General features: G+C 35.3%; 18 protein-coding genes and 1 long non-coding RNA gene across 37 annotated transcripts; 10 read left to right on the top strand and 9 right to left on the bottom strand.

Annotated features, from left to right (window-relative positions):
* Positions 1–41,397: 41,397 nt before the first annotated feature.
* tfap2c (transcription factor AP-2 gamma (activating enhancer binding protein 2 gamma)) lies at positions 41,398–55,505 on the bottom strand. 5 transcript variants are annotated; one of them, XM_067373812.1, is made up of 7 exons: positions 55,476–55,505; positions 50,768–51,223; positions 50,627–50,678; positions 47,134–47,356; positions 44,622–44,740; positions 42,835–42,976; positions 41,398–42,663 (listed from the first exon to the last, which is right to left on the bottom strand). In XM_067373812.1, exons 1-7 carry the CDS (start codon positions 55,503–55,505, stop codon positions 42,369–42,371), a joined length of 1,317 nt encoding a protein of 438 aa, XP_067229913.1. In that variant the 3' UTR covers positions 41,398–42,368. The 5 variants fall into 5 exon arrangements, with proteins under 5 accessions (XP_067229913.1, XP_067229910.1, XP_067229912.1 ...); XM_067373809.1 differs by lacking the exon at positions 55,476–55,505 and adding an exon at positions 52,556–52,625 and having other exon boundaries at positions 50,768–51,226; XM_067373811.1 differs by lacking the exon at positions 55,476–55,505 and adding an exon at positions 52,556–52,625 and having other exon boundaries at positions 47,134–47,350; positions 50,768–51,226.
* Positions 55,506–56,449: 944 nt separating this feature from the next.
* On the bottom strand, positions 56,450–92,326 carry rtf2 (replication termination factor 2). The gene is made up of 9 exons (XM_067372908.1): positions 92,157–92,326; positions 91,037–91,131; positions 88,720–88,813; positions 86,824–86,963; positions 86,117–86,195; positions 66,105–66,218; positions 65,828–65,879; positions 58,647–58,721; positions 56,450–57,084 (listed from the first exon to the last, which is right to left on the bottom strand). The coding sequence occupies exons 1-9, from the start codon at positions 92,223–92,225 to the stop codon at positions 56,885–56,887; spliced, it is 918 nt and encodes a 305-aa protein (XP_067229009.1). The 5' UTR covers positions 92,226–92,326; the 3' UTR covers positions 56,450–56,884.
* gcnt7 (glucosaminyl (N-acetyl) transferase family member 7) lies at positions 65,431–84,777 on the top strand. 5 transcript variants are annotated; one of them, XM_067372904.1, is made up of 5 exons: positions 65,431–65,665; positions 69,796–69,921; positions 75,358–76,344; positions 76,784–76,879; positions 78,519–84,777. In XM_067372904.1, the coding sequence occupies exons 3-5, from the start codon at positions 75,393–75,395 to the stop codon at positions 78,764–78,766; spliced, it is 1,296 nt and encodes a 431-aa protein (XP_067229005.1). In that variant the 5' UTR covers positions 65,431–65,665; positions 69,796–69,921; positions 75,358–75,392; the 3' UTR covers positions 78,767–84,777. The 5 variants fall into 5 exon arrangements, with proteins under 5 accessions (XP_067229005.1, XP_067229007.1, XP_067229006.1 ...); XM_067372905.1 differs by lacking the exon at positions 65,431–65,665 and adding an exon at positions 69,524–69,591; XM_067372906.1 differs by lacking the exon at positions 69,796–69,921.
* A 48,713-nt stretch (positions 92,327–141,039) lies between the features above and the next one.
* Positions 141,040–184,444, top strand: eya2 (EYA transcriptional coactivator and phosphatase 2). 2 transcript variants are annotated; one of them, XM_067373147.1, is made up of 16 exons: positions 141,040–141,286; positions 159,619–159,672; positions 159,782–159,822; positions 161,377–161,501; positions 161,589–161,705; positions 165,248–165,324; positions 166,978–167,170; positions 168,396–168,535; positions 169,094–169,177; positions 171,958–172,047; positions 176,209–176,267; positions 177,775–177,935; positions 179,587–179,701; positions 181,225–181,346; positions 181,430–181,530; positions 183,396–184,444. In XM_067373147.1, the coding sequence occupies exons 4-16, from the start codon at positions 161,399–161,401 to the stop codon at positions 183,474–183,476; spliced, it is 1,443 nt and encodes a 480-aa protein (XP_067229248.1). In that variant the 5' UTR covers positions 141,040–141,286; positions 159,619–159,672; positions 159,782–159,822; positions 161,377–161,398; the 3' UTR covers positions 183,477–184,444. The 2 variants fall into 2 exon arrangements, with proteins under 2 accessions (XP_067229248.1, XP_067229250.1); XM_067373149.1 differs by having other exon boundaries at positions 166,978–167,158; positions 183,396–184,442.
* A 20,470-nt stretch (positions 184,445–204,914) lies between these two features.
* On the top strand, positions 204,915–213,812 carry cyp24a1 (cytochrome P450, family 24, subfamily A, polypeptide 1). The gene is made up of 12 exons (XM_067374185.1): positions 204,915–205,379; positions 205,915–206,105; positions 206,185–206,278; positions 206,363–206,456; positions 206,547–206,638; positions 206,769–206,880; positions 209,198–209,343; positions 209,619–209,785; positions 211,162–211,240; positions 212,524–212,721; positions 212,835–212,946; positions 213,057–213,812. Exons 1-11 carry the CDS (start codon positions 205,140–205,142, stop codon positions 212,943–212,945), a joined length of 1,524 nt encoding a protein of 507 aa, XP_067230286.1. The 5' UTR covers positions 204,915–205,139; the 3' UTR covers position 212,946; positions 213,057–213,812.
* Positions 213,813–216,903: 3,091 nt separating this feature from the next.
* LOC137011176 (uncharacterized) lies at positions 216,904–224,520 on the top strand. 5 transcript variants are annotated; one of them, XR_010893446.1, is made up of 8 exons: positions 216,904–217,027; positions 217,406–217,478; positions 217,613–217,764; positions 222,868–222,921; positions 223,012–223,362; positions 223,460–223,538; positions 223,749–223,801; positions 223,929–224,519. It is a non-coding gene; the product is annotated as an uncharacterized lncRNA (long non-coding RNA). The 5 variants fall into 5 exon arrangements; XR_010893445.1 differs by having other exon boundaries at positions 222,868–223,176; positions 223,305–223,362; XR_010893448.1 differs by having other exon boundaries at positions 223,305–223,362; positions 223,929–224,518.
* Positions 224,521–229,984: 5,464 nt separating this feature from the next.
* nat8l2 (N-acetyltransferase 8-like 2) lies at positions 229,985–233,884 on the bottom strand. The gene is made up of 2 exons (XM_067374355.1): positions 233,612–233,884; positions 229,985–230,811 (listed from the first exon to the last, which is right to left on the bottom strand). Coding segments are annotated over exons 1-2 (687 nt in total). The 5' UTR covers positions 233,613–233,884; the 3' UTR covers positions 229,985–230,125.
* A 2,102-nt stretch (positions 233,885–235,986) lies between these two features.
* Positions 235,987–410,212, top strand: slc12a5a (solute carrier family 12 member 5a). The gene is made up of 29 exons (XM_067372640.1): positions 235,987–236,107; positions 281,299–281,310; positions 284,363–284,385; positions 295,917–295,923; positions 354,542–354,636; positions 356,127–356,258; positions 374,174–374,320; positions 382,919–382,973; positions 383,419–383,549; positions 388,788–389,035; positions 391,301–391,512; positions 392,982–393,149; positions 394,052–394,150; positions 394,483–394,540; positions 394,886–395,060; positions 395,165–395,283; positions 397,651–397,749; positions 397,836–397,955; positions 398,348–398,452; positions 400,115–400,283; positions 400,386–400,581; positions 403,507–403,676; positions 403,791–403,922; positions 405,439–405,546; positions 405,797–405,922; positions 406,969–407,186; positions 407,271–407,285; positions 407,382–407,515; positions 410,121–410,212. Exons 1-29 carry the CDS (start codon positions 235,987–235,989, stop codon positions 410,210–410,212), a joined length of 3,486 nt encoding a protein of 1,161 aa, XP_067228741.1.
* A 10,575-nt stretch (positions 410,213–420,787) lies between these two features.
* Positions 420,788–432,377, bottom strand: ncoa5 (nuclear receptor coactivator 5). Of its 3 annotated transcripts, XM_067373570.1 has the most exons (11): positions 432,222–432,377; positions 428,397–428,657; positions 428,072–428,179; positions 427,255–427,312; positions 425,928–426,140; positions 425,724–425,836; positions 423,955–424,084; positions 423,671–423,870; positions 423,230–423,434; positions 422,807–422,892; positions 420,788–421,656 (listed from the first exon to the last, which is right to left on the bottom strand). In XM_067373570.1, the coding sequence occupies exons 2-11, from the start codon at positions 428,557–428,559 to the stop codon at positions 421,061–421,063; spliced, it is 1,872 nt and encodes a 623-aa protein (XP_067229671.1). In that variant the 5' UTR covers positions 428,560–428,657; positions 432,222–432,377; the 3' UTR covers positions 420,788–421,060. The 3 variants fall into 3 exon arrangements, with proteins under 3 accessions (XP_067229671.1, XP_067229672.1, XP_067229674.1); XM_067373571.1 differs by lacking the exon at positions 428,397–428,657 and having other exon boundaries at positions 432,222–432,376; XM_067373573.1 differs by lacking the exons at positions 428,072–428,179; positions 428,397–428,657 and having other exon boundaries at positions 432,222–432,367.
* A 399-nt stretch (positions 432,378–432,776) lies between these two features.
* On the top strand, positions 432,777–438,957 carry ctsa (cathepsin A). Its single transcript, XM_067373843.1, has 15 exons — positions 432,777–432,887; positions 433,131–433,291; positions 433,407–433,518; positions 433,637–433,687; positions 434,079–434,165; positions 435,098–435,253; positions 435,342–435,433; positions 435,654–435,738; positions 435,836–435,918; positions 436,006–436,084; positions 436,852–437,000; positions 437,095–437,170; positions 437,251–437,340; positions 437,893–437,994; positions 438,290–438,957. The coding sequence occupies exons 1-15, from the start codon at positions 432,885–432,887 to the stop codon at positions 438,371–438,373; spliced, it is 1,410 nt and encodes a 469-aa protein (XP_067229944.1). The 5' UTR covers positions 432,777–432,884; the 3' UTR covers positions 438,374–438,957.
* pltp (phospholipid transfer protein) lies at positions 438,818–455,391 on the bottom strand. 3 transcript variants are annotated; one of them, XM_067373840.1, is made up of 16 exons: positions 455,249–455,391; positions 448,889–449,012; positions 448,699–448,798; positions 446,999–447,124; positions 445,422–445,577; positions 445,216–445,279; positions 445,021–445,084; positions 444,854–444,945; positions 443,226–443,402; positions 443,089–443,148; positions 442,834–442,998; positions 442,682–442,749; positions 442,557–442,599; positions 442,401–442,464; positions 440,843–440,919; positions 438,818–440,139 (listed from the first exon to the last, which is right to left on the bottom strand). In XM_067373840.1, the coding sequence occupies exons 2-16, from the start codon at positions 448,995–448,997 to the stop codon at positions 440,044–440,046; spliced, it is 1,461 nt and encodes a 486-aa protein (XP_067229941.1). In that variant the 5' UTR covers positions 448,998–449,012; positions 455,249–455,391; the 3' UTR covers positions 438,818–440,043. The 3 variants fall into 3 exon arrangements, with proteins under 3 accessions (XP_067229941.1, XP_067229942.1, XP_067229943.1); XM_067373841.1 differs by lacking the exon at positions 455,249–455,391 and adding an exon at positions 455,092–455,194; XM_067373842.1 differs by lacking the exon at positions 455,249–455,391 and adding an exon at positions 450,296–450,425.
* A 1,563-nt stretch (positions 455,392–456,954) lies between these two features.
* pcif1 (phosphorylated CTD interacting factor 1) lies at positions 456,955–474,567 on the top strand. Of its 2 annotated transcripts, XM_067374209.1 has the most exons (17): positions 456,955–457,750; positions 460,756–460,898; positions 460,976–461,100; positions 462,338–462,475; positions 462,606–462,745; positions 463,798–463,952; positions 464,834–464,981; positions 465,088–465,171; positions 465,248–465,347; positions 465,438–465,600; positions 467,682–467,857; positions 467,958–468,044; positions 468,132–468,316; positions 468,939–469,032; positions 469,108–469,283; positions 471,526–471,819; positions 472,505–474,564. In XM_067374209.1, exons 2-16 carry the CDS (start codon positions 460,775–460,777, stop codon positions 471,791–471,793), a joined length of 2,163 nt encoding a protein of 720 aa, XP_067230310.1. In that variant the 5' UTR covers positions 456,955–457,750; positions 460,756–460,774; the 3' UTR covers positions 471,794–471,819; positions 472,505–474,564. The 2 variants fall into 2 exon arrangements, with proteins under 2 accessions (XP_067230310.1, XP_067230309.1); XM_067374208.1 differs by having other exon boundaries at positions 471,526–474,567.
* A 2,337-nt stretch (positions 474,568–476,904) lies between these two features.
* Positions 476,905–484,686, top strand: LOC137011024 (deoxynucleotidyltransferase terminal-interacting protein 1). The gene is made up of 13 exons (XM_067373580.1): positions 476,905–477,296; positions 479,880–479,950; positions 480,088–480,184; positions 480,276–480,374; positions 480,467–480,532; positions 480,696–480,752; positions 482,153–482,214; positions 482,305–482,350; positions 482,427–482,485; positions 483,410–483,470; positions 483,553–483,624; positions 483,706–483,761; positions 483,838–484,686. The coding sequence occupies exons 1-13, from the start codon at positions 477,222–477,224 to the stop codon at positions 483,953–483,955; spliced, it is 939 nt and encodes a 312-aa protein (XP_067229681.1). The 5' UTR covers positions 476,905–477,221; the 3' UTR covers positions 483,956–484,686.
* A 2,655-nt stretch (positions 484,687–487,341) lies between these two features.
* ube2c (ubiquitin-conjugating enzyme E2C) lies at positions 487,342–493,047 on the top strand. Its single transcript, XM_067373702.1, has 7 exons — positions 487,342–487,421; positions 487,937–488,047; positions 491,263–491,290; positions 491,959–492,045; positions 492,156–492,360; positions 492,688–492,747; positions 492,851–493,047. Exons 2-7 carry the CDS (start codon positions 487,947–487,949, stop codon positions 492,886–492,888), a joined length of 519 nt encoding a protein of 172 aa, XP_067229803.1. The 5' UTR covers positions 487,342–487,421; positions 487,937–487,946; the 3' UTR covers positions 492,889–493,047.
* A 688-nt stretch (positions 493,048–493,735) lies between these two features.
* On the bottom strand, positions 493,736–494,615 carry zgc:109913 (regulator of G-protein signaling 9-binding protein). Its single transcript, XM_067372670.1, has 2 exons — positions 494,414–494,615; positions 493,736–494,247 (listed from the first exon to the last, which is right to left on the bottom strand). Exons 1-2 carry the CDS (start codon positions 494,613–494,615, stop codon positions 493,736–493,738), a joined length of 714 nt encoding a protein of 237 aa, XP_067228771.1.
* Positions 494,616–497,208: 2,593 nt separating this feature from the next.
* LOC137011614 (E3 ubiquitin-protein ligase RNF182) lies at positions 497,209–498,081 on the bottom strand. Its single transcript, XM_067374614.1, has one exon. The coding sequence runs from the start codon at positions 497,950–497,952 to the stop codon at positions 497,209–497,211; it is 744 nt and encodes a 247-aa protein (XP_067230715.1). The 5' UTR covers positions 497,953–498,081.
* A 10,607-nt stretch (positions 498,082–508,688) lies between these two features.
* LOC137011264 (nuclear factor of activated T-cells, cytoplasmic 2) lies at positions 508,689–522,888 on the top strand. Its single transcript, XM_067373982.1, has 10 exons — positions 508,689–508,970; positions 509,506–510,382; positions 511,864–512,032; positions 512,680–512,882; positions 513,660–513,832; positions 514,268–514,408; positions 516,507–516,562; positions 517,376–517,508; positions 517,593–518,147; positions 522,407–522,888. Exons 1-10 carry the CDS (start codon positions 508,868–508,870, stop codon positions 522,472–522,474), a joined length of 2,478 nt encoding a protein of 825 aa, XP_067230083.1. The 5' UTR covers positions 508,689–508,867; the 3' UTR covers positions 522,475–522,888.
* Positions 522,889–523,233: 345 nt separating this feature from the next.
* Positions 523,234–526,165, bottom strand: manbal (mannosidase beta like). Its single transcript, XM_067374363.1, has 3 exons — positions 526,054–526,165; positions 525,740–525,893; positions 523,234–523,683 (listed from the first exon to the last, which is right to left on the bottom strand). The coding sequence occupies exons 2-3, from the start codon at positions 525,887–525,889 to the stop codon at positions 523,570–523,572; spliced, it is 264 nt and encodes an 87-aa protein (XP_067230464.1). The 5' UTR covers positions 525,890–525,893; positions 526,054–526,165; the 3' UTR covers positions 523,234–523,569.
* Positions 526,166–532,739: 6,574 nt separating this feature from the next.
* LOC137011132 (synaptotagmin-2) lies at positions 532,740–551,623 on the bottom strand. The gene is made up of 9 exons (XM_067373764.1): positions 551,534–551,623; positions 545,429–545,669; positions 543,818–543,978; positions 539,742–539,873; positions 536,009–536,176; positions 534,379–534,546; positions 534,137–534,254; positions 533,916–534,049; positions 532,740–533,009 (listed from the first exon to the last, which is right to left on the bottom strand). Exons 2-9 carry the CDS (start codon positions 545,640–545,642, stop codon positions 532,794–532,796), a joined length of 1,311 nt encoding a protein of 436 aa, XP_067229865.1. The 5' UTR covers positions 545,643–545,669; positions 551,534–551,623; the 3' UTR covers positions 532,740–532,793.
* Between the last annotated feature and the right edge of the window lie 25,093 nt (positions 551,624–576,716).

Genomic DNA, 576,716 nt, shown 5'->3' with positions numbered 1-576,716 from the left:
CTTTATATATCACAATTCTGACTTTATATCTCACAATTCTGACTTTATATCTCACAATTCTGACTTTATATCTCACAATTCTGACTTTATTTCTCACAATTCTGACTTTATATCTCACAATTCTGACTTTATAACTCACAATTCTGACTTTATATATCACAATTCTGACTATATAACTCACAATTCTAACTTTATAACTCACAATTCTGACTTTATAACTCACAATTCTGACTTTATATCTCACGATTCTGACTTTATGACTCACGATTCTGACTACATCTCACAATTCTGACTTTATAACTCACAATTCTGACTTTATATATCAAAATTCTGACTATATAACTCACAATTCTGACTTTATAACTCACAATTCTGACTTTATAACTCACAATTCTGACTTTATATCTCACAATTCTGACTTTATAACTCACAATTCTGACTTTATATCTCACAATTCTGACTTTATATCTCACAATTCTGACTTTATAACTCACAATTCTGACTTTATAACTCACAATTCTGACTTTATAACTCACAATTCTGACTTTATAACTCACGATTCTGACTTTATAACTCACGATTCTGACTTTATATATCACAATTCTGACTTTATAACTCACAATTCTGACTTTATTTCTCACAATTCTGACTTTATATATCACAATTCTGACTTTATATCTCACAATTCTGACTTTATAACTCACGATTCTGACTTTATATCTCACAATTCTGACTTTATATCTCACGATTCTGACTTTATATCTCACAATTCTGACTTTATATCTCACAATTCTGACTTTATATCTCACAATTCTGACTTTATATCTCACAATTCTGACTTTATATCTTCGCAATTCTGACTATATAACTCGCAATTCTGACTTTATAACTCACAATTCTGACTTTATAACTCACAATTCTGACTTTATTTCTCACAATTCTGACTTTATATCTCACAATACTGACTTTATAACTCACGATTCTGACTTTATAACTCACGATTCTGACTTTATAACTCACGATTCTGACTTTATAACTCACGATTCTGACTTTATATCTCACAATTCTGACTTTATATATCACAATTCTGACTTTATATCTCACGATTCTGACTTTATATCTCACAATTCTGACTTTATATATCACAATTCTGACTTTATATCTCACGATTCTGACTTTATATCTCACAATTCTGACTTTATATCTCACAATTCTGACTTTATTTCTCACAATTCTGACTTTATATCTCACAATTCTGACTTTATAACTCACAATTCTGACTTTATATATCACAATTCTGACTATATAACTCACAATTCTAACTTTATAACTCACAATTCTGACTTTATAACTCACAATTCTGACTTTATATCTCACGATTCTGACTTTATGACTCACGATTCTGACTACATCTCACAATTCTGACTTTATAACTCACAATTCTGACTTTATATATCAAAATTCTGACTATATAACTCACAATTCTGACTTTATAACTCACAATTCTGACTTTATAACTCACAATTCTGACTTTATATCTCACAATTCTGACTTTATAACTCACAATTCTGACTTTATAACTCACGATTCTGACTTTATATCTCACAATTCTGACTTTATAACTCACAATTCTGACTTTATATCTCACAATTCTGACTTTATATCTCACAATTCTGACTTTATAACTCACAATTCTGACTTTATAACTCACAATTCTGACTTTATAACTCACAATTCTGACTTTATAACTCACAATTCTGACTTTATAACTCACAATTCTGACTTTATAACTCACAATTCTGACTTTATTTCTCACAATTCTGACTTTATATCTCACAATTCTGACTTTATAACTCACGATTCTGACTTTATAACTCACGATTCTGACTTTATAACTCACGATTCTGACTTTATATATCACAATTCTGACTTTATAACTCACAATTCTGACTTTATATCTCACAATTCTGACTTTATATATCACAATTCTGACTTTATATCTCACAATTCTGACTTTATAACTCACGATTCTGACTTTATATCTCACAATTCTGACTTTATATCTCACGATTCTGACTTTATATCTCACAATTCTGACTTTATATCTCACAATTCTGACTTTATATCTCACAATTCTGACTTTATATCTCACAATTCTGACTTTATATCTTCGCAATTCTGACTATATAACTCGCAATTCTGACTTTATAACTCACAATTCTGACTTTATAACTCACAATTCTGACTTTATTTCTCACAATTCTGACTTTATATCTCACAATACTGACTTTATAACTCACGATTCTGACTTTATAACTCACGATTCTGACTTTATAACTCACGATTCTGACTTTATAACTCACGATTCTGACTTTATAACTCACGATTCTGACTTTATATATCACAATTCTGACTTTATAACTCACAATTCTGACTTTATTTCTCACAATTCTGACTTTATATCTCACAATTCTGACTTTATATCTCACAATTCTGACTTTATATCTCGCAATTCTGACTTTATAACTCACGATTCTGACTTTATATCTCACAATTCTGACTTTATATCTCACAATTCTGACTTTATATCTTCGCAATTCTGACTTTATAACTCGCAATTCTGACTTTATAACTCGCAATTCTGACTTTATATCTCACAATTCTGACTTTATAACTCACAATTCTGACTTTATATCTCACAATTCTGACTTTATAACTCACAATTCTGACTTTATAACTCACAATTCTGACTTTATTTCTCACAATTCTGACTTTATATCTCACAATTCTGACTTTATATCTCACAATTCTGACTTTATAACTCACGATTCTGACTTTATATCTCACAATTCTGACTTTATATCTCACAATTCTGACTTTATATCTCACAATTCTGACTTCATATCTCGCAATTCTGACTTTATAACTCACGATTCTGACTTTATATCTCACAATTCTGACTTTATATCTTCGCAATTCTGACTTTATACCTCGCAATTCTGACTTTATAACTCACAATTCTGACTTTATGACTCACGATTCTGACTTTATAACTCACAATTCTGACTTTATATCTCACGATTCTGACTTTATATCTCACGATTCTGACTTTATATCTCACAATTCTGACTTTATATCTCACAATTCTGACTTTATATCTCACAATTCTGACTTTATATCTCACAATTCTGACTTTATAACTCACAATTCTGACTTTATAACTCACAATTCTGACTTTATATCTCACAATTCTGACTTTATAACTCACAATTCTGACTTTATATCTCACAATTCTGACTTTATAACTCACAATTCTGACTTTATATCTCACAATTCTGATTTTATTTCTCACAATTCTGACTTTATTTCTCACAATTCTGACTTTATAACTCACGATTCTGACTTTATATGTCACGATTCTGACTTTATATCTCACAATTCTGACTTTATATCTCACAATTCTGACTTTATAACTCACAATTCTGACTTTATATCTCACAATTCTGACTTTATATCTCACAATTCTGACTTTATAACTCACAATTCTGACTTTATATCTCACAATTCTGACTTTATATCTCACAATTCTGACTTTATAACTCACAATTCTGACTTTATAACTCACAATTCTGACTTTATAACTCACAATTCTGACTTTATATCTCACAATTCTGACTTTATAACTCACAATTCTGACTTTATATCTCACAATTCTGACTTTATAACTCACAATTCTGACTTTATATCTCACAATTCTGATTTTATTTCTCACAATTCTGACTTTATTTCTCACAATTCTGACTTTATAACTCACGATTCTGACTTTATATGTCACGATTCTGACTTTATATCTCACAATTCTGACTTTATATCTCACAATTCTGACTTTATGTCTCACAATTCTGACTTTATATCTCACAATTCTGACTTTATAACTCACAATTCTGACTTTATAACTCACAATTCTGACTTTATAACTCACAATTCTGACTTTATAACTCACAATTCTGACTTTATATCTCACAATTCTGACTTTATAACTCACAATTCTGACTTTATATCTCACAATTCTGACTACATAACTCACAATTCTGACTTTATATCTCACAATTCTGACTTTATAACTCACAATTCTGACTTTATATCTCACAATTCTGACTTTATAACTCACGATTCTGACTTTATAACTCACGATTCTGACTTTATAACTCACGATTCTGACTTTATAACTCACAATTCTGACTTTATATCTCACAATTCTGACTTTATAACTCACAATTCTGACTTTATTTCTCACAATTCTGACTTTATATCTCACAATTCTGACTTTATAACTCACAATTCTGACTTTATATCTTCGCAATTCTGACTATATAACTCGCAATTCTGACTTTATAACTCACAATTCTGACTTTATATCTCACAATTCTGACTTTATATCTCACAATTCTGACTACATAACTCACAATTCTGACTTTATATCTCACAATTCTGACTTTATATCTCACAATTCTGACTTTATATCTCATAATTCTGACTTTATATCTCACAATTCTGACTTTATAACTCACGATTCTGACTTTATATTCCACAATTCTGACTTTATAACACTCAATTCTGACTTTATATCTCGCAATTCTGACTTTATATCTCACAATTCTGACTTATAACTCACAATTCTGACTTTATAACTCGCAATTCTGACTTTATATCTTGCAATTCTGACTTTATAACTCACAATTCTGACTTTATATCTCACAATTCTGACTTTATAACTCACAATTCTGACTTTATAACTCACAATTCTGACTTTCTGACTTTATAACTCGCAATTCTGACTTTATAACTCGCAATTCTGACTTTATAACTCGCAATTCTGACTTTATATCTCACAATTCTGACTTTATATCTCACAATTCTGACTTTATATCTCACAACTCTGACTTTATATCACGCAATTCTGACTTTATAACTCGCAATTTATATCTCGCAATTCTGACTTTATAACTCGCAATTCTGACTTTATATCTCACAATTCTGACTTTATATCTCACAATTCTGACTTTATATCACGCAATTCTGACTTTATAACTCGCAATTCTGACTTTATAACTCACAATTCTGACTTTATAACTCACAATTCTGACTTTATAACTCACAATTCTGACTTTATATCTAGCAATTCTGAGTTTATAACTCGCAATTCTGACTTTATATCTCAAAATTCTGACTTTAGAGCAATTCTGACTTTATAACTCGCAATTCTGACTTTATATCTCACAATTCTGACTTTATATCTAGCAATTCTGACTTTATATCTCACAATTCTGACTATATAACTCACAATTCTGACTTTATATCTCAAAATTCTGACTTTAGAGCAATTCTGACTTTATAACTCGCAATTCTGACTTTATATCTCACAATTCTGACTTTATATCTAGCAATTCTGACTTTATATCTCACAATTCTGACTATATAACTCGCAATTCTGACTTTATATCTCAAAATTCTGACTTTAGAACAATTCTGACTTTATAACTCGCAATTCTGACTTTATAACTCACAATTCTGACTTTATCACGGAATTCTGACTTTTTAACTCGCAATTTTGACTTTATATGACGCAATTAACTTTATAACTCACAGTTGTGAGAAGAAAAGTTGCAATTACCTTTTTTATTTATTTATTTAGTGGCGGAAACAAGCTTCCATACAACCCAATCAATGGGTTTGTCCATATTTAACCCAATTTGTTGTTTTTGTTTTTTAACCCAGCATTTTTTAGAGTACAGTACGGAACTGGGAAGTATTTGATTTCAGACGCAGTGTCAATTTTCCATCATCCTAGCAACACTAAAAACCACTTAGAGCACCTCAGTAACCATAACTTTGCACTTCGGTTGCTTCATTTGCACTGCAAACCATAAGAGAAGCGCTTCCCGACACCTCACTTTTGCACATACATGTACACCCAAAATTCTCACACCTGCCTCGAACACTCCTTCCCATCACGGGATGCTATTATCTGGCGGTCCTGTCAACGCAAACCCACACCTTCCCCAAACACACACCCGACCCCCCTTCTCTGCAACATGCCGTCCTTTGATGAGGAAAAAACTGGCAGTAAATTCCAGTTCTTTCTGCGAGCTCCTTCTGCGATTAGCGAGGTTAACAAGCTTCCCTGGCTTAAGCTAATGAGAAGCGTCTATACGCAGGGGTCACCACGGGGCCCCCGTGACTAAGAGCCAAGCCTCCCCTTTCTTGGCTCCTCAGTTTCTCCTCCTTTATTTGTCCTTTCTCTCCGCAGCAGCGGCTCTCTCTCCGTCCTGCTGGGGACAGATGGGGGTTCTCATTAAGACAGGATGTACCAATGTGCTGTAAACTACTTTTTCCCCCTTTTTTCTTTTACTCCCTTTTGCTTTCTCTCTCTCGCTCTCTGAGAATCTTTGGTCTGGTGGAGATCAGTTGCAGATGTAGAGGGACTGAAAGCAGACACACTGTCGGCCATCACAGAAGGAGTCTCGCGGATCACCGCAGAGGGGAACAAACATCTAAATTTACACAGGGCTGTGTGCCACAGGACAGTTCTTCTTATCAAGAACCATTTTGGGCTATATATGGTTTTTGAGTTGGCTATATGGTTCCCTGGAGATGGTGTTTTAAAGAACTGGGGTGGTATTACAGAAACATCCCAACTCAGAATCGTATCAATTTAGTAACCATGGAGACTTCGGTTAAGTTCTGATTTAGAACACTGAACTTCCGAGATCTTGGCTTAAGATTTAAAGGAACAGCTCACCTAAAAATGAAAATTTTAAAATATACCTACAGTAAAATATATAATTCTAAAACGAAACTCACCTAAAATATAAATTGCATATATGACTTTCTTTCTTACACAGAACAAAAAAGAAGATATTCTGGACACTTTTTTTTTTTTTTTTTTTTAATACAATGAACATCAGTGGGGTCCAAAACTATCCCTTTAAAATTGGATATTTCTTACTACCACCCTTGCAAAAAAATAATATTTTTGGTTCAGATTGGAACCTTTATTTTTGGTAAACTGAAGAGAATCGAGCCGTATCTGTGACCAGAATATCATCCATTTACATGCAAGTACACAAAACTCTGCAGTATATCACCTGTCAATCAGCACCACAGTGACTCCACACAGGAGCACAAACTTCCTCTTACTGAGCACAAACATGCCTCAACTTGCATCTGTGTGCATGTGTCAAACATTTACATGTAAGAAATGATAACATGTTCCATGTTGAGCAACAGGAAAATACCCAGAACAATGCAATCTGCTGACTTTAGCATCTGAATGCCAAATTATCACAACTTAAAATTGGTTGTGCATCTCTACCTGTTTGAACCTGTGCATATGCGTGCTTAAAATAAAACAAAAAACAGCATGCTTTTTAATTACTACATAATTTTTCTACTTACAGTTACTAAAATCATCAAAACACGGCATTCACGACCCATTTAACTCCCTTAATCTATTGTATCCCTGAATGAAACAAGATATTCAACAAAGACGTTTAGTTTTATGTACCTGGATCCTTTAAAGTGGACATTGCAACCATAATAGAACTTTGTAATTGGGAGCAAGCCACTGCAAATGCAAGAGAGATTTCGGATAGTCATTTGATATGTTTTGATATTTGTAATAACTTGCAATACTAAATTGTGCACAAGATCAGGAATGTTAATTTACTACACACGTGACCTTTCCAACGTGATTATGTAATGCGTGGTGCATCGCAGAGCAGTGCAAGATGAGCATTTGTGGTTAAAAAGTATAATTTTTACATTTAAATAGCTGATAATTTCACTAGATAAGACCCTTATTCCTCGTCTCGGAGCCCTTTGAAGCTGCACTGAAACTGACATTTGGACCTTCAACCCGTTGAACCCCAGTGAAGTCCACTATATGGAGAAAAATCCTAGAATGTTTTCCTTAAAAACCTTAATTTCTTTTCAACTGAAGAAAGAAAGACATAAACATCTTGGATGACATGAAGGTGAGTAAATTATCAGAAATTTGAATTCTGAAGTGAACTAATCCTTTATGTAAAGACTGACTTTAAATGAGAGACACCATGGAATAAAGATCAAATAAATGGTGAAAAAAGTGCACTAAAATATATGCATTTTCATTGAATGTAAATATGAAATTTAGCCTAAAGTATTGATGTTAAACAATAGGTTAATGTCAATATTATTTATCATACATATATGTATACATATCATTCACACAGTGGTGTATGTGAGGTCATGCAGCTGAAGTGGGGTTACATGCATGCATGTGTGTATCCCTCTCTACTCACATTAAACTCACGAGCTGTCGCTGAAGGCAGGACGTCTAACACGATGGAGGACAATGCAAAGAGAATAATCAGGACAGGGCGTAATGATAATTCAATTAAAAGGTCCCCCTCCCCACAGGAACTTGAGAAAGCTTCTGTTTAGATCTAATTGAGTGCACCTCCTACGGCAGGAGGCGTGGCTAAAGTCCTGAGGGAGGCTCATTTAATTCACTAATTAATCTCCACAAGACTCATCTGCATGGCTTAAGGGGAGACAGAACGATGGATAGACAGAGAGACAATAAAAATTAGTCTTCTGTTTCACTGGATGCTTTTGACCTTCCCTGATCTTACATTAAGGCACTGTTTCAAAACCTAGTGAGCGGCCTACCTAGACAGCACCATAAGTTCAAGGGTTAGTTCACCCAAAAATGAACATTCTGTCATTAATTACTCACCCTCATGTCGTTCCAAACTTTCGTTCATCCTCGGAACAAAAATAAAGATCTTTTTGATGAAATCTGAGAGATTTCTGTCCCTCCATAGACAGCTACATAACTACTGTAGCACTGTGACACTCAAAAAGTTCATAAAGAGCTTGTAAAACTAATCCATATGAATTGATTTGGTCCAAATTTTTGAAGAGACTTGATCGCTTTATATGATGAACAGACTGAATTAATCTTAAATTTAGGCCTCATAAACACTAATGTCAAGATCAACTTATATCTTGTGTCAACCCAAAACAGGGAATTTACCTCATTTAATGCTTAAAATACCAACAGATGTCCCATTTAATGTGCGCAGACTGTAATTTAGCCATCAAATGTTTTCAGTTAAATACTAAAAAGACGAGATTTATTTAACATCTGTAGTGGTGTAGGCTGTATGCCGTATGGCATGTGTAAGTAGCTTTTGACGTGATCGACTCAGGTTAAAAAAAACTCGCTCTTCTCCCTTTTCCTATCACAAATCAGATCGGAAAGGCATTTATATCTAATAAAAATAAGAAAATATTTGAAAAGTTGGAATAAAGTGCCTAACAAGTGTTTATAATAAAGTATTTAATAGGTTGGCAATAGATTTGCTCCTCTCTGATTGGTTGCTGCCAATACGTTGCCTTAATTAGTTGCCCTGTGTCTCACCAGGTTGTCTGTTGACGGCAACATTGCTCAAAAAGTTGCCCCGTGTATCATCACCTTAACCGTATAATGGATCCGTGCAGCTCTTAAAGTGACAGCAGCCTAATATTCCTGCCGCAGTCACTATAATAACATGAATCAAACAAAGATGGAAATCTTAAAACACTGTTAATTACAATCATATCTTTGTTCAGTTGTGTTTATTTATGCGATTGCTAATCTGTTTATTTGTTTTTTTTTTAATTACTGAGTGTTTTTGCTATGGTATTATTGTCTGTGTTCTTTAGCCTGTTGATTTTGTTCATGGTATTCAGCTACAATGAAATGTTTTGCAGCAAGACTGAGAATAAATGTGAATGACATCTGTTTTTTTTTTTTTTGTTTTTTTTTTTTACCTTATTATAATCAAAATTAGGACTCAGTAAGCAGAATCAGAATCGGAATCATTAAAATTCAAACAATACCCAACCCTAGAACTACTACTGTATATACAGGCTCATAATTAATATGAATTATGCATAACATATAATTAATTCTAAAGATCATGGAAACCCACTAGTCGACTCAAATCAAATCCTTCAGAAGGATTAATTAATTATTTGGAAGAGTAATCTGAAGTGAAAAGCATGATAACTCCATAATAATGACTGAAGCTTTTGAGGTTTTTGCAAGGTTAGTAATGACTCACGTGTTACTACATCATTCTAAAGGAATTACTGATTATTTCTAACAATATTTTAAAGTGAAAATCATGGTAACCCACTAGTAGTGACTCAAGTATTACCAAACCCTATTACCAAATACTAATTATTTGGGACAAAGTTCTAAAGTGAAACGCATGATAACTCCCTCGTAATGACTGAAGCCAGCGCAAGCATTTGAGGTTTTTGGATAGTAATTTCTTCTGACGGATTTGGTAACACTTTAGTCATTAATAGTGGGTTACCATGATCTTATAAAAGCATGCACTAGTTTTTGGAACAGATTGTTCTGATTTGGTGGGCTGACCTGTTTTAACTCTTATTGGCGATTAAATAAGCGATTTGTGACATCCACACTACTCTGGTGGTAAAGTTCTTCATCATGTTAGTGTAACCAGCCTGTCTTACTCCATTACACTTTAATAGAAATGGTGTTTTATGGTGTGCAGTGACTGCTCTGTGCACTCGATAAGTCGTGTGTGTGTACGCTCGTGTGTGTGTTTTTCAGGGTTACACTGAGCTCTGGGGAAGGACAGCAGTGTGTGTGACAATGTGACGCTCACTGGAAGAGACAGCGATGTAATTTGCCCTTCCAACACCACAGGCTCTTGCATAATATGCCCCCCTTCCACTTGCGGAGCATAAAAGGGCTTGTATGCGCATTACAAACGGCACAAAAGAAACATTCTGTTCTGGCAATCAATTAAAGTGAAAATGCACCATAAAAGCACTTTAAATACATATACCATACTGTATAGTTCCAGTTTAGAATTGCATGAGAAAGAGTTTGTTATAAATTATTGGTCTGTGCACATCAATATTTTTAAAATTCATGTGCCCCTGTGATGTTTAATCTAAATAACTTCTCTGATGACGAGGGCGGGGCAACCTGTCACTCACATGAGATCCACCAATAGCAAGCCCTGCCCCGTTTCACTCAGATTTATGTCACAATATAGAGAAGAAAAGACTAACTCAACTTCCATTTCATGTCAACTTTAAGCCTGCACATTAAGTGTCCCTAATTTCAATATTACTATAAAAAACACAACATAATCATAATGTAAATATAAGTTATTGCACTTGCTGTATCTGTAACAGCAATGCATGTGTGCTACTTGTGTTATTTAACACCCAGCTTGTGATTCTGAGCAAGCAGTGAGACTCTATTTATGTCTATGAGATTCAGTTATATGACATTTCCTTCTGTTACAAAACTGAATCGGGGCGTTGTTATGGCATGCACTACAAAAACTGTCCCCGCGCTACAGATGAGAACAATTATAAGAAACAAACTGTGATCAATTGGCTTGGTTTGCTTCCTTGAAATGCAACCCATGCTCTGTGCCGCAAAAGATGCATATGTTTATGATATTATGAGAAAGTGAAAATGTTAAAACTGGTTACAGCACTGAGTAAAGAAACCGACACAGACTTGTTGCAATAAATCCTGAAAAAAAAAAAAAAATGGCCTGCTTACTCATATTGGTGTGTGTGTGTGTGTGTGTGTGTCTGTTAATTTCTTCCATTCAGTCACTTTACCTCCAGTGAAACTCTGCATGTTTAAACACGTCTTTCTCAAACTCTCTAACATTAGCATTGTTTCCAAATGACTTGTGAGTCAGTATAGCAGAGAGGTTATGACTAGATTTTTATATTCTCCTATGAAAACTGATTAACATTTGCCTGTGCAAAAAATCCTGCCTGTGCTGTGAGTGGTTGTCAGGGAGTTGCCATGCAGTTGATGAAATGATCACAAGAAATTATATTCATACAAATACGAGAACCATAAATTACAGCATTATTGAAAGAACTAAGAATTATTTTAAAGGGGTGGTTGATTATGATTTCACTTTTTTAACTTTAGTTAGTGTGTAATGTTGCTGTTTAATCATAAACAACATCTGCAAAGTTACGACGCTCAAAGTTCAATGCAAAGAGAGATATTTACTTTTACAGAAATTGCTTTTTAAGGACTACAACAAACGGCTGGTAGGGACTACAACAAGCTTCCTCCCAGGTTGGTGACATCACAAACCCCAAAATTTACGTAAACCCCGCCCCCGAGAACACACAACAAAGGGGGCGGAGCCATGTTGGGCTGCTTTAGAGAAGAGGAAGAGTTGTTGTAGTCGAGTGTTGTTGTCATGCCGTCATTTTACGCCGGACTGCTTCACAAACGAGTCAATTCAACACAAAAGATGAACATGACGGCACATGCTAGTGGATGAGTTGAATCAACTTCACAGCAACTACATCAATTTATTCACTAACCATTCAGAAACGTCCAGTTTCATTCTAAAAGTTGTAACTTCTTCCTGAGTCTCTCCATCAGCGTCGACTCCGCTTTGAACAATGTAAGGCTGAACACCAACACTGACAATCCTCATTTTGGCTGCGTGAGATTCTCCAGCTTTGTTGTTGTTGAGCTGTTAAAGCTCCGCCCTCTTCTGGAAAGGGGGCGGGAGCAGCAGCTCATTTGCATTTAAAGGGACACACACAAAAAACGTGTGTTTTCGCTCACACCCGAATAGGGGCAAATTTGACAAGCTATAATAAATGATCTGTGGGGGATTTTGAGCTGAAACTTCACACACACATTCTGGAGTCACCAAAAACTTATATTACATAAAAGGGGCATTATAGGTCCCCTTTAAGAACTCAATACTGTGAAACAATTACAATAAGAACTGACTCTAATTGCTCGATTTAACACACACACACACACACACTTAGATGTCTAAATGGGGGCATATTATATAGAAAACATTTTGCAATTTAAAAAAAAAAAAACAATTATATATATTTTATTATATATATATATATATATATATATATTTTATATATATATATATATATATTTTATATATATATATATATATATATATATATATATATATATATATATATATATATATATATATATATATATATACGTAAATAAATAAATAATTAAATAAATACTAAAATGAAGTAGAAAATTAATATTAATTTTAATAGAAATTAAAAACTGCTAAAAATAACTGCATATTAAAATTACCAAAACGTAAACTAAAATTAAAATAAACTGAAAATATACAATTAAAAGCTAATTTAAAATCTTAATAAATACCATAATAGTACATAAATATCAAAATATTATGATAGCCTTTTTAATGTAATTTTTTTTAGTATTTTATTAACACATACTGTACAAAATATTTTTTAACTACTATTAAATTGTTTTATAAATATTTATTGCCATTTTTTCAGCCATCCTGCTCTCTATATGTTCGAACCCATATCATCTGATGACAAGCGTACAAAATAAGCACAATATCACAAAACATGATTATCCAGATCTTCTGAGCTGATCTCATTGGGTTTAATACGAATGCATTGTGTCATTTTATCAGTGTAAGGAACAGCTGCACCTCAGGGCTTGTGCCTTCAGACATCCATACCGCTGCATGGAGAATAAATACAAGCTCCTCTATGTCACATTTTATTATGTTAATCTTAATAATGAGAATCTTGTGCTGCGATATATATGTATGTCCACACGTATGACTGTGTGTAAGCCCGTACAGTGAGCGAGAGCTACAAGATGTGACCGTTTCCTTCTGCGTTTGTGTGTATCAGCCTTGAGAAGCATGCATAGTGTCAGATGAGATCTTAAAAGACTGCAGTGTTCTTCAGATAAGACCTGCAGGTTGCTTTCTCCACCTCCAGAAGCCTCCAACACTCCTTGCTGCCGCCCTCGGGCTCCCATGATGCCAATCATCACTCGCGCCTGAACGCCTGCCCTCCGGACAATCGCCCCCAACGCCAACACTGCTGTCCGCATCTATCTTCCTCTCTTCCTCTTGCCCTCTTGGATTGGTCAACATCTACAGACGTTTGCCATGGGCGTCACTTTGTTTTAAAAAATGGTGGTGAGAGAACGGACCCTTTTCATCCTTGTCATCAACATTATAAAGTTTTTTATTTATTTTTTATTTTTTAAACACTATATTTATTACCTTGGCATTAAATTTCAGACAACTATTTAATGCAGCTGTATAAGTTTTTGCCATCTTTTTCTCTTCTGACTAACAATAAACATCCCAATATTTATTTCCTCTTTTGTAAAGTCATAGAAATGCTATTGTGGATTTTTTTTCTTTAGCTATTAGAGCAAGTGGGAATGCAAATGTTTTTTTTTTTTTAGTTTCCACACTGCAAAAAAAGAATTGTTGGTTTAATTTAAAAATGTAAGTTACCTGGTTGCCTTTTGAGATTTTGAGTTCATTAAAATTACAAATTTGAGTTAATACAATGAAGGCGATTGGTTTAATCAACAAAAACTCAAAATATTATGTTATCTGAACCACATTAATTATCTAAGTTGATTTGACAAAAAAAAAAAATGTTGTGATAACAAATCATGAAAAAAATAAAAAAATAAATAAAGTGCATTGACTACTATAAGTTTACCCAAATAATAAGATGACTTCCACTTCTGAGAACCCCAGAAATGTAATTGGACCCATAGGGTGTAATATGGTAATATGCCACATATTGTAATTATTATAATGTGTATTTTCAATAGTTGTAACTTCCCTATGCTAATAGACTGCAGAAAAATCATATTCTTAATTAATATCTGTCTTATCTGGTAAAAACATCTGAACATGATTAAAATAAGATATTTTGAATAAATACATTTGGAGTCAGTAAGTGACCAAAAAAATGTAGGTTTATTATTATTGTTTTGCTTCACTGGAATGGAATTACACTTGGTGACTTTTGTTGCATTAGCTTTGTGAACACAAACACACACACACACACACACACACACACACACAGACACACAATATCATGGACATGATTTGGATATGTTAAAGGCCTTCACTCAATTTTAATCTGAAATATTGCATTTATTGAAAAATAATGTAACATTTTTTAATATTAATTTTAATGGGAAAAAAATAGTATCATAAAATCCCCTCAAAATTATTAAACAAAAATATATTACAGTGATTTTCCTTGGGGAAAAAAAGGTTACAAAAGTGAATCAAAGTTGATCAAAAGTGAAAGTAAAGATTTTATCATTTTATAAATAAAATATAACATTTATATTATTTATATTAAATATTAAATGTAATATGTATATTAAATGTAGTAAAATGTTACAAAAAATGTTTTATAAATAATGTTGCAAAATATTTCAAATAAAATCTCTTCTTTTGATCTTTCTATTCATCAAAGCATCCTGAAAAACAAGTATCAGTTTCCACAAAAAATAACAACTGTTTTCAACATTGATAATGTTTCTTGAGCAGAAAATCATCATACTGTATTAGAATGATTTCTGAAGGATCATGTGACACTGAAGAGTGGAGTAATGATGCTGAAAATTCAGCTTTGATCACAGGAATAAATTACACTTTAAAATATATTCAAGCAGAAAATGCATTTTTGATCAAATAAATGCAGTCTCTGTGAGCACAAAAAAAAAATAAAATCTTACCCTAAACCTTTGAACGGCAGTGCAAGTGAATTTTGTCTTTTTAACTTGTTTATGCTTGACACAAAAAATATGCCAATGCCACAAAACAAAACACTAGTGTTTTTGGTGACATAAAGTGGTGTGGACAAAATCATCCATGGCAGAAAGTGGTGAAGACACACTCCCACTGTACATGACGTCTTTGCCATTTACCCATCACTGTACTCTCTCTCTCTCTCTCTGTGTCCATCTCCTTTCTGCTCTTCGTCCCCCCAGATTTTCTGAGAAAATAGCTGAGGGCCAGATGAAGGCTTTGGCTGCCTCTCTGCGTTACCAGCTAAGACAAATATTTCCCAGGATGAGTCCCGTTGCCCGCAGGATGTTTACATGCGGCTCCCCTCCCACCCTTGGCCTTGCTTTGCCTCTTTCATCCACTTCCTTTGCTTCAGCCCCCCAGACACACACGCAGATACACAGACGTACACAAAGAGTGTATATCGGGGAGATCACCTTCACACGCTTTTGGTTCAACTGCCTCTGACCTCCTCGTCTTGCCCCAGATTTGTGTGACCTCTCCCTGTAGGCCAAGTACACACAACAGGCTCAGCCTGGTCTAGCCCAGCATAACATGTAAAAATCTTTGAGAAGCGCTTTCATGCCAAACCAAGAAGAAAAGACAAACACAATGATACTGTAGACTGGGGAATGTCTAAAATAAACAGCAAACTGAAATGAAAGTAAAAGTGGTGATTCGACTGATGGATAGTCGGTAAATTGAAATCACTTGGGTTTATTAAAAGTTGCAAGTGTTTAATCATTTAGATCAACATCTGTGATAAAATGCATCATCTGGAAAGCATTTTTTTAGGATTTTTTTTGTGTACAAACATTGTAAAAATAGCTAAATAGCTGGATGTTTCTCAAATGGGGAAAAAAACTCCACATAAAACACTCTTTACACAACGTAACTGTACTTTATTTAATTTGATGCATTCTGTGGCGGAAATGGCCATTTTTCATAGATTAATGCCACAGCTAGAATTTAATGCATCATAAATCCACACAACACTATTTTTACACTTAAATAGCATAATTTAACAAATTACAGCTTGACTGGTAATGATGCACAATAACAATATTCTGTTCACCAGTGATATTTACTTTCTGGAAACTTTCTGTTTGTCTTTTGTTTTCACTGATCACATGTCTCATATTTCATCTCGAGCTCTTCACTGACGTCTTCTTGGTAAACAAGTATACTTACATAAAAAAATATTACTTGGGGCAAAATTGCTGATTGTGGAGACAGTGACACCATAACTGAGGGACAGCTGGAATTTGTATAAAAAATTATAGAAATCATTAGTTTTACACAATAAAATATTTAAGTAGTTTATGGATATTTTACTCATATTTAGATTAATAATTATAATTATATATATATTTAAGTTATTTATTTAAATAAATGAATATATGTGTGTGTGTGTGTGTGTGTGTGTGTGTGTGTGTGTGTGTGTGTGTGTGTGTGTGTGTGTGTGTGTGTGTGTGTGTGTGTGTGTGTGTGTGTGTGTGTGTGTGTGTGTGTGTGTGTGTGTATATATACACACACACACACACACATATATTCATTTATTTAAATAAATAACTTAAATAATAAAATATTTTTTAATGGTGGATTTATGGTTTTTAATATTGAAAGTCTGGATCTGGGACAAGATTACAACAATAATTCCCAAACATAAAATATATTTGTCCCACACTTTCAATCTTAAAATCCATTAATCCACCATAAAAATGATTTTATTATTTAAATAATTTATTTAAATGAATATAGATTGATAGCTATTTAACTAATAATATATACTTAAATTATTTATTTAAAGGAATATATATATATTCCTTTAAATAAATAATTTAAGTAATTTTTATGGTGGATTTACAGATTTTAAGATTGAAAGTGTGGGACAAATATATTTTATGTTTGGGAATTATTGTTTTAATTTTGTCCCAGATCCACACTTTCAATCGCAAGAAGTATATTCTTTGAATACAAAGTATTATATAAATCAATAATAATTAATATTTTTTTATGGTAAATCCACCATAAAAATATGAATTATTAATTTATATTATTTTTTGTATTATTAATTATCTAAATAAGACTGAAACATCATAAACTATTTTAATATTTTGTGTAAAATGTATGATTGTATAAGACAAAAAGTTATGTGTCCTTCGCAGAGCAAAAAGTTGAAATAATAAAATTCAACCTCTGAAATATAAAAGTATATACAACCAAAAACACAGAGATGTGAAATGTTGTGAATACAGCGGCAGAATATGGTTCTAATGTCAAGGATGCTTGATAAGAGCCCCAAAAATGACGTTGTCCGGATGAAACAGCTCACATATGTTTCATCATTCTGGATTAAATCATTAATCTTGTCTTGACCTAATAGTCTTTTTACCTCTAGATAATTTTCGTCTTTACACTCATACAAGTCTTTATCTGAAATTATTTGTTGCATGTAATCTTGACAGAAGGCTAACATTGATAGGTCAATGAGTGCACTTGGGTTTATGAAGTGAGCCTTTACTTGCTAACTAACCATAAATAAATACAACAGACCATGACGGGAGAAGAAAAAGAGAAAGAAAGTATAAGGGGGGGAAACGTAGAAGAGGCATTTTTCATTCCAGTGTGTTTGTATAATCTTCAGCATGTCCTTGATTAACATCTCACCTAATGCCTCTTATTTTGGAAACAGCCGGAAACATTTGTATTCTCTCATTCTGTAAATCCTTTCAGTTGATTAAGTGGAATTAAGGGCTTTGCTTCTCTCATGCTGCCTGTAAAGGGTTAAACTTCTCGCCTTTTTACATGTTCTGTGCGAAATCAGCAAAACGTGTCACAGCTTGACACGTTTAGACTGGAACTCTCTCACGGGCGGCATACTTCTGCTGCTACACAAGACACCGAGTGGCTTTAAATACTAAACATGTGAGAACTACATTTTTACACATTCTGATGAAAACGTGTGCCCATGCAAAACTTACCAACACAATATACTAGGGTGTTGTGTGGTTTCAAGGTGGTGCAATGTGGTTAGCACCTGTTTTATCATCCACGTGGCAAAAATCTTCTTAGAAAACAACAAACAAGCCGAGAGATTTAGGATAATTAAGTTGTCCAGCCTTTGGAGAACACTTATGATGGCTTAAAGTGCTTTTTTCGAATATTACATTTTATAAAGTGCATAATATAGCTGTTTTTGAATGTAAAATGTCTGCAAAGATCAAAGTGCACAACAAATGAAGTTACTGTCTCCTAAAAGAAAGAATTGATTCTGAACCGCCTGAAACCAGTCGTCAGCAATTCCAGTCTCACTTCCTGCTACATACCTACATAACAATGTGACAAATTTGCATAATGCCAGTCTATGGTCTTCATTGGCTGCCCACAAACATTGTCAAATTTGCCCCGCCTCAAACACTGCAGTTGTAGCTGAGACTGGAAGAGTTTGGTTTGTGTCGTTCATGTCGAAAAGACGCTGTTTTCTGTGCTGCGAATCCACTTTGGATGCAGGATGCGCTGGAATTGATATGGTAAAACCGACCAGCGTTACTGTTCATATCACTGTGTATCGAGGAAGAGAAATTCAGATATGGTAATGGGTGTTTAGTTTCCGACACACTCTGTAAGCGGTCGACCAATCACGACAGACTGGGCCGTCAGACCAATCAGAGCAGAGAAGGCTTGTGGAAAGGAGGGGTTTAGAGAGACTGAATATTCAAACGAACCGTTTTCAGACTCTCTGAGAAAGTAGGTGATGTGCAATGGATATATTAATATATTATATGAAAATTTAAGTGTTTTCCCTATATCTCCATTTAATAATGTCCAGTACTGGAAAACACTGAATAAACAACTTCAAGTAATAGCGGGACATTGTCTCTGCATCTGTTCACTGGAAATCATAAATAACAATCTGTCTTTCCTCAGTGTTTGTCACCGCCACCCAGAAATGTGATTTCCCAATAGCTGATCTGCTCCTTAAGCTGAAACATCTGCCAAAAACCAGCACACCTTGTTCTTCTGTTTGCTTCCCAGCCCATGGTGCCTCTGAATGAGTGACTCACTGCATTTGATTTTTTTTCTCACACCCAAGACAATGAGAAACCATCACAACATGAAAGGAGTCGAGCTCTAATTTATCCGTGATAAAGAGAAAACACACACACACACATACCTGAGAAAGATGCATTGGGAGGGACTCCACTTCTCCAAACCGGATTTTCAGGTCTTTTTTGCCTCTCTTCACCGCAGTAGCTGTTATATTCATAGTAACTGTCTTGGAGATCAACTTTAGTCCGAGCTGCTGCTGTGACAGTGACACACAAAAGGAGAGGATGATTGGTCTGACATCTGATTGCTCAATGAGGAGAATGGATAATGTTTTCAACACGTTTGTTTTGAAGGATGCAACGTTAAAGAGATAACTCTCTCAAAAATGACAGATCTGTCATCATTTAGGCCTACCCACCCTTGTGTCGTTTCAGACCCATATGACTTTTTTTCTGTGAAGCATGAAAGATGAAAGTAGAATGTCTAAAATTATGTTTTTCATTCAACAAAAGCGGAATTTGGTTTATAAGCTGGTTGTTCTTTCTTAGCTCGGGAGACTTAATTATGGAGCTTTCTATATATGTTTCATTTACCTCGTATTTTAATAGGCTAGATGAGTCTGTTGTCATTCAGTCAGAATTGTTGTCATTCAAGACCAGTTCCAGAGCTTGACTAAATGTAAAAATAAGCAGCAACCTTTTAAAAGAGTGACAAGAGTTGGAAAACTTTGTTCTTAAGCGCTTTAGTCAGATAATCCGCGTGTTTCCTGAAAGCAGAAACTGCACAATGCGATTCGTCAAGTTCGATTCGCGATCAAACGACTCCTGTGAACGAGTCAGTCAAAAAGATCAGCGGCTGACAGCTGGTCAATCGTTCAGGGCTGCATTTCTCAAAAACATCTTCAAAATAAGTATTCCAAATCGTTATTAAAAATAAATAAATAAAAAATGGCATAGTTTATATCTGACTCTTTCGGGTTATGTTTCATTCTGAACGAACCAGGAACCACTACTTAAAGGTACATAAAATACTTTAACAGTATTTAAAGACAAATGAAACATACTCAAAAAAAAAAAAAATAAATAAATAAAAACATTCAGATATTACACAAAAATATTTTGGTCATTGTTTAGCAGGTTAAATGTATATGATCGATCTATCTATCTATCTATCTATCTATCTATCTATCTATCTATCTATCTATCTATCTATCTATCTATCTATCTATCTATCTATCTATCTATCTATCTATCAGTCTGTCTGTCTGACATCAAATGGGAAGTAAATGACTTCAGATTACTTCAGATGGCCTATGTATGTATATAGAATTTCTGAATAATTCTATAACTTTTCAACTAAAATTTGGCCCTGATAGAGTAATAATGTGGATAGCAGCTCATATCATTTGAATTTGGAAGAATTTGATGAAAAATGTTTGCGTTCACACTCAGGGATGGGCAGTATTTATGATACATGTATTTCAAATACAAAATATTATTTTGTAAATTGTATTTGATAGGGTTGATGAAAATGGCTTTGTATTTTGTATCAAAATACTTCAGTGTTTTGTATTTTTGTATTTTTTAAATACTGTAAAATACTTTGTAAAAAGTCTACATGATGACATCATCAAATTGCAGCCTCTGATTGGTGCCTACTCAGTAGTTTGCCCAGACTTTTTGAGTTCAGCACAGAAAATTGATCCATATGGAAGAAGGTGGTCAAGAAACGTATAGGCTGTCAGCTTTCCATCAATTTTTAGCATGTTAAGTTTTGGTGTTCAGGCTAGGCTAAATAGTTTACCAATTTAAATAATGTTCTTGAAAACTATTATACCGAGCAGCAGCCCCCTATATTTATGATTACCAATCAAATGATTAATTAGTTAGAAACTAGTTGCCATGAATGCAGGCACCATCAGTTGTCTTCTTATGAATGACTGCTGATGCAAAGTAGACCCTTCCTTACCAAACACCAAGTAACTAAATTAGGATACACTTATTAGTCATTCGCAAACATTAAACAGTTGGTTACTTTAAAACTAACCTTCATCTGGCAGATCACAGAGATATGTGAATATTTGATCTGTTAAAGCCACAATATGTAAATTTTTGCCGCTACAGGTTGCTCATTCAAACAAAGGCGTAGCTTGATGACATCTTCATTTTGTGGAATTAATGGGATGTGTTGTCTTCATGTCTACAGCCGGTGGAAAAGAATTGGGACAGGACTCAGGCAGAAATCATGTTCCTGGATGAGAGTATTAATGTTACTGTAGTATGAAGCAGAGCAGCGGAACTTTTATTATGCCACAGTCGCTGCTTCCGCTTCTTTCGGTCATTTGTATTTCGGGTAAAGCAGCGCTGTTTTTCATGTTAGACATATTTGTGTGTTTAAAGTTGTAATGGTGCTATTCTGTGTGTTCTCTCGGTGGCTACTATGATACATTTAATGCACGCTGCAGTAAACTAGATCGATATTAGTCATGGTAAATCATGGTTGCTGTAAATCAAGAAAACAATAAGATTTACTGTGTTGAGCTATATAACAATGATGAGTTTTCTGTCGATGAATGTATCCAAACAGTTGCTCATCTGTCTAATAAAACACATAATATACTAAGGCGTCTTTGATGTTATATGACGGAAATCGAGGGTCATTGAGAGGTGACGCACGGACACGGCCCGTTTCCTGGTTAAAACTGCTTATTCCTCTGGAATTAAACATTTTTGGAAACATTTGGAATAATGTCAGTACACAAGTCAACAAAATATATAACATTGTTCTAGTGGTTTTTGAATATTTTAATCCCAAATTCCTTCATATTGTGCCTTTAACTGGTTGCATATGTCAGATTTATTGCATGACTCAGGCAGAGAAAAGCTGGTGCTATCAAACATTGTTTACTTAATCAACTGAGTCAGTGTAATGCTGAAGGGATAGATCACATAAGCCAATTGATGGAAGGTTCCTGAAGAAATTTCAAGCTCCCTTGTAAAAGTATTTTTTTTGTATTTTTAAAAAACAAAAATACAGTAGTTTCTGTGCCAGTTAATTTTCCTGTAGCTTTGTTTGGCTCAACTTCTAGTTTCAACAGGAAATGCATTACACCTTCGTATGCATCTCCAGTTATCACCTGCTGCTGAGACAATCAAATGGAGTTTTTGCAAAATGATCTGGAACAGTGTGCCACCTTCTGAAATGGGACTAGATCATTTTCCAAAAACTCCATTTGATTGTCTCAGCAGCAGGTGATAACTGGAGATGCATACGAAGGTGTAATGCATTTCCTGTTGAAACTAGCTGTTGAGCCAAACAAAGCTACAGGAAAATTAACTGGCACAGAAAACATGTCCTCCACCCTCTGGAAACATGGGACTACATACAACACTACAGTTATACAAATACAAATAAATCACAATTCAGTATCACCATTTTCATCATTATTTCATCTTTATTCTGAAAAGCTGTGCCGTCATTTTGCAATGGTTGAACACTTGCGCAAAATGCCGTGTTGTGTTGCCTCGGCCAATCAGAGTGGCGTTTACTGGTTGGGTTATGATGATGTGCTGCCTCGACCAATCAGAGTGATGTTGACTGGTTTTTGTCTCTTTGGTTGAAATCCAAAGTTGTCCTCACCTGTCCTTTAGCTGCTGTTGGTTCTTTTTAAATTAGAAATAAGGAGGATAGGCCAAATATATGCTACCATGAAATTATTTTCTGAACTATAATTTCCCACAAATTGCATTTCCAATAAATAAATAGATACATGCAAAATAAATAGATACATGCAAAAATACATGTATGCATAAAGAAATAACTTGATTAGGCTACTTTAAATAAACCAGTTAAAGAAAAACAGGAAAATGTAACATGGCCTGAATAAATAAATAGGCATTCACATAATAAATCATGTTTGTTTATAAATAATCTGTATGTGAAGAGTTCAGAGTGCCATCTGAAATTCTTCTAGAATGATCAGTTTTATAAAGCCTGTATAGTTAAGTTCTTTCACTTAAATGACAATTAATAGGTAATTTGCATTGCCATTTAAGTGAAATTATTGAACTTAATTATACAAGCTTGATAAAAATGATCATTCTAGAAGAAAATTTCAGATGGCACTTAGAGGCTTTTGCATCTGAACTCTTCATGTATTAATCACGTTGATCGGCCCTATAAAACAAATATTACATATTAATCATGTAAACTTCCTGCACCTGTTATAGACGTCCAAATGACGTCCAAAAAATTACCCAGTTCAAAGGTCAAATGATGAACATGAAGATGACGTCCAAGTTGGGTCATGGTTGGACGTCCAAACAGTGGACCTAGTTTGGACATTGAATAGATGTTCAGAAATGGTCATGGACCAACAGACCTAATATAGACATGATCTGCACGTCTATCCGATGACCAATATTTAGTGGGTGTTCACACTGAGATTTCAGAATTTGATTCCAGACTTTGATATCTTGTCAAAACTGAGAACAGTTTGAGACATGCTGCTGAACATTTCAAACATAGCATTTTTTTTTCTTTTTTTTTTCTTGGTTTACATTATCTTCACCATCTGCTCATCTCTTTCTCACTCATGGATCTGTATCTGTTTTTCTTCTCTTTTCTCCCCCATGTGTTTTTGTTGCTGTCAGGTAGAGCCGTGTCTATCTCCAGAAGTGTTTGTGTCAGCAGAGATGATGTGCAGCAGTCACGCTTGTTTAGTCGTGTGAAGTGGAGACTGGACAGGTGCATGCTGGTCGATGCACAAACCTGCACCCATGTGCCAGTCCACTCTGTTAGAAAGTTGCTCTATTTCTCTTTCTCTGCTTCCATGTGCATTCCAGCATATTTTATAAGGAGTTACATTTCAAAACATTTTGGTGTGAGAGAATGTCAATCAACCACAAATACTGGCTTGCCCGATGTTTAGTCTATTCACTCACTAATGTTTTGGTTTTAAAGGAATAGTTCACTAAAAGAAATGAAAATGCTTTCATGATTTACTTTCCCTCATGTTTTCTTTTTATGTGGATTAAAAGGAGAAATTCTGAATAATGTTCACACTGCTCTTTTCTATACAATGAAAGTCATTTAATTCAATTCAATTCAATTCAACTCACCTGGTTTAATGTCAGCGATGCCAAGTTAGTTCACAAGCATGTTTATAGAAAATAGCAGTTTGTAAATTCTTCACAATATCTTACTTAATATCTATTTTTATTTAAGAATATGATATATATATATATATATATATATGTTTGAATATTATGATGATAATGATTATTATTATTTTGCTTTATAGAAAATAGCAGTTTGGAGATTCTTCAAACATCTTTTGTGCTTTATGTAACAAAAGAAGTCATATGGGTTTGGAAAGACATGAGAGCAAGAAACTGATCACAGAATCATATTGGGTGAAGTAAGTATTCCTTTAAAAATAAAACAACAGTATCACGAACTGTGTGTATGGATTATCATTCTGATAAAGGATTTGCTCTTTCCCTTCATTCTCATTGTTATTTAAAGACGGGAACCATCTGACAAGGTGGCATGGACACATTTCAACAGCATGCAGCTCTATCTGCCAGAAATCTTTACCCTGGAATGTGGCTCGATAAAACATCAACCAGCACCTAAACAAAAGACAAACAAAGCCCAAGTAAATAGAGCAGATGTATGTTATAGTTCACCTCAAGCAAACACATTTATGGGCATCATAGTGAATTCATGTTCAGTCTATTTCAAGGTTATTTTCCACTGTCTATAAATATACTTTGCATTTACTTGTTTTATGTATGGACAGTGTGGGTTGAAAAAAATATCCGATTTGGTCGAGCCTTGGTACTCCACAAGATTGGCACTGTCTATCTTCACTATGATTGACCTATGGGGGTTGTTTAGTATGTAATTAAGTTCAATGTAAACTACATGACATTTTGGAAAATCAACTGATTCTAGAGTACACGGGGCAGTGGTGATTCTGAAACCTCACAACAATTCACCCAAAAATAGAATTCTGTCATTTAATAATTTGTTTGTCAACTAACTCAGAGTATTAGTTGAGTATTCTGCATGTCAACTAACTCTCAAAGTATTAGCTGAGTATGCTGCATGTCAACTAACTCTTGCTAGAGTATTTGAGTATTCTGCATGTCAAGTAACTCTCATTATAGTATTAGTTGACTGTTCTGCATGTTAACTAACTCTCATTAGAGTATTAGTTGAGTATTCTGCATGTCAACTAAATCTCAAAGTATTAGTTGAGTATACTGCATGTCAAGTAACTGTCATTAGAGTATTAGTTGAGTATTCTGCATATCAACTAACTCTCATTAGAGTATTAATTGAGTATTCTGCATGTCAACTAACTATCCGAGTATTCGTTGAGTATTCTGCTTGTCAACTTACTCTCATTAGAGTATTCGTTGAGTATTCTAGTTGAGTATTCTGCACATCAACTAACTCTCATTAGAGTATTAGTTAAGTATTCAGCATTCAACTAACTCTCAGTGTATTAGTTAAGTATTCAGCATGTCAACTAACTATCCGAGTATTCGTTGAGTATTCTGCTTGTCAACTTACTCTCATTAGAGTATTAGTTGAGTATTCTGCACATCAACTAACTCTCATTAGAGTATTAGTTAAGTATTCAGCATTCAACTAACTCTCAGTGTATTAGTTAAGTATTCAGCATGTCAACTAACTCTCAGTGTATTAGTTAAGTATTCTGCTTGTCAACTAACTCTCAGTGTATTAGTTAAGTATTCAGCATGTCAGCATACTCTCATTAGTGTATTAGTTAAGTATTCAGCATGTCAACTAACTCTCAGTGTATTAGTTAAGTATTCTGCATGTCAACTAACTCTCAGTGTATTAGTTAAGTATTCAGCATGTCAGCATACTCTCATTAGTGTATTAGTTAAGTATTCAGCATGTCAACTAACTCTCAGTGTATTAGTTAAGTATTCTGCATGTCAACTAACTCTCAGTGTATTAGTTAAGTATTCAGCATGTCAGCATACTCTCATTAGTGTATTAGTTAAGTATTCAGCATGTCAACTAACTCTCAGTGTATTAGTTAAGTATTCTGCATGTCAACTAACTCTCAGTGTATTAGTTAAGTATTCAGCATGTCAACTAACTCTCAGTGTATTAGTTAAGTATTCAGCATGTCAACTAACTATCCGAGTATTCGTTGAGTATTCAGCATGTCAACTAACTCTCAGTGTATTAGTTAAGTATTCAGCATGTCAACTAACTATCCGAGTATTCGTTGAGTATTCAGCATGTCAACTAACTCTCAGTGTATTAGTTAAGTATTCAGCATGTCAACTAACTCTCAGTGTATTAGTTAAGTATTCTGCATGTCAACTAACTCTCAGTGTATTAGTTAAGTATTCAGCATGTCAACTAACTCTCAGTGTATTAGTTAAGTATTCAGCATGTCAACTAACTCTCAGTGTATTAGTTAAGTATTCTGCATGTCAACTAACTCTCAGTGTATTAGTTAAGTATTCAGCATGTCAACTAACTCTCAGTGTATTAGTTAAGTATTCAGCATGTCAACTAACTCTCAGTGTATTAGTTAAGTATTCAGCATGTCAACTAACTCTCAGTGTATTAGTTAAGTATTCTGCATGTCAACTAACTCTCAGTGTATTAGTTAAGTATTCTGCATGTCAACTAACTCTCAGTGTATTAGTTAAGTATTCTGCATGTCAACTAACTCTCAGTGTATTAGTTAAGTATTCAGCATGTCAACTAACTCTCAGTGTATTAGTTAAGTATTCTGCATGTCAACTAACTCTCAGTGTATTAGTTAAGTATTCTGCATGTCAACTAACTCTCAGTGTATTAGTTAAGTATTCAGCATGTCAACTAACTCTCAGTGTATTAGTTAAGTATTCTGCATGTCAACTAACTCTCAGTGTATTAGTTAAGTATTCAGCATGTCAACTAACTCTCAGTGTATTAGTTAAGTATTCAGCATGTCAACTAACTCTCAGTGTATTAGTTAAGTATTCAGCATGTCAACTAACTCTCAGTGTATTAGTTAAGTATTCAGCATGTCAACTAACTCTCAGTGTATTAGTTAAGTATTCAGCATGTCAACTAACTCTCAGTGTATTAGTTAAGTATTCAGCATGTCAACTAACTCTCAGTGTATTAGTTAAGTATTCAGCATGTCAACTAACTCTCAGTGTATTAGTTAAGTATTCAGCATGTCAACTAACTCTCAGTGTATTAGTTAAGTATTCAGCATGTCAACTAACTCTCAGTGTATTAGTTAAGTATTCAGCATGTCAACTAACTCTCAGTGTATTAGTTAAGTATTCAGCATGTCAACTAACTCTCAGTGTATTAGTTAAGTATTCAGCATGTCAACTAACTCTCAGTGTATTAGTTAAGTATTCAGCATGTCAACTAACTCTCAGTGTATTAGTTAAGTATTCAGCATGTCAACTAACTCTCAGTGTATTAGTTAAGTATTCAGCATGTCAACTAACTCTCAGTGTATTAGTTAAGTATTCAGCATGTCAACTAACTCTCAGTGTATTAGTTAAGTATTCTGCATGTCAACTAACTCTCAGTGTATTAGTTAAGTATTCTGCATGTCAACTAACTCTCAGTGTATTAGTTAAGTATTCTGCATGTCAACTAACTCTCAGTGTATTAGTTAAGTATTCTGCATGTCAACTAACTCTCAGTGTATTAGTTAAGTATTCAGCATGTCAACTAACTCTCAGTGTATTAGTTAAGTATTCTGCATGTCAACTAACTCTCAGTGTATTAGTTAAGTATTCAGCATGTCAGCATACTCTCATTAGTGTATTAGTTAAGTATTCAGCATGTCAACTAATTCTCAGTGTATTAGTTGAGTATTCTGCATGTCAAATAACTAATTACTAATACTCTACTAATACTCTGATGAGAGTTAGTTGACATGTTGGTGTAATGTTACTTATAGTCAGAATGTCTAAAGTGGACCATCGAAATAAGGTGTTACCAACATTCCATTTTCCATTGTGATGCAATTGATGACAGAATTTTCATTTTTGTGTGAATTATTCCATGCTGTAAGTTCTGTGATTGGTTTCGATTTGAATCTTTTTTCTTTCTCTGTTTTTTTTTTTTTTTTCCCCTTCTGATACTACAGATCCAGTTATCCTCCCTCTTTCCATCCAGATTTGCGCTAAAAACAAGCCCGGACAGCTAACACACCCCCCAGATAAACACATACAGGAAATGAGTGTGGTTGAGCCATGATTCACCCTAGACTGGAAACACTTAATGTCTGTAAGATTCATTCCAGGTTTTAGACAAAGTGTGGCATGTTTACTGCACCAGATGACATTTTTTAGTGGTTATTTGTTGTTTTTGTTTATTGTGAGAGCTTGAAGGAAAGCGCCCTACTTTTAAGTCACTGCTAATTTTGGTATTCACATGAGTGCATTTAAACTGTGCGGTTCTCTGAGGAAACTTCAACGGTTCCCATTAGAAAGTGGAGAAATGAATGGATTTTCTTGATGTTCTGCAATGACATGAATGAATGAGAATTATTATGGGAAAACTGGAGAAATTTTGAATTAAGCTCATAATCACAAACTTATTATCTCAACTGTGTATTCTATTCAATACTAAATGGAGACTTCCAAATGTCTCCAGTTTTAGGTTTCTTTTTCTTCACAAAAAGGAATAAAATGCACGTCTTCTCTAGAGTTTGAGGAAAGTTTGCAATACTTTCTCAAACTCAACCATTTCTTTTCTTTCAAAGATATATATATATTTTATTTTTTTATTTTTTTTTTATTTATTTTTTTTTTCTAAAATTGATCTTTATCTCAAAAAACAAACAAAAAAATATACATTTTGTATTTTAGGAGAACCTTCTTGTTAAATTTATCTTTTAAAAAAAGAAGAGTGTTGTGAGATACAAGAAAGAGAAACCATTAAAGCAATAAACTTTCATTTGGAAACTGGAAACTTATCAATGAACCTGTATTTGTGTTGACGTCATACTGTAAGCAGATCCTAGCATGCACATGCTAATTTGAGTCTATTTTGCTTTATATCACTGTCTTTTTTCACCTAACTAGTTCCAAATTTGTATGTTATCAGTATGAAGGCGGAAGGCCTCGAGACCTTTTTTTAGCCATGTAAGACAGCTGGTTGGAGATGGCAGAACGAATAATGAGTTTTACCTTTCGGTGAACCATAAAGACTGGTCTACGCCTTTAGGCGCTGTGCCTCTCTCTCTTTGTCTTTCTTAATCTCTCTCTTTCTCTTTCTCAAAGTTTCCAAAACAACCTTCCACATGCTGCTTACCGCGGGATCTGGTTCCTTGTACCTGGCTTAGTGAGTTAGTCCAATAATCTCCAGGTCAACTTGACACACATCTGGATTTTCAACTTTTTCAAGAAAGCTGAATGTCTCGAAATCATTAAGATTTTTTTTTAATGTGTTTTAAAAAAGAACAAGGCTGCATGTATTTGATCAAAATGCAGTTAAATCAGTAATATTGTGAATAATTATTAGAGTTAAAAATAACTGTTTTGTATCTGAATATAAGTGTAATTTATTAAACTTATATTCAGCTATTTTAAATTGAATAATATTTCACTATTTTTGCTGTTTTTAATCAAATAAATGAAGCCTTGGTGAGCAGAAGAGACTTCTTTCAGAAACATTGAACAAATCTTAATTATTCCAAACGTTTGACTGCCAGTGTACCTGCTCATCATCTGACACTTAAAACAAGCTCTTTTTTAGTGTTTATACATACATCTGAAAATTCTAGATACAACTATCTAGTCCATCACTGACCATGTGATGAATATTGCACACAAAACTGGAAAAGATTTCCTCAACCAAGTAAATTTAATCTGCTTGTTTTTATGCGCCTTCAAAATGCATAGCACACAAACCTATTTGCTGTATGGAATTAAAAATAAGTATATTCCTCTCCTTCCACCATCTTAAATGAACATTTTCAATGAGATCGTAGCAACGCATTTCTCTGAAAACAAAAGTGCAATGCAATTGGCTATTAGAAGACAGCAAGATGTTGATGCCAACATATTGGAAGATCCCTCATGTCGGGTGTGTGCCAATAATGCTGAACAATCAGATGATGAGGTTTTGGAGCAGAGCTATTTTGAACGTTATGGATAATGAAACGCTAGTGGACAATACTGTCATATGGAAGTTCCCATATTCAAAGGAGATATTTGGCTTTCTTCTGTAAAGATTATACCTTGCAAACGGCCATGTAAAACGATGACATCTGCAAAAAAGTTTGGCTGATAATCTTCAAAGTCTAAATAAAAGCCAAACTTTGCAGATGTCATCGTTTTACATGACCGTTTGACAGGTATAATCTTCACAGAAGAAAGCCAAATATCTTCTTTGAATATGGGAACAGTTCCATGTGAGAGTATCATTCATTAGTGTTTCATTATTCATAACGTTCAAAATGAAGACACTGTTAGTAGTTGCGCTTGCACATCTGTTGCTATCACTGTAAATAAACCGCAGTGTGTTTGTCCAGCACAACCAACCCAATTACACCCGTGTCTTGACTGGGAGCTTTGCCATGTATTGACTGACAAGACGAAAAAGCTCTGGTGAAATTCATCCTGGCAAAATTGAGCTAGACACACATGAAGACACGTATACAGTCATAGATTTCTCAATATAAGATATCTAATCATTTAAGTTTTATCAGTTTGATTTTAACTTCTGCCATGGGATCCTTTTAGAAAGTGTGCAATCAAAATGGCCTAACTTCTCAATCATTTAATAATTCCTCTTCTACAATCTCAATAACATCGATTGATACTTGAAATGAGTCTGAGCTATGGAAGAGCAACCTGAATAATAAAATCTGAATCTGAATCATGAATAAATGGCACAAAGACTCAGATTAGACGGTATGTTCATACAGTGATCTCACCATCTAACACACAACGATGTGCAACCTTGATTGTTGATTCTGTAAAATAATGTTGATAGTGGTGCAATTATGGTCTTTAACAACCTGTTTGGTTTAGTACATTTTCCTTGAAGCCTCTTCATACTCATGTGGAAAATGAAATTGGCTTTAGAGATCTAAAGATAGTGAGAGGCATCATGTTACCTGAGACATGATGGGTCAAAATCAAAATGGAGAAATGTTTCATCCCATGCTGGGATGAGAAGGGTGTGTATGGGAGGGTTTGGGTGGGTCTGGACGGCCTATTTAAAGCTTGATTCCCCACACAGGAAGACAAAACTATAGGTTGGAGGGAGTCTTAAAGGATTAGTTCACTTCAGAATTGAAATTTCTTGATAATTTACTCACTCCCATGACATTCAAGATGTTTATGTCTTTCTTTCTTCAGTCGAAAAGAAATGAAGGTTTTTGAGGAAAACAAAATGAGATGGGGGTTTTCACCCTACGTCCCGCGTGACAACATGATTACGTAATGCGTAGCACATCACAGAGCAGTGCAAGATGAGCATTTGTGGTTAAAAAGAATATTTTTTTTTTTTAGTAAATGGCCATTGGTTTCTCTAGATAAGACTCTTATTCCTCGTCTGGGATCATGTAGAGCTCTTTGAAGCTGCACTGAAACTGACATTTGGACCTTCAACCCGTTGAACCCCAGTGAAGTCCACTATATGGAGAAAAATCCTGGAATGTTTTCCTCAAAAACCTTCATTTCTTTTTGACTGAAGAAAGAAAGACATGAACATCTTGAAAGACATAGGGGTGAGTAAATTATCAGGAAATTTGAATTCTAAAGTGAACTAATCCTTTAAGACATACAGATAATAAACAGTTGTAAATGTAAATATCAGTTATGGAACGTTTTAACAGCGTTAACAAACGACATTGCAGTAACAAATATGATTTGATTACAATGTGAAACCAAATCAACAGTTGGAGTCACTTTCATGAAGAGTATTAAGAGTCTGAGAAGTGCAAAATAATAATAATAATAATAATAAAGTTCATGAATATTGATTAAAATAAAACATTGCACAAAAAATGTAATTCAGTTATGACATTCATACAGTTGTTCTTACTGATTTGCTGGAAGGCATATGCTTGTAAACGGGTACTAACTATAGCCCTGTTTTGACAGAATCATTTGTCTAACTCTACTACGTGATTCAGAAGACAAATTAGGTTGTGAAAGGCTCTCCAGATTCTTAAAGGGTTAGTTCATTCAAAGATTTCATGCCGTTCCGAAGGTATATGACTTTCTTTCTTCAGAACACAAACTGAAATTTTTAGGCAAATAATCCTTCTCTGTGAATCAATATGAGGTGAGTGAATGGGTGTTGCTCGGTTGACGCTTGAAAAACCACACACAGTGTGACGGAAATCCATACGACCACACTGGATGGATCAATGAAGCCAAACATTTTGGGGTGAACTATCCCTTTAAAGTACAAACTACTTCAAAAAGCTTAATAATAATAATAATAATAATAATAATAAAAATCAAAATACCATTCAAAAGTTTTTTTGTTTTTTTTTGTCTTCGAAGGCTCCATTTATTTGATCAAATAATTCTGTGAAATACTGCAATTTTAAATAACTGTTTTCTATGTCAATATATAGTCAAATGTAATTTATTCCTGTGATCAAAGCTGAATTTTCAGCATCATTTCAGTGTCACATGATCCTTCAGAAATCATTCTAATATGCTGATTTGAAACATTTCTGATTATTATCAATGTTAGAAAAATTTGTGCTGCTTCACATGTATGTATAGTTATGTCTTTACTGTCACTTTTGACCACTTTAATGTGTCCTGGCTAAATAAAAAGTCATACTGACCAAACCTTTGCACAGTAGTGTAAATAGTTGAACTCATCTGGATCATTATTCATGATTGACACTTACATTTTACAAGTGGGAGTCAAAGTGATGCAGCATCAATGACAGGTGGTTTACTAACAGTCGTTCACATGGCGCTGTAAGCATCCCGGCTTAAAGAAGCGTCCCTGGACCATGAGAATCAACCATATGGTGCATATGAACATGCAGGATTAACATCAACAGCCCAATCAATATAGAGCTGATCTGGCAACCGTTCAATGGACAAAACATAGAAAATACATCCAAAGATTTGTAGTGGACATAAACATTGTTGTATACAATCATTTGAACAGACTTATTGTACATGTGCCCTTACGGCCTTGTTTTTTATGCATCGAATTCCTTACAACAAGACAGACTTGGACTTTTTTTTTTTTTGTAGAAAAGAACAAACAAAGTAGTCTTACAAAACAGAGAGCCATTGCATCTGATAATGGCTTCAATGTTGGACAGGGAATTCAGCCAGGTTGTTTTGATTAGCTCTGTTTAGTGCATTATAGGAGAATAAACAGGACTAGCTGTGTATCGTTAGGCGGGACAGATGCTTTTAATTAAGCTGGATATGTCTTGTGAGCCGTGGAGTAATTTCTTGCGCAGGAAAGTAGGTAATGGCTGTTTCTGAGAAAGCAAGAACCATCTTGACGTTTTGGACCGTTCCCGCAGAAAGACGGACATCTGTCGTCTGCCGTGGAGGGGTGAGGAGGCCGCGGCTTCGTTAGTGATAGCGCAGGCTAATTGGTGGTACGTGTTGTGAGCGAGGGAGGGGGTGTTTGGGTGGCTGACACTAGAGATGCAGGCAGACCATCACATTCCCACAGAATGAGTCCAAGAACGGATGAAAAGTCCATGATAGTGTTCCCAAACCATCCTACCCTACACTGTTCTGGGTCATTTTCAGGAAACAGTGCTATTGTGTAATAATTAACATGTATAAAATTACTTTAAAATATAATAATAGTAATATATATATATATATATATATATATATATATATATATATATATATATATATATATATATATATATATATATATATATATATATATATATATATATATATATATATATATATATATATATATATATATATATATATATATATATATATATATATATATTAGTAATTACAATCATTTAAAAATTAAAATAATTATTTGGAATATCAGCCAATTTATAGGTCCACATTGGAATTAAAATAAATAAATAATATATTTTTAATATAATAATATACATGCATTTTCTGAGAACATTCCATGTGATATCATTGTTTGCTTTCTGATTAAAAACAGGAAACAAGGATAAAATAATTCAATTACAGAAAATTTTATTTAAAAAAATTATATATATATATATATATATATATATATATATATATATATATATATATATATATATATATATATATATATATATATATGTAAAAAATATTATATATTTTTATTATTAATAAAATGTCAAATTATTAATTTAATAAATTACTTTAAATATTTAATGTATTTATTTTCTCAAAACATTTTCTGTTATAAAAAAAAAAAAAGACACTTAACGAGTGACACTACCAGAAAGAATTTACTCAGTGATCTGTTCATATTAAAACTATACAAATTCCTAAATTATTGTGACAAAGTTGAAATAACGAAACACTTCAGGGTTCAGTGATTTTTTTTATTTTTTATTTTTTTATAAAAAATTTCGGAAGTACCAAGCAAGTGTTTACAAAGCAAATCTGCAAAGACTAAGTCAAACGACCTTTACAAAAAAAGGTAAAACAACACCATTTGTGGCTCTACCGCGGTACTTCCACTTACGTCACGCATGACCTTTCCAACATGATTACATAATGCGTGGCTCATCACAGAGCAGTGCTAGATGAGCATTTGTGGTTTAAAAGGATATATAGTAGTCAACATTTGAAGTGGATCAAAACCTTTCATCAAAGTAACACCTTCTTAGAACAACTTAGTTATTTGGATAACTTTGATGAAGTTTTTTGATCCACTTCAAATGTTGACTACTGTACATTTTTATTTATTTATTTATTTATTTAAGAACATGGCCATTGGTTTCTCTAGATAAGACTCTTATTCCTCGTCTGGGATCATGTAGAGCTCTTTGAAGCTGCACTGAAACTGACATTTGGACCTTCAACCCGTTGAACCCCAGTGAAGTCCACTATATGGAGAAAAATCCTGGAATGTTTTCCTCAAAAACCTTCATTTCTTTTCAACTGAAGAAAGAAAGACATAAACATCTTGGATGACATGGGGGTGAGTAAATTATCAGGAAATTTCAATTCTGAAGTGAACTAATCCTTTAATAAGCGACACTACCAGAAAGAATTTACTTACTTGTCTATTCATATTAAAACTATACAAATCCCTCAATTATTGTGATGAAGTTGAAATAATGTAATGCTTCAGGGTTCGGCCAAGAGTTATTCATACTTTGCAAGGTTGTACTTAGTTCCCATTAGTCTTCCAATGGTCCCCAAACAGAAAGTCCCGTCCAAACACAAATGCAAAAGTTAAAAAAAAATAATAATCTGGTGCAAACGGGACTGTTCCTTGAGAATGAGCCCCCGCCAAGTGCCTGTATTTCCTCTCTGGAAGCTTCTGCTCCACCCCAAACATACAGGAAGAATTCCTCGTCGTCTGTAATTTAAATTTTTTTCCAGCATTTTCTGCAGGAATTCTTTGTTGTTCCTGCCCCCCGTTAAACGCACACACATCCCTTCCTCCGCCAACTTTAATATTCCCATTATTTGGCTTCCTCATATCAACTCTTCCATCTGTACGACTACATCCAAAGTCTGACATAACATTCGGAACACTATATTATCCTTAAACATCTTTCTGAATGAGTGAGCAAAGACATCCAGGCCCTGGAGTTCACAAACACCATTTAAAGCGTCTTAAAGAGCAGTTACAGTCTCTATTTCCATCAGTGTCACTGCTAATGACTCCTAACACAAATCAGACTGTTACAAATACACAGGTTCCTATAGTGGTTTCATCTAGAAAAGATTCTCTGATTCCAGAAAAAAAAGCATGACAGCAAACAGCAGTGCAAATACAATGCTATGAGTCAGCAATGGGAATTTATTTAAGCACAGACAACAAATTTAGCATTTGCAAGTCAACGTTTATGTGCTTGAGATGTCGTCTGAGAATAGATTTGTGCATATACTGTAAAAAGCTCTGCAGCTGGACCAGCCATCCGGAAGCGTAGCATTTTCCGCTATTGCCTTTGACCCGCGTTAGCTCATCCAATCAAGGGTTGCGATAAATCTAGATATGGCCCTACACAAATAAGCTTTGCACATCTTAATAAGGATATGTGCATATATTAACAGTAATTTATGCAAAACCAGAACACAAGAGATGGCTTTAATGTTAGCTTAGCATAGCAACACAGCTTCTGAGAAGGGCCTTATGCCTGTGGCTATTTTGACTAATTAAATTTCATGCATATGTGCGGTTTTATTCAGGTATCGGTTTTATAATTAAATGTAAATTATGATGAAACAAAGATTAAAGGGATAGTTCACCCAAAAATGACAATTCTGTCACCATTTACTCTCAATTACTTTCTTCTGCTGAACACATTTTGAAGAACCAAAAAGTTGACAGTATTATACTATGGAAGTCAATGGGGATTGTCAACTGTTTGGTTACCCATATTCTTCAAAATATCTTCTTGTGTGTTCAGCAGAAGAAGGAAACTCATACTTGAGGATGAGTAAATGATGACAATTTTCAATTTTTGAGAGAAATATTCCTTTAAGAGACATATTTATCAGCTAAATCTAGTCGAGAGTAAGGACTGATTTAAATGCTTGAATGTTTATTTAAATTTAATATGAAAACAAAAGCCTAAATTCCTATATAAATTATATTTTGAAGAACATTTCAACTTTTTGCCCATGCACTAAAAGTCAAAACAACACTGGACCCCATGGACTTTCATTGTATGGGGAAAAAAATAATATATTGCGTTCCACAGAGGACAAAAATGCATACCAGTTTGAAAAGACATGAGGGAGAATAAACAATGTGTTCATTTTTGGGTTAGTGATTGAAACAAACACCCAACCTCAAAAAATAAACAGAATATTAGGGACTTTTGAATTGGCCCAGCAAACAATGACCTTTTGAGCTCACAGATTTTAGCAACACCCTAGAATCGCTCTGAAACCCTTAGCAACTGCATAGCAACACCCTGGCAACCACCCACAAATTTGTAGCATTGTCCGGCGAATTTTTGTAAAGGCCTGGTTTCACAGACAGGATTAGACCTTAGATCAATTAGGACATTTAAGTAGCTTTTACAAAGACTTTATATATAGAAAGACGGTGCACTCTTATTGTTTTGAATGGGAGAAAGTGCAATGCGCTATATGGTGGAATAAGTCCCTTCTTCTAAATAAGAGCCAATCACCAATTGGTAAAATCATTGTGTCACTGCAGCTGCTGTTAGAAGCTCCGGTTCCTATAGAAACATATCTATCCATCTTAAATATTATTCAAAAATAAAATGAGTGTGTCCCAAATTGTAGTATGTTGAAATGAGTTTTCCAAAAATACCCGGATGGTCTACTTTTTCCCATTAGAATCCGAAGTACACACTCTTAATGGCTAAGATTGCCCACAACCCATTGCGCTCTGGACGAGGATTTGATTAGAACTACACACACAAATAAAAAGTGTTAAAAAACTACAAACATGATAGATGTGTGAGACCTACGGTTAAGGAGAGTGGTTAAGATAAAGGGGTTTGAGTGATTAATAATCAGTATCTCACCTGACGAAAAAATGTTTATCCACATTATATTTCATCTACAACTTTTATAACGATGCGTTTAGTCATTAACTTTTAAATGCATCATTATGCAAAGATGAGGAGAGTTTTCCATATGACTGGCAGATCAACGTGCGACTGCATTTCTCTCAGAAACGGATAGGAAAATAATTTTAATTGAATGTGGAGGATTTTAACTGTGACAAGATGATTGACAGGGTAGTTTAAACAGTTACAGGTTGCACTTAACTAAGCGACATTCGTTAAAGATGCAACACTCTTAGCCCAGATTTTATATTAACTTAAAAATATAAATACAATATACTTAAAATATTTAAGTTTGGTTGCTTTACTTATAAAATATGAGTATATTCTACTAATTTGTGGGTGTATTTGAATGTGTTAATAAATGTAAGTTAAATGCACTTAAATTATGAAGTTTTTCTCCTGGCCACGCCTCCTACACACTGGTTTGTGGCAGGTAATGACGCCATTTTGTCCTGGTGTGTGTGAATTCAAGAAGCTGTTGATGAGCAGTTGGAACATTTGTTTTTGCTGTTCTACAGACATTTTTTCCAAACATTTATCTTTTTATACTGTAATTTTTCACCAAATGAGAAACTCTCAATTTTTAAGTTACCATCATTGAGATCAGGGTTTGTTTTAGTTGAGCTCTTGACCCTTGACTTTTTAATATAAAATTTTGTTTGGGCAGTTTTAACTGAATTAAAACTAACCAGACAAGCGAAGTTATAAGATGATCAGGTGGTGTTGATTATGTTTTCACAATCATTATTTGATCTGAATCACTGAACTCATTTAGAGCTCAATCTCTGATAAGCAACATATTCTGATAAACAGTTCAACTCTGAACATTAGAAAACAAGCTACTAAAAAGTCACAGAAAAACAGCAAAACTTAAATAGTGAGAATAAAGAAAATTACTAAAACAATTCAGCTCATAATTTATTCATGCAGCAATGCATGATGGGAGGCATGGATGCATTTTGATTGGTGGCAAGTTAACTTGCTTAGTACATTGAACTTAAATATAATATGTATAATAACTACAAAGTAATTAATATTACAAAACATTTTAAGTTAAATGAACTCAAAATTTTTAAGTAATGTTAACTTAATAATTTAAGGCAACGAGTTACCTCAGTTTTTTTAAGTAGATTCTACTTATCCGGGTTTACAGTGAATTAAGATGAAGTAGTATGTCCCAAAGCATGCATACTCTTCTGCAACACACTCAAAAGTATGTACTTTTTCTTCATAAAACAGTACGTACTTTTAGGGCATAGTATAGGCGAATTTGGACGCAGCAAAAGAGACATGCACTTGTGACTGCGCATGCATATGAGCTTGATCCAGCCTGAAAAATGCAGTTTTTTGTCATGATATGAGCATTTAGAAACAAAATTTATGAGACGGTTGTTGTCAGATTTCTTTGGTGATTTCAAATATGAAATTTAATCGAAAGCTTGGCACTTACATGCCTGAGAGGTGTTTCAAAGATGAGTGAAATGACTTGTCTTAAAGGGTCTTTGGCTTTAATAAACATTACTGATGTGCATCTTGAGAGAAAACGATTGTCCTGGCATATTTTAAGATATGCAAGTTGCTTTCAGTTAAAACAGTTCAAACGTTCTAGACTTAAACCTTGTCTGTGAAACAGGGGGATCATGTAAGGTCTGAGTCTTTTTTTCAAGTCATGTTTGTCTCCATTTGTTTTTAATTATATCAGTTGCCATTTTCAGAGTTGGGTTGCAGCCAATTTAAACAAGCACGATGTATCCCCAGGATGTAGCTTCTTAGAGATGCAGTTATGTCGCAAACTTTTTTTCGTAAACTTCCGTGTACACTTATCATCACGGGACCGTTCGAAGTCAGTGTTGATGTGGGTGTGTGTCTGTATGTATCCGCGTTTCACACCGATCAACACCTTTCAGGAGGAAGTTCTGCCACAGACACCTAGTCGACCATCAAAGCAAGTCCATCCAAAGTTGGTGTGTCTCAACTTACAGCCTTGTGCAGGAAAAGAATCCGAGTAAGTACAGGCGGTTACAGTCAACTGTTGGTACGAAGCAAAGCCACACATCTGGTCCGACAGGTTCTGAGGGAGAAGCTCACACTTGCTCTACTGTCAGTTCAGTTGCATGAGTCAGTCACTCAACGGAGACAAACACGCACACTTGCTCACACACACCTGCGATTACGCTGCATGCAAAAAAATGGACTTGGAAGCTTTTGCTGTGAGAATGAGTTAAGATAGGGGATGCTTTTGATAAGGAGATGAGATAGTTGCTTCGCCATATCAGCCAATCTGAATCTAAACAAAGTGAGATACACATGCTATCTTTGCAAACAAAAGGCTAAAGATGTGAATAAATTGTTGATTGATTTTGCAACCGACCACATGGTGCATTAATAATAAAGTAGTGGGTCAGTATTCACCCGTGGCTTTGTTTATCTCTTCTCAACAGTCCCAACGCTTCATTTGAAATCGCATTGAGAGTTTCACAGCTGAGGATTTAAATATGAAAAGAGCACTGCGGAAACTTTACACACATTACTGTTGTCCTGTCACGCCAATTTGCGAGATAAGCATGGTTATGAAAAGAGGGGAACTGTCTGTTTTGAGCAAATAGTGATCCAGGTAAGACAGGTGCTTCAAATAGCCTGAACGTCCAGTCATTCGGTTGACCTGATATTTGATGTAATGACGACCACTACTGATTCTGTGAGCATTGCTGACATTTATTTTAAAAAGGAATCTTTATACACATGAATTGTCTATGTTCAGCACGCCTCACTGGAAGGGCACACGCGTGTAGTGAAGTGTACAACTCATTCGACGTCATTAATGGGGAGTCTTGGTCAACGCAATTCAAGAGTGTTGAGTTTTTATTCCTACAGCTTTAAACCAATATTACACATATCTATAAAGAATATCGATCCCAGAGCCTAACAACTATATGATAAAAAAAAAAACCCATTATAAAAGCTTAACACATCTTTTTAAAAAGTGGAACCAAACACCATAATTGTACCAATATTTACAAATCCCATTAAATTACAACATAAATTAGAAAATATTTACATTTGGGGAAAGACAAATGGAACATTTAACTTCTAGTCTGACGTAAAGGCATCAAAAAGATGAACAATAAGGATGTCAGCTCATACAAAACTGAACATGCACACACACACACACACACACACCCAACCGTATGATATTTGATCATTTTAACTTAATCAAAACTCCAACAAGGGCTTTTTAATTGTTCTCGGTAGTTCAAAAGGTGGAAATTTAAGCCAAATACGTCTCAAACGTTTCTCGTGTGATAATTAAAAATATATAGGGTTGTTTATGTATATCCATGCACACAAAACAGTCACTCATGCCAACAACACTCCCACAAACAGAAGAACAATAACACTGCGTCCAATGAAGTCAAGCATAGAACAAGTTATAATGTCTCAAAACATAATCACATCATTGGTAAGTCCATAAGGAGGTCAGCACCAAGGAGGAGGACACAGAGAAGCAAAACTTCCTCCTCCCAGATTGGTAGCGAAAGAAAACATTGTTAAAATCCACATTAACTCTTGAAATGGTGTCTTTGGGAAACTCAACAACTTCCTCTTTGCAGTTCCCCTCTGAGAGACAACTTCCTGATGACCGCCTGAATCGTGGGGATCGGCCAAACACAGCTAAGCGTTGAAATGTGTTTGTGTCTTTGTAGAGGAGAAAGTGCTGGAAGACTTGGACCAAGAGGGCTTAAGCTTAACCTTGATGTCGAAAAACGGAAACAGAATCGACAACTACACAGACAACGATGAGTCAGATCTGGTAAAAATGTGATTCCGCTACAAAAAAAATGGGTTATTGCGTTCAAACGGTCCAATCCAGATCAACCGCAACTCAACAAGTCTCACTTTCTGTGCTTGTCCATCTTGTCTACTTTGTTGTTTCCGTCGGAAGAGGCCTGCGAGGAGTCTCCGGTCGAACTCATGTACATTTTGTCCACCTGTTTGAGCGCCTCGTTGAGGTAGTTTTGCAGCGAGGTCATGGCCGCACAGATGGCCGGAGAGCCGAAGCCATGGGTGATGAGGCTGAAGTGAGTCAGGCAGCTTTGAATCCCTGGCTCGAGAATGGGAGCTGGCCTAGAGTTTCCCAGAGGAGATCGGTCCTGAGTCAGCAAGTCGGTGAACTCCTTACAGATTTGCCTGAAAGATTAGGTGACCAGTTAAAGTATTAAACAATAAGGCAGACTCGATGAAGGCACTCGATTAGGCGGAGCTCATCCTTAATGGCTCCATCAAAATGGGCTTGGCCACCCTAATCTTAATGCTTCAAGAGTTGGGATTTATGGGAGGAACAAACGGATGGTTACTCACTTGGCTGCCAAGAGCATGGTTTTGCGAGAGTTGACCTCATTGCGTTCCACGTGCGGTCGGCCAAGGTATTCGGCGATGGCCTTCGCAGGAAACTCTGTCTCACAGACATACCCAAAATCTCTCGCCAGGTGAACGGCCTCGCCTGCAGACAGGATCAGATGAGAATCAGGTGACTCAAGTAGCGTGCAACTGAACCACAAAGATGACTCACAGTCAGATCCATCGGCTTGGATCTGACTCAAAATGGCATCACAGAAAGAATCGTTTGCTCTCTAAGCTATTCAGATGAATAGACTCTCTCTTGTGGATAGCGGTGGTCACACTGTATGTCTTTAATGAGCCTTTGTTGCTGAAGGCGTCTAATGGTCCCCTAGACCCAACAGGCTCTTATTGATAGACTAGCACATTATTCACAGTCGTCGTCTTTAAGGTCAGTCTCTCCTCTTGGCTAGCGAACATGTGATAACAAGCCCTAATTCAGCTTTGAAGGTCTGTAAATAACTACGCCTTCTAGTCATGTTCCTGCTTCAGACCCATGCTCCCATTAGTGGTGAGAATGGTGACATTAAAAGAGTATTCTGCATGGCTCCTGGTGCTAGTTAACTCGTGATCTTTGCGCTAATGTCTCCGTGACTCAACGGTTAGCTATACTCATGCAAAAGGTAAAAATGGAGATGAAATGTCAAGAAATTACAGATCGCTTACATGCACACTTGAGACTACGCTGCCAATACATGAGTACTACTAGCATGTATTACCGTTGCGTGTGATCGTGAGGTCTTCTGGCTTTGTTTTGAATTATTACTAGCTCGTTCGCACTTTAGATTAGGGTGCAGTTCTCACTATTAACTAACTATTAACTATGACTTTTGCCTCAATAAACTCCCAATTACTGTTTATTAATAGTTAGTAACATTGTTAAGTTTAGGATTATTGGGTGTAGAATATGGTCATGCAGAATAAGGCATTAATATGTGCTTTATATGTACTAATAAACAGCCATTATCCTAGTAATATGCATGCTAGTAAGCAACTTAGATAGAACTGGACCCTAAACTAAAGTGTTACCATTAGCTCTATGGAAGTTTCAATGGAATTATGAATTGGTAACAGGTTAGCTACAATTAAACTTCAAGACATCAATTCAGAGCATTTCTACAATGTAAAAAGCGCTATAAAAATAAAGGTAACTTGACTTGAGTTAGCGTGTTGTTGTGGGCCATTTTAAACGGATTTATTGAAACTTGAGTCAGAAATACACTACACAACTTTTAACAGATTTTCAAACATCATACATTTGCCAACATTGTAAATGGTTACAGGGAACAACTGGGCATCATACACTAAATGACTGATGATCACCAGACTTTCACGTTGTACCGAACACAATAAACTCACTCAGAAATATGAGCCTTGTTTCTAGGAGACGCGTGACAAATGAAAACAATGTGTGTTCTAAAATCGGTTCAAAATATCAAAAATCCTCCGACTAGATTGAATCAAAGTCTGAAGCTAATATATCATAGTCTGCGCTCTTTATACACTTCATGATTTGCTGTGAAATCTGTCAATTTGAACTGCCCAAAATCTGGCTCTGACTTTTCGGACTCCTCCAGACTTCAAGCCTTTAACATTCACTTTTCCATTAGAACTTCATGGCATCCTCCAAAGATTTGTTTAAACTGAAATATGCTCATGTTCTTAGCATTCGTGCCAAAACTCGGCCACGTGGCTGGTTTTACAGTAACAGTAGAGGAAAACTGACTGACATACAGTCAGGTGCTTACCTTCCACCAGGGCGGTTAATAAGGTGACGTTAGCAGCCTTTCTGCGACCCGCTGGCAAGTTCAGCCCAATTTTATCCAGTTTCTCCCTCAGGGATCGGCCGCCGTTCTTTGACTTTGCCCTTTGTAATAAAATTAAGAAAAATTAGCACATTGAAATTTGTGAATTTCATTAGTGACCTTTTGCTAATCCTGCCAATCCTACACTATAAAAATGCTGGGTTAAAAACAACAAACCCAGAGACTGGGTCATTTTAACCCAGTGGTTGGGTTAAATCTTGGGTAGTTTTATTTAACTCAACTTGTGTTTAAAAATTACTATATGGCTGGCCTAAAATTAACCCAAAATAGGTTGAAAATTAAAAATCAGACACATAATTACTAGATTGTAGATGTATTATTTATCAATAAACAATAATACATGCTTATTTATTAATAAGCATTTAATAAATGTTAATTGTTTAATTATTATTTATTAAACTTATTAATAAATGTTAATTTCCAATATACTTTGGGTTCATTTTAAGCAAACAATACAGTAATTTTTAAACAATAGTTGAGTTAAATAAAACTACCAGCAAGGCAAAATGCTGGGTTAAAACAACCCAATCGCTGGGTTTGTCCATTTCCAAACCAACTTGGGTTGTTTTTAACCCAGCATTTTTAGAGTGCATGTTAAAAACTATCATATTATCAGACAAGCTTTTGTACATGTTTGCTAAGAAACCCAAATGATTTCATTATTATTATTATTGGTATATTATCGCTGAGCTCTTTATTATACACTGCCCGACCAAAAAAAAATTCCAACCTCTTGATGGAAATAACATCACAATATTTATTTCCATCAAGACGTGCATCAGTTTTTGGAATGCAAAAGGTGAGCACTCTGAAAAGTCTATTCCAGCACATCCCAAAGACTTTCAATGAATTTAAGGTCTGAACTATATACTGTAAACCACATTATTGCAACTCTATAGGATCTTAATATATAACATGAATTCCTGTAAATCAGCTCTGCAATTTTGAAAAGCGCTATATAATTAAATTTGACTTGACTTGATAAGCACAGCATTTTTTCACTTTTCCAAATATGCAAGCATTTAGCAATTTCCAGTTTTATTTTAACGACATGTTCTGTAAAGCATGTCTGTGCGAGCAGCGCACTAACCAAGAGGGCAGGACTTAGCGAAAGCTCCATTATTGCAGGTGAAACAGATGGATTTTATTTGTTTTGTTTGTGTTATACAACTAAGAGGCCAATATGGAAAGAGGGTTTTGGACACAGATTCACAGGAATAAACAGGCTCATGAAATAAAATGATGTCACAGCTCAAGTGTTTAAAATGCAGTGCAACAAAAACACATACAAGCGCAGACAAAAAAACCCTCTCGCCGTGTTTCGGCCTCTGTGATATGCATGACTAGAGCTGTGGCCTGGCATCACCCGTCACTTGTGGGGTAAAGGATTGTTAGCAGGAGGCATGAGTAAGTGCCCCCTTTTTCCGTCCGACACCTCCCCCTCCTAACGCTTGTGCTATATGACCTACTTAACGGATATCAGTGTGTTTGCGTCAGACACATGGGAACAGAAAAATATTCCCAGGAATAAAGACGCAATGATATTTGGTTGTGTCTGTTCAGCAGCATCTCATCGATACGCAACGGTACCAAACATGAACCTGCATAGCTGGATAAACATACTCACCTAATCTAACTTTTTTTTCACTATGATTGCCAAATGCACATGGGGGAATCTCATTAAAAAGGTCACATTTCTCCCCAAAATCAAAAAACAAACATAAGAAATTACATTTTGCAGACAGAAAATGAAATCAAGACAATTTTCATGACAAGCATATTTGTTGCAGGTAACACTTTAGTATGAAGAACAATTCTCACTTTTAACTAGTTGCTTATTAGCTTACATATTGGCTGTTTATTAGTACTTCTAAAGCACATATTAATGCCTTATTCTGCATGATCATATTCTATGTCCCTAAATCCCACCCAGTACCTAAACAACTACCTTACTAACTATTAATAAGCAGTAAATTAAGAGTTTATTGGGGCAAAAGTTGTAGTTAATAATGAATATTTGTTCAAGTGTTACCTTGTTGTTTGTAACAATTTTTTTTTTTTAATTCTTATTAGATTCTTTTTACTTTAGTCATTTTTCACTGAATTACAGTAAAACGTTTTATTGAAATCAGCAGAGATGAAAAGTACATCTAATACTACCATGGTTATGGTTTTATTTCACATCGTCATCATTATTTTGCATTATGTTGATGAAAATTGGTGGTGAAAATGTATGCAATATATTTTATAATGTACTTCATTTGCATTTGATTTTTGGCTGAAATATGACCTGGACAAGTTCTTGACGGGTTTCATAAGATTCACCCACCAACCTTTTTTTTATTTGCTCCAGTCTTACAGAAGAATATATAAATAGTATTTATATAGTCATACCAACTCATTTTCAAATATGAACGTATATGAATGTGCTCACCTGCGTAATACCCCTCCGAGCAGGGATGCGTTTAGACACTCCGGTGGGGACAAGCGTCTCTGAACTTCAGCCACAGTTACTTTGTACTTGGAAGTGGAGCTGAGAAGAGAGAGACGACCAGGTACTGAGCAGAAGACCTCGGTGGGATTCGACACCATTCCCAGCAGGGGCTCCTTCTGAAAGGGAATTCCAAACGCATTTCCCTTTGGCAGGGACACTGGACCTGGAGAAGAGAAACGTATCGGTGCGGTCAACCAAACAGCTTCAGAAAGGCATAAACAGGAGCTGATTAGGTTATATGGTAAAAGTTTCTGTGTTTAACACTTTGAAATAAGGTCATATTAGTTATTGCTGGCTAACAATGTGCAATACATTTGTTCCAGTATTTGTTATTGTTAGATAATTAAAATACAACTGTTCAATGTTAGTTCATGTTAGCTCAGGTTCATTCATAACAATAACAATAAGAAGAAGAAGTTGTTTTTCACTGTCAGTTCAATGTAGTTAACTAATGTTAACATATAAAAGTGTTTCCAAAATACATAAAAAAAAACATACTATAAAATAATTGTGGATAACAGGCCAGTTTATTTGATCCTGGGAAAATGTAGTTAAATATCTGATTTTGACTGCAGACTGATCACCGTTTTTTTCATATTTTACAAAGAACTACTTGGATAAAACACAAGGTTTAGCTTCACCAGCATTAAGATATTTGATCTGTAATTAGAGTTTCTTTAGAGTGAGAAAAAGAACAAATATTATCTATGTATGTATTTGCTTATGATGTGACAAAGTTTGCTATGAACCAGAACATGAGTCACCCATGCTATAATCAGGCCGACTAAAATATTGACATAGACATTAATTCAGGAAGGCACTCTGGTGACTCGAAAGAAAATCTAAATTACTGACTGACTAAAATGCACTGCAGAATCTGTCAATCAGCTCCTGGCCTCAACACACAGCAGACGCTGCAAACCAACACACCTAATTATACTGCAAGAAATGGTCATGAAACCAGCCAACAATCTCAAAAATACAGCATTTTGGCTGAGGATCAATTCTGCATTCAACTGATCTTGCGATTGTGATCTATATGATGGGTGTTTTAACATTCTTCTCATTTTTTTTTTTCTATTTGACAGCTTTGCAGGAATCTCAAAAGTAAGAGCAGCAAAACTTCACATGCTTTAGGAATTAATCAGGGTTTTTCCAATTGATAGGTTGCAAGATATATGCTTATTATAAAATTCAACTAACTATACGATCTTGCATAGATATCGTAGCAAAATAAATAACTTTTAAAAGGAAGGATGGCAAAGGTCACAGGTCCGATTAAACTCTATGGTATTGTGATGCACATGCATTTGGAGAAGCTAGTCAAATTAGATGGACAACCTCAAAAGCCATGAACAAACTAGAAGACATGTTACTAAACAAACAGTGTACTCTGTTGCAAATGTAGGCATTTTTGTTTTATTAAATTTTAGAGCTAAACTGGGAAGTGACATCCTGAAGGGACGCAAACCATTCATCTCAGCAACTAGTGATACCGCAAAACAAACAGACGTTCAAAACTGTTTTTCAGTTTCGCTTATTTAAGAAGATTTCATGTCACAGCATATGACTGAACAAAATACCCATGCATGTTTAAAAGCAGCCACACCCCAACTACAGTTGATTCTTGTCTTGTCTGTGTGTGTGTATGTGTGTGTGTGTGTGTGTGTGTGTGTGTGTGTGTGTGTGTGTGTGTGTGTGTGTGTGTGTGTGTGTGTGTGTGTGTGTGTGTGTGTGTGTGTGTGTGTGTGTGTGTGTGTATTTGTGTGTGTAGTGGAGCAGAATTGCGTTCTGACAGTGTTCAGTGCTGTTTCAAAAGACTAAAAAGCAGGCCTAGGCCTCCTCTCTCTGAGCAAACACACCATTTTAAGGATTGCCCAACATCTACAACTTTGGCTAGTCTGCCATTTTGAGAGGAATCCTTTCTTTGGCTTTCCATTCATGCTGAACGAGTGGCAGAATGCCCCACGGATCAATGCCAGATTAGTTAAATGGAACAAATGACCAAAAGGATTAGTGATAAATGTATGAACCAGTACCACCTCGACTACACCTACACCGACACCTGGAGTCTGACTTTGTTTTACGTCACCATGACTAGCAAAGGTGCCACATTTGAAAAAGTGATCTGAATAATAAGTGGCTTTAATGCAAATTCAAAATGACTCTGCTTGAAAGAATCAAGATAGTTTTGGAAGACAATCTTATTGTATTCAAATCATATTTCACAAAATTATAGAGGGTTTTTGACATTTAAAAATAATTTTAGAAAGACCTGCAGTGTCAAACGAAAACTTCATATAATCTTTTTTTTTTTTTAACACTTTAGTTTAGGGTCCAATTCGCACTATTAACTAGTTGCTTATTAGCATGCATATTACTAGAATATTGCCTGTTTATGAATACTTATAAAGGCATATTAATGCCTCATTCATGATCATATTCTACACCCTTTATTCCTAAACTTAACACTATCGTACTAACTATTAATAAGCAGTAATTAGGAGTTTATTGAGGCAAAAGTTGTAGTTAGGGATAATTGGGCCCTAATCTAAAGTGTGGCATATTAGGCATTTTCTAATGCAAATTCTTTACAATTATTATGTACGCAGCTTTAATGAGCTCATATTTATTTATTTTTTTAACTTTCATTTATCACACCACAGGAATATTTAATGCTTAAGGTGATTAAAAAGATTGTGCACTTTCCCTTACACAATCATATCAATTTGAACCTAAAATCTACAACTATATACTCTAAAAAATGCTGGGTTAAAAACAACCCAAGTTGGGTTGAAAATGGACAAACCCAGCGATTGGGGTTGTTTTAACCCAGCCGTTGGGTTAAATGTTTGCTCAACGTGCTGGGTAGTTTTATTTAACTCAACTATTGTTTAAAAATGACTGTATGTCAACCCAAAATAGGTTGGAAATTAAAAATCAGACACATAATCACTAGAGGAAACAATAATAATCAAAAGGTGAACATTTATTAATACACTCTAAAAAATGCTGGGTTGTTTCCACCCAAGTTTGGGTCAAAAATGGACAAACCCAACCATTGAGTTAAATTTTTAAATGCATTTTTTAACCCAACGGTTGGGTTTGTCCATATTTGACCCAAAATTGGGTTGAAACAACCCAGCATTTTTTAGAGTGTAAGCAATTTAATAAATGTTTATTGTTTAATTATTATTCATTAAACATTTCATGTTAATTTCCAACATACTTTAGGATACAATACAGTAATTATTAAACAATAGTTGAGTTAAATAAAACTACCCGGCAGATTGGACAAACATTTAACCCAACCACTGGATTAAAATAACCCATTTGCTGGGTTTGTCCATTTTCAACCTATCTCTGGTTGTTTTTAACCCAGCATTTTTTAGAGTGTATCAGTTCATGTTTGAAAAATAAAAATGCAACCAACCTTTTTTGATGACTGTATGATCAGGAATTACACTACTGTGATCACCTTCATGCTGCAAGACATGACCAGGAAATGCATCACTGTCTATCTCTTAATCCCAAATAAACAAGTATTAAATAAACATTTATCACATTAACTCACCTGAACGTCATCCAATCCGTGGCCTATATCGTGCAATCCGATGTTATCACCCATGGAATCAATTCCATGGATGTGCGGAGGCAGCAGATCCGGTCTCCTGAAGCCATCCCGGCGCATCCCGGACGAGCCCCCTTCGAGGCCCAGGATGGGGCTGCCGAGTCCGACGCGGCCGTGGGTCCCAAGGGCCTCTTGACCTTGCCGTCCAGGCCATGACTGTTGCTGATTAGAGGCTGCAGTTTGGTGTATCGAGTTGATATTAAAGGGGTCGCCCAGGTGAGAGTACGGGTCGCTGGATTGGCCGTACGGCAGAGGCTGGTAAGGGGGAGGGAAGTACGGGGGTTGGAAGTCCGAGCTGGCTGTGTGCGAGAGGGACGGTGGCGGGCTGTAGAGGTGCTGGCTCACCGCTGGAATGTGAGGTAACCGGGAGTTCCCATTGCTGCTAACATCATGTCTTTCCTGCTAAAATAGAGAGTGCGCCACATTAAAACAAGCCCAAATACAGCATTTTAATTTGCGTCTAACACTAATGCATGAATATATTTGGAGAAAAGCAATGCTTAGAGTACTTCACAAGGAAAGCCATTAATATCTAAGGCAGTAAAAAAATAAAAACGTATTTTTTAAGTCTAAATAGAAAAAAAAAAAAATGCTTTATTTGGTTTTCTTGAACTTTATTATCATGCATGCTTAAAGATTTCCATGCAAATTTAATGTTCTTTATTTATGTCTCATTCAAAGTTATATGTAACCTCAGAATAAATGTTTTCTTGAAACATTTAAAACGTGCACCTTTTAAAATGTAATTTTGTTCATTTAGCCCAATGCATTCATCATTTTTGACTCGATCCAATTTAGATGTTATCAAATGCAACATTTACGCGGGTTACCTAAGCAAACATGTTTACAGTGTCATTTGTTCTTTCTAATTCATATGAATTAAACATCAACAGACATGCTCCTCTTTTGAAACTCTCGAGTGCTTTCATGCCTCCTATTGTCTGGCAAAGTTGCTTGGATAGTTACTGTCACCAGAGACACATGAATGACAATGAGCGACGGGCCATTTCTAGACAGCTTAATGGAGACCACATGAATTACACTTGAGTGTTTTCACTCATATTCACATCGAAAAGCGATATTCGAAAACAAGCATGCGCGCGCTAGTGGAGAGTAAACAATTCACTTTTTATTCGGAATCACATTATAAAGATTCAGTCTAATTTGAATGAAAGTGCACGTGAAACGATTGCATGCGTTTCGAATTAAATTGCATTAACACATGTATTATTGTTGTTGTCATTGCTATTATTTTTTAGGCCTAAAGCCTTATTGTATTATTATTATTAGCTATAATTATTATTTGCCTAACTTGCAAAAATAAATATTATTATTACAATGCATTTATAATTTACTAAATTAACATATTCAGTCAAATATTAAATGAACGCATTGTATATCTGCGCGAGGTCAGATTTAAAATATATTTTTGTTTGTAAAAAAGCATTAAAAAAAAACAACAACAACAAAAAAAAAAACAATACTGTAGCTTATGTTTTCTTTACCACAAGAATGCAACTTGCATAACTAACCGGCCATTACCAGTGTATCTAGTTAACTTTCCACCAGAACTTAATTTGCATGTTATTTGAAAACGTAAAAAAAAAAAAAAAAAAAAAAAAAAAAAATGGCGAATATGCATATTTTTAAATTATAAACAGACAATAAAATTCTCCAATAAAAGCTGCCCTGCACTCGAAAAGCGCGCTTCGGTTCGCTTTTTCCTCTTACCTCGCAGTCATCTTCATACTTCACGTTATCTGCTAATTTCCACAACATTTTGTCTTGGTGAATCTCAGATGTGTGGAGATGTGGAGATGATCGCTTGTAGTCTAGAATATAATCCAGAGAGTCCGGCGCGCGCTGCGCAGAAGTGAAGCATCAACTCAGAGTTGAAGGAGGAGGATGAATGAAGAGAAACTCATGCAGCTCGAGACAAACACTAATTGTGCGCAACGAATTCGAGGGTTCCGGTCCAAACAGACACGTTGAGCAGAAGCACTCGACTCCCTCTGACGGACAGAGGGCTCAGTCTCGACTCACTCACTCTCTTTGGACTCGCACTACTATATTTGGAGGAGCCAGAAGTGGGCGGTGACCTACTGTACTGGCGACGTCAGAGCGAAAACCCTGCTGCTGATTGGTCACTGTCAGAACGACGGACCAATGGCAGAACTGTCCGTCTGTGCAGAGGGCAAATTTATCCTGGTAGAAAAGTTGCGATGTTTTGCTGTTCAACTAAAACAAAGTCTACAAACAAAGCATGTTAAATTACGCACAAATTATAATTATTATTATTGAAATTAAATGCTATTTAGCCCATTATAATAATTACACTACCATTAATAATATAATATAATATAATATAATATAATATAATATAATATAATATAATATAATATAATATAATATAATATAATATAATATAATATAGGTCTATTATACTACATTATATTATATTATAAATATGATAGATAGATTAGATAGATAGATAGATAGATAGATAGATAGATAGATAGATAGATAGATAGATAGATAGATAGATAGATAGATAGATAGATAGATAGATAGATAGATAGATAGATAGATAGAGAGATAGATAGAGATAGATATATAGATAGATATATAGATAGATAGATAGATAGATAGATAGATAGATAGATAGATAGATAGATAGATAGATAGATAGATAGACGCATGCTATTTATAGTTCTGATGTCAATAAATAAAAATTCGGACAAAATAAATAAATGTAATTTTTCCCACTCAGTTTGTACAGATTATTTACTTATACAAATGAATGCATTAAATTAGATAATATTGAATTATATTGCATTAAATTATATATATATATATTATATATATATATATATATATATATATATATATATATATATATATATATATATATATATATATATATATATATATATATATATATATATATATATATATATAAAGGTTAATTAGATGTAATTGTGGGTCAGAGCGCCTGTGGCTGTTTTTCGTCATCAGCTCGCGCTGGACTGTGAGAAATGAAGCGCGCGCGCGTTTGATCCCTGCTTCTGCTGCAGCGCGTGAGCGTCTGTAATCTCAATGATGTTACTGTCAGACACTTTCTCACATCGCAAGCTACTGTAACCCCCGAGGGAGAAACATCTACTTATTACCCGGAGAAATCGCAAGTAAAACTTCCACTCAAACCAATAATAAGATGCAGGAATGCCAAATGTCAAACGAAAATCATTATTTTTACAGAGGCCTGAGAGTCAAGAGTGAGACTGGAGTGTTCAATTCTACATTTATGCCGCTGGTGCAGAACGGAATCACTGCGAATCATTTCATAATTGACTGAGAAATCATCAGTATGACATAATAATTGTAAGTAGGCCCAAGTTATATTTCAGCTCAAAACTCATCCTCTGAAAAAAAAAAGTGAACGAAATTAACATATAAGCGTAGAGTAAAAAATTAACATTTTACAGTCTCAAAAATTATATATATAAAAAATCGTTATAATTGAACGAATTAATTGGTCTAGTTACAAAAATAATAATAATACAAAATTTTGCACTTTTGAAATGAACTGATCACACAGGCCCACGCGCTGCATGGAGCAATGACTATACAAAGCGCTATTAAATACAATAAAAAAATAAATATAATATACGTAATCATTTGTTTATTAACACATATAGTGCTAATATATAAAATAATCAGGAAACCCGGGATGGCTGTTACACTTTAACCTCTGTAGCGCGATGTTTCTCTCACACTTATACAATTATCTGCTCCTAACATATAATCTTGAATATTAATTATTCCATTAAATTTAATTCACAATGATTTCATACAACCCCTTATTAACCTCAAACGCATTTCATTTTAAGCGTTTTAATTTAGAAAAACATCCAGGAAATCTTATTTTTACATAACACTTAGACTAATATTTAAAAATGTGTTTGCGTGCATGACAATGAAACAAGACACAAAAACACTGCAATCATCCTCGTCTGCTCAGACATGATATTTCTGGCCTTTTAAAATAATTTAGATGAAAGTTGAGCAGATATTATGAAATTAAAAAAGTTTGTTTTTTGTTATTTAACATTCGTTAACATGATCACAAATCAAATTATAACCAATGAGTAAAATCAATCTCTAGTATTTAATTAGTAAATCCTTCATTTTCACAGACATTCACACAGCAGCTCGTTTCTAATTGGTTAAACTGTTGGGTGTTTAATTACTGTAAATTATGATAAAAGTGCATGTGTTTTTTCTTCATCTCTGGATAAAGGAGTGCGCAACGAAATGATAAAATCCAATAAGAATGATAAATGTTTAGATAATTAGACAGATGCAGGTATTAACTAGTTCACACCCGACGATAAAAGCTTATGCAATTTTGCTATCATTATTATTATTAGTAGTAGTAGTAGTAGTGTGAATAGCCTAATAATAGTTGTTAATATCTTTAGGCTATACGTTCTGCAAACGCAAGCAGAAGGTTCTGGCACCATTTATTATACACACAAATAAACAAAAAGAATAAAACAAATGCAAAATCTGTCGATTATTTAAAACGGCCCATATTTTCTCTCCTTGCATAAACAAACTATAACAATAAAGAATTGAATTGAAAGCTTACCCGCCAGTCCAGCCTCTCCAGCAGCGACATCTGCTTTACTAGCCGTTCAGCCCCGCTGTGAAGCAGCGAATGTTCACATCACGCGCCGTTCAGTACACCTGGATGCGCAGGGCAGGCAGAGCGCATGCGCGGACGCCTGGAACACCTGAACTGGGCCGCAGCATTCCAAACGATGAGGATGATTAGTCATCACACAGTAATTAAAAAAAATGAGGACAAGACCATTAAAAGAATTCTCACACAAGGTTTTAAGGGAAAGATTGTACTAATTAAGATATTTTAGAGCCAATTATAACTATTATAAGACTTTCCCATTCAAATCCGTGACTTTATGACTTTTATTTGAAGTTAAATTTCGAAATTACCTTTGTTTTCTATGACGGTGGAACCTTCATTATATTATAGGTGGGATTTAATTAGGCCTGCAAGACTTTATTTAAATAAACTTTAAAAAAAAAAAAAAAAAAAAAAAAGAAAGAAAGAAAAGGAAATATATAAATAAGCTTACAGCTTCCTTAAACATGTTCCACAAATTGCACGAGTAATACAGGACATTTTTTTAAGCCCGACAGACATTCCAAGAATGTATTTCTCAAGCTTTCTCACGCACATTGGTGTAACACACACACACACTGATGCTGCACTCACGTGCTCTCGGAATTATCATAAATACGAGTTTCCAAGGTAAAAATTGAACATGAACGCCCTCCTGTTTTGAAATTTGAATGTGATGAGCTCGTAATCACGACTTCAGAAGTGGGAATTACCAAATTTCCGATAGCACGTGAAGGCAGCAGTCTGGGTTTTATTTATGCACCTGTCAGAGGGACATAAACGATGTCATTATGGGAACAACTGATCTAACACGGATTCACTGGGGGAACGCGCTTTCCGTAGTCATCTACTGCCATCTTGTGGTCAAAAGCAGAATTTTAGTGCAATCGCTAAAGAACACAAAGAAATAGTGCTCGAGTTTTCCCCAGATTGGACCTTTATTGTATCCACAAATAACGCATCTTTAAAAGTACAATGCATAACTACTGTAGCTAGAGGGTTATTTCAGTAACACTCAATGCTTCAGGAACACATTCATGATCCTGAGGATGGAAAACATACAGAGACATCTGCCTATAAACTTGTTTTACTGCAATACAGTTACTGAAAGGTTTAAAACAAGATGTTGCTGCAAAGCACAATCTGCTCAAATAATGATAATGGCAAAGACATTTAACACTGGGTATACTAAATGAAAACTTAAGCATGCAACAAAATTAAGATGATAGAATAAAAAAATGCAATGTTACTGATGGTGAAAAAGAAATAGATTAAAACAATGCATCAATCCACCAGCTAGTATGGTGTCAACTGTCGCCTGACCACTAGAGAGCGAGCTTCACTAGGAAGAACACTCAAAAGTGGTAAGGTGTGTGTGTGACCCAGTTGGAGATCTGGTCTTTGGTGCGTTTGGCAGAGCTGTGGGAGGTGAAGAGCGACTTGTAGGTCTCAGATTTATCCTTCATTTCCTGGATTGATCTTTTGCTGCCAGCGACGGGACCCACGGGAGCCTTTACCGTCTTCACACTCTCTCCGGATGTGGATGGTCCCGGAGCTGAGAGGGAACAAACATCCATTAAGCATTCAGGATGTGATGTTACATGCAAACCGCTAATGTGGCGATTACCACTGACTCTCATAAATAATTCTGCATGGCTGATCTCTCTTTATATGTTTTTATGACGACATAAAACACAAAGTCTGACAAAAGTGCCAATGTACAATCTTTTGTATGTTCTCTAAACCTACTGTACATATATACAGGCTGCATAATATAACAATAATATAACAATATAACAAATTTTTTTTTTTTAAGGACAAGACAATATAGAAGCCTGACTTGTCCCTAGATGACATCACCACTTAATTTGCATAGTGGGGGTAAATTCATTTGCTAGTAAATATGCCTTGTGGCTTGCACAGATTCACATGAGTACACCAGTTTGAGGAAAAGATGGCATGTAAGATGTTTTGTCTGGTTATTGATTATATTTTTCATGCAGATATTAGCATTAAGGGTCATAGAGGACCTATACTTTCATATTAATGTATATAATACACCAAATGTGTACTTAAATAGATGCATATCAAGGTAACCTGTCAAAATAAAAGTTTGGTTTAGCTTAAAGAAATTATGATAGAAATATATGTTGTACAGTAGAATTTAGCTATTTAATAATAATACTAACACTAATAATAATAATAAATTATTTTTAAGGAATAATCACAATTTTTCTTCTATGTTTTAATTTTAGCAGTAAAGCTCTGTTGTGCAGCACTTTGTTTGACAAAAAAAAGTTTGTTTAGTGTCATATGATTAAAAGATACATTTAAGTAATGTTTTATGCCTTTGTTTGATTGCCAGTAAAATTTAAATACACAACATAGAATTTCAAAATGTTGTTGTTTATATGAATTCAATTAATTATATATGCTTTTTGATTATTAAAATTTAATTAAACCATTAAAATCCACAAAACTTAAAACAGAAAGCACAAAATTTGGTAGAAATAAAACAGATTTTGAGAAAAATCGGGCCCTAAAAAATGTAACATTTGTTAAACTTTTAATAAATTGTTGTTAAATTGTATATTTCATGATTTCAAATAACTAGACATGCTTTTTTAATTTTGAATTAAATTTAATCATTAAAATGAAGTCCAAAAATATTAAAACGTGGGGAAAAAACTAAGGAATTTTGGAAAAAATAAAATGGATTTCAAAGGGCCCTAAGTAATTTACCATTACAGGAATAAATTACATTTTACAATATATTAATAGAAAACTGTAAAAAAAAAAAAAAAAAAATCACAATATTATTAATTCAAAATACTATGTGAATCAGTATGCAATGACAAAAGTTTCACATGACCTGACTATGTTGTGTAATGAATGTAGCTGCAAAATATTTCTATGAAATTTAAATTGCAACATATTTCCATGAGGAGTTTGCTTCCTCCGAAACGATGATGAAATATACCACATCATGTGTTCTGCCCCTGAGAAACCAACACTTACATAATTGTGCTTTCTAAACCATTTACATATGGTTCAATTTAAAATGCAAATCTCGCCACAGCCACATCTTGTCGACAGTAGCCTAGCATGCTGGGGTACCTGATTCACTGCTGCCTTCTCCATTCAGTGATGTAGATTTAGTCTCTGAGATGTTTTTGGGTAAATCACAGCTTTCTGCCAATATAAGAAAAAAAAGAAAAAAAAAAAAAAAAAAACTTTTTACAATTTTTCAAAATCATTCAAGTATGAACTTTTAGTTTTGCTTCAGTATGAACCAGGCTACAGTCATGTTTACATGTGAAATTAGCTCATGGATAATCAATCACATGTTTACTTTACTTTAACCTGATTCATACTGAAGCAAAACTAAAAGGGTGGATAGAATAAAATTCAGTTAATATTTGACATTTTCCTGCATTGATAACTCCTGTCAGTTTAACCTTTATTCAAGTCTCACATACTTGCTAATACATGTTATGGGTTGTTTGCACAAATGTAAATTATTTTCTGTGGAAATCAACAGCATGTCACAGATGTATTAAAGGATTACTCCACTTTTAAACTTTTGCTGATAATTTACTCACCCCTATGTCATCCAAGATGTCCATGTCTTTCTTCAGTCGAGGTTTTTGATGTAAACATACTAGGATTTTTCTCCATATCATTCATTTCAATGGGCACCAAACCGTTGAAGGTCCAAATGGCAGCTTCAGTGCAGCTTCAAAGGGCTTTAAACGACACCAGACGATGAATAAGGGTCTTATCTAGGGAAACGATTGGTCATTTAAAAAAAAATAAATAAAAAAAGTTTAAGCTTTATAAGGACAAATGCTGGCCTTGCGCTTTTCTCCGATGCGCGTTCGTGACGTCACGTAATACGCAATTACGTTGAAAAGGTCACGGTTGACGTAGGCGGAAGTATCGAGTCAGTGTTTACATTACAAATGTGCGGAAGGAGGATCATATTCATATTCAAATGTCTTTATGTCAGTTTATTGTTTAACCCTTTGAGCGGTACGTTCCCACATATGGGATGTTTATTTCTGTGCCCCTGGGCGTACGGTTCCACATATGGGATTTAGAATGTTCAGCGACGTCACATAGCTAACTGCTAGATTCAAACTGCTTTCGCGCTCTAGCTGCGAGACGGACGCACGCTCTCTTGTCATCACAGCTATTCAGTGTGTTCAGCCACATAATTTTCTTTTAAGATTTCATACATTTATTTATTAACACACTGATGTCAGACGTCAGTGGAATCATCAATAAACAGTGAATTCAAATATAATTTGCCGACATTTATTCATATCAGACACACATAATGGGTCTAAGTAACTATAAAGTTTACTCTATTATTCTTCCAGTTCACCAGCCACTTACTTCCATATTTTTCAGGAGAAACTGATATATTCACCTGCTGTAAATCAGACTGACAGAACTCTGTGAACTGCAGTGCAAACTAAGATGGCGGCGCCCATCTCGCATTATAGATCAAGATAAAGATCATTTATAAAAGTTTTTAAAAAACAAAACACACTCACTCACACATATTTGAGAATCGGAATATCATATAGTTGAAGACATGTAAGCAAGTTTGCGAATATTTTAAATAAAAAAGGAAAAACAAAATAATAGTGATCCATCTCTCATACAGTGTTATTGTGGCTACGTTCAGCGCTCGTGACACACACGCGTCGCCATGGAAACAATAAGGGCAAACGTTCGATAAAAAAAAAAAAAAACCTCTCTTTCTCTGGCGGTCAGTTAGAAAGGTGTGCGCATCCTGGGTGTTTTAAAAATAGAAAGCCTAAAAGAAAATTTTTGTCAGGACAGAAATTTGTGACTTTTCAGAGATTTCCTGAGCTAATGAAACTGTGGTTGCTACGCCTACGTCAACCGTGACCTTTTCAACGTAATTGCGTATTACGTGACGTCACGAACGCGCATCGGAGAAAAGAGCAAAGCCAGCATTTGTGCTTATAAAACTTTTAAAAAAAATAACCGATCGTTTCGCTAGATAAGACCCTTATTCATTGTCTGGTGTCGTTTAAAGCCCTTTGAAGCTGCACTGAAGCTGCCATTTGGACCTTCAACCGTTTGGTGCCCATTGAAATGAATGATATGAAGAAAAATCCTAGAATGTTTACATCAAAAACCTTAATTTCTTTTTGACTGAAGAAAGAAAGACATGGACATCTTGGATGACATGGGGGTGAGTAAATTATCAGCAAAGGTTTATTTAAAAGTGAGCTAATCCTTTAAAGGTGCCCTTGAATGAAAAACTGAATTTATCTTGGCATAGTCAAATAACAAGAGTTCAGTACATGGAAATGACATACAGTGAGTCTCAAACACCATTGTTTCCTCCTTCTTATATAAATCTCATTTGTTTAAAAGAGTTACGTAACAGTCGGGATCATTAATATGTATGACCCCAATATTTGCATATGCCAGCCCATGTTCAAGGCATTACACAAGGGCAGCCAGTATTAACGTCTGGATCTGTGCACAGCTGAATCATCAGACTAGGTAAGCAAGCAAGAACAATAGTGAAAAATGGAAGATATCATGATATTTTTAGTGATATTTGTAAATTCTTTCTAAATGTTTCGTTAGCATGTTACTAATGTACTGTTAAATGTGGTTAAAGTTACCATCGTTTCTTACTGTATTCACGGAGACAAGAGAGCCGTCTTTATTTTCATTATTAAACACTTGCATTCTGTATAATTCATAAACACAACTTCATTCTTTATAAATCTCTCCAACAGTGTAGCATTAGCCGTTAGCCACGGAGCACAGCCTCAAACTCATTCAGAATCAAATGTAAACAATATAACAGTATGCAATACTCACATAATCCGACGCATGCATGACGAACACTTTGTAAAGATCCACTTGAGGGTTATATTAGCTGTGTAAACTTGTTTATGCACTGTTCAAGGCAAGCACGAGCTCCGTGGGCGTGGAGCACAAGATTTAAAGGGCCAGTAGCCCTGAATCGGCTCATTTATAATGATGCCCCAAAATAGGCAGTTAAAAAAATGAATTTAAAAAAATATATGGGGTATTTTGAGCTGAAACTTCACAGACACATTCAGGGAACACCTTAGACTTATATTACATCGTTTTAAAAAAGGTTCTAGGGCACCTTTAAAATCCCTTCTTCGAAATTCAGTATGACTAACACAAAAGCAGAATTTCATCATAAGCATAATTTCATCCAGTTAGGCATTTGTGAAGTAGTTATCTTGAGTTTTAACTTGCTGAGTTAAAGTCTAACTTTCTTAAATATAACAGGGATGGATTTGTTTTAAAATCAATGTGAAAACACTCATCTGGTCATAAGCGTCTACTGTGTCACACACTACCATTCAAATGTTTGGGGTCAGTAAGATTTTTCAAAGTCTCTTCTGCTCACAACAAAGGCTGCATTTCTGTAATGTTTACTATTTGATTATATATAGTAAAATGTGATTTATTCCTGTGATCAAAGCTGAATTTTCAGCATCATTACTCCAGTCTTTAGTGTCCCATGATCTAATATGATGATTTGCTGCATTTCTGATTATCAATATTGAAATAAAATTTGAAATAAAAATCTTTTGTAACATTATAAAATGTCAGTATCACTTTTGATCATTTTAATGCATTCTTTTTGAATGTATATTATATATATATATATATATATATATATAAATAAATAAATATAAAAAATATTACTTTCAAAAGAAGGGGAAAACAAAAAAACTGAACTACTGACCACAAACAGAACAGTATAATGTATGTGTTAACAAGAAACTAGCGCAGTGTTAATTTTGTAAGCAAATTTCGATGCCATTTAGTTTGTCATATTTCTGAATTGTTTTAGTTTTAGATATCATAACTAAATCTACAGTATAGTAGACTAAAATCGAATGGGTTTAGTTAAATTGTAATGCATTAAAATTTCCAAACCCATTACATATACTCTTGGAGAAAACATCTATTAATCTGTTAATGTGAGTATTAAAGTCTGAACATGCAATACAGGCAAAACCACGTCTCCTAAAGAAGAATATGGCCTTCTTTTCAATTAATGATATATGCATTCTTTATAACAACTTGCATACATAATTCATTTATTCAAGCAAACATACTGATTCGTATAAATTAAATATAATTAATCCTTATTAAAGCTATTAAAGAGCAGTGAACGCTTTTCTCTTTGTCTTTTGTTGTTTGATTATGATGTTTTATCATTCTGGGTACACACCACAAGATAATCGGGCTGATTTGAGGCTGATTTCTCCCTTTCTGACAATCCTAGGTAATGTCCCGATTATCCTGATGGTTCAACAGATTATCTTATCAGAATTTCCTGTGGTGTGAGGTGTGTTAATACTGACTGAATCTGCTCGGAAGAACATCAGAGGCGCCCCGATCGTTGAACATGTTAAATATTTACGATCAGAAATCCTTTACACTTTACAACTTGGGCTGAAATGATTAATTGACATTATCAGCAATGTCGACAATAAAAAAAAAAAAAAAAAAAATTAACAACAAATATTTTTCTAGTCAAATTCATATGGCATATTTTTAGAGCCTGCAATAAGACAGTTTGACCAGTGGGGCACTGTAGTGCAACTGTAATGTAATAATCGATCTAAAATACAGATTAATCTGTGAAATAATAATAGATTATTCGAAAACGGTAATTAAAAAATACAAACAGTTTTCATGCAATGAATTTGTGCCTTGAATTCATTCAGTCGTGTTTGATAATCACTAAACGTTTGCCATGAAATCATTCTGCTTGTATGATTAATTTTATATTTCAGAAAACAGAATAGGAGAAATAGTCTGGAAACACAAATATTTTTCCATACTCTTGTTTCCTTTTTTCCATACTTGTACAGACCTGGAAAATTTTAAAATCAAATTCCATGCTTTTCCAAACTGCGTAGGAGCCCTGCCTCCCTAACACTTTTGTCTCGTCTTTATTCATTGACGAAAATGTCAATAGATTTTCGTCATAGTTTTTGTCATTTTATTTAGCTATTGTCTCGTTTTCGTCTGTAAAAAAAAAAAATGTACACTGCACTAGTGTGATAGAATTTCTTACTAAGCTTGTCTGAGTTACTTTCAATCTTTCTTTCACTACAGCTGTCTTGATGATATAATGCCGGTAAAGCCGGTAAACCCAGTACAACTTCCACACAATATGCACAAGAGTTTATTTAGAGATAAATCCACCCACTGGAATCATGTCTGTAATGCATGACTAAACATTCTTAGTTTAGACAACAAAACTGAGACTTTAGGCAGAACTAAAGTGGATTTTGTACACTGCGTTCCAAATTATTATGCAAGAGACAAATCAGTAAGATTTCTGTACAATAAACATTCAGATTTTAGTTTTTTCTAAGAAAATGTTTGTTTGTTTATTTATCCATGTCTTTTTAGATAACTGGTATCAATCTCAGGCAAAATAATTTGCCAGATCTATGGAAACCCTACTTAGAGGTTGTTCCACATTATTAAGCAAGTCACAGTTCTCATGAAATATGGGGAGGAAGAAAGATCTTTCTGAAGATGAAAAGCATATAATGGTGCGATGTTGTGCAAAAGGCATGAAAACAACTAATATTGTGTGAAACTGAATGGAGATTATTATGAAGATTTGTGAGTGATTTAGAGCACAGCAGAACTCGGTCAGATAAAGGCTTATTAATAAAAGTTCCAGTCAAAAAAAATTAATTGTATTAAAAGGGCAGCTATAAAAAAGCCAGTGTTGAGCAGCAAACAGTTATTTGATGCTTTTGGTGTCTCTGGAGTCTCAAGAAGCTCTCCATGCTGGCTGGCAGTTGTGCGTAAAGATGCATTTCAGCCACTCCAAACCAAAGCTCACAAAGAGAAACATTTACAGTGGGTGTAGAAATACATGAAGACTCATTTTTAAATAGTTTTATTCACTGACTAATGCCGTACTACAATGGATGGTCTAAATCGATGGATTTCTGGATGGTTGGTGAATGGCCACCATGTTTCAACAAGACTGCGACGTTAGCAAGGAGCTGGCAGGTGATGATTTGGGCTGGAATACTGGGAAGTGAGATGGAGGGTATTTAAATGACTTTTGCAAGATATGTGGAGTTCATAACTGGCCATTTTCAGCTATGGTATAAAAAGGAGGATAGTGCATTGTACAAAAAACACCACAGCAATAAAACTGTTTGAAAATGTATTTCTACACCCACTGTAAATGTTTCTCTTTGTTAGGTTTGGTTAGTGGTGTCTAAAATGCATCTTTACACACAACTGCCAGCCTGCATGGAGAGGTTCTCAAGACTCCAGAGACACCAAAAGCTTCAAATACCTGTTTGCTGCTCAACACTGGCTTTTTATAGCTGCCCTTTTAATACAAATTTTTTTTTTTTTTGATATGAACTTTCATTAATAAGACTTCATCTGACCAAGTTCTGCTGTGCTCTAAATCGCTCACAAATCTTATGATAATTTGATAATCTCCATTCAGTTTCACACAATATTAGTTGTTTTCATGCCTTTTGCACAACATCGCACCATTTCATGCTTTTCATTTTCAGAAAGATCTTTCTTCCTCCTCATATTGCATGAGAACTGTGACTTGCTTAATAATGTGGAACAACCTCTAAGTAGGGTTTCCATAGATCTGGCAAATTATTTTGCCTGAGATTGATACCAGTTATCTAAAAAGACATGGATAAATAAACAAACAAACAAACATTTTCTTAGAAAAACTAAAATCTGAATGTTTATTGTACTGAAATCTTACTGATATGTCAATTGCTTAATAATTTGGAATGCAATGTATATTGTGCTCAAAGTCTTCTTAAAGCCAAATGATAAGTTTTGTGTGAGGAACAGATCGTTATCCACTGAAAATTCATGTATGTGTTAAAATATGTTTTTTTTTAAAATTGCATTGCTCAATATATTACATCACAGACAATTTGCAGAATTGAATCTTACAATTCACATGACTTGCATATGATGTTGAAAAGAACAAAAGAGGTTTGATCTCTCTGGTGGAACACTGATGATTTTCAATGAACTGAACAATGAAATTAATACGGGCATGGAATGAGAAACGGGTGAGTAAATGATACCAAATTTTCATTTCTGAGTGAACTATTGCTTTAATTCAAGTAAGGATGAATGATGTCACTGATGCACTGATTTGAACAAGAAATTCTGATCAGAAAGTCAGAACTTTAATGCGATTTATAATGCAAACCGTATATATGTTACTGTACCTGCTGAATCCTGTGTCTTGGAAACTTTAGTATCTTTGCTCTTCTTTGATTTCTGCAAATAAAAGAATAGTTCATAACACAAAAGCTATTAAAGACGATGATATAAAAGAAGTGAATATTCATGCTCATTCAGTCTGTGCAGTGTTTTCGTTTCCTCTTCTATCACTGAATTAGATAACGGATATGGATTTGATTTAATGGCGGTTTTTAATTGCATCTCCCATCAAACACATCCCAAAAACCCCTGTAATTCTACACCAGCAAGGCATCAGTTTACTTTTGCAGCTTTAGCCTTTGATCGGCGCTCCTCCATGGCCTTCTGTAGCTTCTCCACTTCTTCTTTTGTCCCATTCAGCACCACAAGGTCGTCTTCTTGGAAAGGATCTCCACACTATAAAAAGCAACATGAAAAATTAAATTACTGTTAAATGACACAAATTAAAAAAAATAAAAATAATAATAAATAAAATGGCATGATTAACTAGCTGAATTAGAGAACACAGTGTTGTCGGATTGAAACTGATTATAAAGTGCTTGCATTTAAAGGTTTGACTTGTAATTAGCAAACTGGAATAGGAATATTGTACAAATCCTGACATAACTGTTGACTTTTGATGAGTGAGCAATCTTTACCACTGGGCTCAAACTTTGCTGCATGAGACTAAATGAGGCGCATGATTCATTCAAAACTACAACATTTAAATATATTCATGACAATCTCTTGGAAAGAAGACAAATCGATGGCTTTAAAAGGGCTTTGCACTGCATTTGAAATCAGTAGAAATTATAGAGCGATCGAACTTGGCTTAAGATCTAAGCAATAGATAATACAGCTTTACAGGAAGGAGATTTAATCTATAGCGGTATTTTCACCCCTAGTTCGTTTGATCCCTCAAAACACTCTCAAATTGGTTCAGCATGCATATGTGCACAAACCAAATGATCTCAGATCCTCCTAAAAGGACCCAAAAGCAGGTCCGTTTGTGGTTCGATTTCTTCGTGGTATGTGAAAGCATCGAGGTCCCAGTCTGCTTTGCATTTCGTTTCGACAAGTGTTCCTGTAAGATTGCCATACCCAAACACAGAAAGCCGGGGTCTGAGTTCTTATGAAGTTGTGGTGTGAACAAGAAGAGGAACCAAAATAAGAACTTCTCTTTTGAGACCATTAAGTTGTGAACAAAGACAAATCGCATGCAATATATCGCCTAGCCCTACTCAGACTTAATTATTTTCCACACTATTAAAGTCATTAAAATATTATATAACAGAAGTATAGGAATTATGAAGTCACCAAAATGTAATAATAAAAAAAAAAAATTGCTTTATAAATAATAAATACAAATACAAATAATAAATCACAAATAGGGTTAGGTATCATTTGAATTTTAACAATTTCGATTACGATTCTGCTTATCGATTACTAATTTCGATTCCAATAATGTTTAAAAAAAAAAAAAACATTGCAAAACATTTCATTGTAGCTGAATACCATGAACAAAAATCAACAGGCTAAAGAACACGTACACAATTAACTTTTGCTTATGGTTTTAAAATACCATAGCAAAAACAACTACCCTAACTTAAAGCATTATTAAAGACAAGTAAACACTTAGTAATCAAAAAAGAACAAATAAACAAATTAGCAATTGCACAAACACAACTAAACAAAGATACGATTGAAATAAACGTTTTACAATTTTCAGGTATTCAGGTACAGAAACTAATCACATGTAAAAGAACACTGCAAAATAATGTAAATAAAATATACATTACAAATAAAGTTACAAAAATTAGTAAGTGAAGAACAGCAAATGAATTTTCTCTTTGCCTTTTGTTGTTTGATTAACGTTTTTGTAAAGACGGCAGCAGGAATATTAGGCTGCTGTCACTTTAAAGGTTTAGTTCACCCAAAAATGAAAATTCTGTCATTAATTACTCACCCTCATGTCATTCCACACCCATGAGACATTTTTGATGAAATCCGAGAGGTATCTGACTCATCCATAGACAGCAATTTAACCACCACTTTCAAGGTCCAGAATAGTAGTAAATAGGGTTGGGTATTGACACAATTTTCATGATTTGATTCGATTACTATTCACATGCTTTTGATTCGATTTCGATTATTTTGGATGTAATATTTCAGTTACAGTACATGGCAAAATTTCTAGAGGAAACAAAATCTCTCAACTAATGCCATAAACTACACATGAGAGTCAGCTGGTACTACTATAATAATATTGAAGGTTAAATTAACTTATTTATATACAAACACTTAAATTACACTCAATTATGTTTTTATTATAAATAAAGTTTAGAATTACATAATCATATTTCTACTCCAATTCGGGGGGTTTTTTTTGTTTTTTTTTTAAATATATATTTAAATTGTGTCTGTCATAACTCATTCATGCAAACATGCATTAAATATTGAAGAACATTAAAAATTATAATGAATATGTAACGGTGCATATCTAGATTTATCAGAATGTTGCTTTCTAGAGTTCACTTTTCTAGCTGACTAATGAGTTTATGGTCACTGAATATGTTTTTCTGAGGTAAATGTGACATTGTTTACAAGCTGTTTTACTTACGTCTTTCCGAGGTTGAAACACTGAGCGATTACACGAGACATGATACAGATTTTGGTAAAATGTACTGTATCTTTATGTTTTTATGTTAATGTTTGTTTATTTTGCGCTGTGACTGGTATTAAAGCGGAGGAGAGGATGATCACATGCTTCTCTTTAACTGAGGCGCTAAAGTGATCTGTCACGCCACATTAAACAGCGCCAAAACGGTATTTATTTTTTGAATCTCATAATAAGATGGATGTCATTTGAAATCTGAGACTTTGCTTTATATCAAAAGTAACAAAGCACAAAGATTACTGTGATTTATTGGATGGAAGGCGCTATATATTCTGCTCATTCATCAACTGAAAACAGACTAGACTAATCATTTCTTGGGATTTAAGAATCGATATCGTTTTGTAAAAATGAGAATGGATTAAAATCGTAAAATCGATATTTTTTACCCAGCCCTAGTAGAGAAGAAATTGTTGAATAAAGTTTTTTTATTTTGTTTTTGCGCTCAAAAAGTATTCTTGTCTCTTCATAACACTGAGGTTGAACCACTGTAGTCATGTCGACTGTTTTAACAATGTCTTTAATACCTTTCTGGACGTTGAATGACGCTATTGGATTTCATCAAAAATATCTTAATTTGTGTTCGGAAGATGAAAGATCTTACAGGTTTGGAACGACATGAGGGTGACAGAAATTTCATTTTTGGGTGAACTAACCCTTTAAAGTCATATTAAAATGCACACATAGGAATGGATAAGAGGAATCAAAATTTTCATTTTATAATAAGTATCTGATTTTGACCTTAAAGGGATAGTTCACCCAAAAATGAAAATCCTATCATCATTTACTCACCCTCCAAGTTGCTTTGTTATGCTGAACACAAAGGAAGATATTTTGGATAAAGTTTGTAACCAAGACGCTTTGGGGCACCATTGATTTCCATAGTAGGGAAAAAAAAAAATACTATGGAAGTCAATGGTGCCCCAGAACTGTTCAGTTTCCCACATTCTTCAAAATATCTTCCTTTGTGTTCAACAAAACAAAGAAATTTAGACTGGTTTGGAACAACCTGAGGATGAGTAAAAGATAACAGAATTTTTCATCAAGTATGCGATACCAGAATTGGAATTGATTTTCGCAAAACGGGTCAAAAAGCAAGAACGTCGTACAAAGCAGGTATAACAGCTTTGCCAGAAAAACAGAAAAAATTCTGCACTGATGACAAAGTAACTGAAAGCCAAACAGACACACACAATCATGAACCCATAAAAGGCATTCAGCAGCAGCTATTGTCTTGCACACAAAAGCACTAATCTCTCTCGCTGATCAGCAAACACAGGCCATCAGCCCTTGGTCTCACAACGGGTCATATCTTTTCAGACTCTCTGTGCTCAGGTGGGAAAAAACAAGGAGGAAATGCATCTGGAATCATATTTATCTGGAAACGAGGTGCCTGACAAAGAGAACGGGAGGTGGAGAGAGCAAACAGAGATGAAAAGCATGAAGGTAAAAATGGAGAGAGAGAAAAACCTGCAACACATCTACTAAACAAATGATACTTAATAATCTGGGTGATGCTTTAAAAACAAATGGTGTGAGTTTCATGTTGAATTTTTTTCCAGTTTTGACAGTGTGACAGTCCTTGTTCACATTCAAAATGCAAATGATCAAAGAATTTTTGATGGAATTTTCATTTAATGCAAGATTACAGCAACTATCCTTTAAGAATCGAACCAATTAGCATCTAATTCCCCAAAGCCATTCACTAAACAAGGGGAGCCTGAAACCATATAAAGTTGTATGGGGATAAACCAGTTCTGCTCAACACAACAGCTTACACAACTGGTTAGACACAGATAATATCATGCTTCATGAAAATAATTCTTCTGAGACAAGAGAGTGTTAAAGAGCAAAAGAGGTGCAAGAGGTTACTGCTTGAGCTTGACCAACCATTTTTCACCTCCTTACGCTCCTCCTCCCCTCTCACGGGGAGAGTTACCGAGCAGCCAAAGCTCATAGTCGCGGGAGGACAGCGACGACATCATTAGAGCAACAACAACGACTCACACCCAAAGCCGTTTCCTCTCGCAGAAAGGCAGATGCACTGACAGTAAGTGCTCGGTGGTAGATTTCTAGTCACGGCGGGCACGTTAGATTGAGGTCATGTGGAAGTCAGCGTCTCTGAGTGAATTTGTGAATGTTTAATCCCATTTCCCATTTCCAGGAGTGGATACGGCTTGAGCTAAAAAGGTAGGGTCAGTTTGAGTCATGGATTTATTGAGCTGTCTAAATACACTTGATGTTTATGTTTCAGAAAACCAAAACATTAGCCTGTAAAGAGATTCCGTTTTTCTTGTAACTACTGAAAAAAAATTCTAATATAACAAACTCTAAAATCAGGCATTTCATTTGATATATAAAAATGCATTTAAAGGCTGGTTATAAAGTATTAGTAAAACAACAAAACAAAAACCTGTTGAAACATAATGTCTTCCCATCAGCACGTGGTTTCAGCATGACATTAACTATACAAATCTGCTTTTCTTTGATGTACATTTACCTTTGTAATCTTAGCAGGTGCTTTACAAATCTGTTTGCGATCTAACAAATACTCAGATAGTTCGAAAACTGCATTAATCATGTTTCAATACAAAGCACTGAGAATGCATTACCAATAAAAGCTTACATCTAGCACAGCACAGGTGTTTTTCTATTCAAAGTGCCTGACACATTCATACAGCACTACTTTAAGTACGTCTCGCTGTAGATTAGGTATGAGTTTAAAATTCAAGTTCATGTTCCATTTAAACACTGCCTTAATTAATCATTCCGGGATAATAAAATGGCTTACTTATGACACGATGAACATATGCTTTATAAGTTTCAATTTACTGCGCAACAACTACAGAAAAAAAATCCAAATTAATTAATCAGTTCATCCGTGCAAATGTGTGTTTCAAAAAACAAGCAAGCATCAACATAGCAATCTATGCTGAAATATTAAGAAGATAAATTTAGAGGACTTTGATTTGAAAAGATGTTGGCAAACATTAGCCGAAACCACAGCATCCTGCCTGTAATACTGATCTACTTGATGATTTGAAACACAGCAAGCCTTAATATGCATAGCACAAATTGTGTGCAGAATAATTAGTTAATCATTCAATAATAAAATGTATTGATAAAATAGTTTTAAATGATTTAAGTACTATCAAAAAGGTTCATTGCTTCATCCCCCATCCCTTCAACCCTCATCTTTGATTTGTTATTTTTGTTTGTCATAAAACACCCTAACTAAATTTTGCTGGGACACACTGTACATGATCGGTCAAAAAAAAAATCATCATATTAGAATGATTTCTGAAGGATCATGTGACACTGAAGACTGGAGTAATGATACTGAAAATTCAGCTTTGATCACAGGAATAAATTATATTTATTTCCAAACAGAAAACTGTTCTTTTAAATTATAATATTTCACATATATTACTGTTTTATTGTATTTTTTTTTAATCAAATAACTGCAGCTATGGTGAGCAAAAATTAATTATTCCACACTTTTGACCTGCATAGTGTACATACTACATCAATAGTGAAACTCAGTCACACCTTCTAAAGAAATGTTATATTAGTAAACAATACTATATATATCTAATAAGATACATATATTAGTATGCACATAATGGTAAAATTTGAAGCTGTATAAATCAAATATAATGCATTTTGAATGAACAACGTAATAATGAATTAACAAATATGTATATATACACACACACACACACACACACACACACACACACACACACACCCGTCGCACGGGTATATTTGTAGCAATAGCCAACAATACGTTGTATGGGCCAAATTTTTCTTTTATGCCAAAAATCATTAGGACATTAAGTAAAGATCATGTTCCATGAAGACATTTTGTAATTTTCCTACCGTAATTATATCAAAAATGTTTTTTTGAGTGGATATGCATTGCTAAGGACTTTGGACAATTTTAAAAAGGTGATTTTCTTAATATTTAGATTTTTTTGCACCCTCAGATTCCAGATTTTCAAATAGTTGCATCTCGGGCAAATATTGTCCTATCCTAACAAACTATATGTTACAACCGGCTCTTAATTGTAACATTAACAAGAAGCAACACGGACGGGCAAGTAGAGAAAAGGAATAATTTATTTAACAAAATAAACACTTAACAAAAATATTCAAACAATCAGTAGTCAGTATATGAACGTCAGTTGTGAAGAGTGCATGGAACACTATACATCAATGGAAAGTTTATTTATTCAGCTTTCAGGTGAGTATTAGATGAATTATTAAATCTTAAATCTTATTGTTGAACCTTTTTAAAAGACTCACCAGCGAACAACTGTGTGGTTCTTGAGGTAGAAAAACATACAGTTTCGCTGTTAGTAGAGACACTGCTGCCGTGAGAAATGCACAGACTCAAGTAGGCTAATTCACATATGCTTATTCTCATTCAACTGTGTTAATAACTGTATTAGTCTGCTATAAAATGCCTCAAGATTCCGTTACAAGTTCTGAAATGACGTTTTGGAATTAGCAACGGAAATACAACATCTGAACGCTATCTTGAGGTGGTAACCGTAGTAAGCAGAATAAATCACTCCGGACCATTGAATTATTAGAAATGACCCCCTTGGGGGTGCATTATTTTCTGATAATTCAATGACCCGATGTCAATTATTCCTTACTTAACACTTTTTGTAAAGTGCTACTGTTAATGTAAAACCTATTGTTTAAAACCATTTTTTGCAATCCTCTAGTCTAGATGGCTTTAATGTACAATCGATTTTGATAGCCATATCTTAAACTTCTAAACACTACTACACGATGCTGATAGAACGGTGTGTGCTTTTCATTCTTTAAAAGGTGTCAATGGACCACATCAGCATGCTATATAAGCCCCTGCGGGTTCATTAAACAACTTACACTGCCAAGATAAAACTGATATCCACAGCTCCTTTGTGTCCAGCAACTGGGACCTTTACCAGACCTCATGGTGAACACAGCTCTCTGGGGTGCTATTAAAAGGAACCAGAGGGCTGTTGCACTTAGAAAAGAGTGACACAAGAGAGTTATATCCTGGGAGAGAAGACGTTTGTCCTCTTACTGAAATATGAAGGCAAACGTTGTCACTGTCATAGGCAATGATAGGGGATTACATCACTATGCGTCACTATGAGAAATAAAAACACTCCTGAGTAATGGAGACACCCTGTTCAAAAATATTGCAGATGTTTATCCATGTACTTAATGATATGAATGATATGATTATTTAATGATCAGTAGAGATAGGGGAGAGAAAACATTCATCTACTCTAAAGCTGCTGGAGTGTTTAATGTTGATTACACATTAGTGTCGTCAAAAATATTAATATTTCGATATGTATCGATACTGAAATATCTTGAAAGGTTCCAATACATATCTTCTGCATTATCGATACACCGATACCAGCTGCGCATTCTTGCTCTCTTCTCTTCGACACACCCGCCTCCTCACTTACTCATCTCATTTGCTCCGGTTGAACAGTGCTTGTATTGCACATCATTTTAGTCATTCACACAGGTTTCTCACACACACACACCAAAAGTGCGTGCACCACCGATCTATATAAGTGGTGCTCTCATAAAGCCGCCTCTGAAAAAGCTTGCGAGTACCAAAATTGACTTCTTTTTCATGGCTTACTGTGCTTAAATGGTCAAATACATATAAATTATGTCAAAACGCCTGTCTTGGCAAGTATTTAGGTGAACACAGTCAGTTTTGGAACTATTAACAACTTAAATAGTATTAAATGTTGTGTAACAGTATATTGGATGTGTGCATCAGCTCTTAAAGTGACAGCGGCCTAATAAACCTGCTGCTGTCTGTCATGTTAGGCAAAGTACAAAAGATGAAGATAAAATCACTCGCTGCTCTTGAATAACTTTTGTAACTTTAATTGTAAGCATTAATCTGTATTTAATTTTTACTATGAAAAATCTCCAGTGTCATTTTACATTTGATTACTTTCATTTTTGTGAATACTACTGTTAGACCCACTTGAAAAACTTAAATACAATAGAATAAAGAAACAATTGAAGTAACAAATGAAATATTGAAAATGGTATTGAATATCTGTATTTTTCAAGGTATCGCATCGAAGTTGAAAATTCCAGTATTGTGACAAAATTATTAAACATTGTCCACCTTTATGTCATTGTTTGAAGGCTGAATTAGACAATTTTATGTTTATTTGCTTTTTTTTTTTTTTTTTTTTTTAGAAATGACTTAAATAACAAAACAAAAGTGGTAACACTAAAATCGTATATATGTAACATTAAGGCAATAACTAAGGCAATAACAATACTTTTACAGTCTTTAATAATAATAATGTAAGTTGCATATATTAGCAAGCACATAATGGTAACATTTGAAGCTGTATAAATGAAAGAAATATAATGCATTTTGAATGAACGTAATAATGAATTAACAAATTAACATTAACAAATAATAAAAAATATATATATATATATATATATATATATATATATATATATATATATACTACTGTTTAAAAGTTTGGGGTCAGAATCATTTATTTTCTTTTTCAAGGAAATTAATGCTTTTATTCAGCAATGATGCATTAAATAGATCAAAAGTGACAGTTTAGACATTTACATTGCTACAAAATTTTAAATTCTTTTTCAAATAAACGCTGTTCTTTTGAAATTTCAATACATCAAAGAATCCTAAAAAAATATATATATATGTTTCTTGAGGATCTTGTGCCTGAAGACTGGAGTAATGATGCTGAAAATTTCAGCTTTGCATCACAGGAATAAATTACATTATAAAAAAGAAATGGAAAATACAAAAGAGATGTTTTAAATTGTAAATATTTCACAATATGCTCTTCTGTTCTGTTTCAGGAAGTCTATAGCTGCTTTTCAGATGTTGGACTATTATGGTCCAGCTTGAGAACACCAAGTGCAGTTTTCTCTTCTGCCTTGGAATCTGTATCCTAATATGTTCTGCCATCTACCTGAAAGCCAAAATATCCAATGCACCTCTTCCTACGACTGACCTGAGCAGCCAATCCCCACTAGCCTCCAAGACCTGTGACATTCTTCCACCTGCGACTCCCGGGTTTAAATGGCAGCGAAAAGACTGTAAGAAAATCAGCTATGTGCCTAAACCGGACACAAACTGCACTCTTTTGCAGTCAGAGCTGCATTTCATTATGGTGCCGCTGAGCAAAGAAGAGGAAGACTTTCCTTTGGCTTTCATCATCACCATTCACAAAGAGCTGGAAACGTTTGTGCGGCTACTGAGAGCCATCTACGCACCGCAGAACGTCTACTGCATTCACATCGATGATAAAGCGCCGGAAGAATACAAGACGAGCGTCCGAAACCTATCTGCGTGCTTCTCGAACGTCTTCCTGGCGTCCGTCAACGAAAAGGTGACCTACGCTGGCTTTTCCCGTCTGCAAGCTGACATCAACTGCATGAAAGATCTGGTGAAGTCTCCCATAAAATGGAAAAGAGTTATAAATTTGTGCGGCCAGGACTTCCCCATCCAGAGCAACCTGGAGTTAGTCCGGTACATGCAAGAATCCAAATGGAAAGACAGGAACATGACGCCGGGAATCAAGCAGCCACCCACTATGAAGCACAGGACAGAGTTACAGTATGAGGAGGTAAAGGGCACCCATGTGGCACCAAAAGGCAAAGGTCAAAAGAAGGGACCGCCTCCACACAGTCTGACAATTTACTTTGGGACTGCTTATTACTCTTTGACGAGACCGTTTGTGGAGTTTGTCCTCAAGGACCCGGTGGCCAAAGACTTGCTGGAGTGGTCCAGAGACACCTTCAGCCCAGATGAGCATTACTGGGTGACGCTGAATCACATAAAGGGTAAGCCAAAATGCAAAAATCAAGTCAAGTCAATTGTTTCAAAGCAGCTTCACAGTAATAAACAATCAGTGATGCAAAGTTCATCAAATATGAGACAAATTCAGCTCTAAAAAGACAATAGTGTTCAGCTCAAGCAGTTCAGTGTTGATTCAATTCAGTTCAATAACAGTGTCAATGCTGTAAAATTCATCGGTTACAAATCTAATTTAACTCAGCCATAAAGTAGCTCTACAGAAGAACACAGTGTCATTATGCAGCTCAATTTATTTCAAATGTTGTTCTTGTGTGAAGTCAATAATCGAAAGCATGAGTGGTTTTTAAAAGTGCTGTGTTAGCTGCAGTGAGTGACTTCAGATCAAGCAAGATATGAGATGTAATACAGATAACTTGGAAGCATATAATACGCAAGTCATAAAACACTATTTCTGTGTTTATTCAGAAGCACCTGGCAGCTATGTAGACGGTGAATGGGAAGGTAACATCCGTGCAATCAAATGGAGGGACCAAGAAGGAACAGCACACCAGGGCTGTAAAGGTAGAGACCGGCTAAAGCAAACACTTCTTGATTAAAATGGTGCATTTAATTCTAGGGGTTGGTATCTTTAGGCACCTCAAGATCTAATCCGATTCTAAAATGGTTTTTGATCTAATTAGGGGCCATGCACCAAAGGTGCATAGGCATCTATTGTAATCGTTGATGTTCCTATTCTTCTTCTTCTTCTTCTGCTCTGGGAGTTTATGGCAGCCCATGGAAACGCTTGTGGGAAAGTTATGAAATTTGGCACAAAGATAGAGGACAGTCTGAAGATTCACCATAGCAAATTTTGAGTCTCTAACTCAATCCCTTTAGCGCCACCAACTGTCCAAATTTTCACTCACATTTATGCTAATAACTTTTGAACTGTAAGGGCTAAAAACAATGTTTTTCTTAATTCTCTTCAATTTTTCCTCTGATTCATTGGCTCAAAATGATTCGATTGCACTCTATTATTTTAGGTCATGCTTTTTAAGAAAATTGAACCACATCAAAGATGACCATGCCAACAAGGAGTTATGGAATTCAAGACGATTAGTCAAATCGTTCTTGAATAAAATGCAAACAAATTTTACGTAGCATTTGCAAAAATAGATGTATGGCTATATCTCCGCAAAACTTCATTGTATTCAGACTAAACTTGGTATGTCATCACAAGCATGACCTGAGGCTACATGCTGCGTTTCGGCACAGCACCACCTGCTCGGAGATACAACATTTTTTTGTTTTTGCTTATAAACTCTAAAAAGTTTGCTCCACAATCATAAAATTTGTCTCATTAGATTTTTCCAATTTCGGCCATTTTGAATTTTGTAACAAAATGCTGTATTTTATGAATGCATTAGTGCATCGTTATGAAACTCAGGGTTTCATAACAAGACGCTACAACAAGATGGCCTGAAGGAGTCTGAGAAGTTTCGGACCAGTGCCACCTAGTGGTGAAAAAATGATTTACATACTTTTAACTTTGGATGTGGTTGATTTATTTTCATGGGAGTCATCTGCTTAGATTCCTGAATCCTAGATAGACACATACCAATTTTGCCATATTTGGCCAGACCGTGCTGCTCTCAAGAGAATTCAGCGTTGAATGCTTGCCACTAGATCTCACATTGATGTTATTAATACTGCATTGAATTCAGATGCTTTCTCACTGGATCTCCCAGAGCTGTGTAGTAACACAGATCGTCCTTCGAGTACAACTGTTCTGAAACGGTTGTGTTTCACTTTGGTTTCATTGTCTTTTGAGGTTTCTCATATGCGACTTAAACGGCAGCTCTTATCAGTTCACAGTATCACAAGTGCAAACTCTGACAAAGTTTAGATGCACCAGCAGGAAAAAAGGTTGTAAAATGCAACCATTTGGTCATAGTCTGGAGCCCTCTATATATATATTCATTTTGCATCATAAAAGCAGTTGGTGATGCAGGTGCATTTAACCACTTAAACGGAGGTTATACAGGTGATGCATCAGAGAATCCATTTTTTCTCCCACACCTTTTTATTTCAAACTGAGCCAATCGAGTCCTTTGCGCAGCCAACATAACATTACAACTTCTCAACAACAGGCTGTAAACTCATGATGTAGACATAGGGCTCTTGTATGGATTTAAAAAAAAAACACTGTCTGTTTCTACAGGACAATACATCAGAGATATCTGCGTTTTTGGGATTGGTGACTTACCATGGATTATCGAAAAAGAGAGTATGTTTGCTAATAAATTTGAGACCGCAAGCTTCCCGGAAGCCCTGGATTGTCTGGAACTGTGGCACAGACATAAAGTTCTCCAGCACGCTACAGTTCCCATTCAGCCATCATGGCGTCTCACCACAGAGGTGGAAGTCATCAATAGCACTCTCATTTTACCAGAAGGGGACTGTGTCTGACCAAGCATCACAGAAATGACAGAAAAGTCACACAGAAAGAGGCTTGTTTACAGGCTTGCCAACTTCTGCATGCTCACAGCCTTGTATAATTCAAAAAATGGCAAACATCCCCTTGATGTCAAAGTACCATCTGGGTACATGGTATGAATGAAGGAAAAATTAACAAACATTTTCTGCTTTACAGTGTAAATGTGTCACGACAATATTCATGTCATATGGCAGTGCAGCTCATGATGTTTAAATGTTGTAAACATGTAAACACTCATTGTTATGTGAGTGTTGAGTACTGTAACTGGTGTATTGTTAGTAATAGTAATAGTTCTATTTATTTTTATTTATTAACTGCTATATAATGCACTGTTTCTCAAATGGATAAACTGTAGCTGAATTAAAGGCATAAAATTCCTTGGACAAATCCAGGACACAAGTACTGCTATACAATCTGTTACAAGAAAAAATGTAACCTCATTATTTGTTTGGATTTAAAGAAAATGTCGTTTTAAATGTATTATATAAGGTAAAATTGAAATATTTAATATGCATATATATTAGGGCTGTTAAGCGATTCAAATTTTTAATCTAATTAATTACATGATGTGCCGAATAATTAATCGAATTAATCGCAAATTAATCACACATTAAATTTGGCTGAGAAATTACCCGTAAAAAGGTTATTTGAAGTCATAATTTTATAAAGTATCAAATTAACATTACAAAAAATAAATTCAGAAAGAAAAGTTTTATTTGATTCAACATAGAATTTATTACACAAACTTTTGGACCATTAGGTTGAGTAACTGATGACTTGAAATGAATTTTCATTTTTTTGGATGAATTTTATCTTTATTAATATGGAAAATGATATTGTTTTTAAACAAAATTACAAGAAACTAAATCTGCCAGTAGGTGGCGTTAAACATCTAACTCATTTGATTCGTTCAAACAGCTGATTCATCTTGTGTTTTTTTTTTTGTGTTTGTTTTTTTTTTGTTTTTGTTTTTATATGAGAGCTCAAAATTATATGTTCTTATTTTTATAATGTGATATAAACAGTGATCAACCAAAAATTTTGGAAATATTGTGATTTTATTTTTCACTTACATAGCCTATCCTTACAAGTTCAAACATCATTATGGCATGTCATTGTAATACTTGTATAATGTAAGCCTCATATTTTCAATATGGACATTTTCATGCATGAACACCTGCTCTAAAGAAGTAAATACGATGAAATTGTGATGTCAACAGTTTCACATATTTGCAGTACTGTCAACTGTATTCATCTGATGAAACCCCAGCTGTATACTTCAAGCACTTTCATTTGCACTGTAGTCTTAATAAATGTGTCTTAGTAACTTGGGACAGAAAATTCAGAAAAGTTTCTGTTACAACATGGAGCCAACATGAGTTACTTAAACTAGGTGATGCTGACAGAGGAACACATTTCAGCCATTTACATCTACAACACAACCACACTGTCAACCACTACATCTCACTATAGAGGTGGAAGCAATGTTTCCTCTATTTTTTTTTTTCTTGCAGAGCAAAACTTTTCTCTACTCAGCAGACATTTTGGCCCCCTGAGCAAAAACACTCTTTATACCAGGTCTCATCATGCACTTGTAACTCTTAACTTTAAAGTGCCATTTCTATTTTATTTTACCTTTGATCTAACTTCTTGATATATTAAATCTTATTTTTGAAAACAAGCAGTTCAGTCAGTAAATTAAGCACACAAATTAGTTACTTGAGTTTTTGTTCAGTGCTGTGTTAACTATACCAGTCTTTACCAAGAAATTATATTAAAAATTATTTAAAAATCTCCCGCAGAACAGTTCAGTTCATGAACTCATAATAGGTTTTGGACACCCACAATGTGTTTTTGTATAGTCAATTATTAGCAACAGGCAACATTAAACTATCAAAATTAAATGTTTGTTTATTGCTTATGAATTTCCTAGATTTTCAATATCAGGGGTTTTTAAACTTTTTTAATGGCAAGGAGCCATAAACCATCCCCTGTGAGATCAATTCTTTATTAGGCTTACAATATAATAGACTATAGCTAATTTTGCTTCAAATTGTTTTAATATATTATTATAATATGAAAACTAACTGAAGCATTATGCGATATGTGAATATGTGAACTCTTTTATAGTTAACATCCCTGAACCCCCCGCCCCCATCCCCGCCAACACACACACACGTTTGTTTTTGTGAAATGTGGGGACATTCCATAGGCGTAATGGTTTTTATACTGTACAAACCGCATTTTCTATCCCCCTACACTACCCCTACCCCTAAACCTAACCATCACAGGAAACTGTGCATACTTTTACTTTCTCACAAAAACTCATCCTGTATGATTTATAAGCCTTTTGAAAAGTGGGGACATGGGTAATGTCCTCATAAATCACCCTCTCCTCTTCATACCCATGTCATTATACACATTCGTGTCCTGATATTTCACAAACACACACACACACGCACGCACGCACGCACGCACGCACGCACGCACGCACGCACGCACGCACGCACGCACGCACGCACGCACACACACACACACACTGAGGTAGTTTGAGTTTTACTTTAGTAAAAGTTACAGAGCAAGCTTGTGACAATTTAAAACTTCAATAATGCAAACAATTAATAAGTTTACAAAAAATTAAACAAAAGAGGCAGGATGGAAAAATTAATTTACCATGTTTCACAGATGAATTATGGCAACTTATGAAAAAACGGGATGCAGCATTAAAAAGAGCTATAAAAACAAAATTAACTAAAGACCATCTCATATATAAAAGCTTAAGAAATAAAGCTATATCACAGATAAGAAAGGCTAAGGCAAATTATTTTTTAGACCACATTCGACAAGCATACGGGAATACTCAAAAGTTGTGGAAAACAACTGATAAATTAGTGGGTAAAGATCAATATCAAAATGAAAAGATAGAGTTGGCAATAAATGGAGAAATCCTAAAGGACAAAGTAGATGTAGCAAATAGTTTTAACTGTTATTTTATTGACTCATGTTTAGAACTGCAACAAAAATTTAATGTCAATGATATTCCAGAAAACTTGGCCAATAATCAACAAAGTCTTAAATTTGACTGCATTAATGAACGGAAAGTACATCAAATCATCTCCTCTCGGTCTAATTGAAAGGCAAAGGATAACTGGGGACTTAGTCTTTTTAAAACAGCATAAGGACTGCCTCACGTACCCAATTACCTGCATTATTAATCAATCTTTTTTGGATAGTGTGTTTGTATGACACGGTCATATATACCCATGGGAGAAATGTGACTGAAGTGGCTGATAAGCTCTCATTAGCACTTGATAAAATTGCTCAATGGCTACAAAACTCATGCCTCACACTAAATACTAAAAAAACAGTGACAATGAATTTCAGTAAGAAACAAATTTGTGGCCCTCAACTTAGTATATCAGGGCAAACTATTAATAATGTCAAGGAAGTCAAGTATTTGGGAATGTATTTAGACTCAACCTTGACCTTCAACAAACATGTTAAACATCTAAGCAAAGTTTTAAAATTTAGAATAAAGTTTTTAAATCGCCTTAATATGGACCAACCCAGTGATTGGGTTGTTTTGACCCAGCAATGGGTTAAATGTTTGCCCAATGTGCTGGGTAGTTTTATTTAATTAAACTATTGATCTTAAAAAAAAAAAAGTATATTGTTCGCTTAAAATGAACATTTATTAATATGTTTAATAAATTAACATTAATAAGTTCATCTTTTGATTATTATCGTTGCCGCTAGTAATTATGCGTCTGATTTTTAATTTCAAACCTATTTTGAGTTATTTTATTATTTTCTGTCAATTATAGTTCTTAGAAAGAAAATCAGAATCTGTAAAAATCAGTATCTGCAGGACACACTAACAAACAAACAAACAAACAAAAAAGAAAATTGCAATCGGTGCATCTCTAATTGCAATGTCAGTTTCTTCCAACCCGATCTCATGGCAATTCATACATATTTTAAGAGGTGGCTAATTTGTACAAATTCGTACAACTTCACTCTTTTTTTGCTAAATCGTATGTATTTTACGAGTTGCCAAGTTCGTATGAATTCATACGATAACCCCGCCCCTAAACCTAAGGTTTAGACAAATCATATGAACTCGTGCAGCCCTAATGCATGCTATTATTTAAAATCATCTTACTGGCTTCTAGTCTAAGAAATACTACAAAAAAATCCTGAAGCCTTCAATCTGTTCAGCTTCCCCACAGAATGAAAAATGTCTATTCAAAAGCTAGGCATGTGTAACACAATACATAACCACAGGTTATGATTAACAGCACCAAGAATAGTTAAAAATTTGCTTGGAAATGGATAACCATCAGGGGTTTATATTGTTTATTCAAATGTTGCTGAATGTTTGTCCAAGCACAGCACGCCATTCTCCAGTCTGCCAGCTTGGAGAAGAGATGGACTTCAGGATGCAGTTTCCCTATTTCCGCCTTAATGCTTGGATTAATTGAGATAAATGGCATAAAGAAACGTCAGCTAGCTGAGCCTGAAACCAATTAGACCGAGGCAGGGGACTGTGAGGTTAATGATTCACTACTGAGAGCGAAAGACAAGTTGCACTCATTAGCCACGGTCTAACTCCATCCAATCCTAACTGAAAACAAACATACACACAATAGAAAGTACGAGATGAGTGACAAATCACCTGCACACAGAAGCACATAACCAGAGCTGCTGAGTGCTTAACTACAGAGTTTATCTTCACCCATTATGAGAAGCCATTATGCATGTCCACAGCTGCCACTGATAAAATGGATATGCACTATAATAATGAGTGAATGAAGGTGTGGCACAATAATAAAACTATTATAAACTATAAAATTATAAAACACACTTATGTGATAAAGCACTAGAGGGCATGCTATTATGTAAATACAGTAATAGTCCCTATTTGAGGCAAATCATTCCCACACTGTTAAAAATAAATGTAATTTTAGAGGTAATGGTCTGTATTTTCCTGTTTTGTCATTATACATTGAAATGCCTGCTGCTTTACAGATATTTGCTGTCATTTAAAATTTCCACTATTAAATTTACATGAAATCACTTGTATTTTGGTATTACATCAAATTTTATGTATTTTTTACAGAATAATGTGTAATTTTACATAAAATGTTGATTAATATTTTACAGATTTTTTTTTTTTTCCCTCTAAAAATTGGAAAAAAGGAAACAAATGCATAACTACAGAAAAATGCAGTCTTGTGTTGTTCTTACCATTTAAGATAATGTGTTGGTTAAAGTGATGTTAAATAATGGTATTTGTACATACACTGTAAAAAAAAATAAAATAGTGATTTTAAAGGTAAAAGACTAAAAATGCTATGGTAAAAAACTTAATTTCTTAACAGAAAGTTTCCGTATAATGGTGAATGACTAATAGATTACATTTAATTTAATTTTACAGTAATATACTGTTAAATTTACAGTTTTTGATAGTGAAAAAGAACATCATTGTATAATTTACAGTGAAAAAATATAAATTGACATTCCCAGAATTCCCTGCGTGATACTTCACATTTAATGTATTTTCGTTATTATTATTATTTTTTTCCTTACTTTTTTCTAATCAGTTATGTACATTATGGTTTTATGTTATGTGTATTGTTAAATGAATGTTTATTGCATTTTTTAATGTCGTGTTTTACCATGATGGTGTTTAGTGTTTGTGTGAATGATACTGTGCACCTTCTATATATTAGCATTGTCCTTCTCAGCTTGTGGAAAAGCTGTTTGTGAAGAGCTTTGATTCATCATGTGACTCATCACCATTTGTTATTGGTGGTTGTCAGTGTATTACAAAGGTACAAAACAGATATACTTCATTAGGTTGGTAAATTAACATTATATCAGTTATATGAAATATGTTTTTTACTGTAAATGAGTTAAATCTGTAAAACCTAAAATGTTGCTACTGTATTTTTACGGTAAATTTCTAGCAACCACAGCTACCTTTTTTTTGTGTGTGTGTGAATGTTTTTTTCCCCCTGACAGTACCAGAACAGTACCGTCCCTGCTACCAGAAAAGTACGTTTTTTTTTTGTTTTTGTTTTTTTTTTTTTTACAGTGCTGGCAGAAATACAAAAATCGCTTTGTTTGTAAATGAAATGTTCCATTTACATACATTTTAAATTAGAAAAATTAAGTTTAAATCATGCAATTTAAAAAAAAAATATATATATATATGGATGGCAAGTCATTTCAGATCTATTGTAAAACCATTAGCTGTGACATTTGATCGACATTTAACAAAAATTAGGCACAACTTCCATGAAGTAAATGAATTATATAAGGCTTATGCCACTGGTCATTTATCATCTAAGGCTGTGTTTACACTGGCACAAAAAATCTGATTTTTCACTCACATCTGACACAGATCAGAATGTGTGCCACACGTGTAAACACAAAAATGAGATCTGATTTTTCCTCATCCTTTCTGAGCGCCTTCCAAATGTGGTTTTAAATCAGATATCCAACATCTGGACATCTGACCTACGTCTGACCTAAGTCTAAACATCCCCTTGAAATTCCAAGCCATCACAAAGTAACAAGTTTGCCCACAAAAATAGCTTTTTAATGTCGTATTATGAAGCAGACATGCCTGTGTGTGCTTGTGCTAAAACGCACAGCTTTTTTATTGAGGTGAAAACTATAGTACGTACTATAGTACTAAGTAAGCTGCACAAACACACACACAGAGAAACATTCAGGAGCATAGAAACTGGTTTTCAACCTCTGCCCCGTGAATTTTATAAATAAAACAGCTTCGCTACTGAAAGCTACATTATATTTCTAAGCAATGAGGTGATAACTTTGTAATTAAACTCCCAATTTGCTGCCAACTGAGTTATATAAATAATTCTGGTAACACTTTAGTTTAACTTTAGTTTTAGATACAATTCCCACAATTAACTAGTTGCTTATTAGCATGCATATACTAGGATATTGGCTGTTTATTAGTACTTATAAAGCACATATTAATGCCTTATTCTGCAAGACCATATTCCGCATCCCTTAATCCAACCCAATACCTAAACTTAACAACTACCTTACTAACTATTAATAAACAATAATTATGAGTTTATTGAGGCACAAACCGTCATAGTTAATAGTTAGTAAATAGTGAGAACTGGACCCTAAACTAAAGTGTGACCAAGATCAGATCAATGCATTAAGCCGTGCAGTGCAATAGCATTTCTAATAAGATGCCTACACTAAGACAAAAGAAAGAAATGAGAGTGACAACAGACAACAAAAGATTTAAGAAAACGTCATAATTTCTTTTCACCCACCTTGTGGCAAATCTCGGTCTTGACTTCTTTGAGAGCTCGCTCCGAGAAAACACACCCACAGGTCTGCAAGTAGAAAAACCTCAAAGAAAGACAAAAAGACACCACAATTCAATTCTCATGAAAACAGGAAAACATCAAGAGCAGGTTTGATTTGAGAGTTAAGGAAAAATTAACATGTTTTCCACTTGGTATATAGCTGCTTCAAACTGTAAAGGCGCATCTATAGGGTTTTTCTTAATCACATTTTAAAAGGAAAATCACACTTTTAAATTTTTCAGGTGGGAAAATATCAACCCAAGTGATCTTTTTTTTTTTTTAAGAAACAGCACAATTGGTGTGGGAAGTATGAACCAAATCTTCTACCATATCACAGTAACAGTATAAATCACATTAGTTATTTTAGAAATCTAGAAACAGGGCTGTCATGATACCAATATTTCAGTAGTCAATACCAATACCATGAGATTTTAACATTAGTTAATGCATTAGCTAACATGATCTCACAACGAGAAATCTATATTTTTTTTAAAGCATTTATTATTCTTATACTTACATAAACATACAACTTTTGATTTTAATACAGATACCTAATGCATTAACTAATATTAAACAATTTAACGTATTGTAAATGTGTCAGACTGCAATGATTGAGTTGTGTTGTGGTTGAAGTCAAAAACAGCGAACGAGTTCAACGGATGTGGCCTTACTTGTGTTTTCCATTCATTTCAAGTCCCACCACAGGACAGATGAACATGGCACAGTGCATGTCTTCATAACGGTCCCCTTTAATGTTCCGCCTCTCGCCTTCCCACGCAGGGTTGTCAGTGAGATTCAGCTCCTTCACGTCCTGTGAAACACACCAGGGTTTTTATAGTTAAACTAAAACCATAAATAATTGGTTTACTTGAAATAAAATAAACATTAAATGAAATAAATTATCAAAATATGCAGTAATGTACTGTGAAATAACATGAATATGAAAGTTTGTTAATATTAACAAAGGTTAATAAATGCTGTAAAAAAATATATATAGCTCTTTGTTAGGTCATGTTAGTCAATGCATTAACTAATGTTATAAAATGAGACCTTAACGTAAAGTGGTTCCATAAAAACTAATTAAAGGATTAGTTCACTTTCAAATGAAAATTAGCCCAAGCTTTACTCACACTCAAGCCATCCTAGGTGTTTATGACTTTCTTCTTTCTGATGAACACAATCGGAGATATATTAATAAATATCCTGTCGCATCCAAGCTTTATAATGGCAGTGAGCATTACCAACGAGTATGAGCTGAAGAAAGTGCTTCCATCCACATCCATCTATCATAAACATGTACTCCACATGGCTCCATGAGGTTAATAAAGGTCTTCTGAAGTGTAGCGATGCGTTTGTGTAAAAAAAATCCATATTTAACAAGTTATGAAGTAAAATATCTAGCTTCCACCAGACCGCCTTCCATACTGAAAAACTGAACTGGCGTTGCATCAGTTAAGCATTTTCTGCAAGTTGAATAGTGAAGGTGTAGGATGTAGTGTAAGTTTGAACTGCGAAAGTTTTACACAGGTGGAAGGTAGATATTTTACTTCATAACTTGTTAAATATTTGTTTTTGTTTTTTACACAAACACAGCGCTTCGCTTCAGAAGGCCTTTATTAACCCCCGGAGCCATGTGGAGTATTTTGCTGCGTCCCAATTCACATATTATCCGTCCTAAATAGCATTCAAAAAAAGAATTAGTATGTCCCAAATTGTAGTATGTTGAAATGAGTATTCCAAAGATACCCGGATAGTCTACTTTTGTGCAGATCCGTGCACACTTCTAGCGGCTAATATTGGCCATAACACATTGCGCTGTGGATGAGGATTCGATTAGAACTACAAATACAAATAAAGAGTGTTAAAAAACTACAAACATGATGGATGTGCGAGACCAAAAGTTGAGCAGAGCGGTTAAGATAAAGATTAATAATCAATATAACCTGACGAAAAGATATTTATTAAATGTTGTCCACATTATATTTCATCTGCAACAGCATTGTGAACTTTTATAACGATGCGTTTGGTCATTAACTTTTAAATGCATCATTATGCAAAGATGAGGAGAGTTATTGCATGAAAGATCCGACTGGCAGATAAACAAAGCTTGCATACTCCTCAGCTACACACTCAAAAGTATGTACTTTTTCTTTACAAAAACAGTACACACTTTTAGGATGTAGTATAAGTAGGTGAATTGGGACGCAGCACACGTTTATGATGGATGGATGTGGATGGAAGCACTTTCTTCAGTTCAAACTCGTTGGTCTGGCTCACTGCCATTATAAAGCTTGGATGCGTCAGGATATTTATTAATATATCTCCAACTGTGTTCATCAGAAAGAAGAAAGTCATATACACCTTGGATGGCTTGAGGGTGAGTTAAGCTTGGGCTAATTTTCATGAAAGTGAAAGTGAACTTCTTGAAAGTGAACTAATCCTTTAATCTCAATGTTACTATAATAACACTGAAACACACACACACAGTTGACGGATCATGCAGAGGCGTAACGAATGAGGAAAAGCTTATTTAGACAGTAGTGTATCATCTGTCAGCGTGTACTGACCTTGATGCCACGTATGTGCACCACAACCTCAGTGTTCGGCCTCTCCGCTGATTTATCCAGCAAGTACTCAATGATAGCATCTTTATTATACAGCCTGTTGGAAGACAAATGATTTTACTTAAAAATGTATCATTGCTTGACTGTGTATTAAAGGGGACCTATAATGCCCCATTCACAAGATGTAATATAAGTCACTGGTGTCTCCAGGAAGTAGTTAAAACTTTTAGAATGAAACTGGACGTTTCTGAATGGTTAGTGGATAAATTTATGTAGTTGCTGTAGAGTTGATTCAACGCATCAACTAGCATGTGCCGTCATGTTCATCTTTTGTGTTGAATTGACCCTCGTTTGTGAAACAGTCCGAAGTAAAATGACGGCATGACATCAACACTTCCTCTTCTCTAAAGCAGCCCAACATGGCCTCACCCCCTTTGTTGCGTGATCATAATCAACCACCCTTTAAACAGTATAGTAATAATGTTTTGGCAGGAATATTATGTTTGCATACTAAATAATGAAGAACATTATTTTTATAACAAATATAACAAACAGTAGTTTCCATCATTTTGCACTGATTTAAGGGTCATAAATGAAATTCTGCAGAACGGATTTAAAGGTGCCCTAGAATCAAAAATGTTATTTATCTTGGCATAGTCAAATAACAAGAGTTCAGTACATGGAAAAGACATACATTGAGTTTCAAACCCCATTGTTTCCTCCTTCTTATATAAATCTCATTTGTTTAAAGGACCTCCGAAGAACAGGCGAATCTCAACATAACACCGACTCTTAAGTAACAGTCGGGATCATTAATATGTACACCCCCAATATTTGCATATGCCAGCCCATGTTCAAGGCATTAGACAAGGAAAGGCAGTATTAACGTCTGGATCTGTGCACAGACTAGGTAAGCCAGCAAGAACAACAGCGAAAAATGACAGATGGAGCAATAATAACTGACATGATTCATGATATCATGATATTTTTAGTGATATTTGTAAATTGTCTTTCTAAATGTTTCGTTAGCATGTTGCTAATTTACTGTTAAATGTGGTTAAAGTTACCATCGTTTATTACTGTATTCACGGAGACAAGAGCCGTCGCTATTTTCATTATTAAACACTTGCAGTCTGTATAATTCATAAACAACTTCATTCTTTATAAATTTCTCCAACAGTGTAGCATTAGCCGTTAGCCACAGAGCATAGCCTCAAACTCATTCAGAATCAAACGTAAACATCAAAATAAATACTTTACACACATAATTCGAAGCATGCATACAGCATGCATGACGAACATCTTGTAAAGATCCATTTGAGGGTTATATTAGCTGTGTGAACTTTGTAAATACACTGTAATATAGTCGAGAGCTCGTGTGGCAGGGAGCAGGCGAATTAAAGGGGCGGCGCTGCCAAAATCAGTGCATAGTTAATGATGCCCCAAAATATTATCAGTATTTTGAGCTGAAACTTCACAGACACATTCAGGAGACACCTTAGACTTATATTACATCTTGTGAAAAAGCATTCTTGGGCACCTTTAAATATGGTAAAATATGCCAACCAGATCTGAGAGATCTGCATGTTTATTGGTCGCTAAAAGATGCTTAGTCAAAAAAAATTCAAATTCTATTGAAAACTGCAGAGCTTTTTCGCAAGGATCCATCCACCTGTGGTTACTCAGATCTTATTTCAGATACCACATTTAAACAATGGTTGGTCTTCATGCAAGAATTATGGTAAATCTTTATAACAGAGGTTATGTAAGGTGGAATGTCATTAGCGGTCAAAATAAATCCCAACAAGGTAATCATGACACGAAGCAGAGGGTTTTATTTTGTGGTAATGCTCATCTAATGACTATTCTGTTGTGCACTAATCCTACTTATTACTTGTACATATGAACATTCAACTGGCACAGTATATTTTTAAGAGGATTAGAACAACAACTGCTTCACCTGGCAGTATTTAAACAAATAGTTCACCCAAAAATGAAAATTATCCCATGATTTACTCACCCTGAAGCCATCCTAGGTGTATATGACTATCTTCTTTCAGCCAAACTCAATCTGAGTTATATTAAAGAAATATTCTGGCTCTCCCAAGCTTTATAATTGTAATCCAAACAGCTCCTGTGGGTTCATAAAGGCCTTCTGCATTTTTGTAAGAAAAATATCCATATTTATACCTTTATCGAAGAAATTCTTATACATCTAGGATGGCTTGAGGGTGAGTAAATTATGGGATGATTTTCATTTAAACTAACTAACCATTTAAGCACAAGAAAAGTAAATCATGAACATAAATAAATAACGTACCTGCCCAGCTCACAGGCGACTATGGGCCGCTTCAGCTTCTCCTGACTCAATGCACAGTATTTCCATTTGGCAGCGAGTTCTGCATTTTTATCAACCTGTAAAACAAGTTATCATTTATTAGCAATAATACTACTAGACGTCTGATTTATGAGGACCCTAAATAAAAATACACTAATATTAATGGCACTCACAAAAAAGCCTTAATACATATTCTCTAAATTAATGTTGTAAAGTTTGTGAGTTAAAAAAAACAAATCATGTTTACTGTATTCAGTTCCAAATGGTATATATATTTACATAATACGATAATACTTTAGAAAAAGGTTTCATTTGTTAACATTAGTTAACAGTTAATAATAATTAATTACACAGCATTTATTAATTTTATTTAATCTCAACAAGTACTAATACATTTTAAGATCAAGTTGTACTTGTTAACATTAATTAATGCACTGAAAACGAACATGAATGTTTATATTAAATAACATTAACAAAGGTAAATAAATACTGTAAAAATATACTGCTCATTTTTAGTTCATGTTGGTAAACTAATGTTAACAAATGAGACATTGTAAAGTGTTACAGATAATATTATACTTTAATGTTAAAATATTTAACATTAAATACTCAAATATTTTATTTGTATGAATCTATCTGTGTAAACTGTTACATTTATTTGTGAACCACGTAAGTTAGTATTTATTTGTCTAATCAGTATCTGTATCTTTGAAAGTTTTATTAACGCAAATAAAGAACATTACATTATTTTATTATTAGTATTATTTATGGCGGTACCGTTTCGTTACCATACTCATAACTCAAACGCAATTTATACAATGTATTTAAACGGTACTGTAAGAAATGCCATGGTACTGTGTTAATACTATGGTACTTTGAAATATGTCATGGTACTGACATTAATGTACCATATCAACATCACTTATAAAAACAGTACTATGGTTGTACCATGATGTTTTCAAAGTACTATAGTATGTATGCATATATGTATAAAGAAATTATAAATGTTTAAATACAGTTCACGAGCTATAGTCGTGCTACAAAGCTACATGCTAATTTCATGAGGTAAACAATCGAGCGTTTAAAGCGAGTTATTTTTTACCTTTTCAACCTTTTTCGGTCCTTTAACTAGTTCATGTCTTTTAGGAATAGTTCCGCCGTCGCATCCCATGTTGGAAATAAGATTTAAACAGTTTTATTGAGAGAGTTATATGACTGAAGCTAAAGGGGCAAAACTGTAAACAGCCGAAGAGCTTCAGTGAAGAGCGTCAGCTGTGACTTTTCGTGTGTTTTTAAGATAGCGCCGCTTAGAGGGCGCCTTGAAAATTGCACTTCAGTTACGTGTTGATATAAACACAAACCACGTGATGGCGCTCGATGCTGAGTTTTAACAACAAATCGCATGGCGAGGAAGGAAATGACGTTGAGTTCACAAACTTAAATTAACTATTTCGGATTGAAATATATTCATTGCTTTTTATATGCAACTGATAATGGCATACAAAAATAAAATAGCTTAGGTTTCTTTATCCTTCCTTGTGAAATGGTATAAAACAAAGAGTTACATTCTTGAGGTAAAGTATAGGCCTAATAATTTAAGTAATATAGTTCTTGCTCCAGTTCTTCATTCTGCACAAAACACTACTAAAACTGCTAAAGTTCTGCCTGGCTACTATGGTTATTTGGAATGAAATACTGTAGCATAGTTTTTATGGTTATTTTTGGTACAGTCAGTGATGTTACCATTGTATTTTGATAGTATAGGCCTGAAATTCATGCACTATGGTATTTACAACAAAAAAGTAGCATCATATTGTATTTTGTTCTCTGTACCATGGCTATACCTTGTTCTATGTGTTCTATGCTAAAATGACTATAGAGTTTATAGTATTTCCATAACATCACTGTACTGCCACAGTACCTTTTGTAAGGGAAAGGTGTTATAACAAGCTTGCAAAGTGTGTTTAAAGGATTAGTTCACTTTCAAATTAAAATTTCCTGATAATTTACTCACCCCCATGTCATCCAAGCTGTTCATGTATTTCTTTCTTCGGTCGAAAAGAAATTAAGGTTTTTGATGAAAACATTCCAGGATTTTTCTCCATATAGTGGACTTCAATGGCCTCTAAATGGTTGAAGGTCAAAATTACAGTTTCAGTGCAGCTTCAAAGAGCTCTACACAATCCCAGACGAGAAATAATGGTCTTATCTAGAGAAACCATCACTAATTTTCTAAAAAAATGTATACATTTTAACCATAAATGCTCATCTTGAACTAGCTCTCTTCTTCTTCTCTATTAGAATTCCGGCAGTGTAGACACTGCTAAGTGTATTACTGCCCTCCACAGGTCAAAGTTTGAACTAAATTGTCATATACAATATGCTAGTGCAAGTATATAACAATTAGTTCAAACTTTGACCTGTGGAGGGCAGTAATACACTTAGCAGTGTCTAAACTGCTGGAATTCTAATAGAGAAGAGGAAAAGAGCTAGTTCAAGATGAGCATTTATGGTTAAAACGTATAATTTTAATTATTTTTTTAGAAAATGAGCAATGGTTTCTCTAGATAAGACCATTATTTCTCGTCTGGGATCATGTAGAGCTCTTTGAAGCTGCACTGAAACTGTAATTTTCACCTTCAACCGTTTGGAGGCGACTGAAGTCCACCATATGAAGAAAAGTCCTAGAATGTTTTCATCAAAAACCTTAATTTCTTTTCGACTGAAGAAAGAAAGACATGAACATTTTGGATGACATGGGGGTGAGTAAATTATCAGGAAATTTTCATTTGAAAGTAAACTAATCCTTTAAAGCATGCTAAGTCACCCTATTTCTGGCCCTTTAGCTAACTGATGTCTTTTAGGAATTCTTGACCGACTCTTAATCTGAGGTCACACGAGCGTACGACCATGTTGCAGTTGGATATACAGCATTTTCATGGCAATTCTGACGGTGTGTGGACAATGAATATGAATCGAAATGGTCAGTGACAGGCCACTTAGTCTAATTGTGTAGATGAGAGCTGAAAGTTGTCTTAGGAGAGGAGGTGAGTGCTAATAAAGTCTATTTCCTGTGCCTTCAGGAACGACTGATTGGTTTAACATTGACGTGCACATCAGAGTGACCATTAGTTTGTGCAGCGGTATGTAAAGTACGACTGTGGCTATATAATTTATTACAATGCATGGTGTTAAACCATGAATATGGTTAAGTTGGTGTTAATGCCAATGTGTGCTTATATTATGTGATGTAATAATAATGAATATGAGAATATTCATGGGTAAATATTTCATTTTGGTTGACATTATCAAATAAAGCCCATATAGGCCTAGTTCATCTCCATTATCTATTTGCTCTACCAGTAATTCAGAAATTACGTTATGTGTCTTATTAGATTATGTATGCCTCTCTCATGGCTAAATGTTTTGCAATATTGATTTTCATTAGATCAAGGAGTGCTCTAATCTGTTAGTACACTCTTTCAAATACTTTAAAGTGTCTTTCAACACAGTGGTGCGGATCCATATGCGTTTTCTTGCGCTCTCAAGCTGTAATAAACAAATTCACTCCCTTAGACTCACGTCTGAGCGCGTACTCTTAGAAGTACAGCCATTTATCTGAATTTAATTGCCACTACATTTACCTTTCAAATTGAGTTTAGTTCGAAGTCAACATCAAAACTGACCTCATGCTCTTTCTTATGCATGTTCCTGGTTTTATTGTGCACATTATTCCAAAGGCATTCCAAAACAACAACAACAAACAAAAAATGTATTCAGCAAGGATGCATTAAAAAGTGACAGACATTTAATGTCACACAATATTTCTATTTCAAATGAATGCTGTTCTTTTGAACTTTCTATTCATCAAAGTTGCTTTCAACATTGATAATAATCATAAATGTTTCTTGAGCAGCAAATCAGCATATTAGAATGATTTCTGAAGGATCATGTGACACTGAAGACTGGAGTAATGATGCTGAAAATGCAGCTTTGATCACAGAAATAAATTACATTTTAAAAGATATTCACATAGAGAACAGCTACTTTAGATTGCAATAATATTTAACAATTTTACTCTTTTTACTGTATTTTTTATCAAATAAATGCAGCTGTGGTGAACATAAGAGATTTGTTTTTAGACAAATGTGTCATGAGACTGATCACTCTGCAGAAATGTACAGTTCTTTAGTAGCTTTTAAAAAATGGTCTGTGGTGAAACATCTAATCTTACATTTAAAGTCATTTATGTGCATTATATGTGTATAAAATCAAAGTTCAGGTCTACTTTTGAATTGTTGTCAATAGAGTAAGCTCAGTGTGCACAATGTTAATTCACCAGATAAAATTAAGTTTAGACTACTTAGCTTCTGTAAAAAAAGGTGCACTTGCATTATTATGAATGGGAAAAATTTTATAATATTGTCTTTGAACTTCCATTTTGCCTTTCAAGGGACCTTGCACTGCATCCGATAGGGATGCTTTGCATTCCCAAAGTGTCCCTATCAGATGCAGTGTCTCGTTCCCTTTCTCAGGGAACTATGGTTACATATGTAACCTGAGACGATTTCTATGGCATCGCTGTCTACGAATATTTAGCTGGTGGATTTAATTAGTTAATGAAAATTACTTATTTTGAGTATTGTAATGTTCAAAGCAAATGTCAAAATAGATGTCAGTAGACCGGGAAGATTTTAAAATGAGCAGTTCATTCATAAATATGTAAGATTGCTGTGGAAATACAAATAGGAAGACAAAAGACAACGAGCGCAGCAATGAAAAGGGCCGTAGCTACATAAGGTCTATAGAAACAGTAAGATGTGTGCTTGATCCAGCCTGAAAAATGCTGTTTAGAGTGTTTAGAAACAAAATTTATGAGACAGTTGTTGTTGGATTTCATTGGTGATTTCAAATATGAAATTGAATCGAAAGCTTTGAGTACAGCTTTGGAGAATTTGATGTTTCCCCATTTAAACAGACAGGAGCTGCACTTGCATGGCCGAGAGGCATTTCAAAGATGGCCGCCGAGTGAAATGACTTGTCGTAAAAGGACTTTGTTACTGTCTCATTGAATATCCTGTTTAACATATGTCAAATTATGGAAGTAAAACAGAATTGTGTTTTATATTTATTTTAAAAAGCTGCATCAAAACCTCACGCGAACTCACGTCAAGTAAAACGTGTTTCAAGAGAATCTACACACCCCATTCGTGCGATTGAGACGGTTAGCTTAACCCAAGGTGTAATCAGGTTGAACGGCCGCATGGAGATGAAGCGTGTTTAATTGAACACATCAGGGTTCACAGAGCAGTGAATCAAATGCATTTAGCATGTCTAACTGGCCAGGCATCAGGGTGTTTGTACTGGCTGCGTCCCATCACAACTTGATGAGTCTTCTGCTACTTCAAGCAGGCCAAATTGTGAAACCCAGAGGAATGTTGATTTTTTTTTTTTTTTTTTCATGCTTAAGCAGGAAGCGTACATACCGAAGAAATCTTGGCCGGCAGATACGGTATAGACATCATGCAGTGCATTCGGGGTTAAAATAATAAGCCTCATAGTGCGTTCAGGGAGGGGAAAGCGTATCTTGATTAGGTTTCAAGAGGTAGTCCATCAAAATATCGAGGCCATGTGCATTTCACAGCAGACACTTTGAAAACTAGAGGCTTTCTGCGCCTTATTTCCTCTGAATGCACCTGGATAAGGAAAGTACAGAGCCAATTTGTCAGTTATTATGGCAAATAATTGTGGATTTTTAAAGAGGTCATTAAATAACAGTCACTATAATTTGCTGCAGAAAGCGCTCATTACTACAGGGCTGATACAGACTTCATTTCCTATGAATCACTTATAATTATTATGAGTGGTTTTTGCTAATGTTTATGATTTAAAAATGGACAAACCCCCACAGACTTCCATTAAATACCAGATTATCACGGACATTCTTCACTTTGGCCAGTAAGCAACCAAAAGCACATATAGCAACACACTAAAAACACTGGATTAATTGCAAGAAAAGAGCAGATTAAAGCAAGACAATACAGGTGAATAGGGGAAGTATTTTAACTAGTGTATATATATATATATATATATATATATATATATATATATATATATATATATATATATATATATATATATATATATATATATATATATATGTGTGTGTGTGAAAGGATAGGTAATTCCACTCCATGCTGGTGGAACAATCTTCCTGCCTTCATCTAGAATGCAGAATCCCTGGCAATACTCAAAAGACAGATGAAAAATCTCTTTCGTGAGCACTTAACCTTATCTTAAAAAAAAAAAAAAAATCCTATCGTTTCATTACCTATCCTTTCATTTCCTTTAATCCCTCTCTGTTGTAGCTTATGATACTCTGAGCAATGTCTGAAACTTGTATTGTGAGCACTTCTTGTGTTTATTTGCCTCTTCATGATGACTCGCTTGTTGTATTCCTCATTTGTAAGTCGCTTTGGATAAAAGCAACTTCCAAAAGAATAAATGTAAATGTACATTTCTAAAGTACCTTGATGATTAGGCAAGTGACATAGGACTGCGCATAACTTTCCAGTTTCCAATGGGTTTCATCCTCCACATATAAGCTTAATAAAGCCTGAACCTCATCGTCAGTCCATCTGTCGTATTTTTTAAACCCCATTGTTGATTCGAATAGCAAACAACTCTTATTGCACACAAAGCAACAGACTTTTAAAAATGGTGGTTCAAATAAAATGTTGCATGGAGTCAACCAATCAAAATCCAACCAATCAGCATGTTCAGCGCCCAAACCCCAAAACGTTCTACCTCGTGAGCAGGGACTTTCTGAGGGGGAAATTTTTACCCCGAACTTCATTTAGACCCTGGTTTCTGTGGTTGAATCACACTGAGTACCACCCCAAAGTGCCTAATTCCTGCAGAAAGTTCCTGCGGTGGAAACGTGGCTAATGGTGCACATTTTTCAAAGTTTTCAAGGTTTGGGGAAAAAAAATTATAAAACATGTTGTTCATCACTCCACCTTCATTTTTCTTCTTCTGCCACTCCTGAGTTATGCTGAAAACTCACTTCTGCAAAGTTAGGAAATACAACCTGTGACAAATCCCTATTTTCTAAGTCAAAATGTCCACCATCTCAATTAGATTGAATGCTTTTAGGGTTGCCAGGTCTGTGCAACAAAAGTAGTCCAATGGCCAGTCAAAAGTAGCCCAAAAATAGCCCAATGCGATTTTCTCTATTGGGCAGCCAAATTCCCCACTGAATTTGTACGTCTGGGGGGTGTTTTAGGGGTGTTGGAGCATCGAAATTGTGCGTACAGGGGTGGTAATCAACCAACAGAAAAAAAAAAATTACCCACAGCAACAACCTTGGCAAAAATGCATCATTTGACCATACGCTTGGTCTTGGTGCATTGTGGGTAACGTAGTCCAGTCGTTGAAATTTTCCAGATTGTTTATATCTCCAAAACGGGATCGCCCACCACAGAGTATTCCAACAAATTTTATACCCATATGGATGATGCACGCTCAAACCAATTTTCCCTCATCAGGACAAAGTCGTAATTTGTCTGTCTTCACAAAAGTTTGTTTCCACTGCAGTGGAATATCCGTAATTGGATAATAAAGAACGCCTGAAGCCTAAAATATAGAGGGAAACCCATACGTCTGAAAGTGCATGGGTGTGCAACCCCCAACTCCTCACCGGCTGCTCAGGCCTTTTCCACTCTAGTTAGGCTGATGGGAGAGGAGAGGGTTTCTGACAGCTCTTTGGCCGGGCAGAGGTTACCCACCGGGCCGGGGACATACCTGTGGCTGTGGCGAGTGTGTGTGTGCGTGTGTTTGTGAGCTTGGCAGACATGCGCAGAGCCACTGCCGTGTGGAAACCCGTGCCAGACCTCCTCTCCGCGCACCCCAATAATAACAGCACTCCCTGTCTGAGCCACATGCTTCTGCATATCAATGAGCTGCAGTACTTTGCTTTTCCACATTCAGCACTCAGACTGAGAGGGAAACTCTTGATATTGGGAATCTGTATGTGTGTGTTTGCCAAATAGATGAACATGGATGCCATTTTACTCTAATCGTTGGGGAAAATGCTTGTCTGAGAATTTCCATGTGGTTTATGTGTGCACAACTTTGCTGTGTTTATTATGGTGTGTTGAACAAATGAAACCACCGTTCTGTTTCAAAACATAGTACGCTGTCCTAATAGGTGCTCAAATACACATTCACATGTTCATCTGAGCTAGTTTTTAATTGTTAGTTTGCTTGCACGTCTGTCCAACCATTGTTTTTGGCCACTGCGCCACATCTTGTGCCATGAGCTGCAAAAAAAATGCATTTTCTTAGTGTTTTTGTAGGGAGCCCCTAAAGGGGCATGGTGACTGAAAAAATGTGAGATGGGGAAAAAAATATATCTCTGTGCTTTTGCGTTCATTTGCAAAAGTCTTGTGTACCCCCAAGAAATTTTGCATTTGCTCACAAAAGTTGCACAAATTTTTTTTTAAATAATGCAAAAGCATTGACATATAATTTTTCCTCCCATCTCATATTTTTTTCCTTCACCATGTCCCTTTAGGGGTTCTGTATGTTTTAATAAAAATAAGACAGATGCAAAAGCAAAATGACAATAAATTAAATCTAATTTTCAGAGAAATTAAACTAAATGTAGTGAACTGTATGCCAAAATTTAAATGAAAGTTTATATACTGATTAATAAACTTGAAAATAATTAAAAATAATACTGGTTAATATTTTGTTTTATAATTTATGTCTTTATTTATGTTCATATACTCATAAAATATTGATTTTTTGTCTTTATTTTCATGAATGAATTAATTTATTGTTAGTTTTATTTGTTTATTTTAAAGTCCTCATCTTTGATCACTAAAATGAATATTTAAACATTTTTTCCTGCGAAAAAAAATGCCTTCAAGTCTTAAAATAACTTGAATGTAACTTTACACCCTTGCTTCATTTAGTATACATGGATCTACGAATATGCTAATTAGCCCCGCCTCCACTCACTCGCACCAGCTTAGGGATCCACTCGGTCAACTTACTGAGGTAAACGCTGCACAATGGTATCGCTCTTTAAAACGTCGGACTCATAACGGTAATTAATATGATTAGTCTTTTGCTTGACTACATTGTCAAACAGCTAATAATGTGTTACTAATGTTACACAAACCATGTTATCGTTCGCAAGTCAGACAGCTGCCTTCTAACAATCAGTATCCTTAAAAATGCTTTGAAACAAGGCATATTCATCATAACATTGTAATACACACCCACTATATTGCTTAATCTACCCGATTTTTCATATCAACAGAAAAATATACCGGGATAACCTTCCCTTGAGACTCTCCTGCTTCAGAACAGTTATAGTTAATGATATGCTAAAGCCCCGCCCACAAGTTGACATGATTGGTTACAAGGTAGTTTTTGATGTCAGAAATGCCGGCGATTTCAAACTGCGTCTTTAAATCACTGCCGTTTTAAAGAGCAAATACTCTGCGATGGTGTTGACTTCTGAATTTGCATATGGTTTGTCTTAAAGCATATTAAAAACACCACATATAAACAACATTAAAAACTTGATTCCACCACAGACAAAGCCCTATTTTTTTGTTTTGTTTTTGGCCAAAATTTAAGGCAGATGTACAGATGTTTCTGCATTAAGAGCATGATGTCTAGGTAGTAGGTAGTAGAGTCTCAGGGTTTCTTCAATATTCATAATGTTTGCAGCAATCTTTCTGCCTTTCTTTCCATGTGTTTCTCATAACACTGAGCGTCTAGTCTTGCAGAAATGTGTCGGTGTGTTCCTCTCAGGACCGGCTCTGTCTTTACAGCACAGACTAATCAGCTGTAAATTTTTCTTTTAAAAGGAGAAGGAGACAAGGAGTTAAACCACCAATGGCTGTTACACAACAACTCTCTCAAAGGAGAGGAGAGGAACAGGAAGGAGGGGCCAGAGAGAAAGAGAAGACAAGTAAAGAGCTCTAGGGTTTGACAAATGATCTAATAAAGGGGCAGGAGGATTATGGGCCAGGCGCCCACTGGGAAGAGGAAGTGTACGGGTAAATATTTTTAAAGGCTGTCAATAAATTTGCAGAATTGAGAGTAGCTCGCATGAGGAAGATCATCAGTAGCAGGCGGTCTGGAGCTGAGAGAGAAAGAGACAGAAGTACCATGACATGATGCTTATACTGTCAACATCCTTTTATAAAATGCTTAATGAATTTTTTGAGGAAATACAAAATTAGTCTTGCACTTTCTGTTCAATCCCACTATGCTATGACACTTTTTCTGTACAAAAATACTGGTAACTCTTTGCATTTCTAAAACATTTATTAATCTTTCTTATTGTTAATTTTAATATTTTCTAATACATTATTAAAATCAAGAGTTGCATTTGTTAACATAAGTAATGCACTGTGAACTAACATGAACAATCAATGAACAACTGTATTTTTATTAACTAACTCATGGTTAGTTCATGTTATTTAATACATTAACTAATATTTAACTCACGAACCTTACTGTAAAGTGTTACCAAAATAATGATTTAAGCATATTTCAGTTTCAAAAAATAAAATAAAATAAAGTTTTAGACATTTGGGGAAAATTTGGTGTGTGTATATATATATATATATATATATATATATATATATATATATATATATATATAATTTTAGTTTGATATTTAGCTGATAAAATTATATTTAACCCTCCTTGTGAAAATTACGGAAGAGACAATGACTCAAACTATTCTCAGATTTGCCAAGATATTAAAGTCTGCAATCAAAAGTCTGAGATCTAAATTTATGAACAGATTTCTCATCAAATTCTTCTAAGACTAAATGATCCGAGCTGCTCTCCACATTCATTTCGTTGCTCTATACTCTTACTATGACTTATTTGTATCAATTTTTATTTCTCCAAATAAATTTTATGACTTTTGTATTATAACTTTTGAGACAAAGTTGAATTAAGCCATCAAAGTAATTCCGTCTTTTCAGTACAGCCAAGGTGGACAACACTTCATATTCTCTGGACAGAACAAGCCACATTTTACTGCTCCGCTCAGCTTTTTCATATTTCTTCAGCAGGCTTCCCCTCCTCCGCTTTCAGTTTTTTTCGTTCTCAAGAGCTCGGGCCTTTGAGCCTATAAATGTCACGTCCTCTCACTTTCCCACACCATTCATCTTGGCTGGTTAGTCATCAGTCTTTTAAAGCTGATTTAAGCTGTTCACCTGCGCTGGCCAGGGGGCTGTTGTTTCCCGAGATGAGTGAGAGCTTGATGAGGCGAGGAGGGATCGCTCGGGGTCAGATCTGTGCACACTCGCCCCGTGGAGCGCTTGAGAAGAGGAGATAAGGAGAACTGATGGAGACGGGATGAAGGAGCTTTCATGGTGTCAGAGCAGCTGTCTGCGACATACAGATAAACCAAGCAGACAAGAAAACTATTTTTAAGAGTGAATTAAGTTTTTTTTTTTTTTTTAAATACAAATATTTATTTATTTATTTATTTACGGTTGCCTTGTTACACAGGAACAGCATCAAATTCAAACTAATGAGGTTTAGAAAGAAAATAAACATATTGCACTGGGTGTTAACTCTGACACATTTCAACAGAAAAATGGGGGGAAAAAATGGACGGCAGCAAATTCAATTTCAGGACCTCCCAGGATTCACTCTTAAACAACAAAATATTACCTATTAAAATTAATTCATCACAGAAAGCCAGCCTAAAGTATGGCATTACAATAAAATGAAACAAAATCAAATCGAATAAACTAATGAGGTTTAGAATAAAAGTAAACATATTACTGCATCGGGTGTTAACCCAGACATATTTCATAATAATAATAAAATGGCAGAAAATTCAATTTGAGGACCTCCCTGAATACACTTGTGAAAAAAAATAAATAAAAAATCGCTAATAAAGTCAGCACAAAATAAATAAAATTAAATTAAATAAAGCCAGCCTAAAATAAAATAAAATCAGCCTAAAATAAAATAAAATAAAATCGGCCTAAAATAAAATAAAATACAATAAAATAAAATCAGCCTAAAATAAAAAAAAAAAATATATATATATATATATATATATATATATATATATATATATATATATATATATATATATATATATATATATATAAAATCAGCCTAAAATTAAATAAAAAAATAATAATCTGCCTAAAATTAAATTAAAATAAAATTTAATTAAAATAATCCCAATGACTGTTGGGTTGTCAGAAATTGATATAAATTGTCTGCTGTTACTAAAGGCTTAACAGCGGTTAGTCCTGCCAGTCAAGCAGTCCAACATACTGAGATATTTCAGAACTTTAATGGTCTGTATGTGTGAAGTGATCTGCAAATCATGAACGTCATGCTAGCACACACCTCATTATTTACTCTCTCTCTTTCTCTCTCACACACACACACACCATGCAGAGCTCTGAAGATCTTACGTTTCCATGTCTGACACTCTTCCTCAGTGAAGTACGAAGAAAAATATCACACTTTATTGAGTCAATATGTGCTGCACAATTAATCCAATAATCACAATGATCACAACTGCCATGATTAAAAACTGTGAGAGTGTTGAGTACAGCATTGCACTGGGATCTAGTGTTGTTGTTGTTGTTGTTGTTTGCAGCGATGGAGCATCATAACAATCACAGACAGGTCTGTTGCACACTAGCCAATAGTCATAATGAGTGAGATCCACACATGCAAATTTGAACTTTAAAAATAATAGACAATGGCATTTTTTGTCCTAATGGTGCAGGATGATCTTAAGGTCTGAGCACAGTGTGAAACTGATGCTGCAGAAGCCGTCCGTGATGAAGCGCATGACCTGAAGCTCCACAGATGAGCTGAACTCGAGCAGAAGATCCTCTGGCAGACTGTGAGATGATGAAGGGGAATTAATCTGAGATCCCGTCCTCCCCGTGTGCTAAAAAGCCTTTAGAGGCGTCTGCATCTTCAGTCGCTCACCTCTCCAGCTGGATCTTCCCTGGAGCTCCTCATTCATCAGCCAAACCTGCAAGAAGCCAAGATTTTTTTTTCCCCATAGTGTTTTTTACAATATCTAGTACTGTTTCCTTGCTGGTTTGGTTGTTATCCACCTGCACTAGTCAAACATTAAACTTTATTGCGCTTCAGACATGAATGATGCCTCATTAAATCGAGTCACGTTTATCAGTGCTTTATGCAATACAGATTGCTTCAAATGTTCTTTTTAAGGATGTTTTTAAAAGTTTTAAACATTAAGGGAACATTCCATTTGATCATTTTGCAAACATTATGGGAATGTTACTTTTGAATGTTCTCTGAACGTTCTGAATATGTTAGACAATCCAAAACATTATCAAAGACCAGATAACTTTAAAGGAACATTCTATTAATGTAGTTTTTATAACTTTGAGAGTACGTACCTTTGCCAGAATGTTCAAAGTTTCTGAGAAGACACCCTGTTAGCTGGGTTAATGTTGTAAATTTCATCAATTATAAAATAAATTCAATTTCTATTTTTATTAAGTTCAAATTTTGTTCTCATCCAATACACCCTAAAAAATGCTGGGTTAAAAACAACCCAAGTTGGGTTGAAAATGGACAAACCCAGCGATTGGGTTGTTTTAACCCAGCAGTTGGGTTAAATGTTTGCCCAACCTGCTGGGTAGTTTTATTTAACTCAACTATTGTTTAAAAATTACAGTATTGCTGACTTAAAATGAACCTAAAATATCTTGAAAATTAACATTTATTAATACGTTTAATGAATGAACATTTTAATTTCATTTTAAATTCATTTTAAGTCAGCCATGTAGTCATTTTCAAACAATAGTTGGGATAAATAAAACTACCCAATCGCTGGGTTTGTCCATTTTCAACCCAACTTGGGTTGTTTTTAACCCAGCATTTTTGGTGTCAGTGCAGTTAAATTGATACTAGATATTAATAGTCTTTTAAACAATTAATTATAAGTTGGACATGGTGGATAAAACATGGGAGAAAAATATCCCCAATAATTGAACAGTTCTTAAAAGAGACTCTTTTTTTCTTAGTATGAAGAACATTTTAACAATCTTAAGAGCCTTTTTCCACCCTTTGTGCAATAGAAAGGCTCCACAGATCTTAAAGGTTCTTCATGGAAACAATAAAGAACCTTATTTTAGACATTGAAGGAAGTACCTGAACACATGGAGCTGAAGACCTTAGCATCGTATTGTCAATTTCTGCATGGGCAAACACTCTTCAGAAAATGTACAAATCTACAGTAGTTCTTCATGTTCTTTGCCTCTTCCTCTCGTCCTCTCCGCCAGCACACATTCTCCGTTTACTCGAACACACAGTAACCACAAACTACAGCCAAACACAAGAAACACACAGCAAGCAAACACGTTACTGCAGCGAGCGAGCGCACAGCGCAGCACAGCCCGACACCTCACTAAATCAAACATCTGTCTTTACCAATTACCCTCAACTCTCTCCGTGTGCCCCGATGGAGGGACGCCAACATATGGGGTTTCATACCCACCATCACGTCTACACTCTCCAGAAGATGTCATGGTGGAACAATGAAGAGGTTTGCGGAGTTAGACAGCGTGCAAAATTATTATTTTGAAAGGTTTGATGGCCTTCATTTCGGTGAGTGTATTTGCCATCCGTCTCTCTCTCCAAACAGGCTTTGCAGTTCATTTGCTTTGGCAGTCGTCTCAGGTTTGTGGTTTATATTCAGGCTCTCGGGGCATCGCGGCTGTGCCATGCTTTCAGAGCGCCGTGATGTCAGAAACAGGAAAGCTTCTGAGAGGAAGATGCAGCTTGTAGCGAGTTCAAAATCTGTATCTAATCAAGTTGCAAACTCGCTAAATTTTGTGCAAAAGCATGCATTTTATTCACTAAAGACAAACTAAACAAAATGCATTTTGGGATGGTATAGCACTGCACTGTGAGTATTTATGTCTTCATATTAGGGATGCACGATATATAGGCCACGATATCGGTATCGGCCGATATATGTTCATTTTTAATGTTATCATTATCGGTCCGATAAGAAAATTTGGCCAATATATTAAAGCCGATAAATAATGGATTATATATTTTTATTATTAAATAATAGATGCACACTCTTCGTTGGTTTTGAATTGCTTGAAATATGATTGAAATCACTTCAAAAAGGAAAATATAGTTAAGTGCAACGTGCAGCGCAAATCATATAGGCTGAATAAAATTATAATGATATAATATAACATCATTATAGTTGTGTGCTTGGGACATGGCTTTTAATGGTGAGACTTTTGTTTTTGTAATCAGGCTCTTAAAATTATTATTATTTTTTTTTAAATGGATTTAAATTTATCTGCAAATATATCGGTTATCGGTATCGTCCAAAATTTTCATATCGGTGCTACTTTATATCCTCAATGACAATAAATTACGATTCTTTACATTTATATTTATTCGTGAGGCAGATGCTTTTATCCAATGCTACTTGAAAATGAGGAGTACAACATACAAAAACTCTTTTCTATGTAAATGAGAGCACAAAAGCTTTGAAGTTTTCTACTTCTACTGATCTTTTCGGCTACTGCGTCACAAAAAAATTGTCTTGTTTTTCTGAAAAATAAGACAAATGCAAAAGCAAAATGAATCTAATTTTTTAGAAAAAAGTTTGTTTGCGGGGCAATAAAATTATACCAAACAAGGACAAACAAGTTCGCGAAGCTTCTGAGATGAAGATGCAACTAAAAGTGAGTTCAAAATATGAACTTAAACAAATTCACTGAAAACTTAACAGCATATACAAAAAAAAAAAGCATGCATTTTATTCACTAATCACCCACAGACTAAACTAAAGAAAGTAATATCTGTGCTAGTATAGATCAAATAATGGAGAACAGCATCACACCAAGTAGTCAAGCGCATTTTCAGCATTTCAGACCATTCAGGTGTCCAGATCTCGACATCCTCCTCTCCAAACCAGCCTGTGAGATGAGGAACTGTGTTATGTTAATTGCATTCAGCACTAATTTTGTGGTTGTATTTGCACTGTTACCTGATTTGCATAATTCCTTTAGTCAATCGGGTGCTAAAACAACATACACAGCATGTGCAAACAAACAACACTATTCGTTTATTTCCCTCCAGAACCCATGAATCTTAACAAAGGAGAATTTCTATCAAATGATTCTTTAAATATTCCACAGAATTAACATAAAGTAGCATTCACAACTCAATTAAATGTTTCTGTAATACTATATCGATTTTCTTTGATATAATAATATATTTTATATTTATTAAGTGATTAAAAGATTCAGAATAAATGAAATATTTCAGTTGAAATGATTATTTATTACTTAAATGTTTCACAAAACACAATTAAATGTTTCTAGAATATGATACATTTCCAATTGTAACAATATTAAGCAAAGAGATTGAATTTATCCATCAGGATCACAAACTATGATATTATTTCTGCCTTATTATAGTAAACAATTTAAGAAGATTAAAACAATTTAATCTTCATTTGAAAGATTACGACTTCTTTTATTCTTTACAATGTGCGTTTTATAGAAAGTGAATGATTTTGCTTTCACATTCCCTTTAAATGTCCATGAGCTTCATCATGGCAGTGAGCCTGTTCTCAGTGTTGCATGAAGAGCATTTGCCAGCAGACCATCATCCTCGTGGTGATGTGCGTTCACTAGCCGAGCTCCAGGGGTTTTATTTTTCATCTGAAGGGGGGGATAAGGGTACCCCGCTGTTTGCACTCCACCCTCCGCTTGTTTCAAGCCAAGTTTGAGCTGCTACGTTCTGTCAGTTGGCACCGAGGCTCCTTCCCTCACATCCATCGATTAATGACCTCACTTATTCAAAAACAAACAACGGCAACTTCTCCCTGGTATTCCAGTCAAAACACGCCAGGCTGGCCGTGTCCGCAGCACCCCGGCCAAATCAGCACCAGATGTCCCTAAACTGTTTTTTTCTCTTCCACCATCCCTCTTTCCTGTCTGGAATTCCACATTCCGAGAGGACGGGAATCTGACGGGATCGAGAATTAGATCAGATCTTTAAAACGTGTTACATAGTAAGAGTGTGAAACGAGACTTGCATTTCAGACGTGCGTTGCTTTATTTACACATGCATGCATGCACAAACATTTAAGCATGCAATTACATATGCATGTATATACAAACATGTAAGCATGCAATTACACATGCATGCGTATACAAAGTTGCTCAAACTGATGCATTTCAAATATACCATCCGATACAGTGCATACAAACGCATACTAGCACCCGGAGGAGGACACATTAAACATTTAGTGCCTCCATGCATCAGTGCCATGCAGCTCTTTGAAGCTGAGCATGTCTCAATAAGGGCTGACAGTATGCATCAGCTCCTGCCAAAGAGACAGCAAATCGCCCATTAGCCCACCCAAAGCCGTCCAACACCCTGCCTGTCGACACACACCATTCACACCGCTCCTTCAGCCAGGAGGGAAGACTAATTTACTTTTCCACTTCACTGCAATAGGAAAACAACAGCCCTGCAGTGCCTAAACAAAAGAGCCACTTGAGAGGTGATAGCAGCACCTCTGGAAGCTTCCCCGCTCTCAGATAAAGCCTATTTAGGAAGAGAGTAAACACACAAGCGCACTGTCTCTCTCTCTCTCTCTCTCTCTCTGTATGATGGAGTGTAAATAGCTCCCAGTGTTGTTTTTAGGGCTCTGCACTGGACCCGCTTAGAGAGTGAATCAGAGCATTTGAAGTCTGAGACGGGTTGATGGGGCTCGATTTATGGCTGTCTCCATCTCTCCTTACCCCTTTCACTGACATATAAAGAGGCCGGGGATGTCTTTGAGGAGGTGCGGATAGGTTCTGATGTTTTGTTGGGTTAATAAAGCTGCCTGTAATATACACTTTCAGGACCTTTTAACACTTAAACACTTTTGCTTACTGTTTGCTTATACGTACGTGATTTTTTAGCACGGTTTATCTTTGTCAGAGAATCATTTGTTTGCTGTTTATGCTGTTCATTTAAACCGGCATGTATCCTATATCTCAAACCCAGCAATTGGGTTGTTTTGACCCAGCGGTTGGGTTAAATGTTTACCTAACCTGCTGGATAGTTTTATTTAACTCAACTGTTGTTTAAAAATTACTGTATTGCTTTCTTAAAATAAACACAAAGTATGTTGAAAATTAACATGTATTAACATAATAAATGAACATTTATAGTTTAATGAATAATAATTAAATTAAACAATAAACATTTATTCAATTGCTTATTAATAAATGTTCACCTTTTGATTATTATTGTTGCCTTCAGTAATTATGTGTCTGATTTTTAATTTCCAACCTACTGTAAGTTCATTTTAAGCCAGCCATAAAGTCATTAAACAATAGGTGGGTTAAATAAAACTACCCAGCAGGTTGGGCAAACATTTAACCAACTCAACTTGGGTTGTTTTAACTGAGCATTTTTTTTTCTTCTTTTTTTTTTCATATTGAATTAATCTGCATTCACTGAGAATAATCTGTTAGCATAAACAAAATTAAAATCTAAATAATAAAAATACCATGATATTACCATAAATTCTGAAATACCTTGGTTTTGGACACTACAAAGATGCCAACATATGGTACTCTTTGAGTTACCTTGTAAATACCTATAAATAAATAAATAAATAAATATATAAATAAATAAATAAATAAATAAACATTATTATTATTATTATATCATTGTATATTAATATGGTGAGTTCAGGTAAATGGGGCAAATTTTTGGCTTTCATCTCAAAAGTCTATACATTCATGTGAATGTTACATTTATGATGCTAAACTAGACAACATTATGAAAGTGTCATGATATTAGTCATAAATCTTAGTTATAAATAATTTTTAAGTATAATTTTTAAGCTAACATTTTGTGACTGTTGTGAAAAAAAAGTATCCCAACAGTTGAATTCACACTTTATTCAAACTATAGCATATACAGTATCACATTGACATGAAATTTAATGAATAAATAATATTGCTTTGCTCCCTATTTTAAATACTCATCCAGACCACAGTGCACGGGACCACAGATGAGTCCCGGACGGCCACAATGGCAGGGGTTTGAGGGGGAATCTTGTGGGAAGGAAAAGCTCTCATTGCTTGGGATCTGCTTGTGTAAACAATCAGGTTAATGAAGCTCACCGCTCCTAATCCCACCTCCCCCTCCTTGACCCGCCCACCCCTGGCTCGGCTTAATCCCACCACACAACCCCAACCTGTCAATCACACAGCCCCGGGGCAGGGGCCGCGCAAGAGAGTGTGTTTGTGTGTGTGTGTGTGTGTGTGTGTGTGGATCAAGGTGAATTTCAGAGCCTGCATCATACTCAAGCCCAGTTGAGGGCAAAGAGGAGCACAAGTTTAATCAACTCCACATGAATGTGTTTCCAGCCGAGTGAGGCACTTCAGCAGCATTAGAAACACTTACATCATGACCCACTGCTCTGGGTTTTAAAATCAAGGCATTTATGGGCCTTATTATGGGCACATATGGCACATGCCACCCGTGTTGGGGTAACGCATTACAAGTAACACAAGTTACATAATCAGATTACTTTTTCAAGTAACTAGTAAAGTAATGCATTGCTTTTAAATTTACAACAAAATATCTGAGTTACTTTTTTAAATAAGTAATGCAAGTTACTTTGTTTTCCCATGTATTGACTGACAGCTCTCCTGTTGCCATGTTGAGAGAAATCGAGAGTGAGTGCAGAGACGGTTATTGTAGTTCTAGACTAAATGTAAGCATTTAGCACAAAAACAGAGTCAGTATATTCTAAAATGAATAAAAACAGTTGCAGAAAATCTGCAATAATGAAATATGTTAAATTAAAAATATATACTTTATGTATTTAATCTCACTTTATTAACCAATGTCTTTGCTGCTGACCTTCGATGATCCAGTTCAACCATACTAATAAGCAAAAATGACTTTAGATAACATCTCATTTGTAATCAGCCTGAGGCTTATTCATTTCACTTTTGGTGTGAAAAGGCCTTTACATTTGCGAAAAATAGAACTTTTTTGTTGCTATTAAAAAAAAAAAAAAGCAAGCCCAGCCCAGGTGAGAAAAATTAACACAAATATGTAACATGTTACTTTCCATAAAAATTAACTAAGTAACACAATTAGTTACTTTTTAGGGAGTAATACAATATTGTAATGCATTACATTCCATAAAGAGTAACTAAGTAACACAATTTGTTACTTTTTAGGGAGTAACGCAATACTGTAATGCATTACTTTCTATAAAAATTAACTGAGTAACACAATTAGTTACTTTTTAGGGAGTAACACAATATTGTAACGCATTACTTTCCATAAAGAGTAACTAAGTAACACAATGTGTTACTTTTTAGGGAGTAACGCAATACTGTAATGCATTACTTTCTATAAAAAGTAACTGAGTAACACAATTAGTTACTTTTTAGGGAGTAACACAATATTGTAACGCATTACTTTCCATAAAGAGTAACTAAGTAACACAATTTTCACTTTTTAGGGAGCCACTCAATATTCTAATGCAATATTGTAATACATAACTTTCCATAAAAAGTAACTAAGTGACAAAATTTGTTACTTTTTAGGGAGTAACACAATATTGTAATGCATTACTTTCCATAAAAAGTAACTAAGTGACAAAATTTGTTACTTTTTAGGGAGTAACACAATATTGTAATGCATTACTTTCCATAAAAATTAACTAAGTAATACAATTAGGTACTTTTTATGGAGTAACACAATACTGTAACACATTACTTTCTATAATCCTTTCAAGCCCAGCCCAGGAGAGAAAATTTAACACAAATATGTAACGCATTACTTTCCATAAAAATTAACTAAGTAACACAATTAGTTACTTTTTAGGGAGTAACACAATATTGTAATGCATTACATTCCATAAAAAGTAACTAAGTAACACAATTTGTTACTTTTTAGGGAGTAACACAATATTGTAGCGCAATATTGTAACGCATTACTTTTCATAAAAATTAACTAAGTAACACAATTAGGTACTTTTTATGGAGTAACACAATACTGTAATGCATTACTTTCTATAAAGAGTAACTAAGTAACACAATTAGTTACTTTTTAGGGAGTAACACAATATTGTAATGCATTACATTCCATAAAAAGTAACTAAGTAACACAATTTGTTACTTTTTAGGGAGTAACACAATATTGTAATGCATTACTTTCCATAAAAATTAACTAAGTAACACAATTAGTTACTTTTTAGGGAGTAACACAATATTGTAACGCATTACTTTTCATAAAAATTAACTAAGTAACACAATTAGGTACTTTTTATGGAGTAACACAATACTGTAATGCATTACTTTCTATAAAGAAATAACTGAGTAACACAATTAGGTAATTTTTAGGGAGTAACACAATATTGTAACGCATTACTTTCCATAAAAATTAACTAAGTAACACAATTAGTTACTTTTTAGGGAGTAACACAATATTGTAATGCATTACATTCCATAAAAAGTAACTAAGTAACACAATTTGTTACTTTTTAGGGAGTAACACAATATTGTAATGCATTACTTTCCATAAAAATTAACTAAGTAACACAATTAGGTACTTTTTATGGAGTAACACAATACTGTAACACATTACTTTCTATAATCCTTTCAAGCCCAGCCCAGGAGAGAAAAATTAACACAAATATGTAATGCATTACTTTCCATAAAAATTAACTAAGTAACACAATTAGTTACTTTTTAGGGAGTAACACAATATTGTAATGCATTACATTCCATAAAAAGTAACTAAGTAACACAATTTGTTACTTTTTAGGGAGTAACACAATATTGTAGCGCAATATTGTAACGCATTACTTTTCATAAAAAATAACTGAGTAACACAATTAGGTAATTTTTAGGGAGTAACACAATATTGTAATGCATTACTTTCCATAAAGAGTAACTAAGTAACACAATTTTCACTTTTTAGGGAGCATCTCAATATTGTAACGCAATATTGTAATGCATAACTTTCCATAAAAAATAACTGACAAAATGTGTTACTTTTTATGGAGTAACGCAATATTGTAATGCTCTACTTTCCATAAAAATTAACTAACACAATTAGTTACTTAGTAACGCGATATTGTAACGCATTACTTTATATAAAAAGTAACTAAGTAGCACAATTAGTTACTTTTTATGGAGTAACGCAATATTCTAACACAATACTTTTAAAAGTAACTTTCCCCTACACTGCATGCCACACATGATGATGTGTACTGAGAGAGATTTATCACAATATGTGTTAATGGACAGTATATGACTTGTTTTGGGTATTACGTTTCCCATCACAAGGTAATATAGTTCTTTTCTTTCTGGTTTTAATTTTTCAAGACTTATACAATCATATATATTTAGTTAGATTCATCCTAAAGGTGTTTGCACTATTTGGAAAGAGGTGCAGGAATTCTGTTGCTGTAACCTCAGTGCTGTAACCTCAAGCAAACCTGTTGTTATATAAATATACATTATGTACCCTGTGCCTCTAGTTACCTCGGGGCTGTAAAATGGGTGTTAACCATCAACACCATCTCTTCCTAAGGAAGTGTTTACAAATCTGTTCCCTACTTAAAACTTTAAAACAATCCTTGAGAGCAAACAGAGCTTTGGGAACGAACACAAATCTGGAGTGTCTGAGGACATTATTTCCATCCCCAGAGAAACATTTATTATAAGCAGAGCAGAACGAGGCGGATTCATTACACCATCATCATTTTAACCTGAAGGCTGGTTGCCCACTGCCTTCATTATACACCAAATTATATATGACCTGAGTAAATGTGATGTTTGAAAAAAAAATTATCTTGCTCTTAAAAATTAAAGTTCTTCAATGATTCTTACAAGCAAAGCAAAGAAACAAAGAACTCTCTTCTTATCCATAAATGTAGCCTATATAACTTCTATAATGATTGAAAATTCAATCTGCTTACACTTAAAAAAATCAGATGACCTCAGAAGACTTGGAATATAATGCACGAGATATATAGACTATACTTATATGGTGTTGTTTTGTTCTCAGTATGAACTGTAATTGAATAGAAATAGCTGCAAAAATGATTATTATTGCAATGGAAAATCATTTAATAAAACTTGTTTCTCTGATCAGCATCATGATTATCAGGTGTTTCTTTAAAGCACATGTCTGTCTTCTTTCCATGTTCTCACACTTCTCTCTTATCTTGTAGTCGTCGTGTTGTCTTCCTTTCTCTTTTCCTGTCGAGATCATTTATTGGGAGGAGGGTGCAGGCACTTTATCATAGCCAGATTATTGTGATGACACTGATTTATGAGTTTGATGTCTCTCCTTCTGTTTTGACTCTGTTCTGTCCATCCTTATTCGTCAGATGAGCGTGAAGCCTCTGGCGTTCGGCACATCATGGCAGACAGACACCTTGAAGGATTGAGAAGAGTTGAAACACAGCAGCTCCTTCTGAAACACTCGACTTTATCTCTAAATCACTAATGTGTTACTCATTCACCATTAGCAATGTTCACCAACATCGACATGTTTTTCTTGTCTCCTCCCCTCTAGAGTGTCAATATATGAAGAAAGTGTCAATTAACCTCCCTCCCGTGTCTTGGATGAAGTGATTTGGCTTCATATGAGTCAATTGACAAATGAACTGCACCGTAAGATCTATTTATATCCATGTTAGTGTAATGCATTACTACGTAATTAATTGCTGTAATTTAATTATTTATCCTTTGAAAAAATAAGTAGGGGATTACTCTCAATTTTTCTGAAATTTAATTACAGTTACTTCTGATGTAATTGCATTAATTAGAACAAAATAAAACAATAGTGAATTTAACAATTAATATTTAACATTTAATGTTAAAATGCATGTGTAACACCACGCCAGCAGAGGGAGCCCTCGCCCGAATACTGACTGTGTGCCGCTCCCTCTGCTTCACCTGTCACTTCCTGTTTGTTGGACATTTAAGCATGGCATCCACCATTGTTACCTCGCGAAGTATTGCCAGCCTGTCTGCCTTACCGAGCGTTATTCCCATTGCCATTGTCTGCCTTCTTGTGTATGATCATTGCCTGTTCTTCCCGTTCTCTGTCTTTTGGATTGCCCTCTGTTCTGTTGCCTGGATTGGACTGCCTACCTGTGTATGTACCCCTGCCTGTTTAACGTTTCTGATTTACTGCTTGCTGTTCTGGATTTGTTTGCTGTGGATTTTATTAAAACACTGCACATGGATTCTAACGCCGCCTCAGCGTCCTTACATAATACTTCGCCTCCGAAGAATCCAGCAGATGTTATGAATCTACAGGCCGCGTTTGCTTATCAAAGCGACGTTCTCAAGGAGTTCCGTGATCAACTGGCTAAAGCACAAGCAGCTAATGACTACCTCACTCAGTATCTACGATCGTTACCACCACCTACGGCCACGAAGGTAAACTTTGCACTTCCAGATAAATTCAACGGTTCTGCTGAGCAATGTAAGGGTTTCATTTGCCAAGTTGAGATATATTTCATGAATCAAGGGAGCTGCTTTGACTCTGATGAGAAAAGGTGCGCTTTCCTCATGTCATTGTTAACGGGCAAAGCGATCGAGTGGGCCGCAGCTGTTTGGGAAACTGACCGTTTGTTCCAAACATCCTATCCTTATTTCGTAAAACAACTCAGAGATGTGTTTGAATACCCAGCAGGGGGTAAGGATGTTTCCACTCGTTTGATGCAACTGACTCAAGGCCGCAAATCTGCCGCTGAACACGCTATTGAGTTTAGAACGATTGCTGCTCAGAGTGGTTGGAACGACGTGTCACTCAAGGCCATGTTTCGTCGCAGTTTGAATATGGAGTTACAGGCAGAGCTTGCTTGTAAGGGTGAGGATCATTCCTTTTCTGATTATGTCACATTAGCCATCAAGATCGATAATCTCATGCGTACTCATCGCCCCCGAAACAAGTCAACTGGAGCCATGTATGACCCTCAAGTTACCAATATCTCAGAATCAAGCCACGCCAATGATCATACTGGTTCTGAGCCCATGCAGCTAGGAGTTACAAATCTGTCATCTGAAGAAAGGTCGAGAAGATTCCTTCAGAATTTGTGTTTTTACTGTGGTGAAGCAGGCCACCGCAATGCAGGTTGTCCACTCAAGGCCCGGAGAGACTTCAATGACAACAGCCGGGTGAGTGTTGATCACATTCCTGTTACCAATGCTAAGAACCTCACTACCATTGTCAAGATAACTACTGAAAATGACTCATTTGAATTCACAGCGCTGATTGACTCTGGCTCAGCACTGAACATCATTCATCAAGACCTCATTACAACATTCAACATTCCTGTACAACAATGTGATCCTCCTATCAAGGTGAACGCTGTAAATAACAAACCCATTGGAAGCGGCATCACTCAACTAACTCAGCCCATGAAGATGCAAGTAGGTCTATTTCACCAAGAAACCATTACCTTCTATGTCATTGACTCCCCATGCCATGAAATCATCCTCGGATACCCCTGGCTAGCTACTCACGACCCAGTCATCTCTTGGCAGATTGGTGAGATCATACAGTGGTCACAATTCTGTTTTTCCAAGTGTCTTGATAATGTCATCTCCAAGCCTTGTCTTACCACCAGCATTGAAAGTCCAGAGAGTGAGCCTGTAACAATACCATCCTGTTATCAAGACCTTCAAGAAGTGTTCAGTAAAACCAAAGCCACACAACTGCCACCACATCGTCCTTGGGATTGCGCCATTGATCTCCTACCGAACGCCATGCCACCCAAAAGTAAAGTCTATCCACTGTCACGTCCAGAGAGTCAAGCTATGGAGGCTTACGTCGAGGAAGCTCTCAGCTCTGGTTTCATCCGTCCGTCCACTTCCCCAGCCGCGGCAGGATTCTTCTTCGTGGAAAAGAAGGATGGAGGACTACGCCCATGCATCGATTATCGAGGTTTGAACAATGTCACAGTCAAGTTTCGTTATCCATTACCACTAGTCCCTGCAGCACTTGAACAACTCAAAGAAGCGAGAATTTACGTTACGTTATTTAAGTTAGATTTGAGAAGTGCATATAACCTCATTAGAATCAAGGAAGGTGATGAATGGAAGACTGCATTCCTGACCACTAGGGGGCACTATGAGTACCAGGTTATGCCGTATGGCCTGGCCAATGCACCTGCTGTATTTCAGTCTTTCATTAACGAAATTTTCAGAGATGTCTTGAACAAATATGTAGTGGCCTACATCGACGATATCTTGATCTATTCCAAGTCTGAAGAGGAACACAAGGGTCATGTCCGAACTGTACTTACCAGGCTATTAGAGAACCAACTGTATGTCAAGGCAGAAAAATGTGAATTCCATGTCCAACGAACATCTTTCCTAGGCTACAACGTCAGCCATCAAGGGGTGGAAATGGATAAATCTAAGATCACGGCAGTCACCGAATGGCCCCAACCTACTTCGGTCAAGGAGCTTCAGCGATTCCTAGGATTTGCAAATTTCTACCGACGTTTCATACGTAACTACAGCATTAAAGCAGCACCTCTGACTTCCCTACTAAAAGGTAAACCGTCAAAGTTGAAATGGACTGATCATGCTACACAGGCATTCTCTAACCTCAAGAACAGCTTTACCACTGCACCAATCCTGAAACACCCAGATCCCAACTTACCATTCATAGTGGAAGTAGATGCCTCTGACTGCGGAATAGGTGCAGTGCTCTCACAACGCCACGGGCAACCAGGCAAGCTTTTTCCCTGTGCTTACTTTTCTAGAAAACTCACGGACGCTGAGCGTAACTACGATGTTGGAAACAAGGAGCTACTGGCTATGAAGGCAGCCATTGAAGAATGGAGACACTGGTTGGAGGGCTCCACTCACCCCTTCCAGGTAATCACTGATCACAAAAACCTTGAGTACATCAAGAGTGCTAAAAGATTAAATCCTCGCCAGGCTCGCTGGTCCTTGTTTTTTACCAGATTTCAATTCACCGTAACCTACCGTCCTGGTAGTAAAAATAGCAAGGCAGATGCTCTTTCCAGGAGACATGACCATCCACTGGCGGACCATCAACCTAAATCCATCCTACCACCGTCTATCATCATAGCACCAGTCACATGGGACTTGATGGAGGAAATTCAAAGGGAACAACGCAACGAACCCGCACCCCAGGGCTGTCCAGCTAACAAGCAATATGTTCCTTCCAGGCTACGACTACGAGTCATGCAGTGGGTCCATACGTCACTCTGTTCTGGGCATCCAGGTATCTCACGCACACTACATCTCACACAAAATTCATTCTGGTGGCCGTCTATGATTAAAGATGTAGCAACCTATGTCAAGTCATGTTCTGTATGTGCACAGTCAAAAACCCCAAAAGAACTACCATCTGGCTTACTACAACCCTTACCCATACCTCAGAGACCTTGGTCACACCTATCAGTAGACTTTGTTACCGACCTACCCCCGTCTGATGGATTTACCACAATCCTAGTAATCATTGACCGTTTCTCTAAGGCTTGTAGACTCATTCCTCTAAAAGGTCTCCCCACAGCTATGGACACTGCTCAAGCGATGTTTCACCACGTCTTCAGGATTTACGGTATCCCTGAAGACATTGTTACAGACCGAGGAACCCAGTTCACCTCCCAGGTATGGAAAGCATTCTGTAAGCAATAGGACATTAATGTCAGTTTGACTTCAGGTTACCATCCGGAATCGAACGGGCAAGTGGAGAGGCTGAATCAGGAGATTGGCAGATACCTCAGGACATACTGTGGACGTGAGCAGCATCGGTGGTCAGAATTTCTACCCTGGGCAGAGTATGCGCAAAACTCATTGAGGCACTCATCCACTGGTCTTACACCGTTCCAATGCGTGCTAGGATACCAACCCCCCATGTTCCCGTGGTCTGGAGAACCGTCACTTGTACCTGCAGTCGATGACTGGATTCGCCGTAGTGAGAGAGTGTGGGACAGCGCTCATGTACGTCTGCAAAGAGCTGTCAGGAATCAGGAGATTCAAGCTAATCGACGACACCCACACCCTCCCTACCAACCTGGACAAAGGGTCTGGCTCTCCACACGGGACCTCAAGTTACGGCTGCCCAGCAAGAAGCTCAGTCCACGGTACGTAGGCCCATTTAAAATCTTAAGACAGATTAATGCGGTCACTTATGAACTCGAGCTTCCTGTTAATTATCGCATCTCTCCCTCCTTCCATGCTTCTCTTCTGAAACCGTTCCACCCGGATGCTGACCCCAATGTCGAAAACCGGGAGCCACCTCCACCGCTGGACATTGATGGAACCCCGGCATATGCGGTAAGGGAGTTGTTGGACTCCAGACGGAGACGGGGTCAGCTCCAATACTTGGTGGACTGGGAGGGATACGGACCAGAGGAGAGATCATGGGTAACGGCCCACGACATCCTGGATCCTTCATTAATTGAGGAATTTCATCGAGCCAGACCCGATCGTCCAGCACCACGACCACGGGGACGTCCTCGCAGAGCGCCAGGAGTCGCTCGTAGGGGGGGGGATTCTGTAACACCACGCCAGCAGAGGGAGCCCTCGCCCGAATACTGACTGTGTGCCGCTCCCTCTGCTTCACCGGTCACTTCCTGTTTGTTGGACATTTAAGCATGGCATCCACCATTGTTACCTCGCGAAGTATTGCCAGCCTGTCTGCCTTACCGAGCGTTATTCCCATTGCCATTGTCTGCCTTCTTGTGTATGATCATTGCCTGTTCTTCCCGTTCTCTGTCTTTTGGATTGCCCTCTGTTCTGTTGCCTGGATTGGACTGCCTACCTGTGTGTGTACCCCTGCCTGTTTAACGTTTCTGATTTACTGCTTGCTGTTCTGGATTTGTTTGCTGTGGATTTTATTAAAACACTGCACATGGATTCTAACGCCGCCTCAGCGTCCTTACAGCATGTTTATAATGTAACCTTCTGCCTTTAAATACTTTTGTCAGTTTAAGAATAATTTATGCAATTTTATATTTATTTGAAAGAATTAAAAGAGCATTTCTGTGTCTGTCCTTGTATTGTTCAACTGTTTGAGGTTGATATGGGATTTAGAAACTAATAAGTAATGCAATACTTTTGATAGTAATCTAATTAGACCATTGAAGATGTAATTAGTAGAAATGAATTACTAATTACTATTTTAACTTACCCAACACTTACTATAACAAAAAGTACAATGCTATTACCACAATCATGGACCATCATAATACCATGGTATTTTGATGGTATCAGATGATAACACTATGGTACTTTAAATTCCCTGTTTTCATATTTATAATTCCAGGAATACCATGGTAGTACCATGGTACTTTTTGGTGCTTTGTTGTTACAAAAAAAAAGCATTGTGGTGGCAGAATGGTATCAGAAATCAGACATGGTCATACCATGGTACTTTGCCATAGTATTAAAATGCATACATCGTAGTACTCCAAGATACTGCCGAAAATCCATAGTACATGTCCTAAATAAGTGTCTTTTACAATTCAAAGTTGAGGAACATATGTCTTTGCAATAAGGTTCCGTTTGTTAACATTAAATGGATAGTTCACCCAAAAATGAAAATTATCCCATAATTTACTCCCCCTCAAGCCATAAGGTGCATATGACTTTCTTCTTTCAGCCAAACGCAATCAGAGGTATATTGATTTAATGATCAATGGATGCACTTTTTGGGGCTTCAAAATCTCAGCCTCCAATCACTCCTATTATAAAGATTGGAAATATCATATTATATTTTTAATATAACTCTGATTGTGTTTGGCTGAAAGAAGAAAGTCATATACACCTAGGATCGCTTGAGGGTGAGTAAATCATGGATAATTTTAATTTTGGGGTGAACTAACTCTTTAAGTGCAATAGTGAACATGAACTAACCATGAAAAATAGACTTTATTCAGAGCAGGATCATTACAGGTCTGAAAGCAGGCAGTTTTTTCAATGGCATCCGCACTGAAAAGCTGTATAAAGCTTCTAGATCCGTTATAATATTCCACAGCTCATGGTGTCATGGATTACCATGATATGAGACTCAACTGCAGTGCATTTTTACCTGCGTGTTCGTACTTATGAGAGCGAGAATAGATAGAGGTGAGTAGTGACGGAGGAGAGTCTTCGAGGATAAACGAGAAAATCTCAGCCCTGAAGCAAGAGCCAGAAAGCGGCCGTGGTCTGGCGCTCACCGCGATGGAGCTTTTCCGTGTCATGCGGGAATCCAGTGCCCAGATTGTGGAGGGTCGAGCCGCTGACTTCAGTGGGCACTGCGCCAAAAACAACATTGCAACTTCACCCCGAGCCGTGCTTTTGGCAGAACCGGGATACCTTCATCCCATCAACCCCCGTGTCAGGGTGGTGACATGGGCCGTCTGGCAGACTCTCACAAGGCCGGAGGACTTTATGGAAGACCCTGCCGGTTATTATTTCTATTAGCAGCGTTGTGTTCTCCTCCCAGATGCCAGCGCTCGCTCTCCACAGATGGTTCTGCTCAGACGGACCGTGTTTGCTTTACTTAAGAGCTTCTTTGCCAAATAGCGTTCTGATATTTTTCTTCACCGTCCCCTCTGGACTCTTCCTCATCCCGTCAGTCTTCGTTTTTGTGTTGGTGGAAGTGATGCCTTTTAGCACGCTTGTGTTTGACTTTTCTGTTCATTAGTTTTTCTTTTTTTTCAGCAGGAAGTAAAGTGGGATCATTAGAACCACAATTACAGCTGGATCTTTGGTGTGACAGGTGGTCTTTCCTGTAATAATCAATCAATATCCTTAAAACAAGATCAGTTTGAATGAAGTTTTTGAAATAAGCACTTATTTTCAGGTAAATTTACAAAATAGGATTAGGTTCATGGTACCACACATGATAATACTTTGATATAAATCATGGTATTGATTACCAATTTTAATTACATTTTTTTTATTGACATTATTGTGGTTACATACAGTTCTGCATTATATACAAAACAAGAAATGAAAAGAAAAAAGACATATTAATACAATAAGCCTACTACAATAACAATAAAATAGCATTAAAATAAGTTATAGGTATAAAAATAGGATTAATATATATATATATATATATATATATATATATATATATATATATATATATATATATATATATATATATATATATATATATTTGTATTAATATGTATTTTTTCTTTTCATTTCTTGTTTTGTATATAATGCAGAACTGTATGTAAACACAATAATGTCAATAAAAAAAAAAAAATTGGTAATCAATATCATGATTTATATCAAAGTATTATCATGTGTGGTACCATGAACCTAATCCTATTTTGTAAATTTACCTGAAAATAAGTGCTTATATCAAAAACAGTTTTGCTCTTCATTCAAACTGATCTTGTTTTAAGGATATTGATTGATTATTACAGGAAAGACCACCTATTGTGTCTTGTAAATGTATATTATACTTAGAAACTTATTTTAATTCTTTTTTACTACTATAATACTACTTGTTATACTAATTGTACTTATACTGTGTACTTATACTTTGTTTGTGTATATATATATATATATATATATATATATATATATATATATATATATATATATATATATATATATATATACCATATTCATATATCACATGACACTCAAATGTACTTCAAAAAATATATGGTATTACCATGTCTAAAAAATTATTTGGAATTACCATGGTACCTCCAAAAACCATAGTATCACTGTGGTATTTTTTGTTAGTGAGGCACAAACTTACACCTAAATTACATAAATATCCACCAGCGGGATAAAAAAAAAAAAAAAAAAAAAAAATGAATGTGAAGGGATAGATAAAAATAAAACTGTTTCCCTCTTTTGAGTTTTTCAAGTGTTTTTGCCTATACACTAAAACATCAATGAAGCTCACTGATTTTCCACAGAAGAAAGAAAGTCATACAGGTTTAGAACAATGAGGGTGAATAAATGATGCCAGAAATGTTATTTTTGAGTGAACTGGCCCTTTAAATTTTATTCTCAGTGAACAGTCTCTGAATGTTCTATTCATGCGGTTTTACATCTGAAGTAAACTGATCTTGTTTTAAGGATGTTTAAATATCGTTACTGAAAAACAAGACAGATAAGAATTCTGATTTTGCTGTTGGTCTTGTTTGACAATAAGTAGTTTTGACAGTAACATGTAGAAATGAACGTTTCGGGTGACTTACAAGTGCTGTGATTGACAAGAACACTGTAACAGAATATAACAAACCTGATTCATACTGAGCTCGTCACGAAACTGCAAGCTCTGATATTTCTCATGACAAATTATTCAGGATGAAAAGCGAGATATGATTATGATATCTCTCCTGTTTCTCAGATGACATAAGAGGAGATCTGGAGGAGAAAAGGCACTTAATGCTTTTTCAATTATGTTTCATTTAAATATTAACATTGTCTCAGGTGTTTCTTCTAAACATGACAGACCCAAATGAATCAATAGTTGACATACAGTAAGATTAAATAAATGTGGAGAGCTGCCTAGATCATATTGAGATATCCATCTTTGATTGTAAATATTGCCAATCTGAGCACAGTTTGAGATCTCTTGTGAAACTCTGAAAAGACACGCGTGAGATTACTGATGTAACATCTGAAAAGCAAGTCTCCATTTGTTCTCCATTTAATCTTATTGCTATAGATGAGACAGCTGCCATATTAAAGATCTCATTCGATCCAGATTTAAAAATCCTATTCGTGATTGTTCTTTCCTGTGGGTATTTTCCCAGTCACTCGTGTCGTAAAACATCTTTTGTGTGTTTGGATACAGCTTGTATTCTGTGTATGACAGCACAACAATGGGGAAATTCCCTCAAGTTTTCTTCTGGACATAATAATAGTCACCCGAGAACAAGAATAGCAGAACTAGTTAACATCAGCCACAACCAAAAAAAGATGCGTTTTGAGGGCAAATAGACGTGAAATGTGAAGAGTGAAATGATGAAGTACTCCATAAAAAGCCCAGCTAACAAAATAGGTTCTAAGAAAGCCTTGGTAACATCCCTTTAAGTTATAAAAAACATACTTTCTGAATGTTTAGTTTTTTTAAAGAGGTCATGAACTTGTTTTATTGTTTTATAATGTTTCCTGGGGTGCATTTATAATGTTAGTATGCTTTTTACATCAAAAATGGTCATAATTTAGAAATAAAAGGCATTTTTCCTACCCTGATTTTCACCTCTGATTTGAACGCTCTGTTTTAAAGGGCGTGTGATTGGCTAACATCTTTCCATTTGAAATAATTAAGTAATATTTATCGAAAATCTTTAGCATATTTTTACTATAACAGCTCTCAAGGTTAACTAATCGTGTAAAGTGTTGATTACATTTAGATCTATGACATTATATTTAGATTGTGGCATGAAAGGTTGCAGTGATGAACATTGAAGCCGATCACAGACATGTTGTTGAGATCATGAAAGCAGGGATCTCGTCATTGCAACTCAATTTCTGCACATTAACGAATGCTTTCATCGTAACTAACAGTTCAAACACATTGCAACTAAGAGATTCATTGAATAAAACGTGAGTTTTGGCTCGAATCAAGAACTCAGTCACTGATAAACTTGCGCTGTTTGATTGACAGCTCCAGCGATTGCAAAGGGAGTGTTCTTTGATCGCTTTCTATATATAATTTAATCACCGTTTAAATAACATACTATTTTTCATCCTACTAAGAGAAACAACATGAAGTTGAGCGTTTAGTCACTGGTTTGGTTTACTGACACATAAACAAAGAATATGTGACTGTACATGAATCATTAATATCAGATCAGGCATTAGAATGAACACAGTTACTGACATGAGGTTGCTGTCCTGTCCTTCTGCGGAGGCAGCGTTTCACCTATAGGCACATTGCAGGACATCTCATTCACCGGGCCTGGTTTCAATAAAAGCTTTTATTGGACTATCAAGGAAGTTTTTAGTCCTGAAATTTATCAAAAGCTCAAGGAAAAGTTGATTTCTCAATTCATGACCCCTTTAAATGTTTCAAAAACGTGTCGGGTGCATATATAAAGGCAACATTCCATTTTATGGCAATGTTACTTTTGAATGTTCTCTGAACATTCTGAAACAATTGTAACATTTAAAAATGCTACATGAGCGTCCAACTAAAATGTGTCAGATAAAAATGTTCCATGAATGATGTATAAATAATGTTTTTGTACTGACATTTTGAGAACATTGTACACTACAGACCATGATAACTCTGAACGAACATACTATTAACATGGAAAAACGTTTCTAAGAACGTTCCCTGTTAGCCGAGAGAGCTGTTAAATTATATATGCATGAGTCCAAAAGAACGTAAACAACAAGAAGAAAGTCAAAAACCAGTGTTTTGTTCAATAACCACCCAGAATTCAGGTCTTTCTCCATCTCTGCACAGGGGTTGTAGGTGAATAAACATCTCCACTGAGATCATAACACTCCACCCTTAAACCTTCTGTTTTTCTGTCTTTCATTCTCCCTTTAAATCCACATCATCACTGCACTGTCTGACGTTTTTGCTTGCTGCTCTATGTTCATTTTGGAGGAGGAAAAAAAAACACTGCTTGCTTTCTTTGCCGAGTCCATCAAACCCTACAAACACTCTGGAAAACCAAGCAAATCTCTTTTAGCTTTAATAACTGTGAGTTGCGGTCGAGAGGTCGTTCAGACTGCGTCCACCAGCCGCTTCGTCTGGCAAACAATTAAAAGTTGTTTTGATGGTTTGGACTTGATTGAACTCATACAGTAACGACTTATTGTTATGTCTGGAGCAAAATATGAAAATACAGTGCCTTTATTGAGGAAATTAAATTCACGGTGTCATGTGCAGCCAGAAGGGAAGGACACTCCCTTTGTGAGCTCATCAAAATGAAAACGCACTGATAGTCCAGCGTCTGCTGTGGTAACGTCAGTCAGACGTGAGAGACAACGAGACAACTTAATCAGTATTTTTGTCTTGTTTTCCAGCACAAACATCCCTGAAACAAGATATGTTTACTTGAAAAGCAAAACTGAAATATAACAAGACTGATTCTAGTGATCCTAAGTATGCAACTCATCAATGTGGACAACTTGGTAGTCATGTGACATCTACTGTACATGTGTGTGGATCATGTGACTTATTTGCCAGCGTTACTTCCTGTGTTTTTACAACTGAAGATGGTGACTTGTTGCCTCACTGCCCTGCCAGGCAATGACTTGTAAGGCAGCGTTTGTGCATGAAGGCACCTCTCTGAACTGATTTCGGACAGACTTCTGAGGCAGCGTAACAGTTGAATGATCTACCGCAAAATAGCACAAGCTTTGGTGTGAACTAAACAAATATTTAATTACTACAGTAGTAATGACATCAAAAGTGGAAAATGTTGCTTAAAAACATAAATTTACACACAAACTGACCAGCAAACTCAACAGAATGGACACACAGGATTGTGGGATATCAAAGGAAGAGTACATCTATGCTGCCTTCAGAAATCGATCAGATGAAGGTATCTCAGGAAACAGGAAGTGAAGCTAACATTGGATTTGGATTGCCTTCCTACCCTGAAATGTGTCCATTTTCCAGTTTTCGGATGCAGGCGGTGTTTGGATGAACACCCAAAACGACTTGTTTCTTTTTGTGTATATTCTAAAAAATTATCTGTTGACTCAACAAAAAAAAAAAAAAAAGTTAATGCAACAGTTTATGATAACTTTGAGTGAATTTATGCTCTACCAACAAGCTACATTAAGTTAGAGGAACTGAGTTGACTCCTCAAAAAAATTAAGTTGCTCCAACTACTAGAGTTGTAGCTCTGGAACCAATTAGGTTAATCTTGTCTATTTCAGTTCAAATCAACAGCTATCATAGCACATGCTAACACAACTTATGTATATTTAATGAACAAGTAAGATATTATTTGTCACTGATATTAGCGCAGACATTGCTTAGAATCAATGTAGTGTTTACCTTCATGTTTCTACTCTTCAACACCAACTTCAACAATAAAGAAACTCTTCTAAATGTCAAACATAAGTCTTTTCTTTCACTAAAAAACACATAGAATACTTAATTTCAACATTTATTCTCCTTATCTAGTCTGAAAACTGGAAAATGGACACATTTCATTACGTTACTACAACTTAATTAAAAAAAATAATAAAAATAGGCCAGTTAATGCAGAAGTTTGAGTTTAAATTACAAACAATATTTATGTAATGATCAACATTATTATGTCAACAGAACTCAACAAAATAATTTTTGCAACTTAAAAGGTTTAATTAAAACAATCAAAATAGAATTTTTAACTTGCAACCATGCATTTATTTAAGTTGTGGTAACAGGTCCCGTGAATTACTTTTTTTAAAATTAGTAATTTTTAAATAAAGAGTTTGTTTGTATATGCAACTCTTAATTTATTCCAGTAGATGCTAAATAAACATTACAACACATAGCAGTGTTGTTATTGTCAACTAAAACGATTACAAATAATTTCTGTTAATTGAAATAAAGCTGTAATATATATATATATATATATATATATATATATATATATATATAAAATCAAATAGGTAATGTAACAAAAATATGCATTGTGCCTTTGTGTGAGGCAGCTCGTAGGTTTTGGAACAGGTCTAATGTTGTCCATACTAGTACATATGTCAGAACTGTGGGTCAGCTGGGGTGAAAGGCCATGCAGAGGTCATTTGCTTAAAGCATTAATAATGATCTCAAAAGCAGGTTGGAGGGAGGCCGGGGAGTAAGTTCATTTCTGACAGCGTCTTATAAAGAAGCGCGCCTCAGGTGGTTTTGGCGCGAGCGTGAAAGAAACTGAAGGAAGGGAGGAAAGACAGAGACCTTAGACTATTTTTGTTCTCACACACAAGGGAGGGCAGGGCAGGTGAGCGGGGGTGTTCGGCGCTTCTCAACGCCCCGGGTGACGAGAGAATACGAAGGTGTGAGAAAAAAAACATTCTGTGCATTTCCTCTCCTGTTCGCCAACTGGCTCTAGGGTGAAGATTTCCAAAACTCTGTCTCTCTCTCCGGCCTTCCCTTGTCACTCAAACCTATGTGAAAACTCCGCCCACCGAGGCTCATCAATGCCTCAACACCATGAGAACCTGCATCAGGTACTTTCTTTCTCATCACTTTCACCTGCCGTCTGGATGATAAATACTTCTGTCTGCATTTAGACCACATTCATTCAAATTCACATTCATTTCCTCCACAAAGAACTGATATTTAGCAATAAAATATGTTTTAAGCCAGACCGTGATGATATTTACAAGTCAGTGTATTTCAGCTTAAATACTTGAAAACTGTTTAATCACCAACTTCAGAATAGAAGTTGTCTTAAAAAGAAACTCCCATGAAGCATTGCACATGACATAATTGAGTCTCTCACTCTCAAACTACTATATTTATAATGTTTTGAAATAAACCTTAATGTTCTTATATTTTTACAGCACTTTTGAAAACAACACATTGTGAACATTTAAAATGCGTGATGTGAAGAATTATTGTATGCATGTCTTTTTTCATATATTCCTTGATTCAAATTAAAGTTGTCTGGTTTTGCAAATTCAGCTGGTTGGTTTGGTTCAAAGCTTAAAACTTTTTATTGCAGAATTATTTGTAAGTCCTCTGGACAAAATAAATGGGGAAATGCTTCCGGAAGCAATGCTGATGAAAAGTGAGTGGTCAGATTGCAACACTATATTGTAACATGCATAAACATATATGGCAAATGCAACTATTGTGTAAAACAATTGAAATATGTACATAATGTACAGTCAGACATTCATTATCACAAATAAACCCATGTAGTTTCTGACCTCCATGTTCAAACAGTGTTTGTTCTTTGAGCTTTAACAGGGCATGTGTCTCCAGTGGAGCTGCGGTCACGCTGTGTGAGTTTATGTGCTGTGTGTGAGTGTGTGTGTGTGTGTGTGTGTGAGGGGAAGATCCTGGAACGCCTGTCAAACCACATGTAATTAGAACAAGACTGCCATGACCAACAAGACTCCAACGCAATTTATGATTTCTTTAAAGTCAACTTATCTTATTTTAAGATTTGTCCTTTGTTCTTTGGTTCACCGCAGGTTTCATAAATGCCATCAAGACTCATGCAGTGGAAGGTTTCATCTAAGAGCAGCCAAACATCTCATTTTCATCTACAAAGAAAGGGGGTAATGTTAACATTCATAGCCAGACTTAAACATTTCACATTTTCTCACCATAGCTCAACTGGTAGAGCACAATATTAGCAACATGGGTTCAATTCTCCACAAACACACATGGCTGCTCCAAAAGTATACACTTTTGAGTTTCTACCAAATTATATTTATTTTATATATAAGAGCTTTGGAGACAGATGCATTAATATGGCACAGCTATTGATATTGAAAACAAAAGATTCTTTCCCTCTTTTAAGATTTGATATTTGATTATTGAAGGATTAAGTGGTTGTTAACAAATGGGAGTCCAGGTTTACATCCGTTTACATCCACCAGATGGGTAATGTATTATTAATAATTCCTCAAAGCTGATAGGAATCCAATAACATATCAATAATTCATGCCACTCTGATCAGGATAAGTTAATTACAGGACTAGTTAAAAGGTTTTAAGTGTCCAGGTCTTTCTATTAGTGCAGTCAGGTTATTGATACGCCATAAGGACGGTGTGCCAGAGATCACGTTTGTCATTTTGGTATTGATGGAGGCTGAAAGGATTTTGACATCTGAGTGAAAAATTTGTCCACACTGAAACTCAGTTTGAGTCCAAAGTTCGTTCTCCACCATTTCTTTTATTCAGCTGGGATAGTGTTTCTTTACCTTTTCAAGTCTCTCCACTGAAAGGCTTCCTAATGCGCATTACAACTGATCCATTCAGTTTGTATGAAAGAATAAAGAGATCTCTTTAGATATCTCAACTCAGTTTCAGGAAGAATTGTCTATGATGTCTCAATTTGTGCTCAGATTTTCCAAGATACTCCGAAATCAAAAGTCAGAGATTAGACTCAATTGTGTCTATTATTGATTCTTTCATGAGTTTTATTAGAAATATTTCAGAGCTGATCATCAAAAATCAAACTGATGAACTAAGAACTCAAATTAAATCTTCTTGAGATATAAGATCAACCTCTGAGTATATATTTTTCCATCGTAATTTGGCTAGTGTTACATTATATGATCACGCTCTTATTCATGCAAATGCTTTTAAACCATTCAAGTGCCACAAGTAAAATTCACAGTGTGGAAGGCCAAAAGGTTCAAAAACACATTCATTTTAACGTGTTGTTAAAATGTTAAAATTCACGTTTTTGAAAATTTTGGCTCGTGCGCACAGAAAGACACGCGCCAGTTCTGTTTTGTGCTTAAACAAACAATAATGCACAGAATTATGCCGAAATGTCCGTTTTGTTGAATATCCTCAAGAGAGCAGTCTGAAATGAGTTAAATAACATCTTAAATGAACTTAAAGGGTTGTACGATAATGAGATGCGCATCATGATAAGCTGCGGCAGCTCTTAAAGTGACAGCAGCCTAATAATAGAGTATATATATATATATATTATATATATACAGCTATGGAAAAAATTAAGAGACCACTTCAAGTTCAGAAATCAATGTTAAGTGGTCTCTTAATTTTTTCCATAGCTATATATATATATATATATATATATATATATATATATATATATATATATATATATATATTTATTTTTTTTTTTTTTATTTTTTTTTTTTTTTAATCTGTTTCATAGAGACATCAGTACCAGATACTGGCCTTCATTCATAAAAAGATGGCATTAAACAAATATTTAATTACAAACATTAATTTTATAGAGTAACTGTGAAATTATTACAATATAAAATTATTAAAAACTCTTATAAAATAAAACTTTATAAAATAAATATATTAAAATGGAATAAATGTAAAAAATAAATAAATAAATAAATAAATAAATAAATGTGATCAAAATGATCAACACACCCACTTAATCATTTATTATAACATTTATCCAATATTAAAATGAAGTAGCATTACATGTTTCCTGCTTATTCCTATTTTTTGATGTATTGTATAACAGAATTCCAGCGAACGGATTGTGAGCTCTTAAATCAAGGTTTACCCACAAGTTTCAGTTGCAGGCCTGCGCTGCTGTTGGGAAGGCAACTGTTGTTTGGCAGCTCTTAAACAGAGACGTGCTAATGCCATGCAGGACCTGCTGTATTGTTTGGTTAACAATGCTTCAGTGCCTGTGGCCATGCGAAACGCCATCTTTCTCAGAGCCCCTCCTACCTACACCCAGCTTACAGAGGGCACAAACAAACAGAAACACAAAGCTATTGAGAACAGCCTCTATTAATTTCCTAACAGTCGCCTATGCCTGAGGGGAGGATACAGATACATAGACGCGCACACACACACACACACACACACACACAAACGCACGAGAACAAGTAAAATACCATCACTGAGCTTATACACCTATGTTGTTCGGTTTCCCCAACTGACACAAATATGTTCTCAGAACATTTTGCTAACATTCCCAAAAAGTTTCATTCTGAATGTTCTCTGAACATCAATGGAACGAATGTTAAGGGAACATTCCATTTTATCATTTTGCAAACATTATGGGAACGTTACTTTTGAATGTTCTCTGAACATTCTGAAACAAGCAGTGACATTTAAAAAAAAACTTTAGATGAACATTCAACTAAAATATTTCAGAAATAAAACATTCCATTTTTTGTTCCTTCGTTTTCATGCTAACATTTTGAGAATAAAGACCAGATAATTTTGAACAAATGTTCTATTAACAGAAATGGAAAAATGTTTGTTCATAGATTTTGAATGTTCTCTGAACATAAACATTAACTTTTTGAAGTAAACAAGTTCATAACTTGTTGCCAATGTTCTAAGAATGTTCCCTGTCAGTTGAGTCTGTGTTCTTCATGGGACTCAAAAGGAGAAGTTATACAAAAGCACTTCATGATACATTGACATATTGGTGAGATTTTTGAGTGAACTATACCTAAAACAAACAAAACGTGTTTTAAAGGTTTAAAATAGGTTTAAAAGTGTTTTAAACCTATTATGCCCCTTTTCACAAGATGTGTCTGTGAAGTTTCAGCTCAAAATCCCCCACAGATTATTTATTATAGCTTGCCAAATTTGCCCCTATTTGGGTTTGAGAAAAACACGCTGTTTTTGTGTGTGTCCCTTTAAATGCAAATGAGCTGCTGCTCCCGCCCCCTTTCCAGAAGAGGGCGGAGCTTTAACAGCTCAACAACAACAAAGCTGGAGAATCTCACACAGCCAAAATGAGGATTGTCAACGGTGTTCAGCCTTACATTGTTCAAACCGGAGTCGACACTGATGGAGAGACTCAGGAAGAAGTTACAACTTTTAGAATGAAACTGGACGTTTCTGAATGGTTAGTGGATAAATTGATGTAGTTGCTGTGGAGTTGATTCAACTCATCCACTAGCATGGGTCGTCATGTTCATCTTTTGTGTTGAATTGATCCTCGTTTGTGAAGCAGTCCGGCGTAAAATGACGACGTGTCAACAACACTCTACTACAACAACTCTTCCTCTTCTCTAAAGCAGCCCGACATGGCCCCGCCCCCTTTGTTGAGTGTTCTCGGGGGCGGGGTTTATGTAAATTTTGTGGTTTGTGATGTCACTAACCAAGGAGGAAGCTTGTTGTAGTCCATACCAGCTGTTTGTTGTAGTCCTTAAAAAGCGATTTCTGTAAAAGAAAATATCTCTCTTTGCATTGAACTTTGAGTGTCGTAACTTTGCAGATGTTGTTTATGATCAAACAGCAACATTACACACTAACTAAAGTTAAAAAAGTTAAATCATAGTCATCCACCCCTTTAAAATATAATGGGCTTAAGAAATGTATTTTTCTCAGAAATCTGAGTGAAAGGTGTGTACAAATCTTTGTTCTGGTATGTAGGCTTAAAAACAAATGATAACATGTTTCCAAGTATGTTCTGTCAAATGCACTGATTCAAGAGTGCCTTGCAGGAAGCTATTTGATACAAACACAGCGCTATTATCCCATGAACTCGTATTCAGTCTTGTCTTGTCGACTGATGTGAAAATGCCATTCTGGAATCAGTGTAACATCACAAAAACAAGGACACCCACAGCAGATATTGAATAGACACTAATGACGCAGACAAGAAGAACTGATGAAAATTAAAACCTTAATCAGAGTCAGAAATCATTCTTTACTTTTGTTGTGCGTCACAATTCATATTCATTGGCATTTTGGGCACGGTCGGCTTTACATTGCCAAAATATTAGTTACATTGCAAATATTTTTCAGAAATTTTAAATCAAAACTTATAAAGGTATGCAACTGTCACTATTTCTTTTTCCATTTTTAATAATCTTTTAATGTAATCACTCTCAGTAGTTTGTTTGATAATAGCATGCACAATCATATAGTTTTAGAAAGAGTATACCTTAATCACATGGACATGACTACTTTCTAGAAATATGTTGTGTTAGCTATCTATTTATGAACATATTTGACCAATTCAATCATTTGTTCTGTTATTTCAATCTGAAGATATTTCAAAGAATTGATATTCTGAACTGAGATTTTCATGGTTTTCTTGGCGATAGCATTTGATTGGCACCTGTTCTGGCCTGTTGAAACTAACAGCCCCCAGATGATTTATAATAAACCCAGGCCACGAGCAGTCTGAACGCTTTACGACAGATCAGGACTGTGTGAAAGTGCGAGTGTGTGTCTTTCACAGCGCGTCTCGTCTCTTTTCCCCAGCCCAGCCCCAGAGGTGAGACAGATACATTCACACATTTCATTTTGTGGTTCCCACGGCAGTCAAAAATGCACCTGACCCCGAGGCTCATGTACTGGGGGATTTTTTTTTTTTATATCCTGCTCTTAAAAGAGCAGCCATGACTAATGCATGTTTTACTGTCTCCATTATGCTGCTGGATATTATGAAGTTTCATGCAACGTGACTGGATGTGTGTGTGGATTAGGCAAAACACATCCTCTGTCATGTTTATCTATGTCTGATATCGATGTACGTCTATGAATGTATGTGTTTTAAAGAGGTCCTTGATTATGATTTCACTTTAGTTAGTTTTTTAATTACGACGCTCAAAGTTAAATGCAAAGGGAGATATTTTCTTTTACAGAAATTGCTTTTCTGTATTACAACAAGCTTCTTCCTGGGTTGGTGACATGACAAACCCTAAAATTTACATAAACCCCGCCTCCATCAATATCCGACTCCGGTTTGAACAATGTAAGGCTGAACACCGTTACTGACAATCCGCATTTTGGCTGCATGAGATTCTCCAGCTTTGTTGTTGTTGAGCTGTTAAAGCTCCGCCCTCTTCTGGAAAGGAGGCGGGAACAGCAACTCATTTGCATTTAAAGGGACACACACTAATCAGCATTCATAAACTGTCTAAATATGTTCGCCATGTTCCATTTCTGCATTTAAAAACAGAGTGTAAACTATATATAATCACATCTCAGTAAGATGTCAACATTTGAACAGATTTAAAGTTTTTTTTTTTTTTAACATTTGTATCATTAGATATTTGAGTAAGTTTAAACTCAATACTTACGTTTAAAAATGTAATTTGGCAATTTCTCTCAAAAATCCTGTAGCCATCAGCCCTCAGTGAATTCTGGGGTAGGCAAGGCCATGAAGGATCAATCTGTTATCCTTCATTACATGGGAAACGAAGGACATATTTGGAGGCCACATATTTTTCAAGCTTCTTCAGAGAATCAGCAGTGAAGACCCAAATTGCATGTTAGAATGTTATAGCAAGATGTTTAGGAAGCGAAAACCATTCATAAACTAATCAATGCTAACCGCATTAAACATTCATGCACTTTGTACAGTCACAGAAACTCGCACGCTGTGATTTTATTTAGCATGCATTTGAAGGAAATAGTAAAAATGGTCAAACATGGTTTGTTAATATTATATGCAAATAAGAACATTAATTCAGAGTTTAGAAATAGACAAATCCTGACCTGCAGACAAATCAAAAGTCAAGAAGCTGTGAAAAAAAAGGAGAAAACCTTAGTGTGTAGACATGGCAGTGGATCTGACTGCATTGGTGGTGATTTTAAGGAGTTTTGTTGTGCCGGTATGGCCCGTCGGGTCAGCGGGGTCTCCAGAGAGATCGCTTCTATCTGAACTTTATCGGCTGAAACATCTGTTGTAATTTCTGTCAAATGAAACTTTTATTACCTGATCATTAAAGTCCTGGCGATGGAAAAAACAGATGTCCGCGGTGTTCTTACGACCGCTGTTTTTTATGGTGTTGGTGAAAATTGAACCAAAGGGAGGCCTCCCCCCCACCTCCATTATAAAATTAAGGGGGAAATGATTTCCACATTCCACGGACAAGAGGGGCACTAGTGGGGCGCGCTGAGAGAGGAGCAACCTGTGTGTGAGGGGTTAGAGGACTAACACACACTGCACTAACTACTCACAGAACCACCACAGACAAACAGAGAGAGTTTATTAGTTCAGAAGAATGGCCTGCTGTGAATGGCTCTACTGTGTTTATTAGTGCCGCACTGAGACTCAAGTGCATTAAAGGTAGGGTAGGTGATTTTCAGAGAGGCTAGTTTGGAAAGCATTTGATCCCACTCTCCCTTCAGAGCGCTCTCCAAAGTCACTCCTACTCCAAAACACATGAACGCGCAAAGCCAGAGCAGAGTCTGCAAAGTGTCTCTATCCTTATGAAAAAGAAGTATAATTCAAGTTCATTTTATTAAGCATACTTAAGTCATGTTCAAGTACATTTTTAAGTATATTTTATCAGTATACTTGCTTTGCTCTATTTTTATGTGCACTAATTTTGTACTTAAAGGGTTAGTTCACCCAAAAATGAAAATTATGTCATTAATGACTCACCCTCATGTCGTTCCAAACCTTTAAGATCTCCGTTCATCTTCAGAACACAGTTTAAGATATTTTAGATTCAGTCCGAGAGCTTTCTGTCCCTTCATTGAAAATGTGTGTACGGTATACTGTCCATGTCCAGAAAGGTAATAAAAACATCATCAAAGTAGTCCATGAGACATCAGTGGGTCAGTTAGAGTTTGTTGAAGCATCAAAAATACATTTTGGTCCAAAAAGTAAGAAAAACTACGACATTATTCAGCATTGTCTTCTGTTCCGGAATCCTTTCCATTGAATTGATTCCACTGAATTGATTCCATTGAATTGATTCCATTGAATTGATTCCACTGAATCCTTTCATCTGTCGGCGTTGGTAATGCACTTTTACATCGCCGTGGTTGTTTTTGGTGATTAGGACATCTGCGACATTTTGAAGCATCAAAAATACATTTTGGTAAATCCGTGTTCACGACTCTGCTTCTTCTTCTTCTTCTTCTTTCCTGTTTTACGGTGGTTGGCATCCAGCTTATTGGTGCATTACCGCCCCCTTGATGTTGCTGATGTAAGACGCTGCTGACGTGTTATCCGGTGCGCCTGAGCTTCATTTACAGTCTGAGGGAGACGCACGCTGTATTCAAGCTATTCTACATTGTTTGTATTGTGGTATTGCTATATTTTTTAAAATGGTGTGTAAGTGTGCATGTCGCTGATGTCCTAATCACCAAAAACAACCACGCGGACGTAAAAGTGCATTACCAACGCCGCCAGATGAAAGAATTCAATGGAATCAATTCAATGGAAAGGATTCTGGAACAGAAGACAATGCTGAATAATGTCGTAGTTTTTCTTACTTTTTGGACCAAAATGTATTTTTGATGCTTCAACAAACTCTAACTAACCCTCTGATGTCACATGGACTACTTTGATGATGTTTTTATTACCTTTCTGGACATGGACAGTATACCGTACATACATTTTCAATGGAGGGACAAAAAAGCTCTCGGACTAAATCTAAAATATCTTAAACTGTGTTCTGAAGATGACATAATTTTCATTTTTGGGTGAACTAACCCTTTAACATACAAAAAATTCTTCTTTAGTACTTCTTAAGATTATCTTAAGAACATCTAAGTGTACTCAAATGTGCTATTTTGAGACACCATGAAATATGAACTAAAATGTGCTTTTAATATACTATCTGTATTTAAAAAATGTATTTAGATAATACTATAGTACATTTGAACCCATAGTGTACTACAAGTGGTAACTAAATATATTTTTTAAATATAGAGATAGTATATTAAAAGCACATTTTAGTTCATATTTCATGGTTTTTTAAAATAGCACTGATAGAAACGCAAAAATCGTAGCATGATCAGCTCTGGGTAGAAGATCACAGGATGCCATCTTGTAATTACAGTTACAACGTGGCGTGAACACAGCGTAAGCTTGTTGTTTTTGGTTCAGGAGGAACTGTAAAAAGCCGATGTTCATTTGAGGCGCTTCGTAGGTGCTGTCGGTCTACAATTCTGCATCGCCTCATGAAACACACTGATAACGTGATGATGGACAGAGGTATGAACATTTTTTGGTCCTGAGACTTCACACAGAATATATATATATATTTTTTTTTATTTATTTTTTTTTTTAATGCTAATGTAAGAGTGTTTTCTTTCTTCTCCTGCGTCCTATTCTTCTTTAATCCTGAATGGCAGCTCAGCTGAAAGATTTGTTTGAGCTGCGCCCTCTACTGTACAGGTGTGAATTTGCATTTCCCTCAGCCTGAGGCTTATTCATTTCACTTTTGGTGAGAAAGGCCCTTTACATTTGCCAAAATTAGAACTTTTGTTATGAAAAAACACAAGTAAGCCAAGCCCAGATGAGGAAAAAGTAACTCAAAAGTAATGTAACACATTAGTTTCCATAAAATGCAATTACAGGGAGTAACACAATATTGTAACACATACAATTTTCCCCAACACTGGCTATCAGGATGTGAAGAGTTTCAACCAGTATAACAAAAAAAGTGTTTATGAAGAACATTGCCTACCCTACCTTTAAAGGAGTTGTTCTTTATAAGATTTACTTCAATCCTGTGAAAAAGAGGTGAAAACAGTCACAGATTAGTAAAGTAACAGCGCACATCTCGTCAACAAAACACATGATTTGAGGAATCACTCATGTCTGGAGCACAAACAGAACATCACAAACACTGAAGATTACTAGGGATGCACTGATATGAAAATTTTGGCTGATACAGAAAACCGATAACTATTCATATCTGAAAGCCGATAACCGATATATTGGCTGATAATCAAATCAAAAATTTTTATATCATTTTTGAGAGCCTGATTATACAAACAAAAGTCTTAGCATTAAAAGCCACATCCCAAGAATACAATTGTAATGTCCTCATTATAATTTTATATATTTGCGCTGCACGTTGCACTTAACTGTATTTTACTTTTTTGAAGTGATTTCAATCACATTTCAAGCAATTCAAAACCATCATTGTGAACAGTGCACATCTGAAGTGTCTCAGCTTAAGGAAATAATCCATTATTTATCGGCTTTAACATATCGGTCAAATTTTCTTATTGGGCTGATAACGATAACATTAAAAATGAACATCAGCTGATACCGATATGGCGGCCGATATATCGTGCATCCCTAAAGTTTACTACTCAGCCTTCAAGATTTCATCAGAGTATGCACAATAATAAATGTGATGCTCAGCTTTTAACCAAAATATATTCACCACTGCTTCGAGGTTTTAATATTAGTGTTGGCATCAGCTGAATGCAGACTTAAATAGAAACGAACTTCATCTCTTATGGGGAATATTTACATGATGTTTTGGAAATGGGTTCTAGTTCTTTGCTCATGAGGGATGGCAGGCAGAAGTGAACTGGTGAATTGGGAGGAAACTCTCCCAGATCTCTTGCTGTTCGCAGCGTGTTTGACCGGCTCAACAAAACGCCAAGAGAGAAATAAAGATAAAGACAATGGCTGCTTTTATTTTCTCCTTTAGCCGCACATTCCACAGAAAGCACAGAGATCGGCCACCCTCATCGCAAAAATGAATCACGGGCAGACAAATTTGTGTCTGGGTTGCCTTACTTAACTGCAGTCATAGGTAAGGTTACCGGATTTTTTCCTCATCCTCGCTCTTGCTCGCCTTTATTCAGACTCTTTCTACCTTTCTGTCTTGGCAGCCAGACTGTTGCCATCTCTGGAAATAAATCAGATCCACTAGCATATCACACACACACACACACACATCTGAATCACTTCTTATTGTAACCAGATGATGGTCACTGTTGTAATGTTTCTTTTAACATTAATAGTGTGAACTTGATTTGACCCGCAGATATAGGGTGTTGCTACAGAGACTTCCACAACAATGTGATATTTAAAGGTGATTTCTGTCTTTGATTACATTACACCAGGGCTAGTTGTCATGCATTTTGTGCCAGTTTATTTTTGAAACTCAGCACAAACCTTAAAGTCTTAACTGCAAAAAGCTATATTATAAAAATATGAATTACAATCTAGTTGAACTCAACGTATAAAGCTAGATGCCTAATTAGATGTTTGATTCAAGGTCTCTGTGGTTGCTGACCAATGTGAGAACTAGCCCCAGTCCTCCATTTTGTGTTTTGGGATAATTTATATATGACACACAACAAAACAGCTTTAAAGCATTTTCAGAATCAGTGTTTGAGACGCTCACACACACATCTCTCATCAGATTATTTACAAGCCTTGTAAACTTGTTCAAACTCACTTCACAAATCTGGTATGTAGTGGAAAATTATACAATCAAAAAGAAAAGAAAAAAAAAAGGAAATGCCATTAACATAACTTGTACAACCTGTCTTGAATATTTAGTTCGTTCCCATAATGTTTATCTAACTGAACCAAAGTACACAAGATCAACTTTCTTAAAGAGACAGGACATCTATATCCTAAATAGTCTATATAATTGTGCTTACACTTAATTTTGTGACAATATAAATCAATTTTTTATTGCATACTTAAGATATATTTACATTTAAGTACATACTTATGAACACTTGAGTATGAAATTATTTCAAGAAACAGCACTTCCCCTCCAATGCAAATCAAAATATAATGTAAATGTAAACTGTCATATACCTGGGGACATTTACATTGACAACAATATGATTTATCCTTCTCTTTTAACTGCTGTTGAATTGAAGCAACCCATAGGGAAACTCGCTTTACTGCTCACTGTGAAAGGGAACTCAACAAAAGAGGAACAGAAATCAGCATGTTTATCCAGTTATTTTTATTATTTCAGAATCATGCATTGTATTTGACTCCAGGTTATGTTTTTAACATCACTAATTTGTGCAAATACACATTTGCTGAAATGAACACTGCCATCATAATGAAGGACAAAATGATCAATTTTTAAATGTGATCATCTGCAACTTTCTTTGAAACATGAATAAATGTCTCTCCTTCACAAACATACATTTGTTTTCCTATCATGGGCATTGACTTCTATTGGTTTTATACAGAGCTAATGATATTTTCCGTTCCCTACATTTTAACACAACCTTAAGTCGTTATTTAAGCGTGTTAATTAAGCTGTTTACCTTCTGGGGACCATTGGATGTAGATTCTGATTCACTTTTTGTAGTTTTAAACACATTTAAAAAAAAATAAATAAATAAATATGGTTGAATTATAAAACATTAGAGAGTGATTCAAAATGTTATTTGATGTCTGTTTTCCACGTTTCACTATATTTGTGACTCAAGGTACATACAAAAAAAAAAAAAAAAAAAATAGCGCGCACACACACACACACACACACACACACACACACACACACAGAGCAGGATGGTCTCATTGTGGTGGAGCTACACGCGCGTGTTGAGGATATAAGCAGGAGGAGGAGGAACTTCAGGTCGCTCATTTATTGAACGTTTCTTCACATAAGTGCGCACTCGAGTGCGCCACACACGCAGGGAGCGAGACACACACTGCAGAACTCTCGAACACACTGCGATCTTCACCGCGCGCGCAGCCGGATCATTAAACATTTAAAATTCGAATGTAACAGCGGCGGCGGGATGCGACATTCTATCCGTCTGTCGGCGCTTTGATAAACACACGTCACGCAGGATGGAGAGGGAACTTTGCTGAACTTACAGCTGATTTTTCTTTTGCTTTGCTTCAGATATGGTGAGTGCATAATTTATTCACTGATATTGTGTTTTTGTATTTCTGACGACAACAAACTGCATATATTTCCTGTCTGTTAAATAGCCGACATACTATCGGTGATCAGAAAATCTCGTGTTAAAAACGTAAAAGCAGAATCGCACGAGGACGCGTCTGTTAACTTAATATAAATATCCAGATATCTGATCATACTCGAATTAAAAAAAAAAAAAAAACCTTACAGTCTTAGGTCTAAGGAGAACATTTTGTGCTTTAAAAGAAACATTGATCTTAAGAACTATAATGAAACATTACAAACTTATTTAAAACCATAGAGCAACTTAGGATACCAATAAACATGTTTTTTAAAAGAGTGCAGACAAAATAAAACAGGCCTAGATTTAGTGTGTTGTATGCAGTGCATTTTCAAACAAAAACCTCAATTTGTCATTTTTATTCATACTTTATGTTTTCACACACAGAATTAAAATGTTTAGATAATGCTTGTTAGCACATTGACAGTGTCCCACACACTTAAAAATCAAGACAAGGCTCTTAAATGGTCATTAGGTTCAGATTTTTTTTTTTTTTTTTTTTTGAAAACATCTAAACACAGAAGAATAATCTCAATTTGACATTCATATTTTACAAACAGAACACTTTATACAAACATTTAAAAATTACTATAATTTGAAAACAATTAAAGATTAGTTTTCTAAGTAGTAGTGAAGGCATTAGTGCTTCAGATTGGTTATATTTTTAATTTGTATCATTAAGGAGCACCTCTGTTTTTATAGTGAGACACAAAAGAATAACAGTGGATAACAAAAACACTGTTAAAAAATTACATCCCTATGAAGCAGACGTAAAATAGTCATCTGAGGCCTTTCCCCCCCATCAAAAACTGATTTATACCTGCTACTATGGCAAAATATAAGTGTGCAATGAATGTTGTTCATATTTTTGCTTATATCTTGGGAAGCTAAACATGATTTTAACAAAAGCTGTGAAATTTTGCTTCAGTTACTACCTGCCATTTATAACGCAGTACTGAAAAGGCCCTCTCTATTACTAAAGACCAAAGAAACTTAATTTAGTGCTTTTCACAACCCTTTTCTTAATAGTATAGAAAGTTCTTGAACAAAATACTTTGCTTTTTCATATCTAAACATTCTTCATTTAATTTTTCCACATCTGTACAATCACTCTTAGTAGTCTTAGTTTGTGCATACTTGTCTATTCATGCGAGCAGCGTTTGGCTGTTTGAAATTAAACAATGCCTGATGTCACATCAAGCTAGATGATTACTCTGAAATCGCTGAGGTGATGTTTAAAGTCGGGAAGTTAATAAGGTAATTTTAGGGTTCCTTGCTAAAGAGAAGCTTTCATCATCCTCAAGAAGCTGTTGCACAATTCCAAATTATTATCCATCCAGGTCCACAGCGCCAAAGTTAAAGCGATCCTGGATCGGACTCTGAGATCCAAAACCAGTTTCATTTGTTGCAGATGTAATACTGATCCTAAACTTTGGATTGTACCACCATCGTGACTTTGCAAAACCTCAAACAAGTCCAAGAAATATTGACTCATGCATGGCAACTCAGTCATATTACAACGATAAACTGAATATTATTTCTCATTATATAACATACTGTGCGCACAGGCATGCAATGTAACTATTTTTGTCTTTGGTAACTTCACATATTGTGAATATGATGAACGTTCACCATCTCACACTGCTGTTTCTCAGACATCGAAACTAAAAGAACAAAATGGCACTGCATTATTAAATTACTCACATTAAATTTGGATAAATTTGGTTCTGTTCACACTTGATTCTTCTTTAAAAGATCCAAATTCAAACCTTTCAGTGAAAATGAACCCCTTTTCATCGAGTCAGTATCACAATGTGGATTTGGAGTACATGCAGTGGAAGATATGAAGCAAGCAGCACATGCAGATATTATTATTAATTAAAACAAATTAAAATGATCACAGATTGTTTGAAATCAGACACAAAGGCACCCATTCTTTTTTCCACGCCAATGTTGTTGGAAAAGACACGCAACAAAGGTCATGTGCAGTGGGGCAAGTTTTTGTTTTCAGTGTATAATACCATCAGGTCTCATTTTGAGCTCATTCTTCCTCTCTTCCCGTCATGGTTCTGATTACTAACTCTAATAAATTGTGAATAAGCTGTACAATTCCTGGTCAAAAGCGAGGCCCGAGTTCCCCATCCTGAGCACCCCCTCCTAAGAAAACACAAATTAATTCCTAAAGTCCTCTGTAGCCAGAGGTTTCTGGAATGATAAATATTTTCATAGGAAGCACGGCTCTTCCTGAGTTTATCGGCGCTCGTTTCATTACGGGCCGGCTGGCGTTAACCCCTCGGTTTTAGGGTGAGGCTGGAGGCCTTGAACTTTGCTTCTGCTTTGAATTGTCAACCGATCCTTTGCTTCCAGATGGAAGATAACCTCGCTCGTAATGAGCAAAATATTTAGCTAGCGCCCACAGAGGTGTTCCCAAAGTCTCGTGAGTCTTGCGCAACTGAATGTGATCGGTAGAGTTGTCACAGTATGCCACATCATCAGACAGTCGCGACTGCGGCTCTTGATTCAGGCTGGAGGAATTTTTCACTGCTAAGGATAAAGGGATGAAGAGCAAGAACTATAATGCAAATATAGCAATGGATTAAACAGACATGACTTTTAATTGTACAGTAATTCACTCACCCCCATGTCATCCAAGATCTTTATGTCTTTCTTTCTTTCTTCAGTCAAAAGAAAGGGAAAACATTCCAGGATTTTTCTCCATATAGTGGACTTCACTGGGGTTCAACGGGTTGAAGGTCCAAATGTCAGTTTCAGTGCAGCTTCAAAGAGCTCTACATGATCCCAGACGAGGAATAAGAGTCTTATCTAGAGAAACCATCAGTCATTTTCTAAGAAAAATAAAAATGTATATATTTTTAACCACAAATGCTCGTCTTGCACTACTCTGCGATTACGTAATCATGTTGGAAAGGTCATGCGTGATGTAGGTGGAAGTCCCGCGGTAGGGCGAAAAACTCCTCCAACTTCAAAATCGGCCAACATCGTTGTTTTACCTTTTTTTTGTAAAGGCCGTTTGACTTAGTCTTTGCATGTTCACTTTGTAAACACTGGATCGGTAGTTCCACCTACATCACGTGTAACCTTTCCAACATGATTACGTAATGCGTGGCACATCACAGAGCAATGCAAGATGAGGATTTGTGGTTAAAAAGTATATGATTTTATTATTTTTTTTTAGAAAATGACTGATCATTTCTCTAGATAAGACTCTTATTCCTCGTCTGGGATCATGTAGAGCTCTTTGAAGCTGCACTGAAACTGACATTTGGACCCATTGAACCCCAGTGAAGTCCACTATATGGAGAAAAATCCTGGAATGTTTTCCTCAAAAACCTTCATTTCTTTTCAACTGAAGAAAGAAAGACAGAAACATCTTGGATGACATGGAGGTGAGTGTATTATCAGGAAATTCACTACTATTGTTGCTTATACTCTAGTCAAGCGTATACAAGATGGCTTTAGCACGGTCAGAGGCCCAACGACAGTGAGCTGAACTTCACATAAACCCTTGCTTTGATCAGACGACGCTGAAGCACTAACCGTCTTTGATTACAACCAAAACTAAGAAGCTGTTGTGTTCAAATGTCGAGTGTTTGAGTGATTTGTGTTACTCCTGAAGGTTTAATCACTGATTGCTCATCATTTTGGCTTCCGGCACTGTACAGAACATCATTTACACAACGATGGAGAACCAGGAAATGTCAGAGAATTGTGATTGGAAAAAAAATTACAGATTCATTTGAATGTTTGGAAATCTCTCTGTGAACTCTATGAATTATTATGATTTGTTTTTAATATGTTGCCTAGTAATAATGAACAACAAGTCAAAAGGTGCAGGACTTTTTTGCACTTTCTGAACTAAATGTGAGCAGCCTGTGCAAAACCCACTGTCATGATGCTAGGGTGTTGCTATGGAGTTGCTATGGTGGTTGCTAGGTGGTCGCTTACTGCTCCAAGTGAAAATTCTCTGATAATCTGGTCTGTACACATGATTTGGGTCCATTCTTCAATGAGGGATTTTTCTATATCATTTAGTTTATTTATATAATTAACCAAAATTATAAGCAATGGAGACAGAGATGCTTGATTTAATAAATGACAAAATATTGTGTGCATGGAGAGATTTTCTATGTTAATGTGAGAAGGAAGCAACACTAGTTTGCAGTTCCCTTTCAATCTGACACACAAACTCAATCCAAACCCCTCCTTTTCCCTATAGTCTCATTCTTTCACCAAACAGCAGCTGGTTCTTCAGCTATTGCCAACCTTTAGTCCTTATCTTATATCTTAGAGACAGACAGACACACACACACACACACACACACACACACACTTGCAGGCAGACAAGAGCGTCATATGTATCTCTATCATTCAGTCATAAAGCAAAGTGCTGTGTGTGTGTATGTGTGAAAAAGAAACTAAATATTTTTCAAAAATAAATAAATAATATTATATTTAACTTAAGTGCAAACTGAAAGCAATGTTTTTGGATACTTAAATGCATGCTATTTTAATTAAATAAAAATGCATTACAGTTTAAATTTCTATTAAATTAACTATTAGTTGAAATTAAGAATGCTTTTTTGACCCACTTCGTGTGTGTGTGTGTGTGTGTGTGTGTGTGTGTGTGTGTGTGTGTGTGTGTGTGTGTGTGTGTGTGTGTGTGTGTGTGTGATCCAGCTGCTGTGATCCAGTGAATTAAATACTTTACATATGAAAGGTTTATCATTTTGAACTTGATGGATGCAAACCAAAAAATATCATTATTCATTCAACAAATGAAGGCTGATATGAAAATAACATCATTACAGTGCCGACCGCTTGATGGAAGAACTTGGACGTTTCACACCACACAAATACTGTTATACCTTTCAGCCCCAATATAAATAATGCTTATATTGGAATTTTTTTACGACACTAATTGCGTTAACAGCTCAAGCAGCTGACAGTCTAGAACAACAAAACTCAACACCACAGTCTCACCAGTGAGTAACACCACATCAATCAACATATGAATGATTTAGAGATTTTCTCTCTCATAATCAATTTCCAACAGTGGCGACTGAAAACTTGGACCGTATACAATCTAAACAAATTAGGTCTCCTGAATAAGCTGAAACGTTCCTCCTCTCTGCATGTCGGGCGCGTTTACACTTGCTAACCGGCCTCGGGGCAAATAAGCAGGAAATTTTTCAACACGTTTCTTTGATGAAGTCATATATCATTCACCGAGTGTCCACAACAATGTAAGCTGTGGATGTTAGCATTTGCAGCTTACCGTGTCTCAAGGTTAAAAGTTCAAGACTACTAACTGAATAAACTACTTAGTCTTCCTGGGTTGCGCATACATTATGCAGATGGTGCCAGGCTGTTTTGCAAGTCATGAGAGTGCTCAGGTTTTTAAATCCAAGTCAAACAAGAAGCAAACTCGGTTTCAAAGTAATATTCTTGGATAAATACAACTTAAGCTGCATTGAATAGCATATACTAGGTTTAGTGATTTGAACAAAGCCCTAAACCAAAGTATAACATTTTGTCATAACTCATCCTGTAGCTTACATTATACATACTAGAGGTGTGTTGGTACTTTTCTAAGCATTCAAGCTGATGATTGGATGATAACACTTGCCTCTGAAAATCAGAGATTTGGGTTAGTAAACACCCACCAAATATATATATATATATATATATATATATATATATATATATATATATATATATATATATATATATATATATATATATATATATATATATATATATATATATGTGTGTGTGTGTATAATATATGGGTCAATGACATGACGGGTCATTTTTTTTGTCCAAAGGCCTTAATAATAATAAAAAACAAAAATATGACATCTAAAGTATAAAAAGTAGTACGACTAGATCTCTTTTATTGAATCCAAAAGGATTTAATTATATTTTCCTACATATAAAGGTATTTTAAAGATTTTGAAGTGTCAAAAGGTCATTCGGTTTATCCGTCCAAAGGCCAATGCAGCCACTTCATTTGTGATTAAAATATCTTAAAATGCAATAAATGTATATATTTTTTTATTCAGGCATGATTTTATAACATCATATATCAACATAGTGCAAAATGGTATTAAATTTATGTGTAGAAGTCATTGCTTTATGAGAATGTCCAGAAAAAATTATTTTATTGACGTCATTCCGAGTAAACAATATAAAAACAAATATAAAGGGACCATTCTGGATCACATCATGCTGTCAATATCATGTGACAGGATGTGACATCATTCAGACACCTGAAAATGACCACATGGTCATGAAGCAAAGTAACTAACTCTCTTTTAACCATTTTAAAAATTAATGTTTTTGTATTTTGAAATATTACATTACATTTTCTGTAATCTGAAATATATAATTTCTATTGAAAACTTACATGTCATGTATTTAAATATATTTGTATGATGATGAATGACAATTTAGTACATTTAAAATGTATCAACTTTAAATGTTATTAACTGTAAACACTAAGGTTAAAGTTATAATCAAGTACTTTACATGTGCTTTACTATGTCAATTACTTAATTAAATGCATGACAAAAGATTATTAAAATATGATTTAAAACTTTAATGACATGATTACAAAGTGTACTCTTTTATTTTTTTATTAATATTACCTGCAAGTAGTTTTCTTCAAAAGTGTATACTTTTAACTTTTGAAGTGCACATTCAATACAATGAAGCATACTACTTTTTCACAAGTGTAGTCGGTGAAATGTTATCCCAGAATATTTGCAGTGTTCTTTCGTTGTGCATGTGATTTGCATGTACTGAAAACACGCAGCCGTTTTAATGCAGTCTGAGCCTCCACACTACAACCGGCCAGATGTGTTACCTGGGAACAGAATGCCGTCTGACCGGGTCCCTCGTAAGACGGATTCTGGGAGGTCCACCAGCTGTCCCCATCCATGACCCACGTCTCGGGGCAGCGCTCCAGGGGTGAAGGGTCCAGCAGACCTGGAGGGTGGTGGCAGTAGAGATGGGGGGGATGGGTAGGATGAGAAATTGCGAACCGATGGGGCGAATGTCTGAACGAAGGGGGTCGATTACACATAAGTTGGGGGTTTTTGGGTGGGAGAGGTGATCCTTCCATACAAGCTGGCATGAAAGGTGGCTTTCTCCTCTTGGAGGCTGTCATGTGGAAAGCAGAGCCCACCGTGGCAGGCGGTTAGTGTTACACACAAACATGGTGGCCAGGAACATGCGGCCGAGCTCGGGCTGGGCTTTTTAATAACAGAAGCCAATAAATTAAAAGTCTATCTGCAGGATGGGAAACTGATAGCTTGGTGTTACTCAGAGAGAAGGCCTAATCCATTTTACACTTTTCTTTGTGGTATTTTCTGGACAACAAGCATTGGCATGTTTCTGTCTGAAAAGCAAAGAGGAAAAGAATAAAGTGATTTAGAAATGATTCAGTTTGAATACAGAATTGTACAACAGTTTATATTAAGCAATGGTAAAAATCTGTAAATATGGATTTTCCACACTGTATTTTGTGTGTGCTGATCTATTTTACACTTTTCTTTGCTGTATTTTCTGGACAACAAGTATTGTCATGAATGAGGAACTTGGAAAGTATGCAAAAAAAAATAAAACTTTTCCCACTCAACAAGGAAAAAATGTTTTTGAACAACGAATGAAATGTTTTGCAAATGTTTCAGTTTGAACATAGAGTGATGGTTAGATATTGCTATACAGTGGTAGATATATTTATGAGTAAACCAAGGGGGAAAAAAATGCTTTATAATATTAGTTTGACTGTTTTTGGAGTCACATTCTGTGTTACGTAACGTGAAGCTGTTTTTGCACTGATGTCAGCCTTCATTTGTTTTGAATAATCTTATCTTTTGGTTTGCATCCATCAAATTCCAAATAAAAAAAGTAAATAATCAAAGTGCCTTTCATTTATAAAGTTTTTAATACACTAGATTTTCCAAAAATAGGGGCTTATCACATTATTATGTAACACATTTTTAATTCCTAGCAAAAATAACTATATCGTGATTCATTATCATGAATTTGGCGACTCACCTCTATATCGCACATTACATCATTGTGCGTATGTCTTCATTGTGTCCGTGCAATACTTATCAGGGTTCCCATGCTCTGCTGCTCTCCAGCATTGATGAAATCCCTGGACAGTGATGTAAGTGCCGCCACATCTCAAGAGACCATTACTAGGCTGTTATATCCCCCCCATCGCTCCATTAGCGAGCTAAAGAGCAGACGCGTGTGGCCAGCCGGCTTTATTTACGAGAGTCTGAGTTCAAAGGCTGCAGACAGGCTTGAGCCCCAAAGGCAAGTGGCCGTAGACGGGCTGTTCAGTTTGTGTGTGCGTTTCAGATGAAAAACACCAGTTAGAGCATCAATTGAAATACTCCCAAAATGTGCACTGCAAGAGCCCTCGGGTTCAACACAATACAGTGCGAGGAAGTTAGAGTTAGTTTGATGTTTAGATAAGATTATTTACCTAATGTCAAATGCATCATTGAACTATAACAAAGTCTCAACGACCAGTACTTCTTCTAGAGTATTCGCTGCCAATTTCAGTTCAGCATCACAAGGATGTGCAAAAACACAAGAGTTCAATAGTTGCTGATGAATGTAAGATATTGGTCTGTTTCCACTGCATTTACAGCACTTTGTGTTATCAAGGCATTTATCAGCAACTGTTGAGCTCAGACACTGAGATTAAAACTTTTTGATCTGTGAAATATTCCCAAGGAAACTCTTTGCCACTCAGCAGAAAAGTATGGAAGCTTGTGTTCGCCATGAAATAAAAAATTAAATTGGTAATTGCAACTTTTTTTCTCGTAATTGTTTACACATCTCGCAATTCTGACTTTTTTTTTCTCAGAATTGCATGACAAAGTCAGAATTACAAGTTATAAAGTCAGAATTTTCGTGAAATAAAGTCAGAATTGCGAGTTATAAAGTCAGAATTGTGAGTCATAAAGTCAGAATTGCGAGTTATAAAGTCAGAATTGCGCGTTATAAAGTCAGAATTGCGTGATATAAAGTCAGAATTGTGAGATATAAAGTCAGAATTGTGAGATATAAAGTCAGAATTGTGAGGTATAAAGTCAGAATTGCGAGTTATAGTCAGAATTGCGAGTTATAAAGTCAGAATTGCGAGTTATAAAGTCAGAATTGCGAGTTATAGTCAGAATTGCGAGTTATAAAGTCAGAATTGCGAGTTATAAAGTCAGAATTGCGAGTTATAAAGTCAGAATTGCGAGTTATAGTCAGAATTGCGAGTTATAAAGTCAGAATTGCGAGTTATAAAGTCAGAATTGCGAGTTATAAAGTCAGAATTGCGAGTTATAAAGTCAGAATTGCGAGTTATAGTCAGAATTGCGAGTTATAAAGTCAGAATTGCGAGTTATAAAGTCAGAATTGCGAGTTATAAAGTCAGAATTGCGAGTTATAGTCAGAATTGCGAGTTATAAAGTCAGAATTGCGAGATATAAAGTCAGAATTGCGAGTTATAAAGTCAGAATTGCGAGTTATAAAGTCAGAATTGCGAGTTATAAAGTCAGAATTGTGAGTTATAAAGTCAGAATTGCGAGTTATAAAGTCAGAATTGCGAGTTATAAAGTCAGAATTGCGAGTTATAAAGTCAGAATTGCGAGTTATAAAGTCAGAATTGCGAGATATAAAGTCAGAATTGTGAGATATAAAGTCAGAATTGCGAGTTATAAAGTCAGAATTGCGTGATATAAAGTCAGAATTGTGAGTTATAAAGTCAGAATTGTGAGTTATAAAGTCAGAATTGTGAGTTATAAAATCAGAATTGTGAGTTATAGTCAGAATTGCGAGTTATAAAGTCAGAATTGCGAGTTATAAAGTCAGAATTGCGTGATATAAAGTCAGAATTGCGTGATATAAAGTTAGAATTGCGTGATATAAAGTCAGAATTGTGAGATATAAAGTCAGAATTGTGAGATATAAAGTCAGAATTGTGAGTTATAAAGTCAGAATTGTGAGATATAAAGTCAGAATTGTGAGATATAAAGTCAGAATTGTGAGATATAAAGTCAGAATTGTGAGTTATAAAGTCAGAATTGTGAGTTATAAAGTCAGAATTGTGAGATATAAAGTCAGAATTGTGAGTTATAAAGTCAGAATTGCGTGATATAAAGTCAGAATTGTGAGATATAAAGTCAGAATTGTGAGATATAAAGTCAGAATTGTGAGTTAGTCAGAATTGTGAGTTAGTCAGAATTGTGAGTTATAAAGTCAGAATTGTGAGATATAAAGTCAGAATTGTGAGTTATAGTCAGAATTGCGAGTTATAAAGTCAGAATTGTGAGATATAAAGTCAGAATTGTGAGATATAAAGTCAGAATTGTGAGTTAGTCAGAATTGTGAGTTAGTCAGAATTGTGAGTTATAAAGTCAGAATTGTGAGTTATAAAATCAGAATTGTGAGTTAGTCAGAATTGTGAGTTATAAAGTCAGAATTGTGAGATATAAAGTCAGAATTGTGAGATATAAAGTCAGAATTGTGAGTTATAAAGTCAGAATTGTGAGATATAAAGTCAGAATTGTGAGTTATAAAGTCAGAATTGTGAGATATAAAGTCAGAATTGTGAGATATAAAGTCAGAATTGTGAGAAATAAAGTCAGAATTGTGAGATATAAAGTCAGAATTGTGAGATATAAAGTCAGAATTGTGAGATATAAAGTCAGAATTGTGAGATATAAAGTCAGAATTGTGAGATATAAAGTCAGAATTGTGAGATATAAAGTCAGAATTGTGAGATATAAAGTCAGAATTGCGAGATATAAAGTCAGAATTGTGAGATATAAAGTCAGAATTGTGAGATATAAAGTCAGAATTGCGAGATATAAAGTCAGAATTGTGAGATATAAAGTCAGAATTGTGAGATATAAAGTCAGAATTGTGAGATATAAAGTCAGAATTGTGAGTTATAAAGTCAGAATTGTGAGATATAAAGTCAGAATTGTGAGTTATAAAGTCAGAATTGTGAGATATAAAGTCAGAATTGTGAGTTATAAAGTCAGAATTGTGAGTTATAGTCAGAATTGCGAGTTATAAAGTCAGAATTGTGAGTTATAGTCAGAATTGCGAGTTATAAAGTCAGAATTGTGAGATATAAAGTCAGAATTGCGAGTTATAAAGTCAGAATTGTGAGTTATAAAGTCAGAATTGTGAGTTATAAAGTCAGAATTGTGTGATATAAAGTCAGAATTGTGAGTTATAGTCAGAATTGCGAGTTATAAAGTCAGAATTGTGAGATATAAAGTCAGAATTGCGAGATAAAGTCAGAATTGCGAGTTATAAAGTCAGAATTGTGTGATTAAAAACTTGCAATTTCAAGAAAAAAAGTCATCTTCATCGTAAACTGGGACACAAGAAAGAATGGCAAAAATGACAGATTACTTAAATCTTTCAACAAAAAAAATGTGGAAGATTGTCTTAAATGAAATGGCTTGCTGTTCAATGAAACATTGAAACTAAACAATGAACCCTTTTCATACAGTATACTGTGATGGCGTGTTTCCACAGTTCATGACATTGTAAATCTAACTAAAAATAGTTTCCATTATCATTTAATGTACATTTATATAAGGACAATTCCTGCAAAGCATACTGTATATGTAGAGCATCTGCTGCTCAGTACTGCAGTAATGTTATTCTGTACTGTCCCTGTTAAATAAACAATAAAATAATATTACATTACAGACAACTAACGTCGCTGTTTGGGTGTTTCTAATACAAGGCCTAAGGACGTGATTTACTATCTTTTTCTCTTTTGTAAAGTCAGAATCACTATCATGGTTTTTTTTTTCTTTTGCTATTGGAGCAAATGGGAATGAAAAAATAATATATGTTGTAGTTTCCAGTCAGCACTATAGAAGTTTACCCAACTATGACGGCTTCTGAGAACCCTATAAAGGTGAAATGGGTCCATAGTCAACCAGTTCTCATTTTTGTAGCTTGAATACCTGCCCCATTGATTCCTCAGAGAAACTCCCGTGTGAGTTTAGAGGAAATTAAAGGGCAGATGGCTGCTCGCGGTCTGTCTGGAGTCACGGTGGAAATACGAGGGCTGCAGAAGTGCTGCATTGTTGTAGCGAGGTCACAGTGTCTCGCGGTTTCCCTTCAGGCGGTGCAGCGGTCACCCGCGTCCGGCGTACAACGCCATATGGGATATAGCCCTCAGCTAGCGGCCAGAGAGCAGTTTGGTGGCTTTGATTGAATGGTTTAGATGACTGTTCAGGTTGGAGAGCTCGCTATAGATCAGACAGCCATATGGCAAAGCTACGGCTCATGATTTGTTTCAAAGACAGCCAACCTGCTCTCTTAACCCGGTCATAATGCTCCTGTCAGGACATGCAGGATATAGAGCAACAGTCGGGTTCTGGAAGGAAAAACTCAATTCTTTTTCTCAACAGCGAAATTGATTTTAACCTTTAAAGACAGATCTACTGTCTAGTTCTGTCATGAAACTCTGGCTCAGGCTGAAGGGTCCTTAATGTTAGCTGATGATATTTACAGCATTATCTACTTGGCACAAGCTGATTGGTTCGTGTCGCATCTGCAACCAATGAGATTGCTGCTCAACATTTAAATGGCTGGTTATCATTCACTATTGCAGTTTGCAGCGTGCTTTTAGAGTCTAAAACCTAAAATCTTTCACAGCTCCACCTGTATAGATCTGCTATGGGTAATTGATATATGCCATTTGTGCAGCAGCAGTATGTCTTAGATACTCACAGCAGCGTATCAGCGTATGTATTGCAGTAGCAAGTTCCTATAACCCATGATTCAGCAGAGAAATCTCCAACAATCAGAGAATCGTGGAGAATTTGAGTTAATATAATGAAGGTGATTGGTTTAATCAACAGAAACTCAAAATATTATGTTATCTGAACCACATTAACTATTTAAGTTGATTTGACAAAAGAAGAATGTTGTGATAAATCATGAAAATATTTTTTACAATAGTGTTGTTTTTTGAGACGCAAAGCTATTTAGCATTATGTTGACACCAGTATTATTTTAGTATTATTTGTATTCTATTATAGTATTTATTAATATTTTGAATTGCTTTTATTTTTATATTTTCAGTATAAGTTTTAGTAATTGTTATGTGCTTTTGGTATTCTTAGTAGTTTTTTTTTTTTTAATATATTTATCTTTATTTTTATTTCATTCTTACTTTTTCATTTTATTGCTTTAACTTAAAGTTATTTTATTAAATTTGCCAAGGCAACATTTCTCATTTTCATTTAAGCTTCTTCTAAAAGTTATTAGAATAATAATATTTATTTTTCAATCTTTATTACAATGTTAATCTTTCTCTCTCTCTCTCTATTATATATATATATATATATAATATCTCCTTTATTTATATGTGCATATATATATATATGCATGGGATGTAGGGATGTATATATGCATATATTCATGGGATTGTAGTTCTTTCCCTTATTAAAGTTGTTAAGGACTTACAGAGTCTTGTACCTTTTGTCTTTTTGTATAAATTTCAAATACTTTTCTGTGTTTCACTTGTTTGGCTTGGTTTATGACTTATAACTCTTTCACAAAGACTTGGGAAAAATACTTCCGGAACCAAGGCCGCTGAAAAAGTTGAGTGCTTCATCTTGTGTTCGTCAACTGGTTTAGTGCTGGGTAAACTGGTTTACCACGTTCATGCTGGGTAAAAAGAGATATACATGTGACAGCGCATGGTGATGTATGATGTAAGGCGTTGTGTGGAATACGATAGCCGTGAAAGACGCCAACGCTAGCAGAACAGCGGCGAGGCCAGGTGAAGCGCTGTGGACCGGCCGTGCCCCGTCCGGGGTTTGTTTTAGCTCAGCTTACCACTGTGAAAGGGGGTAGAGCGTTCTTTCCCATGCCCTCTCACTCCGGGACAAGCTCATACCAGGAAACACACTGCGCATCACAGGAACTCTGGGAGGAAGTCAGGATTCCACTGGGCGGCCCGTGTCAGCCGTCTCTCTCTCTAGCCACGTTTGTTTTCTTGGGAAACATTTTGTTAGGAGTGGTGCGTCAGCAGGTGTGATAAAACCATCAGTGTGAATCGCTGCATCTCTGACCTCCACAACAGCTCTTTCTGTTTTCTGAAAACAAGCAGAAATGTGTGAGAGCGTGTTTATATCAAATTAAAGGGATCTCAAAGGCTGCTCTCAGAAAGAGAAATCATCTACTTACCCTCATGTTGTTGTTGGAAAATCATGTTTTTCGTGAGACACAAAATGAGTTATTTACCATAATATGTGCACTATTTTAGTGTTTATATACTATTATAATATTTAGTAGTATTTTGAATTATCTTTTATTTTTAAATTTTCAGTTTTCAAGTCTTTTTTTTTATGATATATATATATATATATATATATATAATATATATGATATATATATATATATATATATATATATAATATATATATATATATATATATATATGAGATGCACCGATACTAAATTTCTCCACCGATACAGATAGCCGATTATTCAGAGTGATATCTGATGATACCGATAGTTTAGGGGTTCTGCCTTTTATACCCTCTTTTAAATTTTATATAATTAATTAATCTATCATTATATAATTAATCGTTATATTTTTAATTATTAAATTAATTAAAAACTTTATTCTCTCCATTTCATCATCTTGTTTCAGAGTAACTGGTATCAGTTATAAACAAATTAATATTAAACCACATTAACTAAATTCTGAAGATTTAATTAATATTTCTTAACTTTCTGAATGTTATTCATTCATATAATTACTATTAATATTGAACATCAAACTGGTTTCTTAGCATTTTCTTTACACAAAGTACAAATTCAGTGCATTTTCCTGCCCTCTTTTGATTGACAGGATATATCGGCCCTGACTATCAGCTGTTTTATACCGATTATTGGCCGATATATCAGTGCATCTCAAATATATATATTTCAATTAAATATATTGTAGTAAAAAAAAATGTAAAAAAAAAAATCTCAAAAGCTGTCAATATGACTTGTGCACTATTTTCCAAGTACGATCAGCTCTCAAATCTTGTTCATGCTTCCATACAATCACTATATATGTCAGAACCTAGAAGTTTGCAAACAGTGAAATCGTATCTAAACATATAAAATAAAAACAGAAAACCATTGGTATAAAATGGTCAATGCCCTGCTAATAGCTTTAAAAATATTAAACATACATTTTTTAAAATTTTTATTGTCTTCCAGGCCGATTCAATAGTGGTCTTAGACTTTATACTGTTGGTGGAAACAGTTTGGTTTACGCTTATTGCTTAATATTTGAACATTTTGCATTAAACAGGTTGATTAAAAGCTTTCTCATTAGCAAGATTGGCTCATTAGCAACCATTATAAAACATTCAAATATCATTACATGATCATTCATGCCATCCATTTCTTTGGAAAAAGTTTCATTTTTAACACATCAAGTGATGGAATTATTGCAGCTTAGCAGTCACATGATATGTTTTCTTCAATCTTAAATACGGCGTACAGTAGTGTCGCAACTGTTTACTGAGAAAACAGAGTGAGCTAGAGACATTGTCTTTGTTTGTTTTAAACATTTTCTGGGTGCCGCCCCAACCGCAGCCGCCAAAACACCGCTCACCTCGCTGCTGTCTGAACTGTCAGATTAATTAAAAAAAGATCAGACATGTCGCGATCTGTGATGTAAATCACACATGTACATGCCCACTCTTGCGCGACTGTATGAAGCTCTCGGTTTAGGTCTTATTTCACCTTTTTGCTCCCCTTCCTTTCCATCTTTGCTCCTGACAGCATCTGCTCACATCAGCGGCCGGCAGATGGAGGAGCCCTGAGGGAGAAGTTTAGAGGAAGACGACATCTTTGTGCTTCTATTTTGTCAGAAGCAACCTTACGGCAAGCGCGTGTCTTAGACTAAGATGTGGACCGGGTCTTGATGTCATGACACATTCATTCTGATACCGCAGTATTTTTCTCAAACATTAAGCAAATAAGTTCTAAATAGCAGCAAGAGAACAAATACAGACTTTACTCAAATACAAGCACGGTTTTCTGTCTTGACACGTTTCCAATGGGAAGTTGCAGTCGTATCACAATCAAAAGTCAAAGATCTCAATGCAAATTCAAACAATCCTCATCAAGTATTATAGCTCTGTCTGTTTGTGTCTGAGATAAAGACTACACTAAACTAAACTGAGCTGAATAATGACACTATTGTCTTCTGTAGATCTGCTTATAGGTAAACTCTTTTCATAATTGATGAAGTTATTGAACTGAACTGAATTGAGCTGAATAATTGCACTACACTCTAAAAAATGCTGGGTTAAAAACAAGTTGGGTTGAAAATGGACAAACCAGGCAGTTGGGTTAAACATTTGCCCCAGCCTGCTGGGTAGTGTTATTTAATCCATTTATTTATTTATTTTAATTACTGTATTGTTGCTTAAAATTAACCCAAAAATGTTGGAAATGAACAATTATTAATGAATGTTACACTCTAAAAAATGCTGGGTTTAAAACAATCCAAGTTGGGTTGAAAATGGACAAACCCAGCAATTGGGTTGTTTTAACCCAGCGGTTGGGTTAAATGTTTGCCCAGCCTGCTGGGTAGTTTTATTTAAACCAACTATTGTTTAAAAATTGCTCTATGGCTAGCTTAAAATGAACCCAAAATAGTTGGGAAATTAAAAATCAGATGCAATTAGAGACAACAATAATAGACAAAAGGTGAATGTTTATTAATAAGCTTTAATATTTTATTATTATAAATTTAATAGTTTAATAGTTTATTAATATAAAATCATTAATAAGCAATTTAATAAATGTTTATTGTTTAATAAATATTCATTGAACATTAATAAATGTTCATTTCCAACATACTTTGGGTTAATTTTAATTAAGCAATACAGTAATTATTAAACAATAGTTGAGTTAAATAAAACTACCCAGCATGTTAGGCAAACATTTAACCCAACCGCTGGGTTAAAACAACCCAATTGCTGGGTTAAAACAACCCAATTGCTGGGTTTATCCATTTTCAACCCAACTTGGGTTGTTTTTAACCCAGCATTTTTTAGTGTATAAACACCCTAGTAAAAAAGAAATTTATTTAAAATACATTTATTTCATACTTTGTTCAAATATATTAACATATTTACTGACATGTCGCTTGAGACATACGGATATAAAAATTATAATTAAACTTTATTTGAAGTACTACTTGTGTGCACATTTCTTAATATTAATCCTAAAATGTGTTTTAATGTCAATATTGATAAGGATTGTATGATCTCTGTATAATATCAGTCTTTAAATGTAATATATTTAAAGTATACTTGCAATAGTTCCACTTTAGCACCATCAAATATACTTCAGTATATCTTTAGTTGAACCTCAGCAATTAAAGTGCATTAAGCACAAAATTAGTTGTTCCAATTTAGCAGACTTTAAGTATACCAGGTTAATATACCAATTGCCGGGTAGTAGTATACTTAGCATGAAATAAATGCATTTCAAATACATTTCAGTATATTTATTTTTCACCAGGGAAGCGCTGTATAATTATAAATATTTATAAAGGTGACTTGAGTTGGCACAGTTGAAACTTAAATGAACCTCTGAGCAATAAAATTCCTCTGGGTTAGCAAAAAAAAAAAGGTCAACAAACAAAGTTATTGGTGGTGTTTCACCCGTATCTTCTCTCATTTGTATTCATGCAAACTACCCACATGCGTTTACCGCACCTTGACACCACCAGCTCAGAACAGGGACAGTTGCATTTCTTACATTTCAGGTGCAAGAACAACCACCGCTTTCCCCCCGTCCTGAACTGCTGCCTGTGGTTTACTATGCCAAATTATGCCAGGTTCAAAAAGCAGGTTAGGCATTGTTCTGTTCCAGGAACACAGTCCTACCGAGCCGGTTTAAACAAACAAGCGTTTCACTGTTGTCTGTATCACACAATTCTAATTATGTGTGTTTTTGGAAACCGCAGGTGCCTCGTCATTGAGAAATACTGTCCGTTCACCTTTTTTTCCCCCGTGTAAGGCACGATTAGACATGAATTGCGCTTTGTGCGTTTTTATGTTCTGGGTACTTCTTCGTATTTTACTTTCGAGATGCGTGCTGTTGGACCGAAGCCCGGTGTGCTTTTTAGGTCACGTATTCCTAACAAACAGGTCTGTCATTTTTCAGGAGAGCTGACAGCTGAACGTGTGCAGGCGGAAGTACAACGACAGACACACACAGGTCTGGATGAACTTCACGCTTTACAGTTTGGATTTAATGAACTTCCTCTAGTGCGTTCATGCTGACTCAGATATAAAATGTTTAATATGTTTCTTTCGTTCACATGCAGGAGCCACTCGACCTTCACATCGGGCAACAATTTCAGGCCATGTGAGTGATATGACATACAGTTTTACCCACTGCTGTTCGAATAAAGACACTGGGCTTCACTTATACACTGCAAAAATGATCTTTTCAATCAGTATTCTTGTTTTATCCAATAAAAAAGTCAACATCATCCTCAAGATGCATTTACTTTAGAAGCAAAACTGCATAAAATAACAGTTTTAAACTTGTCTAAGCCCATTCTGTACGAATTCATTGCAAAACATTCACTTCAAGGCGACAAATGATATATAGTTTTACTGTTGATATGTGGAGAATTTTGTTAGTGAATTTTAATTGATCAAATGTAGACGGACGTACATAAAAACCTCGTCTTAAACAGTACAATTAGAGATTGTGGGGAATTTAAAGATTTCCAGTTCCACAATAAGGGAAAAATACCTGAGTTTGAGACTGATTCGTTTGTTCAATTCATTAAAAAGAACCAGTGCATAAGAGTCATTCGTTCCTGCATTGGATTCACTTAATGATTTGGATTCCTTAATGATTCAATTAACGATTCTTTTAACACTTTTGAGTCATGAGGCCAATTCATATGTCCGATTCATTAAAAAATAATTCAATTCTCTTGAATTGGATTCCACTTAATGATTCAGATTCTTTAACGATTGCATTAATGATTTGTTTAGTACTTTTGAAGAATTCATAGAAAACTTTTGAGACGGATTTGAACAGACAGCACAACCAGCATAGTTTGATTCATGAACAAATGACTCTCATGAAGTGGTTCTTTTTGATTAATTTATCATGAATCATCCTCAAATCAGCTCATATGATTCATCTGTGTGCATAAGAGTCATGTTTTCACAGATTTGATTCCATTAATGATTCTTTTAGTACTTTTTTAAGAATTGATAACTAATGAGTTTGAGACCAGTTCATACATCTGATTCATTAAAAATAACCTGCTCTTACAAGTCAATTCTCTTGAATTGGATTCCACTTAATAATTCAGATTCTTTTATGATTTCATTAATGATTTGTTTAATACTTTTGAAGAATTAATAAAATTTAGACAGATTTCTACAGACAGCACAACCGGTATAGTCTGATTCATAAACAAATGACTCTCATGAAGCAGTTCTTTTTGATGAATTGATCATGAATCAGCCTCAAATCAGCTCATATGATTCATTTAGAGAGTCATGTGTTCACAGATTCCATTCCATTAATGATTCCGATTCCTTAACATTTACATAAACAATTATTTTCTTTTGGTAAATTTAGTAATAGACTTTGAGACAGGGTTATTATAGTAAACTAAAACCATAAAAAATAAATGTTTACTAAAAAATTAAAATATTACCATATAGTTTTTTAATTAAAAAAACTTATATTACTTCAATTTTGATGTACTAAAGCTAGAATAAAAATTATTAAAAACTATAATAATAACATTTGCAAAACCACACAACAAAATGACTAAAACTTTAATAATAATAGTGTCTCAATGATACTAAAATAACGTTACAATAGAAAGATGTTGTCTGTTTATTGTAAAGATTGGGTTTCTCTAACTACAGCTCTTTGTTTTCACAGACCAGCTGTCCTCAGAACAGTCATGGCTGCTTACGGACAGACGCAGTACAGCCCGGCGTTACAGCCGACAGGCCCTTACACACCGTACACACATCACACACAGGGCTACAGCATGACGTCCTACAGTGAGTGCTCCCTTCACAAGCACCCTAAATAGTGCACATGACAGCTGATTTGACTGCTGAGCGTATCTCTTTCTCTCACCTGATCAGATATTAAAACAGAAGAGGGTTTGAGTCATTCTCCAGGTCAGAGCAGTCTGCTGGGATACACGTCGAACTTCGGCGGGACGCCACCCGGTCAGGCACTGTACAGCTACCCCACACACGGTCAGTGTCACAGCCACATCTTATCTATATGGTATTTTAGAACTTGGATTGGTTTTTATTATCTAGTTTTTGAATGATTTTTCCAAAAATGTGTACACTACAGTTCACAATTTTGGGGTTGGTAAGATTTTTTTTAATGTCTTTGAAATAAGACTCACCAAGGCTGCATTTATTTGATCAAAAATACAGTAAAAATACTGTAATATTTTTACAATTTAAATTAACTAATTTCTATTTGAATATATAGTAAAATGTAATTTATTTCTGTGATCAAAGCTGAATTTTCAGCATCATTACTCCAGTCTTCAGTGTCACATGATCCTTCAGAAATCATTCTAATATGATGATTTGATGCTCAAGAAACATTTTTGATTTTTATCAATGATGAAAACAGTCACATTTTATGTGGAAACTGTGATAGATTACTAAACAACATTTATTTGAAATAGACAACTTTATAAATTTATAATAAATTTAAATTATAAATGTATTTAGTGTCACTTTTGATCAATTTAAAAGTATTAAATTCATTAAAAAATACATAAAATAATAATCCTGACCTCAAACTTTTGAACCATAGTGTATGTCATTAGATTTAAGAAATAATTAACAGACAGCTTGTCATTATCACAGAAAATAACCCAGACATGGAGATCAGGACTATTACAGATGAAAAAAAATTGAGACTAACTAGCACAGAAATTGCTCACCGAACAACTGATTTTACAGTTTAGCATCATTTTACAAACATGATTGACAGAATATCCCAAAAGTCACTTAATAAATATTATTAACTAGAATATTATAATATGTTTTGCTAATATCGCCTATAGCTGTAAACAAATACACATGTTTTTGGACATCTTTGTTTGGTGGATAATTAGAAATCCCCACAAACACACACACAGATTTTTCAGGTGCCGTCTACAGTCGATCTCACAAACACACACACACACACACACACCTGTTCCCCATTATCCGCGGTCTGGGGTCTGGCGTCAGGCGTCTCTCTGGTTCTCTCAGGAGGTCAGAACCTTTCTCCGCTCCCCTCCACAACACGCTGGCCATTGGAGGAGCGTGTTTGCGTGGGAGTGAGTGTCAGACGGGATCTGAGCGTCGGATCGCAGTCAGTCACCCCTCTTCTGCCCGCAGTCCTGATTTTACCAACGCAGTGTGAAATTGACCGTTCTCGGTCAAGGTCAAAGGTGAAGTGGCACTAGGCACGTTTTCAGGTTTAAAGGAATAGAATCGTTGACGTGTCATCATCATTTACTGCCCCGCATGTTGCTCCAAAATGGCATGACGTTTTTTCTTCTTTGGAACACAAAAGGAAATGCTTTGAAATTGGAGGTGTTGTTTTTTTTTTTGTTTTTTTTTTTTTTCATGCCGTGAAAGCATATAGTGGCTGCAGGCTGTCAACAAACCAAAAGGACAAAAGAGCAACATAAATGTAGTATATAAAGTTGGGTAACACTTTATTTTAATGGTCCAATTTAGACATTCTACTGACTGTAAGTAACTTTGCAACTACATGTCAACTTATTCTACCAACCCAAACCCTAACCTAACAGTCTGCTAATACTCTGAGAGAATGTCTGAAGTGGACTGTCGAAAAAAGTGTAACCAAAAGTTTTCTAAAACCATATAACAGCTTTGTGTGAGGCAGGGTTATCAACTATTAAAATAAATTTTTGTTAATTGAGATAAAGCTGAAATAAAATACCAAAATTAGATAAAAAAAACAACAATTAGAAATGTTGCCTTTGCAACTAATTGAAATAAGTTTAAGTTGAAGCACTAAAATTACTAACCAGAGGGGGGAAAAATACAAAAAAAAAAATGGAACTAAAACTGAAATAATAAATTAAACCTAATTAGTAATATTTATTTAAAAAAAATAGCTAAATAAAAAAACTAAATTCGTCATAAAAATGACAAATGCACATAACAAATTGACTAAAAATTAAACTAAAAATTTAATTAAATATAAAAAATTGACAAAGGCCAATTCAAAATATGAATAAAAACTATGATAGTATATAAATAATACTACAATAGCTGAATTAAAATCATAAATCACTAAAAAGTCTCTAAAAATATATTTTATTTGTGTACGTATAAATATAAATTTATTGAGTATAAATCATATTCGTTTGGAACGGCATGAAGTTGAGTAAATGAATACAGAATTTTCACTACTAGCATTCAAAGGTTTGGGATAAAAAGATTTTCTTTAAAGAAACTGATATTTTATTCAGCAAGGGCACATTAAATTGATCAAAAATGACATTTATAGTGTTAAAAAAATATGTATATTTCAAATAAATAGCATTAATCAAGCCCTCTATTCATCAAAGAATTCCGAAAGAAGAAAAAAAAAACAATTTACATCAAAAATATTAAGCAGCACAATTATTTTCAACGTTGATAATAATCGGAAATGTTTCTTGAGCAGCAAATCATCATATTAGAATGATTTCTGAAGGATCATGTGACACTGAAGACTGGAGTAACAATGCTGAAAATTCAGCTTTGATCACAGGAATAAATTACATTTTACTATATATTCAAATAGAAAACAGCTGATTTAAATTACAATAATATTTCACAATTTTTACTGTATTTTTTATCACATAAATACAGCCTTGGTGAGAATAAGAGACTTAAAAAACATGAACAAATCTCACTGATCCCAAACTTTTGTAAAGTAGTGTGTGTTTGTAAACTATTCCACAGACATTGAGACACACAAAGTCATAATGCACAATGACATCTACTTCCTGTCTGTCTAATTAGCATAATCAATGAGTTATTAATGCTCTAGCAGATAATATAATCTATTATGCATTATAGTGATTTACTGTAATTCATAAGCACCCCGAGACATCATTTACTGTAAAATTGTCCGCTCGTGAAATGGATGGATTTCTAATGGGTCTGGGAAAACGCGGTTACTACGTCTCGCGCTACATCTCGCCGGTCTCGTTTGATTTATAGGCGAATTCCAACAGGAGACCTGCTGTAGCATGAAATAAATAACCCTTCTCCGGGTGCCAAAGGTCCTCGCGTTTCACCGCTGTGGAGAAAATCAGAAACACGGCCGCGGCCTTCGCCCACTTCTCCCTCCTCCTTTGAAGACTTTTCGTTCGCTTCCTTCGAGATTTCGTGCTGTTTTGACAGAGTCATTTATCTAGGGCAGGTTTCAGAAAGAGACCGAGCGGGGAAATGAAGGGAAAGAGACAGACTAAAGGGAACTAGACGGGTCTGGAGAAAGACAAGTCCGATAGCGGATTTACTCTCGGCTCCACGCTGCCCTTTCTCACCTGAACTGTTTTCGTAGCCATAAATCAAGCAAACTTTCTCTGAGCGCTTTAAACGTGTCTATATTTCACCAGCCGTCCACAAGCCGTTCCTCGGCCGCTGCCTGTCGTGTTTCCTGCGCCGTGTTTGTGTTGGACCACAATCTCTGGAGTGTCAGGGCCAGTCTTTACCACAGTCAGCTCGAAGTACGCTCTTAAACTAGCTTTGTGCTTCTTTTCCAGGCGGCAGCATTTCTTCTGGAATTTTCCAGGGTGCAAACAGCATCACAGGCTCAACGCCATTCAGTCCTACACAGCAGGTGGGTCAAATTAGGAAAAATGCATCACGCAGCACCTTCGCTACAACCGCCCTTGAGACTAGACGACCTGGATGGATATAGTGTGTACCCTTCGCCAAAAATGACATGGCTACAGTATATCAGAATTACAAAAGTACATTATAGTTTCATTGAAGCCATGACTACAAAAAAAAGGGTGTTTTTGTCTTGTTTTCCAGTAAAAACATCTAAATATTCTTAATTCAGTAAACATTTACTTGAGAAGCAAAGTGACTAAAAGGATTAGTTCACTTCATAATTAATATTTCCTGATAATTCACTCACCCCCATGTCAATCAAGATGTTTATGTCTTTCTTTCTTCAGTCGAAAAGAAATGAAGGTTTTTGAGGAAAACATTCCAGGATTTTTCTCCATATAGTGGACTTCACTGGGGTTCAATGGGTCCAAATGTCAGTTTCAGTGCAGCTTCAAAGAGCTCTACATGATCCCAGACGAGGAACAAGAGTCTGATCTAGAGAAATGATCAGTCATTTTCTAAAAAAAAAATAAAATTGTATCCTTTTTAACCACAAATGCTCATCTTGCACTGCTCTGTGATGTGCCACGCATTACGTAATCATGTTGGAAAGGTTACACGTGATGTAAGCGGAGGTACCGATCCAGTGTTTACAAAGCAAACGTGCAAAGACTAAGTCAGACGGAATTTAAAAAAAAAATAAAAATAAAACTATGATGTCACATGACCTTTCCAACGTGATTACGTAATGCATCGCAGAGCAGTGCAAGATGAGCATTTGTGGTTAAAAAGTATATCATTTTTTTTTTTTTTTTTAGAAAATGAGCGATTGTTTCTCTAGACTCTTATTCCTCGTCTGGGATCATGTAGAGCTCTTTGAAGCTGCACTGAAACTGACATTTGGACCCATTGAACCCCAGTGAAGTCCACTATATTGAGAAAAATCCTGGAATGTTTTCTTCAAAAACCATAATGAAGAAAGAAAGACATCTTGGATGACATGGAGGTGAGTAAATTATCAGGAAATTGGAATTCTGAAGTGAAATAATCCTTTAAGATGTCTTGTTTTAAGCAAAAACCTCTTAATTTTGATAAGAAAACAAGAATAAAATACCTGCCAATCGGCTCAAAAAATAATCTTGTTTCTCCTTTGAATTAAGTTAATTCTTCTTAACCCATTTGCAGATTTTTCTTGTTTACTCACTTAATTTTGATCTTTTTGTTTGTTAGTTTTTTGCTTCTCAAGTCAATGTATCTTGATTTTAAAAAAAAATTGAAAACATTTTACAATAAGGTTCTATTTGTCAACATTAGTTAACATGAACTAACAATGAAAAAAAATATTTTAACATTAGTTAATATTAATTAATAAACATCAGCTATCATGAACTAAGAAGAGTTGTATTTTTATTAACTAACATTTACAAAGATTAATAAATACTGTATCAAATGTATTGCTCATTGTTAGTTAATGCATTATCTAACATTAACTAATGGGACAGTTTTACCAAAATGTAGCGATGGTATATGAATTTGGTAATCAGACAACCATCAGTGAACGAACAATAGGGTTTAGATGGTCCAGTAATGGACTTAAATTAAGAAAATGAGAAATAAAATGTTGTTGATTATTCTTTCATGTCATTGTGTCCATCAGGATTTCTCAACATATTCTAGCTACAGCCAAAGTCAATATTCGCCATACTACAACACGCACTACAACAGCCCGTACATCACCACCAGCAATATCACACCCTCCGCCATCACCACGGCGATACCCTATCAGCACACAGATCATCCTGCAGTATCGACCAATCACAGCCCAGAATCCCACACAGGTGAGCTCTATGGTGAGAAATTAACATACTATAGTATATATAGGGGATACTTATGAAAGAACACTTTAGTTTAGGGTCCAATTCTCACTATTTACTATGATTTTTGCCTCAATACTGCTTAATAAGGTTAGAAGGTAGTTGTTAAGTTTAGAAGTGATGTAGAATATGGTCATGCAGAATAAGGCATTAAAATGTGCTTTATAAGTATTAATAAACAGAAATATATTCTAGTAATATGCATGCTGATAAATAAGAATATACACTCTAAAAAATGCTGGGTTAAAAACAACCCAAGTTGGGTTGAAAATGGACAAACCCAGCGATTGGGTTGTTTTAACCCAGCAGTTGGGTTAAATGTTTGCCCAACCCGCTGGGTAGTTTTGCTTAACTCAACTATTGTTTAAAATTTACAGTATTGCTTACTTAAAATGAACCCAAAATATCTTGAAAATTAACATTTATTAATATGTTTAATAAATGAACATTTTAATTTCATTTTAGATTCATTTTAAGTCAGCCATATAGTTTTCAAACAATAGTTGGGTTAAATAAAACTACCCAGCACGTTGGGCAAACATTTAACCCAACTGCTGGGTTAAAACATCCCAATCGCTGTGTTTGTCCATTTTCAACCCAACTTGGGTTGTTTTAACCCAGCATTTTTAGAGTGTATAGAATAAAGGTCAATATATAGGGGAATACTTCTTAAAATACTACTTCTTAAAAAAGTTTCATGAAATATATTTTACTGCCAACTTGTAAAAACTGTTAAAACTTTAAAAAAAATTCAAGTTGCTATAATATCCAGATTTTTGACTATTATGTCTCCTTATACATGTAATAATGTGAGTATAAAGCAAAGCTTAATAAATATGGAATACTAATGAAAATACTATTAAAAATACTTGTATGATATATATATATATATATATATTAAAAATAGTGCTGACTTAAAAAAAAAAAGTTGCTTTAATATCTGAATGTTTGAGTATGTTTCTCTCTATGTATGTCATTTGAATATAAAGCAAAATATTTTTCAATATGTTAAATACATACTACAAAATATGCTGTATTATTTGTAAAAGTTTGTGATTGACATTATTATGTGTGATGTATTTCAGTATTTCATACAGTAGTGCTAACTGAAAACTTTAAAGACTATTTGCTTTGGTATTCAGATATTTTGGATGCAAGTCTCTGTGTATATGATATGTCATCACATGTGTGTGTCCAACAGCAGAGTACCACGCTCCCACGAGTCCTCCAACTCCAGGAAAGGAGCAGGAAGGCGCTCCGGCGAGACGCAGCTCGGATGGGAAGCTGAGAGGCAGGAAGCGGGCCAATGACCCCGTACCCCCTCTGGACTCTGACATTGAGGTACAGATGCTGGCGATCACGGTGTCCCTTTCACAACGTCTTTCATTAACATTCCTGTGCTGCACACCGCAGGGATAACTTTCACATCCAACTGTCGAGTTTTGCAATGAGGTCTCGCAACAACCTAATTCAAAACTCAGAGGAATAGAAAATGAATTTAAAGGCATAGTTCACCTAAAATAAATGTTTTATCATCATTTTTATGCATTCGAAACCTGTGACCTGTATGATCATTCTGTTAAAAAATACATAATCATACGTGCTTTGACAACAGCAGACTGAAATACTTTACAAAAAGCTCTGTTGCAATATTTTGTATATTAAAATATCAATATAAGTATTTGATTATGAGACCAGAGAAGCAGTAGTTTGATATGAGATATAGAGCGTTTGCCTGTCCGCCCTTCAGCTGTGAGATGTGGCTGAACTGACTACAATTATCAGCATATTTTTAACATAAACACTACTTTGAGATATTATGCAGTGTTTTGGAGTAAATACTTTTCTTGACTAGTAAGCAGATTATATTTGTGCTCGTGTGTGTGTGTTTGTGTACAGAGAGTGTTTATTTGGGACCTGGATGAGACCATCATCATTTTCCACTCACTCCTCACGGGGACATTTTCCACACGCTTCGGCAAGGTACAAACCAGTTCCTCCACTTCACTTTACACTGCTTTAGTTTTGCTTTTGAAGACAATACTGTGTTTTTAAGAGATTTTTTTCATTTTTATTATTATTTTGTATTTGTATCTTTTAAAGTGGCAAGTTTGATATGATATATACAGCTATATATACAGTCAAACCAAAATTATTCATTTTTATATATTTTTTAAATATATATATATAAAATATATTTACTAGAGGGTGCAGGACACTATCATTCATTTCTGTAAGTGAGGATAGCAAAATAAAGTAAACTGTGACATATTATACCCAAAAATTGGGCATGACCATGTTTTGCTTAAGTGTTATCTCATTCTGACATAATTAAGATTATTTTTTCTGACACAGTTTAACTCTGAGATCTTGTCATATTTTATTACCATTTTTTTAAACTATAGTGAATAAACTGTATTAATGAATGAAATGTTCAGTGTCTGAATAAATTTTGGTTTGACTATAAAGAATCCTGAAAAACTATTACTGTTTCCACAAAAATATTTAAAAACTGTTTTTTTTAAATGTAATAATATTACAAAATATTACATGTAAAATAAATGCAATCTTTATATATAAAGAGATTGCATTTATTTGACAAAAATACTGTTAATATATATATAATATAATATATATATATTAGTTACAATTTAAAATAACTGTTTTCAAATAATTTTGTGGAATCCATAATAAATTTTTTCAGTATTTTTTGATGAGTAAAAAGTTCAAAAGAACTGCAATTATGTATTTGATGTATTTTTCCCAGTGAATAAATCTGGTTCCACAGCTGTTTTAGAGTAATGTCGCCAGCAGAAAGTAAATGCGGACGAATGAAATGAACAGTGAAAGATATAATGAAGCCCCTCCTTCAGCTCCAGTCAAGCGGGCTTGTTATTTGGCCGCTCTGATTTGATTGACGCCACATGAACTTCTACGCAATCTCCAGGCAGCTGATGAGGAAACAATGGTCATGTTTCTTTTTCTTGGCCTGCAATCTATTTTGAATTCCCACGATCCCTTGCGGATTTGACGTGACACATTAGAGACTCTGAGAAAGGCCGTCTCGAGCGCGAAGCTCTTTGGACTTTCTTTTTGAGGACTGCAGAAATGTTGCCGTGACTAATGTGTCTAATTTCAGATCCAGGAAAAAGACTCCAAAATAGCTTTTTACTCCGGCAGGAATCCACTGGAGATAGAAAATCAAAGAAAACATCCATATTAAACTGCAATTGGGCTGGAGTTAAATAGGAACAAGTTTGATGTGTGTCATGACAAAGCTGCTTACGCTCAGACAAAGAGCCGCGATTGCGTTGGCTCAGATTTCACATCTTTAAGTAACAGGATATTTAACACGCTTTTTTTATATGTACTTCATGTCAAAGCCTTAAGCCCATCACTGTAAACAGCCTGTTTGAGCTGTGATTGGCCCACAGCAAGACTCGACCTACTCCATACAAAACCACTCTAAGTGTTGAAAGACGCCTGGTTTCTAAAGTGTGTTTTTTAAAGCTGAGGTGAACGTCAGAGGATATTGGAGTCTCTTTACCATTCCACATGTCATTTATCCTTGATCAGTACCTACACACATAACAAAGCTATGTTTTTCCAAATGATCCCAACCATTTATGGCCATAATAATAATACATTAAAAAAATTATAGATGGATATATATGAAGTTATTATATAACTTATTTAATATTTTATATATATATATATATATATATATATATATATATATATATACACATATATATATATATATATATATATATATATATATATACACATATGTAAAAAACTTATGTTAGATGCAATTAATCACAGTTAATCGATTTGACTGCACTAATAAATAAATAATATAGTATATATAATTAATTATTATTTATATATTATATTTATATATTGATTGATAAATATATGAAATATAAAATGAATGAAATATGCATATATATAAATAATAATAATATACTCTATGCATATTATATATAAATTATATGTATGCATAGAGTATAGGTATTGGTCAATAAAAAAAATAAATGGATGAATCAAATATTTACAATATTACACATATATTATATTATATCTTTTATATTTTTTACATTGTTTTGATGGTACATTTACACATGAATTTGCCTCTGAAGATTTTCTTTTTAAAAAATTGATTTCTTTCAACCATGCTAATTTCAGTTTCTTCAGTCCGTCCTAAAATCCACTCTAAAATGTTCATTTGTAAATTCTAAAGTGGTATTTTCTATTATTCTATTATTATCTATTATTCTGCGTTTGACTGCCACCTGTAATAAAGTCGTCCATTCATGGCGGTAGATTATGGGTTATTATCTTAATTAAAGCAGGACAAACTCAAAGCTCCTCTGGCTATAGCATTCGCTAACAATGATTAGGTGTAGATGAAGAGACGTTCTGCAGTTAATCTGACACTAACCTCTGGCTGACACCTGAATCGTGATCACCTGCCAAATGTAGGCGTTAAGCGGACTGTTAGCTAGTGCGCACAATGACTTAGCTTATGTTAGCATGTGGCTTCAGCTACAGAATGAAGAGAGGGCAAGAGAGAAAGAGTTTGACATGCTTCTGATTAAAACCACAATGATTGCGCTGAGTGATCAGCATTCTTGTCAGACAAAAACCTGTTGTACCGCACGCTCCCACTCAGAGTGAGATTATACAATCATTACCTGTCACTCCTGCACAAAGTTCAGGTGTGAAAACTAATTTGACGTGCTCTTTATGTTTTGATCCAGGACTCTGGCAAGGCTGTTTCTCTGGGCTTGTGGATGGAGGAGATGATCTTCAACTTGGCTGACTCACGTCTGTTTTTCAATGACCTGGAGGTGAGCAAAACGTCAGAACCAACAACAAAATCACTTGCGATATTTAATGCCATTGTGTTGCAAAAATGATGTCACTTATAAAATACAGGTAAATTATTTTGTCATGTAAGTAGAAAGAGAGCACAGTGTGGTATTAGAGATGAAACTAGCAGAAATGTTCACAATCAGTTCATTAAAAAATGAATGGCAGCAGAACGCTGTGATTGACCAATCAGAATCAAGTATTCCAGAGAGCCATGTGATTTTGTTGGTCAGAATCTGCACCTGTGAGAGAAGTAAGAGCTGTCAATCACACAGCTTTACATATTCCCCACCCCCCATGACTTCATTTAAGTATTTTTGCTAATTAGATAATGCTTTCAGCTGCCAATGAGACAGCAGTAATCTCTGCTGATTTGTACATTATAACTATTTTACCATAGTTATGTTTTTACCATATTTTTTTGTGTGGTGACACATTCTTTGAATATTCCTTACAACAGACAAAAATATGAGGAACATCTTTTTTTGACAGCTGCAAAAAACACTCTATTTGCCTCAAATATATATATTATATATATATATATATATATATATATATATATATATATATATATATATATATATATATATATATATATATATATATATATATATATATATATATATATATATATATATATATATATATATATATATATATATATATATATATATATATATATATATATATATATATATATATATATATATATATATATATATATAGATCTATATATATATATAGATCTATATATAGATCTATATATATATATATAGATACATATTATATATATATATATATATATATATATATACATATATATATATAAATATATATATAAATATATATATATATATATATATATATATATATATATATATATATATACACATTGAAATCTTAAAAATACAAATGTCACTGTCATTTTGATCAATGCATATTTGCTGAATAAAAGTAATAATTTGCTAGTATTTACAATGCAAAATACAGATTCATGGGTGGTCATAAATATTTACGATTGGTAAACTTTCAAAACAAACAAGAAAAGTGAATTTAGGACATGAGAGTGTTTGTTCAGTATATGCAGAGTCAGTGTGTGAAAGGACCTCGGTTTGCCCTCTGCATGAAGAAAGAAAGGATTAGATGCTTTAAAAGCTTTCGAGGAGGTGGTGCAAAAAAATGACAACATTTGAGTGCTTAATTAGTGGTGTGTGGCTGCCACTGAAAAGAAGATTTGTCCCGGGAAGGAACAACAGCCCAGGGGCGGAGGGCACAGGTTTTAATGACAGCCCCTTCCCTCTTGTTCTGTTTTCCCTGTAATTGCCCTCAAATAGTCCAAGGCATCATTCAGCATTCAAACACTGCTCCAGTTCAATCGATCTGTCAGATGGGGAACAGAAAGCTGCCGCGGGCAAAATAACTGCACAAGGTCAACAGCTTAGAAATACAGGTGTGATTGATGGCCTAATGTGGTCATTTAATGCTTTAATTAATCAGAAAAAATCAAGAAAAATCTAATTAATGTCTGGTAGAGAAGATATCTGGGTAGCAGAATAATTCAATGGTGAAAAGCAAAAATTGGGATGGATGATTAATATCAGAGATATGTGGTTGGAAAACAAATTTCATGCATAAAAGAACATTGAAGAAGGAATCTATGGAGCCCCGCACATGACATTTAGGGGAAAAGAGTAGGCTAAATCGTGAGCATGATTTAGTAATTCGTTCCCTCAATTTATAAATCATGCGTATGATTTATGAATCGTGTGCACAATTTAGCAAATCGAGGGAATGAAATAGTAAATCACGCGCGCGATTTAGTGAATCCAGGGAACAAAATAGTAAATTGTGCGCGTGATTTAGCGAATTGAGTGAACAAAATAGTAAATCAAGTGCACAATTTAGCAAATTGAGAGAACAAAATAGTAAATTGTGCGTGCGATCTATTGAATCCAGGGAATGAATCAGTAAATTGTGCGCACAATTTAGCAAATCGAAGGAACAAAATAGTAAATCAAGTGCACAATTTAGCAAATCAAGGAAATGGAATAGTAAATTATGTGCACGATTTAGCAGATTGATGGAACAAAATAGTAAATCGTGAGCACAATTGAGCAAATCAAGGCAATTAAATAGTAAATCGTGAGCACAATTTAGCAAATCGATGGAACAAAATAGTAAATCGTGAGCACAATTGAGCAAATCAAGGCAATTAAATAGTAAATCGTGAGCACAATTTAGCAAATCGATGGAACAAAATAGTAAATCGTGAGCACAATTGAGCAAATCAAGGCAATTAAATAGTAAATCGTGCGCACAATTTAGCAAATCGTAGGGACAAAATAGTAAATCGTGAGCACAATTTAGCAAATCAAGGCAATTAAATAGTAAATCGTGCGCACAATTTAGCAAATCAAGGCAATTAAATAGTAAATCGTGAGCACAATTTAGCAAATCAAGGCAATTAAATAGTAAATCGTGAGCACAATTTAGCAAATCGTAGGGACAAAATAGTAAATCTTGAGCACAATTTAGCAAATCAAGGCAATTAAATAGTAAATCGTGAGCACAATTTAGCAAATCGTAGGGACAAAATAGTAAATCTTGAGCACAATTTAGCAAATCAAGGCAATTAAATAGTAAATCGTGAGCACAATTTAGCAAATCGTAGGGACAAAATAGTAAATCTTGAGCACAATTTAGCAAATCAAGGCAATTAAATAGTAAATCGTGAGCACAATTTAGCAAATCGTAGGGACAAAATAGTAAATCGTGAGCACAATTTAGCAAATCAAGGCAATTAAATAGTAAATCGTGCGCACAATTTAGCAAATCGTAGGGACAAAATAGTAAATCTTGAGCACAATTTAGCAAATCAAGGCAATTAAATAGTAAATCGTGCGCACAATTTAGCAAATCGTAGGGACAAAATAGTAAATCGTGAGCACAATTTAGCAAATCAAGGCAATTAAATAGTAAATCGTGCGCACAATTTAGCAAATCAAGGCAATTAAATAGTAAATCGTGAGCACAATTTAGCAAATCAAGGCAATTAAATAGTAAATCGTGAGCACAATTTAGCAAATCAAGGCAATTAAATAATAAATCGTGTGCACAGTTTAGCAAATCGAGGGAACAAAATAGTAAATCTTGAGCACAATTTAGCAAATCAAGGCAATTAAATAGTAAATCGTGCGCACAATTTAGCAAATCAAGGCAATTAAATAGTAAATCGTGAGCACAATTTAGCAAATCAAGGCAATTAAATAGTAAATCGTGAGCACAATTTAGCAAATCAAGGCAATTAAATAATAAATCGTGTGCACAGTTTAGCAAATCGAAGGAACAAAATAGTAAATCATGCACACAATTTAGCAGATTGATGGAACAAAATAGTAAATTGTGCACGTGATTTAGCGAATCCAGGGAACGAATTAGTGAATCGTGCGCACGATATACTTTTTTTCTTGCATGTCATGTGTGTGGCTCTGTAGGAATCCATCCTAATACTTGAAAAAAAATCTAGTTATAATTACAATAATTTAAGAACAATAGAATTCAGTGGGAGGTCGCCACCATGATATAAAACATGACATGTTGAGGCATATCAGTGAAAAAATGAAAAACGATAGGAGAGCATGGATGTCTTTTGTCAGTGCTAAAGGCTGAGTAATTGTTTTGCGTTGATTAGCGTAATTCAGTTTGTAAGACTACGCGATTCCAAATCTTTATTCAATTTACACGTGTTATGCGCCGCTAAAACAACAAGAAGAGCACACTAGATAATTATCTCAAGTACAGAGCAGATGTTCAGCTTATACATCAACCATTGTAATTAGTGTATACTGGCAGTCGTACGCACAAACTCAGCCAAGACAAAAGCTAATTAACGCACGATATCTGGTTTAGATGGCGAGGTTCTGTCTGCCATCTTTCTGATATTTTACCCTCCAGTGTTAAAGGCGCCTGAACGTCTTGGGTCGTGGTGGCCCGTTCCTTCTTTTTTAATACTTCACTCTCACTCTCATCGTCATTCCCTGAGGCTCGGCGGCGGGTGAACCTGTCTATACACAGTACATCACTTCGCTCGGCTGTAACGTATCCACCTCATGCATATCTGCTTTCCTTTCATTTCCCAGGAATGTGACCAAGTTCACATCGATGATGTGGCCTCGGATGACAATGGGCAGGACTTGAGGTAGCGTATGATTTTCCTTCATCTAGCCAAGTGAGCAACAATATGAGCATTTCTAATAAAATCCATATTATGTGCCATAAAGGGATCCTTTTCTTCACATAATGGCATGCTACTGACATGTTGAGTATTAAAGGTTGTTGCTTCCAGACTCTTTATGATGGACATTTATCACACATTTAACAGCATATCCACAGAATTATTAAAGGAACGGTCTTCTTGAAAATCAAATTTCTGTTCTGAATTGACTAACCCTCTAATTTCAAACACAAATTTCCATTAAAAAACACAAAATGAGACCGTTTATTATAGCTTGTGACTTCATCTGTCAAACTCCAAACTATTTTATTGATTGATTGCTATGAACTGATGCTATATGAATATTTAAAAAATAAATAAATTAAAAAAAAAAAAAATATATATATATATATATATATATATATATATATATATATATATATATATATATATATATATATATATATATATATATATATAATGATTTTTTTTTTAAAAAGCTCCAAAAGTACAAAACAGTACAATAAAAACAGTCTATATGATTTAGTAAATGTTTTACTTATTTTAAAGTGTTGTTGATTTTTACTGAAAATATATTTTTTATTTATTAATTTATTTTTCTTACTATAAACTGATGCTATATGAAAAAGCAGAAGAAATATTAAAAGCTCCAAAAGTACAAAAATACTCAAAGTACCATAAAAACATTGAGTATTTTTGTACTTTGAGCTTTTAATATTTCTTCTGCTTTTTCATATAGCATCAGTTTATATTAAGTAAATAAATTAATAAATAAAAAATATATTTTCAGTAAAAATCAACAACACTTTAAAATAAGTAAAACATTTACTAAATCATATAGACTGTTTTTATGGTACTTTTAGTAAATATCTTTTACTTTTAGTTTATTTTAAAATTATTTCAATTAACTGATTTTTTTTATTGATTAATGAATTAATGCATTAATTAATTTACTATGAACTGATGCTATATGAAAAAGCAGAAGGAATATTTTTTCTCAAAGTACAAAAACACAAAAAAGTACAATAAAAGCAGTCTATAATTTAGTAAATATGTAAAATCTTTTTATTTATTATTATTTGTACTGACAATATCTTATTTGAATTTACTTTTTTACCCCCAATTTATTTATTTACTATGAACTGATGCTATATAAAAAAGCAGCATATTAAAATAATATTTCATTCATTTCTTTTTGTGAAATGACATGGTGAATAAATAATGACAGAATTCTCATTTTAAGGTGAACTATTCCCTTTACATACTGTAATGGTACGCTGACATACTGGTTATAAAACATTATAGTTTCTTATCTCAGTTTCGAGACAGACCCTCGCTCTGGTTCCAGACATTTTACGACGGATATTAATCACCCTTTTAGGAGCACGTTAGTAGAAATAATAATGTAGTTGAGTGTTTGGTGGGTGTAGAGCGGATCTAAAGCTGACCGTATGTGTGTCTGTACTTGCAGCACGTATAACTTTGGCACAGATGGCTTCCAGACCCCAGCAGGTGGAGGCACGCTCTGCTTGGGCTCAGGTGTTCACGGCGGGGTCGACTGGATGAGGAAACTTGCCTTCCGCTACCGGCGAGTGAAAGAGATCTACAACACCTACAAGAACAATGTAGGAGGTGAGAACAGAACACTGCAGCATTCAACACACCTGCTCTCACTGCTGTGACTACAAGCGTAATTAGGGCCTGAAATGACTATTATAAAACGGACAGTTCCTCTTCTGAAATCTGATTGGTTGAAGCACATTGGAAGCCGTTGTAAAATAGCTGAAGTTGTACACACACCTGTAACCGCACGTCAGCTGACGAGTATATTAATGCATCAACTGCAAACATTGTACAGTTAGGCTAAATAACTGTTACTAGGTAGAAAATTATGATCAAAATAATAATAAAAGTAGTAATAATTATTAATTTTATTATTGTTTGTTATTGTTTTATTTATTATTCATTATAATTACTATACTATTGCAATAATTCTTGCAGCAAGTAATATAGTTCATTAGCCTTTTATTGATAATGACAGCACTTTAAATATTAATATTAAAATATTCATTATTTATATATATATTATATATATTATATATATATATATATATATATATATTATATATAATATATATATATATATAATATATATATATATATATATATATATATATATTATATATAATATATATATATATATATATATATATATATAAGGGCTGTCAAACGATTAAAATACATACAAAATTACATACATACAAAATAAAAGTTTGAGTTTGCCTAATATATGTGTGAGTACTGTGTGTAATTATTATGTATATATAAATACAAACACATTCATGTATATATTTGAGAAATATTTACAAGTATTATGTATTTATTTATATTTTTATATAATTTATATTATATATAAATAAAAATATTTTGTTCATAAATAAGATATTTCTCTTAAATATATACATTAATTTGTTTGTATTTATATATACATAATAATTACACACAGTACTCACACATATATTAGGCAAATTCAAACTTTTATTTTGTATGCGATTAATCGCGATTAATCGTTTGACAGCCCTAATATATATATAGAGATAGATAGATAGATAGATAGATAGATAGATAGATAGATAGATAGATAGATAGATAGATAGATAGATAGATAGATAGATAGATAGATAGATAGATAGATAGATAGATAGATAGATAGATAGATAGATAGATAGATAGATAGATAGATAGATAGATAGATAGATATTTTTATTGATAATAAGAACACTTTAAATATTAATATTGAAATATTCATTATCTAAATATATTTATTTTATATATAGATGTTTCAGGCCTTTTTGATCTAGTGAGATTTTAAAAATAAATACATACAACTAAAAACATTCAAAATGAGTGAAAGTTGCAATTTGGTTTATCATTAAGGTAAAAAAAAAAAAAAATGTATTATGGATTTTCAGTTCCTTGAAATGAAGGCGTGGTAAACAGTTTCCAATGCACTTTTAATGTGACTTTTATATAACAAAAATTAAAATTATTGAAATGTCTTTTTCTCATTTCAATAACAAATCAATCAATCAATCACAGAACGCAAGTGTCCATAGTTTTAGAAACGCCCAATGATTTATTGTACATTGGTGTCTTATCATATTGCTGTTGTTGTTTTATAAAAGCACAGTTACTCAAGGCTGTGCTTTACGCTGATTTTACAATTTGTGACAAACAAATTGGTCTTGTAAAAAATTGTGCAAATTGGTTTTGTAAATGGTAGGATTGTTGGGCAGTCCGAAGCGGGAAGAGTGGCTTCAGCTGAGGCGGGAAATGGAGGTTTTGACGGATCTGTGGCTGACACAGGCACTGAAGGCCCTCGCTCTCATCAACTCCAGGTGAGGAGCTTTAATACATATAAAACAATTCAGGACTTTGATGAAGGAATAATCTGAGTTAAATAAGGATGTGTGTGCGCCGTAGAGTTTAAGAGCAGGAACTAATTTCCACAGCATGCCACATACTGAATCTGGAATATTCTTTTAACAATAGACTTATTTTACAGCAAGTTACAGCAGTTTTGTGTCACTCAAACATAACAGGCTTGGCAGGCGTAACACCTTGTCAGCATGAAAGATTGATGACACCAACAGATGATGATTAATAATAGCACTTGATATGCCAAGATATTTCGTTCTCAAAAGTGAGGTTTAGCAGAATGTCTGACTACCCGATGGCCAGCGTGAACAGCGCTCAGGACAGTAGATTGTACTTCATAATTATAAGTATAATTGATATCACTTACCCGATCGGGCATCATCACAAATGTTCATCATTTGCACGTGTTTTTAAGCCTGGTACAATTTAAATATTCAAGTGCAAGAAGACGTTCCAGTTTCATTCTAAAAGTTGTAACTTCTTCCTGAGTCTCTGCAATGTAAGGCTGAACACCAACACTGACAATCCTCATTTTGGCTGCGTAAGATTCTCCAGCTTTGTTGTTGTTGAGCTGTTAAAGCTCCGCCCTCTTCTGGAAAGTGGGCAGCTCATTTGCATTTAAAGGGACACACACAGAAAGCGTGTTTTTACTCGCACCCAAATAGGGGCAAATTTGTCAAGCTATAATAAATGATCTGTGGGAGATTTTGAGCTGAAACTTCACAGACACATTCTGGAGACACTAGAGACTTATATTACATCTTGTGAAACGGGCATTAGGTACCCTTTAAGTAAATGTAAACATTTGAAAAATAAAACGCACATGTAACAGTATATTGGATCCATGCTTTCGCTCTTAAAGTGACAGCAGCCTAATATTCCTGCTGCTGCCTGTTTTTAATTTTAAACAAAAGACTGAACAAATCAATCACTTTTTGTTACTTTAATAAGGATTCATTTATACAGTGAAGACTATGCAGTGTTATTTTACATCTGATTATTCAATTTCTATACCTGAAAACTATTGTTAGACCAACCTATAAAACATAAAAAGCACTGTTTCTTGCTCGTAATTTGGTTATTTGTTCTTATTTTATTACTGACAGTTTACTCGTCTTTAACAATATTTAAAATTCACACAAGTTAGGCTAGTAGTTTTTGGGGTCATAACCTTACAATGTAGTGGCCAGAACCTGTCAAGCTCCAAAAAGAGCCAAAAATCATCATAAAAGTAGTCCATATGACTAGTGCACTATATTTCAAGTCTTCTGAAGTCCTACAATAGCTTTGTGTAAGGAACAGAACCAAATTCAAGCCTTTATTCACTAAAAATCAAAGCTCTAAATTTGTATATTTTACAGATCCTATTTGCAAAAATTCCAATGCAGAATTCCAGACCAGTTTTTGTTTTATTTGTGGCTGCACTATTCCTTTAAGAATCATTTTTACAAATGAGATAACTTACATACGTTTTTTTTCACAGACCAAACTGTGTGAACGTGATGGTCACCACCACGCAGCTGATTCCAGCTCTCTCCAAAGTGCTTCTCTACGGTCTTGGAGGAGCGTTCCCCATCGAGAACATCTACAGCGCCACCAAAACAGGTTCACTGCCTCATCAAGTGCTGCATTTCACACAGTTTCCCTGATCTAGAAACAGAAGTTTTAACGTTGTGTATGTGTTACAGGTAAAGAAAGCTGCTTTGAGCGCGTGACTCAGAGGTTCGGCCGGCGAGCTGTGTATGTGGTCGTAGGGGACGGTGTCGAGGAGGAGACGGTCGCCAAAAAGGTATGCAGGAATGACTCCAAAACACATGCTGAATGATTAATCATGCATTATGGTATTTTTAGTGTAATTATGTGTGATGGCACCTATTGTATCCATTGCCGTTCTTATTCCTCTTCTTCTTCCGCTCTGGGAGTCTATGGCAGCCCATAGAACCGCTTGCAGGAAAGTTATGAAATTTGGCACACTGATAGAAAACAGTCCCAACATCAACTATAGCAAACTTGGTGTCTCTAGATCAAACTCTCTAGCGCCAACACTTGTCCAAATTTTCACTCATGTTTACGCTAATAACTTTTGAACCATAAGGGTTAGAAACAAACTTCTTGTTTCTTCTGATACCTTAGCTCAATATGATTTGATTGCACCCTACATGTAATTTTTATTGACATTTATTATGAAAATTGAAAAAAAAAACTACTTTTTCGCACTCCTCCTAGACAGTTGCTCCAATTTCATGAAAATCATATCAGATCATCTTCATTGTATGCTGGCAAACGAGTTATTAAAAGCATTTTGATAACCCCAACCATTCTCGAATAACATGCAAATTTGAAGAGCATGCCAAATTGGACACAAGGCTGTATCTCCGCAATGCTTTAGCATATTCTGACCAAACTTGGTACATGTCAACACAAGCATCACCTGAGGCTACATGCTGTGTTTTGGCACAGCACCACCTACTGGTTCAAAAATATAAGCAATTTTTGCTTATAACTTACGAACGATTTAGCCAAATCTTGTTAGATTCAGGGCAGCATGACGAGTTGAATGATATCCAATTTTATCATTTTGGGTGTTGGCCATTTTTCATTTTGTAGCAAAATGTTGCATTTTTTTTAATACATTTGCGTATCATTACAAAACTCTGTATTAATCATTAGCACAATGCCCTGAAGGAGTCTGAGAAGTTGAGACAGTGCCACCTAGTGGTGAAAGTGGTTGACTTATTTTCATGGGAGTCTCCTTACATTCCTAAATCCTTGCCGAGTCCAGTGATACCTAACATGATTCGCCTTATAGTTTGCACAACATTGTGATTTAGCTTTAAAACAACGTTCGTGAATATCTTCCTACCACCATAGGTAATTTGGAAAATTAGGTTGTAACTAAACATTACAGCCCAAATGCCAAAATTTGCAAGAAAATGCAAAGTTGTGCAAACTCATACAAATACATGTCTATAACGTGTCTTTTTGCTGTGAAATCTTTACTGATTTTTATAAAGTAAATGTAAGAATAACTTGTATATTAGTAATATTTCAAGACTAACACTTACTGGACAGAAGCAACTGAGGTTTACTTGATTATCATACATCATTTTTTTTAGAAAAATCAAATGTGTCAAATATGACCATCAGGCTTTTGAGGAAGGTTTATTTGTTCATCTCTCAATCGTCATTGTATTGCATTGCATTATATGTTTAGAAACTACAGAGCTTTGATCATAAAACTAAAGCATTTAAATATCATCTTACTAAGTCATTATTTCCGGATATAGAGTGATGGCTGACTTTTTATATGTAAGTAACTGTTATAAAGATCTCATTGATTTACATCTCAAGCATCAGAATTTCTTACATTTTGGTTATATAAATATTAGTATCTGCACCAAATTGCATATTTGTGTTCAGTTTGGGCCTCCTCGAGTTTGAGCTCCAAATCCTTACTATATTAGACTATATGAGTCATAAAAGCCTGATGTATCAAATATGACACTCAACAAAAACACATGCTTTTTAGATTTTTTTTTTCTCCTCCAAAAGGTCAATAAACTTGAATTTTAGAAAATTAGATATTTCATATGTCACGCTTTACAAGTTGGTATTGTATAAATTGTATCTTGGTTACTTTCTCGTGTCCTGCAGAAGAACATGCCGTTCTGGAGAGTGACGTGCCGGGCGGATCTGGAGGCGTTGAGTCATGCACTTGAGCTGGATTACCTCTAGAGGGCAGCATCTGCTCGTCAGCGCTCCAGCCCGTCTGTCTCCCGCTGCGCCTCAGACGTGTGCGGTCGACAGGAATCACATGACCGAGCCAAGAACTGCAGGACCAATCAGCAGGGAGCAGCAATCTTACTGGAAATGTTTGCTTCAAATCAATCCAAGAAAAACACTTTTGTCTCTTTCTTGCTCTCCACCTGAGAGGCTCATTCACTTTCCTTTTCTTCACAACAGCACTGCACTGAAAACCAAGACCCAGCAAAGATTTATTTTAAAACATCTGTGTTTGGAATCACATATTATCATATTACTCAAACCAGTTCTGCAGTACTGTATATACACCCGGATGACACTGCATCTGCTCAAATGTGTAGTATACGACAGAGAACATTGATTTGATTGAATATTGCGATAATATAAATATATATAAAAAAAAATGAATCCTTAAATAAATGTTAACTACATTAAAATGAATTAAGATACATGCTATTGTACTAAAACTGCAGAAAAACTAACCCCTTACTTTTTATACGAGTACAAAGTACTGGAAATCCACCTGTTTGAATTGAAACCCCTAAAGCGATTTAAAAGTGAACTATGAAATTAGCGAAAATATTATAGCACATTATAATGCTACTGTTTACTAAAAGAAATCACATTATTAACTTATGAATTTCAGTGTCCTGTGAGTTTCTAACTTCTTTTCTTCCCGCACTAGAAACTGTCTCTGGAGCATCATGCGGTTTGTTACTGGATGTATATTTGTTTAATGTTTCTTGTACTTTGCTGACGTTTGATATATTACTGTATGTGTCGCGCTGACCCTGTGATCCTCTGACCTGCATGTGCTCTTCACACAACCTGTTCTGTTCGCTATGATTTGTATATAAGGTTTTATTGTTGATTATTTCTGGGCTTATTATAATAGAATAAAGATAAATTAATTCATTCTCAAGGCTCCTTCTTAAAACTGCATTTGGCTTGTGTGGAAAATTGTTACTTCAGAGATCTAGATACTGTACACACACACACACACACACACTAAAGTTTGGGGTCGGTGAGATTTTTTTATGTTTTTGAAAGAAGTCTCTTTTGTTCATCAAGGCTGCATTTATTTTATTGCATTTCCAAAATACAACAAAAACAGTAATATTGTGAAATATTATTACAATTTAAAATAACCGTTTTCTATGTGAATAGATTTTAACATATAATTTATTCCTGTGATCAAAGCTGAATTTTCAGCATCATTACTCCAGTCTTCAGTGTCACATGATCCTTCAGAAATCATTCTAATATGATGATCTGCTGCTCAAGAAACACTTATTACTATCATCAATGTTGAAAACAGTTGTGTACAAATTTTTTCAGAATTCTTTGATTAATCAAAAGTTCTAAACAGCATTTATCTGAAATAGAAAGCTTTTGTAACATTATAAATGTCTTGTCTTGCTGAATAAAAGTATTAATTTCTTTCCAAAAAATAAATAAATCTTACTGACCCCAAACTTTTGAACGCTATTGTGTAATGTTTAAAAAAGCTTTCCATTTCAGATAAATGCTCTTCTTTTGAACTTTCTATTCATCAAACAAGCCTGAAAAAATTGTCTACAGTTGTTTTCGAGTTTATTGAAATAAAAAAATTGAGTTACAATGATAGAGATTGATTTAACAAATAGAAACTCAAAATATTATGTTATCTGAACCACATTAATTATCTAAGTTGATTTGACCTTTTTTAGAAGCATTTTTTTTTTTATGTAAAATTTGTCTCTATACTATTTTGAGGATCAGACCTGCTTAATTGGATCATAATTAATTGCATAATACACCTGTATTATCGGTCGATGTCAAATACACTCACTGCACAGGAGTTGCAATCAACTGCTACAATACAAGCTTTGCTGCCATCTGCTGGAACCTAACCTCAATTACACCAACTGACCTTGAATAACACATTTATCTAGTTTATTTGTACAAGAACTTTTTTTAATGGCCCTTGACAGCACTTTACCAACAGTCTGCACATGTTGTTGTCATCGCAACTTTGCACCTTGAGTCCGTGCCACATTACAACGCATAAAGAGACAAACCACTAAATACAATCTGCCCTAGATCAGAGTGGTTGTGTATTCAACACTTATTTGATCAGGTTCTGTTGACCGATCATACCTAATGCTCGTAAAGGAATGCTTGGATGAGTTACTCCAGAGCTCAGCGGCCGTTTGATGAGTGCCTACAACCCAGCTGTGCCCTTGAGTGAGTTTGATCTGAAGGCAAATGTCAATGACTCGCCTCACAAGTTTGTTTTTCAGATGAAGGTGTAGCGGAGAGGTTATCCTGTTCTAGCCCGTCACCGGGGTCATCCTATTATGATTCAACCCCATCATTTGCAGTGTAATATCTGGTTTGTGAAACATCTCGCTCTATAGAATAGAAACCGCATAGAACATACCTGAAAGTCAAAACAAAAACATCTGAAGACGAGGAGCTTTGAGGAAAGAGAGACTTCTGCCTTTTCTCAATCAGTGCTGTAAAGACATGGCAACATTTAACATCATTTCATTGGTTTTTTCTTTCAATGTTCATTTTGTTTGCTTGTTTATTTGTTTTGGCATCGCTGTCATTATAATAAACAAATGTGAACATAACCGGGTTCAGATCATGAACTTCATAGACCACTGTTAGATCAATCTGGCAATGATTTTAAAGCACTTACACGTGTTTGCTAAAATCAATATTAACTTTGAACATTTGATTATTTACATTTGTAAAGGTTTCTCCACCTTTTTAAAACAACAAAGATTAATCCTTTTTTGTTTTCTTATAAAATTGCCTGAAAAGCGTTGAGAATATTTGGATAAGGACTTTAATACATAATTTAAATGGTTGTATAGTATTTTGAAATTTAATAATACATATATGCTTTTAAATTCAATTGTAATATAAATGATAATTATATTAAAAATAATTATATTATAAATTAAAAATATACATGAAATTGAATATAAATATATTAAATATATGAATAGCAATGCCAAACAAATTATTATTATTATTATTATAAAAATAATATTGAATCATTTTCAAATTGATTGTATGATATAAAATATATAATAAACAATTGTTGATATTAATATTTAAAAATAATGATAAAACAAATTATAGTTATTATACTACAAATAATTATAGAATAAAATAAAATGATTATTTAAAAATATAATTTTTTAGCAATTTATAATTACAACAAATATAAAAAACTTAAAAAATATATCATTTAAATTGTATGCAATTGTAAAAATAAATAAATAAATACATTTTAGTAAACTTTTAGAATGAGTTACTAAATCGTGTATTATCTAAATTATTATTTTTAACAGCCAAATTGCCTAATTGAATATAAATATATTAAATATATAAATAATAATAATAATAATAAATAGATAATTATTTAATAATAATAATTATAATAAAAAATAACATAGAATACTTAAATAGATTATATAAAAAATAAAATTATTGTTGATATTAAAAAGAAAATATAAAGCAAATTATAGTTATTATAGTACAAATAATTATAGAATAATTTTAAAGCATATAATAAATATAAAAACTGTAATAAAATAATATAATTTAAAAAGAATTGTATGCAATTGTAAATATAAATATATAAATAAAAAGTAAACTTTTCGAATGAGTTAATAAAACATTATCTAAACTAATATTCTCTCTTTTTTTAAAATGCATTTATCAATGAGCCTGAACGTCCTTAAAGAATTTAAAGCGTTTCAACCACACACCGACTTTAACCTGTTTATTTGTCCAAATGTCCACTAATAATGGGGGGACAATTTTGCCATGAACCACATCATGCAACGATCAAAAAAGCAGGTGCTCGCACAAGTCACACACACTCCACCCGCAGCTGTTGACTCTTGAGTTATTTGTCATCCAGCATTCAGCATAACAAGTTTATAGCTACAAAGTCTACTATGTTCCAGAGTCCGTCCTGAAAGAGACCTTGAGGGGTTAAACCTGCGAGGGACCGTGACCTTGAGCAGCCGCTGATTACGCGACCACACGCCATCAACATGTAACAGCAACGAGTTCACTCACTCTCTAGTGCCCTTGATGCACTCGCTGGACAGGAGACTGACATGTACCGTGATACAGCACTTATCATCTGACACACGCACATTCATTTCAGGCTCTTTTGGGGATGTAATAACCCAGTGAGAATGACTATAACTCCACGCTGTACAGATTACTGCTGGACTTTTCAATTCTCACCTAAACTTGGATGCCCTCACAAAGCTTGTGTCAAAATTTGCCTTTTCATTCAAATTACTGCAATGCACGAAAGATGCTGATTTAAATGATAAAGTATTTATAGACTACGGTTGTATTTGCTATTCGAATCATTGATGCAAAAATGGGAATTATGAAAAAAAATACTAAATTGTTATGAAATCAGTTGCTAAAATTAGAGATGCACTGATGTATCGGCTAATAATCGGTATCGGCTGATAGCCGATATTATGAAAATTTGCTTTTATCGGCCGATACGATTATTGGCCGATTTATCGATGCATCTCTAATTTTAGCAACTGATTTCATAACAGTTTGGTATTTTTTTTTTTTTATAATTCCCATTTTTGCATTGATGATTACATTTTGATCAACATTTTGATAGTCAGGGCCGATATATCCTGTCAATCAAGAGAGGGCAGGAAAATGCGCAGCATTTTCTTTACACAAAGCCCAAATGCAAAGAACTCAGTTTGATATTAGTAGGTATTATATGAATTAATAACATTCAGAAAGTTAAGAAATGTTTATTTAATCTTCAGAATTTAGTTAATGTGTGTTAATATTAATTTGAGTGATATGTTTGTTTACATCTGATAGCAGTTACTCTGAAACAAGATGATGAAAAAGTTATTTGCATTTCTTTCAAAATATAATAATTAAACATATAAATTATTAATTATAATGAAATTATCGTTTATTTAAAAGAAGGTATAAGAGGCAGAATCCCCAAACTATCAGTATCGTTATCGATATGGGCAGATATCACTGAATAATCTCAGAGATTTAGTACCAGTGCATCTCTAGCTAAAATATATCTTATATTAATTTTTGTATATGTGCATCATTGTTAATTAAAATAAATTAATAAATAATATTGTCATAATGACAGAATGCAATACTTTTCTTTATGCAATAAATATTTCCTATCATGTAAAAAAAAAAAAAAAAAGATTTCCATAATTTTCCTTCTATTGTTTTTGTGAGATTGTTTCATTATTGGCCAGGTGAACTAGGGAACAGAGATGTGTGAGATGCTGGCAGAGGTCACACGGTGCACATTCCCGGCCAATGGTGATTCGCTGTGGGGTTGTAGTTGCTGGAGTTCACAGAACACAGGTACTCGCCTGAACCCGAATGCTGGCATTCATCCAGGAGAACGCCAGCGCTGACCACTAACCTCCCAACACACACACACACAACAGTAAACACACTCACACATCTGCTGCTGAAACACACTGAGAGCTACAGCTTGTACTCAGTCAGTTAAAAGTGCAATAGGACATTTTCAGAGAGGCTAGCAATAGCAAGCTAGCTTCCAAATCATAACATCCCACCTGTCATTGCCAGAGTCTTGCTGCAGCCTGTGGTGGACATCTATCACGGCCCACATCCAAGTGTGATGTCAGAAGCCAGGCCCATGTGGGAATCACGCTTATCCTCATTAACTTTGAACATTGAGAAGACTTAAAGGGTTAGTTCACCCAAAAATGAAATTTCTGTCATTAATTACTCACCCTCATGTCGTCCCAAACCCGTAAGACCTTCATTTGTCTTCGGAACACAAATTAAAATATTTTAGATGAAATCCGAGGGTATCTCATTCTCATCCACACATAGGCAGCAACGACACTACACCTTTTGAGGTCCAGAAAGGTATTAAAGACATCGTTAAAAATGTCGACGTGACTGCAGTTATTCAACCTTAATGTTATGAAGCGACGAGAATACTTTTTGTGTGCAAAAACAAAACAAATATAATGATTTTATTCAACAAATTCATACTGCTATGCTATTTTCATTGCAGAGCTTTAGTGTTTATGTCTGAACGCGGGCTCACGAATGTGCCGTGGCGCTCACATGACCAGAGCTGACAGACAAATTTGTTGAATAAAGTCTTTATTTTTGTTTTAGCACGCAAAATGTATTCTCGCTTCATAACATTAAGGTTTAACCACTGCAGTCACGTCAGTGGTTTTAACAATGTGCAATGCCGTTGCTGCCTATACTCTGATTTCATCAAAAATATCTTAATTTGTGTTCCGAAGATGAACAAAGGTCTTAAGGGTAGGTAGGTTTAGGGATCAGTGTTTGGTGTAGGCAATATACTACCCCTTTAACCCTCACATCCAATTCTTTATAATTTGCTTATTATATTTGTCTTTTCTATAAAACACCTAAAACCTACCTGAAACACTCAAAACCTATCATTATGCTTAAAAACCCTTTCAATCGGAAACCTACAGACAACAAATAGGGGTTTCCACAGCCAAAAGGGGATAGGGAGTCAGTCACCATACAGTTTATAGGCCTATCCATCATGTCACGGGATAAAATGAACGACTCGGATCGGGAGGTGAGGTAAACTAACAGACTGCTAAGCTGAACTGACAGACCCAGCAAAGCAATGAATTAATTGTTTCCGTTTCTCATTATTTGGCCTTGAGTTGCAGTTTTTTTTTTTGTCTTGTTCTAAATGTGACGGCAAAGCATCACAAGAGACAGCATTAAACTACCTCACGTCTCAAAGCAAATAACATTACGATAACAATGAACGTAAACAATTTGGAAAGGTTTTACCTGACTGCTGCAGATTAATTTCGGTGTTGATACTGTACATGGAAACGCATCATTCCGAGTCTGAGAACTGCAGCAATTAACATTTTGTCAGAACCACTAGTAAATTACACATTATTTTGTTTTGTTGTCTGTTCAGAATCACGGGAGAATCGTGATCCCCGTTTAAAAACAAAAATTGTGATTCTCAGTTTATCCAGAATAGTGCAGCTCTAATCACTAGTTTGGAAAATGTACATGAACATGTTGGACAAAATACACACTGAAATACTTAAGGTTAGGGCTTGATGATAAACCCTAACCATAAGTATCTGCCTTAACAAGATACAATTATAAGCCATTCTGTTGCATGCTGGGAATTGTTAACAACTTTATGCAAAGCAGCTGTCCCACAAGAGTCACAAACAGGATTGTGTTGATTTTTCAGATTACGGTGCAGAACAGAGCATGTTGTACGAGAACTCATTGAAATAAGTCAAAGGGCGATCATAACAAGGTGCCCCTGGCAGCACTAAAATATATCTGTTGTTTGACTGAAGCACAGAAACAGTCCCCGGGCTACAGTTTCCCCATCGTCTTTTATCAAGCGGAAGAATTTGTGGTTGCACAACATGCTCGTAAATTTAGTGTTACACTCAAGGAACTCAAGGAAGCTGACGTCATTTGAGAAAACACAGCGGTGGGCAAAACAACCATCTCTAGAAAACAGGCTCGGGCAGGTCATTGAGAGCGCTCGGATATTGTACTGCTGCAATGAATGAAACAGAGATGAAATCTGGATAGTTTCCACCAGAGGCTGAATGCAGGGAAAATGTGGTCGGGTGTTTGTAACTTCCCTCTTGCGCTCAAAGAACAAGCATTACAACATTTGTCCCAAGAGTCAATGTGCCAAAGCCATTCGGGTCTGGCGTGGTTTGAGGGAGCGGTCAATGCTTTTAAACTTGACCATGATGAGGAGAGGCCAAAGCCAAACAACGTGCCTATAAAATACGTCAAGCATCTGGAAGTCAAAAGAAGGACAAATTATTATAGTAGTAGTGGAATATTGTTTTGCAATGTTCCCAAGTATGATCCAAGAATTTATCAGTGCATCATGACCACCACTTATACTTAAGTGTAGGATTGGTTCTAGACTTGGGCTTATTTGACTTTGACCAGTAAACAATTACATAACAATGCCCTAGCAATCACCAGTACATACAGAAACAAAGAAAACAAATTAGCAAGAAACTAAAAAACACCCAGAACACTATAGCAACCGCCCAGTCAAGTCAAGTCAAGTCACCTTTATTTATATAACGCTTTTTACAATGTAGCTTTACATTGCCCAGTACACTCTGCACAGCAACAAAATGAAATTATACAACTGTATAGCAATGCGCTAAAAACTACTCAACAGATCATTATAAGTGCACATCAGTGCAATAAATGCAATTTGACACACCCCGCCAACCACTAGTAACCAGCCAGCTCTAGTAACCCTAACCAAGTAAATTCCATGCCAATGCAATACAAAACAGCCAGAACACATTCACAATTGCATAGCAATGAACTAAAAATCATTCAGTGCACCCTAGCAACTGTATACCACATAGCAACACCCTAGCAACCACCTATCAAAGCTCTAGTAACCCTAACCAAGTAAATTCCATGCCAATGCAATATAAAACAGCCTGAACACATTCGCAATTGCATAGCAATGAACTAAAAACCAATCAGTGCACCCTAGCAACTGTATACCACATAGCAACACCCTAGCAACCACCTATCAACGCTCTAGTAATCGTAAAGAAGTAAATTCCATGCCAATGCAATATAAAACAGCCTGAACACATTCGCAATTGCATAGCAATGAACTAAAAACCATTCAGCACACCCTACAAAATATATACCACATAGCAACGCCCTAGCAACCACCTATCAAACCTCTAGTAACCCTAACCAAGTAAATTCCATGCCAATGCAATACAAAACAGCCAGAACACATTCACAATTGCATAGCAATGAACTAAAAATCATTCAGTGCACCCTAGCAACTGTATACCACATAGCAACACCCTAGCAACCACGTATCAAAGCTTTAGTAACCCTAACCAAGTAAATTCCATGCCAATGCAATACAAAACAGCCAGAACACATTCACAAGCGCATAGCAATGAACTAAAAACCAATCAGTGCACCCTAGCAACTGTATACCACATAGCAACACCCTAGCAACCACCTATCAAAGCTCTAGTAATCGTAAAGAAGTAAATTCCATGCCAATGCAATATAAAACAGTCTGAACACATTCGCAATTGCATAGCAATGAACTAAAAACCAATCAGTGCACCCAAGCAACTGTATACCACATAGCAACATCCTAGCAACCACCTATCAACGCTCTAGTAATCGTAAAGAAGTAAATTCCATGCCAATGCAATATAAAACAGCCTGAACACATTCGCAATTGCATAGCAATGAACTAAAAAACATTCAGCACACTCTACAAAATATATACCACATAGCAACGCCCTAGCAACCAGCTATCAAACCTCTAGTAACCCTAACCAAGTAAATTCCATGTCAATGCAACACAAAACAGCCAGAACATATTCATAATTCCATAGCAATCAACTAAAAACCATTCAGCACACCCTAGCAACTGTCTACCCCATTGAAACACCCTAGCAACCACTTATCAAACCAGCAACCAACAGAACACTATGAAATACACTAAAAACTATTTAGAACACCATAGCAACTGCAAAGCAATACCATTTATTGGTTGCCAGAACCAATAAATCATTAGACCATTACCTCAGTAAGAACATGATGTGTCCAATTTGTATCCAATCATATTATTCAGAGCTTTAATGTGTCACAATGTATCAACACCTTTTCTAAACAGCTGTCTGGTTTATGCATAGGTGTTCACGATATATTTTAGAAAATCATGTATAGAAAAGACCTAAGTGGGAGCTGAGTGATTTGAATCAACCAGTTGTTAAATACTGGCTAAACACCAAGAAATATTAAGCAATCACTGTGAAGGACTGTCAGCTGTTGCGGTGGTTGGTCACTTATACAACCCCCATCATAACAACAAGCAGTGATAAGCTCATAATAACACTGAGTCACTTTTGAGCGCCATTGGAAATGGAGCTGGAGTTCTTCCTAAAGATTTGGAAGACTTTATCCTTTTAAAATATCTCAATACAACCATTTCAGTCAAATAAACCTTTAACTCGTAGGGGGGAAAAATTAACCCATAGCAAAAGTTTAAAAGTAGCCCAATTCTGTGAGAAAACCACAGACTTGGTAACCCCGGCACAATGCCAAATAGCCCTTTTGGGGGTGCTAAATGGGTCAAGTAACACTGTCAACACCTATCAGTTGTAATGTAGGTAAACAGCCATTCATCTTTGTTTATTTTTACTTCTATTTTCTGTCTAGATAGAAATAGATTGACTTGAGCCAGTAAATAACCACCAAAATACCCTAGCAACTAGAAAAAAGTGTTGAGGATATTACAAGTTACCTAAAATTTAAAGTAGTTCAATCACAATCGAGTTACCCTATGGATGGATGGATGAATGGATGGATGGATGGATGGATGAATGGATGGATGGATGGATGGATGGATGGATGGATGGATGGATGGATGGATGGATGGATGGATGGATGGATGGATGGATGGATGGATGGATGGATGGATGGATGGATGGATGGATGGATGGATGGATGGATGGATGGATGGATGGATGGATGGATGGAAATTGAAATTTTATGAAGCCACAAAACTCATTAAAACATCACGAATTTCATTGGGGATGAATCATTTTTAAAGGGATGGTCTAGTCATCATGGCAGTGGTAATTGCAGCCAGATTTATAGGAATGTTTTTAACCTTGTGTAAAACAACCTCAAGATTCCAGTCTGAAAGTTTTTCCGCTCAACATGTGGAGGTATTTATTTGTTCCATTTGATTTGCTACCACTAATTTTGTATATGATCCACATAATTCCTTTAGTGAAGTGCTAAAACAACAGACATCATGTGCAAATGGCAGAAAATCTCTGTGGAAGACAAAACTAACAGCTGGAAAAGAAGGTGCACTCAAGATATTTACAATTAATTTCAGTTCAAACTGATCAGTTAGTGACCGCTTCAGTTCTCAGGTGGATTGATGTGTGTAGGGTAATGTGCAGGCTGACATTTTCTGTGCTCCTGTTTGCTTACTCATAACATGATAAGATAAGGCTAGCTGGATTTCTGCTCGTTTCCGAAAGGCTCTGCACCCTAGATAGGGGTTTATGCGCCCTGTGGGACACAGTATCTAAGGTCAAGAGCTTCAGCAAATTTACCCGCGGCTTTAAGTAGCTTGGTCGGGGTCATGGAGGACGAGGGGTTTCATCACCTAAGAGTCAGGCAGTTTACTGGCTCTTTGCATCCACTTAGTATTATGAGTGAGCATTGACTATCTGGGCTTTGTTCAGACTGGCAGCAGAAATATAACTTAAATCCTTTTAGTTGAACTTCCGTTTTGCGGCAGCTCTGTATATTTCTATGGCATCACTGTCAAAGAGTAATTAGCTGGTGAAGTGGATTTACTTATTGTAGAGTTTATGAAAGTGATCATGAGCACTGTAATGTTTAAAAGCGGATGTCATAACAAATGTCTGTAGACCGGGAAGATTTTAAAACGAGCGGCTCATTCGTAATTGCGTAAGATCTTACCTTCATGCTGTGGAAATACTAAATGGAAGACAGAACACAAGTGCTAAAAAGGGGCAGGGCTACAATTTTAACACGATCCGATATATGATCACTAAAGTGTTTTCTTAACTTTAAAGATGCAAAGCTTCACATCAGCCCAGTATCATCAGCCTCTTGAGACATCAGCACTAATAAAAGGACAATGAGTAAATTAATGACAAGAAAAGAGTAGTAGGTGTTGTTACTTGAACTTTACTGTGAAAAAACCCCCTTAAAACTCCAAAATGATTACATATATTGAACTTTATTTATTTTATATAATAAGGCAACTTAATTTAGGGTTGACCAAATAACTGTAGCATTTTCTATATTTTTTTCCTGTTAAAATTACTAACCTTCTTCAGTAAAGAATATAATCATCCCCAAACCCTTTTTCCTTCAATTATGTATTCGGGTCAATGACAGGACGGGTAATTTTTTTTTTTTTTTTTTTTTTGTCCAAAGGCCTTAATAATAAAAATATATGACATCCAATGTATGTAAGGTAGTACAACTTGATCTTTTATTGAATCCAAAAGGATTTAAATATATTTTGCTACATATAAAGGTATTTTAAAGATGTTAAAGTGCCAAAATCATTCGGTTTAACCGTGCAAATGCCAATTCAGCCATTTTATTTGTGATTAAAATATCTTAAAATGTAATAAATGTATATATTTTTTTTTATTCTGGCATGATTTTATAACATCATATATCAACATAATGCAAAATGGTATTAAAATTATGTGTAGAAGTCGTTGCTTTGTTATAAGAAAGAATGTCCAGAAAAAATGTTGATTGTTGATTTAACGATCTGAAATTATCGAGTATGTCCCTCACTTTACAAAAACACATCCATTAAGTGCACGCATGCAATACGTGACGTAGTCTAGTAGATTATTCTAGTGCGCGTGCATATTTAGAGTGCACGATTTCACTGCGTGATTTAGTCTACTAAAATGCCTTTAGAATGCCCCAGTATGTCTTTTATATTAATATCATTTAATAAAGATAACTAATATTACACAGCACTGTTTTTTCTCCAAATATCAGCAATTACAAACGTGATATTGATTTTATACAGAGTTTAATGAACAAGAACTAATATTAAGTGACTTACATTTTAGACACCAAATCGCCTCTATTTCACCTACGAAAATAGTTCCAAACAAAGTCCACAGAATTGTTCTGCGTCTCTGAGCAACACTTCATGAATGAATCAGCCGTTTGAATGAATCGGTTGGATCTCAATGACTCGCTCATTAGCAGGGACTTGCTGCCACCTACTGGCGGGTTTAATTTCAGGTTTAAAGTGTCTTTTCATTTTTAAAATAATTTCAAATAACAGTATTTAATGTTTTATATTTAATATTTCAAAACATTATTTATGCATCTGTAACTTCTCTTGACTGATCAGATACAGATGCACTATAGTTATATTATAGTCTTGACTGGCTATAATATAAAAGTATAGTATTGTATAATATAGTATAGTATAATAGTATAGTATACTATAGTTTTATATATCTATAGTTATATAGTTATAGATATTTCCTGAAAATCTCCTGTTTAAACCTACATGACAAACTATGTTTGTTCTGTTGTATTCATTTGTGCTAGAACTCATAATTTGATTATTTATTACTATTTTATTACTTGCTGTTTATTTGTCTAACAATATTTAAAATTTAAGTGAGTTAATCTAGCTTTTGGTGTCATAACCTTATTTATTAATGTATCAAAAACAACAAAAACAATAACTAGGCTTATTTTATAGGCCCATTTTCTTTTCTGTTACTTTATTAATTTTTTGTTGTGGGGCAAGTGAAAATTTTGGCGGGGCAGGTAAAAATTCGAAGAAGAAAAAACACAATCTCATTGATAACACTTAATAAAATGTCGAAATTAATTATATCTCCATTATATTTTTTGACACATTTTTAAAAACCTTATTCGTTAATGACCTATTCGCAATAGAAGATACATTTTTTGGAAGCACTTCTCCAGCAGAAATGTTGAATTTATATAATCATAAGGACATTTAAAGAGGACATATATATATTAAAAAAATTATGGGAAAGGGTCAAAAGTAAATCATCTCATGACAGTTTGCTTATGACATCACATTCTTTTACATCAGAAGGTATGAGAAATGCAGTCTTTGTCACTTTTTTGGGTGATCTGTTCTAACCTATTTACAGTATAATCAACTAGTTTTCATTTGTAAATGTACTACATATTATAAGAAAGAAAAAATCAGATATTGAGAACCCTTTAATACCTCAAGTGTTTCTCCTAGAAAGCAATGAGTTTCCATGGAGAGCAAATAGACTTTGGACTAAGTATCTAAGTCACTTCTTAGAGGTTTCTTCTGAGAAAATAACCCCAGCGATCTCACATGTGTCTCTTTCAGAGTTTCAAATCTCAAACTTTTGTCTGAGATCTCAAGATGAATTCTTCCTCAATAATCTGAGCTGCATTATATTCATTATAGAGCTCTATACTCATATGACAACTATTGATTCATTTTCTCTGAGGAATACTCAAATATAGTGTCACGTTCCTCTGGGATGTGAGGCTCTTATTCATGTTGTCGTCTCTCGACTCATCCATCTGAAAGCAGGAACATTCCAGTGGAAGTATGCTTTGTACATGCGGCCACAGGATGAGCGCAAAAATGTTAATAATCTCTCTCTCTCTGCTGGCATGTGGAGACATACGTTTATGCAAATAAGAGGAGCTGATTTGGGGAAACAGCTATTGATTGCACCCGTTGATCTATCGGCTCATTTTTAACCCTTTCTTCTCAAGGCTGTGCAAAAGTAGAGCACCAGCAAGGACTGGGTCTGAGTGGATAATGGATTTTCAGTGTGGACTTTGTGACAATCTCTTACAATCAGAGTTTTATGAAGGCAAAACCCTAAGAGTCAAACTAAGTGATAGATATCACCATACTTACCATATCACCATACTTTTCCCAGTTGAGTTCTCTCAGTACATAAGACAATTGTTTAAATATGCGAGTGATTCATTATATACTTAAATATGCAGTAATTTGCCTAAATGTTAGATAAAAACATTGGATTTAATTTTGTTGACATATTAGAGATACAATTTTTACCCAGGGGATTTGATCACTACATAAATAAATAAAAAAATACTGTCAACAGCCTGAAAAAAATATCATTTCAACTTATAAATGTTATATACAGTAATTGAGGTAAATGATGAGCAAATCCCTCTGTACAAACCTTAGAATATAAATAGGAATGAAAGAGGAAATGTCTGACTCAAAAAATTCATTTTGAGAAAATTGCCTTTATAGATATGTATTGTAACTGAAATCTACACAAATAGATAATGTGTACTAAAATAAACACTTGAATGTGTACGTTAACAAAGGCTGGGTTGAAAATGACCCAGCGATTGGGTTAAATGTTTGCCCAACCAGGGTAGTTTTATTTCACTCAACTATCGTTTAAAAATTACTGCTATTATTGCTTGATTAAAATGAACCCAAAATATGTTGGAAATTAACATGTATTAATATTTTTAATAAATGAATATTTATTAAGTTTAATGAATAATAATTAAACAATAAACATTTATTAAATTGCTTATTAATACATGTTCACCTTTTGATTATTATTGTTGCCTCTAGTAATTATATGTCTGATTTTTAATTTCCAGCCTATTTTGAGTTCATTTTAAGTCAGCCATATAGTCATTTTTTAAACAAAAGTTGAGTTAAATAAATCTGACCAGCACGTTGGACAAACATTTAACCCAACTGCTGGGTTTCTCCATTTTCAACCCAACATTTTTTAGGGTGTATGTAAGCAAAATAGCCCAAAATGTAAAAACTGACAAGTGTCTGAAAATAATCTGGATCAAACACTTTATATATAGAAAGATGGTGCATTCGTATTATTATGAATGGAAGGAAGTGCACTGCGCAATACGGCAGAATAAGTCACGCTTTCTAAATAAGAGCCAATTGTTAAAGTCATCACCTCACTGCAGCTGCCGTTAGATGTATGCTTCCTATAGAGATGCACGCTTAGGACTGCGCATGCAGATTAACTTGATCCAGCCTGAAAAATGCTGTTTTTTGCCATGAGTCAAGCATTTAGAAACAAAATCTGTTGTCGGATTTCATTGGTGATTTCAAATATGAAATTTAATCGCAAGCATTGAGAACAGCTTTGGAGAATTTGATGTTTCCCCATTCAAAGAGACAGGAGCTGCACTTGCATGCCGAGAAGCGTTTCAAAGATGGCCGTCGAGTGAAATGACACAACTTTACATTCGACATCAGTTGGCGACTCTGAGCACACACACACAAAATTCTTTACTCAACAAAATCATAAAAGTCCCCCAGATCACACACTTAAATGTATTAGCAACTGCACCGACCTAACAATATTGCCCAATATATGCCGAAAGTGTCTAAACTAGTTTCATGCTCTCTCTATTTCCCCAAACAAGTAGAGTTTGACTGGATTGCATCTGACGTCAACAACAAAAGATATAGAAGCTGTCTATCTTATCTATGCTTAGTTGCACTTTATTATTTACAGTTCACATAGTTTTTCCCACTACTTTACAAGACCACTGCACAAACACCCCAATTCATAAAAACATTATGATAATTGTGCATTGCAATGATGATGGCCCTAAATCATACTGTAAAGTCTCTTTTGAAATGTGGCTGCTGAATGTAGGGAAGCCCTTAACCCGTTCCCAGCCCGCAGAGTTGTTTATGCAAGAAAAACCTCAGAGAGGGTCAGTGAGTTCACAGAGGTATCTGTGCTGTTCTCAAATGTCATCTATAAATCACTGTCTAAGTGGCGTAAATGCACTGTAAATTGACAGCAAAAATGGTGAAATTGGACCAGATTAGTTACTCAGGTATGAATGACGCCAGCAGGGACAATTTTACTCTCATTCACACACGTAGCTCTTTCAACACCTTGATGGCGAGGAATGCACGGCCTAATTCTGTAAAGGGCAGCGAAGGTCATCAACCGGCACAAGAAACAGATGTGGCTTAGAAATCTGGTGTGAGAATTTGTGAACTTATTCCAGAAGCACAGTAATGTTTTAAGATCCTCTTTGTGGCAGTTAACAAATCATTTGATGGGGATAATCATCTAAAGCCCTTTATTCATAGAGGTTTGAGTGATTGCATCATTTCATACAAGTCATTTTGCTCATTTGAGAGGAGATTGATAATACAGTTCAATAGCCAAACTCTTTGAACATGTCCACATATGCCATCTTAGCATTATAATGTTTATCTAATTCAGAATATAATCAGTCAAAGATAAATGAGTTTTTTCTTTCTTTGTCAAGATGCAAAGTGTTTATGTGCAGGCTTTTCACTGAACTCAATGACCCCTATCAGTCGGGGTCGTGCAAGCTTGAGTCATCAGTTTTGGTTCATTTCATGTGTTTTCTGCCTGTCTTGTGTGTGAGGGGTCAACGGGTTTATGGGACACACATTAGGTTCAAAGAATATGTTTTAAACAGGTCACATGTCATAATTTCATCTTAATTAGTGGTGTTTGTTAGGTTTTAAACTTTAGAGCATAACTCATTCTTTACCATTTGTGCTAAGTGTACTAAAAAATAATTCAAGCAAACAGATGAAAAACAAATCCCTGATTTACACTAAAAACAACCCATAATACCTTCACATCATGACAGTGAGTTTTGCATGGTCAAACACCATGCTTTTATGGATATGCATGTGCAGATTTATCTTGTTTTCCCATTTCTTTTGATCTCCTCTTTCTGAAGAACATCAAAACAGTGTTGAGCAATAAAAAATCTAAAATCCAAAGTATGAAAGAGCTTAACCAAAATTTACCAAAGAAAGAGTCTTATATAAACCACTGTTTCACAGCCTAGTTCTGCCAAATAACCAAACACAAGTTGGGGTTTTAAATCCTTGCATGGCTGTGGTTCTTTCAATAGCTTGTTTTTGCCAAAAAACGAAACGACCACCCATGTGCTCTGGAATAACCTGAGAACCGGGTCATGTTGCATTCATTTAGTCAATTTAGTCTATTAAAGTTAACAAGAGGTAAAGTTTCATTGTGTATATTACTTAACAAAACATGTTATTGCTGATGTGTTTTAAGGTTTTCAAAAACAACTGAACCAATCATCCGCAATAAACTCTGACTAGCTTCACTGTTTATGGTCCAAACATCTCATCCGTTATCCAACAAATTCAGAAGTAATTCACATGTGTAAAAGTGCTTTCGAGTTACTTCTGTTATGCAGTACATTTAAAAAACAAATGATACTTCAGCTGATTCTCTCAAACAGGATGGAATGAGTGGCACAGATCATCACAGAAATCATTAAATCCACCGCTAATACTCACTATAGTGTGTGCTGCTGATTTCCCTCCAAAATGATGTCACTTCCTGGCGGATGATGTCATCATGGAACTAGCTTTGTTATTTAAAGGGGTTTTATAAAATGACAAGTGAAATTGGGGACAGTAAAAAAAAAAAAAAAAAAAAAAATATGAAATGATAATCTATTGAAACTCTATTCCCATGAAAACATGATTTGTTTGGAACATTTCAATTTGAGAAGGAATATATGTAATATATATATATACACTACCGTTCAAAAGTTTGGGGTCTGTAAGATTTTTTTATGTTTTAAAAGACGTATCTTCTGCTCACAAAGCCTGCATTCATTTGATTAAAAATACAAACAAAAACAGTAATATTGTGAAATATTATTCCAATTTAAATCAGCTGTTTTCTATGTGAATATACAGTAAAGTGTAATTTATTCCTGTGAACAAAGCTGAATTTTCAGCATCATTACTGCAGTCTTCAGTGTCACATGATCCTTCAGAAATCATTCTAATATGCTGCTCAAGAAACATTTATGATTATTATCAATGTTGAAAACAGTTATTTGCATTTTTATTTCATGATGCTATGATGAATAGAAAGTTCAAAAGAACAGCATTTGTCTGAAATCTAAATCTTTTGTTTGAACAGTATGTGCGATGGTGCCTTAGAACATTTCGACGTGGAATTTCATTGATGACATCTCACATTTAATCATCGTTGAGCATTCGTGCGTTTTGCATTGAGACATGGTTTTAAAGTAGAGCTATATCAGGATAGTTGATAAATAACATGGATGTATGTCCATGAACATCACGATTTTAGATTAACAAGTCGCATTATGTGTATGAGAGGAAATGCATATTCATATAAATTACAAGTATTCAATGAATGAAGAATTATAGAATAATAAAACATAAGAATTATAGCATTTTAACCATTATTAGAACAAATATAGCACGTTTTATGCAACTGTAGAGATAAATAACCATAAATATTGAAAAAAGTCTAAAAAAAATCACTAATTTAAAAAGTTTGTTTATAGCGTAGGCCTATATGTAAATTAAAAGAGCACACAAACTGAAATAAAATCAAGCAATTATATCATTAATGCCATATTATTTTTTATTTTATCCTATACTTTAATAAACTGATAAGTTACCTTTAAAATAAAATAAAAGTTTTTTAAATGTCAAAAAATAAAATCAATTTAAAGTCAATTTAAAATCATTCAAATAAATAAGGACATAAATGAAAAGGGGGAAAAGCGGGAAAAAGGGGCAAGTGTAAGGATTTGAGCGAGTTTGACAAGGACCAAATTGTGATAGCTAGACGACCGGATCAGAGCATCTCCAAAACTGAAGAAGGTGGCCTGGTCTGATGAATGTTTTCTTTTACATCTCGTGGATGGCCGGGTGCGTGTGCGTTGCTTACCCGAGGAACACATGGCACCAGGATGCACTATGGGAAGAAAGCAAGCTGGCGGAGGCAGTGTGATGGTGGGAAACCTTGTGTTCTGCCATTCATGTGGATGTTACTTTGACACGTACCACCTACCTAAGCATTGTTTCAGACCATGTACACCCTTTCATGGAAATGATATTCCCTGATGGTGATGGCCTCTTTCAGCAGGATAATGCTCCTGACACAAAGCAAAAATGGTTCAGGAATAGTTTGAGGAGCACAACAACGAGTTTGAGGTGTTGACTTGGCCTCCAAATTCCCCAGATCTTAATCCAATCGAGCATCTGTGGGATGTGCTGAACAAACAAGTCCGATCCATGGAGGCTCCACCTTGCAATTTACAGGACTTAAAGGATCTGCTGCTAACATCTTGGTGTCAGATACCACAGCACACCTTCAGGAGTCTAGAGGAGTCAATGCCTTGACGCAAAAGGGAGACCAACACAATATTAGGAAGGTGGTCATAATGTTATGCCTGATCAGTGTAATATATATATATATATATCAGCCCACATTAGGCCATTTTGAGATCATTAGCCAATAAACATGGTCGCTTTGCTCAAAGCACTTCCAAACACAATCCCGATGAATCTGTTCCCTGTGTGTTTTGTGGACTCGATCTTGTTAAATGTTACGGCAGCACAGCAAGCTCTGCAGAGGGTTCAAGGTTATTTAAACAAGATCTATGTGTGCTATGAGTCAACATGTTTACTGTACCGCATATCTGTACTTTTGTAAAACTATACTAAACTATCATGAGCGTGGGATTACCAGAGAGGCTTGAGTTCAGATGTAAGATGATGTTTTTGCATCATGTACACTGGGTACTGGGCAACACGCTTCTCTCGGCTAATTTTATACTCAAACCTCATGCTCTCGGGTCATACGATACACACATTAACAACATGGCTCGGCTGCACGACCCTTACAGAAATCTACAATGCTAAACAAACTTTGTAGCCAAATACGCTCGTTAAAGTGCAGTTTACATGCAATTTCAGCTGTGTCCTGTGGTGGAAGATGCTATAATTCACTTTTTTATCTGTCTATAATTATTATGCATGCCGTCTTCATGACAATATATTCATTGAATACTTAATATTTGTGCTTTATATGGATATGCACTTCCTCTACTACTTTTCAATGTAAAAGTTCATGGACATATCTGTTATTATGCATTATACAACAATTATTTTATTTTCATTTATGTCCTTATTTATCTGAATGATTTTAAATTGACTTATTTATTCCCTTTTATTTTATTGCATTACTTTTTGACACTTTTATTTTATTTTAAAGGTAACTTATCTGTTTATTAAAGTATATGATAAAATAATATGGCATTAATGATATAATTGCTTGATTTTATTTCAGTTTGTGTGCTCTTTTAATTTAGATATAGGCCTACGCTATAAATAAACTTTTTAAATTAGTGATTTTTTTTTTTTTTACTTTTTTCAATATTTATGGTTATTTAGATCACTTTAAATCTCTACAGTTGCATAAAACGTGCTATATTTGTTCTAATAATGGTTAAAATGCTATAATTCTTATGTTTTATTATTCTATAATTCTTCGTGACATCACATTCATTGAATACTTGTAATTTATATGAATATGCATTTCCTCTCATACACATAATGCGACTTGTTAATCTAAAATCGTGATGTTCATGGACACACATCCATGTTATTTATCAACTATCCTGATATAGCTCTACTTTAAAACCATGTCTCAATGCAAAACGCACGAATGCTCAACGATGATTACATGTGAGATGTCATCAATGAAATTCCACGTCGAAATGTTCTAAGGCACCATCGCACATACTGTTCAAACAACGCGATCGCCTTTGGCCACGAGCGCGCGCACAGGAGCTACTGAATAAATATTTGCGCAAAGTGGCGTCGCGTGGTCTCAGTGTTGACTCAGAGAGAGGAGTTAAGGGCAGCTCAAAGCGAACCGCCTCACCTCCGTTATGTTTATTTATTAAGCGCGTTTGAGGGCACTTCCTCGGTCTATGAGGGGTCATGCACTCACCAACGTAGATCCATAAATGAATGGTGGGCTCGACTTCCACACATGATTCCTGATTGGTCGCCGCGTCCGACCGAGATAAACACAGCCGCGAGTATATATATAGTGGCATTTAAGAGAAACTCCACTGACACTTTTACGCACGCTGTTTTACGCACGCGTCAAGATGAGAGCGCATATCCAAAAAGGTCCTCAGATTCTGGAGATGCTGAAGAAGAAGTCCGTGGGGATTCAGCACTGCAAGCCCACATCCTCCGTGTGCGTTCTGGACTCGAAGGATGCTGCCGGGAGCGCGCCCTGCGCGCACAGTCTCGACTCCATTCCTGGACCAACCAACTGGCCGCTGTTCGGCAGCCTCATCGAGCTGCTTCGGAAAGGAGGCTTAAAAAGACAACACGAGGCGCTGGTATGAACCTCTTTATAAATGTGCATTATAAAATTATTATTTTATTTTCATTTAAGTACTTATTTATTTTAATGATTTTAAATGAAATTTTTAAATTTCATATTTATTTATTTTTTTATTATTTTTAGTCAAATTGAAAAAAAAATATATTTTTATATATCTGTTTATGCCTATTTAAAGTAATTTGAATCAAAACGTTTATGAAATGACTATAAAAAGCTTTTACTTTAATAATAACAATAATAATAATAATTTTTTTTATTTAAATAAGATTTTATATAAATTTGTGTGGGCGTTTCATTTATATTTTTCTTATTTATATATACACTATAAATTAACTTTAACTTAATTCATATTTTTGTGACGTTATTTATGCTTATTCAGAGCAATTTGAATCTCTACATCTGCATATAAAATGTGCTACAGTATATAAATAAACCTGTCCAAAGTATATATATATATATAGTCATGTGTACCTGTACATTTCCTCTGTTTTAAGTTTCTCTTCTCTGTTCTTTTATCTTTTTAACCTCAGATCGATTACCATAAGAAGTTTGGGAAGATCTTCCGGATGAAGCTGGGCTCTTTTGAGTCGGTTCACATTGGTTCTCCATGTTTACTGGAGGCTCTTTACAGGAAAGAGGGCAACTATCCTCAGAGACTGGAGATCAAACCATGGAAAGCCTACAGAGACATGCGGGACGAGGCTTACGGGCTGCTCATACTGTAAATATTCTGCTTCCGTTACAAGATTTTATTGGTTATTCCATGACATTTCTGGTATTTTAAACTCATGCATTTGCAGGGAGGGGAAGGACTGGCAGCGGGTGCGCAGCGCTTTCCAGCAGAAACTCATGAAACCAACCGAAGTCATGAAACTGGACGGAAAAATCAATGAAGTGAGTTCTGCTTCATAAACATCAGTTCACGTACTGTATCATTCATGAAACACAGGAGTGACTGCTTGTTGTCTTTATGGAAAGGTTTCAGCTGATTTGATAAAGAGGATTGGAAGAGCCCATGTCAATGGGAAGATCAATGATTTGTATTTTGAACTGAACAAGTGGTCCTTTGAAAGTGAGTCTTCATGCAACACTTGCCACAAATAGCATTCTGCATTTCTTTGATGAAATGCATTTAATGTTTCTTCCTCTTTTGTTCTTATAGCCATTTGCTATGTGCTTTATGACAAACGTTTTGGGCTCTTGCAAGACCGTGTCAGCGAGGAGGCCATGGATTTCATCACCGCGATCAAAACGGTAAATTGACCATCTCTTTGACCCAGTGAGGGTCTATGATAAACCTTTATCTACTTCTCCTTAGCTGCATTTGAGGCATTAGAAATGCAAAGATGCAGTTGAAAAACAGATGGTGTTTTCTCACTTTCAGATGATGAGCACCTTTGGAACAATGATGGTGACGCCCGTGGAGCTTCACAGGAACCTGAATACGAAGACATGGAAAGACCACACAGCGGCTTGGGACCGTATTTTTAGCACAGGTACTAAAGAATTCCTTTATCAGATGACGTGTGACCCATAAAGGTGTTCAAAACACATTTCCAGTCAGGTGATGACACATGAACTTACGGCTTTCTGCCTCGACCCTCCAAAGCAGATCCGTGCACACAGCAGGAGAGAGAGAGAGAGAGAGAGAGAGTAAACTCCGGTAGTAAACGCGGTGACCTAAGTGCAAGAGAATCCAGCCAAATATTTGTACTAGCAGCAGGGAGGGAGAGGCGGGTAGGAATGTTGACGCGAGGCTGAATTACTCACAGTTTGTTGTGCTGCTGTTGCTCCATTAGCGGACGCTCGCTGACAGACACCTGCCACACATTAAAAAACATTTCGTCTTTCCTGCGGAAAACAACAGCAGCGCATGCTGGACTCAAGTAGGGTTGTCCCTTTGTTGTGACAAAAATGCTAATATCATACCAGTTTAAATGAACAATTAGTTATTTAAATCTAAGTGTACATACATATTCCTCTGAATATTGCATATAAAACAAATATATAAAAATAAAAATAAACTGAAATAAAATGATTATTATGAATGCAAAGTTAAATAAATAAAAAAAAATCACTATGATGATTCAAAGTGCTTTGCATAGACAAATAAAGAAAAACAAAACTTAACAAGTTTAAATCACTGTTGTAAGTTAATTCAAAGTTCATTTAAAATGGACTAATATGAATATATAGAGAATATATAGAAGAAATAATAAAAAAATACATATTATAAAAAAAATTGCATTTCTACAAAAGATTTACATTTCAAACTGCTGTTTTCAACATTCATAATAAAATGAATACTGTAAAAAAATTATATGATCAGTAAGTCATGGCAACTTTTGTTTTGACATTACTTTAACTTATCAAATTTATTTATTTATTTTTGCACAGTTTAAAGGTGCCCTAGAACTTTTTTTTTTTAAAGATGTAATATAAGTCTAAGGTGTCTCCTGAATGTGTCTGTGAAGTTTCAGCTCAAAATACCCCATAGATTTTTTTTAATTAATTTTTTTAACTGCCTATTTTGGGGCATAATTAGAAATGAGCCGATACGGGGTGTGTGGCCCTTTAAATCTCGTGCTCCACGCCCCAAGAGCTCGCGCTTGCCTAAGACAACATAAAAAAAAGTTCAAACAGCTAATATAACCCTCAAAATGGATCTTTACAAAGTGTTCGTCATGCAGCATGTCTAATCGCGTAAGTACAATGTTTATTTTGATGTTTACATTTGATTCTGAATGAGTTTGATAGTGCTCTGTGGCTAAAGCTAACATTACACACTGTTGGAGAGATTTATAAAGAAAGAAGTTTTGTTTATGTATTATACAGACTGCAAGTGTTTAATAATGAAAATAGCGACAGCTCTTGTCTCTGTGAATACAGTAAGAAATGATGGTAACTTTAACCACATTTAACAGTACATTAGCAACATGCTAACGAAACATTTAGAAAGACAATTTACAAATATCACTAAAAAAAATCATGTCAGTTATTATCGCTCCATCTGCCATTTTTCGCTATTGTTCTTGCTTGCTTACCTAGTCTGATGATTCAGCTGTGCACAGATCCAGACGTTAATACTGGCTGCCCTTGTGTAATGCCTTGAACATGAGCTGGCATATGCAAATATTGGGGGCGTACATATTAATGATCCCGACTGTTACGTAACAGTCGGTGTTATGTTGAGATTCACCTGTTCTTCGGAGGTCTTTTAAACAAATGAGATTTATATAAGAAGGAGGAAACAATGGAGTTTGACACTCACTGTATGTCATTTCCATGAACTGAACTCTTGATATTCAACTATGCCAAGATAAACTCAATTTTTGAATCTAGGGCACCTTTAATATAATTTAAGTTGAAATGAGCCAATTTGAAAAATATAAGGCAGCAACTGAACTTTTTAAGTTGAAATAGGTGGAATTTTTTTTTTTTTTTTTTGACAGTGAAATGTTTCTTAAACAGCAAATCAGCATATTAGAATGATTTCTGAAGGATCATGTGACATTGAAGAAAATTCAGCTTTGATCACATGAATAAATTGCATTTTAGAATATATTCAAGTTCTTTAATAATATTTTACATTATTTCTATTTTACTGTTTTTTCTATCACATAAATGCAGCTTTAGAGAACATAACTTTCAACATCATTAAATAAAATCATGCATTTACTGTAAATATTATTGAGCAAATAGCATGTTTTATTCACTTATTTTCAAAAATACCATTTTTGAATGCACACACTTTTATAAAAATGTTTAATCAGAAATATCATGAATTAATCAAGCAATCTATCATCTTCACAGCTAAACTTTACATTGACAAGAATCTGAAGAGGCACTCAAATGGCAAAGCGGATGACTTCCTCTGCGACATCTACCACCAGAGCCACCTCACCAAGAAGGAGCTGTACGCCGCCACAACAGAACTTCAGGTCGGAGGAGTGGAGACGGTACGCTTTCATAACACAGACGCACTTTCACAATCCCAGACAAACAAACTTGTTTTTCAGCAAGCTTGTTTTCGAGTCACACGCGAGTGAATTACAAAAACATTTGATTTAACTCGTCTTTGTTCTGCTCTTATCCAGGCTTAGTCCACTCAAGCACATAAGTCAGAAGAATGAGGCAAGACGGGCGTAGCGCTCCGTTAATTGTTCCGCTAGAGGAACATTGTACAGTGTGGCCCTGATTGACCAAGCAAATCCTTCTTGTTTTCCTCTTGCAGACTGCTAATAGCATGTTGTGGGTTATTTTCAACCTCTCCCGTAACCCCTGCGCCCAAGGAAAACTTCTGAAGGAGATCCAAAACGTGGTGCCTGCTGGGCAAACGCCTACTGCCGAGCACATCAAGAACATGCCCTACCTCAAAGCCTGCCTGAAGGAGTCCATGAGGTGAGCATGCCAACCCAAATAGGTTCCAAAGGTTTGCCATAGATGAACTGCTTTTGGTTCCCCAAGAGCCAAACTTTTCCACTATAAAGAACCATTTGTGGAATGGAAAGGTTCCATGGGTGTTAAAGGTTCTTGATGTAACCATCAATGCCAGTAAAGAACCTTTATTTTTAAGAGTGTGGAATCTTTCCATTGCACAAAACATTTTGGAAAATTCTTTGGAAAACCCAGAATGGTTCTTACACCCTTAAAAATTCTGGTTCTTTATTGCCATCATCCATCAAGAACCTTTAACATCCATGGATCCTTCCTATTCCACAGAATGTTCATTATAGTGGAAAAGGGGTCTGTAGATTATTGAATTGTTCTTCACTCTAAGAAAAAATGATTCTTTTAAGAACTGCTCACTGAAAAGTTCTTTAGGGAACCCAACATTGTTCTAACGCTGTTAAAAATAAAGGTTCCTTATTGGCATTGATGGTTCCATGAGGAACCTTTAACATCCATGGAACCTTTCCATTAAACAAAAGGTTTTTATACTGGATAAAAGGTTCTTTAGATTTTGGTTCGTTTAAGTACTGTTCACTGAAAGGTTCTTTGAGGAACCCAAAATGGTGAATCTTGTTGAATCTTTCCATTGCTCAAAAAGTTCTTTAGATTATTAAAAGGTTCTTCAAACTAAGACAAAATGCTTCATTTAAGAACTGTTTACTGAAAAGTTCTTTGGGGAACCCAAATATTTCTTACACCTTTAAAAATAAAGGTTCTTTAATGGCATTGTAAAGAACCTTCAACATTCATGGAATCCTTCCATTGCACAAAATGTTCTTTAGATTATTAAAACGTTCTTTACACTAAAAATTATTCTTTTAAGAACGGTTTACTTAAAAAGGTTCTTTGAGGAACCAAATATAGTTCTTCTATGGCATCACTGTAAAAACCCCCTTTATTTTATCCCAGCACTCTTCTGAAAAATTTGTAGTATCAGCTGTAAGAGGTTCACATGAGGTGATGCATGATCATTTCTAACAGACTGGCAGATTAGGCTGGTCATTACCAGATCCAGTCAGGTGACATAATAGTCCCGACTGGAATCCGAAAGCACATGGAAGTCATGTTTATGCCCTCACACTTTCATGTTCCAGGCTTCAGTCATGCGTTACAGGAAGACATGTCTTCATACATTAAAGAAGGATAATGCTGAAGCATGTGCCGAGAATGTTGATGGTGTATTTGTGGGATTATCTAGCCTTGACCTGCATTAGCGACATAACGTGCCTCATACCTTTCAGCTTACACGCTCACACATACAAAAAATGGAAATTCTCTGTAATTCTCAACAGTAAGAAGTTCATTGTTGTTTTTTATTTCTACAGAGTTTCACCATCTGTGCCGTTCACCAGCCGTACCTTAGACAAGGACACCGTGCTGGGTGAATATACTCTGCCTAAAGGAGTGAGTATTTCATTATTAGCAGACCTGCTCACTACTGCACCTATATGAACTCTGATCCAAAACCTAGTGAGCGGTCTTGATGTCTACCGTCTAACTCGAAGGCAGCTACCTTCTAAAACAGCATCTTAACAGAAATAAGAGTTCATAAGCGGCTGGTTTGGAAAGCTCTACATAAGCAGCAAAAAATGCTCCTCTTATGAAGCACAAGAGAATTGACACACAATTGATCGCAATAGAGTTTGATGTTAACATCTTATATGTAGTTCACTGACAAGCCACGCAATATCAAGGAACCGGCTTTACTGACAAAATGCGCATGACAATCGCATGCCTTATATCGCCCAGCCCTAGTATATACAGCTATGGAAAAAATAAATTTTTTCCATAGCTGTATATGGGTAATTGCGTAAAACAATGCATTCTGGGTAATATTTGTTGTTTAATGACAAATAAAATGACCCAGAATGCATTGTTTTTACATGATATTACTGTTTCAATGGAAAACAGTATTTTACCACTCTAAAAAAATAGCTGTAAAAACAAAACAAATTTACACAGTAAAATAGGATTTTCCATCAAAACAGTAATATACCGTTAAAACAATGAGTTCTTTTGGTATGAGTTGCTTTCAATGACAAATAATATTACCCAGGATGCATTGTAATATACAGAATGTATTGTAATATACAGAAGTAATATACTGTAAAAACAATGCATTCTAGGTAATTTTTGTTATTTTCGAGAAAGTAGCCTGTAGGTTACTATCTCAAAACAACAAATAAAATTACCCAGAATGCATTGTTTCTATGGAAAACTGTATTTTACAGTGCAAATCTGTTTCATTTTCTATAGCTATTTTTCGAGAAAAAGGCTACTTCATTGAAAATGACAAATAATATTACCCAGAATGCATTGTTATATACAGAATGTATTGTAATATACAGAAGTAATATACCTTAAAAATGCATTCTGGGTAATATTTGTCATTTAACGACAAATATAATTACCCAGAATGCATTGTTTTTACGGTCTATTACTGTTTCAATGGAAAACTGTATTTTACTGTTTAAATTTGTTTATTTTTTTACAGCTATTTTTTTATAGTGTAGATTTTGCTGTAACTTGTTTGTGTCCCATTCATTACTTTATCATATAATCTATGTTAAATGTGAAGTTTTATAGACATTTTATGCATTGCACATGATTGAATTCATATTTAGCAGTTCTTGAGATGAAATTTTGGTGCGTTATATTTATTTAACCCTATTTCTTTATGTTCTCAGACCATCCTGATGATCAACAGTCAGGCTATCGGTTCAAACGAGGAGTATTTTGACAACGGGAAGCAGTTCAGACCAGAACGCTGGCTTCAAGATAAAAGCTCCATCAACCCTTTCGCCCATGTGCCCTTTGGGATAGGAAAGAGGATGTGCATCGGCCGACGTCTCGCTGAGTTACAGATCCAACTGAGTCTTTGTTGGGTAAGTTTCCAATGTAGCTATGCATTAAACGATTACCAGTACTTCTAGTAGGTCTTGTATATTAATGTATTATCTTCACCTAGTCCAAATGTTTCATATGCTCTTCATCACAGATACTACGTGACTATGAGATTGTGGCCACAGACTATGAGCCGGTGGAAGCGCTGCATTCAGGAACTCTGGTTCCCAGTCGAGAGCTTCCAGTGGCGTTTATCCCCCGATGAGGTACGGAAATGACAAACATTTCATTCATGACCACAAAGATATTAGCAGAGGTTTGAAGAATGGAGAGGATCTTCTCTTGTATTTTAAAACCTGTTTTTTTGTCTTTGCAGATGCCATGTACCACTACTAACCTGAATGGATGACTCCATAACAATGGATCAGACATATGACGAGACCTTTATATCGCTGCTAACCTATACAGAATGTATCAGTCTCACACTTCAAAAATACCTCAAACTATTAGTATACATACAGTATAAATATGATTATTCTATTTATTTACTTTATGCAAATTAAATATTTAAGGTTTTCTCATAATTGCTGCTACCTACTATATAACTACAGTAAATATATTTTACTAAAATGTTAAAATTATTATGTAGAGATGGTAAATTTTCTATGCAATATTGTTTTGTACTGAAATCATTCCATGTACAGTATTATGTAAAATTCTTTTTTTTTAAATGCTGTGTAGAAATGTACATATATGTCATATAAAACATAAATGTAACATTCTATTTATATACTCAATAATATATATTTATGTTTAATGTATGTCTGCATGAGTGGTGAGAAAACAATGTGACTGTTGAAAAGCAAATCAAGACAATCTAGAAATTCACTGGATATTGTTCACCACAAACCACTTTTGTTCGTAATAAAAAGTGCAGATGTCATGCTGTGGTCTGAAATAAACTGAATTCATCATGTGTGCCACATTAAAAATACTTTGCACTCACTTACAGAAAAGTACCACGGTATTACTAAACTGTAAAAAAAGAACGGTTGGTTTACTGAGTTCATTGACATGACTCTAAAAATTTGAGTTAATACAACAAAGGTGATTGGCTTAATCAACAGAAACTCAAAATATGATGTTATCTGAAACACATTAATTATCTAAGTTGCTTTGACAAAATAAAAAATTTTATGATAAATCATGAAAATAATTTTTTACAGTGTATGTTTTTCTGGATGTGCACTGTGTACTTTGAAGCACCCTGAATACCATCTGAATATAATAATCATTCCATACCATGGTGTACCATGGATTTAATATTTGATACCATCACTGATCAGATCTATATAAAAAAGCTTTTATATCAGGCCAATATATCAGGACTATAATAATTATTTCTCTGCAAAAGTAGAGGCTGAAGTTGATTAAATAAAGGGGGAAATATATTCATTTTAAATGAGTAATATACAATGTAAAATTATCACCCAGCTCTCTATATTAATTTGGATATGTACACCGCACACATATACAGTACACCCATGTAAAGCAATATATACTATATGGCAAATCTCAACTGCGTGATTGTTTGTATCATCACAAAATGAAAAAAAAAAGGGTTTAATATTGTTGCTGGGGCAGTACCCTTAAAAGGACCCCTGCTGGGTAGTTTTATTTAAACCAACTATAATTTAAAAGTTGCTATATGGCTAGCTTAAAATGAACCCTAAATAGTTGGGAAATTAAAAACCAGATGCAATTAGAGACAACAATAATAGACAAAAGGTGAATGTTTATTAATAAGCTTTAATATTTTATTAATATAAATGTAATGGTTTAATAGTTTATTAATATAAATGTATTGATAAGCAATTTAATAAACGTTTATTGTTTAATAATTATTCATTGAACATTAATAAATGTTCATTTCCAACATACTTTTTGTTCATTTTAATTAAGCAATACAGTAATTATTAAACAATAGTTGAGTTAAATAAAACTATCCAGCAGGTCGGGCAAACATTTAACCCAACCACTGGGTTAAAACAACCCAATCGCTGGGTTTATCCATTTTCAACCTAACTTGGGTTGTTTTTAACCCAGCATTTTTTAGAGTGCATATTTTATATTATATTATATTATATTATATTATATATATATATATATATATATATATATATATATATATATATATATATATATATATATATATATATATATATATTATAATATCTCAGTATCTTCATGCCTTATAGTTGCATTTTTCAGACTGAAGCTGGGTGATAATATAGTTCACATGCACACAGAAAAGAAAGGGTTTAAAATTGTACCTTTAGGGGTATAGCTTGTCACTGAGGCAGTTCCCTTAAAAGGACATTTTTGTACTTTTTTTTAATCCAGAAAGGTATATATTAGTACCTTAGAGCGGTGTTTCCCAAACCTGTTCCTTTTTCCAATTTCCTATTCTGAACCATACACTCTTAGAAGAGGTCGAACCTTTGGAGTTCAATAAAGAACTTTACAGTGCAAATATGAACTTCTAACTATCAAAAAGGTTCAAAGTTGAACTTACAGGTAAACTGGTTATTTGGAAGTTCTTTTTAGAACCTTTGTTGTGGTAACAGGGTTCATATTAGAACCTGTGTGTAGTTAAGGTTCGTTTATGAACCTTTTCTAATATGATTGGAGTGTACAGTCGATACAGTGTTTCATCTGTACCCCGGACCTCCCCGCACATTTCTATAAATTGCATCATAACATTGAAAGACACCATGTTTTTTGTCCATTTTTAAAGCATAAACTAAGAAGACCAAGAATAAAAATTCAGTTTTACATTCATAAATGGACAAGAAGCTGTTCAATGTTAAATGGAGAGGTGACGTGAAATTCTTAGCCCTAAAAATAGACTGTGTTCAATATCTTCCGCTTAGACAACCGTATAAATATTCCCCAATTGAAAAGGACACTATGCAGTTTTAGAGCAAAAATCATGAGTAAAGTGTGATGCACAGGCAATTTATTTTATGTTTCATCTCTCCTTCTGTTCCAACTTTATCTACTTTGTTATTAGCTCATGTTTTAGAAAACATTTCATAATTGTATTGTGTAAGGTTTCATCAGGAAGATTATTTTTTTCTTTATTTAGTTTATTATTATCATCATTACTACTACTACTACTACTACTATTGCTTTTACTACAGCTGTTGTTAATCATTTATGTGCTGAGATTGCTTGTGCCTAAATGTTTTTACAAAATAAGAATACTGACAAATAACTAGCAATTCAAAAGTACATTATTTTCACTCAAAGTAAACGAGATTATTAATATTGTTTCGTTTTTAAGCATGAATAAGCAAATCCTTGAAAATGCTTTAAATGTTTTCTGTATCTGGGCTTTGGTACGCAAAGCAATGCACTGAATCAGTGTTGCCAGATTGGAAATGTCCAATTATCGTACCAGAAGCTCAAAATTATCGTATTTGGAAGAAAATTATCGTACACGACTTTTTTGTATAGGTAAATGAACTAAATTAATAACTAATTATTTTTACAACAGAAAGAATCAATACTGAACTAACTTAAGCTGGACAATCACACTATTTTTGCTGCTGTACAGCCAAAATTATGTTCTCTCTATCTCTGTAAAGCTATACTTTGACACAATCTGCATTGTAAAAAGAGCTGTATAAATAAAGGTGACATGAGAGTCAAATGTACATAATACAGCTATTTATCTATAGACCAACAACTTTTTGACATGAACTGTAAATTACCACAATACATAAATAATTATTAGGCGTGCCTTAGTGGGAAACAACTGACCTAAGCGCCGCTGCAGAAACGTTAACTTGGCCTGCGTCTCAATGTGCATACTATCCATCCTAAATAGTATATAGCATTTTCAATACTATTTCGGGCGGATAGGGTGGACAGTATGCACATTGAGATGCAGGGCTGAGCTCGTGAGAGAGATTCATTCTCCACAATGATTGGCCGAGAACACGTAACAAGAGATGAGATGGAAGACGTGCCTAACAAAGTTCAAGTTAGGATCCACACAGCTAGATCAATGAGCCGATTATAACGACCATCATTTTAAGTGTCACAAAATACTGAAATTATCGTACATTATGGGATTTTTTCATTATTGATCGTACATCGTACAGAGGTCAAAATTATCGTACAAATACGATAATTATCGTACGTCTGGCAACACTGCACTGAATCTCCACAAGTCTCTCTCGCGCAATGATGTCAGTGGTCACGTGGAAAAAACCGTTACAAATTTTGAAGCGGCAGCAGCGGGACCGAGTGGGACTGAGCGGAACGACACAAAAATCTGAGGTAAGACAACATAACGTCTCAAATAAACTATTAACTTTTTGAAAAGCTATGAAACACCTATTTAATGTCATAATAACTTTAAGGTGTGTGATAATGAATAAATGACGACGGGCCTAAGCAGACACGTCGTGTTAATGCGGCCACAATATTGTCAATTTAACGGCCTGGAGAAATAATTCCGGGTGTACCACTTACTACACCTTTTCCACATGTACTATTTCAAGATATTTTGCCGTTTTTTATCCTTACTGTGTGTGCGCGTGTGTTTGCGCACACACACAGAGAGAGAGAGAGAATTTAGTAAAAAATGAAAAGTTTATTTTTATTCATATTTTATAACGCATTGTTTTCTAAATTGCAATATTTCTCTGCATATAGAGGCAAGAATGAGCTCAGAGCTGATTCACTGGAAAATCCATGTGGCTGACTGGTTGATGGCAACAGTTTCCAGGTGATCATCCCTACATTTCAAGGTTTATCTCACAAAAATGCACACTCTGTTTAACTTCCCTATTGCAGCAAAACAGACATTTTCACAGTTAAGCAGATATGACATTCTACTATTGAATCCTGTTGTTTTAACAGACAATGGAATTGATGCAGACACTTGAATGAACCTAACTGAAAACTATGATACCTAAAATATTCCCTAAATTGAAGGATCAAGTTAAATTCATAAGATTAGAAGAAAACCTAAAGACTGAGATGCCTACCAAGACCACAAACACCATTCATGTGTAAGTTTATTACATCTACTCTTAAAGTTTTAAAAAAGTATGTGGACACCTCTATTAATTATTATTAACATTTTTTAATTACTTAATAGGTTGTACTGAAGAATTCAGTGACTAGCATTTTCTCACATGTATGTATTTAGTTGACACTGTTATCCAAAACAACTTACATTGCTTTAAACTTATATTGCATTCCCGTTTTGGAATGGGATGCCCATCAACTTGTATAGGTGTGATGGTTAGGTTTCCACATACTTTTAGCTAAACTATATTGCTATCATTACAAATTACTGAGCTGTTAGTAGTACCATTATAACATGCACCTCTCTGCAGTTTTTTGTTTCTGTAGGACTTGATTTGGTATTTCACATGGATCAATCTCAACACAACGTATTGCTCAAACAGGGTGACCAGAAATTTATCAGCTACCCCACTAGCAATACAAAAAAACTTAAGGAGAGTGGAGATTTTTTTCTTTATAAAATTTATTTATTTAATTTTTTTTTTATCACAAAGCAAATGGAGTTAAAAAATAATCTGTTTGATCAGATGTGCACATATATATGTTAATTCCCACAGTGAAGTACAGGTAAGTGCATAATTTTAAAGAAAGATGGAGGAGTAAAATTGCCTCTCTTTAATTTCAGGTAAAGCAAGCAAACAATACAACAAGGTTAGTTTAGCCCTGGTTACCAAAAACCAGTCTTAAGTGACAAGACTGGAAGAGTGTATTTAAGAACGTGTCAAAGAGCCCTGCATTATAACATAGCCCAGCCTTTTATAGTATTTTAAATAATATTATTTTTAAAGGAGTCATGGTGTCACGGACAGAAGGAGACAACGTAATACAGTTCACAAAGGTTTATTATTGCAGGTGGCAGAGATGGGGAGAATAAACAGGTTAGTAGATTGAATGATGACAGGTTGAATGAAATCAGCTGGATGATAACAGTCTCTTTGTATTTGTAGATGATGGTGAGCGGATTGGTCTGGACTGAAGACAAAGGATGATGAAGGTGAGGGATCTCAATTATGAGACGAACAGGTAAGGAACCAGGTAAGTGACACATGGCATGAGATGCTTAAAAACTAATTCAAGAAAGATCACATTTGGCTGGTATTGAAAGACTAAATTAAATTCGTAGCAGGTTTAGCAAAGTAAGGAAATGGGTTATTTTACCAAGGGTCCAAGGACTTGTGACACTAAAAATATGGCAAGTATTGTAGATGTAAGTATGCCAAATGAAATAACACCTTTTCACTTACATAGCTAATATATATAAACTGAAGGGCTCTTTGACATGTTCTTACATACACTCTTCCAGTCTTGTCTCTTAAGAACTGTGCCCGGTTGCATAAAGCACCTTAAAGGGTTAGTTCATTTATTACTGACCCTCATGCCGTTCTACACCTGTAACACCTTCATTAATCTTCGAAATGCAAATTAAGATATTTTAGTTGAAATCCGATGGCTTCATAGCCAGCAATGACATTTCCTCTCTCAAGATCCATTAATGTACTAAAAACACATTTAAATCAGTTCATGTGAGTACAGTGGTTCAATATTAATATTATAAAGTGACGAGAATATTTTTGGTGTGCCAAAAAAAACTAAATAACAACTTATTTAGTGATGGCCAAATTCAAAACACTGCTGCAGGAAGCTGGTGTAGTATTTTTGGCACAGAAATACAGTACTCCGTCATTCGTCCAACTCGTGTTTTGAAACTTTGGCCATGTTTAGCATGAGAATCCAACCCTTTAACAGTGTAAATAAGTCAGAATATAGCATTATACCCCCCTTTAACACTAGAAGTCCCAGAGAGCAGCCATTTGGCTTTTCTACCTATAAAACCCGCAGGACAGCCGATGGGCTGGAAGTCTTTAGGCTAATATCCTTAATCAGCTGTGAACAGTTGCTTTTGTTATGTAAACAATGTGGGGCCATGCTGAGCCACTTCAAGGAAACTTGTGTTTCACTTTGCCATCTTAGGGAGAAATCAACACACATGTTTTTTTTTCCTTTGTTGCTGAGATCTATTGATAAAAATAGTACAAAATAAAATAAAGAAACCAACCATTTGTACACATATTTACAAATAATATTAAAAAGTGAGTGAGTACATTCCAGCAATCACTCACAATCCTGGCACTGCCTGGCAATATATTATAAATACATTTTGTATATATTCATTATATATTAATCTTATATTTGAAATACATCATAAGTCCATTTTTAAAAGTGTTTGAAAGATGGGTTCAAGTGTACTACAAGTGGTAACTAAATACATTTTTCTATACAGAGATAGTATGTTAAAGCACATTTTAGTTCAAATTCATGGTGCCTCAAAATAGCACAGTTGAGTACACTTAGATGTTCTTAAGATTATCTTAAGAAGTACTAAAGAAGAGCTTTTAGTATATTAAGTACAAAATAAGTGCACGGAAATAGAGCACTGGACATTATGGAAGTGTATAAGTGTACTAAAATAAAGTGTATTTTTTTCACCTGGGTAGACACTCCAACACTTTCCGTTTGCATTAAGATTATTTTTATTACCACACTGGCAGATATTGATAATTTTACTTAAGTAAAATGCACTTAATTTAGATCCCCCCAGGAAACAAGACTAAATATCATATATAATTTTCTCATATAGAAAATCCATCTTGATTTAAGATTTTTTTTTTTATTTACTTGAAATAGGATAAAAAAAAACTTAGTATGAAAAGCATTTTTGCAGTATGAATGAGTGAGTTAACTTTTTAAACATCACTTCATTTCAGGGTTAACATAGTCAGAGTTTTCACTTAACCTCCTTTCTGAAACCGGCCCATGGTCAATCAAGTTCTCTGCTTTTAGCAGCCCTCCCTCCCCCACACATACAAACAAGCCACCAGCAACCATTCACACACACACCCCCAACCCCCTGCAGAGTGCTCAGGTAATGACCATATTTACATATGAATTGATGCTAATGATAGCCAAAAGACTAGCCAGTTAGCATCCACTTGGCTAAAGGAGGGTTACAAATCTCTGGGACTTCTAGTGTTAAGCTTCAGAGCGTTATGAATCAGCGTGTCGAATCATGATTCGGATTGCGCGTCAAACCACCAAACTGCTGAAATCATGTGACTTTGGCGCTCCGAACTGCTGATTCGACACACTCATCATCACTATTTAAGTCCTTATTTTGTTTTTCTGGCACACCAAAAATATTCTCGTGGCTTTATAATATTAATATTGAACCACTGTACTCACATGAACTGATTTAAATATGTTTTTAGTACATTAATGGATCTTGAGAGAGGAAGTGTCATTGCTGGCTATGCAGGCCTCACTGAGCCATCGGATTTCAACAAAATATCTTAAATTAGTCCACTTTCAAATAAAATTTTCCTGATAATTTACTCACCCCCATGTCATCCAAGATGTTCATGTCTTTCTTTCAGTCGAAAAGAAATTAAGGTTTTTGATGAAAACATTCCAGGATTTTCTCCTTATAGTGGACTTAGGTGGACCCCAAACGGTTGTGGGTCAAAATTAATTAGTTTCAGTGCAGCTTCAAAGAGCTTTAAATGATACCAGATGAGGAATAAGGGTCTTATCTAGCAAAAAGATTGGTCATTTTCTAAAAAAAATCAAATGTATATGCTTTTTTATAAACAAATGATCTCCTTCAAGTGGTTCCGGCAAAACCGCACTTCCGTATTCTTCAAAAAGCTTATGCTGTATGTCCTACGCCTTCCCTATTCTACTTACGGAAAAAACGGAACTGGTGCTGCATTCGTTCCATAAGTTGAATAGGGAAGGCGAAGGACGTATAGGGTATGCTGTTTGAAGAATACGGAAGTGGCAGAACCACTTGAAGGAGATCATTTGTTTATATAAAAGCATATACATTTTAAAACAAATTAGAAAATGACCGATCGTTTCGCTAGATAAGACCCTTATTCCTCATCTGGTATCATTTAAAGCTTCTTTGAAGCTGCACTGAAACTGTAATTTTGACCTTCAACCATTTGGGGTCCAGTGAAGTCCACTATAAGGAGAATAATCCTGGAATGTTTTCATCAAAAACCTTCATGTCTTTTCAACTGAAGAAAGAAATACATGAACATCTTGGATGACATGGAGAGAGTAAATTATCAGAAAATTTAAATGGAAAGTGAACTAATACTGTAAGGTGTGATTTCTCCTTAACTAAGGGAATGACTTAAGGGTGTTGTATAATACCTGTTTTCTTAGGTAAAAGAAACCGTTAAGTGTTTCACGACAGCAATCAGGTTTTGCCATTATAAAATTCTGCTGTTGCCATGGACACGTTATTTGTTAATACTAAAATTGGGATTTCTGCCGTCATTCACTCACACTCATGTCATTGCAAACCCATAAGACATTCATTCATCTTTGGATAACAAATAAAGATATTTTTAATATTCTCTCATCATTTATGTCCATTCATTGAAAGACTGAATAAGGCTGTTTTGGAAGCTTGAATGTGCGCGCAAACACAAGAACCAATGAGATTTGTTCTTGCACGTGATGCACACATTTCCGCATCCGTTGACCATAAGAGATATAAATACGTATGTAATTCCATCAATGTTTATGTGAATAAACACCTAAATTACAATTTGTTCATCATATAAAGCAGTCGATCGTGTCTTGTTAGAATACTTGGATTGAACCTGCTCACTCCTTGTAACACTTGGGGAAAAAGGTGAAGTTTTCCAAACCTTATGTTATACTTAGGGAAATGACAGTTAAGGGGCTTTATGCAACACATCGTTTTTAAAAGGATTACTTAAGGGATATTCTTAGGGTTTATGATGTTTCGCCTAAAGAAACCCTTAAGTAACACTTAAGGGTGTTGCAGAAAATAACCGTTAAGTTTAAAGGGAAACATAAGGGCGATCTTATGGGAAAATTACACTTAAGGTGCTTTATGCAACCGGGCACTGGTATTTTGTAACAATGGCTGAGCACACCTTGTTGAATTGTTCGCTTGTTGGAGACCTGGAAATATAGAGAACTGTTTTTACTCTCCACCATTCTCTAAAATTACACACTTGCTTAATAATATATTTCTTTTGTTTTTTTAGATGGACAATCTGTCTGACCAAGATGTGTATCAAAAGAGGTCAAGGGCAGTTGGGGTAAGTGTCCCAGACAGAATCAACTTAAGTTTTTTAAGAATAGCAGACATATTTTTGTGGGTAGATTTATTCAGGAGAAGATGATTACAGCATTGGGATCCACTTGGATAAAATGAAAACCAAATGCTTGGAGATCACCAAATCCTTTTAGAGGACTAAATGACACGGACAAAGAGTGAGAGGACAGACTATATGAAACATCACTCCACAAAGGAAATATTATCATTATATCCAGCCCTTAATGTCCCCTCAGTTGTGAGTAAAATTGTGTTTCAAATTGTGACTTAAAAGCAAATAATAATGGAAATTATGTATCATTTAATACGTTTATATTGAATACATACATGTTATACTGAATATAACATTATTCTCTTCTTGTTTAGGAACCACGTACACCCAACCCTGTGCTGTATATACTGTAAATGGTGCCTTGTGTAACAGGTATACAAAGTATACTAGTAAATATTGTTATAATTCACACAAAATTGTTCATATACGTTTTATGATACCTGATCTAAAGGTGCGCTTCTCCTTTAAGTGATGCGAGGTCACAGTATGACCTAATTTCCTGTCCTGTCTCCTCCTCTTCCCTTTTGAAATGTGATTCGATGGAAGAGGTAGGTTTCTTTTGTCATCCTGTTAATTTTATTTAATCCTAATGTTAATTATATCTTTTATATCTTTATTTCAACCCAATATGTATATGTAAAGTACTGTTTTATCTATCATTGGGATTATTTTTGATATTTTACATTCTTTGAGATATATTTCTGTCTTTATGTGAGACCAGCACATGGTAATGGAGGCGCACCATATTTGTTTTATAGAGTGTTATAAGGGCCACTCGATCTGAGGCTGCTTATTTGTCTCTGTTAAACAGGTATGTTTTCTATATTATTTTCCTTATGTTCATGTTTTCTTCCGCCCTTTTGAAATGTGATTCGATGGAAGAGAGTGTTATAAGGGCCACTCAGTCTGAGGCTGCTTATTTTTCTCTTTTTACTCAGTAAAAAGATCCAGTGAATCGACTGCTTGCTGTCCCGTGTCTGTTTCTGCATCCACACAACGTAACAACGCAGACCAAGTTTTAATACCCGGTGTCGCTGGCCGCACATCACGCTGGGCATAAGCGAGCCGCACGGGTTACACTTGGATGCAGTCTGTTTTAGAAATAATGATGCAAGGGGAGAAGGTCTGTGAAGTAGACGATATGACCAGGTCATATGACCATGTTATTCTAATGACAATGTACTTCATCTTCAACCTTGAATATGCTTCAAAGCCGAGAAACACTCTAACATTATTTGAAAAATAAAAATGTCCTGTTTAATGTCCTGTTTAAACATTATCTTAAAAATTATATATAAATGAAAAATTTAATAATATAAAAATGATAGATATTCAGCTACATTCTGTTAAAAGTTGATGGAAATGTATAGATTAATGAATGAATTAATTTATTTATTTGATTGTTTATTTATTTATTTATTTGAATTATAAAAAACAATATTCCTTTTTTCTCTGTCCATTGGTGCCTGTGCTCACATTTTATATTTATGTATTAAACATTTTATAGACAATCATTGTGTTCTGTATTCAGTGTTTTGAAATGGGATTAAGATATAGTTATACAAGTTATATATAAGACATATAGTTAATGTATAATTTATATTATATTTTAATTATTATTAATATATGTTATTGCTATCTAAAAGGAAAAGGTTCAAAATGGAACCTTAATGGGGCTTTAATGCACCTTTAAGTGAAGGTTCCAATTAGAACCTTTTTAAAAAGGTTCAAAAATGAACCTTTAAGGTTCCCCCACAGTTGCAATCGCCAGGAACCTCAAAAGGTTCATTTTTGAACCTTTTCTTCTTAGAGTGTATATTTCTGGTCTTGGAGTTTCTACTAACGAACTGATGAGTTGAATCAGGTGTGTTTGATTAGGAAGATTTGGAAAATGTATACTGTTAGTGTGCCTCCAGGAACAGGATTGGGAAACACTGCCTTAGAGAACAAATACGTACCTTAAGGTACTCCAGTATGAAGTATCGTCCTGTTCTCAGGGGGCTTAAGAGGTGGATGGGTCATATTTGTTCTCTAAGGTACTAATATGTGCCTTTTTGGAGTCAAAATGTATAACATTATATATATAATAGGTATATTATATATATCTATATATATATATATATATATATATATAGGTATCTATCTGTGGGTGTGTGTGTGTGTGGGTGGGTGTGTGTGTGTGTGATTTTGTTTATATTACATTGTGGGGACCAAATGTCCCCATGATGTAATATAAACCTGAGTTCACCTACATCGTGGGGACCAGCCAGCGGTCCCCACAATGTAAATGGGTTTATAAATCATATAGAATGAGTTTTTGTGAAAAAGTAAAAGTTTGCACAGTTTCCTGTGAGGGTTAGGTTTAGGGGTAGGGGCAGGGTAGGGGGATAGAATGTACAGTTTGTTCAGTGTAAAATGCATTGAAGTCTATGGAAAGTCCCCACAATTCACAAAAACAAACATGTGTGTGTGTGTGTGTGTGTGTGTGTGTGTATGTGTGTGTGTGACAATTGTATATTTTTCTTTAATATATTTATTTCCTGATGTCAAGCATTCTTAAAATATAATAAGATAAAATATAAACAAAATAAATTATACAATATAAAATAAAAATTCTATTAATAGAATTAGTAATATTAAAAATATATTATTATTATTATTATTACTATTATTGTTGTTTTTCCCTTAAGTATTTTTTATTATTTATTTATTTTCCCCCCTGCTGGCCGTACTCCAGTATGAAGTATCGACCTGTTCTCAGGGGGCTTATGGGGTGGATGGGGGTGTTTGGGTTAATTGGCCACTCTGAGCCTGTCAGCTGACACTGGACTGACACAGATTCAACAATGTCATCATGTTCTGGTATTTCACAAGCTATGAACCTGATGTTTTGACAGAAAGGCACACAAAAACACTGCCAAGTGATATAACAGCAGCTACTGTAACTTTAACCCCAGTTTCTCAACGTCCCTTTGCTTTGGCCTGATGCCAGTGTCGTTCACCTCGTGTTGTGTGGGCTCAGAGCAAAAACAAACTCACTACGCCAATAAAGCAATGCAATAGAGCTAAATATCTGATTGCCACCCATGTCGATAGGCACTCAAGTCGAGCAGTGAATAAATCATCCAAAATGAATGTTTTTATCTTTATTCTTGCTTTACTGCAATTGTAATGGAATGGCGTTCCTGTAATTAAATTGTCATGCTCTTGTTTTATTAGTTTTCCTGAATTATGGCATGTGTTTATCTTATAGTAGAGCTGATGTAAGACTTGATTACTTCCTCAAAGCCAAACTAGAACAACAAGCTCAACATCGGGACTATTAAGATCCTGAAATTAGCATCAAGACTCCATAATCTCACATGAAGTGACATTGATTTATCAAACTATGAACAAAAAGAGAATAAAAACAATTCTAACATTTCTCACAGTGCAAACTAAATTACTAATGGGGACATTCACCTGCTGGAAGCCCTTTATCCCGAGTTAAGAAACTGGCAACAGTCCATACAGAACTAAAGGTTTCTACAGAAAGAAGACATTCTGTGAGGTTGTTCACTTATATTACAAAGACATACAAAATGACAACAAATACGTAACTGGTAAAAAAAACAACAAATGAATCTAAGATTTAATTTAACAGGGATGCAAAAATACATAAAATTAATCAAAAGTGACAGTAAAGACATTTATAATGTTACAAAAGATTATGCTGAAAAAATTTATCACAGTTTCCCAAAAAATATGAAGCAGCACAACTGTTTTCAACGTTGATAATCATAAATGTTTCTTGAGCAGCAGATCAGCATATTAGAATGATTTCTGAAGGATCATGTGACACTGAAGACTGAAGTAATGATACTTTGATAACAGGAATAATTTACATTTTACAACATATTCAAAAAGGAATCAGTTATATTAAAGGCACAATATGTAATTTTCACCACTAGAGGTCGCTTGTTTAAAACAGAAGCGTAGCTTGATGACGGGATGAATAAGTTTGGAATCATGGGAGTTGTCATCTTTACCCCCAGAAATCATGTTCATGTATGAGCTAATGTATTAAAGTTTTTATTAACGTTACTGTGGTATGAAGCATTGCCGAGATCCGCGGGAGTCCAGCAGAGCTTTTATTATGCTAAAATCGGTAGCTTTCACTCTTTTCGTTGTATTATATGTGGGGTAACGCAACATTGTTTTACATGGTTAAAACAATCATACTAAATACATTTGAGTGTGTTGAAAGTCAAGTTATAACATTACTCTGTGCATTTGCTCGAAATTGCTTGAAATGACATGCAATTAATTTAAAAACACATATAGTGTATGATGGAAAAAGCTCTCTCTGATTATGCTATTTTAGCCACTTCATAAAATAGTGTTGTCTCTGAGGCATGGTAAAAATATGGTACTCGCAGTAAATCAAGAAAAGAAGTGATTCAAGCAATAAGATTAACAGTGTTGAGCTATATAACAAAGATTTGTTTTCTGTTAATAAAAGTATCCAAACAGTTGCTCACCTGTCTAATAAAACATAATCTATAAAAGCGTCTTTCCATGTGTGTGATTCCATGGTTTCTACTGGAAATCGAGGGTAATGCAGATATGGTGTCATTCACAGGAGACAAAATGACACACTCCGTGTCCTGGTTAAAACTGCTGATTTATCTGGGTTTAAAATTGTTGGAATTATTTGGGATAATGTAAGTGCACAAGTCTACAATATTGTTCTTGTGGTTTTTTGGTATCTACAAAATCTTACATATTGTGCCTTTAAATTGTAATAACGTCACAATTTCATGTTTTTTTCTTTATTTATGATCAAATAAATGCAGCCTTGGTGAGAAGAAGAGACTTATTATACTCATAATAATATGACTCATAAATGGAACATAAATGTTTACACACAGATGGACTGAATGAAATTGGTTTAACCTGTAGAAACCCTACACACAAACCAACCTATATCCATGATTTATATCTATGTATTATCAGCTTTCTCCTTATCATTCACTCTGCTTTACTGTAAGTCGAAGATTTTGTAATCTTTAAAAGGTCATTCACTTACTCCAAGGTATGTGAAGTATAATCTCTCTATGACTCAGCAATTACCACATCTAGCAGGAGGACAATTCAAAACTATTGTATATTTCCTGTTATATTTTCCGTTACTTCCTGATAGATTTTCTAAACCATAATCACTGTGAGATTGTAAAAAAATGAAAGTTACTGTGTTTTTTCTTTTCTTTTTTTCTGATGCAACATGGTCTGGACACCATTGTGGGAATAAGACAAAATACCTATAATATCTGAGGAACAAAATATTAAAGAGTAAAAAGAAATTTGCTTATATTGTATTCAAAACGGAGAGCTGTAATATATTTCACAAAATGACAAGTAAAAGCATTACATATCTGCCAACTTTCACAAGTACCAAATGATCTTGCATGCAGTTTGGTTAGAAAATATCTATCTGATCCACCTGAGGACTTTTATCCAATAGAGCAAGTATGAATTGGTATAGAGGTTGATGCCTCCCTCTAGTGTCTGTTTAGAAGTAGTACAGCAGTAGAGTTTTTTTTTTTTTATCACTTTAAGTGTTTATTGTAGCATTACTTTTGCTAAATCACACTTTACCTTAATTGTTAATCACTCTATAAATCATTTAAAGAAAAAACAACAAGTCAAGTTCAGAATAAGCTCCATAAAGTTTTCATAAATGCATTCTTACCTGGATATTTCAAATCATGGCCGGTGATTTTTGAGGGAGGCATTGAAGATATACAGCTACGGCCGGACGTGACGCAAAATCTCGCCATAAAATAACAATAAATTAAAGGGGACCTATAATGCCCATTTTACATGATGTAATATAAGTCTCTGGTGTCTCCAGAACGTGTCTGTGAAGTTTCAGCTCAAAATACCCCACAGATCATTTATTATAGCTTGACAAATTTGCCCCTATTTGGGTGTGAGCAAAAACACACAGTTCAACAACAACAACGCTGGAGAATCTCACACAGCCAAAATGAGGATTGTCAGTGTTGGTGTTCAGCCTTACATTGTTCAAACCGGAGTCGACACTGATGGAGAGACTCAGGAAGAAGTTACAACTTTTAGACGTTTCTGAATGGTTAGTGGATAAATTGATGTAGTTGCTGTGGAGTTGATTCAACTCATCCACTAGCATGTGCCGTCATGTTCATCTTTTGTGTTGAATTGACCCTCGTTTGTGAAGCAGTCCGGCGTAAAATGACGGCATGACAACAACACTCTACTACAACAACTCTTCCTCTTTATGTAAATTTTAGGGTTTGTGATGTCACTAACCTGGGAAGAAGCTCGTTGTAGTCCTTAAAAAAAAAAGATTTCTTTAAAAGAAAATATCTCTCTTTGCATTGAACTTTGAGCGTCGTAACTTTGCAGATGTTGTTTATGATCAAACAGCAACATTACACACTAACTAAAGTTAAAAAAGTCAAATCATAATCAACCACCCATTTAAATTTGCTACTTATCAGATTGTTTTATTAACATTTACACCCAAACCCTAAACCTGCCCATACAATAATGCAAACACAGTAATTAATTGTTGTTCAGCGTGACAAAAATGACGCAGTGAAATTGATGTGCACATGCCCATAGCTGTATCTCTTCTAGCCCCAACCACATTGGCGTTTCAGTATAATTTTACAATGGATAACTTTATTTGTATGTCCATTTATTTCCAATGTACATCACATGTATGTCTGGACAGGATGTATACGTCGATGATGTATTTTTGGTGTCAATTCAATCTATGTAAGCAGAACCAATCAGCTTCACTCTAAACAGGCTCCATCTGGGCTGTGTAATGAAATTTACACGTGTAATGCACAGAAATAACTTAAATTACTAAAAATGCACAGATAGGTATTGCAAGCAAGAAATAAATAAGCAATCAAATTCAAAAGTGAAAAATCTTTAATCATATTTTAATTACATATGTGTGGTATAAAACAGGGCTATAGAACTTGTGCAAAAAGTGCAATATAACTAAGCAGCTATGATTATTAAAGACATACATCAAAACTTAAAACATACATAAATCAAAACTACAAAAGTAATTTTCAGCCTTTAGATGAAAAGTTCATGATCAGATGTTCTTCTCCATGGTCAGAATTGTGGCTCTAGTCATCCAGACTATCCACTGCAGGTTCTCAGAGCGCGTATGAACCAGGATGAGTTTAAAGCCCAGCTTAACGTACAGCGCCACGGCTGCTTTCTGTGTAGAAGAGGTCGAAAGTTCAATCTTTGAGAAGCCTCGTTCCCTACAGAAGTCTTCGGCAGTGTTAGCCAACTGTTTACCGAGACCAGCACGGCGACAGGAGGACGAAACAATCATTCGGTAAACCTCGCCATACTTTTTCCCATCGCTTCCCGGGTCATTTTTACCTTCCACAGCCACCATACCCAAAATCTGAGGCCGGCCGTTCATCTCAGCTTCGGCAACCCAGAAGCAGTTGTCTGGATTACTGAGGTAGTAACCCGGAATATCTTGCATATCCGTGTTCAGTCTCGCCCGGACGTAGCCGGCATAGAACTCATGGCAGCAGAAGTACACGAGGCCTATCCAGGCACCTCCAGACATCAGGGCCAGAACCACGGACTGTCCACCCATCACATAAGCGCCGATGTAAAAGAACAGGCTAACAGTGATGTGCAGAGGTCGGGTCATGGCATACATGAATGCAGGATTGATGTGCTCCTCTATTCCTTCTCGGAAAACTCTTTCGACAGCCTCCCGGTCAGAGGGCTGATACCGCCGGATCACAATGTGCACTTGTAGGGCAATTCAAATAGAAATGGAAAGGAAGAAGTAGATATCATTAAAATACAGAAAATGCATTGTAATTGGCTGAAATGTATGTATTTGATATATAAAAAAAGCAAAAAGAATACAAAATGTTAAATATATTATATATAATATCAAAACACATACATTTATAAAAAATACATATACAAAATAAAAAATAGCCTACTATGCTATAGGCTACTATACTATTATATATATTTACTGTATAAGACAGTGACAAAAATGACAAACGTTCTTTTTAATCAGTTAAGGGTATATTTACATTCAAAAGTTTTTCCTTTGCTTTTTTTGCGTACAGACCACAACATTGTCAAAACGATCTCAGTTCACACGGATCCGTGAAAACAACTAAAAACGCTGTATTCTGCTGCCAGGCCAATAGATGGCGATGTCACTTTGTAAAGAAACATTACGCGCGCTTGAAATCATTATTTTCACGAATTTCTTATTTTTGTTGTTTACATAGAGATGATAATGGTATCATTTTCAAAAACTTGCACATTCACATAAACGCCAGCAAACCCGATTTCCGCCAAAACCCCATTGTTGTGTAAATGAAAGGCCAAAACAGAGAAAAAAAACAGAGAAAAAAAACCACACAAACTGAACATGACGATAATCCATACAATCCCAGTTGATAAATCAGGGTCCGTTTACACGACATCATTTTCAAATAAATAGAAAAACCTTTTATGCATTTTGGCCATTCATTTACATGACAACAGAATTTTGGGGGCCTGAAAACGCAAACTTCTGAAAACAATACCATGTAAAGTACAATAACGCAAATCTGTGAAAACGGTGACTTCATGCGCAAGCGTATTACGTGTTCAGTCTATAGGAATTGTCTGTACAAGAAAAACACAAAGGAAAAACTTGTTTGTGTATTTAGTACATAATTATCATGTAAAAGCACCCTCAATGACTTCTGAAGCAGGAGACAATTACGTGTGACACGTGTAAGAAAAATGCTAATAAATTAAAAAAAATGTTAAAACTCTAATCCATTGCTTCTGGCCAACTGTCATCCGCAGGTTCATGAGTTCAAGCTTGACATAAATGCCAGCAATCGTGTTGCGTGGTTTTTGAAGCATCAACACTAGAGGTCCAGTACATTTGCATTATATGGATTAGTAGAGATGGATTATTTTTCTAAAAATCATTCATCTGAAGAAATAAAGTCATATACCTTCAGGACAGCATGAAGGTGAATGCAGAGAATAGAATTTTAATTTTAAGTTGGAATATCCCCGTAATAGGGAGCCCCACACATGATCATGCAAGAAAAAATATTCAGTTGTGCGCACGACTTACTAATTCGTTCCCTCGATTTACTAAAACATTCCCTCAATTTAGGGAACGAATCAGTAAGTCGTGCACACGATTTAGTAAATTGAGGGAAGGAATTAGTAAGTCGTGCACACGATTTAGTAAATTGAGGGAACGAATTAGTAAGTCATGCATACGATTTAGTAAGTCGTGTGCATGATTAAGTAAATTGAGGGAACGAATTAGTAAATCGTGCGCATGTTTTATTGAATCGAAGGAACGAATTAGTAAGTCGTGCGCAAGATTTAGTAAATCGAGGGAACGAATTAATAAGTTGTGCGCACGATTTAGTAAATTGAAGGAACAAATTAGCAGGTCGTGCGCATGTTTTTTTAAATCGAGGGAACAAATTAGTAAGTCATGCATACGATTTAGTAAGTCGTGTGCACGATTTAGTAAATTGAGGGAACGAATTAGTAAATCGTGCGCATGTTTTATTAAATCGAGGGAACAAATTAGTAAGTCTTGCTTACGATTTAGTAAGTCGTGCGCACGATTCAGTAAATTGAGGAAACGAATTAGCAGGTCGTGCGCAAGATTTAGTAAATTGAGGGAACAAATTAGTAAATCTTGCGATTTAGCCTTCTATTTTTTTTCCTGCATGTCATGTCTGGGGCTCCGTACTTTATTTATAAAGTTTTACACAAAAATATTTAACCACCGAACTACCAAATAAAAATCACGCAGCCCAGAGCTCTTGGGCTTCCGTCCACTCAAATCATGATTCACACGGGAACTTGAGCAACACCATATAAGGACAAAAATGCGGAGAGAAACTACCTCATTGGTTACCGTGTGTAATGATGATTGCGTGCGTCCCGGTAGGCTATCGTGATTCGCAAACAGGCTTGCGTTTCTCACAGTATTCTTAATATGTAATATAACACAATTCGAAACGACAACTTATGTTTTTTTGGTTACCTTGAATCTTTACAGATATACATGGATTAAGGTAGATTTAAAATAATTATTTGACCTTAAAATAATGTGATTAATTCAAAGGACGTTTGAAATAAATAAAAATTATACACACATACACACACACACAAATAAATGGATATTACATGCATATTCCCACTAGAGCAGCGAATAACATTCAGGTGAGTAAATGACATCAGAATTTTCACTTTTTGGTAACACTACAACCATAAATGTTCATAATAGTGCAGCAGTGTTGACAACTGCTTTCAATTGAAAGTAGCAAAAACGGGTAGCTAAATGTCACTAGATGACATCATAATGGTTCATCATAATCATTCATTGATCTGTATAAATATGAATATAGATCAGAGGGGGAAATAAGAATCTAGATAAGGTTTGTCCAAGAAGTTGCTAGATTTGTCCCTAAACTTTTTTTTAAAAGTCACTAACTGTTGACAAAATCCCTAAATTGTCAGAGCAAGACTGCACGGATACACAGAACTGTTCGCTACTTACTGTTTAATTTGGTTATCCTGTTATTTCCAGTCAGTCGTCGGTTCCTGTCTGACAGAACACTGTCGATCACAAGATACGGGTGTCAAACACGTTATCAGTGGTTTTATCAGTTCAAAGTCTGCACGTGTTCAGTATCAGATATTTTCGGTTTAGATCGGACATTACTACTTTCATTTGGAGTTTATAGTTTTATGAACATACATAGAAATGGCATGAACATATATAAAGATGTGTATAAATATGTGTGCAGAAATTCCATTCTTCTCTCATCTGTTTTTCTGAGTAGGGTCAGTCGCGCTGGTCTGCCGTTATCGCCCTCTAGTGTTACTGACCCGTTCTGCTGAATTATGATAATAATAATAATTTTGATAGCCTCTTTTTTCCCTTAATTGTTTTAATATGTTAATGTGATCCAATGAAAACTCAATGGGCAGAAACTGAGGCATTAATCTTCTTTGGTGTCATAAAGCACAGAGATGTGAATGATATCCATTCAGTTTGACCTCAGCAAAACCACACTGCAGAAATGCAATATATTTTCAATTTAGTGTCTCAGTAGAAATTAACTGATAAATATAAATATTGAACTTAGGTTTCTTGGTTCTGAGTAGAGCAGAGTAAAAAATGTAAAAAAAATAAAAAAAATAAAAAAATAAGATTAAACTAAATAAATTTGATTAATTCAAATAAGTAAATAAAATAATTTAAATAAATAATAAATTAATGCATTTGATTAAAATAAATGTATTAAAATAAAACATAGAATTAAATAATAAAATAAATATTTGATAAAACTAAATACATAAATAGAATTTGATTTAAATAAATAATAATGCATACATTTATTAAAATTAATTAAATAAAATTATTTAAATAAAATAAATATTTGACAAAACTAAATACTTGATTTAAATAAACTTGATTTAAAGAAATAAGAATAAGAAAATTAAATAAATGATTAACTTAAATTGATTAAGGTAAATTAAATTTGCACTAAATTATTAAATAATAGGTTAAGTTTAATATGGAGGGCGAAACAATAAATAAATGTAGACATAGCCTATAAATAAATATGGAAATAAATAAAAGTGGAAATAAATAAATGCATAAATAAATAAACAAAAAAAAATAAATGTGGAAAAATGCAATTATACATAAATAAGGAAAGAAATAAAAATAAATACTCATTTATTTTTTAATTTTTCACATTTCCTTGTATATTTTAGGCCTATTTATTTATGCATCTTTTAATTTTTATTTCTTCATATATTTATTTATGTATTTATTTATTGTTTTGCAGGTTTGGCCCTCCATAAGTTAAAGGGTTAGTTCACCCAAAAATTAAAATTCTGTCATTAATTACCCTCATGTCGTTCCACACCCGTAAGACCTTCATTAATCTTCGAAACACAAATTAAGATATTTTTGTTGAAATCCGATGGCTCAGTGAGGCCTGCATAGGGAGCAATGACATTTCCTCTCTCAAGATCCATTAATGTACTAAAAACATATTTAAATCAGTTCATGTGAGTACAGTGGTTCAATATTAATATTATAAAGTGACGAGAATATTTTTGGTGCGCCAAAAAAACAAAATAATTTCAACAAAAATATCTTAACTTGTGTTCCGAAGATGAATGAAGGTCTTACGGGTGTGGAACGGCATGAGGGTGAGTAATTAATGACAAAATTTTCATTTTTGGGTGAACTAACCCTTTAATAGGCTACATTTGTTTAAAGTAATTAGATAAAATAAATAAATGAAAACATCTAATGTACATCTAACAGTTAAGTGAATAGGAAAAATACATGATGTAGCTTAATATAATAGAAACTGAATATTTTACACATTTGTAATATTGTAGGCCTATTAATTGGGTCTATATACATAAATATAGTTGGCTGCCTAAACATTTAGGATGGGGGTCCATGCATTTAAAAGATTGAAAACCCCTGGTTTATATCTATGCTTGTTAGTGTAGATGTCTAGTTTTACTGATAAATTCAGCGCATATTGTGTAGCTTCACACTGTTCGATCATTCAATGGCTTGATCAATGTTTCTGATTGATAATTGGTCGCGGGTTTTAGGACCCGGATGCTCGGTTAGTCCAGACACCGGTTGATGACCCGCTCGCGACTCACTCATTCAGTGTCTTTTATCAAAGAACAATAAAACGCACGCCTCAACCGGAACGTTACACACGTTTATGCTCTTGCGTTAACATCAGTCCGACTCCTCACACTACCGGGCTGATCACCGCGGACCGGCGCACATCTGCATCACCGGCGAATTCCTCCAGCGGGAGCCGGTGAAGAGAGCGAAGCCGCCTTTATTCATTCCCCGTCAGTCCGCTTCAGGCCACCGGCGACAGCATGAGCCAGAGGTTCACGGTGACTGCCGGTGACATCCAGGGGGAAGTGAACCAGCTGTTCGAGGGCGACGAGGCGACACCGAGCGCGTCCGACGCCGCGGCTGCTGAAGGCTCCGGGAGAGGTGAGAGAGGTTTATGACGTTCTGACACCTGTGAAGGATAAACTCAGCCAACAGCTGGAAATATGAGAGGCTGGGAAATTAATATTCAACACAGCACCCTCAGCCATCACATGAGACTGTGACTATTTGATGCACGATCTTCAATACAGTACAGATTATATTGATATATATATATATATATATATATATATATATATATATATATATATATATATATATATATTTTTTTTTTTTTTTTTTTTTTTAAATATTAAGAACAATCCATATAAATTTATCAGATTTTACATCAGACATTTTTTATATCTGTAATCCAGTGGTTTGGTATGGCATTAAATGCACTAAATATTTTAGTTTTAATTGTCAACATCATACTTAATACTTTATAATGTCCAGTGCATGCTAATATATATCAAAGACAACATTTATTAATATTATTTTATATCACAATTAATGTGTTGTTTCATATAGGCCTATAGGTTACAATATATAATTATAATATTTCATATAGAATTATAGAATATCTATCATAGGTACAATAACATGATCTCTTGGACACACACACTGTATATATATATATATATATATATATATATATATATATATATATATATATACTGTATATATATATATACTGATATATATATATATATATATATATATATATATATATATATATATATATATACTGTATATATATATATATATATATATATATATATATATATTTATATATATATATATATATATATATATATATACTGTGTGTATATATATATATATATATATATATATATATATACTGTATGTATATATATATATATATATATATATATATATATATATAGTACGCATTATATTCATAATATTATATTAATAAGTATCAGATTTAACATCAAATTTAAAAAAATACTGAACCTTGCAAATCATTTTGTTCATATATAGCATACTTTTTTTTAGTTTCCAATGCATATCTATATAGTTCATAGACTATATTGATTTATATATTAAATAAATTATGTATTTCATGTGATAATTTGGGTTATATTTCATATACAGGCTATATTGATTTAATTGCATTTCATAAGGACTAAGATATCCATATGCCATTATATTGTAGCAGTTCTTCAGGATATATGGCATTAAATGCATTGGGTGTTATTTGTCTACAGCAGACAAGTGTACATTTTCCTTCCCTAAGCTCAAAATGACGTATATTGAGTTCATAATCTGTGTAAATGTTGAGATTTGACCCCTCAGGAAAGAGAATCTGCTCGTTTTCACATCTCTTCATCAGCCAAATCTGACTTGAGTGTAACAGAGAGGGCATTTTTGTGTAATGCTCCTAGTGATAAAAGATGCAGTATGACGATGCATGTAGATGCTTTCACAGCACTTCAGAAGCTTGTTGAAATGGTTACCCTGTCTTGCCATGTCCGTTAGCCTTAAGTGGGCACGGTTGTCTTCACATAATGGTACTTCTGACAGTCTATTATACTTGATGAAGCCTTTGAATATTTAATGAGGCGAAATGTGTTTTAGGCACACAGGAGGTCTATTAAATACAAGTCAGGCGGTATTATTCATTAGCCTTTGACGAGTTTTGCTTCTTGTTTTTTTCACTGAGGTTGTGCTATAGTTCTGCTAAATATAAAGCAATTTTCTAATTGAATGGACTTTCTCTCAGGGGCTTGAGAAATGCAACAAAGCAGTCTGGCTTTAATATTACATATTAAGTAAATTGTCTATGTAGTATATATGCACACTGAAAGTGAAAACTCAGTGCAATGCAACAGAACATAGATTTCACTGTGGATGGGAATTTTTAATGTGACATGACAGAAATAGAAAGTGACCCACTAAATATTAGGTGTGCTAGAAGGACTAGTGTTGGTGTTTCTTGCCAAAGATTGCTTGCTAAATAAGGGTTATAATGCACTATTTTTTTAAAAAAAACTCCTTTGGAGCTGTATGAAGTGCCATAATTTGAATAAACTCCAAATGTTCAGTGAAGTTTTGTTATGAATGCCTGTCTTCTTGTCCCACATTTCTCTGAATTGTAGCACGATGGGAAGCTCTGCTTTAAAAACCTAGTGAGCTGCCTATCTAGACAACATTTGAAGGAGACCTATTATGCCCCTTTCATAAGATGTAATATAAGTCTCTGGTGTCTCCAGAATGTGTCTGTGAAGTTTCAGCTCAAAATCCCCCACAGATCATTTATTATAGCTTGTCAAATTTACCTCTATTTGGGTGTGAGCAAAAACACGCCGTTTTTGTGTGTGTCCCTTTAAATGCAAATTAGCTGCCTGCTTTCTAGAAGAGGGCGGAGCTTTAACAGCTCAACAACAACAAAGCTGGAGAATCTCACACAGCCAAAATGAGGATTGTAAGTGTTGGTGTTCAGCTTTACATTGTTCAAACCGGAGTCGACTCTGATGGAGAGACTCAGGAAGATGTTTCTGAATGGTTGGTGGATAAATTGATGTAGTTGCTGTGGAGTTGATTCAACTCATCCACTAGCATGTGCCGTCATGTTCATCTTTTGTGTTGAATTGACTCTCGTTTGTGAAGCAGTCCGGCGTAAAATGACGGCATGACAACAACACTCGACTACAACAACTCTTCATCTTCTCTAAAGCAGTCCAACATGGCCCCGCCCCCTTTGTTGTATGTTCCCTGGGGTGGGGTTTATGTCAATTTTAAGGTTTGTGATGTCACCAACCTGGGAAGAAGCTTGTTGTAGTCCATACCAGCCATAAACAGTGGATTCTGTAAAAGAAAATATATCTCTTTACATTGAACTTTGAGTGTCGTAACTTTGCAGATGTTGTTTATGATCAAACAGCAACATTACACACTAACTAAAGTTAAAAAACTGAAATCTTAATCAACCACCCCTTTAAGGTATCACAAGTAGAGGTAAGAATCTTTAGGCACGTCACATTCAGATTCTGGGAATCACGTTCCAATTCTAAAATGATCTACGGCTTATTGCAGTGCATTGTGGGATTGAAAGAGTGCACTCAATAATGTCCACTATAGTTTCGGACACCACTACAAATGTCTGTCCCCTCAAATAGTGCCCTATTTAAGGGTATAGGGCGATTTCAGATAGAGCCTACTTTTTTTCTATTATTAATACATTTACAGACTTTGAATATCTGATTCATTGGTGCATATTTATTAAGTACTTTTTAAAACAATTGCAAATTAATAATAAAACAATTCTAAGTAGGGATGCACAATATATATTGGCCACCATATCGGATATATGTTCATTTTTAATGTTATCATCATCGTCCTGATAAGAAAATTTTACCGATAATTATATTAAAGCCGATAAATAATGGATTATTTCCTTAAGCTGAGTCACGTCAGATGAGTACTGTCATCCATTATGGATTTGATTTGCTTGAAATATGATTGAAATCACTTCAAAAAGGAAAATACAGTTAAGTGCAACATGTGCAGCACAAATCTGTCATATAGCCTTCATAAAACATTATAATTGTGTGCTTAGGACACGGTTTTTAATAGTGAGACTTTTGTTTTTGTAATCAGGCTCTCAAAAATTATATAAAAATTTAGATTTAGATTTATCGGCCAATATATCGGTTATCGGATATCAAATATAAAGAATTATCGATTATCGGACAAAATTTTCATATTGGTTCATCCCTAATTGTAAGTTAAGAATTACTATAACTAAACATAGCCCTTGATGCAGAGGCCATTCCAAAAGATATTTATTTAATAATGTAATGAGTTGCAGTAAAACGCTGTTCATGTAGAATGTTTAGTCACTTATGAGGAACAGTCTAGTTAGGATGCTCCCTTGGAAGGTGCACTATAAAGCTTGAGACATCTCTTCTGATGACTTCACTGCATGTGTGGAATCCATTTATTGAAGTCGCAACAGTGTCCAAAGAGGTGTATGTCCATCATCTTTGGGGTTTCCATCCATAGAAATGGAGATGCGCACCTGTAGTCGCCTAGATACGTTACATCCTTGGAGCTCTTGTCTCCGGTTCAAGTCGCCACAACGTTTCCATGACAACTGCAGCCTCTTTGTGCGGTGATTGGTGTGCGTGAAGTGAGAGCTGAACGTGAGGGTTTGAAATAATAATAGTAAAATGACAATGACTGCTCACATGCACGCACTGTCAAATTATGGTATAATGCTGCTCTGTTACAGTACCTCCTGTGGCCCTAAATGAAGCATGAATTGGGTGAAACACAAAGGCAATGGTCATTTTCCCACTCTGAGCTTGTTTTTTAAGAATGCATGGGTGTATATGTGTGAAAGTGTCTGTATGCGTGCATAAACAAGAAAAAAGCAAAGATTTCTGTAGCCCTTAACATGGATGTTTGGTGAGAAAGCCCTTTACAAGAATGAAGCATCACTGGTATTTTATCGCTGATGTTGTTTTTATCGATCTGAGGAGACAGTAAGATGCCACCCAGGCAGAGGTTCGCCTGACCTTGAAGGTCTCCAGACTGTCTGTAAGATCTAGCCCGACTCTGACCGCTGTATGAAGCTAATAGGGCGATTAAGATGTCCTGGATTTCATGTTTAAATTATTAAATATCTGATTCAATGTGACCTTCTCTCGTAGTAGATTCTTTTTAGTGGTAGGCCAGCCAATATGTCAAGAATCTTTGCAGTTACCATGGAATAGTTCAAACAAGAACAAAAGTAAACCGTAGTAACAATATTTTCATATTTTCTGAGGTTAGTGGAGATGTTTGTGGTGCAGAAGTCACTGGCGCAATCCTAGTTTTTTTTTTTTTTTACTCCAATCTGTTCATTGAAAATGTAGGAGCTAAAGAGCTCTTTTGCAGCGTGTTGCTTTTTCGACTCTCTGATTGGTGTAATTTTCTGTGCAGCATGAGATTTTCACCAGGAATCCCACTGTTGAACATGATTATTTTTAAAAAATAAGTTGAAATAATGTGGACTGATGGCTTCAACAGAAGCAAATACCATCAATCCACAACCTCGTAGCTCACAGTAGGTCTATCTTATATTTTTTAAGGTTAATAAGTTATTGTCTGAAATCTGTTTCCTAATGGAGAAAATGATGGAGTTTTTACTTACGGAACCCGACTGTTGCACTTTATTCTTAATAGAACTCAAATCATTTTAACTGCCAGTGTAAGTTCTTTTAGAATAATACATTCAATGACATAGAATGGAAAGAAATAATTCTGGACTTTTCATCATTTTTTTCTGCCCAACAAAGCCAATGAAGTATATTTTAAAATTTTTCACAATTTTTACGCATAAACTTGCAAAGTTTAATAACAGTATTTCACCCAGCTGCTCCTTTTGTCATCATTTTGAAGAAACAATTATCCACTTATTTTGGAATTGTTTATTAGAATTATAGTTGAATAATTATAGTGTTTTGGATTGACATTTCTAATTTTGTGGGGTTTTTTTTTCTGACTTCTGCATCAGCCAAAAGTTTGCATTTGTGACTGTTTGAAAATAGACCCATTTCATATTAGATTTATGGTCCCAGTATATATTAGGTGTCCTTTACTCTTATTTACTTAGATTTAAATTAATAGTTTGATATTATAGTTATAATAGCTATTAGTTTAATAGTTAATAGATATTATAATAGTTTGCATTTATTGTGTATATGCATGTTTTTACATTTTACTTATATTTTAAGAATAACCTGCATGTAATTACATTTATAATTACACTGTTGACCCATCCCTTACACATTAACTCACCCTTAAGCCTACACATACCACCAAACCTGTCTCTAACCTTACCCGTATCCCACCTCAATATCAGTAAATGTGTTTTGCACATTTTTGTAAGTACATTACGGCCACCTAACATAAAGTGGGACCAAATATATAAATATTTTATAATACAATATTTTACATTCATAAATGTACACCTTCAAAGAAAATACATTCTTCTTTCTGTCATAGATATGAACTTAAAGGGCTTTAATTCATGCTTTGCAATGCAGAAATCTTTTTATATAAGGCAATTAGCAGATTATTGCAAAAGTGAAAGCACTTCAAAAAATGAAAAATTTAATGTTGTTTGTTTACTGTATAGCAAATGTACTGAACTTAATACTAAATATATATTTTACAAAACAAATTGTGACTCTAAAATTGCCATATATGCCTAACCAAGTTGTGTTCCAAATTTGAAGTTATCAAAAATTGGATGATGATTTTTGAGTGCTTAAGCTTTAAAATGACACTAATTTATGATGATTACAAAAAATATTTAAGGGGGGAAAAGGCAATAAAATAAGCACGCCAAGTATCTGACATTTAACGGTCAAAGAACTCTAACAATTCAATTGATTGTTAGACTCTTCTTTGGTGTAATACTTATAAGATGACATGCTTTTGTTTATTTCTGCATTTTCATGATGTGTAACCCTTAGAATATTAAGGGGTTTTTTGTCTTTGTGGTTGTAAATGCTAAAAAAGGACTGTAGGTTTGGTTGTTTTGAGTGGTGTTTTGTGTGGTTACTAAGGTGCATGATGCTAGATTGTTCTTGATGGTTGACAGAATGTTGTTTTTGGGTTGTTTTTTCGTTCACCAGGTGAAAATTGTAAGTCTGGGCACTTAGTAAATAAACAGCACACTCTCCTTAACAGGACACATGATGTAAAGAATCATTAATGACTGTTGCTGCTGCACAAATGTGTGGATTAGTTCTATGACTAATTACACTTACAAGCAGCCAGGAATAGATTGCAAAGTGCCAAATACAGTATTTCATCATGCAATTCTTGCTATATTTGGCATAGTCTACACACCAGACAGAACTAGCGGCATAAGCCGCTTTTTAACCATATCAATAATAACTCAGTACATATTACACTGGTGCACAATAGCTGTGTCATCCATCGCAGACGTGTAGCGTGGGAGTTTTGGCTGCTCCGCAGTGAGCGTCTGCTGGAAGCCCACCACGATGGACAAATTCGTCTCCATTTAGTGATGGTTTGCACAAAGACAAAGAGTGCTCAGTCATCAAGAACAGCCCACGCACAGCGTTTGAAAAGTTGTTTGGGAAAGTGTGTCACTTTGTACCATGCCGGCTTATGTTTCTTTCATAGTTTTGGCAAAAGTAAAGGAGGACTTTGTATCTTGTGCATGGGAACCAAAGCTCTGGCAATGCAACTCTTGTTTTTGTGCACTAAAAATGCACGAAAACAACACGTCGTTACCATATCCACACATAGTATTACTACGCACAGTAAATATTCCCATCCGTAAACAGTTAAATTAATAGTTTTCGAAGATCCATCCTGCAGATTTTATCTGCGCAATGACAATAACGATATTTTTGCTGTATTTTGTCCAATTTCCAGATCAAGCTGGTTCTCATTTTCCATGTTATAACACAATATCATCATAACATATCCTCCAGTAAATGCAGCCAGAGCAGCTTCTATTGTTTTAGCTGATGTTGTGTTTGTCTCCATTGTTGTCATTGGCCGCTCAGCCTGGTTTAATTTGCATAATGCTTCCGAGTCAATTGCTGTCCAAATACGGTGGAGGCCATTAGCCTATTGGGATATGTAGATTGTTTAGCTCTCAATGAGGCATCCGTCCTTTCTTCATAATGGCACGTCGTCGGTCTGTTTGTTTCCATTCAGTCTGTCGCTGGCGAGACAGACGTGGAACCGCTCTCGCTATTTTAGCATAATGGTGGTCTGGTGGCGCAGGTTTTTCGTGTGTATTAGTCTATTGTTTGTCTGTCTGTGTAAACAGTCAGTCTCGCGGTCCCACCAGTCGCCGTCAGGTAATAACGTGTTGATCACGAGCTCAGTGGCTCTGTGGGATTTACAGAAGGTCAGGATACACTTGATGTGGAATGTCAATCCTCTATCCCTCTCTTCTTCTGTTTGTAAAGGCCCAATTTCTCTCTGTTAATGCTTTAAGTTGTTCAATATGAAGTGAAAACAGTCCTAATGAGCCTAAATGAAACTGATATACCTTTATATGTATTACTACTATATGAATGTATATTTATGATATATTTATTGCCTGTTTGTGTGTGTGTATAAACATTTTCTCTTCCCATAAATCAAATATTATTTGCTCCTCAATCACATCGTAACCTCATAATATCTTGCTTTATATAATTATTTTTGATTAGATTTTTTATTTTTTTTTGACTGCAGTCATTTTTGTTTTAGCCTTCAAGTCATCAAATAATAACTGAATTACCCTTTTCCTGAAATGAATTGGTTTGGATCTCCCGTATGCAGAGACGCACAGACAGGGGTTTGCGTCTGCACATGAACACTAAACGTCCGGTAGTTATTAATATTGCTGTCAGATCACTCATCTGTGCTGTAATGTTATTAAAGGAGTGCATTTCTTCACATTGATTTTAATCTCATCTAGTCTTCTTGAGATAAATGTTGCTTATCAACATCTCGACAGGCCTTTGTTCATAGATATCAGTGTTGACTGAATTATATCCCTCATACACAATATCTGTTCAAGGATAAATAAACCTGTAGTGCAATTTAAAAAGATGCAATTACATTAATGCACCACTAGATTGCACACCAGTTATAAAGATAATACATTTTTTCTTATGTCTGCCTGATACTTCACAGTGTCCTGTGTGTTTATTAATGATTTTTGGGTTAAAAATGTTATATAAAACCCCTTGTGCTGTGGAGAGGTTTATGATTCTCAATCATTTTCATTTCAAGAAAAATGAGACTGAAGCTGTCAAAATACTGTTTCAGTACCTGTATTGAAAAAAACACACAAAAACAAATAAATAATATTTTGCATAAATAAAATGAAGGCATTTTTTTGCATTCTGAAATTAATGCATTTTAGCTCACAAATGCTCATTATCATAATGCAAAAAATTTAATTATCATTATTTGAATGTAAAAAAAATAGATTTACATATTTATGTATTTATTTAAATTGTAAAGTATTTGTGCATCATGGCAGTATTTTAATTTTAAAAATTAAAATTAGCATTTTTGTACATTTGTAAAACTGGTAGAATCACATTGAGAATAATGGGAATTACTATTTATTATTTTATGATTTTTGGGGGACAAATTCTTTATGCATTCAATTTGTGTGTGTGTGTGTATTATATAATATAAATAATAAAAATAAAAATGGATATTAATATAATATAATATAATATAATATAATATAATATAATATAATATAATATAATATAATATAATATAATATAATATAATATAATATAATATAATATAATATAATATAATATAATATAATATAATATAATATATAGTACTGTGCAAAAGGCCACCACCAGCTTTGCTGTTTTAGCAATGTTTTAATGACCGTTCATATTTATTTTTCAGTCTCTTTATTATGATACAAACAAAAAATACAGAAAATATGTACACAAAATGAAAAAAAAAAAAAGAAAAAGAAAAAAATGAACAAAATTGCCACATCTCCTGGACTTCCATTTTCTCAAAGAACAAACTCTGAGAAACTTTTCATCAGATTTTGAAAGTTTTCTCTGCCTTTTTTCTGTTTTTTTTTATACTGCATACAAATTTACGGTATTTTCTGGTTATATTCTAATAAAGAGACTGGGAAATAATTATATATGGTTATTATGTCATTGCTAAAACAACATCTAATGGTGGTCTAAGAATGGTAAAACCTAATCTGGACACGTATTTGCAAGATGAACCCCATCTGGTTGTAGTGTGTAATATACGTCTTGCAAATTTGGACGCAGCACCTCTAGTCTTACTCCAGTATTCTTATACTCAGATGTGCTCATCTTCATCAGTGTAATGTGTGAGAACTGTAGAGGGCAGCTGTGTTCTACAGGACCTGCATGTGGAGGATGATCCAGACTCTATAGCTTGAGTATCAGGGGTAGAAGCAGACATGTGGTGGGGGTCGTAGCTGTGTAGATAGTGCCAGCGTCATCATGCAAAACCTTCATAGGCTTGTTATGTAACTCAGTGTCTACACAAAGAAAGGATAAGCAGAAATAACCGTTTGAATCTCAAGGAAAGGGGGAGAGGATTCACAGCTCTGCTACATCAAAGAGAAGACACGCTGTAATGATGTTCTGATTTAGGTCCTTAGGTCTTATTGTATTGTTGCTCGGTCCAAATGGCACCAGCAATGATTCTTGCACTGATCTTGCAGTCTTGAGGCATTTCTGCAGCCTCCCTGCAGATACAATGACGTGTGGTTTGAATTATTGATCTCACTGGCACTAAATATTAACCCAGATTTAATCATAATAACTTACTTATGGCGACTGCAATATTTTGTTCTCAGTTATATTGGTTTAAATGAGAGAAATGTGCAATCACAATCACTCTAAATGGATCTTTTTCGCTAATAATTGCGTATTTATATTATGCACGTAGCCTCACTCTTATGTTGATCTGGATTGTCTTAAATGATGGAGTGTGAGCCTGCGGTTAGTAATTAATATAATACATGCCCAAATCATCTCCATATAAAGGTTTTCCACACAATTCCTCCTACAGCCATTTGTCACGAGCATGAGCAGGAAGATCTTCCTCCATTGTGGCTGATTCGGTTTGAAATGCGTTTAAGCATGCATGATAATTGCAAATCATCACACCGATATGCACAAATATATCATAATGATTGCTTTGAAAGCCGGATATTGGAAATTAATTTGATAATTAACATTACGACAGTTACAAGGAGGCGTGTTTTTAGTATTTGTTCTAGTGGATGTTACCCTCTGTGGTGATCTGGATTTTCTGGTGCGCTGCAAGGACCTTTCATTATCGGTGAGGTGTTGCCTCTGGTTTCATCATTGTCTCTCGGGGCGGCTGATAGATTGTGGTGTCAGAGCTGTGGAACTGCTGCAAGCCTGTAGGTTTCTCGCCACAGCTTTATTCGCCATTAAACACCAGAAATGAAACCAGATGCCACAGTCATGAACCCATCATGAGCTACAGATGAAAAAACTAAAATATACTGAATCTATCGTTCTTTGTTTTATATGTCTTTCTGTCTGTCCGTCTGTCTATCTATCCATCTATCTATCGTTCTATCTTTCTATCATTCTGTTGTTCTATTGTTCTATCTATCGTTCTGTCGGTCTATCTATCTATCTATCTATCGTTCTATCATTCTGTCTATCATTCTGTCTGTCTATCTATCTATCTATCTATCTATCTATCTATCTATCTATCTATCTATCTATCTATCTATCTATCGTTCTATCGTTCTCTCTATCGTTTTATCGTTTTATCTGTTGTTCTGTCTGTCTTTTATCTATCTATCTATCTATCTATCTATCTATCTATCTATCTATCTATCTATCTATCTATCTATCTATCTATCTATCTATCTATCTATCGTTCTATCGTTCTATCTATCGTTCTATCTATCGTTCTTTGTTTTATCTGTCGTTCTGTCTGTCTATCTATCTATCTATCTATCTATCTATCTATCTATCTATCTATCTATCTATCTATCTATCTATCTATCTATCTATCTATCTATCTATCTATCTATCTATCTATCTATCGTTCTAGCTATCTATCGTTCTATCTATCTATCTATCTATCTATCTATCTATCTATCTATCTATCTATCTATCTATCTATCGTTCTATCGTTCTATCTATCTATCTATCTATCGTTCTATCATTCTGTCTATCATTCTGTCTGTCTATCTATCTATCTATCTATCTATCTATCTATCTATCTATCTATCTATCTATCGTTCTATCTATCTATCGTTCTATCTATCTATCTATCTATCTATCTATCTATCTATCTATCTATCTATCTATCTATCTATCTATCTATCTATCTATTGTTCTATCTATCTATCTATCTATCGTTCTATCATTCTGTCTATCATTCTGTCTGTCTATCTATCTATCTATCTATCTATCTATCTATCTATCTATCTATCTATCTATCTATCTATCTATCGTTCTATCTATCTATCTATCTATCTATCTATCTATCTATCTATCTATCTATCTATCTATCTATCTATCTATCTATCTATCTATCTATCTATCTATCTATCTATCTATCTATCGTTCTATCGTTCTATCATTCTATCATTCTGTCTATCATTCTGTCTGTCTATCTATCTATCTATCTATCTATCTATCTATCTATCTAATCTATCTATCTATCTACCGTTCTATCGTTCTCTCTATCGTTTTATCATTCTATCATTCTATTGTTTTATCTATCTATCTGTCGTTCTATCTATCGTTCTTTGTTTTATCTGTTGTTCTGTCTGTCTTTTATCTATCTATCTATCTATATATCTATCTATCTATCTATCTATCGTTCTATCGTTCTATCGTTCTATCTATCTATCTATCTATCTATCTATCTATCGATCTATCTATCTATCTATCTATCTATCTATCTATCTATCTATCTATCTATCTATCTATCGTTCTATCTATCGTTCTTTGTTTTATCTGTCGTTCTGTCTGTCTATCTATCATTCTATCTATCTATCTATCTATCTATCGTTCTATCGTTCTATCTATCTATCTATCTATCTATCTATCTATCTATCTATCTATCTATCGTTCTGTTGTTTTATTCTATCTATCTATCGTTCTGTCTATCTATCTATCGTTCTGTTGTTTTATTCTATCTATCTATCGTTCTGTCTATCTATCTATCTATCTATCTATCTATCTATCTATCTATCTATCTATCTATCTATCTATCTATCTATCTATCTATCTATCTATCTATCGTTCTGTTGTTTTATTCTATCTATCTATCGTTCTGTCTATTTATCTATCTATCGTTCTGTTGTTTTATTCTATCTATCTATCGTTCTGTCTATCTATCTATCTATCTATCTATCTATCTATCTATCTATCTATCTATCTATCTATCTATCTATCGTTCTGTTGTTTTATTCTATCTATCTATCGTTCTGTCTATCTATCTATCTATCTATCGTTCTGTTGTTTTATTCTATCTATCTATCGTTCTGTCTATCTATCTATCTATCTATCTATCTATCTATCTATCGTTCGTTTGTTCTATCGTTCGATAGATAGATCGTTCTATCGTCCTATCTATCGTTCTTTGTTTTATCTGTCGTTCTGTCTGTCTTTTTATCTATCTATCGTTCTCTCTATCGTTCTCTCTATCGTTTTATCATTCTATCATTCTGTTGTTTTAATCGTTCTATCTATCATTCTATCTATCCATTGTTCTATCTATTGTTCTATCTATCTATCTATCTATCTATCTATCTATCTATCTATCTATCTATCTATATCTATCATTCTTTGTTTTATCTGTCGTTCTGTCTGTCTGTCTGTCGTTTTATCTATCTGTCTGTCTGTCTGTCGTTTTATCTATCTATCTATGTCTGTCTGACGTTCTGTCTGTCTGTCTATTAACTGAATGGATAATTTTGATGGATCACAATGAATGTTTAGAAGTTGTGAACTCATCAGTTTTATTCAGCAAGCCATGTGCATTTACTTATTGTTCAAATTGCTCTTATTCTTTTGCACACGTGTCCCAAAACGCATGCAATTTGCTACCTCAGTAGAAAAAATATAATTCATGGATTGAATTTAAAAGACTCATTTGAATTCTGAATGGTGCACAACCCTGATTCCTAAGATAATAAGCTCTTCTGAGGAAGAACAAGTTGTTGTAGTTTCAATGAGGTTTCGGCATGAAATCATGGAGAGCAAATGAATTTTGCTCTCCGTCCTTGCAACTGTCCTTGCAACGAATTGAAATTGTAACAGCATAAGCTTTAGTGTTCACTGATTAGGCACCATTAGTAGTGTTGGTGGAAACTGTTCTCATTGTATAAACTAGAAACAGTAATACAAATTTAAGTGTGGTAATTTAGGCTGGATTTTAGCTCAGTATTTACAGGTTGTCATAGACACACTCAGGTCATGATCTTTCTGTGGAGAAGCTGTGCTGGTTAAATATGGAAGCTGTCTCCAAGGACTCATGCAGATGAGAGATATGATGGATAGAGCGATGTTATGACTGCAATTAGCTTTTAAAGCAGCCATTTTCCTCTGCTGTGTATGTGAAGGAGAATGTGAAGGAGAGCGGCCTTCTGTTTAATTTTTTTTTTCAGCGAAGGAGGTATAAAAGGTGCCCCTGGCAAAACATTGCAGGCTATTAAACAGTGAATTTGAGAGGAGTTGATGGTGAAAAGTAGGTGATTGCTTTTGGTGAGTCATACCGCCCAAACAAACACACACACACACACACACACACACACACACACACTGAATGCTCAAAGAAAAATACCCACATCAACATCAGCTTAATAACTTAATGTCACAGTCAGCTGCCCTCCTTCCAGGGTCCCACATTAACTTTTTGACACTTCTCCCAATGACGGTTGAACTGAGAATATTTACTGGCCATGAAACTGTATTGTGGATTGCGTCAATATAATTTTTCTTCCTATGACAAAGGAATTATTACACTTTTTTTTCTAGCATATTTGAGGTCAGAATACAGTCTGCTGAACCATTAAAAACTATATTAAAGCCAGTCTCTTTATAAAATACCACTTCTTGCATAAACAAAGACATCCATCAGTGTTTTGATCCTCTGACAATAGATTTTTTTAATTGCATGCCAAGCTCACCAGCACAAGGGTGTTGTGGGTGGTTGCTTAGGGGCTCTGAGGGGATTGGGTGGTTGCAAGGGTATTTTGAATTGCTGTTAGGGTGTTGTTAGGTGCAGAAATCTGCACAATGACAAATGATTTTGCCTCATTATAATGGCGGAAACAATACAGATAAGAATAAAACATCATTTGAAACGGTAAAGGGTCCAGTCGTTGTGTTTGTTTGTGCATTGTGTTTTTGTAAAATAAAGAAAACAAACACAATGTTGCTTTCTGCCTTCCCGGTTCCTTTCCATGAAGTTTGTGGAGTGCGTTGCAAAAATTAAACGAAACTCAGCTCTTGCGTGCCATCTGAACTCGCCATTCTTGTTTTGGGTTTGTGCGTAGACTGTCTCTTCTTCTGCTGTTTTTCCTGTTGTGGCATTTAGCAAACAGTGTCGCATTACTGTGCCCCTTACTGGATCGGCGTGTTGATCGTCTGTGACTGGCTATGTTCACACTGCATGTAAATGGGGCCAATTTTTGTCCACATGTGACTCATATCTGTTTTCTCCATGACAGTGTGAACAGTACAAACCACATGGAATCTGATCTTTTCTATTCCGATTTGTGCCACTTCCATATGTGGTACTAAATCCGATACGAGTCAGATGTTTTGTAATGCGACCGCAGTGTGAACAGTCATATCGGAATTCATGCATTTTTTACATCATTCGAGATCAACATTCACCAAGATTCTGCCCTCAGTTTTTTCCTCATTAATGTACACACAGCACCCCATATTGACAGAAAAACACAGAATTGTTGACATTTTTGCAGATTTATTAAAAAAGAAAAACTGAAATATCACATGGTCCTAAGTATTCAGACCCTTTGCTCAGTATTTAGTAGAAGCACCCTTTTGATCTAATACAGCCATGAGTCTTTTTGGGAAAGATGAAACAAGTTTTTCACACCTGGATTTGGGGATCCTCTGCCATTCCTCCTTGCAGATCCTCTCCAGTTCTGTCAGGTTGGATGGTAAACGTTGGTGGACAGCCATTTTTAGGTCTCTCCAGAGATGCTCAATTGGGTTTAAGTCAGGGCTCTGGCTGGGCCATTCAAGAACAGTCACAGAGTTGTTGTGAAGCCACTCCTTCGTTATTTTAGCTGTGTGCTTAGGGTCATTGTCTTGTTGGAAGGTAAACCTTCGGCCCAGTCTGAGGTCCTGAGCACTCTGGAGAAGGTTTTCGTCCAGGATATCCCTGTACTTGGCCGCATTCATCTTTCCCTCGATTGCAACCAGTCGTCCTGTCCCTGCAGCTGAAAAACACCCCCACAGCATGATGCTGCCACCACCATGCTTCACCGTTGGGACTGTATTGGACAGGTGATGAGCAGTGCCTGGTTTTCTCCACACATACCGCTTAGAATTAAGGCCAAAAAGTTCTATCTTGGTCTCATCAGACCAGAGAATCTTATTTCTCACCATCTTGGAGCCCTTCAGGTGTTTTTTTCATGTGTCTTGCACTGAGGAGAGGCTTCCGACGTGCCACTCTGCCATAAAGCCCTGACTGGAGGGCTGGAGGGTTGCAGTAATGGTTGACTTTCTACAACTTTCTCCCATCTCCCCGACTGCATCTCTGGAGCTCAGCCATAGTGATCTTTGGGGTCTTCTTTACCTCTCTCACCAAGGCTCTTCTCCCCCGACAGCTCAGTTTGGCAGGATGGCCAGCTCTAGGAAGGGTTCTGGTCGTCCCAAACGTCTTCCATTTAAGGATTATGGAGGCCACTGTGCTCTTAGGAACCTTAAGTGTAGCAGAAATTTGATTGTAACCTTGGCCAGATCTGTGCCTTGCCACAATTCTGTCTCTGAGCTCTTCAGGCAGTTCCTTTTGACATCATGATTCTCATTTGCTCTGACATGCACTGTGAGCTGTAAGGTCTTATATAGACAGGTGTGTGGCTTTCCTAATCAAGTCCAATCGGTATAATCAAACACAGCTGGACTCAAACGAAGGTGTAGAACCATCTCAAGGATGATCAGAAGAAATGGACAGCACCTGAGTTAAATATATGCGTCACAGCAAAGGTCTGAATACTTAGGACCATTTGATATTTCAGTTTTTCTTTTTTAATAAATCTGCAAAAATGTCAACAATTCTGTGTTTTGTTTTTTTTGTTTGTTTTTTTTTTGTCAATATGGGTGAGGAAAAAAAAGAACTTAAATGATTTTAGCAAATGGTTGCAATATAACAAAGAGTGAAAAATTTAAGGGGGTCTGAATACTTTACATACCCACTATGTGTGTATATATATATATATATATATATATATATATATATATATATATATAATATATGTGTATATATGTATGTATATGTATGTCTATTAACTTTTAGATTACTTGCAGAAGCAAAGACTGACTTGCATTCAGCTCTTATCATGTGTTAATATTGTACCCCGCCTCTTTTTCAAATTTCTCACTTTTTATCTCTCTGTGACCATGAGTAGCTCTGGGCTCTTTTATAAAATGGACTGTGATACAGACGTGTTGCTCTGAAATCTCACCCCTCCAGCGGTATCCCCAGCGGCCTCAGTGCGTCGACCTGCCCTAAAGGACTTTCCCATTCATCCTGTTGATCTCAGCTCATGTCCAGCGGTTATCAAGACTAATCTCGGTCCCTAAAGTGTCTTGGCTGATTTCAGACCAAGGGAAACAAACGCTGCATTACCAGCTGCACAAAGTCAAAAAGGTGAAAACTGACAATAACTGACCGCTCTCATTCCCTGTGACACTGATGCCAGAGTGATTTGTTGATTGCCGTAGTACATTATTAGCTTGGGAGGAGGACTTTAATGATAAAGAATGAGTCTGGAAATGCACATTGAGCTGCGGAAAAAGTTGCAGTGATGAATGAGTCTTGGCTGTTATGGACTGAATGCGACTGTTGGCAGGGGTTCAAAGAGCTTAGGGTTCAAGAAGCTGCATCTAGTATTTTATACATGCTGGAAAGCCATAGATTGAGTTTCATTCCAGGACTCATGCATCAAAGCTGTCGGTATGTGTAAAAACTGCACCATTTCGGCGACATTAATTATTATTTAACAGTGTTTAAGGCATCGCCAGTATTGCTTATATTTAAGGTTAGTGATTTGAACAAACCTCAGTGTGTTACTAGTCCTGCAGTGTTTGTGTTTGCTCCAGACATGAATAATTCCTCAAATCATGTGTGTTGTTACTTTACTAAGTGATCACAACTAAATTTTTTACCAGACTAAATTCCCGTTCACTCCAGGAATGATAACTATAAAAGATAACTATATTAGCGTCCACACCAGTGGATGATATCATTCTGTTTATTCCATAGACTGTATAAAACAATGGACGTAGTGTCCGTGATGTCACCCTTAGGTGTTATTTTTAAGTGGGCGGAGCCGACTGTCGCCATCTTGGCGATCACCGCGCATCACTCCCCGATGACCAAAAATGGGCAAAGAGGCGGGACGTGGGTGGAGCTGAGACCGCCTTCCGTATTCAACTTATGAAAGTGTAAAACTCTCGCAGCTTACGCTACATCCTATGCCTTCCCTATTCAACTTAAGGAAAAAGCTTAAATGATGCAACGCCAGTTTACACTTTCTTCGTAAGTTGAATACGAAAGGCGGTCTGGTGGAAGCTAGATATTTTAATTAGGGCTGGGTACCGAACTCGATACTTTTTAGGTACCGATCGAACTGCCTCAATACTACCGAGTATCGAAAAGTGTCTTGTCATTCGGTACCAAATTTCGGTACCTCAGAATGGAGCCGAGGAGAGGGGCGGAGAAATGCTTTCGCTGTCTCGTTGAGGAGCAAGTAACGTTGCGCTACATTGTTATTTATATCTAAATATATAAAACTATACGCGCGAGAGAGACCCTATGTGCGAGAGGGCGATTGAATCAACGGTTTCGTTTTCAGTTTATCTCCGAATGGACGGGTGAGAAACGGCTGTTTATGTGAGCAGCCGGTTCACTACAGTTACTGTTAACAGAAAACAAAAGTGTAGCACTGCCTGCAGAAACAGCGGAACGCGCAATGTTTTTTGTAGTCTAAGGTACAACACACAGCAGCTTTACATCAGCGTTCGTCCCTCAAGTCTATGGAAACACGCGACCGGTTCATGACAGGCTCGTTCGCCTGCACGAGCACAGGCTCTGCCTCTGGCTCCAGAACGCGAACAATTCTGCTGAAAAAGGGGTATCAGCGTCCTCCTGATACTGCGGATAATCTGCGGGTCGGGCCAAGTAATAAAAAAATAACATTCAAATTAATTGCGGGTGGATGAGAGATGAATCATTAATGTGTTGATTTTAATAAAGACACAGAACTCTTATTTCACGGTAAGACGCAACGAACTTGCGTCACTCTTACTTCCGCTTTGATCTTGTTAATAATAATTAATTTTTTGAAGAACAATTGCTGAGTGATTTAAAAAGAGCCTCACATACTTAATTTTTGCATTGAAAACTAAACTTTATGAAAACTATTTGCACTGATTTATTGTGTTGGGTAAATTTTTTTAATTTGTGCTTTTTTTATTCCCCGCAGTGGCTCAGGAGATGAGTCTTTGAGTCTGAAAAAAAGTCAACAAAGTTAAAATATAAAACCAAAGATTTTTTTGAGGTTATGTAATCTTGTTTAAACATATTTTATAAAACTGGTACCGAAAAAGGTATCGTTTAGGTATCGGTATCGAAGTCAAGGTATCGGTATCGTCTCGGTAACGAAAATTTTTGAACGATACCCAGCCCTAATTTTAATTCATAATTTGTTAAATATGGATATATTTTTTTTTACACAAATGCATCGCTTCGCTTCAGAAGGACTTTATTAACCCCATGTGATTATGTATTCCCGTTTTTGATGGATGGATGTGGATGGAAGCTCTTTCTTCAGCTCATACTCATTGATAATGCTCACTGCCATTATAAAGCTTGGATGCGTTAGGATATTTATTAATATATATCCAATCATGTTCATCAGAAAGAAGAAAGTCATATACACCTAGGATGGCTTGAGGGGTGAGTAAAGCTTGGGCTAATTTTCATTTGAAATTGAACTAATCCTTTAACATCACGGATGCTTATTTTATTTTGGAAGAATCTAGTTAAACATTGTGAAATATTTAAACCCAATTATTGTTTGACGAGCTCATCAGCAAAAATGACTTACAAAATAGTACAAAATAGTAGGCCTGTGTGGAATCTTTAAATCTGTTATCAGGGTATCAGTGCAGAAGTTTGGCGAGTGTCGTGAGATGGATGGGCGAGTGCGAGTGTTGATATAGTTGTGGTCATTGAGTCTCTGCTGTAGGTTTTTAATCAGCGCAGGTCTGCTCTTATCTCCCGCACGCCCACATGCTTAAAGGTCACCAATGACAGCTCAAGGTCTCCTTTATCTCCATTTAAACACACACATACACAGGCCAGGCCAAGGGCTTCGCTGTCTCCATTTGGTGTTACAGCAGTACCTGCTCTCTACCCTGTTAAAACACCCTTCACAGCAGATTTTGAGTCTTTAAGTAGTAATACAAGCATGCTGCATAACCATTTTACCAGATATTAGGCACTTTGCTCATACTGTGACGGTATATTTTCATGTAGAGGTCAGGATCTGAGAAGCTGTGAGACTGCCTGCACAGTTTGGATAAAAGACAGAGCCATTGCATGTGGTTCATTTACTGCTAAAAAAAGGTATTTTTACTGCAATTTAATGTGTTTCAAGTGGCTATGTCAACAAAATGCTACAACCCTTCTTTGAAATAACAGCCAAAAGATATTTTATATCTATGTATTTTAGATTGAATTATATACTATTATAGTATTTATTATTATTTTGAATGGGCTTTCATTTTTTATTTTCAGTTTTTTTTTTCAGTTTTTTTTTTTAAGTTTGAGTAATTGTGTTATGTGCTTTTATCATTTTTATTTCTTCATGTTTTTTTATATTTCTATTTATCTCTATTATTTTTTGCAGTTTTATTTTTAGTAATTCTGGAACTTCAACTTATTTTGTTTCAGTTAGTTGCCAAGACAAATTATAATTTTTTCATCTAAGGTTTTATAGCAAAATAAAGTAAACTGTGACATATTATACCCAAAAATTCTTCATACAGTGGACTATACAGAAGAGGATTAGGGCCAAGCAATAATACAAAAATAAAACCATCTTGAGATTAAAGTTGTTAAATTTCGATAAAAAGGTTGAGATAAAATGTTGAGAAAAAACTTGTTAAAAATAAAATTTAACGAGTTTTTTTCTCGAAATGTAACAACTTTAATATCGAGATGGTTTTATTTTTTTATTATTGCTTGGCCCTAATCCTCTTCCATAGGACTACCAGTAAAATGTATAAAAAAATAAAATAAATAAATAAAACAATTCTGACACAGTTTAACTCTGAGGTCTTGTCATATTTTATTACCATTTTTTTAAAAACTATAGTGAATAAACTGTTTTAATGAATGAAAATGTTCAATGTGTCTGAAATACATTTTGGTTTGACTGTATATATAATATGTATATATATATATATATATATATATATATATATATATATATATATATATATATATATATATATATATATATATATATATATTATATATATATATATATATATTATATATATATATATATATATATATATATTATATATATAATATAATGTGTGTGTGTTCAGCTTTATTTCATTTAACAAAAACACATTTTAATAGTTTTTAGTTAACAATGACAACACCGATATGAACTCAAAAATTATTCATCAAACATTCATTTTAAAGCTCTATATTTTTATTGCATGATATCTGTTGACTCTTTTGTTTTGTTTTTCTTTGGAGATTTAGTTGAAACAACTGAGACAAAATTTATACCTATAAGAATCATAAGTGACATTTACATAATGTCTCCTCACATATGAAAGAGCAACATTTGAGCAATAAAAATTTCCTTCGGGAAGTGACTCAAGTCAGTCATGGATGAATGTTACGCTTTGGAGATGATTTCACTTTCTGCACAGGAAATGATGTGTGCATGGCTTGAGCCAGTGACTCTCACAAGTCACTTTGATATAATTCTTAGTAATCTCATGCAAATGCATGGAATTTCCCACGGGAACGTCATTACCTGCTAATAATGGTTTTGTATAGGTGATGATTGTCCCTTGAAATGAAAAATATTGCATTGACAAAATGTAGGTACGTGCGAAGTGGAAAGTAATAGTAATGATTATGAAATAATGGGAAGCAAATGAGCACTTAAACGCCCCCAGACCTCCTCGCTCAGTTCAGAGTACAAAGGCCAGATGCATGAAGCAAGATGTGCATGGCTAATCCTCAGTGACAGCCTCGTTCCTTTCTCCTTCTGCTCTTTTCCTTTCACTATTTCTTCCATTTTCTCATCAGCTGGCAATGACCGGTTGAGCGGTTTAGTAACAGAGCTGTAACGGCGAGCCTCTGTAACCAGCAGATTTACATATCAAAAAGTATTTACGCGCTACTAAGCGAGGAGAAATAGAATTGAATCCCATGCATTTGTTCCATTGTGTATTTGCACACGAGCCACAGAGTTATGAACCCTCCCCGATGCTGTTTTTGAAAAACCAGCCAACCCCCTTCACATTCGCTGAGGGCTTGACTTCAATCATTGCCACCGTGTAATAAATTTGGAACAGTCGCATGAAGACATCACGGCATTAAAATGCATCCCTCTCCGCATTTCGAGAAAATTTGACTATTGCTTTCTCAGCCTCATCTGAGAATGTGCAGAATGGAGATGTGATGTTTACTCGGCTATCTGATTCAGGCGTCTCGCATCTTTTGTTAGCTTCAGCCGCAACCCTGTTTATCTGAAAGGCGTTCAGATTCATTATGAAATCTGCTGCTGGCAAGTAACCCGATGCGGTTGGAAATAAGTGTGGCTCTTGAATGCATCTCTCAGAGACCTTGTGCTAAATTATAGCCAGTTGTAATGTTTACAGGCCGAATGATTGTAGGAATGAGGGAGGAAATGATGGTGGGCCCTGAAGTCGATTTTTATTTCAGACCTCGTAATGTTTCAGGGTCTTTCGCTTTTCTGGTAATATATACATATATATTAAGGGTTCAAATTACTCACGGTTTGGCTTTTATCATGGTTTCGGTACGCTTTGGTATGTGTTCAGGGGGAAAAAAGGAATACTGTCAAATAAAAATAAAGAAAATTAATCAAACTACAAGCAACAGCACAAATAAATACAGTAGAGCAAAGACACAAATAAAATAATCAGTGCTTTTTAGGCTTTAAGGTATCTAACAGGAGTTTTCAGGTACAGAAATTGAATAAGGTAGCTAATCAAATGTAAAACAACATTGCATTAATCTTCACTGAATACATTAAATAAAAATTAATCATTATTAATTATTAATGAATTTACAAAAGCTATTCAATCAAGAGCAATGAGTGATTTCCTTGTTTCTTGTAGTTTGATTAAAGCTGCAGTCCGTAAGTTTTGCCTCTTTGTCGCCATCTCTGTTTGAAACCTGCATTTGCAGTTATTTGCAGAATGATTTTCACCGGAAAATGTCATCTGAACAAGTACTGTAAGTAAAACGTCTGTCACTTTTATTCTGTCCAACTGAAAAAAAAAAAAAAAAGCATTACAATAAATCGTGCTGCCAATGGTGATTAAATCTAACGATCACTTATAGCTCATATCATGCGATTCATGCCAAACCGTGCAAGTGATTATTATTGTACTTTGGTCTCAAATTGTTAATGTTAACAACATCAGCATTGCGTGACTATCTATTTAGTGTGTATTAGCGTTACCTGAAGATTTCAATTTCTGTAGCCACTCCGCAGTCCGAAGTCTTTTGCTTTTGGATTTCGGGTGAATCTCCAGTTATCACTGTCCTTTCTGGATTACAATCCGCCATCAAAATGATAAGTTTAATTATTGCAACTGCTGTGAGAAAAGGCTATAAATGATTCGCCATCCTCACATGTGATTTAGCCTACTAGCTGGGACTCGTTCTTTATGTAAACAGACGTGACGTAATGACGCAAAGACGAATGGTGGCATGCTCGAAACCCACTCGAATTAGAAAACATTATTACAAGCTTACCGTTGTGAATCGGGTTAAGGTAAGGAGATAGTTTTGAACACTGGCTGGTTATTTTATTATTTTGGATCATTTTTAACCAAAAAACTTTACGGATTGCAGCTTTAACATTAAAAACACATACTGAGTGCAGAAATATTAGGCTGCTGTCACTTTAAGACATGGATACAGTACACTGATACTGAACACATGCATTGTTTCTCAAGTGTTTAAGTTCACTTAAGACATAACCTACTAGGATACTCGCCAAGACGGGCATGTTGACATCATTTTTGTGTGAATTTGTCCGTTCAAGTGCAAGACTTGAAAGAGTAACTCAATATTTGCATGATGTACACCTTCCGCATACATGCTTCATATAGAGCATACGCCACTCACATTGAACAAAGATGCATATGCGTCATCAGAAATGAGATGAACAGCGCTGCAAGTGCGTGCCAATATATTAGATCAATTGGTGTGTTATAAATATAAATATATTAATATTTATCTTTATATTTATAAAAACAATGCAAAGCATAGTGCTTTAAAGAAATAGTTAACTCAGAAATGTTTTCATATGACTTCTGTTCAACACAAAAGCAGATTGTCCAGTTATGAAAGATATGCTTTTCAACTAAGAAAGACTTTCTCTTCTACACAAAAGGCTATCATATGGCTTCAGAATTTCATATGAACCTCTTGCTTTTTGTCAGTTTTGGAGCTTGACAGCCTGGTCCACGTCCACTTTCATTGCATGGATCTGCTAAATCTCTCCTTTTGTGTTCCACTTAAGAGAGTCATCCAACTTTGGATGGATGTGAGGGTGAGCAATTAATGCCAGAATATCCCTCTTCACATCTTCATTCAGTGCTCTGGGCCCAATCCTGCTTCACATTAACTAAACGAGTTTAATGTCTTGCTGTAACAGTCAATTTACAGAAAAGGATTTCCTCACGCAACACGCACAGCGAGTGAAAAAAAAAAAAAGGTCAAGAGCATAGCCGTCGGAGTCTGACTGTTTTAAGCACGCAAAGACTCTTACTGGAGGAAGTCAAATGCCGTTTCAGTAGTGCTGCCACTAGTGCATAATCTGAGCTATTTTAGTGCAACCCTCCCACGCATGAAAAATCTAAGGCATCCTCTCCCGTTTAGTATTCCATGCACGCATTATGTAATGCTCTTTGTGGGAGGGGGATGGGGAGAAACAGATGAAGAGGAAGAGGGAGGAAGACACTCGTCCCATTGCACGTGGACTTTTGTCACAGGGTTTGAACGTATACACGGCACTTCAGTGAGTCAGTGACAGCAGCCGTGGCAGCTTTTGCCCTCAAGATGAAACAACAGAGCTCTGCTTCTCCCAGAGGAGCCTTGTACAGCCCGTCCATACACAGAGGTGTCAGAATATGTATGATTTACACCTCCTGTAGGTACGAGCGCGTGTGGGAAGACGAGCTGATGGTTATTGGAATTTAGATGCATCTCTTTGTAGGAGGAAAGTCAAAATCTTGTCTTCTCTTGGTGTGCTCTGTATTCATGCATGAGTGAGCATTCATTAGTTACAACTAATCAGACCCTGTCGAACTAAATGTGTGTGTGCGTCTGTGCCCAGAGGAACCTCTTATTTCTCTCAGGTTGCTCTTTGCATAGCTTTTCTTCAAGTATCATGTCTGTCGCGGCTGTTTCTCCGAAAATGCCTCGGGAGGATTAAAAATAGACACAAATAGTTGTCATACAGTAAGAGTATAGAGCTATGAAATGAATGTGGATATCAGCCCAGATCATTTCATGAGAAATGTTTAGGTTTGTATTGAGGTCTCTGACTTTGGATTGCAGACTTTGGTGTTTTGGTAGATCCGTTTTTGTTTAGTCGGTTTTTTAGATCATTGGTGCTGCTTCCACGGTGTAGAGAGAGAGCGTACACATGGTTGCCAGATTACAAAGATAAAGTAAAACACAGGGCAGAAAATGTATCCATTTAAAGGGATAGTTCACGCAAAAATGAAAATTCTGTCATCATTTACTCACCCTCTGTCGTTACCAAACTCCTACTTCCGTTCATCTTCATAACACAAATGAAGATCTTTTTGATGAAATCTGAGAGCTTTCTGTCCCTCCATTAACAGTCTGCGCAACTGACACTTTGACGCTTTAAAAACTTCATAAAGAGATCATAAAACTAATCCATATGAATTGAGTGGTTTAGTCCAAATTTCTTTCAGTCCAAAAAGAGACTTGATTGACACACGAGAATGAACCTCATTGGTTCTTAAACTTCTGTTTACCATTTCTGATATGTGCATTGATGGGTTTATATGTGAATAAAAGCCTAAATTAAATCATCATATAAAACGTACAAATCTCTTCAGAAAATTTAGACTAAACTGCTCAATTCGTATGGATTAGTTTTACGATCTCTTTATGAACTTTTTGAAGTGTCAAAGTGTTATGTAGCTGTCTGTGGAGGGACAGAAAACTCTCAGATTTCATCAAAAAGATCTTCATTTGTGTTCTGAAGATGAACGAAAGTCTTACGGGTTTAGAACGACATGAGGGTGAGTAATTAATGACAGAATTTTCATTTTTGGGTGAACTATCCCTTTAAGAGACAAACTGTGTTAAGGGGATTTAAAGGTGCCCTCGAATTAAAAATTGAATTTATCTTGGCATAGTCAAATAACAAGAGTTCAGTACATGGGAATGACATACAGTGAGTCTCAAACTCCATTGTTTCCTCCTTCTTATATAAATCTCATTTGTTTAAAAGACCTCCGAGGAACAGGCGAACCTCAACATAACACCGATTGTTACGTAACAGTCGGGGTGTACGCCCCAATATTTGCATATGCCAGCTCATGTTCCCAACATTATGAAAGACATTACACAAGGGCAGCCAGTATTAACGTCTGGATCTGCACAGCTGAATCAACAGACTAGGTAAGCAAGCAAGAACAATAGTGAAAAATGGCAGATGAAGCAATAATAACTGACATGATCCATGATTACATGATATTTTTAGTGATATTTGTAAATTGTCTTTCTAAATGTTTCGTTAGCATGTTGCTAATGTACTGTTAAATGTGGTTAAAGTTACCATCGTTTCTTACTGTATTCACGGAGACAAAGGCCATCATAATTTTCATTATTAAACACTTGCAGTCTGTATAATTCATAAACACAACTTCATTCTTTATAAATCTCTCCAACAGTGTAGCATTAGCCGTTAGCCACAGAGCATAGCCTCAAACTCATTCAGAATAAAATGTAAACAATATAACAGTATACAATACTCACAAAATCCGACGCATGCATGACAAACACTTTGTAAAGATCCATTTGAGGGTTATATTAGCTGTGTAAACTTGTTTATGCACTGTTCAAGGCAAGCACGAGCTCCGTGGGCATGGAGCACAAGATTTAAAGGGCCAGTAGCCCTGAATCGGCTCTTTTATAATGATGCCTCAAAATAGGCAGTTAAAAAAATGAATTAAAAAAAATCTCTGGGGTATTTTGAGCTGAAACTTCACAGACACCTTAGACTTATATTACATCTTTTTTAAAAAAGTTATAGGGCACCTTTAAACTCTTTACATTAGCAAACTACAAACATGCACGCTCGTTTCCAACAAAAAAAAAAAAGAAAGATTTTGGTAAAAAAATTTTTTTTTTAACTGCATTTTAGTCTCCACTTTTATCATGAATGATATTGCATGTTTATATAGTCACAGTTATCGTTTAATGATGTTGGTGTCATCTCATTATCATCTTAGTCAAGGAAAAAAAGGTCCTTAATGAACATTTTTCGTAATAGATTTCATTAACGAAATGAACCCTACTCTTGAGGAAAATCTGAGAAGCAGGAGAATCTCCATCTGCATCCCACTGCGGCTTACCAATTGAAATGTTAGCAAGATCTCATTTGTGGTTTTTCTTTCCGTGCATTGGAATAAAATAGTTTTTGAGTTAGATCTGAGGAAATTAGCTTTAATTTTTCCCCTCTACCTTTTCCCTTTACTACATCACGAGAGACTTCTTCATCGGTGGAGGGACTTTTTCAGCACAGTAGTCGTTTTAATTGAAATTGATTTTGTCTGTGACAAGGCAAAGCAGAGAGAATAAATAGCTTGCAATGTGCAGAGCCCCAGATTTCTAATAGTGGCCCGTGTCTGGAGTCAAATTGAAAGCAGGCTGTGATATTCCACAGGGAGCAGGGTGTAGATGAGACGGCTCACTGAGACAACACACATTAGAAAGTTTCCCATGCACCTTGACTTCCAAAACAAACTCTACAAATGCAGAACATGGGTTAGTTGTCACATTTCCCATCCATCGGTGAACACCTTCCCAGGTTTTTTTCTCATATTACACACTTGCATTTCCTGGTTTCCTCCAGTTTGGATTTCTCACCTCATCTTTTTTCCAAACAGACAAGTGTGGGCATGTATTGCACATTTCCTTTTTCAGGTTGAGGATGTAACTCTCATGTATAGGTGTGTGGGAAGACAAGCGCTTGCTCTTTTTTCTCTCTATCTGTCTCTTTCCCGAAGAGGAAGCAGCAAATAGCAGCATAAAATGGTTGTTTCGGCAGCATCGCTGTCAATGTGTCTTTGGGAATTGAATGGCCCACAGTCAGCTTACCTATTAGCGCTCACCTCTAATTGAATTTGGCCAGGCCAATTGAAGCAACAGCTGCGCTTTATTGAGTTGCTTTTGCTGGTGAATGTGATGATCACATTTCCATCACGTTCGAGGAAGGGAAGCTTGTCGCGATTTGTCTTTCTCTCGTACGCACTTGGGCTGTGAATTTAAGTTAGCATTCAACAGATAAATTCAGTTTTTTCTCTTTGTATCAGATCTTAGACCTTAATACTAGACTACAAACACTGCAAAGAATTCGTTGATTGTTTCGTCTTAAGACTTTTTCCCAGATGTATGGAAAAGAAATTTGTTCCTCGCTTTTCTACCAGCGCTGAGGTGTGTGATTTGTTTTGTTGTGTCTGTGGTTGCCTTTGTGTCTTTTTTCAGTTTTAAAACCGAGGATAAATCAAATGCTACAGAGGCGTGTTGAAATGCACGGGTATCATTTAGCTGTCGCCATCTCGTTAAATAAGCTTGTCTACTCATAGGGCACATTAGCATAATCCTTCCCACTCTGCATTTATCTAGACATGCTTAGAAAAAAATTATAGCTTTATAAAGCCAAAGAACATCATACCGTAAGAGCTTGATTGAGTCATTTCGTTATCACCAATAAAATGTAAATGGAAAAAGTAACAATTGTTTCCAAGCAGGTTCCCAAACGCTCATTCTCGCCATTCAGATCTTTCCCCTTCTGCCATTGGTCAGCAAAACAGTTAGCCCCGCCCCAAACTCATACCATTGGATGCTCATCATGTCAATTACTACTCTGCTCTGGAAAATCTACCTTTAACTAGATGCTGATAAATTATTTGTTGTTAACTTACTCCTACTGTAGATAAATGAACATTTTTCAATGTTAATTGGTTGACAGCCACCAGCTTAAGTGTTGTTATTGTTAACTAAAATTTAAAAATCATTTTCATTCATTTAAGTAAAGCTGAAATAAAATAAATGAAAAAAACATTTAAACTTAAAAAATGTAAACGAAAATAAGAAATTTCCTAACTTGCTCAAACTAAACAAAATTACTAAAATTAAAATATAAAATTTAAAGCTAATTCAAAATAATACACTCAAAAAAAAATGCTGGGTTAAAAACAACCCAAGTTGGGTTGGTAATGGACAAACCCAGAGATTGGGTTGTTTTAACCCAGCGGTTGGGTTAAATGTTTGCCCAATCTGCTGGTAGTTTAAATTAACTCAACTATTGTTTAAAAATTACTGTATTGCATGCTTAAATTAACCTTTAATGAACTTTTATTAATGACATTTAAGTTTAATGAATAATAAACAATACAAATTTAATAAATTGTTCACCTTTTGATTATTATTGTTGCCTCTAGTAATTATGTGTCTGATTTTTAATTTCCAGCCAAAATTTTGGGTTCATTTTAAGCAAGCCATATAGTCATTTTTAAACAATAGTTAAATAAAACTGACCAGCATGTTGGGCAAACATTATCCCAACCTCTGGGTTTGTCCATTTTCAACCCAACTTGGGTTGTTTTAACCCAGTATTTAGAGTGTATGTAAATAACACTAAAATAGCACTGGGTGGAATCAAGGTTGCGTCAGTAGTCCATATTGATCAAAACTGGTAGATCACACATTCAAAAAACCAGCTTGACCTCCATAAACAGGAAAAAACAGATTTTCCAGGAGGATGGTGGAACTATTTTTTATTTTATGACTTTTGTTTCCAGTATACAACATAAGTACCAATCTTGGTGAAGATACCATTTGTAAATCAAGATACCATTTGTTCCTTCAGGACTCTATAAGAAGCTTAAGCATTGGTGCTTCCATTGATTGGACATCTCTGGTGGCACATGTGACGCTCTTGACAGTCTTGGTTTGTAATCCTGTTGGGCAAATATGCTTGGCTGTGAAATTAGATTAAGACACTGGTGTGTTGTTTCACATGGGCACGTCAGATGAGTAGATGCCAACATCTGCCTGAAATTGTCTTGGCGAATGATTTCACAGAACTGTAGCTGTGCTGTGACATGAAGGGCAGAGGCAATTTAAAGCTCTTTGTATAGCCTGAGTGCTAATGCATGTCATTAAAATGTACATTTTTCTCAAACCCAGAGAACTTCTGTTGTGTTATTTAAGACAATCGCCAGAGAATTTAAGGTGTTTACCTTTTAATGTTTTTAACTTTCAACAATTATATTTTTATAATTTTATTTTATTTCATTTTTCTTTAGGTGGTATTCTCCCAGTGCATCAATAGTAGTGGTTATTAATATTTAGGGATGCACCAATATTGCAATTCTGGGCAGTATAGATTTAAGGCAAGCTTCCATGGTTAGCAAGAAATAGCGTAACGCTGTGTTACGCATGGAAGGAGACCAGAGGCTAATCGACTAATCTTCAACGAGTTTACAACTGAAAAAATGCTGTTTTATAAGAGAAGTCAAGGACAATTGTGAGATGGCTAAGATTCAGTTTACTGCACTTCTCAATCATTTCTATGGGATCCACAAACAGTGATTGACTGACACAACTATCAATGAAATTCAATGATGTTAAGGCTGTAATGTGGTTGATTGTCAAGGCACATTATGCTTTCTCCAATGGTAGAGCCACGGACCCTCGTATCTCCCAATAATAAGACCATCTCTGACAATAGGGATAGTTCTCCCAATATGAATTGGCCATAAAGGGACTTTATTGCATTTAAAGGGTTAAATCTTTGCTTTAATCTATCACTATCCTTTATTTATGTTCCAAAAACGTAATTAGAATTGGAATAATTAAAAAGTTGAATTTCTCGATCTAGGCCATTGGCCAATATGGTGTTTATGTGCTGTGTGTATATGTATATATATATATATATATATATATATATATATATATTCCCTTTCATTTCAAAGACTCATGGTTATAAAATCAGAGGAGAACACAATGTCGTAGAGGATTCTGGCAAATAATCATTAGAGCATGAAACCAGTGAAATATGCAGAAGCCATTAGTGCAGAAAGTGCAGTTAGCATTGAACGGATCACGTCACATAGAAGCGAACTTTGAGCTTGGGTACAGATTATATGTGCTCGTAAATGTGAGACATTATTAATCAAGCACTTGTTATGTAGCAGACACTTATATGTGAGTCTAAAATATTGATTTCTTTCTTGTTTCCCAATACTCTGAGCACCAGGATATGCTGTATATGTAAGATATTGTTTCAACATGTTGAATTTGAGCATGTCTGTGCAGTAAAGTTATTTTGATGTTTATAGGTTCTTCTGTTAATGGGTCTCTCTCTCTCTTTCTCTCTCAGTGATTGATGTTTGTTCTGACTATAGAGGGCACTGCAGACAAATGCAGCTCTCTCGACTGAGGAGAATTTGTTTTTATGGATTTGAGGAGAGCATGGATACATTTAGAGCTCCTGCAAATGAAATGCCACTGAATTTATGGCCCAAGTCTAGAAAGTCATTGTTGAGCATATGTCGTTTTAGCCTCATAAATGTGCTTCTTTTTTAATGTTTTTGACCTGTATTTTTTGACAGAGTGACGAGATTTGAACACTTTTCATCACCTGCATGAGCATGTGTGTTAACCGCTACTATATTACTTCCAATACATTTGCAGAACATTTAAATGCACAGTACATTAAGTCAGCATGACATTAAATGACATGACACTTTTTAATACATTTTCCTGGTCTTGTTGCAAGTAATTCTTCTGTGCATTCTTGTGCATGAATGATGAATAATTGTGGACATTATTTCGAATTGTTTGTCTTCATAATCTTTCATCAAAATGTTACAACATGCTCCACTTCATCGATTACCTTTCTTTTCAGCTGATGTCATACAAATTGGTATGTCATTTCCACATTGCATGATCTACTCCGTGGAAAAAATCAAGTCATTTTTTCCTCATTGAATGCCTAGTTTCACTTGTACATACACAACAGTTCAACATCAGTTCATTTTTGATTCATTCTTTTATTAAACACTCCTGTAAAAGAGATTTTTAATCTCAGTGAGGTCTTCTTCTGGTTAAATAAATAAATAAATAAATAAATATAAAAAAAAATCAACAAGGACATGTTAAATCAATCAAAAGTGACAGTAAAGATATTTATAATATTACAAAATATTTCTATTGGGGTTATGTACTGGAATAATGATGCTGAAAATTCAGCTTTGCATCACGGGAATAAATTACATTTTGCAATATACTCAAATAGAAAGCAGCCATTTTAAATTGAAATAATATTTTACAATTTTACTGTTTTTACTGTATTTTTGATCAAATACATGCAGCCTTGGTGAGCAAAAGAGACGTCTTTTAAAATCATTAAAAAATCTGATAAGAAACTTTTGAAGAAACAAGATCTGTAAAGTCCACAGTTCGACCTCTATTAGATTTCACATACTGTATGAACTAATGAACGTGTTTCCAGCACTCTTGCTTTAAAAAGCAGTTCTATATTATGTACATTTATACCTGAATGTGCAGGTGATGTCGTATCAGAACAGTCTGGATCCTTCAGTTGAATATCTGGTGGTTTCTCGATTCCAGGTCCTGTGTGTGTGTGTGTGTGTGTGTGTGTGTGTGTGTGTGTGTGTGTGTGTGTGTGTGTGTGTGTGTGTGTGTGTGTGTGTGTGTGTGTGTGTGTGTGTGTGTGTGTGTGTGTGTGTGTGTGTGTGTGTGTGTGTGTGTGTGTGTGTGTGTGATAAGGGCTGGTGTCAGTGGAGTGGAAGAGGCCGGTCTGGCAGGTCTGAACTCAACAGAGTGTAAAAGGACAGCATGTTATTTCTCAGAATGGACAGAGAGTATAGGCAGAGAGAAGGTTCAGGTACGAGGGAAGAGGACACAAAAAAGACGCTGCAGCCGCATTTCAGTGGTTTCACAAAGTCTGTACACATCGATTGAAGTCCATTACAGGATTTTTACATTTTCTGAGTTAAATGTGCACTTCTGGGTGGTTGCCAGGGTGTTGCAGTTTAGTTGTTATATGGTGGCTTTGAGCGTTACTTTACCGATTCTAGGGTGTTCTGTATGAATACCAAATATGATTTACTGTATGATTACTGTATGATTAATATGATTACTAATGCATGCAGTCAGTTATGCATGACATGATCATATTTATAATTTCTATGCCATTCTTGTCATGTTTTTAGACATTTGCATTCACAAAATGTGTTCGAATGTAATTCATAACATACGTGTTGCATCTTGCAATGTGAATCTTACTGAGCAAAGTAGTTTCCATGTAGTTTATCAAGTAAAACAGCTACACATCTGATTTAAAGGTGCCCTAGAATTAAACATTTTATTTACCTTGGCATAGTTGAATAACAAGAGTTCAGTACATGGAAATGACATACAGTGAGTCTCAAACACCATTGTTTCCTCCTTCTTGTATAAATCTTATTTGTTTAAAAGACCTCCGAAAAACTGGCGAATCTCAACATAACACCGACTGTTGCGTAACAGTCGGGATCATTAATATGTATGACCCCAATATTTGCATATACCAGCTCATGTTCAAGGCATACAGCTGTGTACAGCTGAATCATCAGATGTTCATCTAAATGTTTCGTTAGCATGTGGTTAAAGTTACCATCGTTTATTACTGTATTCAAGGAGACAAGAGAGCCGTCGCTATTTTCATTTTTAAACACTTGCAGTCTGTATAATTCATAAACACAACAAAAAAATCTCTCCAACAGTGTGTAATGTTAGCTTTAGCCACGGAGCACTATCAAACTCATTCAGAATCAAATGTAAACATCCAAATAAATACTATACTCACATGATCCGATAGCTGTGTGAACTTTATAAATGCACTGTATTATAGTCGAGAGCTCAGGGGGCAGGGAGCGAGAGATTTAAAGGGGCCGCAGCCTGAATCGGTGCATAGTTAATGATGCCCCAAAATAGGCAGTTAAAAAAATGAATAAAAAAAAAATCTATGGGGTATTTTGAGCTGAAACTTCACAGACACATTCAGGAAACACCTTAGACTTATATTATATCTTGTAAAAACTAGTTCTAGGGCAACTTTAAAGCCCAGACAACTTAATGTTGATTAAGGCAAAAGATCATTTTAGCTCGTCCCTCATTTTATTTTAAAAAAGCAAAATTACACCAGAAGCAATTTTAAAAGCCGAAATGTTTCATAAAAGCACTTATATTAATTCTTATGTTAGAAAATTAGAGCTGTAAAGTTCTTTTTATGTTCATTTTAGTTTTTTAGGCCTTGTCATGGCAACAAAGTTGTAAAATTGGATATGATTTTGCTCAAAATGTTAGTAATCCATTTTTCACACTAAAATCACGTTAACATCATAAAATGTATGTTTTGTGTCTATTCTATTGAAACAATGAGTATTTTAATGTTGTATTAGCCCCATTTAATATATAGGCCAGATTTTTGCTTTTTTTATGTAAATTATGGAAATTGATGTTTGTAATAATCAACATTATGCCACAAGTATTGCCGATTGAGCTTAACCTGTGTCCACTGCAAGTAAACAACCTTAAATCTTAACGTCAATCATGCAGGAACCACATGAGGCGTGAAATTCAATGTGAAGGTGCGTCCCGCAGGGCAAAGTTCATCTTCGGGGAGATGAGGACGCTGGAACACAGGTATCGGAAATGCTTCCACACCTTTCCATCTAGAGCTTCTTCAGCGGTCAAGATGTTTGGTCAGACCTGTGGTGTGAAAAGGAGAAAGAAACAGATAGGGAAACAGATAGAAAGATGAATAAACTTAGAAGAAGGTCTCAAAATGGGAAGGAGGATGTCAAAAAAAAAAAACAGAGAAGCGTCTCCTTAGAAGCCTGCTGCTTACTATATTGGAGAGGAGTGCTGTTGCCAGGGCAACCAGCGGGACCCGTATTTGGAGCAGCGCTCCAGTGGAATAGCTGCAGAGGATTTGATGTTCGGCACACATCTGGGGTCGACAAATACCTCGCATCTCTTTTCCTGTTTTTCTGATACACTGCCTGCGTCTTCATTACAGCCTACACGCCCCAGGGATGGTGTCCAATCTTCTTTTATTGCTACGCTCTTGTTCTCCATGAGCCGTAGCCTTCACTGCTCATGCAGGCTGCCGTTTAGCATGTGCACCAGATGCTTTGGGTGTCTTCCCTTCTGCATCATGTCTGTGTTGTCAGGGGCGCTTCTACGTTCAGTACTATAGCGATCACTCCTGTGTCATGCTTTGTGCAGTTCTTACAACATGTCTTAGAGTGAGAACTTGGGCTGCACTATCAGGCACAACGCACAGATATTTTGCCACAGATATCATATTTTGGCATGCATGTATTGGTTGTTTTGTCTCACTTGTTTACATTCACACTCTAACACTGACCAATAAGTTTAATGCTAGACTTCAGCCAGGGCTGGACTGGGACAAAAAAATGGCCCTGGCATTTTTGCTCAGACCGGCCCATTACAATCGGTCGGACACCACCCACCAGTACACCATCCTTGCAGTCCCTGTAAATATGCATATCTACTGTTCCATTCCCTAAAGCCCCTACAAAGCTGAGTAGTAAGTGCAAGTGGACCAGTGTACTCACTCTCGCTTGACTGACTCCCTGGTGATCAAAAGTGGCAGTGGAGTAGGGCCTACACACCAATAGACAGCAAAGATCAGAAAAAAAAATCTTATTTTAAGTGTTTAACTTTGCATTATAATCTTGATGGACCATGTTATAAAAGCTAGTTAACCCTTAGAACATGGATGTAGTATACTGATAATTCTATAAAGAAATATTTTTTTCATTTTTTTTCAACGAAATAGACAGAAGAAAAACTATAATTACAAATATACTTTGTTTTAAAGAGCACAAACCCCTCTTTAAGTGTCAAACATTTACCTCTTATTGTTTAGATACTCCCTGTTAAAAACAATGAAAAAGAAAACTATACTACCAAATTACTCGCAAAAAACGTCCTAATAAAATGATATACATGTTATTCACTTGCCATAAACAACCAAGTGTTCATACCAGAGTAATGGGGTACAAGAGCTACAAAACATAACTTTTTATAGCTGAAAAGTGAGATCTAGTAGATCATCATCACGACTAACGGCTATAAATAGACACCTATAGTCTCGTTGTGAAATAAACACATCATCAGTAATATTACATTAAAATAATAACAGTAATTTTTTTTTTTTGAAAAAACAAATTGCATCATTTCAGGTTTTTCTAGTTAACGAGAAGGGGCGTTACTGCATAAGTGAACTCTGATAGCTACAAGGGCACACTGCTAGCTACAAAAAAAAAAAAACAGTGCAAAATAGCTTTTGCTGTGCTATTTGACTTTAGCTGACTGAGTGACCAGTGCAGTAGGTGACAGTCTGACTTTATAACAACGACGACGATTATGTTGTCTTCTAGCCTAATATTCATTAATTTAGGTAAAGCATCATCATCGTCGTCGCACCGTGAGTCCTTCGCTCCCTCCCTCCGTTAATCATGTAACTACCCTGCTTACCGCTTCTATTATACTCTCCTGCTTACTCTGTCCCTCATTGGCTTCACTGTCAAACACCTGCTGCTCCCTCTGCCTGACAGGTGTCTCCTCCATGTTCTTCTATGTTCTTGCACGTCGTCAGGTACTGTAAACTGAAGCTACTGTAACCGTACTAAACATGTCAGTAATTTTTGCACGTTGAGGCATCAACCTCTAAATTTTTATTTTTTTTTTGCCCGCAACTTCTCCGCACCCCCCTTGCACTTGCGCTTTTGTTTCTCCATCCTAATCCACAGATGTTTTGGCTCTGAGACACTGCATATGACACACGAAACACAGGGGACGGGGTGGAGTCTGTTAAGAGACAGCCCAGTGTCAGTATGGAAAATGAACCAATGGGCCGCTGTCCCTGCTTTATGGGCCGGACGTTGGCCAATTTTATGTTTATTAAAACAAAAAAAAAATCATATTATATCGCGGCCCCGCCCCCAAGTGTGTCGGCCCACCGGGCATTTGCCCGGTATGCCAGATTACCAGTCCAGGCCTGACTTCAGCAATGGTAAATAATCTTTTTCAATGAAATGGTAATTAATAATAATATTAACAATTGCAATCATCTTGAGCCAAGGAATCAGAGAAAAAAATAAGTTTTTCTTATGGTTCAAATGGTATTAGTATAAACGTGAGTGCAACTTTGGACAGTTGGTGGTGCTAGGGCGATAGTTTGAGACTCCAAAATTGCTGTGGTTAATGTTCAGACTGCCCTCTATCTGTGTGCCAAATTTCATAACTTTCCCGCAAGCATTTCTATGGGTTTCCATAGACTTCACGAGCGGAATAATAATAAAAGCAACACTAATGATTACAATAGGTGCCTACTAGGGGTGTGACGAGACACGAGATTGGGTTCATGAGACGAAACAAGATTTTTGCACAGTATTTTTAAGAAATCCTCAATGACAAAATGCATGACAGTAAAAATAGTCTGCAGGTGCATTTTGAAATGTTTAAAGGGGGTTGTGAATTGAGAAATCAACTTTTCCTTGACCTTTTGATATATAAGAGGTTGCTTCATTGTTAGTCCAATAAAAGCTTTAATTGACACCAGGCCCAGCAAACAACTCGTCCCGGATTGTCCCTATCATAGATGGGTGAAACGCCGCCTCCACAGAAGAACGAGAAGAACCACAGATCAACAAACGTTAGCCCCGCCCACTGGTGTGTTAGTGAAAAGTGAGAAGAGCGATACAGGACTAAAAATAACATTACCTTTCAAAGGATCCTAATGCTAGGAATATGGTTATTTATTTTCAACAATGTGAAAGTCTCAGTTGAGCTTTATTTATTTGTATTCAGTACATTTCACTGTGAATTCTTCAGTAAATCAACTGGATTTCGGAGCAGGCTTTGCAAACAGACTTTTACGATATGGACTCGACAGTAATGCAACATCATGTCAGTAACTGTGTTCATTCTAATGCCTGATCTGATATTAATGATTCATGTACAGTCACATATTCTTTGTCTATGTGTCAGTAAATCAAACCAGTGACTAAACAGTCAACTTTATTTTCTTTCTCTTAGTAGGATGAAAATAATGCGTTATTTAAATGGTGATTAAATTATAAGCGATCAAATAACGCTCCCTTTACAATCGCTGGAGCTGTCAATCAAACAGCGCGAGTTTATCAGTGACTGAGTTCTTGATTAGCGCCAAAACTCCCGTTTTATTCAATGAATCTCTTAGTTACATTATGTTTGCACTGTTAGATATGATAAAAGCATTCGATAGTGTGCAGAAATTGAGTTGCAATGATTAGATGACTGCTTTCATGCGCACAACAACAAATCCTCTGCCATGGTCTTGTCAGTCATCTCGCCTTACTCTCGTCACATGATCAGTGAACTATGATTCCTGCTGCACTGAGCAGACGTTTACAGTAGTTTACAATTTAAGTGACTGTTATCCAACTGAATTAAATGGTTTTTATTTCTATAAAAAAAAAGCAAAACGACACTGAAGGCGGTGCCGCGGTGGGCACTGTAATGAAATGTAAACATTGCGGTGCTAATTTCACCATCACACTCCGTCAGGGCGATAGCGCGTGACAGCTTTTCACCTGGACGAGAAATCTCGTCACATTTTAATACCACGAGATCATGTCTCTCCCTTAGGGCCTATTTACACCTGGTCACTTCTTACATTTTCTCTGATCGGATAGCTATCTGGTCGTGAAAAGACCAGGTGTAAATGCCCTCCAAAACGCATTCTCGACGGATATAAATCCCTCAAACCACTTCAGGAGGTGGTCTGGGACGCATTCCACTCAAAACTGAACAAGTCTAAATGCATCTGGTTGTTGAAACCAAATTTAACTCCTCCCAAAAATACTAAAAATAAATGTGTGAGAGCGCGTTATAGGATAAATAACATGTTATAGACAGATATGATAGTGCTACTACTGCACGCATCGCCGCAGATGAGCAGCTGATTATCTATTCAACAACCCGACGCGCAAATCAAACTGAAAGTAATCTTCATTAAAAGTAATGAGAATAAATGATTTTACCAGTGCTGTGGCCACGCTCTCTCCTATTGCAGTCTTGAAAATAGCTGATGATCAATAAAATGCAGCTAATATTTGTTGCTTTCGGTGACGTGAACCCCATTGAATCTGCATAGAGCGTGGGAATTGAAGATCGGATTTATATCCGTTTTGCGGAGACACATTTATGTGGCCAAGTGAAAATTAAATAATTTTGATAAATCAGATAGACATCCGATCAGAGAAAACACATGAAGTGACCAGGTGTAAACATGCCCTTAGTGCAAGCATATGCGCCTGAGGTTCCTAGTCCCTAATAACTGCAGTTGTAGTAGTGTTAAACTTTTTCTAAAAATATATACATATAATAATTAATCATTGTCAGTGATGGTACATGTGTGTTTGGTAACCTGTTTGAAAACAATCATTACTGGTGTTTGCTTAGGCTATCATCACTTTTACTATTATGTTCAAAATTGGATGCCTTTATTGGCTTACTGTAAATGCCTGCAAAAGATAAAAAAAAGAGGCATTTCCCCAGAATCTGTGCGCTAGATGCATTGTGTACAAGGCAAAAAAAAAACTGCTTATGTTGTGTTAAGATGAATAAGATGAGCGCACAGATTCATCCATGGTGCGATGCCCAACCACAGCCGCAGGCACAGGAAGACAGAACATGCAAATGTGGGATCCTTGCTTTTATTCCAGCCCTTTAAAAAGAACACTAAACCAAAGCATCTTGGTACAGTGTTACATGTTCTTCATCCAGATCTGCAGTGGCAGCTTGAGCTAGTTACATATTCCTTTCTTTTATTGGAGACAATAGGACTGTTTTTTTCTTTTTGATTACCTTTATACTATTTTTCCCTTTTTGCAATGTGATATTTAAATCTATATTATGTATATTAAATGTTGTTTTTAAGCCAAGAAAATATGACTTTAATAATGGATTGCACACTGGATTAATACGTTTAATTAAATAATTATATATAATTTAAGTAGTATTATTTAAATAAGTGGGATATCTGCTCAGGCAATTATTTGCATCATTTGGTTGGATTTTCAGAAAATCCATTTCTCAGAGTAATTTTGAAATAAATAATTTTTAAGCTTTAAATTATAATCAGTTCTTTCAGAAGAGCTGTAAGCGTTTTTATGTGAGTGTGTTACAGATTCTGGACAATACTTTATTTCAATACTCAGTGTTATTTAAGTGCTGTGTTCATTCTCTCTTCGGTGGTTCGGTCTTTTGAACAGGCTGTTCAAGACCCTTCAGACGTCATGTCATGGCCCTTTTAAAGCAGTCTAAAAACCTCCGTAAGGTCTCTGAGTCACCCGTTTCACAATATTTCTGAATATAATACTCTCTAATTATGAAGATCATATACAGCTCAATCAATACAGCATCACAAAACAGTCATAAATGTCATTATGAACGTTTAACGCTGCAGTTTTCCATGTTTCTTTTTTTTATTTCCTTTGTAAAAGGTCTAATAACTAAACCTTTTCAACTTCTGCAGAAAATGTGAGTGATGTTTGAGTGTGCAAAAGTCTTTTGAGTGGTTATTTGCTGGTTCAAGTTAAAAGCTCTTGGTGATATGTTTAGTGTTCCTCACTAGTGATGTTTTTAGTTCGTTAGCAGTGTTGTTTCTCAGAAAACACAGAAAACGAATGCTTAAAAGCAATGCATTCACTTCCGTCTACGGAAATCAGATTTCTTGAAATCCATCAGCCTTATATGCGTGAACTATAAACAGACTGCCTATCCATTATATAGAGATCTCTTTGCACTCAGAGTGGTGTTTTATTCACAAGTGCATTTCAGCCTGTCTTTCTTGAAACATAAAGCTGTATATGTGAAGAAGTGCATTAAATATGTGTGTTTAATATAGTATGTGTTTAATGCACATAATGGAATGGATGAGAATCCTATTTACACAGGCCAGTTTCATAACATTTCCTCTTAACCCGTTTTTTCACAGTAATGGCTATTTCTGTGGTGGGTGAGAACTGTGCAAATACCAGATTGCAGGGTCACGGTCCGTCAACACATCTCATCCGACGCCTGAGGGAAATCAACTGGCCATTTCATTTATCTATCTTAAATCCCCATCCTCACAGATCCACGAGTCTGTTACTTATTTTTGCTCTTGTTCTCACACATCAAGTTCTTTCACATTCGCATTTCAGTTCATTAAAAATGGCCAAATGGCTGCTCGGTTGTGCACGATTCAATACAAAATAGAAACTCAAAACGATTGCATTGGCCAAAAGAACTTGTTTTTGGTTTTCACAAAGGTTTCAACTAAAACCAACTAAAGTTCGATTGGTTAGCACAGTCCAGTAAGCCCCTGATGGGAGATGCTGTTATTTCGCCATTATGTGGCTAAAAAGAATCTTTCTCCATTAATGGTCATAAATTAACCTTGTATTCTGACTCAATAGGCTTTAAGCAAAATATGAATTGCAAATTGTTTTAAAGTATATATATTTTTTTTCCTTCTCAATCATGCAGTAAATGCTGATTTTCTTGTTTGCACTTATAGTTCTCCCTGTCTGTTGCATTTGACATCACCAAATGGATATGGTAATACCATATTTTATATATATATATATATATATATATATATATATATATATATATATATATATATATATATATATATATATGCACCTTTTATTTTATTATTTTATTTTATTGTGTTTTGTTTTAGGATATCTATTATATTAAGGCCACAACTGATGCCTAAAGTGTTTATTTTATTGGATTGCACATTGATGTATATGTGTATATATGTATGTAATGTGTATATTTATATATATATATATATATATATATATATATATATATATATATATATATATATATATATATATATATATATATATATATATATATATATATATATATATGTGTATATTTATATATATATATATATATATATATATATATATATATCATCTACAACAGAAAGAGTCACTACCATCACATCAGCTTCTTATTTTGCAGAGAGAAAAATCAATTTGCTAGCAGGACAATATCCCATATTTTTATTGCTTTTTCTTTTTTTCTGTCTCTTAGCTTTTGAATGGGAGGCGTCTAAGAGAGGTTTATTGAGCGTAATAGACTTTTCTTTAGCCTTACTCGTCTTCTCTGGGGCCAGTGACTCCGGCTGCGTGTTTTCTATCACAAAGCGAAGCTGATGGCGGCCTCTTATCAGCGAGCCCACAAGGCGCGAGTGCTTTCTGAGACATAAGCTGTGCGAGCGCTTGTGTAAACCGTACCCTCAGCTACATTTCACACACACACGCACACACATGCCCTCAGAGGCCAGAGACTGATAGCCGGGCAACATTTAGCCACTAAACACCAGGCATTCACCCTTACAGTGAAGATTTTTTTTTTTTTTTTTTTTTTTCACCAGTGCAAATACTATTTGGTGCAACCAAAGTTTTACACTTTAAAGGGTTAGTTCACCCAAAAATGAAAATCCTGTCATTAATGACTCACCCTCATGTCGTTTCAAACCCGTAAGATCTCCGTTCATCTTCAGAACACAGTTTAAGATATTTTAGATTTAGTCCGAGAGCTTTCTGTCCCTCCATTGAAAATGTATGTACGGTATACTGTCCATGTCCAGAAAGGTAATAAAAACATCATCAAAGTAGTCCATGTGACATCAGTGGGTTAGTTAGAATTTGTTGAAGCATCGAAAATACATTTTGGTCCAAAAATAACAAAAACTAAGACTTCATTCAGCTTTGTATTCTCTTCCGGGTCTGTTGTCAATCCGCGTTCACAACTCCGCTGCTTCTTTTTGTTATTTTTGGACCAAAATGTATTTTTGATGCTTCAACAAATTCTAACTAACCCTCTGATGTCACATGGACTACTTAGATGATGTTTTTATTACCTTTCTGGACATGGACAGTATACCGTACATACATTTTCAATGGAGGGACAGAAATCTCTCGGACTAAATCTAAAATATCTTAAACTGTGTTCTGAAGATGAACGGAGATCTTACGGGTTTGAAACGACATCAGGGTGAGTCATTAATGACAGGATTTTCATTTTTGGGTGAACTAACCCTTTAACATATGGAATATGCTTCTGAGACATTATTACTAAAATTACTATTATTATTATTTGTGTATTTTTACTTTTGAATGCTTAAAGCTAGTCCAAACTAAAGAAAAAGAAATTGTATTTATTTTTATGAACTTTTATTTATCCAGTGACAAGAAAGTGAACATGATGTGTGTGTGTGTGTGTGTGTGTGTGTGTGTGTGTGTGTGTGTGTGTGTGTGTGTGTGTGTGTGTGTGTGTGTGTGTGTGTGTGTGTGTGTTATATAATATGTATATTATATAATATTATATTATATTATATTATATTATATATATATATATATATATTACACACATACATACATACATATATAATATAATATAATATATAAATATATAAATGCTGTCATGGTGATGTAATAATGGTGTATTCTCGTAACGTGGGTGTGTTCAGAAGCAGATCTGTGTGCAGTGGAGCGGTGTGGTGCTCTGGCATGCGAGCGTAAAGCGCCAGCATCTATCTTCCAGCCATTCCTTTTTTCAGAGTATTATTCATTGATGTGCGATCTGTTGTTTCCTCCGGCTATTTATAAACTCTCACAGACCCTCTCAGAAGCAGAGATCTCCAGAGTAGCATCACCCACCTTGTATCACATCCCCAAAACTGGGTTAGCAGCCTGCATGCACTTTCCTTCAGATTTTGAGATTTTTTTTTTGTAGTTGTTGTCCTCGTTTTTTCTTGTTCTTCCTGATTTCACCAGACCTGTGGTAGTGAAATCTGTGTTGTGCAACACTCACACTTGCCATCTATCCTGTTCTTCAGTTTAAAAGGTCAGAGAAGTCATTCCTGTTATGCAGAACCTTTTGAACTCTGTAATTTTTTTAATGCTTGTATGGTAATATTTATCTAAAAGTGTATAGCAGACAGAAATCTTCTTTTAAACTTAATTTCACAGTGATCTCAATCTCTTCCCCAGATCTCAATCTCAATCTTCAGTCTCAAAATGCATTTCTCAACAGCAATATGCATCACAGCAGCCAAAGACGCCCATCTGATTCATACGGATGTAGGCAAACAATTACAAAGTACAGCAGACACAATGCAAGAATGCTTCATTTTTTGTACCATGGCGCTTCTTAAAGTTTTCATACTGCAGCTCTTTTTGCACAAGAAGATTAGATTCCTTATTATATGAGCTGATTATGAGTGTATTACTGATAATCAGCTCTGCGTAGAGGATATACAGTTCAAGAACAAAGCAGGCATACATTTACAAGCCATGTATCATCTGTGCACTGCTGGGTTACCAGAACCTTTGAAATTAGTCAGCTGCTAATTTATTTCATGCTAATTAAAGCTGCAAAAGAAAACATAAATATGCTTAGCAGGCCAGTTACTGCTTCACTTCAAGCCATCAGAAAACCTGTGAACTGTTTTTCATAAAGAGAAAAATTCAACTCATAATTCATGCTTTTTTTAAGCTTTTGTACAATATTAATAATTTGATTTACCTCCAACGTTCTTTCAAAAGTCATTCATCGTAATGTTGAGACAATTAAATAGACTCAATGTAATTCTTGCATTGATATTTGTCAAACTATGTGCAGTTTTGGGAAAGCAACAGTATGCAGGGACTCAAATGAATCTGTGAATCAGTTCGTAACTCCCCAGTCATTCCTCTGAAATGTGCAAAGCTTACTTAACTCCACATTTGTCACCTGTGTCTCATTAGTAACTGTTCCTCCAGCTGCACCCGCGGGTCATTGGTTCACCCAGTGCGGTCAGGCAAGACTGAAGGGTCATGGGATACTGGGATACAGCAGATCAGTTTAGGACAACATGACATATCATAACACGAGGAGTGCTTCTGACCTTGGCCTGGCTGCTCGCTGGTGAATTACTTTAGATTAATGTGCTTTTAATTACAGTTTGTTCTTACCTTCGTTTGCACAGCAGTCTGACACAAGCAGATGTTCATATCGACAAACACACGTTCTGCTCTCTGCACAAGCAGACCACACTTCTCTCACATACACATGTTAGACTTTGATGGATGGTCAGTATTGATACTTTTTTCTTATGCTTGTGTATTTGTATTAACACACTATTAGTCAAAAGATTGGAATACTTCAGATTGTTTTATTGTTCTTTTATCCTCACCAAGGCTGCATTTGTTTGGTTAAAAACACAGTAAAAAAAAAACCAGTAATATTGTGAAATATTATTATTATTATTATTACAATTTAAACTATTTTCTATTTGAATATGTTTTCAAATGTAATTTATATTCAGAAGTCATTCTAATATGAAAAACCGATTTTGCTCCTTGATATTGTTGTGGAAGTCATGATACTTATTCTTTGAAAATTACAAAAGAACAGCATTTATTTGAAATAGAAATATTTTGTGACATTATAAATGTCTTTACTGACACTTTTGATCAATTTAATGTAATTTAATTTAACTAAAATTATTCATTTATTTTCTTTTTTTTTCCATACTTACCCAAACTTTTGAATGGTAGTGAATGATGGTGTCCACAAAAATATTTAGCAGCAAAAACTGTTTTCAACATTGATAATTAAATGTCACTTTTATTTTATTTTATTTTATTTTATTTTATTTTATTTTATTTTATTTTATTTTATTTTATTTTATTTTATTTTATTTTTTATTTTATTTTATTTTTTATATTATATTTTGATTTATTTTATTTTATTTTTTGTTTTTTATTTTATTTTATTTTATTTTATTTTACTTTATTATTATTATTATTATTTTTTTATTTATTTATTTATTTATTTATTTATTTATTTATTTTTTATTTTATTTTTTTTCCTGTGTTTTGGCTGTTAGACAGACTGCACAGTAAACACCCCTCATCAGCATTTTCAAATTCTTTTTTAAAATAGTTTAGTATGTGGAACACATATTCACCATTAATTATCACTTTTCCCTCAATAAACTCTTAATTTACTACTTATTAATAGCTAGTAAGGTAGTCGCTGTAGTGGTTAAGTTCAAGTATTGGGTAGGATTAAGGGATGTAGAATATGGTCATGCAGAATAAGGCATTAATATGTGCTTTATAAGTACTGATAAACAACCAATATACAAGCTAATAAGCAACTAGTTAAAAGCCCTACATTAAGCTCTGATCTTTTGATAAACATTTTGTTCACATGTTCGGGACTCAAAGACGCTGTTCACAGTCGCTGTTGTTGCCAAAATGCATCATCCTGTAAATCCCCAGGATCCCCTGTCTTACACAGTCAATTTTCACACAGTGATCCTGTCCTGACGGAGCCCAGTGGGTTTTGATTGAGCTGATTTGTCGTGACACAGTTTTGTGAGGTCTTCTGACATGTTCAGACATGTGGACGTGTACTCTAATGCGTTATGGCCAGTGCACTATCCTGTATTTATCTGCTCTCAATTCCTGAAGCAATGAACAATATCGTTAAATGTGCATAAATGTCACTGTCTAATTATAGTTTTGTAATTGTTTTATATTGAAATGCTCTCTGAGCAATGAAAGCATTGCTATAACTGCTGTCCCGTCCCAGCTGTGCATGTAGTCATGCCACTGCATTGCAAAATCTCCAGAATGTGAAGAAAACCATCACAGATGTGACAATAAAATAAGAATTGGACAGTAATTTAATAGTTGGTGTAAGCAGCAGATGCTGAGTTTGTGTTGATATGTGTCGTTCATGTCTTTTCGTTCACCACAGTATATGGCAGAAATTGTTGGTTCGAACTTCGAAAGGCACCAACTAAGACACTAAACACTTTTGACTTTACACTTTGGTCTTTGTAAGTTCTCTCACTTAAAGGCTCCTTGATAAAAATGAAAAATCAAGTAAACTGAAGGATGGAATAAAACGAGTTTCGCTCGATAGTCCTCAGGGCAATTTATTTCAGCATTTTCTGGGTATCTTCATTTTATTGATTTCTCTGTGTGACCGCAACTCCTTTGATATTTTCAGTGTTTTTATTAAATGAGTGTTTGTCCAATGGGGTTGTGGATTATTGGTCAGTTTGATTTGTGCCTTAACCTTTACAGATATCTGTGATTGGAAAGTCTAATGAAATATAAGCCATGTACCAGAATCACATAATCATTTATGTCTCAACCAGTTGACCCTATTGTCAATGTGACTTTCTGCTCACTGGTTTATTGTACAACCACTTGTTTTGGACGTAAAACTGTAGTTTGCTGCTTTACATGCTGGTGAGACAGTTTTATTTTTTTGTAAGTGACCAGAATTACGAGAATAACTCCCTCTGGAGGGACTTTGCTGACTTTTTCATGCTCAAACAGCAACATTACACACTAAATAAAGGTTGAAAATGTAAAAAAAAAAAAAACATAATAGCACCCATTTAACGTCCAGTTAGTGTCATACAGTTCAGCATGTTTTCCTCAGCTATCTGTCACTAACTTGTGTATTGTGGTTGTGTGTATATTTCACTCATCATCTCAGAAGCGTGTGAAGGGTGTCATACCTCACAGGTGTAGCCGACTTCAGCCGACACTGTTTTTGAGTTAAAATGTCTCTCTGCCAATCCTCTGGTGCTGTTAAACTCCCTGGTATTTTGTGAAATAGTATGGGTTGTTTTGTCGTAGCGCTGGGCATTTAGACTGGTTGTGAAAACGCTTTACTCGGCTGCACTAAAAACCACTTCAATATGTCGCAGTTAATAAGAAAGGTCAATGTAGCATAGAATTACATCTAATGGGCAGCGGTAATGAGTTTGCCTTTTATAGCGCTCTGTGTGCTAAATGAATACATATATGCCAAAGACAGACGGGGAGCACTTTATAGTGTACGTGCTGCAGACATTATGTGGAAATGTAATCAACTGCAAAAACAATAATGCTAACAAAATGCATTTACACTCACAATTTGAAAAAAAAAAAATCATCGTTATTGCATATAATAATATTTTGGTAGCCTAAAGGAATAGTTCACCCAAAAATAAAAATAAAAAATACTCTTATTATTTATATAATATAGAGTGCCCCAGAGATGACGCGTTTTTGTAGGCCAACCCGGAAGTTAGCGGCGCACGGGTTCCCTCGACTGAAAGCCTATTAATTTTTCCCATAGACTTTTGGAAAATCGCAGAAAATAAGCTCTGTGTTTAACAAAGGGTTCTGACACTTACACGTTTTGTCTATCAAGATAATCTTTACAACTTAACACAACATTTATAGATTTTGAAGCCAAAATAAAGTGGTCAGATATAAAAGGCTAACAGTAGGCTATAAACGGACTACAGCACACCATGGTCGCGGATCAACGTCGTCACCACCAAGCATCCTCAAACTTTATTTAGAAAACAACTCTATTTAAAAACATGCTCTCTGATTATATATGCGCTGTGTATGAATACTTATCCACTTTTTCATGAGAAATGCTGTCCAAATGTCCCGTTTTTAATGATTATGTCTAAAGTCCCCGCCAAAGGAAGTAGTCCCTTTTAGCAATTTGTTAGCAACCGCTGATTTTAAGACACGGTAAAAGTTTAAAAAATCACACGCGGGTTATAACTGGTGTGTTTTATGTCATAGATCAAAACGTGAAAGTATTTAGAGGCTTTGTTAACCACAGACCTTATTTCAGGCGATTTAGCAAAAACCCATTCAAAAAACCCATAGACTTTACGGCATTGGAACCGGAAGTCCTAAAATACTAACTCGCTTCCGGGTTTTGTCTACAAAAACGCGTCATCCCTGGGGCACTCTATTATAGTATATATAAATATTTTGAATCAGCTTTTATTTTATTTTCAGTTTTTATTTAAATAATTTTATGTTCTTTTTTAATTTATTAGTTTTTTTTTGTTTTCTATTTTGCTTTAATTTTTAATTATTTTTTTTTATTTTAGTATTTCAGCTTAAACATTTTTTTTCAGTTGCCAAGGCAACATTTCTAGTTTGTTTTAAAAAATGATTTTTTTTTGTCTAATATTTCTATTTTCTGATAGTTGCCAAGGCAACATTTCTAGTTTAAGTTTTGAAATGATTTTTTTTTTGTCTAATATTTCTATTTTCAGATAGTTGCCAAGGCAACATTTCTAGTTTAAGTTTTGAAATGAAATTTTTTGGTCTAATATTTCTATTTTCAGATAGTTGCCAAGGCAACATTTCTAGTTTAAGTTTTGAAATGATTTTTTTTGTCTAATATTTCTATTTTCAGATAGTTGCCAAGGAAACATTTCTAGTTTAAGTTTTTCATGTAATATTTCCATTTTATTTGATTTCAGCTTTAACAACTATTTTTGGTAATTGAAATATAGTTTTAGCTTTAGTTTTACTTAAGGATATCAACACTAACTTTACTTGGCATCATGTTGTTACAAAACCACATGTCAAGAAGGTTTGAGGCCGAATGTTTGTTGCTCTTTTCCATGTAAAGTCCTCTGAAGTCATATGAATTAGGAATAGACTGAATTTTAGTCATCATTCACTGATAATCTTTCCCTCAAATACTACATATTTAAACTCGCCACATAAACATTGGTCATGTGATAAGCAAGAACCAATAGTGTAATAATGTCACTGTCAACATATGAATATTCATGAATGGGAGCTGTTTGTTTCATTTATATATATATATATATATATATATATATATATATATATTACACACACACATAGAGTATATGGTACTACTATAAATCCTCTTCTTTATAAAAGTGTTTTCTGTGCAATTTATATAATTGTAGTTTTAAAAGACTTTTTGTTGCTATAATTCAAATAGGAGTATAATTCTTTAAAATGAATTGACTACAAGGTCTTAATTCATCACACTTTAGCCCAAAATATTCCTTTTTTCTGCCAAAAGGCTCCACTAAACTCGATACTAATTTCTCGCACTGCTGTGCAATTTATTTGCAGTCAAACTGTGACTTCTGGTCAGAAAAATCCACCGGTTTACTCTACTGTCATAATATTTGCACTTCCGTCTGATCCGGTAAATTTACACACTGACTGTGAGCCGCTCGTTCATGCCCCATATATCCACATCTGCGTTTGTGAGACACAGATATTTGCCCTCCTTTCTGGCACCTTGGGGGAAAAGGTTTCACAATGCTTGGTAGAGCTCCAATTTAATAGCCAAACACAGTAATTGTACAAATAGCTGATTGCAATGCGTCCTAATGCATAGGGTGACTAGAGAAGAAGTGTTCAAGAGATGTTTAGTGTAATTAGCAAATAACATGTTTGGATGAGCGAGAGTAGAGTCATAACCCGATGCAAGCGAACACCCTACAGCTGGTCTCTTTGGGTTTCTTGATGCATTTGCTGTATAATTTGTGTGTGTGTGAGCATAAGATGGGTCAAAATGCCTGCCTCCGACAGGTTAGGCTGCTTGTCTGAACAGGAGCCCCATTTGTATGGGTATCTGAGTGGCTATAATGACTGCACATTCCCCCTAAGCTCAACACTGCTATCGCCAGGACCAAAAATGGCCTTTATTAGCGCTCCACATGCAAATGCCATATGCAAATACAGGTTCATTAGATCTTCTGTGATTCCTCTGCTTTTTCCTCCCAGAGTATCTATTTTCCCTGCCCTCTTTTCTGTTGGGGGGAAAAGTGGGTCAGTTCACATCGTTGTCTATTTCCAGCCTGAGAAAACTCACACGAAGGGAAACAAATAAAAATCAACAGATATAGATAGAACTGACATTTTAATGCCTGTCTGTATGGTTAGATAAGAGTATAGCAATTCCTTGTGGTTTTTTTAACTCGATAAATAACAAACCTTAAAGTCATGAAATCAAAATTGGCCCTGTTTATTACTTGAAAATATAATATAACTTTGTATATATATATATATATATATATATATATATATATATATATATATATATATATATATATATATATATATATATATATATATATATATATACACAATATAACTTTATAAAGGCGCACACACACGCATTCAGTCAAACCAAAATGTATTCAGACACCTTGAACATTTCATTCATTAATACAGTTTATTCACTATAGTTTAAAAATGGTAATAAAATACAGTACAGTCCAAAAGTTTGGAACCACTAAGATTTTTAATGTTTTTAAAAGAAGTTTCGTCTGCTCACCAAGGCTACATTTATTTAATTAAAAATACAGTAAAAAACAGTAATATTGTGAAATATTATTACAATTTAAAATAACTGTTTTCTATTTGAATATATTTGACAAAGTAATTTATTCCTGTGATCAAAGCTGAATTTTCAGCATCGTTACTCCAGTCTTCAGTGTCACATGATCCTTCAGAAATCATTCTAATATGCTGATCTGCTGCTCAAGAAACATTTAATGTGTACAATATTTTTTTTTTCAGGATTATTTGATGAATAGAAAGTTCAAAAGAACAGTGTTTATCTGAAATCTAATCTTTTGTAACATTATAAATGTCTTTACTGCCACTTTTGATTGATTTAATGCATCCTTGCTGAATAAAAGTATTAATTTCTTTAATTCTTTTAAAAAAAAATAAAAATAAAAATTCTTACTGACCCCAAACTTTTGAACGGTAGTGTATAATGCTACAGAAGCTTTGTATTTCAGATAAATGCTGTTCTTTTGAACTTTCTATTCATCAAGGAATCCTGGAAAAAAAAAAAAAAAAAAGTACACAACTGTTTTCAACATTGAAAATAATCATAAATGTTTCTTGAGCAGCAGATCAGCATATTAGAATGATTTCTGAAGGATCATGTGACACTGAAGACTGGAGTAACGATGCTGAAAATTCAGCTTTGATCACAGGAATAAATTACTTTGTCAAATATATTTAAATAGTACACAGTTATTTTAAATTGTAATAATATTTCACAATATTACTGTTTTTACTGTATTTTTTAATTAAATAAATGTAGCCTTGGTGAGCAGATGAAACTTCTTTTAAAAACATTAAAAATCTTAGTGGTTCCAAACTTTTGGACTGTACTGTATGTCAGATAACACTTAAGCAAAACATGGTCAGGTCAAAGTGTCTGAATAATTTTTGGATCCAAATTTTTATCAAAATTACTGATAGTCTACAGTATGAAGAATTTTTGGATATAATATGTCACAGTTTATTTTATTTGGCTATCCTCACTTACATAAATGAACTGTAGTGTCCTGCACCCACTAGTAAAAAAATCTTTAAAAATTTTTTAAAAATGTGTGAATAATTTTTGGTTTGCCTGTATGTATGTGTGTGTGTGTGTGTGTGTGTGTATATATATATATATAAATAAATGTATATAAATATTATATATAAAGAGATAAAGACTATGTCATATATATTATATATGTCTTTATAAAGTTATAATTATTAATAGCTATATATATACATATGTACATATATATATATATATGTGTATATATATATATATACATATGTACATATATATATATATATGTGTATATATATATATATGTGTATATACATATATATATATATTTATATATATATATTATATATAAATTATAAACTATAAAAAACTTATATTTATAAATAAATAATAATAAAATGAGCTATATGTGGACTAATATGACAGCGATTTGAAAAACAAGCATTTGAGATGCACATTATGAATGTAAATGCTTTTTGATGCCTTTTAATGTTGGTTTTAGTGTCTTTTTCAAGTTAAAATACTTTCTCCAATCCTATTTTTGTTCTGAGTCAACTATAAATAGTCTTTTCTGAAATAGACTCTCTGTATCTGTCGGAAAAACAGTTGCAGATGGAGTTGTTTTTGTGCACATTAATTGCACACTTTGCCATTAAACTTAACAACTGTTCAGCTTGTTTTGTTCCAGGTTGTGCATCTAATTCTTACTTTTATTCGACCACTGAGATGTCAGCACTCTTTTCCTGCACTGCCAGGATGTATCGGATTCTTGTTGCATCCAGATTCCCAGTGCTGCTCATCAACTCTCGCCCCAAAGGTTTTTCAGAGCGAGAAAAAATCCACAATTGTTCTGTCAAGTTCACCTTTAAACAGATCACCAGCTCAGCACACATGTCCTATCTGCTCCAGCAGGCCTGGAAGAAGCTTTTCTCCAGCACCGACAGCTGTTTGTTGTTGGTCATGAGATCGAGATTCAATTCTTCTTGATTTTGATTGCTGTGGATCAAGCATGTTTATATGTAGACCTACACAAAGCAGCGTTGGTCATGTCGTAGCACTTCATCTAGACTTTGATCTCTTTGAGAGGCTGAGGCCTAAAGAAAGGATCCGGCGCTCTTTTGATGATGCTGTGCTCTGGACCGCTTTGCCTCGGAAGAGATTAATTGAACTTGGAGCAGCTGTGTTTGCTGTCAGCGCCTCTAGGTACAGTCATGCTTCTTTGCATGTTACAACGTGAAGTAATTCTCACGAGTTGCTTTGGAGAAAGATGTATTTATGGAACTGCAGAATTCATGGCATAAATTATCTGTGGGTGCATTAAAATTGCAGGACTCTCTTCAGTAGGAGGTGGAAGTAATGAAATGGAGTCCTTACGACATACAAAGCACTTACACATGCCTTTATGAGACACTCCGACATTTACCAGGCATGGATTGCCAATCCTCTGCAACTCGAGGGTATGATTAGATTTGTTTGTGAAAGGGAAGGACAATTTCTGTGCAGTCGGTTCAGAGGAAACGATTGCGCTGCAGATGGATCTCCATCATTCGATTAAACTCACTGATAGGTAAGCAGGCAGACGGCTAGATGAAAGATTGGAGTCGAATCAACAAATCTGATGCAATTTTCACATTGAACTCCTCTCCAACCAATCGCCTTTCAGCATCCGTAACCCAGTATCTCTGGGTGTGTGCAATTGTGTAATGAGTCCTTTTAAAGGTTAATGAAGGGGGTTTGTGCTCCGGGCACAAACATTATCAGACTTTGAGCACTAAGCGAGTGAAGCACAGATGAATCTAATGAAGAGGAAAGTCATTAGGAGAGAAGCGATCACGCTGCGCGCTCTCCGTTCTTCAGATGTGATAGCGGGGGCTGTGATGGACGATTGTTTGCTGCTTTATCACTCTTTGTTTGTTTGATTTCCCAGGGCCGCTGCTCAAGGGTATGTGGGCATTGAGCGGTTCGCAGCGACACGTACACAAATGGTAACCCTTCTCCTCAGCTCTCAATTTTCACACAAAATGGCCACCCATCATTTTGGTATTTCAGGTGTTTGTCAGGCAGCAATGTTCATTAGGACGCAGCCTGATATGGCTGCTATTCAGCGCAGACCTCCTCAGTCATCAACATTAGAGTAACTCAACTCCGGAAAAAAATGAATCCAATATAGTCTTACCCCGAGCGCTTATTGTTGTCGCATATTAAGATTGGCTGTGAAGGTTGTCTCAATCACCAAGGTTTTTCTTCATCAGCCTGTGCGCCAATGCACTGATGCACTGTGGTTTATGAGCTTCCTGGCATTGCACCGAGTTAGGCTGGATGTTGCATTGTTTTTTTCAATGATATGTAGTTTTGACTGGAATGGATGGGTGTACAGGGGCATATATAAAAGGTTGATTGTTTTTATCTAAAAAAAAAACTTGTTTCAAGAATTCCACCGATTGTTCTCCCAAATCAGTGTGGAAAATTCTACCCAATTCCTGGGTCTGCTTATATGTGAACACATGTGCCCACATGAGAGGTCTTGCTAGCTTCATTCTGACTTAAACACATTCGGGGATTGTGAGTCAACGCCGCAGGGCACTCAGGTGTGTAAACGGCGTCATGTAACAGGCCTGTGTCATTGCTCTGTCACTGTGTGTGTGTTTGTACCACCTCTGAGCTTCAGCTGCCCAACCAACCCAGCTGTGTGACGACGCCACCTGATCCTGCCCTGCTTTGTGTACAACAACCCTCACTATTGACCCACAATCCTCAGTGGTTGGTTAAGCCCTGGGGGAAGACATCCTCACCTGGAGCACTGCTCTTCTCTAGCTTGTTCTGTCACAGATGTCTTTGGGTATGTCACTTTATATTGGTTTTGATTGGTTAGCCGCCTAGCGGATGAGGACCTGAGCTGCCAGCTGGTTGAATGGATCTGGCAGCTTTATTGATTTTATATATATTTATATTGATTTTTTTAATATACATATATATTATGTATGTGTGTGTGTATGTGAGTGTGTGTGTGACTTGTTAGTGTTACAAGGTCTCAGGTGTGAATGGGGAGCAGGTGTGTTAAATTTGGTGTTTGCTCTCACTCTCTCATACTGGTCACTGGAAGTTCAACATGGCACCTCATGGCAAAGAACCCTCTGAGGATCCGAAAAAAAAGAATTGTTGCTCTATATAGAGATATAAGAAGATTGCCATGACCCTGAAACTGAGCTGCAGCACGGTGGCCAAGACCATACAGCGGTTTAACAGGACAGGTTCCACTCAGAACAGGCCTCGCCATGGTCGACCAAAGACATTGAGTGCACTTGCTCAGCGTCATATCCAGAGGTTGTGTTTGGGAAATAGACGTATGAGTGCTGCCAGTATTATTGCAGAGGTTGAAGGGGTGTCTGTCAGCCTGTCAGTGCTCACACCAAACGTTGCACACTGCATCAAATTGGTCTGCATGGCTGTCGTCCCAGAAGGAAGCCTCTTCTAAAGATGATGCACAAGAAAGCCCGCAAACAGTTTGCTGAAGACAAACAGACGAATGACATGGATTAGTGGAACCATGTCCTGTGGTCTAATGAGACCAAGATAAACTTATTTGGTTATATATATATATACACACACACACACACACACTGATTATTACACACACTGTATATTATATATTATCAGTTTTATATATTTATATATAAAATATATAAATATATATATATATATATATATATATATATATATATATATATATATATATATATATATATATATATATATATATATATATATATAAAATGATTATTATATTGATTGTATTGATTTATAAATATTATAAAAATAAGTATTTATATTTAATGTAATTAAATGTATAATAAATTCAATTAAATATATTAAATCATTTTATATTTCATAAATAAATAGAAATTATATGTAAATCAGTATAATCAATGTAATGATCAGTTTTATATATTTATAAATATAATATAAATATAAATATATAAAACATACAGTGTGTGTAATAATCAGTGTGTGTGTGTGTATATATATATATATATATATATATATATATAATTGTATGTTTATGTATTTATAATTCATATTAGTTAATTAATTAATGAATTAATTAATATGCACACATTTATATTATTTATATAACGGTTCTTTGCCTTTGTTGGCACTGTTTTTGACCACCACAAAACAAAAGTTGAACTGGCAGCAAATTGACTTTTAAGTGTGCTATAGATTGGCAAGTTATCATTCGTTCATTTTTAAGTGTATAATGTGTATAATTATCATATAATGTGAAATAACCACTTCTGATATTGCAAAATTTGTGCTCCAGACTTGATCAAAACAATCTGTTATGTAAAAATCAAGTATGAACATGCCATATGTCACAAGATGTGGTTTCTGTGTATAGTGCATGTTTCTTCTCCATCCCTGTTGAGGTGTCCACTTGGTTTGTGCGCTGTGTGTATCATAGAGGTGAGTCCAGAAGAGCCGAGCGCTGACAGCTTTTGTAATTGAGTGCTTACAGGTCACAGACCATTTCAGATGTGAGCTCTCCTCCCCGCGACAGAGTCTTCCTGACAGCTCTTATCCCAAAAATAGCCCCATTCCAGCTGAGTCGGCCTGAGTGGCTTGTCTTGCACGGTGGTGTGAATTGAGAAGGGGATGCACACGTCGTTTTGAGATTGTCACGAAAGGGTGCTTCACAAACCTCCATCAGACGGTCTTTCTGTGTGTGCGTGTGCTGGAACTAATTCATTAGACGTGTTTCTAGATTTACATGAATGAGTTGCAAAATATTAGTGTTTGTAAGTATTATTCAAGTCAAGTCACCTTTATTTTTATAGCGCTTTATACAATACAGATTGTTTCAATACAGCTTTACGGGCATAAACAGGAAAATACTGATTCAATGATGCAAACAGAGTTTAATTCGGCTGTAAAGCAGCTTCAAATGAAGTCAGTTAAGTGTTGATTCAGTTTCGATGTAAAGATCATCAATTATTAAATTAGTTCAATTCTGCAGAAAACAGTAATGTCATCTTCCAGCTCAGTTCAGTTCTCATCAGATATTGTCAGTGCGGTCAGATTAATAATATTGTTGAGTATAAAATATTAATGTCTGTGATGATGTTATGGCACCCTGAGAATTGCAAAACACATGTTTTTTCAGCACCAATTCAGTGATTATGAGTTTGATTTATGAGTAGCACTGTATTTTGCCTCTTTTTAGAATTTTTTTATTGATTTTGGAGAAAATAAATATGCTTTTTAAAAAGAGGATTGCCTTAAGTTGTAACAGATGTTAGCGGTATGTTTTGGTGAAGTTTTGTTTTTAATACTTTAAAGTGGACCTATAATGCCCCTTTCACAAGATGATGAAGTCTCTGGTGTCTCCAAAATGTGTCTGTGAAGTTTCAGCTCAAAATACCCCACAGATCATTTATTATAGATTGACAAATTTGCCTTTATTTGGGTGTGAGCAAAAACATGACATTGTGTGTGTCCCTTTAAATGCAAATGAGCTGCTGGTCCCGCCCCCTTTCCAGAAGAGGGCGGAGCTTTAACAGTTCGCACTTCGGTTGCTCAACAACAACAAAGCTGGAGAATCTCACGCCGCCAATCGACACTGATGGAGAGACTCAGGAAGAAGTTACAACTTTTAGACGTTTCTGAATGGTTAGTGGATAAATTGATGTAGTTGCTGTGGAGTTGATTCAACTCATCCACTAGCATGTGCCATCATGTTCATCTTTTGTGTTGAATTGACCTTCGTTTGTGAAGCAGTCCGGCGTAAAATGACGGCATGACAACAACACTCTACTACGACAACTCTTCCTCTTCTCTAAAGCAGCCCAACATGGCCCCGCCCCCTTTGTTGAGTGTTCTCGGGGGCGGGGTTTATGTAAATTTTGGGGTTTGTGATGTCACCAACCTGGGAAGAAACTCGTTGTAGTCCATACCAGCCGTTTGTTGTAGTCCTTAAAAAGCGATTTCTGTAATAGTAAATATCTCTCTTTGCATTGAACTTTGAGCGTCATAACTTTGCAGATGTTGTTTATGATTAAACAGCAACATTACACACTAACTAAAGTTAGTTAAAAAAGGACATCAAGGACCCCTTTAACCAAATAACCTAATAAAAAATAAACAGGCATCATGAAAATGGATCCATCACCTACTGAAAAAACTGAGTAATGTCGATTACACAGGTGACTTAACTGAAATCACCTGAGATTAACAAACCAGGTGATCTTGTTACTGCTTCAATTTCAATCTCATTCTCACTTTGGTGGCATCGGGACCCAACATATACTCAAATGCATGAGACGTATAAGCTTGCATCAGAATAAGAGTCTTTGAGCTTTTGTGCCGTTCCAGTGGATGGTGTGAGATCCCTGTAGATATTAGAAATCATTTATGAGCACTGTAGTGTGTGTGTGGTAATTGGAAATAATCCCCTCTGTCTACACCGGGGGCGTCCGCTTCTCATGTAGACGCATTAATGTCTTTCAAAAGCATGAGAATTGTTTTTGTGACTCGTGGCAAAATGCATTTTTCTTTCTCTCAGCATCCTTCCGTGCCACGTAATTCGGTCACTTAATAGATTTTGTGTAACTGCAGGCTACCTGGAATTTGCTTCTCAACTGTTCTCTAGCTAGACGATCCAAACGCATCAGCTGGGAGAATCTGAATGGAGCTTTTGGATAAAAGACTCCAGCTTGCATCTGTGTCCGTTCTTTTTTTCCCATTTTCTCTATTCTATACTCTCGACTCTATTCTTTCCTGTCTCCGCGGCTCTGTTTGCTCTGAGCCTCCAATGATGTGAGCCCGCTGATCGCATTGATTGTGTCTTACAAAACAAATTTGCAGGCACAGAATGCAGTTATTTGGTGACATGAGCAGCTGAAAGAGGATTTTGACCAACCTACAGTAGGAAACAACCAATACATGAATGATTCCTCAGGAGAGGTGTGTGTGTGTTTACTAAGTGATCAGACTTAAAACGTCCATCAGGTGGAAAAATCCAACAGTCTTACAATGAAGGAGGGACTCAAGCCAGAATATCACAGAGACTTGACTTTTGAGTTTGAAAACACCCTAACAACCCCATTGCAACATGCTTTAGTTACTCAGAGCACCTTAGCAACCGCATTGCAACACTCAAAAAGCATCCTAGCATCCATGAAAACAACAGTTATGTTCTCTGAAAGCCTTCAAGAAATACAAGTTAAAGGGTTAGTACACCCAAAAATGAAATTTCTGTCATTAATTACTCACCCTCATGTCGTTCTACACCTGTAAGATCTTCGTTCATCTTCTGAACACAAATTAAGATATTTGTGATAAAATCCGATGGCTCACTGAGGCCTGCATTGATTGCAAGATAATTAACAATTTCAAATGCCCAGAAAGCTACTAAAGACGTATTTAAATCAGTTCATGTGACTACAGTGGTTCAACCTGAATATTATGAAGTGATAAGAATATTTTTTGTGCAAAAATCACAAAATAGCGACTTTATTCAACAATATCTAGTGATGGGCGATTTCAAAACACTGCTTCATGAAGCTTTGAAGCTTTACGAATCTTTTGTTTCAAATCAGTGGTTCGGAGCGCCAAAGTCACGTGATTTCAGTAAACGAGGATTCGTTACATCATAAGTGTTTCGAAATTTCAATGGTTCACCACTGGGGGGCGTGACTTTGGCAGTGTGATATGCGCTCCGAACCACTGATTCGCAGCAAAAGATATGTAAAGCTTCGAAGCTTCATGAAGCAGTGTTTTGAAATCACACATCACTAGATTGGATTTATGACTGCATTCCGTGATTCCATTCTCATTTTCCACGTTTTGGAAATCATAGGGCACTAAATTTATTTTATTTGGCTATGGGTACAGACCCCATTTTGAGAATGCCTGCCAAAAATTAGAAATAGAATTTAGCACAGAACTAAAATACTTTCTTGACTGTTGTCATGTCATAAGCTGTCATTAGATTACTGTGTGAATTTTTTATTTGTGGATGTCCCAATCAGGGTTCAGGATGTGAAATTTTGAAATAAATGTTTGTCATATATTTTGGTTGCAGCTGTGAGTTAATAAAAATTTAACTGGTTGTGTAAAATAGGCTCAAAATATCGAAATATTGATCGAATCGTATCGTAATCGTATCACAGAACTTTTTGAGGTATTGGAAAATATTGAAACGCTGGCTATGAGAATCGATATTGTATCGAATCGTGATGAACTGTCCGATTTACACCCCTAATAAATACACACACATGCATGTATATATTTAACAAAAATATATTTATATATAAAATATTTATATTTATATGTAATATAAATTATATATATGCATGTAAATGTTTCTTAAACATATATGTGTGTGTGTTTATATATACATAAATATACACAGTACACCCACATATAATATGTAAACAAAAACTTTTATTTTGGATGCGATTAATCACGATTAATCGTTTGACAGCATTCACATTTTTATTTTATTTTTTTTACTGAATTTTGTGTTAATATTGTGTCAGCCACTACACTGAGCATATACAGGAGAGCATGTGTGCACAGATTCCCATGTGCACGAGCGAGCGAGTGAGAGGAAGAGAGAGAGAGAGAGCGTGTTCCATCATCCAGTAAACTCCAGCCGCTCTGAGCTGTCGTATTCTCCTCCTACGAGAGAGAGAGAGAGAGAGAGAGAGAGGGAGTCACGCTACAGCCAAGAGAGGAGAGGAGAGCGCGAGAAGAAGAGAATCAGAGGAGAAAAAACGCGCATCTCTCGATCCGTTGGCCGGTAATTTCCTCTCAGCTCTCGGCAGGGGAAAGCAGGTGGGCAAATCAGTCCATCTTTTTCTCGCGCATCTCCTCGCTTGGACGTTCTTCTGCTTTTCTCCCCTGAACGGAGGAGAGTTTTGGGGGAGAGAGGGCATTTGGAGAGGCAGGATGGTCAACAACCTGATCGAATGCGAGGAGGCAGAGGGGGCCGCCAACAGCCAGGGTGAGTGGAGGAATCTCTCGCGTTCACACACACCCACTCACGCCGCCACGGGAATGGTCAGTGCGGATGGAGGGAGGGTTCGAGCCGCGGGTTCTGCTGTTGCTGCCCACGACAGGTCCACTCCTGTCTTACTGCATGGCTGCTGTGAGTGGAATAGTAATAGGCTGTTTTAGTTGTGTTTGTACATGTAGCGACCCGTTCTGTGTGCCTCTGTTTGTTTGCAAGTGTGCAGAAAGCTGCGGTGGAAGGGGAACCTCTCTACCGTCATACATCAGCATCTCCTCTGGTGGAGACGTAGATGCCGTCGTAATATTTTAGCCTGTCTCGCTGTCTCAACCGGATTCTGTAAGGTAGCATTCAGTGCTGAGGGTCTTTTTTTTTTTTTTATGGATTTCTATTGAACATTTATTTTATTATCTTTATATTAATATTATATATTTATATTGATATAATTTTATAAATATATTATTATAATTTTTTATCCTTGTCGCTTGTAGGAGAGTGCTCTGATTTTGATTATTTTTATTTTAATATTATTATAAAAAATCTTATTTTCATTAATAATTTTGTTTTATTATATCCTCGTGACCAAAGAAGTCGAGTAGTAGAGTTCAATTTTTATTTTATTTTATTTTTATTTTTATTGTTTATTTTCATTTTATTTTATTTTTATTTTTATTTTAATATTGCTATAAAAGTATTATTGTTAATCATTTTTTATATATATTATTATTATTTTATCCTCGTCACTTTAAAGAATTTGACTAGGAGAGTTCTGTATTTTTTATTTAATTTTATTATTTTTAATTTTTATTGTTTATTTTCATTTTATTTTAATATTGCTGTAAAAGTATTATTGTTAATAATTTTTTTATATATATTATTATTATTTTATCCTCGTCACTTTAAAGAATTCGACTAGGAGAGTTCTGTATTTTTCATTTTATTTTATTTTATTTTATTTATTTTAATATTTTATGCAATTGAAATTTCATATCACTATGTAGGGCTCAAGCAGAAAAGTGCCGTGACTTTTAGTGGTGTACAATCTCATCTATCAGGTCGACATTTCATAAGTCTCCATCACTGTATCAATAGCGTTGTGTTTCTTTGCCCATGACAATCAGATATTTTCTGCTCCCTTCCTTAGACAATGAAATGTCATTCAATTACATTTGGATTTCACTCAGTTATGCACCTTTTAATGAGACGTGACAATCTGATCAGTGTGTTTAACAGGCGTCAGCAGCTGTTGGTGTGTGTTTAGACTCTTTGATCTCATCAGGAGGCAGTTCTTCACACAACACATACATCACACACAGTTATGTGGCACAAATCAGATCAGGGAACTGTGTTTAATGTCATTTCCCTACACTGTTTTTGTCCTCTGTAGCAATGGATTATTGTTTAGTCTACATTCAGTCTACCTGCTTTTGTTTCCTCAGATTTGTACCTTTTAGGTCCATAAAATGCCCTATAAACCCAAAGCCAGAATCAGATCCAGGTCTCTGGATGTGCCGCTGTCCGTGGTGCTGAATCCAGCCAGGCAGCAGCACTATCAGTCAGCCCTGCCTAGCGCTGTCCAGGGTCCTGATTTATCCCTTTCATTACAAGCTGAGGCGGATTATCAGGAGATTTAGGCAAGCATCTCGCTGTCCCACTACACTAAGATGAAAGGCATCCGTCCTCCAGATGCATTCTGCGTCATCCGCTCGAGCATATTCATGAGATGCCGCTCTGTTAATTATTTGCTGGAGAGTTTGTTCCAGGCTTGATGGACAAAGAGTTTATTTAGCAGGGTGTGCATGCTGATTAAAGGAATACATATGGAATGTTTAAGAAAGAAGTCTCTTATCTGCAAATTAGAATGATTTCTGAAGGATCATGTGACACTGAAGACTAGAGTAATGATGCTGAAAATTCCTCTTTGATCACAGGAATAAATTAAATTTTGCAATATATTCACATAGAAAATAGTTATTTTACATTGTAAAAATATTTCACAATATTACTGTTTTTACTGTATTTTTTATCAAATAAATGCAGCCTTGGTGAGCAGAAGAGACTTCTTTTAAAAACATTTTAAAAATCTTAATTATTCAAAACGTTTGATAGCTAGTGTGTGTGTGTATTTAATGCTATATGTAATTTTATAATATTTATTAGTACGGAGCCCCACACATGACATGCAAGTAAAAAAATTAAATTGTGCGCATGATTTACTAATTTGTTCTCTCAATGTACTAAATCGTGTGCATGTTTTAGTAAATTGAGGGAATGAATTAGTAAATCGTGCGCACGATTTAGTCTACAAATTTTTTTCCTGCATGTCATGTCCGTGTCATGTCATGTGTGTGTATATATATATATATATATATATATATATATATATATATATATATATATGTGTGTGTGGTGTGTGTGTGTGTGTATTTCCTAAATATATACATGCATGCGTATTTATATTTTATTTTGCATGTGATTAATCGTGATTAAACAGCACTAATATATATACATACATAATATTTAAGTTAGATGTGATTAATCGATTTGACACCACTAATATTTATAAAATATATAATATAATTTATATATTTATTTGTTTGTTTTGAGAAATAAAGACAGACCATGCTTTGTGCATTTCAGTACAGCTGGAACTCTGTATTGGCCTATTAGCGTCTATAAAAAAAACAAAAAAACAATTTTATTTATTATTTTGTTTTGCTCCATTTTATTTCATTTGCGTCTTCCGGTAACATGAAGGACTCCAGGAGAGTGTCCTGACCTGTCGCTATGAGGTTGTGTTCACTGATGTGTGACTTTTAGTGCTCTGTAATCTCATCTATCCAGTTGGCATTGTATAAATCTTCATCACTGTCATGGTAACAATAGCGGCTCTTCACTGAGGGAACGCAACAGAGGTGTGTTGCTCCCCTCCTACAGCTCTGGACGTAAACTAATAATTTCTCTTTGATTTTCACTCAGTTAGATTGGATTAGTGCATGCACATTTGTTATGCTTGAAAATATATTTAAAATAAATTTTCTCTAGAAACTATATGGCGATGTAAGAACACACTGCAACTGTAGCAACACCATAGCATCATTCCAGTGAGAATGACTTTCCTTAAAAAATCTTAAAAAATCTAGTTTTATTTTAGTGATTGTTTCTCTTTTCATCACTTGACCTTCCCCTGTGAAGCAGCAGTCAGTGCTTATCAACAGAGTGATACATTGGAGGATATCAGAGATAGACAGAGAAGGACTGTGGATGAGTCTTTCAGAGATAAGAGGTTATTGTGCTATTTGTCAGCACGATTCCTGGCGCTGTGGCTGTGAGGATTGTACAGTGACACAGGGATTATCAGTCACTGTTTTACAGTGTGAACTCTGATGATTAATGCATTTGTCATGTAGTGATGTAGACGCGGCAGTCTTGTGTCTTATGAAGGTCTGTAGCTCTGTTCCAAAACCAATCTAGACCGCATTTTAATGCAACAGGCAAAGTTACGATTTGAATGCTTTGGGTTGATGAGAGGCTTTCATAACTAGTGGAGCTGTTTGTTTGGATTGCATTTGTTATGTTTTTTTAATGTTTTTGAAAGAAGATGCTCACCAGGGCTGCATTTATTTGATTAAAAATACAGTAAAAACTGATATATTGTGAAATATTTTTACAATTTTAAATAGCCATTGTCTATTTGAATATGTTTAAAAATGTCATTTATTCCTGTGATCGAAGCTGAATTTTCAGCATCATCCTGTTCTGTCATCATTGCTTTGCATCATCATCTTATGTAACTTTATTAATAAGAAATGAAGGTTTTTGAGGAAAACATTCCAGGATTTTTCTCCATATAGTGGACTTCACTGGGGTTCAACGGGTTGAAGGTCCAAATGTCAGTTTCAGTGCAGCTTCAAAGAGCTCTACATGATCCCAGACGAGGAACAAGAGTCATATCTAGAGAAATGATCGGTCATTTTCTAAAAAAAAAAAAAAACGTTTTAACTACAAATGCACGTCTTGCACTGCTCTGTGATGTGGCACGCATTACGTAATCAGACGTAGGCAGAAGTACTGCGGTAGGGCGAAAAACTCCATCTCATTTTCTCCTCCAACCTCAAAATCATCCAACATCGTTGTTTTACCTTTTTTGTAAAGGGTGTGTGACTTAGTCTTTGCATGTTCACTTTGTAAACACTGGATCAGTATAGTGGAATAAACTTAAAATCTTTAAGTTGAGTGTATTCTAATGATTGACTAAACCAACACTAAAATATAAGTGACTTTAAGTACTCATACTTATTGGTTTTGTTTTATACATTTTTGCAATATTACTTGAAACTGTCTTTAACTGATAAAAGACTATTTATTAGGTGCACTGAAAGGAATAATATTAATATACATCATCTGTGCACGAGGTAGGGCCTTAAAAACATCAGCCAATCGTTTACGCGATCATCGCGTAAACGATTGGCCCTCTGGCTTGTCAATCACTGCCATGACGTTCCTTGTGAGAGATGTGTGCGCTCCAGTAACTTTCCACACTCCACAGGCGCCGCATGCAATGTTTTTGTCAGGAGACAGGAGTAACAACTGCAGATTATGAGTTACCTGCAGTGAGTCCGACATAATGAATCCACTAACACGATACAGAGAATGCCGGTGGTAAACACTCGTGTTCCAATACTCGTGCACGAGTTTTGGGAGGCATTCCCTCGAAATGAGCTATGAAGGAGGGGGGTTGTTCTTATGTGTGCGTTCATTTCAAAAACTCAGTAACAGTCTTTGGTTTCTCAGTCGACGAAAAGATCCTCTGTAGCACCTTTAACTGGTTTAAGGCAATCAAATGGTTTAAGTTACCATAACGTTTTACAGTGTACTCCAGTCTTCAGTGTCACATTATGCTTCAGAAATCATTCTAATATTCTGATTTGCTGCTCAAGAAACATTTCTGATTATTATCAATGCTGAAAACAGTTGTGCTGCTTCATATTTTTATGGAAACGTGATGCATCAGGAAAAGACGTGTTTTTTTAAATAGATTTTTTTTGTGACATTATAAATGTCTTTATCAATTTAATGAACTGTTGCTGAATAAAAATATTCATTTATTTAAAAAAATAAAATAAAATTTCGCAATTGCATCAAATGCTGATTCTTGCATGTTTCAAAACTGACTGTGACACATTTGAATGGGTTGTACCGAACACGATAATCCTACAGTGATCCAGTGTCCTGTTATCCTCATTACACCCTCACTTTTATCGAGGAAACAGTCTGAAAATATAGTTCAAGGGAAGATACATGACACAGAGAGAGGGAGAGAAATGATTTGGTATTGTGGATGTGATAGAATCATAGTGTCAGAGTTCAGAAAGACTGATTTGATGCTTCTTTCTTTAAGGGGTCCAAATGTCTCCCTGTGTATCTATTCTGTCCTCACTTGCTCCGATTCTCTTCACCGAGGGGTTAATGACTGTCCCGTCCACCTATCTCTCTTCATCTTTTGTCGTTCCCTCACTCTCTCGCTGCAGAAGGTCTTTAATAATGTTTAGTTAAGGCTGTAAGAGCCCATGAGCGGCCCTCTGTTTCAGCAGAGCGATTCTCTTAATGCGTCACAGGAGCCCCAGTGTTTAACTGGCACTAAAAAACACTTTTTGCCATTGCATTAGATATAAAATACTTCAGAAAGAGTTTGCAATGCTAAAACAGTTGATCAAATGAAGTCAAATGAAAGATCTGTGTGTGTTTCGAATTAGTGGATCTTGTTGAATCTCTTCACCTGTGGTTCCTCACTAAAAAATCAGCAGCTGATTAAAAGACACTGAGCAGAAATGATGAAGAAAAGTGACGTTTGTGAAGAGAAACGATCCTGCAGTATTTGTTTTATATTTTATATGCATTACAGTAACTTTCTGACATTTTTATGCGTGACTTTAGCTGCTGTAATGAGTCTAAATGTGAGGACAGCATACACTAACACACACGCCATATGTCAAATGGTTAATGGGTTTGAAAGAGGAAAAGTGTATTTTAATTAAAAATGAGCCCTACAGTAAAGGTGATGGTAATGAATACTAATTCGGAGGTAATTATGTCAACCTTAAAACGTTTAAGGCGTTCGGTTTTTTCCTTTTAATTCTGGACTGATGACTTAAACAAATGTCTTTAATTGCTCATGTTATTTTATTTATTAAATATTTATGCATCATGATTGTATTTTACTGTCTTTGGTGTTTTTACATTTATATTAGCAGCATTTTTACACTAATACAATAAAAAAGTGAGTCAATGAGAATGTTGTTGTTACATAAAATGTCCGAATACATTACAATAGTTATAATTCTGGAAGAAAATGTGCTTAATGTCCCCAAAAATCATAATCGCCCCAAAAATAGGCTATGTAAAACATAATTTCTTCATTTCTTTCCTCTAGTTTTTGGGTGAAATATGCCCTGGACATGTTTTCGTGAGATTCACTGAGTGGACTTAATTTGTCATGTTTTAAAGAAATGCAGTGGATGTAGGTGCGAGCATGTAGGAGAGATGTTTTGCAGTTCTCCTCGGTGTTATCGCCATAGTTACCGCTGTCGCAATGGAGCAACCAACTGCTTTGCTCACCACCAAGGCCAAGACGTGTGTGCGTTTGCTCAAGAGTGTAGGAGACTCATTTAAAACTGAATAGGAGCGGAAATAAGATGGGTAGAGAGTGAAATAATGAGGTGGTTGACGAGGACTGTGAATAAACAAGGAGCCCAAAAGGCTAAATAATATATGACATCACTGCGCTGTAGTGGTTCCCTTCACGCACTACACAGGAAGTCCTGTTGATACTTACGGTGAATACTCGTGAGTAAAGGGAATGTAAACATGTTCTCAGCTTTGTTGGTAAGATCGATCTATCTATCTATCTATCTATCTATCTATCTATCTATCTATCTATCTATCTATCTATCTATCTATCTATCTATCTATCTATCTATCTATCTATCTATCTATATATCTGTCTATCTATCTATCTATCTTTCTATCTATATCTGTCTATCTGTCATTCTATCTATCTATCTATCTATCTATCTATCTATCTATCTATCTATCTATCTATCTATCTATCTATCTATCTATCTATCTATCTATCTATCTATCTATCTATCTATCTATCTATCCATCTATCTATATATCTATCTATCTATCTATCTTTCTGTCTATTTATATATCTTTCTGTCTAATTATCTATCTATCTATCTATCTATCTATCTATCTATCTATCTATCTATCTATCTATATATCTGTCTATCTATCTATCTATCTATCTTTCTATCTATATCTGTCTATCTGTCATTCTATCTATCTATCTATCTATCTATCTATCTATCTATCTATCTATCTATCTATCTATCTATCTATCTATCTATCTATCTATCTATCCATCTATCTATATATCCATCTATCTATATATCTATCTATCTATCTATCTTTCTGTCTATTTATATATCTTTCTGTCTAATTATCTATCTATCTATCTATCTATCTATCTATCTATCTATCTATCTATCTATCTATCTATCTATCTATCTATCTATCTATCTATCTATCTATCTATCTATATATCTATCTATCTTTCTGTCTATCTATATATATAGCCTGTAGACGTCTGTAGGCATATTATGCATTAACTTTAATGTGCTCAAAAAAGTCTCTCGTGTGTATGTATGACCTGCTTGCATAGATAACACAGTTGTATATGTGTTTCCAGCTCTATTTCTCATTGCTCTTCATAGAGTGACTAATCAAGAGTCTCCAGTTTAAACAGAGCGAATGAATTGAACCTTTTCCATTTCAAGGTTATATATGATATGATTCACTCTCATCATTAGAACAGCAGAACAAAAAGTGTTTGGCACAGTTGTGTAACACGCAGATGTCATTTAAAGCTCTGAATGTCTTGCAGTACCCGAGTCTAATTACTGTAGGTTTCTGTAACGTCTTCAGCACAGATACTTTACGACTGCAAACTCCCACGTTTCTTTCTTAGCCTCTTTCTCCCTCTGATATAAATCTGCCAAACCAGTCCAGAAATGTCAGCTTGAAAATGTATTAGATTGTTGTCATCAAATCATATCAGCTTGCTGGGTCCAAAACAAGTTTCCCATGTGCTTGCAAGCAGCATTAGGATGTCTGAAGGGTTTTTGAGAGGATGTTGTGGTTAGTGAGATGCGAGCTATTGGGATTCAGGACAGAATTGGGCCAATTTAATAAAACCTGATGACAGCTTTATCCGCTGTGTGCCTTCGGGATGTTTCTTGACAACAGCAATAAACTAGCAATTACTGAAGAAAATTTACCTGCTTGTGCAAAACGTTGCTTGGGTGTTCTGGATGGTTTCCAGGATGTTGCTAGCGTGTTCTGGGAGGTTGGGTTTGGGTTTCTAGGGTTCACAGAGAATGGTCAGGAAAAGACAAAATATCCAGTGAGTGAAAATTCCTAGTTGATGCCAGAGGTCAGAGGAGAATGGCCAGACTGGTTGAGCTGATAGAAAGGCAACAATAACTCAAATAAGCACTTGTTACAGCCGAGGTCTGCGGAAGAGCATCTCTGAACACACAACACGTCCTTGAAGCAGATGATCTACAGCAGCAAAAGACACCGGTGACACTCCTGTCAGATAAGAACAGCAAACTGAGGCAACAATTCACACCGGTCACCAAAACTGAAGAAGAAGATTGGATAAACGTTGCCTTGTCTGATGAGTCTCCATTTCTGCTGCAACATTCAGATTGTAGGGTCAGAGTTTGGTGTAAACAACATGAAAGCAGGGATCCATCATGCCTTGTATCAGAGGTTCAGGCTGCTGGTGGTGTAATGGTGTAATGGGGATTTTCTTGGCACACTTTGGTCCTCTTAGTACCAATTGAGCCCACCTGAGTATTGTTGCTGAGCCTGTCCATCCCTTTATGACCACAGTGCACCATCTTCTTCAAGCATGATAACGCTCCATGTCACAAAGCTCAAATCATCTCAAACTGGTTTCTTGAACATGACAGTGAGTTCACTATATTCAAATGTCCTCCACAGTCACCAAATCTCAATCTAGTAGAGCACATATGGGATGTGTTGGAACGGGAGATTCACATCATAGATGTGCAGCTGACAAATCCTCAGCAACTGCGTGATGCTGCCTTAGAAAGCACCCCTAATGACACCAAACTGATCCACCTCCACCATTTGTGGGTGCACATGTACTTCCAGGAACGATTTGCTTCTCCTCAGATGGAGCTAATATTCATTTCCATGGTTACCCATCGCTGGACGGGCGCCAGCGGGTCTCGCTTCTAACCTTGTTCAGTGTTTCAGTGGAAAACATTGTCTTCCCTGCACCCCCTTCCCAGTCGATTTGCAAGAAAGCGTTTGGGCAGATGATTTTGAGTAATAATCTACAGGGCCGAGGCATTTCCCCAGCGATGGCGCTGTGCCTGTTTGCAGGATAATGTTTTTTCTTCCTCCTCTATCTCTCTCTGTGCACTCAGTTCTTCTTTTCAATGTGCCATGACTGTCGACGAGAGTGGAGTTGTGTTTGCCATGAATGATAACTGTGTTTATGTTGCTGTCTCTATCCCGATAGCTTTAGGGGTGGATATCTGTGCGCGAGTAATTGCCCGGAAGTGTGCCGCTGATTTGAGTTGCATGTCTGTGTGTGCAAATTGCAACTCGTTTAATTATATATTTACATACTTTATTTGTATTGTTGTGTGCTTGGTTTGATCGGCATGAATGCATCAGTTGTTTTGATGCTTTTCCTGTGAATGTGAGTTCCCAGTGACCCAGATTCCTAACATACCTAAGACTTTGCACAAACTATCATCTCACTAACTGCACTACTTCCTCACTACCTGTATATTAGAATTTAAAGTCAGCATGAAATGGATGTTGCAATAGTCTTTTTTTCCCTATTGTGACATATAGCCAAGTAAAACAAAGAAAAATTGTAGGGCGGGGCTTGATTTTGTCCATGGGGAATTGATTGGATGGTTGTGGTTTGCTATTGGTGGATCTCATGTGAGTGACAGGTTGCCCCGCCCTCGCACCAGTAAACACGTCATCAAAAGAGAGAAGAGATGTCACTGCAAAAGGGAGGGGAAGATATTCTGATAAAGATTACAAGACACATTAATTTAAATATAAATAAAGATGTACACGGATAAATCATTTATACTAAATACTGCAATATTCCATTTAAAAATGTTGGTTTCATGGTGAATTTAAACACACAAATGTAACAAATCATACAAGTGCCGTCATTAAAAATATTTGATCATAATGTTTTTTAGTTGCCTTCTTAAACTGTGATGCTCAAACACATGAATACATCTGAACATACCAGCCTAATGTTCGGCCAATGAGAGATGTGATAGGCGATGGACAAGAAAATGTCACTAGAGAGATGTTTCCAGTCTGGAGTATGTGTCCTCCCACAGCAGGTTTCAAAAATAGTCCTGTCTAAATCCATAAGAGGAGTTTGTAATTGGTGCTGCATGGGGACAGCTGGATGACAGACGGATGGGGAGGGATATATGGAGCTACTGGAGGAGAATTAAAGGAATGCTGGGTAATTGGCCAACATGAGAGAGAGGGATCAAACTCGGCATGCCTCCGACTGATGCCCAACTCTCCATTACGCCACACACATACTTCACATGGAGCCTAATGAGGGAGCAGGGGTTAGCATTGATGCTAAAACTGAGGGATGACTATAAATAGTGTAGAGCTTAACACTGTTGGCACAAACCTTTAAAAAAAAGTAACATGGAAAAAATATATTTTTACACTAGATTATGTATATATACCATGGTATCACCACCTGATACCATTAGGGGACCTATTATGCAAAATTCACTCTTGCATGGTGTTTGGACATAAATGTGTGTTGGCAGTGTGTGTACACAACCACCCTATAATGATAAAAATCCTTTTAATAAAACTGTGACATCACATTAGCCACAGGCCACACCCACGAATGTTGACAGACACTGCCGTTTTAACAGAACCGCCCTGAGCGAGTTCACAGCCAGTTGTACACAGTCTGCCATTGTCTCCCAAGCGTTTTAGGTGTTCTGTAGCTGGATGGATTCATCCACATAGCTCTCTTAATTTACTCCTTAAATCTGAGCAGCTGAAGACGAGGTGGATTCAATTTGTTTTTGAAGAAAATGCTCCCTCAACTCTACCGAAATCCATTTATGTCTGCGCGAATCATTTCACACCGGACTGCTTTGTGAACGAATGTCAATACAAAACAGAGACTGTGCTAAAAAGTTGTTACTCAAGAATAGATCAGTACAAACTATTTGTGATCCAGCTTACAGTCTCCAGAGTGATACTGGATACGGCAGTAATGAAGGAGAGAGCACTTTATTACTGTTCATCGGAGTTGATTTACAGATATAAAGTTTACCAGTTTATTAAGCACCACCCGAAAAGGCATAAGGTCTTCATATATTTGTTTACTGTCAGTTGTAACGAGTGTTTATGTGTACTTCGCTGTGTATGTTTATGATAATGCAAATGAGAGAGAGAGATTATGGAAAATATTTTAATGCACACTTGCACTGTTTTATTAAGCTCTTACAGTGATTTTCTAGAGTGAAAACAGTCGCTTCATATTTTGTGAAGTACAATAAACATTATAAAACTCATCGGTAAACTGGCTTGTACTAATATAGTGGATAAAAACAAGAAGACAATATAAATTATAACCGTAATTAAACTAAACTATACCTGTTCTATCTCTATGCAGCATATATTCACAGTTTCTGACATTTTAGTGCATCCTGACTGAATCCTGACACCAGAGAATGAGCTCTTGAAGCTCCGCCCTCTTAGGCCGAGCGCAGCAGCTCATTTGCATTTAAAGGGCACTCACTGAAACGGCGCGTTTTTGCTAAACCCAATTTTAACATGCTATAAAAAATTATCTGTGGGGACTTTTGAGCTAAAACTTCACATACACACTGTGGGGACATCAGAGACTTATTTTATCGTGTAAAAGGGGTTCCCTTTAAAGGGAACCTATTATGCAAAATTCACTTTTATAAGGTGTTTGAACACAGATGTGTGTCGGCAGTGTGTGAGAACAACCAGCCTATGATGGTAAAAATCAACTCACTCATTTTTTTTATTCCCATAAATAAAAAGAAGTTTCTTCAAACAAGCTGATTCAGATTACGATAACGTCTTCGTAGGGAGAAGCTCCGCCCACAGCTGGTGACGATCTGCTCTATTTGCATAGACACTTCCCAGAGTGAGAAGCACAGAATCCACCATTTATGTATCTTCCCTGTAGCAGCTGGAGTTTTACAATGTCTGCGCCAAAGAGGCATTACAAGTGTTGTATTTTGGGATGTACCTATGCAAATAAGAGTCTCTATAGACTCCTGCCATCTGAGTCACTAAGTACACGGTTAAATTTTATTTTCGAAGAAAATGTCCCTAAGAAAATCTGTAACGTCTAATACATTTGTGCCAATGATTTTGCGCCAGACTGCTTCACACATGAGGGTCTTTTCAACGACTCCAGTTTGAATGTATTCTGACATTTTCAGTGCGTGAGATTGTCCTGTTTTGTTGTTGCTGGTGTTCTAGCAATCTGTCCTACACCTGTATGCCAGAGCATGCAATAAAATGCTATAAAAATGATCTGTAGGGTATTTTGGACTTAACCATATACTGTACATACTCTGGGGACATCAGAGACTTATTTTGCATCTTGTAGAAAGCGGCATAATTATGATCTGGAAATTATTTATGTTTATTTTCTGACCGACTGGGCTTGAGAGCTTGGTAGATGATAAAACTCACTCTCTGTTTCTCTGATGTTGCTGTCGTATAAAATTAGACTTTGAGTGTGAATCTCCTCATCTGTGGGAGTGCTTACAGTAAAAGCTAATGGTGTGTTTGAATAATTCGGGTCATGCAGGGAGTTTTTCAGTGATGGACACTGATGTTATTTCCATCAGTCATGAAGTGTCTCCAGCAGTCAGATTTCAGTAGTTTCCACAGGAAAAACAGGTTTATCAAACATATGCATGCATGATCTCTTAAAGACCCCATTAAAATTGAAGTTTTGTGATTGTCTATGTCTGTAGTTTCGAGCTCATCTGTATACTAGAGTACTCTTAAAGTACAACTTTTAGCAGATGAACATTCAATACTCAAATATCTTGTTTCGCTATTTAAAATAGATATTCTGCAAATAATGTCTTTGTAAATGCTCAGAAGTTGCTTTTCTTGTTTCAGTATGAAGTACATCAAGACAAGAAAGGAATATTGTATTTGTTAAACCATTTCATGGTGTTTTGGCATATTTTATGTCTCAAGTTTCAAATCGTGCAATCAAGTCAACAAGCAGTTCAGGAATTTGTAACATGCCAATAATGTTGTAGTTAACTCTGAAGCCCTGAACATTGTAAATATATATGATTTATCATCATTGTATTAGAGCATCACCACCCGGCTGCAGGATTTATATACAGTATATGATTGCATCCACTCAAATGAATGAGCAGATGTGATTGTGGACCCCTATGGGGTCCCCTCCGTCATGTTTCAAAGACTCTCTTTCCTCAACATATGTTTAAAACACTTAAGAAACAATCATGCTGAGTGAGACTGGAGGGAAGGAGCAGGAATATTCTCTCTGTGTTCTTCTCTCGCTCTTTTTTTCTCTCTCTCTCATGATGCCCTTGGTTGATTCTGACTGACAGGTGAAGCTGTAATTTACATTCAGAGAAGAGAAGCCATCACTCGCTGTCTGTCCTCTAAAGCGGGATGCAGTCTTCTGTCACGCTTCCCTGTTTCACGTTTTAAGAGGGTGAACATGCTCTCCACTAACACTAGGACTAGCATACCTGTCCGTTTGCAAATCCCTGTTGAGAAGGTCTGATATACAGGAACCCCTTGGCTAAGGAAATTTTGATCATAATTTAGATCCAGCCCTAAAGAAATCAAACAAGAATATTTTATTTTCAGAAGATTTTTGTTTGAATTTATTCCTGTGATCAAAGCTGAATTTTTAACATTATTACTCTAGTGTTCAGTGTCACATGATCCTTCAGAAATCATTCTGAAATATAGAAATCTTTAATGAATAAATAATCATGAATAATCACCAATAATCTTGAAATATAGAAGTCCTTATCAAATAAAATTATACATTTCTTTAAAAAAAGAAGACATTTATCTACGGAAGAGGATTAGGGCCAAGCAATAATAAAAAAATAAAACCATCTCACTTTTTTCTTGAAATGTAACATTTTTTTTCTCGTAATTTAACGAGTTTATTCTCAACATTTTATCTCAACTTTTTTTTCGAAATTTAACGAGTTTTTTTCTCGTAATTTAACACGTTTATTCTCAACATTTTATCTCAACTTTTTTCTCGAAATTTAACGAGTTTTTTTCTCGTAATTTAACACGTTTATTCTCAACATTTTATCTCAACTTTTTTCTCGAAATTTAACGAGTTTTTTTCTCGTAATTTAACACGTTTATTCTCAACATTTTATATCAACTTTTTTCTTGAAATTTAACAAATTTTTTTTCTCGTAATTTAACACGTTTATTCTCAACATTTTATCTCAACTTTTTTGGGGAATTTAACGAGTTTATTCTCAACATTTTATCTTAACTTTTTTCTCAAAATTTAACTAGTTTTTTCTCGTAATTTAACAAGTTCATTCTCAACATTTTATTTAAACTTTTTTCTCGAAATTCAACAACTTTAATCTCGAGATGGTTTTATTTTTTTATTATTGCTTGGCCTTAATCTTCTTCCGTATTTATCCTTTAATAATGACATTTATTTTAAATAATGTCAACATCCAGACTAGACTCACACCCAAACTAGACCACTTGAGATCCAGATCAGGACCTTATGTTTCAAGAACCAGTTAATTCGTAATACAAGCACTGTTGCTATTGGATCTCAGCTGGCGCTGTTTTTGTAAGTCACTTTGGATAAAAGCATCTTCCAAAGGCATAAAAGTAAATGTCCAGTGGTCTTGGAAGCCATTATAATAGTGAAAATTCTTTCCTGACCTGTGCTTCAGGTATAGATCACCTCTAGTATGTTGAAAAAAGTTTTGTTTGATAACATAAATCAAGACAGGAGACATAGGCCCAAACCAAAGGACATGTTTGGTCTTAGGAGAAAATAACATTATATAATGCCTAACAAATGTGAATGTTATGGGCATTCAGAAAGTGAATATATAGCCTATGATGCAGAGTTTCATTGCCTTTCTATTTTTTTTAATGCATTATAGAATGTAAACTAAAGTGAAAGTGAAAGCTATTATAAAGTGCAATCATACCATGTGGCGTAACTGAGCAGAATTACATACTTCTAATTTTCCTGTGCAGTAAGTTTATTCCACAAACCCTGTTTTGAAGAGCAACTGCACTACGGCACGTCATACTGACACACTGAGCTTTAAATCCACTTACGCTCAAGCAGTTTGGATGCATCCCAAACCGCCGGGAACCCTATCACTGTCTTCCAGATAAGGGATCAATTCTACTGGTTTATCCTCAGGCTACAACATCCAGATATCTTCTCTTATTACACTGGCCGGAGCAAAGATCAATGCTCTGATCTCAGAGTCCAGCCCTGCTAGAATATTTCACAGATTTGAGACTAAGTGCTGGAGTCCTTACTCTTGAAACTAAATTAATTTAACCATCTGATGCTGTAGAAGAATTATAGATGCCTGGAGTATGTCAAAACAATGTCAAAACTGAACGCTCATCTGTATACTGTATCCAGTGTAGACAGCATCAGTGATTATAATGGCTTCTATTTGCTTTTGACGTGACGCTCACATCCAGTGTAGGCAAATGTCAGCCATTAAGTGGCTTAATGCCGGCGGTGCAATGATGTATAACTATTCGTCGGTGTCTTGCTCTGGAGGCAGGCATATGCAAATGTTTTGTCCATGTGCCATTTTTGGAGCCGGATTAAATAAATGATTTGTTTATAATGAGGAGGACATTTTTAAGCTCTGAAACTTGCAGGATGTTTTAACCCCACCTCTTATATGTCAAAAGATCAAGGCAAATGTGATCTCTCATGTCATGTCATAATCCCTTTAATAAAATAACATATTTTACAGACTCTTATTATTTAATGGTATTAGATGATAATTGTTAATTGCATTTAATAGATTGGTTTGTAAAAGGTGTATTTATGCATGTTTTGGCTGAGTTTACACTGTTCTGACCAGTATGTGGCATTTTTTAAAGCTGTGAATAATTAAGTTTTGAAAAGCTTTGTTTCTCCCATCACTCACCTAAACATCAAGATCCATTACTGAACCACAGTAAAAACCATTAAAGATCCTTTATTTTTAATATTGTGGACCAGAATTCACTAGTACAGTTGTTATTGCTTGGTGTTAGAGGTCTGAACACATTTTTATCACCAAGTATTAAAGTTCAGTTTGTGATCAGATACACCATTTTCACCTTCTGGATGATAAAACGGGTCAAAAAATCCAACAGACTTGCATTGAAGGATGCTCCTGAGCCAGAGATTTGAGAACCAGCACTTAACAACTGCATAGCAACACCCTGGCAACCACATAAAACATTCTAGCATCAGTTTTGCACAGGCCAGCAGCGCTCACATTCATGTTTTCCGCTTATATTTTGGCTTCATTGTGTTGTCAGTGTGTGAAGTGAGCAGGTCTCGGTGTCTGTCGAGGGCCTCTGGGAGAGAGTGTCAACATCAAACAGATCTGTTCTGTAGTGGTCGCTAATCCTTTTAGTTCTGCAAGCACATCTGATCCCCACCTGCCCGTCGCTCTGATTGTACATAACGCCTCCAAATCCCACATCATTTTCAGCACACGCTCCCAAACAAATAGCACTGTTGCAGGTGCTGATCTGCCATAGAGCTTGTACAGGGACTGAGTGTTTCACAGCCATAGAGATCTGTGAGCATGTCAAACTTTATAAGATGGAGTATTACTGAAAGTTTACTAACGTAAACATGGAAATACCATGCTTTTTTTTGGCATGATAAATAACAGACTGGTGGTGTACCATTTTGGTACTTTATTTAGTATGTTTGCCAAAGTGCTTCCAAAAATAACATGGTGCTACTATGGTAAATGTCCAAAAATAAAAAAGGTAGTACCAGAGTATTTTATGTGTATATAGCGTGTTATTACAATAAAAATACCAAGATACATGAATATGTAAATAATTCAGTTCACAAACAACCAATGAATAATGATCGTTACAAAAAAAGTACCATGTTGGTTTGTTTTAGACATGTACAATGGAAATACCATGCCTTTTGGGCATGATAAAACTAATCTTTATAACTTTGAATTGTGTGCCAAAGTACTTCCAAAAATACCATGGTACTACTATGGTAAATATCCAAAAAACTATGGTAGTACCAGAGTACTTTTTGTGTTTAAAGTGTATTATTACAGTACAATAACAATACCATGATACATGAAAATGTAAATTATTCAGTTCACAAACCAATGAATAATGATCATTACAAAAAAGTACCATGTTTTATTTTTTACATTTGTTGTTTTTTAGACATGTACAATGGAAATACCATTCTTTTTGCACATGATAAAACTAACCTTTGTAACTTTGAATGGTGTTTAGTAGGTATGCCAATGTACTTCCAAAATACTTCTATGGTAAATGTCCAATATGTCCATATTCATGATATGTGAATATGTTAGTCATTCAGTTCACATACAACCAATGAACAATGACTATATCAAAAAGTATCACAGGGTTTTTGAACATTTACAGTGGTACTACCATGGTAATTTTGAAAGTTCTTTTGCTGTATGATATAAATACGAAGGTAAATGAATTTCAATACCATTGTAAATATGATAACGTAATACTACCATGGTAAATTGGTTTCATTGAAATATCATGTATGCTTCAATACCAAAAAAAAAGTACCACAGTATTTCCATGGGGTTTTAGACAATTACTGTGATGCTACCATGCTGTTTTGAATGTACTTTAATGTATTTTGTAAATGCCATGGTACATGAATTTCAGTACCATAGTAAATATGTCACCACTGTACCATGCTACTTCCACAGTACACAGTACTACGGTATAATGTAATTATCATGTATATCGGTGCCATGATACATCTCAAAATATTACCATCTGATACCATCAATGTACCATAGCTGCAGTATGTTATGTAAGGGTTAACTGATGCGTCTCCTTTAATGTTTCAGGTGGGATTTGAGTAGATGGAGCAGGTTCTAGATCAGGTTGGCTGGTCAGAGTCTAATCTGGTTCTGACCTCCACGCTCCCGTGGCCCGAGCTCATTTCATAGGCTGTCATCATTAATCCCCGATGGAAGGTGAACAGACAGATTCAGAGGCTTGAGAGATGAGGAGGTGTTCTCCCATCACCACTGTGTGTCGATTGAGCTGCTCAGTATGCAAACCACCATATTTGTAGCGTGACTGAATGTTCAATCGCTTTTGTACTACGTTTGTAAATGCGTCATTGAATTTTTTCTGAGAGAAAAGCTGGTTTCAGATCTAATCATATCGATACACTTTTTAAACTGGCATTGAGTTAATTATTATGCAAACATCTTATGACTGCACTGAATATAAACCAGTGCTTATTAACTCTAACAGTTAGCAAAGATGACTAGTTAAAGGTTGTAAATCTTATGAAAACGTATCCAGGTCACAGCTCATCTCAAAATCAAAAGGAAAAAGGTATATTTGCTTAACATAAAATAAACATTATTTTAGGACCTTATACGATTTTTTGCAAACATTATTTTGATAGTATTATGACAATTAGGCATGTTTTCCTTCTTCCACATTCTCATTACTGTATTTTTATTTTTTAATGAATTATATTTATTTATTAATATTATTCTCAATGGTGAGTCTCGTTGTTACGGAAGAGGATTAGGGCCAAGCAATAATAAAAAAATAAAACCATCTCGAGATTAAAGTTGTTAAATTACGAGAAAAAGGTTGATATAAAATGTTGAGAATAAACTCATTAAATTACGAGAAAAAAATCGTTAAATTTCAAGAAAAAAGTCGATAAAATTTTGAGAATAAACTCATTAAATTACGAGAAAAAAAGTTGTTAAATTACGAGAACAAATTCGTTAAATTATGAGAAAAATGTAGTTAAATTCCGAAAAAAAGTCGAGATAAAATGTTGAGAATAAACTCATTAAATTTATGAGAAAAAAGTTAAATAAAGTAATTTAACGAATTTGTTCTCATAATTTAATGATTTTTTTCTCGTAATTTAATGACTTTATTCTCATAATTTAATGAGTTTATTCTCAACATTTTATCTTGACTTTTTTCTCGAAATTTAACAAATTCTTTCTCGAAATTTGACAACTTTAATCTCGAGATGGTTTTATTTTTTTATTTTTTCTTGGCCCTAATCCTCTTCCGTATAATTCACTTATTATTTTTCGCCTATTATTGTTAAAATTGTAATAAAAATTATTAAAATGTTAAAGATTTATGAATTCAATTGATAAGATATCTTTTTTGATTATTAAAATTTAGAGCATTGAAACAGAAACTTTCGTCTGTCATAAATTTTTTTGGATCAGGTTAAATTTTCTGCGTTTTTTGCATCCTTAGCAAGCATTTTTAGAGGAGTTTTGACAATTCAGAGCCACCGTACAAGCGAACGCCAAAATCAAACTTTCATCCTGAAGAAAAATTTGAATTGCTCAGGATAATTCCGCAGGAGGAACTCTCCTTCTTGTCTATGCAATTTCAGGATTGGATGAACCCAATATTTCTCTTTTTAAGAAGAGAGAGGACAACAAACTCATCATCACTGCTTGAAGACTCCATTTTGTATTGTTTTGTGAATTTTTTCACAACAGATTAATTAAAGGTGCCCTAGAACCAGTTTTACTAGATGTAATATAAGTCTAAGGTGCCCCCTACACTGTTGGAGAGATTTATAAAGAATGAAGTTGTGTTTATGAATTATACAGACTGCAAGTGTTTAATAATGAAAATAGTGATGGCTCTTGTCTCCGTGAATACAGTAAGAAACGATGGTAACTTTAACCACATTTAACAGTACATTAGCAACATGTTAACGAAACATTTAGAAAGACAATTTACAAATATCACTAAAAATATCATGTTATCATGGATCATGTCAGTGATTCGCTATTGTTCTTGCTTGCTTACCGAGTCTGATGATTCAGCTGTGCACATCCAGTGCACTTTTTTCTCGAAATTTAACAACTTTAATCTCGAGATGGTTTTATTTTTTTATTATTTCTTGGCCCTAATCCTCTTCCGTACATTAGATTCTGATTACTGAAATAATTTTTATTTTTTTTTAATTAGCTCAAATTAAAGCAACAAATATTATGATGCCAAATAATTTACAATTTTAATATATATATATTTTTTTTAATATTTATTTATTTTTGCATGAATGCAAAAAGTAATGAAAATTTGAGAGGAAAATGTCACAATGCTTAATTTTCTTCATGCAAAATCATTTTAATTTGAGAGTTAAATATTGTCTGAACATGTTCTTGGCAAGTTCAGTTTTTAACACCTTAACAAGCATCAAAAGATATTTGTGCTTGGAAATTGAACATATCATAAATATATACTGTTGACACAAAGAGAAATGTGTGCCGCACACCCTCGCTACAGTACGAGAGTCGTGTCCTCAGTCTTAGGTTTGTGAGGTGGCTAGGCAAACGCATGAACTCTCATTTGGCGAGCGAGAGTGTATTTGTGTTTGCGTGTCAGCCCTCATCGCCTCCGACCGCCTTCTTGCTCGTAAAGAGGTATAGCCTTTGTCTTCATGTGCAGGCAGTTGCCATGGCAACATGACTCTGCATTCCTCCTTACCTGCTGTTTTTATCAATTCATACTTTAAGTGCTCGCTCTGCGTCGCTCTGTTTGAGACGCGATCTGTCAGAGATTCTCACAAATAACTGTCATTTAAAGAGTTCATATCATACATTGCATCATTTAGTTTGTCCGTACGCTCCACTTAGGATGATAAAAAGTCATAATTTAGCTTTACATGACTGTTTGACTACACTATGACTATAGTTTTCAATCTCTCATTTTAAAAGACCCAATTTCTCATTAGATGACCCTTTTTAAACATTGTTTTTTAGCTACAGTATTTAGTTAATTAACGGTAAAACTGCAGCCCAATTTACATACGTATAATGTGCAGTAAAAGCATGCACTTCATTGGTGATTACCAAGTGCTAGTCCTGTGTAGCCAGACTTTAGCCAGGTCTGGACTCCATAGCAGCTTGTAAAGCTACAAGGGGTGTGACAAGACAGTTGGCTCACGAGACGAGACACAAGATTGAGTTCATGAGAACAAGATGAGATTTTTACACAGTATTTTTAAGATATCCTCAATGACGAAATACATGACTAGAAAAATTGTGCATTTTGAAATGTTTTAATTAATCATCTTGTAATAAATGTCATTTCAGTTCTAATTTCTGAGTATGAATTGTAAAAGCACTCAATATGCAAGCACTGTAAAATGTTTTGCCACAAACTCAACCTACTGGCTTCTCTCCTTATTTCTCTTCAGACTAATATACAACAATGCAGGGTTTTGAAATCGCATTTGAACGCACACTTGCATTTTGCTTTCGTGCGTGCTCTGTGAATAGGGAGTGGCGGTGCTGAGCGCGCATTCTACAAGATAAGACATTTGTCAGACGCTTAAGCTCTGTTGTGCAATGAATCCTCCGCCATGGTCTTGTCAGTCATCTCATCACTTACACTCGTCATGTGACCACCAGTGAACTATGATTCCTGTTGCACTACGTACGACTTTGCGGCTCATGTTTGATGAGCTGGATGGGATTGAAGTGACCGCTATCCAACTTAATTAAGTGGTTTTTAAACTCAGCGGTGGAATATTATGTCCTAATTTCACCCTCACACTCCATCATGGCAATAAAGCGAGACAGCTTTTCACCTCCACAAGTAGCCTAATCTTACGAAATCTCCTAAAAGAAACCAATCACAGTTTTTGTTGTAAAACCCAAGACACACCGAGCCCACATCAAAGAACTAGTGGTGATGAAAGCTGACGGTTGTAGTCTCTCGTCAGCTGCGTCTGGGCCAAAAAGCTGTTCTTGAACACACCAAAAGGACCAAAGGCGACTCTCAACTAGCATGTGCGTTCTGGAAAATATCTGTCTATATCAGCAGGTATGAAGTCTATTTTTGTCATTCAAAAGGGAATCCGGAACTAGATTTACTAGATATATCCGAAACTGCAGATATACAAACCATAAACAAAGCAGCAATTGCTTACCATTTTGAATATCAATCACTTTCTTCATTCCAGTTCCAGACTCGTGTTATTATGAAAATATTTGTGCATTCGAATGCTCAGTTAAGATGACGTAAACTTAACAACTACCTTACTAACTAATAATAAGCAGTAATTAGGACTTTATTGAGGCAAAAGTCTTAGTTAATTGTTAAATAGTGAGAATTGGACCCTAATCGAAAGTGTGACCAGTAATGATTACGTCACTTTTAGGTTCATGCACTTTATTTTCACCCTGTACAACTGGAAAAGTCTAACGACAGTGGGTTGTGGGAAATAATGGCCTAGAGGACAAGCATGCATAGATGCTTCAGAAGTAGTAAACCATCCATGCGTCCTTTTGGTATAATATTTTCATTATATTATGATTTGGGATGCTCCAATTCCAATCTTGCACACTATTTACAGTTGATAGTGTACAAATCTGAATGTGGCACAAAGGTGTCAACACTAGGGAGCTCATTTAGCTATCTGTCAATATAGATGATCGATTCTTGTGAGGTTTGTTAGTGCGGGCGCTCACCGGCCTCAGTAATCAAACCCACTCCTGCATCGATACCGGCCCTTCACCTCTCTTTCAAGCAATTAAAACACCCTTGATTCCGACAAGCACCCGGTGACCGCCTGTTAAGTGGTCTTACTCTAGCGTTACACCAGCTGGTGAAAGACATGCACAATCATGCCCACTTTACCTCCTGAATGACTGCAGATGACCTTGAAGTGCTGTAGACGTTAATGTTGACCATCTGTCGTTCCTCACGTGCGGAGTCCCTCGGCCGAGGAGAAGCGTCCTGTCAGATCCGACATCAGAGGATTCACAGTGAGCTTTTAAGGGCTTGATATTGCTCTGATTGCTTCTTTAATACGCAAGGATCTAGAGAGTGCAGAATAATGAGAATGGGGCTAGCAAGGACACATGCACGCTCATCTGTGATAGAAATGCACATATGTGTGTTAATTAAGTGGGACACATTTACTCGACATGTGCTGTAATCTGTATTCATATATGAACTGTAAGCGGCTCTGTGCAGGATGAGCTAACGATTGAGATGTGGCCCGGGGCTCTGAGGTGCACGGATCACATGAAGTTAGTGTATTTTCCAGTGTGACGGTGTGTGTTCTCACATGTGTCGGTATTCGTGTGTGTACATTAGCTCTACCTGACCCTGCCTGAGGCCTAGGCTGTGCTCACAGGGAATTGTGGGTAGCGCTCTGTCTCAGCTGCCTACATCCTTAGTCTAGGCCCTTATGATTTTCACAGTGTGGAAAACGTGGATGGAATCCAGTCATAAAAATGGAATTTACTGTATAATGTGAAATGTCATAGAATTTTGCAAATTAAAAGCTAAATTTTTATGCATTCATTTGATTGCAACAGTTTTCAATTAATAAAAAATTGTATTAATTCATAAAATAGAAATAGAAAAAATTATTTTAAAAAGATACAGCACATTTCATCATTTCACCTATTATTGTTAAAATTGTAATAAAAATGTTAAAGATGTATGAATTCAATTGATAAGATATCTTTTTTGATTATTCAAATTTAGAGCATTGAAACAGAAACTTTCGTCCGTCATAAAAAATTTTGGATCAGGTTAAATTTTCTGCGTTTTTTGCATCCTTAGCAAGCATTTTGAGAGGAGTTTTGACAATTCAGAGCCACCGTACAAGCGAACGCCAAAATCAAACTGAGTCACTTTCATCCTGAAGAAAACTTTGAATTGCTCAGGATAATTCCACAGGAGGAACTCTCCTTCCTGTCTATGCAATTTCAGGATTGGATGAACCCAATATTTCTCTTTTTAAGAAGAGAGAGGACAACAAACTCATCATCACTGCTTGAAGACTCCATTTTGTATTGTATTGTGAATTTTTTCACAACAGATTAATTAAAGGTGCCCTAGAACCAGTTTTTACTAGATGTAATATAAGTCTAAGGTGCCCCCTACACTGTTGGAGAGATTTATAAAGAATGAAGTTGTGTTTATGAATTATACAGACTGCAAGTGTTTAAAAATGAAAATAGCGATGGCTCTTGTCTCCGTGAATACAGTAAGAAACTATGGTAACTTTAACCACATTTAACAGTATATTAGCAACATGTTAACAAAACATTTAGAAAGACAATTTACAAATATCACAAAAAATATCATGATATCATGGATCATGTCAGTTATTATTGCTCCATCTGCCATTTTTCGCTGTTGTTCTTGCTTGCTTACCTAGTCTGATGATTCAGCTGTGCACATCCAGACCTCCTGCCCTTGTCTAATGCCTTGAACATGGGCTGGCATATGCAAATATTGGGGTCATACATATTAATGATCCCGACTGTTACGTAACAGTCGGTGTTATGTTGAGATTCGCCTGTTTTTGGAGGTCTTTTAAACAAGATTTACACAAGGAGGAGGAAACAATGGTGTTTGAGACTCACTGTATGTCATTTCCATGTACTGAACTCTTGATATTCAACTATGCCGAGGTAAATTCAATTTTTGATTCTAGGGCACCTTTAATACGCATCAGACTCAGTGTGCAAGGTTTCTGTGTCTGAGAAATTTTTAGGATGACGAATACGAAGTATGCAAGGACCTTAAGTCTTATACTTTGGATACGTTGCAAAAGCTCTATATTTGATTTAAAGAAGTATATGCTTTATGTTGCAGATTGCTAGCTTTCAATGTCTTTATTTAGCAATTAGATTATAAATATATTTGTTGGACTTTACAGATGAAACATACTCAAAGAACTTACACTAACTCTCATTTGACTGCTAAGATCTTGTTTTTATTCTTATTTCTAAGGCAAGAAAACCAAGCTCTTATGTGTGTTCAGCTGTCACCTGATGAAACACATGGGGAAAAATGAATTTCCATTGAAGGAAAGACTCGAGGGTGGTAAGAAACCATTTAGCATTACCTTAAAGGCACAATATGTAATTTTCGCCACTAGAGGTCGCTTATTCAAAAAGGCGTAGCTTTATGTTACAGCTGATGGAAAGGAATCCGACGGACTGAGGATGAGCTAATTTATTAAAGTTTTACTGATGTTATGGTGGTATGAAGCAGGACGAGTCGAGAGCGAATGTCAATGATAGACACCTGCGATGCACACCGATCTGGAGTTCAACAGAGCTTTTATTATTCTTATGCAGCAGTTGGCAGCTTCCACTCTTTTCGTTACGCATGTGGGGTAACGCAGCGCTGTTTTACATGCTTAAAACAGTCATATTAAATACATTTGAGTGTGTTGAAAATGATGTTATAATGTTGTGTTCACTCAGTGGCTGATATGAGAGACTTGTTGCACTTTGCATAATCTAAATCAATATATATATATATATATATATATATATATATATATATATATATATATATATATATATATATATATATATATATAGTAAAACTGGAAATCGAAGGTAGTGTGGATATAATATTTTAATCTAAAAATCTTACATATTGTGCCTTTTAAAAGCACAATTCACATAGTTTTAAAGCAGCTTTACAGAAATTCATGATGTTAATGTTTATAATATCTAGCACTTTTAGCAGGTTAGAACTAGGCGACAGGATGGTTTACATACTTTATGATGACGATATAAATAATCAAACAGTCGAGATTTGCTATCTAGTATCTATTGCGTTATGTGATTGCACACTGTGCAGATATTTAGCAGTGATATGACCTAAAAAAAACCCTAGAAATCACATAGATGTGCACTAGCAACTGTAGCACTGTGCCAGAGAGATTGTTGCGTGCAAATACCACTGAAGTTTGTTTTGTACTACAGCTGTAAACTATTGATGCTAGCATTTTAGATTAGGAGGAAATGCTTGGTATGTTTTTCATGCATTTTATAGGAGCGAGATCCTTTTAAGTTACTGAATTTTTAAGGCATGGTTGAATTTTTATGCACATGTAAATTCCTGCACGAACATTTGACTGCATGAAAGGGCTGCGCTTGAGGCAGCGGTGTCTTGTGGGCAGATTGGACCCATCGGATGTGAGACAGACAGCGAAACGGCGAGAAAAAACAGTGAGAAATCGAAAGAGAGAGAGAGCTGTGTTGCGTGGTTGCCAGATCCCCCCAATGCTAGCAAACGTCACCGTACTAAGTAGGTCAGGCTGCAGGCTTCCGTGGTGAGGCAACGTACAGGATCTGATCTGTGTTGAGTTTGAAACTCTGCATCGTGTCTCAATTCAGCTTCATCTTGTCCGTCATTAGTCATCTGCCCTTTAACATTGCATTCGTAGTGCCATTTATGATATATACCTTGAGGATTTTGATACCAGAGCACTAAGCATCAAAGCCCTTTCCACAGCGTTCCTGTAAATAGTTCCTGACCCAGCACAGCTTTAACTGTGTTCAGACTCCAGAGAGCATGAGGAGCATTGACCACTGGGAAAAAAAAGAGAGCAACTCTGAGCTTTTTTATTTAACTTTTATAATGTGACATATAAAGTTTTTATTATTTTTTATTTTATTTTTTTTTCTTGTTTGTCACTGAAGGTTGATTTTTCTAATCTAATATATCATGCAATAATCCATAATCACACTGTTATACAATCGGAACACTCTTCTCTGCTTTGTTTATTTCGGTATGTTGTCGTGAACACTGAAACATGATGAGATTCATTTATTCACAGTTACACAAGAAGGGCAAACGAGTCGCTTGTGTGTTTTCTCTTTCAGTTCACTCACTGTAATACTGGTATAATCAGCACAAACATCTGAGGCCAAATGTGGCAGAAGGAAAATGGAAATGGAGCCTTTCGAAGAGCTTCTCAATTCTAATCTATACATTCAGAAATATTTGGACGGAATTACCGCAGCGCGCGACGATGAGATGCAGTAGGATTGTGTGTCGGGAACAGTGGATAAGAGGAGCGGAGGGCTTTAAAATGAGTGTTTGTCCAGATTACATAATATCCCAGAGGAACAATTTCACTGCTTAGAGGTTGCGCTTTCATAGCTCAAGACTTAAGGGAGTTCTCAGTTAGGTTTCGTTTAAGAATCAACTTCACCTCAGATGTTTTTCCATGAAGAAAAGACGCTCAGATGATGATGAGAAACCATATTGAGATCTGACTTTTGATTGCAAACTGTATCTTGGCAAACCTGAGCATCGCTCTTCTGAAACTCTAGAAGCTTCCATTAGCCCTCCATTTAAATGCATTGTCTTGGAGAAACTATTGAGATATTAAAGCGATCTCATGCAAGATGATGTTTCATTATCCAGTATTTGTATGCCGGTCAGCTAAAGATCACAGTCATATTCTTTGGAATTGTTCCGATGTGTGATTGAAGCGTAATTAATCGGCAGTTATTAATTTAGGGCTGGACACGTGTTAAGCCAAGTCTTGCATTTAACAGTGTAATTTTAGCCAAGACTTACAGGATTAACCTGTTGAGAAACTGGGCAAGTACCTTGAGTATGTTAATTGCATTTACTCTGTAGGGCACCTTAGATTTTCACATCACAAATATAACTATTTTCCAGTTCAACTTAAACAACCAGATGGCTCAGATTAACCATTGAGAAGCTGCTAGTCTGCATATCCAAACAATTCAAACACTGATTCGAGCACGACAAGTAGTAGTAGGTAAATAACAGATGTGATGCTAACACTGGATAAACAAACTAAGCGATTGAGCATGCCTTTGAAGAGTGCAAATTGTTGTGCAATGCCAGATTGTGGAAAAACACAGTAGCTGCACTGGATTTGGAGAGAGCCTGGAATTAAAAAACTGTGCCTGCTGTATTGGATCAGATCGGAACGGCGCAAAACACAGGTTTGGTAACACTTTATTTTACGGTCTTTTAAGTAGTTGCTTATTAGCATGCATATTACTAGAATATTGGCTGTTTATTAAAAATTATAAAGCACATATTAATGCCTTATTCTGCATAACCATATTCTACATTCTTAATCCTACCCAATACCTAAAATTAGCAACTAACTAACTATTAATAAGCAGTAAATTAGGAGTTTATTGAGGGAAAAGTCATAGTTAATAGTCAATACATGTTCCCTATACTAAAGTGTTACCAAATGTTTTTACTGATTCATGTACTCCTACTGTCAGATGTTTTTGTCTCAAAATCGTTAATTGTCAGTAAATCAAACCAGTGACTAAATGGTCCATTTCACATTGTTTCTCTTAGTAGGATGAATATAATCTGTTCTTTAAACTGTGATTAAATTATATATAGAAAGCGATCAAAGAACGCTCCCTTTGCAATCACTGGAGCAAAACTCCCATTAGAATCAATGAATCTCTTATTTACTTTGTGTTTGCACTGTTAGTTATGATGAAAATATTTATTAGTGTGCAAAAATCAAGTTACAATGACGAGAGCGCTGCTTTCATGAGCTCAACAACATGTCTGTGATTGGCTTCAATGTTCATCACTGCAACCTTTCATGCCATGATCTAAATATAATGTCATAGATCTAAATGCAATGCAACACTTTTCAAGATTAATTATCCTTGAGAGCTGTAATAGTAAAAATGTGCTAAAAGTTTTCGATGTTTTTGATGTAAAAAGCATACTAACATTATAAGTGCACCCCAGGAAACATTATAAAACAATAAAACAATGCAGTTCCTGACCTCTTTAAGTCATTGTTGCATGACAGCAAACTAACAAGCTAACCGCTTTTGCAAGATATCAAGGTTTTTTATTATGTTATTATGTTATGTAAACATCTCTTCCAGTGGTACATTTACTCTAAACTTTGACACTTCATTAACAGAGGCTGTAATTCTGATCCGCTAGATATCCTCCATGACCTGTGGAAGAGCGTCTGGATCCAATCCGAGTTTTATCACACAGTGAACATCTGTCGTGTGTGTGGAGAAAAATGAGACACCTCTTTAAGAGCGCAGTGCAGATGGCTGAATCTCGTCTCCTTCCCCATCAAACACATCTTGCACATGCATTTTTTTCTTAGCGCATCTTTGTTGATCGTCTTTCGCAGGCCTGTCCGCTGCAGAAAGTGCCGTAGTTCATGAAATATATAAAACAACATCAAGCTGAGGGAAAGAAACATCATTTGAGAAGAAAAACATCTAAGCAGCAGGGATTCACACTGACACATTTAATTAAAACTCTTGAATTGATGAGGTCATGTGAAGTGTTGTGGGGTGGTTTTCAGTTGCCCTTTTAAGTCCCCCGGCCACTGAATATCCTTTGACTTTCATCTTCTTTCCAATAAAATAACCTTTAAAAACAGACTGATCAAATGAGCAGATTTTTTAAAGGAAGTCAGAATCACGTTTGTTAAAAAGCAAACCAGTGAACGTGACACAAGACCTCGCTCCACTGGCGCCCAATAAAAGACTAATTAAACAGAGCAAATTTAATGAAGTGCATCAATAAATGAAAGAAGAGGAAGCTTTGTCTGCGCTGTGCTGAATGGCTTTAGAAAATTTGAGCTGCTTGATCCCGCAGTGGAAGCGGAGAGCGGCGATCTTATGCAACGTATGGGTGGAAGTGGTGAATTCTGCCCTAGATTCGTCATTACACAAGGCTCTGATGTTGAATTCCATCACAACGCCTTCGCAAAACTGTTCCATGGCAGTACAGTGATGGTAATGCCATTGTACTTTGATAGATACCATCTAAATCGATACAGTATTCTATTATTTTGGGGGTGTGCCGCAGTAATAGCATAGTATTCTTTTAAAATAACGTAGAGTGCCATGTAAATATGAAAATAATCATTGAGTACTATGGTTTATATGCCACCGTTCAAGAGATTGAGTTTAAGATTTTTTTAATGTTTCTTAAAAGTTTTTCTCTCCAAGGCTGCATTTATTAGATCAGAACATTTTTCCGCCATTTAGATTTTTGTCAAAAACTACTTTTGCGAAGTAGTCCTAGGTTTTTCGCCCAATCGGAACCAAACCAGTGCAGAAATGTTCTCTTGAGTCTGAATATCAATAATTATCAGAAAAAAAAGGTGGAATTTTGATTCACGGTCCCTAGGGGGCGTAAAAATCTCTGTAATGGGAGGAGCCACTTTTACTAAAATGGCTATAACTCGAGATCGAAATGAGATATTTGCACCTAACTTGGTACACATGTGTAGGGGCTCAATCTTTGGTCATGATAAAAAAAAATGTGTCAATTGGACACTAGGTGGTGCAATAACTTGGAAAAAAACATAAAAACGGCTGTAACTAAGCAACCGTTAGTCCAATTGACTTAAAATTTGGCATGCAGTGTCTTGGTCCAAGGGGGCATGATTGACTATGAGGACACTGGCGTATCTCAAAAAACATGGCCACCATCGACCAATGAAATTTGAGCATTAGACAAGGTTAACGGAAACTCGATGGGCATATTCAGCTCATGGTCCTAGAGGTCTGTAAGAATTTTGAAAGAAATTGGCCACAAGTTGGCGCTAACGAGTTTTACGCTTCGGTAATCATGTGGTGTTTCATAAAACCACACAATATGCATATCAATTGATAGATCTCCTCGTGCTGAACAACTTTGCCTCAAGAACCAATGCTGTCAATCAAATAGTTCATTAATTATTCGCAAATATGTGAAAAACATACTTTTGCGAACTAGTCCTAGGTTTTTGCCCGATCGTAACGAAACCAGTGTAGGACAATTCTATGGACTGTCTAGATGAATAAGTCAAACTTAACCCTTTGTATCAATATAACTGGGTCATTTAGAAAATAGGCGTGGCTAAATATACCCAAAAGCCTATAAAACCTAAAAAAAAACCTCAGAACTTCATGAAAGTAGGTGAGCACATGCAGCATATGACTCTAAAGAAGCATGACAATTTTTGTGTAGGTCGGATGGCGCTATAATTGTGAAAAAAAATTAAAAAACAAAAAAATTTATATATTTTTTGGATGTGGTCGACTTATTTTCATGGGAGTCATGTCTTTAGACTTCTGAATCCTTGCTGAGTCCAACCATACCAAACATGTTAGGTTTCGCCTTATGGTTTGTGCTACGTTGTGATTTAGCACTTAAAAAACTTTTGTGAATATCTTGGAAACCATTAGTCCGATCGAGACGAAACCAGTGTAGGAGACACTGAACCTAAGTTGGCTTACTAAATTTTAATGCCCAAACGTCAAAATTTTGATAGGAAGTGGCAAAAAAATCCAATCAAAATCTTTCATGGGTCATTTTTATGCTCTCTTATATATAAGTGTCTATAACTTCAAAACATAATGAGATATTTTCACCAAAATTGGCACACATATGTATGGACACACTCTGAGGACACCCAAAAAAAAATGGTGGAGATCGGGCAATAGGTGGCGCTATAAATGTCAAAAAAACCTTTAAAGAACATGTTTTTCCTTACTGAATTGCCCGTAATGGCTGTAAATGGTCATTTCCGTCTATGATCTAAATGTTTACATACTTGCTGAATAAAATATAATAACTTTTTATATGCTTAAAGGCCTTAAATGCTTGAACCCTGGTAATTGCTGCTTGCAGCTTTAATTTTGTTTGTTTTTTCTCAGGATTCTTTGATGAATGGAAAGTTTAAAAGCATTTATTATATATATAAAAAAAAAAAACTTTTGCTGCATTACAAACATCTTTACTGTCAATTTTGATAAATTTTGTGCATCTTTGCTGAATATCAGTATTAATCATACTGACTCCAGACATTTAAACAGTACTAAATACTACCATCTGATATTTTACCATATTTTACCTTTTACCAACATGGTAATACCGTGATATTTTTAGTGTATTATATATTTTGGTGTAGTGAAACTAAGAATATGATTATAAGACATTAAAAAATGCTCTGACTCTTTGATCAGCCATGTCTTTGTTTTGTCTAGATAATAATCCCTGTTCTGAGAAAAGTCAAAAAGTAATTTTGCAAATTAATTGCTACCAAAATCTGTCACAGAGAAAAACATTTTTGGGGGTTTGTTTGCAATACACAGCACATTGTTTTTTTACTATTAAATTAAGCTTTGTCTTTTTGCAATACTTCATCTATTTTTGCCACGATGCAAATACATGATGCTTTAACCTTAACCTTACTAGCAGCAAATGTGAAACTTGTGAGTGTTTTGGAAGACGAGGTTTACCATCTAGACACAAGCCGTGTTGAGCAGTTCCACTCGGGATGAGGATGTCACGTGTGTGTTTGTGAGTGTGTGAGTTCACCTGTGTGACTGTGATGCAGCGCTGCATGTCTATCGAAGGTAAACACTCTCTCTCTCTCTCTCTGTCTCTGACTGTTGCGCTCGACTCTGAGGAAGATTTATGCAATCCGCCGCTGCTCTGAGTGTTTGCATTTCAGGACTATTCTGATGGATCGCTCCGGCTTTCCAGCCTCAACAAGTTAATGCCCTTGCCATTTGTCACTAGATGTGATGCAAATAGAATGTATAGTGGAGCGAGGAAGTGTGTGTGCATGTGTGTGCGTGTGTGTGTGTCCTAGTAACTAGCACTCCATGTACTGGAGATCAGTGTTAATGTAATATTGTTCATTAATATTAAGAATTAGCTATTGTTTTACATTTTCAGTTTTAATTGTAGTGTAATTTTTAGTAATTTTGTTTTGTGTATGTGTCATTTTAATTATTAAAGCCCTTTCACATCAGGGACAATAACTATAGTGATAAAGACAAAAAATCGTTCCACGCCACAATGAAAAAGCACAGAGGAACAATATCATTGAAATCACTTTTAGAATGTTTTTTTGTTTGTTTTTCCAGCTGATGAACGATAAAAACTCTGACAGCCAATCAGAATACCCGGCTTTAAAGAGCTTGAGCTATTAAAACAGCAGTAGACAACATTTCACATTTTTGTTTAATGTTTTTCATGTAATATGGTCACACTTTAGATTATATAATAAATTAGTCATTAAGTTTAGGATTAACACTAGAAGTCCCAGAGATTTGTAACCCTCCTTTAGCCAAGTGGATGCTAACTGGCTAGTCTTTTGGCTATCATTAGCATCAATTCATGTGTAAATATGGTCATTACCTGAGCAATCTGCAGGGGGGTTGGGGGTGTGTCTGTGAATGGTTGCTGGTGGCTTGTATGTATGTGTGGGGGAGGGAGGGCTGCTAAAAGCAGAGAACTTGATTGACCATGGGCCGGTTTCAGAAAGGTGGCACTGCAAAAAATGCTGTTCTTACTTAGAATTTTTGTCTTGTTTTTAGTCAAAATATTCTTAAATCAAGAAGCATTTTCTTGACAAGTACAAATTATTTTCTTGTTCTCAGGAAAAATAAGTCAAAATTGAGTACTTTTTTCCTTAAAACAAGCAAAATAATCTGCCAATGGGGTAAGCAAAATAATCTTAGTCCAAACTGAAAACAAGATTATATAGCTTATTCTTGGTTTGAAATAAGATTATTTTGCTTACCCCATTGGCAGATTATTTTGCTTGTTTTAAGGAAAGACTTACTTAATTTTGACTTATTTTTCCTGAAAACAAGAAAATAATTTTTACTTGTCAAGAAAATGCGTCTTGATTTAAGAACTTTAAGATATTTTGACTAGAAACAAGACAAAAAATCTAAGTAAGAACAGCATTTTTTGCAGTGGGTTAAGTGAAAACTCTGAGTATGTTAACCCTGAAATGAGGGAGTGCAAGTGATGTTTAAAAAGTTAACTCACTCATTCACACTGCAAAAATGCTTTTCATACTAAGTATTTTTTTATCCTATTTCAAGTAAATTTTTAAAAAAAATCTTAAATCAAGATGGATTTTCTATATGAGAAAATTATATATGATATTTAGTCTTGTTTCCTGGGGGGATCTAAATTAAGTGCATTTTACTTAAGTAAAATGATCAATATCTGCCAGTGTGGTAATAAAAATAATCTTAATGCAAACGGAAAGTGTTGGAGTGTCTACCCAGGTGAAAAAAAAAATGCAGTAAAATACACTTTATTTTAGTACACTTTTACACTTCCATAATGTACAGCGCTCTATTTCCGTGCACTTATTTTGTACTTAATATACTAAAAGCTCTTCTTTAGTACTTCTTAAGATAGTCTTAAGAAAATCTAAGTGTACTCAACTGTGCTATTTTGAGACACCATGAATTTGAACTAAAATGTGCTTTTAACATACTATCTCTGTATAGAAAAATGTATTTAGTTACCACTTGTAGTACACTTGAAGCCATCTTTCAAACACTTTTAAAAATGGACTTATGATGTATTTCAAATATAAGATTAATATATAATGAATATATACAAAATGTATTTATAATATATTGCCAGGCAGTGCCAGGATTGTGAGTGATTGCTGGAATGTACTCACTCACTTTTTAATATTATTTGTAAATATGTGTACAAATGGTTGGTTTCTTTATTTTATTTTGTATATTTTTTATCAATAGATCTCAGCAACAAAGGAAAAAAAACATGTGTGTTGATTTCTCCCTAAGATGGCAAAGTGAAACACAAGTTTCCTTGAAGTGGCTCAGCATGGCCCCACATTGTTTACATAACAAAAGCAACTGTTCACAGCTGATTAAGGATATTAGCCTAAAGACTTCCAGCCCATCGGCTGTCCTGCGGGTTTTATAGGTAGAAAAGCCAAATGGCTGCTCTCTGGGACTTCTAGTGTTGAAGAATGTGGTCATGCAGAATAGGGCATTAATATGTGCTTTATATGTACTAATAAATAGTATCATAGTAATATGCATGCTAATAAGCAACTAGTTAATAGTGAGAAATGAACACAAAAACAAAGTGTTACCTGTAATATTTATATTTTATTGAAATAAAATGTTTTAATAGTAATAGTTACTTATACTAACCCTGCTGGATATGTAGAAGATGTGTCCAGTCAATATATTTGAATGAGCTGCTCACTGTTGTTTCAGTAGACCTCTATTTCACAGACAACCTTCAGTGTTTAAAATCCGACACAGTGGCTTTCTGAAGATGTACATTAAAGAAATAATAAAACAAATCTAGTTCATTTTTGCACATATAGTGTTGTTGCTTGCAGGAATGGTGGTTTGGTATCCAGTATCTTTTGAGGTTGCAGTTCATGATGATGAGAAGACAGTTAGAAACCGGTTTAAGTGTCCAATCAGACGGATTAAAACGGTTTAAAACAACTTTGAACTGCAGCTTCTGAAGCTTCAGAACAAATAATTCCAATGCTGTGCTGTCCTGTGTGCGCATGCGTGTTTTTGTGACATATCAGGACACAAATTTGTATAATGACATGATATGACATTGGTATTACAAGTAGAGTGTGACTTATGAGGACATTACCCCATGTCCCCTCTTTTCAAAAGGCTTATAAATCATACAGAATGAGTTTTTTTGAGAAAGTTAAAGTGTGCACAGTTTCCTGTGATAGTTGGGTTTAGGGGTAGTGGCGATAGAAAATTCGGTTTGTACAGTATGAAAACCATTATGCCTATGGAATGTCCCACAATAAAAAAAAAAAAAAGTGTGTGTGTGTGTATGTTTGGTCCTAATAAACCCTACATTACGGGGACAAGATGTCCCCACACACCTGGCAATATCCGAAATCCTTGTTGGGACATTGTTTGGTCCCCATGAGAAAAAACAGCTTATAAATCATACTAAATGATGTTGAAAATGTAAAAATGCAGAAAGTTTTCTGTAGTGGGTTGGTATAGGGGTAGGGTTCGGTTTAGGGGATCAAATATACAGTTTGTACAGTATAAAAATCATTATGTCTATGGAATGTCCCAATGTGTGTGTGACAATAGACGCTCATGCTTAATAAAACATGAAACTTGACTCAGCAAGTCAAGAGAGGCTGATGTGACAAGTGTTGGCGACCACACACACACCCTTCTGCCAAAATAATCAATGTAAGGCACTAGTCTGTCCTTATACCAATCAAACCTTATCACATTACTGACCAGTCAAATATTGAGCTGTCAGCCTGATCACTTCACCCTCCTGAGATCATTAAGTCTTTGACATTTAAAGAGATCCTCTACAATTAAGTGCCTTAAAACATTCGTATCAAAATCTAATCACGATGCTGAAGTGCTCCATCCGTCCGTCCATCCTATCTATCTTTTCTAACTATAATTCTAATTATTGTTGTTTTTGTCTTCTATCGTATTCTGTTGTTTGTAAGGCTTTTAAATATTTAAGTAAGGTTTTTAAACTTTCACACTTTGATTACGTTTACATGGTCGATCCGAATAAAATTTCGATTGGATTGGGAGGGGTGGTTGTGGCGACCAGGGCGGGCGAGAGCCGTGAGGGAACGGCGCGAGGCCGGTGACGCGAGTGTTAATGAGCTTCACCCGGGAGGCGCACCGGCCTTGAGTCCCTCACGGAGGAGCTCCGGGAGCATAAAAGGAGGAGCGACTACCGTGGAGGACGAGAGAGGACCAGGCCTGGACTTTATTTTATGTTTTATTATGTTTGTGTGGCCGGCAGACGTCCGCAAGGGTCTGCCGGCATTACTTTCGTTTTGTTCTTTGTTTATTTTACATTAAAGTTTTGTTGAACGTTCGCCGGTTCCCGCCTCCTTCTTCCCATATCTACTAACCTTGTTACAGTGGTTTATTCCTTTTCTAATCCAATCAAGAGGACATGTAAACAGTTGATCGGCTAGAAAACTGAAACTGCGAAGGACTGCGCATGTGCATTGACCTAGAAATGACGTAATGACGCATGACCCACGGAACGAGCTGTTGTAGTTGTCATTGAACGACTTGTTTTGGGCACGGTTCATGAGCTCCTAATTGAGACCCGAAATCAATAAATATCTGTTGTTAAAAGTCTGTTGTTAAAACATAAAATAAAATAAAAGTAGCAATGTAGGAGAATGGATATTATGTGCAAACAATAGGAAAAAATGTGAAAAAAATTCAATATAATCAGAAGCTTGTGACACTACGTTCGAGTTCATCAATCGGAATGAATTTATTTATTGATTAAGTGTGCATGCAGGCCTTTGTCAAACCAATTGTTCATTTTAATTCTCCTTCTTTACATTCAAATTTGATTTGCAATTCTCCATCTAGGAAATGAATTGGAATTTATAAGGCATTCAATTCTTAATGATGCACGATCCTCTGTTGCTAGGTGGTTGCTAGGGAGTTTAAATGGCTGTTTTCTTGCTTACATCAGAAAAGTCTCCTCTCAAGTCTCTGATCTTCTCTTCTGTAGATACGGTATGGCTCGGCTCCCTCCTTCTGTGCAAGTCTGTGGGATTTTTTTCCCACCTGTTTTATCCTTCGTAAATCTGATGGCCTGGAGCAGTAATAACACACCTCTCCACAACTGATGTGTCATTTTCTGGTTCAACCTCAGCATGAGTTTGGGATGGGACTAGCAGTTCTGACTAGTAGCACATAAAATTGCATGCTTCACCCACAGGCCGTCTTGAAAAACAGTGGCAGGTTTATAGTGTTTCCCATGTGTTGGCAGTCGTTTAGGCACACTTCATTGTTTGACGGCATAAAGAAAGACCTCTGTCACTGTCACTGACTCTGAGGTGAAACAATAGACCTGCCTTAACAGAGGCTTCAGGTATTGGCAGGAGGAAGTGGTTTGGTTTGATGTGAGCGCTTGAGTTCATTCACATATGCAGCAGCGACGGCTCCCTTTGTCATTCCCTGCCGGAGTGAACGAGAGAATGAGACCAGGACTGTGGAGATAAGCCCAGCTTCTGAGAGCCGCTTGATTACCACAAAGACCCTAGTGAATATTGAGAACGGTCAGGCCGTACTGCAGGAGCGATGGAGGATCTGAAGTACCTCTCTGAGGATGCCTGAGATAAAGCAGCTCTGAATCACTGCCAGAGCAAATCATGGAGAAGTTCAACTCTGTCACATAGGGCTTGTAAGAACGTGTGTATGTGTGTCGAGCTGGGTGATATATTGAATATTTTAAATGACCATATTCTACACCCAATAATCCTGAACTTAACAACTAACTTACTATTAATAAGCAGTAATTAGAAGTTTATTGAGGCAAAAGTCAGTTAAAGGGGTCCTTAATTATTATTTCACTTTTTTAACTTTAGTTAGTGTGTAATGTTGCTGTTTGATCATAAACAACATCTGCAAAGTTACGACGCTCAAAGTTCAATGCAAAGGGAGATATTTTCTTTTACAGAATCCACTGTTTAAGGACTACAACAAGCTTCTTCCCGGCTTAGTGACATCACAAACCTGAAAATTTACATAAACCCCGCCCCTGAGAACACACAACAAAGGGGGCGGGGCCATGTCGGGCTGCTTTAGAGAAGAGGAAGAGTTGTTGTAGTCGAGTGTTGTTGACATGCCGTCATTTTACGCCGGACTGCTTCACAAACGAGAGTCAATTCAACACAAAAGATGAACATGACGGCACATGCTAGTGGATGAGTTGAATCAACTCCACAGCAACTACATCAATTTATCCACTAACCATTCAGAAACGTCCAGTTTCATTCTAAAAGTTGTAACTTCTTCCTGAGTCTCTCCATCAGTGTCGACTCCGGTTTGAACAATGTAAGGCTGAACACCAACACTGACAATCCTCATTTTGGCTGTGTGAGATTCTCTAGCTTTGTTGTTGTTGAGCTGTTAAAGCTCCGCCCTCTTCTGGAGCTCATTTGCATTTAAAGGGACACACACAAAAACGGCGTGTTTTTGCTCACACCCAAATGGGGCAAATTTGACAAGCTATAATAAATGATCCGTGGGGTATTTTGAGATAAAACTTCAGAGACACATTCTGGAGACACCAGAGACTTATATTACATCTTGTGAAAAGGGGCATAATATAGGTCCCCTTTAATAGAGTGAGAATTGGACCCTAATCTAAAGTGTTACCAAAACTTTTGGCATTAAATATGTTTAATCTACTTGGTAAAAAGGGCTGTTTGGTCCAAATAATGGTTCCTTCTGACATGTGATGGGAAACATTTGACCTCTGTCATTTGCGCCATGAGTTTAATGCAGGGGTGGATCTACCAGGGTGGCACAGGGTGGCAAATGCCACCCTAAGAAAAAGCTTTGCCACCCCATCTGCCACCCCAAAATTATCAGAGAATAAAATATAAATTTTAGCAGTATTTCAAGTACTACTGCTTTTCATCAGCGGTGCTTCAATGTGATGACATAAAAAAAGACAGCGTATTGCAAAATAATGGCAAGAAAACACGTCTTTCAATGAGCTGCATGATGGTTGCACGAGCACGCAGCGCGCCCAATGTAGTCAGCTTCATCAACAAGTGACTCTTATGAACCGGTTCTCAAAAACCCAGCGCAGCCAAGTTCACTTGCGAATTGTTTTCCATTTGTTCATGAATCGGAAAATTACTGCTTGTCGGCTAATTCAGAAGTCCTCAAATTTTTGTAATTTTTTGCGAGCTGATTCACTGACCGCCCGCTCCACTTTTCATCATGGTCTTTTTGCCATCCGACGAAACGGTAAAATGAAATCAATAAGAAGATCCTGATCACAGAAACTAGTTAGGTAAGAATCTAAATCTATTTTAACTTTTCTCGATTGCTAACACATTATAAGTGATTCAGTTGGCCCTGTTTCTCAAACCATTCGCTCAGTTCTCAAAACAAAGACACATTTCTCAAAACGTTTAACAATGACTACATTTGGTAGCAAAACTGATGCTACCAAATGTAGTCAAAATTTGACACACACCAGTCAAAATCTGAGAGAGAGCTGAATGAATAATTTACAGGGGTTTTAAACTTACACAGTACCAGTACTTTAGATGAGGGAAATTGCACTGTACAGTAAACTGTAGCACGCTGTACATCCTCAAACTTATGATTGTCAACTTTCTCTGTAGCCATTTGTTATACTGTAATTTGCAGAACTGAGAAATGTCTGTCTTGTGTCAGAAGACCAATACACTGCTATAGTACCTTATATACTGTAATAAAATCTGGCCAAATGGATGCTGAATTTAGTTTTACTGTAATTGACAGTATACTGTATTGTGGTGTATACCAAGTTCATACATATCTTCTGCCAGATCACTTTACAATAGTAAAATGAAAAAAAGGAAAGAAAAAAATCATTGCTGTATTTTACTGTAAATTTATTTTTGTATAGTGTAGTAGACAGTGAGCTGCAAAATAATTCATGAATCCCAGTAAGCAGTATTTTTGTTACAGTGTTACATGAATTGATCTCACTAGTGTTCACTGGGCAGTGCAGTAGTCTGTGTATTTGTTAAGTTTTGAGTGTCATCTGAGGCCAAAGTTTGATTTTGTCAGACAAGAATAAGTTTTTGACTAAAACATTTTATTCTGACATGGAAGTTAGAGGTTTGTACAAGTTGGTGCATATAGTTTTGAGATTGCATTTATAGTTGTGAGAAAATGTTGAATTGTTTCATTTCAACTAGATTAAAAAGTTTGAAAGACAAATTTATGTTGGCTTGTCATAAAGCCAACTTAAAGTCTTGTTTAAAAAACGTAAAAACTGGTCGGTTAGGCCAGAATATAGATGTTCTGGGTGATTGCTAAAGTGTTGCTAGGTGGTTGCTAGGAGATTCTGGGTGGTTGCTAGGCTCTTGCTGCAATTGCTGGGGTGTTGCTAGAGTATGTAGCAACACACACAGATATCCCCACCTCTGTTAATAACAGAAACTCAAAACTTGTTTGCAAAAAACAAGTTGTTGTTCTTTAACTTGCACTAACAACATTTATGCCATCGATGTAACCTGTGTAATAGTAATAAAACTGCTCATTTCCTTTAGTGATACAAGCTCAGACTCATTTTAATTCTGTTGATGTTTTTCATATAGTGAACTTGGTGCCATGATGGATTGAAATCTTATTTATTTTGGTAATGCAATGTTTGTGAACACAGTTGTGTATGTCAGGCCATAAATCTCCAAAAACTATGCATAGGTACTTGCTTTGGTGTTGCCACCCCTCATAGACCTAATGCCACCCCTTTGCCACCCTATAAATAATTTTCTAGATCCGCCCCTGGTTTAATGATTAATACAGCTGTGTGATTACTCATTAATGTGCATAAATTATCCCTTGCTGAGTACTGATATTTTTGTTGTGGAAAATTATAATGCAAGTATACTTAACTGCAACAGTTATTAAACTTAACACATATTACTCACGTATTACCTTTATAAAACGCTTGATGTTACTATAAAGAATTAACCAAGTTTAAAATTAAGATTTTATTTTGTATGTAAGTGCCTTTATCGGCTTATTTGATTTGTACATATCTGTTTAAACTTTGTTGAGGTTTGCTTATGATGCCGTTTATTAATTTACATACATTATAAAACTTTCACTTCCTGTTTTTCTATGGATTTCACAGGTCACATGACCCTATCATCAGATTTATATCACATACATTTCAGAAAATGGCATTTAAAAAACCTAAAGTCATTTTAGCCCTATAAAAAATGCATTATGATTTTACAGTAATGTGTGCGGCTTTATTTCCAAAATAATTGTTTTGTCTTTTGATTGATGTGTGTTGATGAATGTTGCATGATGATGTTCTAAAGTTGTGTGTTGTGTGCGTTTTTCTCCAGTGGTCAACACCACCTGTCCACCCAAGAAAGGTGAGAGACGGGCAGACTGCTGCCGTTGTGCGTGCGACACGCGTGTGTTCACGCAAAACACTGTGACGTGTGGCTGTGTGTAGTCATGTGTTCTTCAATGTCTTGGACTTTTCTTGTAAGAAAAGTTCCATGTAAGTTCACATCGTTTCTATTTGTGTTTTATTTTCATTCATGGGTCAATGACAAATAGATTGTCTGAGATGATGAAAAGGAAATAATAGTTTAAAAGTAGTTTAAAAAATGGCAGGTTTTTAGAAATACACTTGCAAGTTTCATGTTTTGTCACATTACAATAAAATGGCATTTGAAATATTTTTAAATATTAGTAATAATGAACTTCTGTAATTTAAAACTGCTTTTTTATTTTTAAGGTTTCATTATAATCTTGGGACAGTTACCACTTAAGAAACTTTATATATCAACAAAAATATCAAAATTATATTTGATAATTCATAGAAAAGTGAATGCTTTTTATTTTTGCACACAAAATAAACAAAATGAGCATCACATCATTGATCCTTGTTTGTTTTTCCTTTTTATCTCTGTCTGTTTCATTGTGTGTGTCCTCTGTAAGCTGCATGTCGTATCTGTGATGTCTCCCTTTGATTTGATTCTGTTTTGTGTGAATGTCTGTGTTCTGGAGTGTTTGTTATTGCCTGTAAAATAAGCAGGAAACCAGTGATGGCATGCATGATAATTGATCTGATGAAAGGCAGATGAGTACAGCTTGACAGGACGTCACACAAATCCAAGCACCTCGAGGTATTTAAGTAAGGCTTGTTTCACCAAGAACGTTAACAATAAAGATATATTTCTAAAAATCATTCTAAATATAAAAGAATAGCACTCTCCACACCGCAGCTATAACGATATAGAGAAACAATATCATTGGGATCACATTTAGAATGATTTTTTTCCAGCTGTTGAATAATAAAACACTGGCAGCCAATCAGAATCCATTCTAATTTAAGGGCTCACGCATTTAAAATGGAAGACGACAACACGGAGAAGTTAATTGCCGAGGTTCAGAAAAAGCCACCACTGTTTGACAAGTCAAACCCCCTTAGGGCCCTATGAAATCCGTTTTATTTTTTCCCAAATTCTGTTTTATTTTTTCCCAAATTCCATTTTTTTCAGTTTAAATTTTTCTGGATTCCGTTTTTTTCCCGTATTATTTTATTTTTTGGCTCCATTTTAATGGTTAAATTAAATTTTAGTAATCAAAAAGCATGTCTAATTAATTGAAGTAATGAATCTTGTCCAATTTACCAACAATTTAATAAAAGTTTAACAAAAAAAATACATTTTTTATGGCCTTATGATAAACGTTTTATTCTTTCCCCTCAAATTTTATTTTTACCAAATTCTGTTTTCTGGGTTCAATTTTAATGGTTTAATTCCATTTTAATAATCAAAATGTCTAATTAATTGAATTCTTAAAAACAACAATATTTATTAATTAAAAAATATATTTTTATGATTTTTTTTTTTTTTTTTTCAGAAGTTCATTTGATTGCCAGAAAAATTAAAAAACACAACAGAACGCATACCATTTAATTTGTCTTTTAATCATGAAATTAAACTTTTTTGTCAAACAATGTGCTGCACAACAGAGCTTTACTGTTAAAATTAAAACATGGAAGAAACACTGAGATTATTGTTTAAAAATATATTTTAATAATTTATTGTTAAATTAATTTATCTAAATTCTACTATACAACAGTAATATGTTTCTGTCAAGTTAAATCGAACTTTTATTTTGACGGTTTGCGCTTTGAGTTTCTCTGTTTATGACGGTAGTTTTCTCAAACGAAGCGGTTAAATGCTGATGAAGTGACTTTCAGAGCAGCTCTGGAGATGAATTTGTGCGTTCATATAGTGAGGCGACAGAGGACGAAAACACCGCGAGCGTCGCATGTGCTTCAGCGTGCGTGCGCCGGCGCGATTGTGTGTGAGGCGGTGTGAGGTAAATGAAACTGCGCTTCTGCATCATTCATTTCAGAGTCACACAGGCATGCAGGATTCATGTTTAAATAGTCTTTTTGCAGGTTAAAATTCACAGACACTAGTCTATATCGTGATTTAATTTAAGTGTACTGACCTGCTTTTAATTCATTCATCAAAAATTTGACAAATTCTGTGACATTCCGCGTTATATAGTAAATTCCGTTTTTATGATTGGATTCCCAATTCTGTGATCACAGAAATTATAGGGCCCTACCCCCTTTTCAAGGATACTTTAAAGAACATGGATATATGGAAAACAATAGGTCATACCCTCAGAATAAATGCTGAGAAGTATTAACGATGAGATCATTATGCCAGGCTGACATAAAATTACCTCAAGTATCCAGAGCTAGCATCGTCTAGCTTCAGTGAAAAAGACTAGGCATTGTTTTCATTGTTAGATTAGATCGATTACACTAGCTATTTACTCCAAACATGCTGAGGACATCTGCTGGTTAAAGCCGTGTAAAACATGTTGTACACACTCTGAAACCACAGCACGTGAGCTTAGAAAAAACAGGCCATTATTGTTTGTTGGTGTGGATGCAAATATAGTTATCGTTATAGTTATCTTTGTAGTTATCGTTCTTGGTGTGAACGGGCCTTAACTTTTGTAGTGAATAGTACTTTTTTTCAGATTGAAAATTATTTAAATAGTTTCATCAGTTGTTTGAAATGATGCTCTTGAGATGAAGACTCTAGTCAATCTAATGTTGGCTAAATGAAGGTGAAAATATCTGCTTTATTTTGCATCCTCAACAATATGTGTCAGTGTAATATCTAAGGCCATCAAAGCAGAAACAAAATATTGCATTTTCAGAATCTGACTTGGGCTCGAACTGATATGGTAAAAACCGATGACAATAACTGTTGTGTTTACGATTGCTTTAGAAGCCTTGGAAGCTGAAGCTCACAATTATGGTACATTTCAGATATATGCTTGAGGTGTTTGGCCAATCACAGCGCACTGGGTCTGCTGGCCAATCAGAGCACTTTGAGCTTTTCAGAAGGAATCTGGAATTCAATCAGAGCGTTTTAGACAGACTGGGAAAAGAGGTGCTGCAATAATACAGTATGTGAAAAATTATGACATTAACGTATTCTATTACACCCAATAAACATAACAATGACCTTTTAAAATAGCATTATATGGCTTCTTTAAGCTTGCCTTAGACTAGAAGAGTCTTACTTTTTGGTGATTTCAGCAGTCGGAAGCTTGGAGAAAACATCTAACTCGTGTTTCAGAGCTAATTAGCTGAACCTCAAACAGAAGCGAACGATCTGAGCCTCTGACACTGGTGTAAAGTTATCTGCCGTTATCTCTTCAGCCAGCGCTGGAGCTCAGGAGTTATTCATATCTAGGTTGCACACAGCAGTTTTACCTTCTCCATATTATCTTGATTGTTAGATGTTATCTCGAACAAATCCTATTAGGTAGTTAATCCTGATTAATTAGTCAGACAATCTCCAGTAACTGTGTCATCATGGTTTGGAATGCAGAGGTTAGATACTGCTGCTTCCCATTTGAAGTGTTTGAGTCTGAGAGCATTAAACAGGAATGACGCATGAGGCGCATGACATCAGACTGTACTTATCTGTGTTGTGCTCGTGCATTACAACTGATTCAGACGGTGATAAGCGTGGCAGAGTGAATATAAGAATATATACTGTCTGTCTCTTGTATCTAAATATTAACCCAAAACATCTGTGTAATTCTGCACAATTTGCATTCATCTGCTGCTGAAATGAAACAATGTTTAAATCAGAAATATGTAGCTTGTTCATTTAAGTAGTGTTAATGAGTGAATCCAACTTAAAATGTACTATATCTAAAGTATATATATATATATATATATATATATATATATATATATATATATATATATATATATATATATATATATATATATGTATTGATCATTGACGAATAAGGTTTTTAAAAGTGTAAAAAAAGCAATAATAATGGAGATTAATTCATTTTAAAGATTTATTAAGTGTTAACAATGAGATTATGTGGTTTTTATAATCAATTAACACTGCTTTTGTCATTTTGGTGACAAATTTTGCCCATCTTGTTTAACCAAAATTTCGGTTTTACTGAATGACACTTTCGGTTACACCGAATGACTGTATTTTCAAACAATGCTAACAGGCTGATATCTAGCTAGCTAGCAAGAGGACAATCAAACATTTTATATTTAGTACAAGTTTTTTAAATATTACAACATTTTCCATGTTTTATAGCAGTTGCACCAAATGACCTGATGTTTGGGGACATGCGTATGATCAAGTGAAAACATTCATTTTTCAAATAGTTAAGAGAGAGTTAGTTACTTTGCTTCATGACCATGTGGTCCTTTGCAGGTGTCTGAATGATGTCACATCCTGTCACATGATATTGCCTGCATGACTTAATCCAAAATGGTCCCTTTATATTGGTTACTCCGAATGACATCAATGAAATTCATTTTTCCGGACATTCTTTCTCATAACAAAGCAACGACTTCTACATATAATTTTAAAACATTTTGCATTATGTTAATATATGATGTTCTAAAATCATACCAGAATAAAAAATATATACATTTATTACATTTTAAGATATTTTAATCACAAATTAAATGGCTGTATTGGCCTTTGGACGGTTAAACCGAATGACCTTTTGACACTTCAAAGTGTTTAAAATACCTTTATATGTAGCAAAATATAATTAAAACCTTTTGGATTCAATAAAAGACATCCAGTTGTGCTACCTTACATACTTTGGATGTCATACCTTTGTTTTTTATTATTATTCAGGCATTTGGAAAAAACAAAAAGACCCGTCATATATATATGTATATAATGTACACACACGTCATGGCATATATCACAGTATCATTACCATGTGATACCACCTTTGTTAGTAAAATAACCTAAAGATGTGTTTAAAACTGTTTAAAAAGCATGTAAACAGACATATCTAAAACCCAAAATTGTAGTAAAGTCCAGTTTTGCTAAATGTGCAGTACATTTACCTTTTAAGCCTCTTCCAGTCAGCTTTTAAATGGAATATTCTTGAATACTGAAGCAAAATTTATTCAATACAACTTTATTAGCTTCATCTTTTTGCGGAAATATAATAATATTAAACATGTCACTAGAAGTTCCCGGTATGTTTAGCACATTTATCTCAGTCGGTTTGTTTTTCAGCTTGACTATCGAATTTCTTGAGCAGCTAAATGTATTCAGTCTGCATCTTTATTCTTCATTGGCTTCATTTTCCAGCTGTTTGATCTTAAATCTCTGTGGCCGCGTGTGCTCGCCTGGGCTGTCAGGCTCCGTCCTCGTCTCAGCACAAAAAAGGTGATATTGTTAGACTATGAATGGAAGCGAGGCGAGGCCGTTCCACAGGGTTCAAACAGTCCTTTTGAAGTGCCAGCCTTATTACAAAATGTGCCGTTTACCCTTGCGCGCACACACACACACGCATACACATGCTGAAAATTGGTGCTTTTAAAAGCTTAATAGAGCCGCCGCTCTGTGAGTCTTAACCTGCAGACATCTGCCAGCAAAGAAGCCAATATCAGTACACAAATAAAGCCATAAAAATATACTGCATGCATGCATGTTTGCAGAGAAAATGTATATTATACACATGCAAAATAGACATATTCACTGGATCCGTAAAATATGATCTAAACTTACCTTTCAGCTAATGTACATTTAAATATATTAATAGTAATATAATATGTTTCCCTATGCAATTCCATTATGTGCCTGTAGGGGTTTGCATGGGAAATCCTGATGCTGCATTCAAGTATCTTAAAGTGCCTCTATTATGCTTTTTTGAATATTACCTTTCATGCAGTGTGTTAAAACACTGCCCTCAAACACTGCAGTTGTAGCCGAGGCTGGAAGAGTTTGGTTTGTGGTGTTCATGTCAAGCAGACGCTGTTTTCTGTGCTGCAAATTCACTTCTAAAGGATGAGGACTCGGGCTGGAATTGATAGAGCAAAACCGATGCCATCGTTACTGTTCATATCACTGAGGAAGATACAGAGCTGAAATTCAGATATAGTAATGGGCGTTTAGTTTCTGACACAAGCTATCAGCAGTCAATCAATCACAACAGACTGGGCCGTCTGACCAATCAGAGCAGAGCAGGCTTGTTAAAAAGGAGGGGTTTAGAGAAACTGAATCTTTGAGAAATGAGGTGATGCTGCAATGATATTATGAGAAAATTAAAGCGACATGGGATGCATGTAAACCTGTTGTAGGAAACTCCAAAACAACATTAGGAACATTTGAAGCAGCATAATAGCAGTGACAACGAGTTCATATTATAATTACGATGTGATTTTGGTTGGACTTAAATAGATGTGTTGTGCAAATTATTATTAATTTCTCTTTTTTTCACTTCTTAGTTAAAATAAAGCAATCTAAATTAGATGCAATAGATGCATCTAAAGTAATTTTATGTAACGCATATGTTTTATCATTGCAACAGAGAATGATGGGGAATGTAGCTCACATAATCCCAATGCATCATAAATCATCTAAATGAGAAAAAATAACAAGCTTTATTGCTATTCTTTGTCGACAGAGAACAAAATGCATATAAACTAAATTGTATTATCAACGGTCTCAATTAAAACTTGATAAAGTGCAAGTAGCTTTTGCTGTAGAGATTTTCTTGAATAGGACTCAAAGAAAATCCCAGAGGTAATTATGCCTTTTGGTGTTCATGTGTGCTCATCTCATAAATATAATATATTGTAATATAAAACATGAGTTCAAGGATGCATAAAAAACCCCGCAGAAATTGGTTATAAACAATGGAAAGTGTTGTAATTTGACATGATCCGTTTGGATGATAAATCTGTGCAAAAGTAAACCTGCTTTATTCCTCAGAGCGGATCTCGCACTTCTTCTTGTTTGTCTTTTTCACACTTTTTCCATCACTCTTTGAGGTGTATTTCTGCTTTCTCTTTTTTCACTCGGTATATTTTCTGCTTTTTTACTCTGTGAGAGCGTCAGAGCTGTCAGCAATTACCAGAAAAGACAGTGTTGATGTTTGTAGAGGGGGAAAATGAAGAGAGTCAGAGATAGACTTGTGTCATCGGCTGAGAAGAGCAATCGCTGTTGCACGACAGGCTGAAGCAGAGGTCAGTCCTCAGGGCGGTGTGTGTGTGTGTGTGGTGTGTGTGTTCGTCTTTAATTTGTGGAGCTGAACACCTGCAGTGTTTCCACTCCTGTCTCGACCCGACGAGATGATTCAACAGTCCACTTCAATCAGACCTGATGAGCCAACAGCGAGCCCTTCGGAATCGCTTCCTCCATCGTTTCCTCTCGTTTCATCTCATTAGGGTTGTTTGCTAAGACAAGCGTCACTATTACTGTTGCTCATCGTTAGAGTACTAACACTAACGCTAAGTAATAAACTTCAGCGTGCAACTCGTCCTGCAGCATTTGTGCTAAAACAATTTTATCTTTATATTCTGTATTCTTCTGACAATATTCAATATATCAACATGATCTCATGAGAATACATGTGTATTTTTACGTAAAGTGTGGTTCTACCACACGTACATTTACTTACGTTTTCATACACACAAAAACATTGACGTATTTATAGCACTAAAAAGTAAAAATACTTGCATATTAACAGCAATAAAACGTAAATCATATAACCTAAAGTGTGAATGTATATGAATTCCCATGTATTATATTAAAATTGTGGCGTTAATGTTTTAAATCTGTTGTATTCAATTGTCATATCAATACATGTTTTAGTCGAATTTATTGAATGCATTTTACTCATCTACTTACTTATTATATTTTTACTAAAACTGTGCTTTTTCTACACATTTCTGTCCATTATGTTTTATTCTTTTAACATTCTGTATAAAATGGGTATGTTTAGGTTTGTGATGGGGTTTAGGGATCTTACATTTATCTACAAAATGATAAAATGGAAATTATATATCTTTATGACATGAAAGATTTGTAAATATTTTAGGTTTTTTCGCTGTAAAAACTTGTGTTTTTATATTTTAGTGCTATAATTATATCAGTATTGTACGTTTTACCTTTCTAATCGTAGAATAATGTCTGTTTTGTGTTTTTGAAAGTTACATATTTTGTTTTAACAATGAGACCAGGCTGAATATAAAAAAACATGCAAGAAGATGCATTAAATTGATCAAAAGTTACATTAAAGACATTCATAATGTTGCAAAATTGAAGCAGCACAACTGTTTTCAACATTGATAATAATCATAAATGTTTCCTGAGCAGCAAATCATCATATCAGAATGATTTCTGAAGGATCATGTGACACTGAAGACTGGAGTAATGATGCTGAAAATGCAGCTTTGATCACAGGAATAAATTACGCTTTACTAAATATTCACATACAAAACAAATATTTTAAATTGTAATAATATCTCACAATATTACTGTTTTTTATTTTGAATTTCAATTTTTTTTTTGAAATTATTTTTTTTTCATCAGATTGATTAATCAATTAATGTACGAAGTACATTATAAAAAACACCTTACACCTAAATTATCATAAGGAAGAATATTTTATTATTTTTATTATATTATATACATATTTTTTTAATTTTATTATTATTATATTTATGCACCATTATAGCAATACTAAACTTTTTTTTTCTTCATTTATTTTTTTTTTTTTCACATTATTCCAAATTCCACAAGGGGGCTTTTTTGAATTATAATGTGAATTAATCTTTGAATAACACTCATGAATCAATTCATTGACATTGACTGATTGATTTGAAATCATGCAATGTATTTGTTACTGAAGTTAAATCAAAGACTTTATTAAAACATCTCAGTGTTGCTTAAATTTATACATTCTAAAAAATAATGTGTTGGCTCAACAACAACAACAAAATTAACGCAACCGTTTGCATCAATTTTTTTGAGTTATGACAACTTTGAGTGAATTTACGTTCAACTAACAAGCTACATTGAGTTAGAACTGAATAATTTGTAGCATAAACAGAAATTTTTAAGTTGATTACTCAAAAAAAGTTGTAGCCCTGGAACTTATTAATCTGATCTACTTCAGTTCAAATCAACAGCTATCATAGCACATGACAACACAACTTATTTAACATGAATATTTAAGTAAGATATTACTTGTCACTGGCATTAGTGCAGTCATTGCTTATATAGTCAATAATGTTTACTTTCATGCACAAACTTCAACATTACAGAAACTCCTTTAAATGTCAAATATAACAGCATTAAACACTAAAAGGTCTTTCCCTTCACTAAAAAGCACATAAAACAACACTTAATTTCAGCATTTATTCTCCTTATCCATTCCTATGCAAAGCATGCTGGGAAATCCACTGCCTAATAATCAAGACAATTTCATTAAGTTATTACAACCTTTTTTTTTTTTTTTTTTTTTAAAAAGGCCAATTAGTGCAGAAATTAGAGTTTAAATTACAACCGATATTAAGTTGATGTAATGGTCAACATTATTATATCAACAGAACTCAACAAAATAATGTTTGCAACTTAAAAAGTTTAGTTAAAGCAATAAATTATATTTTTAACTTGCAACCATGCATTTATTTAAGTTATAGTAACAGGTCCTCTGAATTACTTTTTAGAGTGTAAGTCATTGCAAATAAATGTTTTTTTTTTATGTATGACTCAGCCGGAATAGCCTGGAGACCTGCAGGTGGGCTGTTTTGTCTTAGACCAGTAATAACCACTCAAAACACTACATCTATCATCAAGGCAGTGAGTTTTGCACACACATAAACCACTCAAATTCCCAGAAAGTGCAGTTTCTGACGTCCTCCTCAAGCTCCCACTCTAATGTTTTGGCCCTGTAAGAGGTTTAGACCACCTCTGCGACATGAATCATTATCTGTGAGTTGAAGTGTGCAGCCGTTTGTCACAAAACATCTCTAAAACATTTCTCAGCAGCGATGAAACATGGATCTATCTGCACAGGTCAACGTCCTTCAGATGCACGCGGTTCTCCTCGGCCGGTCACCGCAGCGGCACGTCTTATTAACACTCACAGACGCTGTTACTCTGAACGGTAGTGCACGAACCCCAGAGATGTTTGGACAGATTTGTGCATTAGTGCTCCTCCAGAACCAGAGCTTCTCTCTGGTGCTTTACCAAATGTAATGAGAGGAAAGATCAAACTGGTCTGGGATCAGCAGTCAAGGGCAACAGATGGCGGTCTGCTGTGCGCCGTGTGCGCTGTCGCTATTCAGATCCCCTGCTAGGTGAAGAGTCTTGTCAGAGAACGATATAAAACCGCATGATGGAGACGCAGGACCTGGTCCTGCTATGGCGAGGTCGTTCCTGCTGCAAGCTTTTGTTGATGTTGGCTGGAGGTCACGCCACACTTGTGCCGACGGCTTTTTCCAGCATATTTTCCAGCATGTTGTGCTTTGAAGTCATTAAGTGATCATATTTATGAGTGCAGTTGAATTCCACCACATTATTATATAATAATCATTTTAAATAATATATAATATTTTTGTTTAAACATAAACTGATTTAAATTAATAATATAATATATATATATATATATATATATATATATATATATATATATATATATATATATATATATATATATATATATATATATATTAATATGAGACAGTTATACAATTTTATTTAAAAATATATTTTATGTTTTAGTTTACATGCACAAAACATTTGGATTATTCAAAATATTATTTATTTTATTTATTATTTAAAAGTATTGTTAATCAAAAATGCCTTGTGCATGTAGCCCAAAATATAAAAATATGATTTTAAATAAATTGCATAACTGACTCATTCATAATATTTATATTATTATATTCTATAATGTATAAATTATATTGATTTAGTACAATTTAAATCATACAAAAATAAACTTTATTAAAATTATTTATTTTATTTATGATTTAAAAATATTGTTAAGGTTTTTTTTTATTTTTGTATGAATTTAATTTGAACTAAATTAATATAATTTATATATTATAGAATATAATAATATAGATATTATGAATGAGTCACAGTTATACAGTTATATTTAAAATTATATTTTTTATATTTTAGGCTACATGCACAAGGCATTTGGATTCCTCCACATGCATTTTGCAGTGTTACCATTAACAATTAATTAATTAATTAATTAATTAGCAATTAATTGCATGTCTTGCAGTTGAGCACCCCACAATTTTAAGTTTTTTTTTTTTCTTATCTTTATTTAATAATGTTTTTAATGATAAATAATACAAATATTTTAATGAAACTATCTTATCACATTTTGTTTGGATTTAATTTAAAGTAAATTGATATAATTTATATATTATAAAATATAAATATTATTAAAAATAATTCTACTGTTATATTTAAAATTTTGCAAACTTGCTTTCTCCTGTGCTACACAAAATAAGGTATTTTGAAAAATGCTTTGGAACGGCAAGTTCTTTCTCCATCATTTTTTTTGTCAGGTTCCTGTAACTGGTGCAGCATGGAGCCGTCAACACTGAGGTACACGATAGTCTGAATGCATCATAAGCTGATTTGTGCCTGAAAAATGCTGCCAAATGCGTAAATGTTGTCTATAGTGTCTTGGACCTGGAAATTGGCAAAAAAAAAAAACTGTGTACTATGAAATTGCATGAAGCCAACCAATCAGATGGTTATTTTTGAGAAAGCTTGTGCTATTTTTGTGCGATGTCTGAGGCTCAGACTGCTTTGAGTTTTTGCCAGTCTTTGCTATTTATAGGCCCCTGGGAAACATTGTCCGTGTAACTAACACTGATGAATCCTTGACAATGTGTCACAATATGCGAGCCGATGAAAAGACAAGATTTCACTGTATGCAGTGGGTCTTAATTCTGTCAGACAGGGCCAGGCACTGGTATTAGTTTGGTTTATCTGTGTTTTTTATTTATTTTTTGATGTAGAAACCCAATCCCAAGTGTCAGCTCTTTTTCATGAAAAAGCCAGCAAACATGACCAATGCAGATAAACGAGAGTGTTATTTTCTGGATTTAATCAGCTGTTTCCAGACTCCAGGTTTCACTTAGTGTGGTGTGTGAGAAAGTAAGATTAAATCTGACAACAAGTCTCTTTCTGTCACACACAAGTTCATATAACACGTGTTAGGATGCTCCTGTTCATCATAACGAGTCAAACGGCATTACGGTGTATGCGTGATTGGAAAGGATGGAATGTGATAACGGTGGATTCGGATCCGTGACCGGGCGTAACGTTCCGGAACAAATGTGCTTCTCTTCAGGGGAAAGGTTCTCCATGCTTCATACTGCTGAAGTGAATGACATCACATCCGCTAATGACAACACTCTTCTGTAATTACTCGCTAGATGTGCGACTGAGTAGGTATGTGTCCAATGTGAAGTGTTCGACAGCTGTGAAGCTGGAACATGGTGTTACATTCACTCAGAGTTAACATTCAGCTTCATTTTTCTGATGCCACGTGTGTTGTATTAGTTAGTGTTGAAGTGATTAGGTGGAGTAACGCTGATGCAGTGATAGTGTCTGTCTGACGTTCTGTCTCAGTGAGTTTATATCGTGCAATTCTGACTTTATGACATGCAATTGAGTGTTATAAAATCAGAATTGTGAGGGAGGAAAAGACTGGTGTTTTTTCTCAGAATTGCTAGATTATATTTCACAATTTTTACTTTATAACTCTCAATTCTGACTTTATAACACAATTTTGACTTTATATCATGCAATTCTGACTTTATAACTCGCAGTTGTTTAAATCTTGGGAGTTATAAAGTCAGAATTATGTGATAAAAACTTGCAATTGCGAGAAAAAAGTCAGAATTCTGACTTTATATCATGCAATTCTGACTTAATATCTCATAATTCTGATTTTATAACTCACAATTCTGACTTTATAACTCTCAATTCTGACTTTATATCTTGCAATTCTGACTTAATATCTCATAATTCTGACTTTATAACTCGCAATTCTGACTTTATAACTCGCAATTCTGACTTTATTTTGCAATTCTGACATTATAACTCTCAATTCTGACTTTATAACTCGCAATTCTGACTTTATTTTGCAATTCTGACATTATAACTCTCAATTCTGACTTTATAACTCGCAATTCTGACTTTATTTTGCAATTCTGACATTATAACTCTCAATTCTGACTTTATATCTCGCAATTCTGACTTTATCTTGCAATTCTGACTTTATAATTCGCAATTCTGACTTTATATCGCACAATTTTGAGTTTATATCATAATTCTGACTATATCTCATAATTCTGACTTTATAACTTGCAATTCTTTCTTTATATCGCAATTTGAAGTTTATAACTCACAATTCTGACTTTATATCATACAATTTTGAGTTTATATCTCATAATTCGCAATTCTGACTATAAATTGAAGAGTTTATAAAGAATTTAAATCTCGCAATTCTACGAAAAAAGTTAGAATTGTGAGATATAAAGTCAGAATAGCATAACTCGCAATTGCGAGTTTAGATATTGCAATTCTGAAAAGGTCAGAATTGTTAGATATAAACTCACAATTGCGAGAAAAAAGTCAGAATAGTGAGATAAAAAGTCGCAGTTACCTTTTTTATTTTTTTATTTAGTGGCGGAAACAAGCCATAGAAATTCCTCAGTGTAAAACAAGTTTGTCTGAATAAGGCTATAGACTTTCATTATATATACAAAACTCTGCATCCATTTTTGTAAAATCTATATTGTACTTTAGTTTTTTTCTATTTTAATCTATTCTGTATTCTATAATTTAAAGTTTAACCATAATATAAAAAAAAATGTGGTTTAACAGTGAAAGCATATTGTGACCATAAAAGTGGTCCACTTGAATATTAAAACATGAATTGTTGCATTTGGTTACAAGACACATTAACACCAATGACGTTTTATGTATATTTACTTTTTGATACTATCTTTTTGTCATATTATGGTAATTATTTGCGATGGTCAACTCCTAGGTACATTTTGTACGGGAAAAAATATATTTCCTCAGGCCCACGGCCCTTACAGACTGTCATTGTAATGTAGGCACAAGTCTGTGGTACAGTGTGATTTAACTCAATGCAGCGTGACAGACTGACAGCCATACTGAAATACTCCAGAGGCCGAAGCTTCAATCAAGCGATGACAGCGGGCAGCCGCTGCATCTCAGTCAGAGCGGATGAGATCAGGGAGGTGATCAGCTGTCAGCTCGTATACTGGGAATGACCGTTGTAGAAATCAGATTGGAATTGGATGACTAACCTGTAATCAGGAGCATAGAGGTTAGAGAAACTGCGTTTATGACACATCACTGGTGACTTAATGTCAGATAAAAGGCTTAAATGGAAAATCTGATGTTTCAGTTTTGCATTTTATGGTGAGAAAGAACTGTGCAAAACAAATTAATGTTGACAGATGCAAACCTGATCCAAATACAAGTAATGTTATCTAAATACCTGCTGGCATTGGATGGATGGATGGATGGATGGATGGATGGATGGATGGATGGAAAGAACGCTAGATAGACCACTGTGTGTACAGCACACCATTGCATTATGAGCATTATGGCAATATAATTTTGATTCCTAAGGAATGCATGAACTGTATATTTTGAATGCTTTGAAAATTGCTTTTGATAAAAGCATCTGCCAAATGCATACATTTGAATTCAAGTTGTTTAATCTCTGCATTATGCATCTGTTTTTGGTATGCATGGATGACTTAAAATGTGCAATAAACATGTTTTACCTTTGTGCAAACCGAATGTAAAGTGCTGGAATCGTTACAGCAGTTTTTTTTCCGTGAAGCCCTCTGGAGTTGCATGGCGTCTGCTGTCATGCTGATGATTTATTTGTGTTTTTTGCTAACAGGAGATGGGAACCCCAAGGAGAGCAGTCCATTCATCAACAGCACCGACCCAGAGAAGAACCAGCAGTATGACGGCAAGAACATGGCCCTGTTTGAGGTACACATGAGCTCATACAGTACATGCACGTTAAATGACAAACCTGCAATGGTGGCAGATTTAAACTCCCATTAGAGCAAGACAGTGAAGCACAGGCACGCAAACTATAGTGATTAACGGAATAAAAGAGTCTGACAGTAATTAATAAGGATAATTAGCGTTTGAAGGGCAGGAAGTCCCCAGGACATTGAACTCTGCAGGTGGATGATAACAGCATGTAAGAGCCTGCAGTCCAAAAAGAAGCAGAAAACACATGCTATACTGCATCTAAAACTATTTTAATCTGCATTCTGTGGCCTCATATTAATTAAGTGACTATTTAAATGATCTCCAGAAAGGTGATTCAAATGTTGACCAGTTATAAGACCTAAATTTTAAAGTGCATTCATATGCATTTTAACCTAAAATCTTGATGTTGGGAGAAAATGTTAAAAGGAAGATCTTTAAAAAGTCTCCAATGACATTTTATTTTACTTTTGTGCCTTTATTGTTTTCCTAATAGGAAAGTGTATGAAATTAATAGTAGGAAATTAAATTAATTTACTCTCTCCCATGTCATCCAAGATGTCTTTCTTTCTTCTTTATGTTTTTTGAGGAAAACATTCCAGGATTTTTCTCCATATAGTGGACTTCACTGGGGTTCAACGGGTTGAAGGTCCAAATATCAGTTTCAGTGCAGCTTCAAAGAGCTCTACATGATCCCAGATGATCCTTATCTAGAGAAATCATCGGTCACTTTATACAAAAAAAAATAAAAATTATATACTTTTTTAACCACAAATGCTCATCTTGCACTGCTCTGTGATGCGCCAAGCATTACGTAATCATGTTGGAAAGGTCACGGGTAACGTAGGTTGAAGACTAAGTCAAACGGCCTTTACAAAAAAAATTTCTTTTCAACTGAAGAAAGAAAGACATAAACATCTTGGATGACAAGTGAACTAATCCTTTAAATAAAGAGCAAATGGAGACTTTGACTTGTTACATTGAATGCATTCATGATGTTTTTAATGCCCAATGGATGCTAGCTAACTAACTAATTAATGTAACAGTATGCATTTTTGGTTTTGCATGGATGACCTACTGCATTTTTATTTTTTAATGTAGACACTTTTTTACTTTGTCACTAAATCATTATGGCAGCTTCTCAAGTTTCTTATCAAATTCACCATTTCTCATTAAATTCTTCTTAGATCAAATCATCTGACCTGCTCTCCACATTCATTTTATAGCTTACTACATGACAACTACTGACTTAGTTGTTTCTGTTTTTTATTTTTTCTCAATTTTAGGTGATGCACCTTAAACAAAACATGAAAACAAAACACTAAGGAGAGTTTCATGAGCTATTAAAGAGCAAAAAATTGTCCTCTGAGCTTGTCATTTGTAATCTGTAAATGTAAACATGACATTTCAGATGATGTTCGTCAGAAGCTACTTAAATTTTGCTCAAAGTATTTGTTCTGTATGTGCATGTGTTTGCTCTACAGGAGGAGATGGACACAATTCCCATGGTATCGTCTCTTCTCAGCAGTCTCGCCAACTACTCAAACCTGCCGCAGGGCAGCAAAGAACACGAGGAGGCGGAAAACAACGAGGGCTCACGCAAGAAACCTGTCCAGGTACACACATATGCTCATGGCACGCTCTCAAAGCAACAGAAATCGTTTTTCATCACACATTTTCGTCTAGTTCTCAATTGCTACAGGTGAAAATTAATTGGCTGCTGCCAGACAGAGCGTATACACACAGCTAGATCTCGGATGAGGCTCGAATCCGTGTGTAAATGACAGCTGTCTGCTCTGTTTTGCACTTTTGACCTGTGACCTGATCTCCTTTGGTCCCTTGCCATCCCAGAGTGAGCTTGCTCATTAGAGAGTCGCCTCAGTCATGCTTGTAACCTCCCTCACGGCGCTGGTCTGTTTCCCAATCTCTTGATTCAATTTTGCAGTTCTTGATTCTGTTTGCAAATTTGCTTCTTTTCTTCTGTTGTTTGTTTATTTTTATTATTTCAAATGCCAAAAATGATTTTTATTAATTTTAGTTAACAATAATAATTCAGTGATTCTTTTTGTCAGGCACAGAGAGTCTCTGCAAGACATTTAGCGTGGTAAAACTATCTCCCATTATAATTCCCCTGAGGCCTCCTCTACTTCAGCAGTCAAAATGACCAAAAACTTAGTAAAGATTAAACCCTGCAATACTTCATTCCTCAGCTGTACTGGGAGAGCGAGTGAAAGAGAAATGAGAGTAAAATAGAGAACTGAGATGGAATTGGATTTGTCCTCTCAACACGATCGAGGAGAGCGATAATCTTCCTCTTGTTTCACACTGCGACTTCAACTTAATTAGTTCGTCTTGCAAAGCATCTGCTCTCCAATCAGCCTCCATTTTGAGAGGGTCAATCCACTCATCTCCAGCAGCAAATGTCCCCACGTACCCACACACAAGCTCAACCATGGGGATCCATTTATTACGGATCACGTTGTCAGGATTCAGCTCCACAGATGTCTTGAACTCTCTCTCAGTCTAAAGACGTCTTTACATCACAAAAATGTGTATTGTGAAAATAATGTTTTACAAGATATTCATATAGAAAACAGCTATTTTGAATTGTAATAATATTTCACAATATTACTGTTTTTACTGTTTCTTTGATCAGCCTTCGTAAGAATGAGAGACTTCTTGCGTTTTATAGGCGACATCTCAAGTTAAAAATCAAAACTAGTGCACTTACTTGCACTACAAATTTCAATTTGTAACATTAAGTATTCATACCTTAAGTGCATAACAACAGCTGTTAGTGGTGAAGACATGAATGATTCGGTCAAATTTAGTTGAGGAGAGTTGTTTTTACTGTTTCATGCAAACTGACATACAATTTTTCTTGGCTGACATTAAAATGGGCATAAAAATCTCTTGCATTGAAGGGAGACCCGATCCTATGGAAGCTTGTTTCCGGCACTAAACAAAAATATAAAATAGGTAATTGTGACTTTTTATCTTACAATTTTTTTTCTTGCAATTGTGAGTTATAAAGTCAGAATTGTGAGTTATAAAGTCAGAATTGTGAGATATAAAGTCGGAATTGCAAGATATAAAGTCGGAATTGCGTGTTAAGTTGGAATTGTGAGTTATAAAGTCAGAATTGCGAGACATAAAGTCGGAATTGCAAGATATAAAGTCGGAATTGCGTGTTATTAAGTTGGAATTGTGAGATATAAAGTCAGAATTGTGAGTTATAAAGTCGGAATGGTGAGATATAAAGTCAGAATTGCAAGATATAAAGTCGGAATTGCAAGATATAAAGTCGGAATTGCGTGTTAAGTTGGAATTGTGAGTTATAAAGTCAGAATTGCGAGACATAAAGTCGGAATTGCAAGATATAAAGTCGGAATTGCGTGTTATTAAGTTGGAATTGTGAGATATAAAGTCAGAATTGCGAGTTATAAAGTCAGAATTGTGAGTTATAAAGTCGGAATTGTGAGATATAAAGTCGGAATTGCAAGATATAAAGTCGGAATTGCAAGATATAAAGTCGGAATTGCGTGTTAAGTTGGAATTGTGAGTTATAAAGTCAGAATTGCGAGACATAAAGTCGGAATTGCAAGATATAAAGTCGGAATTGCGTGTTATTAAGTTGGAATTGTGAGATATAAAGTCAGAATTGTGAGTTATAAAGTCGGAATGGTGAGATATAAAGTCAGAATTGCGAGTTATAAAGTCGGAATTGTGAGATATAAAGTCGGAATTGCAAGATATAAAGTCGGAATTGCGTGTTAAGTTGGAATTGCGAGTTATAAAGTCGGAATTGCGAGATATAAAGTCGGAATTGCAAGATATAAAGTCGGAATTGCGTGTTATTAAGTCGGAATTGTGAGTTATAAAGTCAGAATTGTGAGTTATAAAGTCAGAATTGTGAGATATAAAGTCAGAATTGTGAGTTATAAAGTCAGAATTGTGAGTTATAAAGTCAGAATTGTGAGTTATAAAGTCGGAATTGTGAGATATAAAGTCAGAATTGCAAGATATAAAGTACTAATTGCGTGTTATTAAGTTGGAATTGTGAGTTATAAAGTCAGAATTGTTAGTTATAAAGTCGGAATTGTGAGATATAGTCAGAATTGCGAGTTATAAAGTCAGAATTGTGAGTTATAAAGTCAGAATTGTGTGATATAAAGTCAGAATTGCGAGATATAAAGTCGGAATTGCGTGTTAAGTCGGAATTGCGAGATATAAAGTCGGAATTGCATGTTATTAAGTCGGAATCGCAAGTTATAAAGTCGGAATTGTGAGTTATAAAGTCAGAATTGCGAGATATAAACTTCCAATTGCTATAAAAAATGTCACAATTACCTTTTTTATTTTTATTTCATGGAAGAAACAAGCTTCCATATGATCCATATCAGATGCCAACATGCAAAAAAAAAAAAGATTCATAGCAACGTTCTGGCAACCATCTGCAACATCTTCATGACGGCGAGTTTTGCATGTGCAAACACTAATGCAAAATCTAGTTATGTTTGCAATTCTGTTGAAGTGAAAGGGCACACTTCACCTTTAATGTGGTGTTGCTATGACTGCTTGTGATGATAATTGGTTCGCTGCAGATATTTCAGTCTTATCACGTAGATGTGGGCTGATTGCATGAGGGGAAATGTTATTTTTCACCTCAAGGATGATGTAAGATGAGCTATGAAGTATGATGCCTCATAACGAGCAGTTATCAGATGTTCCGGGCGGTGACATGTGGTCGTTACAGTTGCCATATGCTCTCTGTAGACCACTAGCCAACGCTCGCTACATGAACACACTTGCACACACACACACACACACTAAGTCTCAGGAAAAAATGCTAATTCATGTCAAGCTCTAAGGGACAGGGGCGCAGAGCAGTTATTTGTGCAATTTCTGAACATGCTCATGTACACACAGTAATCCGTGTTGGGCTGACAGTGATATTAGCTGCCCTTTTCCTTCCCCTGCCATTGCTATGGTTTTTAATAATTCACCCCGTCTGAACTAAGTCACATTAACGCTGTCAGCTCCTGTTTGGGCAGTCAAGCGAGAGGAGACTATTACAAGCTCCTTGCTGTTCTCCTCTCTTCTCCATCTCTGACGTATGTCATCAGTTCGTTTGTCAGTTCTGTTGGCATGCACTTATGTTCATATACAGTTTGGTTAATGTTTGGGACATATTTCAGAATCATATTTTGAGAAAATGATATTTTGTAGCAAAAAGGTCTCATTACTGTAATGAATGAATCATGTTTATAGCAGCTCTCTTTATTCATCATAGAATCCTGAAAAAAAAAAAAAAAAGTTTCCACAAAAATATGAAGCAGCACAACTGTTTTCAACATTGATAATAATCAGAAATGTTTCTTGAGCAGCAAATTAGCATATTATAATGATTTCTGAAGGATCATGTGACACTGAAGACTGGAGTAATGATGCTGAAAATTCAGATTTGCATCATATATTACATTTTAAAATATATTAAAATACAAAACAGTTATTTTAAATTGTACTAATGTTCACAATATTACTGTTTTAACATATAAATAAATATATGCGTGTGTGTTTACTGTGTGTGTATATATATATATATATATATATATATATATATATATATATATATATATATATATATATATTAAAGGTGCCCAAGAATGCTTTTTTTACAAGATGTAATATAAGTCTAAGGTGTCTCCTGAATGTGTTTGTGAAGTTTCAGCTCAAAATACCCCATAGATTTTTTTTTATTCATTTTTTTAACTGCCTATTTTGGGGCATCATTAACTATGCACTGATTTTGGCAGCGCGCCGCCCCTTTAATTCGCCTGCTCCCTGCCACACGAGCTCTCGACTATATTACAGTGCATTTACAAAGTTCACACAGCTAATATAACCCTCAAATGGATCTTTACAAGATGTTCGTCATGCATGCTGTATGCATGCTTCGAATTATGTGAGTATAGTATTTATTTTGATGTTTACGTTTGATTCTATATGAGTTTGAGGCTATGCTCTGTGGCTAACGGCTAATGCTACACTGTTGGAGAAATTTATAAAGAATGAAGTTGTGTTTATGAATTATACAGACTGCAAGTGTTTAATAATGAAAATAGCGACAGCTCTTGTCTCTGTAAATACAGTAAGAAACGATGGTAACTTTAACCACATTTAACAGTACATTAGCAACATGCTAACGAAACATTTAGAAAGACATTTTATCATGTAATCATGGATCATGTCAGTTATTATTGCTCCATCTGCCATTTTTCACTGTTGTTTTTGCTTGCTTACCTTGTCTGTGCACAGATCTAGACGTTAATACTGCCTTTCCTTGTCGAATGCCTTGAACATGAGCTGGTATATGCAAATATTGGGGGCGTACATATTAATGATCCCGACTGTTACGTAAAAGTCAGTGTTATGTTGAGATCCGTGTGTTTTCCGGAAGTCTTTTAAACAAATAAGATTTATATAAGAAGGAGGAAGCAATGGGGTTTGAAACTCAATGTATGTCATTCTCATGTACTGAACTCTTGTTATTCAACTATGCTGAGGTAAATTCAAATTTTGATTCTAGGGCCCCTTTAACTTTTGAACTGTATGCTTGTAATGTACCTTAAATGAGTACATGAAATGGCCTAAATATGGATATTTTAGAGTTAGAGAGATAAAAGTTTATATATATATATATATATATATATACACACATTTTTGGGTGAACTATCCCTTTAAAAACAAGTATTTTTCAAGCTTTCAATAGATCAGCTGTTGAAAACTGCTCTGTCATTCCTAAAGAGGAATCCATTATCTGGCAGTTTCACATGTCGTTCTTGCAGCTGGGCAGGTGGTGACGAGCACACAGGGTGCTTTATAGCCGCAGTGGGAGTGAGACACCTGAGGCTCTCAGCCGGGGTCCTCCGACGCCTGTCCCATCTGCTCTCTGCTGCCTTTACCTGAGATTCTCGCCGGCTGGAAGCCACCCGTGGGAAATCATAAACACACACATATACACAAGGGACCAAAGAGGTTCGATTACGCACCTGCTCCAGTAAACTGAGCACAGCCACACTCTGATGGAGTCTACAGGCCGAAGAGTGACCGCTGCCAAATGATGTGATTCAGACGTTCACACTCGCTTGACACGCCACCACAGCTTCGATAATGAGAACTCATTTTAACCCGCATGGTGTCGATGTGACACTTTTGACTAACTGACACACCCTGAGCCTGCCAGATACAGAAATATCACAGACAGATATCTCATGCAAATAAAGCACCACGGTAATATCATGGTATTCTTTTAAGGAGCTTAGAGTAGCATGTGAATATTGTGTTAATATGTATATAAATAGTATTTATGAATATGGTGATCATACCTTCAATAACTTGCTGCCATAATGCTTACAGTGTTGCCAGGGTGTTGCTATGTGGTTGCTAATGTATTCAGGGTGTTTACTAGCAGTTGTGTTGTTGTTGTTGTTGTTGTTGTTGTTGTTAACTAAAAATAAAAAAAATAAAAAACATTTTTTATAAGTGAAATAATGCTGGAATCAATGGAAGCTTGTTTCCGCCACAGAATAAAACAATTTAAAAGATAATTGTGACTTTTATTTCACAATTCTGACATCTTTTCTCAGAATTGTGAGATATAAACTTGCAATTGTTAGTTATAATGTAAGAACTGTGAGATATAAGCTCACAACTGAGGCAATATATCGAGTTTATATCCGGCAATTGTGAGTTTATATCTCGCAATTCTGACTTTTTTTCTTGCAATTATGAGTTTAGATCTGGCAATTCTAACTTTTTTTCTCGCAAGTGCGAGTTTATATCTTGCGATTCTGACTTTTTTCTCGCAATTATGAGTTTATATCCGGCAATTGCACGTTTATTTCTCGCAATTCAGACTTTTTTTCTTGCGATTACGAGTTTATATCCAGCAATTGCAAGTTTATATCTTGCAATTCTAACTTTTTTTATCGCAACTGCGAGTTTATATCTTGCGATTCAGACTTTTTTTCTTGCGATTACGAGTTTATATCTGGCAATTGCGAGTTTATATCTTGCGATTCTGGCTTTTTTTCTCGCAATTATGAGTTTATATCCGACAATTGCACATTTATTTCTCGCAATTCTAACTTTTTTTTCTCACAATTGCGAGTTTATATCTTGCAATTCTAACTTAATTTCTTGCAATTACGAGTTTATATCCGGCAATTCTGACTTTTTTTCTCACAATTGCAAATTTATATTCAGCAATTGCAAGTTTATTTCTCGCAATTGCGAGTTTATATCCAGCAATTGTGAGTTTATATCTTGCGATTCTGACTTTTTTTCTCGCAATTATGAGTTTATATCTGGCAATTGCACGTTTATTTCTCGCAATTCGGACTTTTTTTCTTACAATTGCGAGTTTATATCTTGCAATTCTAACTTTTTTTTCTCACAATTGTGAGTTTATATCTGGCAATTGCATGTTTATTTCTCGCAATTACAAGTTTATATCTGGTAATTGCGAGTTTATATCTCACAGTTCTGTATTTTTATCTCGCAAGTACGAGTTAATATCCGGAAATTGCACATTTATAGCTCACAATTCTGACTTTTTTCTCAGAACTGTGTGATATAAACTCAAAATTGTGATATAAAGTCAGAATTGCGAGATATAAACACAAAAAGTTTCAGTTACCTTTTTTTTTATCCAGTGTCGGAAGCAAGCTTCCATGGGAATCCCTTTGTGAAAGTCTATTCTCTTGCTTTAGCAAGCATCACTAATAAGACAAAAATAAGCTTTTGTTCTGTTTGATTAGCTGAGAGTGTTGCGTTGGTGAATATGACTGTATTGTGGGGGTCTAAACTTCCAGAAGCTGTCATAGGATTGTGCTGATTTTCTTCAGGACGTGAGGAACTCTTCATTTGTATTCAGTGATGCTCAGAGTGGGGCTTGTCTGTTCAAACTGCATTAGGTACGGCAGGTTTCTTCAGGTTTATGGAGTTCCTGTTGGAGTGCTGTGGGTAAATGTGTTCCTGCAGTTCAACTCAACCCAACACAACCCCAAACTTTTAATAAGAAAAAACTCTCCTTTATTGATTCTATTAGGGTTAGTTTTCATGTTGAGGCCTATTCACAGCAGTGCATTCACACACATAAATGAAATTGAGGGATTTGTTTTTGTCCTGTAGGTTAATATTTTTTTATTAATCTGACAAAAACAAGCCTCATCTGTAGCCTCATCTGCTTCAAGTGTTGTGCATTCAGAGATGCTCTTCTGCAGACCTCGGCTGTAATGATTGCTTATTTGAGTTACTCTTGCCTTTCTATCAGCTCAAAACAGTCTGGCCATTCTCCTCTGAGCTCTGAGCTCCACAAGGCATTTTCTCCCACAGAACTGCATGGAAGGCTGTTCTGTGTTAGTATGTGTTTCACTGTATCTTGCTTCGTTAATTATGTGCCTGATATTAAATCCTGACCCCAAACTCCACCTCAACTAGTGTTTCTGTGTGACAGCACTTTTAAATTACTAATTGCTGATTGGACACATCTCACTGACTCCTCAGATGTGTTATACACACGCCTCTTGAGCCGCGAACTCTCCTGCTCGTAATTAGAGGGATGCCAGAGATGAAAGTGGATGAGAGGGGAGATTTTGGTGTAGTCAGAAGTATTTGTGTGTCGTTATTGTTCATGGATTCTGGGGTGGGGAATGGAGTGGAACATGCTTTCAAGAGCACAGCTGTATTGCTATTGTGTGAAGTGAGCCGTAATCTTACCTTGACACACATCTCATGAATGAAACGCATATATACGAGCAGCCTTGGCCATTTTACACAATCATTTTGTTTCATTTCAGTTGTCACATAGCAAGCAAAAGCACTCTTTATGAAATATTAGATTTTCTGAGTTGTTTGGCCATGCAAAATGCACGTACATGATGCTCTCAGGTTTATGATATTCTGGTGTCTATATATGGCTTGATTAATTCATTTTATCTTATATTTTTAGTATCTTATATTTTATGATGCAAACACCATAAATTATAGAATAGCAATGTATAATATGATTAATATAATATGAAATAATTCTTTCACTGTCAGCAAGTCAAAAGCTGGGAAAACGATTTGTGAGAAAGAAAGACATTACTGAGACCAGGACACAGACAGACAGTAAATCTGATTAGTATTCCTCTGACATCAGGCAAGAGGTGTCTCACATTAGCATGAAGAGAAGGATGTCAAAATGACAAAGATGATCTGCTTCCCTCTGGCTGGATTCGCTGTGGTTTTCACAGGATGAGTGCTGCTCGTGTTTGGAAGGTCTGGGATTGGACTCCTTCAAGATCTAGTACTACAGGTCAGGGTTATAGAGTGCAGCAGGCATGACAGATTTTTGTTGGCCAAGAGTCAGAAACGAGTTAGCATTTAAACACTTCCCGTTCCATCATCCTGAAGTCAGTGGCTTTTGTTAGTCACAGACCATTTTCTGCAATAATCCAAAAGCCAAAGGAAGAATCTTATTGAGGTTTTGAGGGAACCAGGATGATGAAAAAATACGCCATCACTGCAGTACTCTATTATCCTTAACTGAAACTAAAACCATAAAAAAAAAAAAATAAAAAAAACATTTTCATTATTTGGAATAAATAATTATTAACTGAAATAAAATTAAAAATTATTTATTTATTTTTTAAGTTTGGTGTATATATATATATATATATATATATATATATATATATATATATATATATATATATATATATATATATATATATATATATATATATATAAATTAATTTAGCAAATTAATATATATATATATATATATATATATATATATATATATATATATATATATATATATATATATATATATAATGTATATTCATTTGTTAAATTGCTAAAATAACTAAAACTAGATAAACTAAAACTATATAGACAAAAAAATAAACTAAGTGCACTTAAAAAAAAAAAAAACTAATAAAAATGACAAAAACACAACCAAATATAGCTGCAAGCAGCAATTACGGGGCCAAGCACAAAAACAGCACAAGAAGCCAGCCAACATGGCTGTGAGCATCAGACCAACAGCAGCAGTGAGCAATTAAAGACCTATTAAGATCATTTTAGGTAAAAGAGCTGAAAAATGATCAAAAATGAGGATTTACTGTTTCATCACTTTCGACCAATAGGTGGCGCTGTGTCCAAATTGTTGTCGTATGGTCAGAGTGAGGTGACAATAACACTTGCAACGTTTGGTGTCAATATGTCAAAGCACTGAAGAGATACAGCGTCAAGAGTCGTTTTTGCATCATGCCTTGTAAATTTTGTTATAACTTTTGACCACAAGGTGGTGCTGGTCCGAAACTTCTCAGGCTCCTTCAGGGCATTGTCCTGATGAACCATACCAAATTTATGAATTTTGGTCAAACCCATCAGAAGTTATAAGCAAAAATAGCCATTATTCATATCTCCACTCCAGTAGGTGGCGCTGCGCCGAAACACTGTATGATGCCTCAGGTCATGCTTGTGATGACACGTACCAAGTTTGGTCTGAATATGATAAAACATTGCAGAGATACAGCTTCAAGAGTCATTTTTGCATCATATCTCAAATGTTTTGCTCTGGTATACGAAAACGGTTTGACTTATCAACTTGAAATCCATAACTTTTTGTCGGCATGGTCTGAAGATGATACGGTTCAATTTTGGTGAAAATCGGAGCAACGGTCTAGGAGGAGTTCGAAAAAGTAGGTTTTTAAAGTAAAACAATATGGCGGACAGGAATTTCAGCTGACTATGGCAAATTTGATATCTTTGTTCTCAGCATGACCCAAGGAATCTACTGAGACCAGTTTCATTACAATTGGTTAATATAGACAAAAGTTATTAGCATTTTTGTAAATTTTGTTATAACTTTTGACCACAAGGTGGCGTTGGTCCGAAACTTCTCAGGCTGCTTCAGGGCATTGTTCTGATGACCCATACCGAGTTTCATAACGATACGCTAATGCGTTTGTAAAATACAGCATTTTAGCACAAAATTCAAAATGGCCGACAGCTAAAACGGCCAATATGGAAAAATTGGATATCATTCGACTCGGCATGATGCCCCGAATCCAACGAGTCCAAATTTTTGTTTTTTTGACAAACCCATCAGAAGTTATAAGCAAAAATATCAATTTTTCATATCTCCGCACCACTAGGTGGCACTGCGCCGAAACGATGCATGTTGCCTCAGGTCATGCTTGTGATGACATGTACCAAGTTTGGTCTGAATACGATAAAGCGTTGCGGAGATACCGCCTTATGTCTATTTTTGCAAGCACTACGTACAATTCGTTCACATGTTTTTCGAAAGCGGTTTGAGGAATCAACTTGAATTCCATAACTTTTTGTCAGCATGGTCTGAAGATGATCTGGTTCCATTTTTTTGAAAATCGGAGTAACGGCCTAGGAGGAGTTCGAAAAAGTAGGTTTTTCAGAAAATTCAAAATGGCGGAAAAATTTTCATGACGGAAAATGACGTCATAGGGTGCAATCGATTCGACTTGACCTAAGGAATCAGAGGAAAAGGGAATTTTGTTTCTAGCCCTTACGGTTCAAAAGTTATTAACATAAACATAAGTGCAACTTTGGACAGCTGGTGGCGCTAGAGGGATTGAGTTAGAGACTCCAAATTTGCTATGGACAAAGGTCAGACTGTCCTCTAACAGTGTGCCAAATTTCACAACTTTCCCGCAAGCGGTTCTATGGGCTGCCATAGACTTCAAGAGCGGAAGAAGAAACGGAAGAAGAATAATAATAAGCGTACGGAACGCCAACAATAACAATAGGTGCCTAAGCACCTTCGGTGCTTGGCCCCTAATTTCCTAAAATTTTACCTAAAATTAAAGTGAGAACAGAAAATAAATATATGGGGGGGATGGCTCTCCCAAACTTTCAGCTTTATTATTGGGCTTGTAATCTAAGAGCTCTGTCTTACTGGCAAGGTTCACATGGTATAAATCACTTTCCAGACTGGGTCTAGATAGAATCATCAGCCTGCCTTCCTTTCTCACTCCCATCCCTTTACCACTGGGTCTAGACTCTCACTCGCTGCACCCAATGGTATGGAACTCTGTACAGATTTGGGCCCAAATTCGCAATCATTTTGGGTGGCAGAGAGGTTCAATTTGTGCTCCAGTTACCAGAAATCATTGATTTTCTCAGCCTCTGAATGATCAGGCATTCTTGCTATGGCAAGAAGAAGGTATCTTAACCTTTTAAGATCTTTTTGTTGATGGCTGCTTCTTATCTTTTTCGCAATTAGAAACTCAATTTAAAATATCTAAAGCCCACTTTTTCAGATATTTACAGGTACGCGATTTCACACGTAAGAATTTTACATCTTTTCCCTCCCTCCCTGATCCAAATCCTATTGATCAACTTTTTCCTAATGACCCAGAGCAAAGAGGCACCATCTCTAGCTTATACATAAAACTTCATCATTATTATCCAAGAGATTCCTGGCAACTGGATCTTAATATCTGCCTGACGGACGAGGAATGGAATGAGGCTATATATAGAATCCATAGCTCTCAATTTGTGCTAGACACAGCCTTATTCAGTTCAAAGTTGTACATAGACTTCATCTATCCAAAGCCAAGCTGGCAAAGATGTATTCTTCTCTAGATCCCACTTGTACAAGATGTAAGCAGTCCTCTGCTACATTAGCTCATATGTTTTGGTTATGTCCTAGTTTTTCTGTTTTTTGGTCACAGATTTTTGTAACTTATTCTAGAATATTTAGCAAGGATATTTGTGCAAATCCAGTCCCTTCCTCCTCCTTTTAAACAGTGGGCCAGAGATGTGTTACAATTCTTGAGTTTGGAAAAAATAAGACTTAATTTAAAGGGCTCCGGGTCTAAGTTCACTGTCATGTGGCGTCCTTTCATAAATTATCTCCAAAACCAATTATAACTGTATGTGGACGAACCGATGCTGATGTCAGGTTTTGTTGATTGACTGATTCTCTCTTCTTTTTTTGTTGAAAAAGCACAATATCTGTGTATATGCAGGCTTTGTTGTTGTATGTGTTGATATGTGAATATGTATGTTGATTGTTGTGTAAATAAAAAATGGTTTTTTTATTTTTTTTTAATTTATTAAAAAATAAATAAATAAAATAAAAATATGAAATTATATATATATATATATATATATATATATATATATATATATATATATATATATATATATATATATATATATTTGATATTTTTGAAATCTATTAAAAATAAAAATTATAAAGGAGAAGAGCATTATCTATTTAAATATGGACAACTTTAGCATATTATAACGAAAGTAAACTTCGCAGAAAATACCCCAATGCTAAGAGTATGTAATAGTAATTTTTATTTTATTTTTTTGGACAACTTTATTTTACAGCTACATCAGTTTTGTCTTGAATTTTAAAATCACCTTTTATCATATTGTTAAATGTTGCTTAAATACGTTTTTCTTTTTTTAACGTTTTCTCAAAGTTTAATAGTTAAGAAGTAGCCAAAACTCTGCAAAGTCAGAATCATCATTTATTGCTGCGTCCCAATTCGCCTACTTATACCACGTCCTAAAAGTATGTACTGTTTTTGTAAAGAAAAAGTACATACTTTTGAGTGTGTAGTAGAAGAGTATGCAAGTTTTGGGACATACTACCTCGTCATAACTGCGTCTTTAACGGACGTTCTGTTGCTTAGTTACTCAACCTGTAACTACCCTGTCAATCATCTTGTCACAGTTAAAATCCTCCACATTGAATTAAATTTATTTTCCTACCGTTTCGGAGAGAAATGAAGTCGCATGTTGATCTGCCAGTCTTGGGTCTTTCATGCAGAGAACTCTCCTCATCTTTGCATAATGATGCATTTAAAAGTTAATGACCGAACACATCGTTATAAAAGTTCACAATGCTGTTGCAGAAGAAAATATAATGTGGATAACATTTAATAAATACCTTTTTTTATCAAGTTAGACTCTGCTTATTAATCATTCAAGCCCCTTTATCTTAACCGTCGTACCTCGCACGTCCGTCATGTTTGTAGTTTTTAAACACTTTTTATTCGTATTTGTAGTTCTAATCGAATCCTCGTCCACAGCGCAATGTGTTATGGGCAATATTAGCCGTTAGAAGTGTGCACGGATCTGCACTTCGAATTCTAACCGGAAAAAGTACACCATCCGGGTATCTTTGGAATACTCATTTCAACATACTACGATTTGGGACATACTAATTCTTTTTTCGAATACTATTTAGGACGCATAGTATGCGAATTGGGACGCAGCATATGTCTGTGGTACTTCATACTAAGATGACGTTTGAATTTTCCTGTAGCTCAGTGGTTAGAGCATGGCATTAGCAATGCCAAGGTCATGGGTTCGATCCCAGAGATTGCACATACTCGGATACAAATGTATAGTATAATGCAATGTAAGTCGCTTTGGATAAAAGCGTCTGCCAAATGCATAAATGTAAATGTAATGTAAATGAATTTAAAGATGCAAAGTGTAACTTTTAGGAGGATCTATTGACAGAAATGCAATATAATATACATAACTAAGTTTTCAGTGTTGTATAAAACCTTACACAATGAACCGTTATGTTTTTATTATCTTAGAATGAGCCATTTCTATCTACATACACCATGGGTCCCCTTACATGTTAAGTTGCCATTTTGCGCCAACATGTTACGGTAGCCCTAAATGGACAATTTGCTTGGCTTCTCTCTACTGTCTCAGATGACAACATTTTTGTCCTATGTTGGCCACCATAGCTTCTCTATATTGCAATTTGCAACTTCGCAGCTAAACTTAACACACTGCACCAGATTGTTTTTACTGGCCGACACATTGCGAAGTGCCATTCTGATGTGTTATTGTGTAACAAACCTGAAGGGGGCGTTAGAGTTTCCTCATTGGTCCAGAGATGTGCTTCAAGCTGTAGTCGCTTTGATTTGTAGTTTGTTCAAGCAACTGAGGATGTTGATCATAGTCTTTCTGAGAACAATAACCAAATGAATCATATCTAGAAGACGTCACATCAGTGTTTTCTGTTTGCCTCCTCTGTGACTTTGTTCAATATACTGTTCGTATTTGGTGTAGATGCACATTCAGTAACATTTTATATAAAGACTGTGTATATATTTTTGTAAAGATATTATAATGCCATATAATCGGTTTTGTTCTTGTAAATACCTGCTGTAACCATATTTACGATGCAATATAATACATACCTATTCATGGTTACATTTTAACATAATGTATCAGAACTCAATAAATGCATTATGCATTATACTCTTTAATGACATGACATTATGCAAGATTTTTATAGACTGTTATTTATAGAAACTTATTATGATTTATTATTATAAAAAATACTATTAATTTAAGTTATTTATAAAAAATTATGCATTAAATACAGACTTAATAAAAAGCCTAATTTTTAACACTTGCATGTAAACCACAGATGTGTGAGGTTCACTTCATTTAGGACCTTATCATAGAACATAATTATTGCCGTTGTTTAGACGTGATGCATAAAGCCACATTATATTAGATTACATTAATACTGGAATTAATCCATGCTTCAGAAATCAAATTATCCCACACAGAATTGCACATTTGCATGGCTGATATTGAATTTAGTGACATTCATTATTCAGGCCTTCTTATTTATTTCAGGTTAATTAAATTAAAAGTCTTGTTTCCCAGTTTGCCATCTGCTGTCGCTTCGAGCGTATGGATGACTTGTTCTTGTGTGTGTGTGTGTGTGTGTGTGTGTGTGTGTGTGTGTGTGTGTGTGTGTGTGTGTGTGTGTGTGTGTGTGTGTGTGTGTGTGTGTGTGTGTGTGTGTGTGTGTGTGTGTGTGTGTGTGTGTGTGTTTCTCCCATCTGAAGGGTCCTAATCTCAGTCTGTCATGAAGGTTAAAAATATGCCGCAGGGAAGCATCTTTTCTCTCTGTGGTTCTTATTGTCTTTGCTCCTTTCAGCATGTCAGATTGTCTCCCAAATATAATAGTTAATGACAATTACTGTAATTAGCTCTAATTTATAAAACATGTAGTTCTGGCTTTAGATTCTGGTTAGATGAGTCATATTCAGAGCTGTCATAAAAGAGCTGAGATAAACATGTGAAAAGTTGAATGTCCATATCACCATTAAAATGATATTTATATAGTCCTCCAAGATACTTGAAAGAACACCATGTTCAAAAAGAATTAGTTATAGTATGTTATATATAGTAGTATAGTATAGTAGTTATAGTATATTATATATAATTAATGCTAATCTGCTATTTTTTATGACATTTTTTTAATGTCATTTTACAAATGCAAAAAGCTGCATCAGGGATTTTCAATCAGTTAGATGCCATTAACCCAAATATGATCATTTTTGTGCAAGGAACCCCCATGATAAAAATTTAAGTGGCAGCAATATATTTTAATGTATAAAGACCCAACTAATAATGTGAAAAAATATATATATTGTAAATATGTGCAAAATATTATTTGTAAAATATTTAGTTTCTATTATATTACATCATTACGTGGTTTTTCTACTCCCTATAGTACCATATACTGTTAGATGTATTGTTTAATTATTTAAATCAAATTTATTTATTTGATTACATCAAATTGTATTTATTTGAATGATTTTGGATTCATTTATTTTAATCAATTTTTTTTTTTATTATTTATTTAATTTGCCATTTTTTGCTTTGCTTTTTGGGGTCGTTTAGGCACCAGAATATCACCAGAAGGGAAACAGTACTAGTTGCACACAGTTTTTATGATAGTTACAGTAAAGTGAGTGAGTGAACGCTACTCAGTTATTCAGCACATGTTTTCAGGTCTGAACTCCAAAGACTCACGTGGGACTCTCACTCAGATGCCCATTAGATCACATTTAATCAACTGTGTGAATTGAAAAGTGCTTTGACAAGCCCTTGAGAGTGTGTGTGTGTGTGTGTGTGTGTGTGTGTGTGTGTGTGTGTGTGTGTGTGTGTGTGTGTGTGTGTGTGTGTGTGTGTGTGCGTGTGCGTGTGCGTGTGCCCCGTCGTCCTGTACCTTCCACAACATCCACTGGATTTGTTGAGCCTGGTGAACCGAGTTTGCCGGTTTGCCCTTTTTGGACGCTGGGATAATTGCATTTTATTGACAGTATCCTTGAACAAGGACAGGACATATTTCAGTGAAGGTGTTTTTGGATGCCGCGTTGATAGACATGCGCACACAGACACACACACTCACCATTTATCAAGCTAGCAGACATTTACTCTCTGTGTGTTAGTAATTACATGGCCACTCCAGACACACACACACACACGTTTTTGTGAATTGTGGGGACATTCCATATGCGTAATGGTTTTTATACTGTACAAACCGTATTTTCTATCGCCCTACACTACCCCTACCCCTAAACCTACCCTGTGCACAGCTCATTCTGTATGATTTATAAGCCTTTTGAAAAGTGGGGGCATTGAGTAATGTCTCCATAAGTCACCTCTTTTTTAATGCCTAAGTCATACCCATGTCATTATACACATTTGTGTCCTGATATGTCACAAAAACACGTGCACACACACACATACAGACTTTCTCTTTGAATATGACATTGGCTCTTATTTACCTTTGAAAGCCTTTGAAACAAACTCTACACACAGCGAACACAATGGCAGTGAATGTTTAGGGTGCGGAGAGGAGAGTCATCGATTTATGCTAATTAGCAGTCTTGTTGATCACGGGGTTTAAACTGCTCTGCTAGATTATAACTAGATTTTTACATTTTCTGAAGTAAATGTGAGTCGTGTTTGCCCATGAAATACTCACAGCCACGATGCTATGGTGTTCTGGGTGGATTCTTGGATGCTGTGGATGATTTTAGAGTGTTCTTATGTGGTTTCTTACTGTCTTTAGATAACCATTTTAGATAACGTGTTTTTTTATTGTCCACCAGATGAAAATTGTGTCTGATCACTTAGTAAAGTAACAGCACATGTCTCCTCAAGTACAACACATTCATGTTTGGAAGATGATTTATAATTTCCCCATACCTTTTGACTAATGGCTTTCCATTTCCATTATTTGTGTTTACAAGACAACGATTTTTAAAAATCATTTTTATTGCGAGTGCACTTTTAAAAAAAGCCATTTCTAGCCCATTAAATGTTTTAGGGCATAATATATACTCAGACTATATACATTTCTGTGACTTTTATTATTTTGCATTACTATTATCCAGGCTTGGAAATCAATTTTAATATTCCATGATATTTCCATCTTTTCCATGGATTCATTATCTCTCTTTCTTTATCACAACAATAATATTTGCATTATTGTTTTTACACTCGAGAGATAACAACATGTGTTTTGGTTGCTGAACAACAAAATGAAAGCATGAAGTTGATCAGCGAAACAGATCTAATCAGATCTTGTTCATCTAATAGACTTCTGTGCGTTCTGTAAGCATGTGTGTTTGTGTGTTCACAGGCTCCGCGGATGGGAACGCTCATGGGCGTCTACCTGCCCTGCCTGCAGAACATCCTGGGTGTGATTCTGTTTCTCAGGATGACCTGGATGGTGGGCATTGGCGGGGTCATTGAAGCCTTCATCATCGTCCTCATGTGCTGCTCCACGGTGAGTCACACACCATGCAATATGCGCTATTGCTAATTTATTTGTTCTTATTTTATTACTGACTGTTCGCTTGTCTTTAATAATGGTTTAAATGTATATTAGTTAGGCTAGTTGTTTTTGCTGTGGTAAGTTCCTTGGGTAAGTGTTCTTTAGGCTGCTGATTTTTGTTCAGCTGCAACAAAATGTTTTGCAAAAAGATGGAATAAATATTTTTGATATCAAAGGGGTGCTTTCACACTTGGTTTGATTGCCTGGTCTGAACCCGAGTTCGATTTCTCCCCTGCTCCCACTCAGTTGTGTTCACATTATAATATTTGGGTCCGAACGTATGCTTGCATCATGAAAGCAGCAGTTATTTACCCCTGTTGCTTACGTAACTAGTCCTACTCGACCCGCTCCAAGTGGGACTCAAACATTCGTCTTCGGCATGGGAGGCAGGCGTGCTAACAAGGACGCTGAAGACTGCAGTTTCTAGTGCACCACTTGAGGGTTTACACACACAGATCTTACTATCATGCCTCCATTACACTCACCCCCCTAAACCTCACTCCCATCCGGGTCACGGCACCAAATATAACCAGTCCTACTCAACCCATGCTGAGCGGGATTTGAACCGGCGTCTCCGGCATGGAAGCCGGGCGTGCTAACAAGGGATGCTAAAGACCATAGCCCATAACCTTGATGCTAAAGTCTATAGCCTATAGCGTCAGTTGCGTCCATTATAATCACCCCCCTAAACCTCACTTCCATCCGGGTCACGGCACCAAATACAACTACTGTAATATAACGGGTTATACTCGACCCGCTCTGAGCGGGATTTGAACCGCCTCTACGGCATGGGAGGCGGGCGTGCTAACAAGGGATGCTAAAGACCGCAGCTTTTAGCGTCAGTTGGTAGCTTGCCTCTGTTATACTCACCCCCCTAAACCTCACTCCCATCCGGGTCATGGCACCAAATGCAACCGGTCCTACTTGACCTGCTCTGAGTGGGATTTGAACCGGTGTCTTTGACATGGGAGGCGGGCATGCTAACAAGGGATGCTAAAGATAACAGCCTCTAGCGTCAGTCCCTAACGCACCACTTTAGGCCAGGAGAGTGAGGTTTACACACACAGCTCTTACTGCCTCCATTACACTCACCCCCCTAAACCTCACTCCCATCCGGGTCACGGCACCAAATGTAACCGGTCCTACTCGACCCACTCTGAGCGGGATTTGAATCGGCATGGGAGGCGGGCGTGCTAACAAGGGATACTAAAGACCGCAGCTTCTAGCGTCAGTTGGTAGCTTGCTTCTGTTATACTCACCCTTCTAAACCTCACTCCCATTCGAGTCACTGCACTAAATGCAACCGGTCCTACTCGACCCACTCTGAGCGGGATTTGAATCGGCATGGGAGGCGGGCGTGCTAACAAGGGATGCTAAAGACCGCAGCCTCTAGTGTCAGTCAGTAGCTTGCCTCCGTTATACTCACCCCCTAAACCTCACTCCCATCTGGGTCATGGCACCAAATGCAACCGGTCCTACTCGACCCACTCTGAGCGGGATTTGAACCGGTGTCTTTGACATGGGAGCGGGAAGGCTAACAAGGATGCTAAAGACCTCAGCCTCTAGCGTCAGTCGCTAGCGTGCCTTTTGAGATCAGGGGAGTGAGGTTTACACACACAGCTCTTACTGCCTCCATTACACTCACCCTTCTAAACCTCACTCCTATCCGGGTCACGGCACCAAATATAACCGATCCTACTCGACCTGCTCTGAGCGGGATTTGAACCGCCTCTACGGCATGGGAGGCGGGCGTGCTAACAAGTGATGCTAAAGACCGCAGCTTCTAGCGTCAGTTGGTAGCTTGCCTCTGTTATACTCACCCCCCTAAACCTCACTCCCATTCTGGTCACTGCACCAAATATAACCGATCCTACTCTACCTGCTCTGAGAGGAATTTGAACCGCCGTCTCCGGCATGGGAGGAAGGCAGGCTAACAAGGATGCTAAAGACCGCAGCCTCTAGCGTCAGTCGCTAATGCACCTCTTGAGATCAGGGGAGTGAGGTTTACACACACAGCTCTTACTGCCTCCATTACACTCACCCCCCTAAACCTCACTCCCACTCGGGTCACGGCACCAAATATAACCAGTCCTACTCGACCCGCTCTGAGTGGGATTTGAACCGGCGTCTCTGGCATGGGAGGTGGGCATGCTAACAGGGGATGCTAAAGACTGCAGCCTCTAGCGTCAGTCGGTAGCTTGCCTCCATTACACTCACGGAGAGTATAATTAAAGGTTTACATGCACAGCTCCTAATAGAAGGCGGTTAAATGCACAGCGTTGCTCACCTCACTTTAATATTTAGTTTTGTTTTCAAAGCATCAGTACATAATGGCACTTGCGTCTATCTGCCGCAAATGTACTGCAAATGTTCCAAAGAACGAGGGAGAGTATTTCTGCTGAAGTCCAGGCCAGCAGAAATGAGATATACATGCCTTGCAGTGCGTCAGTCATGCTTTTCAGAAGAGTGAGTGAAAACAAGCACAAGCACACAGTTTATCAAATCATACATCATCAATAGAGGTTCACTTCTGTGATTTAGTACCATTGCTTTCATATCAGCAGCAAACCGTACCGGAGATCACATAAATCATACCCCAGACCACCCTTTTAACAGGACTGTGCTACTGTTTGTGGAAAACGGCGTTTACATCATCGAGACGAAGCGAACTCTGACGTCAGTAGAACCAGGGTGTGCACCAAAAGTACTAGTGGGAAAGCAAAGCACTCTAAATGTTGGACTTCTTTTTTTTAACTATTGGAATTGAAACTAGGAATCGATAAACAGAATCAGAATTGGAATCGCTAAAATTCAAGCAATACAGCCCTAAGTTATCATCCTGCCGCATACACACATCTGATGTTAATTTTCAATGATTCTGAATTTGCATGTCCCACATTTGCATGCTGACACATTCTCAAAGACTCACTGATTAACATGCATCTCTTTCATCCGTGTGCATGCCTTCGCCTGCACATATGTACATGTAACCAGGCATGCCATGCACTTCAGTGTACATGCTCATTGGTATGTGATTTGTATGTTTGCGTGTGCAACCTAGATTCTCCAGCGCCTGTGGAAGTGCTATTTTTATCATGAGCTCAGGAGTCTCATTCTTTTCTAATTCTTCCTCTCTCTTTCTCTCTCACACACATAGACATGCTCTGGTTGTGTTTGGAATTGCATACTACAACACAACTCTCGAAGTGTGAACGGCATTCAAATTGCCAATATATGCTCAGCTGTGACAGCAGATCACTTACTGTGCTCAATGACCTTAAAGGTTATTATTAAATCAGACTAAAGAGTTATGAATATTTTAAACACAATCATATTAAAATAAAATACAAAAATAGCATTTTTATTTCAGAAATAATAACTGGACACCATTTGCCATATTAAACATGCAAGGTGGTGAGGTGTACTACTGATTTTTCTACATTTATGGTTGTATAATGCATTATGTTGCACATGCTATTTCAAGAAAATGGTAAGCAGCACTTGTTTTCATCCCTATAAAGAAAGCAGCATCTACAAGTTTCGATCCATCAGGAAAACCTCTCCCACCATTTGTAGAAAAGCTCTTCTGTCACTTTGAGTGTTGTAGTTTAATCCACCAAACAAAGATTTCAGCAACATGATGTATCCATTTGCTTTCAGACAAAAACACTGAAGCTAAAAGCACCTCGCCTAGATGCTGTCCAGCAACAGGTGATTGCTACACATAGAAGAGCTGCTTTAGGTCAGCATGCTGTTCCCTCTGAGTACACGCTATGTCCATTGACATGACCAGTGTTTTTTTGATTATGTCTAATAAGCCGACAGCAGTTGATGTAAACTCACTTCATGATTAGGGCTTACAGAATGTGCTCACGTGCAGAAATCAGTTTACGTTTGATGTCAAAAGTGGAGAAGGATGTAATCATTTCAAAATGTTCTAAAAAGTATTTTCTTGTGTTGTTGAGTTAATGCATTTTGTTTTGCATCTGAACACAGAAACTGATTCTAGAACAGCCTGTAGAATGTGATCCAGTAGTCATTTTTAGGCTCTAGTGACGTTTTAAGCCTTGCTTTGAAGGATTTGGCAACCTCAAGTATGTTTGGATCACATGTTTGAAGGACACAGAATACAAAAGCGCAGACAAAACAATAATTTGATCAGATTATTTTAGGACTATTAAGAATTTTTTGCATTGCATTTTTTCATGACAGTTTAGCTCCCAGTTTTCATTGCATAATGTGTCCATATTGTAATTCCTATTATTCTCAGGGCTCATTAGATTATCATAAAACGAAGTTTTTGAAAATAAAATAAGAATAAATAAAATGCTAGCATGATGCATACATACATTAACACTTAAATAATATAATTAGTATTTTAAAAAATAATCACAAATTAAATAATGCAATTAATATTATTTTCACAATTTTTGTACATTAGAGTAATTCAAATGTGAGGTGAAAAAGGGCTTAATTTTCATGAAAATGTCAGTTCAAAACATTTTAATGGTCTTATAATTGGGCTTCATTTTTATAATGCAAAACATAATTAACATAGTAGTTACTTTCTTTTATTAATATTTTGAATTAGCTTTTATTTCCAGCTTTTAGTTAAATTTTTGTTTAATAGTTAATCATTTTGTTTGTCATTTTTATTAGTTTTTGTTTTTATTATTTCTAAATAGTTTTAATTTATTATTATTTCAGTTAGTAATTTTAATACTTAAACTTATTTTTTGTTTAGTTTACATTTTTCATCTAATATTTTATATTAATTTTATTTTATATTTATTTCAATTAATAAAACGTTTTTAATAGTTTTAGTTAACGATAATAACACTGTTTTTGATTGTGCGTTGCATTGGGACACAAGTAAGTTTTTTACAGATTTAGTGAGATTCACCCTAATATAATATTTAAACTTGCTGAAAGGCATAAAAGGCAACAGTCAGGTAAATTGACAGTAACATTAATTGAATGCCTACATTAAAATCGAAGGTTTTCTTATTTAAAATCCAAGCACATTATGTGAAAAGCCATGGCCATCAGAGACACTCAAAGATAATGAAGGCTTTACAGAATCCTTCAAAACGAGGTTAAAACGGCCTCTGAGAAACGTTCTGAGCTGTGCATGAAGACATTACTAGAGTGTGTTTCCCTGTGAGACTGTGTGTGTCTTGATGAAGCTACAGATGACATTCGCCTGTCCTCGACTGGTGCATCTTAATGACTTCCAGGAAACGGCTTAGAAAAATGTGCATGTATGATTTATCTGCCCGTCCACACCATCAGCAGAATCGCCAGCGGTCCAGGGTGGTGCGAGCGTCACCTCAACCCATCATATTTAGAAGTAGCGAGACGCTATCAATGTCATTTGAAATTACCAGCTCATTGCCAGACGCCCATGGCTTGCTTTTCATTGCGTTCGGTCTCTCATGGCAACAGATGGAGAGGAGGAGAGAACGCTGATTCTTTCATACATCACAGAGATGGAGACGCTCGCCTCTTTAAGACAGACTGAAGACATTAGAAATGCAGTAATGAATCATTAAAGGACACAAACAACAGCACTGATCCTCTTTCAAACAGTCAGCAGGCACAGAAACATTGACAGGCGGATGACGGACATGCAGCGCTTCGGTTATTTATGGCCTGAGAGTGACAGCCGGGAAAGATTCTGTTGAATAATCAGATTATTCATGGGAATATATTAATACATGAATATGAATTGTTGTCACTTGTGTGTGTGTGGTGTGTGTATCCGGCGATGTAGATGTAATCAAATTAACACTTAGAATGAGAATTGGCGTATATCATTCACAGAGAAGTCAATCCCAGAATGCATTGCTCAAGCTCCAAGATGGCAATGCAAGAGAAACGTTGATTATAAATACACTCACAGTCATTAAGAGCTTGTAAGATGCACTTTTTCCCCCTCCATTTACTGAGCTTCTGTTTCCTGAGCTTGGCTGTATTAAATTCAGTTTCTGTGTCATTTGATTATGTAAATTCATCCTCTCCAGGGAACCAAATATCGTCGGCACTCTGTTGCTGAGTAACACTGAGGAGACACATATCTTGAATTAAGATACTTACTGACAAATCATTTGAGCTCATGTGTGTACTAAAAGTTTGGAGTCAGTGAGATATCTTTGTCTTTTGTGGAGGAAGGGTAAGAAATGAATACTTTTATTAAGCAAGGATGCGTTAAATTAATCAAAAGTGACAGTAAATATGTTTATAATATTACAAAAGATTTATATTTCACATTCGTTTTTTTTTTTTAACCAATCAGCATATTAGAATGATTTCTGAAGGATCATGTGACACTGAAGACAGGAGTAATGATGCTGAAAATTCAGATTTGATCACAGGAACGATTTACATATTAATATATATATATTTATATATATAATTTCTATTTTAATATGAACATATTAAATTACAATTTGATTTTATTTTTGTCCTAAATATTTAATTCTGACCTGTTTTCATTCATTTTATTACATTTTTTTTTTTTTTTTTTTTTTTTTTTTTTAATGAAATGGGCCTCATTTATGAAACACAAGAACAACAAATTTCTGACTAAAATGTAGATAGTTTGTTAAAAATTCTTAAATAAATTGTTGGATTTAACAGAATTTACACAGAATATGTTCTTCCAGGTCACAAGATGTTTATTTCTATCTAAAAATAAAAAAAAATTGTATAAAAAAGATGATTCTGTGTCATGACAACTACACAGTATTTATTCATTATTATTTCCTCTAAATCTTTGGGTTGATTGTCATAGTATCTGTCTCAGTATTATTGGCTCACTCCGCTAAAGGCAGATGGTGTGATTGGCTGGGAAAACTGGTTCAAACAGCCGGTGCCCTGCATCGTCCAATCAGAGGCTGCAGCTAGCATGTGATTAGCATATGGAGTTCTGTGATGATGATATGAAGAGAATTGCCATTGGACGTGTGTTTGTGTGGGTGGAAATGGACCAGATCTCACATGAATCTCAGTTAAGAAAAAACACTTAGTGTCAATTAGTGTCTTATCAAGCCCGTCTGAGAGAGAAAACTGCTGATTATACACTGATTGAAGCCTAATGAACTGCATCTACAATCCACAAATGATTTGCTCTTTCATATCTCATGGAGTTCTCATTTATATTTCACTCCGGTATCAACTTTGTCTAAAATTCATTTAAAGAAATACATAAATGAGAGCATCTCTGATAGAGTCGTATATTCACACATTTTCAATAAAACAATCAGCCACAAGACACCATGTGCATTATAGTCATTTTGAAATGGTTAGAAATTGAGTTTTCAGGCAAATAATGGTGAACACAAATAGCAGGTTCATCTGAAAATGATTATTCCAGCACACAATAGAGGTTAAATCTGTCTCTCTATTGATTCAAACACTCATTTGTTTCTGTCTGTGTGTTTCTAAAGAAGCATCAGGGTCGTTCTGTTTTCCTCTCGGTCTGACAGCATCAGCTCGTACCCTTTTTCCAAAATAGATGCATTTGCATTTTTGGAGACAGTTCAATGCTGATTTAAAGACGTTTTACAATTGCAGCGTGGCGCTAAAAGGAGACGTCTCGTCCTTTAAGGAGACAGAAGATGTTTCAAACGAGATCAGATTTATTCTGGTACTTTCAGTTCTACTACATTGCTTTAATCAAGGTGATCTGAAACAACTAGAGATCAATGCTGAACACCTCCTCCTCACTGAAGCCTCCTGCTTTCTATCTATCTATCTATCTATCTATCTATTTTTGTATTGTTCTATCTATCTATCGTACTATCCAGCTATCTATATATCTATTGATCATTCTGTCTATCTATCTATCTATCTATCTATCTATCTATCTATCTATCTATCTATCTATCTATCTATCTATCTATCTATCTATCTATCTATCTATCTATCTATCTATCTATCTATCTATCTGCCTGTCTGTCTGTCTGTCTGTCTATTTATCGTTCTATCTATCTATCGTTCTATTGTTCTATCTATCGTTCTATCTATCATTCTATCCATCCATCGTTCTATCCATCGCTCCATCCATCCATCTATCATATAATATTCCATAATAATAACAAACAGTTCAGAGATGCAGATTAACCATTCAGTGAAGGATTCACCAAACTGGTTTAAACTGTTTACTTCTGTGAGTCATTTTGTATGATTCACTTAACAGAACCAAATCATAGGAATCAATTTCTCATGAATCAAAATGTTTGTTTGTTTTTACCGTTGAATGCAACTCTATAATCTCAATAACTCAATCTTTTCTTGTCATTGGTTACACAATCTCAAAATATAATGATATTTGAAAAATAATCAGATCACACTGAATCATGACCAAATGTCACAAATCATGACTCATTGCATCATTTTGTAGAATCAGAATCAAATCTTTGTTGGTAGTTTGGTGGTGTTGTTATACTGATGTAGCATCCTGGCATTATTATTCTTTTTAATGAGTTTTGAAAGTGAATGTCAACTTATCAATTGCACTTTTCTCTCCTTCTGTGTGTTTTTTTCTAGACGATGCTCACAGCCATCTCCATGAGTGCCATCGCCACAAACGGCGTAGTGCCAGGTAAGCGAGCCCCTGCTAGAGCTTAACATGTGCATGTGGGTCGCCTTGGAAACAGGAAGCGGTCACCGTAGCAACAACAACTCTGAGCAATGACCAGACAGCAATATCCTCAAAGCTGTATTTATGTATTCATAATTCTGAGCGTGGCCAGTCCTAATGACCACCTCGGTCTCATCTCCTGATTGGAGGAGTGCAGAGGTGAGCTGAAATTGCCAGGTTTGGTTTCCCGTCCGTTGTTCATCAGCGATAGGCTGCTATTATCCCTATAGTGCTAAAAGCTGCGCTATAAGCATGCTTAATATTTTCCAAGAAACAGGAAGTTGTAATTGTGGGTTGTATTGAGCAATTTTTCAGAGCTGTCAAAACCAGAATGCTTTGTTAATATCCTATAATATCGTTTCCTAAGAGGGTTTTTTGTTTGTGATCATGCATCTGTTTTTACCAGCTGGAGGCTCCTATTACATGATCTCTCGTTCTCTGGGTCCTGAGTTTGGAGGAGCTGTAGGCATCTGCTTCTACTTGGGCACCACCTATGCAGGAGCCATGTACATCCTGGGCTGCATCGAGATCCTGCTGGTGAGATGAACAACCTGTGTGCTTTATGAGTCCATGTCTTAAAGGATTAGTTCACTTCAGAATTCAAATTTCCTGATCATTTCCTCACCCCCATGTCATCCAAGATGTTCATGTCTTTCTTTCTTCAGTCAAAAAGAAATTAAGGTTTTTGAGGAAAACATTCCAGGATTTTTCTCCATATAGTGGACTTCACTGGGGTTCAACGGGTTGAAGGTCCAAATGTCAGTTTCAGTGCAGCTTCAAAGAGCTCTACATGATCCCAGACGAGGAATAAGAGTCTTATCTAGAGAAACCATCGGCCATTTTCTAAAAAAAAAAAAAAAAAAAAAGTATATACTTTTTAACCACAAATGCTCGTCTTGCACTGATCTGGAGTGCATCAAACATTACGTAATCACATTTGAAAGGTCACGTGTGACGTAGGCAGAAGTACCGCGGTAGGGCGATAAACATCTCATTTTCTCCTCCAACTTCTAAAAACCCATTGGTAACTGTTGAAGTCCATTATATGGAGAAAAATCCTGGAATGTTTTCCTCAAAAACCTTAATTTCTTCTCAACTGCAGAAAGAAAGACATAAACATCTTGGATGACAATTTTAATTCTGAAGAGAACTAATCCTTTAAAGAGGACCTGCTGTTATGCCCTTTTACAAAGTCTTGTTTTGGGCTCTACTAGAACAGGTTTTCATGCTTGAACATTCAAAAAACACATTATTTTTCATATATTTGACATTGTTGCTGCTCCTCTCTTCCCAGTCTGTCAGAAACACTCTGTTTAGTTCCTGTCCCTATGAAGCCCCTCCTTCTGAAAAGCACAGTGTGCTCTGATTGGTCAGCTGGAGCAGTGTGTTGTGATTGAGGGCAATGCCCCGCCCTTTACCAACACACTACTAACTAACTCAACCCCGCCCCTTTATTTTGCATATGCTTTTGGGAGGGAATTATTTAAATGAGGAATATTGTGATGTGTTCATTCCCAGAAGAAAAGTCAAGACTACAATGGAGGCGTTTCAGGGAGTTCAGAAACAGTGACACTGATATAGAGAATAACTCCCTCCAGAGGGACTTTTTCATGCTCAAACAGCAACATTAAACACTAAAGAAAGTTGAAAATGCAAAAACAGACATTTAGTGCCAGATTCACTAACAGCTTGTGCAAGTGCAACCCCTCTTTTGGCATTAAAAAACTATTGTCAGGATTTACTAAAGACACACAGTGAAAAATTAGCACTGAAAAGGCGTGGACTGAGTCGTTTTTGCGGTTTTTGAACTGAAGCCAAAATGGGCTGATGAATGGGCGCTGACACGTTACGCAATACGTCAAAAAAAAAAAAGTTTCGAGCCTGGGCATGCGCAGAAGGAATCGTCAGTTGAGCCGGAGGCGGAGTCGCGGAGTCTTCCGCCCAGACGACTGCGTCATCATTCAAGTATTTTAAATAGACTATAAAAATTATACACAATTTAAAAGTCTACCTATAAAATAATAGGCTATTCTGTTTCTAGAGAAATAATATTTTTGAAACAGCAAATTCAGTAGATAAAATCAATATAATATGCCACTAGAAACAACTCTAAATCGTCAGAAACGGTCCTGCCATTTTAAATCAAGTTCAACTAATGTTACAGGAGATCGATTGCTGTAATTAGAGTAAGCTATCAGTAGTTTTGTCCTGCTAATTATTATTTTATACCTATAAAAATAATAAGTAACTGCCAGATAACGATCACCTGCTTTTACCCGACATGGTTAACATTAGGTGGGTTATCTTAACTAATAACATTTATTAATTAGCTTATAACGCCCATATTTGATGTTACAGAAAAAAAGTTCAGTGATCCGTCAGATCCTGTAGGTCGGTTAGTACAGTTTACTGCTGAACAACTCATTTTGTTGGTGTTAATGACAAATAAATCGAAAATTAACAGTTAGGTAATACATCTTCAATCTCCCCTCGAAGCTCCGACAGTCCTCAGACAACCTGTCAATCAACTTTGAATCATGACGACACGCCCCGTTTTTATAGAATCAAATTGCTAGCTAAAATCTAAATCATCAAAAAAACGAACAATTGAATATATATCAGTGTGATAACAACTACCTTAAATGAACAAAACCATCTTTCAGAAAGTTTTATTTGAAGCAGAATTTATTTTTAAGTTTTCACTGAAGTCTCATTCGACTGCATTGAGAGGGCGGTGTTTATGACCTGTACTGCATCCAGCCTCCAGGGGGCGATCAAAGAGCCCGTGGCTTCACTTTTCAGAACGTATGAGACACACCCGCTTGTTAGACTGCGTTAGTCATTATGGAAAGGATCTGGCTGCGTCCGTGTACTTTAATTTGCATTTCGTCAGATCATGCGCAGAACTTCCTACTCCCATCACGCTTTTTTGCAATCGTGCTCCCACGCTAATTAACCCTGTTTAGTAAATCTAGTTGAATGTACTACTTTTTTGGTGCTTTTTGTCTTTTTGGGAGCTTGTCATCCACGATTCACTGTAATCTTTTGTGCAGCCTGGACATTCTGATAAACTACTACTTTTGATCTCCATGAGAGAAAGAAAGTCTTGGGTTAGGAAAGACAAATTTATCAGAAAACAATTTTATCACAAGTGACTTTTATTCTTTAAATCAACCAAAGAAATGCATGCACAGTATTGTGGGATATCATTGGCAGTGAAAGACCCGTTCTGAAAATCTTAATAGTCAGGATGTTTTGAGATCAAATCATACGTGTCAAAGTTTATTTCATTTCTTGTTGTTCATCACTCTTTCGTTATATCTCTCTCTATCTCTCATCCTTCTTTCCCTCCCTCCTCTTAGAGTGAGTAATTAAGTAATTATGCAGACTCTGCGTTTAATTGTACTGCTGATGAGCGCTAGTGTGTCCTCCGAGCCTCGCTTGTCTCGTGTTTTAACACACGTGTTCTCAGTTGCTCGTGTATTTTTTCATTTTACTCATCGTGGGCTCGAGTCTATCTGACTTCTGGGTTAATTCCATCTTCCAGAGGAACATAGGCTTAGCTCCCATTGTCCGCGGAAAATCTTCTCCATGCTTGAGATCCACGGGTCCACGGCGTGCTGATTCGAGCGAGTGTTTTATCCAGCCTACGGTTCAGAAGGACACTAAGACATCAGTTTAAAGCAAGCTGAATAAAGCTGTATTGTGTAACCCGGCAGATATTATTAAAATGAGCAGGTCACCATAGAGACTAGCTGATCAAATGTGTGTGTATGTGTGTGTATTTTATCAATTCAGCAAAGCTTATTTGCAATGCCGTCACTTCCTACATGCAGATAATGCAGTCTGTGAGGAGAATCCACCGAATCCTGAAGGGAAACAATCTCTGTTTACCAAAACAATTGTAATATGAATCACAGATAATTCTGAAACTTAAAAATTAAAGAACTAATTATTTATATATATATATATATATATATATATATATATATATATATATATATATATATATATATATATATATATATATATATATATATATATATATATATATATATATATATATATATATATATATAGTGCTGTCAAGTCAATTAATTGTGATTAATCGCATCGAACATAAAAGTTTGTTTACATAATATATTTGTGTGTGTGTGTGTGTGTGTGTGTGTGTGTGTGTGTGTGTGTGTGTGTGTGTGTGTGTGTGTAGGTGTGTGTGTGTGTGTATAATAAATGCACACATACATTATGTAAACAAACTTTTATGTTAGATGCAATTAATCATGATTAATCGATTTTGCAGCACTAAAATATTAAGTAATATTAAGTAGTTATTGAGAATCAAATAAAAATCTGCCAAGATCATGTCCGGGTCATATTTCATCCCAAAAACAGAAAGTTTTATGTAATTATATTTTACTTACATACTTCTGTTTAACATGTCATATATCCTTTTTTAACTATTTTGTCATTTTGTTGTTATTTTGTTATATGGTGTATATGTGCGTCCAAAAATAATATATTGAATATCATTAATCTATTGTTTTATCCAGCAGTGACCCTGCATTTATTTAATGACAAAAATTGGGTGAATCTTATGAAATCGTGTCTGGGTCACCTGAAAATGACCTGAAAAAATATGTTTTGCATAAAGCCTATTTTTAGGATGAATTTGTTTTCTTTCCATTATGATATTATGTCATGAAAATTTACATTGGCATATTTTCCGCCTCAAATTGTTTCTGTAAGCAAAATGTAATTAAATATATTTAGGGTGAATTATGACCCAGGCATGTTTTTGGCAGATTTTGTAAGATTCTCAATAATTACTTATTTTTATCCTTCTTATAAGGGGCAAGGTATTGTGCTTAGAGGCATGAAACAAAGCATATGCACCCAAAAGTTTATGGCTTTGAATATAATTTAGGTCAGGCCTCTAATAAGGACTAATGGCGGGCCATTTGCAGTATTAATTCCATGCTTGACTGGTTCAATTAGTGCTTGTAGAGCTGAACTCACGCAAGTCTGTTTTACCGACTATGTCATTGTGAATCTCACTCATCTCTCTTTCCTTTGTCTCTCTTTGTCTGTTTGCTATTTTTTGACACTTTTTGTAGGTTTATGCTTTTTTGAGTTATTTTGTTTAACCTGTTTGTTTGATGGGGGTTGTTTTTATCATTTGTACACTCTTTTTCTGATCTTTAACCCTCCCCAATTTTGTTTTTGTATTATATTTGACTGTTCAGTTCATGTTTTAAACATTAGTCTTATAAGATAAGTCAATAAACTGTTAAGTCTTCATCAGCAATTTTGTAAGTAAATAAATAGATATTAAACATTGTCCATTTGGTTATTGTTATGTTGACTGAAATGAGGATGATCTGAACCAGCTTTGATAGGAAAAATAGAGTGAAAACGATACATGAAATTATTTATAATGGCATATTAGCTGATTTTTTTTTTTTTCTGGTGCTTTAGGGTGTTTCGAAAAAGTCCCTAGTGAAACACTCGATTATCATTTAGAAAATGAAGAAGAAAACCCCTTTTTATTCTCGGAGAGGCAGTTTAACAAGCGTAAAGGGAAATGATGAGGACCGCAGGTTAGCAGCATTCATAAACATATAAGATTAAGTCCATAAAGTGAGGGAAGTTATATTATCATAGAATATTGACAGACAGCCTGAATTATTTTCTTATTTTTCTTATTTTTTGATTAGCTTTTATCCTTTTAATTCATTTTTCCTCTTTGCACCTTTTTTCCTCCTCCTATCTCAGGTGTACATTGTACCACAAGCGGCCATTTTCAAGATGGAGGGTCTGGAGGGAGCCGAGGCTGAATCTGCCATGCTGAACAACATGCGTATTTACGGCACGCTAGTGCTGAGCTTCATGGCCATCGTGGTGTTTGTAGGAGTGAAGTACGTGAACAAGCTGGCGCTCCTCTTCCTCGCCTGTGTCATCTGTTCGATCCTCGCCGTCTACGCTGGAGTGATCAAGACCGCCTTCGAGCCTCCAATCTTCCCGTATGTGCTTCGTGAATATTATAATCGCATTTATCAGAACCAAACTTATGTCAGAAACATCCTGCACACAGCAGTGTTATTTTAATTTTATTATAGTTTTGTTAAAGGGAACCTATTATGCAAAATTCAGATGTGGATGTGTGGAAATGACCAGCCTATAATGGTACAAATCCACTCCTTTTTTTTACAAGTCCCATAAATCAGAAGCAGTCTCTTTCAGATTCAGATTCTTCATTTTTGAAGGAAATGTCCCGAAGAAAGTAGGTAAAGTCTTGTATGTTTGTGCCAATTGTTTTACACCGGACTGCTTACTCTTAAAACAGATGTGTTAAAAACAACACAACTTGTGTTATATTTTAACACACCTGTGTGTCTAGTTAAGGACAACACATTTTGTGTTACTTTTAACTCAACCATGTGTTATTCCTGCTCATTTTCTACACACTAATGTGTTATGTTTACACAATTTGTGTCAATTATGTACACAAAATGACACAAAATGTGTCATAAAAAATAACACAAAAAAATGTGTTATTAATTAAGGAACAAGTTTCCTTGTTAAAAATTGCACATGACATTTTTGGTGCATGAGATTGTCCTGTTTTGTTGTTGTCGGTATACTGGAGCAAGAGTTCTTAAAACTCCGCCCTCTTCTGGAAAGGGGGCCGGGAGCAGCAGCTCATTTGCATTTAAAGGGACACACACAAAAATTGTGTTTTTTTGCTCACACCCAAAAAGTAGCAATTTTAACGAGCAATAATAATGATAAATGATCTGTGGGGTGTTTTGAGCTGAAACTTCACAGACACTTCTCAGAGACTTATATTACATCTTGTGAAAAGTTGCATAATAGGTCCCCTTTAAAGGGGCTCTATGTAGGAATGACACCCAGTGTTCAAAATAGGTACTGCAGTCCAAATTCAAAATATCGTTTGGCCCGCCCCCTCGTTCAAAGACGTGGGTTGCCAGCAACAATAGGGAGCAGAATTCACAATGAAAGCTGAGGAGACTTAAACACTGTACGCTGATGAGTTGATTTTTAATATGCTGTTGTTCATAGAGATATTTAGATGGATTCAGAGGCTTTTTAGGTCAAGTAGAATCTGCGATTGTCTGACCCAGTTTGTTTGTTGGTTTCCATGGTTGCAATACGCACTGTTTTCCACCAACTGGCAACCTGTGATGTCGAAATGCTATTGGATAAACTGACAGCACACAGTTTCACACAGACCAAAACAAAGACAGACATTCCGACACGGAACACACATTTCAAAGTAGAATATCTGGCTGTAGCATTGTTTTTCTGAGAAACAAGTAGGTGAACTTAGCATGTTTCCTAAATATCTGCAAACATATCAGGGTATTTTTATGCTTTATTAAAGTAAAAATCTTACATAGAGCCCCTTTAATATTTTGAATTAGATTTTTATATTTTTTAGTTTTCATGTTAATTTTAGATTAATTTTTAGTAATTTCGTCATGTGCTTTTAAATATGCTATTTATTTTTATTTCAGTTTTAGTTTGTATTTATTTCCAGTTAGTAATTTTAGTGCTTCAGCTGTTCTAGTTTAGTTTAGTTTGCTGTTCAGGTTTTTCAACTAATATTTATATTAGTTTATTTCAGCCTTATTTCAATTAACAGAAATGTTTTTAATAGTTTTATTTAGGGCTGCACAACGATTAATCAGGATTAATCTTTTGCAAAATAAAAGTCTTTGTTTACGTAATATATGTGTGTGTTCTGTGTATAATAATTATGTATATATAAATACATGCACATACATGTATAAATTTAAGAAATATATACATGTATAAGTAAATATACATATTTATATATATTTTATATTACATATAAATATAAATATTTTATATATAAATATATTTTTTTTCTTAAATATATACATGTATGTGCATGTACTTTATATATATATATATATATATATATATATATATATATATATATATATATATATATATATATATATAATTATTATACACAGAACACACAAATATTACGTAAACACAGACTTTTAGTTTGCAAACGATTAATCGCGATTAATCATTGTGCAGCCCTAGTTTTATTTAACAATAATAACGCTGGTACACTGTAATAAATAATATTTTTATAGAAAGATTATTTTACAAGAAAATACTATTTCAGTTTTTACAAAACTACTTCAAAATTTCAAGTTTAACTCAATGTGTGACGTGTCTTTGAAATATGTGATGTTTAGAAATGATTTAGTTCGAAATGATTTCTACAGAGTGTGTGTGCTGGGAAACCGGACTCTGATTTGGAAAGGTTTCGATGTGTGTGCGAAGGTCATCGAGACAGAAAACGCCACGGTCACCACCGAACTCTGGCGGCTTTTCTGCGACTCTGAGTTCCTGAACGCAACCTGCGACAGCTATTTCGCCAATAACAACGTCACCGAAATACAAGGCATCCCAGGTGTTATGAGTGGCACCCTGCGCGGTAAATACAGCCACAAAATGACATCATCACAACCCACAGAATCATAACCATGCAAAAAGTAATTCTATATAACATGCACAAAGTTGTGACACTGAAGACTGGAGTAATGATGCTGAAAATTCAGCTTTGAATCACAGGAATAAATTACATTTTAAAATACAGTACAGTTCAAAAGTTTGGAACCACTAAGATTTTTAATGTTTTTAAAAGAAGTTTCATCTGCTCACCAAGGCTAAATTTATTTAATTAAAAATACAGTAAAAAAAACGGTAATATTGTGAAATATTATTACAATTTAAAATAACTGTTTTCTATTTGAATATGTAGTGAACTGTAATTTATTCCTGTGATCAAAGCTGAATTTTCAGCATCATTACTCCAGTCTTCAGTGTCACATGATCCTTCAGAAATCATTCTAATATGTTGATTTGCTGCTCAAGAAACATTTAATGTGTACAATTGTACAAAATATTTGCGTACAATATTTTTTTTCAGGATTATTTGATGAATAGAAAGTTCAAAAGAACAGTGTTTATCTGAAATCTAATCTTTTGTAACATTATAAATGTCGTTACTGCCACTTTTGATTGATTTAATGCATCCTTGCTGAATAAAAGTATTCATTTCTTTAATTTCTTTTCAAAAAAAATAAAAATAAAAATTCTTACTGACCCCAAACTTTTGAACGGTAGTGTATAATGCTACAGAAGCTTTGTATTTCAGATAAATTCTGTTCTTTTGAACTTTCTATTCATCAAGGAATCCTGAAAAAAAAGTACACAACTGTGAAAATAATCATAAATGTTTCTTGAGCAGCAGATCATCATATTAGAATGATTTCTGAAGGATCATGTGACACTGAAGACTGGAGTAATGATGCTGAAAATTCAGCTTTGCATCACAGGAATAAATTACTTTGTCAAATATATTTAAATAGTACACAGTTATTTTAAATTGTAATAATATTTCACAATATGACTGTTTTTTACTGTATTTTTAATTAAATAAATGTAGCCTTGGTGAGCAGACGAAACTTCTTTTAAAAACATTAAAAATCTTAGTGGTTCCAAACTTTTGGACTGTACTGTATATTCACATAGAAAACTCTTATTTTAATTTGCAATAATATTTCACAATATTATTGTTTTTACTGTACTTTTAATCAAATAAATGTAGCCTTGGTGAGCAGAAGAGATTCTTTCAAAGACATTAAAACTTTACCAACCCCAAACTTTTGACACCAGTGTACCTACAGAAGATATTTACTTTGATCTATGAGATTTTGTCCTATTAAATGTATTAAATGTATTCATTTTTCAGCTACAAACTTAATTAAATGTGTGTGCTAACCATCACTATTACTATTGCTCATATTTAAGGTTATTGATTTGAACAAGCCCCTAATACTACTGATTAAAACATTTCTCATATTCTCTCTCTTTGTTTTGCTTTCTCCCTTTTTGATCCAGAGAATCTCTTTGGGAATTACATGGAAAAGGGTTCATTCATTGAGAAGTTGGGAATTAGCGCTGTGGAGGAACCCGACTCCATCCCGACCAACACTAACCGCTACGTGCTCGCCGACATCACCAGTTTCTTTACCATGCTGGTGGGCATCTACTTCCCCTCCGTGACCGGTTAGTCTTCTCTTGACAGCCTGATCTCATCCGTCATTTATGATTATGAAAATTAACCTCGTAGATCAGAAAATAAAGGAATGTCTGGCAACACTTTACAATAAGGTTCCATTTGTTAACAATTTGTTAACTAACAATGAGAAATTCTTCTAAAGCATTTATTATTCTCAATGTTTATTTCAACATTTAATAATACATTATTAAAATCAACAGTTGTATCTGTTAATATTATAATGGACCTGTACTAACATGAACTAACAATGAACAACTGTATTTTTATTAACTAACATTTTAAAGCTGTGGTTGATTATGATTTTTAACTTTAGTTAGTTCCTGAGTCTCTCCATCAGTGTCGACTCCGGTTTGAACAATGTAAGGCTGAACACATTCGTTATTTTGGCTGCGTGAGATTCTCCAGCTTTGTTGTTGCTGAGTTGTTAAAGCTCCGCCCTCTTCTGGAAAGCAGGCAGCTCATTTGCATTTAAAGGGACACACACAAACGGCGTGTTTTTGCTCACAGCCAAATAGGGGCAAATTTGACAAGATATAATAAATGATCTGTGGGGTATTTCGAGATGAAACTTCACAGACACATTTTGGAGACTTATATTACATCTTGTGAAAGAGGCATTATAGGTCCCCTTTAACAAAAATTAATAAATACTGTAACAAATATATTGTTTGTTGTTAATTGTTAATGCATTAACTAATGTTAGCTAATCTGACCATATTGTAAAGTGTTACTGTAATACCAAAAGTCAAAGTTTGGATTTGCCACATTTTATAATACAATTTTTAAAGTCAAATAATCAAAACTATGAAATAACTCAAATGGAAGTATGGGGAATTACTGTATGAGCAAAACATTGTGCTCACTGTGTGATCTGTCTTGTTTTTAACAGGTATCATGGCTGGGTCAAACCGATCCGGTGATTTGCGGGATGCCCAGAAGTCCATTCCCGTCGGCACCATCCTGGCCATCACCACCACTTCCATCATCTGTATCTTTTCATACGTGAACACACACATATACAGCGCTCCACCTGGTGGACACAGTCTGATATAACATCCTCCTGCAGTACAGTTTATGATCATGATCAAATAACTATTATAAATAACTGCTCAAGAGTCTCTGGCAAAATGAAGTTTACTACAGAAAAGAAGGTCAGGGTGTTTTTGAACTAGTTCATTGAAAATAATTCAGTAAAATGAATCAGACTTGCCAATGCTGATATTATAAGACGCTGGTCATTCATAACTAAAAGTGGTTTATAAACACTCAAAACCAGCTAATATTTGTCTTCACCAAATGTTCTTTAACTGAAGTATTCAGACATGTCCAGCGTTTTGCTGTTTGGCGCCTGCATCGAGGGAACGGTGCTGAGGGATAAGTATGTTATTCACACTTTTGTTTAACTTATAAATATGTCATGTGATTTAGTGCATGAGAGGATACATGGTAAGATTTTGTAATGCTCTTAAATGAAGACTTTTCTGCTCACCAAAGCTGCATTTATTTGATTAAAAATACAGGAAAAACTGTAAAATTGTGAAATATTATTTTGATTTAAAACAGCCATTTTCTATTTGAATATATTGTAAATAGTGATTTATTCCTTTGATTCAAAGCTGAATTTTCAGCATCATTGCTCCAGTCTTCAGTGTCACATGATCCTTCAGAAATCATTCTAATATGATGATTTGCTGCTCAAAAAACATTTCTGCATTTATTTCAGGTTTGGTGAGGCCGTGAGGGGTAATCTGGTGATCGGGACGCTGGCGTGGCCGTCGCCCTGGGTCATCGTCTTCGGTTCCTTCTTCTCCACCTGCGGTGCGGGGCTTCAGAGCTTGACCGGCGCTCCTCGTCTCCTACAGGCCATCGCACGAGACGGCATAGTGCCGTTCCTCAGGGTGAGGAGCCAGACTGAAAGTCAGATTCACATCGCAGCTTCTTCTGGCCGATAGCTGCCCACGTTGACCTTGTGTTTAGTTGCTCGTGCGTGTGTGTGTTGCAGGTGTTTGGCCATGGAAAAGCAAATGGGGAGCCCACCTGGGCATTGCTCCTGACCGCTTGTATCTGTGAGAGCGGAATCCTCATCGCTTCTCTGGATAACGTCGCTCCGATTCTCTCCATGTAAGAGGCGTCACGCTCACAGACAAACATGCACTAAAATATACAGCGGGCCTAGAAAATGTTTGCACACTTGAGTCACATTAAAGAAAAACGTCTGAATATCAATGCATTAGATAATAAAATTGAAAAGCAAATGGCATCAGTTTTGTTATTGGTAAATAAAAGTAAAACTTTTTATTTTTTATTAAAATTTGTTTTCAGCAATTGAAACAAAGCTGAAATAAAATAAAATTAGATGAAAATGCAGATGTTGCCTGGGAAATGTTGCCTCAGCAAATAACTGAAATAAACTATGTTGAAGTTGAAGAACTAAAATGACTAAGGGTACATTTACACAACAACGATGTACTAAAAATGGAAACGTTTTTTTTTTTTTTATACAGATGACAATGTTATCAAAACTATCCCTGTTTACACGGATCCACGAAAATGACTAAAAACGCTTATGCATGCCTACGGAAGAGGATTAGGGCCAAGCAATTATAAAAAAATAAAACCATCTAGAGATTAAATTTGTTAAATTTTGAGAAAAAAGTCGAGATAAAATGTTGAGAAAAAACTCGTTAAATTCCGAGAACAAATTCGTTAAATTATGAGAAAAATGTCGTTAAATTTTGAGTCGAGTCAGAGATCGAGATAAAATGTTCAGAATAAAGTCATTAAATAATGAGAAAAAACTCGTTAAATTTCGAGAAAAAAGTTGAGATAAAATGTTGAGAATAAAGTCATTAAATTACGAGAACAAATTTGTTAAATTATGAGAAAAAACTTGTTAAATTTCGAGAAAAAAGTCGAGATAAAATGTTGAGAATAAAGTCATTAAATTATGAGAAAAAGTCATTAAATTACAAGAACAAATTCATTAAAATACGAATTTGTTCGCATAATTAAATTTTTTTTTCTTGTAATTTAATGACTTTATTCTCATAATTTAATGAGTTTTTTCTCGAAATTGAACAACTTTAATCTCGAGATGGTTTTATTTTTTTATTATTGCTTGGCCCTAATCCTCTTCCGTACATGCCAGACAAGTAGTTGGCGATGTCACTTTTGTAAAGAAAGACAACGTGACATGTGTATACTCATTCTTTTACAGATAACTCGTGCCAAACGCGCGTCTATCCACCCTATTTTTACAGTTTACTGCACTTTGATATTCTTCTCGTTATTTCCCTATAGTGGCTAATAAATCGAAAGTCTCGCATATTCACAGAAAACACGTTGAAAAATAAGATGGATAGATTAAACACGTAATACGCATGTGCATCCCATCATCGTTTTGACAGATTCACGTTTTTGCAGTTTACACGGAGATGATAACGGTATAGTTTTCAAAAAATTGCACTTTGAAACCCATTTTCAAAAGTTTGTGTTTTCAGGCTGTTGTCGTGTAAATGAACAGCCAAAACACATAAAAAGTTTGTTGTGTCGGTGTCGTGTAAACAGCCCTTCAAACTAGAAAATAAAAATAATTTAAAGCTAAATAGAATTTTTATTTTAAATAATAACAAAAAGTCACAGAGGCACTTAACAGAACTAGCTATTTTACCCAAAATATAAAGGCTTTAAAAAGGTCTTGAATAGCCTTAATATTCACCCTTACACAAATGAAGGTCTTAAATCTTAAATCAGAGCAGAAAGTCTTAAATTCACAAAGTCACGGCGTTAAATGTCTTTAAATCAAGATACACTTACTTGAGATGCAAATTTAAAAATAAGTTCTGAAAATTGAACAAAATTAAGTGAGTGTATACTTAAAACAAAAACAAATATCTGTCAATGAGTTATAAAAACTTTCCTTTGTATTAAGTTTATTTTTCTGAGCCCACTGGCAGATATTTGTTATTGTTTTAATCATAAACTCGCTTCATTTTGATAATTTTCACAGAAATCTAGACTTATTTTTTATGTAATTAATGTCATTTTGCATCTCCAGTAAATGCATCTTGATTTGAGAATCTTTAGACAATTGCACTGGGGGAAAAAGACAAGTAGCATAAAATAAATAATAATAAAATAACAATATTTCAGCTTTATTTCAAATAACCTTAACAAAAATGATCTTTAACAGTTTAAGGTTTAGTAATAACACTGCATTAACTATCAATATGATGCTCTAAACACCAACAAATGTATGTTTTGTATGTATGTTTTATGTTTTATTTACCTTATTTTAGCTGTTTTGACTATATATATATATATTCAGTATTATGTCTAAAATTATATTATGTCTATATTATGTCTAAAACAATCACGTTCAGACGTTTTAAGTGTGGTTTAAGGGTCCAAACACTTTTTGAGACCACTGTACTTCATCTGTCAGTGTTTATTGACATGATCATGGTTGTTTTTCTCGTGCTGCTGCAGGTTTTTCCTCATGTGCTACATGTTTGTGAATTTGGCCTGTGCCGTTCAAACTCTACTCAGAACGCCCAACTGGAGACCACGATTCAAGTTCTACCACTGGTGAGCTTCAGACGTGCACGTCTCGCCGTTTACCGTGGCTTTGCTTGTGTTTGTACGCTAACATTTGCCTTCCTCTTCTCCGACAGGACTCTATCCTTCCTTGGCATGAGTCTTTGTCTCTCGCTCATGTTCATCTGCTCCTGGTACTACGCCATCGTTGCCATGGTGATCGCCAGCTGTATCTACAAGTATATCGAGTTCCGAGGGTAAGTGGATTGTGACCCGGAGTCAGGGGAGGCCGGCGGGGCGGAAAACGAAGAAGATGGATTAGAATTGAGTTTTAGGCATTTGACCTGTCAGGATTTTTAGATCCCTCATAATCCGCCCGGCCAAGAACAGCTGAAATCTCCTCCGGGATTTGATTAGTTTAGTGCTTTTCTTTTGGAAACTCTTCTAGAGTCAAGCCGAACAGTGACCCGAGTCTGTCGCCGGAAATTAAAGAGGAGGGGCAAATTGACGGCAGGATTATGGAGTCTAAGGCTGTGCTGGAATACTGCACAATATACTTAAAAACAGAACAATGTACATTTAAAATGGTAGTATGCATACTATTTGAACTTTCTGCAGTTAAGTAATGAATCAAAATGCATGTTCACAGGGCGGAAAAGGAATGGGGTGATGGAATAAGAGGTCTGTCGCTCAGTGCCGCCCGCTTCGCCCTGATGAGGTTGGAAGAGGGACCACCACACACCAAGAACTGGAGGTGAGCCATAAATATTTTATATAAATAGATGTATTTTTACCTATATTTATTCTTATGTATATATTTGGTCATATCTTTTCATTTATATTTTAATGTTTATATATATATATATATATACATTATTAACATAAAATATGAATATAAATAAATATAAATATTAATATAAAATATATACACTACCATTCAAAAGTTTGGGGTCAGTAAGATTTTTTTATGTTTTAAAAGAAGTATCTTCTGCTCACCAACTTGCATTTATTTGATTAAAAATACAAACAAAAACAGTAATATTGTGAAATATTATTCCAGTTTAAAACAGCTGTTTTCTATGTCAATATACAGTAAAGTGTAATTTATTCCTGTGAACAAAGCTGAATTTACTCCAGTCTTCAGTGTCACATGATCCTTCAGAAATCAATCTAATATGATGATTTGATGCTCAAGAAACATTCATTATTATTATCAATGTTGAAAACAGTTGTGTACAATTTTTTTTTTCAAAATTCTTCGATGAATAGAAAGTTCAAAAGAACAGCATTCATTTAAAATAGAATATTTTCTAACATTATAATTGTCTTTACTGCCACTTTTGATCAGTTTAACTCATCCTTGATGAATAAATGTATTGATTAATTTTATTTCTATCCCCCAAAAATAAAATTAAAATTCTTACTGACCCCAAACTTTTCAACAGTAGTGTTTAATGTTACAAAAGATTTAGATTTCAGACAAATGCTGTTCTTTTGAACTTTCTATTCATCATAGCATCATGAAATAAAAATGTAAATAACTGTTTTCAACATTGATAATAATCATAAATGTTTCTTGAGCAGCATATTAGAATGATTTCTGAAGGATCATGTGACACTGAAGACTGGAGTAAATTCAGCTTTGTTCACAGGAATAAATTACACTTTACTGCATTTATTAACAGAAAACAGCTGATTTAAATTGGAATAATATTTCACAATATTACTGTTTTTGTTTGTATTTTTAATCAAATGAATGCAGGCTTGGTGAGCAGAAGATACTTCTTTTAAAACATTAAAAAATCTTACTGACCCCAAACTTTTGAACGGTAGTGTACATCATTTTATTATTAATTATAAATTATAATGTATAATCATCAAATAAACTAAGTTGAACTTGAAGAACTAAAATGACTAAAACTGGAATAAAAACAAATTAAAGGTAAATAGAATTTTAAAAATAATAATAATAAAAAGTGACTTAAAACGAAAAAAAAAAAAACGTACTTAAGAAATACTAAAACTAAAATGAAAACTAAAAGTGTAAAGGGTCACACAAAATGTTAATAAATACTATAAAGAAGTATAAAAAATACTAAAATGTTAATAACAATATTTCAGCTTTATTTCAAATAACATTAACAAAAAAATGTAAGTTAAATTTTTCTGAAAAATAACACTAAACACAAACAAACAAATACTGACTTCCTTACTAATGAATTATTATTAATTATAATATATATTTAAATAATATTATAATTCATATATTCAGACTAATAGATGTATAGTTATATCTTTTTATGCAAAATGTTAAGTAAAGTTGTTATTTCTAATTATTTTATTGGTGTTATTGCGCACAATTAATCTTTTTAAAGATTGAGAAACATGTTGTAAATTCTGCTTTCATTCTCCACAGACCTCAGATATTAGTCCTGGTCAGCATGGACTCTGAACTGAATGCGGAGCAGCCGCGTCTGCTGTCTCTGACCAGTCAGCTGAAGGCTGGGAAGGGTCTGACCATCGTGGGCGCAGCGCTGGAGGGAACTTACCTGGAGAACCTTCCTCAGGGGCAGCAGGCCGAACAGGTGACACACATAGAAACACACAGACACATTTAGTAAGACAGCATTTTTGGACACCATAGGCATGTTCGAATCAGGGTTAATGTTCTTTTTGCAATCTCACAGTCTCTGAGGAAGCTGATGGAGACGGAGAAGGTGAAGGGCTTCTGTCAGGTTGTCATCTCCTCCAACATGAGGGACGCCACATCACACTTGGTCCAGGCCGGAGGGTTGGGTGGTCTTCAACACAACACCGTTCTGGCCAGCTGGCCACGCAACTGGAAACAGGCCGAGGATCATCAGAGCTGGAGAAACTTCATTGGTGAGGGACAGAAGCACCATTTCCAGCTGCATTGAATTCTCGGGCAAAAAGTATCCCAAAGTACCTTCTTTGTCGAGTATCCTCTTAAATGAGCTTAAAGAGTGCCAGATCTGCATCACGTCAGATCTTAAAGTGACAGCAGCCTAATTAACCTGCTACAATCTGCCATTAATGTTAATCAAAGAACAAAAGAACATCACTAACTGCGTTTAACTGAATCACTTTTGTAGCTTTCATTAAAAATTAATCTGTATTTTAATCTAAATTATGCAGTGAAGATTGTGAAGTGTTTGTCTTTGTTGTTTCTGCTTTAATTTGGAGATTAAATGTGAAATTATTATGATATAATATATTAAAAAATGTAATGTCAGGTGTGATTAATTGTGATTTCTTCCTATTACAAAGAAGAATCACAAATGAGATCTCTTTTATTGCTCAATTGTTTCTCTTAAACTAAAAAAAAAATAACGATTTTGGATTAAGTAATCTCACATGAATCTGAATGATCTGAATATGAACTCTTATCTAATTCTTATCAAATCATTACTGTAAAGCAGCTCATTTGTGTGTATTCCTAATGTATTTAAGGAAACACATCTGAGACAAAGTTGATAGATAAAACTTAACTGAGCGGTATAATTGTCCTCTGGCTTTGTGAGATTGAATTTACGCCTCTTGAATGTATAAGGCTTTGGTTTGCGCTGTGGCAGCTGTGTTAAATTCATTACATCATATGTGTAAGTGTGAGTCTGTTCAGTGTTATTGCAGCTAAACTGTGAGACCAGACAGAGCAGGTGCAGCTTCACGTCTGACACCACAGATGTTCACTTGTGCATCCAAAAAAGGAAATGAGTGACGGTTTAATTATGTCTGATTTGGAATGAATACTTACAGAAATAGTTGCTGAATACAAGTGTTTATCAGCTGATCCTTATCAGGTGTTGATGTGAATACAGTTGATTAGGATTGAACAAAATCTGAAATCATGGTATAATGTATGGTATATTTGATCATATAGCTGCTTTTAGCACAAAACCATGAGATTATGCTTTTTTTTTTTCTTTTTTTTTTTTGATAATCCAGTGAATTAAATATAAACACTGTACTGTATTGTATTTACATATATTTATTGTTATATAATTTACATTGTATTATAGTTATATATTTTACTTTTAAATAGTTATTATTTTAGTTAAATAATTCAGTTATTCTTACACTAAACATATTTATAAAAATATTTATATAAGTATGTTTTAAATATATTTAAATATACATGTTTGTTACATTTTATTTTTAAGTACAGTACAGTTATTATTTTAATTATATAATTAATTATTCTTACAATATACATATATTTATAAATATAAAAATATTTATATAAGTATATTTTAAATATATTTAAATATACATGTTTGTTCAATTTTATTTTTAAGCACAGTCCAGTTATTATTTTAATTATATAATTGATTTTTCTTACAATATACATATATTTATAAATATAAAAATATTTATATAAGTATATTTTAAATATTTTTAAATATACATGTTTGTTACATTTTATTTTTAAGTACAGTCCAGCTATAATTTTAATTATATAATTAATTATTCTTACAATATACATATATTTATAAATATAAAAATATTTATATAAGTATATTTTAAATATATTTAAATATACATGTTTGTTACATTTTATTTTTAAGTACAGTCCAGTTATTATTTTAATTATATAATTAATTATTCTTACAATATAAATATATTTATAAATGTAAAAATATTTATATAAGTATATTTTAAATATATTTAAATATACATGTTTGTTACATTTTATTTTTAAGTACAGTCCAGCTATAATTTTAATTATATAATTGATTTTTCTTACAATATACATATATTTATAAATATAAAAATATTTATATAAGTATATTTTAAATATTTTTAAATATACATGTTTGTTCAATTTTATTTTTAAGCACAGTCCAGTTATTATTTTAATTATATAATTGATTATTCTTACAATATACATATATTTATAAAGATAAAACTATTTATATAAGTAGATTTGAAATATATTTAAATATACATGTTTGGTCAATTTTATTTTTAAGCACAGTACAGTTATGATTTTAATTATATAATTCCTGTATTCTTACAATTTACATATATTTATAAATATAAAAAATATTTATATAAGTATATTTTAAATATATTTAAATATACATGTTTGTTACATTTTATTTTTAAGTACAGTCCAGATATAATTTTAATTATATAATTAATTATTCTTACAATATACATATATTTATAAATATAAAAATATTTATATAAGTATATTTTAAATATATTTAAATATACATGTTTGTTAAATTTTATTTGTAAGCACAGTTATTATTTTAATTATATAATAAGTTATTTGTAGAATTATATGTTAATATATATATTTATTAATATAAATGTAGTTTTATTTATAAAAATATATTTTAAATATATTTAAATGTACATATATTTATGCTAAATTCTATTGTTTAATCTTAGTTATAATAGTAAGGGTAAGTTAATTTAAAAAAAAAACTTTTTTAACTTTTTTAATAAATAACTCTTAGTCTTATTGTACTTAATCTTTTTTTTTTTGTTTGTTTTGATCACCATTAAAGTTGTTTGTTTTGTTTTTTTTAGAATAATTTTTTTTTTTTTACAATTAAATATGTTTTACTACATCTTTTAAAATATGTGCTTCATTTTCTGTTTGTATTTGGACCTTCACAGAAATAAACCGAGCACTCAGATTATGCATAACAAATTAAGTCTGACATCAGAGCAAAAACGGCTTCAAATTATGAAATGCCCAAAAACAAAAGTCTCAAATCAGTAAAAATAATATATGCTTGCATGTAAATAATAAATATATAAGTGTCTTCATTACAGAGCTGGTAAGAGAAACCACCGCTGCCAGTAAAGCCCTGCTGGTGCCCAAGAACATCTCGGCCTTCCCATCGAACGGAGAACGCTTCACAGAGGGTCACATTGACGTCTGGTGGATCGTACATGATGGAGGCATGCTGATGCTGCTCCCGTTCCTCCTCCGCCAGCACAAGGTACATCCTCATTTATCTTCTATCCGAATGATGCATAGTTAAGTCATATCATACGGCGGCAGTTTGCAGCTCACATGGCGGCCGTTGTTGACGTCTGTGGATGATGTTCTGTAGGTTTGGAGGAAGTGCAAGATGCGCATCTTCACTGTGGCCCAGATGGACGACAACAGCATCCAGATGAAGAAGGACCTGACGACCTTCTTGTATCACCTGCGCATAGACGCCGCAGTGGAAGTGGTGGAGATGGTAATCGATAGCATTCTGCGATATCGCATAAAAAAACACTGGAAATGCCAAGATGTGCATAAATTCTATTAAAAAAAATGAGGCAATGTAGTATAAATGTTGGTTTGTCGTAAGACTTTAGTTCATCTTAGGAACACAAATGAAGATCTTTTTGAATGAAATCTGAGCGCTTTCTGTCCCTCCATTGATAGTCTTTCTACGCAATTACCACTTTCAAAACCCAAAAAGATAGTGAAGACATCATAAAAGTAATCCATGTGACTCCAGTGGTTTAACCTCAGTTTTATGAAGCGATGCAAGTGCTTTGTTTGAGCAAAAACAAAAAATTTACCACTTTATTTACAAAATATTAATCTCCAACGCTTCATAAAGCATTTTTGCAAAAAAAATCGAAATCACCTTCAAAGTTGTCCAAATGAGTTCCTTAGCAATGCATATCCACTCACAAAAATATATTTTTGATCTAATTATGGCAGGAAATTTACAAAATATCTTCATGGAACATGATCTTTACTTAATATGCTAATGATTTTTGGCATTTAAAGAAAAAAAAAAATCAATAATTTTGACCCATACAACGTATTGCTCCAAATATACCCGTGCAACTTATGACTGGTTTTGTGGTCCAGGGTCACATTTTTGTGCGAACTATCCCTTTAAATTCGTAACTTTGGATGGAAACATAGCTATTGACACGTTTTACTTTATTAATAAATATATCTTGGTCTTATTGCGCACAATTAATGTTTTCAAAGTTTGGTTCTTTTCTGAACTTTTCTGTTTACTCTTGATCAGTGGTGGAAAATTGTATTGCATAGTTCTCTGTAGAATAAATAAAAATCATTAAATTAAAAATATTTAGATTTATATTTTGCTATACAGTATATAATTAAATATATTTTATTAAATATGTGATTTATCATTTCTCTGTTTATGGAACTATTATGCATAACAAATGAATAATATGTCTGACATCAGAGCAAAAACAGCTTCACGTTATGAAACAAAAGTCTCAAATCAGTAAAAATAATATATATTTAAAATAACTTATTCAAGATATGCATGTACTTGCTCATGTTTCTACTACTCGTGTCGTGTATTTCAAGTATTCATAAGCTTTGTGAGACGAACAGTCCGACATTTAAGTTGAAAAGTTTATCTTACAGGGTTCGTCCGACATGAAGGTGAGCAGATTGAATCAGATATTAACCAGGATTATATATTTCATATTTAAATATATATTTAAAATGTTCGGCGAACAATTATGCTGTAGTAAATTCATAATTATAGTATAACATTTTATAAAAAATGCCATAATTATTCAAATTATCAAATTAAATTTATTTCAAGCACTTGATAACAACGGACAACGGTTCGTGTAAGTCGAGCAGATGATGACAAAATATTTATATTTGGGTCGGCTATTACTTTATGAACTGTACACAATATGTCCCTTCTTTATGAGCAACTCTTGAAGGCTATTGCATCTATATGCATCTCTCTCCTCTGTCTTCAGCACGACAGTGATATCTCAGCGTACACGTATGAGAAGACCCTGGTGATGGAGCAGCGATCTCAGATCCTGAAGCAGATCAACCTCACCAAGACTGAGCGTGAACGCGAGGTAGACGTCCATCCTCAAAACATTCACTCCTGATGACCCGACACAACTTGCATGTTACATTTCCAATGCAAACTATACGTCTGTATTTTTTACAGATGATAGGAATATATCTCATTAACCTTATAATATTACATCACAGTATGCAAATGCAGTTGTTAATACTGCACTTTAAACGCGGTTATGCATGACATCGCTGCTGGTGGGCGGGGCTTTGTCTCATGAATATTCTCCATCTTTCCCCTCCCTTCAGATCCAGAGCATCACTGACAGCTCTCGTGGTTCGATCCGTCGCAAGAACCCGGCCGCGGTCACAACCCAGCTGAGTGTGACCGAGGAACCTGCGGCCAGCAGCAAAGAGGAGAAACCAGAAGAGGAGGTACAGCATGAGGAGTCAATGCTCATTTCATTCTGTGCTTGTAATCGTGTCTTCAGATATCATGAATGACTTTACCGTTTTCATCTTACATGGCAATGGCTTGTGTTCTCAACATGCTGTGATCTCAACTTGGCAGATTTGTCTGATATCTCTGCAGTCCAGAGTAATGAATCCATCTCTCTCTCTCTCTCTCTGTTTCTCAAAAGTTATTTCATATAATTTAATATATATTATATATATATATATATATTTTATTTAAAAGAAATGCCATTTTAAGTATTTAATATGACGTAATTCATTATTTTTCATTATTTTATTTTATTTTATTTTAAAAAAGAAACAATTAGCAATAGCAAATAAATAAATATTTACTTTAAACTTATCATTTTAATGAAAATAAATACATGGTAATTATTGCAATTTTATTTTTAATTTGTATTAATTTAATTCTAAAAAACAAAACGGTTCAGTTTAAATATTAAAATTAATCAGTCAATAAATCAGTTACTTTTTTAAAATGATCTTATTATTTAATTCATTTTTTGCTATTTAATATTTTATTTAATAATAATTTATTTATTACTGTCAATAATTGTCATTTTCATTGTCATTGTAATTATAATCTCATTTTTATTGTAATTTTTATTGTAATTTTTTAATTTTTACTATTTATTATTTAATTTAACAATAATTAATTAATATCATTAATTATAAAGCATAGTCATTTTCATTGTCATCATCATAATTACATTTTTATTGTAATTTCATTTTATTTAATAATTTATTATTTATTATTATCATTAATTATAAAGCAGTCATTTTCATTGTCATTGTAATCATAAGTCTAATTTGTATTGTAATTTTTATTGTAATTATTTGATTTTATTATTTTGTTTTGATTTAATTAATATTGTTTTATTCATAATTTAATCATTTTTTATTTATTTAAAATCTTTTAATCTCTGCACATTAACAGTTGTATCTTTTCCCTCTCTTTTGCCCTGACATTCTCCATATGTACGTATGTGCCGGTCCTGCCCTCTCAGTCTGTCCCTGTGTCCCCATCCCAACAGGAACAGCTCATTCATGACAAGAGTACCAACCCGCCCACCCCGGCCACGCCCCAGTCCCCCACCGCAGAGGCCGAGACGCCCGGCACGGCCGTTCAGATGACATGGACTGAAGCCAAGTGTGATGGAGAGCAGGCCAAACCTATAGGAGCCACCACACCGGAGGCCATCAAAGACTTCTTCAACATGAAACCGTAAGTGCATTAAGGTTTAAATGAGGACTCGGTTTTGCATTGCACACTTTTATACTCTTTTTTTCTTTCTTTGTCATGCCACAGAGAGTGGGAAAATCTGTGAGTATAGATACACCTCTGACTGCGATACATATATTAACACTCACTGATGTTGATGAATGATTGAGAACTTATCGTCAATGTTTTTGTTTTTAGAAACCAGTCCAATGTGAGGCGCATGCACACCGCACTCAGACTCAATGAAGTCATCATTAAGAAATCCCAAGAGGCCAAACTAGTCCTGCTCAATATGCCTGGACCACCAAAAAACAGAAGCGGCGACGAGAACTGTATCTTGATCAATGCTATGCTAATTTTTTGTGCTACATTGTCTCATTGTTTTCATCACTCCCTTTTAGCATCCTTGTTAGAGCACATGACTCCCATGTCGGTGGACCTGGGTTTGAGTCAAGTCAAGTCAAGTCAAATTTATTTATATAGCGCTTTTACAATTGGTAATTGTTTCAAAGCAGCTTTACATATTAGAAGCACAGAAAAAAAGGGAAGTGGTTAAAACTGTACAAACAAGCGTGGTAATATGTAACATATACAAGATGGTGCTACATTAAGCCAATGTCGGCTGACTTCCAGGGGTGGAAAAAACCCCCTAGGAGAAAAACCCAGCGTGCTAGCACTGGGAAAAAAGTCCTAGGAGGGAAAAAACCCCTTGGAAGATATATATATGTAAATGTATATGGAGATCAACATCTGAATTGTACATTTTTATTATAGAGATTAAAAATCGATTATATATAAATATATGTAAGCGGATACGGGGATTAAAAATCTGAATTATAGATGCAGCCAGAATTGGATCTTTAGGCCCATTGTCTCCTGGGCTACGTTGTAGTCAGGTCCAGACGCAGGTTCTCCATCTGATCTGGATACGAGTCCCGCTTAGAGCAGGCAGTTCAAACAGGAGGGGTTACATTGGTGCCGTGGGAGTGAGGTTTAGGGGGGTTTACGTAGGCCGGTAAGAGCTGTACGTGTAAACCTCACTCCCCTGATCTCAAGAGGTGCTCTAGAAACTGATGCTAGAGACTGCGGTCTTTAGCCTACTTGTTAGAGCGCCCGCCTCCTGTGCTGACAGACCCGGGTTCGAGTCCCACTTATACCCCTTTTCCACCAAGGCAGTTTGAGTGCTGGTTCGGAGCCAGAGCCTAGTTTCAAATCAGTTCTTTGTCTTTCGACACACAAAGCTAATAGCAGCACGATTGTAATCTCAATCTATATACAAATTACGGCGAGCCATGTTTGGATGCTGATGTAGGTTCACAAAGCCATGAGCATGAACAGTAGTGAAACATCCGCGATTGTTGATAGAGGGCTTGTTCGAGATGCATCGGAGCAGCGCGGACCGATTCGGCGGGTGCTGCGGATCCGTAGGAGCGTTTGTAGGGCATTCGACTCCTTGTGCTTTTGGATCGTTCTCGTGGAGCTTTGATGTCATGTGCCGATTGCTATGCGAGAAGCCGATGCATCTCAAACGAGCCTGGTGTGTTTGTGTTTGGCGCTGCGGCGCTAGCTTTGCTGTGAAATATGAGACATATATAGTGACGTAAGACCTGGCTCTGTGCTGCTCTCTAGCCCGTGGAAAGGGAAACCGGTTCTTTGAAGGCTCGTCAGTTGAACCAACTCCGAACTGGCACTAGCACTAGCTCTGAACTAGCACCCGGTTCGTGCTGGTGGAAAGGGGGTATTAGAGTGGGCGGTTTGAACAGGAGGGGCTACATTGGTACCGTGACCCAGATTTGAGTCCTGCTCAGAGCAGGGTTCAAACACAAGGGGTTACATTGGTGCCGTGACCTGGATAGCAGTGAGGTTTAAGGGGTCAGTGTAACGGACGTAGGCCAGTAAGAGCTGTACGTGTAAACCTCACTCCCCTGATCTCAAGAGGTGCTCTAGCGACTGACACTAGAGATTGCGGTCTTTAGCCTCCCTGTTAGACAAACCCAGGTTCGAGTCCCACTTAGAGCTGGCGGTTTGAAAAGGAGGGCTACATTGGTGCCGTGACCCAGGATCGAGTCCCACTTAGAGCGGGTGGTTTGAACAGGAGGGGTTACATTGGTGCCGTGACCCAGATGGGAGTTAGGTTTGGGGGGCGAGTTTAACAGACATAGGCTGGTAAGAGCTGTATGTGTAAACCTCACTCCCCTGATCTCAAGAGGTGCTCTAATGACTGACACTAGAGATTGCGGTCTTTAGCCTACTTGTTAGACAGGCCCAGGTTTGAGTTCCACTTAGAGCTGGCGGTTTGAACGGGAGGGCTACATTGGTGCTGTGACCGAGATGGGAGTGAGGTTTAGGGGGGTGAGTGTAACAGATGTAGACTGATAAGAGCTGTGTGTGTAAACCTTACTCCCCTGATCTCACGAGGCGTTCTAGCGACTGGTGCTAGACACTGCAGACTTTAGCCTCCTTGTTAGAGCACCCACCTTCCATGCAGACAGGCCCGGGTTTGAATCCCGCTTAGAGCGATCGGTTCAAATAGGAGGGCCTACATTGGTGCTGTGATACGGATTCAAGTCCCGCTTAGAGCGGGTGGTTCGAACAGGAGGGGTTACATTGGTACCGTGACCCGGATGCAAGTGTGATTTAGGAGGGTGAGTTTAACACACATAGGCCGGTAAGAGCTGTGCATGTAAACCTCACTCCCCTGATCTCAAGAGGCGCTCTAGCAACTGGTGCTAGAGACTGTGGTCTTTAGCCTCCTTGTTAGAGTGCCTCCTCTCATTCGGACAGGCCCGGGTTTGAGTCCCGCTTAGAGCGGGAACTGGAGCGGCTACACATATAATTTACATACTGTACACCATATTTGCATACTGTAAAAGTAGTGTCTGCATCTGTATGTATCTCTTACAGCTTCTCTCGTTTCCTTGACTCTCCATCAATCAGACATGGAATTCATGGAGGTTTTAACCGAAGGTCTCAACCGGGTCCTCCTTGTGCGTGGTGGAGGTCGCGAGGTCATCACCATCTACTCTTAAGAAACTTGTCAACGTCACTCCATCCCATTTGCCCCCCTTCCCCAGTGTCACCCAAGCAATATCCCAGAATTTCCTTCAGTCAACCAGCTTCATTTGTTCTACTGGTCTGCCAAGCTCTCACCGGCCAAACATCGCTCTTCTTGGCGCTACTCTCGTTAACACTTTACTGTTCAATGAAGTGCACTGTTGATGTCAGTGGGTATTTGTTCAATGCCCCCTCTGCTGTAGCTTTCCTGCATCATCTGTCAATCACTGCTCTCACCCAATCAGGAGAAGCGGGTGGGTTGGGCTTAATTTGTTTTTATTTATTTGTTTTAAAGAAGAGGATGCAATGCCAGTGAAGAAGGATTCAACATTCATAACTACGCCAGAGATGCTGTGAAATATTTCTGCTCTGATAGAGAACGATCTCCTGATAACCTTGGGAAAAGATTTTTTAATGGTTTGAACTCAATCCTTTTGGTCTGCAGCTTCGTTAAATGTGAAAAGATTAATAATGAGTTTATTCAAGAAAAAAAAAAACTAATGTGAACTGTGAAATGTGAAGTTTAAAGTCAACATGAAATCAAACTTGGACATATTTACTTTTGTAAACGATTCATTGGTGCAATGTTTTTCTCGAAAGAAAAAAAAAAATGTTTGTCTTTGTAATCAAAATATAAAAATTCCTCTAAAAACCTCTGAAACAACTCCATCTTATTTTTCAACCCTCAATCAAATCTCTAGCCCATTTTTTGGATATCTTCCCAAGTTTCGCTTATTACAGAAGTAAAATGGTTTGCGAAAGCCATTTCATGTTGACTTTAAGCAGGTTCCTCTGCACAAAGACCTGTTGTTCTGTGTTTGTTTTGTCTCATCGACCTCCTCCATGTTTTTGGTCGTTCCTAGCTATCCCCCTGCCAAATACAGTCACAGTATGTGCCAAAAACAAGGCTGGCAGGGTGTGTGACTTGCTGTTTGACAGCAAAGCAGTGAACAAGAGTCTATCAGTGTAACCAACACTGTAATTAGTGAAAGAATGAGGTAAAAAAAAAAAAAGACAGACAAAGAAAAAATTACTCAGCCAATAGTAGTGTAAATAGTGTATAAGGCATTATTTAAAATTGTTGTATTTTTATTGTGAAATAACCGAAGATTTTGTGAAGAAATGCTGTTGTCTTAAGGCCAATTCACACTGTATCGACAGACCAGATTACAGCATGTTCAATCGGCGAAAACAAGCTCTGACAGACGGCAGCAGACTTTGACAGGGATCCGACAAAACCAGACGAAGTGTCTGTCGGCGTCTATTGGTGCGGTGTGAATTGGCCTTTACAGGGTCAGGGTGTTTTGTGCGACTACAGGCTTCACTATGGCGGCTTGAAGTGTACTACGGTACCAAACCTCCCCTCCCCAACAAGCACTCAACCTGCACTGACAGCCACTGTGTAACAAATGATTTAATGAGTCTGTGGAGTCATTAAATGAATGCGTGTGTGTGTGCGTGTGCGTGCGTGTGTGTGCGTGCATGTGTGCGCGAATTGCATCCTTGAGCAAATGAAAGTTGCCCATTTCTTTAGTTTTATTCCCATTTCGCTATAAAGAAAACCTCTATGTTTGTTGCATTTACAGACAAATCTGTATAAATTAGCTATATCATAGATAAAATCTATATTGAACTTGGTGGGATACACCGGAAATGTCACAGAGCTATATATAGAGTATTATCCTATCTGATTGTATTGCCAAACTTTGATTTCACTCGTGCCATATGAATGAAAATGTGAAGTTGTCAATAGAAACAAATGTTGATAACATTGCCACTTTAAACACTAATGCTGCATTCACTTTATTAGTTACTGACTAATTTCTTTAACAAATGATATTATATGAAGGATCCAACTTCATATAAAACATCCAAAATGGCAGTGGCTTCAACATTTTGAGATGTCATTTTGTGATACTGTGCTGTTGCGAGAAGTGAATTTATGTGATTCTGAAGAAGTAGATTGCTGTCATTATCAACAAAGCCACACATGGATCCATTTTAGCATTATGGGCTTTGCAATAGTAGCAAATCATTTCTGAGTCCATAAACAGCTCAGAATCGTTGTCGTTTGGCAATTACAGTAATTCTGAAGCGACGTGAACGCAGCATTAGATTGAGCTGTTATCACACTAGTAAAAGCATGATGGTTCAAAAAACAACCATAAATCTGAACTCTATGCAGTGCGACTGTAATGTATTTGCCAAATCACAAAATGAGATGCATAATTATTTAGAGATGATCCTCAGTCTTCAGTTTAGATCAGAAAGTGTATTTTTAAGAGTAGAATATATGTGAAATTGGGAAATCATAAATTCATTGCATTATTTATTTTTGTAGAGATATAGGCTTTTATAGTCTTTTTTTACAGAAATGCCAACAGATGTGTGTATATATATATATATATATATATATATATATATATATATATATATATATATATATATATATATATATCTACACACACACACATATATAATTAAAAGATATATACAGTAGTAGAAGTATATACAGTAGTTTACAAAGATATTACAGATTCTTTTATGTTTAAACATGGGAAAACCTCTCATAAGATATGAATGATGCTGCTAGTGTATGAATATATATGGATTGTTCGTGTACATAGAGGAAAAGAATAAATATTTAAAGGTATATTTACGAGGGGAGGGGTTGACGCCGAGTTTGCATACCAGTCCTGGCGTTTGCATCGAAAACGACTTCAGCCTTATATAATCAGCTTTATCATGTTTTGTTTCTTTTATAATTCCTCATTTCGTTGAACAGTGGTAATTTCAAGTGAAAACAACATTCACTGAATCTGAACAAAACGCAAAATGTGCATCGAAACGCCACGTTTTTAACGAAGTACTGCCTGCGTAGACTGAGCCTCTGATGACGTTTCGACAATTAGTTTAGATGTTTTTGACAAACACTTATGATATGCTTTGTTTTTCTCCTGTTTGCATGGTGTTTGTCAGAAAAATGTGTTTTAATTTTCGTAATGTGAAAACAGCAGTTCCTTGAAAAATGTCAAGCAGTGTTGCCAAATCTGCGGTTTTCCTGTGGAATTGGGTTACTTTAACACTTTTGCTGTGGGTTGTTTTTCATGTCCGTGGGTTGAAGCGACCCCAAATAACGATATTTAGCCACTGGAATGCAAATTTTACCAGGGGAACCCACCAAAATGCGGATTTTACCCCCCCCCCGAAACGCAATTGGGTTAGTTTTGGGCTAGTTTTGAGTAAAAATTGGGCAGGGTTTTTTTTGTGATGTCATGGCGGCTTTTTCCGATTGTTGCCACGACTCAGCAGTGACTCTGTGTATATCCAGGCAATGTGTACACTTAAATTAGCAGGATACTTGCAAGTTGTTTTTGGCTTTGTATATAAAGTCGCTCTTGAGACACTGTAGCTACAGGGTCGTCGTTCCCTGTTGTGTTTATTAGGACGCTTTTAGAACACACCGAAAAAAAATGGTCTACAAACTTTTTTTGTTTTCAGCGGTAACGTGCAATATTTATTTTGACAGGAAATGGTATGTATGCCGTATTTTTAGTTGCTAGTTCGCTCATGAGTCTGCTTCTTGTAGAATAGTCATGAACCACGTAGTTCATCGGCGCGCTTCGTATGCTAGAGTGTGCGTCACATCTGTTCTATGGTGGCTGAGATAGAAATGCACTTTATACAAAGTTAACATTATTTACGTCCATGATGACAGTGACGATTGAGTTGGCAGAATCATGAGCATGCCAGATCCATTTCAGTGCTGATGCCTCTAGTGGCGAGAGTGTGTATCGCAGATCGCTGCAGTAACATACTACCTGAACCTACTGATTTTATTATGCTGTAAAAATTAAAAAAACATGTGTGTTTGCTGTTTATTTGGCATGAATTTCTAGCATTTCTTGTAATTTATTGAAAATTACAAAAAGAGTATACGTAGATGTACAAAAAAAAAGAAGAAGATATATTTCTAATACGAATCACTGAGTTGATGTGGTGACATTTCCCTCCCGCTTTTCACCCCCTTCATCGTTCCACTGTTCCAAACCTACGAACACTGTATCGATGTGATCACCGTATAAATATTGATTAAAGACTATAAAGAAGCGCTTCCACTGCTGGGCTTGGCTCTATTCAAACTGACAGTGGACACACCACATTCACAGTGTATCTTTTTTCCTTTATTCACCATCTCATGATGAATACCTGGCTTGTGTGTAGCAAAAATGAAATCAAGTGTTCTGTATTCCTTTGCCAAGGAATATCGAGGCGTTCGACACATCTCGGAAACAAAAAGGGCTCTGAATAACAGTCTGTGCTTGGTTCTGAAGTTTGACCCGTGCCACTGGATGCTCTCACCAAAAAAACAAAGAAACAAAAAAAAGTGAATCTAGCTTCAATCCTTCACTCTTGAAAATAAAGTTTTTATTCGTGGTTCTTTGCAGCATTTTAGGTTCAGCAAAGATCTGAAATGTTCATATATCGTAGGTTCTTCAGATCATTGTTTTGGTTTCTGGGTTCTTTTTTTTTAAAGGATTAGTTCACTTCAGAATTAAAATTTCCTGATAATTTACTCACCCCCATGTCATCCAAGATGTTCATGTCTTTGTTTCTTCAGTCGAAAACAAATTTTTGAGGATTTTTCTCCATATAGTGGACTTCACTGGGGTTCAACTGGTTGAAGGTCCAAATGTCAGTTTCAGTGCAGCTTCAAAGAGCTCTACATGATCCCAGATGAGGAATAAGAGTCTTATCTAGAGAAACCATCGGCCATTTTCTAAAAAAATAAAAAATTATATACTTTTTAACCAAAAATGCTAGTCTTGCACTGCTCTGTGATGCTCCACGCATAACGTAATCACGTTGAAAAGGTCACGCGTGACGTAGGTGGAAGTACTGATCCAGTGTCTACAAACTGAACAAACGGCCTTTACAAAAAAGAGGTAAAACAACGATGTTGGATGATTTTGAAGTTGGAGAAAATGAGATTTCCTTTCCAACATATTTACATATGCATGGCGCATCACAGAGCTTGTTCAAGAAGAGCATTTGCGCTTAAAAAGTATATACATTTTTATTTTTTTACAAAATGCCCAATGGTTTCTCAAGATAAGACTCTTATTCCTCGTCTGGGATCATGTAAAACTGCACTGAAACTGACATTTGGACCTTCAACCCGTTGAACCCCAGTGAAGTCTACTATATGGAGGAAAATCCTGGAATGTTTTCCTCAAAAATGAAGAAAGAAAGAAAGAAACATCTTAGATGACATGGGGGTGAGTAAATGATCAGGAAATTTGAATTCTGAAGTGAACTAATCCTTTAAGAACAACAAGATCTTAAAATGGCACCAGACTGTATAAAACCCTTGTGGTTCGTATCGAAACCTTTACTTTCAAGAGTTTAGTCCCATGACGTTTATCTCTGAGGTCACTTGAAGGCTTGTATTTGTTTTGCTTGACATTCCAGTAACTTTGGTGAAAACGGTACAGCTCTTCTTACATGCGAGCTCTGATAGGGTCCAAATGTTGAAATCTGAATCAAATCCATCTGAACCAGTTGAAATAGAGCCAGGACCCGGGTCCGTTGTCCTGTTCAACGCATGCACATTATCCTGAACAAGCTAATATAAATATATATATATAAATATTTAAATGTTTTGTGATATACAGTATTATGTTTATTTCAGTTGTTTTGATTGTAAATGTGTTATTTTTACCAGATGTTTGGTGTTCTTGTTGTGCACAACGATTTCTTTGGATCCACTAGTATCTTAGTGTGAATGAATATTGATTGGTTAATGGGGTCTATTTTTACTATAGGTAGTTTAGCCAAGACGAAGACCGTTTTGCTTTTACCACTGAGTTCATTAATTTAAAGAAGAACTGATTACCAAAGTTATTTATGTTAACCTGGATATGTGTTTAGTCTATTGCAAACTGTCATTCTGAATGAATTAAAAAGAAACTCGAGGGTTTGTTATGTTAAGCTGTAACATCATTATTTTTTTCAGTTTCTACTCATGCCTTAAATGATCAAATTGGCAGCTATATGTGAAATAATCTTCTAAAAGTGCAATGCTTATGGTTGATAATTTTTTAATTTCATTATTAATAGTATCTCAAGATTTAGTCTAGCCAGATATAATTTGACTGGCTGAAAATGTATACACCAAATTTTTATAAAACAGTGACTCCCCTACTAATTTGATTGGACCATTATTTATGTATAAAAATGGCTTGTTGCTTTATTACAGCATGGCTGCAAGTTAGACCCAAGACATCTAGAGAAATTAATTATGCTTTGTCTTGGCTTTGCTTCTCTGAACGGCTGATTGCAGAACATGCGAGAGTCATTGAGTCGCTCGCTACGGGCTATTCAGTACTTGAAATGGATTTTGCAAATGATATTGCAATTAATTCTAGAACAAAACATTAGTTTTACATGGAAAATGGCTGAATCCCTCAGGCTTGTTTTTGATTCATTTGAAATGAAAACATTTTGTATTTGAAAGGGAATGTAGTGGAGAAGAAATGATTTTCAGATCTTTCACAAGTAGATTTTTTTTTTTTGTCTGTTTCAGGGTTTTATGGTCATATTGCCATGTAGTGTGTTTCTGTGTGTTTTTCAGTGGTGTGTGAGTGTGTGTGTGTGTACCATGACGTACACACAGCAGATCTGGGACCACAGGCAAGGGTGGATGAGGGTCCTGTAAATATAGCAGAACTAGTTAGTGTTGAGGTGTTTATTTTTTGTGTCAGTGTAAGTTGAATATTTTAAAAAGATAAATAATGAGTATTCTCTATTGTGTTTTATGGTACATAAAGAAAATAATGTAGTTTTATCTTACATTTCAAATGCTTTATCTCTATGGCTTCTGCAAAACTCCCATTCCATTTTATAGATTTGTCAGCACAAAATGCAATAAACGAATACCATTTTATTACTGATTATTTGATGGAGTCTTTATTTTGATTACAGTTCGGTGCATTAAAGGGATTCACCCAAAAATGAAAATTCATCCTCAAGTTGTTCCATACCTGTATGAATTTATTTCTTCTTCTTAACACAAAAGAAGAAGATATTTTGAAGAATAACCAAACAGTTGAAGGTCCCCATTCCCAGGTGGAAAAAAAGTACATTTCTGTAATGTACGTAAAGTGCTTTATTTTCACACACTAATTTACTTTTATTTCGCACACTAAGATAATCTTAAGAACATCTCAACTGTGCTATTTGAGACACCATGAAATATAACTAAAATGTGCTTTTAATATACTATCTCTGTATTTAAAAAATATAGTTACCACTTGTAGTACACTATGGGTTCAAATGTACTATAAATACATTTTTTAAAAGCCCATTTTAGTTCATATTTCATGGTGTCTCAAAATAGCACAGTTGAGATGTTCTTAAGATTATCTTAAGAAGTACTAAAGAAGAATTTTTAGCATATTAAGTACAAAATTAGTGTGCGAAAATAGAGCATTTTAAGTACATTATAGAAATGTACTTTTTTTCACCTGGGTTGACTTCCATAGTATTTTTTTTCCCCATGCTATGTTAGTTGTTGAGGTCCATCAACTGTTTGTTTACATTCTTCAAAATATCTTGTGTTCAGTAGAAGAGAGAAATTCACACAACAACATGAAGGTGAGTAAATGATGACACAATTTTCATTTTTGTGTGAACTATCCCTTTAAAGTCTGCATACGTCATCGAGGCGGTCTCATTTAAGCGTAATGAATCAGTGTATCGAATCATGATTCAGATCTCGTGTCAAACCACCAAACTGCTGAAATCACGTGACTTTGGCGCTCCGAACAGCAGATTCGACACACTGATTCATAACGCTCTGAAGCTTCCTGAAGCAGTGTTTTGAAATCGGCCATCACTAAATAAGTCGTTATTTTGTTTTGTTTTTGGCGCTCCAAAAATATTCTCGTCGCTTTATAATATTAATATTGAACCACTGTACTCACATGAACCGATTTAAATATGTTTTAAGTACCTTTATGGATCTTGAGAGAGGAAATGTCATTGCTCCCTATGGAGGCCTCACAGATCCATCGGATTTAAACTAAAATATCTTAATTTGTGTTCCGAAGATTTATGAAGGTCTTACGGGTGTGGAACGATATGAGGGTAAGTAATAAATAACAGAATTTTCATTTTTGGGTGAACTAACGTTAACCCTTTAGGCAAAGGAACCGCAATAAAATCAACTGTTATTCTTCGAGAGGTGTAAAATAGGCTACTGTAATTTATTTCTTACTTTCGACTCGTATTCCTCGTGAGGTGTAAAATACTGTAATTTCTTTATTACTTTTCAATCTGACGGTTACTTTTCTTAATTGAGACCGCCTCGATGATGTTTGCAGCCTTCAAATGCAACCTCCGGAGGACGCAGCCTCGGAAATGAGACGCAGCAGCTATCATCATTTTGAGTGTCATTTATGTCACACACCTGATTAAGTCATTAGTAGAGACTTCCAGATCTGAACTGGGTCTGTGATTTTCCTGAGAGGGTTTTTCTGTGCAGCCCTGAAAATATCGAAACAAATTTCTAGATTAACCAGTCGACTTCTTTATTGAATAGTCCGCCATCTTGAATCCAGTTCCCTCTGATTAATTCCTCAAAGCGTTTGTGGTTGGATTTTGGAGCAGAGACAGTAAGTGTTGAGATCTTCCTCGTGTACTAAATACTGTTTATATTTAGGTAATTACATTTGTTACTGTAAATCTTTGTCAATAAAAAATTCAGCTGTTCGTTGTTTAGTTAATGCACTGTGAACTGACATGAACAATGTTGATTTCAACATTTACTAATACATTATTAAGATTATTTATTACTTTAGCTGTGTTGTTCATTCTTAGATAACTACTTTAGTTAACATGAACTAATAAAACCTCATTGTAAAGTTTTACCAATATATTCATATCCCAGTAAGTGTTTTATTAAGTTAAGGTTGTCAACTTTCGCAAAAAAAAAGATTAATCTGGCATTTAATGTAAACCAGGCACAACAACAAATAATTTATCCACACTGAAAGTGCACAATGCCAAACAATCACACAAACTGGGAAAATATCTGTCGCTCGTTGTTTAGGACAAAGTCAGTGTTCAAAATAGAATACTAGCTCACTTTTTAATGTATTGCTTATATATTTTTTATATATATATACGTAAAATGAAACAATGTGCATTATTCCACAACAAATGTTCTGAACATGGTATGATACATGAACCCATTATATGAGTGTTGTCCAGTTGTCAATTTGGATTTAAATTAACTCATTCATGTTGAAATGAATAGGCTTCGCAATGATGCCATAGAACCATTTTTAGTGAACAGTTCTTTATATATATATATATATATATATATATATATATATATATATATATATATATATATATATATATATATATATATAAATAATATATTTGGATTATTTTAATAAACTGAAGAACTTTTTCCAACATAAAGAACCATGTATGGAATGGAAAGATTCCATGAATGTTAAATGTTATTCTTCATGGAACCACCGATGCCAATAAATAACATATTTAAGTGTAGGAGACACATGAAAAATGAAAACAGTTTAGCAATCTGTTTAAGATTTCAAACATATCAGAGTCTGTGCCCATCACACACTACGCAATTTTCTATGAATTCCCCGACTGCCCAAAATGTACAGGTGCTGATTTTCAGCAATTAAAGGGTTAGTTCACCCAAAAATTAAAATAATGTCATTAATTACTCACCCTCATGTCGTTCCACACCCGTAAGACCTTCGTTTATCTTCAGAACACAAATTAAGATATTTTGATGAAATCCGATGGCTCAGCGAGGCCTGCATAGACAACAATGGTACTTCCTCTCTCAAGATCCATTAAGGTACTAAAAACATATTTAAATCAGTTCATGTGAGTACAGTGGTTCTGCCTTAATATTATAAAGCGACGAGAATATTTTTTGTGCCTAAAAAACGACTTATATAGTGATGGCTGATTTCATAGCACTGCTTCGGAGCGTTATGAATCAAATCAGTACATCGGAGCGCCAAAGTCACATGATTTCAGCAGTTTAACGGTTTGATACGTGAACCAAATCATAATTAGACTCAAAAGGTTCATAACGCTCTGAAGCAGTGTTTTTAAATCGGCCATCACTATATATTGTTTTTTTTTTTTGCGCATAAAAACATTCTCAAGGTAGAACCACTGAACTCACATGAACTGATTTAAATATGTTTTTAGTACATTAATGGATCTTGAGAGAGGAAGTACCATTGCTGTCTATGCAGGCCTGACTGAACCATCAGATTTAATCAAAAATATCTTAATTTGTGTTCCGAAGATTAACGAAAGGTCTTACGGGTGTGGAACGACATGAGGATGAGTAATAAATGACAGAATTTTCTTTTTTGGGTGAACTGCAAAACCCCAGACTGCAAATTTGGGCAAGAATGATGTATTTCAGCCTTTCTAGTTAAGACACAATGAGAAGCTGTGAAACGAATTGAAGAGAGATCAGAATTTTTGTATCTAAAATGAATTTATTAATTCAGAAGTTGGCTGGTATATACAATGCACAAATTCCATATAAAACAACAGAAATTTTTCCATATATTGATGCATTACACAATCATGCTCTGTAAAGGTTTCATTTATCACATTAGAGTAAAAAGAAAAAGAAAACCGTAAAACCAGAAAACTATGACTTCACACAACACGTTTGTGTTATCACAATGACAAAAAATAATTTATGATGATTCAGAGCAACGCCGACTTCTCGATTCATGTCAAATTTATTCATTTTAGTAATGGCGGGAATAATGGGACATGGGTGGTGGATCCATGCTCTGGCCCATTCCCTGCGCTGACCGTGGCCCTTGACCCCCAGATCCCATATTCACCAAGTGGTTAATGGGGCCGCTCTGGATGAGCGTATCCAATGCTTTCTGCACACTGGGGTTGTCGAAGTTGATCCCAGTGCCGGCGGTAACAGCCGGCCTTGAAGGGCCGATCGGCCCCGGCATACGAGCGCCAGGAGGCCTCAAGGACGGCCGAGGGCTCATCATGCTCTGTGGCTGGACAGCAGCTATTTTGGGTATGCCAGCAGCATGAGAAGACTGGAGCCCGGTGGTCTGAGGGCCGAGGCTGGAGGTGTAACCCTGCGACTGGGGTACCGAAGCGGGGCTGGACACTGAAGATGTGCCGCTGCCGCTGTTGAAGATGCTGAGGATTTTAGCCTGAAGCTCTTGCTGTTGGCTGGTGGCGGTGGGGGCAGGGGTGGATGCAGCGGTCAGATGGGTGGAATGCAGGGACAGGCTGGAGTACGTGGGTTGAGCTGGCACAGATAGAGCCGGTGTCGTCTGAGAGGGCTCGTGGGTCGCAGGTGGAGGGTGTGATCCTTGAGAGAACAAAACAGTGAAAGGTAAGACTTGATTGGTAACGTGAAAAGGTGCATTCATGCCCTGTCGTAATTACAGTGTATGATTAAGGTGACAAAGTACTGCGAGAGTGATTCGAAAGCATACAACATGGCGTGAACAGCATAATACAACATCGAGTCTCATTCATGAAACAAGAGCAGAACGAATTGTTGTGTAAATCGTGTGTAAAGTGGTTCTGGCGTAAATTTTCGGATACATTAAAATGTTCGTATTTTCCAAATGTTAGTTGGTACGAAAGAAATCTACACCTGCTCCCAGTCACGCGTAAATAGTGCGTTTAACATCCGAACGTTTTGCTCATTAATAAGGCTGCATTTTAAATCACCTTAATAAGTTACATACTTACAGCATTTTGAAAAAAATATTATATATAGTAATCACATACGTTTTTTCCTTTTTACTTTTGTTGTGAGAGCCAGTAATAAGCTGCGTTCACATCACCTTGTATTTACCGCTATCTTGAAATGACGTTATATTCGGAGCTGTTCACGTCCTTTTGGTGCTTGGACTGGAAATTATGCGTTTCCATGGCACCACTATCAACGCCTAATAAATCAATCTACAGCGGTCAGGTGGTGTAGTGGCCACATGTTACATGTGGGAGCTTTCAGAAAACTCCCAGCTTACAAACTGTAGTTACGAACTCTACGAGGACGTGAACGCTTTTTACAAGCTAGAATCTTGTAACTACAGGAATTACGAGGCCGCGTGAACGCACCTATAGCATCTGCAAACGGAGCACTTTAATCAAATAATGAATTGATTTCAATAGGGCTGGGCAAACTATGGAACTTGTTTCCTATAAAATGGCCAAAATTCTTCATTTGGTGTCATAAAATGATGCCCATATATAGTTGTCAGTCGGATTTAATGGGCGGGATTTATGGTAATTGAGAATGAACGTGCACTCGCGTCCCATTTACGACTGATTGGAATTCATTAAAACACACACATTTCACTATCACTTCTGACGTTTACGAAGTATTTGTGAATCAGGAGGAGAGTTTTTCGGGAAAGTCTGTTTACGCGCAAATCACTCACATATTTACTCGTATATTTACGAATGTTTCATGAATGAGACCCACTGAGTTTAAAACTAATGGTTACCTGCATCAGTACTGCTTCTGACAAGACGATCACGTTTGTCTCTCAGATATTCAATTAGCCTGGCCAACTCATCTGGAGTCATAAACCTGAGAGACACAAAGACAATCCATCATATTTAACACCAAAATATAAAGCAGCATGACAACACTGACAATAATCAGCAATGTTTTTTGGGCAGCAAATCAGCATATCAGAATGATTTCTGAAGGATCATGTGACACTGAAGACTGGAGTAATGATGCTGAAAATTCAGCTTTGCCATCACAAGAATAAATTACTTTGTGAAATATATTCAAATAGAAAACAGTTATTTTAAATTGTAATAATATTTCAGTATATATTTAATGTTCTTTTGATCCAATAAATGCAGCCTTGAAACACTTATTTCAAAAACGTTAAAAATCTGAAAATTAGTTGACCTACCTGCCCTCCGACAGCAGTGTGATGGGGGTCAGGAGAGAGACGGGATGGCCCTCTCTGTCATGTTCTCGCATCAGCACATCGTCGGCCATCTTGGCCGCCTTCCTCGCAATCTCATCCCTTTCCTTAGTGCGGTGTTCAGCTTTAAAGGATTCAAAGTTGTGGGCCACCAGCACCATGGCATCCTGCATGGGCATGTTCCTGTGCTCTGCAACAAGAAAAAAAGAAATATTGTGGTAAAACCTTCATTGTAGCTTATATGAATTGTAGTCAAAGAGTGGAGTGAAGTACGAACATCCACAATATTATATATTAAGAGTGAAGACATTGGCTCAAAAAAGGTTTAATAATATACTGTGGTGTCACACTGGATATTTTCAGCTTAACGCCGATATGCAAGTAAATCAATCTCAAGTATCAACTCTTTGTGGAAAGGATACATACCTTGCGGGGTCCCAAAGAGGATGTTGACCGTACAGGAACGATGTACTTGGTGCTGCTGGGTGATGATAATGGCAAAGGGTGTGCGAGCCCGACTTACATCCTCCAGAGCTTGGGTCAATGACACTTCAGTATTCAGGAAGATGAGATCCACCACCATACCCAGATCCCGAACCTTCCTGCCCACTGTCTCGGCATATTCCCTGCACGGAGCAGAAAATGTAACGGTGTCTCTAGGAAATCATTTCTTAAGATGCTTTAATCAGTCTTTAAGAACACAGACTCACTTTTGCAGCTTGTTGACGACTATGACGGAACAATCCACTGGTCTCTCAGCATCATAGCGCCTCTGCAGCTCTTCGTAATATTGACGGTAAAGTTCGTTCCTACGACGCTCTTCAGGACGCAGGCGCTCTTCTGTGAATTCAGAAATAAACACTTAGCAAGCCTCATCACGGGAAAGGTTGTCATGCAACTCAGAACCATAAACTAACCCAAATGAATTACCAATGCTGCTAACAGACCACAAATGAAACACTACTTAGGAGAAACTCAAAACAACCAAGAACGTACCTGTACTGTCATATCACACAATAAATATTTTATACATTTTGATATTAAAATATCTTAAAGATTTTTCCACTGTGATATTTTCATAGTCTACATTCACACTGTCAGTCTAAATCCGAATATGTGTGTATCCAATTGGAATCTGATCTAAATTACTGACTGTCCAACACTGTGTATCACAACTGTTCAGATCCGATTTGTGTGTACATGCCGCTCTTTCGTTTTCCAGAATATCTGCATTGTTTTCTATGGCAATGACACTGAACCACAAAATCCAATCCACTCCTATTCCAGAAATAGGATTTCAAACAACATATGAATGTGGCTCAAAACGAATTTGTAAAAATCTCATTTCACATGATTTTTTTGCCATTCACATTCGCTAAATATGATCGGATTCCAATCGGATAAGCACAAAAATCAGATTTGGACTGACAATCTGAACAAGGCAATAATGCAGTTAACGCAAAAACTAAAAAAAAGGTGTCATGGTAGTATTTGTTGTACTGCCTTTCATTGACGTTTATTTAACCCTTAAATGCATGACTGTTTCGCCAATCATTCTTACATATTCGGTTCTTTATCGACCCGGATCTATATCTAACACGGAAGGATCTCTACCTGTCGCGATAATATAAAACTCCTCTGATATTAGAGTAACAATTACAGAAGAATAAAATAAATTGTATTTTGTTACCTTTTGGAGCTTGAAAGGGCTCCGTTTGAGCAGATGTTTTATGCCATCAACACTGTCCTCGTCAGAGCTCATTTCCCGGTAAATTCAGCAAATAATGCGCTAGTTTTAGGTTTGAGGTAGCAAATATGAGCCTATTCGCGATCTCAAAGATATTCTCTGAACTATATAATTTTTAACATCTTCAAAATCAATATTTCGATCGCTAACAGCTTCACCAGATCCATCCAGTGACAGTTACAGTCATATTTGATTGCGTTTAGTACTTGCTCTGCAGTAAATCACTGAGCCATTTCATGTTTTTCTTATTTCGTTTTCTGCCTGAAAGAGTCGTCACTTCAGCATTGTGTATCAGACATTGCCACATTGTGGAATAAAGGTGAATTGGACGTATTGCGTCATCTAAGATTGAATTATTGTTGTGCAGAAAAAATACGTACACTGATACACACCTCGGGTCATTAGCGACCCTATACAATTTTTTTCCAAAAATAGGCATTCTTTTATAATTTTATGATTTTTTTTCATGTTATATTCTTTATAATGAATCGATTGAGGAATACCAAGAAGGTTTAAGTCTAACTTTAAAAAATGAATGAGGAGGAGGGTAGTGAATGACATCCCGGGTCACTAAAGACCCGAGGTATGCATTTAAGGGTTAAATAGAAACATGTTGAATTTTCTTAAAATTAAACAATGCAAAAAAAACCCACTTGATTTTCAAAATAGGATGAACTTTCTTCATGCAAAATATTAGCTTTATTTCAGAATGCTTGTAAATGTCAAACAAACCCTCTGACTCTCTCCTGCCATTCCAGGGTTCTCTGTAGCGCTCTGGGTACGTCTCCTCTTTCTTCCGATAGTAGTCGTAATCTGCACGGTAATAACGATCATACCCTTCCTCTCTGTGGAAACACAATAATATTGTTTAGATGATGTAATGTCACCTGAAAGCAAATTAGATTACAAAATAGATCAAATGCATTGTGTGTGCACCTGTAGGAAGGATCTTTCTCCCTGCTCTCTGACCCCCTGTATCGGTCATCGGCTGTGGCTCTAGGTTCGTGCTCACGAGGTGGACCGGGACGTGGTTCACGGCTATCTCCCCTCATCTCTCGACTGTCACGGTGGTCTCGAGAATCTCGCCCATGCACCGGGGACCGAGAACGAGGACGGGGCTCTCGACTGTCCCCGTAAGCGCTGGATGGCCTAAACAGACAAAATACACTTAGTCAAAACGTGCCAACTTAAAAAAACGTTACCCCCAAAAAAGCTCTATTAGACAACTTAATTTACCATCAAATACTTAAAAACTGTTGCAATGTTATTCAAAATAGAAAAAAAAAAAGTTTTTTGTTTTTACCTTTTTTTTTTTAAATAGAGAAACTGTAAAACAATTGATTTCTACCAGAAAATCTCATTCATTTAAACGCTTTCAGAGTTGTTGCGGAAGGGCACAGAAATGAGAGGGTGGTGCCATTAATTAATCCTATTCATTGCAAAATTAACTTAATTTCGCTTATGAAATGCTCTGTTGCAAACTCTGAATATAGTCGTCTCCAAAAACGGATGTCGAACATTATCTCTTTGAGGTTACCATTAGTATTCTTTAGTTCCATTGAGTTTCCAAGTCAAATTTATGTAAAATGAGCAGCAAGATTCACATGATGATAATGTTTTTTTGGTCAAAACAAAATTGTTTTAATTAAATTAAGCCTAAGAGCATGGGTTTTTAATTTAAAATTGCTTTAGGATAAACCAACGCAATGAACCGCACTCTGTTCCACGCCAGTGCAAGAACAATAAAGTTTTTTAAAATTGAGGAGGTGATGATGAATGGACTGGAAAGGCAAACGCCAACCTCCAAATATAATAATAAAATATATCCAACAACTGAAACTGCTTAAATTATTAATTTTAATTGTTTCCATCCCATCTGAACACATGAAATAATTAGGATTTTGAGAATGTTTTGAGGAATCAGCGATTCCAAGTTGACGATTTTGAAAACTGTGCATGGTAAGTGAACAGTAACACACCGTTTAGACAAAGACACACCAAGGGAAACGCACTCAAATTACCCTTTCAACTTTATTTCAGTTAATTCTGATACAACTAAAAGTGAGGAAAAGGGAAAGAAAAAAATAGAACAAACTAAAATCGAAGAGCCACGAAAAATATTGATTGAGCCGATTTCGCGCACCCGACAACGATATTGGTGTACTCTAGCTCTTTCGATGAATTCCATTGTGGAGGGAAAAACGTTTACCAAAATTCTCGATAGATGTCGTCTTCATTAGCAAAAATCCCAACGATACTTTACCTGCGTGGAGGGCTTGACCTGGATTTATTCTGTCGTCTCTCCGCTGCCATATTTACATCTGAAAATAAACCAATCCAAACGTTCAACATGACAGAAGACGGAAATATTTCAGAGCCAAACGAGTTTGTTTTTCTTTCAGTAAGAGGATGAACATTTAACAGTCTGCTGCGTCTAAATAAGCATTTCCAAAGTTTCAATAGTAAATACTACAATGTGGGGAAAAAAGCTGTAAAGGATCTTGTTAACCTGTGCGTCAGTATTTGAGATTCCCCAGCAGTAAACACTTATTAAACACCTCTCGAATTAGACCTTCTACCACCAACAATAACTGGAACTTTGCACAAACAGTGTATAATAGGAACTAAAATAAATGTTACCAATTCAAAACGTGTTTTGAAATTATGATACTATTGTATGATTTTATAATCATACAGTCAAGAAGATTTTAATTGCAGTCAAAAAGAACAAGACCAGTGAAATGGGAAAACATTGGGACTTTTTGAATTTGTTTCAATAAGTAATCCATTTGTGAAAAGTGCCAACTGGATTTATAGCTTATAGTTATACCTTCACATAAAAGCTCAGACACAAGATGCTGAGAGTAGAGAGGAAAAAAAACTAATATGCAATTTACATAAGGATCATCTTTGATGTTAAAGTTTGGCTTTATTAGATTCACCACATTGCAGTTATTACAGTGAAATTAGATCATACAATTAGTTGGTCCTAAGTTTTATTTCTCTAAAGTTAAAATGTTAAAACTGATGTAAAAACTGCCCAAATCACTCCAGTGTTTAAATACTAAATCAGACCTTACCTAGTTTATAACCTCTATAAATTCGACCGTTATGTCCGGCTTTAGCAGCCTCGGCATCCTCCACTCGCTCAAACTGCACAAATCCGTACCCACGAAACAGGGACAAAGCTGAAAAAGGGAACAATCATTTCGTTTTACGCAAAAAAAGGCGTTTGTTGGTGGATTTTAGGCCTAAGCTTCCCTTGCTTTCTAAAAGCGCAGCTAAAGTCTTCAGACCAAAGTCTAAAGAAATGTGGATAAAACAAATTAAAACTGCAGCGAACACTATAAAACACTATTTTTTCCGAAACGGCTAAATAAGTCGTTTAATTTATACGCTACTAACCCTGTATTTTCCCATATGGCCTGAACAGATCCTCCATGTCCTTCTTCGCCATGTGTGCCGTGGGCAAATTTCCAACAAAAATCCTTCGCTCCAGGTCACGAGGGTCATTGCTGTTGGTGGTGTACGAGGGTGGCGTACTACTCCGACTTCTTCTGTGCGACATGCCTCTACGAGCTTTAGGTTCAACGGCCCGTTTTCAAGGAACGCTTGCAGTTGATATTAGATACAAGACTATTTGATTAGCTATATTTCCCCCAAGGTCTTGAATTTGACGATGCATCGACATGTAAGAAAAGAGAGATTCCAAAGGTAAAATGTCTGGGCAAAGTAACAAAACACTGCAGAAGTCTTTGAAAGTCAACATGAAATTTAACAAAATTGATCAGATTTACTTTTATTAATACACATTCAGGTCTGAATGCATAATGATTCAACCAATCTACATTTTCTAAACTACATGTTGACTTTATAGACAAACTTGAGAACCTTCACAACAGGCAGAACTTCTAAGTACAGTTTAATTCACACGCAGTGTTTTGCTGACTGATCAAGTGACATAAAAATCACGGTTATTCACAAAATAAAACGTTGGAAAAAAGGGTTGTTTTTGGTCTTGATTGCAGGAAGCTTAGGATTTTCCAGCTCACTTCATGTCCATAGCATTCTCATGCAAACACGCAGCTCAGATTGCGCTTTTTAAATGAAAAATTTCTCAAGTATTTGATGAAAGATTGTGGGTGAAGACGAAAGGAAAACCTGTTGGATGAACCGACCACAAACGTGTTTCCACAGAAGACGCAATGGAAAATACGGGACCTTGTCGCTGAAGATAACAAATCTTGAATGACAGATTAGTTAAAGTTCATGGGGATAAACATAAAATGCTCCCCAAAAATTTCTTGCAGGTTGTTCAGCTTAAAAAATTGCTAATGTCGGGATCCACAACAGAGGCGATGCTTGAAGAAAATGAATCGTCAAGCCGTTTCTTGGCCCACTCGTTAATGTTTTCAACATTGCAGCTGGAAGTTAAGAGCTCACTGATGCTGTAGTCTTTGTGGTCCGCTTCAGCGTTCTCATCTGTGACATTTTGGTAAGTTGCAAAACATAATCATCATACGCCTTCCCAAAGCGGCGCAACACCTTACCAGACAAATGTTGGTTCTTCCACCTTAAACGATTTTTTTTTCCCAGATGACTCTACCTCAAGTATATCAAAGTCTGAAAAAGTCAACAATGGAGAGTGAAAAACTGTGCAAATCAGATTGATATATTGTCAATCACAACGTACTGTACTGTTAAAGGTGCAATATGTAAGATTTCTGTCCACTAGAGGTCACTAGAGGCTATTCAAAACAAAGACATAGCTTGATGATGCCAAGTTTGAACGCAGAATCTTGGGACATGTGGTCTTCACATCACAGCCGATGCAAAAGAATAGGGATAGGACTGTATTATGCTGCATTACGGTTACTAAAAATAAAGCTACATCTGATTATGCTATGTTAGCTACTTGACAAAATTGTGTTCTTCTCTGAGGCGTGGTGAAGCATGGTACTCGCAAAAAAAAATCAAGAAAATTTTATTTAAAACAATTAGACTAAACCTGTTGAGCTATATAACAACAATTGAAGAGTTCATTTGCAAAAACCGATAAACGCCATTTTTAAAAAAAATGAACTAAGTGCTGTGCATTATTCTCCATATATAGCACGTTCTGTACCCTAAATCCATTTTGTCAGAAGAGCCGGTTTTGCCCACTTTCAGGCATCGCAAGTTCACGTTTTACAGCAGAAGCCGACAAGCGCCCTTGTTTGTGTACAGACAGAAACCGATAAGTCCGTTTTAGCGAATCAGCGCGCAGTATTCAGGTCAGGTGACAAGGCTTGTAGTCACTTCAAAAAGACGCGCTAGCTGAGGAAAGTTATATCAAAGCTCACTAAAAGTGATCGAGGATTTATGATTTAGACTCCTGTAAGTCCTTGTACACCATACACGACTTACATGCTGAAAAATTGGTTGTCCTTTTGCTTGTGTGTGTGTGTGTGTGTGCGCGCGCACGTGCGTGTGTGGATGAGTGCGTGTGTGTGTACTTGTGTGTCGATCTGTGTGTGTGTGTGTGTGTGTGTGTGTGTGTTTGAGAGAGAGAGAGAGAGCGTGTGTGTGTGTGTGTGTGCCGATCTGTTTGTTTGTGTGTGTGTGTGTGCGCGCGCGTGGGTGGGTGGGTGTGTGTGTGCGTTTGTGTGCACATGTGTGTTTGAGAGTGTTTTAAATGCAATTACTTGGGTTTTGTTTAACTATGAAACATGAAATGTGGAGTTATCTGCTTTTGCCAAAAAAACGACTGTTGGAGTTATCTGCTTTTGCTAAAAAACAAACTTTTAATATATATATAAAACATACTTTCAATGAATTTTATTTTTTTAATTTACCTGTTTAATTTACCTTAGTTATCATTTCTTAATCAAAACAGCCCAACTGCAGTTTGATTGTTATTACTTGAAATGCACAATAAAAAAAAACATGATTTGTGAGAATTCATAAAAATGGAGTTATCTGTTTTTGCAAATAAACTCTTCAATTCTTTTTCTGTCTATAAAAGTAACCAAATAGTTGTTCCCTTGTCTATTAAAATGTAATATATTAAAGCGTTTTCAGTGTTTCCATGGTTTCTACAAAAAATAAAACCGGAAACCAAGGGTAACACGGGTATGACGCAATTGTCAGGCGACTCCTCACACGTCCCGGAGCCTTGGTTAAAATTGCAATTTTCTCACGATTTACAAATAGTTGCAAACATGAGATATTGTAAAATGAACAAAATATATAACACTGGCCTAGAGGTTTTTGGATATATTACTGCAAAAATCTTACATGTTACACTTTTAAACATGAAATTGACACGGAATTATGACAGTTCTTATCGTTCATAAAAAAATAAATCTCTTTACTTTATTAAGGTCAATTGAAATAAAATTATCAAATAAGAATATTTAAATTCAATATTTTTAGTGTTTGATTTCCACGTGTTGGTGAACAGGCGTTCATTATACTCGAACAGTAAAAAAAGTACGCAAATAAAAAAATAAACTTCTTACGATTCAGAATTTTGACAATCTTTAATATGTTAATATTAAAACTTGAATATTAACGTTACATCAAATACAGCCATAAACAACCCAATTCCTGCTATTTTACATTATTCAGAGAATCAAAACAATAAACTGCTAATGTAAACACTCTTGTAATTCAGTATTTTAATACTGTTACACTGCCTTTCAGCCTCCATTGTCATATTTCCAGGACTTTTTATTATTCAAAGGAAGAGCCAAAGAAACGGACAGCGCGAATCCTCGTCGCGCCACAACAACCTTCGGCCATTTTGTGACCGTGCAGTGACGTCAGTCGAAATCAAACCGCGTAAAAAATGCGCAAATGTTACTGTAAACGATAGAAACCGCGTATTCCCGAGAAAAAATATGCATTTGTGCATATTCTGTCCACGTAAAAGCTGCAGGGAAAACCGCGCACACTTCGGCTGCTGAGGGATTGGACCGGACGCCATGTTGCTCCATAAATCCGCACAGAAGATGCTCCACTGCTCTGAAATCCGATCGTTTTTTACTCGTCGCGTTCGAGTTGAACGATTAGAACATTGTGTTCTTATAACCAAAACTCGTTTTAGGGCTTTTAACATTAAAAAAGTATAATTGATGCTTCGACTAATAGGTCAGCTAGCAAACTAGCTTACATTTTATAACAATGGATGCAGTTGGAGCTCCAGAATTTCACATTCCTGAGAAGATTTTTGTCGGATCAAATCCTTACCGTTACCATGTGAACCTGGAAAATATCCGGAGGTTTTTCTGTGGCGTCCTGTTTGTGCAAATAATTGCAATGAATGAATGATCCGCTGCAAAACTGCCGCAACCTTGCGGTGATCCTGTGCGGAACTGCGAATCGCTTAGAGACGGTGTTGATGGCGCTGTTTTCAAAATAAAAGTACCAGTTCCTTTGTGTGAACAATGATTGAGGTACAAAATTTTGGTTTGGACAGACTTACAAATGCAACATTTAAAAGAAAACAAACAACATTAAAACATTTAAATAAATCTATTATTTATGAATTTTTCATATATTTACACCCTCAAAATAAGAACAGCACAAAAATAATTATCTTTAAAAAAAACATTTCCCCCGGCAACATTTAAAAGAACACCAAACAACATTAAAAAATTAAAATAAATCTATTATTTATGAATTTATCATATATTTACACCCTCAAAATAAGAACAGCACAAAAACGTATTTGTATAAGGTATTCCCGAAAACAGAAATGGCTTCTTTGTGTGGTTTAGTATAGACTTTTATTTTGAAACAGTGGGCGAACACCATCATGTGACTTCATCACGGGAAAGTTGAAGTCACATGAATTTTGGGTCTACTTAAACACATTCCTAGCCTTTTAACATTTTTGCTCCTACACCTGGAATGGTAAGACTAGTGAAATAATAACACTGTGGATAATTTTAAGCTGTCTGCTGAATAACTTGTGGCTCAGTTTTCTGTTTTGATTTCCACCGTCATATAGGATAACACTTAATTTCCTGGTTAGTTAATGAAAGGTTATACAGCTTTCCTTTTGGTTTTTGGTGTCACTTGTGCTTCAGATTGTTGTAAGTGATAATGTTTCTTTTGAATTGGAAGGTTAAGTCAGTAAGTTTTGCTGTGTTTCAGATGCATCGTGTGTTGGTGTGTTTGCTGCTGGGGCTGCTGGAGGTTTCTGGGGCTCCAGATGCAGATGAAATCAAGTATCTGCCTGGACTTCCCAAACAGCCCAGCTTCAAGCATTATTCTGGATACTTCAGTGTGGCTGACAACAAGCACCTTCACTACTGGTCAGTAGGACTGGCTGACTTTCACTTTCATTTAAATTACCCCAAGAATTGGTTTTGGAAATTTCCCATATGTAATTATCCAGCATTATTAATGTGTTCTGTTCCACTTGATCAGGTTTGTTGAGTCTCAGAAAGATCCAGCCAATAGTCCGGTTGTTCTGTGGCTTAACGGAGGACCAGGATGCAGCTCCCTGGATGGTTTGCTCACAGAGCACGGACCTTTTCTGGTGATCTTCATTATATAACCATACTATTGAGAAATATATATAATATAATATATTATATTATATTATATTATATATGTTTTTTTTTATTTATTTATTTATTTTTTTGTTATTTTTACAGATCCAAGATGATGGTGCAACTCTAGAATATAATCCTTATTCTTGGAACAAGGTATGGATTCTATCTTTTTAGTTTAGTTTAGTTAAATATATCTCATTACTAAATGAGTAATTGTTGTGGTGTGAAATGAGGAAGTCGTAGGTCCAGTTTTCACCTTAGGCAGCATTTTCAGTAACTGGACTATGACACTTCCTTCATCCAGAAACATGACCTTACGCTCTTATATTCTTGGCTATAGCAAACTGGCTTTACTGTAATAAATAAGGGGTTTTCAAAAAACTCTTTATTTAAAAATCACTGGACTACATGAAAAGAAACAAGACATTTCAGTGTTGTTGTTGTTGTTTCTTTTTATAAAGTCCAGCGATGAAGTAAAATTTTGTAACCTGGATGTTTTACATAGTCATGAATCTACATGGATAAATAAGGGATGTTTTTCCAGATTGCAAATGTCTTATACCTGGAGTCACCAGCAGGTGTCGGCTTCTCCTACTCTGATGACAAGAAGTACACAACCAATGACACAGAGGTATGATTCAAATCATACTGCATTTTAGAGAAACAATAAATAAAAATATCATCCAGATGTGTAAGCATTTCTATTTTAAATATTGTGAAATATTTTTAAATTTTAAAATGGCTGTTTTCTTTTTGAATATGGTTTTAAAGTGTAATTTATTCCTGTGATCAAAGCTGAATTTTCAGCATCATTACTCCAGTCTTCAGTGTCACATGATCCTTCAGAAATCATGATGATTTGCTGCTCAAGAAACATTTCTGATTATGTTCAGGATTTTTTGAATAGAAAGTTCAAAAGAACAGAATTTAACGAAAATAGAAATCTTTTGTAACATTATCACTACCGTTCAAAAGTCTGGGGTTAGTAAGAATTTCTTTTTTTTTTCTTTTATTCTTTTTTGGTTTTATTCAGTAAGGATGCATTAGATTGATCCAATTGACAGTAAAAAAAAAAAAAGAAATTTATAATGTTACAAAAGATTCTATTTCAGATAAATGTTCTTCTTTTGAACTTTCTATTTATCAAAGAATCCTGAAAAAGCTGTTTTCAGCTCATAAATGTTTCTTGAACAGCAAATCATCATATTAGATTGATTTCTGAAGGATCATGTGACACTGAAGACTGGAGTAATGATGCTAAAAATTCAGCTTTGATCACAGGAATAAATTAGTTTACAATATATTAAAATGGAAAACAGTTATCTTAAATTGTTGTAATATTTCACAATATTACTGTTTTGCTGTATTTTGGATCAAATAAATGCAGTTTTATTTTAAATATATTAGTGCTTGATCTACTTCCTTCATAATGTTTTTAATAGGTAGATAGATTATAAAATGCACAAATGCATGTATTGCACAGATAGTAAGTATGCGTTGCATAGTACCAATAGTGCTTATTTGCACTGGATATGAAAACAAAATGCTCGCTGACTTTTCCAGGTGGCCATGAACAACTACTTGGCCCTGAAAACGTTTTTCCAGTTGTTTCCTGAGTTCAGCAAGAATGAGTTTTTCCTGACTGGAGAGAGTTATGGGGGCATTTACATTCCCACACTGGCTGAGATAGTCATGGAGGACAGCAGCATCAATTTAAAGGTAGGAGAGGCTTCCTTATAACCATACTGCCCATAAACAACAGACACTGAGTGTCTCGATCCATGACGTGTGTATTTGTATCTTGTAGGGTATTGCTGTTGGAAATGGCTTGTCCAGCTATGAGCTAAATGATAATTCATTGGTGTATTTTGCATACTATCATGGACTTCTTGGTACCAGGTACAGTGTTTTCTTGTCTAATATGACTCTTCATGTTGTTCTACTGAACATTCGCTGTAATGTTATATATTGTTTGCTATAAAGACATCAAATATACTTTTGCATGGGTAAAATACAATATTATATTGTATTCATTTATGCATTATTTTATTTTTGTGTATTTTAATCTTTAGTATGTGTTATTTTTGTATGTTTTATTTATTTATGTGTTCTTGTATAGGTTGTGGAATGACCTGCAGACATTTTGCTGCAAAGCTGGAGTGTGTGACTTCTACAATAACAAGGATGTGAACTGCTCCGTTTCTGTACGTTGAACTGTGCTATACGAATGGCTTGAGATGCATAAAGTGTCCTGTATTCTTTACTTACGACATCTTTTCTTATCCTTCCATTGCTCTTTAGCTCTATGCAGTTCAAAACATTGTCTACTCGTCAGGGCTCAACATCTATAACCTGTATGCTCCCTGTGCAGGAGGTGTCTCTGAGTAAGTGAACATGGAGTAACTTTCATATGATGTGTGTTGTTGTTTTTTTTAAGTTGAAGTCTCATTTGTTCTGTGTTTTGAATCCAGCCGTGAAAATGGCCAATTTGTGATCCAAAACATGGGTCACCACTTCATCAACCATCAGTGGTCCAAAGCACAGAACGAGGTAAAGAAACCAATTTGTGTGTTGCTGTTGGACAACAAAATCTTTCTTTAAGGGTCAGAGACACAGATTTCACATGTTGATTACTTTATATATATATATATAATATATTATATACATATTATATATAATATGCAATTTTGTTTTATGCATTATTTTTTACTTGTTTATTTTTACTAATACACCCACCTGTTATTTATTTATTTATTTATTTGTATGTATGCAATTTTATTTATGCATTTTGTTTTGTGGAACACAACAACATCTTTAGCCGTTTTTAATGCTCAATTCTATACACTGAAAGTACTGAGGCCATACAATAACTTTTTTTTTTTTTTATTATTATTCACTGAAAATATTTCCATTAGCTGTAGTGATGTCAAACACAATTGGTTCTTGTGTGTCTCATAATCAAATACAACATTGTATTTGGGATTTACAGTAAGAACAGTTTACGGTTTTGTTACCAGAACATGTTTTAGAATTCTTATCATATGTAAATGAAAAACATCTTTAATATTTAATTTATTTTATTATTATTTTGTTTTGTATTTATGCAACTCTTGTGTATTTTGTAACTTGGCTCTTGCCCTGAAAATAGCCAACATGGCATTAAAATCTCGACTACTGTAACAACATGAGGATCAGTAAAAATGACACAATTTTCATTTTTGGGTAAACTGTCATTTTAAGTACTAGTAGGATAAACAAATGTCAGAGCTTGATCATGGTATTTTGAGGGTTAATCCACATTAATCTTGTTGAATCAGAAATTTCGAAGTGTGGCCTCAGTGTTTAAATCTACGCGGCTCGATCCTCCGTGCACCAACTCCACCCCATCAACCCTGTACCTGAACAACCCTCTCGTGAAGTCTGCTCTCCACATCTCGCCCAATGCTTTGGACTGGGTCATCTGCAGGTGCGTTAAATGGACTTTAATCTTGCAAAATGCAATTGAGTGTTGTGAGAGAGGACTTCAATTTAAAATTGTCCTGTTTTTGTTGTTGTTGCAGCGCTGAAGTCAATCTGAACTACAAGCGTCTGTTCATGGACGTGAAGAAACAGTACTTGAAGCTTCTTGGAGCACTAGTGAGTGATGGGAATGTAAATGTTTATGAATCATATATTTCCATATCTGCCTGTTGATTTCAATCACATCTTTTCAACAGAAATACCGTGTGCTGGTTTATAATGGAGACGTGGACATGGCCTGCAACTTCCTAGGAGACGAGTGGTTTGTGGAGTCTCTCCAGCAAGAGGTGTGTGTCCTGCTCTCTTTTACTTTTGGTCTGGTCTGGTCATTCAAATAATAAATTTTTTCAAATCTAAAAATCTGTTCACCCTGACTAGCAGAAATTTCATAAAGCATTGATATTTTTGTGTATTATTATTATTATTATTATTATTATTATTATTATACACTTAATTTATTTAAAAATATAATAAAACAAAGGTTTGCTATTATATGCTATTAATATAATATTTTTATTTTATGGTGTATTCAATTTAAATATTTATTATTTTATTAATGCAATATTTTTATTTATGTATCCATTAAAATTAATATAAAATTTTTATATTCATAAAACATTTAATATTGCATAATTTATTTAATATTTTTATTAATATTATTTATTAATTTATCAATTATTTACATATTTTAATTATTGGAGAAAGCTTTTTTTTGTCATCTTGTGCAATTTTGTATCAGACATGTGGGTGTGTTTTTTTTTTTTTTTTTTTTTTTGCTTTTTTTGTGTTTTGTTTGTTTGATACACAAAAAAACAATCTCTCTTTATCTTCTCCAACAGGTCCAGGTGCAGCGCAGAGCTTGGATTTATTTCAATGGTGAAACTCAGCAGGTGGGCGGTTTTGTCAAGGAATTCGCCAACATTGCTTTCCTCACAGTGAAGGTAAGACTGCAATACAACCATTCACATGATACACAAATCTCTGTGATTTTGATGTATGAATGAAAAGCTGAATTAATTGGAAATAAATGCCATACCTGGACAACATCAGCATACTAGGATTTAGAATAGAGCCTTCATTCACTTCAATTGCAAACTACTTTTACTTACTATGTGCATGTGAATTTTGTCTAAAAAAAAATATATATATATATATATATATATATATATATTATAATATAAATTAATTATTATTATTGTGTTTTTTTTTTATAAAATGTATTTATGTCCTCCACAGGGTTCGGGTCACATGGTTCCCACTGATAAACCTATAGCGGCCTTCACAATGTTCACTCGCTTCATCACCAATAAACCTTACTAGAACACACTCAGGGATTTCACTCTTCACATCTGAATTTGCACTGTCACAATGGTAAAATGTTTATGATATATTGACCACTGACTGTTTTCTGTTGTTCAGAACTGATGAGATTTTCTACTTTGTGTTTTATGTAGTTTAGTTGCCTGCCTTGTTTGTTTGATTTATGCTGACTGTACATAATGATATTTTGTTGTAGGTGTTTAAGGGATTCAGTTTGAAGCGATTAAGACGTCTATATGTCTCTTTTTTTATCTTTGATAAAGTGTGATTATGGTTGATTTAATAGGAAAAGATGCTGTGTTTACGAGTTTAAATTCAATCCAATGATTCTGCAGTGAGTGGATGTTCACTGTTTATTGCACAATTTTAGCTTATGTCTTCTCTATTAGACGTGAAACTGTAGCCATCGCACAGATGATTTTTGTCATTTCAGATATTAATGTCTCACTTTTGCCTTTTTGTTAAGGTGTCATTGTCTTCATTTGATTACTTTTAAAATGAGTTATATGATCTGTGGTACCTTTTTGTGCTCATAAGGGAATAATATGTGCCTTTTTATCTTTTCCCCCAGTTTTTTTAATTAAAGATCAATTTTCTATGATTTTTAGTTTCTTTTTGTGATCTTTTGTGGTGCATTTAGACAGTTTCATTTCATTAATGAACTTAATAAGGTTTGCGATCAGTAACATTCGTGAATTTTAAAGTGTCTTTTTTATATAAAGAGGTACAGTGATTTCACTCACAAATGAGGATGGCAAACAATCTCATATTAAACAGTCAATATAAGATAAAACGTGTACAAAAAATCATAAAATTCAACCTAAAGTACATATACATGTTGTGTCATCTAAGCTCAGAGTATATCAGTTGTACATATGTATTTGGGAATAAGACACTTATGCAAAACCATTAAAGTCAACATGAGCCTGCATTTGCAACCAATTTTACTTCTGAAAGGTGACAATAAAAAAATGAACCGGACTTGATTAAGTGGATGGTATAAGTGAGCATTTCATATCAGAACAGAGTCAGAGTTGAATGTGTGCAGTGGATCGAAATCCCAACCAGAGCATCTCTACGTATCCCGACGGTAACCCTTATTTTTGTTTACATATTCTTATTTGCTTGTATTGGTGTAATGTTTATGCAACAGCTATTTACACTAAGTGTAAAATATTTAGATGGTATTTACACTGAGAGCAAATAGTGATTGAGACTGTTTGTGCAAAGTGTAAACAGAACTATTTGTGCTAAAGGTAAAATACCTAAGCAATGGTCAGCCTTTGCCAACAAGCTAGATGATCTGCACTCATAAATAAACACTGCAAATATCCATTATATTTGCATTAAATTATTGCATTAACTATTAAGAAGGTATTAGAAAGAAATCAGCTGAAAAGATGATGAATCCATTTTTTCTCTTGGGAGTGTACATTGACAAATTATACACAATAACCCCAGGAATTTGCACTTGGAGAGTAAATAGGTCAATTTTGAGTTCATGTTGACTAATGATATGAGGTCTGGAGGATCAAATGTTCTGTACAGTTAACATGCTTCGGCTGGAAGGTTAGTTCTCTTCTTTTAAAACCTCCATTTATTGCTCCATATTTTAGTATCTGTGCATGAATGTGTACATGCGTTAAAGTTACAGCAGCTCTTCTCTCGTCTTAAACTGTGTTGTCTGTTGGACCCGACAGCTTCCTCTCGATTAGTTCTCGCAGACCTGTTGTGAAGTGTAGGTTTGCCCCGACAATGATGTAGCCCTGTGAAATCAAAGATGGAGGATGCAGTTGAACATATAGTATCATGTAGTATGTAACATATAGTAACTTAAACTTAAAAGATTAGTTCACTTTCAAATGAAAATTAGCCCAAGCTCAACTCACCCTCAAGACTTTCTTCCTTCTGATGATCACAATCGGAGAAATAATTCATTAAATTAATTAAATATCCTGAATCAATCCAAGCTTTGTAATGACAGTGAGCGATACCAATGAGTATGAGCTGAAGAAAGTGCATCCATCCATCATAAACGTACTCCACATGGCTTTGGAGGGTTAATAAAAGCCTTCTGAAGTGAAGCGATGCATTTGTGTAAGAAAAATATCCATATTTAACAAGTTATGAAGTAAAATATCTAGCTTCCACCAGACCGCCTTCCCTTTTCAACTTGCAAAGAAAGTGTAGCACCTCTCGCAGTTTGAAATGCTTACACTTCATCCTATGCCTTCTGTATTCAAAATACGAAAACATTTAATTTGGATGCACTTTCTTTAGCTTCATACTCGACAGTCCTGTTCACTGCCATTGTTCACAAGCTTGGATGCATCAGGATATCTATTAAAATAACTCCAATTGTGTTCATCAGAAAGAAGAAAGTAATATACACCTAAGAAGGCTTGAGGGGGAGTAAAGCTTGAAAGTGAACTAATCCTTTAAGATAATAAAAGTTAACCTTTAACTTACATTGTGATACTCAACCACCTCTTCAATGAAGTCTAACCCGTCCGGTAGAGGGATCTGCACACCTCGCTTAATGTAATCTTTCATGAAAACACAGGATGAAGCATTTAGATTTTCAAATATTTTAAGCAAATATATCTTATCCAACATCTGGGATCAGGTGTTTTTTTTTTTTTTTTTAGCAAGAACATTGATCAAAAGTGATATTAAAGGCATTTATAATGTATAAAGACTTCTTTTTCAAATAAATGAAAAATCAGTTTTCAGTTATCAGTTTCCTAGAAATATGAATCAACATTGGTAATAAATGTTTTTTGAGCAGCAAATCATCATATCAGAATGATTTCTGAAGGATCATGTGACACTGAAGACTGGAGTAATGATGCTGAAAATTCAGCTTTGATCACAGGAATAAATTACAGTTTAAAATATAATGCAATATAAAACATTTATTTTAAAATTGTAATAATATTTCACAATATTACTGTTTTTTACAGAAGAGGATTAGGGCCAAGCAATAATAAAAAAATAAATCCATCTCGAGATTAAAGTTGTTCAATTTAAATTTCGAGAAAAAAGTCCAAATAAAATGTTGAGAATAAACTTGTTAAATTACGAGAAAAAAACGTGTTAAATTTCGAGAAAAAGGTTGAGATAAAATGTTGAAAATAAAGTCATTAAATTTCGAGAAAAAAGTCTAAATAAAATGTTGAGAATAAACTCGTTAAATTACGAGGAAAAAACTAGTTACATTTCAAGGAAAAAGGTCGAAATAAAATGTTGAGAATAAACTCGTTAAATTACAAGAAAAAAAATAGTTAAATTTCGAGAAAAAAGTCAAAATAAAATGTTGAGAATAAACTTGTTAAATTACGAGAAAAAAAACTAGTTACATTTCGAGAAAAAAGTTGAAATAAATGTTGAGAATAAACTCGTTAAATTACGAGAAAAAAAAATGTTAAATTTCGAGAAAAGTCAAAATAAAATGTTGAGAATAAACTCGTTAAATTACGAGAAACTCGTTCAATTTCGAGAAAAAAGTTGAAATAAATGTTGAGAATAAACTTGTTAAATTACGAGAAACTCGTTCAATTTCGAGAAAAAAGTCGAAATAAAATGTTGAGAATAAACTCGTTAAATTACGAGAAAAAAAACTCGTTACATTTCGAGAAAAAAGTTGAGATAAAATGTTGAGAATAAACTTGTTAAATTACGAGGAAAAAACGTGTTAAATTTCAAGAAAAAATTCGTTAAATTACAAATTTGTTCTCATAATTTAACGACTTTATTCTCGTAATTTAATGACTTTATTCTCAACATTTTATCTCGACTTTTTTTTCTCGAAATTTAACAACTTTAATCTCGAGATGGTTTTATTTTTTTTTTATTGCTTGGCCCTAATCCTCTTCTGCAGTTTTTACTGTGTTTTTGATCAAATAAATGCATTCTTTGTGACCAGAAGAGACTTCTTTCAAAAACACTGAAACATCTTAACGTCCCCAAACTTTTTGTAGACGTAAACAAAACAAACCTCAAATATAAAATATATTGTTTCACTTACTGTTAATGAGAGGAACCACAGATATCTGCAGCATCGTCTTCAGGGGACCTTGCAGTGGAATAAGCTGAAGGAAAAATATTACATTTAATATCCACTCTTGATTGGTTTTGCATCAGGTGTATTTAAAGTGAAATTGAAACATTTTAGGAAACTTACAGCTAAAGACTCCAGAGCAGACTGATTGGAGTAAATTTTGAACCTGGAAACAGATTCTCAGTTCAAAATGAATGTTAAGTGAGCGTAATGTCAAATACAGTTAAATGTTTGTGCATTATATTTACCTTCTCAAATCTAAATGGACAGTCAAGCGCTTGCCCTTCATTGACACTTTCGCATTGAATTTACCTTCCTAAAACAAGGTCAAATTTGGTGCATTTATTGCATCAGTTCATCATAAAACTAATTATGGGATTGTGTATATCATATTTCTCACCATGGTCATGCTGCTGAGCTGTACTGGTGGTTTTCCTGCCGGGAGAACCAACACTTTGACCATAGCGTTGACGGCCACGCTGGCACCAGAGGTCTTGATAGTGGAGCGAGGAGGAGCGGTGACCTCTATCTCCAGTGACAGAGGCTGATCCATTAGCGCCGGGTTCTGATAGGACAGAACGAACACAGAGAATAGGTGGTTGCCTGGGCGTTGCTATGTGGTTGCTATGTATATAGGCATTGTAATTTTACTCACCAGCATCATGATAGTCCCCAAGTAGGTGGTCCTGAGGAGCACTTCTAAGTCCTTTGGCATCTGAAATGAGTTGAATAATAGTTGTTTTTGTCTTATTTTTGTATCATGCCTTTGAAACAAACTAGATGGTGTCTTACTCGTTCGTTTGCGATCTGCGTTTGGAACAGGCCACCTTTGAAGTAAGAGAAGAGGCCACTGTCAAAGAAGTACTCGGAGAGAGAGAGATAGACCATACGATCATACTCTCTCACTACGGGATTCACAGCGTAGTTCACTAGGGTCTCGTTCTCATTCTTAAGGTCGTAAAACATGCCCTGTGCAGAAGAGAGGGAGAGAAATACATAAATACAAAATAAAACCTATTCATTTGATCCATAAAAAAAGTGTTTTATGTTATGTTATGTTATGTTATGTTATGTTATGTTATGTTATGTTATGTTATGTTATGTACGGAAGCTTGTTTCTGCCACTAAATAAAAAAAGGTTAAAAAAGGTAATTGCGACTTTTTATTTTAAAATTCTGACTTTATTTCTCAGAATTGTGAGATTTAAATTTGCAATTGTGAGTTATAAAGTCAGAATTGCATGATATAACATCAGAATTCTGACTCTTTTTTTTTTTTGCAATTGCAAGTTTTTATAATGCAACTCTGACTTTATATCACAATTCTGACTTTTTTTCTCAAAATCGCGAGTTATTAATTGCATATATCGCATTACGTCTTATAATGTCAGAAATGTGAGATAGAAAATCAAAACGTCAGTGTTTTTTTCACATTATAACTCGCAATTCTGACTTTATATCACACAATTTTGACTTTATATCTCGCAATTTTGTTTTTATATCTCGCAATTCTGACTTCATATCTCGCAATTGCAAGAAAAGAAATCATAATTGTGAGATAAAAAGTCGCAATTACCTTATTTAATTTTTTATTTCATGGCGAAAACAAGCTTCCATAGTCATGTTATGTTGTGTTATATGTGATGTATTCTGGCCAAAATATATGTAGAATTCATACTAAATATATGTCATAAACAGCTCGGCTTGAGAAAATATAAATAAAATCTTTCAAATCTAACAATTTAGTTGTAGCCTTTAAATTCCAAAATGTACATCAAGGGGCAAGAAAATACACTTTCAGTCTTAAAATAAATTTTGGGTAGATGCAAAATGTATTAAATAAATATATATTGACTTTGACAATATGTATTTAAAAAATAAGGAAATATAAATAATAAAGTAAATTTGTCAAAAATTAATTTTAACATCTATATTATCAATATATTTTTGACCATTTTTGCATATTTTAAAATATATCCTCCAGATATCGTTCTAATATGCTGATTTGCTGCTCAAAAAATATATCTTATTATTATTATCAATGTTGAAAACAGTTGCGCTGCTTCATATGTTTGTGAAAACCTTTATACATTATTTCAGGATTATTTGATGAATTTGAACAATGCGTCTTAGCTGGCCCCAAACTTTTGAACAGTATATGGTGCACTTAATGCATCACTGCAGAGCCACTGGGTGGAGCTTGAATGTCTGATCACACCCTAAAGCTCATTAGGTCAAGCCCCACCCATTAGTTTAGCCCCTCCTCCTTGATTTAATGGGTGGAGCTTGAATGTCTGACCACACCCTAAACCTCATTAGGTTAAGCCCCACTCATTATTTCCACAGAGGTGGAGCTAGACTAAGCTCCACCCATTACATCCAGAGTGGGGGAGCTGGACGTCACTTACATCTGTCACTCACCCTAAAATCCATATCAAGGCTTGTTTCTGTCACCACAGGGTCACTCAGCAGTGAGTAATCGATGCCCACGTAACTGTCCACCTCCGTGCGCACTGAAAAACACATTCAGGTAAACACACGTGTCTGCCAGATCAATATATCACAACAGTTTTATAACGTTCTCTAACCTGGAATTGTTTCCAGCAGCTGGTTAACCAAAACTAGTGCAGCATGATTCAAGGCAGGACAAATCTGACAGAGACATATAGGCAAAAGTTAAGTTCCATTAATTCTAATGTGATTAAAGTTAAAATATATTGAGCAATGATATGCAAACATCATGACAAGCATCTTCTAATCCTGACTGGAAAAAGTAAACAAACCTGTTTATTTAAGACAAAGCGCATTCCTGTAGTCAGGAACGTTCCGATAAAGTCATAAACCCTCCTGTGGGAATATTTTGAGGCACATAAGAACATGCCATATAATGCAAAATGTTCAGCAAACAATGTACTTAATTCACAAAAAAGTTAATCAAATCATGTGTCACTTGCAATAAACATGCTCAGATTTCAATATAGTCAATTACCCAAGGGTCCCGCCAAATCTGGCCCTCATCTTGGCAATGGACGCATCACAGGTGATGTTGGAGATCTTGAGACGGCCCGCCTTGTCTTTGCTGAGATGGAGGACTGTGAAGATGTTGACTCCCTCAGCTGAGGCATTGATGGCTCCCTCATCATAACTAATGGAGAGAAAGGAGGAGACCTCATCTTGTTGTTGTGAGAGACCTAAATAGTAAAAGTTTTAAGCTACATCTTGTAAAAGCTCTACAGACCATATATGACATGCAGTTCCCACTGTTAGTTTTTCACATGACTGTTTAAAACTTGCGGTTGCTAAGATTTTGTAATGTTTTTGAAAAAAGAAGTGTCTTCTGCTCACCAAGGCTGCATTTATTTGATAAAAAATACAGTAAAAACTGTAATATTGTGAAATATTATGATATATTATTATAATAACCATTCTCTATTGCAATGTTTTAAAATGTAATTTATTCCTGTGATCAAAGCTTTTCAGCATCATTACTCCAGTCTTCAGTCACATGATCCTTCAGAAATCATTCTGATATGATGATTTGATCTTCAATAAACATTTCTGATTATTATCAATGTTGAAAACCGCTTCATATTTATGTATAACCCATGACAAATTTCTTTCAGGATTCTTTGATGAAAAAAGTTCAAAAGAACAGCATTTACTTGAACACATTATAAATGTCTTTAATGTCAATTTTTTAATCAATTTAATGCATTCTTGATTAATAAAAGTCCTTTACCAAAAATAATGTATGCTTCAAGTTCATTTTATTAAGTATACTTAAGTAAAGTTCAAGTATAATTTTAAGTAGACTTTATGTAGTAAGTATACTAATATGTAAGTACTAGGATACTTGTAAATGTACTATTTCAATACTACTTAGGACTAAATTGGCCCACTTTTTAGTGTATACTTTAAATGTAACAGCAGTAAATGTTGAGTACACAACTAGTTTTTTGTTTGTACTGCAACTATTCTACAAGTGAACTTAGAGGTATACTGATAGTTTACTAGTTAAATACTTGTAGCGCATATTTAGTTTGAAGTATACTCTTAGAAAACTACTAATTTAGTAGTTTTATACTGCAAGAGAACTTAACATCATACTTATAGTTTTCTACTTATTTTGCACTTTAAGAGTACTAATATGCTCCTATTTAGGTATTCATTTTTATACTTGAAATATACCTTTAACTCTACTTTAAGTAGATTTGAAGTAAATTCCTATGTACACTATCGGTGGACTAGACTAAAATTCAAATACTCAGAATTAGGAACATATCTGTTTTGTTTATAAATCAGTATTTTCAAACAAGTTTATTAGACGTTATGTAAAACTATGTAAAGGCAACTCAATCAAAAGAGCAAACATAACTACAAGCCAATTATACTTAGAATATGTAATTATACTTTAAGAAGGCCTATATCTCGACCAAAAGATGTATATGAATAATAAATGAAGTATACTAATATAGCACACTTGTATAAATTCTATTTTGTGAGGGGAATTGTTGCATGTAACCTCTAGTCTTCTGCTCGATTGCTACAGATGCATGTCAGACTCACAAGAGCCAGTAAAGGATGCGTCTCTGGAAGTTCAGGGTGATGGAGGAGTTCTGCACCTCGAACAGCAGCCCCACATCAGGCTGGAAGCGCAGGTCAGAGGTCAGGTTCAGCTCCGTGATCTTCACACTAAAGAGACATGAGCTTAGAATTAGAGCCCACTGTATGGAATCACTCAAAGGTTTTAATCGTCCGCTTTCTAATCTGTAAACCTTGAAACTTCAAAACTTTTTTAAACATTCAAACTAGTCAACATTCAGAGTTTCTTGGGAGTCTTGACAAACTTCGCTTTATAGTTGAGTCATTCCTCGAAACTGGTATGATTGGAGTCCCTCCAACCTTTTTCAGTGTATTTTATCTATTGGATCACCAAAATATATTTTTAAAAGCTTCTCGTAATAATTGAAATGTCTCTTTTAATAATGTTTAAAAACATGCCATACATTTTATCTTCATATTAGGAATTATTTTGTTTTTTTTCAGTTGACACCACCTATTTTGTCATGTCGCTCAAGGCCTTCTATGAAAGTGAGATATGAATAATAAAATGAGAAAAAAGTCCATTCTTTTTGCCATTCCCATAAATATCCATCTGTGAATTTTTTAATGTTTTTTTGCTAAGTAAATTCATGATTATTCATTAAAATCACATCATTTAGTTCCGTAGCTCAGTAACCCCTCAACACCGTTACACAAAACCATAATGAACTGATACTTATGTGACATTATTAATAGGAAGTGACATCATAGAAGTCTTCTGAACAACATTGTGAGCAAGTTAGTGCCTTCTTTAATAATTATAACTAAATTATGTTGTGAAATTGTGTTTGTCGAGCTTAACGACTCAACCCCGTTACATCAATTAAAGATAGAAAACTATTACTTGTGAAAATTTTCTTTGTTATTTCAACATTATTCATGATTTCTTAATATCATGCATGTCATGTGATCTCCATTTATTCACTAGATTTAGAGCAGTGGCCAATTTGGGCAAAAAATCACAACCCCGTCACACCTACATTTTTACTATTATTATTTATGTTTATGAAAATGTAATTTAAAGTTAGTTGAATTCTGTCTGAAATGTTCATAGCAATCATAAGAATACTGATTTTAGTTCAAATTCTGAAGTTAAGTCTTTTTGGCTGGTTTCTGTCACAAAAAGTGCCAATTTCAGGCTTTAGTAGCAAAAGTGTGAGATTTTATTTAACTTTTATATTTGCAATTACTGAATTAGTGTGAGGGACATCTGATTAATAGGAAAATGTTGATTTTATCACAAATACATTTTTTAATAATATTCAGAGAGCTCCCATAGTGTCCATAAATTAAAATAATGACCAATAATAGTAGTGATTTGATGCCTGAGATGGGAAAATATGTTTTTCTGGAAGTTAAATATGTCATTAATGTTTTGGTAAAAAAATCTAAAAATGTGTAAGTCCAAATCATACCGGTTTGGTGGAATCTAGTAAAGTCTTTGAATTCAAATGGTTTAAATTATGCATCCTCTTTGCTACCTCAAGTACAAATGAGGAATTGAATTGGAAATAAAAAAAGATATTCTCAATTCATTTCTGAGTGATGCACAACTCTGGCATTTGCATCCTCATGGTCTTTGTGTGTGAATGACCACAGGAGGGCGTCGGTTGAGACATGATGTCCATGAAAGTGGAAATCCAGTAGATGAAATATAAACATACTCTTTGATGGTGTATGTGAAGCGGCCCTCGGCACCACTCATCTCTGGCATGCTGATGTTACTCAACTCTCCTTCCACGAAATTCTTTGTCTCTGCCTTCACTGTAAAGATGTCAAACAGAGGCCAGGCTTTCATAGACTACTATATGATAATAGATGCATTTTATATCTGAATATTGGGCTATATCTTACACATCTCCAGTCCTCTGTCAGTGATGCGGATCTTGCATCCAGGCGGCTCTGCTAAGGTCATCGTGACGAGTGAAAGAAGAAAGATGACAGAGACTTTCAGCAGTTCCATGATTCCTCAGTAGACCTGAAAAACAACAATTTAACAAAGCTATCAAGAGAAAAATTAGTGCAAAGAGCATCATCAAAAAAAAGTTAAAGGATTAGTTCACTTTCAAATTAAAATTTCCTGATAATTTACTCACCCCACATGTCATCCAAGATGTCCATGTCCTTCTTTCTTCAGTCGAAAAGAAATTAAGGTTTTTGAGGAAAACATTCCAGGATTTTTCTCCATATAGTGGACTTCAATGGAGCCCAAACAGTTTACAGCGATCAAACACGAGAAATAAGGGTCTTATCTAGAGAAACTGTCACTCTTTTTCTAAAAAAAAAAATAAATAAGTTATATACATTTTAACCATAAATGCTCATCTTGAACTAGCTCTCTTCTTCTTCTTCTTCTCTATTTGAATTCTGGCAGTGTAGACGCTGCTAAGTGTATTACTGCCCTCCACAGGTCAAAGTTTGAATTAAATTGTCATATACAATATGCTAGTGCAAGTATATAACAATTAGTTCAAACTTTAACCTGTGGAGGGCAGCAATACACTTAGCAGTTTAGACACTGCTAAGTGTATTGCTGCCCTCCACAGGTTAAAGTTTGAACTAATTGTTATATACTTGCATATAGACTGCCGTAATTCAAATAGAGAAGAAGAGAGCTAATTGTTTTTTAGAAAATAAGCGATGGTTTCTCTAGATAAGTCTCTTATTCCTCGTCTGGGATCATGTAGAGCGCTTTGAAGCTGCACTGAAACTGTCATTTTGACCTCCAACCGTCTGGAGGCCATTGAAGTCCACTACATGGAGAAAAATCCTGGAATGTTTTCATCAAACACCTTCATTTCTTTTCGACTGAAGAAAGACATGAACATCTTTGATGACATGGGGGTGAGTAAATTATCAGGAAATTTTAATTTGAAAGTGAACTAATCCTTTAAAGAAGAAATAATGAAAAGATTAATTTGAGAATGTTCATTCCATAAATAAAATAGACAGACAAACAGATAGATATTAAAAAATACAAAATAGATTAAAATTAATGAAATAAACATAAAAAAATAGCTCAATTCAAATCTAAATCTCTTGCACAAAGAAATCCCTCCTCATTCATTAGCTTTAAAAGATCACATCACACATCAGAGTTACTATCTGACTCTTTTAGAGAAATAAAGTCCATTGCAGTTTTGTACAGGCAGTTCTGTGTCTTTCCATCTACAGTCCTGCACCAAACAGCTTCTCCTGTGCGGCGCCAGGGAAATAGGCGCTGACAGCTAAATATACAGAGAAATGAGAGAATAATCTTGCCTTTCAAGCGTATGTAAAAAGAAATATCCAGCCAAAGAAGTCCAGGTCTTTCCGCTCTCGTTTCTGTGGCAGTGTGTGTGAAGAGTGTGTGTCTGCGTGTGTGTTTATAGTGCAGAGGAGGAGAGACTGATGGACCCTTCTCACGGACTGCGATGACGTAACGCGTTTCCACAGTTATCAACATCGCAAATCTAGTAAAGTTTTTAATATTTTCATTTAAAAAAAAAATAAAAACACATTTATAACACTGTACTTTGTGTTATATTACATTGGCAGTAAATGACAAAAACGAATAATGCCGCTCCGAGGGTGTTTCTAATAAAAGCGCTGAGGGAATGACAGCAAACTACATCTTTCTCTCTTCTGACTGCTGTAATTAATTTCCTGATATTTTCTCTTTTGGAAAGTCGTGAAAATTAGTTTTTCTATTAGAGTAAATACATATATTTGCTATCGTCTCCCATTCACCGGTTGGTTTTCCGTTGGAAAAAGCATAACGGCTAACTTGGATCACGTGTGCCTTGATAACCAATCACATTACAGCCTCGACGCGCAATTGTCCGGTGACTTCTCTTATAAAACAGCATTTTTTTTTTGGTGTAAACTCTAAAAATAGATCGATCCAAAACTAATGTTTAAGAGTAAACATGTTTAAGATTAGCCAGTGGGCTGTCGATTCATTAAATGATAAGCTATTTCCTCACAAAAGTGGTTTATTAAGCTTCATAGAGTACCTTAGGGATGACGTGTTTTTATAGGCAAAACCCGGAAGCGAGATAGCATTTTAGGACTTCCGGTTCCATCGCCCTAAAGTCTATAGCTGTGTCCGAAACCGCTCACTCGTTCACTCATTCACTATTCCCTATATAGTGTATGGCATTTGAGTGCACTATATCTGCATGGAGTGAACGAAATGAAGTGAGTGAATTCGGACACTGACGTATACACTGTGCGTCGGAGAGCTGGAGCTGTCGCAGAAACGGCTCGACGCGATAAAACAATTTTATCCTACATGTTACTTACATTATAAAATAATGTTAATAACAATAACAATCATAATGACTTTATTTTGTAATCATACATGCCTCCGTGCCAGCTTTGTAGTTTAATTGATTGTATAATTGGTTTGTCATGCTTAATATGGGTTCATAATCATTAAATACTATAAAATACTGTAAACAAAAAATAAACACATTAACAAGTGTACATTATTTCATGCATTTATTCTTTTTAATAAAGTTTTTTTAGTTTGTTATAAACTCTCACGCTCACAGATGAGGTGGTGTTTGAGCGCCCTCAGGCGACCGTTATGATTTGAATACGCTACTGATGATTAACGACAGTCCTCTCCGCATTGGATTTTGGGAAATAGTGCTTCAGCGAGTGTACATCGAATGTACACTCGAAATCAGAGAGAATTGTGGGTAAAAAGTAGTGAACGAATGTAGGGAATTAAGTCACTCACTTAGAATTCGGACACCACTACAAAATGGCCGACACCCGATATAGTGGACTATATAGTGGATAGGGAGCGGTTTCGGACACAGCTTATGGGTTTTTTTGAATGGGTTTTTGCTAAATCGCCTGAAATAAGATCTGTGGATAACAAAGCCTCTAAATATTTTCATGTTTTGATCTATGACATAAAACATAACCCGCTTGTGATTTTTTAAACCTTTATTGTGTCTTAAAAACGGCGGTTGCTAACAAATTGCTAAAAGGGACTACTTCCTTTGGCGAGGACTTTAGACGTCATCCTGACAAACAGGACATTTGGACAGCATTTCTCATGGGAAAAAGTGTAAAAGTATTCACACTCAGCACAGATCATAATCAGCGAGCATGTTTTTAAATATAGTTTTTTTTTTAAATAAAGTTTGAGGAAGCTTGGTGGTGGTGACGTTGATCCGCGACCATGGTGTGCTGCACAGCAAAAATCAACTCTGCTTGAGTACATATGCTCCCTCTCTAAATAGTGTTAAAGTAACACTGAAGCATAATTAAAGTTAATGAGATACTTAAGCAATTAATAAGGCTGTGACTTAAGTCACTTGTAATTCTTGTGTTTTTTCTTATTTCTTCAGTGATTCTGCTTGTTAACAGCAGGTGTTCATCACTAATGTGCAATCATTAATTAATTGGTTAATTATCTCATTAAATTTAACTCTGCTTCAGTGTTATTTTAACACTATTTAGAGAGGGACCATATGTACTCTGAGCGGAGTTGATTCTGGAGATTTTGCTGTGTCTAGTCGTTTATAGCCTACTGTTAGCTTTTTATATCTGACTACTTTATTTAGGCTTCAAAATGTATAAATGTTGTTTTGATAGACAAAGATTATATTGATAGACAAAATGTCATAACCCTTTGTTAAACACAGAGCTTATTTTTTGCGATTTTCCAAAAGTCTATGGGAAAAATGCATAGGCTTTTAAACGAGGGAACGCGTGCGCCGCTAACTTAAGGGTTGGCCTACAAAAACAGGTCATCTCTGAGGTACTCTATAAAGCCTCTCCTCCATTGACATCCATTAAAAAATTGGCCTCCTGTCTCTTTTCCTGCGTACTGCAGCATTAGCAAGTGTTGTTACGCTTTTTTTTTTTTTTGGGGGGGGGCTTTTTTTGGTTGCAGGCTTGGCTTCAAGTGGCTTTGAGTTTATTCAACTATGACAACTTCTGCTTAAACCCAGAAACGAGAAAAGGGACTGCAGCAGTGAGGGGAGAGAGAGAGAAAGAGGGATAGAGGCTGCATCCCCAATGAGAACATGGTTTCTAGGGTGTTGCTATGCAGTTGCCATGGTGTTCTAAAGTATTGTGTGATTGCAAAAGTGTATTTGGTAGTTACTGAGAATTCTGGATGGTTGCTGTGGAGTTCTGGGTGGTTGCTATGGCGTTGCTATGCAGTTCCTAAAGTGTTTTGAGAGGTTTTTTGGCAAATTGGTGTTCTGAGTTACTGCAATGCTTTTCATTCATGTGCATAGTTTGAGTGGTGTGGGCTGAGTCTAAGAGTTTGTTTAAATTACTAAACATAATAGTAAAATTGTGACTTTGCAAGCAAAATAAGCAATATAATAGAGATGCAATGGCCAACAGCTTGAATAAGGTCATCTCTTGGAGGTCACATGTGTGCGTATAGTTGCTGGAGGCAGCTGTCTCTATAGTCACCCAACAGGAACAAACAGGACCAAAACAAACTGTCCCGCAAATGGGCTTTTTAAGGTCATTGACCCCAGGGTCCGGCTGATTTATCTCGCTTCAAAGAAGATGATCTCAGGCAGGCAGAAAGTTTTACAAATGCCTCATTCATTTTGTATAAAACCCTGCATGGGCTTGGGAGCTTTTTAAGCATCCAAAAGTAATGACTCTTCTGAGACAATAACTTTCAGCAAACGCATTGTCTGTGTGCAGTACCGATAGGTGACCTTTGACACAAAACGATGCCCAATGAGGCCAGAAGTCTTTACATTTCAGGAAGGATGAACATGTTCTTTGTGAAACATAAGTTGCAGTAAATCAAGAAATAAACAATCCATTCCATGTGGAAATCGTTTAGATATGGAATGTTTTCGGCCATAAGGTGATGTTTGCTTTGAGAAGGGAGTGGGGTTATTACAGTTCACAAACACAAGATTGCTTCTCCAGGTCAATACCCCAAAATACCCCAAACATAGTAAGTGAAACAATGTTACACAAGCAAAATAAACACTTTCCATTCAAGATATGTGTTATTAAACAGTTTTGTTTACATTGGAAGATAGCACTGCAACTGTGTATGTATTTTTAAATTACACTTAAATAAAAAAAAAAATAAAAAAAGTATATTATGGTACTATATAATTATTAATCAGATTTGTTGCCAAGTATGTTGCATACTCAAGGAGTTTGTTTTGGTGACAGAAGAATTTACATTAATCTTGATTTACATTAATGATGAATGTATACTCTAAAAAATGCTGGGTTAAAAACAACCCAAGTTGGGTTGAAAATGGACAAACCCAGTGGTTGGGTTAAATGTTTGCCCAACATGCTGGGTAGTTTTATTTAACCCAAGTATTGTTTAAAAATGACTATGTCTGGCTTAAAATTAACCCAAAAAATCAGACACACATTTACTGGAGGCAAAAATAATAATCAAAATGTGAACATTTGTTAATAAGCTAAATGTTTATTGTTTAATTGTTATTCATTAGCCTAAACTTATTAAATATTCATTTATTAAACATATTAATAAATGTTAATTTCCAACATATTGTTGGGTTCATTTTAAGCAAGCATTACATTAATTATTAAACAATAGCAGGTTGCGCAAACATTTAACCCAACTGTTTGGTTGTTTTTAACCCAGCATTTTTTTAGAGTGTAATATCGATGTCTAATACTTATATTATATTTAATAATTAATATAATAACTAGTGAGACAAATTGAATTACGGCAACATCTGAACATTTCAGTTATGTGAATCTGGGATAATATAAAATGTGCTGTATTTAAACTAATTAGAATTGATCCATAATTCAAACAGTTCTCCCCAGTAAAATCTCCTCGTCATATTATTTTTTAAACATAATAATAAATTATGAAGATAATTGATATTTTACTTCTTTGACATGCAGATTTTCAAAATGTTGAAACCATTTCATAAAGGACACTGTATAAATCATAACCAATAACGTAAAAAGTGTCTATTAAGTTCAAAATCCCATTGGGATGAACATGAACTAGCCATGAACATGAACTAGCCATGAACAGAACGAGTGCAAATTTCCAAATTATCCTTATAGAAACATAAACCTACCTCCATTTGTGCTGGGAAGGCATTCGTTCTCTTTTGAGTGATGGCACAAAGTGAAACCATAAACTTTGTACACATTTTGTGCAAGAATTACAGCTTATTCCCATATTTCCCTCCCCAAATACCTTTGTAGTGCCTTTCACAATAATAGAATACTTACAGTGGTGTGGAAATACAGGCTGGGTAACTTTAGTGTTTCTCAGATATAAACTCTTAGAAGAATCAGATATTTTCTTGCAGTCTGGAAATCATCAGTGAAATGAATGTTTAAATCCTATTGCATCCCTCCCTCTTTTAGTCTGGATTCACTATGATCCCAGTTTATATATGGGAGTAAAAGCAGGTTGGGTAGAGGGTGTTCCTCTTCGCCTCATGTCATATGACCTTGTAACAACAATTTATAAGCATGACGACGTGCAAAGAAAACATTTTCCAAAGATTAACATGCAACAAATAAGTAAATATTGTTTCATTGTCTAAATATTTGCTGCTTTTCTAAAAGTTCACATTATTTAACCGTGAGGCAGAGGAACGATGGCTCCAGGCTGCATTAAACAGAGTCTGCCCTTTAATTTTTGGAGACTAAACCTTAAATTACTTCATGACTTCTTAGAAGCCCATGTTGCAAGGTTTCATAGAATCACATGATGCATGAAATGGGTTCAGCTTAAAACCACAGAGGACCAAGGTGGAGCTCACTTTGGAGAATCAAGTTCAGGAAAAAATGCCATTCAATGGTTTTTGGCCACCAATTATGGGGTGAAGCACATAAAATTTTCCTTTTTAGTTATAGGCTTAAATCTGTTTGAAAATAGGGGCGAGGAAATGCGTCCCGTATATTCTTTATACCAGGGGAATGAGTACAAGTTTAGAAACAACAACATTTGATTTGGTTTCCCACCAAAGACCAGAAGTTCCTCAGAGGCCTCACACAACTTCTGTAGACCACCGGCCCTGATGAATGGCTTGACATGCAGGGCTTATATATATATATATGTATATATATATATATATATATATATATATATATATATATATATATATATATATATATATATATATATATATATATATATATATATATATATATATATATATATATATATATATATATATATATATATATATATGTGTATATATATAAAAAAAAATAAACTGATAAATAAAATAATAATAATAATAAATTAAACTGTGACATATTATACCTGTTATTATATTATGACCTGACCATGTTTTGCTTAAGTGTTATCTGACATAATTAAGATTAATTTTTTCTGACACAGTTTTTTTCTTGTCATATTTTATTACCATTTTTTTAAACTATAGTGAATAAACTGAATTAATGAATGAAATGTTCAAGGTGTCTGAATAAATTTTGGTTTGACTGTATATATATATATATATAGTATGATACATAAAAATTATACTAAAAAATTACAAAAACTCAAATAAAAATAAATAAAAGCTATAATAGGAATATTTAAAAAAAAATACAAAAGTACAACTTAATTACTAAAACTTAAACTAAAATGAAAACCGAAAAGTATGAAAATAATAAAATATTAATAGACCTAAATAATACAATATTACATAAATCATAGTAAAATCACACTGACAGAAAATGTATTCATATACCTAACTAGATTTATAATTTATTTAGATATTCATATTTGAAACAGAGAGCCAATGAAACAGCCAGCAAGTGCAATTTAAATGCAAAAAAAATATAGTTCAAGTGCAAATGTCAAATGAGGCACAAAGTGCACATGACCAATGTAGCGCAAATGACATGATGTACAAACAGGAAACGAGCCAAATGTGCAATTCACAAATATAGTTCAAATGACATAAGTACAATGTGTAAAAGTGGAACGGTGGTAGAGTTCATAAGCAAACATTGACAAAAAAAAAATAAAAAATTAAACAGCCTTTATTTGTAGATTTTAATTTCTAAAAGTCAAGAAAGTTTCTTCTGGTATTATAATTTTAACTGCAATATAATGATGATAGAGGAGGTGTTGAGGTGTAAGTGTTAAGACTTTAGGATTAATTTGGGTCTTAAATATCTGTTTATGACTGGATTTCATATACTTACATTTCCTATCTTATATTTTTGATGTGCTTTAGTTAATAATAATAGATTCAAAACACAGCCATTGCCATTTTTACTTAAATAAATGTAACACTATTAAATATTGTTTTCAGTAGTTGATATAAAGCGGAAATAAAATAAAAGACTGCAAAAAAAACTTCTGAAGTACTAAAATGGTTCAAACAAAACTGAAATAAAAATAAAGCTAAATAGAAATACATTAAAAAATTACAAGAAATTAAAACAGAGACTAGACATCGCTATTTTTATTTAAGCAAATGTACAAACATTTTCAGGACAGCAACAAAGAACATTCACACAGTTTACAATAAATAAACAAAACAATTAGTTTATGTTTGTCATTTCTGAAAATGAATTAACGCCTCTCTACAAATGGCCGCTCGGGTTTGACGACTTCCACTGCGGATGGCAACTAAACCCGCGCCTGCGCATTAACCGCGTCCGAGTGCCCGATACAAGATGGCGGAGTCGGTGGGGAGGGAGAGGCGGAGGCGGGTCCGAACCGAATAGAGCAAAGCCTATTGAGGACTCCGATCAAACCTCTCCAAGGTAAGGGATTCAGCCATTGAAGAGCAGCACTAGACCTATGGGCGAGTGGCGGAATGCACGGGGCACAATAATATCCCCTCGGTTGCTGCAAACGTGCGTAATGCACGCAATAAACAGACATTATAATGCGCAGTGAGCGCGGCGCCTAGTATGCGAGAGCGCGCGCCATCTTGTCGACCGTTTCCACGAAGCAAAAGTGCGCGCCTAAAATTTGTGGTCGTAACGGTCGGAAATGGACGGGGTTTAAACTCAATAAATGAGCAGTTTGACACACTGTGTTAATGGCCCTATGTATCCTCGTCCTTTCTGTGCCCAAATGAAGCCAGATGATACGCCACTTGATCTTATTTTACCTGCTCTATCCAGCACAGAGTCTTGTGCTGCCGTTGCTCTTTGTTGGATGTTTTTCTCCTCCTCCTTCGGGTTTGTTTTCGGGCGGCTCGATCTGGGGTGGGCGGCGTAGCAGGCGCATGCGTGCCCTTCTTTCACTCATTTGCGCTCTTATTAACGACGATAAACGCAGTAAACACAATCGTATAATAGATATGTGATGTATACCCGGGGTTAGTAACCAAAAAGACGTATTGTGATACTATGGTACAATCGTATTACTATCCGATACATTACTGTACCCTGTCACCGCCATAGTGCTTTTTGAAAGGTTTATTTGAGGGAAATAAATGTTTTTTGAGATTGAGCGATAAATTACTTTCAGTCGACTTTTAATCGGGCCAGCGAAATAAATGTTAAACGTAATACCATGGCGCCTTTACATTTACCATGGTATTACCATGGTATTCCTCAGAAGTACATACAGAATGTCTATATAATTTAAAAACATTACCATCAGTGTACCACTGAATACTTGCCTATGAGGTACAATATTGTTTACAATGTACTTGTTTACATGTACCAAAAATTACCATGATAATCATCATTTGAATGAAATAATCATGTAACTTTCATTATGTTTACATTTCATTATTTTCCTGAAGAGTTTTTCTTTAACATTCACCCAAGCAGACCTAAAAAATAAAAATCTGTCATTATTTTCTTACCTCTTACTCAACTATTTAATTAGCCTTCTGCTTCAGTCTCTGTTTTATTTACAATTAATAAAGTTAAAGTGAAAATTACCCAGGTAATCATATCTCTTATCTATGAATGAAATTATTGTTTGAAACACTTTTGAACTCTTTTAGTGCATGTATAACTAAAGTTTCACTTTCATTATGTTTGTTTCATTATTTTCCTGTAGAGTTTTTCTTTCACATTCAGCCAAACAGACTTAGTTCAACTTGCTCAACTATTTCATTGATTACAGGCTTCTGCGTCAGTCTGTATTTTATTTGTATGTCCACAACTGAATTGAATTGGGAATTAATAAAGTTGAATTGAATTGTACTGTGTTGACTTTGTTTTGGTGAGTTAAAGGTGCAATATGTAATATTTTCTGTCTGCTAGAGGTTGCTAGAAGCCTATTCAAAACAAAGGCGTAGCTTGATGACGGCAAGTTTGAGGGCACAGCCGGTGGAAATAATCGGGATAGGACTCGGGGAGAAATCATGTTCATGGATGTGATTATTAACGCTACTGTAGTATGAAGCAGATCAGGACCGAGTGTAGCTGAACGAGGCCGCTGGAGCGATTGCATAACACGCCTCACGAGCAGCGGGACATTTATTATGACACAGTTGCCAGTGCCGCTTCCGCTTTTCCGGTCATGAGTGTGAGGTAACGCAGCTCCGTTTATCATATTAGACACATTTGAGAGTGTTGAAAATGACGTTATAACGTTACTCTGAGCGTTCGCTCTGTGGCTGCTGTGAGACACTGTTACACACTGCAATAAGATAGATCGATTTTAGAATATCATATTAAATGCTGGATGATTGTGTTGATAAATGGCATGCAATTAACTTTAAAATGTATGATGGAGAAAATGCTGTATTACTGTTACTAAAAATAAAGCTGCATTTGATTATGCTATGTTAGCTATTTGACAAAATAGTGTTTTTCTCTGAGGCATGGTGAAGCATGGTACTCGCAAAAAATTAAGAAAATTAGATTTAGACAATAAGACTAAACGTGTTGAGCTATATAACAGCAATTCGTTTTCTGTTCATAAACGTAAACAAACAGATATTCACTTGTCTATTAAAACATGTAATATATTAAAGCATCTTTTGTGTTTTCATGGTTTCTACAAAAAATAAAACCGGAGGGTAACGCGGGTATGACGCAATTGACAGGCGACTCCTCACACGTCCCGCAATTTTCACAAAATTGCAATTTTCTCACGATTTACAAATAGTTGCAAACATTTGGGATATTCTAAGTATTTAAGTGAACAAAATATATAACACTGGCCTAGTGGTTTTTGGATATTTTACTGCAAAATTCTTACATATTGCACCTTTAATGTTCTTTTGACCTATTCAAAATGTATTATTGAAACTTTAATCTTTCTTTTTTTATCACAAAGTAAGCTTAGGATGTGAAATTTATTTTGCATTTATTCATGTTTTATACACTGTGTCAGACCCTTAACACATTTAGGGTTAAAGGGTTAGTTCACCTAAAAATGAAAATTCTGTCATTAATTACTCACCCTCATTTTGGTCCAAACCCATAAGACTTTAGTTCATTTTTGGAACACAAATTAAGATATTTTTGATGAAATCTGTGAGTTTTTTTGGCATCCGTTATTGACACTTTCAAGGCCAAGAAATGTAATAAAGACATTAAATTACCTTTCTGGGCCTTGAAAGTGGTAATAACATTGCAGTCTATTAGAGGCTAAAAAGCTCGTGGATTTCATCAAAAATATCTTAATTTGTGTTCTGAAGATGAACGAAGGTCTTACAGGTTTGGAACGACATGAGGGTGAGTAATTAATGACAGAATTTTCATTTTTGTGTGAACTAACCCTTTAATATGTCCTTTAGCAGTCTCAGAATTGCAATGCTTATATTTTGTAAAGATGAAAACTTTTCTATCATAAGACAGGACAAATGAGGAGCTATGACGAGTGAAAACCACGGAACAATAAAGGCAGACTCGGCACTGGTCATGTCGCCCACCGGGTCCACGTCACAGGCGGCTCCATTCTCGCCCTCAACCAGCAAACCCATCCAAGAGCTGCCAGGTCCGTATCTATGAGGCTCAAGTGACCAATGGGACACCCTGTGAATCTATGCATCTGATTTTTAGTTTCACTTTCAGATGAGCTGATTCAGGCTGGATGGTCAAAATGTTGGAGTAAAAGGGAGAATCGGCCGTATTACTTCAATCGATTTACTAACCAGTCGCTGTGGGAGATGCCAGTCCTGGGGCAGCATGATGTCATTGTAAGTTCAGTCTTCAGAACCAATTAAATCTCATTATTATGGATGTAACATTTGGGGAAGAACTTTGATGGGGTTTATTGTTCATACAGGTTCTTTAGATATAAGACAAAATGTGTAATAGTTTTCCTGTGTCATTTTAGTGTTATTCATTAGAGCTGCACAATTAATTGTTAAAAGTTCGCAATTTTGATTCAAACACCCAAGCGATGACAACTATCCACCTGCGTCTAATAAACCTTTGACAAAATCACACAGTTTTGTTATTTTTGTGTTACAAATATTTATATTATCACAGAAATACTGGGATAAAAGTTTATAATTTCGATATAAACACTGATGGCTATCAAAATCACCTTTTGAAAGTAAGTTGGCACTTCAAATAAGGATTATATCATTACATTGTTACGCCACTAGGTGGCGACAAGTGACTGTTAAAAAATGTATTAATTTGTCATTGAATCATTCATTCAATAATTCATTCAAAAACTCTGATTCATACCGTAATGAAACAAGTGATTTATGAGTGATTCATTGAATGATTCATTCAAACCGTTTTTAAAAAAATAATTCATTCAGATTTAAACATTTTAAATGGACTGCAGCAATTAACATTTTTTCAGAACTGCTAGTAAATGGCATTTTTTTGTTAAGTTGTGTGTTCAGAATTCAGATTTTTATTTGAAACAAAAAAATTGCGATCCTCAATTTATCCAGAATCGTGCAGCTGTATTATTTACACTGTTAAAGTCTGTATTACTATATTTTTTATTTAAAACTTGTATTACTATTTGTGCTTCTGTTTAGTTCCTGACTGTGTTTTATTGGCTCTGTATTTGTACTCTGCACAATGACAAAGTTCTAATGTTCTAAAAGTTCTAAACAATCTATAATCTAATTTTAAAGTACACATTTTCACAGAACACATTTTCTGTATGTCAGTATTATTTAATGTTATAGTTTACTAATATTTTAATTAGCTTTTGTTTTTATTTTTTCCAGTTTTTATTTTAGTTTTATGTACTTTTGCCTTTTTTATTAGTTTTTTTTTTTTTTTTAACTTCCTATTTAGCTTTAATTTTATTTTAGTTTTAGTAATTTTGTTTCGTAAACTTATTTTTATTTCTGGTAATTTAAGTTTTTCATCTAATATTTATATTTCAGCTTTACTTCAATTAACAAAAACTATTTTTAATGATAATAAAATAACAACATTGTCCTGTATTTGCCGTTGTTTCAGTCGGATCCTCTGGGGTTGAACGCGGCTCCAGCCTCTGGTGAGGCGATAAGCGACGCAGGTCTGGGAAACGGGCAGCGTAAGAGACATCCATCAGAGGATGCTTCTCAAGCGGGCCCTAACAGTTTCAAGAGGCCGAAGGTCAGTTTTCATCCTAATAGCAGAAATAGTTGTGAAGTAGCTTGCTTATTTGATATTTCCTTAATAAATATCTATTTAGCAACGACTGTTGGTTTTAGTCAATTTTAGTGAATACATTTTCTGATTTCAGGTTGAGATTCCTGTCACTCCAACCACTCCTACTGTCCCTATTTCTCCCAGCACGCCAGGAGTCAAACCCTGGGTCAACGCCACGGATGATAAACAAGGCCAGGCCGGCGTGCCTGCGCCGGCTCCGTACAGGCCCTCTGTGTGAGTATGGAGCTCGTCTTTTCCGATCTGTCCCATGTTCCTCATTTATAAGTCACTTTGGCTGAAAGCATCTGCTTTAAAAGGGTGGTTGATTATAATTTCACTTTTTTAACTTTAGTTAGTGTGTAATGTTGCTGTTTGAGCATAAACAACATCTGCAAAGTTACGACACTCACGTTCAGTACAAAAGGAGATGCTTTCAGATGCTCGAGATCGGTCTGCCTTCTTAGTCCAGTATGCCGTCCCATCGTGCAAAGTCACATGATTTTTTTTTTGATGCGCATTCAGGAATTTATTATGTAAATGTGTTTCCATTGGAGTTTATGCGCATGTTTCATAATCGGATGTATCTGACTCAGTTAGGTTTTTACGCGTATTTTTAAAACTTATGCGCATCTTGGCGTTTCCATCCAGCAGTTGTTTTTTTTTTTTTTTTTTATGCGATATCCCAAATTGTGCATAAAACATAGCTAATGATATTTTTTTGTAACAGTCACTTGTCGCCACCTACTGGTGTATAATTAATACAATGTTTATTTGAAGCTTCAAGTTACTTTTAATAGATGATTTTTACTGATTTAGTCTATTTTGATCGCTACCATATACATCAATATTTATGTCTGAACTGTATATACTTTTATACCAGAATGTCTGGTTATCTGAATTATTGTGAAACAGAAATAATGATATTGTGTGGTTAAAAAGACTGTTTGTGAAGCTGTTTCATACCTATACATGACAACTGCTCTCTCTAGATCAGCGGCAGCGCCAACACATATTTGATTCGGTGTGATCGTACTTATCTAAGGTTTATTAGATAAGTACGACAGAGCTGAATTATTGTCATTTAGGAATAAGTTTGTGTGGGTGTTTTGAATCAAGATCAAGACCTTGTAACAATTAATGGTGCAGCAGCAGCAACTCTATTGCTTGGACATTACATGATTTTCTAGTTATTTTAGAGTTCAAATTAAGCTCTTACAGCTGTTAAGCTCTGTAAATATGATACGACTCTGCGCTGTGACATGTCTGAACTGGACTTTGTGTTTCAGAGTGTACTGGGACCTGGACATTCAGACCAACGCTGTGATCAGAGAGCGAGCCCCAGCGAACCACCTCCCTCCACACCCGGAGATCGAGTTGCAGAGAGCGCAACTCACCACTAAACTGCGGCAGCACTACCACGAGCTGTGCTCTCAGCGTGAGGGTATGTGAAACGCTGCTCTCATGTTTTCCCATTGAAAAAAAACCTTACATTCTGCATATGAGAGATTAATCATATTATAATACAAGTGTAACAAAATCAGCATCGTATTGTTTTTGTCATGCTACACTGTTTTGAAACAGCTGAGCTAATTTCATACTACTGAAATTGTGGTTAAGTTAGTAGCTTTGCTACTTTTAGTTAGATAATTCCCAGCACTGGTCCACCCACCTCCATATTCACAGCCAGTTCTTGTCTGCGTAAATGTTAATAGTTATGAATGCATTGCAAAGCTACCGGAAGGAAACTGCTAATATTGAAACTACAGCTATCTCAAAGTTTGAATCTTAAATGCTGCACGGTTCTTTTAAATCATTTGGTAACTTGCTGAGAAGGATGAGCCCCATAAATATTTGTAACTAGTTTATAAACTTTATATATTGGGGTCAGAAGGATTTGTAAAGAAATTAATACTTTTATTAAGTGAGGATGCATTAAATTGATCATAAGTGACGGTAAAGCCATATATAATGTTACAAAAGATTATTTCAAATAACTGCTGTTCTTTTAAACTTTGTATTCATCAAAGAAATGTCAAGCAGCACAACTATTTTCAACATTGATAATAAAAATAAATGTTTCTTGAGACGCAAATCAGCATATTAGAATGATTTCTGAAGGATCATGTGACACTGAAGACTGGAGTAATGATGCTGAAAATTCAGCTTTGCATATTCAAATAGAAAACCATTCAAGTAAAAACAGTAATATTGCCAAATATTACAATTTACAATATTTTTGATAAATAAATGCAGCATTGGGGAGCAGAAGAGACTTTTAAATTGTGTAATTGTAATTTAGAGATTATTATTTGCTGTTTTCAGGCATAGAGCCTCCACGGGAATCCTTCAACCGCTGGCTTTTGGAGAGAAAAGTGGTGGATAAAGGTCTGGATCCGCTCTTGCCAAGCGAGTGCGACCCGGTCATTTCCCCGTCCATGTTCAGAGAGATCATGAACGACATCCCCATCAGGTACTAAAACATCAGTGTTTGTCGCATAACCAAGTTCCTTATTGCTTTCGTGTTCAATATGGAAATGTTTTTATAATTTTCTAACTTTCCTCGCAACAAATGTTAGGCTCTCTCGAATCAAATACAAGGAAGAGGCCAGGAAACTCTTGTTTAAATATGCAGAGGCGGCCAAGAAAATGATTGACTCCAGGTAATTATTCATGCTGGTTACTAAGTTTTGAGACTAACATGAACATTGTCTGAAAGTATATTTCATGTTTGCACAGAAATGCAACTCCTGATAGTCGGAAGGTGGTGAAGTGGAACGTCGAGGACACGATGAACTGGCTGAGACGAGACCATTCTGCCAGCAAGGAGGACTACATGGTACATTCTCAGTAGTTTTGTTCTGAGCCTCCTACCTAGTCAGCATTTTAAGGCGTACATATACATGACCGTAATTGGATCATTCCTCAGGATCGGCTCGAGCACTTACGGAAGCAGTGCGGCCCTCACGTGGCGTCCGTGGCGAAGGACTCTGTTGAGGGCATCTGCTCAAAGATCTATCACATTTCTGCGGAATATGTGCGCAGGATCCGTCAGGCTCACCTCACTCTGCTTAAAGAGTGCAACATCTCAGGTAGGAGATGGCAAGCAGAATGTGAGGAAAAACTAATTATTTGAAATAAATCCTGTGGTGGGAAAAAGATGCATGTACTTTTTAAAAAATCCATGATCATATAATGTGTCATATAGGTCTAATGGGCATTTATTGAAGGGTGAAGAAGCACCAAAATGTCAGTGTTGTAGCATCAACTTGTTTGTTTTTGCTCTGCCCAATTTTTAAAGGTACACTATGTAACTTTTGGCTCTCTAGCAGTTAAAAAACAAAACTGAATGCATTTTTTATAAAGAATGTTTTGGTTGAGCTTCAGCTCTGCGTGAATGTGTGGATGAATAAGGTTATTCCACTGTTCATAAATCATTCACTACTAGGCTTAAGAGATATAACCAGTTTAGATGGAAAGGATCTCAGAAGACATTACTGTACCCATTAATAGACGCTATACTTCCTTGAAAACAAAATCCAGCACAGCACTACGACAACCATAATGAAATGAGCCTTCACAATAGATAATTCTTTACATTCTGTACATAACTCTGTTAGAGCGCTACATATGGCAATTTATCTGTCCATTTATTGCCTGTAGAGTAATAAAAACATCTCTGCGTAGAGCACCACAATTAAACATTAAAAGATCATGATCTCGATTCAAACACCTTATTTCCTCAATGACAACGATTCTCCTATGTCTGTTAAACCTTTGACAAAATCACATCGGAACATTCAGATCTTCCTTTGCGCTGCTGCTGACCCAGATAGAGGAGAAACAGCTTTTCAACCACACATTATAATTATTTCTGTTACAAATATTCAAATTATCACTGAATTACTGGGATAAATGTTTACAGTTCGGGTATAAACACTGATGCCTAGCGATCAAAATAGAGTAAATCACCTTGGTGCTTCAAATAAAGATTCTGTCAATTACACCGTTACGCAAGTAGGTGGCGACAAGTGACTTAAAACAAATGTATTTGTCATTGAATCATTCATTCAAGCGATTTCGTTCAAAAACGCTGATTCATTTATTTTTTTTAAATTCATACAAATTAAACATTGTTAAATAGACTGCAGCAATTAACATTTTGTCAGAACATCTAGTAAATTACATGTTATTTTGTTGAGTTGTCTGTTTAGAATCGTGATCTATTTGAAACAAAAAAATTGTGATTCTCAATTCATCCAGAATCGTGCAGCTCTATCTCTGTGTCGCTTTTTAAGATTCCTCAGTTCTCGCCATCTCTGAAAAGCCAAGCCAATGTTGATTCTTGTTTTATTACAAGCTCTGTTGTGTTCTATTTTTGCATTAGACTCTCCTCTGTTCAGCATTTGTTTAAAACGGGTGATTCTTCGGAGGTTGCAGAATTAGCTACTCCATGTCAACCTTTCTCACTTGTTGTGACGACTAACCTCTGCCACTCCCACACCAGACCAGCATCAAAGTAGCCGGAGCATCTTTTCTCTATTTACAGATATGACAAGACGTATATACACTATTTCCTGCCAAAACAATCCCACTAGGTCTAAAATTTGAACACTTATAATACCATAGTATTACCATAGTGAATCAGGGTAAGACAAAAAGCATGTTTTAACTCATTATTTAAATTAATCATTTTGAACTAAGTTGCATAGTGTACTTTTAATGTCACGAGATAATGTTTTTTATCAGGGCAGACTTTGAAGGAATTATTTTGTAAGACGTACTCGCAATAAATTGTTAATTGGTCCTTTCAAAGAATCTTCTATATAATAGTATATACAAAACTCTCTCTTAGTCTTTTAGTCTGTTTTTTTTTTCTTCTAAGTAGAATTTTATAAAATGCACTTTTATTGTAGTTATTATAGTTGAATGTTGAATTTGAATGTTGTTGTATAATAACCTGTGAAGCTGATATGGCAATAAATTTAAATAAAATAAATCAAATGCCGGTTTATGTCATCCATGAATCTGGAAAATGGTCAGTGAGGGTTTTATTGTTAGATAAAAATTGATGAAACTCCAAAAAAGGATGAAATTTTGGCCCTGGTGCCAATATTTGCTCTTGGTTTGACTTTGTTTAGAGCCCCTCTGAACTACTCTTCTTGCTTTAAAGTGGACAGCACAGAGTCGACAGAGGTTCAGAACCGGTTGGTGTATTGCTATCCAGTCAGACTGTCCATCCAGTCTCCTCCTCAGCCGCGCGTTGAGCTGCACTTCGAGAATGACATTGCTTGTCTACGGTATAAAGGGGAAATGGTTAAGGTCAACCGCGGTCATTTCAACAAATTGGTGTGTACATGCTAAACACTAGCTCAAAACAAATTAAAGCCAGAAACATACACTACATTGGATTTTTATTTTGTTGCATTTCTTTCTCTGACATAAACAGGAACTCCTATATCGATACAGCTGTATAGATGACCCAAGGTTTGAAAAGTTCCTGTCTCGTGTGTGGTGCCTTATCAAAAGATACCAGGTAAGACTCAAGTTTACAAGTATTGGTAATCAGTCAGGAAAGCAAATGCAGCATCAACATGTGTTTCCACCCTCTTGTGAATTACAGGTGATGTTTGGCTCTGGTGTGAACGAGGGGTCTGGCCTTCAGGGGGCACTGCCTGTTCCCGTCTTTGAGGCTCTCAACAAAAAGTTTGGAGTAACTTTTGAGTGCTTCGCTTCTCCTCTGAACTGCTATTTCAAGCAGTTCTGCTCTGCATTTCCAGACATTGACGGCTTTTTCGGATCTCGAGGGTATGTAAATGTGTTCTTGATAAAAATGCAGAGGTCTAAAATCTTATTAGATGAGCCACAAAAATGCAAAAAACATTTTTTCATGATACTGTATTATTTTGGTTTTATATGTTTATCAAAAGTAATACATTGCTGTACTGTCATGGTAAGTGTACACACACACGTGTTAGTTTCTTATTTAGAGTATAATGTTTTCATATTTCTATATTAATTTTAAATAAATAAATTAAACATTTAAAGGTATATTTCAAATTCATTCATCATTTACTCAACCTTATGGTCCAAAAGTTAAATCAAATAAAATAGTTCTTGCTGAATCTACTTTTTGTAATGTCTATTTGATGCTTTACACAATAATGACTTTAAATTATCATTTTGGGGCTAATTTCTCAGCCATATTTGATGTGCAATTAATTTGTGATTAATTCATTTCCACATCATTTAATTAATTGGATTAAAAATTGTAATCTCTTGATAGCCCTAATAAATAAATATGTGTGTGTATATATACTTTTGTGACTTTAATAATTACTCTGTCACTGCTGTTATATAAAAGCAAGCATGGTTTCTGTCAGAGAAGTTAATTTGCTTTACTTTATCGCTTCCTCATGTCTGTCCTCAGGCCATTTCTCAGCTTCTCTCCGGCCAGTGGCTCATTTGAGGCAAACCCTCCATTCTGTGAGGAACTCATGGACGCCATGGTGACACGCTTTGAGGTGTGTGACTCTTAATCTCACTCCAAATTCGTTAGATTGGAATATCGATTCTCATTGTCTCACCATCTTTCTCAGGATCTTCTGGAACGCTCCAGCGAGCCTCTGTCCTTCATCATCTTTGTGCCGGAGTGGCGTGATCCACCGACCCCTGCCCTCACACGCATGGAGTCCAGCCGCTTCCGAAGGCACCAGATGACCGTGCCTGCCTTCGAGCATGAGTACCGCAGCGGCTCACAGCACATATGCAAAAGGTCAGACATTTGTTGGTAGGGCTGGGCCGTGTGAGGGTATATATCACAGAGACGATATAAATGTCAGTATATTAGATCTTTGCATTCACTCTTAAAGTGACGGCGGCCTAATAAACCATTAATGTTAATCAATCAACAAAAGACAGAGGAAATCACTCACTTCTCTTGACTGAGTAGCTTGTGTGTCTTTAAGAATCATTTTAAATGTAATTTATACAGTGAAGCCTATGCAGTGTTTTATTTTCACATTTAATCATTCGGTTTTCAGTACAGCAGGTGGGGAGAGAACTAAACATAAAATTGCTTTTTTTTTATTATTAAACAGTGGTTTACTGAACAAATTGTGTTTTTGTCTTTAAATATATTAAATTAAATCATAACTAAAAGTTTCTTAAGGATAAAAAGTTATCTCTGCTAATGCTATAAACTATGCAGGGAGCCCTTACTTGAACATTATGCTGCTATAATATTAAAGGTTAACAACTGAGCCCAAAATATTAGCCTAAATTCAATCGCTTTTTATTTTTAGATAAAATAATCAACACTCAAATAACAAATTGTAGGCCTATGCAAACATGTAAGCTGCACCTAAGCAGTTTTTGCATTAACTTCTAAATGTTTTTACTCCAATTCATTGTTGAAATATAATCATTTCCACACAGTGGCTGTCATTTTCACAACAGACTTATTTAAACATACATTAGCCTAATGTACATGTTACATTACATACATATAGCCTAATCAGGACATCACTAAAAGGTTAAGTAAAATATAATGAATATATAGGCTAATACAATGCATATATTAAGCGAAAGAGTTCATTTCTCTAGCGAACTAACAAACTTTGGACAATGAATGGCTTTTCTGAGGTAAATGCTACATAACATGTTGTTTATAAGATTTCATTGAAGTCTTTCCGCTGTTGAAACACTGATTGAGCAATTACACGAGATGACCGTTTCAGTAAGTTGTACTGTATCTTTCAACATACCTTCAGATGTTCATTCATGTTTATTCTGTAACTAGTATTAAAGAGGAAGAGATGATCGCATTCACTCGCACCGGTTGAACTGAGGCGCCTGTATAGTGATGTCGAAGCGGCATTTTCTGTTTAAATTTCGTGATTTAGTGGACAGAATTTGAAGGATGACACTTTGTTTCCTATCAAAAATAACAAAACGCAGAGCTTATTGCAATTATTGGTCCTTAATGTTGGTTAGGCTACAATGTTGCAATGCAATAATGCAATGCAATGCAACCGAAATCTGCTTCTTTGTTCTTATTTTTAATAATAAAATTAAAATAACAAAAATAACTATATCATATGTAAACACGAAATATAAAAAAGATAATTGCTACATTTAATGTAAATTCTGACTTTTTTTCTTGCTATTGTTGGGTTTATATAGTTTCCATCTTGAAATTCTGACTTTTTTTCCTCAAAATTGTTAGATAAAAACTAGCAGTTGCAAGAAGAAAAGAGTTGTGAGATTAAAAAGTCGCAATTACCTTTATTTTTTTATTCTGTGGCGAAAACAAGCTTCCATAATATTGTGATGCACACTGCCCTCCAAAAGTTTGGAAACAACCTAGAAAAGTTGGGTTTTGGATAATAATGGTATGAATCCTTTTTAATTTGTGATAATTCAATGATAACACAAACTACAAAAACATTTTATTACATAAACATTTTATACATAGAAAAAACTTAATTTTTTGATTCATCAAAATATCCAGCATTAGCAGCTATCTGACCTAAACTGGGCTCTGATTGGTTCATTGTTTTCTAAACTTAATTGGCAATCAATTATTGAAGCTATTAAGGTGTGCTGACCCAAAAATCTTTTACAAACCTGGGCCAAGTTTAATCCAGTAACCAGCATCACAGCTGGCAAAGGGGCGTGTCTGACTTTCACATGTATATATTGCCATTATTATGTAATCAAAATGAAAATTATTATTGCTGGTCTTCAATGATAATGTCAAGTTACTTTAATGTATTTGCACCAAAAAATGATAAGGATTTATGCTGATATCGTCCAAAACCACACTTTGCCAGGGGTGTTTCCAAACTTTTGGAGGGTGTTGTATATCGTTATTGTGTAATAGAATTTCTCATATTGTAAAATAAGGTTTTGATCCTTTTGCCAACCCCTATTTTTTGGTCTCTTTCCTTGTTCTAGCAGTTGTTTACTGCACAAAACATATTGTTTAACTTGTGGTTTGCTCTCTCAACTTTCAGAGAAGAGATGTACTACAAGGCCATCCATGGAACGGCAGTCATTTTCCTCCAAAACAATGCTGGCTTTGCCAAATGGGAGCCCACCACGGAGAGAATCCAGGAGCTCCTGGGGGCGTATAAGGTCTCTGGGCGTTCATTGCCCTCGCCTGGTCCCTCTTCCACCAGTACCGCAGACAAAGACTCCAAACCGGTCCAGGAGCGCTCTGCTAAAAGTCAAGACAACAGCAGTCCTGTTGACAAGACTGCACCGGACACAACAAACATTTAGATGCAGCGCTGGGCGTGTGGACACATGTATGTATGTTTATGGGAAAGAGTCTGTGATTGTATGAGAGATATAATATTGCGCTGTTGGGTTTAGATGTTCACGCAAGATTTGTTTACTTTCTTCCGCCTCTATTATTTAATATTATTTGTTTTAGGGGTTTGAGTCTCATAATTGTTGGGTTTTTTATCAGTGTGTAGATAGTTTGGTCACCTTTTTTTTTTTTTTTTTTTTTAAGAGATGGTAAATGTAGTCAAGCATATCATATTCTTTTTTTTTTGTTGGCCTTTATGGGTGAATCTCATTAAAACGTGTCATAATCCACACCAAGTTCAAAAGAACAATATTTTTCATAAATATTTCATAAAGTTTTTCATCAATTTTCTCAATGGTGGTTAAACTTGAATGACATTATTTTCATTTGTTATACAGTAATTATTTACTGTATTATTACAGTTAAAATGTTACTAATAAAATGAGCATAAATTGAATTCAACACAATGGAATGTATTAGCATTGGGATATCTTTACTCAAATACATCCTCTGTTACGCTAGTGAATTAGTGTTTTTTCATTATAATATATATAGATATAACGTGGTCCTCATATAGGCCCAATTTTCCAAACAAAATAGAATTTCTATTGATTTTGGAGTGAAATATGACAGGCTTTGTGATTATTCACTCTTTAACTTTGTGCTTTTCTCACTGGCAGGAATATGAAGCTGTCAAAGAGTCGATGCACCAATGCTTGTCTATCGTTCTTTTATATAATTCTGTGTCAGAAGACGATCGGCGATCAGGCAGCTATGTTTAAAAGCCTTCATCATGACATGCATCAGCGTTAGGGCTTCTCAAACCATTAGTTGCTTCCTGTTAAACCCGTTTGTTTTTAGCATTCATAGGCGTTCCTTTATAAGTTGAGCAGTCATGTTTGAATTCTTCATGACAGAATATATACTGTATGTAATAACAAAAGGTCAGTAAACAAGCAGAGAAATAGTCATCCATTTGCAGTCGAATCCAGTCCGTTTTCTTTTGTTCCTTAAATATTGTACAGAACACGATAGTTATTTAAAGATTTTGTACTTTTTATTTGCGTTTTCTGTACAGTACAAGCCTGTGTGAACCCTAGTGTGGCATTCTGGGTCACATCAATTGTAGCATTTAGAAAAGTGAAATTTCTTATTAGTTACGAAAGCATTATTCCACCTGTTTGTGGTTTTAGTGAAAAATGAATTGGATTCTAAATATGGCGTACGCCCCTCATTTTTCTCCAGTGAGTCTACCTCTCATTTCGGGTGTTTTATAATTGAGAGCAATGACACCTGGAAACTCAAACGAAGAAAAGCAAACATTCTTCCTTTAATAACTGCATTAGAGTCCAGTTATTAAAATTGGTTGCTATTGCCTTGATTTCACTGTTTCGTGTTTGTGAAAAGTGCTTTAAAAGATAACTTTTTTTTTTTTCTAATCATAGAAATTTGTTTACATGATATTGAGTTTAAATTGTATCACTGGGCAGCGTTTTGAATGTACGTTTTAAAAAAGGAAAAGAGAAAGTTATTGATCGCATTTGTTGCTACAATTGGACTTTAAATGTTGCTATTGTTAACACTACAATGGTGGATTTTTTTGTTTTTGTTTGTTTTTTTGCCATGTTAATACGCATGTAGAAATTCGTATTGTATATTATCACTTTATTAAACCCAATCACTTCCATCTGTAAGTAAGTATAGGTTTGTTTGTTTGTTTTCACTGGATTACATTGACATGGGAAATGGCTTTTATGTAAGGTTTAAAAGCATTCCAGTGGTTTGATGCGTAATGTATCCCAGCTTGCCATTTTTAAAATCCAACACAGCATAACATTGAGCATCGGGCACTTGTTGGATTTCAGAGTGGATCACCAGCAAAACTGTAGATGTTGTACAGAATTTGTTTTCTTCCCACACGGCTGTTATGAGTTTACTGGAAAAGAACACAAAAGATGTCTTTTTCACCATGGTTATTTTTTTTTTTTTATTTAACTTTTTGGTTTCTAAACTGTTTATGAATTATAGAATTTATGAAATAGTTGTTTTAAACTAAACCAAAGTGTTATTAAAAAAAAGGAGGAATTTATCTTGTATCTTAAAGTAGAACCGTGTACGATTGCATCAGTAATGCATAAAGTGTAACCAGCAAAAACATCCATTTATCCATAACTTTATTTTTATAATTCTCTTTTTTTTTTTGGTTGTTGTTCTTTGTTTTCTTACAAGAGTGTGTTTAGGTTTTTATCTTGCATGACCTGATATTTTTCATTACAAAAAAAATCAAAACAATATATAAATTGTACAAATCTATATTGTTTAGTTAGTTGTACGCTTTGCCACACTAGGCTTTTAACCGATTTGCATTTATCAGTCATGTTGATTGATTTATATTTGGTCGCTATTGCGTTTGTTGATTCAATGTCCTCTAAAATGCCATGAATGTCTCCCCTGTAATCTTATTCTGATAAAGAAAAGATTCAGTGAATGTAAATATGTCTGTGCTTATATAATTTGTTTCTTCTACCTGTATATTATCAGTGTTGTGGCATTTCCCCATCACCTAAAGTGGTATAAAGATTTTCCTCTGAATCAGAAAAGCTCAGTAAAATATTGAAATCATGAACTTATCTCTGGCATTTTGTTATTTATTGTACATACTTGCTCTGGTACTGGCTGAAATTTGTACAGTAACAAAAAATACTGTGGTATTATTAAGGGCAATGGTACCATGGTAATACCATGTTTTATGTGAACCTGGCATAGTATACTTTGAAGTACCTTGTAGTACTATCATGTGCAACGCCCTCCAAAAGTTTGGAAACACCCCTGGCAAAGTGTGGTTTTGGACGATATCAGCATAAATCCTTATCATTTTTTTGGTGCAAATACAATACAGTAACTTGACATTATCATTGAAGTCCAGCAGTAATTTCATTTTGATTACATAATAATGGCAATATATACATGTGAAAGTCAGACACGCCCCTTTGCCAGCTGTGATGCTGGTTACTGGATTCAACTTGGCCAAGGTTTGTAAAAGATTTTTGGGTCAGCACACCTTAATAGCTTCAATAATTGATTGCCAATTAAGTTTAGAATACAATGAACCAATCAGAGCCCAGTTTATGTCAGATATTTTGAGGAATCAAAAATTTAAGTTTTTCCATGTATAAACTGTTTATGTAATAAAATATGTTTTCATAGTTTGTGTTGTCCCTTATCAGTGCAAAATTGTCACAAATTAAAAAGGATTCATGCCAATATTGTCCAAAACCCAATTTTTCTAGGGCGTTTCCAAGCTTTTTGAGAGCAGTGTATTTATTCCTTTTAAGCAAGTACCATCCCAGGTGAAAAAATACTATAGTAATTTATAGTAAATACTATAGTAAATTGTAGTATACAGTATATATTATAGTATTTACAACACTTTAATGTATGCTACAGCATACTGTAATATTAATTATAGTGAACTGATCAACTGTAATAAATACTGTAGTATAATTTAGTTTTTACTACAGTAAACTGTAGTGCAGAGGTGTAAATGTAACTAGTTACAGTATCTTTTTGGCTACTTTGTATCAAAGATATTGGCAACTTTTATTCTCTACTTGACTACATTTTAGAACAAGTAAATGTACTTTTTACTCCACTACATTTGTGATGAGTAATGCAATTACAAATTACATTTTGCATGGCACCTAACTTTTTCTGCAGCAGTTTTTTTCTGATACAAAGAAGCGATATCGCCATCTAAGGGCAATGAAGGTACTATATCTTGTGCATTTTGCCTTTACTCACCCAAAACTTGTCAACAAGGATAATTTACGTGAATGTGAGTGCATTAGCAGGTAGTTTCTGATCGCAGGTGTTTGATTTTTGAGATGAAGTCATGACTGCAGCTGGTGATGAGGCTCAAACCAGCACACACAGTAGACTTTGACTATTTAATTTTACTTAACACTGTTTTATTTATCCGCTTTTTGAAGGATATTGATATGACTTATGACCTTTTTGTGCACTTGAGCTTAACTGAGACGTGAGAGTTTGTAGACGTTTAAAAGGTTGTTGTGTCGACCTTGCTTTATTGCAATATTGAGATGTTCAGTTTTATTTTGATTTTATAAAATAAACTTGATTTCTCATCTTGCAAATCAATTGTTATTTTCACTGGTACGTCTCTCAGGTGTTGAGGACTAGTGCATCTCCGAGCCTACATTCAGCAGTAAAATACTCAAGTACTGTTAAAATCAGATACTTTAAGACTTTTACTCAAGTCATATTGGAATTGGTTACTTGTAACTTGTAGTGGAGTAATTTTCACTGTAAGGTATCAGTACTTTTACTCAAGTATGGTTTTCAGATACTTTTTACACCTCTGCTGTAGTGTATTGTATATTATAGATTAAAAAAAACTAACGTCATTTATTTATATTACTATAATTATATTACCACAGTAACTATAGAATTACCACAAATTAATTAAAGTACTATAGTATGGTTCAAAAACACTATAATTAATTAATTACTATAGTATTACTATAAATTATATACTATAATATTATAGTATATAAATATAATATAAATAATATAAGTATTATTTATAGTATAAATAATATTAGTGTAATTAGTATTACTATAGTATTTTTTCACCTGGGATGGTATAAAATACACACTGATAGCAAACCATGAACATATGGCGTTTGATTTAAAACAAAATTTTACATTTTCTATATTTGAAAAGTAACATTTGCAGGGAAAATATTTATCTGAACAGAAATTTCAGTAGCACTTTATTTTACATTCCTGTTCCTAATGTACATTACATATTACGCACTTATTATATTAATTAAAATATCTAGGTACTAACCCTAAAACTAACCTTAACTTTATTATCCAGTACTGTAAAATAAAGTGCAACCGATATTTCTCCACAAACAAGCAGCTTCCGTGCCACAACAATCATGGCCGCTCGATCCGTGTAAGTGAATCTGAAGTGTGGCCACGCCCATGTTGGGGACGCGCATGCGTACTGCCGATCTCGGACTTTTATTTTGAAATTTGCGATAGTCGATTGCAATCTTGTTTACGTCACTGCATTACTGAGCTTGAGGAAGCGACTGAAAATCCATCGAGCTCGCGAACTTTGACAAACACTGACTTTTCTGAGTATTTCTTGTATTTAAATGCATGCCGTTAAACCAGTTCTCCTCAATGCATAACTGTAGTAAAGCTTAAAGGGTGTGAATTAGCTAGCCTGCTATCTGACTGCATTGAGCTGCTGTCACTCAGCGCACAGCGGCAGTGAAGTGCACACTTATCGATCAACATCGAGAAACCCCTGGAGCTTTCCTATCGATCCTCATTGATCCGCTGAGAATATATCGATTGTGAGTGATGGGGGCCCACAGGAGTGAGGGACGCCGGGATTGGCTCCAGCAGGATTTCAATGAGCAGCAAGTTCAGACAGTGGTGAGTCAAACTCGTGTCATCATCTTCATCTTCATCATCACCGTCATCGTCAAAACTGAATATGAAACTGAAAAAGAACACATTCTGCACAAAGAAAATGAACCCTGCTTTTTCATGATTATTAAGTACCCAGATTCTTTATTTTCTCTAATTATTTATTTTCTTTTAATATCTTTTATTATTTCTAAGAACAAATTAGTCCCATGCTTCAAGTGTACTCGTTACTTGGGCACTAAAACAATAAAATGTACAATATGTGTGAACATTTTACCATAGAGGGTCTGTGTATATATATATATTATATATATATTAGTTGCATGAAAAAGTGTGGGAACCACTTACAGAATCTGTGAAAATGTTAATATTTTTAACAAAATAAGAGAGATCATGCATGTTATTTTTTATTTAGTACTGTCCTGAGTAAGATATTTTACATAAAAGATGTTTAAATATAGTCCACAAGACTATTAAAATAACCCCGTTCAAAAGTTTGGGAAACATTGGTTCTTGGTTACCTGGATGATCTAAGACATTTTTTTGTATTATTTTGTTTTATGATGGTTGTTCATGAGTCTCTTGTTTGTTCTGAGCAGTTTAAACTGTTTAACACTTGTTTAAACTGAGCTCTGTTCTTCAGAAAAATCCTCCAGGTCCTGCTGATTCTTCAGTTTTCAAGCATTTTTTGCATATTTGAACCCTTTCCAGCAGTGACTGTATTAAGATCCATCTTTTCACACTGAGGGACTCAAACACAACTATTATAAAAGGTTATAAAAGGTTCAAACATTCATTGATGCTCCAGAAAGAAACATGATGCATTAAGTTAAGATCAAAGGGTTAGTTCACTCAAAAATTAAAATAATGTCATTTAATACTTACCCTCATGCCATTCCACACCCGTAAAATCTTCGTTCATCTTCAGAACACAAATTAAGATATTTTTGTTGAAATCCGATGGCTCAGTGAGGCCTCTATAGCAGCAATGACATTTCCTCTCTCAAGATCCATTATTGTACTAAAAACATATTTAAATCGGTTCATGTGAGTACAGTGGTTCAATATTTATATTATAAAGCGACGAGAATATTTTTGGTGCGCCAAAAAAACAAACAAAATAACAACTTATTTAGTGATGGCCGATTTCAAAACACTGCTTCATGAAGCTTCGGAGCGTTATGAAACTTTTGTGTCGAATCATGATTCGGATCACGTGTCAAACTGCTGAAATCACGTGACTTTGGCGCTCCGAACCGCTGATTCATAACGCTCCGAAGCTTCATGAAGCAGTGTTTTGAAATCGGCCATCACTATATAAGTTGTTTTTTTTTTTGTTTTTGTTTTGTTTTTTGGCGCACCAAAATATTCTCGTTGCTTTATAATATTAATATTGAACCACTGTACTCGCATGAACTGATTTAAATATGTTTTTAGTACATAAATGGATCTTTAGAGATGAAATGTCATTGCTGGCTACGGAGGCCTCACTGAGCCAGCGGATTTCAACTAAAATATCTTAATTTGTGCTCCAAAGATGAACGAAGGGTGTGAAACGACATGAGGGGGAGTAATAAATGAACTAACTCTTTAAGATGCATTGAATTTGTTTTTTAACAACAACAAAAACAAAATCTATTTTTGGAAAATATTAAGGCCCTTTTACACCAAAAGTGAAATGAATCAGACTCAGGCTGAAGGAAATGCATATTTACGCCTGTGCAGTAGAGGGCGCAGCTCAAACAAACCTTTCAGCTTTGCTACCATTCTGGATTTAAAACGAGATTTCATTTCACAGTTTTTATTTATTTTGAGGAATATTGAATGTTTTTGTGCAAGTGAGAAGTAAATGCATGTTCACATTTAGTCTAGAGCTGCAATAACCATCACAGCGCACACAACACCTCTGCACTTTATTTCTGTCAACATGGCGACAGGAGAGCTGTCAGTCCATAAATGTGAAATAGTAACTTGCGTTACTTATTTGAAAAAGTAACTCATATATTTTGTTGTAAATTGAAAAGTAATACATTACTTTACTAGTTACTTGAAAACGTAATCTGATTACTTAAGTTACTTGTAATGCATTACCCCAACACTGTATATAGGGCTGTCAGTAGAGATGCACTGATATATCGGCCAATAATTTCACACTATTGGCTATCGATCAATAGTTTAAAAAAAGCCAATAGTCAGGGCCGATATATCCTGTCAATCAAAAGAGGGCAGGAAATTGCACTACATTTGGGCTTTGTGTAAAGAAAATGCTAAGAAACCAGTTTGATATTCAATATTAATAGAAATTATATTAATTAATAACATTCTGAAAGTTAAGAAATATTAATTTGATCTTCATAATTTAGTTAATGTGTGTTAATATTAATTTGAGTAATGTGTTTGTTTATTACTGATACCAGTTACTCTGAAACAAGTTGATGAAATGGACAGAATAGAGTTTTTATTCGCATTTCTTTCAAAATATAATGATTAAAAATATAATTATTAATTTTAATGATTGATTGTTGCATCTTTCTTTATGGCCTTTTACTCTTCATGTGGCTGCTGTGAAAACATGTTTTTCTATGGCAGAATCCCTGGAACATCATGATCAAACACAGACAGGTGCATCGCAGGGGCCGACGCTCACAGATGACGGTTAGGTAAGGTCCACAAATGTGTATTCCAAGATTAATTTCCATTGTTAAAATACTTTCTCCTATCCCAGGTTCATATGCTGTAAGACATTTGAGGGTCTTTCAAAACATTGCTGTTTGTCTGAACATGTCATTTTGTGTAGTTACACAGATCCTGTCATTTCCATGGAACTTCTGCGGACCGTTTTGCAGCCCAGCTTCAATGAAGACATCCGTGCTGTGTTCAGAAAATATATGAAGGTGAGGGACCGATCATGTTTGGTTATTTTAGGACTGGTTGTGTGTGATTAAATTGTTCTGATCGTGTTTGTTTTCACTCTTCTCTGCACAGTTTTTTGAGAAGGCGGCCAGTAATGTGAAAGAGAATGTTGGGGGAGACGTGCAGCCCGATCAGCTCATCAGAGATGCTTGCAGAAACTGCCTAGAGCATGTAAAATATCATTTATACACACATTTTGCAAATATTTAGGCTGAAATTTGTGGTGAATCATGAGATAAGTGTTTGGAAATGTTCTGTTTTAGGCAAAGCAGCTCTTTCCTGATGCAGAGAAAACTGCTCCGAAACCTAGTGTTGACGCCACAGTGAAGGTAAATGTTATTTGTTATGCAATTCATTGAGAATTTCATTTAAAATGTTAAAGTCTGTGAGAACCTGCATGCTTGCCTGAGAAACTAGAAATATAGCTGCTATTTTTTTTTAGTTCTGATGGATTTTATTTATTTATTTTTTTGTCGTTTGTTCGTTCCACAGCGTTCACGGCAGCCAGACGACACCTCTGGCCAGAGGGACAGCCCCATCCCTAAAAAGGTGAAGGGAAAAAAATACACACACACACACACACTACCGTTCAAAAGTTTGGGGTCGGTAAAATTTTATATTTTTTGAAAGAAGTCTCTTCTGCTCACCAAGGCTGCATTTATTTGATCATAAATGCAGTAAAAACAGTAATATTGTGAAATTTTATTGCAATTTAAATAACTGTTTTCTATTTGAATATATTTTAAAGTGTAATTTATTCCTGTGATCAAAGCTGAATTTTCAGCATCATTACTCCAGTCTTCAGTGTCACATGATCCTTCAGAAATCATTATAATATGCTGATTTGCTGCTCACTGATGAAAACAGTTCATATTTTTTATGGAAACTGATACTTTTTTTTTCTGAATCCTTTCATGAATAGAAAGTAAAATAAATAATTTATCTGAAATAAAAATCTTTTGTAGCATTGTAAATGTCTTTACTGTCACTTTTGAACGGCAGTGTTTATATAAAACATTAACATTTAATCAAGTCCCTTACCCATATGTAAATTCCCTTAAAGGAATTAAGGAATTTTATTTTGGAGATCTCCTACAAAAGTTTAAAGTCCCCCTGAAATCAAAATGTACGTTTTTTTTTTTTAGCTTATAGAATGAAGATGATAGCCTTAAAGGGTTAGTTCACCCAAAATTCATGAATTTATTCATTTATACATTTACTTGTTCATTTATTACTCACCCTCATGTCGTTCCACACCCTTAAGACTTTCGTTCATCTTCAGAACACAAATTAAGATATTTTTGATGAAACTGTTAGAAATTATGAGGAAAATGGGGTTTTACGAGCTTAACGACTCTGATCGAGCTGTGATCTCTGCAAAACACTATTGGCTATTTTGAAAAAAGGGGAGGGGCTTCTAGATATATCCCATCCTGTCTTCCTGTTTCACTGGAAATTTCGTCAAAACAGTGAATAAATCTGTGTGTTTCAAAGCACTTCAGTTGGCCTTTATCATGCATCCAAGGTCAACACTTTAATTTTCTCATAATATTCATTGCTCATCACCTCATTTCTCAAATAGTCTGAAAACGAAGATTTGTTTGAAGATTCAGTTTCTCTAAATCCCTCCTTTCCACGAGTCTGCTCTGCTCTGATTTGGTCAGATATGGCCCAGTCTGTTGTGATTGGTCGTTGCTGGCGACTCATTTCGGCACTTCAGAATCGTTTCTGTCTTTTAGGAGACAATAGCTTTATTTGTCATGCACTTTGACCTTTAAAACTTTGGAGACCTTTTACATTCACAAACAGCTATATTACGTACACCACATGAAAGGTAATATTCGAAAAAGCATAATGGGGGCACATTAAATAAACATTATCACACAAGCAAGAGTGCGGTTGTTCTGAATACCAACAATTATAAATGCATATTATTTGTCTATTTTCAGAGGAAAGGTCGTCCTCCTGGTCCAGTTGTACAGTACGACAGAACAGCCCCGTACAGCACTCCGTAAGTTTCCTTTATATTAATTTTTTTTTTATCTGATTTCTCCATTTATTAAATATTCAAGCCTTTGACATTTTAAAACATATTCTGCAGTGCGAAAATCAAAGTAACCGAGCCAATAAAGAGAGAAGGACCTAAGGTAGATATTTTGTTTGGCATAATAATTGATACTGAAAAGTTTACATGATAATAATCATGTGTTGATGTGTGTATAGTGGGACCCATCCAGACTGAATGAGAACAGCACATTCGTTCTGGGATCCAGGGCAAATAAGTAAGTGTACAAGGGATTGCTCAAATGCTTTTGGTCTTTTTCACTATAGTTGACATGAACATCAAAGGGGTCATTGATTATGATTTCAATTTTTAACTTTAGTTAGTGTGTAATGTTGCTGTTTGATCATAAACAACATCTGCAAAGTTACGACACTCAAAGTTCAATGCAAAGGGAGATATTTTCTTTTAAAGAATTAGCCGTTTAAGGACTACAACTAACGGCTGGTATGGACTACAACAAGCTTCTTCCCGCGTGGGTGACATCACTAACCCTAAAATTTACATAAACCCCGCCCCCGTGTTGGGCTGCTTTAGAGAACAGGAAGAGTTGTTGTAGTAGAGCGTTGTTGTCATTCCTTCATTTTACGCCGGACTGCTTCACAAACGAGGGTCAATTCAGCGAAAAAAGATGAACATGACGGCACATGCTAGTCGATGAGTTGAATCAACTCCACAGCAACTACATCAATTTATCCACTAACCATTCAGAAACGTCCAGTTTCATTCTAAAAGTTGTAACTTCTTCCTGAGTCTCTCCATCAGTGTCGACTCCGGTTTGAACAATGAACACCGTTACTGACAATCCTCATTTTGGCTGCGTGAGATTCTCCAGCTTTGTTGTTGTTGAGCTGTTAAAGCTCCGCCCTCTTCTGGAAAGGGGGCGGGAGCAGCAGCTCATTTGCATTTAAAGGGACACACACAAATGGTGTGTTTTTGCTCACACCCCAATAGGGGCAAATTTAACAAGCTATAATAAATGATCTGTGGGGGATTTTGAGCTGAAACTTCACAGACACATTCTGGAGACACCAGAGACTTATATTACATCTTGTGAAAGTTGTCATTCAAAGGTCCCCTTTAAACAACATGTAATTTGGATATATATATGTTCAACAAGTACTGATACTGTACATAATCTTAGGGCTTTGGGAATGGGCGGTACAAGAGGAAGAATCTACATCAAACACGCAGAACTCTTCAAGGTATGTTTAGACTTTTTTTGAGCGTCGATTAAGCTGTTTCCGTGTTCATGTGGAAGTAGCCGTAATATCTTTTGTGTCTCAGTATGCCGCTGACGCTCAGGACAAACACTGGCTTTCAGAAAGACAACACATGAGAGCCACAGGTGGAAAGATGGTGAGGATATTATGTGTTTGTGTTTACAAAAAAATATTCTATTGAGGCAGGAAATTATATTTAAACTGTTTCTCTTCTCAGGCCTATCTGCTTATAGAAGAGGATATTCTTGATCTTGCCCGAAGTGACGACTACAAGTAAATAAGCACATAGAAGACTTTTAAATGAATGTTAGAGGGAATATGCATCTTAATATTTTCTCTGAATCCTTAGGGACTGTCCTGACTTGAAGCTGGATGAATTGAAACCATTTCTAGTGCCCATTTGGATGGTGGAGAAGATGCAGAAGGCAATGGACGCACAGAAAACAGAAAATGATCTCGCTGTTTAATGCCAACCTCGCCAGGCAAGTCGATGGACCATGGACACTCTTCAGTGTTATCAATTTCGCATAACTGTAACTTTTTGTTGTTTGTTTGGCCATGTTCACAGTAGACCCAGGCATTGTGATCAAGTTGCCCAGGAATTGTTGTGTTGGAGGTTTATTTATTTGGCAAATCAGATTTCCACATTTCATTTCATGGTACAGATCTGATACCTTTTTTTTTTTTTTCCTATCAAAAAAAAATGTGCTTTGTCATGACTTTGTATTTAAAGAATTGGATATCTAATGAGGCACATATAGAGCCTTAATGATTTTTTAAATTTTGTGGTTAATGGACATTTTGTATGTTTGTTTTGTGTGCGTGTATGTGTTTTTCATTATCATTTATCATATTTTTTTTAAGAAATGAATTTTATGAATTTGTCATATCTGCTTTAAAAGGGAATGAATTTAGTAATTTTCATTTTCTCGCTTTTTAAATATACGTTACACCTTTATTCTAAAGAACAAAAGAGAAGCTACTTCCTTTAGCAGCATAATTTTACAGTGAACTGTGATATTTTTACCTTAGTATCTTTTGTAATCTTGAATATTTTTTACAAAAATGAAATGAAAAAAAAAACATTTAACCAATTTTCTGGCATATTAAAAAAGGGGGAGGGGTATTTAAATTATTTTCTAAATGAATTTCATACCTGTTACACTCACCTACTGTATGTTATATAACTGAAAATGTAGAACGGTTTATGTAAATGTATTTACTAATAAACGTTTTGTGTTAAATGTTGTATAGTTATTTATACTTACCATCGGTCTTTGTCAGGTGACGTCACACTCGTGAAAACCGAAGTGCATTATGGGTGTCGCCGCCATTTCTGAGGTATCCAAACAATCTCTGTATCAGTGCAGAGTTGTTTCTTCTTTGGCTACTTTTCATTGTAAAAATGGCACACTTTTGTTGTGTGAAAAGCTGCAATAATATGTCCCACGATAGAAAATGTCAAAAACTTTACTACGAGATTAGATTTAGTCGGTTTCCTACTTGAAAAAAGGCTGTACGGAGAGTATGTAGAGGCAATAACAGGCGCTGGATCGCATGGGTTGCCGCGGTGAGACATCACTTTCGTCAAGATATCTCCATTCATGTATGTTTGCTTTCTACATTTCACAAAGGTAAGTTAGAGGTTTCTGTTTTCTAAAGTAGAAAACGTTATAGCAACGCATTGTTTTGGATTGTATGTGCTATGAAACAAGTCAATTTAAACTGAATCCCTTTACTTGAATATGTCTACATTTTTTCTTAATTTTGCTACAGCATTTTTATACTTAAGGTACGACATTTTTGCTCTGTATCCATATACTGATTCTTATTTTCTGACTACTTTTTACAGCTGTGGTCTGTGGACCTTTTCATTTCATTGCAGATCAGCCTGCTTAAAGATTATGGAGACTGACCCCAACTGGACACCATCCCTCCCTACATTAAGGCCACATCAGCATTAAACACAGGCTGTGTCTCAATCAGCTCCCTAGTTCATTAGTTAGGGCACTGATCAGGACGGTCTCAGTCACAAAATTTGTATACACAATATACTGATTCAAGAGCTCAGAGCTGATTGAGATGCACACACAGACGTAAGGAAAAACAATCCAGTCAGCTACTTGGGTAAAGTTGGTTTTATATTTGCACATTCAGACTTCTGATAAATTGAGACTTTCCAATAAATATGCAATAAATTAATGTTTGCGAATTTTAAGCAGCGACATGATATTGACAACCAACGATTGTCAACTTATAACATTTTTCACAGTCGATCAAAATAGGCAAGTATTGTTTAATGACATATTTACTTGTGAATGTCCACTGAATGTCCAGTGTAGTGTGATTAACAAGGCTATTGAATACGGATGTGCGAATATAAAACCAACTTTACCCAAGTCAGTCAGCTAACACTATGGTCCATCAGGCTGGAGAGAGTGATCATCTTCACACTGAGAAGATGCAGGAGGCTGGAGGAGATGGTGATCTGCATGTGCAGAAGTAAACCGACTTGATATGTACAGGATGTCTGATGTTTGTTTTGGAGATGATGTTAATGTACTATACGGGTCTGCCAAACCTGGGAACCTTTATGGCGTTATTACAATTTTTTTTTTTTTTTTTTTTGTGCCTCTGCGCATGTTTGAATCTTTTGTAGAATTGTAGTGTAAAAATGTGCTGATGCTTTATCCAGTCTTGCATGAACAATAAAGCATGTATAATAAAATTTTTCAGGGTGATTTGTAGATTTATGTTATATGCACTTATAGTATTAATAGGATAATTAATAATATACACAATCTATAAATCAGATATTTAACTTGCATGACATATCTTTGTTTTTATTATTATTAAGGCTTTTGGACAAAAAAAAAGACTCATAATGTCATTGACCCAGACAACACAGGTAGATGGAGGACAATAATTTACAAATTATTTTGGCTCTAAAAGGTATACTATATCAGAATGTACTATAATAAAATACACTATTAAATTCTACATACATCTCTGATGATGCCTTGTTTATTGGAACAATGTTTATAGTGTTATACATTGGTTTATGTACTTAATGCAATAAAGAAAAAAAAATGCAAGAAAAAAAGGTTATTATTAGTTAAAAATTATTCCTGATAACACTAAACCATCCTTAATCATGTATTTGTTATATACGGTAGTTAACACATCATCATCATTATCGTTACTATACTGTTATCGCAGTCCTTCCTTCAGAACATAAATAAATCCTGCACCCATTAGTGAAATATCTGTGAGCTTCGAGGGATTTATAGTTTTTAAATTGTTCACTATGCGTTTATGCCATAAACAAGACAGTTAACAATATTTAAGTATGATGATTTAGGTAGCAATGCGGGGTCAGTAGCACTCCAACTTACTGCAGTCAGTTCGTACAGATCTATGTTATGAATGGATGGAAATTTCTCCAAATAACGGTCCCTGGCATCTTTGGTGAGTTTATCGCGATATGAAATTTTAACTTTGTTCTTGTGCTTTTTCATATTTGCGAGTTATATGCTTGTTATCTCAACTCGTGTAATCTCTTTCATTCTCACAGTCAGCAGGGATACCACAAATATGGCGCCGCGGTGACGTCACACACAACAAAATCACGTGTCTGACAAAGACCGATTATCGGTTGTAAAAGAATGAGGAAACTAGCAGAACGACTGACGGTTATAAACACGCCCACCAGGCTGTATCAACCAGTCAGATCAAAATGTTTTGCGCCTAGCTTCAAAGCTCATTGGTTGCTATGCGATCGCTTTGTTCGTAATCTGTGCCTCTGATTGGTTGAAATGATGATCAGGCGGAGATTTCCGTTAGGCAACCTAAGTTTAAACAAGGGGGCGGGATGTGATTTAAAAAATTCATTCAGGAGTCGGTTAGTGTTGTTGACTGCATTGAACACAGCCGGTAATATGTCTATAATGTCAAGTAATATCGCTATGAATATATATTTAATGTTGGCTTATATACCTTTTAGTATGTTGCTGTATAAATTGGTTTGTTTATATGATTTAATTAGCGCAGTCGCCAACTCTATAGGATAACGATTTGTTGTCGTTTATATTTCAGCGTTAGATAACTTGTGTATTAACTAAAGATATGTATTCTTTGTATCGTTAGTTTTAGAAATGTAGTATTTTAATAGTATGTTTAGGTTATCGCTGCTATAAAATGAGGCCTTTAACGTTAACTTACCTCACATTTAAATGAGAAACCGTTTATTTTTTGAGCACGAAATCGGATTATTATTTCTGTTACTTTTTATAAAAACGAATTAGATTCAGCTTCTCGGGTTTCAATCGGCTTGTTAGTGTAGCCGGGTTGACATGGAGCTCCCTAACGCAACGTAAACGTGTTTTCTGTGTTTGTACGCTGTAGATGTGCGCATTAAAATAATTTTTCCTCATGAAAAACCATCGCAGATCTGACGCGATGGCCTCTCAGAATATGGATCCCGCAGCAGCCGCGTCAACAGCAGCGCTGAAGGGCAGCGAGACGAGCGGAAGTGTGTCGAAAGGATCCGTCTCTAAAAGGTTTGATTGTCCAGATATTCCCTTTAAGTGTAGTGGAAACTTGTAAGTGGGCCATTCTCTGGAAGAAACGCATGTAGGATTAATATTGGTATTATTTTCATAAATGGGATCAATAGGATATTTCTGTAACATCTGGAATTCATACAGGCTTGTTTTATGTTTCTTTTGGAAACATTGGAGTCTTTATCAGAACAGAATTTGTATTGAAATATTGTGTATTGTACTGGAATTAAACAATATCACGTGAGCAAGTCTAACTTGTTTCTCACCTTTTTTTTTTTTTTTTTTTTCCTCGTCAAAAAAATGGTTCCAAAAGAATTAAAATCATTAAACTTGTAAAAAGAGTTTCAAAATCCTTAAAGGGTTAGTTCACCCAAAAATGAAAATAATGTAATTTGTTACTCACCCTCATGCTGTTCCACATCCTTCGTTAATCTTCGGAACGCAAATTGAGATATTTTTGTTGAAATCCGATGGTTCCGTGAGGCCTGTATAGGGAGCAATGACATTTTATCTCTCAAGATCCATTAATGTACTAAAAACATATTTAAGTCAGTTCATGTGAGTACAGTGGTTCGATATTAATATTATAAAGCGACAAGAATGTTTTTGGTGCACCAAAAAAAAACAATGATGACTTATAGTGATGGCTGATTTCAAAACACTGCTTCAGGAAGCTTTGGAGCGTAATGAATCAGCGTGTCGGAGCGCCAAAGTCACGTGATTTCAGAAGTTTGGTGGTTTGACACGCGATCCAAATCATGATTCGCTATGCTGATTCATCTTCCGCTTTCATTCGCTCCAAAGCTTCCTGAAGCAGTGTTTTGAAATCGGCCATCACTATATAAGTCATTATTTTGTCTTTTTGGTGTATCAAAAATATTCTCGTTGCCTTATAATATTAATATTGAACCACTGTACTCACATGAACTGATTTAAATATGTTTTAAGTACATTAATTGATCTTGAGAGAGAGGAAATGTTATTGCTGGCTACGGAGGCCTCACTGAGCCATAGGATTTCAACAAAAATATCTTAATTTGTGCTCCAAAGATGAACGAAGGTCTTACAGGTGTGGAACGGCATGAGGGTGAGTAATTAATTACATTAATTTCATTCTTGGGTGAACTAACCTTTTAAAGTTTAAATGTGTTTTAATGTCCTACAGGGATGTTTTTGTTATTGGTAATCATAATGGTCCTGTTGAGAGCTACAATATAGTTTTTTTTTTGTTGTTGTTGTTTGTTTTTGTTTACAGAAATTCATATTTCAATAGAAATCCATTGGGACTTTTTTGACTAGGGGGTGGTAGTCCCTAAATTTTTTCACTGCTGTTAATACCATTTTTAAAGGTGCAATATGTAAGAATTTTGTAGTAAAATATCCAATAACCACTAGGACAGTGTTATATATTTTGCTCCCTTGAGTACTAACAATATCTCAAATGTCTCCATCTATTTGTAAATCGTGAGAAAATTGCAATTTTAAAGGGTTAGTTCACCCAAAAATGAAAATTATGTCATTAATGACTCATCCTCATGTCGTTCCAAACCCGTAAGATCTCCGTTCATCTTCAGAACACAGTTTAAGATATTTTAGATTTAGTCCGAGAGCTTTTTTGTCCCTCCATTGAAAATGTGTGTATGGTAGACTGTCCATGTCCAGAAAGGTAATAAAAACATCATCAAAGTAGCCCATGTGACATCAGTGGGTTAGTTAGAATTTGTTGAAGCATCAAAAATACATTTTGGTCCAAAAAGTAACACAAACTACGACTTTATTCAGCATTGTCTTCTCTTCCGGGTCTGTTGTCAGACCCAGTGACGCTGCTGACGTAAGACACTTATGTTATCTGGTGTGCCTGAGCTTCGTTTAAAGTCTGAGGGAGACGCACAATGTAAACAAAACAACCTTCGCAAACATGTCTAAGGATTTCGACACAGAGGAGGACTTAAATTTTTTTTTGCTCAGCCATATTTAGGTGAACCCGAATACACGGACGAAGAACTAAGAGCGATGGAAGAAGCTCCTACACAGCAGCAACCGCTGTCACAAGCTTCGGAAAGGCAAAGAGCAATGGAGACCTGGTGGTGTAAATGTCAGCAGCGTCACTGCAGAGTCGTGAACGCGGATTGACAACAGACCCAGAAGAGAAGACAATGCTGAATAAAGTCATAGTTTTTGTTATTTTTGGACCAAAATGTATTTTCGATGCTTCAACAAATTCTAACTGACCCTCTGATGTCACATGGACTACTTTGATTATGTTTTTATTACCTTTCTGGACATGGACAGTATACCGTACATACATTTTCAATGGAGGGACAGAAAGCTCTCGGACTAAATCTAAAATATCTTGAGCTGTTCCAAAGATGAATATATTTAATATATTACATGTTTTAATAGACAAGGGAACAACATTTTGGTTACGTTTATAGACAGAAAACTAATTATTGTCATATAGCTCAGCACGTTTTATTCTTATTGTTTAAATCTAATTTTCTTAATTTTTTTGCGAGTACCATGCCTCAGAGAAAAACACTATTTTGTCAAGTAGCTAACATGGCATAATCAGATGCTGCTTTATTTTTAGTAACAGTAATACAACATTTTCTCCATCATACAATGTTTTAAAATTAATTGCATGCCATTTATCAACACAAGCCATCCAGCATTTAATATATTCTAAAATCGGTCTATCTTACTGCAGTGTGTAACAGTGCGAACGCACAGAGTAACACTATAACATTATTTAACACACTCAAATGTATCTAATATGATAAACAGAGCTGCGTTGGCATAATAAAAGTCCCGCTGCTCGTGAGGTGTGTTGCGCAACCGCTCCAGCGGCCTCGTTCAGCTCCAGCAACACTCGGTCCTGCTCTGCTTCATACTACAGTAATGTTAATAAATTTTCATCCATGAACATGATTTCTTCCCGAGTCCTATCCCGATTATTTCCACCGGTTGTGAGTTGAAGACCACATGTCCCAAGATTGCTCAAACTTGGTGTCATCAAGCTATGCTTTTATTTTGAATAGGCCTCTAGCGGACACAAAATATTACATATTGCATCTTTAACACTTTTATGTATATCTTGGCATCTGCAAATGACACAAGTGATTTGAAAATCTCTTTTTAAGTAAAATAAAGTTTAGCACTTGTTCTTTTTCTTATTCAAATTCATGTTCAATGTCTCCCCTTTCCCTCTGTAGGCTTCAGCAAGAGCTAATGACGCTAATGGTAAGACCTATACAGTATGTATTATGATTGGTCTCTACAAAGGGTTAGTTCACCCCAAAATTAAATCTGTCATTAATTAATCACCCTCATGTCATTCCACACCTGTAAGACTTTCGTTCATCTTCCTAACACAAATTAAGATATTTTTGATGACTGAATGCTGTCAGTTTTTCTTCCATGGACTGTCTTTGTAACTACCACTTTGACCGAAAAGTTCATAAAGAGATCGTAAAACTAATTCATATGAATCGAGAGGTTAAGTCTCTTCAGAAAATCTGGACTTGATTGTTTTTTATGATTAACATATTTAATTTAGGCATTTATTCACATGTAAACATTGATCAGCGAAAATAAGTAGACGCTGACCTGAATGACGCACAAGAACAAACCTGTTCCAGAAGCTCAAATGTGCTGCGTAATCACTGAGGTTCATTCTCGTGTGTTATGCAGCACGTTTGATCTTCCGAAAGTGGTAGTTACAAAGACAGTCTATGGAAGGAAATCTAACATTCTGTCATCAAAAATATCTACATGTGTGTTATGAAGATGAATGAGACTTGCAGGTGTGGAATGACATGAGGGTGAGTAATTAATGACAGAAATTTTATTTGGTGGTGAACTAACCCTTTAACTGTTGTTAGTTTACTCAATGCTTTGTGTCAATGCAGATGTCAGGAGACAAGGGGATTTCAGCGTTTCCAGAGTCTGACAATCTCTTCAAATGGATAGGCACGATAGATGGAGCTCAAGGAACGGTGGGAGTTGTTTTTCGCTTTGTGTCAGGAAATGTGATTCTTGCATGCAAGTTAATGTAGGTAGTCAGAGAATCTTGCGTAAATCCCTAATTTTTTCCCTCTCTATTTAGGTTTATGAAGGTTTGAGGTACAAACTTTCACTGGAGTTTCCTAGCGGGTACCCCTACAACGCCCCTCGGGTGAAATTCATCACTGCTTGTTTCCACCCAAATGTTGATGAGAATGGCTTCATCTGCCTAGACATTTTGAAGGACAAGTGGTCTGCACTTTATGATGTTCGCTCCATACTACTGTCCATTCAGAGTCTACTAGGAGGTGGGTTCTGCTTTACCGTGAGAAACAAAGATTTGGTTCATTCTCAATTCATGAGTTATTTGAATTGAATTGGTCATTATCTTCAGGATGTTTACTTGAAATTAACAATATTTTAAGTTTGGCAACAGTATGATTTCATTAAATTTAGCAGTGCCTATTTGTGCTCTGATATGTAGAATCCTTTAATTCAGATCTTAATTCTTGTGAGGTGAACTACTTTCTCTTGGTATAAAGCATCACGTCTGTTTTCTGATTTGGTTTTAAAGTAATTTACCCTAGACTAGCCATCTTGTCTGGATTGTTGTACTTATGAGTTCTTGTTTTCAGAACCCAACAATGATAGTCCAATGAACTCTGCAGCTGCTGAACTATGGGATGACCAGGAAGGTAAGAGAACATGCCAAAAATGAAGCAGTTTCTTGAAACTGCAGTGTTTAGAGAATTGTTTTTGAATTCTGCAATAAACTGTTTCAAATCACTTTTGTTGCAGCCTTCAAAGCCCATTTGCACGCAACCTACAAGAAATGAACAAACGTCTGCCTCTTGTTTTATCTGTGTCTGTTTTCTTGTTTGTATTAATGTAAATTTTCTGTAATGGGTCTGTGTGTTTATTTCTGTGTTGTATTAACCTTGCCTGAATAAAATGCTGAATGAAATGTGCATAATTATTGGAATAAAAAAGGTGGAAGACCAGTTTGTTAAATATTTTATTTGATATTTACAATATAAAGGTTTTGTGGTGAATAACTGATCAGTGTTCAGTTACATAAACATGTTCAGACTGTCTTAAGAACTAGACTGACCAACTAGCAGTTAGTCAATGGGTAATAATCTGTCTTACTTTTGGGGTTGAAATGGCATAAAGTTATTCCTAGTCTTAAAGGGATAGTTTGCCCAAAAATATCACCATTTACTCACCCTTATGTTGGTTCCAAACCTGTATGAATTTCTTTTGTTGAACTAAAAAGATATTTTGAAGAATGTTGGTAACCAGACAGTTGACGGTAGCTATTAACTGCCATAGTAGGAGAAAAATATGCATGTCAATGTTTGTCAACTGTCTAGTTACCAACATTCTTCAAAATATCTTCTGTATTCAGCAGAAGAAAGAAACTCGTACAGGTTTGAAAGAATATAAGGGTGAGTAAATGATGATTTTCTGGGGCTTGGTGGTGGAAATGGATAAATGACTTGACTTGTAAGACTAGTCTAAGCATCTTATGCAACTGGCCACAGAAAATATAGTCTGAAAATTGTTTAAAATCTGTATTGAGTAAAGGGGTTTACAAAGTATGGTGATCAACAATTTAACCGGTTATTGCAGAATTCATGCATCTCAATTTAAAAAAAAAATTATTTCACACAATTCCTTAACTTAGCTGAGCAAACAAAGTAGACAGCCTACTTTGCAGTTGTGGTGATGGCAACAGCCTGATATATTATTTTGAGACACCACCTCCACTTCCATCATGTCCTCCAAGCTTTCATCCTCTTCTTGCCCACCATCAGCTTCTTGTGTGGGTTCAACAGACCACAGTGGCACGTTAACTCTCTGGAGCATTTCTTCAAGCAGAACATCAATCCCCCTTATATGGGTCTTCAGGTCTGGTCTTTCCGTCTCATCTAATGATAACCATGGCGTCTGCACCATGGCTGCTCGAGCTGCTACTTCCGAAGTTCCACCAGCATAACCTGTGTTGACAAGGGCTTGTCGATCTTTGCGTTGGGTGAGGGGGAATATCTCTTGCAAGGCTTTGACCTTCTTTAGGTCCTGCTGGAAGTTTTCTAAGCTGGACAAGAAGATCACCCAAAGTCGTTCAACCTGTTCTTTGTCCTCTTGTCCTTGCTCCATTTCTGTCAGCAGAGTTAGCAGCCTCCGGTGAAGCCCTGAAACATGAGTCAGTCAAGACTACTCTCAACAGTTTTAATGTAGCGTAATTGAATATGGCTAGCCGATGTGCAGAAAAATACTGAAAGGAGAATGTAAAATTTCTGCACCGCTAGCGAAGTTTATTTTTGAAGTACTTGTTCTGCTTGTTTTTTTGTTTCTTACCTGAGCATATTTTATGAGCTACTGTCCTGGTTTCCTCCAGCTCCTCTCTAAGGAAGCTCCCATCTATGTTGCTCCCCAAGGAGGTTGCCATTTGCTGAAAGCAGGCTGTCACTTTGCTCAGAGCAGCCTGTGCCCGTTCACATTCATTCACCTGCCTCTTTCTGGTTTGGATCTCCACCACTGACTGCCGCCAGCGATTCATTACCACTCCTGTTGTGACCGACCTAAACTTGGTAGAATATTTAAGAGTTATTTTTGGCTTTACAATCTCAGAATGGGTCTGGCCGATTCTTAACTGAAATAATTTAAATGATATATAGTTTTGGTCTTAAAGGGTTAGTTCACACAGAAACGAAAATGCATTAATTTGCAGTCATTAATTACTCACAGGTTTGGAACAACATGAGTAAGACTTCATTCATCTTCGTAACGCAAATGAAGATCTTTTTGATCAAATCTGAGAGCTTTCTGTCCCTCCATAGACAGATACACAACTGAAACTTCTAATGATACTTCTTAAGTTAATAAAGAGATCGTAAATCTAATCCATATGAATTGAGTGGTTTAGTCCAAATTTTCACAGATTTAATTTATTCTTTTATTCACTTATAAACATAAGTTCAACCGAACCTGATTGACGCACAAAAACAAAACATAATTGGTTCTCGTACACGTCAAGGGTTTACCACTACTGATGTGTGAGTTGATGAATGTTTACATGTGAATAAAAGTCTAAATTCAGTCTGTTTCTCATATAAAGCAATCGTGTCTCTTCATAAAATTTAGACTAAACCACTCAATACATATGGATTAGTTTTAAGAGTTTTTCTCAATGAACTTTTAGAGGCGTCAAAGTTTCAGTTATGTTAGCTGTCTATGGAGGGACAGAAAGCTCTCATATTTCATCAAAAAAATATTAATTTGTGTTCCAAAGATGAATGAAGCTCTTACGAGTTTGGAACGACATGAGGGTGAGTAATTAATGACAGAATTTTCATTTTTGGGTGAACTAACCCTTGATGCAGTATGAAATTTTAAAATCTGTAAATATTATATAGTCAAACTTTTTCTAATCTCAATTAAATTAATAGATCATAACCATATTTTTTGTTTACAGAAATGTGGAATCATTTGCCTTTAATTTGTTAGGTATTTTAAAGTTCTCTTTTAAGAACTGTTGCAAACTTGTGCTTCTTGTTTCAAAGTGGTTTTAAAAACAAACAGTAACAAGTGCTCTTATTTTACCTTATTTTTAATATTTTGATATGATAAAGTTCAAACTAAAGGTTAGTTGTTTGCATTTGTATACCAAAACATTTACTATAGAAAAAACCCACTTACGCTTAACTGAGCCTTAAAGATATCCGATATTTCATACCCCTCTGAAACTTGCAAGCTGTTTTTCCAGTCTTGTTTCTCAGTGTGATTACATCCGTTTGAGACACTTCTGCCGACCTTCTTGTATTCGTATGCTCACCTCTGTTCTTTTTTCCAAAGCATTTATAGAGGCTGGTCTTCAGGGACTCTTGTTAAAATTAGGCCCAAACCTTGCAGTTCATGCTCCCAGAATACCTTGCGCTGTAGATCATTATGTCAAAGTTCTTTCTTTTTCAGAAAGAATAAATCATAAAGCATTGGGAGGACAAGATTTTAAATCAAGAGATCATCATTTTGGCATGCATAATGACTTTGTGTGTGGTTGTTTATATATATATATGTGCGTGTGTGGGTGTGTGTGATAATGTGTGTGCTGTGCACAGTGGTTTATGTGAAGTTAATTGTCCACAGGGAAAGTGGTATGGTATTGGGGAGGACCAGACGGGGATCCTTTATTGACTCTCTTGTGCTTACTTGGGCTTGTTTGAAAGCTGTGTCACTTGATGCAACACATATGCTCCCATGGGTTAAGTCTCCTGAGCAACACCAGTAATATTAGTTCATTCAGTTAGCAAAACAGCAAAGCTGTAATAGGCACTGAAATAATTCCTTAGTCATAATTTTAATCTGCTTTACACTCAAAATTGTGATGTAGGAGGGTATTGCTTGTATAAAGTATGATTCATTAATAGTTATTTTTTTAATATTTTAAGATGCCAGTTACAAATGCAATGTATCCTTTTTGTTGTTGTCTTTTTCCAGAGCTATAATCTACCAGTCTTCAAGTATGGTAAGTGGATTTCAGAGTTTAATCCAGAATTGTGTTAGATATGGAAGAATCTTTATTGAATATCTAACAGGTGGCTTTAAAGTATTTGTCCATTCTCATAGCAATGACAAACACAAATTCACTTATTTTACATATACATTACAGCTTGGCCATTGACATGCCTTACAAAGGCAACTAGGAACTTCAACGAGAACATTGAGACAATGATTGAAATTATACCACAGATATTCCTAATATAACAGAAAATGAACAAATTCATCTAGTATTATTGAACACATCCTGTGGTTTTCATATTAAAGAGTGGAAGGACTTCATTCTCTGTTGCGTGTTATTTATATCACAGTTGTTGAAGACCCATTGGGTGAGCTAAATGCGATACAAAAACCACAGCGTTTTGATGCAGTCCAAAATCAATACCTTCAGCTTGCATTGGTAATCAACTGCTAAAGTCAAGTATAGTTGGCCCTGCATACAATGTGAGGTGATTTACAAGGAGTTTACTGGTAGATGCTGGTATAATCTGGTGTGATGGAAAAAATGGGGTGTCTGGGATTAGCAGATATGCATCAGTCATTTGGCTTTTGTTCTTTAACAGGTCTTGCTAGTTCAGCCCAAAGACAGTGGGGAGCTATGTGGCGATGGCCTCCATGATCTCGTGGCACAAACATTGGCAGAAGCCATAGAATACGCAAAGGACCAGGGTGGAGGGCACCAGGCTGACCAGGATCACTCCCATTGTAAGCTGCTGGATCATCAGCAAGTAGATCCCCAGTGGCAGAGAGCTGAAGTAGACCAGGCAGAGGAAACCCATCAGAAAGCGGGGAACCGAACGGGATGTCCATGCCCGGCACTTCTGCACGGGCAGGTGGCAAGGTAAGGAGTCCAGGCTGGCTGGCCGATACAAGCGTACCATGTTCAGCATGCTCATAGAGTCCGAGGACTGCGACTCTCCGGGGACTTCCATGATTGTGATGACGAGGCAATCAGAGGAGCTGTGGGCCTGCTCACCTCCGCTCAGGCTGTTGGGCGTCAAAAGGACCTCACCGCTGGGTGTGGTACCGCTCTTTCGCGCTCGGTCCTGGTAAGTCAGAATGGCCAGAATGTTGCTGTCATCTTGAAGAAGCCAGATCTCCTCGTCAGGGACGTGAGTCTCGTGGCGACAAAAGGGGCAGCTGATGATGCTCGGAGATGAGTCCAGCTCCACCATCTTTTTGAGACATTTGGCACAGACGCGGTGCAGGCAGCTCAACACCTTGGGCTTGCGGGCTCGGGTGTCAAAACGATTGTAGCAGATCTTGCACTCCAGTTCCTCCACTGTGTAAATCACAGGCGCCTGGGAGCCCTCAGTCTCTGAGTCGGACTTCTGGCTCATCCTGAGAGATTAAGTGCGGCAACAGCCGAGGGGACTGGAAGAGCCAGGAAGCAGGTGCGAATGTTCAAATTAAGCAGATTTTAGTACGCTATAGGAGCAGCACCTGAGCACTGTCCTTGGTAGCCCTTGTTTTTGTTTTTTTTGAGTTTTGTTTTTTTTGCTTTGTGTTTGTTTTTCACCAAAAACAATTGCTTAAATTCATTTTTCCAAGAGCTTGCAGCACATAATGATGATTAGAGGTCCACAGAAGCAAAACTGAGTCCTAACAGAAAGCCTAACATATGATATGACACCCTGATATATTTATGACAAGCAAATTATGCTAAAAATACATTATAGAAATTCAGTTCATGCTAAATGAGTATCTTCATTCCCTGTTTGCATGCAATTCAAAAACTTACGTGGGTTTTTCCAGCATTATTTAGAGAAAGACAAAACCGAACAGACAATAAAGAAATAAATATATTGACACCAGAGAGGTCCAAAAATATTCCATTGCAGGGCTGTCAAGCATCTGCCAATTCCTGTGAAATCAGAGTCTGGGCAAAGAGCAGGTTTTTGCGTTGTTATCCATAGTTGATTCTGGAATGAGGTGGAAGAATGGCAGATTCAGATAAAGTCAGCAGAATCATCCTGAAAACTGCCAGATATTTTCTTTCAGTAATGGCTACACTTGATGACCTTCAACTATGAATGCTCATATTGGAGTTCATGAAGATATTTGTTCATTCTGCAAAAAAGAGAGAAGAGACAGAGGTGTTATCTTGATACAATAATGCAATTGATTCAAAATTGATGTCAACACTTTGCAGGGAATAGCTTCCTATCTAGACTTACCTTGTGTGAGTAAAACCCTTGCAATGTCATTGAGCCAACGCTGCTAAAAACCCTTTATATATTCATCAAGCCCTTCCTATCAGGCGTATCAAAGTATCAACATAGGGGTGGGCGTGTGTGATAGAAAGCATGCACACTGCCCACCAAAAACAGTTATAGTTGTTCCTCCCAGTATTCAGATTTATGGCTGATCATTGATCACGGTTTTTAAATGACAAATTCTTAAACTTTTACCACAAATATTTGGTTACATCTTTGTAATTAGAGCAAATGCTTCGAGGAGATGCTCAACAAACATAGGCGTGGCGAACAATTCAAGCGAAGACTGATGGAGAGCATATAAATATGATTATATATGTAATTAGCTCCTGTATTTCCTGATTCCCTGTGGACGTGACTCACTCCAATCTGACACTGAGAGGCAAACAAGTGATGCAAGTGGATGTTAACATAACAAGAGCGTGGCGAACATGTAAATTTAATTTCCCAAAACAAAACATTTCATTGTTTTTTTTCTGCATCTCTTTCCATGTCTCAAAGCGCAGGTTGTTAGAATTTGAAGCCGGTCTATAAATAGCATCCGTGCAGCGCTAGAGGATACAGTCCCCCCCCCAACCTTGATGACTGTGATAAGGACTGTCACACACTCACACACACACTCATGTCCAACATTCGAGGACACAGAGATGCACTGAAATTATGACTTTGACATTATATGGCAGCTTGTCTCTAAGGGTTTTTCAGCTAGGTCACATAAATGGCAGCAGACAGTCTGTTGAATAAAAGCCAGTGGGTCAAACATGACATCCAAGATGAAGTGAGAGGAACGAAGGTTAAAAGAACGCTACCGTCACACAGAATTTATTTGCCATTAAAACGGCAGCGAGTCAATACATGCTAAGGGCACATCTACATTTAGCTGAGTAATCAATGCCTTTGCAGTGGAATATATTAACTGCGTTATACTTAGGTCATGGCTGCAGTTTTTGCAAGTAGCTTGTAAATAAAGGTTCTTATTCAGATTAGCAATGTGCTATTTTTAAATGCAATATGTGTGATGCTGAAATTCAGGGGCTGGATCTGCACTTATCATTATGTTGGCTTTAGAAAACATTGGCAAGAAAATCGAGGGTGTGCAGCCCGGAATGGCAAGCATATGCATCTGCCTAAATTAGTTAATGCTTCCATTTATGGAGCACGTCTTATGAAGCCTTCACAAACATTTAGGAGTGGTATTTCAACCCAAAATAAAGAAATTATTTGGCTAGTTTTCAGATTTTCAGTTTTCAGATAATTGAAAGATATGTTTTTCAATATTATGTTCATGATAATTAAGCACATCTTCCCCATGAATTGTTTAAAAAAAAAATATATATATATATATATATATATACACAGTACTGTGCAAAAGTCTTAGGCACGTCTTAGGCCCCCCAAAAAGGGTTTTAGGCCAGTTATTTTTATCTTTTGTTGTAGTGTTTCAGTAGGAAATATCAGTTCACATTTCAAAACATTAATTTTGCCATTGATTGTAATAATCCAGTGAGATTTTTGAATGCACAAGGTGTCTGACAACAGCCGGTGCTCCACACAGAGATCTGATCTCACCATCATCAAATCTGTCTGTGATTACATGAAGAAACCGATGAAACTGAGACAAACTAAATCCAGAAGAACTGTGGCCTTATCTCCAAAATGCTTGAAGAAAGCTTCCTGCAAAGATACCTGAAAAACGATGTGCAAGTTTACCTCGACAAAAGCTTTCTTAAACTTTTAAAAGCAAAGGGTGGTCACACCAAATATTGATTTTATTTAGTTAATAGAAGTTAATTGATACATAAATCTATTTATGACAGTGCCTAAACCTCTTCACAGTACTGTATCTTTGCAGGAAGGTTTCTTCAAGTGTCTTGGAGACATGGCCACAGTTCGTCTGGATTTAGTTTGTCTCAGTTTCATCTGTTTCTTCACAGACAGACTCAATAATGGTTAGATCAGATCTCTGTGTGGAGCACCAGCTGTTGTCAGACTCCTTGTGCATTCAAAAATCTCATTAAACTCATCATTAAATCTCATCAAAATGAATGTTTGGAAATGTAAACTGATATTTCCTACTAACACACTACAGCAAAAGATATAAATAACTGGCTTAAAACCGTTTTTCTGGGTGAAAATACTGACATGCATAAGACTTTTGCACAGTACTGTATATATTACTAAAATTTCAAAATGAACCTCCTCAGAGGGCTGAAACTAAATTCTGCAGGAAGGAACAGATCTCCAGGCAAAGGACTGATATAAAAGCTAACAGAAAGGTCAAGTTCATCCTGAAGTGCATCTCTTCATATATCAATGGTAACATTTCTTCATTTTTATTGTTATTTTCTATAATTTATGTAACTAGCATTAAATTACAATGTTGAAGGGATAGTTCACCCAAAAATTAATATTATCCCATGATTTACTCACTAAAATAAAAAAAAAAAGAGCCTCCTTGACTGAAGTGATGAGATTTATGAAGAAAAAAAATGCTTAATTGTCATGAAAATGTCTGAATGAAAGATAGACTTAATTGCAAAATGTAGTTTCCTTTTATTATAATTATTTTGGGAAATACACTCACAAAATCTCAATCCCGAGGTCTGTAATGAAAAATCAATTTCAATCTGTTTAAATCATTTTCTGTTCAGGATGTCTGAGTGTCATGTTTCTAAAATAATTGAAATTGAATAGTGAAAATGATGAAAAGTGTCAGTTGGTGTTTGTCATCATCTTGCATTGGTGACCCGTAGTATAGACGATTGCGTCTGTGTGTAGGCTATGTGTTTGTGTGAGAAGCGGAAATAAAGATGCAAAGGGCGTTCACAGGAAAACACCATCTGTGTCCTGGTGCTGTGGGTTACATAAATAACACCAGCTCACCTGCAGGCTCCAATGTTTACGTCAGCCTTTTAAGGAGCATGCAACCCTTCTAAAAATGCTTCTTATTTTAAATGTTAATTTGAACATATAAACCTTGATTTTCAGCTATTTTAATTAAGTGTAATCTCTGTAACAACTTCATGTTTAGTTTAAATGGGATAAAAAAGAATGATGATAATGAATCTCTGAATTTAGAGTATAGATACATGTTAAGGATCACTGATCAGTCATTTAAGTCAAACTGGTAATTCCAGGCTGACAGACAATGTTTACAAACCAAAGATGATTAAAGTAGTTCAGTTAGATTAGATATGCAGATAAAGCCTATTTAATGTTAAACAATAAAAGGGCATCATTTTCTGAGAGCTCCTAGTTGTACCACATAACCACCTGACTGCTGCAGATTTATTCAGGCGTTGATAGTGTTTCCATATAGAGCCACATAAGTCATCTCTAGTTTATGGTTATTACGACATGGCGTGAACGCAGCATTTCTTTTTTAGGTCCTGACCAAGACAGGAAGCTTTTTTGCGCTAGTGCAACAAAATGCACACTACATGTGTAACTGATGCTTGAGAATCATAGGCGGGTAAAAGGGCTGAAAATAAATTCTGCAGGAATGATCTAAAGTTCATCCTCAAGGGCGTCTCTTCATATATCAATGGTAACATTTCTTGATTTTTATTGTTATTTGCTATCATTTATGTAAATAGCATTAAATTACTGTGTTTTAGGGATAGTTCACCCAAAAATGAAAATAATCCCATGATTGACTCACCCTCGAGCCACCCTAAGTGTATATTACTTTTTTCTTTCAGGCAAACACAATCAGAGATATATTACAAATATCCTGGCTCTTCCAAGCTTTATAATGGTTGTGAAGGGGGGACTACATTTTGAAGCCAAAAAATGCATAAATAAGTAATCCATATGAATCCAGCTCCAGGGGGTTAATAAAGACCTTTTGAAGGGAAGCAATGCGTTTTTGTTTGTTTTGTTTTTTTTTCATTTTTGGGTAAACTATCCCTTTACCTATTGGCAAGATTTTAGAAAGGCTACATTACAACAGTAATTGAAATAGTTATCTGGCCTGTGTGGTCTGGCGATTATGAAAACATTTTTTTCTTTTTTTGTTTGAACTGCAAAATAAGACCTGGGATGTGTATAAAGAAAGTCAATTGGATGATAAATGTCAAAAAATTATCTTAATTTTGGCACACCTTGACAGGAATGAGGTGTGTCATCAGCCAGCAATGCACCTACGACTGATTTCTGTGCAAAACTAAAGAGATTGAATGCACAACACAGGTAAATAAATCTCTTATATCAATTTATTTTGACCAGTAATTTCATTTATCCCAAGACTGACAGGAACTCATCGCACCCAGCGGAGCCATCCAGACAGCAGTAAATGTACCTTTGTCTTGACTACTGAATCTGTGATGAAGATAAACTACTATAGAAGCATTACAGATACATTTTCAGATCTGTTCAACACGTTAGAAGAGCTTTTTAAAAGCAATAACAAAGAGTTCCTATTAAATATACTGTGCAACCACATATCCTTTACAGTGGCCGAACGTGCTGCAACTGTAGAAAACATGCAAATAGAAAAAACAAAAGCAAATTAAGAAAACATCTTCATCAGTTTGACAACACATGTGCTGCAAATACTCACAACACAACCAAATATAGAAACATGCTGCAAAATTTCACAATGCAACCAAACAAATACACTGCAAATACTCACAACGCACATACGATCAGGATGTTAAACAAAAAACTCACCTTTCAGGTCATCAACAAACATTGACAAACAAGTAGACATTGAATAATAAGCATGCCCCAGCCAGATTCGTCACTTGTGTCCCCTTGAAACATTTCTGTTGTGGTCTGTGCTATGCAGTGCCTTTCTGTATTTGGTTGTGTTGTGATTATTTATTAAAATCTATTGTCTACTGTCAAACTGATGAAGATGTTTTCTTAATTTGCTGTTGTTTTTTTTCTATTTTGCATGTGTTTTCTTCAGTTGCCACCGTCTCTCAGCCACCGTCTAAGGTATCTTTTTAAAGGGAACCTATTTCACAAGATGTAATATAAGTCTCTGGTGTCCCCAGAATGTTTCCTTGAAGTTTCAGCTGAAAATACCCCACAGATCATTTATTAAAACTTGTTAAATTTGCCCCTATTTGGGTGTGAGCAAAAACACAACGTTTTTGTGTGTGTCCCTTTAAATGCAAATGAGCTGCTGCTCCCGGCCCCCTTTCCAGAAGAGGGTGGAGCTTTACAGCTCACGCTTCGGTTGCTCAACAACAACAAAGCTGGAGAATCTCATGCAGCCAAAATGAGGATTGTCAGTGTTGGTGTTCAGCCTTACATTGTTCAAACCGGAGTCGACACTGATGGAGAGACTCAGGAAGAAGTTACAACTTTTAGAATGAAACTGGACGTTTCTGAATGGTTAGTGGATAAATTTATGTAGTTGCTGTGGAGTTGATTCAACTCATCCACTAGCATGTGCCGTCATGTTCATCTTTTGTGTTGAATTGATCCTCGTTTGTGAAGCAGTCTGGTGTAAGATGACGGCATGACAACAACACTCTACTACAACAACTCTTCCTCTTCTCTAAAGCCCCGGGTATATTTCACTTTCCGTGCCCGGACGCGTCTCGCATGCAGTCGTGTCCGCACATCTTTCAAAGCATACTCAACCGCGGATGCGCATAGAAAACTGTGTTCGACACATGCACAGTACAACTTTTTTATATACTCTACCAGACATCAGAGGGCAGCACTGAGCAAGATTGGAGAAGAAAAATAGTGTCGCATCCACCATTGCAACATAGTTCAGAAGATATACAAAGAGAACAAGAATCTAAAACGATGGAGAAGGATATGCTTCTTAGTTTACTCATCTGGTTTCAAGCGTGTTGTTTTTAAAGCGCTCTTTCCACACTCTTCTTTGATGATGATGGATGATGAAAATGACGGACGGCCGAAGTATACCTGGGGCTTAAAGCAGCCCAACACAGCCTCACTTCCTTTGTTGCGTGTTCTCGGGGGCGGGGTTTATGTAAATGTTGGTGTTTGTGATGTCACAAACCCAGGAAGAAGCTTGTTGTAGTCCCTACCAGCCGTTTGTTGTAGTCCTTAAGCGATTTCTGTTAAAGAAAATATCCCCTTTGCATTGAACTTTGAGCGTCGTAACTTTGCAGATGTTGGTTATGATCAAACAGCAACATTACACACTAACTAAAGTTAAAAAAAACTGAAATCATAATCAACCACCCGTTTAAACAAATTAAATTTAGGCACTGTGCAGAAGGTTCACTTTGTTTTGTTTTTTTGTAGTTGTTCCTGATTTTATGTGACAGCTCAGTGGTGATTTCACATGCGAGTTAGCCGTTCTATTCACTCAAGCGCAGGTTTAAACCCCACACAGGTGACCAGTGGCCTAGTTTCTGAGTCCTGAAAGAAGGGGTATATCTACATGTGGGCTCAGATTTGTAAGGGAGATATTTTGTAATGGCAGCCACTGCTTGAAAGACATCAACTAAAAGTCGTAAATGATCAACCCATCCTCAAGTGACCATTGGGTTTTGCTAAGACATGTCTTTTAGCAATCAGGAACACTGCCAGACTGAACACCATTGCCATAAAGTATAAGTATAATCAGGTTTGAGGTGCAAAGCACTTCAAATCTTTCCATCTTTAGCACATGTTATTTGTGAAAGCTATTGAATCCTTTTAGACAATGATGTTGCTCTTAAACATATTATAGTTTTAATAATATGTTTGTGTCTCGCATCTAGAACTGACTCTTCAAAGTGGCCGACTCTATTAATGATGGCGTTCGAGAGGCTTTTTCAGTGAGGTAATTACAATTCATCCTCCACATAAGACATTATATAACATGCTAAGACTCTCTCTGCCTCTTACTTCTCTCGAGGACTGTATTCACAGTTCATTAGTGAGAAATCTGATACAGATATCATGTACTCAGTACAATAACTCTTCAAATCAATCAAATTCTTGTCAGCTGACTTGTGCATACTGTAATCAAAGACATAGGCATGTAATTATTTTATTCATTAACTATTTTAGGCTACAGACTCGTATTCAATTGGGAGAATGGTTTTAGTATCTGTCAGTTAAAATATCAAGACTTCTGAGAGATGTTCGATGCATTTGTTATTGATCCAGTAATGATAAATGACAGGAAAACCTATGCAAATTACCTTTAATTACATGAGCTGTTTATAAAACCATAAAAGTAAGATACTGTTTTATGAAATCACTCACAAACAATACATCAGTCTCTCAGCAATTACTATTATGCATCATTTAGATACAAATATATTTATTAGCTATAATGTTTATCGCTGGTTTAGGTCCAACAGGTATTTTTATATTTATCGTTTCGAGTGAATTTCATTAAAGGGAAACTGAAGAAAAGCAAATATATCCTACTGATATTGACAATCGACTCTAGTTTTTGCAATAAACAAATACAAGTAATCACATAAATAACGATGTCTGTCGCTGCGAACCGTGTGATGTTTGGTTATTGACGATTTTGCATCGCTTTTCTAACTCATACGTCGTTTTAATATTTAAATGACAGCTCGGATAAATGTAATTAATTATTAAAACGAATTTGCTACACGTTTGCCTTTGGAAAAAGTCGCGTTCGGCGGCGTCGTAAATGTCAATCGAATGCGTTGCGAGGAAACGCAGCTATTATGTGTTGCAAATGCAAATTATCATTTGATTTAAATTAATACTTTAATGATCAGAATCACGGTTTATATATACATACATATATATATATAATCCGCAGTTATCGCCAATGACACTCACCCTCAGGTCTTGATTGCGGCTCGTTTCCAGCTTCGTCCCTCCAGTCCGGTATTACAGTCGTCCATTACCGCTACATTTTCTTTTTCTCATCGCTTTGTGGTGAGTCACAGTCAATCTTGAGGTCCCATCTGTCCGACCACAACTGCTACATCCCCCTCATTGCGGTAATGCTACAGCACCAGAAGCTGCACGGATTTCTCCTCAGTGGTTGCTGTGGCAACAGGAACCAGCGCGAGCTCCGACCGGTGTCCACTGAACTAACGCGTTTGACTTTCTCTTACCGGACGCACGTGAGCGCTGTACTGCGAAGACAGGCTACTTTGACGTTGTTTTTCACACGCGAATGGGTCATTCTAAAATTGCACTGGCATTTCTGTCTGTTTTTTTTGTCTTTAAAATACTCATGAAGCACATATTGCATCTACTGTGCTGTATTCGCATAGTAATTAATTTGTCTTATATTTCATGTAAGGTCATAAAGAAACGCATTTAATGTAATTGTGATGCATGCTCTTTTGTCAGTGCATGGTGTTACACTTAACTCCCCTGACAGTAACACTTATTGAATCAGTTAACATGGCGGATGACACAGCAAAAACAACAAAGATTAACAACCTATTATAAAATGCATAATGGTTACAACACTGACAATGAGCCTAGAAGAACATACAGCTGTGAAATAAGGAGGAGAATGGCAGGGTAGTTAAATTAGTCAAATTTAACAGTTAAAATGTTAAATTTTAATGTAAAATGCTAAATGAACTGATGACGGACAAAGCAGAATATCAGTAAAAGACATTAATTTGAAAGGTAAAATTATTCTGACCTATATACAAGCATATGAATATTTACTTACTGCCCACATATTTTATTTACTGCCCATTTTAATTGAAGATATGTCATAATGAATGCAAATGTAATGATTTCACTCAACTAACCTATACATTTTAATGAAAGCAAAGATGTGTGAAATGTAGGCCAACATCTAATTAACGTAAATACCAAATAATAACCCCATTAATTAATTACAATAGATATTAAATTTAAATATAATAACACTAGTAACAACATGCCACTTGGGACATTCTGTGCCAATAATGGGTGGCTCATCTTACCCCAAGGGTCTAATTTTATCCTTTTACTTCAAAATAAAACTATAACTTTTATTCCACAGGTCATTTTTACACAAACCCCTCATTAACAAATAAACACAAAAAATATATTTAATATAATATATATGATAGATCACTTTTCAAGGGGCACAAAATTAGATGAAATGACTAAATTAAAAATAGCGTAGCCATTCGAGTGCTGAGATGAGTTTTTTTTTTTTTTTATCATCTATGGTCAGGAGAACCATAAATGTCTGGTGCACATGACTAATATAAACTAACCATGGTACATGCATGATACAATTGTACCTTTTTTTGCAGTTCTGTGGTCAGAAAATGCACTTGGGATGTTTTAGATGCTGCTGTCACTGCTTGAAATGTCAAGTATTCATTTTGATTAAAAAGAAGGCATTCAAAGGTCAGTCCAGCAGATGGCGCCATTGTTGTTGCTAAGGAACCCTTATAAGGTGACATGAGGATGGACAGGTGTAAACGGCAGGAATCACTGTAAAAACAAAGACTCGCATCATTTGCATCTGTCATTCTAAAAATATCCGCGCGGCTCCTTTAAGAGTCTGACAGGATTATAATCGATTTGTTCCAATAGACGTTACAACTTAAATCATAAATCGTAATACATGAATTCGTTCTTGTAAACAAGTAGCACGATGAAAGCATAACCTAGATGAAGTAGCCTATACTCATTAAATATGTCTGTTATTCAGATGTGAATAAATACACGAACTTTGTTTATATCTGAGGATGTCTGAGGTGTTGAGCTTCTTTTTACGAGTATATAGACCATAATAAAACTGACCGACTTTACACGAATCTCACTTATTAGTGTGTTCTGCAGTTCTGAGAATCATTTTCCATAACATTCTGACAGAAAAAGAGTCGTATACCTGTTTGGTTATTCTTAGCAGAGGTTTCTGAGGGAGTTTCTTTTCAAACAGGAAGCTGCTCAGCATCTCTCGCGCTCTCACACGCAATCGAATCATCAGTAGAGCGCGAGCGCAGCTGACTGACAGTTGGTTCCGTTGCCTTAGAAACTAGCGTAACTATCGCTAACCGTTTTTATTTCATAGAAAACTATCGTGGGATCGATTCATTGAAATCTTTTCTATTCTTTTTACTTTAAAAATAACTTTTTTTGAGGGAAAGTTGGATTGAAAACTTGTCCAATGAGTAATTTTTACGAAAATCCCGACGGTCAAGAAGAACTGGACTTTCCATTACTTTTCTTGTACAACCAACCTGGCAACGACTTACCTCCAGATGACCAAGGTTAGTCATTTTAATATCACTAATTGTAAACCTTTTGCCTAGAACACGTTTTTTTCCCCTATCTTCTTATAACTTAGCCTAATTATTTTACTTGTAGCCTATACAAAGAAAATAGTTGTCTTTGTATTAGTCATTTATCTTACCAAAATATAACTATAATACAGGAATGATACTTTATCATACCATGGTGCTGTATGGTTACCATACATTATGATAGTCCAAGGTAATTCAAAGATTTCAATATTACCAACATAATATTTTTGATAAACCATGGTATTACCATGGTAACATTTTGCATTTCAATTCTGAGTTGGAGTAGAAGATGGATTGGGCTCAAAAGTGGGTTACACACATTATGTGTAACCAAAGATGTAGTGGAAACTTTAACTGCAGCTAAACTGTTTTGTTTTCAAGTACAAGTATAAAAAGACCCTACTTAGTTTACAGGAAACATTCAGAATGGTTGTTTGAATAGGTTGTTTATAATGCTATAGTGAAATAGCTAATAATGTGTTTTCACGTTTGTTTTTTGTAGCTGATGAGTCTGGCGTCCCCTCCATCCATGGCACCAATCAAACTTCCCAGTGCATTCATCAAGACCCTTCTCTTTATGGTGAAGAGTCCATTTCCCAGCTTTCCCACCATCTCCCTGCCAATGACCTTCTCACTTATGAGCAATCTGATCTCAGACAGTCTCTCGGTCACTCCTCCTTGCTTGCCGCCCACCCTGGAGCCCTCCCAGGCAACAGCCCGAGAATTGAAATCACCTGCCCTGACCTGCACCACCATGACCATGTCCTCACCAACCCTGTGAACATCAATCGGCCGATGCTTACCGTGCCAGGCTACGACATGCCCTACAGGGAGACCCAATGCCTCAGTCCGGCTAGTAGCACCTCCTCTACTAGCTGGCATTCAGAAGGCTATTCTCCAGGAACGTACTCTCCCTGCATCTCTCCTGGAGCTGAAGGAAGTCTGGTCGGAGTGACTGAAGCTGACCTTTGCCCGATGATGCAGGCCATCCAAGCCTCAGGTTCTCCCAACACGTCCCCTCGCACCAGCATCACAGAAGACACAGTCCTCGACCGACGCTCATCCTCTCCACGTTCTCGCTCAGCTTCTCCACAGGGCAAACGTACCTACGTTCAGACTCAAAATCTCCATTTTGGCGTAGACGAGCCCTCTGAGTTGTATGCACTGGCACACTTGGAGGATTCCATGAACAACCTCAGCAGCTTGACTAAACCGGTCCCTACTAAGATTGTCAGGCCTAATCTAGAGTATTCTGTCTACACGGAAAGCCAGGCGGGCATGTTCCCAACCATGACGGAAATGAAAAAGGAATTCACTATGGAATCGTGCTATTTCATGCCAGCCAACTGGTCCAGTCAGGCTCTCGCAGGGGTTTGTAGGTATGAAATAACCGATCAATAACCAGTCAGTCTTACATTTATTCATTTAGCAAATGCCTTTATCTACTTACAAATGAATAAAAACTCAATCAACTGATTATAACCAAAGACTTTATATATGCACTCGTATTATTATGAATGAGAGAAAGTGCAACGCGCAATATGGCGGAATAAGTCCCGCCTTCTAAATAAGAGCCAATCGCCGATTGGTAAAGTCATCGCGTCACTGCAGCGGCCGTTGAAGCTCCGGTTCCTATAGAAACAGTCAGACGCTCGCTTCCTATCCGCATGTTAAGTCGAGACGTAAAGGAACGCCATTTCTGGGTCCAAACTCCGGCTCGTTTCACTTTAGAATGCCATCTCGATGAGCACTATTTATTCATATTAAACATTTAACATTTTAAAAAGTACTTACAGTCTACACAACAGTTTCCATGCTCACAGCATCACAGACATTAATATTTTAACAATTTATAAGATGAATCACTGTCTGGCCATCTGGGATTTTGGTATGGAGATAAAGCTTATGATTATAATTTTTTGGTAGCATTACACCACATCATGTGTGTAAATTAGCACCGTTTGTTGTTTTCTTGTGGTATGAGATAGAGCGTTTGGACCCGAAAGTGCATCCGCGTGACGTCAGACTTAAACGAATAGAGACGCACGCTCAGGACTGCGCATGTGTATTGATTGATCCAAAAATTGATTGACTGTACATGCGCAGTAATTAATCTAAAACAAAATGCTGTTTTTTTGTCATGATTCAAGCATTTAGAAACAATGATTGGTGATTTCAAATATGAAATTTAATCGAAAGCTTGGCGAACAGCTTTGGAGAATTTGACGTTTCCCCATTCAAAGAGATAGGAGCTGCATTTGCATGCCCGAGAAGCGTTTCAAAGATGGCCGTCGAGTGAAATGACTTGTCTTAAAGGGACTTTGTTATAACCAGCACCACAACCCATAAGAAATTAGATTTTCCAATACTGAGAAATAATGAGATTAAATGGAGAGTCATATTGGACACTTTTGGCTTCTCAAATTTTTTCCCTCAGTTTCACATGTGTCTCTTCTAGAATCTCAAAAATATCTCAAATTGTACCAAGAATTCAATCTCAATATAAACTCAAACATTTCGAATCAAATTCTCCCAGTATTAATGGATCTGAGCTGCTATCCATATTCAAACTCTTACTACGCGACTAGTTTCTCATTTTGCCTATTTTTATTTCTTCTAATGTAGTTTAGGAGAAACATCTGAGACAAAGTTGATGCTTACAAGACTGAGCAATAAAAGCTTCGTTTAGGAATACCACATTTTCAAAATAAACCAGAATAGAGTGCAAAGCTCAGTATCAGGTTAAAATGTGTCATGACCCCCATGGATTTTTATTCCCAGATCCTTCGTATTATTAAGTTAGTAAATAAGTGATCTGTGATGGTTATTGTGATTGACTAAGCAGATTCTCATCTCTTAGTATGCCAATGACGGCCTTGCCAGCGCTGGACTGGCCTCTCCCCAGCAGCAGTGAGCAGTATGAGCTCAGAATAGAGGTTCAACCCAGACAACATCACCGGGCTCACTACGAGACGGAGGGCAGCCGAGGAGCCGTCAAAGCATCTGCCGGAGGCCATCCTGTCGTTCAGGTAAATTGAGGACAGAGCTGTGTATTTAGAAGAAGCAAAGCCGTGGGAGGGCGGAAAGGTATTTTTTGTTTGGTTTTTTAAAGACGTGGGGAGCGAATATGACAATTCTTGAGAATTGCTGCATGTGAAAATGTGCACAAACATTTGTGTGAGCGACTGAAAGACCTGAAACTGTGTTGGCGAAACTGTCAGTGAAGAGCTTGATAAGAGAAACGAGGGGGAGACAAAGAGAGAGATAGTGCAATGATTGTGGTGACGTTATTTCCCTGTTATGGCGTGAAGTGCAGCGTCCACTTTTAGGGAAATGAGGATCCATGTTTTTGTCGTTGCTGTCGCGCTGAGCCAATATGTCATATCATCTACACTGACTCAACCTTTCACTCAGCTAGTATGCATATCTCACACAGAGATATGAGATAAAAGTGTTGACTTCATGCATAGACTAAAAAATCACAAAAATCTAGCCGATTTAAAGACACTGAGGAAACATTTGCATTTAATCACACAGATACAGGAAATTCAACCACAATCACACATTTTAATTATTTATAGTTTATCTTCTTGTGTCAAATGTTAGATCACCCATAGATAGTTAGCAAAGTGTGAAGCATGTGCAGATGTAAACTGTGGTTTATGAATTTTCTCAGTTGCGAGGGTACACCGGGACGGAGCCGCTGGCTCTACAGGTCTTTATCGGCACGGCTGACGACAGGAACCTCAGACCTCACGCTTTCTACCAGGTCCACCGCATCACCGGCAAGACCGTCACCACCAACAGTCAGGAACGAACATTGAGCGGAACCAAAATCCTAGAGGTGCCACTGGAGCCCAAGGAGAGCATGAGAGTTGTGTAAGAAGATCATGATATTACATAAAGTAGACCGGGGCTAGTTGTCACATGCGGAAGTATCTCAATAACTATGAGGTTTTGAGTCAGATATACAATTGTACAAATGCTTGTGTCTTCCAGCTCAAGTCAGCTTATCTTATCTACAGTATATAGAACTTTATAAAGTACAGATTGTTTCAAAGCAGCTTTTACAGTTAATAAAGAGGAAAATAAGAGAATCAATGATGCACACAATGATGAGACAAAAAAGACAATGGTGTCATTATTAAGCACTATTAAGTCAGTAAAGTGGAAACAAGTTTAATTCAGCTATAAGCAGCTCTACAGAAGGCAATAGTGTCTTTATTTAAATTCTGTTCAATTACAGTGTTGATATTGCAGAATGTGTCAATTATGAAACAAATTTTGTTTAGCTGTAAAGCAGTGGTTCTGCAGCTTTTATATTTGTTGCATCGTGAACAGTTTCATGCTTTATTTTCAGGTTCTCATTGTGACAACTTACCCCATGTAGTGTAAAAACATGCCCTGTGCAATGGTGGAAATGTTCAATAGCTGTTTTGTAGCACCAGAAAAGACTTTCAATAATAATCCTGCAGAAATATACTCCAAAAAATGTGACAGCTAGCCTTCACTCTATCTAGTTTAGGATTGTAGATAGTTTTTGTTTCTTAGAATATCAAAAAAGGAAACCAGAATTGATAAAACATGAACAGGAAGTCATAAAAAGAGCAAGTGTTTTTTGAGTTTTGCCTGCTAAATCTATGTTCACATTTTTAGAGTTGACTGTGCTGGTATCCTGAAACTGAGAAATGCCGACATTGAGCTGAAGAAAGGAGAGACGGACGTGGGACGGAAAAACACACGAGTGAAATTGGTCTTCCGTGTCCATGTTCCTCAACCCGGAGGCCAGTGGCTCTCTCTTCAAGTGGCCTCGCAGACTATTGAGTGCTGTATGCAGTGAAACTTTTCATTATTTTAACCACACATTTTAAAGCATGTTTTTGCATGTATAAAATCCATTTTTCTGTAGAGAAATGACAAGTTGTCAACCGATTATAATTATATATATATATATATCTTTGTTACATGTTACATGTATTTGTTATAGTAAAAATAGTAAATTATGCAGAATTACATGCAACTAACCTTAAACCAAACCCTAACCTTATAGTAAGTACTTAAATACATAATTACACGATAACAAGGACAAAATAAATAAAATAAATTGTAACCATATATATATTATATGTTATAGTCTTCAATTTTTACTCAAAAAATCTATAGATATTGGAAGTGGCATCATGCAGAATGTAAACTTCTGTTTTTGGCCATATCAAAATGGTCAAATATCATATTTCAATATTGAATGAATGAATGTTTTACAGCTCAAAGGTCGGCCCATGAGCAGCCCGCGGTAGAGCGTCAGGACATGGACCACTGTTCGGTTCTGGGTGGACTGCAGATGATCCTAAGAGGCCAGAACTTCACTTCAGAGTCCAAAGTTATCTTCTTTGAGAAAACACATGGTAAGTAAAACTGAGAGTGTTGTTCACACTTTTACTGATTATTATAAGTGTAGTGGTTAACCAATGGGTATTTCAGTGGCTGATGTGGCTGTTTAGAGAGCAGAGAGGTCATCAGTGGCCCCAGAAATTATTCGGACACTTAAGGCATTAGATGATAGGCTATAATAAATGGATCTTGATTTTACGATCTGATACAATAACATTTGGGCATTTTAAAGTATCCAAATCCTTTTTGGAGCCACTCTGCATCTCTAGACTGAAAGACACACAAACTTTACTGTTTCATCGAAAACAATCGGTGAGGGTAGAAATTCAGATAGGGAGATTCTAATCTCACTTTACATGAATGAGTAACTTTCAAAAAAGGTTTACAAAAGGTGGAAAAAGATCCTCAACTACTAATTTTGTGCTGTAGCGTGTTAACAGCTCCAACCATCAACAAATAATTCTTTTAATATTTGACTTCTGCAGGCACTATCAGCCATCTGTGGAGAAAATTAGCATATGATTTGTTTGAAGTCGTATTGATGTGCTTTGCATATACTGAGAAAAATGCTGGTCCAGACTGGAGCCATGAAGGTCTGGGTTATATGGTAGACTGCAATCTGGTTTGCAACAACACAGGAGTGAAAAAAAAAAAGATAAGCCTTGCAAAGCTTGCATAAACACACACACATCTACATTCCCGCCAGTTTGTCTGTCAGTGTTTAAAGACGTCAGAAACCTCAACCAACACCTACGCACTGTACATAACGTTAATTGCAGACCTATGTTTAATGGTAGGTGGTATGAAATACTCTTAAACTACTTATTTTACAACTGTTATGCACGCACATTTCATAACTCAATATTATTTTATTTTTAAAACCAATATTTACAAAGTGCAGACAGCATACAATATACAGTCCATATACATAAACATAATATGGAAGTAGATGCATTAAAAAATAAAATAGATTAAATTAAATTAAATTGGCAGATCCTAAACCAAGTAAAGATTTAAATTCAATACATTTAATGAATTTAGTGATTTGTGGAAACACCAGAAATGGTCTGTAATGTCAAGAATATTTTGAGTGACAGCATCCAGCACAGGCTAAGTGAAATCTCAGTGTCACAGAACGACCATGAGGACAATAGCATATATTAGCCGTGACTCACATTGACATCCTATAGACACAACCTACACTTTCTGACGCAAGCAAAGTTTTTAGCAGCACTTTCCATTTAGGTGTGCAGTGTGGTGCGAGAGGATGTGGTTTGCTCTGCACAGATAGCATCTACAAGCACAGAGTCTCTTTTCTTTCCTGTACTCAAAGTGATGGTTGCAGAGCACAAGTCACATCGCAGGAAAGTGGGAGTTTCATCCACTATGCATGAAACTTTCTCTCTGTTGCTTATGTAGAAGTCACGGACCAGCTATTTGTTGTGGCTTTCAACAATAAATAGTGCGAATATACAAGGGCGTGTGTATGTGAACGGATGTAAATAGTTATATAAAAATACTCTACCGTTCAAAAGTTTGAGGTTTATGAAAGAAGTCTCTTATTCTCATCAATATTGTGAAATATTATTACAATTTAAAATAATTGTTTTCTATGTAAGTATATTGTAAATATAAATCATTACTCCAGTCTTCAGTGTCACATGATCCTTCAGAAATCATTCTAATATGCTGATTTGCTGCTCAAGAAACATTTCTGATTATTATTATTATTATTACAATTGTTGAAAACAGTTGTGCTGCTTCAGATTTTTGTGAAAAACTGATACATTTATTTTTCAGGAATATTTGATGAATAGAAAGTTAAAAAGAACAGCGTTTATTTGAAATAGAAATCTTTTGTAACTTTAGAAACATCTTTACTGTCACTTTTGACAAATTTAATGCATCCTTGCTGAATACAAGTATTCATTTCTTTCAAAATAATTAGTGTATTGTTACTAGTGTAAAACCAACCTTCTTTAGGAAATATGCATCTGTTTAAAATTTTAGATGTTATTCATAAAGAACAAAAGAAGGGAATCTGATGTTTCTAATATTTATTGTTTCCATGCATGTTTTTTCTGCATTCAAATGCGTGTTTTGTTGTCTTAGTTGACTTACAGATATGGGAGGCGGAGGCGAAAGTTTACAGAGACAAAAGCACATCTGTAAGTACTTCAAACTATTTGCACGATTAATCGCCTCCAAAATAAAAGTTTGTGTTTACATAATACATGTGTGTGTATTGTGTATATTCATTATGCATATATAAATAAACACATGTACATGTACTTATTTAAAAATTATTTACATTTATACAGGAGTATTTATATATTTATATGTAATTTATATTATACATACATATATATATATATATATATATATATATATATATATATATATATACATTTTTGTCATATATGTGTGTGTGTGTGTGTGTGTGTGTGTGTGTGTTTATTTATATATACGTAAATATACATAGTACACACACATATGTGACCCTGGACCACAAAAGCAGTCACGAGGGTCAATTTTTTGGATATATTTTTTGGGGGGGATAGGACAATATTTGGCCGAGATAAGACTATTGTTAAATCTGAAATCTGAGGGTGCAAAAAAATTGCCTTTAAAGTTGTCCAAATGAAGTCCTTAGCAATGCATATCCACTCACAAAAATATATTTTTGAGATATTTATGCTAGGAAATTTACAAAATATCTTGATGTAACATGATCTTTATTTACCATCCTAATGATTTTTGGCATTAAAGAAAAATCGATAATTTTGACCCATACAGTGTATTGTTGGCTATTACTACAAATCTACCCGTGCGACTTATGAATGGTTTTGTGGTTCAGGGTCACATATATTATGTAAACACAAAAGTTTTATTTTGGATGTGATTAATCATTTGACAGCACTAAAAAAAATACATAATCAATATGGTGTTCAAAAGTTTAATATAATTTGTCTTCCTATCAGAACCTGCTGTTCTTGGAAATCCCTCCATATCGGGACTCCAACATCTACCACCCGGTCAAAGTCAGCTTTCACGTGCTGAATGGGAAGAAGAAATGCAGCCAGCCTCAAAACTTCACCTACACGCCCATCTCAGGTGCAGCCTTCAGTCCTTTTATGAACAAATAACCTAGCTATTTTGTTGTAAAACTGATCCAAATGATTTGGATTTTCTTTCCAGTGCCGCAGATTAAAGCAGAGCCTCTTGAAGAATACCAGTACGCACAGTTAGGCTGTACTGTGCGTCCCGTCATGGGCGTTTCTCCTCCCTCTTCCCATCTTGCAGACGGTTGTATGATGCCCTCCGGGCCGTCGTACCATCGACCTCAATCTGGCATGTATCCCGCTGTCCCACAACACCACCTCGAGCACGCATCCATTCGCTACCAGGTGCCAGGAATTCTCTCTGGCTCCCCGGGTCATGCTTCGTGTATGGCGGCCACACATAGTGCGACCTCAGTGTCTACATTTGTGTCTAACACCTACGCGCATACCATAGCAGGTGACAGCATCCAAACGGCCGCCTCGTCATTTACCACCCTTGACGTGTCAGAGCTCTGCTCCGCTGGGGCCCATCAGAGGGCATACGGCTCGAGGGCGTCCCCAACCACGGGGAGGTCCCCGCCGGCCCGCAGCCATCAGCAGACATACCTGCCCGTGCAGCAGCAGAGAAACGTCAGTCCTGTGAGAGTCGCCATCAAGCAGGAGAACCTGGATCAGGCCTATCTGGATGATGGTTTGTGGGCATCATTACTCTGATCTGCTGCGCTTAATTCTGACACTTCAGTTATAATTACAGTCAGGTTCCAGAAGTACAGATCATATTCATTCTCTCATAAGGGAAACTGATTTTTAACAATAACTTATAAACTGTTCAAGACAGATCTACTGTGAGCTATGAATTGATGGTGTTTGCTTTCAACTTAAGGCCCGTTCTCACCTTTAAAGATAACAATAACTATATTTGCGTCCACACTAACGAACGATAATCTGTTTATTGTAAGCTCACGCGCAGCGGTTTCAAAGTACATGTTTTTGCTGTTCTTGTTGCATTTACATGGCTTTAACCAGCAGATGTCCTCAGCAGGCTATGTTTGGAGTGAATAGCTAGTGTAATCGATCTAATATAACAGTGAATTGAGCTGACGAAGTCAATATAGTGGAATAAAAACAACGCCTAGTCTTTTTCACTGCAACTTAAAAGAAAGCTAGACAATGTTAGCGCTGGATACTTGAGGTAATTTTATGTTACACAGTTTGCTAGCCTGGCATAATGATCTCATCGTTAATACTTCTTACCATTTATTCTGATGGTATGACCGATTGTTATTCATATATATCTATTTTCTTTAAAGTATCCTTGAAAAGGGGGTCAAACAGTGGTGGATTTTTCTGAACCTTGGCGATTAACTGCCATTTTAAATGCACAAGCCCTTAAATTAGAACGGATTCTGATTGGCTGTCAGTGTTTTATCGTTCAACAGCTGGAAAAAATCATTCTGAAAATGATCCCAATGATATATTATCGTTATATCTGTGGTGTGGACAGTGCTATTCTTTTATATTTAGAACTATATCTTTATCGTTATCTTTATAGTTACCATTCTTGGTGTGAACGGGCCTTTATTTTTTTAAATAAAGATGTTTTACAGCATAAATTCTGGTGGGAAACTACATTACCCATGATTCTGCAGACAAATCTCCTCCAGTCCAAGCAAATTGTGCCAAAAAACAATTTAGTGCTCATCCTTTCCCATGAAGCACTGTGAATGACAGTCAGTGGTAACACTTTACAATAAGGTTTCATTAGTTGTCATTAGTTAACTACTTTAGTTAACATTAACTAAGAATGAACAAAACTTCTACAGCATTTATTAGTTTTCAGCATTTGCTAATACATTATTAAAATCAAAAATCTTGTAAAGTGTTACCGAGTCAGTGTATATATATTACTAGTTTCTTATTTCATATTTTTTGTTTTTAATTTGTCTTTTGCAATGCTTCATGGAATTGTAGTTCTTTTATTAAAGCTGTTTCACAGTCTTGTACCTTTGTCTTTTTGAATGATTTTCTACTACTTTTTTTGCTTCAAATATTTGCAAAGTTTGAATAGCAACATGCTAAAACACTCAGAACACCTTAGCAACGCCCTGACAACCACCTACAACATCCAAGTGTTGGACAGGTTCGTTTTAGGTGTTTTGTTTTCAATTTTATTGAAAAACCTTTTTGGGCATCAAGATTTTAGTTTATACATTTGTATCAGTGTATAAGGGAAAATATATATTTTTAGACACTGGAGCTGTTTATTTTAAGAACCTAGTTTTTCACCAATTTTAATTATGGAAGAGAATTAGGGCCAGGTAATAATAAAAAATAAAACCATCTCGGGATTTTAAAGTCATTATAATGCGAGATTAAATTTCGAGAAAAAAAGTCTAAATAAAATGTCGAGAATAAACGCATTTGATCAGCTGATAGAGGACATGACAGAGTTAGATCACTTAGTCAAACAATATATAGGCTTTCTTTCAATAACGATTCTCAATTCCAACTTTTGCCATACTTTTAAGTGTATTTGTTCGTTCAAGCTCAAGAAGAGTAGGCCTATTTGTGCTCTCTGAGTGTGCGCTACAGATGAAGCATCGTATGTCGCACACCAGACACCGCTCACTGATCGAATGCATTTATTCTCCACATTTCGACATTTTTCTCGAAATTTAATTTTTTTAACACGTTTTTTCTCACATTGACTTTATTCTCAAAATTTGTTGACATTTTATTTTGACTTTTTTTCTCGAAATTTAACTTTATTATATTAACTTTAACTTTATTATTAAAATTTGGTGAGTTTATTGTCAATATATTATTTCGACTTCTCAATATTTTACTTGTTTTTTCTCTAAACAACTAATTTATTCTCAAAATTTGGTTAGTTTATTATTGACATTTATTTAACAAGTTTTTTTCTCGAAACAATGACTATATTCTCAAAATTTGTTGAGTTTAATGTTGAAATTTTATTTTGACTTTTTTTCTCGAAATTTAACACGTTTTTTCTCAAAACACAACGACTTTATTCTCAAAATTTGGTTAGTTTAATGTTGACATTTTATTTAGACTTTTTTCTCTAAATTTAACCATTTTTTTTCTTTATAATCAAAAATTGGTGAGTTTATTGTCAAAATTTTATTTCGGCTTCTCAAAATTTTACGCGTTTTTTTCTCTAAACAACTAATTTATTCTAAAAATTGGTGAGTTTATTGTCAAAATTTTATTTCGGCTTCTCAAAATTTTACGCGTTTTTTCTCTAAACAATTAATTTATTCTCAAAATTTGGTTAGTTTATTGTTGACATTTATTTAACAAGTTTTTTCTCGAAACAACGACTTTATTCTCAAAATTTGTTGAGTTTAATGTTGACATTTTATTTTGACTTTTTTTCTCAAAATTTAACACGTTTTTTCTTGAAGCACAACGACTTTATTCTCAAAATTTGGTGAGCTTAATGTTGACATTTTATTTAGACTTTTTTTCTCGAAATTTAACTATTTTTTTTTCTTGAAACACCATGACTTTTATTAAAATTTGGTGAGTTTATTGTCAACATATTATTTCGACTTCTCAAAGTTTTACGCGTTTTTTCTCTAAACAACGTATTTATTCTCAAAATTTGGTTAGTTTATTGTTGACATTTATTTAACAAGTTTTTTTCTCAAAACAATTACTTTATTCTCAAAATTTGGTGAGTCTAATGTTGACATTTTATTTAGACTTTTTTTCTCGAAATTTAACCTTTTTTTTTCTTGAAACACAACAACTTTGTCAAAATTTGGGGAGTTTATTGTCGACATTTATTTACCAAGTTTGCTTTTGGAAATCTAAGCTATTTGGACGATGACTGCTGATCTTTTATATGTAAATGACATTAATTAGGTCTCGTTTACAACGCAGAGAACTGAAACCATTCAGCTGCGTGCAAGTTCAAGATCATTTGCAATTTATAGATTTCACATCTGAAAGAGAGGCGTACACTCGTTTTCTGTGTTTACAGTCATTCTATGAATCACACGTACTCACATCTGAGAAATGATCATAACATCAAATCCTCTTCTGTATTAATTGCTTTTTAACTTTCATTTAAATATAGGATTTTGTATGGTGTATAGCATGCCACACTATTGTGCCTAAACAATCACAAGTGGTGTGTTGATATAGCAGATATTTAGTAGTTTCTTTCTGAGGCCTGTGCACAAGTCTCTAATGTATGCCACTCTTATCAGACGGTGCTATATGGGTCAGTGCCTCAGGTTCTGCCAACGCCAGTTAAATATTGAGCTCCTAGCAGACCTAAAACACACACAGGGACAAACAGGACACACTATTGATCTTTCAGGAAAGCATTCAATCACAAAAGCACTCGTAAATAAACTTGAATTGTGTTATTCAAGTAAAGCCTGGTATAGTTGATATTGTGAACCACGTTTTATTATTAGACCACAGATGTAGATTTGTTTGTATTTGCGGTGGATGGTGTAGGAGTTACAAAGCATCACGCCAACGCTTCAGCTTCTATTTCAAGCCGATTATACCTGTAAACGCTACCCCTTGTGTCCCCTAATCTAATTTTAGACTGAAAACTTTCCATTTTTAGCCCACTAACTTGTCTCAGCAGAAAAACAGGAAGCACAACCAAATAAAGTTATCAGGTTAAACTCTGTGCTGCCAGCTAGTGGAAGGTTGGGTGCATTGTTGAGTCTGGGTGGGGCGCAGACTGACTGCAGTGTCCGATCTTGCTTTCATTCACATCATGTGCATCATAAATATGTCTTGATGAAAGTCGGCAGGTGAAAATAGTGCGTCACTTAGTAAAAGAACAGCACAGTGTCCTCAACAACATACAGTATGTCTGGAACACAAACTGACATTTAATATTTAGTGTTGGAGGTTTGATCACATCACTAATGATGTTTTTGTTTTCATTTTCCCCTGCAGTGAATGCTGTTATAAGAAGAGACCTTGTTCATAAACGTGGAAGACAAGATCAGCATCCCCTCTCGTGAAACAGCATCAGGCCGATGAAGATGTCTTGGCATTGAGATCTATTTCAATTCCTTGTTTTTCATCATATCTATGATTTGTACACAAAAAGATGATTTCAGTAAGATCACGTTAGGCATAATATCAGTGTGTTTTGTTATTATTTTCTCAAATCATGTTTTTAATCAAAGAGCGACCTTATGAAACATATTTATCAAAGTGTATTTCAAATAAAATTTTTTAAAGTGGCTGTTACTTTGTTTCCAAGATGCAAACCAATCTGGCAGATAATTATGAGTAAACTGGATGCTTAATAGTTACTGCTAGATATTCTGACAGCTGATGCAATAATTATGTTTATGTACATAATTTATGTAAGCACTATGAATGCTTTTCTGTAATATTTAAAATGCAAAATAGTTGTTCATAGTTTTATATTTGAGCTCCAGATTCTTGAGAATATTCTTAAAAAAGTGTTATTCTATAAATAAAGTTGAGTTTTAAACAATTCTCAAATACGTCATAACATATGTTCATTAAACCTTTTTAAGTAGCAAGCATCTCTTAATCATGACGATTAGCACTCATAAGAGATTTTTATTCTCCAGATTATGAAAATAACATTTATAGCTTGCATTATTATTCTGTAATGCTTACTTGAAACAATCCATTTAGAATTTTAATTTTAAAAACATGAACATTAAGTATTTTAGAAAATATTTTACAATATATATAAATATCTTCTGTGCCTTTTCAACATTACACCTGGATTACACTATTTTTGAACATAATTATCACCAGAGAAAGAAATGAGCAGAACAGACAGCAATCAGTTTATTCAGATGAAGGTACTTAAAAAAAGCAATAAAAAAGATTATTCAAAAACACATACATATATAATGTGTGACATAACACTGTTTTGAAGTATGTGGCAACATCCAAACTGAAATCAGATGTTATAATGGCTGAACTGAACAATATCTCATCGATGCACATCCTTTAAGTCAATGGCAAATCCACAGCCGAATCTTTACACAAGGTTCCTGCTGCACATTTAATGTTTTCCTCTCATTTACAGAGTCACTCAGTCAGTATATACACACACACACACACACACTTTATCTCTTCTTCTTGCTCTCCTTTTTCAGCTTCTGTCGGATTTGTTGAACGGGTCCCTTTGGCTTTCGGTTCTGCTCAGAGCTGCGAGTGTCCACCGGCTCCGACGGCTCCACCTAGAATTATGAAATACAATATTATTATTATTATTATTAATACATTATTACATTAAGACATGCTCTCACTTAAAGGGTTAGTTCACCCAAAAATTAAAATTCTGTCATCTACTTATCTTCACGTCGTTTATCTTCAAAACACAAATGAAGATCTTATTAATTAAATCTGAGAGATTTCTGTCCCTCCATATTATACAACACTTTGACACTTTAAAATGTTCATAAAGAGATCGTAAAATATAACCCATTTGAATTGAGTGGTTTAACCCAAATTTTCTGAAGAGACTCGATCGCTTTATATATGATAAACATTTTTAATTTAGGTTTTTATTCAATAACAAACCAAAGCTAAACCGAACCTGCTTGACGCACAAGAACAAACCACATTGGTTCAAAACCTTGACAAATCTTTAGTTTCGCATCATTGGTTCGGAGCGTTTCAAACTGTCAAAGTCACAATTTCAGTAAACAATGTTTTTAAAATGTTTCGTAATGGTTCACCACCGGGGGGCGATGATCTTTGTGAGCCTCTCTGAGTTTCACCCACAGCAGTGACCCCTTGAACAAGTGTCTATGGTTTTTACCTGATCTCTGATCAGTTTTATGCGCTTGTAGATGTTTTATTGTATAATTAAAAGGAACAATAGTAGTTAATAGTCTCTTATTGGCTTGTTTAGCTGAGCCATCCATAGAACAAACAAAACAAGCCCTGAAAACTGATAAAAGAACACATATTTCACAGACATTTAAAGGGTTGGTTCACCCAAAAATGAAAATAATGTCATAACACAAATTAAGATATTTTTGTTGAAATCTGATGGCTCAGTGAGGCCTCTATTGATCTCAAGATCCATAAAGGTGCTAAAAACATATTTAAATCATTTCATGTGAGTACAGTGGTTCTATCTAATTATAAAGCGTTGAGAATATTTTTTGTGCGCCAAAAAAAAAAAAAAAAAAAACTTTAAGACTTTAACAATATCTTTATGGACCGATTTCAAAACACTGCTTCATGAAGCTTCTGAGCTTTATGAATCTTTTGTTTCGAATCAGTGATTCAGATCTCCTATCAAACAGCTGTTGAAATCACGTGACTTTGGCGCTCCGATTCACTGATTTGATTCATAAACCTCCAAAGCAGTGTTCTGAAATCGGCCTTCACTAGATATTTGTTGAAAAGTCTTTATTTTGTTTTTTTGGTGCACAAATATTCTCGACGCTTTATAATATTAAGAACCACTGAACTCACATGAACTGATTTAAATATGTTTTTAGCACCTTTATAGATCTTGAGAGTTTGTATGGCTTCACTGAACCATTGGATTTCATCAAAAATATCTTAATTTGTGTTCTGAAGATGAACGAAGGTCTTACAGGTGTGGAAAGACATGAGGGTGAGTAATAAATTACATTATTTTCATTTTTGGTAGAACTAACCCTTTAATATTCAATGATGTTAGAGGATTAGTTAATTGTATTTGACAGATTATACATTCAATATAAAACACTTGAAATGCATAAAAGCGGTTTCATGCATGTTTGTTTCTTGCATTTACACTGTTTTGACCGGAAGGCGTCACCAGCGTGTGGCGTTTCAAACGCTTCTTAACAGTGAATCATTTGATTCGAAGCTTTGTTTCTCCCATCACTTAGGAAAGCTCAATCATGCTGTGTAACACACGAGAATGAACCTCATTGGTTCTTGCACGTCAAGCAAACGTGCTTGTTTGCCACAATTAATGTGTGTTAATGAATGTTTATATGTGAAAAGCCTAAATTCAATCTGTTCATCATATATTTGATCAAATCTCTTTAGAAAAATTGGACTAAACTGCTCAATTCATTTTACACAATTTCTTTATGAACTTTTTGAAGTGTCAAAGTGTATTTGGAGGGACAGAAAGCTCTCTGATTTCATCAAAAAGAGCTTTATTTGTGTTCTGAAGATGAACGAAAGTCTTATTTGTGTGAAACGACATGAGGGTGAATAATTTTTGGGTGAACTAACCCTTTAAAACTATCACGGCAAATCTGCAATAGTGTATCTTGTCCGCACCTGTTCGTGGCTCTTGGATGTGGGTATAATTATAGCTAAAATGCAGATGAGTTGAAAAATGGCCCCTAGAAATAATCCATAACGCAAGAGGCTCTCGAAGAGAGTGGGTTCGGGAACTTCCGGAGGAGACAGATCCAGATCTGCAGACATGATGCTGCGGATAAACACAAACACACAAACACTCACAGTACATGGTGTTACCATAGATCAGTGAAGCGGTGCAAAACTAACACGATGTTTGATTCTAACCGGAGCGTTTCAGCTCTGACATGCACTGTTGAAACATCTTTACATCTATAAATCAAGCCACTTACCTGTAGATATTAATTTGTAGCCTTTGCTGTGTTGTGGAAAATGGAAAATTGAGAATGAATAAAACGGCTGTTTGTTAAACACATCCGGTGCTTTTCCTCGAATGCGCTCGAGTTTCTGTCTTTATTGAGCTTTACTGCCTCCTGCTGCACGGGAGGACAAATCCCAGCAACATATTAAGCAGCAGATACGGCGGGTTTTAATAATACACCTTATATTTGTATTATTTAAATTCAATATCTTTCATTTTACGTTAATCGGTGCCATTATTCAGGTGTAAATTATTGATTAGAGCACAAGTAGCTGAAATAGACGGGCTTTGTCACGTGGAAGCTGTTACTTTTCTCAGCACTGGTCAGGATTGACCAATCACAGAGAGTCAACGTCACCAACCGTCACTAGACGAGTTATTTATTGTTGTATATCATTATTTTTTATTTTTTATATAGAATTTTGATAGCACACAAGACAAGTTTTTCGTTGTCAAAAAGTTACCCAGTTTCAACTAAACTAGATAAAACAAATAGTTATATTATCTTGAAGTACTAGAAACAAATCCCACAGTAGCCTATATATGAATAAAAATACTTAAAGGATTAGTTCATTTTTTAAATTAAAATTTCCTGATCATTTACTCACCCCCATGTCATCCAAGAAGTTCGTGTCTTTCTTTCTTCAGTCGAAAACAAATTAAAGTTTTTGAGGAAAACATTCAAGGATTTTTCCCATATAGTGGACTTCACTGGAGCCCAAACGGTTGAAGGTCAAAATTAGTTTACAGCAATCCCAGACAAGTCTTAGCTAGAGAAACCATCGCTCATTTTCTAAAAAAAAATAAACATTTTATAAGTTTAAACAATAAATGCTCATCTTGAACTAGCTCTCTTCTTCTTCTTCTCTATTAGAATTCCGTGAAAGTGTATTACTGCCCTCCACAGGTCAAAGTTTGAACTAAATTGTCATATACAATATGCTTGTGCAAGTATATAACAATTAATTCAAACTTTGACCTGTGGAGGGCAGTAACACAGTTAGCAGTGTCTAAACTGCCGGAATTCAAATAGAGAAGAAGAAGAAGAGAGCTAGTTCAAGATGAGCATTTATTAATAAAACTTATATCATTTTTCTTTTCTTTTTTTTTTTAGAAAATGAGCGATGGTTTCTCTAGATAAGACCCTTATTCCTCATCTGGGATCTTGTCAAACAATTTGAAGCTGCACTGAAACTGACATTTTGACCTTCAACCGTTTGGGCTCCAGTGAAAAATCCTGGAATGTTTCCCTCAAAAACCTTCATTTCTTTTTGACTGAAGAAAGAAAGACACAAACATCTTGGATGACATGGGGTTATCAGGAAATTTTAATTTGAAAGTGAACTCATCCTTTAATTCAATCGCCCATCCCAACAAGTCTTCATTCAAGCACCGACACAACACTTCAAACATAATATATATTTAAAAGATCTTTATTTCTTATGATTAACTAATCGATAACTCATGGATAAATCTGCATGTAGATGTTCTATTGATTGGTTTTCACATTGGTTGTACAGGATGACGAGAAGCTACACAAATTGCCAGAGGAAAGGCTTTCTTTTTCTTCACTGGCCGATGTGTTCATTTGTAGAAGGGGAATTCAAAGCATGCCAAAGCATCCACGAAAGGAATCGACAACACTGGAACCTCCACACAGGACAAACAGAAAAGGAAGGCATCAGTTCTTTGGAAGAGTCTTTACACGATGAGTCGGGACTGTTAGGAGATGTTAGTAAGCTGAGATGTTGGCAGTATTGCATTGGGAAGGTCTTTGTGACTATATGGTCCGATATTAGAATGGAAACCTGTCTGAACACAGAAAGGGAAGGGGGCCAGTCGACTGGCATCCACAGTGTCCCAGGGAAGACTGGGATTTTGTTGCTTGCTCTGCAGAGGAACACCAGACCCCTGCAGTTTGATTCACGTCCACAGAAGAAACATTAAGACATTATTCTACATTGGTCCTATTGCAAAGTACAACACACAGAAGCAGACAAATATTCCTAAGTAGCAGTAACAAGGCTGTTCAACCAAACAGAGAGTCATATAAAAAAAGTAAATGATTACATATAACAGACCGAACATTCAATGAAGGAATTACAATAAATATGAGAACAAAAACAATTTATGACACATTGGTCATTAAAAGACCATCTTTGATCATGAATTATACCCTCTTGGCCTCTATATACATTGATATAGACAAACATTCAGCTGCGCCCATCTAATGAAATTCTGTCGTTGCATTGAATAATTCTGAACACTATAAAATAATGTTAGGAAAACTAAGCATCAAAAGTTAGAAAATCATATGCAAAAACAACATCCAAAATTAAAATGACCTAAATCTACTGAGCTGGTTGTCAACTGTACACACACACTGCATTATAAACTCATGCCATTGTACATGTGGATCACCATAATTATGACAATACATCTCACTAATTCGTTGCAAGCAACTGTGTGAATACTTGTTGTTATGGAAAAACATAAGGGCAGCTCTTTCATACCCGCCTTATCCCTTGCTTATAATTCAATAATTGTGAAGAATTACAAAACAAAAACCGTCTTTGAACAGACAGTTGCTCTCACATCATTTTGGCTCAAATGCGTGAAGGTTATTACATTATTGATTTCTGTTGAGGTGTTTGTTTTGTCCAAAAACGATGAGCTCTTGCGAGGGCCCATGCATATGGCTTCTAGTTTCAGAAAGCGGTTTTACACACTGTACATTAACAGATGAATCTCACGAAACAACATTCAGCTCATGTTTCACACCGAAATCAAAAGAAATAAGAAATACTTCCCTAGGAGAAAAATAAGCCTATTTTGGGAGCATTACTACTTTTTTTTTTGCATTAGTATCATTAAAATTAAGCACTTTTCTTCATTAAATTCTCATTATTTTAATGCAAAAAAGGCTTAATTTTCTTTATGCAAAACATTTTATTTGTTTCTTCTGATTTTGTGATGAAATGTGACCTGGATGTGTTTTTGCGAGATTCACCCTAACAAGACATTCCTGTAAATTCACAAACTGAACATTTTTATTTCTTATTTTCACATCAACAGGACAGAATAAACACGAGAACGTGACAAATACATGTTGACTGGACAATAAAAAGTAAATAAATGCAAATCAAGTCAAACTGACACCACAAGCATGAGTCTATCACTCATGTTACACACAGCTCTTAATTCAAAAGTATTTTGAAAAACTCTATATTAATATATTCTTAAATGTCTTACACCCTTTCAGGGAAATTTCATAAAATGTGCATTCAGTGCATTATATCTTTCCTCTACATTTTATTATCAAAATGACAAATGCCACACATACACAATATAATTATGCTCTATCTTTAAAACATGCTTCTATGTACATCAATTTGTAGGTACATGCTGTAGAAACCAATTTGATCAATGCATATATACACAAGCATCGTTGGGGATGGAGCTGGAGTGGATCTGAACGCTTCGGATTGCTTTATTTTATATGTGGGTGAAGTTTACCACACGCCCAGTTTACCGCCACTTACCGTTCAATTCCACTAAATACTTTGGCATCTCGGAGAGTGGGAGTTTACTGAATGAACTCGGGTGAGTTTGAGCTCCGAACAAAGAAGGCAGTGACGTCAACCAGGTTTTCAAAATGTATTTAAAATACTCATGAAAATCTCTCAAGGACACACCGACTGAGTGCAAATTTCATTTGTATGATCCCACGAAACATTCACAGCCAGCTTTAGTGATAACGACGCCTGCCAGGTTTATATGTGAGAGATATGAACATCTGGATTTGGCACTCTAATCAGAGCTTTACACCGTGTCCTAACCAGACGCGACACGCGATAAAAGGCATTTTTTTCCATGTTAATCAAGAGTTTTTGTCCTAACTAGCCGCGATGGCGACGCGCCATTTTAGAAACGGTTACCATTTTTCTGCGACGTCGAGGCTGGAACAACAACACAAAGACTTTATGATGATGATAATAACAATGTTAGGTACTGTTTATGTGCTTTATTTAATGTTAAAAGCGTCTGATGTGAGTTTGAATATCATTTTTGTCTGTCTTTTATAGCCGTGCTGGAAGCAACAATAGACAATTCACCTCAGATCTTCAAAATAAATAAAAGGAAACAAGAACGTTCAAACTGTCAACTCATTGTGAACAGACAAGTGTTTTCTATGACAAATATTGTTTTAGTAACTCATTATGTAGTTTTAATAAAGTTAAAATGGTGTAATATTCACGAATTTGATTATGTACATAATCCATTTCGTTACGAGTGACGGTTGCTTGCAGAGGTTGACTTCTATGGAAGGCCAAAGGGTTCAAAAACACGTCAATTTTAATACCTGTATTTCACGCGTTAAATACGCATTGTTTGCACACGTATTTTGTGTTAAGGTCTTTGCACACTGAGTGCGACATTCGCGTCCGAAATTTTCGCATGTTAAAAAATAAATAGGCTACGACTAAACGTGTCAATCACGTTTACACACTGCCTCCGAAACTTAAGTCCGTCATAAAAATATTCAGATCAGGTTCAATTTTCTGCGTTTTCACGACGTTTTAACAATTCAGAGCCACCGTAAAAGCAAACACCAAAATCCCGAATGCCATCTGACAAGTTGATCCACCGTCATCTATAGCACAAAGAAGCGGCACTGTATGACAAACAAAGTGCGGAATACAAATAAATAAAATATAAAGTCAGATTGTGTCAAAGCATCAAACTGAGCCACTGACATCCTGAAGGAAACTTTAAAATGCTCGGGATAATCACGCAGCTCCTTGATGAGGTGAATTCTCCTTCCTCTCTACGCAGTCTCAGGATTGGATGGACCCAATATTTCCTTTCTTTTTCTCTTTTTCAGAAGAAAGAGGACAACTAAATCATGCGAATTTTTTCGCAACGGAATCATTAATATGCATTAATATGCAGTGTGCAAGGTCTCTGTGCATGACGAATTTCTGGGATCACGAATATGAACAAAAACTCATGCGAAAATTTCTGACTCTGTGTGCAAAGGCCTTGTGTTAACATTCACTTGTTTTTGAAACTCTTGGCCTCTGATATCACGTCTCATAACATAAGCTATGTTTCCATCCACCTGTTTTTTTGTGAATTTTGGAATATCGCATAAAAAAAACGCTGGATAGAAACACAAAGATGCGCATAGATTCTAAAAATGCACATAAAAAACATGCGCTCAAATGAGTAGGATAATGTTTTTGTGTGATAGAATCGGAAACACTTTTACCGAATAAACTGCCTGATGCGCATCTAAAAAAGACGTGACTTTGCGATGGGATGGCATAACTGGACGAGCCATGCTGTTTTAGTCATTCTGTAATGCCTGAGCAAAGTCTGTCGTTAAAGTGGTTTGGTTTAATTCCCTCTCTGAAGCACTTCACAAGATTGCGTTCACAAACACCAGGCATCTGAATGCGAGATAACATGACAGCGTTTATTGCGGTTTGTCTGCATGCTCTGAGTGACAAGTAATTTATTATACGAAAATTATTATATACAGTGGCTTCTACTGCAGCAACTTCCATTTTTCTTGGTGATATTATGCGCCAGATCATCAGGAAGTGACGATTTTGTTTTCTTCGACTCAATATATGCTTTATTCGCAAAAGTTAAAAGTTAAGCGCAAAGTGCAAAGTTAAATTCGCAACTTTGGATGGAAACAGCTATAGTCGCATCACGTCTGGTGTGGACAGACAAATTGTTTGTCGCTCTTGAAACTTATCGCATTGCGTCTGGTTAGGACACAGTGTAAGAGACACTATTTGTGTGTCTATATCTTTTACACTGACTATGTGTAAACCATGCTTGACTAGTGTGGAATTTAACATTAATGTATATTGCAACATCTCATGAATTATTAGCCCATGTATTCCCATTAATTAATACAGTTCTATCTAACTGCACTATTATAAAACCATGAATCTTCATTCTTTTGGGCACATAAATGCACATGTGTCTTATGATTCAACTCTGACCCAAAGGCCTGATTTACCCACTGATAATGTAAACAACTCTGTTCTACACCAGTTACTTCTCCTGGGATGTTTAACTGAACGTGATCATTGCTTTGTTAATTGTGCAAACGTGTAGATATTTGTAACATAAACTCTATTTGCACTTTTTGATTAGGCACAAAATTCCAGTTTACAAAACCAGTATATCCGAAATAAATTCCTTCCTGTTCATGAGATGAAATAAAAACCTCTAATAATATACAATTCAGTTAACTGGTTGAAAATGTAGAATAATGCAACATGATGTAGGGAAAATTATAGGGAAATTGCAAAAAAAAAAAAAAAAAGTCTCCAGGTGTGTTTACTGATTTTTTCTTTTGTGCACTTCTGAATTTGGACACTTTCATTGTTGGGTTTTAACAATCAGTGTTAAAAAATGTCATTCTTGCTGACTACTTCTACTACCATTTTGCTTGATATTTGCAAATGTTCTTTCGGACCAAATGTGTCGCATTTGTCCGTTTCTCCTGCCTCGTTTTACACTATGTGGCGAACATGTGATATTGTTCATCTTTTCAAGTATATTCTTAGAGTATTCAGTGTTTTTGTTGGTGATTATGCGAAACTGGCAGAGCACGTACGGATGAGTGAGGGGTGTCATGCAGTGGTGGGTTGGTTAGTTAGTTGGTTAGTCAGGCTGAGATGTAAGAAGTTACTTCTTGGCATTAAGGGCAGCCAGAGCGCCGTCGATATCTTCCTCCGGTTGGAGGGGATGCCACTGAGCGATTGGGCGGCGTGGGTTGGCCAACATGTCGGACCAGTGCTTCAGCGCTGTGCCTGAGGCTTTGCTGCCTATGAAGATCTTTCCAATGGCATCGTTCTTGCCGATCTTGTCGTAGTCGAAGACCGTCACCACCACAATGATTTTCTAAAGCAGAAAAACAAAGAAGAAAATTAGTCTAGCTAATTCTAATGTATTATAAAAATCTGGTACTAAAACATGTTTCAGTGCTTTTTTTCCCCAAAATTGTGAATCGTCAAATTCAACTTTTATTCTGAATCAAAGACTATAAACATTTTTTTCAATATAAAATCTAAATATAATTAGTATAATTAAATATATTAGTATAGTATATGTAACTAAATATATAGTATAATTAAATAGAATAATATTTCAAAATATATAAACATTTTGTGACTGAATTAAAGCCTACTTTTTTATATTTTAAATATTAAAGCATAAAATCATAATATACAATCAGATATTTTATCTTAAAATATATTACAAATTTGTGAACCCAAACCCATAAACATTTTTGTGATCAACTTTTTATTTAATTTTAGTACAAAACGTACACTTCAATTTTGCTATATGCTAAATTACATACATGCATATTCAGGCATATAATAATAATAATAATAATAATAATAAACAGATAAATAAATAAAAATCAAACATTTAAACTATATACAATTGGCAAAACTTTGAAAGAAAAAGAAACAAGAATTTTAAACAATTTTATTTTTTAAATATTAAAATATAATAAAATGATATAATCTAGTATAATAAATGTAAGTATAATATAAATAGTATAATATTTTAAATATATTAAAATTTTGTGACTATGTAAATCAAACCTGAACATTCTTTTAAATATTAAATTATTAAATTTGAATCTAAAATCAAAAAATAGTGTAATGTATTAAAATATATGAAATATTTGTTACAATGTTAATCAAAACCTATAGATTATTTTTTTTTTAAATATTAAAATTCTAATATAATATGTTTTATATTTGAATATATAAAACAAACTCTAATTGCATAATCTACCTGCATTTGCTCCAGAGGGATCTCAAAGCTGAAGGATTCATTGTAGTACGGGTTCAGTGTGTTCTTCTTCACTGTAGTCTTCTTCTTCTTTAGACGCTTTCCATTCTGCAATAGCTGGATCTTCACATACGGATCTGCCAAAGGTCAAATGTTGAGTTAATTGCATCAAATATATGAAACATTTCTTGCTGTCGACTCATATATCTCAGCTCAGCTCCCACCAGACAGGCCGCCCACGTCCATCTTCTTCAGGTTCTTGGCCTCAAGGATACAAACAGTCAGTTTGCCCGCAGTAGGAACGTAACGCAGGGAGATGCAGATGTCACCAAGCTTCTCAGGCTGTATGGAAAAGACATCAATATGTGTGATAATCTACAAATGCATTTGATAAGACTGATCTGCTTACTTTCTTTTTAAATCTGGCTTGGACCAGTTAAAAATCGATGATCATTTAATTAGTCACCTCCTCTTTCTCAGCGCTTTCCAGGTCTCTCCACTCTTCAATGGGCTGACCCAGATCCAGAGTGTTCATGGGTAGTTTTACCTCGCCGATGATGTCGTGTTTGGAGAAGCGGTCATAGTCGTACACACACATGACCAGTGTCTTCCCACCCAGCTCCTGGTACGGCATCTAACATGGAAACCATTGAGAAGAATTGACATAATAGATTTTAAACAGTTTCAAAAGTTTTTGCAGATAGAGAGAGAGAATCAAATAATAAATCTTAAAATATATGTAGAATTTTTAAAGAAAATCAAATATACTCTTTTAAAATATATTCTTAAAATATATTAAAAGTCTAAGCCTATAAACATTTTTTAAATATTAAAATATAAAATTATAATGTATAATTAAATAGCAAAATATCCTAAAAATCTATATAAAAGTTTGTGACTGTGAATTAAAGCACATTTTTTATTTTTAAAATATTAAAATATCAAATCATAATATATAATCTATTATTATTATTATTATTATTAATAATAAAAAACTTATAACTTATATACATTTTTAATATAAAAAATAAAATTATAATATATAATCACAATATTAAATTTAAATAAAGCCTATTAACATTTTAATTTTACATTTTTTAAATATTAAAATGTACATTTATAATACATAATCAAATAGTATAATATATTAAAATATATTATAAAATATAATAAAATATTTTAACATTTAAACAAACCTATTAACATTTTTATTTTTTAAACATTTTTAAAATATTAAAATATACATTTATAATACATAATCAAATAGTATAATATATTAAAATATATTATAAAATATAATAAAATATTTGAAAATTTAAACAAACCTCTTAACATTTTTATTTTTTAAACATTTTTAAAATATTAAAATATACATTTATAATATATAATCAAATAGTATAATATATTAAAATATATTATAAAATATAATAAAATATTTTAAAATGTAAACAAAGCCTAATAACATTTTTATTTTTTAAACATTAAAAATATTAATCAATATTAATATAAAACATTAATATATATTCAAATATATTTATATATTCACATTTACAGGTCATTGTCCTAATCATCTGTTCTTGCAGACGAAATGAAAAATAATTAAATGAGAAAACCTCCTCCTCACTCGGCTTTGTTTTCTCGCTCGTTCACTCGTACAGTGTGCAGATACGGCCGATCTGTTTTTAGAAACACAGCCAGCCGTTCTAACTGTAAGGCAGGGGCTTTGAAGACGGCCAGTTGTTCCTGTCCTAGATCACTTTTCTCAGAGTGAGACTATGCGCAGCCCCTCCGGAGCTCATTACCGACTCTGGGAAACTAAAGCTCATTCAGGAGCTGCTGGAAGCATTAGGACCAAAACGCTTGTGTTGCAGAAAACAGCCAATGAACACTAATGACAAACCAACATCACTGGAGGCATACCAGTAATTAGTTTTAGTCAATATTTGTTAGAGCCAGTGGTTTTCTGATCATGCACGTTTTATTATATATTACTTGATTAATTTAGAATATATGCTTTTAGGATAATATTATAATAGGCCACTCTTTACACAAAATTAAAATTACAATGAGTCATTTAAAAGTGGTAAACATCTTACCTTGAAGACAAAGGTTTCATTGAACACTGGGTTGAGGGTCTTTTTGTGCACCTTGGTGTCAAACTTTTTCTTCTTATCTGGTAGGATGAACACTTTAACGTAAGGATCGGACGTTCCGCCAGAGTCCATGGAAATCAAGTCGGCACATTGCAAGATTCCGACTGTCAGCTGTGGATAAAAACGTATCGGAAAAATAGAATCAAGAGTTTTAATAAATGAAAAGAAAGTCCTATAGGAATAATATATAATTCCAAATGAGATATCTTTAATATATCAATGAGATTAAATGAAGAGCAAATAGAGCTTCTCAGATTTTTACAATACAATTTTCCTTTGGGATGTGCTCGCTCGGAAAGGGCTGTGAAATGTCTGTCAGGCTTTAAATAAGCCTGAATTATAAATTTAAACTGAATTATAAACTGAAAGTCTTATTCATAAATACACTACTGTTCAAAAGTTTGTTTAAAAAAAAAAGTATACTTCTATTCAGTCAAAATGCATTAAATTGATCAAAAGTGACATTAAAGACATTTATGTTACAAAATATTTATATTTCAAATAATTAAAACTTTCTATTCTTTAAAGAATATAGTTTCCACAAAAATATGAGGGTTTCAACATTGATAATCAGAAATATTTCTTGAGCAGCAAATCAGCATATTAGAATGCTTTCTGAAGGACACTGAAGACTGGAGTAATGATGCTGAAAATTCAGCTTTGATCACAGGAATAAATTACATTTTACAGTATATTCACATAGAAAACAGTTATTTTAAATTACAATTGTTTTACTGTATTTTTGATCAAATAAATGCAGACTTGTTGAGCAGAAATTACTTCTTTTGAACAGTAATGTAACTGTTACTGTACATGCATATTAAATTGAATCTGACTGCATAAAGAAACAATAACAGTTCACTGTCATTAATGTTTGTTTAAACTCATTGTGGACCTCGACCTACAGCTGTGACACAGCAGATACTGTTAAACACTGTCATTAGTAAAAGATACAGCACTGCATGAGTGCAAACTTTCTCCAAGATCATCACACAGGGAACTTTTAAAAGATGTATTAGCAAAGTCCCCTCTAGTCAAGTCACCCTTATTTATATAGCGCTTTTTACAATGCAGATTGTGTCAAAGCAGCTTTACATTGATAATTGGTATATTATTTTTCCTTTTAAAGAATAGTGTCAGTGCAGGCAGATCAAAAGCACTGTTGAATAAATGTCAAGGATACTGTTGAATATCAAATGTCAAGTCAAATTAAATTAAATTAGGGCTGCACGATTAATCGTATTTTATCACGATAACAATATCTGCTGATTTTAAATAATCGTCACGATATTGGCCCGCTCTATGAAAATGAACATAATTTGGAAATATTGGAAGTAATATTAGGAATTTCGCTGTTTTATCTTTTGAAGTTCCTAAAGGTTTTAGCAGTTTTCATAATGTTGATCAGTTAGAAATGATTTTTCTTTGCTTTACGACAAGTCATTTCCATCTCTGAATCGCCTCTCGGGCATCCTGGGCATCATGCAGCTCCTATTTCTTTGAATGGGGAAACATCAAATTCTCCAAAGCTGTTTGTTAAGCTTTCCGATTAAATTTCATATTTGAAATCACCAATGAAATCTGTCAACAACTGTCTCATAATTTTTCTCCCAAACGCTGGAATCATGACAAAAAAACTGTATTTTTTTAGGCTGTATAAAGCTAATGCGCATGCGCAGACCTAAATGCGCGTCTCGCACGTCTGACTGTTTCTATAGAAACCGGTGCTTCTAACGGCCGCTGCAGTGACGCGATGACTTTACCAGTCAGCGATTGGCTCTTATTTAGAATGCGGGACTTATTCCGCCATATTGCACGTTTCACTTTCTCCCATTCAGAACAATACGAGTGACACATCTTGTGCTATTCTATAGTCTTTGGTATTAGTTAGAGGAATAGTTCACCCCAAAAAAAAAGAAAAAATTCTGACAGTCTCACGCTGTTATTTTTCTGAGCCACACAAAACGAGAATTCCTGAGAAATCTTCACACAGCTCTTTTCATAAATAATGACTGAATTTTAATTATAGGGTGAACTATTTATTTAATTGCTTTTAAAGCTGCAGTCCATAAGTTTTGCCTATTATTATTGTTATACTTAGTTCTCAAATTGTTAAAGGTGCCCTAGAACCAGTTTTTACAAGATGTAATATAAGTCTAAGGTGTCCCCTGAATGTGTCTGTGAAGTTTCAGCTCAAAATATCCCATAGATTTTTTTAATTAATTTTTTTAACTGCATATTTTGGGGCATCATTAAATATGCACCGATTCACGCTGCAGCCCCTTTAAATTGCGCACTTCCTGCCCCCCAAGCTCTCGATTATAATACAGTACATTTACAAAGTTCACACAACTAATATAACCCTCAAATGGATCTTTACAAGATGTTCGTCATTCATGCTGCATGTATGCGTCGGATCATGTGAGTATAGTATTTATTCGGATGTTTACATTTGATTCTGAATGAGTTTGATAGTACTTCGTGGCTAAAGCTAACATTACACACTGTTGGAGAGATTTATAAAGAATGAAGTTGTGTTTATGAATTATACAGACTGTAAGTGTTTAAAAATGAAAATAGCGACGGCTCTTGTCTCTGTGAATACAGTAAGAAACGATGGTAACTTTAACCACATTTAACAGTACATTAGCAACATGCTAATGAAACATTTATAAAGACAATTTACAAATATCACTAAAAATATCATGATATCATGGATCATGTCAGTTATTATCGCTCCATCTGCCATTTTTCGCTATTGTTCTTGCTTGCTTACCTTGTCTGATGATTCAGCTGTGCACAGATCCAGAAGTTAATACTGGCTGCCCTTGTCTAATGCCTTGAACATGGGCTGGCATATGCAAAGATTGGGGGCGTACATATTAATGATCCCGACTGTTACGTAACAGTCGGTGTTATGTTGAGATTCACCTGTTGTTCGGAGTTCTTTTAAAAAATTGAGATTTACACAAGAAGGAGGAAACAATGGAGTTTGAAACTCACTGTATGTTATTTTCATGTACTGAACTCCATGCCAAGATAAATTCAATTTTTGATTCTAGGGCACCTTTAATGTTAACAACATCAGCATTGTGTGATTGTGTATTTAGTGTGTATGAGTGTTACCTGTAGATTTCAATTTCTGTACAGTCTAATCTCTAACATTAATTTGTCATAAACAATCCGCCATCAAAATGATACGTTTAATTATTCCAGCTGCTGTGAGAAAAAGCTATAAATGATCCGCCACCTGCAGCATCCTCACATGTGATTTAGCTACTAGCTGGGACTCGTTCTTTATGTAAACAGACGTGACGCAAATTAATGCTCAAATTTCCCATGGAAACCTACCAGTACCACTCAAATTAGAAAACATTATTGCAAGCTTACCGTTGTGAATCGGGCTAAGGTAATGGCTAGTTATGTACTTGCTCAAAAATTGATTTTGGATCATTTTTAAAAGTTAAGGACTGCAGCTTTAATTACTGCGACACTTTCTTAATTAATCATATAACTGCGTCCAAATGCATCATAATCTATTTTAATATGAGACAAGAGGAATTATTTACAGTATGTTCTAGCATATAGGCCTGGTTTCACAGACAGGGCTTAGATTAAACCAGCTTAAACCTTGTCTGTGAAACCAAGGATAATGTCATTAATCAAACATCCTAACCTTGTTATCGTTGAAGTCATAATCCAAAGAGTACTGAAGCTTTCCAAGTTTCTCCACTTCTTTTTCCTCTTCCTCTTTCTCCTCCTCTGTCAAACCAGTTTCTCCTTCTTCATCATCATCATCCTGTTGTTTCTGTGGGGCATATGGCAAATTGTTTTAGCAAGTCGCTATCTGGGATGAAAGTATGTCTGGCTCCTGTCTATAAGCATGCCACAAGCTCAGGGCCCGGTCAGTTGCAGTAAGGTTGAAGAGATGCTTCTATCTGGCCTGACCTGCTAGTCATCTGCCATAGCGGACTAGGAGTAATGTTGTCATTCAGGGCTGGATGTTGCAAATGACTCGAGTTCACAATTTTTATTGGTGACACTTTTTTCTGTTTGCTTATCTTGAGAAGCAATTCAGAAGAGTTTAACTTCTTCCATAATGAAATTACATTTTGACTCTATATTCAAATGAGGTGTTTGGTAGTACTTAGAAAAACATGAGAGGAGCTTTTATTGATATGCATAATTCAGTGTGCAAGCATTTTCTCATCATCATCATCAGCATGATAAATTTAACTGTTCATCAGTAATACTCCAGGGAACAAGGGATGACAGCAAACGTTTAAAGAAGAACAGACTTCTTTGTGCTATTCTGGGCATATGAAATGCTGACATGTCGTTCTTGTGTATTTTTGAACATCATCCAAACTGCAGGGAGAGAAAAAAAAAAAAAATCTATAATGTGCAGAACTAATTTTTTGTTTCCACAAATAGGTCACAATTCCACCATTATGCAGTGGCCCCAAAAATGTATTTGGACAGTAAGCCACACTTCATTAGATCAAGGGATTTCAACATTAAATAGATTATTACATTCATTACTTACATCATCCATCTACCACATTTAGAAATAGTACACTTTAAAAACTGCTGGGTTAAAAACAACCCAGTGGTTGGGTTAAATGTTTGCCCAACCTGCTGGGAAGTTTTATTTAACGCAACTATTGACTGTATTACTTGCTTAAAATGAACCCAAAATATGTTGGAAATGAACATTTATTAATATGTTTAACAAACGAACATTCATAAAATAAGTGTAATGAATAATAATTAAACAATAAACATTTATGAAATTGCTTTTGATTATTTTTGCTGCTTCTAGTAATTATGTCTGATTTTTAGTTTCCAACCTATTTTGGGTTCATTTTAAGCCAGCCATATAGTCATTTTTAAACAATAGTTGAGTTAAATAAAACTACCCAGCAGGTTGGCCAAACATTTAACCCAACCACTGGGTTAAAACAACCCAATCACTGTGTTTTTATCCATTGTTTTTAACACAGCATTTTTTAGAGTGTAGAAATACATAGAATATTTTTTATATCAACATATCAAATAAAGCGTCATCTGTGTCTCAAATGCCACTTGGTTTGATATTTTGTTATCTAATGCAATGACATTACAACATTTTTAAGCGTGGTTGAAGTGTCTTAATATTTTTTGGGGTCACTTTATGTGAAGATGCTGCATAACAGAATTATTATGTTATATGCATAATATATCACGTTGTGAGGATTTTAGAATTTGGGGCTCAAACGTTTACCTTATTTACCTCTGTTTTTATCTTCCATAAGGACTGTAAACTGATTTAAACATGTTTTAATGTGCCACCAAAAAAAAATTGTCACTCTCAAGTCAATTCCTAACCATATCCATATAGCAAAAAATTAAAGGGCACAGCAGAATATGCGCTAATCTTAAAAACAAATTGATCATATATTTTGAAAAATATATATATTCATATATTTTTGTTACTTTAAATTGAACTGATTATATGATCATATAACAAGAGCTTATATGACAAGCACAATAAATGATATTTTATAGCTCTAGATATTTTATGCTAGTTCTAATCCCTGAGACATCAGGACTTTTAGTGCAGCTAAAACAGCCATGCCCTTTAAACACATGCATTCATTGTGAGTCTTGTGGGTCATCTCTTGCTAACTCAAAACATCTTGCCAGTATTAGTGGGTTAATAATTAGTTATTCCATTCACACCTCCTACACATTTGTCTCTTTGTTACTGTATTATCATTCTTCCACTTAAGTGGGGGTTTCATTTGCATTGTAACTTTCCTTTGTTTTTTTATCAAATCTTTTCAAGCAGCAGGTACAAAAGGCTTAAAACAAGGAAGTTACAACAGCCATTCCATCCAATCCCACCCACGCGGTGCTAGCACTCAGCGGCCAAACAGCTGTGCCGTTCATCCGTCCACCTACCGTAGCGCCGACGCCCATGAGCGTCAAGAAATGCGGCGCATTAGACACATAGCGGGAGGAAGGAGAGCAGAGAGAGAGGGAGAGGTTGAACTCACGACACACCAAAAAACAGAACGAAAGACAGTAAAGACAGTAAACAACACCATGAGAACCATTTTGAGAAATGACACTGTGATGTTTAAGACATCTGTATGAATAAAGGTCATAATGTTTGACTTAAAGTAATGTTTTAAGGATCATACCATGAAATTAGTGTCTTTTCCATATCAAATGATTTCTGCAAGATTCAAGATGTATATTTTATCAGACCAAAAATGTCATAAAGTGTCAATAAATTGCACTATGCCATCTTATTTGATTTTTTCTCATTTTATATACATATATATGTGTATTTGTGCTAACAGAATACAGAGAAGGTGGAAACATCTTTATGAGAAAAGAAATTAGTGCATTAATGTTGAGGATTTTGCAGTGACACTTTTGTCAATGACACTGTTGTGCCAGTAGGTGGCGAAAATGGATTTAGTTTTAAAAATGAGTCATTGATTGATTCACTTCACTGATTCATTCAGCAATAAATACTTGATACATTCAGCGAAGTTTGCATACAATGGACACTTTACTATCCCATGAGGCCACGAGAGAGGATTTGTGAATGGCAGTGAAGCGACGCAACTCATGCAGGTAGGTCACATGATTATTATACATGCCAAATTACATTTATACTACATAAAACATACTTTTTTAACGGTCACAATGTAATTACTTATTCAAAAGAAGTACCTACTCAAGAGAGTATGCAATTTTGGATGCAGCCAATGTCTTTATGAGTGAGTCACTGAATCATTCGCTCAACCGATTCATTCAAAAGCACTGATCTATTCAGCAACAATTTAAAGGTTCAGTGTGTAGGTTGAGGTTGCAAATTGCAACCAATGGCTCAGTCCACTGCTCACCCCTCCCTTTCGAAGCACATAGAGAAGCTACAGTGGCGTAAGATGTCGTCAGAGACAGAAGAGAGCAGCCATTCAAGCAAACACGCTCTGTAGAGCAGTTTGTCGGTTTAGGGATACTGTAGAAACATGGCGGCGCAAAATGGCGAGTTACATGTAACGGGACCCACAGTGTATGTAGAAAAAAAAAGTCTCAATCTAAGGTAAAAAAAACATAACGGTTCATTATGTAAGATCTTTATACACCACTGAAAACATAGTTATGTATATTATATTGCATTTCTGTCAGTAGATTTTCCTAAATATTACACAATTGACCTCTAAGTGACTGTCTTTATGAATGACTCGTTGAATCATTTAAAAGGCATCCTTGGAACTGGTTTAAATTACAAGTTGCAACTATTTTGCACAAAGTTACTCAATATTAACATACAGTTGAACATTACAGTTGTAATGTTATTTCATTATATAACTATTTTATAATTAACGGCACTCATTTTGTATAATGACCCTTAAAGCTTCTATCTTTTTATGATTAAAATCACATAAGAACATCCAGTGTACCATTTCTCTTCAAAAAAAACAAAACACTTATTACTCACAAACACAATAAAGCAAACCATGAAGCTAATCACATATCAGACTCTCCTCATAATCAGTGCAACCCACACTAAAGTGGTCTGAGGCTTGTTTTCTTAATGATGCAACACTAATTTCTGTTGATATTCCCAGTTTATACAAAAGTTAATATAATCTAGTTTTAATTCTAAAACTCAACTAATTGGAGTGTGCATCTGGCTTTTAACTACATTATTTAATGCCATCATGGTGGGTGCTATTGAACAACGTTACATACATCTCCACCCTGCATGTTCTTCATGTTGAAGCCATCCTTTCCCTTTTTGCCTTTCTTGTTCTTCTTCTTCTTACAGCAGCATTTCTTAATGATACAGAAGCAGCAGGTGAGGATGAGGAGGGCGGCCACTACAGCGATGGCGATGAGCGCCCATGGAGGCACTGCAGAGCATTGTGGGGAAAAAAAACAAAGAGAGTCATTCAGACATTGTGTTGTCACCGAGCAGCATGTGAAGGGTTATTCCTTGAAGGTGGTATTTGACATAGAGCAAGTTATGACATTTTGATGAAATACTACAAATACAAACATGTTTTCAATTAATAGTTTACGAACTTAAATGGTTAGTTCTCATGTTACGCAGCACATTTGAGCTTCTGCAAGAACCAATGAGGTTCATTCATACAAAAGTCTTATGGGTTTGGAACGACATGAGGATTTTTGTGTGAACTGTCCCTTTAAAGGTGCCCTAGAACGCTTTTTCACAAAATGTAATATAAGTCTAAGGTGTCCCCTGAATGTGTCTGTGAAGTTTCAGCTCAAAATATCCCATAGATTTTTTGAAATAAATTTTTTGAACGGCCTATTTTGGGGCATAATTAGAAATGCGCCGATTCAGCGTGCTTCCCCTTTAAATGCTCGCGCTCCCCGCCCCCAAACTCGCGACTCTATAATACATTGCATAAACAAAGTTCACACAGCTAATATAACCCTCAAAAATAGATCTTTACAAAGTATTCGTCATGCAGCATATCCGATTATGTAAGTATAGTATTTATTTGGATGTTTACATTTGATTCTGAATGAGTTTCATAGTGCTCCGGGCTAACGGGCTAAAACTAACATTACACACTGTTGGAGAAATTTATAAAGAATGAATTTGTATTTATGAATTATACAGACTGCAAGTGTTTAATAATGAAAATAAGGACATGACTCTGATCTCCGTGAACACATTAAGAAAAAATGGTAACTTTAACCACATTTAACAGTACATTAGCAACATGTTAACGAAACATTTAGAAAGACAATTCACAAATATCACTAAAAATATCATGATATCATGGATCATGTCAGTTATTATTGCCCCATCTGCCATTTTTCGCTATTGTTCTTGCTTGCTTACCTAGTCTGATGATTCAGCTGTGTACAAATCCAGACGTTAATACTGGCTGCCCTTGTCTAATGCCTTGAACATGGGCTGGCATATGCAAATATTGGGGGCGTACATATTAATGATCCCGACTGTTACATAACAGTCGGTGTTATGTTGAGATTCACCTGTTCTTCGGAGGTCTTTTAAACAAATGAGATTTATATAAGAAGGAGGAAACAATGGTGTTTGAGACTCACTGTATGTCTTTTCCATGTACTGAACTCTTGTTATTCAACTATGCCAGGGTAAATTCAATTTTCAATTCTATGGCACCTTTAAAGAGTGAATTGGGATTGCATGTTGAAGGCAGATCATGTTAATTTGCTCTTTATTCATTGGTTGGTCACAGGGTCAGACAATTTGTCCAGCATTTAAATCCATAAAACATCTTCAGCATAATGATGCACTATTGATTCTCTTGATCTAGTGAGACTGTAAAACATCTCTGCAGGACTTACGTGGGATTTTATCGATCTCATTGAGGAACTTGCTTTTGATTTCCTCAAAGACATCATTCTTGTTGACGGGTGCCTCAGACTCGGTGGAGTTGTCTGCAGGTGTGGAGACAGCGGGGGCCATCGTCATTGTGTGCGACGGGTGGGTGACACCGAGTCCCGTGGGCTCTGGGCCCACCATGGCTTCTGGCTTCTTTTTGAAGAGGTTCCACTTCATAATATCTGGCTTGACCGCTCAGGAACCCTGGAGGAGTTAAAGAGACCACACAAATTTAAAACACAAAATACACTGAAGTCTGGAATGCTTTTTGATCTTAAAGACAATTGTGCCCTTCAAAAACATCAGTGCCTACCATCTGTCATATTGAATGTAGGAAGGGTGCAGCTTTTTTTAAATAACATATATATATATATATATATATATATATATATATATATATATATATATATATATATATATATATATATATATATATATATATATATATATACACAGTATATAAACTTAAATGCAATTTTCACAGCATATTTATTATTACTATTATGAGAAACTTCAAACCAGAAGCTTCTTCTTAAATAAATGACAAAAATGAAATGGATGGTCTTGCATTTAAATAATGAAATAAAGAGCTTCAGGCCGTTGAAGTATAGAGTGCAAGATAAATGACAGAACACTGCACTGCAGGACAACACACAAGACATTTTGTCCTGGGACGCCTCAGTGCTTTTTGCACTAGATTTGTTTATGTTATAAAACAGCATCAAATCCAGCATTATTACTCACATATACTTGTATGCAACAGAAAAATTGAAGAAAATTCTGCCTTTGACTTGACTTTCCCTGCAGCATCCACTTTTAAAATGTCAGATAATATCTATTGTCACTGCTGACAGCTTCTCACAACCTTGTGAATGAAAACCTGTAAAAAATTATGACTTTAAATCAGGGCAGCTCTGCTGGCAGGTTGTACATTTTGCATGATAATATATAAAATGAAATGAAACAGCAAAACAATGTTGTCTTAATAAAGAGATCTAATATGCATGGAGATAAATACGTGGATGAAATGAAAAATAAAGGTTTGAGGCTAGATGGCAGCCAGCAAAAAACTGCAGCACGTCTAAATATAATGACTTTTGGGGAAAAAATTAAAAGACATAGAGATCCTGGATGTGATTAGAGTCTTACAAACTGGAAAACAAATGCTTAAAAGAATTCCAGTTTTGTTTTTCATACTCTTCATTTTTTTAATTAAAAATATATATAAAAAAAAAAAAACAGAAAAATATTTATAAGAATTATTTAATTAATTAAATAATTATTACTAAAATATTAAAATAACTCATTAATAACATTTGTAATTAAAATATTGATAAAATAACTGATTTAAAATAAAATAGTAAAATAAATTATTATTACTACAAAATAAAAAAAATAAAAAATTAAGTTTCCTTTCTCTTAATTTTTTTAATTTTAAAAAATCTAATAATAATAAATAAATATTTATAACAATTATTTAATTTAACTAAATAATTATTACTAAAATATTAATATAACTCATTAATAAATTATTTTGTCAATAGTTTTATTTAAAATCTTATTTAAAATAAAATAGTAAAATAAAATATTATTATTGCAAAATTTAAAAAATAATAATTTAGTTTTACTTTCTCTTCATTTTTTTAATTAAAAAAAAATACAGAGAAAAAATTTAAAAAATACAGAAATATTTATAAGAATTATTTAATTAATTAAATAATTATTACTAAAATATTAAAATAACTCAATAACATTTTTAAAATTAAAAATACTGATAAAATAATTTATTTAAAATAAAATAGTAAAATAAATTATTATTATTGCAAAATTAAAATATAAATTAATTTAAATTATATATTGTTTAATATTGATTTTTAAAAATTGCAATGAACAAAAGACTTTTTGCCTTATTCCCTGCTGAAATATCTTCACCTAATCAGATGGGAATTTTACAGCCCTAACTGTCAGAGATAAACAAAAAAAGGAAGGAAAAAGCGAAAAAGACCAGAAAACGAGACTGCATTTGATTAAAAGTAAGAGTGTTAATGCAAATGAACAGGGTTGTTAATAAAAATCACACTACTGAGTAGGTTTAGATTATCAAAGTGCTAATAAAAAGATATGAATACACTTCATGGACACTAATGTATTCTGTAAGTTTTGAATGAGAAAAATGCACACTTATTATTAGTAGTTGACTGATAAGGGCTTTTCTATGATCGAAGCAGAGATTTATTTAGTATTAGCAAATGAGACGTAAACATAATTGCCCAAAATTAAAAATGTATTATTTCACACACCCTATTAACTAACTAACACTTAAGTTATACATAAATGCACAAAAGAGGCAAAGCATTATGTGTTTATATTGATGATTTTATGCATTACATATGGTCACTGTCGCAGCATTGGCTTCTGTTTTCCAGCATTTTCAGGTTTCTGCTCTCGTATCTGAGCTATGATTGAGAAAAACAATCTAGGATTGCTTCCTTCACCGTCACCCACCAAGAAACAACCATAAATACTAATCAATACTAATCTAAACAAAGCCAGCTATTGACTATCATTTGTACTCTGTTCTTCTCTGAAAGAACCAAATGGGTTTACCAAATGCACATCTCCTTCCAATCCATGCTGGATAAATCGTCAAAATGACAAGATCCACAGCCTCTACCCTTCAATACATGCAAAACCAATCTGCACTATTTAGGTAGCAATCACTGATGATACCTGCGTTTGAGGGGCTGCATTGATTTTCTCAAGTAGCTCGACATCTATCCGCTATTCTCCGGCGCTGCAGAGCTCACCTGCTGCACGCCACTGACATTTGCGTTCGGGCTGCTCTATTGACTGACAACACTGTGTCACCATCTCTGTTCCCCAAGAGTAGAGAATGTGATGAAAGCGCCCTTTACACGCTCACACCCTGACAGTCATGAGGACGCTCCACCATGGCTGGGTGAGGGCTGATGTGTGTGAGGGGCTTTTGATCGGTCTGGAAGGCTTGGTCATTTTTCCAATAGGAATTAAAAAAATCTCTCTTGAAATAAAACAACCAGTTCTGTGATGAATCAATTCTATTACACATCAGTCAGTTTTTTTTTTTTTTGTCTATTTAATGTAAAACAACTATTTTTTATGTTCTGACGAGATAATTTTCTATATTAACTAATGTTGGGCTAGCTAGTTAATATTAGTCAATAATAAACAGCTAGACTCCACCAGCCTGCAAAAACTCTACTTCCTAGCAACTTGATGGATGTCACTCCAGGATTTTTCAATAGGAATTTGTCCCCAAAAAATAAAAAATAAAAATAAATTTTTACTCTAAAAAATAAATTAATTTATTGGCTGCTATTTACAATCAAACTTTTAATATATTTTAGAATATTGTACGAAAAATGCAAAAATGCTTATAGGCTTTGATTCACATTGCCACAAACATTTAATATATTTTAAGATATATACTGTTAAATTAGATATAATAATTTTATATTTTACTATTTAAAAACTTTGGGAAAATGGTTATATGCTTTACAAATTTTAATATATTTTAAGACATTGATATTTGAATATATACTATAATTTTATATTTTAATAGTTAAAAAAATAAAAAATGTAGAATAAAATGATTTATCTATCTATCTGTCTATCATCCATCCATCTATCTATCTATCTATCTATCTATCTATCTATCTATCTATCTATCTATCTATCTATCTATCTATCTATCTATCTATCTATCTATCTGTCTATCATCTATCTATCTATCTATCTGTCTATCATCTATCTATCTATCTATCTATCTATCTATCTATCTATCTATCTATCTATCTATCTATCTATCTATCTATCTATCTATCTATCTATCTATCTATCTATCTATCTATCTATCTATCTATCTATCTATCCATACATACATACATACATACATCCAGGAAAAACATACTGATAAATATACCAGTATGAATGCGCTGTAGACGCACTGCCAAATGCATGAAATGTAAAAGTAGATCAATAGTGATATGTTCGGTCTCATTCTCATTTGGAGCTGCAGAGGCTGTACATGTGAGATGTGATCTGCCTGAATTGCAGACACAAATCACTTTACAGCTCCATCTAACAAAGCAACCAAGACAGTCAGACAGAACTGGGATATGCGGTCAGTCGGCGCATGGGGTTTCACCCTGATTATGTGTGTGTCTGTGGCTGGGACACAAGCTGGATTTGGACATACATTTGTCTAGATCGCATCCGACCTGAAAACAGAAGAAATTGGAGACTGCAGAGTGAGAGTTTGCTTCTGTTTGTGTGGGAAAACCAGAGTAACAAATCCCTGAGGGAAATCAATAACCTTAGAAACCATATCTGCCGTAAGGCAAATCAAATTATAGGTAAAGCTCAAACTCCAAGCAGTGATCTTTATGTGCTCTGTCATCAATATGCTTTTATTTTGTGTACTTCTTAACTGTCTTAAAGACCCTGTTAGCATTTACATTCTCCTGAGAAACCTCCTCACACAACCAGAGAGCTTCATAAACGTCTTGTCTTATGAATGGAGACAGATAGTCACATCTGCTGCACTGGCACAGCCTCTAGCATGACGCCTATCCTCACGCAACCCTGATAACATTTACAGTAGTATCTGCACCCTTGGCAATGCCATCTTTACTGAAGAGTCTAGTTATCTCAGAGATCTCAACACCTTCAGACTCAATGCATCTCAATGAAAGACTGTTTCTGGAATATCTGCAAAAGGTTTTCTGTTGAGAGGAGATCTGTGACGGACAGTCCTGGAAATCCTGAAAAGAGTCAGATTATGGAAAAATCAATAACCAGTCAAATAATCCAGCAAAGTAACAGTAACCAGCTGAGAAAAAAAAAAAAAAAATGGCACAACTGATCACTAGCATGTAGTGTGTTGTGTTCGGCCACTTAGACAAAGAAAAGATTGTGTGACTTATGTGTTAAAGTGACCAAGCAGAGTTTGCTTTGTTTTAAATATGTGACATTTAGGGGCAGGTATATCTAAAAGTAAAAAAAAAAATTTTAAAAATAAAAATGTTATTTTAATTATTTTATTTAAAATAAAATAATTTTACAGCAGAAAATATCAGAAAAGGGAGGACATATACATATGAAAACTTTGTGATAAAAAATATATATTTATAACAGTGTAAGTTTATGACCAGCTGTACAAAAAACATTAAAAAAATGAGAGAAAATGTGTGTAAACTTTGTGTTCAAAAATAGAATAAACTAAATAATATAGTATGTTGTGTTCAGAGTTTGCTTTGTTTTTAATGTGATGTTTAGAGACAGATTTAGCTAAAATATCATAAAATAAAATAATTTTACAGCTGAAAATGTCAGAAAACAGAGGAAATATACGCATGTAAACTTTGTGATCAAAAATATATTTATAACAGTGTCAGTCCATGACCAGCTGTACAAAAAACATCAAAAAATGATACAAAATGTGTAAACTTTGTTTTCAAAATTAAAATAAAATAAAATAAAATAAATACTTTTACAGCAGTGTCAGTCCATGACCCAAAAAATTAGAGGAAATATATGTAAACAATTTCTGCCAATTCTAAACTTATAAGTACTGATTATTTCGCAAACAAACAAAAAAGCAGAAAATACAGCTTAAACAGGTATCTTTCAAAGATTTAATTAGGCCTAACCTGACAAACTTTGGCAAATCTAGTGATCCATTAGCTAAACCACAACTAACTAACATAAACCAGCTTGCAGCTAAGTGTAAATAATTTCAGCAAGGTAAAAACAAGCCCCAGTTAAGTGTGTTAAAACTAGTAATTGACTCGATTTGTTCATGTACGTAAGTTTCTACATCAAATAACTTGATCTTTAGGGCTTTATGCATCAATGCCCCACTTCCAACTCACTTCTGAAATCATGCAAACTCTGTACGATGCAGCAGGAAAAACAAAAACAACATTAACCCTCGAAAACAAATATTGAACAGCGTGAAAAATGTTAGCATGCTTTTCGGATGGGGTCGATCGGGAGGTGGGGTCTTGCAGAAATGGGAAAGCCCTTACCAGGCAATAGTCCTGTCCTCCCTAATGGAGCCACCCATCCAAAACGGGAGAGCAGCAGAACGCTTCACAGGCGCATCCCACGATCTCCCTCACATCCGCACAATCTGCAGTCCCCCACTGCAGTACAGAGCGCTCTGTCTCGCTCGCACACTCCCCGCTCTTTCACTAGACACAAACCTTCCTCTGTCAACTTCCTCAACTTTACCTCACCGTTTCATATTCGCATATCGCTACCTTTGAACTCTCTTCTTTTCTTCCGTCTTGTTTAATGTTACTATCTCTCTTCTCATTCCCTCTTCACCACTCTCTCTCTCTCTCTCTCTCTCTCTCATTATGGATTCTGCTCACACTCGGCCGAATGCAGTGTGCTACGCCCTGAACCGCTAGTGGAGGACAATCTCCACTGATCAATATGTAAAACTGTCCCCCCTCGGGGACATTGTGCAGGTTTATCCTCTGAAATGCCAGGAGGAAACTGTCCAGGTGTGCAGCAAAACTTCTGCTGTGTGTGGGAAGGAAAGAGAGAAACGGAGAGAATAACAAAGACAACGCCGACAACAGAACATTGCAATTTCTCATGCAAGTCTCACAGGGCCGGTCCCTAATAAACCAGGAGGTGTATGGTACACAACCCTGAGAGGAAAAACAAAATGAAGAAATCTAAACTAAAGTGTGGCGCAGTTAATGCCAACTATGTGACATTTTGCAAGACAGCTTGGCATTATGCATCACATTATTATGGAAATATTCATAAAAATAGCCATGGTTACAGCTAGTCCAGAAATGTTGGGAAAGGGCAGTAGAGCTGGCAGCATAATCAGCTATAAATGGTCTTTTTCAATTTAAAAAACAAAAAAAGATTTATGTTTAAACACCTGCAATACTCGCCGTGAGCCGGGAATGCTGTGTTCTGTTGTGTTTTAAAGCACAAACTGGCTCGTCGTGCACAAACCGTTCCTGGATGTTTTTGACGGCCGAATGGCAGGCATGATCATTATTGCACAGTGGACAAAACTATTATTATTACAGCTGTAAAAATAAAGTTTATTTATATATTAGTTTACCTTTTCTGAGTTGTGCTATCCTGTGCAAAACACCGCCATGATGACACATTTTAAAAAATGTTGGGTTAAAACAACCCAAGTTGGGTTGAAAATGGACAAAGGTTAACTAATCGTGTAAAGTGTTGATTACATTTAGATCTATGGCATTATATTCAGATCGTGGCATGAAAGGTTGCAGTGATGAACATTGAAGCCAATCACAGACATGTTGTTGAGCTCATGAAAGCAGTGATCTCGTCATTGCAACTCAATTTCTGCACATTTCTAACGAATGCTTTCATCATAACGAACAGTGCAAATGCACTGTAACTAAGAGATTCATTGAATAAAACGGGAGTTTTGGCTCGAATCAAGAACTCAGTCACTGATAAACTCGCACTGTTTGATTGACAGCTCCAGCAATTGTAAAGGGAGCATTCTTTGATTGCTTTCTATATATAATTTAATCCCTGTTAAACAGATTATTTTCATTTTACTAAGAAAAAACAATGTGAAGTTGACTGTTTAGCCACTGGTTTGATTTACTGACGCATAGACAAAGAATATGTGGCTGTACATGAATCATTACATATCAGATCAGGCATTAGAATTAACACAGTTACTCACATGTTGTTGCAGTCCATATCGTAAAAGTCTGTTTGCAAAGCCTGTGCCAAAATGCGATTGATTTACCAAAGAACACAGTAAAATTGCAATAACAAATAAATAATGCTCAACTTAGGCTTTCACATTATTGAAAATAAATAACCATATTCCTAGCATTAGGATCCTTTGAAAGGTAATGTTATTTTTGTCCTATAAAAATCAGACACATAATTACTAGAGGCAGCAATAATAATCAAAAAAGGTGAACATTTATTAATAACCAATTTAATAAAATTATTCATTAAACATATTAATACATGTTCATTTCCAACATACTTTGGGTTCATTTTAAGTAAGCAATACAGTAATTTTTAAGCAGTAGTTGAGTTAAATAAAACTACCCAGCAGGTTGGGCAAACATTTAACCCAAAACAACCCAATCGCTGGGTTTGTCCATTTTTAACCCAACTTGGGTTGTTTGTAACCCAGCATTTTTTATAGTGAAACATTTATTAAATTGCTTATTATTAAATGTTCACCTTTTGATTATTATAGTTGCCTCTAGTAATTATGACTAATGTTAATATCCAATCTATTTTGGGTTCATTTTAAGCCAGTCATATAGTCATTCTTAAACAATAGTCGAGTTAAATAAAACTACCCAGCAGGTTTGTCAAACATTTAACCCAAACGCTGCATTTTTTAGACTGTAGGATGTTGTGGGATGTTGCTAGGGAGTTGTGGGTAGTTGCTAGGGTGGTTTCTTACTGTCTTGCATGAAAAGAGTCCTGCAAGCTGTAGATATGGCTCGGGTCCCACCATCGATGTAAGTCTGGGGGATTTTATCATCTGTTAACAAAAACTGTACACCTAATCACTTAAAAAAATAGCAGCACACGTCTCCTCAAAAAACACAATTTGAAGTGTCATTCATGCCTGTAAAACAAACGGTGCAGGATGATGTCAACGTTTAATACTCAGACAGCAATGGCAAAGACCACTACTAATCAGATCCTGTGGCAGAAGTGTTTCCTCAACTCATTTGAGACCAGACAATGGGAAAAGGGATGAAAATATGCATGAATATAGATGGATATGAATGAAAGATTCATTGCCCAGTGGGCTGCAGTGCCCTGTGATCTCCCACAATAGAGAGCTGACAGCACAGCAGTAGAGCTGATGTCAATACTGATTATTCAGAGAAATTAACAACAGCAGGGGCGAGAGAGAGAAAGAGAGAATGATGGGGGAACAAACCCGGGCTAGAGCGCTTAGGGAATAGAGCACTGACAGCAGCACTGATCAAGATTTGAGAATGGCAAGTTAACAAAATACCAACTTTACAACCAGCTAATGCTAACATCAGCGGTCAACCAATTAGTTTTCTATAGCCAATGACAATAACTGAAGAGCAGTGTTGTCTTTATTATTAACGTCTATCTATCAATTAAAAAATGTTTGTAATTCAAATGTCCTGAATTTTTGTTTTTTTATAAATATTAGATGGCAAACTTAAGCTTAAAAAATTACAATTACACCGTGTCTACACAATCGGTTAAAGTACTAAAAATTACTCATTTAGAAATAACATTTTATTAACGCAAAACTTCCACGAGGAAAAAACTTTCCTAGCAAGCGTAAAGTGCCGATATCAGTTACCCAGATGAGCCTGTGTTATCAGTTTTTACCATAAAAAATATGGACGACGCACCTCCACTCTCTTCCATTGTAGAAAAGTGAAGCCGCCAATGTCCCAATATGGCGCTGACATCTTGTGCTGATTAGGGACCTGAGTCTGCACAGTAGTGAGCAAGAAGTGTAGCCGCGCGGCGCACGCTATCAAGGCCCCAATGGAAAAGTAAAAATTAAAGTCAAAGCTCAAATCTCCATCAAAAAATCCTGAAAAAAGTCTGTTGGTACCTCATTGGCTACTTCGCTCAGAGAAGCTGTCAATCATGATGTCACACCCCATGTTTTTATAGCATCAAATAACTAACTAAAACCAAAATTATTAAAAAAACACTTGTACTTACATCAGCATGATAAAAACTACATAAAATTACATAAACTATCTTTGTAAAAGAAATATCTGAAGTGCAATTTAATTGTTTAGTTTGTCTCACGGCCCATTAAATTACATGGAGAGGGCGGGGTTTATGACCTATACTGGGACCAACCACCTGGGGGTGATCAATACGCTTTGGCTTCACTTTTCTGGACTTGTGCTGCACGCTTCGTTTTTACCTGTTGTTATGGGGGATAACATACCGCTGGATGGTGCGATTGACCAATCAGAATCAAGTATTCCAGAGAGCTGTGTAATAATCGGCGATAACAGCATTTGCTGGCCAAATAATAATGATGGTAGTTCCCTTTACAAATCAAATGACAGCATGAATGGATAATACATATTTATGCATAAAAAATGTTGATGTGAAATTTGAAAAAAGTATTATAGTTAATACTGTGTAAATCAAGTGCTCATTTAAATTTAGCAAATTTTTTTGTGGATATTTACATTTTATTTGTTGTATTGGCCACTCTGCTCTCTAGATTTCAGTATCGACATCAGCCATCGAAAAACCCAGATCAGTTGGGAACCAATACATGATATAGTTTAAAATGGCACATGAGACATACAGCTATGGAAAAAATTAAGAGACCACTTCAAGTTCAGAAATCAATGTTAAGTGGTCTCTTAATTTTTTCCATAGCTGTATATATTAAAGTGCTGAAATTAAACAAACACTTATTTTACCTTGAGTTAAGTAAAATAAAAAAATAAAATAAAACAACATTTATTAACAAGCATTCAGATCTTGGAACCGACACATCACAACTCTTCTGTTAATCGGCCAAGATGACAATCTCAAAAATGGCCAAATGTTGGCAGAATAATCAATCTGGCTGATCAAACTCACGACTCAATATGCAGCAAATGGTTCTTGATGTCACATTTAAGTACTAAACCAAACATATTTTAATTCCATAATGCCAACATATCACATAATTAACATTATTCCCACATGTAATAAAACCACAGTCTGTTGTTTCTTGGGAAATCCTCCTTATGTGAATATTAAGTGTGCGTATAATAAGTGCTGAGGTGTGGCACGGCGCCATGCATCAACAACAGATGGGGTCTGACATCCCTGATCCAGCGGTCTGAACCCATGCAAACTGAGCAGCACTTCCTGGCATTGCTTTTTCTACAAAATCTGATGTACATGCGCCGAAGCTGAATTAACAATTTGATGTAGCCAATATTAAATTCATAAAGATTTACTCAGACAGCAACGGTTATTAAATTGTCAGGATGTACAGTAACCCTCAATTATCACTGTAGACATTTTAAAGATCATCATGTCAGGCTTTCAAGTCCCTGATGGAAGATATGAATTTCCTGACAATAATCTAACCTACATCCAGCCCATAAAATGACCTATATAGATGACAATACATGAATCTAGCAGCTCGAGTCCATCTAATTAACCCAAAATTTTGCGAAATGTCCCAATTTTAGCTTTAGAGAAGCATGTGATTTCATTAACAGTAAGTGTCACAGATTCATGTGTAATCTTTAATTGTTTCCATTCAAAATAATGAGGTGCGGTTATATCATCTCTTTTGACCATCGTCCAGTTATTTAGTCATGAAATGACTTTGCACATTTTGCTGATAGAGTACATTTAGGACACTTATTTTTTTTTTTACATTTTTGCAAACGTTGTGGGGAAAAACTGCAGAAATCTGTAGGAAATAATCTGTGCAGGTTAATTTTTCTGCTCTCATGAGTCACTCAACACAACCACATCTCCAGTTATGACCGAGACGAAAAACCTTTGTCACTGCGCCAAAACCTCTTTCACTGATTGTTACATGATTTATATGCTGAAACAGAATGGCTATCCTGAGCCAGGTAGATTTACGACTGCGCTGGAGCGTTTGTGTGATGTATGCATTACTGGTCCAATCAGGCACGAGCTGACTGAAATGAAGTCTGTCATGTTGAATGGGACATTTCCTAATTATGGCAAGACTACTTAGGAGACAAACAAAGGCTATGTTCACACTGTCAGCCCAAATCTGATTTTTTGTGTATCCGATTGGAATCTGATTTTAATTATTGACGATCCAAACTTTGTATTGCAACTGTTCAGATCTGATTTGTGTGCCACTATTTTGTTTTCTGGAATATCTGCATTAATTTCTATGGCAATGACATTGCATTGTGCCAAAACCAACAACAACAGCAGCAATGTAGAGGGGTTTGCCATTGAGATGTTGTCTTATTTACAACATTACAATATGTAGCCACAATGTAGTCCAGCATTGTGGCTACATATTGTCAGGCAAAGGCAGAAATATAGGAGGCTGGTATGTGCGACTTTACTCAGTGCTGTCGTCTCCACAGCTCTCAAAATACATCTCCATTTATAGGCTATTGTAATGTTCTGCTTGTTTGGCACTTGCAATACATCCTTTGAATAGGATTTCAAGCCACATATGTGTAACGTTTTCAGCTCCAGTGAAGACGAAGAAGATTCAGAATGAAAATCAAAGTTAAATTTATAAAACTAAACACACTCAGGTACAATCAAAAGTGAGAGTCTACGAAACATAGCGCATTCCACCAACAATACCAGACAACTGAATGAACCAAAATGAGGGACTTAAATACACAGTGATAATGAACAGAATTCAAACAGGTGTGATTGTTAAATCAAATATGACAAACTAATGAGAACAAAGGAAACAGGAAACCATAAGTGAACTAAGAGTCCTTGAAAATGAAAACCAAACAATGAAAGTGTGACAATATGAATGTAGCTCAAAATGAATGTAAAAATTGCATTTAATGTGATGTTTTGCCATTCGCATTTGCTGAATATGATCGGATTCCAAATCCAATCGGATATGCACAAAAATTGGATTTGGACTGATAGTCTGAATGAGGTGAAACTGCAGCAAATCTTATTTAAATATTTCACATTACCAATCTCAGATAGAATCTGCAGAATTTTCCCCAATATTCTGAATTGTTTAGAATTCTGTGGAATAGATTTAAATATGGTGAAATGCATTCAACAGAGCTGAGAACGAGCAAATTGTTAATACTGCAAACAATTTACATATTGAATTAATGTTAACTATTAGGGATGGGCATTTTTGGCAATTTTTAATTTTGATCATTGATAGGTTTCAAAAATGAGTAATCGAGCACTCAGGGGGCGGGGCATGGCCGTCATGGAGATAATGAAAATATCTGAATACTGTTAGGAAAATTAATGTTAAAAATAAAAATATGACATGAAAACCTGTCTATGAAAACATGAACACGTGATTAGAACTGTGTTAGATTGATTATGATGCGGCAATGATAGGCAGCAAAAGGAATAGCTGCCTGAGGTGAAGAGTGAGGTTATGCCAATAAACTGAAGCCCATTCTGACACATCCTATGATATTAATCAGATAACTTAAATACATAACAGACATAACATTACAACTTGTATCGGCACAAAAGGATGCAAATGCCAGTGAACTTTAAAGGATTAGTTCACTTTCAAATTAAAATTTTCTGATAATTTACTCATCCCCATGTCATCCAAGATGTCCATGTTCTTCTCTCTTCATTCGAAAAGAAATTAAGGTTTTTGATGAAAACATTCCAGGATTTTTCTCTATATAGTGGACTTCACTGGCCTCCAAACGGTTGAAGGTCAAAATAACAGTTTCAATGCAGAATTCCGGCAGTGTAGACACTGCTAAGTGTATTACTGCCCTCCTCAGGTCAAAGTTTGAACTAACTGTAATATACTTGCACTAGCATATTGTATATGACAATTTAGTTCAAACTTTGACCTGAGGAGGGCAGTAAAACACTTAACAGTGTCTACACTGCCGGAAGAGAGCTAGTTCAAGATGAGCATTTATGGTTAAACTGTATAAAATTTGTGAAAAAAATAAATAAATATATATTATATTTATTTATGATGAAAACACGGGAAACAGCAGAATTTACTGTAGATGTCTATAAAGTTCTCATTATAATGCTACATTTATGGCAGATCTGTGCTTTATTTTCATCTACATTATTAAGTGATTCCATAAATCGTCTGCGCGTTTTCGAAGCCATGCAAAATATGCCAACAAATATGACGAAAAAAGCACTGCTGCATTATTATAACATCAGTATTTTTATTTTTTTTAAAGAAACATCTAAAAGCAATATGACCATCTCAAATAACCCAGTCAATATCAGGCATTGCATTTGAGCATGTGATATGCAGCGTATTCAGCATGTTAATAAATGTTGATATCCCGACCCAACGCATCCTGTATTAGATTAATAAGATGTAGCTATTACAGCTTTCATCTGCAAAAGGTTTGCGAATGTAAACGTGAACTTGACTGAAAGTGTAACTCCGATTGCACTTTAAAAAGTGTCACTATTGTAATTTTTTTTATTTATTCTAATATTTCAGCAATATTTTGGATTCAATTTGCACTTTCTGATCAACCAAAATGTTATTTTACAGTATGAAAATCACTGATGATTATTGCTAAATTAATTATGAATAGAAATTAAAGGATATTTTCAGCACAAGATAAAAGCTTGGCGCTGCACAGCTTGCATTGAACTGTATTTTCATCTATCTTGTCAAAGTGAAGCCAGACATTCTCTCTCACGTTTTTTGACGCATGCTGTGGAAAGCTAAACAATCAGAGTGCTGCTTTAACCAATCAGGAGAAAAAAAAAACATTTCGATCATCGCTTACATGATCTATCGTCGCTGTCATGGTCGAATACTCGATCGCTGTTGCACATCCCTATTAACTATTGCATTATATTACATTAGTACAAATAACAAAACTCATGTTAAGTAAAGGTCAAAATTAATCTGTTTTTGAGTGTGAGTGTGCACAAAATGTAAAAATATTTTAGCACAAAATTCCTCATAAAGAAAGCGGAAACAATATGCTTTTCATCCATCATGCTCACAAAGGCAATTACATTCAGTTCAGCTGGATTAATCGATATAATTTGTTTAGTTCAGAAGCCTTTAGGCAATGAATTTTCTGCATCAAATCTTATCATGAAAACCAAATTTGAACAGTACTGAACAATTTCTACCAGCATTTCATAAAATACACACAAAAAAAAACTGTGCATCTAATGACTTTTATACTGTAGCACAAATGATACCAACCAACAAAACTGTAATAGTTCATGTTAAGGGTTATGGATTTAAACAAACCCCTAAGTATGATCAGTAATAAAAGTGATGCTTGCATACCAGCACTACTAATAAAACATTTAGTATTACTTCAGGCCCACAGGATATATATGATAGTATCATGCAGCAAAGCTTCCAGGAATATATTCTATATAGTTAGTTATGTACTATATTTTGGTTTTTAGACAGATGTTGCATATGTAGTATCTCCTGCTACTTTAACTAACTTGAATAGATGTCAACAGTGACAGTAAAAGAATCAGTAGAGAAAACTAATATACTAAGAGAGAGCTATCTGTTAGCATTCTCATTTTCTCATTCACATTTCAGAAGTCAACAATCTGTGGCTAGAATTGTTTGTACGAGTACGAGTTAGATTAAATTTGGTAGGGTGCAGTGTAGCACATATATATAAAGATGCATGGGGAGAAGAAGTCACAGTGAAAGTAGCTGGGACAGCCACTGAATTATTGATCTTCCTGAAGACTATTCACACACTCACAAACCAGCATGCAAGCAGATGCCCATAGATAATTATATTAAAAAAACACAAGTTCACTCAGCCTAGAAAATGATTTGAATATTTCATTCTGACTCGAACAAGACCTTAAACTGCTACTGTTGTAAGACAGTGACTGAGCAAGAGTCTAAAACAAACAGCCTGACATGAAGGTTAAGGAGGTTTACTTGCCTAAAGCAGAGGATGTTGAATTAGAATGTGAAATGATGACAGGAAGAGGATTTTTTTTTTTACTGAATTACAATTCAGTGAAATTCAGTACACAGTCAGACAAGAGGAACTTCAATTGTCCATCACAACAAAAACAAAAGTAAATAATGAATAATTTATTTTGATTAATTAAGCCTATTTATTCCCTGGTATGTAGATTACACTGATTAACACACTGCACACTTCTACTAAACCAAGATCAATACTGTAAAAAAACAACAACAACAAAAATAGGGATGCACCAATATGACCATTTTGACCGATACCAATAACGATAATTCGAAATAACGAAAGTTCATATACTTTTTGAAAGCCTGATTACAAAAACATTAAAAACCATGTCCCAAGCACACAATTATAATGTTCTCATTATAATTTTATGTAGCCTATCTGACAGATTTGTGCTGCACATGTTGCACTTAACTGTATTTTCCTTTTTGAAGTGATTTCAATCATATTTCAAGCAATTCAAAACCATCATGGCAAACAGGGCACATCTGAAGTGTCTGTAATTCATTATCAGCTTTAATATATCAGCCAAATTTTCTTATCGGGCCGATAACGATAACATTAGAAATGAACATATATCGGCCGATACCGATATGGTGGCCGATATATCGTGCATCCCTAAAAAAAAACATTACCACAGCTATCAAACTATTTTCCACATAATGTCCACAACAGATTTTTTAAGTAAAATAAATATGAATTATAAATATTAAATTAAATAAAATTAAAATTATATAAATAAATTATTAAAATAGATCAAATAAAATATATTAAAATAATGAGTGTTCTTCCATCATAAAATGAAAGTTAATTTACTACATATAAATATTATAAATATAAATAAAGTTATTCAATATAAAAATCTACTATATACAGTGAAGTGCACACAAATGTACAAAAATAAAATGTATTATTAAAAGAGAAACCTGCAACAATTTAATTCAACTTCCGATAGTTTTACATCCTGTTTAAAACCTTCATTAACATTAAAAATGGCATTTTTAACTCTGAAAGCCAAACAACTTTAGTAGAGTAGGGGCTTCTCTCTGATGTGACTTAGACCAGGTTTTACTCTCTCTCTCTCTCTCTCTCTCTCTCTCTCTGTGCGTGCGTGTGTGTGTGTGTGTGTGTGTATATATATCACTCAGCTTCTGCAAGTAATGCTGCAATGCAGAGGTTTATCCAGTAACATAAAGCTAGAGGGCGCATTGAGCGGAGTGATTCACCCACCAGGTTTTCTCTCTCTCTCTCTCTCTCTCTCTCTCTCACACACACACACACACACACACACGGTTCATTAACACAGTCAGCTAGGTAAGCATTAGTCTGTCAGGTGTCACGTCACACTGCATTGCATTAAATGTTTGATGTCCCTCCCTAATATCACTGACTTCTGTCAATATACACTGCAATTTTTTTTGACTTACTAATCAGTACTTTTTGACTTGTTTTCCATGAAAAATATCTAATCAACCCTTTATGATATGACTAGAAAAGCACAGATTACGTATATTTCCTATTGAAACATCATCTATCTAGCATATAGATAGAATATGACGTATAAAGAAACCAAATGGTCATTCAGGTATTTGTGTTCAAAATTGAATGCCTTCAAAGTGGTGTCCTATTGAATTTAACAACCATTACTTCAAAATCAAGCACAGATCTAACACAATCTCTAAGGTCATGTCCTAATTAACACTAATTTAAATTTTCAAATATTTCAAATATTTGAATTACATTCAATTTCACGCTTCAAGTTCAATATGGTGTGCTTGTACAAAAGTAGCATCACATGCCCTCTAAAATAAGGGGAAAATGGATGTCAAAAACCATGTCAAATGCAGTGCAAGTACAAATTTCCATTATGAGTCGGCACGAGAAGGTTTGGATGACATTTATATTACTCTGAACGGTAATTGAATTTGTATGAAAGGCTGAAGAGCTTCATTCATTCTCAGCCGCTGGAGTGCTGCTTTTATCGAGAGAATACCCTGCTTTAGCATCTATCACGATGCACCAGGACCCAGGCATTGTTTCTTAATCAAAGCAATAAGCTTTCATTCAATTTGATATTTAGCCACAGGATTGTCCTGTTTCATGGCAAGGTTAAAAGGTTAGTTCACCCAACAATTAAATTTCTGTCATTAATTACTCATCCTCATGTCGTTCCACACCCATAAGACCTTCGTTCATCTTCGGACCACAAATTAAGATATTTTTGATGAAATATGAGAGGTTTTTTTTAATTTCCCATAGAAAGCAACGAAATGTCCAGAAAAGTCCAGAAAGGTATTAAAGACATTGTTAAAACAGTCAATGTGACTGCAGTGGTTCAACCTTAATGTTATTAAACGATAAGAATACTTTTTGTGTGCAAAAACAAAACAAAAATAATGACTTTATTTAACAATATCTCCTTGTGTCATTCTCCTACGTTGTTTACGCTCAGCGCTTATAGGTTCTATGTCAGACCGCCGACTCATACTTGGACGGCTCTTGCGTCAGCATGACACAGCATATTCTTAATTTATGTTGATGAACGAAGGTCTTACGGGTTTGAAACGACATGAGGGTGGGTAATTAATGACAGAAATTTCATTTCGGGTGAACTAACACTTAAACTTAATATATTTGTAGTTAAATGACTGATTGAATCTCATATAAATGATAAGGTATCACTTCACTTTAAATAAAAAAATCTATTTATACCTATTAAAACATATTTATTTAATTATTAATAATTATAAAAATGTATTTAAATTATATACAGTTGCCAAAAGTGATGTCTGGACGGCACATTTGTTTATAATGACCCTAAAAGTTTGACTAAACCATCAAAATATGAGGAAATATATATTATATATTATTTTAATATTTTAAATATGAGGGAAGAACAAAACACAAAACTTGTTTAAGGTATTTATCTCACAAAATTATTTACCAAAAATAATTGAAATGCAAAAAAAAAAAAGAAAAAATACATAGAAAAACAAAAAGCTTACAGGAAAAAGCATACATTGATAATAATCAATTATTAATATTTCATTCTTTCTCTCTTGTTTTTGTATGTGTTCATAATTTTGTTGTTTGACAGCCTGGCCAAAAATTATGTCCACAACTATACACTTACAAAATCTTAAACAAATTTTGAATAATATTTGAATAAAGGGTGAAGATGTCAATTTTCTGGACATCACTTTGGGTCACTTTATATATAACATTATGTAACATCTTTAAGCAAAATATAATTTATTATTCTTTCTTTTGATTATACGGTGGATGTTATGTCAGAGCTCAAACGCTTTCACTTCTCAGTGTAATCATTACACACTTCATCAAAATGCGACCAGACAGATTGGCCTGAGCCCATTTGGTCTAATTAACCACATGATCAATAATGGGGCTTTCTGTTTCAATTACTCTCCAGCCTAAAGATGCATTACAGAGCAAATTAGGGAAATATCAAACTATGGCGCATGTCACTAATAAGCATCCTTTTTATAAATACTTGGTCTGATGCAAGCATGCTCTTAATTAAATGAGAATGTCCCACTTTTATGCATTTTACAAACTTTCATACATCATATAAAGAGTCTGGTTTCTTCCTCCATCTTTGGCACTTTTCACCTGTTCACAGTGACATTAAAGCACACTTATCTGTGAAGCTGCTTTCAAATGACTTGTATTATGAAAAGAGCCTTTTAAATTCAAAATGGAACAATATGAAAATATTCAACTTGCAGAACAATCTTCCATTGCCCAACTCTATACATTAATACAGAAGATTTTAGAGCTTTTCCCCTTATTATATTATTACGTTTTGTTAAACAAAGAGCTGTACAAAGAGAATTTGAGCATTACAACCAGTCAAAACTCAGAGAAATGGCATATGCAAATGTTGAACTGTAATTTCAACATCCAACAGAGTGTGTCATGCAAATCTGTATACAAATGAGAAATCAGTTAAGCCTAGCTGAGAAACTCTGCTACTTTCAGGTAATTCTGATGTAATGCTGTAAAACGTAACACACTGAGGCTCTTATCAAATAATACATACAAATTACAATATGTAAAGTTTTGCCAAGGTCCATGAACAAGAAGATGCAAACAGGTCAGCAGTCTTTTCTGATTTTTACAAGGGCTGTCATTTTTTGTGATTGTTACTTTAAGGCAGGGCAACGCTAGATGATTGCTAGGTGGTTACATACTGGCCGAAGTCAAAAAAATTCCATAGTAAACAATAATCTTTGCCATAAATGATTACATAAATGAAAGCATCTCAGATTGAATCTGTTCATGAACACTCAAAACACGTCTGGCCAGTTGGCCAGTTGTTGCAGACCCACTGTGCCGTTATTTTGATTGATAACGAAATCCATTTCCAAGAAGACTGCAGACCCACTGAAAGAAACAGATACGCCTTTGGGAAAAGGTAACTTGTGCGTCATTCTGTCTGAAAAACAACTTTTGGGCCAGCATTAATTTGCATTTGATGGCAACACAGTGAGGCTGAAATTTAAAGGGACAGTACAGACAATAATGAAAATTCTGTCATTATTTGCTCCACCCCTTTTGACTTTCCTTCTTCTGTGGAATAGTCCTAAGTCAGGGTAGCATCACATTTAAAGGTGCTATAGACCCAATTTTGTGTTTGCAAACAGCGATTATGTTTTTTTTGTGGGCGGAGCCTACCTGGTGGCAGAAAATGACAGTTCTGCAAAAGTGGAATAGCACGGAATAAAAGAATTTAAAAAAAAGTTAATTTTGAGTTTATATCTCACAATTCTTAAAAGGAAAAACAGAATTGTGAGATATACTCATTATTCTGTCTTTTTTCCTCAGAATTGTGAGTTTATATCCTGCAATTCTGACTTTTTTCCCCCTCAGAATTGTGATATAAACTCACAATTGCAAGTTATAAAGTCCAAACTGGGAGATATAAATACGCAAGTGCAAGAAAAAAAGTCAGAATTGTGAGATAAACAATGTTATATGTTTAAAAGTTATCTATATAAAATGTTAAAGGTTTAAATATTATTTCATGCTGTATGTGCTGTATGTCTCCTATGAACTGCATATGTGAAAATTATGTAGACTTACTGTTTACATCTAATTCATGCTTTAACAGTTGACTAATCGTTGCAGGTTTCATCAGTCTGTGACTTGCAACGTGAACGTCTGCGTTTCGCTTCAAAGGGCATCTTCAACAAAGGTATTCTATAAAAATTAATTTTTTGCATTCTGATTCTGACATCCAAAGGCACAACAAAACATTTTTTTATCTTATTCTGTGGATTTTACCCATTTTCTTCAACTTGTTACCGCTGTTCTTCTGCCACCACTACAAGTGACGTAACTGACACCTGCTCCAAATTCGTTTATATGTAGAATTCAGAAACCCTTGTTTTTAGTGACACCGGTGGCTGTTAAGTGAAACTTATTGCTCATGTTTGCACTTGTGCACACGTAATGTTTAAGAGACTGAAACTGAGTCAATTCCCAGATATACTCTAAGTTTTTTTTCGTTCTTTGCTTAGAAGTAAAAAGAAGTTGGAAATATCTTTGCAGTGACATACTGTTAAAGAACATCCCAATGCCATCCACGCTGCTCAAAGCGACGTTTAGATGAATATGTAAATATGTTGCACGCTTTCCTCTCAATAACAAATAAACACAACAAAAATGACAGCAGTGAGAAAACAGCAGTTAAGAAATCATCTGTTAAATTAAATGAAAACAATGTAAATATATAAATGTAAAACTAAAAGCTAATTCAAAATATTAATAAATATTATAATAGTACATAAATAATACTAAAAAAACACATGAAAGTTTTCAGAATATCTACTTTTGTGTTCTACAGAAGAATGAAGGTTTTGAAACGACATGAGTGTGATGGAATGATAGAATTCTTATCTCTTTAAGAAACTAATCAAATGCATATATCACGTTCACAAGGGTTCCACATCCACAGTAAAATCGCAAGTTATTGTGTCTTAATTTCTCATTGGAGACGTAAAGACAACTGCCTCCTTTCAGAGGATGAAAATGATTGATGCGGCCATCAAAATTTATGGGGTCATTTCCAGCAATTTTCCCTCTTATCTGACTCGTCATTTTCAGGGCGTTTCACCACCATTGTCTCCTGTCAGCTCTGATCCAATTCAAACCAACTGACGACAGCAGCATAGGCAATTTGAACTCAACTGCTGCATTTCCAACACATTGCAGTGGCAGTGTAAACCTGATATCACTGATGCCCTTGTCAAAATTTGGCATGCTCGTGGAAAAGTACAAAAGGCAAGGTTCACCCTGATGATAGATAGGCCTAGATGTGGGCAGATAGCAAGCAAAAAACTTGAACACAATCTCAGGACTGGACATGCAAGCTACAATCAGTTAGTTTTTAAGACAAGATACATATTAGGATTCATAAATCTATAAAATAAATATAATCTAATCAAAAAATCTGTTGATTTAATTGCACGATATGCAAAATAATTAATCAAATTATTTAATCACAATTGATTGCATATATCAATGTTTGCTGAGAAAATCTTCCAAATTAAGGTAATTCAAACAAATTACTTCACAATATTTATGTTAATTTTATGGATTTATATGTTGCATAATACATGGCTACTTTTGAATGGCGATCACTATCAGAGGTGAAAGACACATTTGAAACTTATTTGGTTCAAATCATTGACATATTTGTAAGAATTGGTTCCAAAAACAACAGATTACTTATAGATATCTCTGCACTCTCAACTGGGGTGAAATTTCAGGGACGATTTCAGCTGATGCAGTTGACAGCAGCAAGTGTATCTGTTTATGAACAGGAAACCCCTTAAGGATAACAGGCACTCGTCAAGCTTTCCAGCACATACTGTGAACAAGTGAGTCAGCAGTCCTTAGTAAAGCCATAAGAGCAAATTAGCTGCAGTGCTACACAGAAACTACACTCATTTCAGCTGCTTTGGCAGCTACATTCAGATTAGAGCAAACGGAGAGACGATGAGCGCCTGCGGAGGGAGTCACGGCCTCACGGTGAGGGAGCGGGTCTCTTAAACAAGTTCTCTCCTCCGCAGTGCCTTTCTCTCCCCCGCGAAGGTCGAACAAATTAGGGCAGTCAGACACTCTGGCCCACATCTACACTCTCTAAAGGCCTTTCACATGACTCGCGTCAGGGCTTCAACAGTGCCGTGGGCCGCTTTGACCTGCGCATGAAAAGTGTTAGAGATACAATGGCAATTTCACTACTTATTAATTCACATAAAATATGTAATGTCTATAATATGATGATCCTTTTCTAAATACGTTCAAAAAATGTTTTTGGTAATTGAAATAAAACATAAATGAAATATAAATATTAGATACATACAGTAAACCTTCGAAATATAAACCTAATAATAAACAAACGAAAATTATAAATGTTTCCATGAAAATAAACTGAAGTTTAAAGATGCTATAGAGGATGTTTTCGACGACTGAGACTTTTTGAAATGAGCGCATGCGTAAGAACAACCCCCCTCCTTCACAGCTCATTTCGAGGGAACGCCTCCCAAAACTCGTGCACAAGTTTGTTTGTTTACCACCGGCATTCGCTGTGTGGTGTTAGTGGATTCATTATGTCGGACTCACCGCAGGTAACTAATAATCCGCAGTTGTTACTCCTGTCTCCTGATAAAAACATTGCATGCGGCGCCTGTGGAGTGTGGAAAGTTACTGGAGCGCACGGCAGTGATTGACATGGCAGTGATTGACAAGCCAGAGGGCCAATCGTTTATGCGATGATCATACAAATGAATAGCTGATGTTTTTAAGGCCCTACCTTGTGCACAGATGATGTATATTAAAATTATTCCTTTCAGTGCACCTAATAAATAATCTTTTATCAGTTAGTAAAGACAGTTTCAAGTAATATTGCATAAATGTATAAAACAAAACATCCTCTATAGCACCTTTAAGGTGAAATACTAAAATTATTAAAACTATGAAATAAATTAAATTAAAGCTACATAGAGATGTTTAATAAAATAATAAATTACATGAGCACATTAAAAACTACTAAAATTCAACTAAACTAAAATCAAAGTGAAACCTGAAAACATAAAAATAAAAAGTAATTTAAAATAATAATAAATACTACAATAGTATAAATACTACAATAAATAACACTAAAATAATACTTCATATTATAAGATCAAATATTTTGTATTCAAAACTGATTATGTTGTCCAGCGGTAAACATTCATTACTTTCATTATTATAATACATGTATTAATTATGACTGTATTTATGTGATAAACTACATCATGAAGACGTAACAGACACTTCTGATTGGGCGTTACAAACACTGACCCTTTGGGGTCCAGACGTGACCTGATGAGTGACAGTCTCAATGTGTATCCATCCTAAAAAGCATATGACATTAGTAATATTCAACACTATTTAGTATGCACATTGGGATGCAGGGTTGGTCTGCATCCGAAATTGCATACTTCCCTACTATATAGTAAGCAAAAAAAAAGAAGAATGTCCGAATTCACAGTACTCATAAAAGAGTAAGTAAAAAAGTACCCAGATGACCTACTTCTTCTGACGAGACTCTGAAGTGTGCATATGATGGACACTTTACTATCCCATGAGGGGGAGGATTTGTGAATGGCGGTGAAGTGATGTAACTGATGCTGGTAGGTCACATGATAAGGGCAACATGGCGATGTAGTACGTCCAGATTATATTCATACTATATAGAACATACTGTTTTAGCAGCACAAAGTAATTACTTATTCAAAATAATTAACTACTCAAGAGAGTATATGCTATTTCGGATGCAGCCATGTACACAGACACACAGATCCTCACCTAAAATAGTTTAATAGGCTGGCGGAGTTCAGTAAGGTGGGCGACAGAAAGAGCTACCTTTTCCCTTGCCCAAACCGGATACAGAGATGATCCAAATCTAGGTCAGTGTGAGCGAGTACCCCAGAAAATGTCCGACCCACTGAAAAACAAGCACATTGACTAATCACCTGGCATTTGTGCTCTCTATCTTTAGCGCCAAATAAACCTGCAGTGCTTCATAATACAAATCTACTGCATTTTTATACAACAAACTGGATAGGATGCTGCCTTGATGGTAGTTTTCTGATAAAAATGCATTGCTATACTGTTGCTGAGTGGTTGTTTACAGGTCAAAATCAAAGAGTCCTTAACCCTCAAGTCTCTATTCTGGTTTCTAGATATGGCTCAGTTCCCTCCTTCAGTATAAGTATGTGGGATTATTTCACCCTTGTGGAAGTTCTTGTAGTCTTCAAGTGCATTGCGAAATCCTCTAAACAACTGACCTTAAATCAGCTGTTCCTTTACAAAAGCCAGAAGCATGACGACGTTGAAGAAAATGACAAGTTATGTCATGTCAAGGCCACACTGCTATTATAGCTCCCTGATGACAGAGCACCAGGAGGGGGCAGTAGAGCAGTATAATTGGTCTATTACAGCATCAGAATATATGAACTCCTTCTCTTCAGCATGATGTTTTATCAGCCTGTGGTTCTGGCTGGTAATTTGATCATGCCGTAGTAGTATGGATCATCGATCATTCATTAATGAGCCGACATAAAAGAGGACGCCGAATCGACATGCAGTGCTAAACCTGAGCCACTTTTCACAGTGCATGTAGGTTGTAACATTTAAATATTTTTGATAGTGAATCCAACTTGCATATCATGAAACTGAAATGCAGGAACTACAAAAGACACACACACATACTTTAACAAATGTATGCTTATGCAATTATACGGTACTATTTTATATCATAATCATTTAAGCACTGAAAAATGCATAAAGCTGCAGTAGGAACTGCAGCAGGAAATGAGAATAACAAAGTGTTTTAATTAAGTGCAACATACTGTTCATCCCAGGATAAGACCCTCACTTATTATGCAAAGAGTTCTGGCTTCACATCTGATGTGAGCTTAATTACGTTACTGAAGTTTTTCCATTAGTGGTTCAACTAGCATGTTGAGGAGTTCGGCGTGACATGCATGCACAATATAACTCATCTATCAGAGACGTTCACAGCTCTCTGGGGACTGCATTGAATAGCTGCGCTTGCATTGATCAGCTTGTGCTACGTTCTGAACTGTTTGGTTGGATGTGCTTTAGTCACGTTCACAAAATTCACAATTCAGAATAAAACCATGAATAATAAAGAACGTAATGTTTGCATGAACTCTTCATAAAGTGACTGAATTTATGCATGCTTACATGTCCCAAAAATGTTATTGTTCACTGAAATAAAACATACATATGAAAAACTTAAACATAAAAAAACTTGAAATACAATAAGTTTACGTACTAAAATTAGTAGAACTAAAAAAAAAAAAAAAACCTAAAAAGAAATATTTAAATATTCAAATAATATTTAAAAAACAAAAACTAATGACAAAAGCACATAACAAAATTACTAAAATGTAAACTAAAATTAAAATGAAAGGTGAAAACATAAAAATAAAAGCTAATTCAAAATATTAATAATGCACTATATATTGTTCACAATATCCGTATCGGCCGATATATGTTCATTTTTAATGTTAACGTTATCGGCCCAATAAGAAAATTTGGCCGATTTATTAAAGCCGATAAATAATGGATTATTTTCTTCAGCTGAGACATTTCAGATGTGCACATTTGGTTTTGAATTGCTTGAAATATTATTGAAATCACTTTAAAAAGGAAAATACAGTTAGGTGCACCACGTGCAGCACAAATCTGTCATATAGGCTACATAAAATTATAATGAGAACATTATAATTGTGTACTTAGATGGCTTTTAATGGTGAGACTTTTTTTATCAGACTCTCAAAAATTATAGAAACATTTTGATTTAGATTTATCGGGCAAATATATTAGTTATCGGCTTTCAAATATAAAGAATTATCAGTTATTTGTATCGGCCAAAATTTTCCTATCAGTGCATCCCTAATAAATACTATAATAGTCCATAAATAATACTAAAATAACATACATGGGCTTTCTGTCATGCATGCAAATCATCTAACATATACAGTGACAATACAGTAACAACCTGGACATTCAGCCATAAATAGCAAGAATATGGCAATCATTCTTACCTTCATATATCAAAGTACCATGGTTTTACTCTCTGATACGGTCATTGTACCATAGTACAGCAACAGTACTTGTTTGTAAGGGATAAACACTCTCTCTCTCTCTCTCTCTCTCTCTCACTCTCTCTAACACACACACACACACATACACAAAACAAACTGTGTTATTCAGCAACATACACTTCAGCTCCGTTTGTCTTTGTCAGAATTGGCAGTGGAGTGTAGAAGAGCTTTCTGAGCAATACTCGTGCGAGTGTGTGTGCATGTGTGTCTCGGGGGGATGGACACACACTGCACCAGTAGCTGTGCGCCGTGCAGCAGTCTGCATGTGTTAGCCTGAGGCGCTGTGGCCCACAGTCATCCACTGAACCATTTCCTACAGCTCACGCCTCATTTTACAGCACCGCCGCTTCACCTGACAGGTTTTTGCTGTAAAATTATATTATTGCAAATAAATGCATACAGTATGCATACGTAATTTAATTCATGCACAAACATGCAAAAAGAGAGTATTGGCAAATTAGCATAAAGATAATTGCCTGAAGTTATTTTCATTACAACAGATTTTACTTTTGACTATACTAATAAAAACAGGTCAATGCCTATCCATCAGTTTGACTGACAAAACCACAATGACATTATCAAAAGAGATGACTTTCATCAAAAAGAGAAGTCTCGCCTTCAAAATGTAACTGATCAATCCTGTCGTCCACCAGATTTTTAGATAAAATGTTGCTCTTTTCTAATGCAATCTATGGATGTTCTGTGTTTGGATAGCTCTAAATTAAATTTTAAAGAAATTATGAATAAAAATATATATATATATTTTATATATATATATATATATATATATATATATATATATATATATATATATATATATATATATATATATATATATATATATATATATGAAGCTTTTCTCTTTTCCATTCTGATTCAGTATTTTACTGTGTAATTTAACAATTTCTGTAAAGACAGTCACACCTCATCACAGCCCATGCAAAATTTAAATATTTTGACCATTTTATGACCACATCTTACTGACAATCACGCTGTTCACAGTTCTCTAAATTCCAGTTCTATAAAGCTAGCAACAGCAGTCAAGGGGGGCGGAGCTTAGCGAAGGGTCAATATCATAGAATGGCAAAACGGCTTTCTTGTTCTCTAACACTCCCACCTTCCTCTAACACACACACATTCCACATCTGATTTAGTCAGCATGCTGTAACATCTCGTAGCCTGAGGGCACTAAATCTACCAGCCCAGCACCTTGGCTGTCCTTTCTAAATATTATGTTATGGAGCTGTCACGAACACGTCAAACTCTATTGCTGCTCTATCATCAGTTCTGAGTAACCTGACGGACAGAGGAAGAATGCTGCTTAAATGCAACCTTTGATGTGCAGTAGTGGTATTTCACTTGTAAACGACTAATGACTAATTCTTTCGAACAAATCACTCTCGTTCACTTCCATGCAGTGACACAATATTAAAGATGTATCCCAATTTATAAATGTGTAAACTAGGGCTGCACGAAATTAAAGAAAAAAACGAAAGGCGATAACACATTAAATAATGCGATATTCGATATGTGATACAATAATGCTTTAAGTGTGTAAAATAAATGTAAATTACATTTAAAAACTGAAAACGATATAACATAAAGTTATTCAGTCAAGAGCAGTGAGTAATTTTCTAATTGTCTTTTGTTGTTTGATTAACATTAAGCACACAGACGGAAGCAGGTGTATTAGGCTGCTGTCAGTTTAAGAGCTGCACGGATCCAATATACTGTTACACTTTCTCAACTGTTTACTTCACTTAAGACATAAATGACTGTGTTTACGTGAATACTCACCAAGATAAGCATTTTGACGTAATTTTGTGTATTTGTCCATATAAGCTGCGGAAGAGAACTGAATTCGTGATCACGCGCTGTCTGAGAGACGGCTTTCTGTGTGCTTGAGTACTCACTTATTGCGCCTAAAAACATTAAATATGTCAAATGTACACAACAGTCATGTGTCCGTCTACTCTCTGTTGTCTGTGTTGACCTAAAAAGTAGACTTTTTGTAATCTTTTGAAGAATTAAAATCTTTTAGTTATTGAAAGCCATTATGATATGCATATTGTGATATGCGACATTTGCGATATTTTGAAAAATTCCAATATATTGTTCAGCCCTAGTGTAAACATTATTGATGACAATAACAGGCATTATTAAAACTCCGAAATCATTTTAGCTACCGTATTGGGTTTTACTAGCTAGATTAAAGAAAATAGTAAATTAATTGACAAAAAGAGCTCACTGGTTTCCACCTATTGATGTAATAATGTAATCTACAGAAAGTGTCACTGAACGGATCTCAAAAGAGTTGAATCATTGGGATGAATTAAATCCCCACCATCAGTCTGGCTTTCACTAAACACACTGCAGTGACAATCACATCCATTAGTATATCAAACAAACCCAAACATCAGTGCTTCCCTTTGTTATTGTGAATGAACATATGTAGTGGCCAAACAACTGGCATGACTGAGCTCTTGAATTGTGAAACAAGGAATTGTATTTCTGCATTGTGCCCACATTGAGCACTCAGACTTTATGAAGCCATTACATGAGGAGTGATTGATGTGACAGCGAAGATGCTGTTAAATCAAAGCTGCGTCGGAGCGAAAAAAATAAAGTACGGATGGATAGATAAAAAGAGAGAGAGAGAGAGAGAGAGATAGAACATGATACTACTGCACATGTACTACGCAGTTTAAAATGCAGCTGCACAAACCGGAAGTGATAAAAAAAAGAAAGCATGTTAAGGAAGGATTCTAAGTTTCTGGTCAAATTTGATCCATATAAACAGCTTGCTCATGGAAAAACATTCATCAATTCTTCAATACAGCTTCACTGAGGACAGATCAATTGTTTGACTAATATTGAACCTGAGCAATTGTACAGTCTGAGAATCAATGCCTTACAATGACAAACATATTATGTGTACATAGTGTTCCACCGATACAGGCTTTTAAAAGGCTGGTCCCGATATCTGGAGCACAGGGTGGAAAAATAAAATAAAATAAAATAAAATATTAACACTTATTTTACAAAATATTTACTCAATTCACAAAGAGAGCAAAGTGAGTAATGAAAAAAAAAAATAAATAAATAAAATAAAATAAAACAAATAAAAACTAAATAAAAAATCACTGCCTTATAATGACATATTATCTGTACATAGTGTTCCACCGATACAGGCTTTTAAAAGGCTGGTCCCGATATCTGGAGTGCGGGGTTGAAAAATAAAATAAAATAAAATAAAATAAAATAAAATAAAATAAAATAAAATAAAATAAAATAAAATAAAATAAAATAAAATAAAATAAAATAAAATAAAATAAAAACTTATTTCACAAAATATTTACTCATATAGAGAACAGGGTGGGCAATGAAAAATAAAATAAAAAATAAAGTACAATAAAATAATCAAATAAAACAAATAAAATAAAAATAAAAATAACTATTTTACACAATATTTTCTCAAAATTCTCAAAACGAAAAAACAAAAAAGTAAATTATTCATTGTTTAACAACAAAGTATTTTAATTTCAAAATTTTAATTTCGAAACGACAAAAGGCGATGCCAGAAATCTTAAATAAATCATTTGATGATCAATATATGTGCCTCTCTCTATGCTTATATATTTTCAGACATGTATGCTGCTTACATGCATATAGATAACTGTACTATTTATTTTTTGACTATGCGACCTGCTGACCCATGCTGCAATAACTATATCCTATTGTGGCTTTTAAGTGAAGATATTAGTTTATAAAGAAAGAAAAGAAAGCATTTAATGCTTCCGATGGTCATTTCAACCATTCTGATTAGAAGAAACCACAGGGAGACCCTTACGCTTTATGTGAACGCATCCCAATTTCAGCAAGACACGATTACAGCAGGAAAAGACCATTCAATTTCATGAGCCATCAAGCAGATATCCTCTGTTAAAAAACCAACGGCACTCCAGAGAGCGAGAGATATAGATAGAAGAATAGTGAGTTTGGTTATGTTACTGATAAACAAAATCAGCAGGCTTCAAAAATACTACAACATAAAACAAATGCAACGTCCCCAACCAACGGCGCATTATGAGTATGTTGAGTTATGAGTCCTGATACTGCGTCATTATTACCCAAGTCTCATCTATTACTGTAAAACATAAAAAAAGAGACAATGTTCTACTTCAAACATTACCGGCCCCTGTACAGCAGTACGGGAGCATGATTTATTACAGGAAGGGGAAATGGTTTCACTTCAATGAACAGACTCCACACATAACCCTCACACAAGCATGTGTGTGTGTGTGTGAATGTGTCCAATGCGGCGATGCCTCCTCTGTCTCACCTCTGCTTTG

This window comes from Chanodichthys erythropterus, chromosome 21 (genome assembly GCF_024489055.1).
Source record: "Chanodichthys erythropterus isolate Z2021 chromosome 21, ASM2448905v1, whole genome shotgun sequence".
In the NCBI taxonomy this organism is placed as follows: domain Eukaryota; kingdom Metazoa; phylum Chordata; class Actinopteri; order Cypriniformes; family Xenocyprididae; genus Chanodichthys; species Chanodichthys erythropterus.
The sequence above is the reverse complement of the archived record's forward strand: the minus strand, read 5'-3'. Positions and strand labels throughout refer to the sequence as shown.

Coding starts and splice junctions, on each gene's coding strand:
- tfap2c (XM_067373809.1), bottom strand. CDS start 52,603: ATGTTGTGGAAATTAGCAGATAACGTGAAGTATGAAGATGACTGCGAG. Junction 42,977..44,621: donor ATTAACCGCCCTGGTGGAAG/GTAAGCACCTGA, acceptor TCCTGTCTGCAG/GCGAGGCCGTTCACCTGGCG. Junction 42,664..42,834: donor ACCATGCTCTTGGCAGCCAA/GTGAGTAACCAT, acceptor CTAATCTTTCAG/GCAAATCTGTAAGGAGTTCA.
- gcnt7 (XM_067372906.1), top strand. CDS start 75,393: ATGGTCCAGCTTGAGAACACCAAGTGCAGTTTTCTCTTCTGCCTTGGA. Junction 76,345..76,783: donor GACGCTGAATCACATAAAGG/GTAAGCCAAAAT, acceptor GTGTTTATTCAG/AAGCACCTGGCAGCTATGTA. Junction 76,880..78,518: donor AGCACACCAGGGCTGTAAAG/GTAGAGACCGGC, acceptor CTGTTTCTACAG/GACAATACATCAGAGATATC.
- rtf2 (XM_067372908.1), bottom strand. CDS start 92,225: ATGGGATGCGACGGCGGAACTATTCCTAAAAGACATGAACTAGTTAAA. Junction 86,964..88,719: donor TGCACATACGTGGCATCAAG/GTCAGTACACGC, acceptor TGTGTTTCACAG/GACGTGAAGGAGCTGAATCT. Junction 58,722..65,827: donor CAAGACACAGGATTCAGCAG/GTACAGTAACAT, acceptor TTATATTGGCAG/AAAGCTGTGATTTACCCAAA.
- eya2 (XM_067373147.1), top strand. CDS start 161,399: ATGGCTGCTTACGGACAGACGCAGTACAGCCCGGCGTTACAGCCGACA. Junction 167,171..168,395: donor CCACACAGGTGAGCTCTATG/GTGAGAAATTAA, acceptor TGTGTCCAACAG/CAGAGTACCACGCTCCCACG. Junction 179,702..181,224: donor CTCGCTCTCATCAACTCCAG/GTGAGGAGCTTT, acceptor TTTTTTTCACAG/ACCAAACTGTGTGAACGTGA.
- cyp24a1 (XM_067374185.1), top strand. CDS start 205,140: ATGAGAGCGCATATCCAAAAAGGTCCTCAGATTCTGGAGATGCTGAAG. Junction 206,639..206,768: donor TCATCACCGCGATCAAAACG/GTAAATTGACCA, acceptor TCTCACTTTCAG/ATGATGAGCACCTTTGGAAC. Junction 206,881..209,197: donor GGACCGTATTTTTAGCACAG/GTACTAAAGAAT, acceptor TCATCTTCACAG/CTAAACTTTACATTGACAAG.
- slc12a5a (XM_067372640.1), top strand. CDS start 235,987: ATGAGCCAGAGGTTCACGGTGACTGCCGGTGACATCCAGGGGGAAGTG. Junction 389,036..391,300: donor TTCGAGCCTCCAATCTTCCC/GTATGTGCTTCG, acceptor TGATTTCTACAG/AGTGTGTGTGCTGGGAAACC. Junction 403,923..405,438: donor CAGTGGAAGTGGTGGAGATG/GTAATCGATAGC, acceptor CTCTGTCTTCAG/CACGACAGTGATATCTCAGC.
- ncoa5 (XM_067373570.1), bottom strand. CDS start 428,559: ATGTCGCACAGAAGAAGTCGGAGTAGTACGCCACCCTCGTACACCACC. Junction 428,180..428,396: donor GCCATATGGGAAAATACAGG/GTTAGTAGCGTA, acceptor TCCCTTTTTCAG/CTTTGTCCCTGTTTCGTGGG. Junction 426,141..427,254: donor AGGTCAAGCCCTCCACGCAG/GTAAAGTATCGT, acceptor TTGTCTGTTTAG/GCCATCCAGCGCTTACGGGG.
- ctsa (XM_067373843.1), top strand. Junction 433,292..433,406: donor AACAAGCACCTTCACTACTG/GTCAGTAGGACT, acceptor CCACTTGATCAG/GTTTGTTGAGTCTCAGAAAG. Junction 433,519..433,636: donor CAGAGCACGGACCTTTTCTG/GTGATCTTCATT, acceptor TTATTTTTACAG/ATCCAAGATGATGGTGCAAC.
- pltp (XM_067373840.1), bottom strand. CDS start 448,997: ATGGAACTGCTGAAAGTCTCTGTCATCTTTCTTCTTTCACTCGTCACG. Junction 447,125..448,698: donor TTCACATACACCATCAAAGA/GTATGTTTATAT, acceptor ATGTCTCTTTAG/TGTGAAGATCACGGAGCTGA. Junction 443,149..443,225: donor CGCAGATCGCAAACGAACGA/GTAAGACACCAT, acceptor AACTCATTTCAG/ATGCCAAAGGACTTAGAAGT.
- pcif1 (XM_067374208.1), top strand. CDS start 460,775: ATGACGAGTGAAAACCACGGAACAATAAAGGCAGACTCGGCACTGGTC. Junction 464,982..465,087: donor ATGAACGACATCCCCATCAG/GTACTAAAACAT, acceptor AACAAATGTTAG/GCTCTCTCGAATCAAATACA. Junction 468,045..468,131: donor GCCTTATCAAAAGATACCAG/GTAAGACTCAAG, acceptor TGTGAATTACAG/GTGATGTTTGGCTCTGGTGT.
- LOC137011024 (XM_067373580.1), top strand. CDS start 477,222: ATGGGGGCCCACAGGAGTGAGGGACGCCGGGATTGGCTCCAGCAGGAT. Junction 483,471..483,552: donor AACACGCAGAACTCTTCAAG/GTATGTTTAGAC, acceptor TTTGTGTCTCAG/TATGCCGCTGACGCTCAGGA. Junction 483,625..483,705: donor GAGCCACAGGTGGAAAGATG/GTGAGGATATTA, acceptor TTCTCTTCTCAG/GCCTATCTGCTTATAGAAGA.
- ube2c (XM_067373702.1), top strand. CDS start 487,947: ATGGCCTCTCAGAATATGGATCCCGCAGCAGCCGCGTCAACAGCAGCG. Junction 491,291..491,958: donor AAGAGCTAATGACGCTAATG/GTAAGACCTATA, acceptor GTGTCAATGCAG/ATGTCAGGAGACAAGGGGAT. Junction 492,748..492,850: donor ACTATGGGATGACCAGGAAG/GTAAGAGAACAT, acceptor CTTTTGTTGCAG/CCTTCAAAGCCCATTTGCAC.
- zgc:109913 (XM_067372670.1), bottom strand. CDS start 494,615: ATGAATCGCTGGCGGCAGTCAGTGGTGGAGATCCAAACCAGAAAGAGG. Junction 494,248..494,413: donor AGCTCATAAAATATGCTCAG/GTAAGAAACAAA, acceptor CTCATGTTTCAG/GGCTTCACCGGAGGCTGCTA.
- LOC137011614 (XM_067374614.1), bottom strand. CDS start 497,952: ATGAGCCAGAAGTCCGACTCAGAGACTGAGGGCTCCCAGGCGCCTGTG.
- LOC137011264 (XM_067373982.1), top strand. CDS start 508,868: ATGAGTAATTTTTACGAAAATCCCGACGGTCAAGAAGAACTGGACTTT. Junction 508,971..509,505: donor CTTACCTCCAGATGACCAAG/GTTAGTCATTTT, acceptor TGTTTTTTGTAG/CTGATGAGTCTGGCGTCCCC. Junction 516,563..517,375: donor ACAGAGACAAAAGCACATCT/GTAAGTACTTCA, acceptor TCTTCCTATCAG/AACCTGCTGTTCTTGGAAAT.
- manbal (XM_067374363.1), bottom strand. CDS start 525,889: ATGTCTGCAGATCTGGATCTGTCTCCTCCGGAAGTTCCCGAACCCACT. Junction 523,684..525,739: donor CATCCAAGAGCCACGAACAG/GTGCGGACAAGA, acceptor TCATAATTCTAG/GTGGAGCCGTCGGAGCCGGT.
- LOC137011132 (XM_067373764.1), bottom strand. CDS start 545,642: ATGAAGTGGAACCTCTTCAAAAAGAAGCCAGAAGCCATGGTGGGCCCA. Junction 539,874..543,817: donor AGAACATGCAGGGTGGAGAT/GTATGTAACGTT, acceptor TATGCCCCACAG/AAACAACAGGATGATGATGA. Junction 534,255..534,378: donor AAAGCGCTGAGAAAGAGGAG/GTGACTAATTAA, acceptor TTTTCCATACAG/CCTGAGAAGCTTGGTGACAT.